The sequence below is a fragment of the Amblyraja radiata genome, chromosome 20 (assembly GCF_010909765.2).
Source record: "Amblyraja radiata isolate CabotCenter1 chromosome 20, sAmbRad1.1.pri, whole genome shotgun sequence".
NCBI lineage: Eukaryota > Metazoa > Chordata > Chondrichthyes > Rajiformes > Rajidae > Amblyraja > Amblyraja radiata.
This window is the reverse complement of record NC_045975.1, coordinates 22,054,104-22,549,110: the sequence shown is the minus strand read 5'-3', so window position 1 is coordinate 22,549,110 and position 495,007 is coordinate 22,054,104. Positions and strand designations below refer to the sequence as shown.

At 44.5% G+C, this 495,007-nt stretch overlaps 12 protein-coding genes across 29 annotated transcripts; 5 read left to right on the top strand and 7 right to left on the bottom strand.

Moving 5' to 3' along the window:
- Positions 1–11,889: 11,889 nt before the first annotated feature.
- Positions 11,890–14,633, bottom strand: LOC116984708. The gene is made up of 3 exons (XM_033039033.1): positions 13,557–14,633; positions 13,246–13,433; positions 11,890–12,485 (listed from the first exon to the last, which is right to left on the bottom strand). Exons 1-3 carry the CDS (start codon positions 14,162–14,164, stop codon positions 12,112–12,114), a joined length of 1,170 nt encoding a protein of 389 aa, XP_032894924.1. The 5' UTR covers positions 14,165–14,633; the 3' UTR covers positions 11,890–12,111.
- Positions 14,634–14,855: 222 nt separating this feature from the next.
- Positions 14,856–29,614, top strand: taldo1 (transaldolase 1). Its single transcript, XM_033039034.1, has 8 exons — positions 14,856–15,013; positions 19,744–19,867; positions 22,838–22,945; positions 23,200–23,331; positions 24,782–24,957; positions 25,810–26,007; positions 26,670–26,815; positions 29,393–29,614. The coding sequence occupies exons 1-8, from the start codon at positions 14,914–14,916 to the stop codon at positions 29,423–29,425; spliced, it is 1,017 nt and encodes a 338-aa protein (XP_032894925.1). The 5' UTR covers positions 14,856–14,913; the 3' UTR covers positions 29,426–29,614.
- A 4,079-nt stretch (positions 29,615–33,693) lies between these two features.
- On the top strand, positions 33,694–59,696 carry LOC116984704. Its single transcript, XM_033039019.1, has 14 exons — positions 33,694–34,101; positions 34,763–34,944; positions 37,821–37,973; positions 40,462–40,600; positions 44,439–44,640; positions 45,723–45,864; positions 47,743–47,901; positions 49,850–49,887; positions 50,888–50,917; positions 51,762–51,928; positions 52,799–53,181; positions 54,800–54,899; positions 56,730–56,880; positions 59,364–59,696. Exons 1-14 carry the CDS (start codon positions 33,976–33,978, stop codon positions 59,501–59,503), a joined length of 2,112 nt encoding a protein of 703 aa, XP_032894910.1. The 5' UTR covers positions 33,694–33,975; the 3' UTR covers positions 59,504–59,696.
- A 2,087-nt stretch (positions 59,697–61,783) lies between these two features.
- gatd1 (glutamine amidotransferase like class 1 domain containing 1) lies at positions 61,784–75,702 on the bottom strand. Its single transcript, XM_033039032.1, has 8 exons — positions 75,572–75,702; positions 74,141–74,217; positions 73,345–73,450; positions 70,780–70,887; positions 69,583–69,677; positions 67,803–67,896; positions 62,706–62,817; positions 61,784–62,088 (listed from the first exon to the last, which is right to left on the bottom strand). The coding sequence occupies exons 1-8, from the start codon at positions 75,618–75,620 to the stop codon at positions 62,082–62,084; spliced, it is 648 nt and encodes a 215-aa protein (XP_032894923.1). The 5' UTR covers positions 75,621–75,702; the 3' UTR covers positions 61,784–62,081.
- Positions 75,703–80,189: 4,487 nt separating this feature from the next.
- Positions 80,190–127,747, bottom strand: tnnt3 (troponin T3, fast skeletal type). Of its 12 annotated transcripts, none has more exons than XM_033039021.1 (17): positions 127,625–127,747; positions 118,172–118,212; positions 117,626–117,633; positions 114,218–114,250; positions 111,795–111,815; positions 110,591–110,608; positions 108,320–108,340; positions 107,705–107,722; positions 101,933–101,954; positions 99,869–99,914; positions 96,913–97,029; positions 95,495–95,572; positions 94,256–94,369; positions 92,466–92,575; positions 90,697–90,787; positions 88,332–88,372; positions 80,190–80,490 (listed from the first exon to the last, which is right to left on the bottom strand). In XM_033039021.1, the coding sequence occupies exons 2-17, from the start codon at positions 118,189–118,191 to the stop codon at positions 80,442–80,444; spliced, it is 807 nt and encodes a 268-aa protein (XP_032894912.1). In that variant the 5' UTR covers positions 118,192–118,212; positions 127,625–127,747; the 3' UTR covers positions 80,190–80,441. The 12 variants fall into 12 exon arrangements, with proteins under 12 accessions (XP_032894912.1, XP_032894911.1, XP_032894913.1 ...); XM_033039020.1 differs by lacking the exon at positions 88,332–88,372 and adding an exon at positions 86,658–86,698 and having other exon boundaries at positions 127,625–127,746; XM_033039022.1 differs by lacking the exons at positions 88,332–88,372; positions 108,320–108,340 and adding an exon at positions 86,658–86,698 and having other exon boundaries at positions 127,625–127,746.
- A 2,677-nt stretch (positions 127,748–130,424) lies between these two features.
- On the top strand, positions 130,425–155,187 carry LOC116984703 (proline-rich protein 33-like). The gene is made up of 3 exons (XM_033039018.1): positions 130,425–130,703; positions 145,987–146,097; positions 153,061–155,187. Exon 3 carries the CDS (start codon positions 153,590–153,592, stop codon positions 155,027–155,029), a length of 1,440 nt encoding a protein of 479 aa, XP_032894909.1. The 5' UTR covers positions 130,425–130,703; positions 145,987–146,097; positions 153,061–153,589; the 3' UTR covers positions 155,030–155,187.
- On the bottom strand, positions 149,066–317,404 carry LOC116984701 (non-muscle caldesmon-like). Of its 4 annotated transcripts, none has more exons than XM_033039014.1 (14): positions 317,213–317,401; positions 222,716–222,880; positions 218,392–218,824; positions 216,585–216,724; positions 201,751–201,997; positions 200,098–200,238; positions 191,044–191,085; positions 187,649–187,692; positions 183,606–183,687; positions 180,581–180,712; positions 177,881–177,979; positions 169,880–169,972; positions 168,006–168,108; positions 149,066–151,670 (listed from the first exon to the last, which is right to left on the bottom strand). In XM_033039014.1, exons 1-13 carry the CDS (start codon positions 317,281–317,283, stop codon positions 168,010–168,012), a joined length of 1,788 nt encoding a protein of 595 aa, XP_032894905.1. In that variant the 5' UTR covers positions 317,284–317,401; the 3' UTR covers positions 149,066–151,670; positions 168,006–168,009. The 4 variants fall into 4 exon arrangements, with proteins under 4 accessions (XP_032894905.1, XP_032894906.1, XP_032894908.1 ...); XM_033039015.1 differs by lacking the exon at positions 317,213–317,401 and adding an exon at positions 246,437–246,836; XM_033039017.1 differs by lacking the exon at positions 177,881–177,979 and having other exon boundaries at positions 317,213–317,404.
- Positions 317,405–326,518: 9,114 nt separating this feature from the next.
- tnni2 (troponin I2, fast skeletal type) lies at positions 326,519–341,343 on the bottom strand. Of its 3 annotated transcripts, XM_033039012.1 has the most exons (8): positions 341,218–341,343; positions 339,346–339,376; positions 338,421–338,427; positions 335,515–335,559; positions 335,294–335,425; positions 332,319–332,408; positions 331,407–331,589; positions 326,519–327,555 (listed from the first exon to the last, which is right to left on the bottom strand). In XM_033039012.1, exons 2-8 carry the CDS (start codon positions 339,351–339,353, stop codon positions 327,466–327,468), a joined length of 555 nt encoding a protein of 184 aa, XP_032894903.1. In that variant the 5' UTR covers positions 339,354–339,376; positions 341,218–341,343; the 3' UTR covers positions 326,519–327,465. The 3 variants fall into 3 exon arrangements, with proteins under 3 accessions (XP_032894903.1, XP_032894904.1, XP_032894902.1); XM_033039013.1 differs by lacking the exon at positions 338,421–338,427 and having other exon boundaries at positions 339,342–339,376; XM_033039011.1 differs by lacking the exons at positions 338,421–338,427; positions 339,346–339,376; positions 341,218–341,343 and having other exon boundaries at positions 335,515–335,598.
- Positions 341,344–351,161: 9,818 nt separating this feature from the next.
- LOC116984699 lies at positions 351,162–370,818 on the bottom strand. Its single transcript, XM_033039009.1, has 5 exons — positions 370,717–370,818; positions 364,457–364,556; positions 359,436–359,519; positions 354,902–355,086; positions 351,162–352,301 (listed from the first exon to the last, which is right to left on the bottom strand). The coding sequence occupies exons 2-5, from the start codon at positions 364,542–364,544 to the stop codon at positions 351,453–351,455; spliced, it is 1,206 nt and encodes a 401-aa protein (XP_032894900.1). The 5' UTR covers positions 364,545–364,556; positions 370,717–370,818; the 3' UTR covers positions 351,162–351,452.
- Positions 370,819–392,259: 21,441 nt separating this feature from the next.
- Positions 392,260–429,383, bottom strand: LOC116984698 (synaptotagmin-2-like). The gene is made up of 9 exons (XM_033039008.1): positions 429,223–429,383; positions 410,907–411,067; positions 406,202–406,365; positions 403,000–403,089; positions 402,503–402,670; positions 401,772–401,939; positions 397,686–397,803; positions 396,970–397,103; positions 392,260–392,866 (listed from the first exon to the last, which is right to left on the bottom strand). The coding sequence occupies exons 2-9, from the start codon at positions 411,028–411,030 to the stop codon at positions 392,630–392,632; spliced, it is 1,203 nt and encodes a 400-aa protein (XP_032894899.1). The 5' UTR covers positions 411,031–411,067; positions 429,223–429,383; the 3' UTR covers positions 392,260–392,629.
- A 3,868-nt stretch (positions 429,384–433,251) lies between these two features.
- Positions 433,252–462,704, top strand: LOC116984696 (cytosolic 5'-nucleotidase 1A-like). 2 transcript variants are annotated; one of them, XM_033039006.1, is made up of 7 exons: positions 433,252–433,371; positions 441,437–441,499; positions 449,833–450,000; positions 454,594–454,723; positions 456,410–456,532; positions 458,098–458,276; positions 460,374–460,710. In XM_033039006.1, exons 2-7 carry the CDS (start codon positions 441,455–441,457, stop codon positions 460,677–460,679), a joined length of 951 nt encoding a protein of 316 aa, XP_032894897.1. In that variant the 5' UTR covers positions 433,252–433,371; positions 441,437–441,454; the 3' UTR covers positions 460,680–460,710. The 2 variants fall into 2 exon arrangements, with proteins under 2 accessions (XP_032894897.1, XP_032894898.1); XM_033039007.1 differs by lacking the exon at positions 433,252–433,371 and adding an exon at positions 439,980–440,091 and having other exon boundaries at positions 460,374–462,704.
- An 11,875-nt stretch (positions 462,705–474,579) lies between these two features.
- Positions 474,580–494,517, top strand: LOC116984693 (cathepsin D-like). The gene is made up of 9 exons (XM_033039003.1): positions 474,580–474,735; positions 479,624–479,780; positions 482,033–482,156; positions 484,612–484,730; positions 486,858–487,057; positions 488,419–488,541; positions 491,394–491,538; positions 492,539–492,637; positions 493,540–494,517. The coding sequence occupies exons 1-9, from the start codon at positions 474,668–474,670 to the stop codon at positions 493,699–493,701; spliced, it is 1,197 nt and encodes a 398-aa protein (XP_032894894.1). The 5' UTR covers positions 474,580–474,667; the 3' UTR covers positions 493,702–494,517.
- Positions 494,518–495,007: the final 490 nt, after the last annotated feature.

Below are 495,007 nucleotides of genomic sequence, written 5' to 3'. Positions count from 1 at the left end.
TGCACTGGGCAGTATTATCAGACAAATGCTGACTGCGTTCTTGCAATATTGATCTCATTGGTGCTCCTCCTGCGTCCCTGGGTTTGCTCCAAATCTTCGGTGCTGTCTGTGTGGAGTTTGCACATTCTCCCTGCGACTGCCTAGGTTTCCCCTTGGGGTGCTCCAGTCTCCTCCCACATCCCAAATGCATGTCGGCTGGTAGATCCATTGTCCTCTGTAAATGATCCTTGTACGGGTGGGCCTTACGAGAATCAAGAAGGAATTAGACCCGTAGTGTCATACAGCACAGAAACAGGCCCTTCAGCCCAACTCACCAATGCTGACCAAGATGCCCCATCAAAGCCAGTCCCATTTTCCCATGTTTGGCTCGTATCACTCTAAACCCTTCCTATCCACGTTCCCGTCCAAATGTTAGACATTTTAAATGTTGTTATTGTACCTGCATCAACTACCTCCTCTGGCAGCTCCTTCCCACCCCACTGTTTAATGAAAAAGTTGCCCCTCAGGTTCCTATCTCTGTATAAACCTGTGTTTCTTGATTCCCCAACCTTGGGTAGATGACTCTGTGCATCCACTCTTTCTATTTCCCTCATGATTTTGTACACCCCTATAAGATCCCCCCTCATCTTCCTGCGCTCCAATGAATAAAGTCCTAGCCTGCCTCAGCCTCTCCTTGTACCTCAGGCCCTTAAGTCCTTGTAAATCTTCTTTGCACTCCTTCCAGCTTAATGCCATCCTTCCTACAGCAGGGTGACCTAAACTGAACACAACACACAATTGATGGAAATGTCAGAAGGAATAAGATAGAAGGGAACAATTTGGGGGGGGGATAGGTTTTGATGGGAATCCCTTGAGATCTGGCACAGGCCTAAAGCAGCAAATGGTTTTTTTTTGGTATGGTACATTCTTGGTCAGAATGAGGTAAATGTGCAACTCAGATGAAATAGAGATGGAATAACTTTAAAATTATGAAACATGTCTGCAAATGTTGCTAACAATTATTTCTTTATGTGAAAAAATATCTTATCTTTTGCTAAACGGATGCATATGTTTTCCTGTTTAAAGTCTACATAAGAAAGTATGTGGTTAAAGTAAACTTTCTTTCACTTATGTAAATGATAATAAATCTATTGTTCAGTTGTTTCTTTGTGGTTTGAAAACTATTGTTAATACTGTCTTTTCATTACCATGAAACCATTGAACATTACTGACCCAGTCTATATGGAACTGCCCCCCATCCAGTCTCAACAGATCAGTTGTTACACATCCCCGCACAACACTGATCCAAGAGACAAAGTGCTGGAGCAACTCAGTGGGTCAGGCAGCATCTCTAGAGGATGTGCATCAGATCTGGATACTGATTGTAGCATGGGTGAGAAAGCTGGAAGAGAGGTGGGGGCAGGACAAAGCCCCTGGAGTACAACCCAGTGGTATGAATATAGATTTCTCTAATTCCAAGTAGCCCTTGCATTCCCTCTCTCTCTGTCCCTCCCCCACCCTAGTCATCCTGCCAGTTTCACTGTCTGTATCCCTGTGTTATCACCTCTTCCACAGCCAACAATAGGCTCCACAATTGTGGGCTACACCTTTCCTGGGTCATCGGTGCCGGCTCTGATTTATTCTGTACCTTTTCATACTTTTAATTTCCCTCTCGCCTGACTCTCAGCCTCAAGAAGGGTCTAACCCCGAAACGTCACCTATTCCTTTCCTCCAGAGACACTGCCTGGTGACTCCAACATTTTGTGTCTATCTTAAGTGATAGGTGGATACAGGTGAAATGGGTTGATTGGTGGATGGTTGGACAAGGCCACAGATGAAAAGACAAAAGGCTGTGAGATAAGAAGATAAGGTCAACATGAACTCATTGGGCTGAAGGGCCCGTTTCCTCGCAGTACATCTAAACTAAATTAAATTAAACTACTTGCAGCAACATAACAGGCCTGTAACACTGATAACAAACAAAACACAAAAAAATCAATGTACAATAAACTAATAACCCCAAAACTTCCCCCAACACAAATCTGGAATGCAGGAGACAGAGGGGTGATCTTACAGATTTTCCCTTAAAATCATGAGGGGAATAGATAGGGTGAATGCACAGTGTCTTTTACCCAGGTGGGAGAATCAAGAACCAGAAGATGGGTTTAAGGTGAGGAGGGAAAAATTTAATTGGAGGTAGACAAAAATGCTGGAGAAACTCAGCGGGTGCAGCAGCATCTATGGAGCGAAGGAAATAGGCAACATTTCCGGCCTAAACCCTTCTTCCGAAGAACCCTTCTTCCGAAGAAGGGTTTCGGCCCGAAACGTTGCCTATTTCCTTCGCTCCATAGATGCTGCTGCACCCCCTGAGTTTCTCCAGCATTTTTGTCTACCTTTGATTTTCCAGCATCTGCAGTTCCTTCTTAAAAAATTTAATAGGAACCTGAGGGACAACCTTTTTACTCAAGGGCGGTGGATATACAGAACGAGCAGCCAGAGGAGTACATTGGGGCATGTATAATAGAAGCATTTAAATTACATTTGCACAGGTACATGAATAGGAAATGTTTTAGAGGAATATGGACCAAATGCAGGCAAATGTGACTAGTTTAGACGGGGCATCTTGGTCAGCACAGACAAGTTGGGCCAAGGGTCCTATATGACATGATGACTGTAACTTTCTTAAAATCTAAGTGCAGGGCAGACAACATTGGGTGAGAGTTGAGAAGAAGGATAGGAAGCTTTTGCATTTTTCAGCTTGAAATTATGCAATCTTGTGCATACTGTAGCGAGTCTTTTAACTTACACTTGAATGTAACATTTATGCTTTAAATTGGATTAGGTATGAATAAGTTTAGGCTAAATTACATTACTAATTACATTCCACAGTAGAGCCAGGCTCTAACAGGTGCAGCACATGAATGACAGTATATTCTATGTATGGAAATCAGATTATAATTCATGCTGTTATGAATATATATGGAGAAAAAAATATATAGAAACAACGCAAGAGTCAGACTTCCATCACTGTTCTGCACAAATAAATTAATCAATCTTACACTTTGACTATAGAAACAAATCAAAAATAATGCCACATATTCAACCAAGTATATGGTTCAATGAAATCTATATTACTAAAAGTCTGATCTTGACGACTTCCTGTTGTTCTGTATATTGATTTTAGAAAAAACGCTGCGACTTACGGCTGTGATTTTTGGCCATCTTACTCAGAGTCCCCTGCTGCTCATCAGGTGCCGAGGATTTTTCCCATCGAAGAAAAATAAAAGAGTTATTAGTGTTTAAAAAATGTTGAGATTCTATCTCCTATCAATCATGTCATGAAGACCACACCCCTTCTGGTGGTAGGGGGGAAGGGACTATAAAACCCAGAAGTGTGGGTGTGGCTCAGTCTCTGCAAGATGGAGGAGGGAGAGGTCACGACTTGCTGTCTTTAGTGGCCTTGCACCCTGCTTGAAATGGTATGAAACTGCACTTGAATTTGGTGGCCTTGCACCCTGCTTGAAATGGAATTTCAAAGAATAGCTGTGAGTGAACTGCCAGCCCACCAGCCGTGAGTGAGTGAGCTGCCAGCACAACGGGCTTGAGTGACTGAGCCGCCAGCCCAAGAATCCATTTGGCCCACAATGTCCATACTAGCCCTCTGGAAACCAGTCCCTTCAGCACACAAAATCCATACTAGCGCTCCTGAAAGTATTGCGTTGGGGGACCAGCCCTCCCACGTGATGCTGGGACCCAACTGGTCCCACTTAGTTAGTTAAGATATATATGTGAAGCATATATATGGAAACAGGCCCTTTGGCTCACCAAGTCCACACCGACCAGTAATCTACCATACACCAATTCTATCCTACACGCTAGGGACAATTTACAGTAGCCAATTAATGTACAAACGTGCACTCCTTTCGGATGTTTGAGAAACCGGAATATCAGGAGAAAACCCACGTGGTCATAGGAAGAATGTACATATTCTGTACAGACAGCACCTGTAATCAGGATCAAATCTGGGTCTGTGGTGCTGTAAGGCAGCAACTCTACCGCTATGCCACTGTGCCGCCCCATTAAATTATTTTTTCTGTAATATATATATTATGGTGTCATGTCAATAAAGTTGAACACATAATTCTAATTTCTGCCCTTAGTTGGATAACACAAATCTCCAGTCATTGTGTTTTACATATATATGGCTGTTTTTCAACCTCTTCAGTCTGAAGATCTCAACCTGAAACATCACCCGTTCTTTCTCTTCAGCTAAACTGCCTGTCCCACTGAGTTATTCCAGCTTTTTGTGTCTATCTTCAGTTTAAACCAGCATCTGCTGTTCCTTCCTACACTCTTTGTTAAGCGAAAAAGGTCCTATTCTCATAATATTATTCACCTCAACTAAGTACTGATTCACCTCCGTAGCTGCAGAGAATTCCCAGTTTTCAAATCTTTCTTCAAAGTGAAAAAAAATTCCAGCCCTGCCGACATCCTCATAAATCGCTCCTGGAACCACTCCAGAGCAATGTTTTCTACAATGTGTCATAGTCTTACAGCATGGAAACAGGCCCTTCATCCCAACTTGTCCATGCAGATCAAGATGCCCCATCTAAATTAGTCTGAATTATCCACATTTGACCCATATCCCTTTAAACCTTGTGTGTGCCAGTGTGTGTGCCAGTGTGTGTGAGAGTGTGTATCAGTGAAGTGGCGACAACACCCGAAGTGAGCGGACATTCGGAGACTTGGCGATGTCCGGGGAGTGTTTCCCTCTCACCCAAATTCTCCCCCACCCCCCGTCTCCTTCCTTTTTTTTCTAAATTTAGAGCGTGAGAAATTTGTGATCAGCATGAGAGCGTGAGAATCGGGTGAAATGCGTGATTCTCACGCTCAATGCATGAGAGTTGGCAGCTCTGTAAGTGTTTAGGTTGTGGCCACCCATTCTCATATCTTCCTTGTTAATGTTGGTGGGGTTATTCCTCCATGAAATATGTATTCTCATGTTAAACATTAGCATTTGCAGCTAAGATAAATCCAGTTTGTTAATGAACCAAATTCAGTTTCAATTATCTCTGTGATTTCTGACAATGTTGTTTAGCATTAGTTTACCTTAATTTTATTCCTTACTATACGTCAAGGCTGAGGGTTGTCATTCAGGCAATTTAAACGATAATGATGACTTCTGCACAGTCCTGAAATGTTTAGAAATCATTTAAATATACAACTATTTCAAATCCCTGCCATTGGAATGTTTCTGATAATATATGACAAAGTTGAAATGAACATTTAGCCAAAGAATGACGAAAATGTGGACTCTAGTTCAACAGGGTGTGGTAAAAGCAATTACATTCATTTAAGGGGACGGGCAAGCAAACAATCGAAAGAGTAAAATACAAAGTGCTGGGGGAACTCAGCGGATCAGATTGCATCTTTGGAGGCGATGTTTTGAGTCGGGACTTCTTCAGGCTTGATTGTAGTTGGAGGGAGGGGATGTGGAGAAAGTTGAAAAAGAGAGGACAATGCCGGGCAAGTGTTGGGGAAACAAGGAACTGCGGTTACTGGTTTACAAAAAATGGGGGGGCAGGGGGTGGGGGGGGGGGGGGGTTGAAATGGCAGATGGGTAAAGTAGAGAAAAGGAGACAAAATGGTGTCTGATAAGTAGAAGAGGAGGGGTGAAATGTAAATGAAATGAGAGAAGGGGAAAGTGGGAGAGGAGAAGGGGTGGTAACATGGAAACGAGGAACTTGGGAATGGAGGATGAGTGTACAGGGTGATGGAAGATAGACACAAAATACTGGAGTAACTCAGCAGGTCAGGTAGCATCTCTGGAGAGAAGGAATACAGTGCCCTCCATAATGTTTGGAACAAACACCGATCATTTATTTATTTACCTCTGTACTCTACATTTTGAGATTTGTAATAAAAAAATCACATGTGGTTAAAGTGCATTGTCAAATTTTGGTTTCACCATGTAGAAATTACAGCTGTGTTTATACATAGTCCTACCATTTACTGTGTAGGTCCTGCCCATGTTAGACTTCCCAAAATGCAACACCTCACATTTCTCTGTATTAAATTCCATCAACCATTCCTCAGCCCACCTGGCCAATCGATCCAGATCCTGCCGCAATGGTTCACAACCATCTTCACTATCTGCAAAACCACTAACTTTTATATCATCAGCAAACTTGCTAATCGGGACGACAGATGGCACAATGGGCTAAGTGTTCGGCTGGCAACCGGAAGGTAGCTGGTTCGAATCCCGCTTGGAGTGCATACTGCCGTTGTGTCCTTGGGCAAGACACTTCACCCACCTTTGCCTGTGTGTGTCCTTGGGCAAGACACTTCACCCACCTTTGCCTGTGTGTGTGGATGTAATTATGTGAAGCACTTTGGGGTCAATGCAAGTTGACTAAAAATGTGCTATATAAATAAAGAAATTTAATTTTAATTTTAATTTAATTTAATTTAATTTTAATCATGCCCTGTATGTTCTCATCCAAAACATTGATGTAGATGACAAACAGTAACGGGCCCAGCACTGAACCCTGAGGCACACCACTTGTAACAGACCTTCAGTCCGAGAAGCAAACTTCCAACATCACCCTCTGCTTCCTTCTTTGAAGCCATTTTTCTATCCATTCAGCTCTCTCCTTGGATGTCATATGTTTAAGTTTAGGAGCAAGGAGGTTCTACTGCAGTTGTACAGTGCCCTGGTGAGACTGCATCTGGAGTATTGTGTGCAATTTTGTTCCAATTTGAGGATGGTCATTATTGCTATTGAGGGAGTGCAGCTTAGGCTCATCAGGTTAATTTCCGGGATGGCGGGACTGACATATGATAGACGATAGACAATAGGTGCAGGAGTAGGCCATTCGGCCCTTTTGAGCCAGCACCGCCATTCACTGTGATTATGGCTGATCATCCACAATCAGTACCCCGTTCCTGCCTTCTCCCCATATCCCATGACTCTGCTATCTTTAAGAGCTCTATCTAATTCTCTCTTGAAAGCAACCAGAGTATTGGCCTCCACTACCTTCTGTGGCACAGAATTCCACATATTCACAACTCTCTGGGTGAAAAGTTTTTCCTCATCTCTGTTCTAAATGGCCAACCCCTTATTGTTAAACTGTGGCCCCTGGTTCTGGACGCCCCCAACATTGGGAACATGTTTCCTGCCTCTAGCGTGTCCAATCCCTTAATAATCTTTTATGTTTCAGTAAGATTGCCTCTCATCCTTCTAAATTATACAGTGTATACAAGCCTCCCTCCCTGAGAATCTAACCCTTTGGCCCACCGAGTCCACACTGACCATCAACCACCCGTTCACACTGGTAGTATGTATTCCCACTTTCTCATCCGCTCCCTACACACTATGGGCACTGTACAGGGAGCCAATTAACCTGCAAACCCGCACGTCTTTGCAATGTGGGAGGAAACCGGAGGACCTGGAGGAAACCCATGCAATCATCAGGAGAACGTGCAAAGTCCACACTGACAGCACCTGAGGCCATTGGAATGTTTCTGATAATATATGACAAAGTTGAAATGAACATTTAGCCAAAGAATGACGAAAATGTGGACTCTAGTTCAACAGGGTGTGGTAAAAGCAATTACATTCATTTAAGGGGACGGGCAAGCAAACAATCGAAAGAGTAAAATACAAAGTGCTGGGGGAACTCAGCGGATCAGATTGCATCTTTGGAGGCGATGTTTTGAGTCGGGACTTCTTCAGGCTTGATTGTAGTTGGAGGGAGGGGATGTGGAGAAAGTTGAAAAAGAGAGGACAATGCCGGGCAAGTGTTGGGGAAACAAGGAACTGCGGTTACTGGTTTACAAAAAATGGGGGGGCAGGGGGTGGGGGGGGGGGTTGAAATGGCAGATGGGTAAAGTAGAGAAAAGGAGACAAAATGGTGTCTGATAAGTAGAAGAGGAGGGGTGAAATGTAAATGAAATGAGAGAAGGGGAAAGTGGGAGAGGAGAAGGGGTGGTAACATGGAAACGAGGAACTTGGGAATGGAGGATGAGTGTACAGTGAGGGGGAAAGGAACAGGGTGATGGAAGATAGACACAAAATACTGGAGTAACTCAGCAGGTCAGGTAGCATCTCTGGAGAGAAGGAATACAGTGCCCTCCATAATGTTTGGAACAAACACCGATCATTTATTTATTTACCTCTGTACTCTACATTTTGAGATTTGTAATAAAAAAATCACATGTGGTTAAAGTGCATTGTCAAATTTTGGTTTCACCATGTAGAAATTACAGCTGTGTTTATACATAGTCCTACCATTTATTGTGTAGGTCCTGCCCATGTTAGACTTCCCAAAATGCAACACCTCACATTTCTCTGTATTAAATTCCATCAACCATTCCTCAGCCCACCTGGCCAATCGATCCAGATCCTGCCGCAATGGTTCACAACCATCTTCACTATCTGCAAAACCACTAACTTTTATATCATCAGCAAACTTGCTAATCGTGCCCTGTATGTTCTCATCCAAAACATTGATGTAGATGACAAACAGTAACGGGCCCAGCACTGAAACCTGAGGCACACCACTTGTAACAGACCTTCAGTCCGAGAAGCAAACTTCCACCATCACCCTCTGCTTCCTTCCTTGAAGCCATTTTTCTATCCATTCAGCTATCTCTCCTTGGATGTCATATGTACCGACAGTGGAACAATTAACATTTTACAGTGCAGATTTACAGGCCTATTAATCCAATATACATGGAAACCATGCAATAAACAAAAATTCAATAAATTAATGACCAATACTATTGCATTAAAGCCCTACAAGTACATAAAATGTTGAGGGGAATAGATAGTGAATAGTGCAAATGGAGCAAAGAAACATAGAAAATAGGTGCAGGAGGAGGTCTTTATTCTTTGGAGCGCAGAAGGTTAAGGGGGGGCTTGATAGAGGTCTTTAAAATTATGAGAGGGATATACAGAGTTGATGTGGATAAGCTTTTTCCATTGAGAGTAGGGAGGATTCAAACAAGAGAACATGATTTGAGAATCAAGGGACAAAAGTTTAGGGGCAACATGAGCGGGAACATCTTTACTCAGAGAGTGGTAGCTGTGTGGAATGAGCTTCCAGTTGAAGTGATGAAGGCAGGTTCGTTTTTAACATTTAAAAATAAATTGGATAGGTATATGGACGGGAAAGGAATGGAGGGATATGGTCTGAGTGCAGGTAGATGGGACTAGGTGAGAGCAAGTGTTCGGCACGGACTAGAAGGGCCGAGATGGCCTGTTTCCGTGCTGTAATTATTATATGGTTATATGGTTATATTTGGCCCTACGAGCCTGCACCGCCATTCATTGTGATCATGGCTGAACATCCACAATCAGTAACCTGTGCCTGCCTTCTCCCCATATCCCATGATTCCGCTAGCCCAAAAAGCTCTATCTAACTCTCTTTTAAATTCATCCAGTGAATTGTTCTCCATTGCCTTCTGTGGCAGAGAATTCCACAAATTCACAACTCTCTGGGTGACCGTGGGGCCTGTGGACTTTAACACCGTCTCCAGTAAGAAGTGGCTGACCCGGGAGTTCCATGCCACAGAGTGTTCCAATCCGTCCCAATGACGGAGTTTCGATCATCCCGACGGGAGGACCTGGACACCAGCCAGTTGGCTGCTGGCGACTGCGGAGGGTTCAAGGCCCCAACTACGGTGAACAAAGAGGAAGTTGACTGAACTTTACTGCCTTCCATCACAGTGAGGAATGTTGATTCCACTGTGGTGGATGTTTATGTTAAATTTTATTTTATGTGTGTATTGTGTTCTTTTCATTTAGTACGGCTGTATGGTAACTCAAATTTCACTGTACCTTAGTTGGTTAAGTGACAATAAATGCAAACTTGAAATCCTCTTGTTATGAAGGGCACATGCCATTAGCTTTCTTCACTGCCTGCTTTACCTGCATGCTTACTTTCAATGACTGGTGTACAAGGACACCCAAGTCTCACCTCCCTTTTTCCAAATCTGACACCATTGAAATAATAATCTGCCTCCTTGTTCTTGCCGCCAAAGTGGAGAACCTCACATTTATCTACATTATACTGCATATGCCATACATCTGCCCACTCACTCAACCTGTGCAAGTCACCCTGCAACCTCCTTGCATCCTCTTCGCAGTTCACACTGCTACCCAGCTTTGTGTCATCTGCAAATTTGCTACTGTTACATAATTCCATCATCTGTCATTAATATATTGTAAATACAGGGCTCTCACTTAACCTTTTTTCGCTGTTGCCAGCGGGGCAACCTAAGCAGCTTTTTAGGTTACCAAATGACAGTTTAGGTGGTCATTTAAGATGGCTTGCATGACGTGTGCGTTAATGTGCTCGGACGAAGTGTGTAGTTACCAGTCGGAATTATGCTCAATGAAGCATTCACATATTATTTCTGCTTCAAATAAAGTCACAAACTAAACATATTCACTAATCAAGACATGATACATACCACAATGACATGCAGCAAAATTATAATACAGTATCTCAACTCTTTTACGTTGCAATGAATGCAATTTCTATTATTTCTTTCCACTTCCAAACAAAATTGTGTTTGGATTATTCAGCGTATGATCAACCTGTGTCAATAATTCCTGGACCATGGTAACATATATGCTTAATCATGCACACTACAGATTGATGCAAGCATGTTTTCCTCTTGAATCTTCAATCATCAATCTCTGTTGTACCCAGTCACAGGAGGGTAAGTTGATAAAGAATTGAATCGATCTGTTTGACACGTTTGAAGGTAGACACAGTGACAACATCAGGAGGGGAAAAATAGATACATAATATATCCCTTCTGCTCTAGGGTTTTGTAATTTAAAAGAAACTAGACCAAGTGCAGACCCGTTGGGTCTGGTCCCCGAACGTGCTTCAGACCCCGAGTACAGGAGTGGGCGACATTTGGGTGTCTCATCATGTTGTGCACCCTGTCACACGCTGACAAATGCTGTCCTGCGGGTGATGCCTGGTTAGGGTTAGGGACCACAGATGGGCTGTAAAATATTCTTCCTTCAATGCATGGATTTTAAACATTAATATATTAAAATTAATACAATAAAATCAATTGTGCAAATGAAAAGATGTCTGAATCGTTCAATTTTATTTTGTATTGGTCCGCTTCCAGATCCAAATCACCGCCTCTAACTTTTCACAGGGATGGATTCAGTGTGTAGACTGAACTCCCCTCTCCCCTCCACCCCACTCTTCCCCCCCTCCTGCCCCCATCCCTCCTTCTCCACTCCCCCCCTACCCTTCTCCCTTCCCGTCTCGCCCCCTTCTTCTTTTCCCCCCTCTACCTCTTCCCCGCTCCTCTTCTCCCCCTTCTCCTCACATCCCCTTCTCCTCACATCCCCTTCTCCCCCCTCCTCTCCCATTTTCCAACCCCCCCCTCCCACTTTCCCCAATGACCCCATTTGAGGACCAGCCTGTGTCAGCTAGATCCCACTAATAGTACTACACAAAGTCTACTCCACATCATCTGTTTTAGTAACATTGACAATGGGATAATGCAGACTTTGGGAACAACCCCCCTCCCCCCCTCCCTCCGCCCCTTGCTTCAAAATGGGTGGTGGGTATTTAGACAGTGGCCGGAGCAGGTGGGTGGCACTGGTACATTGACAACATTGCCTGTACCCAGTTGAAAAGCCCGCTGCCTCTGAGAGTTTGGAGAGACCATTGGAAGAGAGATCTGCCTTTGGGACAACTCGTGGCCAACAGTTTAGATCCCATGCAGAATATTGGGGTTTCGAGTCCAACCTCTGAGGCCCGTGTCACATTTAGTTCAGAGATACAGTGCCCTTCGGCCCACCGAGTCTGCACCGACCAGCAATCCTCCGCACACTATCCCACACACGCTAGGGACAATTTATAAATACCAAGCCTATCAACCTAGAGTTAGGGTTAGGGTTACCTCCCGCACACGAAAGGCGCACAGGTTTGTATAAATTGTCCCTAGCGTGTGTGGGATAGAGTGCTAATCAGTCAGCGGGAAAGACTCAAAACTTTAAAGACATGGGTTTAAAAGGTAGCCTGATGATTCATGTGGTCCTTTTGAAATGCCATCTTTTGTAATGTCATCATAGCAGGTTTAGAATTATTATACCTAGGGGTCAGGGTCGGGGTCAGAGCCAGAGCCAGAGTCAGAGTCAGAGTCGGAGTCGGATTCGGATACACAAGAAATGAAGGGGTCGGTGTCCGGTGTTTTGGGTATTGACTCCACAGCCCTGCACTCTCCAGCCAGTTTTGGTAGCGATAGCGGATTATGTTTAGATGTCTCCACTTCGATGGTGCCCATGACATTAAAGTCCTCCTGAACAGGATACTCGGGCGAAGGCTTTGATATCAAGTACTGAAAAACACTTGAGTTCGTCACTGTTGAACCTAGAGCATTGATAATTCCAGCAATATGTGGGGGTGCAGTTTCCCTTATTGGCTGGAACAACTGTCCCAACGGAGGGCTGATCGATTCCGGATACCCTGTGTGTAAAAGAAAACAATAGCCCTTAAACAATAACATTGTTATGATCAATTTACAAACTTCAGCAATGTACATACATGTACAAACATTTCTCAAACTTCCAGTACTTTAATGTTGACATCAACACTTGATAAAAACATGGGACTGAAATAGTAATCAGAATATTTGGTTTTCTTTCCAGGGTAAAGGGCCTGTCCCACTTTCACGAGTTATTCACGAATTCTCCCGAGTTTTCCCCTTGATTCAAACTCACAGAATGTTCGTAACGAGTCAGTAGGAGGTCGAAGGAGTTCGTAGATATATCGTAGCCGCCCGTTATGCTAACTGTAGGTACTCGTGACATCAGGTAAGTCGGGACGTTTTTCCAAGCCCGATAAAAAATGTCCATGAGTTAAAAAAATGGGCGGGATGAAAGAAATTGCAACTTTTTACTCGTAAGGAGGGCATCAAAATAGTCGTAGGAATTCGTAGACATACTCGTAGGAGTTCGTGAACATAGTCGTAGGAGTTTGTAAATTACCACGATCTTGATTTTTTTTTTTAGGTCCTTTAAAACTCAGCAGAGGTTTTGAATTAAGTCGTGAAAGTGGGACAGGCCCTTAATGAAACAAGAATGAACAACAAAATATCAAGTTCTCTACCTGGTATCATTTGCATTATAGAGTTAAACAAATATTTGTACCATCTTCATAAGCACTTTGAAAGAGCACTAATCTTTAAAACAGAAAATATTTGTATTGATGAACTACATGTATGTACCTCCATCTCTGTAGCTAGGCTTCCGCCAGTCCATGTCACAAATGCGTTTTCCTTCCAGCATTTCATTCGCGGTCGCTTCACCCCATGTACATGGTCGCATGGTACACGCTTTAGATGTCCATCCTCTTTGATAAGCATAATCGAGTTTGAAGAGAATAGCAGCCACATGATTACAGGTTGAATGAAGCCTGAAAGATATTGGAAACATTTAGGTGAAATGGTTAGATGTGATGCACACAATACCCCAACATGGCATGACAAATAATACGACCCTACCATCAGTGAATGAAGATGTAAGTTTTTCAAATTACCTGGCAAGACAGCTGCAGTAAGCAGAGTGAATAATGCCAGATGACTTCTCGATGCACACCCATGGCTTATGGGGGGTTTGGCGTACTCTTACAGAAGGCGCACAGTCTGCTTTCAAAAAACACATTGCTGAATCATCAGAGATGGGATGAAAAAATACTTCTTTCAGCCATCTAGCATCAAAATAGCTATAGGCCTTGCCTTCTTTGTAGTCGCTAAGCAGGCGAGACTTCTGTGAAGGAGCTGGCTGGTTAGCCTCATCATAACTGGCAAGATGATTTGACAGCTCGACGATGGATGTGGGAGGCCAGCAGTTTAGTCCTTGTGATTCTCCAAGCCACCCATCTTTCAGTTCGCTCATAGGATCGGGAAGAATTTTTTCTCCACATTTCAAGAGTTCCTTGTACTGATCAGCATGATGATGTTTTTCTTCACCTGCAGTCGGTAGCACGGGCTTCTTCATGTACACTGCACCATAAGCAAGAGCAGCGAGTTCGGCTTTTCGTCCCGTCTTTTTCAATCCCCTGTCTGCTAAAAACTGCTTCAATGCTTCAACTTTCCATCGCAGAAAATCATCCACTGTCATATTGTCGTAATTTGGGTCAGCCATAACCAATGCAAGATTCAAAGAAGACAAAAACAGACCGAAATGCACACAGTTTATACAGCCTTCGTTTGCTTTTTTCTTTATTCAGAATGACCTTTGACCAATCCCATGATTCCTTGCGATTATGGCGATACCGAACTCGTCTCATGGTGGGTGAGGGATCAACCTCATTGGTCACTGCCATACAGTTGCTGCGCTGATTGGCCGCTGGGACTTGTGATGGGCTGCGAGTGATTGGACAACCTTCTTGCAGCGCTGCTGCTGATTGGAGGGAAGAACAATCGGCCTCGCGTTGGCCAACCGCATTCGCGCATCAGCTTGAGCTGTGATTGGTCGCTCTGCAGGCAGGATTGCCATTGGTTGCCACCCAGTTGCCGGGCGCTCGCTATTGGTGCAGCCTTGGCGGCCGCTCCTCCTGTTGATCAGTCTCGCTTCACCCATTCCTTCTCTCCATGGATGGATGCTGCCTCCTCACCCGCTGTGTTCCCAGCATTTTGTGTCAAACCTCCCGTTGATTGGGCGGAGTGAGGAATTGTTGACGTCAGTGGCGTGGCTGCGCTCATTGGTTGAGTTAGAGACGAGGAGTACCTGGCTGCTGATTGGTTCGCGCGACAATGGACGGGGGCCGGGAGAGAGGTGATTGGACGCGAGGCCCCGGCGGCCCCGTCTGATTGGTCGTGGGGCGGTTGCCAGGCCCCGCCCATTGGTGGGGCGAGTGGGAGGTGGTGATTGGGCAAGGGGGCGACGGTGCCATGGCTGAGTCCGGGGCGACCAAGAGACAACGGATGGCGAGTGTGTTGCAGCAGCTCAAGGAGATGACCGTGGTCGTGGCCGACACCGGCGACTTCAACGGTGAGTGAGGGGGGTGGAAGGAAGCAAGGAAGGCAGGAGGAAGTAGGAAGTAAGTTAGAAGGGTGGGAGAGAAAAGGGAGGGTGAGGGGAGGGAGGGAGAGAGAGAGGAGGGTGAGGGAGGAGGAGGGTGAGGGAGGAGGAGGGTGAGGGAGAAGGAGGGTGAGGGAGGAGGAGGGGAGGAGGAGGAGAGAGATGGAGGGGGAGAGGGAGATAGACGAGGGAGGGTGAGTGAAGGTCAGAGGGGTGGGTGGGACATACATGAAGGAGGTGGAAGGAGAGGAGACGAGGGAGCCGTGAAGGGGAGTGGGGTAGAGGGAGAGGGGGAGAGAAGGGAAGGGGTGAAAGGAAGTCTAAGGAAGACGCAAACAATCTCCCAGAAATACTGAGGGAGGGAGGAACTGAAGGGGATCCACATTAGTCAGGAAATGGTGTTGGGTAAACTGTTGGGATCTGTTGAAGGCAGATAAATCCCCAGGGCCTGGTGGTCTGTATCCCAGAGTACTCAAGGAGGTGGCCCTGGAAATCGTGGATGCATTGGTGATCATTTTCCGATGTTCTCTATACTCAATCAGTTCCTGTGGACCGGTGGGTAGCCAATGTAACTCCACTTTTTAAGAAAGGAGGGAGAGAGAAAATGGGAAATTATAGACCAGTTAGCCTTACGTCGGTAGTGGGGAAGAAACTGGAGTCGATTATTAAAGATGTTATAGCAGCGCATTTGGAAAGCAGTGACAGGATCAGTCAAAGTCAGCATAATAATAATAATGGATGGGATTTATATAGCGCCTTTCTAATACTCAAGGCGCTTTACATCGCATTATTCATTCACTCCTCAGTCACACTCGGTGGTGGTAAGCTACTTCTGTAGCCACAGCTGCCCTGGGGCAGACTGACGGAAGCGTGGCTGCCAATCTGCGCCCACGGCCCCTCCGACCACCACCAATCACTCACACACATTCACACACAGGCAAAGGTGGGTGAAGTGTCTTGCACAAGGACACAACGACAGTATGCACTCCAAGCGGGATTCGAACCGGCTACCTTCCGGTCGCCAGCCGAACACTTAGCCCATTGTGCCATCTGTCGCATGGATTTATGATGGGGAAATCATGCTTGAATTTTTCTGGAATTTTTTGAGGATATAACAGTAGAATGGATAAGGGAGAGCCAGTGGATGTGGTGTATCTGGACGTTAAAAAACGCCTTTGACAAGGGTCCCGCACAAAAGATCAGTGTGCAAAATTAGAGTACATGGTATATTGGGGGTTGGGTATTGACATGGATAGAGAACTGGCTGGTAGACAGGAAGCAAATAGTAGAAATTAACAGGTCCTTTTCAGAATGGCATGCAGTGACAAGTGGAATGCCGCAAGGCTCGGTGCTGGGACCCCAATTGTGTACAATATATATTAACATGTTGGGGGAGGCTCACGAGCTATAATCTTTGCTGAGGAGTGCTCGAATCTTACCTTCGGCAACGGGTTGAGTTGGAGGACCACGCTTCTCATGGTGGCTCCGGGTAGGGGACGGGTGCATTGGAGGAGCAGACCCAACGGTCTGCACTTGGTCTAGTACATATTAATGATTTAGACGAGGGAATTAAATGTAACATTAAATGTTGCGGATGACACAAAGCTGGATGGCAGTGTGAGCTACGAGGAGGATGCTATGAGGCTGCAGGGTGACTTAGATAGGTTGGGTGAGTGGGCAGATGCATGGCCGATGCAATATAATGTGGATAAATGTGAGGTTATCCAATTTGGTGGCAAGAGTAGGAAGGCAGATTGTTATCTGAATGATGTCACATTAGGAAAAGGGGAGGTGCAACAAGACCTTGGTGTGGTTGTACATCAGTCACTGAAAGTAAGTATGCAGATACAGCAGGCAGTGAAGAAAGCTAACGGTATGTTGGCCTTTAATTGCAAAAGGATTTGAGTTTAGGAGCAAGGAGGTTCTACTGCAGTTGTACAGTGCCCTGGTGAGACTGCATCTGGAGTATTGTGTGCAATTTTGTTCCAATTTGAGGATGGTCATTATTGCTATTGAGGGAGTGCAGCTTAGGCTCATCAGGTTAATTTCCAGGATGGCGGGACTGACATATGATAGACGATAGACAATAGGTGCCAGGAGTAGGCCATTCGGCCCTTCGAGCCAGCACCGCCATTCACTGTGATTATGGCTGATCATCCACAATCAGTACCCCGTTCCTGCCTTCTCCCTATATCCCATGACTCTGCTATCTTTAAGAGCACTATCTAATTCTCTCTTGAAAGCAACCAGAGTATTGGCCTCCACTACCTTCTGTGGCACAGAATTCCACATATTCACAACTCTCTGGGTGAAAAAGTTTTTCCTCATCTCTGTTCTAAGTGGCCAACCCCTTATTGTTAAACTGTGGCCCCTGGTTCTGGACTCCCCCACCATTGGGAACATGTTTCCTGCCTCTAGCGTGTCCAATCCCTTAATAATCTTTTATGTTTCAGTAAGATTGCCTCTCATCCTTCTAAATTATACAGTGTATACAAGCCCAGTTGTTCACAGATAACACAGAACTAGCTCTTGACATCGATTTTATTTTATAATTTGGACATCATCTGTCTGCACTGCATCATATAATCCTTCAATTAAAATGAATCAGAAGATCTGTCAAGTAGTATAAAGCCGCTATTGTGCACCATTTTGTGGTGTATGTTGCAACCAACTTGATAGCGAGGGCAAGTTGGGTTATGAGGCTCACTATTGTCAAACAGGGCAGAGTTTTGTTTCACAACCTCGGTTATCGTATGAAGTAATTCCAAATTCTTGTTCCTGTTCCTATCACTTTTCAACCCCACCCTTGCCGACCTACATCAGTTCCTGGTTGGGTGTCTTATTTTTTTCATGTTCTCATCCAGATTTTATTTTCAACAGGGGGCAATGGATACTAATTGGATCTAAATCAGATGGCTAGTTATGAAAAATAAACTGCTTGCATTCGGGGATGGAGGGGAGAGGTGAAAAAGGAGTGAATATTAAATTTTCTGCAGCATAAATTTTATTTCTGGCCCTTCCTTTGTATCTAAAGGGGGGTTTGAAGGTTGTCAAATGAATAACTTGTATGTTTTTGATGTTGAATTGAAAGTGTCATCTGTATTGGAAATGAATAGATTAACATAGCTTGCATTGCAGTTTAAAAAGCAAATTAATGGTTTCAGGAGTTGACCAATTGTCCTCTTTTGGAGTATCTTGTCATTCTTATCGCGGTGTGAAAGTAACATTTGGATGGTCATTTAAATTTTGCCTGATGCTTTTCATGGTGTTAGTTTAGTTTAGAGATACTGCATGGAAAGCCCACCATCCACGCTGACCGATTGCCCATTCACATTATCCCATTTTCTGATCCAATGTACAATGGTAGCAATTTTACAAAGGCGAATTAAACTACAAACCTGCATGTCTTTGGATTGTTGGAGGAAACTGGAGCACCCAGAGGAAACCCACGCTGTCACGGAGAACGTGAAAACTCCGTACAGACAGCACTCGAGGTCAGGATCTACCAGCTGCACCACTGTGCCTCCCGTTGATGCACCATTGATCTTTGCCCGATGTAGAATATCACTCCACCAAGAAATTAAATTAAATCTAGCAACTACCAATTTACCAGAACATGCATCGGGATGCTGGAAAACATTAGAGGCTGTCAGCAATAAACTTTTATTTCTCATTATTAACTTTGTGAACTGGAAAAAAAACCTGAAATATTTGCTTTGGATTTTCGAGATGCAGTGTGGAAAAAGGCCCTTCGGCTCATCGTGTCTGCGTCGACCAGCGATCACTCTGTGCACTAAGCCTATTCGAAACACTAGGGACAATTTTACCGAAGCCAATTAACCTGCAAACCTGTACGTTTTTGGAGTGTGGGAGGAAACCGGTGCACCCAGCTAAAACCCACATGGTCAGAGGAAGAACATACTAACTCTGTACAGACAGCACCCGTACTCATAATGTGCCCCTGATAATCACAGTATATCAAATCTATTTTCAGTGTGGTATTAGTCCAAATAATAGTTTATTATTTTATTTCTAATCTGATTTAAATGTGTCCATCGAACCCCTGCTGAAATTTTTTTTTAAAAGCTGGAGAGTTGGAGTCGGGGCTGTGATGACTTGCAAAATTGCCATCAGAAATTACCTGTAGTGAGGACAAGAATTTGGAGGGTGTCTATTCCTCAAATTAATTTTATTTTCATGACGACTGATATGGGGCAGAGGGAATGATGGAGTTTGGTGTGGAGGGATAAGGAGAAGTTAATTTTCAACATGAATTGCCATCCAGAGCTATAACGAATTGTGCACATGACACTTTTTGATCATTATTTGCAACTAAGTTAGAATTGCTTGCTTAACGTAGTGGAGCTTGCTTGCTGCTGTAACATGAGCCTCTTCCGCATTCCTTACCATGTTGTTCACGTTCCAGGTAAAATACAAATTGCTTAGTCACTTTGACTTTGCAAAAAAGCGTATTGGTGAATTATTAACAATGCATCTTAAGCAGCATTTTAAATAAATTATCTTACCACTATCTGCAGGAAAACATCTGTCTGATAGTGTGCAATTAATTAGTGTGCAGCTTTCCTCGTATAAAAAGCAAACGGGAGAATGTCTTGGTTCATGGTGTTGTAGATCTTTGTGTTTGCTTAACCTGCATGGTGTTATAACCAGTGATTGAGCCTGTTGCTTTTTGCATGCAGCCATTGAAGCATACAAACCACAAGATGCCACAACCAACCCTTCACTCATTCTTGCCGCCTCTCAGATGCCAGCTTATGCAAAGCTGTTGGATGATGCTATTGAATATGGAAAGAAACTCGGAGGGTAAGAAATCTTTAAGCTCAAAACTTAATTAGTTTAGAGATACAGAATGGAAACAGGCTTTTTGGCCCACCGAGCCCACGCTAACTCGTTCACACTAATTTATGTTATTCCACTTTCCTATTCACTCCTGATGCGACAGGAGCAATTTACAGAGACCAATTCACCTACAAACATGCACAGGAATGCGGCAGGTGAATGGGCTTGAGAGGGAATAAATAGATTGCATGACCTGATGCGTTGATGTATGGTATGATTTGACATGCATGCAAAATAAAGTGCATCTCAGTACACAACAATAAAACAATACTAAGCATGCAGCTCAGAAACAACAATTAATCTGGTTACTTGGCTATCAAGATTGTGTTCTCGGATATGGCTATACAATACTTTGACAAAATGGAGGGGGTCAAGGAAGTAAGACAGAAGGGAGTAAAATAATCTAATAGAGGCGACTAAACATGAGTTGGATTCCTAATATATTTTAAACTACCTTTATAAAGTAGGTTGAATCAATCGAAGGGACAAATACAAAATTGCTGATGTGAAAATTCTTGGTGACGCTGATTGAGTGAGTTATCTGCTCATTGGTGTCGTTTGTCTTGGAGCAGAGAGGTTGTTTTTAATCCTTTTGACATGATTAATAAGCCATCAGCTTCCAGTGCCTGTGGCCTTGCTGGGTGGAGCTGCGCTAACTATTTGGATTCTCTTCTTAGCTATCCACAGCAGCATCACTTCTTGTTTTTGAAACGTTTCCTTGTTTCCCAACCACTTTACTGCAACAAGTCAAGTTAAGTTTATTTGTCACATACACATACGAGATGTCCAGTGAAATGAAAGTGGCAATGCTCGCGGACTTTTGTGCAAAAGACAAACAACCAAACAAACTATAAACCCAATCATAACACACATATTCTTTTACATAATAAATAATGGAAGGAAAAACGTTCAGTAGAGTTAGTCCCTGGTGAGATAGGCGTTTACAGTCCGAATGGCCTCTGCGAAGAAACTCCTTCTCAACCTCTCCGTTCTCACCGCATGGCAACGGAGGCGTTTGACTGACCGTAGCAGCTGGAACGGTCCGTTGCAGGGGTGGAAGGGGTCTCTCATGATATTGTTGGCTCTGGAGTTGCACCTCCTGATGTATAGTTCCTGCAGGGGGGCAAGTGAAGTTCCCATAGTGCGTTCGGCCGAACGCACTACTCTCTGCAGAGCCTTCTTGTCCTTGGCAGAGCAATTCCCAAACCAGATGGTAATGTTCCCGGACAAGATGCTTTCCACCGCCGCTGCGTAGAAACACTGGAGGATCCTCGGAGACACTCTGAATTTCCTCAATTGCCTGAGGTGGTAAAGGCGCTGCCTTGCCTTACTCACGAGTGCTGAGGCGTGTGATGCCCATGTCATATCCTCGGAGATGTGGACTCCCAGATATTTAAAACAGTTCACCCTATCCACAGGATCCCCATTTATTCTCAATGGAGTGTACGTTGTCTGAGATCAGGCCCACCACCACAGTGTCATCAGGAAACTTAATTATTACTTATTAAACTTATTAATTATCTGGCAATGTCATTTGAAAGAGATACCAGTTTCCACACAAATACTGACAGACAGATATACCTGAACATTGTATCTCTGCCCTCATTTTGAAACCCGGGCTTGCTAGTCTGATATCCAATTCTAAAACACAATTCTTCCAAATAAAGGTTGGAAAAATAAATCCTAGGTTTTGGACCCCTGTCACTCATTTATTCACTACCTTCTTACTCCACCTTTCTTTACTGTAGACTTGTGAGATACAGCACGGATACCGACCCTTCGCCCAATTGAGTCCGCGCCGACCAGCAATCACCTCGTGTGCTAGCATTATCCTACACTGGGGACAATTTACATTTTATATAAGGCAAATTAACCTACAAACCTTGGGAGTGGGAGGAAATCGGAGCACCCATGGAGAATGCCCAAACTCTGTACAGCAGCACCCATGGTCAGGATCGAACCTGGATCTTTGGTTCTGTGAGGCAGCAATTCTACCACTGCGCCACTGTGCTGCCCTTAACACTTCTCTCTAGCAAATGTTTGAAGTTAAACCAAATTGTTCCAGATCTTGCCATCGTTATGAAAATGGGGAAACTTTCGAATCCTTGACGTAGCCTGACTCTGCCATCGCCTTTACCTGGTGAAAGTTTGTACTCCATTGTTTAATCACATCTAGACATAACTCTTCCAAAATTTTGCCGGCCAGTATCCACCCTCCATTAAATGGCATAATAACTGGAACGTAATCAATCCAATATATATAACGTGTCCTCTTGGGCCTAGTTTTGTGAGTCAGTAAGGGCAAGTAATGTGCTCTAGAAGTCAAAACTTGTCCAATCCTTGTATCCTCCCAAATTGATTCCAATCTTCATTGTGAAAAGATAATTCTTTGAGGCCATTAAAATTAGTAATAAGGTGGCCTAACATTATTATAATGCATGAGGAAGTAGGACTATTTCTAAGTTTTGGTCATCATATGTCAAGGGTGTAGAGACCTGAAACGTCACCCATTCCTTCTCTCCATAGATGCTTCCTGTCCTGCTGAGTTACTCCAGCATTTTGTGTCCATTTTCAACTTATTTGCCTGTGCAAACATTGAATCCGTACCTACTGGGAAACTGGGAAATTGACTTTTCACAGACAGCGCCCAGGGTCAGGATCACACCCGGGTCTCTAGCTCTGTGAGGCAGTGGCTCTACCAGCTGTGCCATTGTGCTGCTCTGAGCAGTTAAATATTTTAACCTTGAATTTTCCTTGAATCCTTTTAGGCTTATTACAGACAAAGCTTTGTTATCAGAGAGTTGAAGGGTTTTTTATATGCCTTGCATTTGTTAGTCTGCAACAATAAATGGAATTGTTTCAACAATCGGCCATTTCACAATTTACTTAGGATTTATTACTCGGAATGATAAATAGAAATGTTTTTTTTTCCAGATCTGATAAAGAAAAGATGTCCAATGTCATGGACAAATTGTATATCAATTTTGGCGTGGAAATTCTGAAGAAAATCCCAGGCAGAGTGTCTACTGAAGTTGATGCAAGGTAAAAATTATTAATGTAGTTGTGACTATGGAAGTTATAATAGGCAAATAGTATATTTTTATATCCCCATGGAATTAGTGGATTAATCTAAATGCTTTAAATATACAAATTTCTAAGTTTGTAGCAACTTAAACTAATTTGTTGATCTCGACAAATTCTTTTGATAACTACAAGATCAACAAAATAGCAAGTGGACAGCAAATTGAATCTTGTTTAATGATTAATAACTTGCTCATCTTTTTTCAAATATGTAGACTGTCATATGACAAAGATGCCATGATTGCAAAGGCCCAACATTTAATTCAGATGTACAAGGATGCAGGGATCAACAAGGACCGGGTTCTCATCAAACTTTCCAGCACCTGGGAAGGAATTCAGGCTGGCAAGTGAGTGCTGCTGTATCTGTGTGGAGTACTTCAAATATCAAATGCACAAATTGAGTGCATGTATATTGACATTTGGGAGATCATCAGATTTCTGCATTGAATATAATTCTAACCTTTATATGAAGTTAAGAATAACTTTAAAGTTATTTAAAATTAACTTTAGTTGGCTAGTTAACTGGTTAGTTCATTAACTGGTTAATTAACTAGTCAGTTTGGAAATGAAGGCCTAGCAGTGAAACTTTTCCAAGTTTGGTGCTGTCAAAAGAAACCAATAATTGAATAAAGGTACAGACATGTTAATTTGGAATTTACAAAGACTTAGTTAAAGGCCTGTCCCACTTGGGCGTCATTTGCGCGTAATTTACGCGACATCATTTACGTGGCACGTGATGTGCGCATGGTGCGCATTACGTGTGCATGGTTCGTGGTGACATAGGTAGTGACGCGTGGTGCCCCTGGATTTTGGTATGTACAAAATCTTCACGTGTCATCTGCGTGACGCGTAAATGACGCCCACGTGGGACAGGCCCTTTACTGAACTATATAGGACCATTTGGAAATTATTGTGAATGTCTTGATTTAATGGGTGCTTTAATCTACAAGAAATATAATTATCTTTACAGCTAAACCTGCTAAAGTTTCATGTGTCTGGAATCAATATCTAAACAGTTTTGAGTAATGAATTCTGCATTTAAACTTTTTTAAGAAAGTCATTACATTAATATTGCGTTATCAAATCCTCCAGTAAGCACTAACATGGAGTACATGTGTTGCGAGCCACAACATATAGCAAGGGCCAAGACAAAAGAACGTTTGCACATTAACCGATAAAATCCTGGTTAGTCTGTTCAGTTTAACATTAGCCTGTTGTTTGCTACAGGTCCCTTGCATCAGCTAAATGAACTTGCAAGTTCCAGAGTGTTATTAGATTTCAAAAATTGGAGAAATGGGAAGGAATTAAAGTAAATTCTGACTTGGTGAGAGCGCCGCTGTTTCTTTTCTGCATGGGGCAGAGATATTGGAAATTTAATTTAATGCTCATTTAAATATACAAACCTGACTTGTGAAAAAGTTTAAACTACGAAGTGCTTGAGTAACTCAGCAGATCAGGCAACATCTTTGGAGTACATGCATGGGTGACGTGTTGAGTCGGGACCCTTCCTCAGACTCTTCTGACGCCTATCCATGTTGTCCAGAGAAGCTGCCGGATCCACTAAGTTACTCCAGCACTTTGTGTTTTTGTTTTGTAAACCAGCATCTGCAGTTCCTCGTGTCCCTCCATTAAAATATTTGATTCCCTTTCATCCCTGTCTTGGCATGAACATAATCTGTGAGCAATAATTTACAGTTCTTCTGAAGCAGCTAATGGTCCCTATGTCTGGAGCCAATATCTGAATAGTGATCAGCTTGCAGGTGGGTGTTGCTCAACCAGAATGCATGTGTTTTTCAGATCCCTCGAGGCACAGTGTGGCATCCATTGCAACATGACACTGCTCTTCTCCTTCGCTCAGGCCGTTGCCTGCGCCGAGGCTGGAGCGACGCTCATTTCCCCGTTTGTGGGGCGTATTCTGGACTGGCATGTGGCCAACACTGATAAGAAAACCTACAGACCATGTGAAGATCCAGGTACATTTATCAACCCCTCATTAGCTAATAATTTTGTCATAGAGACGTACAACGTCAAAGCAGACCCCTTCGGTCCAACCTGCCCACACCAACCAACATGCCCCAACTACACTGGTCCCACCTGCATGCGTTTGGCCCATATCACTCTAAACCTATCCTATCCATGTACCTGTCCAAAGGTTTCTTGAACGTTAGTGTATTGTTTTATATAGCCATGATTGTTTTATTCACTAGACACTGTAGCATGGAACAGTACAGTAGAGGAACAGGCCCTCGATGTCTGTGTCAAATATGATGTCAAGACCACCCCTTATCTGCCTTCGTGTGATCCATATCCCTTCATTCCCTGCATATCCATATGCTTATCTGAAAGTGTCTTAAACGCCGCTATCTTATCTGCATCCGCCACCACCACCACCCCTGGCAGCGAGTTGCTGATTAACATCACTTTCTGTGTTTCTAAGTAAAAACTAGCACTGCACATCTCCTGAGGGGCAACTTTTTAAGAAGGTGGTTGGTATATGGAATGAGCTGCCAGAGGAGGTAGTTGGGGCACGTACAATAGCAACATTTAAAATATATTTGGACAGGTACATGGATAAGAAAGACGTGGAGGGACTAGTGTAGATGGAGTATGTTGGTCGACATGTTTTCATGCTGTGTGACTATGACTATGTCCTCACTCAAACATTTTCTTTTTAATGCATGTATATACCTTGGCACATCTGATGGGGATTTTCTCTCTCCATGGGAACAGTTTTTAATAAGGGACCAACCGACCCTGTCTCCTATCAGCATCTGAAGATTTGAAGACCATAGTAACACTGTTTATCTTCCTCATTTTGACTACAGGTGTAGTAAGTGTAACAAATATCTACAACTACTATAAAAAGTTTGGGTACAAGACCATTATCATGGGAGCTTCCTTCCGTAACACCGGTGAAATCAAAGCACTGGCAGGCTGCGACTATCTGACAATCTCTCCAAAATTGCTGGAAGAACTCAGCAAAGACACTGAAAAACTGACTCCTGCTTTGTGTGCTAAAAAGGGTATGTTTTCTTCCATGTGAATTAGTAACCTTCAATTAATAATCTCAAATCTGAAATCGCGAGCAACAATTTGCTCAATGTATTAAGTCTTTACTTTAGACTTTAGAGGTACAGTGTGGAAACAGGCTCTTCGGTCCATCAAGTCCATACCAACCATGGCCGTCCGAAGGGGGGGTGCGTTGGGTGCGACCGCACCACCTTTTTTCTCCCAGAGTAAGAAAAATTGCGAGGGGAAAAATCGGGGGGAAGAAAAATCAGAAATAAAATCTGGCCCGCGGGATAAGGGAGTGCCCATTTCTCTGGGCCGGGGGGGGGGGGGGGGTGCGGTGTCTGCCCGCCCGGTCCAGCGTCTCCATCCACGGCGTCGGAGCCTCACCAACGGCTTGTCTGGCGACCAGGAGACCGTCCTCCCGTCGCTGGGCGGGAGTGGCTGAATCTGAACCCAGCGGCTGTAACCCCAACACCAGACGGTGCTGCGGCGGGGCCCGCTCCCCTCGCCTCCCCCCCCGCTATCGGGGCCCAAGCCATCTTCACCCCCGCTGACCCCTGGCGATCGTGCAGTTGAAATGGGTGCATATTGTTTAGTTGAGGTTTAGGTTATGCAAATAACATTTATCAATGTCATTTCCAAAGATTCCAACAATTCTTTCACTTCTATGCAGCTGAAGGACTTAAAATAGAAAAAGTTGAAATGAATGAGCAGAAGTTTCGTTGGTCTCACAATGAGGACCAGATGGCAGTGGAAAAGTTATCTGACGGGATCCGCAAGTTTGCTGCTGATGCTGTTAAGCTGGAAAGCATGCTTAAGGTATGTACCTTTGAAAGCCTGCTACATTAAATGAGACACAAGGAACTGCAGGTGCAGTTTATATTATTAAAGAAGTGCTGGAGCAACTCGATGAATCAGGCAGCATTGCTAGAGGGCATGGACGGGTGACATTTCATGTCGGGTCTCTTCAGCCGAAGAAGTGCCCGACTCGAAACGTTGATCATCCGTGCGCTCCAGAGATCTTGACCCGAAACATTGCCCATCCCTGTCCTGATGCTCCACCACTCTTTGCATCTAAATAGTTTGCTAGTCTCAACAAAACAGCTTTTTACTGGGTTACCAAAACCATTTTTTCCCCGTCTGCAATTTTCCTCAAGTGTGTCGTTGTGGGCTTCAACCTTGAACTGATGCAGAACTTCTGGTGAAGGGAGCTCTGCAGGGCTATAGTGAGGAAGTTCAGGATATGAACTGAATCACATTGAATGAACTGTTGTACAGGTCCAACACCCCTTATCCTCCTTCAAACCAGACAAAATTACGAGACCACACATGAAATTCTGCCCCACTGTTCCTCCCTGACAATGTGGCGCCTAGGCCTGGTGAGGCGACATCTCAATCTCATCGGGACTTCCCTGGCTGTTTTTTTGGCGGGTCGAATCTTCCCCCTGTGGCCAGGGGCTCTGGAACTCCCCGTCCGGAGCCGGCTGATCCCTTCCCATAGCCGACTTCAGAGGCCAACTCTGAGGGCCGGTATCTCGTCCCGTCGGTATATTCCTGTACCGTTGAACTCCCCTCGAGGACCGTGGCCTGTGTTGGTCTGGCAGAACGGATAATCCGCCAAGGCTCTGGAATAAAGGGTGCTATAAAATCAATGTGGACCTGTATTTCCCTTTTAAGACTGCGAGTGGCCGAAATAAGAACTGATTGGTGCCTGTTGACCTGGTGTTGAGACTACAGTTTGAGTTGCTGTTCAGCTAGCATTGACGTAGCAGTGCACGGTGTAGGAAGGAACAACAGATGCTGGTTTCAGCCCGAAGTGTTGCCTATTTCCTTCACTCCATAGATGCTGCTGCACCCGCTGAGTTTCTCCAGCATTTTTGTGTACCACTGGAGTAACTCAGTGGGTCAGGCAGCATCTGTGGAGAAAAAGGATAGATGATGTTTCGGGTCGGGGGCCTTTCTTCACTGCATGTTGAGAACAATGCACACCGCAGCAACGGTGAGCTGGTGCTCAAGGGAATGATTGTTTAGTTGGTGGATGGGCCTTTAGTCAAGCAGGCTGCTATTGTTTTAAATAGTAATGAGTTTGCATGGTGTTGGAACTGTTCCCCATCCAGGCAAATGGAGAGTATTTAATTTCAAAGTGGACGCAAGGAACTGCAGATGCTGGTTTACTGAAAAAAGAAACAGTGTTGGAGTAACTTAGTGGGTCAGGTGGCATCTGTGGGGGACATGAATAGGTGACATTTCAGGTCGGCACCCGTCAGTATTTAATCTCACTCTTGCCTCTCTTATTGACAATGGAAAATCTTCAGTTCATTAGAAGAGTGGCAAATTGCTGGATTATCCAACATCTAGCCATGAAATGCCCCCTTTTTCCAGAGGAGGCATTGTAGTTTTAACGCTTTTTGACAAAGCAGATGTCTTTGTTTAACTTCTCTCTTTCCAGCATGCCCATGTTATCTCACCTTTTAGCTCAATAAAGAAGACCAGTTGACCATATATAATCAAATTTCAAAACAATTTTTCTCAAAGTGGATCCATTAGTTAAACTGTTCTTTTAAACTTGAGGCGCTGCTTAGTAACCAACCAGAGGGCCACATTATCACTGTAATAAATCTTCACAAATGCATTAAGGCATGGTGTTTATAACATTTATCAAAAGAGATAGTAGTTTCATTGCAAAGTGGTGCACATAATTTATGAAATATCCGAAAATAATAAAGTGCAGCACAATGGCACAGCAGTAGAGTTGCTGCCTTACAGTGCAAGAGATCCGGGTCCTCCGGTTTCCTCCCACGTCCCAAAGACGTGCAGGTTTGTAGTTTAATTGGCTTCTGTAAATTGTCCATAGTGTGTAGGATAGAATTAGTGTGAACGGGTGATCAATGGTTGGCACGGAATAGGTGGGCTGAAGGGCCTGTTTCACTCTGTATCTCTAAACTAAACTCAAACTTAGTTTGACAGTCAGTTTCACTGTTTTGGAGCGAGAACCACATCAGCGTTTATCCTTACTGTGTGTATACTGTGTATGTCCACAGTATGTAAGTGAATGTACGTGTATACATTCTGGTTGTCATTATTATCTCAAGGCAGGTTGCAATACAATCACTTAGTTAATCTTTTACTGTGGTTTAGATTGTAATGTGTCTTGAGACTTAAGCACTGGTTTAAAGAAATCAATAAATTGATGCACTGCTTAATCAAAGAACTGTTAAAAGATGAACCATTTGCTGTCACTGTATCCCAAACAGTAGTTTTACAAATTCCTGAAATGTAAGCTGAACGTTGATTCTTTTGCAAGGGAGTGGTGTATGTGATCCTGGACTGCCAGGGTATAAGAACATTGTACCTAACTTCAGACTTTGATTTATTTTGTTAATCTATCCTTTGTAGGAACGGGTGTTCGGTGCCAAGAATGGATGCTAGGAAGTCTCTCGCACACTTGGATCATTTTGAATCACGTAGTTTGATTGAAAATTTGCTTTACTTTCTTTTTGACCAATTGTGTAAAAGGAACACAATACATTATGTATTGGTGTATCCAGAATTGGACCACTTAACTCAGGCTTGTGCATTTTGGAGCAACTCTTTCTAATAAATACATCATCACACCAACTTCTTGTCTGAGCTGTGAATTTCAACCACTATTCCCCAATTAAAATGGTGTCTGCTTGCACATCATACAGATAGGGAGCAAGATGGGGCATTTGTGTGTGTACAAACTAAGATTAGGGCGGCACAATGGTGCCACCATACAGGTAGGGATCAAGATGTGGCATTTTTGTGTATAACAAACCAAGATTAGGGCAGCACAGTGGTGCAGCCAGGGAAGCTGTTGCCTCAGCGCCAGACACCTGAGGTTCAATCCTGACCTGAGGTGCTGTCTGCGTAGGAAAGAACTGCAGATGCTGGTTTAAATCGAAGGTAGACACAAAATGCTGGAGTAACTCAGCGGGACATACAGCATCTCTGGGTGGAAGGAATATATATATATAAAACAGCATGAATTATAATCTGATTTCTAATAAATTAATATACTATGGTCATTCATGTGCTGCACCTGTTGATCAGAGCCTGTCTGGAATATAATTAGGTATGTAATTTAGCCTAACCTTATTCATACCTAATCCAATTTAAAGCATAAATGTTGCATTCAAGTGTTAGTTAAAATACTCGCTACAGTATGCACCAGATTGCACAATTTCAAGCTGAAAATGCAAAAGCTCCCTACTGTAGGAGGGGGACACCATAAACTGTCCCCCTTCGAGCTGAATCGTGAATTTTTTTGGAAGATAACATTACTGGTAAAGCCCCATCCTAATTGCCCCGTGTAGTTCTTTGGAACATTTCTGAAGGCATTTAAGAGTCAGCCAAGTTATTTGGGTCTGTAGATGCATATTGGCCTGATGTGGAAGAGAAGTCATCCTTTCCCTGAAGGACATTATTTTTTTGATTTATTAATATATATTTAACTCTTTGTCATCTTGATTGTAATACAGTAACTTTGACATGAGAGTAGATAGAGGCACCATTTTTTAAGCTTGATCGTGGAATGAAAAATATAGTGAAGAAAAGTATTGTTTGCTCCAACACAATGGACCAATTCTAAAGTATTTTTAGAATGCAAAGCTGTCTCATCGCCAACAATCACGAGTTTCTTCAGTGTAAAGGATTCAGAGCAAAAAAAAGAATGTTAACAAGTGTATTATAGCTCTGGAAACATGTCTATGTCATAATTTCAAAATAAAATGAGGATATTTTCCATTACGTTCTAACTTCTAAATGGCTCTGCAGGGTATTAAATTAAAATAACGTGTGTGAAAGATAACTCGTTAAATACAGTCAGTTTACTGTCACATATACCAGGGTACAGTGAAAAGCTTTTTGTTGCGTGCTAAACAGAAAGGCTATACAAGATTACAATCGAGCCGTCCACAGTGTTCTGGTAAATTATGAAAATAATTACGTTTAGTGCAAGATAAAATCCAGTAAAGTCCGATTAAAGATAGGCTGAGAGTCTCCAATGAGGTAGATAGCAGCTGAGGTGATAGCTCTCTACTTGTTGGTATGGTGGTTCAGTTGCCTGATATCAGCTGGGAAGATCTGGAGGTGTGCGTTTTCATACTTCTGTACCTCTTGTCCAGTGGGAGAGGGGAAAAGAGGGAGTGACCGGGGTGAGAGTGGTCCTTGATTATGCTGGTGGTCTTGCCGAGGCAGCATGAAGCGTAGATAGAGTAAATGGAAGGGAGGATGGTTTGTGTTATGATTTGGGCAGCGTCCAGAATTCTCTGTAAAGTCTTGCCAATTATAGTACGTTGATGTTACGCTATTTATGAATACTGTGTTTACAGGCCTAATATGCTGCTGCAAGTAAGAGGCTAATGTTCTATTTTTGGTACATATGACAACTAAACACTTTCTTAAAGGTCTCTTGTTCCACTTCTATTTACCCTCATCCAGCACAGAAACAGGCACTTCGGCCCAACTCATCCATGCCAACCAAGAGGCCCGTCCACACTTGATAGATGATTTAAAACAATTCCTAGGTGAATATCATAATGGATAGGTTATTGACATTTCAGGTTGGGGCCCTTCTTCAGACTGATTGCAGTGGGGCAGAGAAAGCTGGAAAAGAGGTGGGGCTGGGACATATCCTGGCAAGTGATAGGTGGATATAAGTGAGTGGAGGGGGGGGGGGGGGGGTTTGGGGTTGATTGGTAGATTGATGGATAAAGGAAAGAGGGGAAAAGGAGACAGAGTGTTGATAATAGATTTGAAAGAAATAAAAAGTCAGGAGGAATATAGGTGGAAGAAGGGGGGTGAGATAATAAGAGGATGGATCACACTGGGGTCAGGAAAGGGGGGTGGGAAGAAAAAGGATGAGATGGATGTTACATAAAATTGGAGAATCCAATGATCCTACCATTGGGTTATAAGCTACCCAAGTGGTATATGAGGTGCTATTCCTCCAGTATGCGTGTGGCCTCATTCTGGCAATGGAGGAGGCCCAGGACAGAAAGGTCAGGGTTGGAATAGGAAGGGTGGTGAAAATGGATATCATAACTTTCAATCTTGGAAGATAACACAACATTTGTAGTTTGGAGGGGGGAGGGGGGGGGGGGCGCAAGGTGTGGAAACAGGAAAAATAGGAGGGGAGGGGTGGGATGGTGGGGTGAGAAGAAGGTGGGATTGTTGCCTATAAATGGAGAATTTAATGGTCACCATGGGGTTGTAAGCTATCCAAGCGGAATATGAGGTGCTGCTCCTCCAGCTTGCTTGTAATAATAATAATAATAAATACTTTATTGATCCCCTCAGGGAAATTCAGATGTACAGAAGCCCCCAACCAACAAACCCACACATTCAAAACGAATGCAGACAGAAAATACAGAAAATACAATGTGGACACTACCTTTGAGCAATAAATACTTCCAAAGACCAATAATTAACAATCAAAAATTTAAAAAATGCAAAAATGCATCCCCCTACAGCCTAGCGGTCCGAATTATAAAATCTAATGGCTGCAGGGGTGAAGGATCTGAACCGCTTCGTTCAACATGGCAGGGAGAGGAGTCGGTTGTTGTTCCGAGTGCTCTTTTGACTCTCCAGAATTACATGGAGGGGATGCCCAGGGTTTTTCAGGATGACCTGCACCTTGCGCCTCATACGCCTCTCAAGCACATCCATCCCAGAGTCTACTCTCCCCTCCAGCACTGAGCTAGCTCGTTTAACCAGTTTGTCCAGCTTCTTGTTGTTTTTTGCACGAATGCTGTTGCCCCAGCAGACAACAGCGCAGAAAATAACACTTGCAACCACAGTGTTGTAAAACATGTGCAGCATATCATTATGCACATTGAAGGATTTGAGCCTTCTGAGGAAAAAGAGTCTGCTCTGGCCTTTTTTGTAGAGGGCGTCAGAGTTGACAGCCCGGTCCAGTTTGTTATCCAGGTGTACTCCAAGGTCTTTAAAATGATGAGAGGGATAGACAGAGTTGACGTGGATAAGCTTTTCCCATTGAGAGTAGGGAAGATTCAAACAAGAGGACATGACTTGAGAATTAAGGGACAGAAGTTTAGGGGTAACATGAGGGGGAACTTCTTTACTCAGAGAGTGGTAGCTGTGAGGAATGAGCTTCCAGTGGAAGTGGTGGCGGCAGGTTCGATTCTATCATTTAAAAATAAATTGGATAGGTATATGGACGGGAAAGGAATGGAGGGTTATGGTCTGAGTGCAGGTAGATGGGATTAGGGGAAAATAAGTGTTCGGCACGGACCTGAAGGGCCGAGATGGCCTGTTTCCGTGCTGTAATTGTTATATGGTATTTATATGTCTGCACCACCTCAATGTCAGCCCCTGCAGCGTTGACTGGCTGAAGGAGGAGCTTGGACCTGCCAAAGTTAACCACCATCTCTTTAGTCTTTGTTGTGTTCAGGATGAGACAGTTCTCTTTACTCCAGGCACAGAAGGCACTGGTCAAGTTCCTGTATTCCTCCTCATGCCCGTTCCTTACACATGCCGCAATCGCTGTGTCATCTGATTATTTCTGTACGTGGCATGTGTCAGACTTATAGTTAAAGTCTGCAGTATACAGGGTGAAGAGGAACAGGGCCGGAACCGTAGCAAGCAATTTGATTTACAGCTCCCACATGGTTAAATTCTGTTACTAAATTGGCCTTAAGTACATTTGCACAATATCACAAGCTTCAATCTTGGCAGTTACTCAAAACGTTTTTCCCTGTATTCGCCAATCACAGCGAGCAACTGTAGCAACAAACCAATTGTTGCTGTGAAATGTCTTAAACATTTCCCCCCCCCCCCGCGCCATCGCTTCTGGCCAAGTTTCATGGACGACCGTGGTCTGTTATCTTTCTGCCTCTCTCCTGTGCGTTTAACCGGAGTATGTTGAGGAGACTTACAACATGTTGAATACTCTGCTTTTCCGTCACTTTGATTTCACTGACAGCCTGTGAGCAGCAATGAAGTTTCACATATGGATGCTAGCAATAAGTACTTCCCTTCTTCAAGGCTGCTGTCCTGCACAATTCTCCTACTTTGGTGCCTCCTTTGGCTTGGAAACTTCCTCGGTTAATGACACCTTTCAGGTACAGGTCTTTTCTAATACAGCTAAGCTATGTGCGGTTTGTCTCGCGTGATATCTAGCTTGCTGGGTTTTATTGACTGTTAAGCAGCACCTCTGGCGAACATGGATAGGTGGCGTTTCGGGTGGGGACCCTTCTTCTGACTGAATGGAGTGGGAGGGAGGGGAGAGAAGAATGCTGGAAAAGGGGAGAGGCAGGACAAGGAGTGGCAGGTGATAAGTCGACACAGGCGAATGGGGACAGGCAGGTGGGTGGAACAAAGGCCAGAGATAAGAACAATAGTTGGGAGATGGGTTTGAAGAGTATTTTCCCCTATACCGCACCTGGACTCCCACCTGTTTCTGCCCTCCATCTCCTCCACCCCGCTACTTTCCTCCCCCTCGCTTCACAATCCGTGACTCTTCAAACCTGTCTCACACCTTCTGTTCTTGTCACTGGCCTTTGTTCCAACCATCTGCCTGCAAAAAAAACAGCTTTCTTCTGCCCCACCCCACCAACCCCCTTCCTAAAATACGTCAGAAGAAGGGTCTCAACCCGAAACGTTACCTATCCATGATGTTGTTCGACCTGCTGAGCTACTCCTGCACTTTGTGTCCTTTTGTGTATTAACCGGCGTCCGCGTTTTTTTGTTTCTACTTATTGACTGTTAAATTGTACGTGTCAGGTCCATGTATATTACAGAGGAATCAATCTGCCATGCCCACAAAGTCCCGATGAGATTTGTGTGGCGTTAAACTGCTCTACCTGCAGATCCCGAGCAGTGGAGGTCAGCGGGCACATTGCAAACTGGTGCCTGCTAGACGGAGTGAAGGTAATTCATCTCCACTCGAATCCTCTTCATGTAAGGTAGGCAGGTTTATTGTTCGTTGTAATTCATGCCATAATACAGGATGGCACAGCTCTGGGGAGTGTTGTAGAGCAGAGGGAACTAGGAATGCAAGTACATGGTTCCTTGAAAGTGGCGTCACAGATAGACAGCGTGGTCAAAACAGCTTGTGGCACATTGGCCTTCATCAGTATTGAGTGTGAAAGTTGGGAGGTCACGTTACAGTTGTATAAGATATGGGTCAGGTATCATTTAGAATATTGTGTTCAGTTTTGGGCACCATGTTATAGGAAAAATGGTGTCAAGCAGGGAAGGGTGCAGAGAAGATTTACGAGGATGTGGCCAGGACATCAGGAAAGTTTAGCAGGTTGAAGGCACTACCAAATATGGTCTGCATTGCCTGAATTCCTAAGCTTGGCCCAGTAAATGGTATTTAGTTTGATCTAGAGATACAGTGTAGAAACACTGTGACCGCACCGACCATCGATCACCTGTTCGTACTAGTTCTATATTATCTCACTTTGTCATCCACTCTCAACACACCAGTTCCTATCCTACACACCAGCATGAGTGTAGAACTACACAATAGTCCTATCTTACACACTATATGATAGTTCTATCCTGCACAATAGTTATATCCTACACATAAGGGACAATTTACCTGGTGTAATTTGTCACAGGGGAACATGCAAACTCTGCACAGACAGCACCCAAAGTCAAGATCAAATCTGGGTCTCTGGTGCTGTGGGGCAACGGCTCTACCGCTGTTCCACTCTGCCGCCCTGTTCCTCATAGGGAAAGAAAACTTCTGTGATGAGAATGGAGCAACACAGATCTCAAAGTGCCATTGTTAGAAGATTATTTGGTTTAACATTGACGAAAATGTTGGTGCTTAGAATACTCATTGGAGCCATTAAATAGTTTGTAAATGTAAACCATATCTTTTAAATGTTCTAATAATTTGAATATTAATAATTTATGGTTTCAGAGCATTAATATTTTATGGTACAACATCTTGTCATATTGCTGGTGCAATTCATATCTTGGTTCCGTAGACCAATAATCATGTATAACATCACCTAAGAAAGATACAAAGTGCTGGAGTAACTCAGCGGGTCAGGCAGCAACTCTGGGGAACATGGATAGGTGATGTTTCTGGTCGGGACCCTTCTCTAAACCCTATAACAACGAGCCGTGGGACGTCAGTTTGCAGGAACTGCTCCAGGACATTGAGGGCGCGGTCCGACCGGACTTTGGACTTGGGAAAGAGCACCTTTCTGGCGGTGCCCGCAGGTGTATATGCAAAAATAATCTCACTGTGCAGTTGCAGATGTGGCGAATAACGCACCATGGAACCATGTCCATGTTCTCCAGAAATGCTGCCTGACCCGCTGAGTTACTCCAGCACTTTGCGTCTTTTTTTGTGAGCCAGCATCTGCAGTTCCTTGTTTCTGCAACCCTTGGTTGTAGTTTGTTAGTTGTATCCAGTACTTTTAGGTAGCATGATTTCTCTGTAATAACACCGGCCAGTTATCCACCTGTAAGATAAACGTTGTTTCTCTCTCCCCCACTAACACTGCCTAAAGCCCCTGTCCCACTTTCCCGAGTTACTCACGAATTCTCCCGAGTTTTCCCCTTGATTCAAACTCGGGGAATGTCCGTAGCGAGGCTGTAGGAGTCCTTAGATATTTCGTAGCGGCTCGTAATGCCAGCCATAAGTACTCGGGGCATCAGGTAAGTCGGGATGTTTTTTCAGCATGTTGAAAAATGTCCATGAGTAAATAAAAATAGCCCCGAGTACCTACGGCTGGCATCTCCGAGTTTGAATCAAGGAGAAAACGCGGGAGAATTCATGAGAAACACGGGAAAGTGGGACACAGGCTTAATTTAACGGGTATTTCCTACAGTGCTGTAGGTGAAGCAAGGAGGAATGCAAGTTCATTTTTTTAAATTGTTTAAGTTTTGTTTAATGTATTATTCACAGGGTCATACAGTGCAGATTCAGGGTCCAACTCCTCCATGCCGATTAAGATGCCCCATCCAAGCTAATCCTATTTGCCTGCATTTTCGCCATATATTCCTCTAAACCTTTACTATCCATGTGCCTGACAAAGTGTCTTTTAAATGTTATAATAGCACCAAGTATAATGTTGTTTGTTATTGTACGTGTGTACAAGATATAGTGAAAAGGTTTGTGTACTATCCAGTCAAATCATACTATGCATGAGTACAATGGGGTCATACACAGTTACACAGGTAGTGCAAAGAGTGCTTAATATATTATTACAGCATTGTAGCGTTACAGTTAGCGAAACTGCAGATAATAATGTTTTTAACAATTATTGGTAGTTTCTTTTAGCATTTTAAACATTATTTACTTCATTTTTAGCAGCTTTTGCTTACCTCCAGATTCACACGTACTTCCAAATTCAGGGACAGTTTCTTCCCAGCTGTGACCAGGCAACTGAACTATCCTATCACCAACTAGAGAGCGGTCCTGACCTACCATTTGTTTCATTGGAGACCTTTGGACTATCTATAATATCTTACTGAACTTTATCTTGCACTAAACATTATTCCCTTTATCCTGTATCTGTACACTGTGGATGATTCGATTGTAATCATTTATAGTCTTTCCGCTGGCTCAATAGCAAGCAATGAAAGGCTTTTCACTGTACCTCGGTGCATGTGACAATACTAATCTAAACTAAGCCAAATTAAACTAATAAAGATATTCACAGACAATAAAAGAAAGCAGGTGGTTTGGACGGATTGGATGGATATTGCAAGAGGATGCCAGAGTCAGACATTGTCTCTCTGTTGTGCAACTTATGGAGGTCACTCCTGCCACACTGCCATGTTCAGGCAGTAAGTGAAGGTTCTTATTTAGTTACAGGTCGTGCGGAGATTGTTGGTCACTCTTTATGGAATCACCGAGGGAAACGGAACGGTTTCTTTTTACGTTTTCACTGTTTGCGGATTTGGGAAGGCGCTCGGACGATGCAACGACCAACACCCCTCCACAACCTCCTCTGTTACCCGTCTTAAGGTAAAGCAAACGGACACACTCTGGGTTTATGTGTAGGAAGCAACTGCAGATGCTGATTTACACCAAAGGTAGACACAAACTGCTGGTGTAACTCGATGGGTCAGGCAGCATCTCTGGAGAAAAGGAATATATGACATTTCGGTTCTTCAGACTCAAAACCCTTCTGAAGAAGGGTGTCAACTCGAAACGTCACCTATTTCTTTTTCACGAGAGATGCTGCCTGACCCGTTGATTTACTCCAGCTATTAGTCTCCCTATTCAGTACACTGGGGTTAGTTGTACTTGAGAGACTAACCTTGAGAGAGGTTTGGGTGGGGGGAGGGGTGGGGGGAATGGAACACTTTACTAATAAAGTTAACTATTCTAGCAAGAAACATGAGGGCTTTAGAGATACAGCGTGGAAATAGGACCTTCAGCTCACCGTGTCCAGGCCGACAAGTGATCACCCCATACACTAGCACTATCCTACACACTAGGGACAATTTAGAATTTACAGAAGCCAATTAACCTACAAACCTGTACGTTCTTTGCAGCGTGGGAGGAAACCGGATCACCCGGAGGAAACCCAAATGGTCACAGGAAGAACGTACAAACTCCATACAGACAGTACCTATAGTCAGGATCAAACCCGGGTTTCTGGCGCTGTAAGGCAGCAACTCTCCAACTGCGCCATCATGCTGCCCTAAATAGGGTGAATGCACAGAGTTTTGTGCCCTGAGTAGCTGGAAACGAAAACAAGAAGATAAACAAGATAGATCAACCATGATTGAATGGCGGCGTAGACTTGATGGGCCGAATGCCTAATTCGGCTTCTATCACTTATGATCTTATGATATGTTTAAGATGATACGGGTGAGATTTAATATGAACCAGACGGGTAACTTTATCACTCAGACAAGATGACAAGATTTCCATAACTTTAACATCCAACATTACCAAGGGCATCCTCAGGGCTAACTTCTAGGTGGCACAGTGGCACAGTTGGTAGAGCTGCAGCCTCACAGTGCCAGTGCCAGGGACCGGGGTTTAATCCTGACCTCGGGTGCAGTCTCTGTGTTGATTTTGCACGTTCTCCCAGAGACCGTGAGGGTTTTTTCCGGTTTCCCCTCACATCCCAAAGGCATGCAGGTTTGTACGTTGATTGGCCCTCTGTAAATTACCCCCCAGTGTGTAGGGGGGGGGGTGGATGAAATAATGGGATAACGTAGAACTAGTGTGAACGGGTCGGCGTGGACTCAGCGGGTCGAAGGGCTGTATCTCTTAAACTAAAATTACAATTAAGTGCAGGAAATACTTCAAGTAAAGCAATGGAAAGTTTTCTTCCATCACTGTCATTTAACAGTTTCCATGCAACCTAATTTATATGACGTAAATCAACACTAAAACAATATTAACTAGGGCTAGCAGTGAATCATTCTGGGTGTAGCATTATTAGGCTAGCGTGCTAAACCAAATGTCTGACCGTTATGTTCACTAAATCAGTGTAGTTTGTTGCAATTGTGTGAGTTAATCTTGTGTTGTGGATGTGGAAAAGAAGTTTCACTTGATTGTAGTAAATGCCCAAGTATGGACAATGCAAAGAGAGCCTGCTGATATTGTTACATCCCTTTGAGCTGTTTATAGGAAGGACGCACAGAGCGTGATTCAGTGATTGTACGAAGCACTGCCTTATAAAGGGTGGCTAACCACTTGCTTAATAAGAAACGTTTTAACTTGGCATCGTGTTCGGCACAAAACATTGTGGGTCGAAAGGTCCGTTCCTGTGCAGCACTGTTCTATGATCTATGATGAAGGATAAATGGTGTGTAATCAGACAATCTAACTCCTTCCTTTGGAGAAAAACGAGGCAGCATGGTGGCACAGTGGTAGAGTTGCTGCTGGACAGCACCAGGGACCCAGGTTCAATCCTGACATCGGACATGCTGGCTGTATGGAGTTTGTCCATTCTGGCTGTGACTGCGTGGGTTTTCTCCGGGTGCTCTGGTTTCCTACCACACTCCAAAGACGTGCGGGTTTATAGGTTAATTGTCTTCGGTAAAACTGTAAATTGCCCCTAGTGTGTAGGATAGGGCTAGTGTACGGGGATCATTGGTCGGCATGGACACAGGGCTGAAGGGCCTATTTCTGTGCTGTATCTCTAAACTCAACTAAAAAGAAGGTTTGTAGGTGAATTGGCCGCTGTAAATTGCCCCTAGTATGTAGGGAGTGGATGAGAAAGTGAGATAACACACAACTAGTGTGAACAGGTGATCAATAGACAGCATCGACTTGAAGGGCCTGTTTCTCTGCTGTGTCTCTGGACTAAAGTAAGAATAAGTGTGATTGGGTGATCGATGGTCCCTTTGACCAAAGGGCCTATTTCCATTTGTATCTTTCAACCAAGCAAAGAAGGGCTTAGTGACTAAGAACAACTATCAGACTGCGCATCCAGCACACTGTTGTTTGGATTCAGAGTAAATCTTTCATTTAATTTTTTCTCCTGCCGCAGAGTGCCTCAGAATTGCATGGCTACTTATCACCTGACTGTGTACGAGGGGAATGGAGATGTTCTCAGATGTCGTTATGCACTGCGGGAAAGGCAGGAATGTGTCCACTGTGTCCAGCATCATGTCCTCAAGTTGGATCAGGTAGATGTAGCTTCATTTTTACAGAAAGAGCATGTGTAGGATAAATGGAAAGACCATGTGGAGTTTGTGTCCAAAGTCATAGTCATAGAATGATACAGTGTGGAAACAGGCCCAACTTGCCCACACTGGCCAACTTGTCCCAGCTACACTAGTCCCACCTGTCAGCATTTGCTCCATATCTCTCCAAACCTGTCCTATCCATGTACGTCTAACTGCTTCTTAAATGTTGGGATATTCCCAGCCTCAACTACCTCCTCTGGCAGCTCGTTCAAAATATCCACCATCCTCTCAGATTCTTATTAAATCTTTTCCCCTTAAACCTATGTCTTCTGGTCCTCGATTAACCTACTCTGGGCAAGAGCCGCTGTGCATCTACCTGATTTATTCTTCTCATGATCTTGTACACCTCTATAAGATCACCCCTCATCCTCCTGCGCGCCAAGGAATAGAGTCCCAGCCTACTTAACCTTTGCCTATAGCTTACACCCTCTGGTTCTGGCAACATCCTCGTAAACCTTCTCTGTACCCTTTCCAGCTTGACAACGTCTTTCCTATAACACCGTGCCCAGAACTGAACACAATACTCTAAATGTCTTATACCAATGTCTTATACAACTGCCACATGACCTCCCAACTTCTATCCTTAATACTCTGGCTGATGAAGCTTCTCTGGGTGCTGTCAGTAATGTATTAAAACAGGTGCACATTGGTGTGCACCAGTCTAAGCTGATCTCTCAAATGTGACTTGGGTACGATTTTTATATTCTCAGACGGCAAGATTACTCAGAAACTTGACAGTAAAATGAGGTCTTAATTACAGAAACTTGCCTAACAATAAAACTATGTCTTGCATAGAAACTCGATAAACAGTAAAACAAGGTCTTAATTACAGAAACCAGATTAACAATAAAACAAAGCCTTGCACAGAAACTTGACAAACAGTAAAACGAGGTCTTGCACAGAATGGAGCTCAGAAATAATTAATAGGTGACAAACAGAATGAGATGATTATCCACAAGTCTAACTTAGTTGACAGTATGTCCAATTTTCTGTTACAGTGATGGGAGCACGCTATAATATAATCAATGACGTTCCTGAAACTTGGGTGTTGTCACTACTGCTTTCCATGTCTCTTCTTTTAGCCTTTGTCTGTGGTCACCACATTGGCACTATCCACATCCCTACATACTAGTTATTAGCCCACACTATAACAGCGTGGAAACACGCCCTCAGCCCACCGAGTCCATGCTGATCATCATTCACCCGTTCACACTAGTTTTATGTTGTCCAGCTTTCCTATACACTCCCTACACACCAGCAGCAAATTACAGAGGGCCAATTAACCAATACCCAAATGTCTTTGGGACGTAGGTAGAAACCAGAGCACCCGAAGAAAACCCACATAGTCACAAGGAGAACATACAAACTCCACACACATACGAGGTCAGGATCGAACCCGGGTCTCTGGCACTGTAAGGCAGTAGCTCTACCAGCTGCGCCACTGATGCCCAGTGGGCACAGTATTCCGAAGCTCCAGTTTAAACTGGTCTTTTAAAAGGCCACATTTGTTTTGTGTATCGTAGATTTTTTTCCCCCCTCCCTGATGATTGTCTCGAGAACAGAATTGCTTGAACTAAAGGTAATTTGGATTGGAGTTATTTTATTATCTGGCAGTTTTTTAGCACTGTTGTATCTTTTTCATTTCTGCATCCTTGTGTTGATGAATTTGAGTTGAATCTGGCCCAGGTTGTGATGAGTGCCTCTGTATCCGTGACACTGCTAAAAGCCTTATGGAACTTTCCAATGTTCTATCGAATCAGGATCAGCTCCTTGGGATTGGAGGGTAGCTAATGTATCCCACTTTTTAAGAAAGGAGGGAGAGAAAAAAACAGGGGATTATAGACCAGTTAGCCTGACATCGGTGGTGGGGAAGATGCTGGAGTCAATTATAAAAGATAAAAGAGCAGCACATTTGGATAACAGTAACAGGATTGGTTCGAGTCAACATGGATTTACGAAGGTAAAATTATGCTTGAGTAATCTTCTGGAATTTTTTGAGGATGTAACTAGGAGAATGGATAAGGGAGAGCCAGTGGATGTAGTGTACCTGAATTTTCAGAAAGCATTTGATAAGGTCCCACATAGAAGATTAGTGGGCAAAATTAGAGCACATGGTATTGGGGTTAGAGTGCTGACATGGATAGAAAATTGGTTGGCAGACAGGAAACAAAGAGTAGGGATTAACGAGTCCCTTTCAGAATGGTAGGCAGTGACATAAGGGGTACCGCAAGGCTTGGTGCTGGGACCACAGCTATTTACAATATACATTAATGATTTAGATGAAGGGATTAAAAGTAACATTAGCAAATTTGCAGATGACGCAAGGCAGGGTGGCAGTGTGAACTTTGTGGAGTATGCTATGAGGATGCAGGGTGACTTGCATATGGATGAGAAGGGAATGGAGGGTTATGGTATGAGTGCAGGCAGGTGGGACTAAGGGAAAAAAATTGTTCGGCGCGGACTTGTAGGGCCGAGATGGCCTGTTTCCGTGCTGTAATTGTTATATGGTTATATGGTTATATGGACAGGTTGGGTGAGTGGGCAGATGCATGGCAGATGCAGTTTAATGTGAATAAATGTGAGGTTATCCACTTTGGTGGCAAGAACAGGAAGGTAGATTATTATCTGAATGGTGTTAAATTAGGAAAAGGGGATCTGGGTGTCCTTGTACATCGGTCACTGAAAGTAAGCATGCAGGTCCAGCAGGCAGTGACAAAAGCTAATGGCATGTTGGCCTTCATAACAAGAGGAGTTGAGTATAGGAGCAAAGAGATCCTTCTGCAGTTGTACAGGGCCCTGGTGAGACCACATCTGGGGTATAATATGCAGTTTTGGTCTCCAATTTTGAGGAAGAAAATTCTTGCAGCGTAGGTTCACAAAGTTAATTCCCGGGATGGCGGGACTGTCATATGTTGAAAGAATGGAGCAACTGGGCTTGTATACACTGGAATTTAGAAGGATGAGAGGATATCTTATTGAAACATATAAGATTATTAAGGGATTGGGCAAGCTAGAGGCAAGAAACATGTTCCTGATGTTGGGCGAATGCAGAACCAGGGGCCACAGTTTAAGAAAAAGGGGTAGGCCATTTAAAATGGAGATGAGGAAAAACGTTTTCACCGAGAGAGTTGCGAATCTGTGGAATTCTCTGCCTCAGATGGCAGTGGAGGCCGATTATCTGGATGCTTTCAAGAGAGTTAGATAGAGCTCTTAAAGATAACGGAGTCAAGGGATATTGGGAGAAGGCAGGAACGGGGTACTGATTGTGTATAATCAGCAATGATCACAGTGAAAGGCGCTGCTGATTCAAAGGGCCAAATGGTCTACTCCTGCAACTATAGGCTATTATCTATTGACCGTTCAGAAGCCTGATAACAGAGGGGACGAAGCTGTTCCTTAGTCTGGTGTTACGCACTTACATGCGTCTGTACACAATCTGATACAGATACCTGAAAGTGTGCACCTACAATCTCATGAACAGCTTCTTCCCCTCTGTTATCAGACTTCTGAACAGTCCTTCCATAAGCTAGGGTACTGTCCGATTCACCTCTACCCCATTGCGGACATTGGACTTTGTCTATGCAACTCATGCGCTACAATGCTGAGAAATATATTCTGCACTATGTATCTTCCCCTTTGCTCTACGTATTGTAAATGGGTTTGGCTTGATTATATTTAGGTATAGGATTATCTGATTTGATTAGATGTCAGCCAAAACAAAGCTTGGCACTGTGACAATAATAAACCTAAAGTGCCTGTACTTCCTTCATCTTTGCAGAAAAACTGTGTCCTTTACTACAATCGGCTTGGAACTAAAGGAGCATACATCTTGGAACTGATGATTGAAGAGTATCCAAGAGATACCATTCTCCTGACTCACGGTGATGGGACACAGACTGTGTATCCTGCTTTTGAAGAGGCTTCCTCCACTCAAAGCATTAAAGCTTTGAGTTCCATCCCCATGCAATTTGTTATTATTGGTAAGCATCCCACCCACCACCGCCACCGCCAAGGTTATTTAGAGCCATAGAGCACCAAAACAAGCCTTTCGGCCCAACTTGTCCATGCCGACCCATGTCCACATCTACACCAGTCCCACCTCCCTGCGTTTCCTCTCCATTTACTATTTCTCTCCATTTATCTGCCCAAATTTGTTTTTTGGTTTAATTTTAGTTTAGTTTATTGTCATATGTACTGAGATACAGTGAAAAGCTTATGTTGCGTGCTGACCAGTCAGTGGAGAGACTATAAATCACTACAATTGAGCCATCCATAGAAAAGGTGTTTTATTACCTGCCTCAACAACCTCCACTGGCAGCTCGTTCCATATACCCATCAACCTCAGTGTGAAAACATGCCACTTAGGGGCCTATTAAATCTTTGCTCTCTCATGTTTTTGCTCCTTTCATGGAGAGGTTCATCCAGGTGGAAACACATGTGTGCGGGATTCTGCTGTGTAGGTGGTAGGCCTGCAAGGAACTAGGCCTGAACCTAGTCTGTCTTCTTGCACCGAGGGTCAGGGACAAGAAGGTTAGCTCCATGGTCCCTCTCTGAGACTAGAATCGCCTCTCACCACCGCTGACCCAGGTTCAATCCAGACCTCGGGTGCTGTCTGTGTGGAGTTTGCACGTTCTCCCTGTGACCACGCGAGTTTCCTCCAGATGCTCAGGTTTTCTCCCACATCTCAGAGTTGTGCACGTTTGTAGGTTAATTGTCCCTCTGTAAATTGCCCCTTGTGTGTGGGGAGTGGATGAGATAGTGGGATAACATAGGACTGGTGTGAACAGGTGATTGATGGTCGGTGTGAACTCAATCTAAAGGGCCTGTTTCCCTGTTGTATCTCTAAATTAGAAACTAAACTCGAAACTCAACTAGAAGCTTAAATAGAAGCTAAATTAGAAGCTAACCTATAAGCTAAATTAGAAGATAAACTAGATGATAAACTGGAAGATAAACTTTAAAAAACAAACTTAAAAAACAATCTTAAAAAAACAAACTTAAAATAACAAACTTAAAAAAACAAAGTTGAAACCAAGCTAAGCCTGTCTTTTCTTTCTTACAGTGGACAACGCTATATCAGAATGTGCATATGGAATTTTTCGCCCATTGCTTGTTCATCCAACACCTCCCAATGGTGCAAGAATATATGCTTCAAATTATGATGAGATTAACTTCACAATAAAAGCCATCAGCATAAATGAAAGGTATCTCATTCACTGGAAATACTGCAAATGATATAGATCGTCTACCTGAGCCAGCAGCGTCACCCACTCCTGGTTTTAGCCTCACAGTTATAGAACCCTCAGTTGAAATGAATCATTTCTCAGTTCATCTGGTTAAGAATTTTGTAGATGACACATTCTTGGCAGGACAAATCATAATAGGACGTACATGGTAAATGGTAGCGAATTGAGGAATGCAGTTGAACAGAGGGTTCTAGGAATAACTGTGCATAGTTCCCTGAATCTCATGTAGATGGGGTGGTAAAGAAAGCTTTTGGTGTGCTGGCCTTTATAAATCAGAGCATTTAGTGTAGAAGTTGGGATGTAATGTTAAAATTGTACAAGGCATTGGTGAGGCCAATTCTGGAGTATGGTGTACAATTTTGGTCTCCAAATTATAGGAAGGATGTCAACAAAATAGAGAGAGTACAGAGGAGATTTACTAGAATGTTGCCTGGGTTTCAGCACCTAAGTTACAGAGAAATGTTGAACAAGATAGGTCTTTATTCTTTGGAGCGCAGAAGGTTAAGGGGGGACTTGATAGAGGTCTTTAAAATTATGAGAGGGATAGACAGAGGTGACGTGGATAAGCTTTTTCCATTGAGAGTAGGGAAGATTCAAACAAGAGGACATGATTGGAGAATTAAGGGACAAAGGTTTAGGGGTAACATGAGGGGGAACTTCTTTACTCAGAGAGTGGTAGCCGTGTGGAATGAGCTTCCAGTGGAAGTGGTTGAGGCAGGTTCGATTTTATCATTTAAAAATAAATTGGATAGGTATATGGATGGGAAAGGAATGGAGGGTTATGGTCTGAGTGCAGGTAGATGGGACTAGGTGAGATTAAGTGTTCGGCACGGACTAGAAGGGCCGAGATGGCCTGTTTCCGTGCTGTAATTGTTATATGGTTATATTCCTGGGCCACCTCATTCAAAGTCCCTTGGTTGTTTGAGGCTAAATCAAATCTTATAAATGGATCATCAAAGGTACCCATGCAAATCTAACACCACTTATCTCAAATACTTACAACGTATTTACCTCAAGTGCTGAGGAAAGTTAAGTTAGCACACGTTTGAGACAGGATTTGTGTTCATTATTTTCTATGTGGCCCAGCTTCATAATGAAACTCTGCAGCATTTTGCCAGGATGGTACAGTGGCACAGCTGGTAGAGCAGCTGCCTCACAGCACCAGGTACCTGGGTATGATCCTGGCCTTGAATGCTGTCTATGTGTGCAGTTTGCACATTCTCCCTCTGACCAGGTGGGTTTCCTCCGGATGCAGAAGAATCCTGGCCTGAAACGTCACCTATCCATGTTCTCCAGAGATAGAAACCAAATGCTGGAGTAACAGAGTGGATCAGGCTGGAGAAAAGGAATACGTGATGTTTCAGGTCAAGACCCTTCTTCAGACCCATCTGAAGAAAGGTCTTGATCCGAAATGTCACCTATTCTTTTTCTCCAGAGATGCTGTCTGACCCGTTGAGTTACTCCAGCACTTTGTGTCTTTTTTTCAACAAAGAATTCAGGTTTTGGAAAAACACTGTTTTCATTTTCTTTAATGCAAATAGTTAGGTTTGGTTATTGAAACCTTGTAATATTTAGTGAAAAATTAGGAACTAAAAAAAGCATGCCAAAATACCATTGGTTCTATCAAAAGTGTTCCATCCGGAGAGATTGATCAATAACTTCCCATCTATATCCTAGGACGTGGTGTACTTTCTATTGTTTATCATTATCAATCCATTCTATTAGTCTTGCTATTTAAGAGACTACACCTTAACCACAATAACAATGGAATGCTTTAAATATCGAGAGCTAAGGGGCACTCCTTATTTCTTCTTTTCCTTTCTACGTTTTCCACAGGATCACCGCCTTTACAATCGTGGGTCCACGTGAGTTACGCAAGTCCGATACTTGGAGCATGGATGACAGATTTGTGTCGGTGAATGCTACCTGGTCAGTCGGTGCACACACTGTCCCAAAACAAGTCCCGGTGTGCTTTCTCTCGACAACAACTTCGGGGTAAATGTCTACCTTAGTGGAGGGGCCATTGCCAGACTAGAGTGAACATCATCATATTAGTTTAGTTTATTATTGTCACGTGTACCGAGGTAGAGGGAAAGGCTTTTTGCCTGCTATCCAGTCAGCAGAAAGACAATATATAATTGCAATCAAGCTGTCCGCAGTGTACAGATACAGGATAAAGGGGATAACGTTTATTGCAAGATAAAGTCCAGTAAAGTCTGATTAAAGTATAGTTACATTTATTGTCACGTGTACTGAGGTAGAGTGAAAAGGTTTTATTTGTCTGCTGCTATTCAGTCAGCGAAAAGACTACACATGATTACAGTAAAGTCCGATTAAAGATAGTCCAAGGGTCTCCAATGAGGTAGATGGGAGCTCAGGGCCGCTCTCTAGTTGGTGATAGGATAGTTCAGTTGCCACGTAATATATTCTACCAATGATCACACACGGTATCAATCAAATAATTCAGGAGAAATTTAAATGAAAATTCAATAAGATTTGAGTCTCCATCAAAAAAGTAAACAAATGTTTGATCGAGAAGTTACTAACTCCAGGGAAATTTTGCATCGAAATTGGATTTATTTTGCCATAAAAATAGGGAAATATAAACCAAAGAAAAGGGTGGCACATGGGCGCAGCGGTATTGCGGCCTCACAGCACCAGAGACCCGGGTTCAATCCTGACCACGGGTACTGTCCTTATGGAGTTTGTACTTTCTCCCTGTGATCGTGGGTCCCCCCCGGGTACTCTGGTTTCTTCCTACATTCCAAAGACGTGTAGGTTCGTAGATTAGTAGGCTTCTCAAAAACTGCCCCTAGTGTGTAGGTTGCAAAACTGGGATAAAATAGAACTAGTGTGAACAGGTGAACATTGGTCGCCGTGGGTTCGGTGGGCTGAAGGGCCTGTTTCCACCCTGTATATTTAAATTAAACATAAAACAGTACATTTGAGGTGATCAATCGCCCTTTAGCTTGGACAAATTAAACCATTGTTCTGAAGCTCCATATCTAAGCTGCCCTTCCCTGTTCTTGTGTAAGGAGGATCTGCAGATGCTGGTTTAAAGTGAAATAACTCAGCGGGTCAGTCAGCATCTCTGGAAAAAAGGATATGGTGATGTTTTGGGTCGAGACCCTCCTCAGACTGACAGTCAAGAGCCCTGACTCTCAGCTTGAGGAGGGGGTCTAAATCCGAAACGTCACCTATTCCTTTTCTCCAGAGATGCCGCCTATCGTGCTGAGTTACTCCAGGTTTTTGTGTCTGTCTTCCCTATTCTTCTCTGGAATACAATTTGTTTCTAATTGTGGCTCTGCAGGATTGACTGAGGAGACATGTTGGCCAGGAAACCAGCAGATCTGGACTCTGTACTCTTTCGCAAATTGTACCATGGGATCTTCAGTTGCGATTTAAGCTACGGAACAATCCATAGCAGAATTCTCTGGGTCATTTGTTTAATCTGTGGAGTGGAGCTAAAAACATAAACATCTTGAGGTGATTGGGTTACTGGGTTTAGTTGAATTACAATTTTTGTGACTGACCGGTAGTGAAGATTGAGATTAATTGGGATCTTTAGTTTTAGTTCAGAGATGTAGTGCGGAAACAGGCCCTTCAGCCCACCGAGTCCGTGACAACCAGCGATCCGCGTACACTAACACCATTCCTACACACTAGGGACAATTACGATTTTTACCAAAGCCAATTAACCTTCAAACCAGTACATCTTTGTGTGGGAGGAATCCGGAGCACCCAGAGAAAACCCACGTGGTCACATGGAGAATGTATAAACTCTGTACAGGCAGCACCCGTGGTCATGAACGAACCAGGGTCTAAGGCAGCAACACTACCGCCACGTCACTGTGCTGCCCCTGTGTGACACAGGGGAAATGTAGAGCATTTGGGATCACTCCAAAATAAAAACTGCCTGAATGTTAATTTTCCTTTAATTCAGATTACAGTCAGAACCACGGTGCATTTGGATTGTGCTGGGTATGTATTGTGCTGGGTATGTATTGTGCTGGGTATGTATTGATAAACCACAACTGGTAATTGTTTCTGAATCTAATGTCTTTAAACATGTGTTGTTACGGGAAGCGATTCTTGATAACATCTTGAGTATAAGAAATTGATGTTGAAATTGGAGTATTGTGTTCTGTTTAGGTCACCCTGATACAGCAAGGGTGCCATTATGCTGGGAAGAATGTAGAGAAGATTTAAGAGGATGTTGCCAGGACTCGAGGGACTGAGGTACAGGGAGAGATTGGGCAGGCTGGGGGTTTGTTTGTTGGAGCGCAGGAGGGGAAGGGGAGACCTTACAGGGGTGCATAAGATCATGGGGATAAATAGGGTGAACGCACAGTCTTTTTCCCAGTGCAGGGGAGTCAGGATCACTGGACATGGGTTTAAGGTGAGAGGGGAAATAGTTAATAGAAGCCTGAGGAGCAGCTTTTTTCACTCGGAGTGTTGTGGGTATGTGGAATGAGCTGCCTGAGGAGGTAGTTAAGGCAGGTACTATAGCAACATTTATAGGTACATGGATGGATAGGAAGGTTTAGAGGAATATGGGCCAAATGTGACTAGTATAGGTGGTGTATCGTGGTCGACAGGGAAGAGTCGAAGAGCCTGTTTCCATGCTGTCTTACACCATTACTCCGATCTAATTCTGAGCTGAATGGTAAAGTAAAGGAGACACAAGGAATTGCAGATGCTGGATTAATTAACCAATTTTAAGTAACGCAGTTCCTCGTGTTGCTGTGTGTTTAAGAAGGTTGGGTAGATATTTGGAATCGAAAGGCTTAAAGAAGTATGGGGAGAGGTAGAATATGGTATTGAAAAAAAGACACAAAGTGCTGGAGTAACTCAGCGGCTCAGGCGACATCTTTGAAGAACATGGATAGGTGATGTTTTGGATTTATTCTGATTACATCCACATGTGATAATAAACCTAATTATTTTTCAATATTAATTTCATTTTTTTTTATGGTTGCAGGTTTTCCTGAAGAACAGCCACGTGCCGCAGGTAGGAAAGGGATTTCCCTTTGCATTTTTTGTATTATTATCGTACATGTATTTGGTGCTTTAAAGAAACAAGATGTAGGGGTGAAGGAGGGTTCTTACTCTCATAGGGAGCTGGCGCATTTGACTAATTTAAACATGGGACTAATGTAATACTAATTTAAACATTGACTAGTAGATGGGACATGTTTGTAGGTGTGGGCAAGTTGGGCCGGTGGGCCTGTTCCACATTGTTTGACTGTATGACTATGACCCCCTGATTATTTTATTGATACTTTAGTGCTGAATGAAGGCATCTGAACATGTTCAGTGTTTGAAATATTGTTGTGAACAATAATTGGTGCTTTAAAGGTCTCACCCCTTATAAGAAGACAATTTTTTCCCAACTGTTATCAGGCCACTGAGCCGTCCTACCAACTAAAGGGAGGACCAGAGCTACTATCTGCCGCATCGGAGACCCTCAGACTATCTTTGATCGGACTTTACTAGATTTTATCTTGCACTAAATGTTATTCAAGTTATTCCATTTATCATGTTTCTACACTCTGTGGAAGGCTTGATTGTAATCACGCATTGTCTTTCCACTGATTGGTTAGCATACAACTAAAGCTTTTCACTGTACCTCAGTACATGTGACAATAAACTAAACTCAAGATTGGCTTGTAATGCTCCTCAGGCTGTAACACTGACCCTGAAACGTCACCTATCCATGTTCTGCACGGATGCTGCCTGACCCGCTGAGTTGCTCCAGCATTTGGTGTCTTTTAATGAACACTGCTCAAGTGCAAGAAGACAATGGTTTGTTGGAGCATTGCAGCAAAGCTCACTCCTGTCTCTGTTTGCCGCAGATCTGCAGTGTTTGCCCGATTCCATGATTGTGTGTGTCCCAAGAACTTTGGTGGCAAACCTACCAGACGATCGCTTGCAGCTCAACGATGCTTCCTGTAACGTCACTGGCAATAGCACTCATCTGTTGCTAGTCATTCCCCTCTCGGGGTGCGGCACTGTGTTACTGGTATGTAGAGTTCTTGCATTTGGGATCACGAGGGGAGGGGAACATTCGAGAGTCAAGAGTGTTTTATTGTCATGAGTCCTGGACAGAACAATGAAATTCTTACTTTCAGCAGCACAACTGAATTTGGAAACATCGTACTGTGTGAACAATATAATAAATGAGAAAACAAATATACATATACTGAACTTTATTGTCTCATTTATTATAGTGTTTATAGTATAATAGTCTGTAATTCCCAGACCCATCCATGTTCTCTAGAGATGCTGCCTGACCTGAGTTACTACAATGCTTTGTGTCATTTTTTGTAAATGAGCATCAAAGTTCAAAGGAGATATGCAGGGTACATTTTTTTTTTAAATGTTGGGTGGTGAGTGCCTGGAACATGGTGGTGGAGGCAGATACGATAGTGGTGTTATAAAGGTTTTTAGATAGGCACATGAATATGCTGGGAATGGAGGGATGCAGATTATATGCAGGTAGATAAGAGATTGTCTTGGCATCATGTTTGGTATGGACATTGTAGATTGAAGGTCGACACAATATGCTGGAGTAACTCAGTGAGTCAGGCAGCATCTCTGGAGAAAAGGAAATGGTGATGTTTTGGGTCAAAACCCTTCTTCATTCATGAAGAGTTTGAAGCAGTGCCCCGACCCAAAACATTACCTATCCTTTTCTCCAGAGATGCTGCCTAACCCGCTGAGTTACTCCAGCATTATGTGTCTATCTCTGGTGTAAACCAACATCTGCAGGCCCTTCCTACGCACTTGTTGGCTGAAGGGCCTGTTCCTGTGCTGTATAGTTTCACATTTTATTTGTATTTCCCTCACTTGGATTAATGGCCTCACACTTGAATTAATTTCTTCCTCTCAGGAAGATAAATCCAATTACATCTTCACAAATAAAATCTTCAGTCGGAGCAGAGATGAAAGTTCAGAGCAGCCGAATTGGGTAATTGTCCCGTTGATGTGCAAGTTCCTTCGATCCACCAATGCTAGTGAAGAGACCAGGGTGCAGAAGAGTACCACGGACAAGGTCTTTAGAGTCTACAGCTTTGAAATACAGTTCAGCAAAGAGTTCAACTCGAGTTGGTGGGCAGCTGGACCAGACTCCCCATTTAACGCCACCAGCAAGGACCATTTATACATCAGCATCGTTGCCAACAGCAACGAGTCTTCCCACTCGCTCCACGTGGAGTCTTGTCAGATATCGGAGCAGCACAATTCTTCAGCAGGTGTCACTCTCTTACAACAGGGGTAAGGAAGCTTTTACATTTCATTGATGAGACTCCATTTTTAAGCCTGTCTCTCTTTTCTTTAATCCACGACAAAGGGTAATATGTTTCCAGATTAAGATGGTGTGAGACGCAATGGGGCGTTTGGTTTAGTTTCGAGATACAGGGTGGGAACGGGCCCTTTGTCCCACTAAGTCCGTGCTGACCAGCGATCACCCCGTACACTAGTTCTATCCTACACACTAGAGACAATTCACAGAAGCCAATCAACCTATAAACCTACATGCCTTTGGGATGTAGGAGGAGACTCGGAGAAATCCCACGCAGTCACGGCGAAAATGGGCAAACTCCGCACAGACAGCACCCGTAGTCAGGATTGAACCTGTTTCTCTGGCGCTGTGAGGCAGCAACTCTACTGCTGCGCCACCGTGCCACCCCTTGAAGATTGAAAGCGGTGCTCAAGATCACACTGTTGGGGTGCTGTTCAATTTACGGTTCCACAAGTTTATAGCCAGTTATATAGGTCGGAATCAGGCCCTTTGCCCAGTTTGGGCAGCACAGAGGCTCAACGATAGAGTTGTTGCCTTCCAGTAGTGTTCCTATCTTTAAACTCCTGACGGGCACCCGAAAAAGGGGCCACATCACCCCGATCCTGGCCTCTCTCCACTGGCTCCCTGTGCGATTCCGTATACATTTCAAGTCCCTCCTCTATGTCTACAAAGCCCTCAATGGGCTTGCCCCCTCCTACATTAAAAGTCTTCTCACCCACCACTCCATCTCCAGGTCCCTCAGATCGGCCGACTTGGGGCTGCTGAATATCCCGCGGTCTAGGCATAAGGTTAGGGGCGACTGCGTCTTTGTGGTTGCAGCTCCTAGACTGTGGAACAGCATCCCCCTTCCCATCAGAACTGCCCCCTCCATCGACTCCTTTAAGTCAAGACTAAAATCTTATCTATACTCCCAAGCCTTTCCTGACGTCCACTGAGCGAGGGCTATATGTATATATGTATGTAGTTTGTTTGTTTATACTATTCTTATAACAAATGTAAAGCACTTTGGCCAACGAGTTGTTTTTTAAATGTGCTATATAAATAAATGTGACTTGACATGACTTGAACAAAACACCCATGCCACTGATTTGCACACAGCTTAGCTTTGCGACAGGGTGGAAGCAGGCCTTCTGGCCTACCAAGTCCACACTGACCAACAATCAGCACACACACTAGTTCTATCCTACTCACTACGGACAATTTACAGAAGCCAATTAACCTATAAACCTGCGCGTCTTTGGAATGTGGGAGGACACCGGAACACCAACTCTCCTGCTGTGCCACTGTGCCACCCTACACGTGCAACATTGTGCCACACTTACATGGAAAGGAAAGGTTTGTAGGTACTTGGGCCAAACGCAGGCAGATGTGATTAGCTCAAATGGTCAAGGGACCTATTCCCATGCTGCATAAGTAAGTCTGTGGCTATTTCTTATATTTTAATGTTGGAGTTGTGTCTGTGTTCAAGTCTTGATGTTTTTTCTTTGAGCTAGCATCAAAGTGACTATAACTAAACCATGCTGATGCATGTTGAGCTGGAATCACATCAAACAGTATTTTCTCCTCACTCTCTCTTTTTGTTTGAGACAGCTGCCTAAACTACAGCACAGTGGAGGAACACCAGACCGACAATCAAAAAGAGAAAGTATACTCTGTCAAACTATCCTCTTTACCGTGGCACACCGCCCAGGTATACATTAAAAGCCATCTTCATCTTAGCGTTAAAATGTATGGTAGCATGTTTGAAAATAATTTAAACGTGTGAGGAGTTAGTTCAGAGATACAGCGTGGAAACAGGCCCTACGGCCCACTGGGTCCACACCGACTACCGATCACCCGTTCACACTAGATCTAGGCTATTCCACTTTCTCATCCACTCCCTACACTCTCGGGGCAAATTACAGAGGGCCAAATAACCTATAAACCTGCACGTGTTTGGGATGTGGGAGGAAACCGGAGCACCCGGAGGAAACCCACGTGGTCACAGGGAGAAAATGCAAACTCCACACACAGGCAGCACCTGCTACCCACATATCGGCTCAGAAATGTATTATCTAGCTTAGTGCTGAACTACAAACTTCATGAGGATCCACACATTTCATTCCGTGAATGTATTTCTGTTGAAATGATCCATTAACAATATATCATATGCTCGAAAACATTCCTCCCTCTGGCTTTACATTTCATTCCTCTTCTCTCCTTACCTTACACTTCATTGAATCCCTTTTATCCCTAACCTTTAACCTCCCACGTGACAAATCAACCACCCCACCTCCCTCCCCTCCACCTAAGACATGGCAGACTTTATACTGCCCCAACCCCCTCTCCCCCCCCACCCCAATCTCTCATTTCCAGCTTTCTCCCCCTACTCCAATCAGGGGCCCAACCCGAAACGTCGCCTGTCCTTTCCATCCACAGATGCTGCCTGACCCGCTGAGTTCCTCCAGTATTTTGTATTGTGCTTAAGATCCCAGCATCTGCAATCTCTTGTCCTGTAATTGTCGGCTGAACCGATAAAGAATCAATCAATAACGTACGATCAGCATTTGATGGCTCTGGGCTTGGTCCATATCCCTCAAAACCTATCCATGTACTTGTCCAAATGTTTTTTAAACATTGTGATAGTACCTGCCTCAACTACCTCCTCTGCCAGCTCATTCCATATACAATGGTTCAATATTATCATGTGTACCAAGGTAGAGTGAAATTAGTTTATTGCATACAGTGAGATTATTGCCATACAATCCCAGATTAAGTATATAATGCATAGAAATCCCTCTGGGACCATATGCAAGAGTCGCCTACCACACGTTGTGTAAAAAAAGTTGTCCCTCATGATCCTATTAAATCTTTCCCCTCAAACCTTAAACCAATGTCCTTGGTTATTAAATCCCCAACTCTGGGCAAAAGACTCTGGGTATTTACCCAATCTCATCCCCTCATGATTTTGTACACGATTCCTTGTTTCCATACTCAGTCTCTTCTCTCCTTCTGGTTCTTAATTCCCCAACTCTGGGTAAAAGACTCAATAAATTCCAGAGTTGCCATCGGGTGACGTTTTGGGTCAGGAACCTTCTTCAGACTGGGTGCCGACCTGAAATGTGTCCTATCCATGTTCTCCACAGTGAAGGCGGCAGGGTGATGTAGTGCTAGAGTTGCTGCCTTACAGTGCCAAAGACCCGGGTTCGAGCGACGACAGGTGCTATCTGTGTAGAGTGTACGTTCTTCCCATGACCTGCGTGGATGTTCTCCAGGCGCTCCTGTTTCCTCCCACACTCCAAAGACATGCAGGTTTGTAGGTTAATTGGCTTGGTAAAAATGTAAATTGACCCTAGTGTGCGTAGGATAGAGTTAAATGTGCAGGGATTTGGTGAACCAAGTGGTCTATTTCCACACTCTGTATCTCTAAACTAAACATGTTGCCTGCCTTCTTGAGTTCCTCCAGCACTTTTCGTGTAAACCAGCGTCTGTAGTTCCTTGTTAATACAAATGACTATTGACGTTCGCTTCTCTCCTTCAGGTGTTTGTCACTTGCAGTGTGCTGCTCTGTGCCCATGCACCCAGCCCCCACCCATGCACACAGGGGTGTGTCCCTGGCACTGGCCCATGGGCAGACCAGTCAGCCCTTCAACAGGTCAGGGCTGGGCCAGTGCACATCACAACGGACTTGGGTGAGAATTATAATACTAATTGATTTTTCCAGGTGTTATTAATTATTTGCTAGAGAAATGCAGCAGGAAAACGGGCCCTTAAGCCCAACTCATTCATGGCGACCAAGATGTCCCATTTAAACTAGTCCCAACTGGGGGCGGCACTGTGGAGCAGCGGTAGAGTTGCCTTACTTTCAGCGCCAGAGACCCGGGTTCGATCCTGATTAAGGGCCCAACATGGTAGAGTACAATCTTATAGAGACATAAGGAACTGGAGATGCTAGTTTATAGTAAAAAAACAAACAAATTCTGGAGTAACTCAGCTGCTCAGACAGCATCTGTGGAAGACATGGTATATGTGACGTGAAGAAGGGTCCCAACCCAAAATGTCAACTATCCATGAGTATTACCTTATTCCTGATCCAAAATCCAAACATGTCCCAGTGATCAGGAGTAAGAAAGTCTGGCAGATATCATCAGTACCCAAGATTGATTCAAGAATTAGAATTAGAATAACATTTCTATTAGGTTCAAATGAAATTACGTTTCTGCAGTCATACAAACAAGAAAAAAAAAACCAAGACACACAATTTACATAAACATCCATCACAGTGAATCTCCAAACACCTCCTCACTGTGATGGAAGGCAAAGTCTTGTCTCTCCCCTGTTCTTTTATCTTCTCCCGATGTTAAAGCCCCCGGTGGGCAATGGTAAGTCCCGCGGCCGTTAAGGCCACGCCGGGTGATGTAAGGCCCTGCTCCGGGTCTTGATACTGGAGCCCCCGGCGGGCGTTAAAGCCGCGCCGGGTGATGTAAGGCCCTGCTCCGGGTCTTGATACTGGAGCCCCCGGCGGGCGAGCGATGGTAAGTCCCGCGGACGTTAAAGCCGTGCCGGGCGATGTAAAGCCCTGCTTCGGGTCGTGAGTCCGCAGGCTCTGCAACTGGAGCCCCAGGTCAATTCCGGTTGGAGGCAGTCCACGGTGCTAGGGCCCAACGACAACGGTCACCTGACAGGGAAAGGTCGGGTCCCCGTACAGTACCCATACCATCTTGTTCCTGTGCAACATCCTAAATAGAAATAACCACCTAGATGATCTAATTTAGCTGCTCCACAAGTTAGTTAACTTCAAACTCCGGATTTTCCTGATCGGTATTACCAGGAAGCAAATGTACCTCAGCACGGCATGCCTTGAACATTTGTGAAATTACTTTTGTGCAGTATATTTTTAAAGAGAATGACTCATTGCATCTTATCATCGTGGGTGTGCATTGGTAACTCATGAGCTCCAGAACTAAATGGTTCACATTAACCTCTGTAAGTTATGTCATGACCATAGTAGAAGAGGGCAGAGCCTTCAATTATTCACCAGACTTTAGAGATACAATGCAAAAGTCGGCCCCCCGCCGAGTCCATGCCGATTTACAGTTTTACACGGACAATTTACAATTTTACCAAAGCCAATTAATCTACAATCCCAAAGGTGGACACAAAATGTTGGAGTAACTCAGCGGGACAGGCAGCAACTCCATACAGACAGCACCTGTGGTCAGAATCAAACTTGTGTCTCTGGCACTGTAAGGCAACAACTCTACCGCTGCACGCTGTGTCAGTTACGGATTATAGAACGTACAGCACAGGAACAGGCTCTTTGGCCCACAATGTCTGTGCTGAACATGATGCCAAGTTAAACTAATCCCCCCTCATTGCACGTGATCCATATCCTCATTTCCCTGCATATACATTTGCCTTTCTAAAAACCTTTCAAATTACAATCATATTCTAGCATCCTTGTATCCAAGTTAAACAAGTTTCTTCAGAAGGTAGACACAAAATGCTGGAATAACTCAGCGGGACAGGCAGCATCTCTGGAGAGAAGGAAAGAGTGATGTTTCGGGTCGAGACCCTTCTTCAGTCTCGACCCGAAACGTCACCCATTCCTTCTCTCCAGAGATGCTGCCTGTCCCGCTGAGTTACTCCAGCATTTTGTGTCTACCTTCGATTTAAACCAGCATCTGCAGTTATTTCCAACACAAGGTTCATCAGAAGGTAGAAACAAAGAACTGCAGATGCTGATTTATACCAAAGTGCTGGAGCAATTCAACGGGTCAGGCAGCATCTCTGGAGAAAAAGATTGGGTGATGTTTTGGGTCAAAACCCTTCAACCAACCGCCACCCCCTAATTTCCACCTGAAGAAGGGCCGCGACCCAAATTGTCACCTTTCCCTTTTCTCCAGAGATGCTGCCTGCCTGTCCCGCTCCAGCATTTTGTGTCTATCCAGCAGGTTATTACCTTCCTCAAAACGTAATGGCTCTGTTGCTGAATAAGCACACAGCCGCAAAGCCAACCTATTGCAATAGATTTATACTTTATTATCACATGACACGTCACAGTGAAATTCTTGTTTTCAGTGCCATACAGAAAATATGCAGAGTCGTTGTGTATAATAACAATTACAAAGTGTGCACAGCCTTAGAATTTAAATGATTTCTTCTTGAATCCAAGGTCCCAACTATGCTGTCATTACAGTCGGGCTGGCGTTGGCAGGCGCCGTGATCTACATCGTTTTGATCCTGTTGAAGAGATCATTTGTGGGACTGTACTACAGAGCAAACGTTAGATCCTCCCGATCCAGGCGATTCTGACAAACAAGTCCATCAGCCAGCACTGTGCCTTCCGGGAGTCTCTATTCATTGGAGTTCTCCTTCAGTTCCCTCTGCTGTCAACCAGATGCCTCACAACCTCACTCAGTGGTGTCTGAATTGCCTGTGGCTCTCTCTGGATTGGAAGGAATTTCTAATTTAAAAGGGCAGAATGCTGGAATAACTCAGTAGGTCAGGCAGCACCTCTAGCACCTCTGGATAGGTGATGTTCCATAACCCATGTCCTCCAGAGATGCTGACTGGCCCGCTGAGTTATTCCAGCATTCTAATTTTTTTTTTTGCAGACCAGCACCTGCTTTATCTATATCTTTACTGGATCTCTAACTTTATTAGTGCCTGGTGGTAGATATGATGGTGACATTAAAGAACATTTTAGATAGGTATACAGATATGCAGAGAATGGAGGGGTATCACGTGCAGATTTAGCAAGGCATCAAGTTTGATAGACACTTGGTGGCACAGTAGTACAGCTGTTGCCTCACGGCGACAGAGACCCAGGTTCAATCCTGATGTTGGGTGCTGTCTGTATGGAGTTTGTATGTTCTCCCTGTGACTGCGTGGGTTTTCTCCGGGTGCTCCGGTTTCCTACCACACTCTAAAGACATGCAGGTTTGTAGGTTAGTTGACTTCTGTAAATTGTCCCTAGTCTGTAGGATAGAGCCAGTGTACGGAGATCGTTAGTTAGCATGGACTCGGTGGGCGGAATGGCCTGTTCTGTGTTGCACTTTTCTATGGTCTATGTTAACTCCCTCAGTATTAGTGCATAGATCATCAGTAGGATGAAGATCCCACGCTGCTACATGATAAATAACACAGCTGTATCATTTCAAACTGTGCTACACTGCCATCACTGGACTCCAGATACCACAACATACACTGATATACGTGCGTAGTTTCCAATACGTGTTGCAATCAGTCTGTCTGAATCAGTCTGAAGAAGGGTCTTAACCCGAAATGTCACCCATTCCCTCTCTCCAGAGATGCTGCCTGTCCCGCTGAGTTACTCCAGCATTTAGTGACTACCTTCGATTTAAACCAGCATCTGCAAGTCTTTCCTACACATGTGTCCAATCCTACCCTGATACCTGAAGTGCTTTGAAAAGGTTTAAGGTTGTGGGGGGGGAACATTTAATAGCAACCTGAGGGGCAACTTTTTTTACACAAAGGATGGTTGGGTATGTGGAACGAGCTGCCAGAGGTGGTAGTTGAGGCAGGTACTAATGCAATGTTTAAGAAACATTTTGACAGGTATGTGTATCGGATAGGTTTAGAGGGATATGGGCCAAACGCAGGCAGGTGGGACTAGATGGGGCGTTGTTCGGTGTGGGCACATTGGGCCATAGCGCCTGTTTCCACGCTGTATGACTCTTATGACTCTATCAATCTATTTCTCTTAACAATTCCGCTGCTAACATTCCCAGCAACTCTCTATAAGAAAGTTAATGCTTCCAATTTGCAATTGTAAAAAAAACCATATACTGTTCCAAAATTTAAAAAATGCAAATGAAATGAAATCTGAAATTTTAAAATTGCCATATATATACACAGGAGATGTTGGTGATTGTATAAGATGTTAGTGAGGTTGCATTTGGAGTATTCTGTTTAGTTTTTGTAACCCTGCTATAGGAAGGATGTCATTAAGCTGGAAAGGGAGCAGAGAAGCTTTATGAGGACGTTGCCAGGATTCGAGGGCCTGACATAGGGAGAGGTTGGGCAGGCTAGGACATTATTCCTTGGAGCATAGAGGGCTAAGGGGTGATCTTATATAGGTGTATAAAATCAGGAGGGGAATAAATGCGCAGTCTTTTTACCTAGGGTAAGGAAATCAAGAACCAGAGGACATAGGCTTAAGGTAAAAAGAGAAAGATTTAATAGGAACCCGAGGGGCAACTTTTTCAGAGTGGTGGTATATGGAACAAGCTGCTAGAGGAGGTATTTGTGGCAGGTACAATAACATTGGACAAGTACATGGATTGGAAAAATTTAGATGGATATGGGCCAAATACAGGCAAATGGGACTAGCTCAGGACATCTTGGTCAGATTGGATGAGTTGGGGCAGTGGGCCTGTTTCTCTGCTGTGTGACTCTTTATTCCAATAAAACATGAACTCTGTCTCTCTTAACGGATGCTTCCTACTCTTCTCAGCATCTTTGTTTTCAATGCTTCGAGTGCCAGTTTCTTACGGAGTTTCATGCAGAGGACCTGCCCTGGATTTTGTGTTCCTTGTTCTCCATTTGAGCTGCAGGAAGGTTCAACGTATAAGCTGTTTAATTGAAGATGTTTATTTGCTCAATAACCACAAGTAGGTTCAGCATTAATCAGCTGCATATTTTTTGTCACTCTTTCTGACTTATTAGCGATTTAGAGTCTTTTGTGTGGGCAAACATGGAGATGAAAACTAAATACTCGACGGGCTTGGTCCCCAGGGCTGGAGCACGTTTAGGGATAGGTATTTGCCTTTCATACTCTTGCTCTCTCCATTGGACCTGGAAGGTTCTGTGCTTCTTGGTGCAGCAGCCAATTCAATGGTTCTCAATAGAGTCATGAACTAAAGTGCGATCATTTCCTGAAACAAAAAAAAGTTGAAAAAAATGATTTGGAGGAACAAGAACACAACTTAACTATTTGATGACAACTATAAAAAAAAACTTCAGAACTCAAAGGTTTCAATATTATATTATGAAAGCACCTTGACAATTTTTTGTTGCAGATTGTAAATAATAATTTGTTTTTTCTGCCTATTAATATTCTTAAATGATTATGATAGCTTTCAAGAGAGCACAGCCTCCGTTATAAAATCAGGTGGATAGATAGGGTGAATGCACAGAGTATTTTAACCAGAGTGGGGGAATCAAGAACCAGAGGGCATCGGTTTAAGGTGAAAGGGGGAAGATTTAATATGAACCTGAAAGGGGGAAGATTTAATATGAACCTGAAAGGAAGATTTAATATGAACCCCCGTCACTGGATGGATTTAAGAGAGAGTTGGATAGAGCTCTAGGGGCTCGTGGAGTCGAGGGATATGGGGAGAAGGCAGGCACGGGTTATTGATAGGGGACGATCAGCCATGATCACAATAAATGGCGGTGCTGGCTCAAAGGGCTGAATGGCCTCCTCCACCTATTTTCTATGTTTCTATGAGTTATTGCATGGGATGAAACATTATGTCCAACAATGCCTCACCTGACGTTACAGAATAGGATGAGGTTCTGGACTGCAATGAGAGTAGAGTGATCATTCTGTCCAGTTATTAGGTGTCTGTCAACCACCACATGGACCGCATCTGGTTCGCTCGCTGAAAGAAAGCGACATAAAGAGGTTCATGAGACTTAAAGATTAACCAAAATATCCCAACCACATTCAGTCATAGAATCATACAGCACGGAAACAGGCCCATTGGTAGTTTGGGTGTAAGATTAGTAAGGGTGTCAAAGATTACGGGGAGAAGTCAGGAGAATGGGGTTGAGAGGGAAAGATTGATCGGCCAAGATTGAATGGTGGACGAGACTCAATGGGCCGAAAGGCCTAATTCTGCTCCTATGAATTGCGAACGTCCAACTTGACCAAACCAATTAAGTTGCCCCCATATAACATCCTATTTGCCCACATTTGGTCCATATCCCTCTAAACCTTTCCCAGGGGTGGCGTCAGCAGCCCAGCCTGGCGATGAAGGTCAGAACTGCTGTAGATTTGGGAGCAACAACAGCAGCAGGAGGTTAGCAAGAGATACGAATGATTGGCTCTAGCCCAAGTGGGAGGAGAGAAGTGAGTCAGTGCTGGGAAAACAGTTGAAAACTGAGGAATTTGGTTTGTAAATTGGTAAATCAGGCAATTTATCAGTCAATTTAAGCAAGACTGCTCTTAGCGAGCGGCAGTGAGTGAGCGGCCTTGTGAGGGAAGTGCCCTGTGAGAAAAGTGTGAGTCTTTGGCGCGAGGAGGCTGAGGAGAGGAGACGAAAGAAGGAGATGTCAGGCAAGCTGATTCAGTGCGATGCTTGCAGTATGTGGGAGGTCAAGGACACCGCCGGTGCCTCTGGCTGCTACAAATGCGAGAAGTGCATCCAGGTAGAGCTCCTGAAGGGCCGTGTTGGGGAACTTGAGAAGCAAGTGGATGACCTCCGGTTCGTCCGAGAAACGGAGTCGTTCCTCGACAAGTCCTACAGTACGATTGTTACACCTAAGGTACTGGAAGAGAGAAGGTGGGAGAAAGTGAGAACGGGAGGGAAGCATGGAATGCCAACATCCCCGGGTGTTGTACCTCTTGTGAACAGGTTCACCCACTTAGAAGCTGTCGGGACAGAAGAGGTGTTTACACTGGGCGACGGACTGGCTTGTGATGCGAATAGGGCTGTTGAGCCAAAACCAAAAAGACCTAAGGCAGGCAACGCCATTGTAGTGGGAGACTCCATTGTGAGAGGTACAGACAGGGGTTTCTGCGGCAACAGACGGGATGCGAGGATGGTGTGCTGCCTTCCTGGTGCCAGGATCCAGGATGTCACGGACAGAGTGCAGAAAATCCTCAAGGGCGAAGGTGAACATCCGGAAGTGGTAGTGCATGTCGGCACAAACGATGTCGGAAAGAAGGGGATGAATATTCTGCAGCGTGACTTTAGAGAGCTCTGAAAAATGCTGAAAAGCAGGACCTCCAGGGTTGTTATCTCCGGTTTGCTTCCAGTTCCTCGTGCTGGCGAGAGCAGGAACAGGGAGATACGGGACCTGAACGTGTGGCTGAGGAACTGGTGCACGGGGCAGGGATTTAGATTCTTAGATCACTGGGATCTGTTTTGGGGTAAGGGGGAACTGTACAAAAGGGACGGATTGCATCTTAACAGGTGTGGGACCAGCATTCTGGCAGGCAGGTTTGCCACTGCTACACGGGTGGTTTTAAACTGAATAAGGGGGGTGGGGTGTCGAATGGGCTAGTGGAGGATGGAGTTAAAGGGAAAGGGTTTCTTAAATGTGTGAGCGTAGAGACAGAGGGGTGTAAAATGAGGGTAGAAGCAATAGGTAGCAAGGTGAAAAGTAAAAGTGGCAGGCCGGAAAATCCAGGGCAAAAATCAAAAAGGGCCACTTTTCAACAAAATTGTATAAGGGGTAAGAGTGTTGTAAAAACAAGCCTGAAGGCTTTGTGTCTCAATGCAAGGAGCATTCGTAATAAGGTGGATGAGTTGAATGTGCAGATAGCTATTAATGACTATGATATAGTTGGGATCACGGAGACATGGCTCCAGGGTGACCAAGGCTGGGAGCTGAACATCCAGGGATATTCAATGTTCAGGAGGGATAGAGAGAAAGGAAAAGGAGGTGGGGTAGCTTTACTGATTAGAGAGGAGATTAACGCAATGGAAAGGAAGGACATTAGTTTGGAGGATGTGGAATCGGTATGGGTAGAGCTGCGAAACACTAAGGGGCAGAAAACGCTGGTGGGTGTTGTGTACAGGCCACCTAACAGTAGTAGTGAAGTTGGAGATGGTATCAAACAGGAAATTAGAAATGCGTGCGACAAAGGCAAAACCGTTATAATGGGTGACTTCAATCTACATATAGATTGGGTGAATCAAATTGGTAGGGGTGCTGAGGAAGAGGATTTTTTGGAATGTATGCGGGATAGTTATCTAAATCAACATGTAGAGGAACCAACGAGAGAGCAGGCTATTTTAGACTGGGTATTGAGTAATGAGGAAGGGTTAGTTAGCAGTCTTGTTGTACGTGCCCCCTTGAGCAAGAGTGACCATAATATGGTTGAGTTCTTCATTAGGATGGAGAGTGACATTGTTAATTCAGAAACAATGGTTCTGAACTTAAAGAAAGGTAACTTTGAGGGTATGAGACGTGAATTGGCCAAGATTGACTGGCAATTAATTCTAAAAGGGTTGACGGTGGATATGCAATGGAAGACATTTAAAGACTGCATGGATGAACTACAAAAATTGTTCATCCCAGTTTGGCAAAAGAATAAATCAGGGAAGGTAGTGCATCCGTGGATAACAAGGGAAATCAGGGATAGTATCAAAGCGAAGGATGATGCGTACAAATTAGCCAGAAAAAGCAGCATACCGGAGGACTGGGAGAAATTCAGAGACCAGCAGAGGAGGACAAAGGGCTTAATTAGGAAAGGAAAAATAGATTATGAAAGAAAACTGGCAGGGAACATAAAAACTGACTGCAAAAGTTTTTATAGATATGTGAAAAGAAAGAGATTAGTTAAAACAAATGTAGGTCCCTTGCAGTCAGAAACAGATGAGTTGATCATGGGGAACAAGGATATGGCGGACCAATTGAATAACTACTTTGGTTCCGTCTTCACTAAGGAAGACATAAATAATCTGCCGGAAATAGCAGGGGACCGCGGGTCAAAAGAGTTGGAGGAATTGAGTGAAATCCAGGTTAGCCGGGAAGTGGTGTTGGGGAAATTAAATGGATTAAAGGCCGATAAATCCCCAGGGCCAGATAGGCTGCATCCCAGAGTACTTAAGGAAGTAGCTCCAGAAATAGTGGATGCATTAGTAATAATCTTTCAAAACTCTTTAGATTCTGGAGTAGTTCCTGAGGATTGGCGGGTGGCAAACGTAACCCCACTTTTTAAGAAGGGAGGGAGAGAGAAAACGGGGAATTACAGACCAGTTAGTCTAACATCGGTAGTGGGGAAACTGCTAGAGTCAGTTATTAAAGATGGGATAGCAGCACATTTGGAAAGTGGTGAAATCATTGGACAAAGTCAGCATGGATTTACAAAAGGTAAATCATGTCTGACGAATCTTATAGAATTTTTCGAGGATGTAACTAGTAGCGTGGATAGGGGAGAACCAGTGGATGTGGTGTATCTGGACTTCCAGAAGGCTTTCGACAAGGTCCCACATAAGAGATTAGTATACAAACTTAAAGCACACGGCATTGGGGGTTCAGTATTGATGTGGATAGAGAACTGGCTGGCAAACAGGAAGCAAAGAGTAGGAGTAAACGGGTCCTTTTCACAATGGCAGGCAGTGACTAGTGGGGTACTGCAAGGCTCAGTGCTGGGACCCCAGCTATTTACAATATATATTAATGATCTGGATGAGGGAATTGAAGGCAATATCTCCAAGTTTGCGGATGACACTAAGCTGGGGGGCAGTGTTAGCTGTGAGGAGGATGCTAGGAGACTGCAAGGTGACTTGGATAGGCTGGGTGAGTGGGCAAATGTTTGGCAGATGCAGTATAATGTGGATAAATGTGAGGTTATCCATTTTGGTGGCAAAAACAGGAAAGCAGACTATTATCTAAATGGTGGCGGACTAGGAAAAGGGGAGATGCAGCGAGACCTGGGTGTCATGGTACACCAGTCATTGAAAGTGGGCATGCAGGTGCAGCAGGCAGTGAAGAAAGCGAATGGTATGTTAGCTTTCATAGCAAAAGGATTTGAGTATAGTAGCAGGGAGGTTCTACTGCAGTTGTACAGGGTCTTGGTGAGACCACACCTGGAGTATTGCGTACAGTTTTGGTCTCCAAATCTGAGGAAGGACATTATTGCCATAGAGGGAATGCAGAGAAGGTTCACCAGACTGATTCCTGGGATGTCAGGACTGTCTTATGAAGAAAGACTGGATAGACTTGGTTTATACTCTCTAGAATTTAGGAGATTGAGAGGGGATCTTATAGAAACTTACAAAATTCTTAAGGGGTTGGTCAGGCTAGATGCAGGAAGATTGTTCCCGATGTTGAGGAAATCCAGGACAAGGGGTCACAGCTTAAGGACAAGGGGGAAATCCTTTAAAACCGAGATGAGAAAAACTTTTTTCACACAGAGAGTGGTGAATCTCTGGAACTCCCTGCCACAGAGGGTAGTCGAGGCCAGTTCATTGGCTATATTTAAGAGGGAGTTAGATGTGGCCCTTGTGGCTAAGGGGATCAGAGGGTATGGAGAGAAGGCAGGTACGGGATACTGAGTTGGATGATCAGCCATGATCATATTGAATGGCGGTGCAGGCTCGAAGGGCCAAATGGCCTACTCCTGCACCTAATTTCTATGTTTCTATGATAGGCTCGTCCACTATAACCAAAGTCCATTATAATGAGGTTCGTAATTACGAGGGTTTACTGTATATTGCCGATAGAAGTTTTGCTGGAAGTTTTAACACCATAGGCAAGCCTAATCAGGATTTAAATTACAGGGTGGTGAATCAACTATGTAATATTCGGCCAAGGAGAAAGTAGACAATTATTTTAACAGAAGACTTGTTAAATCAAAACCTTGCTTTTAAATGTTATTGAAGCTTGTTATTGAGGACCAAAGATGACTTACCACTGAAGGTGGCTCCCGAATCTTTCACAAAGTCCTCCACTATGATTGGAAGGCTCGCAAAATCTGTTCTCCTCACCAGCTCAAAGACCGAGGGCTGCAAAAAGAATCGACCAACTATACAAGAATTTGAATAAAATACAAACACTCATCTTCGATCAGATTATCACCTTTGGACCTGGAAGGCATTACCGATGCCACTTAATCAGTAAGCTGGATTGTTCCTTCCTCTATGATGTGACCAATAATTACATGTACAGTTATTTAGAGATGTACAAAATATCAGATTTTCAAAGTCATTATTGTCTGTAATGCTTGCAGCACATCCCAAGAATGGGATCTAACACTCCTAAGATTTCAAGAATCAAGAGTGTTTAATTACCAATATGTACAGACGACAGAATAATGAAATTATTACTTGCAGCTTAACAGGGTCCAAAATGCAAATGCACAGAAAATATATAATTTTTAAAAATTCAATAATTCAATTAATAACCGTAATAAACTGCAAAGTCCTTAGTGCAGCCAAAGAAATAAGACTCCTGCTGATATTATTGTTATACATTAGTTTAGTTATTGTCACAGTGCACAGCTTTTTGTTGCATGCTACCAGTCAGCAGAAGGACTATACGTGATTACAATTGGGCCGTCCACGGTGTACAGATGATACAGGATAAAGGGAATGTATCAGGAGAAAATCCAGACCATTAAGTTGTAGAGGTTACAGAATTACAAAAATAACATTTTCAGATTGTCGTGTTCACTCCTTGTCTGCGTTTCTGCTCCAGTTTAGGACGCAAGAGAGAGTCAAGGGTGTTTAATTGTCACCATGGAACAATGATATTCATACTTGTTAAAACAGTCGACCAAGTGACTATTTTCCCTGACTAAAGATGAGGTGCTTAAGTTTAGGGGTTTGCAAGAGTTTCTTGAATTATTGTTTCCTGACCTGCTGGAAGTGGTGAGTGCAGAGATGCTGCCTGTCCCGCTGAGTTACTCCAGCACTTTGAGTTTTGCACACATTAATAAATATGGAGATATGAAAATACTAAATCTTCTTGTAGGAAGAATAGTTTAAACTAAGAAATAAGTTCATATGTTATAGAAGCAGATTTAAGCCATTCGGCCCATCAAGTCTACCCCACGATCCAATCATGGCTGAGATATCTTTCCCTCTCAACCCCAATTTCTTGCCTTCTCCCCATAACCTCAAATCAAGAATCTATCAATCTCATCCTTAAAAATATCCATTGGCTTGGCCTCCACAGAATTCTGTGGCAATTAATTCAGATTCACCACACTCTGACTAAAGAAATTCCTTCTCCTCTCTTTTCTGAAGGTACATCCTTTTATTCTGAGGCTATGACCTCTGGTCCTAAACTCTCCCACTAGTGCTGGAGTAAGTCAGCAGGATAGACAGCATCACCACATTTAGATGTCCTACTCCCTTTCCCCTTCCACCCATGTCCCTTCCTCTGGTTTCACAGTTTAATCCTCGTCTCTCCTTATCTTATACCCTTTTGTCTCCTTTTTGTCTCTAACCTTTCATCTCCACCCCAACTGCCCGTCACCTGTATCCACCTACCACTCGCTAGGCTTTGCACTACCCTCATCTCTCTTCGTGCTCTCTCCTGCCAAAGTATCCCGATCCGAAACTTCAACTATCCATGTTCTCCAGAGATGCTGCCTGACCCGCTGTATTACTCCAGCACTTTGTGATTTTTTTTGTTGAAAAATCTGGATCTGCAGTTCCTTGTGTCTACAGTTTACACTAGATACTTACCCCAGTCAAGCTATAGCCCTGGAATATCCATGACTTTTCTTGGTTGGTAGCACAGCACAAAGCAGCAACTCCATGTCCCACCACACAAATTGGCTCTGCAATTAGACAAATAAAAACAACATAAATATCTGATTAGCTATAACCTAAATGTAGACTTTTGACTTTAGAGATGCAGTGCAGAAACAAGCCCTTCGGCCCACTGAATCTGTGCCGACCAACGATCCATGTACAATAACACCATCTTACTCTCTAGGGACAATTCATAATTTACCTAAGCCAATTAACATACAAACCTGCACATCTTTAGAAAGTGGGAGGAAACGGGAGCACCTGGAGAAAACCCCTGCGGTCACAGGGAGAACGTACAAACCGCATAAGTAGTCAGGATCGAATCCTGGTCTTTGAAACTAGGCTGCAACTCTACCACTGCGCCACTGCACGATGTCGGATCAAGAGGGCAGCAAGTAGTGGACAAATGATTAAAGATTGTGAATTAGAACCCATGTTTCAGAGCACTCAGAGGAAAACGATGCAGTCACAGGGAGAATGTGCAAACTCCACGCACAGACAGCACCCGAGGTCAGGATCGAACCCGGGTCTCTGGCGCTGTGAGGCAGCAGCTCTACCACCTGTGCCACTTTATCAGCCAGGTTTGCTACACTGTGCTGCCACAGGGAATAGCAGGTCTGAGGCATCTGCATGTTTTCCTGCCTACACACAAATCTTGACAAAGCTAACATTCAGCTAAATCCAATCAAATTCCCTTCTGCCAAATCACATACAGACCTTCTAATGAAGGTCAATAGACACAAAAAGCTGGAGTAATTCAGCGGGACAGGCAGCATCTCTGGAGAGAAGGAACGGGTGACGTTTCGGGTCGAGACCCTTCTTCAACCCAAAACGTCACCCATTCCTTTTTGTGTCTATCTTTGGTTTAAACCAGCATCTGCAAGTCCTTCCTACACATTTCTAATGAAGGGCACTGGATAGCAGGACTGGAACACAACCTAGGTCTCGTTTCCCCCACAGTCCCCCTCAGCGGTCGAGGCGGACCGTTCCGGTACCGTTGAACTACAATCAGAGGACGCTGCCTCTGTTGGTCTGGCAAAATGGATAATCCTGAAAGGCTCTGGATCCAAGGGTGCTGGAAAATCAGTGGTGGACCTGTATTACTGTGATTGGGAACGTGATACTTACTTTTCTCAGCGCAGAAATTCTGAAGAATCTTGGCCAGGTATCCGCTGGTCGCAAGGTCCACCATGGCACCAGGACAATTAGGAATCAAGATGGCATTGTACCTGGCACCTTGAGACACAAAATAGGTCCATTAAGAGTAAAGCATATACAAAAGAAAAATATGATAAACCAATGTGGAGACACAACGAGGTGTAGATGCTGGAATCTTAAGCAAAACACATAGACTGGAGTGTCTCATCGGGTCAGACAGCGTCTGTGGAGGGAAATCGATAGGCGACGTTTAGGGTCAGACCATTAAGAAGGGTCCCAACCCGAAACGCCGCTTGTCCATTCCCACTACAGATGCTGCCTGACCTGGTGAGTTACGTCAGCACTTTGTGAGATGTGAAGCAATGTTTAGTTTCTGTATGTAGAAACAAAGTATTGCAGATACACACAAAGTGCTGCAATAACTCAGTGGGTCAAGCAGCATCTCTGGAAAAAAAGGATGGGTGACGTTTTTGGTTGGGACCCCTCTGACACAGGTCTGAAGAGGGTCCCGACCTGACTCGAGCCAGAACTTTGTGTCTATGTTTAGTTTCAGGTTTTGTTTAAATAAAGTGGATTAAAAAATCTACAACGTTGTACACTGAAATCAGCGAATCACTGAAATCAGCGAATCACTGAAATCTCTCAGGCATATTATTAGCCTAATTATGTCAGTTTCACTAATACTTAATACATTGCTAATTTTAACTGTTCCTTTATACCCTAGGGTGGAAATGTCAGAGACTACAGGCCATTGTTTATGGTGAGAGGGGCAAAGTTTAAAGATGATGTGTGGGGCAAGTATTTTACACAGGGGATGGTGCATGCCTGGAGTGCCCTGGCAAGTGTGGTGGTGTAGGCATGTATGACTGGGGCGTTTCAGAGGTTTTTGGATAGGCAAATGGATATACAGGGAATGGAGGGATATGGATCATATGCAAGCAGAGATTAGTTTATCTTAGCATCATGTTTCAGCAGGGATCTTGTGGACCTGTTCCTGTGCTGTACTATTCCATGTTCTATGTATTCTATATTTATCAAACACATCAATAGACAATAGAAAATAGACAATAGATGCAGGAGTAGGCCATTCAGCCCTTCGAGCCAGTACCGCCATTCACTATGATCATGGCTAATCATCCACAATCAGTACCCCGTACCTGCCTTCTGACTACCCTATCTTTAAGAGCTCTATCTAACTAAAGCATCCAGAGAATTGGCCTCCACTCCCTTCTGAGGCAGAGAATTCCACAGATTCACCACTCTCTGGGTGAAAAAGTGTTTCCTCATCTCCGTACTAAATGGCCTCCTCCTTATTCTTAAACTGTGGCCCCTGGTTCTGGACTCCCCCAACATCGGGAACATGTTTCCTGCCTCTAGCGTGTCCAATCCCTTATATGTTTCAATAAGATCCCCTCTCATCTTTCTAAATTCCAGAGTATACAAGCCCAGCAGATCCATTCTATCAACATATGACAGTCCCGCCATCCCGGGAATTAACATTGTGAACCTACACTGCACTCCCTCAATAGCAAGAATGTCCTTCCTCATATTTGGAGACCAAAACTGAGGCCCCTGTACAACTGCAGAAGGACCTCTTTGCTCCTATACTCAACTCCTCTTGTTATGGAGGCAAACATGCCATTACCTTTCTTCACTGCCTGCTGTACCTGCATGCTTACTTTCATTGACTGATGAACAAGGACCCCCAGATCTCATTGTACTTCCCCTTTTCCCAACTTGACACCATTCAGATAATAATCTGCTTTCCTGTCTTAGCCACCAAAGTGGATAACCTCACATTTATCCACATTAAACTGCATCTGCCATACATCTGCCCACTCACCAACCTATCCAAGTCCTCATAGCATCCTCCTCACAGTTCACCTGCCACCCAGCTTTGAGTCATTTGCAAATTTGCTAGTGTTACTTTTAATCCCTTCATCTAAATCAATAATGCATATTGTAAATAGCTGCGGTCCCAGCACTGAGTCTTGCGGTACCCCATTTGTTTCCTGTCTGCCAACCAATTTTCTATCCATGTCAGTACCCCTTCCCCATACCATGTGCTCTAATTTTGCCCACTAATCTCCGATGTGGGGCCTTGTCAAATGCTTTCTGAAAGTCCAGGTACACTACATCCACTGGCTCTCCCTTGTCCATTTTCCTAGTTACATCCTCAAAAAATTCCAGAAGATTAGTCAAGCATGATTTCCCCTTCGTAAATCCATGCTAACTCGGATCGATCCCGTCACTGCTATCCAAATGTGCTGCTACTTCATCTTTTATAATTGCCTCCAGCATCTTCCCCACCACCGATGTCAGGCTAACTGTTCTATATTTCCCTGTTTTCTCTCCCACCTTTCTTAAAAAGTGGGATAACATTAGCTGCCCTCCAATTCACAGGAACTGATCCTGAATCTATAAACATTGGAAAATGATCACCAATGCGTCCACGATTTCTAGAGCCACTTCCTTAAGTACCCTGAGATGTAAACCATCAGGCCCTGGAGATTTAGTTGTGGACAAGAAGCCTACCATCTATTGACTCCAACTTGGCCGGATTGGAATAAGGCTTCATGCGAAAATCGTTTATCCACCGAATATTATTCTCATCCAGCTCCACAAATTCCATTGGCTTCCCCTGAAGCAAACACATAAAGTTTAGTTTAGTTTATTATTGTCACATGTACCAAGATACAGTGAAAAGCTTTTTATTGAGGTTGGGCAGTCAAGGATTTTAGTTCTTGGAACACAGGAGAGTGAGTAGTGATCTTATAGAGGTTTATGAAATCATGAGGGGAATAGATAAGGTGAATGCACAGAGCTCTTTACCTCAGAGTAGAGGAATCAAGAACCAGAGGACATATGTTTAAGGTGAGAGGGGAAAGATTCAATAACATTTAAACGCCATTTGGACAGGTAGATGGGTGAGAAAGATTTTAGAGAAATATGGCACAAACGCAGGCAGATGGGACTAACAAATGGATAATGCAAAGAAAGGTTTTATAAACAGGAAGTTCATGCAAACATACTTTCTCCCACACAAAAAATCTTGTCAATAATGGATCCTCTTTGGTAGACACAAGGAACTGCAGATGCTGGTTTATCAAGGGAAGACACACAATGCTGGAGTAACTCTGCGGGTCAGGCAGCATCTCTGGAGAACATGGATAAGTGACGTTTTGGGTCGGGACCCTTCTTCTTGACAGATTCAACAAATCTGTGGTCCTTCTGATCAGTCATCTCACACATTCAAGAGTAGAACGAATATTACAGTGCATTACATAACATAGACACATCTTAATGAAATAAACACCTCCAAGTTACTTACCCCTGGAGTAGCAATCTGCAGGTTAAAAGCTGTGCTACAGAGCACAAAGGATTGATGAAATGACTGAGCAGATACTCCTGTAGATTGGGGGTGGGGGGGTTAGCAGTATTAGTGGGCAAGGATGAAAGAAACAGGAAAGAAACAAGTCAGCTTAGTACAATCCCATAGTGCTACCATCTACAATCATTAAATGCATGCACACTCAGACTCAGACACACACACACACACACTACTACTACATTTAATCGTAATCATTACCTTGAAAAATAATTCCACATTGGTCACAAGAGTAGTTTGTATTGGTTTAGTTTATTTAATTAAGAGATACAGCATGGAAATGGCCCTTTGATCACCCGTATCCTACACACAATTTACAATAGCCAATTAATCAACAAACCTGCACGTCTTTGGGATGTGGAAGTAAACCAGAGCACCCTAGAAACCCACGCGGACACAGGGAGAATGTGCAAACTCCACCCAAGGTCAGGATCGAACCAGGGTCTCTGGCACTGTGAGCTCTATCAGCTGCTCCACTGCGCTGGTTGGAACACAAACTACAGAGTGGGCTACACGCCACAGCCATTTCTCTTCAGTAAGCTCTACGGTAAGGTGTGGGGCAACAGAGTTGACAACAGCAATCCTAGTGTAGTGTGGTGCTGAAAATTAGCAATCACTACGATTTATGCAATCACCATTGGGAAGTACAGGTGTGGAAAGGTTGGACAACAACAGAATTAGTTCATTGTTTAAATGCCACCGATTTGCAATTGGAGAATAGAGATAGCATCTTGCCAAGTGCCAGCACAAGTTTGCTAGGCTGAATAGCCTCTCTCTCTGCACTGTTGCTGGCCCTCTGCCATAACATGGGGTTCTGCCATAACATACGACAAGGAGATAGCACAGGCAAGGTGAGCGGAATGGCCTCCCTCTGTACTGTCTCGGAGATATAGAGCCAACATAGGCAGGCAAAGCTGAATGGCCTCTCTCCACCTGTCTCTAAGTTCCTGTCCTTACCTCAGCCTGACAGGGGGATAGCACCACCAGGCTGGGCCGAATGGCCACTGCCTTCATCGTTGCTGGTGCCCTCTGTCTGTGCACATGGAGCTACTAGCACCGACAGACTGGGCCGAATGGCCTCTCTCCAACCCTATCCCTATTTTGCCGTCGTTCCCCAACCTGAGGATGGGGGATAGCACAGGCAGGCTGGGACGAATGGCCTCAATCTTCATCGTTGCTGGTTGCTGATGCGCCCAGGACTGTGGAGCCAGGACAGGCAGGGTGGGCGGAGTGGCCGCACTGTTGCCCACACCCCAGGCTGAGGACGGGGGGTAGCACCGCCAGGCCGAACGACCTCTAGCTCCACTGTCGCTGCTCCCCACGCCACCCCTTCCCTCCCCGTCTCCCCCTCCCCCTCCCCCGGGTCTCGCCCACCTCCGGCCGCCGCGCTCAACACCATCAGGCAGCTGGGTTTGGATGACATGGCGTCCGCTCGCAACCGCCGGCCGCGCAGTCCCCGGAACCTCCGCTCGCTGCTCCGGCTCTCCCCGGCTCTCCCCGGCCTCCCAGCCGCTGCACCCGCCGCCTGGGATCCGTCCCCCGCAAATCCCTTCCCCCGGAACCCCCACCGCTCGTCCTCAGGCAAGGAGGTCAGCCTCAGTGAGTTCCATACAATCTCCAGACACTCACTGAAATAACACACACACACACACATTCAATGGGCTTGTGTTTAATATCTCAACAGCTCTATGATTATGTGGAACTGATTACGAATTTCATTTAAGCTAATGATACTTATGCTGACTTATCTCACTTGTAAATGCTGACTTATCTCACTTGTATCTGACTTTTTAATATATAAAAAATATATTAAAAAACCTATAATTTTGGAACTGATTCTGAGTTTCTGAGTTGGCTTAGTTCACAAATAAATTACATAGAATAAATATAAATGAAATTTCAATGATTGGTTCTATCTGTCTATCTATCTGTCTGTCTGTCTGTCTGTCTGTCTGTCTGTCTGTCTGTCTGTCTGTCTGTCTGTCTGTCTATCTATCTATCCCTCCAAAAATTGTGTCCGGATGGAGACCTCCGCAGGCCATCCAGAACGTCCCTCAGCTCCAGTAAAGACGCGATAGCCCAGGAAGGGGCGAACTGGAGTGACAGAAGAGACTAATCCGCGCGGCGCTGACAGGCAGGAGAGGCGATCGATTTGCGCATGCACGTTTTTTAAGATTTTTAAACCTCGCTAACTTTTACAACATTTAACCGATCGGAACGAAACTTGGTGCACTCACAGCACAGGAGAACGGTGAGTGGGCTGGTGAAAAATCGTAGCGCTATCACGTACCGTTTTTGTGCAAATAGAAAGACGCGCATACCAGAAGATAACAATATCAGAGTTTTAGAGATAGATAGTGTAGTAGATATTATTTTCTGTAGTAAATGTATCTTATATAATCTGTATTTAAAAGTAGTTTTGTTAGTGTGGCCGTTCTCAGGTTACAGGCCATTTGGTCAGTCACAGACCACATGCTTTTTCATGAGGGCACATTCCTCAGCTTTTCTGTAACACAAAGGGCTCAGCGTTTACGACTGACAACTGTTTACATTAGTCTTAGATAGCAAGGCGTCTCAGGATCTGTGAGCTAGTCTGAGAGATGGGTAAAAGACAGATAAGATGGGTAGAAGTTCGTTGGATGGGGGGTATGTGACCTTTGTATGTTGGATTTCTTTTGTTTATACAAACTGAGGGGACTAAGATGTTGGGAAAGAGATGGTGGTCTGGAAATGTAACAATCCTTTGAATAATGTTGTCAGTGGGAAAGTCGTAAAGAGGCCCAAGAATGAAGCTGGAATGTCGCCCCTAGAGATAACAAGAAGGGGGGAGGGAGTGTAAGATAGCCAAGAGACAATTATCGTTTGTCACCTGGGACAGTTTTATGATCCTGGCTATGCTGGCAAAATAGGAGATGTGAGTTTGCAAAGACAGAGTAAATTCCTATTTTAAAGTGTGTAACGTAAGATAATGTCAGTTTAAATATGATTTATAAAGAAGATCATCGGATATATATATTGTCTTTTAATTAGGGAAATATATATTGTATTTCATTTTACATTAGATCTTTGTATTTGGATCTGTAGTTTAAGAAGTTACATTATTTCCCAAGATGTATAGGTTTAATAGGAACTATGTCTTGTATATATAAATTGTGTAATCACTTTATCTTTGGTATTTTGAGAAGTGGGTTCTGGGAAGTGTCTATTTTTTGTGAGTTTCACTTTGTTGGAATGAAATCTGAACAAAGGAGTTAAACGCACATGGCAAGGGAAGGGGCCACAAGGAGTCATGTGGCGCCTACATCAGTTGCAAATGTGGAAATGTATCCTCAGCCTTCCAACCCTCTGAAGCCTTGATACTGGGAATAAGTGGGAGCAAGTGATTGGCTGGTACTAAGGGAATGTTAGCAAATGATTGGATATGGAAATGTAACAGGGGTGGGGCATGCTGATTTGAAAATGGTATAAAATGGTATAAAAAGCCATGATCCTTTGTCTTGGGAGAGAGCTCCACGTGATTTGATGCGTGGGGAACGAGCTCTTATTTGCAAATAAAGTTTGAACTTCTTGAAGAATTCTCCACGTGATCTGAATTAATTTGAGCATTGGAAACTAGATAGATAGATAGATAGATAGATAGATAGATAGATAGATAGATAGATAGATAGATAGATAGATAGATAGATAGATAGATAGATAGATAGATAGATAGATAGATAGATAGATACTCAAGAAGCTGGAATAACTCAGCAGGGTAGGCAGCATCTCTGGAGAGAAGGATTGGTGACGTTTTGGGTTGAGACCGTTCTTCAGACTGGCTAGGGATATATATATATTGATCATATGGGAACTAATTCTGAATTTTCAGTTAACTTACGTTGACTTATTTCACATATAATTTATTTGGAATTAAATGTTTTTGTTTTTAATATATAATGTTTATTTGATTATATGGAAAACATTCCAAATTACATCTAACCTAATGATATTTATGCTGACTTATTTCACTTAAATAAATTACATAGAATGAACATTTTAGTGTTTTTAATATATAATAGGTTCTATGATTATTTTGGAAATTATGATGCGTTTCATACTAACTGCAGGTACTTATTCACTGAAATAAATTAGAATGAAAAAAAATGTGTTTTTGATATATAACGGTTAATTGATTATTCGGGAATTAATTCTGAATTTCATTCAGTCTGAAGAAGGGTCTCGACAAAAAACATCACCCATTCCTTCTATCCAGAGATGCTGCCTATCCCACTGAGTTACTCCAGCATTTTGTGTTTATCTTTGGTGTAAACCAGCATCTGCAGTTCCTTTCTACTGAATTTCATTTAACTCACGGATACTTATGTTGACTTGTTTCGACTAAATACTGCATAGAATGAAATATTTTGAGTTTTTATATTAAAATAATCTATAATTACTTTGGAACTGGTTCTGAGTTTACTTGAAATTACCAAAGCCAATTAGCCTACAAATGTGTATGTTCTTGGAATGTGGGAGGAAACAGGAGCACTTGGAGAAAATCCACGCGGACACAGGGAGAATGTACGAACTCTATACAGACAGTAAAATATGGATCGAACTCGGGTCTCTGGCACTGTGAGGCTGCTATTGCCACAGTGCTGCACCAATGCCACGATTATATCTGCCTCCACCACCACCCCTGACAGCGCGTTCCAGGCACCCACCACCCTCTGTGTAACAAAAAACTTGCCCCACACATCTCTTTTAAACTTTGGCCCTCCATAATTTAATACTTCCATCCTGGGAAATAGGATCTGACTGTCTTCCCTATCTAAGCCTCTCATAATTTAATATATTTTTAATATAATTCTTTACTTTGTATGAAACAATTTTCTTTTACATTTTTATATCTACCTGAGTTGATCTTCTTCAATGCATACTTCCAACAATCGAGAACTCCACATGCCCCTCAACACTACCTATCTAAGACACAAACTAACACTCTGTCATTTTTACTCAATCTGTAAATGTTCACATTGATAATGAATGCACACGATTCTGAATCAAGGCTGAGTTTACTATCTGGGACTCAAGGTGCGATTTCTGCCTGTGTAACACACTATAATTTATGTGTTGTATATACAAAGATGAACAGGCATATAATTCCATTGAGTATACAGCCCGTATTTTGTCCAAATAGTCTGTGCTGGTGTTTATAGTCCCATAAACATGCAGTAATTCTATCTAACTGACATCAAACATAACTTTCTATTGAACTTACACTCACGTACTTGGCTGGATTGCTATTGAAAACTATTTTTCTCAAAAAATCTTCCAGATAGCTATGTTTCCTAATCTAACCACTCTGAATAAATAAATGTCTCCTTTGTTTAGTTTGGTGATATAACATGGAAACAGGCCGTTCAGCCCATTGAGTCCATGCCGACCATCAATCACTCATTCACACCACGTCTATCCTACATACTAGGGACAATTTACAGAAGCCAATTAAATTAACACCTGCAGTTCCTTGTGTGTCTCAGTTCTGTGCTATCCCACTTTCTCATCCACTCCCTACACACTGGGAGAAATTTCGAGAGGCAGATTCATCTACAAACCTGCATGTCTTTGGGATGTGGGAGGAAACCAGAGCACCCGGAGGAAACCCACCGGGTCACAGAGAGAACATGCATACTCCACATAGACAGCACCTGAAGTTGGGATTGAATCTGGGTCTCAGCTCGACCAGCTGCGCTACTGTACCGCCCTATTTGCTACGATCCCCAGTAATTACCATACCCTCCAGCTATCGGTCGTCCCAAATAGAAATACTCGTAGCTCTACCATTTCCCTTCCCCCGCTCACCTTCCCCCCAAACTACACCCACCCTTCATCATGACCTAACTGGGGCCCAAACCAGCACAATATCTCAAAAGTCTGTCATGTAGATCCTCTTTTATTGAGTTGGCTCACTGTACACGAGACGGAGACAAATACTCAGTTGGAAAGAAAATAAGTTAGATGCCATTTTTTATTTACAAAAACAAGGAGGAGGATGGGCCGTATATTAATACAGTAGGTAAAGGGACAATTGTCGTAGATCCAATGTGCAATGTCGAGCCACAGATGACTCGGTGGTTGTTCCAAAGCTTTGGATCTCCTGGTGCTGCAGAGCGTCTTGCCACTTAAGATACACCTGGCAGGAATCCAAGGATGAGGCAACGAAGTTGGGTCACACTGCAACAGAAGACATCTCTCCAGCCACTTACTTCCAGCGGCCTCCCACCTTGCCCTTCCCAGCACCTTTCTTGCTGCTGCAAACAGAAAACAAAACACCGTCAGCTTTCTCCTCCATGTTTGGTTTCCGTTTGCGAAACTAAACCAGCTTCACGTGCCTCGTCCAAACTAACAAATAATTTCACCCTGAATTCTGAAGAGCTTCAGTCTGAAGAAAGGGCCCTAATCCGAAATGTCGCCTGTTCATTCCCTCCACAGATGTTCATAAGTTGTAGGAGCACAATTAGGCCATTCAGCCCATCAAGACTACCCGGCCATTCAATCATGGCTAATCTATCTTTCCCTCTCAACCCCATTCTCCTGCCTTCTCGCCATTGACATCCTTACTAATCAAGAATCCATCAATATCCACCTAAAAAATATCCTCTGACTCCACATGGCCCCCACAGTCTTCTGTGACAATGAATTCCACGGATTCAAGATACATTTAATTGTCACATGTGCCAGATGGCACAGTGAAATGAAATCACCACCCTCTGACAAAATAAATTCCTCCTCATCTCCTTTCTAAAGGTACAACCTTTTATTCAGAGGCGGTGGCCTCTGGTCCTAGACTCTCCCACTAGTGGAAATATCCTCTCCACTATCCAGGCCTTTCACTATTCGTTAAGTTTCAATGAGGTTCCCCCTCATCCGTCTAAATTCCAGCGACTACAGGCCAATTGCCGTCAAACGTTCATCCCTAGGACCATTCTCGTAAACCTCCTCTGGACCCTCTCCAATGCCAGCACATCCTTCCTCAGATATGCGGCCCAGAGCTGCTCACTGCGGCCTAATCACTAAGTTACTCCAGCACTTTGTGCTTTGCTCAAGATTCCAGCATCTGCAATTCCTTGTGCCTCAATAGTTCCAGTGAGTGCTGAGGGTCTTTTCTATACCTCTGACTGATTAAAAATAACACCATTTGTGGTGAAATTCTCTTTCATGCCTCCCTGCTCCCATCCGGAAGTAGGTACAGAAACTTGAAAGCGCGCACCACCAGACCCAGGAACAGTTTTGTCCCCTCTGTTATCAATGATCCTTCCATAAGCTAGGGTACTGAACGATTCACCTCTACCCCATTGTGGACATTGGACTTTGTCTATGGAACTGATGCGCTACAATGCTGAGAACTATATTCTGCACTCTGTATCTTCCCCTTTGCTGTATCTGATGTAGAGTTTGACTTGATGGTATTCATGTATGGTATTATCTGATCTGTTTGGATAGCAAGTCAAAGCTTTTCACTGTACCTCAGGCAATACTAAACCTAAACCTAATGCTTTGCCTGCAAGAAGGTAACCTTGGAGCAAGAGCGCTGTGTGTCTTGAGATTTAATATGCATATGATATCTGCAAAGGTGTTCATGAAAATGGAAAATTATTTCATTTTGCTAAGTTTCCTTTGTTTTAGCTTATATCTTTTGTGAATTGTGGTTCCTATAAAGAACTTTTGTCAGTGTTTGATGACTTTGGGAATCTCAATCTCCTTCTCTCTTTACTTGCATCATGGTCCATCTCGTGGACTCGAGAACTGATGAAGTGTCTCATTCAAGATACTGTTTTGGGTTACACTAGTTTTGTATAGAGATTCAGCGTGGAAACAGGTACTTCGGCCAGCCGAGTTATCGGTACAGTGTCAGTACATATGAAGGTGGCACAGGGACGTTGCCTCACAACGCCAAGGTTCGACCTAGGTTTGATGCTGGGTTCAATCCTCAGGTGCTGTCTGTGTGGAGTTTCCATGTTCTTCCTGTGGCTGCGTGGACACTAGTGTCGTCTGTTGAACAGTCTTTGTAGAATTTATGTGCAATTTATGCTTTTTGTGTTCGAGTCTTTGAGCCTCTGATGCTGCCTAAGCAAGATTTTCATCGCAGCTCTCTACCTCATTATGCTTGAACTCAGCTTTGACTTTGGTTTAGAATCAGAGACAAAACTAAAGCTGTGGAGTTGGGTGGAATTTCAGCAAGTACAATGATTGAAAACCCTTGCCATAACAACTGTGATTGATATATTTTTGTTATCCAATGGTTTTAGGGATTTGAAGAACTAAAGATATACCATCAGTCCAAATTCAGATTAGAAATAAGTCTGAAGAAGCCCAAACCCCAATCATCGGGTTTCATAAGTGTCATAAGTTCATTAGTCACCGGAAGAGAAATAAGTAATTCGGCTCATCGAACCTACTCTGCCATTCAATCATGGCTTTCCCTCTCTACCTCATTCTCCTGCTTTCTCCCCATAACCCCTGAAGAAGGGTCTCGACCCGAAACGTCACCCATTCGTTCTCTCCAGAGATGCTGCCTGTCCTGCTGAGTTACTCCAGCATTTTGTGTCTACCCCTAACACCCTTACTAATCAAGAACCTGTCAATCTCCGCTTTAAAAATAGCCAATGTCTTGGCCTCCACAGCCATCTGTGGCAATGAATTCCACAGATTCACCATTCTCAAAGAAATTCATCCTCATCTCCTTTACGTCCTTTTATTCTGCATGTCCTCCAGTGATGCTGCCTGACCCGCTGAATTTCCCCAGAACTGTGTGTGGGGGTTTTTTTTTTGTGGCTATATAACACTGGTCCCGAGTTCTCAGATGCTTTGGAGCCTTTCAGCCCTGGAATGTGGTACGAATTTTCAGGAAAACAACCAAGACGAGGTTTCAGAAAGAGACACCATCCCACCTTGTCCTTTTCTCGGTGTGGGTTTGAAAGTAATCAGATATAGAATTATAAAACACCACTTAATAGAAGTGATCAGACTGAGCAAAATAATATGTGGTATACTTCTATCTAACTTACCTGCATAACCCTAGCTTTTATTCTATATTTTTTGCAAGCTTTATTTTCAAACAAAACAAAATGCATGCTACTCTTTATATTTAAAACATAAAAAGTCAACATGCCAGCATGGGTCTCGAGTAAACAGTCATACTTCACTTACCAATAAGGATTCTTGGTGGTCTTTAGTGCAAATCACTAAATTACTTACATAACGCAGCAGGAGTGATTGGCCTATTGATCATCTTCTGAATGTTATGAAATAAACACTACTAATATTGGATTCAAATGGAATTGAGAATAGATGCTCAGATGTTGACCTTACTTGGCGACTTGGTCCCTGGAACACCGTCCACTGTTGCAGACTGATTTTTGACCTTGTTGCTTACCGCAAAATTAATGACGTACAGTACATCAGAAACACTATGGTGCCATCTGGAGAACATGGATGATGCTATATACTTTCTAATTAAATTTGTGAAATGTTCTTGAAATTAAAAAAATCAAATTGTTTTGTGAAATTAACTCAGAACCATTCAGGAAAATTTAGAATTATTTTCCAATTTTTCCATTTACCTATTGTTCCAGAAACATGTTTCGAATTGTTCCCTTTTGCCGTGTTTTTCAGGAAAATATTTCAAATTTTCCTCTTTACAGATACATTTTTCCAATTTTACCCATTTTTCAAAACGTTTTTCTAACTTTTCCCCCTATTATTCAGGAAACATTTTCCAATGTTTCCCCTTTTCCCTGTTTTTCAGGAAAATATTTTCATCATTTCCTTTTTGCCCTATTTTCAGGTAAAGTTTTCCAATTTTTCAGGAAACATTGTTTTCATATGTTTCACTTTTGTCCCGATTTATTTGGCAGGGAAAACATATTTCCAATTTTTCCCTGTCAGGAAAGTGTTTAAACTTTGGAATTCAATCAGCAACAATGCTGGGATGCCCGTGATCCAGGTTATGACGGTGAGATCTACTCGATCTTTTCACGAGATGCCATTGGTGAGGAAGGGTCATTGAGCAGAGCTGCCGGTGGAATGTGTGGGCACTCAGTGCCACGTGTTGCCATATTATGCACTGCAGATCCAGCATCAGTCAGTCCCGCAAAAACAGAGGTTAACCCGGAGCGAACGAACAGTAAAAAGTAATCACACGAATAAACCAACCTTCACACAAAGCATTGTGGATAACTATTGCTGAATAGCCAGGTTATCATTTCACATCCTCGGACCCAAACTAGAACCTTTACAGCTCCACTGAAGCCTAACATAGAACAGTACAGCATGGTATCTGTGCCGAATATGATGCCAGGGTGCCAGCTCACAGACCCGGGTTCGATCCTGACCTCGGGTGCTGTCTGCGTGGAGCTTGCACCTTCTCTCTGTGAGTCCATGGGTGCTCTATTCCCTTTTTGATTTATTAAACCTATACAAGATCACCCCTCTGCCTCCTACCCTCCAAGGAAAAAAGTCCTGGTGTGCCCAATCTCTCCCTAGAGCTCAGATCCTCATAAATCTTCTCTACACTTTTTTCCAACTTAGTGGCATCTTTCTCTGGAATTTTCAGTGGTAAATCTCTGGAACTCTCTGCCACAGAAGGTAGTTGAGGCCAGTTCATTGGCTATATTTAAGAGGGAGTTAGATGTGGCCCTTGTGGCTATAGGGATCAGGGGGTATAGAGAGAAGGCAGGTACAGGATACTGAGTTGGATGATCAGCCATGATCATATTGAATGGCGGTGCAGGCTCGAAGGGCCGAATGGCCTACTCCTGCACCTATTTTCTATGTTTCCTCTCACAGGGTGATCAAAACTGAACACAATAATCCGAGTGCGGCCTCACCAACGTCTTAAATGACCAGTGATTTATGATGTTTGAGGGGAAGGTGTATTTAGCAGAAGAGATATTCACAATGCTTTGCTCCATGGAGGCAACTACAGATTAGACAGTATGTTCTGCGGGTAACGTAAGTGAAAATCCATTGGAGGAAATCAGTGAACTAGATATAATAGGAAAGGCATTAAACAAAAAGAAACATAAGACCACATTGTCAGTGTTATCAATATGGGACAGAAGATGTTAAAAATTATGGCGTTTCCACACAACTAGATTTCAGGCTAGTCACATTTTTTCTTCGAACAAGAGGAAATCAATATTTAAATTTCTTAAAGATGCCAATAAGTGCTGGGAGACCAATTTTACGGGCATCAACTGTCTTCTAGTATTTTAAGCATTGTGTGACCATGCCTATTCAATTGTGAGAAGCTCTGGAACTGATTGCAAGGCCATTCCCAATTGCTGTTTATTAATTCGATTTAGATGAGATACAGCATGGAGACAGTCCCAGCGAGTCCACACCGAGCATCGATCACCCGTTTGCACCAGTTCTGTTATCCCACATTCTCACCCACTTCCAACACACTAGGGGGGGGAATTTACAGAGGACAGTTAACCTACAAACCCGCATGTCTTTGGTATGTGGGAGGAAACATGAGCACCTGGAGGAAACCCATGTGGAGGAACGTGCAAACTCCACACACAGACAACACCGAGGTCTCTGACACTGTGAGGCAGCAGCTCTACCAGGTGCACCCAATGCCAAGGCTCTGTGGGGGAGGAGCACAGTCTAGAGTCCTTCCGCTGCTGGACATTGAGGGGCAGAATCTGGTGGGGACTCCCCTCAAACATGGGAAGGGACATCACCCCAGTGGGCCACATGAGTGGCAAGGATGCTTGGTTAAAAGATAGGTGTGAACACAGAGTGTAGGAAATAACTGCGGATGCTGGTTTAAATCGAAGGTGGACACAAAATGCTGGAGTAACTCAGCGGGACAGGCAGCATCTCTGGAGAGAAGGAATGGGTGACGTTTCAGGTTGGGACCCTTCTTCAGACTGATTCACTCTGAAGAAGGATCTCGACCCAAAACGTCACCCATTCCTTCTATTCAGAGATGCTGGCTGTCCCGCTGAATTACTCCAGCATTTTGTGTCCACCTTAGGTGTGAACACTACTGAGTATGACACTGTTAAATATAGAGAGAATATGCGAAGAGTTTTTGTACAATTTTAAATATATATATTTTATGTTCTGAATGAAGTTTATTTTTGAAATTTTTAAATAAAGTTAGTGAGTCTTTGCTCTGAGAGAGATTTGTCTTATTTATGATCCAGTTGTGTGGAGATCGACATATTTTGTAAATGGTTTAAAATCTTGTATTTGCATTTCAGAACAAAATAATTTAATTCTAACAGGCACTGGAAGGTTGTCGAAAGTTCATAGATGTAACGGTAATGCATTATTGGCTTCCACGTGCAGGTGCCTGTTTGAATTGAATTCTTGTTAGATTTGTCCATTGTAGGTACATTAGATGACCATGCTTGCAAGTTCTTTTGGATGAGGTTTTGGAGTTGGGGGCTAGCAATGTACTTACTGCTTTTGAAGTTCATCAATGCGATTTCTGGCTGTGGTAATCTGTAAACAACATATGCTCATTAGTGCCTGTTCCCGAAGCCTCACAGTTACCTGCGGCTGGAGTTTAGGACCACATGGACCACATGTTTTGTTCTTGCAGAGGAGCTCATGAAGAGGAATAAAGGAACCTGTTGGATTAAACAAATCGACCACGGTGCAGACCTGGACCAATACTTACTGTGTCATCTGCTCCCCGCTTCCATATGGCTAGATGTTACCCTATGAAAAGTGAAGGACCCTTGGATTTATGACATCCTGGCTCGAAATCTGTACTGAACTGTGGTAGCTAGCCTGATAGCTCGTTGAGAAGGTAGCAGGTTTAACCAGAGGCCAATTCATCAGTAAAATAACCTCAAACATTCAGGTCAGGATTAAAGGAAATGGTGCCTCTATATTCTAATGCCTACTACACCATTGTAGTTGGGAAAAAATAAATTGTTTTTCCTCAATGTGCTTCAAAACCATGTTGAACAATTAAATAGAGGGTGGTTGCAATTTTAAATACATTTATGAGATACATTTTTTGCATCAAGGATGTCAAATAAAAATTAATTTCATTAACAAGGATCCCGTAATTTTCCTGAAAGGGGGGGGGGGGGGGGGGGGGGGGGGGAGAGGGTTACCTGAAATTGGGGAATTCAATGTTCATACCATTAGGTTGTGAGCTACCCAAGCAGAATGTGGTGCTGTTCCTCTACTTTGCATGTGGCCTCACTCTGGCAATGGAGGACACCCAGAGAAATCAGCAAAATAACCTCAAGTTTTTAGGTCAGGATTAAAGAAAATGGTGAATTTATATTGTTATGCTAACTACACCATTATTACAGGGCGAGAAAAAAAATGTTTTTGCTCAGAAAGTGTTTCTAAGTCAGATTAAATGTGATATTTCAATCAAATACTTCAGGTACTTCAATGGGCAGCTCAAAGGCGCAATAGTAGAGTTGCTGCCTTACAGCGCCAGAGACACGGGCTCGATCCTGACAACGGGTGCTGTCTGAATGGAGTTTGTACGTTCTCCCCGTAACCGCATGGGTTTTCTCCGGGTGCTCCGGTTTCCTGCCTCACTCTGAAGGCGTACAGATTTGTAGGTTAATTTGGCTTCGGTAAAAAAAAATTGTTGATTGTCCCTAGTGTGTAGGATAGTGCCAATGTATGGGGTCGACGTGGGCTCAGCGGGCAGAAGGGCATGTTTCTGCTCTGTGTCTCTGTAAAGTCTAAAATCTAAAAATAGAGATTGGTTTCAATTTTAAATATGCATCAAATGAAAATAAATGTCATTAACAAGGATCCCATAAATTTCCTGATTGAACAAATATTCCCTTATCCAAGTTAATCCCTGAGTGTGATTAACTAAACATTCACTCATCTATGAGATACTGGAGATGAATGGTATCATCTGATTGATAAGACAGTGTCTTAAATTGTCTTAAAAGCGCAGTGTTTACAATTCAGTTCCTCATAATAATGAAGCCACTTGCATCGTTTACTCAGGTTACTGGGGTTGAATCAGGACGGTAACCTGCTACCCTCTCCCTGCATATCTGCTGGGCCTGTAGCTTACCATGCAGTCATCCCATGCATGACCCAGGCAATACCTCTAGTGCCACTTACAATGGCCTTGCTTAATACTTACAACTTGGAGAGTAGCTGCAACCTTGTACGTAGAGACGAAGTCTAAAATAAATTACAGCAATATGCATTTCAGTGGAATATTACAAACGCATTATGTATCATGTGAGGAAGTAATGTGTACAGTCTTCATCAATGTGTTCAATATTGGGCCTAATGTAAAAATGTCCAACCTCCCCGTGACTGTGGGTTTTCTCCGATATCTTCAGTTTTCTCCCACACTCCAAAGACGTACAGGTTTGTAGGTTAATTGGCTTGGTATAAATATAAATTGTCCCTAGTGTGTGTAGGATAGTGTTGATGTGCGGGGATCGCTGGTCAGTGCGGACTCGGTGGGCCGATGGGCCTGGTTCCGCGCTGTATCTCTAAACTAAACTAAACTAAAACATCGAGAGACTTGAAGATTGAATGATTTTTATCAACCCAATACGTGCACTGACTGTCTCTGAAAATTTGAAGAATAGCATTAAGAAATATTCTGTTGTCAATTCCATGATAAATGATGTACCTAGTGTACAGATGACTGCACCAGAGGTTGAGGCAATTGAATATTTCCCATCAAGTTTGAAAGCACCATCAACTAGTGTTGACTAAGTCATGGTCATACAGCACAGAAACTCCCTTTGGCACAACTCGTCCATGGGACCGAGATGCTCTATCTAAGTAAGTTCCATTTGGCCCACATCCGTCTGAAGCTTCCTATCCATGTGTTGGATCGGATAATAGGTCAAGGTGGGCCTAGTCAGCCACAGATGAAATGTTCCCTCTCCATGCAGGACAATGTCAAAGCTACACGATCATCTCTCGCAGAAGGACGGATGCCAAGTGTATTGGATCAGATATAACACCATGTTTCATTTTGGTTCTACATCCAACTGTTACCAAATTTTAACTTCTCCATTTGGAGTAATTAATAGTATTCTTATCTTCTAAAAACATTGGCATTAGTCTTTTCATACTCTCCAGAATGGCCTATTTCAAGGAAGAGGGTTCCTCCTTAAAGTTTGAATCACAGTCTGAGGAAGGGTCCCGATCCGAAACGTCACCCATTCCTTCTCGGCAGGGATGCTGCCTGTCCTGCTGAGTTACTCCAGCTTTTTGTGTCTATCTTCGGTTTAAACCAGCATCTGCAGTTTCTTCCCACACATTAAGCCTTTTAAGTATTGTATATGCGATGCTGCTGTCCCCACCTAGCCAAACCCCAGAGGTGGTCCGGCACCTCCTTTAATCCATACAAATTTACAAGAACGCACTTGAATTCCCACCCGGAAGTCCCCCCGAAAATGTGGTTCCTCGGCCAGGTGAGGTGGCCGATCTCGTCCTCATCGGGACTTCCGCAGCCGATCAGTGGGTCGAATTTGCTCCCTGCGTCTGGGGCACTGGAACTCCAGCCCGGCCAGAGCTGGCTGGATCCGTTCCCAAAGCCGAATTCCAAGGCCAACTTTGCGGGCTGGTATCTCGGCCCTCCGTTTGGCTTAGGCAAACCATTCCGGTACCATTTGACTCCTCAGAGGCTGTGGCTTCTGTCGGTCTGGCAAAACGGACAACCCAGAGAAGCTTTGGAACCAAGGGTGCCGGAAAATCAGTGGTGGACCTGTACTTGAAAGATACAAGTTGCCACCAGAAATATGGCAACTTTCTGAGCTAGTGTGAGATATAGATGGAGTCAATGGTGGGGAGTCTGGTCTGTGCAATGTCATCTTGGATTGCCTCGTTATATTAAAAACAATGGAATGACTTCATAAAACTTCAGCTGGACATTGTTAGTACCTTGAACTCTAATAAGGAGAAAACACTGAGGAGATTATACTTTAAACTGCCTCCGATTAAATCTAGTATTTGTACCCTATCATCATCACACTCTTATATTTATGTGTGATTGTGCTTACATATCATATGATTTTGCCGGGTTCTATGCAAAACAAAGCATTTCACTCTTCATAGGTACATGTGACAATAAAGTAGAATTGAACCACTGAATCATTGAATTGGTACTAAGAAGACCAAAGATCAAAACAAAGACCTGTATCTAGGTACATGTGACAATACAATACTATTACACATTGAACCATTGGCAAGGTTGCTGATGATGGAAAGGCATGGGGAAGAAGGCAGTGAGTAAGACACACACACACACAGCCTGCAAAGGGAAATAAATAGGTTGCGATGGCAGGGAGTATAATGTGGGAAAGTGTAAGGTTATCTGTTTGGAAGGAAAAATAAAAGAGCAGATTATTTTACAGAGTGAGAAGTTGTGGAACAAAGGGATCTAAAGTACAGCAAAGATGAGATGTTAGCAGTCAACTACGTCACGTAATTAGGAAAGCGGATGGAATGTGTGCATCGGAGGACATCTCCACGATACATACCTCATACTTCTGCCTCTTCAGCTTCTCACCCATATCGAATCTTTCCGATTCTAGCTGGCACAGCCAATCATGGAGCTCCTTTGCTTTCTCTCTGGTAGTTTAAGAAAAACGATTTTAATTTTAAAAAATACCAACAAAGACAAGGAAAAGACGCAAGGTCCAATGTTGTCGCCCTCGTACAGGGGTTTGTAACAGCAATGGAAGGAGTGGGGTGAAAATTGGGTGGGTTTCCAAGCCCTACGTTAATTTACAGGTGAGGTAGGAGGGAGAAAGTTTAAGGGAGATGTGTGGGGCATGTTTTTTTTACAGAGATGGTGGGTGCCTAGAAGGCACTGTTAGGGGTGGTGGTGGAGACATATACAACAGCCGGGTTGAAGAGGTTTTTATTTGGATATACAAGGAAAGGAAGGATATGCATCACGGAAAGGCAGATGAGATTAATTTAACTTGGTGTCATGGTCGACACAGCCATTGTTGGCCAAAGGTCCTGTTCCTGCGCTGTACTGTTCTATGTTCTATGATGAAGGGAAAATAGTGCGGAATTCCAGCTAGAAGATCTAGCGTCATCATTTGGAGAAGGAGGTTTGTTGGTTAATTGGCCTTTATAAATCCCACCTAGTGTGTAGGGAGTGGATGCGTAAGTGGGATAAGATTGAACAAATGTGAACAGATGATCAATAGTCTCGGTGGACTTGGTGGGCCGAAGTCCATGGGCTGTTTCCATGCTGTATCGCCAAATGTATATAAAAAACGTAATGTATAAGAAGAAGAAAGATCATATTTGGTGCTCAGGACTACAACAGCATTTAAAAGAACATGGCCTGGAAAGCTTTAGAATGATTTGGGCAAAACATCGGCAAATGGCATTAGCTTAGATGGGACATCTTGGTCGGCATGGATGTGTTGGGCCAAAGGGCCTGTTTCTGTGCTGCTCTAACTAAAGTCAAATGAAGAATTATCCTCTTGATCATGGAAAAGCGAACAAATTGCTGAGACAAAGGTTGTGTTCTGAATAAAAAACATGTGCGCTTCAAAATAAATAGGAACATAACAAGGAACTGCAAATGTTGATTGATAACAAAAAAAGGACGCAAAATGCTGGAGTAAGCAGGTCCCTGGAGAATATGGATTGGCAACGTTTTAGGTCAGTCTGAAGAAGAGCCCCGACCCAAAATGTCGCCTATCCATGTTTCCAGAGATGCTGCCTGTCCTGTTGAGTTACTCCACTAATTTGTGTCTGTCTTTAGTAGTAACATACCTGAAGTGACAAAATCACAGCGAACAAAGCAGAATTTCATTGAATGTTACACTGGGGCCCACAAAGAGACACAAAATGCTGGAGTAACTCAGGGGGTCAGGCAGCATCTCTGGAGAAAAGGAATAGGTGACGTTTCGGGTTGAGACCATTTCTGCAAACTGAGAGTCAGGGGAGAGGGAAACTAGAGGTATGAAAAGGTTCAGAACGAATCAGAGCCAGCACTGATGGCCAAGGAAAGGTGGAGCCCACAATGGTCCATTGCTGGCTGTGGAAGAGGTGATAACTAAGGGTTATATGGATGCAAACAGTGGAGCTGGCAGGGCAACAGCGGGTCAGGCAGCATCTCTGGAGACCATGGATAGGTGATGTCCCACCCCGAAACATCACTTATCTATGTTCTCCAACGATGCTGCCTGGCTCGCTGAGCTACTCCAGCATTTTGTGCCTTCCTTTGTAAACCAGCGTCTGCAGTTCCTTGTTTTTACATTGGGAGCCATTTGTCGGGACTCACCTGAGCTTGTCTTCATTCAGATGATCAATGTTCAGTCCCTTGCGTCTTTCTGCGAGGATCTTCTTCTTTGTTTCCCTCCCAGTCTGCTTCTTGCCTCTCTTCTGGTCAGCCTGATACACCAACAGAATATCTTTTAATTGTGGGGGTTATGCATTTGCACTTCCATTAGTTGTTCAACTAGTTTATCCCTGCAGATCAAGATCTTCCACTGTAAAACACAAAGTGGTGCAGGAGCTCGATGGGCCGGGTAACATCTGAGGAGAGAATGGACAGCGTCGGATCGCATCCCTTCTTCACAATGTCCACTCCCTGCACAGAGGCTGCCTGACCTGCTGAGTTCCTCCAGCACTTTGTGTTTTGCTCAAGATGCCAAGATCTGCAGTTTCTTGTGTCTACTCTTTAATTGTGTTTGAGTTACAATGTGCAAAGCTTTTTAAGCCTCTGTCCCACTTGTGAGGCCTAAACAGTAACCTCTGGTGACCTTGCCCGCCACCCAAGGTTTCCATGAGGTCACCGGAGGTTTTGGGTCACTCTCCCTAATGGTCGAAAGTGGTTTCCACGTGGTCGAGGCTTCATCTAGGTTGCTGCCATTTTTTCATCATAATTAAAACCGACCTCGACTAAAAATAGGTTGCCGTTTTAAAAATCGATAATTTTTTAGTCGAAGCCAGATTTCCTTCATAGTCGAGGAAGGTTTTCAACATATGCGTGTGAGTTGGTAGGAAGTTGCAGGTCACCTCGACATTGATTTTTTTTTGGGTGGCGGGCAAGGTCACCAGAGGTTGCTGTTTAGGTCTCCTAAGTTTACCGGGGCACACTTCATGCCAAATAAATGTTCTGCGATTGACACAAAGTGCAGGAGTAACTCAGCTGGTTTGGAAGCATGACCGGAGATGCTGCCAGACCTATTGAATTACTCCAGCACTTTGTGTCTATCCTTGGTATAACTCAGCATCTGGTGTTCCTTCTTACACACAAATGTTCTGAGATACTAGTTTGCTGCAAGAAATCATTCTTCAACATATTAGAAATAATAACATAATTGGAGTAAATGAGGTCCAAAGAAGGGCCTCAACCCGAAAGGATGTCTGTCCATCCCCTCCACAGATGGTGCCTGACCCGCTGAGTTCCTCCAGCACTTTGTGTCCTGGTCAAGATTCCACGTTTCGGGTTGAGACCATTTCTGCAAACTGAGAGTCAGGGGAGAGGGAAACTAGCATCTCAGCATCTGCAGCCTTGTATCACCATAAAACCACATTTTACTTAGTTGCCTTAGATTCTTTACTTTGGTGTTCTTGGCATGCAATGGAGAGTATAAAACATGTTCAGTGCCCAATCGGTTTGCTAGGAACAGTGGCGGACTGGGTCTAAAAATATTGGTTGCCAGGAGACAAAGGGGGCCCACCCACAACTACAATGCTATCATTTAACAGGGGCCCACTTGCCATCACTTGCTATCACTTCATCAGGGGCCCACTTGCCATCGGGCAAGCTGACACCCTGGCCAGTCCGCCACTGGCTAGGAACACTAATCTTTGCTTCATGCCGAGGAACGAAGATTACTGATTGTGGTAGACACTTTTTCAACTGCAGTACATAGTCTGTAAGACCATGAATAAACTAACTTGTTGGAGAAACTCGCCAATATGAGATTTTCTTTGTGTGAGCCGTAATTAAGAGGGTGACTGGGCCCCACGTTCAACCCAGAGTCAAGGTACAGGTCAAATATACAATTCCCTCCAACACGGGCTAGATATTCAAGATGTCTTGAACCAAATGGTGGGTCTTACCCTTGCAAGGTAGCTGCTGTATTGAGCACCCATGCTAGTCAAAGCCTTCTTCTTCTTGGCATCATCATCAGCCCTTCTTCGAATATCATCCTCCTCCCTTCTTACTTTCTCCTCCTATTGAATGAATCACAAGAGATTGTGAAAATGTGTTGGTCGAGAAATACTCACAAACAGTGCAAAAGGCGGGAATCAAATAGCTGATTCAATAACTGGGAACGGGTGCAGAAAAGATTTATGAGGAAGTTGCCAGGACTCGAGGGCCTCAGCTATAGGGGGAGGTTGAGCAGGCTAGGGCTTTTAGAAACATAGAAAATAGGTGCAGGAATAGGCCATTCGGGCCTGCACCGCCATTCAATATGATCATGGCTGATCATCCAACTCAGTATCCCGTACCTGCCTTCTCTCCATACCCCCTGATCCCTTTAGCCACAAGAGCCACATCTAACTCCCTCTTAAATATAGCCAATGAACTGGCCTCAACTACCTTCTGTGGCAGAGAATTCCAGAGATTCACCACTCTCTGTGTGAAAAATGTTTTCCTCATCTCGGTCCTAAAAGATTTCCCCCTTATCCTTAAACAGTGACCCCTTGTCCTGTACTTCCCCAACATCGGGAACAATCTTCCTGCATCTAGCCTGTCCAACCCCTTAAGAATTTTGTAAGTTTTATACCTTGGAATGCAGGAGTATGAGGGGTGATCTTATAGAGGTGAACTAAATCATGAGAGGTGTAGGTAGGGTAAATGCAGAGTATTTTGCCCAGGATAGGGGAATCTAGAACCAGAGTACATCGGTTTAAGGTAAAGGGGGGGCGATTTAATAGGAACCTGAGGGGAAACTTTATATACAAAGGGTGGTAGATGTATGGAACGAGCTGCCAGAGTCTGTGCCGACCAGCAAGCAACCCGCCCTAACACTATCCTATACACAAGGGACAATTTACAATTTTACAGAAGCCAATTAACCTACAAGTGTGGGAGGAAACCAGAACACCCAGAGAAAATCGACGCAGTCACAGGGAGAATGTACAAACGCCATACAGACAGCACCCGCTGTCGGGATCAAACCTGGGTCTCTGGCGCTGTAAGGCAGCAACTCTACCGCTGCGCCACTGTGCCACCCTCCGATTTAAATAATTGCCCCTCAGGTTCTTATGAAATCTTGCTTCTACTAACAGCTCCCTTTGCTCGAAGCCACCTTGGATGGTCAGTAGTTAATGCCTCAGTGGTCTGGAACTTACTGCCTGCCTATTCTGACGGTCCTTTTCTATCTCCGCACGGATTCTTTGCTGTTCAGATCTTTCTGCCCGTCTTTTTTCCTGTGGAAGAGAGAATAGATTAGGGGCTGGGAGAGACTCCCTTTTAACCGCAGTACGTCAAGCGAGAAGCAAGTAACATCTGGTCATTGTGTGCCTGCACTTTGACGTACTGTATTATCTTTAGGTTTAGATTTATTATTGGCACATGTGCAGTGAAATGTTTTGTTTTACATTCTATACCAATCAGATCAGATAATACTATACATAAACATAATGGTATAAACATAATGGTACAGACGGTAGAGCAAAAGGGAAGATATAGAGGGCAGTATGTAGCTCTCTGTTTTGTAGCGCATCAGTTCCACAGACAAAAGTCCAATGTCCGCAATGGGGTAGAGGTGACATTGAAGGGACCCATAGGAGGTGCTGACTCAGAAAGGCAGCCAGCATCACCAAGGACCCACACCACGGTGGCTACACTCTCGTTTCACTCCTGCCATCGGGACTAAGGTACAAGAGTCCGAAAACCGTGACCTCCACATTCAAGAACTGCTTCTCCCCAACAATTATCAGGCTCTTGAATACCACAAACACCAACTAAACTACTAACTATGAATGGTCTTGTTTGCACTAGGGACTGTGAGCTTTTTGCAATAATATTGGGAAAATAATATTAATTTATCATATTTTTGTTATGTTACCTATGAGTACAGTATTTACAGGTCTGTTATGATGCTGCACGTAAGAATTTAATTGTTCTGTTTCCAGTACATGTGACATTTAAACACTGTTGCCTCTCTTGACTCCTGACTTACCCTAGTTTATGGAAGGAACATTCAGAAACCTGATTACCGAGGGGAAGAAGATGTCCATGTCAGCAGTATGAACACTGAATTCACCAATTTTAGGTACATTCTACAAACACTCGACTCCCCACTCCCACCTCTTTCCCCCTTTGCCCCCCTTCCTCCACTAACCAGTTCCACAGTTCTCAACGATGTATCCCTCTTGGGATCACACTGACCCTAGAAAACAATTGGCCCATCAGGGAACCTCCCTGCCAGAGGTCATCTGATACTGGCCCTGATTTGACCTGTTTTTCTTGCTTCCAATATCCCTCCCCTCCCAACTACAATCAGCCTGAAGAAGGATCGATCATGACCTGAAACGTCACCCATCCCCATTCTCCAGAGATGCTGCCTGACCCGCTGAGTTACTGCAGAGTTACTTTGTGTCTACGGAAGAAGCTGTTCCTGTTTACTGTAGAATTGGAGACAGCAGCCATGGTGAGATGCAACTGTGCAACAATAGCGCAGTCGGTGTAATGCAGTGATGCAGTGATGCAGAATGAACTGCACTGTGGCATTGGTTGCAGGGGTCCCTTGAATTATTTCACTCACAATCCGGTCCATCAGTGCAATCAGTTCCTCTTCCTCCTTCTTCCTATTCTCGAAGTGAAGATCAATCAGGCCTTGCAGCTCACTCAGATCTTTGTTCTGCCTCTTTTTATGGATGTCCTGAATAAAAACACAAACATACAAGTGACAATACAGCAGCAGAAATATCACATCCAAGCCTGAGTTCACTATCATAACAGCAGGAGGTACATCCTCTGTTTGACCTTTTTAACTATGTAGTCGATGGTGGCCTCTTATTTAAGGTCCCTGGAGATGATGGTTCCAAGAGACTTAAATGACTCCACAGATGTGACTGTGGTGTTGTTGATGGTGAGTGGGATGAGGGGAGGGGGAGCTCTCCTAAAGTCTACAATTAATTCCACCATCTTAAGAGCATTGAGCTCCAGGTTATTGCGATGGCACCAGGACACCAGCTGTGTCACTTCCTGTCTGATGGCAGATTCCTCCCCATCCTGGATCAGTCCAATCATGGTTGTGTCATCCGCAAACTTGAGAAGCTTAACAGAGGAATCCGTGGAGGTGCAGTCGTTGGTGTAGAGAGATTAAAGGAGAGGGGAGAGTACGCAGCCTTGCGGTGCTCCTATGCTGAGGGTCAACGAGTCTGAGATGTACTTTCCTAGCCTCACATGCTGCTTCCTGTCCGTCAGGAAGTTGGTGATCCACTGACAGAGGGGTTCAGGCACAGTCAACTGGGAGAGTTTGGAGTGTAGTAGCTCTGGCACAATGGTGTTGAATGCAGAGCTAAAATGAACAAAAACAAAATCCTTGCATTGGTCCCCTGGCGTTCTAGGTGCTGATGAAGTGCAGGCCTAGGTTGACTGCGTCATCCACTGATACATTGGCCCGGTATGCAAACAGCAGGGGGTCCAGCAGGGAGTTTGTGATATTTTTCGGGTGGGCCAGCATAAAGGGCCTGTCCCACTTTACGCGATTTTTTCGGCGACTGCTGGTACCCGTCATAGTCGCAGCAGGTCGCCAAAAACTTTCAACATGTTGAAAATCAAGCGGCCACCAGAAAATGCGACGACTTTTTGGGCGACTACCATGCAGGCATAAGTGGGACAGGCCCATGAGTCTTTCAATGGTCTTCATGATTACAGAGGTCAGTGCAACAGGCCTGTAGTCATTGAGACCAGTAATGCTCTGCTTTTTGGATACGGGAACAATAGTGGAGACTTTGAAGCAGGCAGCGACGGTGCAGGTTTTTTGGGGTATTTTGTCCGGGTGAAAGAAGGGGCCCTACTAACAATTGCCAGAAAATCAGTGGTGGACCTGTACTATGTTCCCGTGTCTGTTGTGCTGCTGCAAGTAAGAATTTCATTCATCCGTTTTGGGACATATGGCAGTTAAACACTTTTGCCTCCCTTGAACAGAACTGCACTAATCAGTGGGAGAGTATTCTAAAGTGATTTTCTTTAGTTTTAGTTTCAGAGATACAGCATGGAAACAGGCCATTCGGCACACCGAGTCGACCATTGAACACCTGTTCACACTAGTTCTATGTTATCCCACTTTCTCATCCACTCCCTACACATTTGCCCTAGGGGCAATTTAAGGAGGACCAATTAAACCTACATCCCGCTTGCCTTTGGAATGTGGGAGGAAACTGGAGCATCCAGAGGAAATCCACGCGGTCACAGGGCGAACTTGTAAACTCCGCACAGACAGTCAGGATCAAAGCCAAGTCTCTGGCACTGTGAGGCAGCAACTCTACCCCTGTGCTGCTCTTATACTACAATTCTATTCTACAAAAACAAAATAAGTTCTGAGCTTTAAACGAAGACCTGATGGGCCTGTCCCACTTAGGCGACTATGCAGTCGCCACAAGGTCGCCACATGTTCGTGGGTGGTTGCCGGGGAGTCGCCTTCATGGTTGTGAGAAGTTCCCGCATCCTGGGAACTATACGCGGCCTCATTATGGTAGCCGTGATTTTTTCAACATGTTGAAAAATTAGCGGCGACTAGAATGAAGCCGGTGTGGATAGTAGCAAGAATTCTCGAGCCGTAGGTGGGTCGGCAGGAGGTCCTAGTGGGTTGCCAGGAGGTCGAAGGTTCTCGTAGGTTTGAGCCGGTGCTGACCGGTGAATTTCATTAGCTCATTGGGGAAAAAAAACGATAAGCAGTAATTTTTAGAACAAATTATAACCGACCGATAATGTTAAATGTCCGCCGAGCTTCACAGCCGTGTATCTTTGGCTTCTTAAAAGTTGTCTCAACTCCGTCTCCCCCCTTCTCCCCCCCTTTTAAAGGGCTTACCGTACACTGTGCTTTAGCCGTCTTTTTACAGCGTCAACCTTCCTGCTCATCACGGTATGTGTCTGTATCACCTTGGCTTTGCACTGTGTGAATTCTTTAGACAGGGCAAGCGGGGGTGCACTGTCTAAAAAATTCACAGGGGCCGGTGAAGGAAGCGATGTGTTTGTGTATGTCTGTGTTACACTCTGACAGTCGCCGGCAGTCCGCTAAAAAATGGCCCAAGTGGGACAGGCCCATAAGTACTAGAGTGTGAAAGGCAGCAAGGAAACTAGAAATCTAGTCTTTGATATTTCCACCTTGGGAAAAAGTTTCTGACTGTCTACCCTAACTAACAATGCCTCTCATAATTTTATATACTTTTATTAGGTCTCCCTTCAACCTCGGCACCTCAGAGAAAACAATCTAAGTCCATCCAACCTCTCCCTGTAACTAAATAGCCTCTAAACCGGACAGCGTCTGGTAAACCTCCGCAAAGTTATCCGTCTTGTAATGGGCTTGGCAGAACTGCACGCAATATTCCGAATGCGGCCTAACCAAACTCCTATAAAGCTGCACTATGACATTCTGACTTCCACTCAATGTCCTGGCCAATGAAGGCAAGCTTGCATGAAAATTGACCAAAACTAGCAACATATAGATAATAACGTGTGCATTTTTTACTTTTGTTAAATACTTCACTCACATCAAAGTCAACTTTCTCTCCATCTGGGATTTTGGGAGCAGTTAGTCTGAGAAGAAAAGCATCAGATGTTAATATTAGTTGGAATTTAAACACTTTATGAAACAAAGATTTGTAATTGCTCTTCGTTGTGGTGAAGAACAGGGAAAATGAAACACCTTCATTTTCTGCTCCGTTGATGTAAGGTGAAAAACAATATTTACTTTACAGTTTTGCCAAACTACGTATTCTACGATAGACACAAAAAGCTGGAGTAACTCAGCGGGACTGGCAACTTCTCTGGAGAGAAGGAATGGGTAACGTTTCGAGGCGAGACTCTTCTTCAGCGAATTCTATGGATGTTGAGACTATCCCACCTAATGGAAATTATTCCTTTCCTGCTATTGCAAGGACAAAGAATCAAATCCCCAGACTCAAGTGGAACACAGAAACATTGAAAACGTATAGCACAGGAAGAGGTCTTTTGGCCCAGGATGTCTGTGCCGAACATAATGCCTAGTTGGGCCAAAGAGCCTCTTTCCATGCTGTATGACTCTATGGCTCTGTGACGTATACCACAGCAGGTTCGATGGTAACCACACATGGCAGTGATCGTGACCTGGAGTTGTGATTTCTGCATAGATTTCATAGGGTCATACAGCATGTAAACAGGCCCAACTAATTCACACCAACCAACATGCCCCATCTACATTAGTCCTACCTGGCTGTGTTTGATCCATATCCCCATAAACCTACCAGATCCATGTACCTGTCTAAATGCTTCTTAAACATTGCGATGGTTCTCTGCCTCGACGACCTCCTCTGGCAGCTCGTTCCATGCATCCACGATCATTTGTTTAAAAAAGTTACCACTCGGGTTCCCTTTGAATTATTCCCCCGTCACCTTAAATCTATGTTCTCTGGTCCTCGAGTCCCCAAACGACTCCTTGCGTCTACCTGATCTATTCCTCGCGTGAATTCTTCTTCAATCTCTTCAATTATTTCTACTACAAACCCACTGGCTCTCTGGACTACACTTCTTCCCACCCTGCTTCCTGTAAGGACTCCATCCTCTACTCCCAATTTCTCCGTCTATGCCGCATCTGCACCCAGGATGAGGTGTTCCAAACCAGGGCATCGGAGATGTCCTCATTCTTTAAGGAATGGTTGTTCCCATCTTCGACTATAGATGAGGCTCTCGCCAGGGTCTCCTGTATGTACCGTAGCTCTGCTCTCACTCCCCATCCCCCCACTCGTAACAAAGGCAGAGTCCCCCTTGTCCTCACCTTCCACCCTACCAGCTGTCACATACAACACATAATCCTCTGGCATTTTCGCCACCTCCAACGGGATCCCACCGCTGGCCACATCTTCCCATCTCCGGCTCCCCTTTCGGCTTTTCGCAGAGACCGCTCCCTCTGTAACTCCCTGGTCAATTCATCCCTTCCCACCCAAACCACCACTTCCCCTAGTACTTTCCCTTGCAACCGCAGGAAATGCTGCACTTGTTGCTTTACCTCCCCCCTTGACCCCATCCAAGGACCCAAGCAGACTTTCCAGGTGAGGCAGAGGTTCACCTGCATCTCCTCCAACCTCATCTATTGCATCCGCTGCTCTAGGTGTCAACTGCTCTACATCGTTGATACCAAGTGTAGGCTTGGCGATCGCTTCGCCCAACACCTCCGCTCGGTTTGCACTAACCAATCTGATCTCCCGGTGGCCCAGCACTTCAACTCCCCCTCACATTCTGAATCCGACCTTTCTGTCCTGGGCCTCCTCCATGGCCAGAGTGAGTCCCACCACAAATTGGAGGAGCAGCATCTCATATTTTGCATGGGAAGTTTACACCCCTGTGGTATGAACATTGGCGTCTCCAATTTCAGGTAGTCCTTGCTTTCTCCCTCCTTCCCCTCCCCTACCCAGCTCTCCCACAGCCTACTGTCTCCTCCACATCAGTCTGAAGAAGGGCCTCAACCCAAAACCTATTCCTTTGCTCCATAGATGCTACCTCACCCGCTGAGTCTCTCTAGCGTTTTTGTCTATCGTCAATTAAATAAATCTCTATGGTCATAACAATTCTCTACTCACTTTGGTTTTGGCTTTTCCTCCTCTGCAGCATGGGGGAAAAAAAGAAAAATAGAAATTAGGGTCCTCACGTGCAATAAAAATAAAAATGCGACATAGCATCAAATCAAAAATAAATGAAAATCTATCGCACTACAAATACAATTTTGCACTCTAATTCTTCCCACGGATGGTGTTGACTCCTTTGTGGTTCAGTTCTGAAGGTGATGGGCGTCTTACAGTATCTCAGTCCAAGATCTGATCTTTGATCCCAGACAGCCATTCAAAAAGTGATTGGCGTCACGGATGATTTATCATCTAATTTCTCCCAACAGATGTTTTTGGATTGGACTCAGTCAATTGATGAATCATTTCTTCCCATATATTGAGGCACACTTGATTCCTGCAAAGTAAACCTCGTCGACAATGATCACCAAATCAAATCACAAATGGGTGTGAGTGTTGATGTAGAATTGGATGCCATGTGCATTCATCATAACGGCAGTGTCACTGAAGCCCGGAAATGGATTACAGCAGGGGTCGGCAACTTTGTTCTGCATAGGGGCCGGGACGCATGTCTGTGAGCGGATGGCAGGCCACATCTATCACGTGTTCACATGATCCTGCCCCGGATGGCTGGCATCAAATCACGTGTTCACAGAAGGTAGACAAAAATGCTGGAGAAACTCAGCGGGTGAGGCAGCCTCATGCAATCTTTGCATGTCTCACCCGCTGAGTTTCTCCAGCATTTTTGTCTACCTTCGATTTTTCCAGCATGTGCAGTTCCTTCTTAAACGTGTTCACAGAAGGTGCGCGGCCGTGCTGGCGGTTTTGCGCAGGATGCGGTACAGCCAGAGCCCAGCCGCTGCTCGGGGCGGGCACTCGGCGGGCCGGATGATTAAGGGGAAAAAAATCCGCCTGCAGGCCGGATCATTCCGGGTTACGGGCCGCATTCGGCCCGGGGGCCGTAGGTTGCCGACTCCTGGTTTACAGCCTTAAAATATCCAGCTTCCCGCTCAGCAGCTTCTGTCATTTCCTCGTGGAGAATAATTAGAGTGCAAAATGCAAACACAAATTCCAGCAATATAATTGATATTGCTACTCTGTATGACTTGCACATACTTTGTAAGTTGCCTTTAAAATATAAAAAAATGTTTCATGCGAAGAAAGTTATTTTTGAAATGTTGGGTCGATTCATTCCCCTGTTTTTATCAGCTGCCTTGGCATCTCCATCGTCCAATTGGCAACCTACCCTTCACTCGAAGGCATCTTTACTATTGTCACATTCTGAGACCAACAAACACACACTGACACACACACACAGAAATACATACAGCTCGCCCGACACACACAAATACACACACACACACACCTGCACACACATAGACATCAGACAGACACACACACCTACACAAACATATTCTGACAGACAGACACTAGCACACATACATAGAACTCCTATAGACACACACAGGCACACACACACAGACATCAGACAGACACACACATACTCATGCACAGACAGACACACGCACATAAAGATAGACACAAGGAAATACAGATGTTAGAATCTTGATTAAAACACAAAGTGTTGGAGGAATTCAGTGGGGGTATGGTGCGGGGGACGGTCATGCAGCATCTGTGGAGAGAATGGGCAGGCGACGTTTCAGGTCATGACCCTTTTTATGGCAGTCCCGGCCCAAACCATCAACTATCCACTACCACTACAGGTGCTGCCTGACCCACTGAGTTCCTGCAGCACTTTGTGTTTTACTCGACGAATGTAGATTGGCTCATGAAACAAAGACAATCATGGCGTTGCCAAAGCAACACAAAACTTTTCAACATCTTAAAGAAATATGAACAAGGGAATAAATTGAAGCCAGATTATGAAATTGAGAGGACATGGTTAACAATTTTAAAAATCAACATTACAAATCAATCCATAAAGGAAGCACTGCACTGATCTCTGCAATTAAGGTGATTATTGAATCTTGCAGCTATATAGAGTATATATATATATATATACTCTATATAGCTATATACTCTATATATATATATAGTCTGCTCCTGAATCACCTTAAACTACATATTTACAAGATTTCAAACTCAGAAAATGCAGGAAGAAAAAAACTGGTTAAGTAGGTAAATTGGTCTTTGATGATGAAATTAAAATACCACCTTCGTCTTCATAGTCATAAACTGTGAATTACACAAAACATGATTAAATCAATGTGTTTAATAGAATACTTCCACTTATGTGAAGTTTGCAAACTGACTGCAGATATGTATTTCCAGTGCGGCTGTGGGTGGAGGTGGCAGATATGATTGGGATGTTTCTGAGGATTTTAGATGGGCATATGGATATGCAAGGAATGATGGAATTGTAGGCAAAGGAGATTGGTTTAATTATTACATACATGGGCCTGTCCCACTTAGGCGACTTTTTAGGCGAGTGCAGGAGACTGTGCTCGCCACATAGTCGCCACATGTTCGCTGGTGGTCTCTGGTAAGTCTCTCCTTCATGGTCGTGAGGAGTTCCCGCATTCTGGGAACTCGTCGCGGCCTCAATATAGTCACCGCAAATTTTTCAACACAGTGAAATTTTTTTCGGAAACCAAAAATTGGTCTCCATGGAGATAGTCGATAATCCTGTAGTCGTAGGTGTAGTTGTAGTGGGGTCGCCATGTAGTTGTAGGTGGTCAAGGTAGTCGTAGGTAGTTTTAGTTAATCGCCTTTGCTGGCTCATTGGGGGGAAAAAATGTAAGCAGGAGTTTTCAGAACCAAGGATAACCGACCGGTAATGTTAAATGTCCGCCGAACTTCATAGCTGGGAATCTCTGGCTTCTTAAAAGTTGTCTCCACTTCTTCTCCCCCTTCTCCCCACCCATCTCTCCCCCTCTTTTAAAGGACTTGCGGTACACTGTGCTAGCCGTCTTAATTACAGCACCAGCCTTCTTGTTCATCGTGGTGTTTGTCTGTATCACCTTGGCTTTGCACCGTGTGAATTTCAGACAGCGCTCCCCCCGCTTGCCCTGGCCTCCGCCTTTGCGATGTGTTTGTGTGTGTGTGTGTGTGTTCCACTGACAGTCGCCGTTCCAGTTCCCGGATTTTCAAGCGACTGCCGACAACTTGACAGTCGCCCGAAGTCCACTGAAAAATCGCCTAAGTGGGACAGGCCCATAAGGGTGTAAAGGCTTCAGAGATGGTGTACAAGATGCCCCATTCACTGCATTTATTGGAAGCCAGAATAGGTTAAACATCCACAAATTTTGATTTCCGTTTGGAACCATCAAAAGGCCAAGGGTTCCACTTCAACATATTTCAGTTTTTAAATTAATGTGAAAATGTTTAAAAGGAGATATGCGCACAAGTTTTGTTTTTACACAGAGGGTGATGAGAGCCTGGCACATTCTGCCAGGTGTGGTGATGTGGTCAGATATGATAGTGGGGTTTAAAAGGCTTTTGGATTGGCACAGGGATATGCAGGAAATGGAGGGATATGGATCACGTGCAGGCAGAGGTGATTAGTTTATCGGCATCGTGTTCGGGCATGGACATTGTGGGCCGAATGGCCTATTCACATGCTATACTATTCTCTGAACCAGCTTTATGGTTATTAAAGTTTCGTACAGAGACTATTTCCTCCCACGCTCCAAAGACATATAGGTTTGCAGGTTAATTGGCTTCTGTAAATTGTAAATTGTCTCTAGTGTGGGATAGTGCTGGTTTAGGGGGTGATCGCTGGCCGGCACAGGACTCGGTGGGCCAATGGGCCTGTTTCCAAGCTCTATCTCTAATGTCTAAAGGATGCTCAACATGTATTCAAATATTTCACTACGAATTAGCATCCTTTCAATCCTGTTTTGTTACGACAATTAATAGGAATCCAGAATGACCAATTAGCTGTACATAAATAAATATATTTTAGTTTCAGGTGTGACTATGTCTCGGTCAGATTCAACAGTGTGTTCATGAACGGACTGAATCTTTTTGTCACCATCGATTTAATCCTCTGCTTACATTGACTTTATAATAAATAAATTGGACCTGATTTGCTCGTTAAATTTCATGATTTCGTTTCTCAACTCTAGGTGAACAAAAATAAATGATCGTGTTGACACACGTGAACTTATTCGCAATGTCACCATTCAAGCATACTTCCACGAGTTGTTCCGTGCTGATGTTCTGAACACTATTCCCAGACACAAATAGGTGTTGGCTGTGCCACTGATTATATTTCTCATAGTACCGAGACTAGGAACTTCAGATGCTTTTTTACCAAGGAAAGACACAAAATGCTGTAGTAATTCAGCAGGTCAGGCAGCATCCCTGGAGAACACGGATAGGTGACATTTTGGGTTGGGAATAAGATCCCGACCCAAAATGTCACTTGTCCATTTCCCCCAAAGATGCTACCTAACCATTGAGTTGCTCCAGCATTTTGTGTCTACTCCTATGATTCTCATAAATTTTCGGTGATATATGTCCAAATATGAAGAATCACCTACCATGTCCAAATTATTTGATGATGCAGCATAAAATGTAAAACTTTTGCATTTATACCGTTACATAGAGGTTTGTTCAAGCATGCACCATATATTTCTTCACACCCACTTGACACAAATATTGCTTAAAATGTGAACCATCTCAATAGGATGACACCATTTTTTCCCCCCTGAGAATGCAATCTGAACACCACAATGAAACAACTTGCTTCTTACCCAACAGTTTTGACTGAGCAGGGTGTTGAGGCTGGATTCCTGCACAGTAGGCGACTATATTGCCATTCGAGTATTAATGATACCACAAGTTCTTAGTTAGTGTGCCCATCCTGAATCAGATAGCCACCTTAACCACCTTAAACAAACGTGCATTAAGCTGCCACAGTGTGGTAAGTCTGTGCATACCTTTTCTAACCACATGCCATGCCAAAGTCAAGATTGTCCCAATTGTCATAGTTTGTATCCTCAAAAATATAAGTGGACATCTTATTGTCTCCTTTTTAATGTGCAGCAAATGGCAGGGCCTTGGAGGAGGTTGTAGAGCAGAGGGATGTAGGAGTACAGGTGCACTGTGCCCTGAATGTGGCGTCACAGGTAGATAGGGTTGTCAAGAAGGCTTTTGGTACCTTGATCTTCATCAGTCATGGTACTAAGTATAGAAGTTGGGACATTATCTAACAGTTGTACAAGACATTGATGAGGCCTTTGGAGTATTGTGTTCAGTTTTGGTCACCTTGCTGTAGGAAGGATGTCATTAAGCTAGAAAGAGTGCATCGAAGATTTATGAGGACGTCGCCAAGTCTTGAGGGCCTGAGGTATAGGGAGGGATTGGACAGGCAACGATTATATTTCTTGGAAGCAAGAGGCTCAGGGTTGATCTTAAAGAGGTATATAAAATTGTGAGGAAATAGATAGGGTCAATGCACAGAATCTTTTACCTTGGATAGGGGAATCAAGAATCAGAGGACATTGCTTTAAGGTGAGAGGGGAAAGATTTGATAAGAACCTGAGGAGCACTCAGAAGGTGGTGGGTACACAGAACGAGCTGCCAGAGGAGGTAATTGAGGGAGGTACAACACAGCATTTAAAAGACGTTTGGATAGATAGATGTATTGGAAAGAGTTATAGCGATATGGACCAAATGCAGGCAAATGGGACAGGCTTAGATGGGGCATCTTGGCTGGCGTGGACGAGTTGGGCCGAAGGGTCTGTTTCCGTGCAGTATGAATCTATGACTCTACGTACCAAAACATTTAGCATGAAAGAGACTTGGATTAACAAAGCAACGTACCTTCTTCCTGGTGGACTTCTGGGTGAGGCCAGGTACATGCAAAGAGCGACGAATACAAAGAAGCAAAGTACATGTTAATACTGAGCGTTGGATCAAATGTTAATGCAGCAAAGACTCTGTTGTGAAGAACCACCAGATTAACAAATGAAACCCCTTGAACTCCACTCATTTAATCATCGAACATTGTCAACTCCCCGAATCGTGTTTGTAATCAATGGCGATTAAAATTACACCAAATAACTTCGATTATCATAGGAAATGATCAAGAAAACTTCAAGGCATCAAATAATTGGTGATAATGAGTGATCAACAATAATCAGGGATTCAGGTGGAATAATTAAGACTGTTGATGGTGGGAAATGATTGAGAGGTGAAGAAAAGCAAAATGAGCAAATTTGAAGATGAGGCATGAAAGCGGAAAGTGGAAGTGGCGATTGAAAGAGAACAGGCGAATGAAGCAGCAAACTAGAACACGAGTGAAAGAGAAGAATGCAGAGAAGAAGGATTGATGAAGTGAAAGAAAGAGAGAAAATAATGAAATGACAAGAGTGAGAGTAAGGAAACAAAATGAATGGGAAGTGAAAGCAGATGATTCATGGGTGTTTCATTACATACCTTCTTCTGCTGCAACCTCCTCTAAAGAGGGACAAGCAGCAAAACAGCAGTGCAGCGAACAGATCGTGTGATAGGAAAGCAGAAAAGAAACAATATTGACACAGAAAAAGTTAGAATTTGTATTGATACACCACTGAAGAAATGTATGCAAAAACAAAGCTCCATTCCTTGACACCTTTAACTCTACATAAATTCCAATTGACTTTATGTGCTCATACCGCCTATCCTTTGAGGTAAAGGCCACTTTTGTTATGAAGAAACACAAGTGAATAAAATTAACACATCATTCAAGCAACCTTCCATTCCGGGCATTTCAAGAATGAAACGGTTCACAGGGGCAGAACAAAAGTAGACATCTGGAGCTGATTCCTTGCCAACAGTCTAAGCTTTTGATCCCCAAACGCAAGTGTGAAGCTTTGGTATTTTCTCCTAGAGCTGTTTGTGGTGTAGACTGTCTATGAACAAGGCCTGGAATGTTGATAAACTTTCCATTTGGAGTCTCAACGAGTGATGGATGGCAAGACATGCAGAGGGTAAAATGTAATGTGTGACATCCACATTTCAGTTTGCCTTTAGTTTTGCCATTTTAGCAGGGAATGGATGGATATGGATAATGTGCAGGTAGATACGAGATGGTCTTGTCATCATGTTCAGCGCAGACGTTGTGGGCCGAAGGGTCTGTTGTTGTGCTATATTCTATGTTCTATTATTAAGAATGTGAATCATGCATCTAATAATACATCCTTTATTCAACCATCCAAGGATTAGTTTAGTCTAGATTATTGTCACGTGTACCGAGGTGCAATGAAAAGCTTTTTTTTATTACGTGCTATCCAGTCAGCAGAAAGACTATACATGATTGCAATCAAGCTGCCCACAGAGTACAGATGCATGATAAAGGGAATAACAGGATAATCAGTCTGGACAATCAGACCTTATGAAAATCCACTAAATTCTAGATGCTTGAAAAATGAATTTAAAAAATACGAAAACACTCAGCGGGTCAGGTAGCATAATAGAGTTAATGTTTCATATCGAAGGTCATTTGTCAGTGGGAGATTTATGTTGTGGAGAGGGTAGAGGAGGGAAGGATAGGATTAAAGGAGAAACAAGGAATTGCAGATGCTGGTTTTACAACAAGTTTCTTATTGCTAAGATTATGAAGACAACTATCATGCTAAGTAAGTATACTGTTCAGAATGTCTTTCAAATTAAATGAGCTACTAACCTAATATAAAAATCAGGATATAATCACTTGAAGACTGAAAGTAATCCACGGGAGATAAAAGAAAGAATGGAACTAATACTATTGGTGGTTTAACAGCCAACCCAAAACCATGACAGAATTTCTGAGGCCCTTTGTGTTTTGGATTTAAAAGTAAAAGAGAATGAACTCAGGAAAATAATCGATGTCTGGGATCGCTTGTGCAGAAAAGGACTCACTCATAAGACGTGACCTCTTTCCAGGGCAAGAGGCATAGATATGTTCAAAAGTTCTAGGGGCCATTCAGCCCATCAAGTCTACTCTGCCATTCAATCATGGCTCATCTATCTTTCCCTCTCAACCCCATACTCCTGCCTCAGCCCCATAACCCCTGACACCCGTATTAATATAGAATATATCAATCTCCGCCTCAAAACTATCTATTGACTTGGACCCCACCGCCATCTGTGGCAATGAATTCTACAGATTCACCACCCTCTGACTAAAGAAATTCCTCCTCACCTCCTCTCTAAAGATGCCTCTTTTTATTCTGAGGCTATGTCCTCTGGTCCAAGACTCTTCCACTAGTGGAAACATCCTCTCCACATTCACTCTATCCAGGCCTTTCATTGGTCAGTAACTTTCAAAGAGATTTGCCCATCATCCTCCTAAACTCCAGTGAGTGCAGGCCCAGTGCCTTCAAACGATCATCATTTGTTAATCCAATCATCCTCATAAATGTCCTTGCTATGGATCCTCCCCAATGCCTGCAGATCCTTCCATTGGGGCACAATGGGGTAGACATTCAGAACCTTTCCCCCAGGGTGCAATTATCATAGTCTAAATTTTGGAGGCCTCAACCTACTATAAAATGGCCTGGGTTAAGGTGGAATTGGGCTGGGGATGAATAGCCAAAACCAGATGCTAAGCATTTGCAGGGACATTCTGTGAGGCTACCAGGCAGAGGAGGTGAAAATTATTGGCAATTATGAAACACAAGTAACAAAATGTAGCTGATACAACACAACCGCTGGAAAGGAGATTTGAAATAACGAAGAGAAACATACCTTCTTCCGCATATGTTTCTGGGAAAGGCCAAGAACAAGCAGCCAGCAGCAAATGCAAAGAACCAAAGTATACGTTAATACTGCATGTTGAAGAGCAAAGCCAGTTATGCAACAGATAAATGGCAGCACCAACAAATCACCACCTAAATGCAAGAGAAACACTTCTCTTGCATCACTTATTTAATCAACCCAATAACTGTCTATCCACAGGCCACATGAGCACCCAGTAATAAGTATTTGCAATATCTCTCCTGCTCATGTTTTTTAATTAAACCACTGTATTTTAAAATCAGTGGAAGAAACGGCAAATGTTGCATAAACATGAGGTAAACGGTGTAAAATGTAAGGGCGGCACAGTGGCGCAGAAGGTAGAGCCGCTGCCTCACAGTGCCAGAGACCCAGGTTCGATCCTGACCTCGGGTGCTGTCTGTGTGTGTAGTTTGTACGTTCTCCCTGCTACCGCGCAGGTTTCCTTCGGGTTCCTCGGTTCTCTCCCATATCCCAAAGGCGTATGTGTTTGGAGGTTAATTGACCCTCTGTAAATTGTCCCCGGTGTGTACGGAGTGGATGTGAAAGTGGGATAACGTAGAACTAGTGTGAACGGTGATCGATGGTTGGTGTGCACTTGGTGGGTCGAAGGGCCTGTTTCCATGCTGTATCTCTAAACTAAACTAATAATTAGAGGTGCTAATTGATACAGGATAATTTAGTATAGGAGACACAATGGATGGAAATGATAAGATGATTAACATGTGGTTACTGAATTGTTAGAGATGATGGAGAAAACGTGATAATTAGAAATGATAGAAGATGATAAATGATTGATGATTTTGAAAGTTACCTAATATTTAATGATCGTGACAGAAGTATAAAGATGAAGCAAGGCATGATAATAATTCAGTAAAAGTGAAAGAGAGCATAATTTTGCAGACATGATTAAGAATGATAAAGAGATGAGAAATAAAATAACAACTAAAGAAGAAATGATGATTTTTTTAAAAATCGAAGAAAATTAGAGAGAATGCAAACCAGGACATTGAAGAAAGACTGAGTTATGGAGAAGTAAGGGGTTATTGAAGACAAAAGAACAATGTGGAAACTAAGTTGAAGAATAGGGAAAGATGAAATGTAAGAAGACAAAGAATGGGGAGTGAAAGTTAATAAGAAACATAAAGGGTGAGCAAGGGTATATTGCAACACATACCTTCCTGAGCAACTTCTTCTTCTGATGTTGTTAGCGTAAGGCAAACAGCAAAGCGGCAATGCAGCACATTGGATTGATAAAGCAGTAAAGGAACAATATTGGCAGAAAAAAAATTATAAATCATATTGGAAGAGACCATCATATAATTAAAGAAAAAAAAAGTCAACACAAAACAAACTCCACTCCATGACAGCTTACTAAACCATGCACAAATACCGTTTAACCATAGAATTCAGAGGCATTTATTATCATTCTGAAAATGCCCGTATCATTCCAACACTTTTAAGTTCCAGAGGCTCACAACTCATGCCGAATGATAACTTTACAATGACTATCATGTGTTATTCTTGAAGCTTAAATATATCTATCTACTGATGCTACGTTACACATAAGCAGAATTTTGTTCGGAAGCACGGAAAAACAAAAGCAAGATAGTTTTATACTATTCTTGGCTGGATCACAGCAGGATTTCAGTTACGCCACTGTTCAATAGGAAGATCACAGGAATGGGAAAATAAATGTTGCCGTAAGGGCTCAAAATTGTTGCAGGAAAAATGAAGTAAATTACAAAAGAAATCCCAGACGTAGGCAGAGGATTTACCAACTTTTAAAATGTATGTTTATGCATCAGCAAACAATTGTAATTACAATGGAACCTCACTTCAACTTGGCTCCGACAAGCTTTGCCAATGTATCTAACTCATGCTCAAAGATTCAGCTTTTCTGAACATATTTAAAACATTCACATTCAATGCAAAACTTCACAGTAGATATCAATTCCATAACACTAAAACCTACTTGCAAATTGAAATATTAAAACCACAACTTGATACAACACCTACATACGCATATTTCCAAATTCAAATCTGAGTGAAATCATGATATATGCAATCGTGTTTATCTGCATGCATTTTACTATCTAATTCCCATGTGTTCTTGCATTTCATTTTGATTACTCCAATAATGTTTGAAACAAACACAAGTTTCATTTGAAGCAAAAAATGAACATAAATAGTCCTTGAAATGAATATGGGAGGAATTAACCTCTTGCATATATCAGAACTTCACTTCCCCTTATTAGAAAAAAATCACTGTAGATATATTTAATTGAATACTTCTTCTGTTTAAATATATTTTTTCTTCCGTTAATGATCAGTGTTTAAGGTAATTTACAAATCTTAACATTAACAATGCCATGATTTGATTTCAAATTTGGAAAGGTATGCCATGGTTTGTATCATTCCTTTACAAACAGACACCAGGCCCTCTTAAGATCTATTTCTCTAATCAAATAGAATTTTATTACATGGGAGTTCCACTGTGGTCATTTCAAATTGGGCAATGTGTACATTTCAGGGGGTTTGTACCATTTGAAATTTTATTGGATTCAACAACTCGCGCTGTGTGTAGTTCTGGTCGTCTCATTATAGGAAGGATGTTGATGCTTTGCAGAGAGTCCAGAAGGGGTTTACCAGAATGGTGCCTGGATTAGTAGATATTGGTTGTAAGGAGAGTTTGGACAAATAGATTATTTTCTCTGGAATGCCAGAGGTTGAGGGGCGAACCGATAGAGGTATATAAAATGATGAGAGGCATAGAGAGGGTAGACAGTCAGAACCTTTCTACTCAGGTGGAAATCTCGAAGAGTGGCCATAGCTTTAAGGTGAGAAGTGTAACGTTTGGAGATGTGTGGGTGTAAATTTTTACGCAAAGGGTGGTGGGTGTCTAAAACGTACTAACAGGGGTGGTGGTGGTGGAGGTAGTTACAATAGTGTAATTTAAGCTTTTACATACATGGATATGCAGGGAATGGAGGGATATGGATCATGTGCAGGCAGAGGTTATTAGTTCAACTTGGCATCATGTTCGGCACGGACATTGTGGGCCAAAGAGAGGTGGAAATCAAAAAATAAGCTCTAACCAAAATGTCTATAAGAGTAGACCTAAAACAGGAGGCATCTCTTTTCGGTACACGAGATGCATTAAGAAACTTTTACACAGGGACATGGAAGGATAGGTTTAGAGGGATATGGACCAAATGTAGGCAGGTGGAACTAGCGTAGAAGGGGCATATTGATCATCGAGGGCTAGTTAGGTTGAAGGGCCTGTTTTTGTGCTGTATGACTCTATGAGTTATTACAAGTTCGTTCTAATGAAGAATGCTCCAAATTCAACATCCAGATTTCATTCATCCGGTCAATCAGAGGTAGACCCTCAGACAGGATTAACACTTGAATCCTATCTGTAACCTCTATGGTAACTGTAAGTGTAAAGGTTAAAGAAAAGTCTGCCAATATTTTCAACCTGGATTCATACGTGAAGAACGCTCCAGACAAAATACTGGAGAGTCATCGGAATTATTAAATGATGTTAGTAAAAGGTACTGTGGATGGAAAGGAAACATTGGGAATCAACATCATTACCTCCCTCTCCATGTTCCTCATGTTCCTCATGTTCTGTAATCCAACGTCAAAAAGAAAATATGATGATAATTGCCGATTTCTCGGCTTGGAACGTTCCCCCCGATAGGCTTCAAGACTAGTTGTGCATTGGAGAAGCCACAATTACTCTACCTCGAGGGTCCCAGCCAAATTCCTAACTAAGCTTGAGTAACCAAGTCGCAGGCAACTGTTATGTCCATAAGTCATAGGAGCAGAATCAGGCAATTCGGCCCATTGAGTCCACTCTACCATTCACTCATGGGCAATCTATCTTTCCCTCTCAACCCCATTCTTCTGCTCTCTGTAACCTGCAGCCTTGCTAATCAAGAACCTGTCAAACTCCGCTTTAAAAATACCCAATGACTTGGCCGCCACCGCCATCTGTGATGAATTCCACAGCCTCACCAAGTCCTTTCATCAGCTTAAGTGTGGTCGTGATGTCCCATCTACCTCATTGGAGATCTTTGAATTAATTTCAATTTTTATTGAATTCAATCAATTTCATCTTTATTGACTTCAAAGTTATATCTTTGCACTAAATGTTATATCCTTTATCTGTCCACTGTAGACGACTTGATTGGATTCATATATAGTTTTCTCTGACAAGGTAGCATACAAATAAAAGCTTTTCACTGTACCTCAGTACACGTGATAATAATTAACTAAGCCAAACTAAGTTGAAAGACAATTTGGAAAGCTGCATGAGAACTGACTGCCTTCAACTAGACATCTCATTCTGATCTTTGTTCAGTGGCCTTTGCTGGAAAGTCAGGAGATCAAGTCAGTACAGCGTCATAAGTTATTGAACCACCTTGTTCTAATTGATCAACCCAAGCTTACAAAGACGTAGTTTGGTGAGACAATCTCTTGTAGCCTGACAGTACCTATGGTTCAGGCTAGCTTGTAATGCCATTGTCAACTAGCTTGCCAACACATGCCATCTGGGCTTGAGACGTTACTAACGCCACCACAACAATTGTCCAGGAAAGGAACTGGCATTAAAATGGGCGAGAGCAGAGAAAACTAGCAGATAACTTTCTAAAAAGTCTACTGTTTTGGGTGTTATCTGGAGAATTCCTTCAAAACCAATCAACAACATAAAAGGTGATAAACTTAAAAAATATATATATTTACAAGGTGGAGAGCAAGGAAAGGAGCAGAAGGTTAAAACATCATGGAAACTAAGGATGTTGTTTTCCCTTTCTCTTTCATTCTCTCTCCCTCTCTCTCTTTTTCTCTCCCTCTCCCCTTCCACTCTCTCTATCCCTCTTTCTCTCTCCCTCACTCTCTCTTTCTCTCTCACTTGCTCTTTCACTCACTCCCTCTTTCATACCTATCTCTCTTTCATCAATCTCTCTCTCATTTATCTGTGTCTCCTCTTTATTCCTTCTCTCCATCTCTTTCTCCCCATCTCCTCGTGATACTGTGCAGCATTGCCGTGGGGCCAAGAGCAATCGACCAAAATGTAAAAGCCCCCATCACTTACAGCTACTGCACACACTGGCCTAATATTTATGAAAATTACAAAATAACAGCTGAGTATTTTTCAATATCAGTATAATCATAGAACAAAACATTAAAACAAGCCAACTATAAAATAAAAAAATATTATAGTGGTTGCACATATATATTATGAATACATCCAATAATTCCTAGCTGATAATATGTCATCCTTTAATTAATGTCTCTATTACAAATATGCTAAATGTAACCTAAGATATCAGAACTGCATTTTAAATCTAACTAAATGCATCATATTTTTGTAGATTACATTGTCAATGCAATATACCAACATAATATAAATATTTGCAACAGAAATAGTTATTGATTAATACTTTGGTTAATGTGTATGTCATATATACATGCATGGTCATAAGCACTGATTATACCAAAGCATCCTTGCAGATTTCTAATGGGTTAATTTGGAGTGGTCTCTATTGCTTGTCAGCGAGCCTAACCTCAATTGTATTGGGAAGGTGAAGAGCGAGTTTGCCTCTAATATTTATTATGACTTCTACTACGTAAAGGATATGGAGTGCTAGTTTTCATAAATGGAGACATTAAGCACAAAAGCAGGGAGATAATGTTGGACCTCTGTAAAAACGTGGATCAAGACTCGTGAGGCTAGATGTGGAGAGGTCCAGAAAGATTCTGTTTTTATCATCTCAGCAAAACAGTGTGTTCCAGATCAATATTATTCTACAACAAACCCGTTTTTAGTTTAGAGATAAACCGACCGTCATCACTGTACACTAGTTTTACTCTAGACACTAGAATTTCGTGAACCCAATTAATCTACAAACCCGCACGTCTTTGAGATAAGGAAGAAAACCGGAGCAATTGGGGAAACCCCACGTGATCCAGGGAGAATGTACAAACTCAATACAGACAGCACCCATAGTCAGGATCGAACCCAGGTCTCTGGCGCTTGTAAGGCAGCAACTCTACCACTGCGCTACTGAGCTGCCCTTAGAAAAACATTTTTAAGAAGGGTCTCGATCTGAAACGTTAACCATCCATGTTCTCCATGTTGCTGCCTGACCCACTGAGTTAGTCCAACATATTGTGTCCTTTTGTGTATTAACCAACATCTGCAGTTCCTCGTTTCTCTGTTTTTCCTTACATTGTCCTTGTAGCATTTGGCCAGTCTTAAAATTCTGATCCCTGACAACAGCTTGTCTCTATATATCCAATTTGAACCAGTCACATTATAAAGCTACAGAATGGTACAGCACTGAGACAGGCACTTTGAAAACATTGTCTAAGCAAATCCTTTTGCCAATCTACACCAATCTCACAACCGGAATTAGGACTGTATCCTTCAATGCCTATTTAAGTGTCTGTCTTAAACAAAGTAAGGTATCAACTTCCACCGCCTCCTTCGCCAACATTGCAAATAGTCCCAACATTCTAAGACTCCTGCCTCTTCCCTTACACTCTTGTTACCCCCAAAAGGATTTTGATTATTCTATCTAAGCTTCTAATAACTTTATATTCGTATCCCTCAGTTTCCAGGAACAATACTCATTTGTAACACACTTGTTTGCTGAGATGGTAGAGAGAGAATCAGTCAGGGCTTTCAATAAGGCATTGAATCGGTAGTCTAAGGAATCATTTTCAGGTAATGGAGAAAGTGGAAGGAATGGGACTAATGGGATTGGGTACTAGGAACCAGCACAGAATTGTTGGGTGGAATGCTTTCTTTCTGTGTGTGTGTGTGTGTGTGTGTGAGTGTGTGAGTGTGTGAGTGTGTGAGTGTGTGAGTGTGTGTGTGTGTGTGTGTGTGTGTGTGTGTGTGTGTGTGTGTGTGTGTGTGTGTGTGTGTGTGTGTGTGTGTGCGTGTGGATTACTTGATTGCATTTTTACTTGAAAATTAATGAAAGGACTTACCCTCGTACCTATAGGAGGGGAGGAAAAAAACCGCAAAGTCAGTCGCAGGTAAAGTTACACATAGTTCAGTTTAGAGACACAGCATGGAAACAGGCCCTTCGATCCAGCAAATCCACGACAACCATCGATCACCCGTTAACACTAGTTCTATGTTATCCCACATTCCCACCCACTCCCTACATACTAGGGGAAATTTTACGGAAGCCAATTGACTTGCAAACCCGCACGTCTTTAGGATGTGGAAGGAAACTGGAGCAACCGGCAGAAATCCATGCGGTCACAGGGAGAACGTACAAACTCTACACACAGGCGGTGCTGCTTGTCAGGATTGAACACGGGTCTCTGGCGCTGTGAGGCAGCAGTTCTACCAGCTGCGCCACTGCGCCGCCCCAACAATTTAAAGTCAATTAAGGTTTACAAAGGCAGATCTTAAAGGAAGATCAAAATGAAACAGTAGCTGGCAGGTGGTAAAAGTAGAAAGGAACTTATCCCTGGTTCAGGACCTGGTTTAAACTAAAGAGTGACAAATTATCAATCAATACTTACACTTCTTCGGTGTCAGACATTTTGAGCTGAGCCCTTTAGATCTGCGGGAAAGAAAGAGGGAGCATCACTTAGAAGGGCCACTCGTGTAAGGAACATAGCCTATGCTCTTGCAATTTAAAGTATGCCTCAAGTAATTAAAACCACCAGACAGAAATAGCACCATTACTAACTGCGCGGGGCTAATACCGTTTATAGCCACCAAAACGTGTAGGGTAGAGAGCACTGGTGCTGTACGGAAGTCTACATGACAGCATTAGCAGCTGTCCATAGAGTGATGATCAGCCATACTGGTCCCTTCAAAGCCCATCTCAAGCTGTGGGATTATCTTTTTTGGATTTACCCTCTGTCTGCCAAGTCCCAAAAGATGCCAAGTAAATACCTGCAACGTTTCCATGACTCTGAGCATTGCAATCCCTTTAAAATAGCAAGACTGGTTCGCTAGGATCGACGTCACCAAGAATTGATTAGGCCCACACAAAGTCAGGGCGAAAGTCACTTGCCCCTTAATATTTGCCCAGGTTAATCTCCTCCTGCCTGTTCCTTGAAGCACCTTCAACTCTTGTGGTTGTCACAACAGTAAAACCCATTGTACTGAGCTTCCCAGCCTTACTCTGGGAAAATTGTCATTTTGTTCACGGTCACAAGTTCTAAGAGTAGAATTAGGCCATTCGGCCCAACGAGTCCACGCCATTCAATCAAGTCTGATCTCTGCCTCCCAATCCCATGTTCCTGCCTTCTCCCCATAACCCTTGAAACCTGTTCCTGTATCTGATCAGACCCAATACCCAACATGGAACCAGACACCCATTGATATCAGTGTGAATCGTAGGGTTCAAGACCAGGGAATATTTATTTTATATTTATTTTACTTTCGTTTATTTTTTATATTTGATATGTTCATAACTATTTTGCCCATTGAGTCTATGCCCACTCTCGTGGCAGTTGATTCAATTGCGATCCCTCCTTTATTTCAATGGAAACCCTTGATGGGAGAGGGTTGCAGAGGGGCATCCGTGGAGGGAAATGGACAGCCGATGTTATGGGTCAGGACACTTGACCCTCAACAACACTCGTTCACACTTGCCCATCAACAATGCTTAGGAAAGGTTTAGAGGGATATGGGCCAATGCGACTGGCGTAGATGGGGCATCTTGATCGGTATGGACGGGTTGGGCCGAAGGGCCTGCTTCCGTGTTACCTGGACTCCAACATGACTCTATGAATCAAATACCCTTGTTCTACAACAGTCCACCTACACAAGGAGTCAGACACAACATGCTGGAGTAACTCAGTGGGACAGGCAGCATCTCTGGAGAGAAGCAATGAATGATGTTTCAGGTTGAGACCATTCTTCAGTCTGGATTTGTTTGGAGCAGTCAATGATTGTACAAACTAGCATCTCCTTGGGTTGTGGGATGAGGCAAGAGCATGTGCCAGAAGGGGGATGCTTTATATTACATTATTAGATTTCTCTTTCAGATAATTTTTAAGTTCTACTTCAGTTACACTGGGTTTTGAATTGTTCTATGTCACACATTGGAAAAAAAACTGTTAAAAAAATCACCTGAAATCTCCATAACTATTTATAGGAAGGGTTTTTCAGGCTTTTGAAGACACTCAATGTTTGCACCACTCAGTCTTGCCTCTCACACCATACTACCAGCCTCCAAGTTTAGTTTAGTTTAGAGGTACAGCATAGAAACAGGCTCTTCGGCCCACTGAGTCCGCACCTACCACCGATCACCTGCTCACACTAGTTCTATGTCCTGCACACTAGGGGCAACTTACAGAAAACAATTAACCTACAAACCCAAACATCTCTGGGATGTGGGAGGAAACCAGAACACCTGGAGAAAACCTAGGCAGGTCACGGGGAGAACGTACAGACAGCACATGTACTCAGGAACAAACCTGCCTTTGCTAGCTCTATTAGCCCTAGCAACATCCCGCTGCTTTCAAGCCAGTTAAGTCTGTCAATGGGAGACCAAGCAAAACCAATCTATAACATTTAAAAATATTGATGGGGGAGAATTACAATCCATCTACTTAAAGATTGCTTCATTGGGGACAAAACAATGATCAGGGCTTAGAGTGGAAAAAAAAGTTTTAGAGGAACTCAGTGGGTCAGACAGCATTTGTGGAGGTAATGTGACAGATGATAATTTGGGTCGAGATCCTTCTTTAGACCGATGGAGTCACTCCTTGTCCATTCCCTACCCAGATGCTGCTTGACTTGTTGACTTCCTCCAGCATATTGGCATTTTACTCAAGATTCCAGCATCTGGAGTTCTTTGTGTCGCAATATATAGGGCTTAGTATATGAATAATAACAACATTAATAACAACATTAACTTTGGGCAGTGAAACCATTACAATTAGAGGATCATTTGCAGTTCACTTGTAGTTTGCATTAATTCCAACTATGTTCAATGACTGCGGTAAGACCATGGTTCCTTGAAATGATGTTTGGACAGTTACATGGAGAGGAAAGATTGAGAGGATATGGGGCAGGCATGGGTAAATGGGACTAACTTGGATGGAGTGCATGGCTGGCATGGGCAAGTTGGGCCGAAGGGCCGAAGGGCCTGTTTCCAAGCTGTGTGACTCCATGACTCTATATGAAGGCAAACTAAATTCTTAGCAACATATCTGGTACTCTTGAGCTAAACAATGAACAGGGGGCTATCCTGGCACTGTCAAATCCATAGAGCAAACTTTGACTGTTTCCTCTTGTTATAATCTTTGAAGTTAAAGATTCTTGAGGGGCAAACAATATTCGGGATTCATTCTCATGGGAATCACTGAACAATGTTGAAAGCTGTTAGAAGGAACAAGACTGTGGTGATTTAGAGTCATAGAGTCATATGGCATGGAAACAGGCCCTTTGGCCCAACTTGCCCACACCGGCCAACATGTCCCAGCTACAGTAGTTCCACCTGCCTGCATTTGGCCCATATTCCTCAAACCTGCCATATCCATGTGCCTGTCTAATTGTTTCTTAAAAGTTCCAATAGTCCTTTGTCATCTTTCTATTGCTGAGCTTCACCCTTCTGTTGAAATGTAGGATCTGCAAAAAGGACAAATGCATCTTCTGTGACCCAAAAAAAAAGCTTAAAATTGGAGTCTGCCTGCTTGACCAGATCCTGACCAAAGAACTCATTTTTTGAAGAAGGGTCCCGATCAGAAACGCCGCCATTCCATTTCCCTCCACAGATGCTGCCTGACCCACTGAGTTCTTCCAGCACTTTGTATCTTGCTCCTGCCCCAAGATGTTGGGTCTTGGATGAAGACCATGGTGACTTTGACTCAGAGCATTGTAGTTTGGTACCGAGTACTCTACGAGTCATGAGGCAAGGTTTTCCTGGGCTCTATGAGTGAGTGTGCCCTGGGATAGCACTGGGAAAAGCAGCAGAGAGATCTAGGAACTTGTACTCAGGGGTTAAAGACCTCTATCATGTCCCCCTTAACCTTCTGCACTCCAGAGAATAAAGACCTAACTTATTCAACCTTTCTCTGTAACTTAGTTGTTGAAACCCAGGCAACATTCTAATAAATCTCCTCTGTACTCTCTCTATTTTGTTGACATCCTTCCTATAATTGGGCGACCAAAATTGTACACCATACTCCAGATTTGGTCTCACCAATGCATTGTACAATTTTAACATTTCATCCCAGCTTCTATACTCAATGCTCTGATTTATAAAGGCTAGCATACCAAAAGCTTTCTTTACCACCCTATCTATATGAGATTCCACCTTCAAGGAACTATGCACGGTTATTCCCAGATCCCTCTGTTCAACTGTATTCTTCAATTCCCTACCATTTACCATGTACGTCCTATTTTGATTTGTCCTGCCAAGGTGTAGCACCTCACATTTATCAGCATTAAACTCCATCTGCCATCTTTCAGCCCATTCTTCCAAATGGCCTAAATCACTCTGTAGACTTTGGAAATCCTCTTCATTATCCACAACACCCCCTATCTTGGTATCATCTGCATACTTACTAATCCAATTTACCACACCTTCATCCAGATCATTGATGTACATGACAAACAACAAAGGACCCAACACCGATCCCTGAGGCACCCCACTAGTCACCTACCTCCAACCCGACAAACAACCATCCACCATTACCCTCTGGCTTCTCCCATTCAGCCACTGTTGAATTCATCTTGCTACTCCTGCATTTATACCCAACAGTTGAACCTTCTTAACCAACCTTCCATGAGGAACCTTGTCAAAGGCCTTACTAAAGTCCATATAGACAACATCCACTGCTTTACCCTCGTCAATTTCCCTAGTAACCTCTTCAAAAAATTCAAGAAGATTAGTCAAACATGACCTTCCAGGTACAAATCCATGCTGACTGTTCCTAATCAGACCCTGTTTATCCAGATGCTTATATATATTATCTCTAAGTATCTTTTCCATTAATTTGCCCACCACTGAAGTCAAACTAACAGGCCTATAATTGCTAGGTTTACTCTTAGAACCTTTTTTAAACAATGGAACAACATGCGCAGTACGCCAATCCTCGGGGACTATTCCCGTTTCTAATGACATTTGAAATATTTGTCATAGCCCCAGCTATTTCTACACTAACTTCCCTCAATGTCCTAGGGAATATCCTGTCAGGACCTGGAGACTTATCCACTTTTATATTTTTCAAAAGTGTCAGTACTTCTTTTACTTTGAAACTCATAGTATCCATAGCTACTCTACTAGTTTCCCTTACCTCACATAATTCAATATCCTTCTCCTTGGTGAATACCGAAGAAAAGAAATTGTTCAATATCTCCCCCATCTCTTTTGGCTCTGCAGATAGCAGTCCACTCTGTCTCTCCAATGGACCAATTTTATCCCTCGTTATCCTTTTGCTATTAATATAGCTGTAGAAACCCTTTGGATTTACTTTCACCTTACTTGCCAAAGCAACCTCATGTCTTCTTTTGGCTTTTCTAATTTCTTTCTTAAGATTCTTTTTACATTCCTTATACTCCTCAAGCACGTCATTTACTTCATGCTGCCTATAATTATTGTAGATCTCCCTCTTTTTTCGAACAAGATGTCCAATTTCCCTTGAAAACCAGGGCTCTTTCCACTTTTTACTGTTTCCTTTCAACCGAACAGGAACATAAAGATTCTGTACTCTTAAAATTTCCCCTTTAAATGTCCTCCATTTCTCTTCTACATCCTTCCCATAAAACAAAATGTCCCAGCTCACTCCTTGTGACTGAACTCTCATGTTACAAACTATATAACTTGGAGCATCTTTAGGGGATCCTGCAATTGATTCTTAGATTTTTTTAAATAATTAATTTCCTGAGTAGTTTCTCCAAATTTGCCCTGAAAGTTTTGTTTTCTGCTCTGGTTGGAGATTTACTGGAGCTAGAATCTTTATCTGTTCCATATGGGACCATTTTGGGATCTTTCCACCTTAGTGACCCACTGATATGAGAAATAACCAAAAGACAATGCATCTAAAATTTAGGTTTGTTATTTTAAAAGAAACATTTATAATCTCAATACAAAATGTTCAAAAGGTTTCAAATTTTCACAGGGAGGTGGTATATGGAACAAGGTGCCAGAGGAGGTAGTTGAGGTAGGTACTATTGCAACGTTTAAAAGACATTTGGACAGATACATGGAAAGGAAAGGTTTAGAGGGTTATGGGCCAAACATGGGCAGGTGTGACCAGTGTGGATGGAGCATGTGGTCAGCATGGGCATGTTGGGCTGAAGGGCCTGTTTCCATGCTATTTGTCTCTATGACTCAAATATCCAGTATTGTATCTTCGTAAAATGCCAGTTCACTGTTTTATGCAAAATTGAGACAATGTTGAAAACAGTTAAAGGGACAAGACTGTTTCTGTGGAAAGAAACACATAATTAAATCTAAATGAATGGAAAGGACAAGGAATTCAAGCCAGCCATGCAGGGAAATAGATCCTAGACTCTGGGAGAAGAGTCACACATAAAATGCAACACTAATGTGAAATGGTGCTTACTGCAGTATCTTGCCAGCCACACCCCCACATAGACATGTGGGAATCACAAACTTGAGAACACAGGTTTTAGGTGAGAGGAGGAAGATTTACAGTAATAGGAAGCTGAGGGGCAACTTTTTCACATAGAGGGTGGGGGGTGTTTGAAACAGATGTTATTCCTTGAAGCGTAGTTGGCTAAGTCTTTCAGTTCTTCAAGGGATATGGGCCAAGTGCGACTAGTGTAGATGGGTCATGCTGGTCGGTGTGGGCAAGTAGAGCTGAAGGGCCTGTTACCCTGCTGTATGATTCTATGACTCTCTCGATGACTCTAAGCCAGGTATGGATTGGCTTGGATGTGCCCAGGGTGTCCTCGGCAGGTACATGGACAGGTACATGGTGATCTTATAGTTTAGTTTAGTTTAGAGATACAGCATTTAAGCAGGCCCGTAGGCCCACGGTCCACACAGCCCATTGATCACCCGTTCACACTAGTTCCATGTTATCCAACTTTCTCATCCACTCCCTACACACAAGAGGCAATTTACAGAGGGCCAATTAACCTACAAACCCTTTCGGGGTAGAGGTGTATAAAATCGTGAGAGAATAGATAGGGTGAATGCACAAAGTCTTTTGCACCAGGTTGTGGAAATCAAAAATCATTGGACATAGGTTTAAGGTGAGAAGGGAGAGATTTAATAGGAAGCTGAGGGGCAACGTTTTCACATAGAGGAAGCAGTTGAGGCAGGTACAATAATACAATTTAAAAGACATTGGAAGAGGTACATGGATAGGAAGGTTTAGAGGGATATGGACCAAATAGGGGCAGTTGGACTAGCTTAGATGGGGCATCTTGATGGGTGGGTGTGAGTTGGGGTCTGTTTCTGTGCTGAATGACTATGATTCGACATCCAACCCTCAAAACTGACCATTGCAAAGTACAACAGTGGCTTTCCTTTGAAACAATCTGGTGCCTGCCTAACGAAATGGCCAGGGCCAAACGATTGATGGCTCAGATTGAAGATCATCCCGAGAAGATCATGGAGATAGCCTGTGCACAGAGCGCGGCGGCTGAGTGCATTTCCATTAATAAGCACCTTAAAGTTCAGCTGCAAGATTTAGGCTGCACGGCCGACAGCTGGGAATGCTGAACCCTTCTTTTGCAAGATCCGATTTCCACGCCTTCAGCTCCTGGCGGCCGCTGAGATATGTCTCGCAGGGTCGGCGCGCTTCCTAATTTGGCGATGCCTCCTTAATGTTCCGTAAGACAAGCCCGAGACATTGCGCAGAGGCAGCTGTTTCTGTATCGCAATCGCGGGCGTCCTGTTAACGTCAGGAGTTCATCTCGCCAACCTTTCCCATGTATACATTCAGGCACCGCACACTACTGTTACAACAACGTCAAGCCTCAATATCTTGCACTTCTCCTTCACAGCCCTGGGTTAAGTATTCTCAGCGCCGGTGATCATCGAATTGATCTGTAGATCCTTAGCTAAAGCAGGGGTGCGGATTTAACCATTCTCCAGATTTAAGATCAAGGGATTAAATAATTTAAACACAAAATACTGAAGTGTCTGTCTTCGGTGTAGACCAGCATCTGCAAACCCTTCACAACACAATTCAATTATTTAGTTTATATTATAGCATGGAAAAAGGCCCTTCGGCCCACCGAGTCCACGCCGACCATCCATCACCCGAGGTCAGGATCGAACCCGGGTCTCTGGCGCTGCGAGGGAACAGTTCGGTTGTAAATATTTAAACACCATAAACTCAGTCCCCATGACACTAAAGCCTGAAGAAGGATCCCGCCCCGAAATGTCGCCTGCCCATTCCATCTACCTGACCCGCTGAGTTCCTCCAGCACTTTGTGTTTTCCCTCAAGATCCCAGCATCTGCAGTTCCTTGTGCCCCAGGACTCTGAACTCTTCCTGGAAGTTTAGCTATAAAATGCATTATCCCTTTCGTGTCCCTTACAGTCAGCTGGGCTCGAATACACTCGTTATCGAGATATCCTTCTAACAGTCGGTGATTTTATTGACCATTTTCTGCATTTATTCATCTGCCAGTCCCTCTCCTGCTCAGTCACCCCATTCTCTAATCCTAGCTGTCTCTCTACCTTTTTGTGTCGCGTTCAACCCCATCTTCACGGCAGTCTCACCGCACCTTCCCCGCTTTACTGCCTCAGTCTTCTCCGCTCCGACCATATTGTTATTTGGAAGTCCGAGATTTCTATCTATTAAACTCTGTGACTGGCCCTACTTCGATGGAACTGTTCAATTATGTTTCATCCCTGTCGCCCCCCACCCCCTTTTCTCCCTCTCTCCTTGAGTTAAGCCTGCGATCCTCTTCATCCGCGCAAAATGACTCAAAGTGCTGCAGCGGTTCTGGAAGCATCTCTGGAGAAAATGGACAGGCGAGATTTCGGGTTGGGACCCTTCTTTCCTAATCAATTGCTAAGGAAACATGGGCAGTCCACTCCCCCCCTCCGCGCACCACCCCCTCCCCTCCACCTCCCTCCCTCCCTCCGCTCCACCTCCCTCTCCCCTCCACCCACCTCTCCCCTCCACCTCCCTCCCTCCCTCCTTCACTAGACACACAGTGTCCTTATGCTCGCACCAACCATTCATTATCCTTCAAACCCGACAGCGCGCCTTTTAATTCCACTCATTGGTAAAAGTTGCAACTCGCTTCCTTATTACTTTCCTCAATTTGGACCCACTAGATTTTTCTGTGAGTTTTAATCTAATTTGACCCCAATTTCCAAGAACCAACTAGTCTCTCCTCACGTCCGACCTCGAACCAGACCTAAGATTCCTTCGAGATCTTCACATCTGTCAGGCACGACTGAAGTGGAAGAGAAACGAGCAACATTTAGGATCAGGAGAAGCTACTCTAGGACGCGCACCGAAAACTGTACATTACAATCACCAATCCCCCCATTTTAATGCTCCCTGTTGACTCATTACTTTCATTGAGAGACACAGCGTGGAAACAGGCCCTTCGGCCCACCGAGTCCGCGCCGACTACCGATCACGCTTTCACACGAGTGCTACCTAAGTTATCCCACTTTCTCATCCACTCCCTACACATTTTAAGGCAATTACAGACGCCTATTAAGTAGAGAAAGCGAGACAGACAGACAGACAGACAGACAGACAGACAGACAGACAGACAGACAGACAGACAGACAGACAGACAGACAGACAGGCAGACAGACAGACAGGCAGACATCTGGGATGTGGGAGGAAAGATAAATCATGATCGAACCCGTGTCTCTGGCGCTGTGTGGCAGCGGTTCTATCAGCTGCGCCCCTGTGCCGCCCGAACATTAACACCAATGTGGTTAGTTAACATTACATTACAATTCAACATGCCCCTTCTGATATATACATATTTTTAGTTGAAAGGTTGCCTGTGATCTGAAGAATGATCCTGCAGAGCGAAGCAGGAGGCCGGTGCGTGTCTTACCGCGAAGGACGGAAGAGTGGATTCCTGGTGGCTTTGACAAGTGGCCGGGTCTGCTACACACCACGGGGGCAATAAGCCATGGTCTTATAGTGAAACCCGATCCGCGGGGAAACCGCATTGGTGCCGCCGCCCCCCCAGAAGATCACTGGGAAGGAGCGGGGATAGGGGAGAGAAAATAAGGTTGAGCTAATTTTAGCAGTCTAAAAAGTACAGAGCGAGTGTGGAGACAGGAAAAAGTTGTGTGTGGCTTCTTACTCGTGGGACCTCGGCAAGCAAGTGTATGAAAATATCAGAGGCATAGATAGGGAGAGTGGGGTTGAGAGGGAAAGATAGATCAGTCATGTTTGAATAAAAGGTAGATACGAAGTGCTGGAGTAGTCCAGTGAGTCAGGCAGCATCTCTGGAGAAAAAGGACGGGGGATGTTTCGGGTCGGAACTGAAGAAGGGTCCCAACACGAAACGTCACCCACCCCTTTTTCTTCTAGAGATGCTGCCCGACCCGCTGCGTTACTCCAGCACCTTGTGTCTATCTTTGTTATAAACCAGCATCTGCAGTTCCTTGTTTCTACAGCCACGACTGAATCGAGAAGTAGATTGGATAGGCTGAATGGCCTCATTCTGCTCCGATGTCTTATGATATGGTAGGCAGTCAGAACCTTCTCTTTCCCAGGGTGGAAAACTCAAATACTAGAAGACATAGCTCTAACGTGAGAGGGACAGAGTTCAAGGGAGATGTGCGGAGACGTTTTGTTTTACACAGTGGGTGCCTGGAACGCGCGGCCAGGGGTAGGGGTGGTGGTGGTGGCGGATGCAATAGAGGCTTTGAAGAGGCTTTTGGATAGGCACATGGGTATGCAGGGAATGGAGGGATATGGATTATGTGCAGGCAGGTAAGAGTTGGTTTCGGCATCATGTTCGGAACATACATTGTGGGCCGAAGGGCCTGTTCCCGTGCTGTTCTGATCTATCTTCTATGTTCTAGTAATTCCTGCTAAATATGAAATATGGCAAACTGTGGAATCATTAAGGCGACCACAATATTTCAAATTCTCCCAGATGGAAGTATTCTCCACACAGGCTGACTGGTCCGCTATGTATTTTAAGTAATTGGTTCCTATTTACTGCTCGTAAGTTTTTGTTTTACCTGCCGATACTAAATGGTTCTTTAACTCTTTCCACGTAGAGGTTAACACATTGCCCCAACTGTTCTCATCTGTTTATCAAATAAATTACATTTTCTTCCAAGACTGCCCGGATTTTAGCTCATCTTTCCAGCTGCACTAATGGATTTCGAGTCGAGGGTTTAGTTAAATTATGCTTTGAAATTAAGCCGTTGTAGAACATCTGTCATTTTCAACCAACTCTTATTGGCTGTTCATTGGTAGTTGGGTGTATTTGATGCCGGGGCGGCACACGGTGGTGCAGCGGGTAGTGCCGCTGTCCCTCAGCGCCAGAGACCCGGGTTCGATCCCGACCTCGGGTGCTGTCTGTGTGGCGTTTGCAAGTTCTCCCCTGTGACCAGTGTGGGTTTTCTCCGGGTGCTCTGTTTTCCAAAGACGTGCGGATTTGTAGGTTAATTGGCCCTCTGTAAATTGCCCCCAGCGTATAAGGAGTGGATGAGAAAGTGGGATAACATAGAACTAGTGTGAATGGGTGATCGTCGTGGACTCGGTGGGCCGAATGGCCTGTTTCCATGCTGTATCTTTCAATCAATCACTGTTCATAGGAAAATCAAATCAATGAAAGTTTAGGGGAAAGGGGTATAACTCTAACTGTGGCGTTGTCCTGTCAAAGGGACAGTATTTGGGCTGAATGGCCTCTGCTGTTAGGACTATAATTATATAACTATAATTACAAACCCAACAGCGGACTAAAACTTTGGCGAAATTTGCCTTCAAAATGATAATGTAATTGGCTCCAACCCCAGCAGACACACACGTCCCTCCCCATCTCAGGCAAACCCCTGTCCCATCAACAACGGCACCCCCGTAAAAAAACACCACTAGCTCACAACATCAACCCCCTTTCCACACATACCGACCCTTTCCCCCACCTCACAGACAGACCCGCCCATAACCTACACCCAACACCCACTCCGCACCCACAGCGTATACACCCCCCCCACATACACACACGCATACATGTACACTCACACACACATGCACATACACACACACATACACACATGTATGCACACACACACATATATATATACACACACACATATACACATACACACGTACACACGCAAATATACATACACACATACACACACACGCACTTATACACATGCACATTCACACATGCATACGCATATACACACACACATACATATATACACACACATACATATACACGCACACATTACATACATACATGCATATACACACACATACATGCACGCACATATGCATATATACACACACACATACGCACGCACACACATACACATACATACACATACACACACACACGCACACATACAAACACACACACACACACATACAAACACACACGCACACACATCCAAACACACACACACACACATCCAAACACACACACACACACACACACACACACAAACACACACACACACACACATCCAAACACACACACACACACATACAAACACACACACACATACAAACACACACACACATACGCACACATACAGGCACATACAAACACACACATACACGCACACACACAAGAAGCGGAGAACGTCTTCATTTCACGCCCCCAAACCAATAGGAACCGACTTGAGTTAAAAGAAATCACTGTCTCTGGGTAATGTTACAAAACTAATGGAGGTAAAGAGCAACCCTCCCTAGACCAGGGAGACGGCATACCATCCCTGTATAGAGTAACGGAGCTCTAGCAAATCCCCAAGTACTAAACATCACAGGGATTTTTTTTCCAGCATAGGTTAACGTCCCATTCAGTTGCGGGAGGGTACAGTTTGTAGGGAAGATGGTCTCTGAAATCCACAGGCGCAAGATCTGAGCTTCAAATCTCACAGAGCGAACTAACCTGGATTTGCAGTAGACACCTTAAACATACCCTGTCTCAAACGCTGCAGGTAATTGACGTTTATTTCAGCCTCGTTAGCCAAGCAAAACAAAAAAAGAAAAAGAGAAGAATTGGGAGGGGAGAAAGATAATACCCTGGGGAGTTTTCGCGTGGCGGTGTTATGCAATTCATTAAGTAAAATTAATTAGGCTTGCATTAGGTTAGCCAAAGGGACAGCAGGCATGTTAACACAATGGTATTAAAATCCAACTGATTTAAATAAGACTAACTGACAAGTGACCAAATCAAATCTGTTGTACATTGGAAATTTGTATTTGGTTTGAAAGTGCCACAGTGATATAATTTTCAATATTTAAGATTTTATGCTTTCATACTTTTTGATGATTGATTATTTATGTGCAGTATTATCTCATTGGTTTGGATGGCATGCAAGACAATGTTTTTCAAGTACCTTTGTACACTTGATAGTAATAAACCACAAGCCTTGTGAAATATTAAACAATTATTATTAAAAATAATAATTGCAGTGTTTTAACAAGAGGCAAGTATTCATTTTGTAATGTCAGTGCACAGTTTTGTATCATTTTCATTGCACCATAAATCAAGTGTCTAAGATAATATTTTGTCATGTTTCCCTGAATTTGTGCACACATCTTACCTAGTTTAACTTTTCAACATGCACCCTTGCATATGAGAAATATTGAACTGCTGAGACTGAAATGGAGTACAATTCCCTGTGGAATTCAAGATCCAGCCAGTCTTAACGATATTTATAGACTCCTTCTTGCCCATCAACTGTGCACATTCACAATATGTAGGAAGGAACTGCAGATGCTGGTTTATGCCAAAGATAGACCAAAAAAGCTGGAGTAACTCAGTGGGTCAGGCAGTATCTCTGGAGAAATGGATTAGGTGACATTTCGGGTGGAGACATTTCTTCACACTGAGAGTCAGGGGAGAGGAAAACAAGAGATACAGATGGTACATAGAAAAAATGAATGAAATATATGCAAAGAGCAATGATGATCAAGAAAAGGTGGAGTCTGCAATGGTCTATTGTTGGCTGTGAGGAAGGTAATAATGAATTATGCAGACAGTGAAACTAGTACAATGACTAGGGTAGGGGAGGAACAGAGAGAGAGGGAATGCAAGGGTTGTTTGAAGTTAGAGACATCAATATTGATACTCCTGCGTTGTAAGTTCCTATAAGCAGTCTTAAACTGCCTGCATTGTGGCAATGAAGCATTCTCTTTATAAGCAAACGTTAGTCCCAGTGGGGTCATGGAGTTTGATGTTTGAACTGGTTATTGTGCCTAACATTGATGAGTGTGTCAGTCAGGCCTGTGTTGACAAAAGGGTATCAATTGGCTGTAGAAGCCTGGCCCATTGAGTACCTGGGCACAGAAACTTTGGGGTTTTGGAGAGCTAAATTGCATAGTCCATGAAAAGTTGCAGTGGGGATCATCTGGACCCACTATCAAATAGGACCATTCCACTGTGCTGTTGAATGGTTGCATAGACAGTCATAGAGTCATACAGCATGGAAACAGGTCATTTGGTCCAACTTGGCCCATGCCGACCAAGATGCCGACCAAGATGCCTCATCTACAGTATTCGCACGTGCCCATGTTTGGTCCATATCCCTCTCAACCTTTCCTATTCATGTACCTGTCAAAATGTATTTTAAATGTTGTTATAGTACCTGCCTCAACCACCTCTTCATAAGTTCATAAGTTATAGGAGCAAAATTAGGCCATTCAGCCCATCAAGTCCACTTTGTCATTCAATCAAGGCTGATCTATCATTCCCTCCCAACTCCATTTTCTGTCTTCTCTCCAAAACCCCTGACACCCTTACTCTTCAGGCAGTTTGTTCCATGTACCCATTATCCTCTGTGTGTAAAAGTTGTCTCTCATGTCATATTAAACTTTTCTACTCTCATCTTAAACCTGCCCTCTGGTTCCTGTTTCCCCTACTTTGTGTAAAATACTCTGCGCATTCACCCTATCTATTATCTCTCATGAACTGATACAGCTCTATACGATCACCCCTCATCCTCCTGCACTCCATAAAATAAAGTCCTAGCCTGTTCAACTGCTCCCGATAGCTCAGGCCCTCAAGTTCTGGCAACATCCTCGTAAATTCAAGGGACAATATCGTGAAGCAATGTGCTTGAGGAACTCAGAAAAACAGGCATCATCTGTGGAGGGAATGGGTAAAGTCTGGCCCATTGAGTACCAAAAGTGCTTTGATTTTTGCTCAAGATTCCAGAATTTGCAGTTCCCCTAATCACAGTTTCTTCCAGGGAAGTGTCTACCAGCCATGCACAGGAACAATTATCTTATGCAAATGCCTTGAAAGCAGGACAAAGTTCTTCGGAACTCGCCACAACAATTCTGGTAGTTCTTTGAGATTAAGACTTTAAACGTGAGACTTTCGAGATACAGTGTGGAAAAAGGCCCACCGAGTCCATGCTGACCAGCAGTCATCATGTGCACTAACACTATCCTACACACAAAGGAAAATTTACCATTTACAGAAGCCGATTAACCTACAAACCTGCACGTCATTGGACTGTGGAAGGAAACCGGAGCATCCGGAGTAAACCCACAGGGTGAACGTACAAACTCCGTACAGACAGCACCCGTAGTCAGGATCGAACCCAGGCCCCTGGAACTGTAATGTAGCAACTCTACCGCTGTGCCACCGTAACGCCCCAAATTTCAACCAGTTGAAACAATGGATCCTGCAAAATGATCTGCTGACCCATAGCAACAAACACCCAGCAACTAAGTAACTATGCTAACCAATTCAATAAACTTGGATCGTTTTCTCTGGAGCTTCGGAGGCTGGGGGTACATAAAATTATTAGAGTCATTGATAGGTTGGACAGTCAGAATGTTCATTCAAGGATGGAAATGTCAAAGACTAAAGGGCATAGCTTTAAGGTGAAGGGGCAAAGTGTAATGGAGATATGCGGGGCAAGTTTTTTACAGAGGGTGGTGGGTGCCTGGGGTGGTGGTGAAGGCATTTATTAAGGATGTGTAAGAGCCTTTTAGAATGGCACTTGGATGGGCAGGGAATGGTGGAATATGGATCATGTGCAGGCAGATGAGATTAGTTTAGCTTGGCATCATGTTAGGCACGGATATTTTGGGCTGAAGGGCCTGTTCCTCCTCTGCACTATTCTATGTTCTATGTTCTAAGCTGTGTTCTAAGCATTGCATCATCCTGACAATTGATTAACATTACAGTTTGCGTAGATCTGGTGACGTTGACCATAGGTGTTCTGATCCCATCATCAATATGGTGTCCTGTGTGATTCACCATAAGAAGCGTACTAACGTGTATTTATGCCATACATAGGCACTGCATATGCTGGAATCTTGAGTAGAACACAAAGTGCTGGAGGAACTCAGCAGGTCAGGCGGCATCTTTACTTTGGACTTTACTTTAGAGATACAATGCAGACAGAGGCCCTTTGGCACACTGAATTCATGCCAACCAGCGGTCCCTGCACACCAGCAGTATCCTACACACTAGGGACAATTTACAATTTTACCACAGCCAATTAAGCTACAAACCTGCATGTCTTTGGAGTGTAGGAGGTAACCGGAGCACCTGGTGAAAACCATCATTGTCACAGGGAGAACAAACAAACTCCGTCCAGATAGCACTCGTATTCAGGATCGAACCTGGGTCTCTGGCACTTTAACGCAGTAACTCTACCGCTGCGCCACTGTGTTGCCAGTAGCCTAGGACCACTCTCTAGTTGTTGGTAGGATGATTCAATTGCCCGATAACAGCTGAGGAGAAATTGGTCCCGAAGCTACAGGTGTACGTTTTCTCTCTTCTAAACCTCTTGCCTGATGGGAGAAGGGAGACGAAGGTGTGACAGGGGTGAGATTTGTCCTCGATTATGCAGGTGGCCTTGCCAAGGCAATGTGAGGTGTAAATAGAGTCAATGGAAGGGGGAGGACACTCAATGTCAACCATGTCTTGGAATATCCAAGTGGCATAAATCAGTAACATGCCAGCATTTCACTCCAGGGCATGCCAGACTGAGGCAGGCGAGAAGCTTAGAAATGAGGTGCCAAGTTTACAGTGAGCAGAGCAAGATTGCATGCCTTAAAACAGAAGCAGCAGACGAACGTTACAGCTACATAATGCACAGTTCACGGGCCAGTTGGAAGTTTAGCTGTCAGCTGCAGCCTGTAATAAACCTGGTGGACAATTAAACAGGGAACAGGAAAATTAAACTCCAAGAATATCTTCAATTTCATTAAGGATGAGATCCTGCAGGTGAATGCAAAGAATGTGTGCAGCTCAACGCCATTCAAGGTAAAAGCACAAAGTCTTGGAGGACCTTTGAGGGTCAGGCAGCATTTGTGGAGGGAATGGACAGACGACAATTTAGATCCAAACCTTTCTTCGCACTCAAGAAGGGTCTCGACCCAAAACGTTGTCTGTTTATTCCCTTCACAGATGCTGCCTGACTTACTGAGTTCCTCCGGCACTTTGTGCTTTGCTCAAGATTCCAACACCTACAGTTCCTTGTTTAACCTTTCAAGGTAAAGCAGTCAACATGATGGGCAACCTAGACACGAGGAACTGCAGATGTTGGTGCACAAAAAGAATCGCAAAGTGCTGGTGTAACTCAGGGGGTGGGGGCAGGCAGCATCTCTGGAAGATATGGAAAGGTGAAGTTTTGGGTCGAAACTTTCTTCAGACTAATTGCCATTTACTGTGGTGTCACAGTGGTGCAGCTGGTAGAGCTACTGCCTCACAGCACCAGACACCCCCCGTTCCATCTTGACCTCTTGTGCTGTGTGCATGGAGTTTGCACGCTTTCCCTTGGACTTCCTGGGTTTCCTCCAGGTGCTCCAGTTTCCACCCACATTACTAAAGTGGTATGGGTTTGTAGGTTAATCAGTTTCTGTAAATTGCCCCTATTGTGTAGGGAGTGGATGAGAAAGTGGGATAACATAGCACTTGTTTAAACGGGTGATTGAAGGTTTGCGTGGACTCGGTGGGCCAAAGGGCCTGTTTCCATGCTGTATCTCTAAAACTAAAGCTAAAAACTAACACCCCCCACCCCATCCCACCCCCCTCCACCCCCACCTCTTACCTGTATGGCTTGCCAGGCTTTGGCTTGCCCTCATCTCTCTTTACCAGCTTTCACCCCCCCCCCCCTCCCAACAATCAGTCTGAAGAAGGGTCCCGACCCGAAGCGTCGCTTATCCATGTTCTCCAGAGATGCTGCCTGACCCGCTGAGTTACTCCAGCATATTGTGTCCATCTTTAGTATAAACCAGCAACTGCAGATCCTTGATTCCTCATAAATGTCCACCTGCCTTGAGAGGAATTTATTTTATATAATATGCAAAATTGTTCATTGAAAACATTGAAAATGTTGTTCTGAGCGATAGTGAATTGCTAAATCTGTTCAGGCCCCTGCGCAGAATCTGAAGGCAGGGTCCCGATCCTAAACATCACCTATCCATGCCCTGCAGAGATGCTGCCTGTCCCGCTGAGTTACTCCAGCTTTTTGTGTCTTACTCCAGCACTTGGTGCTCCGTGCAAGATACCAGCCAGGTTCCTTGTATCTGGTAAATCTATTTTACAGCATTTAGAGGTGTATAGGACAGAATAGGCCCTTTGGCCCACCTTGTTCATACTGGCCCATCAACCGCCCATTTATATTATACTTTATTCTCCTCACATTCCCATCATCTACCCACAGACTCTACCCCCTCACCCACACACACGAGGAGGAATTTATAGAAGGCCAATTAACCCACCGACCCGCGTGACTTTGGGATGTGGGAGGAAACCGGAGCACCCAGAAGAAACACAGTCACAATGAGAACATGCAAACTCCACCCGAGGTCAGGATCGAACCCAGGTCTCTGGTGCTGTGATGCAGCGGCTCGACCACTGTGCCACTGTGCCGCATGTTGTGGACAGAGATAGATTAGGACCTCTTCTCTCCACATCCTGGTGCATGAGAGAGGGGTAGATGGCTGAGATTCTGTCATCTGTACCATGATTAACCTAATACGAAATCAGTATCAGAGGAAGTGAGCAAACTGGAAAAATATTAAGATATTTTGGAAAATAGAATATAGAACAGTACAGGAACAGGCCATTCAGCCCACAATGTCTGTGCCAAACATGATGTCATGACCAACCTTTACCTACCTGCACATAACCCAGTTCCTGCCTATCCAAAAGTCTATAAAATGCCACAAATATCATATCTGCCTCCACCACCAGCCCTGGTAGCGTGTTCCAGGCACTCACTAGCATCTATGTAAAAAACTTGCCCCACATCTCTTTTAAACTTTGCTCCTATCACTTTAAAGCCATGCCCTCCAGTATTTAATATTTCCATCCGGGGAAATAGGTTCCAATTGTCTACTCTATCTATGCCTTTCATAATTGTACATGCTTCTATCTGGTCTCCCTGCAACCATCTGCATTCTAGAGAAAACAATCCAAGTCTGACCAACCTCTAATACCCTCTAATGCAGGCATCATTCTGGCCAGCATTCTGTGTCTATCGTCGGTGTAAGAAAACAGTACCTGCTGTTCCTTCCTACATCATACTGGTAAACCTCCTCTACACCCTCTACACCTCCTCTACACCCTCTACACCTCCTCTACACCCTCTACACCTCCTCTACACCCTCTACACCTCCTCTACACCTCCTCTACACCCTCTACACCTCCTCTACACCCTCTACACCTCCTCTATACCCTCTACACCTCCTCTACACCCTCTACACCTCCTCTACACCCATCACAAAGTCCTTACATCGTTCCTGTAATGGGGCGACCATAATTATACAAATTATTCCAAATGCTGTCCACCCAATTAACTAACTATCCAACTAACTAACAAAGGGAGACCTGGCGCGAAGGTACTTTGTAACTTTGCAAGCATCGTATGTGGCGACTATTTGCATACCTTGGATATGCAAACAAAGAATTGCACTGTGACTTGTCACATGTGACAATAAAATATTAATTAATTAATTCATTCATTCATTCATAAAGCTGCATCGTGACTTCCTGACATACTCAATGCTGTGACCAAATAAGGCAATCATACTGTATGCCCTCTTTGGCACTCTTTGTTAAAGAAACTGAAGCCACAATGAAAGAGTAATATTCTGCGTACACATGCCCAGGTAGTCTGTTGCCACCTCAATTGGCCTTGATTTCAAATGTAGAGCTTTATAAAGTTCTATTAAAACCAAGATGGGAGTAGAAAGAACATGATCATCAAAAGTGCTTCTCATGACCCTTGGACTTCATAAAGAACGCTTGGACACCTTACAACCCTGCAGTAAGAATATTAATTTCTCTAATTTGAAATAATCCCTGCATTCCTTCTCTCACTCTCTCTCTCTCTCTCTCTCTCTCTCGCTCTCTCCTTCCCCCACCCTATGCACCCTGCTAGTTCCACTGTTTGCATCTATATATCCTATCGTTATCACCTCTTCCAAGCCAACAATGGACCATTGTGGGCTCTACCTTTCCTTGGTCATCGGTGTGAACCATTTCATACCTCTAGTTTTCCACTTCCCTGACTCTCATGCTGAAGAAGGGGCTCGACCTGAAACATCACCAATTCCTTTTCTCCAAAGATGTTGCCTGACCCACTGAGTTACTGAAGCATTTTGTGTAATCTTCAGTGTAAATCAGCATCTGGAGTTCCTTCTTACACAAAGACCCTTTTGGTAAATTAAGTATTTCTATAAAGTGTAGTCACTGTTGGAATTGCCTTTGAGGGGTGGATATTTGCCAGGACTCTTTGGAGATTTCTGCTGCTCTTTACGTTCAACTGCAAGTCAAACCTGGCTCCAGTTTCATCTTAGTTGATGCCTCCATCGGTGTCAGCTGATCTTACATTCCTCTATATAGGGCTTGAACCATTGACCTGATTCATCAGCAAGAAATCTACCAAGCCAATCCCTAGAGGAGGCTCAAGGAACTGCGGTTGCAAAGACCAGGTGGTCGCCGAGAGCTGAGATCCAGTGAGCCGCCCGCGGCTGTGTGCGGAGACAGGCCTGGTTTGCCATTTGTGATTAGCTGTGATTTTGGCACCTCCTTAGCAGAGGTTCAGCTGTGACCCCTTTGGCTACAGTAGCCTGGCAACTCCCAGAGTGGAAATCTCAACCACCTTTGTTTATAGACAAGAGCACTGAGGCTAACTGAGTAGTAGTAGAAACAAGGACTTGCAGATGCTGGTTTATACTAAATTTAGACACAAAATGTTGGCGTAACTCAAACTGAAGAAAGGCCTCGACCCGAAGTGTCACCCATCCTTTTTCTCCTGCGATGCTGCCTGAGCTGCTGAGTTACTCCAGCACTTTGTGTCTTAATTCCTCTACTCTGGGTAAAAGACTCTGTGCATTTACCCCACCTCTTCCTCTCATGATCTTGTACATATATTCACATGTAAATGGAAACTGTTTAGGATATTTTAGGCACGTCTGCTTCAGCTAGATTGGATAAGGGCAGCAGATTTCCTTCTGACACGACTTTGGTGTAGTTAGGTTTAGTTTAGTTTATTTTCACATGTACCGAGGAACATTGAAGGCATTTTGTTGCGTGCTATCCAGTCAGCGGAAAGACCACACGTGATTCCAATCAAGCTGTCCACAGTAACAGATACTTGTTAAAGAGAATAGTGTTTAGTGCAAGTTAAAATCTAGTAAAGTCCAACTGTTGCTCCTTGATGCTAAATTATGATAGAATTGGAAAATAAAAATCTCTTCATAACAGAGCGACAGATTATCAGCTTGATGTATGAACAGTAGCCCAGATCTCTGAGATGGTAGTCCATCCAGTGTGTTATTGTAGCGAACATGACCATTGTGTTATTGTATCAAAATTGAAGGCAAAATTGAGGGATAGAACCAGTGTTCGGAGTGATCTTTGGTCGGCATGTACTCGGTGGGCTGAAAAGCCTGTTTCCATGTTGTATCTCTAAACCAAAATTAAACTAGACAGCTGCAGATGGCAGTATTGGGTAATCAATGATCACTCTTCAGTATGCTGGAGTATTCAACAGGACAGGCAGCATCTCCGGAGAGTAGGAATGGGTGGCGTTTGGATGACGTCACCCATTCCGTCTCTCCAGAGGTGCTGCCTGACCCACTGAGTTACTCCAACATTTAGTGTCCATCTTTGGTTTAAACCAGCATCTGCAGTTCCTTCCTGCACATCACTCTTCAGTAAGTGGTTGAAGTGGGTGAATCTATTTTGATCCTTACCCCAAAGGTGGCCACTTTGCAACCTAAACCCTTTTCTCCACAGGTCTAACAGCACCCAAGAGAAATAAAGTAACCTGTCTCAGTGACCACAGCTCTAATATTTACCATAATGGCGCGCTTCGAAAGATTGGTAATGTTAACAGACAAGAATGTTTACTTCTCATGTGTTCTGAAACGGGACAATGCAATTCCTACTTGCAGCATCATAACAGGTCCGTTAGCACATTGCTCAATATAATAAAAAAGGACCAAAAAAAGTTCAATAAATAAGAAAAGTTCAACAAATAAAAAACAAAACAGAAGCCCGAAGTCTCTAGTGCAGCCAAGAAAGTTCCTAGTTCTGAGTTTAATTGGAGTTCGTAGAATTCAATAGCCAGATGGTTATTGTAGGGATGAAGCTGTTCCTGAAGTTCAATCAATAAGGAATAAAACCCAATATTGCTGCAAAACAAAATTAAAGGCCGATGTCCCCAGTGCAACAAGGCAGTTCCTAGTTTGGAGTTTGGTTGGTGTTTGTAGTGTTCAATAGCCAGATGATTGTTGGGAAGAAGCTGTTTCTGAACCTGAAGGTCATGGTTTTTAGACTCCTGGACCTTCTTCCCGATGGCAGGAGTGAAACGAGAGTGTGGCCAGGGTGGTGTGGGTCCTTGATGAATATGGCTGTCTTTTTGAGGTAGGGCCTCCTATAGATGGTGGGGAAGTCAGTACCCTTGATGGGCCGGGCAGAGTCCACAACTTTTTGTAATCTCCTTTGTTCGTGAGCGTTCAAGTTGTTGAACCAGATCATGTCAATATCCCTGACAATCTAGACCCCTTTAAGTTTTGCCTTGGAACACTAGGTTTATGGAGGATGCCATCTCTCATACATTACATTCAGTTCTGGACCACCGTGACAATAAAAACACCTGTGACAGGATGCTGTTATTGATGACAGCTCAGACTTCAATGCCTTAATACCGAATCAACTCTTACATAAACATCTTATAGACCTTGATCTTATGGTCTCCATCTGCAACTGGCTTCTAGACTTTCTGACAAGTAGAGTTGAGTTGGTTAGAATTGGTCAGATCATTTCATCCATGTAAGTGCGCTATAGGAAGCATTCTGACAGGATGCATCTCAGCCTAGTACTGTAAATGCTCTGCTCTTGACTTGCAGAGAGTGTGAACACAGCCAGGTCCATCACAGGCTCATCACTTCCTCTTATCCAGTCCACCCTCGTGGTGTGTTGCATCAGCAAGGCTGGAAGTATCGTCAAGGATGCCTGTCTGTCACCCTGGCCGATCCCTCGTTTCTCTTCGACCTCTGGGACCCTTCTGGGATGCAACAGTGGCACAGTGATAAAGTCATTGCCTTACAGCGCCAGTAACCCATGTTCGATCCTGACTACATGGGCTGCCTGTATGGAGTTTGTACATTTTCCCTGTGATTGAATGTGTTTTCTCCGGGTGCTCAAGTTTCCTCCAGCACTCCAAAGATGTGCAGGTCTGTAGGTTATATATTAAATGGCTTTGGTAAAATTGTAAATTGTCCCTAGTGTGTATGATAGTGCTAGTGTACGGGGATCGCTGGTCTGCACGGACTTGGTGGGCCAAAGGGTTGTGATCTCTAAAGTCTAAAGTAAATAAGGTATTTGTGGAAAGCTGATCTAATGGAAGACATTTAGTGTACAACCACATCTCAAAAATCTACGTTTAGAATATTGTATTTAGGTTTGATCACCCTGCTATAGGAAGCACATTGTAAGGCTGGACAGAGTGCAGAGCGAACTTGTTTTCACGCTGTATCTCTAAAGACTAAAGTCTAAAGAAGATACAGGAGCTTGAAAGCTTAGATGTCCAGACTTAAGAAAAGCTTCTTCCTCATTGTTATCAGACTTCTGAACCATTTACCTCTTTCAAACCCTGTTTCCAGAGATGCTGCCACATACCTTTGCTCCTAACTCTACCTCATTCTGTCATTCCGTTCTTGCACTTTAAGAGGCTTTTAGATAGGCACAATATTTTTTTGAACTACTTGACAGATTAGCCGGCACAGTAGTGCAGTTGTGGAGTTGCTGCCTTACAGCACCAGGGACCCAAGTTCGATGGGTGCTGTTTGTACCGAACTTGTATGTTCTCCCTGTGATCGTGTAGATTTTCCCCAGGTGCTCTGGTTTCCTCCCACATTCCAAAGACATGCAGGTTTGCAGGTTAATTGGCTTCTGTAAAATCTCCCTTGTTTTGTAGGATAAAACTGGTGTTGGTGATCGCTGGTTAGTGTGGACTCGGTGGGCTGAAGGGTCAGTTTCCACACTGTATCTCGAAACAATACTTCAGTTTACACTACAATCTTTGCACAATCCTGCTATTTTGCATTTGTGGTTGTATTTATTGATGTCAATATTGTCTTTATTGGTTATACGATGAGCGAACTAGGTATTTTATTGCACCCTGGTATATATGATGATAATCTCACCCGAATCTGAATAAGAATGGAAGTTTTGGATCATTAACATTGTATTAATTGATAGGAATTAAAAATGAGTACATTAAACTTAATAGTCTGAAGGAAGCAATGTCTAAATAGAATAATGCTCCAAGTAAAGCTATAAATATTGGATTAATTAATGCCTTTAAATTAAGTGAATATTGAGCGATAAATGAATGGAGAGTTATAAAAATAATGGAGTTGCTAGTTTAAAGGGGAATAGATATTTGTTTAATATATATGGAATCAACGAATTATCAGATCAAGGAATAAAAACGAGTTGGTTTGATCAATATTCTTGAGTTTGACGAGACATATCTTTTGCTAGTACAAAGTGCAGCTTTGCAATTTATTTTCTTTGCACCTTGACTCGTTGCATGAAAGTTGTCGTAGAATGAATGTATACGTTGATAGATGTCAGGGGTGGTGGTGGAGGCAGATAGGATAGTGACATTTAAGAAGCTTTTAGATAGGCTCATGCAAACACAGGGACTGGAGGGATGTGTACCGTGAGCATCATGTTCAGCACTGACATTAGCCGCCAAAGGGCCTGTTCCTGTTCTGACAATCTATTTGACTGAGCGGTCTTTTCCTATTTGATGTTTCATGTTCTAAGGTTAACTCACAATTGACAAATGTAATGATATCATTCCATCAGTCTGAACTTGATTTTAGCCCCAAGCTGAAAGATTTCAAAGATAACCTAATGAACATTCAGTATTCATAGATCCAATAATGACTTAGTAAAGGTATTCTGATATCATTCAGAACTACGGATTAGGAACAGGCCCTTTGGCCCAACCTATCCAGACCGACCAAAGTGCCTCATCTAAGGTAGAATCATTTGCCCACGTTTGATTCGTATCCTTCAAAACTTTGAAGCAATTAAACATTGTTCAGAGAGTGGAGATTGATGGGGCCAGGGGCAGCACAGTGGCACAGCTGGTAGAGCCGCTATCTAATGGTGCGATTCTCAGAGATCCTGGTGCGATTCTGATCTCGGGCGATGTGTGTGTCGAGTTGCACATACTCCCCGTGACCATGCGAGTTTCCTCCGCGTGCACTGGTTTATTTCTACATCCCAAAGACGGGCAGGCTAGTAGATTAATTGGCCTCAGTAAATTGCCTCTAGTGCGTAGGGAATGCATGAGGAAGTTTGATAACATAGAACTAGCGTGAACGGGTAATTGCTGGTTGGTGTGGACTCGGAGGGCCAAAGGGCCCATTTGCATGCTGCATCTTTCAATCAAATTCAATGCAATGCAATATTTTACATTTCCCAGTTTCTTCCCAGCTGTTATCAGAAAACTGGACCATCTTATCACCAACTAGAAAGTGGTCCTGACCTACAGTACCATCTACCTCATTGAAGACCCTCAGACTATGTTTAATTAGACTTTACTGGACTTGCACTTGCACTGAACATTATTCCCTTTATCACGTATTGATACACTGTGGATGACTCGATTATAATCATGTGTAGTCTTTTCATTGACTGGATAGCATGCAACAAAAAAGCTTTTCACGTTACCTCGGTACACGTGACAACAATAATAATAATCTAAGTAAACTAAGGTCAACTAAAAGCCGACCTAATAAAAAAAAGGGAGGCATTTAAGGACACAACGATTCCCACATTTAATAAGAATGAAATATTTGAGGCATGTTCAAATAAAAATTATACTCCCTTTCCAAGGCAGTTGATCAGTTTGTGGACAATTTGGTGTCTGTTCTGAAACCATTGTGCACTTGGTGATTTTATTTTATCTTTTCTATCTGTTCAGAGAAAAAAAGAATGATTAAAAGAAAGAGTAGAGTTTGTGTCGAGTCTTGAACCCTGTACCAAGAAAAGTTGTCAACAGGTGACAGTGTCAGATGGCAGTGGGACTTTGCCTCTTCTATAATTAGCTCAAGGAACTTTCAACAGGGCAAGGAAGGAATTTATTTCAACAAGGGCCAAACATAGCTGGTCTTTATTTTCCTTTTTTGTTAAAATGATAATTTGGGAATGCTTAGACTTTAGACCTTATAGATACAGCGTGGAAACAGGCCATTTCAGAAACGGGAAAAGTAAAATGGCCATTTTGAGAAAACCCACGCGGTCACGGGGAGAACATACAAACTCCGTACAGACAGCACCCGTGGTCAGAATCGAACCTGGGTCTCTGGTGCTGTAAGGCAACAACTCTACCGCTGCACCACAGTGCTGCCCTGTGTCTATCAATATTGACAAGTTAGTGAAATGGATAAATGTGTCAGGGGGTTTGATCATTAGAGGAAATGTCTGGTCATAGCATGGAAACAGGCCATTCAGCCCATCAATTCCTTTGCAACAAAGTGACATCCATAGTGTTATTCTCATCTGTCAGCATTTGCTCACAGTCTTCTAAACGTCCGTGACTGAAGTGCTAATCCAGAGGCTTCTTAAATGCTGAATCTATTCAATCGAAGAAAGACACAAAAAGCTGGCGTAACTCAGCGGGACAGGCAGCATCTCTGGAGAGAAGGAACGGGTGGCGTTTTGGGTGGAAACCTCTGAAGAAGGGTCTCGACCCAAAACGTCACCAATTCCTTTTCTCCAGAGATGCTATCTGTCCCGCTGAGTTACTCCAGCTTTTTGTGTCTTTCTTCGGTTTAAATCAGCATCTGCAGTTCCTTCTTACACACTATTCCTCCTTACACACAGTTCCTTCTTACATACTATTTAGTCGAAGACTGTCCATGAATCTGGGGAAATAGTGCATGATTTTCCCCACAGGAGGAAGATTTCAACTTTGATGTCTTTGGTCTTTGAGATGAACTTCTGGCAGAATGGCATTCAGAAGCAGACCAATACAACTCACTTTTCTAGGTCAGACCTGCCTCATTTGCCAAGTTGTCAATGAGAATTGCTTTCACAACACAATTTTATGTTCTGTTTGTTATGTTTAGTTTAGATACAGCATGGAAACAGGCCTCATTGGCCCACCGAGTCCACGTCACCCACTGCTCACCTGTTCACACTCGTTATCCTACTACACACTTGGGGACATTTTCAGAAGCCAATTAACCTACAAACCCGCACGTATTTGGGATGTGGGAAGAAACCGGAGCACCCGGAGGAAATCCACATGGTCACAGGGAGCCCATGTTAACTCCGAACAGACGGCATCCATAGTCAGGATGGAACCCGGGTCTCTGGTGCTGTAAGGCAGCAACTCTGCCACTGCACCACTGTGCCATCCAAATCTAAAGTTAAAATATTTTTTAAGCTCTAGCATTAAGCTTGATGTCCCAACTCAATTCTGCAGTTAACTAGCACTTTATTCGTTGCATTGGTCAGTCAAACTCTATGCCAACGATGTACATCTTCTACTTCCCAATTCATGGATCTTCAACCTGTAACATTATCTCTGTTTCCCTCACCACAGATGCTGCCTGGCCTGCTGATTAATTTTCACTTAGTTCCAGATTTCCAGCATCTGCAGTTTTTTAAAATCAATACCCTATTAAGCTTGCGGCAAACATTCTTTATCTTTGAGGTAATTTCATGGTCTGCCTGAGAATTATCCATAAATTAATTTTATCTTTATCTTTTAGGTATGATTTGGTGCATCGTGCATCCCACTGAATGATGGAGACTTCCAATGTGTTCAGAAGCAGCAAATGGGAGTTCATCTCCATAACATTTATACATAATCTAATCAAATGGTAAGCAAAAATATGCCTGGCTATCTTTGGAAAGGCAGAAAACTTGTAAGTATTTCTTAACATGGCAGCAATTAATTTTCAAAGAGGTAAAAGCAAAGCACAGTATTGTGTTACTGCAATTAACTTCAGCCTGATAAAATGGTCAATAGAGTATCAATTGTTAAATATGACTGAACTGAACTGAACCATCCCACCACAACCAGCGAGCAGTGCTGAACTACTGTCTTCCTCTTTGATGACTCTCGGACTATCCTTGACCGGACTTTGCTGGCTTTACCTTGCACTAAACGTTTTACCCGTATCATGTATCCAGTGGTGGGCTGGCCAGGGTGTCAGCTTGCCCGATGGCAAGTGGGCCCCTGATGAAGTGGGCCCCCTATATCAAGTGGGCCCCTGATGAAGTGGGCCCCCTTTGTCTCCTGGCAACCAATATTTTTAGACCCAGTCCACAACTGCATGTATCTATACACTGTAAATGGATTGATTGTAATCATGTATTGTCTTTCTGCTGACCAGTTAGCACGCAACAAAAGCTTTTCACGGTACCTCGGTACACGTGACAATAAACAGAACTAAACTAAACTAACCTATATAATTCATGGCCTTTTATTAACACAGCATACAAATTGCCCTCAATGTTTGGCCCTTCAGTTTTAGAATCACTGACCCTGGGAAAGAGACTGTGATTATCCATGCCTCTTTATCCATTCCCCTCAAGATCTTGTACACCTCAGTAAGGTCACCCCTTAGCCTCCTACACGCCAGAGAAAAAAGTCCCAGCCTATCCAAAATGCTCCCTACAACTCAAGTCCGCAAGTGCAGGTAACATCCTGGTGAATCTCTTCTGCACTCTTTCCAAATTAGTGCCTTAAAGTTAGAATCATTACTTACCAGTTTATTATTTAGATTGATATCTGTTCTACTTGCACAAAATCCTAAAGAACAGACGGGCTTCGATCCAATTCTATTTCTATGCTGTGTTGTGCACTGGATGGGTAAAGTTTAACGGAGATGTGCGAGGCAGGTTTTTTATGCACAGAGAACAGTGGGTGTCTAAAATGCATTGCCTAAGCAGAAGCAGATACAATAGTGGCATTTAAGAGATTTATGGATAGGCACATGGATATGCAGGGAATGGAGGGATGTGAATTACAGTATGTGCAGGTAGATAAGAGTTGGTTTAGTTTAGTTTCGTTTAGAGGTACAGCGTGGAAACAGGCCCCTCAGCCCATCGAGTCCGTACCGACCAGTGATCCATGTACACCAAAACACTATCCTCCACACTAGGGACAATTTACAATTTTTACTGAAGCCAATTAACCTACAAACCTGATCGTCTTTGGAGTGCGGGAGGAGAAAACACGTGCGGTCACGGGGAAAAGGTACAAACTCAGAACAGATAGCACCCTTATTCAGGATAGAACCCGGGTCTTTGACGCTGTGTGGGAGCAACTACCACTGTGCCACTGTGTAGCCACTGACTCAGTTGGTCTTGGCATCATGTTCGGCACAGACATTGTGGACCAAAGGGCCTGTTCCTGTGCTGTACTGTTCTATAGACACCTGAATTCTACACAGAGTTGAGGATAAAGCTAAATCCCACCATCTCCAGTAACAATGATCCCTCAACCTCAAATGTTTAAGTCAATTGAAAAAGTAAATCATATTGGATATGATTTCTCTGTCTTCTGCCAATGTTTCTAGAGGAAACTTGGTGGACTATCATATAACAGTAGTGTGGACTTTCAACAGCAGTGGTTACTGATTGACAGATAGTGCCACTTCGTAAACTAGCCTCTGCCTTCGTCCCATGTGCTGTCAAATGTTGGTGCCTATCTTTAACGAGATTACATCAGTAAATTAGGAAATATGTTTCTTTGTTCGAAGACAAGCATTGATTCCAGTTGGGATTCTAGACTTGTGCATAGATTGAATTGATTTAAAGATATTGCATAGAAACAGGTTCCTTTGCCCACCGAGTCCATGTCGACCATCGATCACACTTTCACACCAGTTCTTTGTTATCTCCGATCAGCATCCACTCCCTACACACCAGGGGCAATATTACAGAGGGCCAATTAATCTAATGTTTAAGAAAGAACTGCTGATGCTGGTTAAATCGAAGGTAGACACAAAATACTGGAGTAACTCAGCAGGTGAGGCAGCAACTATGGAGAGAAGAAATTGGCGACATTTCTGGTCGAGACCCTTCTTCAGACTCATGAAGTTTAGTACATGTTTAGTTCAGAGATACAGCATGGAAACAGGCCCTTCAGACCACCAAGTCCACCCCAACCAACCATCACCTGTTCACACTAGTTTCATGTTATACCACTTTCTCAAAGTTACTCTGGCACTTTGTGGGGTTTTTTTGTAACCAGTATCAGCAGTTCTTTGTGTCTGCCATGACTTTTAGTTTAGTTTAGTGATATGTTTAGTTCCCTTTAGAGATACAGCATGGAAACAGGCCCTTCGGCCCACCGAGTTCAAGCTGACCATCGATCACCCGTTCACACTAGTTCCATGTTTATCCCACTTTCTCATCCACTCTACACACTAAGGGCCATTTACAGAGGGCCAATTAGCATAAAAACCCGCACGTCTTTGGGATGTGGGAGGAACCTGGGGCACCCAGAGGAAACTGATGTGGTCACAGGGAGAAAGTGCAAACTCCATGCAGACAGAACCCGGGTCTCTGATTCTGTGAAGTGCCGTGTTCTATACAGGATTCCATCCTTTGCAGTTCTTTATATCTCCACTGTTAGTCTGGTTGCTTTTGAACATTTTTGAGAACGTTTTCAGTCTAGAGGCTGACCGACCCATAACATTAATTTCTCTGACTCCCTGCACGCTAATTGTCTGTTACTGTGGGGAACATAATTAACATTTGTACAAGGACTGTGTATAAAGTTCCATTCTGTGCAGAGTGCGATAGATTCATCGTAAATGAGAAAAACAGGACAACATCTTATTACGCAAAACATTACATTTAATAAAACCGTCAATAGCTGCAATAAATCCAATTTCCTTTTTGAACAGACACCTTCCTTTTTGTGCTTGACAGTAGTATACAAAACAAGCTCAATTTCACATTTAAAGAGAATACTGTATTGCAATTAAGTGTTAAAGCAAAGCCTCCAATGTATGTTTATCAAAGCTAGGTTCCTCTTTCCTCCTCTTACTGAATACATCGGTGTTGCATGTTACCTTCATATGATATATCTCATGATGGATGAATAATGGATAGGAGCAGAAACTTATGTGGAGCAGGGAGACAACGGAGCTATTGCGTGTAGCTTTGAATGAAACATATAGCATGGAAATACACCCTTCAGCCCACCAAGTCCTTGCCCACCATAGACCACCCGTTCACACTCGTTCCACTTTCTCTTCCGCTCCCCATACACGGCCAATTAACCTACTAAGCTCAACATCTTTGGGATGTGGGAGGAGACCGGAGCCCCTGGATGAAACCCATGTGGTCACACGGAGAACGTGCAAACTCCACACAGACAGCCCCGCGAGCTCAGGTCTACACACTAGGTGTAATTTACAGAGGGCCAATTAATCTATAAACCTGCATGTCTTTGGGATGTGGGATGAAACTGGAGCACCCGGAGAAAACCCACGCAGTCACAGGGAGAACGTATAAACTTCGTACAGACAGCACCCGTAGACAGGATCGAACGCGGGTCTCTGGCGCTGTAAGGTAGCATCTCTACCGCTGCGCCACCGTGCCACCCTAAATCCTAGAATATTATGACTTGAATCACTAAATATTGCTATTCCTTTAAAATTCCACGACTGGAATTCCAAGGTGGGAACTGCAAGACTCAAATTCCTTTTCGAGAAGTACTCTGTCCACGCTTCATGTCTAAAGAGGCTTACCTCACACTTCCCCAGAGAACCTTATTAGTCACATTGATTCATTTCATCAACACCTGTTCACAACTCTCTGCTCCCATTGATAGTCCTCGCAATGTCACCCAAACGGCACCGAAGAGCGGTGAAAAATAAACTGCTGGAGGAAGGCACCAAGAAGGGTTCCGAGCCGAAACATTACCTGTTCATTTCCCTCCACAGATGCTGCCTGACCCGCTGAGTTCCTCCAGCACTTTTTTTTTCACTCAAGATGGCAGCTCCTGCATTTAGTCAGAGAGCCATACAGCGTGGAAACAGGCTCTTCGGCCTAGCCTGCCTGTGCCGACCAACCTGTCCCATTTACACTAGTTCCACCAGCCTGCTTTTGGCCCCTTTCCCCCCAAAACCTATCCTATCCATGTAACTGACTAAATGTTTCTTAAAACAAGTTCATTGTGTCTTTGACTTACAGCACTTAGATTTATTTATTATCCATATTTCCTTATGGAAGGAGGCCATTCAGCCCATTGAGTCTATCCTACTCTGAGCAATCATCAATTCCATTTGACTGAAGGAAGGTCACGACCCGAAACATCACCTATCCATGTCCTCCAGAGATGACCTGCTGAGTTACTCCAGCACTTTGTGCCCATTTCCTCATATATCTTTGTAAGCCATTCTCTCTCACACATTCCCAGTAACATCGCAATTCTCCAACCACCCATCTACATTCAGAGTCATTGCTTTGGAGAAGGTGCAGAGGTGGTTGATTTAAATGGTGCCTTGATTAGTGGGTGTTAGCCCACAGGGAGAGGTTGGACAGACTTGGATTGTATTCCCTGGAATACTGGAGGTTACAGGGATACCTGATAGAAGTATAAACAATTATGAGAGACATTGATAGGGTAAACAGTCAGAACCCGTTTCCCAGGATGGAAACATGAAACACTTGAGGGCATAACTAAGATGAAAGGGACAAAGTTAAAAGGAGATGTGCAGGGCAAGTTTTTGTTACACTGAGGGTGATGAGTACCTGGAACTCACTGCCGAGGGTAGTGGTGGAGGCAGATATGATTTAAGAGACTTTTGGATAGGCACATGAATATGCAGAGTATGGAGGGATATGGATTATGTGCAGGCAGATAAGAGTTGGTCTTGGCATCTTGTTCAGTACAGACATTGTGGGCCGAAGGGCCTGTTCCTGTGCTGCACTGTTCTATGTTCTATATTTATTGAAGGAGGACCAGTTGGCCACAGGGAGAGCGATCTCAGTCTACACAGATTGAAGCGGAGGTCACAATTGAACCCAGGTCACCAGAGTTATTAGACTGCTGCACTCCCTACAGCTCCACTTGCAGTTGAGAGATATCGGAATGATAAGTTGGTATTTATTAAGCACGAGTTGGGAAGGTTGGTTATGCATTTAACAGTCCATATTTTTATTTTTCCTTGAGAGTAGAATTAATTGTAAAAGCTGAATTTAATGGAAAATATGGATTGTCTAGTTCGGTGAATGGTTTCTATTCTCCAGGTACATTTGCTGTGTAAGCTACAGCAGAATCAGTGGTGAAAGACATAACAATGATGATATAAGTGACAATAACACGTGTATAAGTAAACAAATTAATATATAAAATTGATACGCTCAAAAGCTCTTGGTCCATTTCTTGGCTCCAGTTCTTCAATATTCTCATCACAATTTTCAACAGCAGCTGAGAAAGAACGAAAGGAATATTATTGTAAATTGTACATTATGATTAGGTTCCATTTATTTTTGAGTGCTTGTAATGAGCACTGAAATAGTATTTTCGTTAGGAGACAAAAACTCAACACCTCTAAACAGGATATTCCACATACAAAATAAAATACTGTGCCCCATAAAATACTGCGTTCCAGAACTCTGGCTTCCAGTAAACAACAATTATTGCCCTGGTGTGTTCATATATTCATAAGTGTTAGGAGCACAATAAGGCTATTCGGCCCATCAAGTCTACTCTGCCATTCAATCATGGCTAATCTATCCCCCTCAACCCCATTTTCCCCATAACCCTGACACCCATAATAATCAAGAAACGATCTATCTCTGCCTTAACAGACAGTAGACAAGGTTTTAGTTTAGTTTAGCTTAGTTTAGCTTATTGTCACAAGCATCGAGGTACAGTGAAAAGTTGTTTCCGGGATGTATCTCAAAACTAAACTAAACTCTGTGCATTTGACCTGTCTCTCCCCCTCATGAAAATCATTCTTTCAGCAGAGTGAGAGAGAGAGATTTTCTCTCCCAAATAGGGTCAATCTCCTGCAAAAGGTAACGCACAAACATGCGGAAAGAATTCTCATTAGGAAACACTTCCCTCTTCCCATAAACAGTAAGCTGTTGCAGTTTCTACCTATTAAAGTTAATGGCATTACTTGTTGCTGACTTGCACATTAGCCTGGTCTTATTCTGGGGAGCGGTGTGTAGCTATCTTATGTTGGTTGAACTCTGGAGAGAAGTGAGGAGGGACCAGGAATGGCTGACTCCGCTTAATGCCCAGGACTAGCCCTGTAAATTATGAGAGGCTGGGACAAGGATAGAAGTAATGATCTTGCCTGCTGACATCTCACCTTACACACACTGCGTGTGGCCCAACTAAATCTACAGGCGGTCGTCAGGCAGAAAGAGTGGCTCAGGAACCGTCAACCGCCTTGCACATTGCAAGTATGTTTAGGTTTATTGTTGTCACGTGTACCGAGGTACAGTGATAAGCTTTGCTTTGCATGCTATCCAAACACATCAAATAAAACCAGAGATAGACAAAAAAACGCTGGAGTAACTCAGCGGGTCAGGCAGCATCTCTGGAGAAAAGGAATAGGTGATGTTTCAGGTCAAGACCCTCAGTTTGAGAAGAGTTGTGACCAGAAATGTCACCTATTCCTTTTCTCCCATTCTCCACTGATGCTGCCTGACCCGCTGTGTTACTCCAGCATTGTGTGTATATCCTTGGTGTAAACCCGCATCTGCAGCTCCTTCCTGCTCAAGATTCTTCTTCTGGGAATCTAACCCGAGTTGGCGGTGTGTGATACCTACGCGGCTAAATAAAATTGTCTTTTGTTTTGTTGCAGGGAATTAAAATGTTACTGACCATGAAACACTGCGTGTCGCCACGCACGGTGCCGCCACCTCCACCCCCGGCACCGAAGCCCGACAAAGCCAACGCCAGGCTGCAGAAGATCCTGAAGCGGATTGCCAAGCGTCAAAGTGCAGAAGTCTTCTCATCACCGGAGGATGGGGCAGATAAATCCCACACTTACCTGTCCAAACCCTTCCGGGCTTCCCTGTCGCCCGTGAGCGAGGGAAGTCCCGTTCCGGAGCACAGTGAGCGGAGGATGCGCTCCCTCCCATCTCCTTTGCCGTCTCTCAGACAATACCCAACACCTGCAGCCCCAGACGCACGGCGTAAGCCTGTATCCCATTCGCAAGACCTTTTACAAGGGCAAAATCGAGATTCTCACCAAAACACAGACAAGTGTCTCACTGGTAGCGGGTGGAGGTCTGACCCATGTCTCTGGTCCACCACTCCATCCTGTGGTTCCGGTAAAGACCCTCGTTCTTTCAAGTGTTCAACCGAGCAGCAGCGCACGACAATCACCCATGCTTGGAATGCCGCCGCGATTTTCCCCAAGTTGTTACACCCAGCCGGGCACGGAGATTCCCGCCACAAACATTTTCACCGGGCAACCCCTTGGCCTTGCTCCTGGTGCTCACCTTGCTCAACCCTACCTCTCCAATGGCCCTGACGTTGCCATGATGGGTGTGTTCCAGAGTAACAGAGCAACCTACAACCCTCCCAGGGTGAAGACTCCCACGTATGAACCTCCGAGGGTGAAGACTCCCACGTACGACCCTCCCAGGGTGAAGACTCCAACCTATGAACATCGGGGAACAAGGACTCCAACCTATGACCCTCCCAGGGTAAAGACACCCACCTATGAACCTCTGAGGATGAAAACGCCAACCTACGAACCTCAGAGGGTGAAGACTCCGACTTATGACTTTCCGAGGGTGAAGACTCCGACCTATGACCTTCCGAGGGTGAGGACTCCGACCTACAACCCTCCGAGGGTGAAGACACCAACCTTTGAAGCCCTGTGGGTAAAGACGCCAACCTTTGAACCTCCACGGGTGAAAACTCCAACCAATGAACCTCCACGGGTGAAAACTCCAACCTACGACCCTTCGAGGGCAAGGACTCCAACCTATGAACTTCCATGGGCAAAGACACCAACCTATGAACCTCCAAGAGTGAAGACTCCAACCTTTGAAATCCCAAGGGAAAAGACTTTTACCCATGGGGTGCCTCATGGCGGTCACATGGACAAGGCATCCGATATGTCAGCCATGCAAAAGAATGCTCCGACAGATGACTCTGTGAGTGTCAATGTAGAAGTCCATCATAGAGAGATGTTCACCGTGGCGAAAAGCAAAATAGAATCTGAACCCAGGCCATCAAACTCTGTGGCCGAGGCAGCTAACCAAGGTCAGTCAGTTGTGATGGCAGCAGCTCCGCTGAAAACCGTTGATAGAGTGAAAGCTCCAAGGAGCAAGATGAGTGGTTGGAGCCGTCTCAAGAAGCATATGGTGGTGGAAGACGAGCCCCCGAAATTCCCAGAGCCGGAGTCAGGAGCTCAGGAGCAGAGTCAAAACCAGACAGAAGATGGCAAGCAAGAGTCTCAAAACACCAAGGGGACACGGGCTGATAAGATGTGGGATGCAATGCTGTTCCAAATGTTTGCGGTGAAAGAGCATTTGCCGGAGGGAAGCAGGCAGGATGAGCAGGAACCAGCCTCGGACAAGCCCAGGGCAACGCAGCAGTCATCGTGGTTCAGCAGCCGCTTGCCCCTTCTGCTTTTTCGGCCGCGCTTCGATGCTCGAAAGTTGAAGGAAGCAGCTAAAGGTCCCCTGAAGAGAATCAGTAGCACGTTGATCGAGTCGGGGCTGCATCGCAAAGCGATCGACGACGAAGAACTCAAGGATTTCAACCGTACTGCAAAAGGCTGGCCAACAAAGCAGCGGCCTGAGCATACAAACTAGCAATCCAAAATAGCCCACGGAAACCAGACCTATTGATCTGGCAACACAAGGGAATTAGAGGAACATCAACGCTGCCCATATGGATTAGGTTTTTTTTAAATTAAATTCTTATACATACAACATGTTACCAAATGTAATAAAAATACATTTTAATCATATTCCATTCTTGTGAATTATGTTTAATTTGCTCCAATAATTATTCAGATCTCAAAGCATCAATGCTTCCATTGGTGTGCGGGTCCATTTTTGATTGATTAGTTGATCGAATGATTGATCGATTGAATGACTGATCGAATGATCGGTCGATTGATTGAAAGACACGGCACACCGAGTCCACGCCAACCATCGATCACTCGTTCACATTAGATCTACGTTATCCCACTTTCACGTCCACTCCCTGCTCACTAGGAGCAATTTACAGAGGGCATTTCACCTACAAACCCATGCATCTTTGGGATGCTCGAGGGTCTGAACTATCGGGAAAGGTTGGGCAGGCTAGGAGTTTATTCCGTGGAATGCAGGAGGTTGAAGGGTGATCTTGTAGAGGTGTAAAAGATCATATATTGGGTGAATACACAGAGTCTTTTACCCAGAGTATTAGGAATCAAAAACTAGAGGACATAAGTTTAAGGTGAGGGGGGAAAGATTTAATTGGAACCTGATGGGCTACTTTCTTACAGGTGGTAGGTATATGGAATGAGCTGCCAGAGGAGGTAGTTGAGGCCTGTACTATCACAATGTTTAAAAAAACATCTTGTCAAGTACGTGGATAGGATAGGTTTAGAGGGATATGAGCCAAACACGAGCAGGTGAGACTAATGTAGATGGGACATGTTGGTCAGCGTGGGCAAGTTGGGCCGAAGGGCCTGTTTCTACGGTGTATGACTCTATGACCATATTACAAGTCCTTACACACAACCTTATCTCAGCCCATATGTACTGTTGTGCATATGAGCACTACCACAAGGCAGCTACAAAAAACACATTGAATGTATCCAGATAGAGGAGGAATTAGACATTTGGATTCCCTGATGGTGCAGTGACCTGGCGGGACATTTTGGAGAGAAGTTTGATGCAGCAAGCAGCTCACCTTGCATAATTGAAGCTGTTCGTCTCAACAGTAGGCAGAAACTCTCACAACCCAAAATTACTTTTCTTTATGCAGCATTATTTCATTTTTATAAAATGCAATATAATGTGCAGAATGATGCGCTGTAGAAAGCATTTTATCGGGATGCATCACAACATGGTTTGGAAGCAGCTCCATCCAAGGCCGCAAGAAATTGCAGAGAGTTGTGGACGCAGCCCAGACCATCACACAAACCAACCTCCCTTCCATTGACTCCATCTACACTTAATGCTGCCTCGGCAAGGCCACCAGCATAATCAAGGAATAGTCTCCCCCCAGTATTCCCTCTTCTCCCCTCTCCCATCAGGCAAGAGGTACAAAAGTTTGAAAACACATACCTCCTGATTCAGGGACAGATTTTCCCAGCTGTCATCAGGCAACTGAACCATCCTCCCGCCAACTAGGGAGTGTTCCTGACCTTCCAACCTCATCGGAGACCTTCAACTATCTTTAATTGGACTTTACTGGACTTTATTTTACACTAAATGTTATACCCTTTATCTTGCATCTGTACACTGTAGACAGCTTGATTGTAATCATGTACAGGTGCACAACCTTTTATCCGAAATTCCGGAAACCGAAAAGCTCCGAAAACCGGACATTTTTCCCAGGATGTCGTCTGCACACCAAAGCTCGCGTTTGGCGCCAAACTTGACCCGAAACGACCCACGGTCAACCCAGGTCTGTACTACTGTAGCTACTGGGGGGGGGGGGGGGAGAGTGGTGGGGGGAAGAAACTTTAATTCTTAGTCCCCTACCTGGTTGGAGAGGCAGCATCCCTCCAAGCTGCTTCTTCGCCCCGTCCTCGCAGCCTACCATTGAAAATGGAGCGGCGGTTGGACCCCGGCGAACTCAATCCCTGGCTCCACGGCGCTCGAAATCTAGCGCCGCCCGCAGCCCCAGCTCCGCGATGTTGGGAGTCGTCGGCCACAGCACGGCGACCCGGTAAGGCATTGCCTGCTCCCCGCTGGTATCCCAGCGCTGCGCCGCCGCCAACTCCCAACATCGCGGAGCTGGGGCTGCGGGCATCGGGCCGCGGGCGGCGCTGGATTTGGAGCCGCGGAGCCAGGGATCGATTTCGCCGGGGTCGGAGCTCCAACCGGCGCGGCCTGAGGGCTATGAGTGCCCCCGGTCTCCGGGGAGGAGGCAGCCGCTCCAGACTTTCCCAGCCGCCCGCGCTACCTCCCTCACCGAGTAACTGCCGGGATCGAGGCGCAAACTCGCGACCTTGCCGCCACGAGCCGAGCACTCTACCACTGAGCCACCCGTTAAAATCTACGCTAAAAACCTTCCATTCCGAAATCCGAAAAATTCGGAAATCCGAGAAGTGTCTGGTCCCAAGGCTTTCGGATAAAAGGTTGTGTACCTGTATAGTCTTTTAGCTGACTGGATAACATGAAACAGAAAATCTTTTCACTGAACACAGGACAATATTAAATTAAACTAAAACTGTAAACTTTAACTAAAGGAATGATGGATCAACAGTTCTTTAAATACTTCACCTTATTTCCTTTACCAGAGAGTCCTTGCCAATGAATGAAATGAGAAGTGCATAATGGAGGAATAATGAAATATCAATCATTTTTCAAATCATCTGCAGAAGATAAAATAACTTCCACAGTGCCTGAACTTGCTAGATGAGATTCAAAGTTAAAAACTGAAGGAGTTCACAAGTGGATGGATATTTACAACAGATCAAGTGTGAAGAACATTTCCACCAGAACTGAGATGGCAGCATTTATATCTATTAAGGGTGTTCAATCCAATGACAAAAATATATTTTATCGTTCATTTGCCGACTATTCTATATATAAACAGCAGTTCCTATTGTGTCCCCAAATTTTGCACGCAAGTTTTTCAATTAGTTCTGATAGGACCGTGAGAGATGAGGGACTGTATGGATAGAAGCCACTAATGTAAAAAAAAAAGAACTGCAGATGTTGGTTTATCAAAGAAAGACACAAAGTGCTGGAACAACTCAGCGGGTCATGCAGCATCTCCGGAGACCATGGACAGGTGACCCTTCTTCAGCCTCGCGGATCTTGTAGAATGAAGTAAAGCTGGGGTCCATTGCAGGTCTGGGTGAGTGAGGCCTGGAGGGAGATGTGGGAGAGACAGAGCGAGAGCCTGCTGGTGCCAGCACATGGCGGAGGGAGTGTAGAACGCAGGGCGCGGCAGGGGAACTGTTGCCAGAAGCAGCGGATGGAGTTAAACCAAGAGCTGGTGGTGTGTCATCATTCTTGGAACTGTTACTCCACTGCTCAAACGAAAAATAAATTGCATTGGGGTGCCTCGAATAATCACGCTTGCGTGCAGCAATTTGGGGATTTATTTTTAAAAGAAACAGCTTGAGGATATCCATTTGAGGTCTGAAATATTGGTTGACAGCCCAACATAGAGCACAAAAATAAAACCGCACTTTAATTTGGCCGCCAGTTGCTTTTTCATTTACTGGAGAATATTCTTGGAAGTTGGTCTGATCATGGACAGCATGAAAACAAAATATAAATATGATGGATACTTGACAACATAAATCTTGTTAATGATGAAGCTTACTTCTATAACTTGTATTAGGGTTTCAATTCTGTAATTCGCTGGTTTCAATGCAAGTTTATCATCAAAGCAGCTTTCGAAGTAAAACAGGAAGTTCTGAGGAAATTGGGAACAGGTACTTCCTGTTCTTTCATCATCACTCAACAGATGTTACCCAGTTATTAGTCATTAATCCCTTGTTGTTCAGTAACACATCTAGTATGTTTAAATTATATTTCAAATGCAAAGAAACAGCAACAGAGAATCAGAGTCAAGCAACATTGAAACAGGCCTCTCGGCCCAAACTTGTCCATGCTAACAAGATGCCCCTTGGTGGCACAGCGGTAGAGTTACTGCCTTACAGCGCCAGAGACCTGGGTTCAATCCTGATGATGGGTGCTGTCTGTATGGAGTTTGCACGTTCTCCCAGTAAGCGCATAGGTTTTCTCCATGTGCTCCAATTCCCTCCCACATCCCAAAGAAGTGCAAGTTTGTAGGTCAATTGGCTTCAGTAAAAATTGTCCCTAGTATGTAGGACAATGCTAGTGTATGGGGTGATCGCTGGTCGGCATGGACTCAGTGCGCTGAAGGCCTGTTTCCACGCTGTCTCTCGAAAGTCTAACATTGAGTCATAGTCATTCAGCATGGAAACAGACCTTTCTGTCCAACTTGTCCATGCTGACCAATATGCCCCATCTAAGCTAGTCCCATTTGTCCACATGTTGTTATAGTACCTGCTTCAACTACTTCCTCTGGCAGCTCGTTCCATATACCCACTCGGGTCCCGATTAAATCTTTTCCCATCTCATCTTAAACCCCCGATGTCCACTGGTTCTTGATTCTCACATTCACTCTATTGATTGCACCAGAATGGATTGAGAATTCAACTGGATCCCTCAGGTAGTGTTGGCTCAAAATATTGTCTGTGGCAGTGAGTCCTTCCACGTATAATTTCAAGCAATAAGACCTGGAAGTTACTCAAATACGCAAGAGGAGAGTCAACTGGGGGCAGAAGCAAAAAACGCAGAAACATATATTACTTGGTTGTCCCCAATTACATGGAAGACCATTGGAATGCTGAAATGGATCCATAAAACAAACAAATCATTTAAAAAACATTTGGACAGGTGCATGGATAGGAAAGATTTAGAGGGACATGGGCCAAACAAAGGCAGGTGGGACCAATGTAGATGGGATAACTTGGCCGGCATGAACAAGCTGGGCTGAAGGGCTGTATGACTATGTATCAAGGACACAAAATAGTAAGATTAAACGAGATCTTACCAGTTTGAAGTTTGATCTGTATTTTATGAGGAGTTACGATGAGGGATTACGTGAAGAAGCCCGCCACGACGCATGCGTGTCATTCTTCAAAGCAGCGGTGTGAAATCACAGATAACTGTAATGACTAAACATAGTAAGATTAGAGAAGAGATACCAGTTAAGTATATGATCAAGGGTGGGAGCGGAGGGCACGTAATCCCTCATCGTAACTCCTCATAAAATACAGATCAAACTTCAAACTGGTAAGTTCTCATTTAATCTTACTATTTTACTTCGGAGTCACGTGAGTGACTACGTGAAGATTTTAAAGCTCTGTGATTTCATGCCGTGGAAACGAGTCCATGCATCACGTCTGCCTTGATGACTGTAGGAGGAATTGTGTTAACATAATTTGGACATGAATTCGACATTGAAATCATAACATTTATTAACACAAATTTATAACCCCTTTTTATGGGTTTAAATGAATTTACAGAATTTAAAATTGTTTCTGCAAACGTTCCAGGTTTCATTACTGGTTTGTTGTAAAATAATTGGAATGTTTTTTCCCCTGACCATCCTGCTGCCTTGAGGATTTGGTCCATTGGTACATCCAACTGTATCGCTGCCGATGTAACTGCAGCCCTGGTGGAATGAGATTTAAAAATATTAGTATCCACCCCTGCCTGTGTTAGCACCTGTTTCAGCCATCTTGAGATGGTCTGGACCATCACTCTTTTGTGTGGTTGCTTGTGGCTGACCAAAAAGTGCCTTCTCATTGCCTCTTAGGATTTTCGTTTTCTCCATGTATTACGACAGATGTCTTATTATACACAGACGGTCATCTGTTGGGTATGACCTAAATTGTATATTGAGGCCTGCTGATCCCTGTCTGTTCTGCTTACTAACTCATAGATATGAAACGTAATATTTTCTGTTGAGGAAGTCATGTTGTCCAGTCTTAGTCTATGCAGTGACTGTACCCTCTGTGCCGTGACCAATGCCATTAGCATGACTGTTTTTAATGTCAGTCTGTGTAGGGACAGAGCTGTTGCTGGAGACCAATTCCTGAGCATCTTCAGGACAATACTTACATCCCATATTTGGGAGTACCTGGTTCTTGGGGGATTAGTATTAAAAATTCCCCTCATAAGTTTTGTTACCAGTGGGTGAGTCCCAACAGAGTAACGCTCTGTCCCCTGCCATAGGTAAGTCGATAGGGCACTTCTGGCGCAGTTGATGGCACTATAACTGAGCCCCTCATCATAGTGGAGGCCTGCCAGATATTCCAGAACAGACGGGATGTTCATGTTTCTGTAGGTGATGTTGTTTTTATGGCAGTGCATCGCCCACTTCCTGATATAGACCAGATACTGTTTTTTGGTTGACTGTCTTTGGACCGCCGAGATCATGTTCACTGTTCGGTCCGTCAGTCCCAGTTGTAGTAGAGGTGTTTTTAAACTCTACAAATTAATAAGTTCAAATGGTTATGGCATGGGTGGCTATCCCTTGTTAAGGGATGTAGCAATAAATCTGGTCTATGTGGGATGGTGATACATGGTTCTAATACCATGTTTAATACCACTGGGTACCATGGTTGAGTAGGCCAATCGGGTACTACCAAAATACCAGACGCAGAGTCTTGTTGTATTTTCCTTAATACCCGACTGATGAGGCAGAAAGGTGGGAATGCGTAAATAAACAATTTCCCTCCAATGCAGCGAAAATGCATCTGTTGCCGCTGCCCCAGGGTCTGGTTCCCATGAAACATAATTTGATAACTGGTGGTTAAGTCTGGATGCGAATAGATCGATATCTGGTGTTCCATATTTTGCTGTAATATCAGCAAATACTTTTTTATTCAAGTGGAGTAGACAAAGTGTTCAAATACTTTGAACACTTTTTTATTCAACATCCATTCGGTGTTTTCATTAAATTTGCGTGACCTGGTGTCTGCCACTAAATTTAGTCTTCCTGGTAGGTAAGTGGCTGATATCCAAATATCTCTCTGGATACACCATTGCCAAATTGTATTAGCCAGATTGTCACATGATGTCGATTTGTTTCCACCCATGTGGTTAATGTATGCTACCACGGTGGTATTGTCTATCTGTAGTCTAACATGCTGGTCATATGACCCAGTACAATATGACTTTAGGCCATGGAATGCACCCAACATTTCCAGGTAGTTTATGCCCAGTGTGAGTAATAATGATGCCCCCTGAGCAGTCCATCTACCTCCACAGCTGGTGATGGTATTGGTGGCTCCCCACCCAAGTGCACTGGCATCAGTTTGTAGTACCATGGAAGGGTTACTGACAATGATTGGATTGGAACAAAGCCAGATGTTATCTATCCACCATTTTAGTTCCATTTTAGCTTGATAGGTAGTTTCATAGGTCTGTCAAAGTTACCTGCATTGATTTTGAGTGCTTGTATTTTTGCTCTCTGTAAGTTTTGGTAATGTAGAGGTCCAAATTATGTGGCTGGAAAGGCAGCCACCATTTTGCCAATTACTTTTGCTACCAATCTGATGGATGGTTTGCTGATGTCAATGAGGTTATTGCAAGCCTCTATTAAATCTCTAGCCTTTCCCTTAGGCAGAGTCACCGACATGTGAACTGAGTCAATGGTGAACCCCAAATAGTCCATAGTAGTGGAAGGCGTTAGTTTAGATTTAACTGGATGGATAATAAATCCCAGTTTTTCAAATAACTGTTTTGTGGCTGTTACAGTTTGTTTGGCCAATTCCAAAGATTTGCCCACAATGAGTATGTCATCTAAATATGCCATGACCATGTGTTTACGTTTCCGTAGAAACGCTAGGGCTGGTTTCAAAATTTTGTGAACAGCCTGGAGCTGATGATAAACCATTTGGCAGTGCTTTATACTGCCAGAGTTGCCCATCCAGTTGAATTTTAAGTAACATCTGTGGTCACCTCGTATAGGCACTGAATAGTAAGCATCTTTTAAATCGATGCTGGCCATGAAGTAACCTTTGGAAATTAATTGTTTAGCAGTAACAAAGGTTTCCATTTTGTCAGATCTATGATGATGCGATAACCACCATCTTTTTTGTTTTTGGTAAATATATTGGACACAAATTCTAATGACATGCATACGTCGTGGCGGGCTTCTTCACGTAGTCACTCACGTGACTCCGAAGTAAAATGCTGGAGTAACTCAGCGTGTTAGGTAGCAACCCTGGAGAACATGGATACGTGATCTTTGTCGGGACCCTTCTTCAGAGATGTCCTCCAGAGATTCAGTCTGACCTGTTGAGTTACTCCAGCACTGTCCATCTATTTTTTGTACACCAGCATCTGCAGTTCTTTGTGTCTGCTCTGTGAATCCACTTTGACAATCCATTCTTTCCCTACATGCGTTGTCCTGCCTCTCTTCTCTTTCAGCTTTCTCCAATCACATCCCCCCACCCCAACATCAGCTTGAAGAAGGATCCTGACCCAAAACGTCACCAATCCATGTTCTCCAGAGATGCAGAGTTACTCCAGTACATTGTGCCTTTTGTTTGTAAACCGGCATCTGCAGTTCTTTGGTCGGCACAAAATGCAGGATTAACTCAGCGGGACAGGCGGCATCTCTGGAGAGAAGGAATGGGTGATGTTTCGGGTCGAGACCCTTCTTCAGACTGAGAGTCTCGAGCCGAAACGTCACCCATTCCTTCTCTCCAGAGATGCTGCCTGTCCCGCTGAGTTACTCCAGCATTTCGTGTCTACCTTCGATTTAAACAAGCATCTGCAGTTCTTTCCTACACATTTTGTCAGCAGTTCTTTGATTATCTATTCTTCCTGCTTTAATATTAAGAAAATGACAGTACCAAGTTGGAAATCAGTATTGGGTTTTTTAAACAAGGAATCCAGAAGGATAGAGGCAGTGTAAAAGGAGCAGACTGCTTTAAAATGTTGCTTTGACCAGCACAATCCTATAAATAAGTGAGGAAGAAATATGCCCCAGATGCACGAATCTATACATAGGGCTGAATTCCACATAACTTGCGTATCCCAGGCATGTCGTCTTTGCTAATTCCTCTGTTGCATTATCGACTGCTGAACTGCCGGATCTGTGCATGCATTCCGCTCATGAATCACTCTAAAGCCACAACACACATTTCTTTTGGATAACTTGACAAACAAAAGACAGTTAGGTCCGATCGACAACGGCTCTTAATTCTGACAGTTTCCATCAGTAATTGTATACCCCTAATCTAGCGGGCAGACCAGCCAGATAATGACTAGAGAATCAACAACCTCTAAACTGGGTAACATTTCATATGAAGGAACTGATGGCTTTAGACGTTAGATTGTAGAGACACAGACTTTAGAGATGCAGACTTTAGAGATACAGCGTGGAAATATGCCCTTCGGCCCACAAAACCAAATAACCTACAAACCTGTATGTCTTTGGAGTGTGGGAGGAAACCAGTGCGCCCGGAGAAATCCCACGCGGTCACATAGGGAATGGACAAACTCCGTACAGATAGCACCCGAGGTCAGCATGGAACCCGGGTCTCTGGCGCTGGAAGGCAGCCACTCTACCATTTGCGCCACTGTGCTGCCCCGGACTGTTGGCTGTGCAACAATGATGTTGGACTACAAAACCTATTGTAAATAAGGCAGCACGGTGATGCAGGCCCTTCATCAGACTCCTAAACTGGTATCGGCTTTCTGGTGCCAAATGCAACATTGCTGGAGGAACTCAGCAGGTCAAGGCAGCACCTGTGGAGGGAAATGGACAGAGGCGTTTCAGGTGCAGACTCTTTTCCCACCTATCCGTATCCTCCACAGATGCTGCCTGATCCGCCGAGCTCCTCCAGCACTTTGACTTTTACATACTATTCCAGCATCTGCAGTTCCTTGCGTCTCTCAATTGCAACATGATGATACTCAAGAACACCTCAAAATTCTTCAGTCCAAGGCTGAGGCTGGAGTACCTGGAGAAAATCTGCATAGTTACGGGGAGAGCGTACAAACTCCATACAGACAGCAGCTGTAGTCACGATCGAACCCGGGTCTCTGGCACCAACTCTACCACTATGCCGCCCATCCACGTTCTCCGGAGATGAACGTTCTATGCTGGCTGAGTACTCCAGCACTCTGTGTCTTTTTCTTAAATAAGTTCTGTATGTCCAGGTGAATACAGCAGATGTATTAAAACTATTTCGGTCTAACCAAGGACAAATAGTTGTCCAACCTGGCCCAACCTACTCCTGACAACAAATCCATGATAACCAACAAAGCATATAATAATAATAATAATAATAATAATAATAATAATAATACGTTTTATTTGTATAGCGCTTTTCAAGGACTCAAAGTCGCTTTACATGGTGAGTCAAGAACAAAACAAAATAGAGCAGTAAGACAGAGATGCAAAGGGGAGGGGGACATGGGACTAAGGGTATGCAGAGGTGCAGAGATGGGTCTTGAGGCGGGACTGGAAGATGGTGAGGGACTCAGAAGTTCGGATCAATTGCGGGAGGGAGTTCCAGAGCCTGGGAGCTGCCCTGGAGAAGGCTCTGTCTCCAAAAGTGCAGAGGTTGGATTTCAGAATGGAGAGGAGACCGGCTGAAATGGATCTGAGGGACCATGAGGGTTGGTAGGGGGAGAGGAGGTCAGTGAGATAAGGGGGGGCCAAGTGGTTGAGGGCTTTGTAGGTGAGGACCAGGATTTTTAGATGATCCGGTGGGAAATGAAGCCAGTGAAGTTCTTTGAGGACTGGGGTGATGTGGTGCCAGGATTTGGTGTGGGTAATGAGTCGGGCGGCTGCATTCTGGACCAGTTGGAGTCGGTTGATGTTGCTGGAATTAATGCCAAAGAGAAGAGAGTTACAGTAGTCCAGTCGGGAGGAGATGAAGGCATGGATGAGTCTTTCAGCAGCGGGGGGTGTGAGAGAGGGTCTGATTTTGGCAATGTTGCGGAGGTGAAAAAATGATGTTTTGACAACATTGACGACAGCGTGAGGCTCAAGGGAGAGGGTTGAGTCAAAGATCACGCCAAGGTTGCGGGCCTGAGGAGATGGGGAGACAGTGGTGCCGTCAATAGTGAGAGTGGGGTTGTTAATTTTGGTAAGTGTTGATTTGGAGCCAATGAGGAGAAATTCTGTTTTGTTACTGTTTAATTTAAGGAAGTTGAGTTGCATCCAAGATTTGATGGCTGACAGGCAGGAGTTGATATGGGAGAGAGGGGGGTGGTGGGGGGACTTGGTGCTGAGATAGATCTGGGTGTCATCAGCATAGCAATGGAAGTCCAGTTTGAAGTGACGGAGTATATGACCAAGGGGGAGGATGTAGATGATGAAGAGGAGGGGATCGAGAACAAAGCCTTGGGGAACGCCTTGAGTGACAGTGGCTGTAGCAGATGTGTGGTTATGGAGAGAGATGGTGGGATCGGTTGGAAAGGTAGGAACGGAGCCAGCTGAGTGCAGAACCTTCAATGCCAAGGTCCCCAAGTCTGGTAAGCAGGATGTTATGGTTCACGGTATCGAAGGCCGCACTCAGGTCGAGGAGGATGAGGATGTTGAGGGAACCAGTGTCAGCAGAGGTGAGGAGGTCGTTGAGGACTTTGAGGAGAGCAGTTTCTGTGCTATGGAGGGGGCGAAATCCAGATTGGAGGGGTTCGAATAGGTTATACGCGAGGAGGTGGGAATGAAGTTGTGACGCGACTATATGCTCCAGGGTTTTTGAAAGAAAGGGGAGGTTTGAGATTGGGCAGTAGTTAATGAGAGAGGAGGGATCAAGACCAGGTTTCTTTAAGATTGGAGTGACAGCAGCAGTTTTGAAAGCAGAGGGGACAATTCCTTGGGACAATGAGGAGTTGAAGAGATTAATGAGGTAGGGGCAGAGAACGGGGAGGCAGGACTTCAGCAGGGGAGTGGGGAGAGGGTCGAGTGAGCAGGTAGTGGGTTTGGAAGAGCTAATGAGTTTGGAGATTTCATATGTCAGACTGTAAATTCCACCCCCCCATCACCTTAAACCTATGTTCTCTGGTTCTTGATTCTCCTACTCTGGGCAAGATCATTTGTGTCTACCCGATCTATTCCTCTCGTGAAATATGAAGAAGGGTCCGAGCCAAAATGTGGACTGTCTGTCTAAAGAAGGGAACAGACCTGAAATGTCACCTGTCCATTCCCACCACAGATGCCACCTGACCCATTCAACTACTGCAACTTTCTCTGTTTCGCTCAAACCATAAAATGCGTCAGAGTCTGACCGGTCGATGGCCAGATACTGGTGTATATGCCAGTGCAAACGTGCAAACTCCACACAGACAGTATCCCGAGGTCAGGATGGAACCCAGACCACCAATGCAGTGAGGCAGCAGCTCCACCAGCTGCACCAACCTCCTCTCCAGTGACTGAGATAGAAACCCAATTGTTATTTCACTTGTCAACTTCCGTTGGAGTAGAGGCCACACTTTATCCCAAGAAAGGTCTGAGGGAGAGCCATGAAGAATAGGATAACCATGTCTCTGTGCCGCCCTTATCTGTCACAACGGTAAAACACATTTGGACAGCTACATGGATAGGATCGGTTTAGAGGGATATCGGAAAATGCAGGCAGATGGGACTAGTGTGGATGGGACACGTTGGTCAATAAGGCCTAGTTGGGCCGAAGGGCCTGTTTCCTCGCTGTATGACTATGACTCCATTAGGTTTAGGAACAGCCCCGTTGGCAGCATTTTCACACCATTTAAAGTTCATTGTAACTGAAATCCTCCTTGCTGACATCAATGGCACAGTAAGACACGGTGGCACAGCGGCAGAGTTGCTGTCTTATAGCGCCAGAGGTCCGGGTTCGATCCTCACTACAAGTGCTGTCTGAACGGAGTTTGCACGTTCTCCCTGTCACCTCGTGGGTTTCTTCCGGGTGCTTCGGCTTCCTCCCACACTCCAAAGACGTGCGGGGTTTGTAGGTTAATTGGCTTTGGTAACATTGTAGGAAAGTGCCAGTGGGCAGGGTGATCGCTGGTGGGCCGAAGGTCCTGTTTCCGCACTGTATCTCTAAAGTTTAAAGTCAAGTGTGATTGCACTCACCTGATTAACTACTGGCATCAGCACCGGGCTCTTCATCAGCAACGGGGACCTTCTCATATTTGCCGTGACCAGTTACCACAAACTTGTACCTTGCACTTGGCGGCTGATTCAAAAGTAAAGGAAACAACAGGATTATTTTTCTTGCTCTACATATTGTAGAGACAATTACACAGAAACATTCGCTATTGAGATTAAAATAGCCTCAGAATGATTTTTTTCTCCAATAATACATCTTTGTGATGAAGATTCTAACAGTGGCTCAGCTGGTAGAGCCGCTGCCTCACAGTGCCAGAAACCCAGGTTCGATCCTGACCTCGGGTACTCTCTGTACGGAGTTTGCACGTTCTCCCTGTGACCATGTGGGTTTTCTCCGGGTGCTCCAGTTCCCTCCCACACCCCAAAGACGTGTGCACGTTGTAGGTTAATTGGCCCTCAGTAAATTGCCCCCAGTACTTTTGTACGTGAGTTTGAGTCGATGGTATTTATCTGATCTGTTTGGAGAGCTTGCAACACAAAGCTTTTCACCATACCTGTGACAGTAAGAAACCTAACTCTGGGTGAGAATGTGAAAGTGTGATAACATAGAACTGGTGTGAAAGGGTGATTGATGGTTGGTGTGGACTCAATGGGCTGAAGGCCCAGTTTCTATAGATAGACACAAAACGCTGGAGTAACTCAGCAGGTCAGGCAGCATGTCTAAAGAAAATGGATAGGTGACGTTTTGGGAAAGGACACTTTTCAAACTGATTGTAGGGCGGGCGTGGTGGGTGGACTTTGTTTGTAGGGGATTGTAGGGGGATTGTTTCTATGTTGGATATCTCAATCCAAGCATAATATGGTTAAAATTATAACTTCCCTGCACAATTCCCATGAAAGCCATAGAAATTTGAGGTGATTTGGGAAATGACGTCAGAGGTGAGTTAATGGTAGTTTTGTTAATGGCAGGAAATGATTTAGCGGAGGTGAGTTAATGGTAGTTTTGCAATGAAGTGTTACATTGATTATGGATCTTGGAGCAGCCACATTGATGCCATTTGTTTGTGAGTTTGCCGTTGCCATCAGCTAACAGATGATAATCTACTGGTCATGAGACCCAGACAAGAGTGGCATTGAGAAAACATTGGATTTTCACCAAAAATGTATTTGCATCAGTCAGTTCCACTCAAAGGAGATTTCAGAACTTTTAGCTCGTACGTTTGAATAAAAAATTTAATAAATCTATTTTCAGAGGTAATTTAATTAAAGAAGTTGCAACTCGTGATTAAGGTCCATTTTTGGACTTTTCACAAAACAGGGAATGAACATTTACCAGCTTAGTTCTGGATGGTGGAATTCACTGCCACAGAAGGCAGTGGAGGCCAATTCACTGGATGTTTTCAAGAGTTAGATTTAGCTCTTAGGGCTAACGGAATCAAGGGATACGGGGAAAAAGCAGGAACGGGGTACTGATTTTGGATGATCAGCCATGATCATATTGACTGGCAGTGCTGGCTTGAAGGGTCAAATGGCCTACTGCTGCACCTATTGTCTATGTTTCTACGATTGTGGTTAAAGGTGTGTTAAATGCAGATGCAACTGGATTCAATCCAGATCTCGGGTGCTGTCTGCATGGAGTTTGCACGTTCTCCCTGTGACCGCGAGGGTTTCCTCTGGGTGCTCTGGTTTCATCTCACAATGCACAGACGTGCAGGTTTGTAGGCTAATTTGTAAAATTGTCCCTACTGTGTGGAGAACGGATGAGAAAGTGGGATAACACAGAACTAGTATGAATGGTGGATGGATGGTCGGCATGGAAGTGGTGGGCCGTAGGGCTTATTTCCACACTGTAACTCTCAACTCTACTCCCAAAATAAGGCAATAGATAGTTTACTCACCTTTCCAGCATTTGATAATTTGTTGCATGAAGGGGAATCAGATTTGTTTTCCCAAATATTCTTCTTGCTCCTCACATCCCCGGGCTTAATCTCCTAGAGAAATACAAATGAACGATATAACATGAATTGTGACAATCTGAAATGGTCAGTGTGGACTCGCTGGGCCAAAGGGCCTGTTTCTATGCAGTGTCACCCTCTGAGTCTTTCACTTTCCGAAATGCCATGGCTCAAAATTTTGCAAACAGGCATCTAATTTTGTTATAGAAGGGGAGAAATAGTTCAGATACATTAAGATGAAAGGCATTGTGCTCTATTTTGAAGAGTTACTCAAGATCCATTAGTTAGAAAGTCCCTAAGACTTTACTTTTATACTTTAGAGATACAGCGTGATAACAGGCCCTTTGGCCCAAGTCCACGCCGACCAGTAATCCCTGCACATTAACACTACCTGACACATATCAGGAACAATTTACAGTTTTACTGAAGCCAATTAATCTATAAACCTATACATCTTTAGAGTGTGGGAGGAAACACACGCAGGTCATGGGGAGAATGTACAAACTCTGTACAGACAGCACACGTAGTCAGTATCGAGCCCAGATCTCTGGCGCTATAAGACAGCAACTCTGCCGCTGCGCCACCATGCCGCCCACGGGTGGGAACCCTACTTCAGATATGTTAATGGAGTTTAACTGATGACAGATCCAATATATTCATGGACATTCATGCATTCAGAATATAGAAAATACTTAAAACTCATATCACGATACCTATTGCAAATACAGCAGGCAGTGGAGGCCAATTCACTAGATGTTTTCAAGAGTTAGATTTAGCTCTTAGGGCTAAGACCATGACAGTTGATATTTTATTTTAAAGCATGTTGAAGTAACACATCGTTAAAATGCTCTACATTATGGGCTACATTAAAGCTGCTTCAATGACTCTTCTAGTTTTACTATTTGAAGTTGAGTAACAGAAGAAAGGAAAGCAAAAATGACTTTGTTTAATCCAGCACGATTTGGAAGTTTTGATGGAGATAATTTATTTTGGGATATGGGTAGAACGGTGGCGCAACGGTAGAGTTGTTGCCTGTCAGCGACAGAGACCTGGGTTCAATCCTGACCACGGGTGCTGTCTGTATGGAGTTTGTACATTCTCCCCGTCACTGCGTAGATTTTCTTTGGGCGCTCTGGTTTCCTCCCACCCCCCACAGATGTACAGGTTTGTAGGTTAATTGACTTTGTAAGATTTGTAAATGGTCCCGAGTGTGGAGGATAGTGCTAGTATACAGGGTGATGGCTGGTTGGCACAGACTTGGTGGGCCGAAGGACCCGTTTCTGCGCTGTATCTCTAAACTAAACTAAAGAAAAGCAAAAAAAATTAATCCACTGGGATTCGATTCGGATTTTTCTTACATCAAACAAACTATATTTGCAAGAGTCAGCACTGTCGTGGCTAACTCTAGGAATGTCACAATGAGTCAGAAAGATCAGATTCCAAAGCTAATCGAATACAGTTGTTGGAATGGGAAATGCAATTTACTCTTGACAACTGTCTCTCTGGCTTCAAGGGCAGCTATTTATGGAACATGAGCAAAGCACAAAGTGCTGGAGGAACTCTCAGGGTCAGGCAGCATCTGTGGATGGAATGGACAGATGACTTGTCAGGTCGGGACCCTACACCAGACTGATAAGAGTAGAGAGGAGAAAGGTGGAAGAGAGAAGAGGGTTGGGGCACTGGCAAGTGATAGGTGGATACACCTGAGGGTGGGGGGGGGGGGAGAGGTTTGCTTGATAAAGGCTAGAGATGAAAAGGAGACAAAGGGGTGCCTGGGAAGAGAGGTGAAACGTAAAGCTGGAGGGAGGGAGATAGTTGGAAGGAGACGGGGTGGGAGGTTAAGAGGTGAAAGGAGCTGGCTAGTGACAGGAGAGGAGGGGGTAGGGGGGAATATTACAGGTCCTTCTGCCCATCGAGTCCACGATGACCACAATCACCCTTACACAAGCTCTAACCTACACCCAGGGACAATTTACTGAAACCAATTAACCTACACACCCGCACGTCTTTGAAATGTGGGAGGAAACCGGAGAAACCAGAGAAAACCCAAGTGGCCACAGGGAGAACGTACAAACTCCGTACAGACAGCACCCCTGGTCAGGATTGAACCCGGGTGCCTGGCGCTGTAAGGTAACATCTTTACCACTGTGCCTTTTCTAACTTTCTATCCCCTACTACAAACAAACAACCTGATGAAGGGTCCTGACCCGAAACATCGCCTATCCATTCCCCCCACAGATGCTACCTGACCCGCAAAGTTACTCAAGCGCCTTTTGCTTAGGATTCGAGCCTCTGCAGTTCCTTGTATCGCCATAGAACCTGCCTTGGTTGTCCACCTGCAGTCTGTATACATGGCCAGTAGAGGGTGGTGTTGTCCCACAGCCACATACCAGGCTGACACTGTGTGTGGGGCGGTTTTCACTGGGAACACTTCCAGCTGGAATAGCTCACCACAAAGGGCTGATGAGAAGGATCAGATTTTGTATTCCTGTGCTGCCTCAAAAGGGTGATTTGCAATGAACCTCATCTTTTTGACTCAGGTCATTGAGTCTTCCAAAACTGAAAATTATGTTGTGGTTTTGCTTTTGGAAGCAAAATATTTTGCACTTTGAATTGCACAATGTAACATTCTCACTTAGATATTTTGAAAGAATTTATGACCATCAGGTGATGAGTATGTGTGTATGTGTGTGAGAGTGTTGTGTGTGTGTGTGTGCGTGTGTGTGAGAGAGGGAGAGAGAGAGGGTGAGTGTGAGTGAGAGAGCAAGAGAGTGTGTGTTGTATGTATGAGAGGGAGAGACTGACTATGTTTTGTGTGTGTGTGTGTGTGTGAGGATATGTCTGTGTTCTGATTGTATGTGTGTGTGTCGTAAGGTCCTAAGTGATAGGAGTAGAATTAGGCCATTCGGCCCATCAAGTCTACTCCGCCATTCAATCATGGCTGATCAGTCTCCCCTCCTAACCCCATTCTCCTGCCTTCTCCCCATAACCTCTGACACCTGACTAATCAAAAATCTCTCTGCCTTAAAAATATCCACTGACTTGGCCTCTACAGCTTCCTGTGGCAAAGAATTCCACAGATTCACCATCTTCTGACGAAAGAAATTTCTCCTCATCTCCTTCCTTCTTCTTCGAGTCCGTTGCAATCTCAGATGTCGCTCTGCCAGTATCTGGCGCAGGTCACAGCTGGTCGGGTCGGTTCAGCCAGGTCCTGGGGGCTGCACTGGGGGGCGTGGTCACACTCCAGTAGGTGGGACATTGTCTGTACTGCTCCACAGCTGCATGTGTCTTCTGCCTGGTAGTTCCATGCTTTCATAAGTGCTTTGCACCTCCCCTGCTCCACTCGTAATCTGTTGAGGGCCTTCCAGGTTGGCCATGGGAGGTCGTGCCCGCTGGCGAGGCATTCAGTCGGAGTGATTCCTCTCTCCATCCAGTCGTGGGCTCGTGTGTTGAGCTGGTTCCATTCATCTTTCCAGATGTTGGTCCTTGCTGTTTCTTTGGTTGTCTGGAGAGGTGGGACTGTCTGCAAGAAACTGGCTCTGGATTTCAGTCGGGGTGGAGGTGCTGTGTGTCCGTGCAGGGGGTGTCTGGTATCGATCTCCTGTGCTCTCCGCTCTTCTTGGGCGACGATGGATCGTCTGATATGGGGGGGGGGCAATACCAGCTAGGGCGTAGAGGCACGGGACTGGCGTTGTCTTTATGCATCCCGTGATAATGCGGTAGGTGTCGTTGAGGGCTGTGTCAACCAGTTTGGTGTGGTGGGAGCGGCTCCAGCTTGAGCACGCGTATTCAGCTGTGGAGAAGCACAGGGCTAGGGCAGTTGCACGGATGGTTGGTGGATCAGCTCCCCACTTTGAGTTTACCAGTTTGCGCAGGATGTTGTTGCGAGTGTTGACCTTGGCTTTGGTGTTCTGAAGGTTGGTTTTGAAAGAGAGTGTCCTGTCGAGTGTGACTCCGAGGTACACGGAGTGGAAGTGGTTGGAGAGTTTGTGGCCATCCCATGAGACGCTCAGTTGTTTTCCTGCATCTCGATTTTTAAGATGGAAGCTGCATAGTTGGGTTTTTGATGGGTTGGGTTTCAGGTGGTTGTTATTGTAGTAGGTTGTCATCTCTTGGAGGGCGCTTTCCAGGACAGACTCGATCTTCTGGAAGTTCTCCTGTTGGGTGGTGATGCAGAGATCATCAGCATAGATGAAGCGGCGGCATTGTGGGGGAAGTGGTTGGTCGTTGGTGTAGATGTTGAAGAGTACGCTGCCTTGTGGTACGCCATTCTTTTGGGCTTTCCATTTGCTCTTCTTGTCGTTTAGTTGAACGAAGAAGCGCCTGTTGTTGAGAAGGCTTTTGATGACTTGGCACAGGTCGAGGTCACCAGTCATGTCAAAAAGTTTCCTGATCATGGTGCGGTGCTGGACAGTGTCGTAGGCAGCGGTGAGGTCTATGAAAGTTGCTCCGGTGATGAGTTTGCACTCAACACCATCCTCAATGTGTTGGGTGAGGTTCAGTAGCTGCCCGGCACAGGAGCGGCCAGGGCGGAAGCCAGCTTGATCTTTAGTAAGCTTGGAGTCTATAAGTGGCGTAAGGCGTTGGAGTAGTAGCCTCTCGTAGAGCTTGTAGGTGATGCAGAGGAGGGAAATGGGTCTGTAGCTCTTTGGGGATGATGGGTCCTTTCCAGGTTTGGGAATTGCGACAGTCTTGGCCTTTCTCCATACAGGTGGGGTTGTTTTCTGTGCCATGCATGAGTTCAGCATTGCTGGGAGTCAGGTCTTTGCTTTAGGTCCAAGGTGCTGTATCATTTCCGTCAGTACATCGTCGATTCCTGCTGCTTTCCCAGGTTTCAGCATGCTCATTGCAGCTTCGAGTTCTTCTAGGTCGAAGGGCTTGGTGAGAGCGCTGGCTGGTTGTAGGCGGTCTGTTACCGCTGTCCGGCGGAATTCTCCTGTGGGTCTGCGCCAGTTTTGGCTACGACCGTTTGCCACCAGCTGTGCTGCAACTGAGTTTGCTGTGACTGTTGTGAGCGTGGGCGGTGTGGTATGGTCTTCACCGAGGCGGCGGATTGTGGCCCATGCCTTCCTGCTGTTATTGGTCATGTTGGGGTTTTCTATCAACTCCTTCCAGACTTGCCAAGCAATCTCCTTCCTAAAAGAACGTCCTTTAATTCTAAGACTATGACCTCTAGTCCTAGACTCTCCCACTAGTGGAAACATCCTCTCCACATCCACTCTATCCAAGCCTTTCACTATTCTATATGTTTCAATGAGGTACGTGTGTGTTTGTGTGTGAGCATTTGTACCTGTGTGAGAGAGTGTGTTGTTTGTGAGAGAGTGTTTGTGTATTATATGTATGAGAGGGAGTGAGAGACTATGTTTTGTGTGTGAGACAGAAAATATGTCTGTGTTCTGATTGTGTGTGTGTGTGTGTGTGTGTGTGTGTGTGTGTGTGTGTGTGTGTGTGTGTGTGTGTGTGTGTGTGTGTGTGTGTGTGTGTGTGTGTGAGTGCGTGCGTGCGTGCGTGTGTGCGTGCGTGCGTGCGTGCGTGCGTGTGTGTGTGTGCGTGCGTGCGTGCGTGCGTGCGTGCATGCGTGCATGGGTATGGACTGTTTCTATGCTGTATGACTATGATTCTATGAAGTATCCACAATAGATTGTCAGCTGAGAATAAGATAGACCTTGCAATCTTTGTTTTAATTTTAAAGACATAACATGGAAACCGGCCCTTCAGCCCATTAGCTCCATTGATCACCCTTTCACACCAGTTCTACTTTATCCACTCTCTACTCCCTACACGTTAGGGGCTATTTACAGAGAGCCAATTAACCTACAAACCTGCACGTTTTGGGGAATGTGTAAACTCCACACAGACAGCACTGGAGATCAGGATCGAACCGAGCCTCTAGTGACCAACACACTAGCCAAAATAGTTCATACACATACCGCCCCACCAAATCCACCAATCGCTTGACAATCTTTGTCCCGCCCCCATCTCTTTTCCAGCTTTCTCTGCCCATCAGTCTGAAGAAGGGTCTCAAACTGAAACACAGCCTATCGTTTTTCTTCAGAGATGCTGCCTGGTCCGCTGGATTACCCTGGAGAATGCTACTTGATCGAGAAAATGAGGGAAATAGTGGTAAAATGGTCTTTCCCCTGCCCCCTACCACAAATAATATTCTGTGTATTCCTCTCTCGCCCAGTCTCTCTCACTCTCTCTGTTATGCTCTCTATCTCACTCGCACTCCCTCAATTTCACGCTCTCTCATGCTCTCACACACTTTCTTGCGCTCTTGCACACTTTAATTCGCACATTTTCACTCGCACTCTCCCCCACTCTCGCTCACTTTCTGTCCCGCTCTCTTTGCCTTTCTCTCTCTCTCTCTTCCTTTCTCTCTCTCTCTCTCTCTCTCTCACGTACAATAATCTCGCTATTAATTCCCTTCACTTTTCTAACGTGAAACATGATGAGAGATCACAACTCACGGGGGGTTCAACGAGAAAGATCAACAAACTGACCCAGAAAATCCCCAGAGAATTGAAGACTGAGAAAGGGCCCGCAGTGCTGTTGAATAGAATGTCCTCGGGGTATGTCGCAGCAAAACCCCCCAGGAAACCTGAATGAATAGAAAGGAATGCACGCTCAACTCTAGTGTGGTCGTGTCTCTGGGATTTCATTCGTCACACATGCCAAACTGGCCATCTTTCAACATGCCTTGCGGTTACAAGACCACGGGACAATTACCTTCAGAGAAGCCAGTGTGGAGGAGATTTAAGAAAAGGCACAGAAGACATGTAGCAGAGCAGGAGATAATCAGAGCCAAAGGCAAAGTAAATCCAAGAGTGTGGAGGGAGCCTGAAGAGAAGAAAAAGAATGAATAGATACGGGATGGAATAAAATATTGTTTTGTTCTATAGATTTAAGACCTCTAAATTGGATTGAAAATTGCTTCCTTTTTATGCTAAACAATGAAATAAATTCATTGAGCTTACTTGAGTTCAGAGAACAGGCCCTTCGGCCCACTGAGTCTGCACCGACCTATGATCATCCATACACTATCTCATATACACTATCCATATTTCAGTCTGAAGAAGGGTTCCGACCCAAAACGTCGCCTATTCCTTTTCTCCAAGGATCTGCCTGAACCGCTGAGCTACTCCAGAATGTTGTGTCCATCAGCTGTATATCCTACACCCGAGGGACAGTGTACCGAAGCCAATTAAACCTACAAACCTGCACGTCTTTGGGATGTGGAAGAAAACTGGAGCACCCGGAGGAAACACACAGTCACAGGGAAAACATGCAAACTCCGTACAGACAGCACCAGTAGTCAGGATCACACCGGGTTTCTGGCGCTGTGAGGCAACAACTAACCCGCTGGGCCACTGTGCTGGCCATTATAATACCTATATTACAATAATGCAACAATGTTTTTGTAATTAATAGATCTTTAACGGCACTTGACATTTGTGGTGTATCAGAGTTCTGATCTGCTTATAATAAAGGCAAATTAACCATCAGTTTATGTTGTATGAGCTATAAATATCACTTGCACTTAAAAAAAAACTCTTAACATTAATTTCTATTTAAAACATGCTCGAAACACATGAGAATCGAGTCAATACAAAAATGTGACGCAGAATCAAATCTGTACTGTGTAAGAATTAACTTTGTGATAAACATTTTCCATTGGAATTGGAAGGACAACACAGTTGAGCAGCAGTAGAGTTGCTGCCTTACAGCACCAGAGACCCGGGCTTGATCCTGACTACGGGTGCGTCTGTACGGAGTTTGTATGTGCTTTCCCGTGATCGCGTGGGATAGTACTAGTGTACGGGGTGATCGCTGGTCAGCGCGGACTCGGTGGAGCGAAGGGCCTGTTCCACGCTGTTATTCTGAACTAAACTAAACTGAATTCAAGTTAGTGAGCGATCAGGGAGGGTAACAAGTTTTACTTACAGAGGGTTTGGAAGGACTGGACTTGGCACCGGTCTCAGGGGTCTTGCTCACCCACTGGTTGATGAGGTCACAAACACCGACTTTCAACCCATCAGTATCCTGGATGAGGATAAGTAACATTGGAAAGAGAAAACACCTTTATTACTGAAACATCTTCACCCATGTCACAATCTCCTGTCCTTGGATTTCGAAGTGCGGGAATTTTTTGTTTTGTTTTTAGAGATACACCTGGAAAGGCTTTGTAACCGCTCGTAAGATAAGACGCAAAAAGCTGGAGTAACTCAGCGCGTCAGGCGGCACCTTTGGAGAAAAGGAATAGGTGGCGTTTTGGGTCAAGACCATGCATCAGACTAACGGTCAGGGGAGGTGAAAACTAGAGATATGAACAGGTGCAAAGAACAAATGAATGAAAGGTATTCAAAAGGACAAATCAAAGCCTGCAATGATGATCAGGGGAAGATGGAGCCCACAATGGCCCTCCTCTCTTTCAGCTCCCTTCGCACCTCCTCAATTCTTTTGTCTCACGCCTTGTCTTTTCACGTCTAGCCTTTGTCCACCCATCTGCCTATCAAACAATCCCTCACTTGGATCCACCTATCACTCCCCAGGTTTTATCCTGCCCATCCTCTCTCCCAGCTTTCTCTCCCCTCCTCCACCCCGATCAGCCTGAAGAAGGGTGCCGACCAGAAACGCCACCTATCCTTGTTCTGCCGAAATGCTGCCTGACCCGCTGACTTACTCCAGCACTTTGCGTCTTTTCTTGCCAAGTTGGTGCAGTGCATCTTATGGAGTCCACACCCTGCTACCACGGCACCTCATTTTGGGTGTTCGTGGTGAGTCCCAATTTGTCTGGAAGTACATGTACGTTATTGGAGATGTATGTATCCATTCTGTGCACAATGTTTCATTGAGTTGTACCGTTTGGATGGAGGAAAGGCTCCAGGGAGTCCCTTGCTACCTGATACTCAACCTGTAACCTACTCCTATAACCCTAGTGTTTGTGTGGTTTGAGCAAAGCACAAAGAGCCAGAAGAACTCAGGCTGCATCTATGGAGTAAATAGGCAGGTGACGTTTCAGCTCGGGATCCTTCTTCAGACATCATCAGTTTCAATATATCGCAAAAACCAGGAGCACTCAGAGAGTTTAGTTAAGTTTAGTTTAGAGATACAGTGCGGAAACAGGACCTTCGGCCCGAGTCCACGCCGACCAGCAATCACCCCGTACACTTGTTCTATCCTACACACTTTACAGGGACAATTTACAGAAGCCAATTAACGTACAAACCTGCACGTCTTTGGACTGTGGGAAGAAATCAGGAGAAAACCCATGTGGTCACAGGGAGAAGGTACAAACTCTGTGCAAACAGCACCCGAAGTCAGGATTGAACCCGCGTCTTTGGCGCTGAAAGGCAGCAACTCTGCCACTGTGCCACCGTGCTGCCTCTGACTTGCTTTCAAACAATTCACTTAAAGTTTAAAAATGCTTTCAGTTATTCCTTGGCTAGACATGACGTGCCTGCAGGTTTATTCCACCTACTTCTGGCAATGACGTACGTTTTTAAAAATCTGGATATTATTTCCCATTTCTCTACAGATTTGCCGTTCCCACTCACAGCAGCTTTCCATGATGTTTTGTTGTAAAGAGGGCAGCACAGTGGTACGGCTGGTAGAGCCGCTGCCTCTCGGCGCCAGAGACCCGGGTCCGAGCCTGACCTCGGATGCTGTCTGTGTGGAGTGTGCACGTTCTCCCTGCAATCGCATGGGTTTCCTCTGGGTGCTCCGGTTGAGTATCGGGTAGCAAGGGACTACCTGGAGCCTTTCCTCCGTCCAAGCGGCACAGCTCAATGAAGCATAGTGCAATGGTCTGGATGCCGACACCTCCAATAACATTCACCTAGTTCAGGACAAAGCAGCCCATTGAACTGGGACTCACAACGACCACCCAAAATATACTCTCCTTCAGACTGAAACATCACCTATCCATTTTCTCCAGAGATCCTGCCAGACCCGCTGAGTTACTCCAGCATGTTGCGTCCAACTTTGGCATAAACCAGCATCTGCAGTTCATTTTCTATTACATCTAAACTAACCCAAATGCTTTTGGAGAGTCTGCAGGAGAATGGGGTTGAGAGGGAAAGATAGATCAGCCATGATTGAATGACGGAGCAGACTTGATGGGCTAAATAGCCTAATTCTGATCCTATAACTTATGAACTGATGAAGTAGTCTGCAGTTTCAGGAGATGCCAGCTGACAAAATCTTAGATTCTCAACGTTAAAATGGAAGATTGGATGAGTGCCACTGGAATGATAGGGCAGCACAGTAGAATTGTTGCCTTACAGCGCCGAGTTCGATCCTGACTATAGGTGCTGTCAGTACGGAGTTTGTACTTTCTCCCTGTGACCGTGTGGGTTTTCTCTGGGTGCTCCAGTTTCCTCCCACACTCCAAAGATGTACCGGTTTGTAGGTTAAATGTAAATTAAATGGTAAATTGTCCCTTGTGTGTAGCATAGTGTCAGTGTATGGGGTGATCGCTGGTTGGCGCGGACTTGGTTTCTGAGCTGTATCTCTAACGTCTGTCTATAGATTGGGTTTCTAATTCATCCAGGTGTAGATGTCAGGCCAGGGGTACGGGGTCAGTGTGCAACACTTCGGAATAATGGTCTCAAGCGCGCAGCAGTGGGAGGAGTTACCCCTTACCTTGCACGGTGTCCCACGGGTGCCTGCGTTACTCGCCGGGTCGCCGGTCTCCCACATGCTCTTCATGGTGGCCACATCCTCCGACAGGTTCGGAATGTCCAACGACGCGTGCCGCAGTGACTTTGTCGTGCCCTGCGCCAGCGTGCGTGCGAGAAGCAGAAAGGAGGAGAAAGAAGAAAAAAAGAGGGAGATAAGCGAGAGCAAAACTAATAACTGTCGACAAAAATGCAACAATTTGCTGGCATAACTTTGAGGTAACATGAGGTGAATAGATAGGGTAAATAGGGTAAATGCACAAATGTAGTTTTCCTGGATGAAGATACAAAGTGCTGGAGTTACTCAGCGGGTCAGGCAGCATCTCTGGAGAACATTTCGGGTCGGGACCCTTCTTCAAAATTCTGGCTCCTCTAACATGGGTGGGGGAATCAAAGATTAGAGGACATACATAGGTTTAAGGTTTAATAGGAAACTGAGCAACTTTTTCACATAGTGTTTGTTGGATATATGGAATGAGCTGCCAGAGGAGGTAGTTGAGGCAGGTCCTATAACAGCATGTAAAAGACACTTCAAAGGTACATGGATAGGACCGGTTTGGAGGGATATGGGCCTAATGCAGGAAGGTGGGACTCCTGTAGATGGGGCATGTTGCTCAGCGTGGACAAGTTGGGCCGAAGGGCCTGTTTCCATGCTGTATGGATTCTGGCTCTTAGGTTTGTGGAACAACCCAATTGGCAGCATTTTAACATCATGTTTCTATGCGTTATGGCTCTATGACCTGAAATGTCACTTATCCATGTTCTCCAGAGATGCTGGCTGACCTGTTGAGTTACTCCAGTACTTTGTGTCCTTTAAAAATTAGAGGCATATGGACCAAACGCGAGCAAGTGGTACTAGCTTAGATGGGACATCTTGGTTGGCATTGGCGAAGGGCCTGTATCCATGGTGTACAACGCATGACTCAAATTAACAATATTGCTTTCATTCAAGTTCTGGGTTCAAGGTGAATCAAAGGCCCCTTAGGCTAAAACCTGTGAATTTAGTAATTTTATGACAGATCATTGCAAAGGGTGGGGTAAATTTAATACTTAATAAAGTACACGTAAAATGTGAGATGTTCCGCTTTGAAAAAGAGAAATGAAAGACAATAATTTATTAGTAATGCAGAAACAGCTGTGGCATTTTTCATGAGCAAGTTTCACCATTAATTCCCTCCCTATGTCCTATGTTACAACTCTGAAACACTTTCAAATGGGCTACACTCGCTGTGGAAAGCAGTGGGACGTGCAGAGATCAAGAAGGGCTTGAACATCCTGTTTAAGGCCCTGTCCCACTGTACGAGGACACTCACAAACTCTCCCAAGTTTTCCCCTTGATTCGAACTCGGGTAATGTCGGGTAATGTCGGTAGCGAGTCCGTAGGAGCCCGTAGATGTTTCGTAGCGGTTCGTAATGCCAGCCGTAGAAACTCGGGGCATCAGGTAAGTCGGGACGTTTTTTCAAACAAGTTGAAAAATGTCCACGAGTTAAAAAAATAGCCTCGAGTACCTACGAACGGCTATTACCGTAATTCTCCGAGTTCGAATCAAGAGGAAATCTCGGGAGAGTTCGAGAAAACTCGGGAAAGTGGGACAGGGCCTTTAGCTTTCTCTAACCATTTCCCATCAGTCGATCTCAACACCTATCCACTCACACAGTGAGAGCTAAGGACTTGAAGCCTGGTGTGTATGGGGTGGAGGAGAGATTTGGGATGCGGTAATGTGTTGGTTCAAAGTTGAATGAAAAGTTGTTTCAAATCTGGATAAATTATTAGCAGGATTTAACAACCTCTTCCATCATTATTTCTCTAGATGCAACATAGAAAGCATTTTCTCAAGATGCATCACAGCATGTTTTGGGAGCAGCTCCATCCAGGACTGTAAGCAATTGCACAGAATTGCAGACGCAGCCCAGACCATCACACAAACCAACCTCCCTTCCATTGACTCCATCTACACTACACGCTGCCTCAGCAAGGCCACCAGCATAATCAAGGACCAGTCATACCCAGCTACTCTCACTTGTCCCGTCTCCAATCAGGCAAGAAGTACAGAAGTGTGAAAACACACACCTCCAGATTCAGGAACACTTTCTTCCCAGCTGCTATCAGGCAACTGAACCATCCATCCTCTCACCAACTAGAGAGCGGTCCTGAGCTACCATCTGCCCTCGTTCGAGACCCTCAGATTATCTTTACTGGACTTTAACTTGCACTGAAAGTTATTCCCTTCATCATGTATCTGTGCACTGTGGATGGTTTGATTGTAATCATGTATTGTCTTTCCGCTGACTGGTTAGCACACGACAAAAGCTTTTCACTCTACCTTGTTACATGTGACAATAAACTAAGCTAAACTAAACTAAACTAAACTATTAACATTGTGTTTAAGAAGGAACTGCAGATGTTGGAAAATCGAAGGTACACAAAAATGCTGGAGAAACTCAGCGGGTGCAGCAGCATCTATGGAGTGAAGGAAATAGGCAACGTTTCGGGCCCGAAACCCTTAGGTGAACCATTCTATAGACGGTTCACCTCAACTATTCCCAAGCAGCCAATCCCACTTTCCCAGCAAGCCTGAAGAAGGATCCCGACCCGAAACGTCACCTGTCCAGTCCCTTCACAGATGCTGCCTGACCCATTGAGTTCCTCCAGCACTTCAAACTTGTGATTCGCTCAAGATTCCAGCATCTGCAGTTTCTTGCATTCGCATAAGAAACAGCAAGGTGTGTGTCTAATGGTGATTTTAGACGCTCAGACTCCTAGAACAGATGATACAGGACTTTTATCCTGCTTAAATGTTATTCACGTTATTCCATTTATTATGTACCTGTACGCTGTGGATGGCTTAATCATGTATAGTCTTTCCACTGACAGGATAGCACGCAACAAAAACTTTTCACTGTACCTCGGTACACGTGACAATAAACTAAACTCAAAACTCGAAATCTCAATACCCAAATGCACCGTGAGAGAAAATGAATCAGATTACCTCAATAGCATTAGTATACTGTTCTAATCGATCGTCAATCTTTGATATGTTCGTGATCGGTTGGCTCTTCTTAACACTATTGCTGTCATTGAAAAAAAGTGATTTTTTAAAAAAAACATGCAAAATTTGCAAAAAGAAGCAATATTCGAAAGTAACACAATCATATGGAAACATCAGAAGAGGAACCATTATTTTCCAGCTGTTAACCTCTTAGTTTATTAACACGTAGAACTGTTGCTATGGGTGAATGGAAACAGATAGCAGATGCAGCAATTCCAATGATCAACTTGCTCCGTGATAAATCAAAGCTGATTTCCTTTTATCCTCTCTGAAATGAGAGTGGAAGGGGGCAGGGGATTTAAGCTTTAACAGAAGTAGGCAAAATAAGTCAGAGGGAGGTTCTCACCATGACCATAAAACATAGGAACAGAATTAGCCCATTCGGCCCATCGAGTCTGCTCCATCATTCGATCATGGCTGATCTATATTTTCCATCTCAACTCTATTCTCCTGCCTTGTCCCCATAACCTTTGCCGCACTTACTAATCAAGAACCTATCAATCTCCACTTACTTGGCCACCACTATCATCTGTGGCAATGAATTCCACAGATTCACCACCAGGCTAACAAAATTTCTCCTCATCTCCTTTCTAAAGATATGTAATTTGAAAGCTAAAGCTGTGCCCTCTGGTCCTAGACTCTCCCACTACTCTCCACACCCACTCACTCGAAATGTTGCCTGTCCATTCTCTTCATTGATGGAACATAGAACAGTACAGCACAGGAACAGGCCCTTCAGCCACAATGTACCAACATGATGCCAAGTTAAACTAATCTCAGATCCCTGCAATGGAGGGATATGGATTATGTGCAGGCAGACAAGAAGAGTTGGTCTTGGCATCATGTTCGGCATAGGCGTTGTGGGCCGAAGAGCCTGTTTCTGTGCTGTACCGTTCTATGTTCTATGAAGAGGAGGTTTACAAGAATGATCCCAGGATTTAGTAGATTAACCTATGATGAGCGTTTGTCAGCACTGGGCCTGGTCTCGCTGGAGTTGAGATGAATGAGGGGGGACCTCATTGAAACATACAGAATAGTGAAAGGCTTGGATAGAGTGGATGTGGAGAGGATATTTCCATTAGTGGGAGAGGCCATAGCCTCAGAATTAAAGGACATTCTTTGAGGAAGGAGATGAGGAGAAATCTCTTTAGTCAGAGGGTGGTGAATCTGTGGAATTCTTTGGTACAGAAGGCTGTAGAGGCCAAGACAGTGGATATTTTTAAGGTAGAGATTGATTAGTATAGGTGCCAGAAGTTATGGGGAGAAGGCAGGAGAATGGAGTTGGGAGGGAGAGATAGATCAGCCATGATTGAATGGTGGAATAGACACAATGGCCTAATTCTACTCCTATCATTTATAACCTTATGACCCATGTCCATCCATTCCCTGCTGCCTGACCCGCTGAGTTCCTCCAGGACTTTGTGTTTTGCTCAGACGAGAAGTGGGGTAAGTGAGTAAAGTTTGATAAGGTGGAAACAAAAACTGCAGATGCTGGTTTGAAGAAGGGTCCCGACCAGGAATGTCACCCATCCTTTTTCTCCACCCTATCCATGTCTCTCATAATTTTAGATATCTGTATTTGCTCTCCCTCCAACCTCCAGTGTTCTGGAAAAAGCAATCCAAGTCTGTCCAATCTCTTCCCGTAGCTAATACCCCCAAATCCAGGGATCATTCCATAAACCTCCTCTGCATCCATTCCAAAGCTTCCCCAGCCCTCCTCTAATGGAGGGACTGGAACTGCACATGTTGTGGGCTACTCGAGCCTGGATAGAGTGAAGGAGAGGATGTTTCCACTTGTGGGAGAATCTGGAACCAAAGGCCATACCATCAGAATAAAAGGACGTACCTTTAGAAAGGAGATGAGGAGGAATTCCTTTAGTCAGAGTGTGGTGAATCTGTGGAATTCATTGCCACAGACGGCTGTGGAGGGCAAGTCAATGGATATTTTTAAGGCGGAGATTGACTGATTCTTGATTAGTGAGGGTGTCAGGGATTATGGGGAGAAGGCAGGAGAATGGGGTTGAGAGGGAAAGGTAGATCAGCCATGATTGAATGACGGAGTAGACTTGATGGGCCAAATGGCCTAATTCTGTTCCTGGAACTTATGAGCAGTGCAGAAATATAACATAGGGACAAGAGTTAATGTGGCAATCAATGGGATGGTCTGTCAGGATATATTGCCACTGATCCCTTTGTAATCTTGTCCCTAGCTGCACTGTGCAGGTGTCTAACTCACCACCTTGCCATCTTTACCAGAATGATGCCTTGATTAGGTGCTAGTAGCTACAGGGAGAGGTTGGACACTTGGATTGTTTTCTCTGGAATGCCAGAGGTTGAGGGGAGATGTGATAGAAACACATAACACTGAGAAGCGCTTAGTCAAAGAAAACAGAACAAAGAATGATTAAACCACAACGGGAAGTTTCTGATGGCTGGGGATGAAGGAAGTGGTCATCTGTGTCACGCAAGGGATCAACACCACAAAATCTGATCTGCATGGAGAAGCTGAGGTTATGGCCATGAATGTGTGCAAAGTCATTTCTCCTTCTGTAGGTCTGCAGAGAGGTTGTACTAGATGAGAGAGAGTCATAGCAATAGATTCATAGTCATACAGCGTGGAAACAGGCCCTTTGGCCCAACTTACCCACACCGACCAACATGTCACAACTACACCAGTCCCACCTGCCTCCCTTTGGCCCATATGCCTCAATACCTATCCAATCCACGTACATCTAAATGTTTCTTAAATGTCACTGCCTCTGCCAAATGTCTCTGGCAGCTCATTCCATGCACCCACCACCCTTTGTGTAAAAAAAGTTACCCCTCAGGTTCCTATTAAATCTTTCCCCCCCTCACCTTAAACCTATGTTCTCTGGTTCTTGATTCCCCTACTCTGGGCAAGAGACTCAGTGTGTCTACCCGATCTATTCCTCTCATGATTTTGTACACATCTATAAGATCACCCCTCATCCTCCTGCACTCCAATGAATAAATTCCCACCCTGCTCAACCTCTCCCTATAGCTGAGAGCCTCGAGTCTTGGCAACATCCTCATAAATCTTCTCTGCACCCATTCCGCTGCCTCACATCGCCAGAGAACCAGTTTTGATCCTAATCTCGGATGCTGCCTGGGTGGAGTTTGCATGTTCTCCCTGTGACTGCATGGGTGTCCTCAGGGTCCTTCTGTTTGCACCCACATCCGAAAGAAGTGCAGGTTTGTATGTTAATTGGCCTCTAGTGTGGAGGGAATGGACGAGAAAGTAGGCTAACACAGAACTAGTGTGAATGGGTGATCGATGGTCAGCATGATTGGTTGGGTTTAGAATTGCAAAGAACATGGAATGAGAGGCAAGGGTTCAAGGGTTCAGAGAATGGAAGGTAGTGAGGTAGTATGGACAAGGAGAAGATGGACTGAAGGTCCTGTTTCCATGCTCTATCTCTAAATGAAGCTAGACTAAATCTAAACCAAATTGGGCAACCAGATCCCTGGGAAGTCTGACTTCGGGCACTGGCTTCAGACTTTAGAGCTACAGCATGGAAACAGATCCCTTTGCCCCACTAAGACAGCGCCAACCAGTGATCACCCTGTACAGTAGCATTATCCTCCACATCAGGGACAATTTACAATTTACATAAATTAGCCCACAAACCTGAACGTCTTTGGAGTGTGGGAGAAAATCGAAGCACCTGAGGAAAACCTATGGGGTCTCGGGGAGATCGTACAAACTCGGTACAAACAGCATCCGAGGGGGGGATTGCACCCGGGTCTCTGGTGCTGTAAGGCAGCTACTCTACCGCTGTGGCACTCTGCACACAATGACCCTTTCAAAAGTGTTGTGATGTGGGCTTTATCGGAGTGGTGTAACTGAGGGGTGGTGCGGGGGAGCGATCAGAGGGAAACCGAGGGAGCTCGAAGCTGGGTGAGAACAAAGGGACAGGTCAGGGGCTGATCACAGCAACAGTGCCACTGCTGAGCGTTCTTACCTTTTCTTTAGTGAGCGGTTCAGGGATTCCGTCCTCTCACTGATCTGGAAATCAGAAGCATAGCAGGGATTAGTCTTAGTGTTTCATGGCAACACACTTCTGCTGGCCAATTTTGACTTGAGCCAAGGCTTTTCATCCCTGAGAAACAGATTACTCGTTGGGCGTTACCATGGTGACCCCGCTGGCCTAATTCAGCCATGTGTCTTAAATAAAGACAGCAGAAGACGAAAAAGTCACAGGGTGCATTAATCAGATAGAGATGATAAACAACATTCAAAACATCAAACTAATTCCGAGGAAAGGCGGCACAAAGAACTGCAGATGCGGCTTTGCAAAAAAAGATGCAACTTGCTGGAGTGACTCAGTGGGTCAGGCAGCATCTCTGGAGGACATGGAGAGGTGACATTTCATGTCAGGACCCTTTTTCGGATTATAATGTTATAATGTAATAAGAAGGAACTGCAGATGCTGGTTTATACTGAAGAAAGACGCAAAGTGCTAGAGTAACCCAGCGGGTCAGGCAGTATCTCTGGAGAAAATGAATAGGTGATCTTTTGAGCCTGGACTCTTCTTCAGACACTATAGGTGATGTTTTGGGTTGGGACCCTACTTTCAGACTGAAGAAGGCTTCCAACCCGAAAAGTCACCTATCCATTTTCTCCAGAGATGCTGCTTGACCCGCTGAGTTACTCTAGCACTTTGTGTCTACCCTGCTTCAGACTGATTGGAGGAGAGGGGGAAGAGAGATAGTGGTTGGGCAAAGCTTGGTAAGTGATAGGTGGATGCAGGCGAGCAGGGTTGATTGGCAGATGGGTGGACAAAGGCCAGAGATGAAAAGGAGTTAAAAAGGTGTCAGATAGGGAAAGAATCACAATCACAATAATACTTTATTAGCCAAGTATGCTTTGCAACATATGAGGAATTTCATTTGCCAAGTCAGTCACACAAATACAAACTAACAGAACACACAAAACTCATTTTAACATAAACATCCAGCACAGTGACTCCTCCACATTCCTCGCTGTTCCACAATCTCTTCCCTTTGCTGTCCCGCAGTCGGGTGCCTCAAGCCCTCCATTGACGGGACGATCTTGACTCCCGTAGCCAGCGGCATTTGTGGCCCTCCGCGTCGGGGCGATCAAGCTCTTGCATCAGGGGAATGTCAGCTCCCCCGCGTCGGGTGATCGAACCCCACATCGGGGCTGGTCAAGCCTCTGCGTTCGTTGGAGCTCCCGACATCCACAGCCTCTCCCGACTGCGGACTCTTGACGGTAGATATTAAGTCTGCGCCACGCAGTGGGGCCTAAGGTCAGTCTGAGGAGGCCTCCAGCTACATTGATGGCAGGCCGCAGAGCAACCGGAGATGCGACCCGAAAACATGGCATCTCCGGCAAGGTAAGAAACTGAAAAAAAAGTTTCCCCCTCCCCCTCCTCCCCCCCACATGAAACAAACAGGAGAACATTTACACAAACTTATAAAACACACTAGAAATAAAAAAAACAGACTGTTGGCGGGGCTGCCAATCGTTCGGCGCCCCTGGTGGTCAAGGGGAGTGAAATGTGAACAAGAGTGAGGGATACAGGTGGAAGGGGATGTGGGGAGGTGAGATAGTGGGAGAATTGGGTTTGCACTAGGGAAGAAAGATGGGAGAAAAAGGGACGTTGTTACCTAAAGTTGGAAAGCTCAATGATCATGCCATTGGGTTTTAAACTATCCAAGTGGAATATGAGGTGTTATTCCACGCACTTGCCAGGCTTTGTCCCAGACTCACCTCTTCTCCAGCTTTCTCCCTCCCTGCTACAATCTGTCTGATGAAAAGCCCTGACCCAAAACATTTTGGATGTTTGCAGACATTAAAAAAAAAAGAAACTCAATGTATAGAGAGAATTAGGATATTAATTCCAAAGATGAAATGTGGACCTTAAAATGTAGAATAATCAACTGTGGTCATCAAAAAGTAATCCGATGTCCACAAACTGTGCCTGATCATTCGGTAACTTCAATGCTTTGGAGCATTCAGCTTTTGACCAGAGATGATGACATCTCCTTGGTACAGGCCATTACAGAGGAGGGAACTAATTAAGGGAGGGGAAGTTTGAAAGATTTTCTTTTAAATGTGGAAATACTGCCACAAATATTTTCTTCATTAAATGAGCAAAGAATGGATGCAAGAGGCCAAGCCTTCCACGAAGAGATGGCCAATTACATGCTCAAATATCTGTTTATTTCAGTGCCCAGTTAGCTGATTCAAGGCACATTACTCGACATGGTAATATAATGGAACCCAGGACAACAGAAGAAAATAAGATGGAAGATTGAACTGTCAGCCTTGGATAACAAACTCACTTGAAGTCCGGGTATCAAATTGAACTCACAGAGTCTTAGAGCAACAAGAAACAGGCCCTTCGGCCCACCTTGTCCATGCCAACCAAGTTGGCCTACTGGGCTAGTCCCACTTGCATGCATTTGACCCACTTCCCACTAAACACTTTCTACTTAGTAAAAAACTAACAAATGGGGCGGCACGGTGGTGCAGCGGTAGAGTTGCTGCCTTGCAGTGCCAGAGATGTGGGTTTGATCTCAACCACGGGTGCTGTCTGTATGCAGTTTGTACATTCTCCCTGTGATAAGCAGGGTTTTTTCCAGGTGCTCCGGTTTCCTCCCACACTCCAAAGACGCGCATGTTTGTAGGTTAATTGGCTTCTGTAAATTGCCCCTAGTGTGTAGGATAGAACTAGTGTGTGGTGTGATCATTGGGCGGCATGGACTCAGTGGGCCGAAGAGTTCCATGCTGCATCTCTAAACTAAACAAATTCACTTAAAGTCCAAGTGCCAAATTGTACTCATAGAGCTACAGGAAACAGGCCCTTCAGCTCACCTTGTCCATGTTGGCATGCTAGGCTAGACCCATTTGCCTGTATTTGACCCATGTCCCTCTAAACACTTCCTACTTAGTACACGGCTAATAATTCTACCACATTAATATTTTAAATGGTATCTTTAAATGGTATTAATAGGTCAGATTAGATCCCATTTGGAGTTAATTGAAGTTTGAAGGTTTTGAAGTTTGCAGGTTAGTTTATTGTCACGTGTACCCAGGTACAATAAAAAGCTTTTTGTTGCGTGCCCTCCCCGGCCAGCGGAAAGACAATACATGATTACAATCGAGGCTTCCATAGCGTACAGATACAGGATAAAGGGAGTAGAGGTTTAAAAGAGTGGAGAGATTGTAATGTCTGATTGGAGACATTGTAATGTATGATTGCAGATCCGCCTCTGGGACCAGCACGCAGAGACTCGCCTGGCTTGGACGCCATCTAGGAATTGGGAGGGAGAAGGGAGAGAAGGAACAGGTTGAGGTGCCTCATTTTAACTGCACATTCGATTGACTCACCAGGCAAGTTGTTTCTGAAGACATCCCGTCATCAAACTCTTTCTGAAATTACAGACACAGGCGATAGGAGATAGAAATGCCATGGAAAATAACAGAAAACACAGCAACAGCCCAAGTATTTTGCTGGTGTCATTGGCGGGTTTACAGGGCAGACTCCAAGAGAGAATTCAATGCTGCAATCGGCAAATCCATTTGGCATTGGGGAAACCAAATGAAAGACATGGCGGCCTGTGATTCTCCCTGACTTGTTTCCATATCACAGAACAGAATGCAGCAGGTAGTCATGTTTAATGCAATTGATCATATAGCTTCCCAAGCAGAGGCATGAAAGATTAAGATGAGTTTCTCTATTTCTACCTGCATGCAAACATTCCTTGTTAAAACTGCTTGTGGAAGTCTGGGAATAGACCATGGTCTAATCTCCCTCCATACCATCTCAGCTTATGAAGGATATGCACATTCCAGGAACAATCATAAATCAGATAATGGCATTAAGACAGTTACTTATTTAATATGAATAGCCAGCGAGGCGGCACAGTGGAGAGCAATCACTCATTCATGCACGCGCACACAATCACACGCACACTCGCGTGTAGTGTATATATTTGTCTGTGTGCAGTGTGGATTCACCCTGTGACTGCGCGCAACTGCTCCGGGTGCTCCGGCTGCCACCCACATCCCAAAGACGTGCGGGTTTGTTAGTTAATTGACTTCACTAAATTGCCCCTAGTGTGTAGGTAGATGAGAAAGTTGGATAACATAAAACTAATGCACACAGGCGATTGATGGTCGGCATGGACTCGGTGGGCTGAAGGGCCTGTTTCCAAGCTGTATCTCTCAACTAAATTAAAGCTAAACAAAAAAAGGACATTAGCTTTGATGAGCTGATCCTTTTATTCAATCTTAGCTGTATCTCTAAACTAAACTAAACTAAACTATAATAACAAGGAACTGCAGATGGTGGTTAACCAAGATAGACACAAAGTGCTGGAGTAACTCAGTTTTTGAAGAACGTGGACAGGTGACGTTTCGGGTCGGGATCCTTCTTCAGACTCTAACTAAACAAACTCACGGCAAACATTAGTTTTTAAAGCCTTTACTGCAATCTTTCATATAAGGGGCTTCATTATGATATTGCTGTGAGGGCCTGCTACACAGGGCGGCACGGTGGCGCAGTGGTAGCGTTGCTGACTTTTCACACAAAGGGTGGTGGTGTATGGAATGAGCTGCCAAAGGAGGTAGTTGAAGCAGGTACTAACACAACATTTAAGAAACATTTAGACAGGCACATGGATGGATACGACAGGTTTAGAGGGATATGAGCCAAACACAGGCAGGTGGGACTAGTGCCGATGGGATATGTTGGTCAGTGTTGGTAAGTTGGGCTGAATGGTCTGTTTCCACTCTGTATGACTGAGATTAGTTCATCTTGGCATTATGCTGGGCATAGACATTATGGACCGAAGGGTCTGTACCTGTGCTGTACTGTTCTATGTCCTTACATGTATACTAGCTTGTGGGCACCATTTACCAGATGAGAGTACAAGATAATGTAAAATACATCAATTACATCATACTTTATTATTTGCTGAGGGAAGCAAATGTTTTTTTTAAGGTTGCCATAACGACCAATTGTCAAACTCAGCACTAACATCCTCTCTACAAGTGGGTGCCCACATCTGAATGCATTACTTAATAGTTTAAACTTGCACAATGCATAACCTCAATGTTGAGCAAAGAACTTGGAAGAGGACAGCACTGGAACAGGCCCATTTGGTGCAGTCTACATCAATCTTGGCTAATTGTTTTTGCAAAATCCCACAATTTTAAAATAGGATCGAAAAGAAAATTAAGTATCAAATTGATTCAGCGGCACAAAGCAATTACTTTGTTGAATGGAAGGGTGTTGGCAGGACCTAGAACGAAATACAGGTTCACCACTGGTTTTCTGGCACCCTTGGTTCCAGAGCCTTGTTGCAATATTCGTTCTGCCGGATCAACAGCGGTCACGGCCCGCAAAGTCGGCTTCAGAAGTCGGCAATGGGAGCAGATTCGTTGTCTCCGGCTGGCCTGGAGTTCCAGATTTTGTACGTTCTCCCTGTGACCGCGTGGGTTTTGTCCGGGTTCTCCGGTTTCCTCCCAAAGTCAGCAGGTTTGTAGGTTAATAATTGCCTTTTGAAAATTGTTCCTAGGGTGCCGAAGGACCTGTTCCACGTTGTATCTAAAAAGTCTAATTTACGGGATCAAGCTAAACAATTGTCCCATTTGGTTTTTTGAATTGCCTCTCTGTAGCTCCGTAACTGCTAAGTCAAAGACAGCCACACTGAAAAGAGTGCACCACAATTTAAATCTGCCCTGAGGAAACTCCCCAATCTACATCGAATGACTAGAAACAAGAAATACTTTAGCAAAACACATGACGTTTTCACACTTGACTCATTGTGATACTCGTTTGTCATCCCTGGATGAGAATTTTTAAATATAATATATTACATTCATAGTGTGGAAACAGGCCCTTTCACCCAACTTGTCCACACCGAGCAACATGTCCCATCTACATTAGTCCCACATTTGGCCTATATCCCTCCAAAACTGTCCTATGCATGTACCCATCTAAATTATTCTTAAACTTTGCAATAATCCCTGCCTCAACTACTTCCTCAGGCAGCTCGTCTCATACACTCACCAGCCTTTTGTGTGCAAAAGTTACCCCCTCAGATTCCCACTAAATCATTCCCCCTTCATGGTAAACCTATGTCCTCTGGTTCTCGATTCCCCTACTCTGGGCAACAGACTCTGAGCATCTACCTGATCTTTCCTCCCCTGAATTTATACACCTTGAGAAGACCACCCCTCATTATTCTGCACTCTAAAGTTCCAGGCTAATCAACCTTTCCATTTTACACAGACCCTCGAGTCCTGGCAACATCCTCGTAAAACATATATTAATATTTAAATATGTATACTATATATATATGTGTGTTTTTCACAGTTAAGAAATTCTGTAAATTCAGTTTCTTTAGACATTACTAAGTAATTGCATAGATTACGTTAAATGAGATAGCAGCCTTAAAATATCTCCGTTGCACACTCAGAATTGTAAAAGGGAGTCCATCTTCTCAGCTTATGCAGACAGCAGCTCCTAATTCAAAAGCTAATGGCCTGTGTTTGTGTTCAACTATCACAAGTAGTCATATCACTACCTGGTAGCTATAGATAAACCATCGGCAGTTGATCATTGGGAAATTAGATACAATGTGCATAGCTTTCTGTTGCACCACTTCAATGTTGCTTAACTTCCTCTCTCCACTATAACAAAAAATATATGATGTGTCGTTAAGCTGGAAAGAGGGCAGGAGAGATTTACGAGGATGTTGCCAGGACTCGAGGGCCTGAGCTATAGGGAACAGATTGGACTTTATTCCTTGGAGTGCAGGAGACTAAGGGGTGATCTTAGAGAGGTTATCTGAAATCATGAGGGCAATGGATGCACGGTCTTTTGCAGAGGATAGGGGAATCAAAAACCAGAGGACGTAGGTTTAAGGTGAGATGAGAAAGATTTAATAGGAACCTGAAGGGCTACTTTTTCACAGAGGGTAGTGGGTGTATGGAACAAAGTGCAAGAGGAGGTAGTTGAGGCAGGCAATTATCTATTGGCAATTCCTGTACCTGTCCAAATTTCAAGAGAGATGATTAACCTTTTACCCAGAGTAGGAGAATCAAAAACAAGAGTACATATGTTTAAAGTGGGAGGGACAATATTTAATACAAACCTGAGTGACAACCTTTTCACTCAAAGCTTGGTGGATGTATGGATCGAGCTGTCAGAGGAGGTAGTTGAGGTAGGTACTATAACATTATTTAAAAGATACTTAGACAGGTACTTGGACAGGAGAGGTTTAGAGGGATATGGGTTAAAGCATGGGCAGACATGGATGAGTTAGGCTGAAGGTGCATGTTGACTTTCATATGAAGAAAGACTGGATAGACTCGGCTTGTACTCGCTAGAATTTAGAATATTGAGGGGGGATCTTATAGAAACTTACAAAATTCTTAAGGGGTTGGACAGGCTAGATGCAGGAAGATTGTTCCCAATGTTGGGAAAGTCCAGAACAAGGGGTCACAGTTTAAGGATAAAGGGGAAATCTTTTAGGACTGAGATGAGAAAAACATTTTTTACACAGAGCGTGGTGAATCTCTGGAATTCTCTGCCACAGAATGTAGTTGAGGCCAGTTCATTGGCTATATTTAAGAGGGAGTTAGATGTGGCCCTTGTGGCTAAAGGGATCAGGGGGTATGGAGAGAAAGCAGGTACAGGATACTGAGTTGGATGATCAGCCATGATCATATTGAATGGCGGCGCAGGCTCGAAGGCCGAATGGCCTACTCCTGCACCTATTTTCTATGTTTCTATGTTTCTATGTTTCCACGCTGTATGACTCTATGACCCTCTATGTTTAATAATGTCTCATTTTTAAATGTATGTATAATTTTAACTTTGGCATATTAGCAGTGAGGAATCAGAGAGGAGCAAGCTCATGAAACAGATTTGATAATATAACATACTAGACTCGTTTTCCTTTGTTGAAACGATAATGCCAATGGGTGGCACAGTGGTGGAGCTAGTAGAGCCGCTGCCTCACAGCGCCAGAGAACCTGGTTCGATCCTGACCTCGGGTGCTGTCTGTGTGTGGAGTTTGCATGTTCTCCCTGTGACCGCTTGAGTTTCCTCCGGGTGCTCCAGCTTCATCCCACATCCCAAAGACGTGCAGGTTTGTAGGTTAATTGGCCCTCTGTGAAAATTCTCCCTCATGTGTCGGAAGTAGAAGCGGGAGATCGATGGTGTGTGTGTGGACTCAGTGGGCAGAAGAGCCCATCTCCATGTTGTGTCTCCAAACTAAACTACTCCAATAAACTACTGATAAAGACTTGTTTTACAAGCACGACAACAATCATTTCCACACATGTTATATCTGCAGTGTTGCTTTACAGGATTTGCAACTAAGGAAGTGAGGGATATTGTCCATCTGGTGAATGGAAAATGGAGTCAGGAAATAGGAAACAGGTGCTTCAGTTGCCCAGGCAACCAGCGATACAAACAGCTCCTTCTTTAAAAGAGGAACACACTCTCAATGCGCAAGTCAGGTTAATTGACCCTCTGTAAAATTGCCAGAGGTGTAAGGAGTGGATGAGAAAGTGGGATAACATAGTCATGAGTCAAGAGTGTTTTGTTGTCATATGATACATGGAAATGCAGGAATTGGAGGTATATGGATTATGTGCAGGCAGATAAGAGAGTGTTTTGGATCATGTTTGGCACGGACATTGTGGGTTGAAGGGCCTGTTCTTGAGCTCTACTGTTCTATTGGGACGACAGATGGCGCAATGGACTAAGTGTTCGACTGGCAACCGGAAGGTAGCCGGTTCGAATCCCGCTTGGAGTGCATACTGTCGTTGTGTCCTTGGGCAAGACACTTCACCCACCTTTGCCTGTGTGTGAATGTGTGTGAGTGATTGGTGGTGGTCGGAGGGGCCGTAGGCGCAGATTGGCAGCTACGCTTCCGTCAGTCTGCCCCAGGGCAGCTGTGGCTACAGAAGTAGCTTACCACCATCGAGTTTGACTGAGGAGTGAATGAATAATGCGATGTAAAGCGCCTTGAGTATTAGAAAGGCGCTATATAAATCCCATCCATTATTATTATTATTATTTTCTTTCTATGTATGGGACAAGTATATTTCTATGTATAGGACAAGTATTTTTTTACACGGAGGGTGGTGGGCGTCTGGAACAAGCTGCTAGGAGTGGTGGTGAACGTAGATACGATAGCAGTGTCTAAGAGATTTTGGATAGGCATGTGGATATGCAGGGATATGGATAAGGGTTAGTCTTGGACTCATGTTCGGCATAGACTTTGTGGGCCAAAGGGCCTGTCCCTGTGCTGTAATGTTCTATGTTGTATGTAAGTGAGGTAAGGTCCCTTCTACAATGAACATTAGGCCAGTTCCATCTTGCTGCTCAATGCACAGTGTGAGTGACACTGTAATGCTGGGGTTTGTTAATGCACCATCTGGTAGATAAATGAAAACCTTACTGGCAGCTGCGAGTTAACTCATGCTCTATTGTGTCTGCTACAACACGCGTCCAAGCGGGGGAGTTTGGGTCAGGGAGGGAGGAGGGGTGATGGAGGGAGGTGGGGGAGAGGGGAAGGGGAGGGGCGATGGTGGGAGGTGGGGGCAGAGTGGAAGGGGAGGGGCGAGGCCGGGGAAGGGAGGAGGGAGAGCCGACGTAGATTAGGGTGGGGGTGGAGGGAGTCGAGGCGCGATGTCAGGGGAAGGGGAGAGGGAGTTGGTTGGGGAGGATAGGGAGGGGTGGGGAGCGAGGAAGGAGGGGAGGGGAGAAGGAATGAGATGTGAGGAGAGGGGGGCGGATGGAATAGGGAAAGGGGAGGGAGGAGTGGAGGGGAGAAAGGAGTGGGGAGAGGGGAGGAAGTGTGTGGAGAGGGGTGGAGGATGGGGAGAGGGGAGGAAGTGTGTGGAGAGGGGAGAAAGTGTGTGGAGAGGGGTGGAGGATGGGGAGAGGGGAGGAGGGTGGGGGAGAGTGAGAAAGGGTGGGGAGAGGGGGGGATGGAAGGGAGGAGGAGGGAGAGGGGGAGGAGCGAGGCAAATGTTCAAACAGCTTACACTATGCACATCGACGGGATAGGCACCCACTTCAACGGTCTGCATGCATTGGAGATGGAAACTGATTTAAAAAAGACCATACATCGTGCTGGCAGCACTGCTAACGCCACACATTGCCAAGCTAATACATGTAGTTGTAGGCAGTAAAGGTGAATGCTGCATATCAAAGAGATATCCTTTGAAGTGAAAGAGTCAGAATCCAGCCAACCTTCGCCCGAGGCATGTTACCCCCCAGGATGATGACTGTGTTTTAGAGTTTCATGCTGTTTGCAAACTTTGTAATATTGTGTCATTATTAATAATGTGTAATTTCCTCCAGAGATGCTGCCTGACCTGCTGATTTAATCCTGCACTTTGTGATTTGGTCTCTTTTTAAGTACCTCCTTGTCTATTTATGGATCCATGAATCAAAATATTAGTCCCCCATGTCTTCGTACCTGGCCTGTACATCAGTCATAGAGTCATTCAGCACAGAAACAGGCCCTTTGGCCCAATTCCTCCATGCAGACCAAGATGCCCCATCTAAACTAGTCCCATTTGCATCATTTAACCCACATCCTTCCAAATCCTTTCTTTCCATGTACCTATCCGAGTGTCTTTTAAATGTTATTATTGTACCTGCTGGAACTACCGGTCTCTGACAGCTCGTTCCATATAACCACTACCCTGACTGAAAAAGGTGCTCCTTATGGGTCTGTCCCACTTAGGCGATTTTTCAGGCGACTGCCGGCGACTGTCAAGTTGCCGACAGTCGCCTGAAAAACCGGTAACTAGAACGGCGACTGACACATAGTGGATTACATACACATTGCTTCCTTCACCAGCCTGTTATACAGGCGGGGGACCGGGGCATGCGGGGAAGGCGCTGTCTGAGTGAAATTCACACGGTGCAAAATCAAGGTGATACAGACACACACCGCGATGAACAGGAAGGTTGGCGCTCTAATTAAGACGGCTAAAGCGTTATTCAAGACTTCAAACAGCTTTAGAGAGCAAACAAGTACACATTCAATACTGTGTGACAAACACGATTTGGAAGTTTGGCTCACCAAAAAAATCAATGGGAACTCAGGAGTTAACACATGGACAGTTTAGAGGAATATCATACAATTGGGTCTATTGTGAAGATGGTTAGCTTGAAATCGCCGCTGGCACACCATAATGTTATCCTAGACATTCACCAAAAGCCACAAATGCATCAGGCCAACACTATTTAGGATCACAAACATTTTTGTGCAGCAAGCAGTGCATTTTGCAGAGCATTCATTCTTAAAATAATGCAAGTCGGACGGCACAGTGGCGCAGCAGTAGTGTTGCTGCCTTAACAGCGCCAGAGACCCGTGTGAGGTCCTGACTACAGGTGCTGACTGGACGGAGTATGTATGTTCTTCCTGTGACTGCGTTGGTTTTCTCCGGCTGCCTCCCACTCTTCATGAAGGGAAGAGATTTTATACACCTCTATATGATCACCCCTCAGCGCTCCAAGGAATAAAAGCATTGCCTGCCCAACCTCTCCCTATAGTGCAGGCCCCCAGGTCGTGGCACCATAGGTCAGTAAAGCACTGGGTCTGTCTGGCCCTTCAGCCCACTATGTCAATGCTAAACTTACTGCCAAGACCAACTATTATCCGCCTGCACGTGATCATTCGCTGCATATCATGTGCCTATCCAAATGCCTCTTTAACACCACTATCGTATATCCCTCCACCACCAGTCCTGGCAGTATGTTCCAGGCCCCACCACCCTCTGTGTCAGAATCTTTCCACACTCATCTCCTTTAAACATGGCACCTCTCTCCTTGACATTTCCACCCTGGGAAAAAGGTTCCGACTGTCTACCGTATCTATAATCTTTATTATAATTTTATATGAATCTAATCAGGTCTCCCTGCGACCTCTGGCAGTCAAGAGAAAAAAGTGCAAGTCTGTCCAACCTCGCCCTGTAACTAATACCTTCTAATCCAGGCATAATTCTGGCGAACCGCCTCTGCACCCTTTCCTGTAATGGGGCGGCCACAATCACAGGGAGCATATTTTGTATAGGAGGGAACTGCAGATGCTGGTTTACACGGAATATTGCTAAAATTGGAGTAACTCAGCGGGACAGGCGGCATCTCTGGACAGGAATGGGTGACGTTTCGGGTCGACACTCGACCCAAAACGTCACCCATTCCTTCTCTCCAGAGATGCTGCCTGTCCCGCTGAGTTACTCCAGCATTTTGTGTCTATCTTGGTAATATACCTTGTTGGCATGTCGGGTCCTTGCAATGTCTTCTTTCCCACATAACCATCTCAGGACTTATATGGCGTTGTTAGCCTTGTGGATCTTAGTCTTTACACATGCCAAAGCAAATATAACCGCTGCCGTTCTTACCTTAATAGTTGGGCTCTTGGGGCTGAGTGGGACAAATGGGTCCTCCATCTCACTACCTGAAACACTCAGCACCCTTTGCCGTTTCTCTGCTGCCTCCATCCTTCGCTGCTCTCGCTCTTCCCTCATTCTTCTCTTCTCCTCCTGCGCGAGAACCAAGTGTAATGTTGTTGGAGGTCTCCGCCCAATATAACTTACAACAATTTGAACTGTAATTTATAGAGGGCTCTTAAAGATAGCAGAGTCGGGGGGGTATGGGGAGAAGGCAGGAACGGGGTACTGATTATGGATGATCAGCCATAACAGAGTAGGGATTAACAGGTCCCTTTCAGAATGGCAAGCAGCGACTAGTGGGGTGCCGCAAGGCTTGGTGCTGAGACCGCAGCTATTTACAATATACATCAATGATTTAGATGAACGGATTCAAAGTAACATTAGCAAATTTGCAGATGACACAAAGCTGGGTGGCAGTGTGAAATGTGAGGAGGATGCTATGGGAGCAGGGTGACTTGGACAGGTTGGGTGAGTGGGCAGATGCATGACAGATGCAGTTTAATGTGGATAAATGTGAGGTTATCCACTTTGGTAGCAAATACAGGAAGGCGGATTACTATCTAAATGGTGTCAAGTTGGGAAAAGGGGAAGTACAACGGGATCTGGGGGTCCTTGTTCATCAGTCAATGAAAGTAAGCATGCAGATACAGCAGGCAGTGAAGAAAGCAAATGGCATGTTGGCCTTTATAACAAGAGAAGTTGAGTATAGGAGCAAAGAGGTCCTTCTGCATTTGTATAGGGTCCTAGTGAGACCACACCTGGAGTATTGTGTGCATTTTTGGTCCCCTAATTTGAGAAAAGACATTCTTGGGTTTATAAGGTTAATTCCCGGGACTGTCATATGCTGAGAGAATGGAAAGGCTGGGCTTATATACTCTGGAGTTTAGAAGGATGAAAGGAGATGTTATTCAAACATATAAGATTATTAAGAGTTTGGACATGCTAGAGGCAGGAAACATGTCTGATGTTGGGGGAGTCCAGAACCAGGGGCCACAGTCTAAGAATAAGGTGTAAGCCATTTTGAACGGAGACGAGGAAACACTTTTTCTCACAGAGATTTGTGGGTCTGTGGAATTCTCTGCCTCAGAGGGCAGTGGAGGCCGGTTCTCTGGATACTTTCAGGAGAGAGCTAAATAGGGCTCTTAAAGATAGCGGAGTCAGGGGATATAGGGAGAAGGCAGGAACGGGGTACTGATTGGGGATGATCAGCCATGATCACATTAAATGGCGGTGCTGGCTCGAAGAGCCAAATGGACTACTCCTGCACCTATTGTCTATTGTCTAAATGATAAAGATTATTTATTGGAAGATTCCTACATTGTAATCCCATGGGAAGACCAGGCATTCTTATTCCCACACTCAGAATGACTTTCCAAAGCTAGCGACTGAAAATTATTCAACTGAGGCCAAGACTCTCAATTACAGCACTTAGCAGAGAAATAGGTTCTGACTGTCTACCTTATCTATGCCTCTTATAACTTTGTATACTTTTATTGGGTCTCCCTGCAACCTCCGACGCTCCAGTGAAAACAACGCCTAGTGAGTTGGTGTCGTGACTCAACAACTATAGGAATTGCCATTAAGGCGGGGAGCGGTGCCTACCTCCTCCTTGGCCAGCAGCTCCTGCTCCTGCACTTGTCGCAGCTGCTCCTCTTCCTCTCGTGCCCTGCGCCGCTCTTCCCTCCTACTCTTCATCTCCTCCAGCTCCAGCTCGTTGTCATGGCCCCGCTGCCTCAGCCGCTCGTACTCTTGCGTCTCCTTCTCGTCCAGACTGCGGCGGATCTGCTCCAGCTTCTGCTCCGCCTCCAGCCGTGCCAGCTCTCCATCCTCTTCCGCTTCCGGCAACTCGCTGCGATGGGGGGGCAGAGCACAGCGAGATCAAACATCTACCGACAACATCAACTCAAGAAGCGCTCGACATAAACATTGCCCCAAAATTAATGCAGCTTCACTGTTGCTCCTGCAGCAATCTGTGGTGCAGCAGTAGAGTTGCTGCCTCACAGCCAGCGCAAGAGACCCGTTTGATCCTGACCTCAGGTGCTGTCTATGTGGAGCTTGCACGTTCTCCTTGTGGGGTTTTTCCGGGTACTCCGGTTTCCTCCCACATCCCAAAGACATGTGGCCTTGATGTTTATTGGCTTGGGTAAAATTGTAAATTGTTCTAGTGTGCAGGGATTGCTGGCCAGTGTAGATTCGGAGGGCCGAAGGGCCTGTTTCTGCACTGTATTTCTAAACTAAATTAAATTAAACATGGAAAACTGTTAAGACACACAGATTAAATTACAGTGAAAGGGGGATTTGGTTAATTTTACCTGCACATGCGACATAAATATGGAAGAGGGATATGGTTAAGGAAAGCAAGTGACTGCAAGATTATATACAAGGAAAAGCTAATCTTAATGTTGTAGTCTGGTCTCCTGGCTAGATGTAATGTGAATGGAAATACAAAGCCCAGGCCAGCTGGTCCAATATTATGTGAGTTGTCAGCATTGTGTGAGGAAAATGACAAGAATGCCAGAGATTACTGGATCACTTCCTGGATCTGTGTTTCATTGTCTGAGTTTAGGAAGACCAAGCCAGCTGCAACTGCTCTAAACATCACTGAACCAGGAAAGGCAATTCATCAGCCGAGGTGGAGACACCAGGAACTGCAGATGCTGGTTTAATAAAAAATGACGCAAGGTGCTGGAGTAACTCCGCTGGTCAAGCTGCATCTCTGGAGAGCATGGATCGGTGCAGTTTCGGGGCGGGGCCCTTCTTCAGAAGACTTCATCAGAGTTCTATACTTTATACAAGCAACAATTGTGCAGCACAGTGGCGCATTGGGTAGAGCCACTGACTCACGGCACCAGAGACCCAGGTTTGATCCAGACCTCAAGAGCTGTCTGCTCAGAGTTTGAACATTCACCCTGTGACTGCGTGCGTTTCCTCCAGTTTCCTCCCGCATCCCAAAGACATGCAGGTTTGTAGGTTGTGTAGGAAGGAACCGTAGATGCTTTTTTAAATCGAAGGTAGACACAAAATGCTGGAGTAACTCAGCGGGACAGGCAGCATCTCTGGAGGGAAGGAATGGGTAACGTTTCAGATCGAGATCCTTCTTCAGACTGATGTCAGGGGAGGGGGCCGGATAAAGATAGAATGTAGTTGGGGACAGTTATGGGCCTGTCCCACTGACGCAACTTTTTCGGCCACTGCCAGTACCCGTCATAGGTCGTTGCAGGTCGCCGAAAATTTTCAACATGTTGAAAATCCAGCGGCGACCAGAACAAGGTACGACTCTTTGGGCAACTACTCACGATCATACAGGCTTCACCCCGTGACATGTCGTGAGTAGTGAGTAGTCTCCTCAGTCGCCCAAAGAGTCGTAGCGTCTTTCTGGTCGGCGCTGGATTTTCAACATGTTGAACATTTTCGGCGACCTGCAACGACCTATGACGGGTGCCGGCAGTCGCCGAAAAAGTCGCGTAAGTGGGACAGGCCCATAAGACTAGTGGGATCCCACTCCTGGCCACATCTTCCCATCTCCACACCTTTCTGCTTTCCACAGAGACCGTTCCCTCCGAAACTCCCTGGTAAACCCGTCCCTTCCCACCCAAGCCACCAGTTACTTTCCCCTGCAACTGCAGAAGATGCAACACCTGTCCCTTTACCTCCCCCCTTGACTACATCCAAGGACCCAAACAGTCTTTACAGGTGAGGCAGAGGTTCACTTGCACCTCCTCCAACCTCATTCCAGGTCAACTTCTCTGCATCGGCGAGACCAATGTAGGCTCGGCGATCGTTTCGCTGAACACCTCCGCTCTGCTTAACCTACCTGATCTCCCGGTGGCTCAGCACTTCAACTCCCCACCCTTTCCCAATCTGACCAAACTGGAGGAACAGCACCGCATATTTCGCTCATACCCAGCGGTATGAACATTGACTTCTCTAACTTCAGATAGCCCTTGCTTTCTCTCTCCATCCCCATCCCCTTCCCAGTTCTCCCACTAGTCTTACTGTCTCTGACTACATTCTATCTTTGTCCTGCCCACTCCCCTGACATCATTCTGAAAAAGGGTCTCGACCCGAAACATCACCCATTCCTTCTCTCCAGAGATGCTGCCTGACCCGTTGAGTTACTCCAGCATGTTGTGTCTACCTCAGGTTTGTAGGTTAATTGGCCTCTATAAATTGCCCCTAGTGTGTAGGGAGTGGATGAGAAAGTGGGATAACAGAGAACTCATGTGAACAGGTGATCGATGGTGGGCGTGGTGGGCCGAAGGGCACGTTTCCTTGCTGTCATTCTAAATCTAAAAACTAGTTCAATTTAGTTTATTGTCATGTGTACTGAGGTACAGTGAAAAGCTTTTTTTTGTTGCATGCTATTCAGTCAGTGGAAAGACTGTACATGATTACAATCGAGTCCTCCACAGTGTACAGATACGTGAATAATGTCCAGTGCAATATAAAGTCCAGTAAAGTCTGGATAAAGATAGTCCAAGGGTCTCCAATGAGGTAGCTGGGAGGTCAGAACTGTTCTCTAGTTGGTGATAGGATGGTTCAGTTGCCTGGTAACAGCTGGGAAGAAACTGTCCCTGAATCTGGACTAACACTAAATGTTAATTCCCTACAATCACATTTCAGATTAATCAGCAACTTTGCTGATCAGTGGCATTATTGAGGACAGAATGGGGCTTTAATTGCAGTCCGTGTGCTTTACGCCAACCTGGTCAACACAGTTTGCTTTTTGTGTGTTTCTGCCTCCAAAAGCCAATGCAGAGAGGTTGCAGTGTGCATTATCGACAGGATACATTACACCACAAGCCACGTATCTTTCAACACCATTTCCGGGCTGCACGACCTCTCCTGTCAGTATGGACAAGAAGGAAGATCAAATGAGCTGCATCACCGCAAGTCCCCCCAGCGACTCACACACTATCCCGATGTGTTGGCCACCAGCCCTTTGGTCAAAATCCCAGAGTCCCCTTCCAACACTACGGCACAGTGGCACAGCATCACATCGCCAGAGACCCGGGTTCGATCCTGACCTCGGGAGCCATCTATGTGGAATTTGTACCTTCTCCCTGTGACAGTGTGGGTTTTCTCTGGGTGCCCCGGTTTCCTCCCACATCCTAAAGACGTGCGGGTTTGTAGGTTAATTGGTCCTCTGTGGGAATTAACCTAATTTCCCCTAGGGTGTGGGAAATTGACACAAAATGCTGGAGTAACTCAGCGGGTCGGGGAACATCTCTGGAGAAAAGGAATAGGTGACATTTTGGTTCGGAACCCTTCTTCAGACTGAGATATGAACGGTGAATATGAAACAGTGTTCGGGTGATTACTGGCCGGTGCTGACTCGGTTGGCCAAAGGACGTGTTTCAACTCAGTATCTCTAAACTAAACTAAACAAATTTCTTTCAACAGTACTGTGACCCAGGTTCAATCCTGATGATGAGTTCTGACTTTACAGAGTTTGCACGTTCTCCCTGTGTCTGCGTGGGTTTTCTCCGGGTGCTCTGGTTACCTCCCATACCCCAAAGACGGGCGGGTTTGTAGGTTAATTGTCTTCTCTAAATTGCCCCTAGTGTGTAGGATGCAAAACTGTGATATCATGGAACTAATGTACAGGTGATCGTTGGGGAACTGTGGAAGGGTTCACCCTCACAAAGTGGGCATCTATTTGCAATTTCATATTAAACCGGCAGCTCTTTCATGGGCGTATAAACTCGAAAGCCTGTGGTCACCTCAGGAGATCAGCAATGACACAGCCGGGTGGAACTGGAGGAAGGAAGGCACAGCATAATCTTTACAGTCACATTGCACTGCACACACTGGCATCATTTAGAGCAGTGGTTCCCATCGTGGGGCGTACGCCCCACAGGGGGGCAATTTGATTTTTAAGGGGGCCAATTGAGCCAATCCACAAATATTTCAATATTCTAATATAGAAATTTTCTCTCTCTTTATTACCTGTGAATACTCTTTTATTATCATATTTCTTTTGAAGCTTGTTTAAACCAAGGTATTGGCATTTTAAGCTTCTTCAGTTGAAACGGAGTTCACTTTTTAAATGATAAGAATTATATATCACCACACCGGGGGGGGGGGGGGGGCAAAAGGATTTTAGGGGTGATTAGGTGGGGCATGGCCAAAAAAAGGTTGGGAACCACTGATTTAGAGTATAGAACATAGAAGAGTACAGCACAGGAACAGGCCCTTCAGCCCATAATGTCCATGCCCAACATGATGTCGCCATCAAATCTTATCTGCCTGCACATAATCCAGGAAGGAGATTGCAAACCTTGTAACCTGGTGCCCAGCCAACAACTTCTCCCTCAATGTCAGCAAGACAAAGGAGATTGTAATCGAGTTCCGTTCACACACCCTGGTATACATTGATGCCACCAAAGTAGAGATGGTTGAAAACTTCAAGTTCCTAGGACGAAATATCATCAGATATTTGTCCTGGACCAGCCACATTGAAGTAATGGCCAAGAAAGCTCACCAACGCCTCTAATAGCTTGGAGACTTATGAGGTTCAGCATAAACCGCAACAACCCTCACCAACTTCTACAGATGTGCCGTGGAAAGCATTTTATTGCATTGCATCAGAGCTTGGTTTGGGAACAGCTGCAAGAAATTGCAGAGAATTGTGGACGTAGCCGCCCTCGACTATCTTGCAAACCAACCTCCATTCCACTGACTCCATCTACACTGCACGCTGCCTCGGCAAGGTCACCAGCATCATCAAGGAATAGTCTCAGCCCAGTCATTCCCTCGTCTGCCCACTCCCATCAGGAAATAGACACAGAAGTTTGAAAAAGTATAACTGGATTCAGAGACAGTTTCTTCCCAGCTGTTATCAGGCAACTGAACTGGATTAGAGAGCGGTCCTGACCACCCATCTACCTCCCTGGAGACCTTCTAACTATCTTTAGTGGGATTTTATTGGCCTATATCTTGCACTAAATGCTTTACCCTTCGACCTGTATCTACACACTGTGGGTGGCTTGATTGTAACCATGTATAGCCTTTCCGCTGACTGGATAGCATGCAACAAAAAAGCTTTTCACTGAACCTCGGTACACGTGGCAATAATCTACACGAAACTAACCTAAGTATGGCCTTTTCACTGACTGGATAGCATGCAACAAAAAGCTTTTCACTTTGGTACAGTAGACTGTACTAAACTAAACTTAGTACACTGTACTAAAATAAATTCCCTCCATTCCCTGCATATCGACCTGCCTCTTAACTGCCACTAATGTATCTGCTTCCACCAACACATTCCAGGCACCCACTACCCACTCTGTAAAAAAGCCTTTGCCCCATACATTTGCTTTACACTTTGCCCCTTTCACCTTAAAACTATACCGTCTTGTATTTGATTTTGGGAAAACTCCCTTCCCTATCTACACATCTAAGAATTGTTGCCACATGGAAGTCAGCCAGCATAACTCTGGATCAGAAGCAAAGATTCTGGGGGCTCCCGCCCGGCAAGGATTGTGTTACCTGAGAGACGAGTGTCGCGATGAATGTTCCTGCACCTCAGCCATCAGAGAAACCAAGTTAGCTTTTGCTTCAATGCAACACCAGAAAATAGAGAAGAACTTGCACAGGAAGGAAACTGAGCGATATAGCCACAGTACATGAAAGCCACAATGTTAACTCTTCATACAACAGGAAGCTGAGGGGTGTTCACATGGTACACGCAGAGAGCACTTGCAAGGATGCTGGAGCTTGAGTTTAGTTTATTGTCACGTGTACGCTTGGGCCAGAATCCTTTTTCAGACTGAAAGTAGAGGTGCGGATATAGGTGGGGTGGGGTGGGGGGGGGTCAGGTGGAACAAACTAAAGGCGAGAAAAGGTTAGGACAAATCAGGGCTGGCGACAGATGACCTCAGGAAAGTTTAGAGCAGTGGTTCCCAACGTGGGGCGTACGCCCCACAGGGGGGCAATTTGATTTTTAAGGGGGGCAATTGAGCCAATCCACAAATATTTCAATATTCTAATATAGAAATGTTCTCTCTCTTTATTACCTGTGAATACTCTTTTATTATCATATTTCTTTTGAAGCTTGTTTAAACCAAGGTATTGGCATTTTAAGCTTCTTCAGTTGAAACGGAGTTCACTTTTTAAATGATAAGAATTATATATCACCACACGGGGGGGGGGGGGGGGGGGCATCAGGATTTTAGAGGTGATTAGGTGGGGCATGGCCAAAAAAAGGTTGGGAACCACTGGTTTAGAGGTATATAGGCCCAATGTGGGCAATTGGGACTAGATTAGTTGGGCCATTTTGGCCGGTATGGATGAATTGGACCAAAAGGCCCATTTTCATGGTGTATGACTGTGACTAATAACACACAGGCTGCTTGGTCATAAGCTATGATTCTTAACACAACACAACCATTTAATGCATGTATCTCTTCTCTTCCCAACCTTGGTACTTCTCCCCACAAAACTTAAACTGTGATATATCTGAGGTTAAAAAAGGTCTTCAAAGATTAACAGTCTCAAAGACCACTATCAACACTGTGATGCACCATGCTGTTCCTCTCTTCCTAACTCTTAAATCCTCCAGATATTGCTGTCAACATCATTGAAAACAGCACAAACTACGTTTCTAACAAATACACATCGTGCTGGAAGGGATCAGTGGGTCAGGCAGCATCTGTGGAGGGAATGGTCAGACGACATTTTGGGCTGGGACCCGTCCTCAGCAAAAAGTTTATGTGAAATTTAGCTCTGGAATTATTTCCATTTGCAACAGGACTGTCGCCAACCCATTTCCAGCAACTGTATGTTCCCCCTGTGACCTCATGGGTTTTCTCTGGGTGCTCCGGTTTCCTCCCACACTCTCAAGCCATACAGGTTTGTAGGTTAATTGGCTTGAGTATAAAAGATTGAAAATTGCCCCTAGTGTACGTGTATGGGGTGATCGCTGGTCAGCACGGGCTTGGTTCTGCAATGTATCTCTAAAGTCTTAAGTCAAAGTCAATGCAATGAAAAATATTTACCAAAGGAGCAAATTTTTCTTGGAATTTTTCAAAGTGAATTGCAGGTTCTAAAAGTTTTTTTTGAGTTTAACACTATGTCTTTGAGTTACTCATGAAAAACTGCATTCATGATATTAGTAAAAGAAAATAGTTAACATATTCTTCTATTCATATTCCGAACACGAGGCAGCCTCTCATGCACTACGAATCTGACTATTAATATCTCAAGAAGGATTTCATGACACAATTTTATTTTCTATATTTCCCCTTTTCTCTGGAATGTCGGAGGTTGAGGAGAGACCTGATAGAAGAATATAAAATTATGAGAGGATTAGATAGGGTGGACCTTATTTCCCCCAGGGTGGAAATGTCAAATGCTAAAGGGCAGAGCTTGAAGGTGTTTTTTTTTACACACAGAGGGCAGTGGGTGCTTGGAACACTTTGCCAGGGGTGGTGGTGGAGGCAGATATGATAGCGGTCTTTATGAGTCTTTGAGGTAGGCACATGGATATTCAGGGAAAGGAGGGATATGGATTATGTGAAGGTAAATGTAGGGAGAGAGAGGTTGAGCAGGCTAGAACTCTATTGCTTGGAGCGCAGAACGATGAGACCATTACGTGGGATATCTCTGGGTGCTCCAGTTTCCTCCCACATTCCAAAGACGTGCGGGTTTGTACGTTAATTGAAAAAGGGGAAGATACAGAATCCAGAATATAGGTCTCAGCATTGCCACGCATCAGTTCCACAGTCTGAAGAAGGGTCTCGACCCGAAACGTCACCCATTGCTTCTCTCCAGAGATGCTGCCGGTCCCGCTGAGTTACTCTAGCATTTTGTGTCCATCTCCAATCATCTTGGCCCCGCTCTGGGAGTAAGAGTGGGGGCGGATCCGGATCCGCAATGGCCGTGAGCCCCAGGTCGAGCTCGGCGATCGTTTGCCTGCTTCTGCTGCTGTTGGAGGTGAGACGTTGCGCCGCGCCAGGGTCTTGGGTCTGTCCCACTTTGGCCGGCAGTTACGCGACATGGCCGGTGGCGCGCGAAGATCTCGTTCAGGACGAAGTCCACGCTCCTCCACACCACTCCATGCGCCCGTCCCGCGCTACCCACGCGCTACCCACCCGCTAGCAGGTCGCGTAAATGGCGAGCGAATGACAGCCAAGTGGCACAGGCCCTTTATACAGCTGCAACATGAGTTCACTATTGTTTGTTAGTTATCAATGGTCAATCTGGCATACACAGGACCCAGGACCATGCTGTAACAGTGACGTTCAGGGTGATGACTAACATCTGGTAATCACACGCATGTGAAATCTGGCTCATGCATTGAACCACTGACTCATATCTTCCCCTTCAAACAATTAGCTCGTCCTTTTGCAAGCAATGCTCTAAATGCTCACCCACTTTCCCCCATGGCAATGTCTTTACTTTAGATTTTACTTTCGAGATACAGCATGGAGTCAGGCTCTTCAACCCACTGTCTGCGTCGTCCAGGGATCGCCCCATACACTAGCACTATCCTACACACTAGGAACGATTTACAATGTTTTACCAAAGCCAATCGATCTACGGACCCGGATGCTTTTTGAAAGCCAGAGCACCCGAAGAAAACCCACGTGGTCTCAGGGAGAATGTACAAATCCATACAGACAGCACCCAAAGTCAGGATTGAACCCGGGTCTCTGGCGCTGTGAGGCAGCAATTCCACCGCTGCACCACTGTGCCATTTGAATACTATAAACATGCTACTTGTAGAGTGTAAGGGATGAAAGCCTCACGACTCTGCTCATCATGGTCTCATGAAACCCTTGGTGATGAACATTATTAAGCAAGGAGTAGGAGAAATGCTGCAAAGTCAGAGCTCAGTTGGTGAGTCACTGTGGCAGATGTTTTGTGAAAAGCGTGGGTGAAGACGTTGATGTCATGCTTCCTTTCTGTATCACAGCTAACTCATCTTCAATGTCAGCACTCCTCCTGACCTGAGAGTTATTGGAAATAATAGGGCACAACCATTGCATTTACACTTTCGGTTAAGACACAACGTGCTGGAGTAACTCAGCGGGTCAGGCAGCATCTCTGGAGAACATGGATAGGTGACGTTTCGTGCCGGGACCCTTCTTCAGACTGATTGCTGGGGGAGGGTAATAAAACTGGTAAAGCTCTGCCATGGTGACATAGAATGGGACAGCACAGGAACAGGCCCTTCGGCCCACAATGTTTGTGCCGAACATGATGCCGAACAAGTTAAACTAATCTCATCTGCCTGTATATGATCCATATCCCTCTATCCCCTGCACTTCCATGTGCCTATCTAAAAGCCTCTTAGACATTACTATCATATCGGCCTCCACCACCAACCCTGGCAGTGCATTCTAGGCTCTCCACCACCCTCTGTGTAAAAAGACTTGCCCCGCACATCTCCATTATACTTTCCCCCTCTCACCTTATAGCTATGCCCTCTAGCGTTCGATATTTCCACCCTGGGAAAAAGGTTCTGACTGTCTATCCTATCAATGCGTCTCGCGACTCGCATGACCTGCCATGCTTTGTCCTTCCTGTATACTCTTCTAGCTTCCTTCCCCCCATCCAGTGCTCAATCTGAAGAAATGTCCCAACCTAAAACGTCACCTATCCATGTTCTACAGGGATGCAGCCCGACCTGCCGTGTTACTCAGGCACCTTGCGTCTTTTTTTAAATTATACATCACCGACTGCAACGTTCCTTGTTTCTGCATTTATACTTTCAGCTGGGGTGCTGTATTCTGAAATGGCCCCACACTGACTCAAAGACCCATGAGTTATGCTCAATTACATTCATAATGTTGTACTTAGATGATTCAAACTCACTGGAGCATAGCCAGGTCCTAGTGCATTACATCATGCTTATAAACACAGTGCAGTAACATGTCACTTGCTAGACCACCCATGCACCAAGCATGCGTATTAGGCAACATTAAGGTGGCTCATAATAGACAAAAGTCTCAAAATGTTTGCATGCACCATAGGTTTAGGTTTAACATTGCCACGTGTACTGAGGTACAGTGAAAAGCTTTGTTTTGCATGCAAGCGGCACTGTGGCGCAGCGGTAGAGTTGGTGCCTTACAGCGCTGGTTCGATCCCGACTACGGGTGCTGTCTGTGCGGACTCTGTATCTTCTCCCCGTGACCGCGTGGGTTTTCTCCGGGCGCTGCGGTTTCCTCCCACACTCCAAAGACGTACAGGATTGTAGGTTAATTAGCTTCAGTAAAATTTGTAAATTGTCGCCAGTGTGTCTGATAGTGCTAGTGTAAAGTCTGTCCAATAATATACCATACATAAATACAATCAAGTCAAACATAAGTATGTGCTTGTAGAGCAAAGGGGGAGATACAGAGTACAGAATATAGTTCTCAGCATTGTAGCGCATCAGTTCCATAGACAAAGTCCAATGTCTGGAATGCGTTATAGGTGAATTGTACAGTACCCTAGCTTATGGAAGAACCATTCAGAAGGCACATAGAAACATAGAAAATATGTGCAGGAGTAGGCCATTCGGCCCTTCGAGCCGGCATCGCCATTCAATATGATCATGGATGATCATTCAAATTCAGTACCCCGTTCCTGCTTTCTCCCCATATCCCTTGATTCCGTTAGCCCTAAGAGCTATATCTAACTCTCTTTCTTGAATATATCCAGTAAATTGGCCTCCACTGCCTGCTGTGGCAGAGAATTCCACAGATTCACAACTCTCTAGGTGATAATGGAGGCGATGAAGCTGTTCCTGAGTCTGGTGGCGTGTGATTTTAATTCTCTGTTTCTTCTGAGGGATGGGAGCAGGGAGACGGAGAAATGATTAGGGTCTCTACCCGAAATGTCGCCCACGCCTTCTCTCCAGAGCTGCTGCCTCACCCGCTGAGTTACTCCAGCATTTTGTGTCTACCTAGGGTAGTTCAATAGTTGTTCATTATCACTTGCACAGACGTAGAGTGAAATTATTTTTTTGCATGCAGTTCAGTAAAGTGTTGCCATCCCTAATCACAATCCCTGATAGTACTAAGTGTATAGAAATAGTCCACTGAGACAGCATGCAAGCGGCGTGAGGTTTTGGCGCCATTTCCAAAAGTCCGTGCTCGAGTCCAGCCGTCGCCCCTGTCTGGATTGTCCCACTCCTCGCCCGGCCACTTTCAGCCTTTGTGTCCCTGCAGCGCCTCCCACAGCCGGCCTTGAGGACGTGGAAGGTGCCAGAGGCACTTGGTGCCAGACGCTTGCTGTCTCAGGTGAGCCAGGCTTGTGGCTGGAATCAACAGCATCTACCACCCACTTCAGATCATTGGCCAACATGACAAGGTCAGAACGTGGCTCACTGTCAACCAGGGCCTGGAAAAGGGCCAACGTATTGTTTGTAGTGGCTGGAGAGAGATGTCAGTGTACTTGTGGCTACTGGCAGGATATCCATGTTTAACAGCAGTAGGTCAATGGTAAGTAACTGAATGAAATGCATCCCATTACAGTTAAACAATGTATCCATTAACAAGGTTGAGTGTACTGAATTCTTGAAATGCCAATGTACCTGAACCTGTACATTAGCTGAAGGTCATTGTATCCCATAAGCAAACTATCATTGTTCCAAGACTACCTATAAGCTGAACGTCAATGTACCACACTGTAACCGTTGGAAGGGAAGTGATATGTTGTAACGGGAGGATGCAAGAATCCAGAGAAAGGATCGGCCTTCTGGCACTTCGAGTCTGCTTTGACATCCATCAACTGGGTGGCATGGTGGCGCAGCGGTAGAGTTGCTGCCTTACAGCGCCAGAGGCCCGGGTTAGTTTCTGACTACGGGTGCTGTCTGTACAGAGTTTGTATGTTCTCCTTGTAAACACGTAGGTTTTATCTGGTTGCTCGGGTTTCCTCCCACACTCCAAAGAAGGGTGGGTTTGGAGGTTAATTGGCTGCTGTAAATTGCCCCTAGTGTGTGGGATAAAACTAGTGACCATGTGAATGTTGGTCGGCACGGACCCAGTGGACCATATCAATAAACTAAACTAAACTGATCATGTGCAGGCAGATCAGTGTTGGCCTTGGCATCATGTTCGGCACAGACATTGTGGGCTGAAGGCCTGTTCCTGTTCTATGTTCCAATAGGTATAATTCCTTCCCAAATCCATTCCCTCCAAATCTGGTCTACCCCTCCCCACTAACTATTGATTCTACACCCCAACCACCCAGCCTGCTCTCCCCTCTCCCCTCCCCAACAACTCACGTTCCATGGCAGCTTTTCCTTGACCTGATCCTTCCTCCATTCATCACATAGTCTGGATAACCCGATCTCTAGCCAACCTCTCAACATTCAGCCTGACCCAATCCAACTCCCCCAGCAGACGATGCAAGAAAGAGACTAAAGAGTGACCTATCTTATGGTCCTTGACATCTTGCTGCTCATGCACAGCTGCATTTCCTCAGGTGAAGACCTCCAACAAAATTGTGAGTGCAATTAAACATATTTAAAGGAAAATAGTTGGATTCAAAGGGCCTGAAGAAGGATTCCGACCCGAAACGTCAATTTATTTTTCTCCAGAGATGCTGCCTGACCTGCTGAGATACACCAGCACTTTGCGTCTATCGTCAAAGGGAATCAGCTGTTTACTTTCACACAAAGTTTTAGCATCATGTTCAGCGCATGCATTGTGGGGTCGAAGGGCCTGTTCTTGTGCTGTATTGATCTATGTTTTTGTTTTCGGTTCCTGTTCCTTTGAGATTCTTGGGATATTTTGCCCTATTAACATCCCTGGGGAAGCCCAGTGGTGTAGCTGATAGAGCCGCTGCCTCAGTGTCAGTGACCCAAGTTCGATCCTCACCTCGAGTGCTGTCTGCGTGTAGAGTTTTCACGTTCTCCCTATGACCACGTGTGAGTTTGCAGGTTAATTGGCCTCTATAAATTGACCCTAATGTGTAGGGAGTAGCTGAGAAAGTGGGATAACATAGAACTAGTGTGAATGGCTGATAGATGGCCGGCATAGACTTGGTGGGCCAAAGGACCTGTTTCCATGCTGTATCTCTAATGTAAACTAAACTGTACAGATTTTTATTCTATGTTCTGACACTATTTGAAGCCTTAGGATTTATACTTTTCTTGCAGTTTGGATAAATGCAGCTGTAACATTTCTATTTGGAAATTGCATGACATTCAAAGAGATACTGGTTATTCTCAGAGAACGTGTTTTCAATTACAATATAATAATTTCCATACGATGTCTTCCATGGTATCTTTGCCTCAAACAATAGCAGAACTAACTGACTTGAAAGCAATTTCATTTCTAGTGGTTTAAAAAATGTCAGATTCAAATGTTGTTATAAAGCAGAGTAGGAATGGTGGTGGACTTGAACTTGAGCGGGGGGGGGGGGGGGGGGGGGGGGGGGGCGAGGGGGGAGGGCGAAGAAAGAAGCATAAAAGTATTTTCCTGACCAAAATCCCCCGTGTGGGATGTAGAATTTCACTCTCAATTTAACATTCACTAGGATGTTGCCAGGACTCGAGGGCTCTATGCTAAAGGATGAGGTTGAGCAGGCTAGGTCTTTAGTTGTTGGAGTAATCAGGGGTATAATTATAGAGGTGTATAAAATCACAAGGGGGATAGATAATGTGAATGCATAGAGTCTTTATCCCAGAGTAGAGGAATCAAGAACTCAAGGTATATAAGATCATGAGGGGGAGAGATAGGGTAGGGCATGATCTTTTACCTATGGTAGGGGAATCAAGAACCTGGGGACAGAGCTTTAAGGTGAGAGGGATAAGATGTTTAATAGGAACCGGGAGAGACACTTGTTAACACAGAGAGTGGTGGGTATATGGAATAGATGAGGCAGGTCCAATAATAACATTCAAGAGACACTTGGATAGTAACATTTATGGGAAAGGTTTAAATAACATGGATAAGAAAGGATATGGGTAAAATACAGGCAGGTGAGATTAGTACAAATGGGGCATCTTGATCGGCATGGGCAAGTTGGGCCGAAGGGCCTGTTTCTGTGCTGTATGACTATAACAAGCTGCACTGCATACACAGTGGTTACCTCCCAATGTTCTTGAGTACATTGTGTATCACTCTATGATATCCTGTCTTCTTCCCCTCCATTATCAGGCTTCTGTACAGTCCTTCCATAAACTGGGGCACCTGTCCCTATTCAATTCTACCCCATTGTGGACTTTGGACTTTGGCTCTGGAGCTGTTGAGCTACAATGCTGAGAACTATATTCTCCACTCTGTGTCTACCCCTTTGCTCCACCTATTACACTTGAGTTTGACTTGATTGTGTCTATGTATGGTATTATCTGATCTGATTGGATATGATGCAAAATAAAGCTTTTCATTGGACCTTGCTACATGTGATAATAATAATCCTAAACCTAATACCTACATACTTAGTTGCAACAAATTGGAAATATGTTTCTACTTTTCCTGCCATGATATCCAGGACATTACCTTTGTACTGTCTTGGTCGTTCTGTAGCTCTGATACGCTGCCATTTTATTCTGCACACAGTCATTTTCCTCTTCATAATGAAGATCTCCAATCCATGACCTGGGTGCGATGGATAGTTTCATCTCGTTTTCTTTTGGTCTCTGAAGAACAGACAATTAAACATGAAGTCCATGAATTCATTCATTCATTAATCAATCTGATTCATTTTTTAATTCACAAATGTTATGCTTGTCTTCGTAGGTCAGGGCATTGAGTATAAGAGTCAGGAAGTCATGAAGCCGCTCTATTGGACTTTGTGTGCAGGAAGGAACTGCAGATGCTGGTTTAAACCGAAGACAGACGCAAAATGCTGGAGTAACTCAGCGGGACAGGCAGCATCTCTGGAGAGAAGGAAGGGGTGACGTTTCGGGTCAAGACCCTTCTTCAGTCTTCAGACTGAAAAGGATATTGACCCTAAACATCATCCCTTCCTTCTCCCCAGTAATGCTGCCTGTCCCGCTGAGTTACTCCAGCATTTTGTGTCTGTCTATAGGACTTTAGTCAGGCTGCATTTGGAGTATTGCTTGCAGTTCTGGTTGCCTCATTACAGAAGGAAGTGGAGGCTTGATGGGTTCAGAGGGGTTTACCACAACTAGTGACGCATTAAGGATAGGTTGGATAGACGTTGGTTCCTTCTCTGCAATGCCGGATGTTTTGGTTGTGGGACATGATAGAAAAGAAGTAATCGTAAATGTTGAATAGTAGACATGTTGTAGGATGGAAATAGCAATGACGAGAGGTGATAGCTTTATAGACATAGACAATAGGTGCAGGAGTAGGCCATTTGGCCCTTCGAGCCAGCATTCGCCATTCAATGGATCATGGCTGATTCATCCCAAAATCAGTACCCGCCTGCCTTCTCCCCATATCCCCTGACTCCGCTATTTTTAAGAGCCCTGTCTAGCTCTCTCTTGAAAACATCCAGAGAACCTGCCTCCACCGCCCTCTGAGGCAAAGAATTCCACAGACTCACCACTCTCTGTGAGAAAAAGCGTTTCCTCGTCTCCGTTCTAAATGGCTTACTCCTTATTCTTAAACTGTGGCCCTGGTTCTGGACTCCCCCAACATCGGGAACATGTTTCCTGCCTCTAGCGTGTCCAAGCCACGTATAGGTGTGTGGAACTCTGCTAGTTATTCCTCTCCCCACATCAACATCGCACACCATTGGATCAGACACTGGGTAAAGCTCTCTTTATTTAGATAAACTAGAGTTCAGTGGCATACACAGAGCTGCACTTTGTCCATCTGGCTGATTCAAACCATTGCTTGTGGTAAGATCGATCAAGTTCATCTATTAATGGTAAATCATTGCCGGGTGATTAGCTAATGGGAACTTGTTTACAAGTTCAAGTTTGGGCAGCAGGGTGGCACAGCGGTAGAGTTGCTGCTTTACAGTGCCAGAGAGCCGGGTTCGATCCTGACTACGGCTGTCTGTGAGTTTGTAGGTTCTCCCCGTGACCGCGTGAATTTTCCCCGGGTGCTCCAGTTCCCTCCCACATTCCAAAGATATGCAGGTTTGCATAGATTGGCTCCAGTGTGTCGGAGAGTCCGAGTGTATGGGGATCGCTGGTTGGTGTTAACTCGGTGGGCCGAAGGCCTGATTACGTGCTGTATCTCTAAACTAAAGTAAAGTCAAAGAGTCATCTAACACGGAAACAGGCCCTTCAGCCCAACTAGTCCAATTAGCCATCTTGGTCAGCATGGGCAATTTGGCTGAAGGGCCTGTTCCCGTACTACATGACTCAGTGACTCGATTTTTTCCCCTTACCTTTTCAATCTCCACCTTCCATCTCTCTTTTTCCATTTTCTCCTGGTCCAATCTCTCTCCTTCTTCTCTCAGATACTTCAATCGTTGTCTGTCCTCCATCTGAGCTCTCTCCACCTCCTCCTTTTCCTTTAGCTTCCGCTCACACTGACGGCTCTCTTCCTCCTGCTCCTGTTTCCTCTGGCGCATCCTGCTCTCCTCCTCCATCTGCCACGTCTTCAGTTTGCCCATCCCTGCCTCCTCTTGGTCCTCCTGCTCCCTTCTCTCTCTCACGGTGAAGCTGAGTCCCACGGTGGAGTCGGTGACGTGACCTTCCTCCGACAATCCCTGCTCCTCCCTCCGTTTCTGCCGACGCTCTTCTCTTCTCTGAGTCCAGTCGCTGAAGCCCTCATCCTCATCCAGGGCAGAATTGGTCGACTTGCAGTTCAAATCATATCTGTGATCAACCAAGAAGAAAAAACAATTAATTAATAAACTCTTATTTATTAACGCAGAACACAAAGTACTGGAGTAACTCAGCACAGTTAAGCAGCATTCCTGGGAAATTATGGATAGGTGATGTTTCGGGTTGGGACCCTTCTTCAGACTGGAAAACATGTATAGGTGATGTTTTGGGTTGTGAACCTTCTTCGGATTGAAGAATGGTCCTGAGCCAAAATGTCACATATCCAAGTTGTCCAGGGATGCTGCCTGACCTGCTGTTATTCCAGCATTTTATGTCTTTCCTTGGGAAACCAGCATCTGCAGTTCCTTGCTTTAACTTAATGCTGATAATACTTAATAACTTATTTTACTTAAAGAAGTTATCCTTGCTCTCTGTTTGCTGAATTTCATCCACACTAATGCAATATTCTAATCGCCTGAGCCAGTGTTTTATGTAACAAACCTTTACGTGGTGCCAGAAGTGGTTGCTTAATCTTGCAAGGCATCCACAGAGACCCACTTTGACAAAATACAGCAGTAACATACCCTGTGTCACTGTCGAAATGACTGTTTACTGGAAATAGCCCATAAGCTAGGGTACATCTACCCCATTGTAAACATTGCACTTTGTCTATGGAACTGATGTGCTACAATATGGAAAACTATATTCTGCAATCTGTATCTTCCCCGTTGCCCCACCTATTGTACTTGAGTTTGACTTGGTTGTATTGATGGTATTATCTGATCTGTGTGGATAGCATGCAAATCACTATACCTTGGTACACGTGACAATATTAAACCTAAGCCTTTTCCTCCTGAATTTGTGGTGCCACTATCATACTGCAACTAAAGGAAGTTGTTCTCCAAAGAAGTTAGGTTGCACCAACTGCAGTCTCTGAAGGTCACCAATGGACTAAAGCCATGCTGAACGACCACGGACCCGGCACTTCCCAAAAACATTTGTAACGGTGTGTACAAAAAATACTCATCCTGCTTTTAATTAGGTTGCCGATTTCTTGCCAACAAAAAGCTTGGCTCAGAAAGAAAGTTAACATTAACAGTGCGGTTTCCTCTATTGTGTAGTTTAATGTCTTTCTTCAACTGCCTGGACAGTAATACGAGTCAACTCACTGCAGCCACTGTGTTCTTTGTAAAGCAGATTCATTGAAACAAGATGTATTGCTAATTCCTTGCATAATCTTTCATCGCAGATTGGGAAGCTGCCACAACATTTTATGCGGCATCAACGTTTTGTAAACTGAGATCACACGTTAGGTCTCAGTCAAACTCAACCATCCCGAGAGCGTTGTACATTCAAAGGGCTTTGTGAATACTCGCATTCACTTCTGGCTCTCTGTACCTTTCAGTAAATGTAATTCTACCGTAGGTCGTACAGTTATGTCGCTTTCCAGGAACTATCACAACATTTCGACTGTAGAGTAGCTCGTGTTTTGTCAAATGCAAAGCTGACGTGTGTTGGAGCATGCTCCTATGGAAGCCGGGAGCTCTCCGGGATCAGGCCCGAACAGCCTCTGCACTATCCATCCAGGCAAGCTGGCTACAATCTCTCCTTCACAAAGATGTGTTCCTTGCTACACTCCGGAGTGATACACTCAACACACTCACATATAATACTCAATACACTCCCGATTACTATACTCAATCCACTCACGAGTAATACTCAATCCACTCACGAGTAATACTCAATCCACTCACAATTAATACTCTATCCACTCATGGTTAATACTTAATACACTCTATGCACTCACAATTAGCACATTCAATACACTCCCAATTAATACACTGGATACATTCCTAATTAATACACCCAATATTCTCGGGATTAATACACCCAATACATTCACGATGAATACACTTAATACACTCACGGTTGTGCAGCAAACCCTGCTCTATGACTGCTCTGGGCCTGCGCTCACTGGGGTTCAGAAGGATTAGGGGGAGAGGGGGTATCTCAGTGAAACCTACCCAGTAATGAAAGGCCTGAATAGAGTGGATATGGAGAGAATGGTTCCAGTGGTTGGAGAGTCTAGGATCAGAGGGCACACCCTCAGAATAAAAGGATGTACCTTTAGAATGGAGATGAGGAGCAATTCCTTTAGCTAGAGGGTGGTGAATCTGTGGAATTTAATGCCACAGATGGATTGAAGTAGAAAACAGGTGGAACATAACATTCCAAAATTGCTTCCAGGTAACATCTAGTTAAAAAATGATATTCTCGTGATATTCTTTCTCATTTCCATTCTATCCTCTGGCTTAAACAGCAAAGAAGTCAGCAAAACATTCTGTTGTATAAAATGGCTGCTAGATATTTGTAAATCACATTTGTTGTGTAAATGGAACAGCAATTTCAATATAGTGACTGATTGGCATTCAAGTTGAGGTTTAGACTCCCAATGGAGCGACACAATGGCGCAGCGGGTAGAGCTGCTGCCTCACAGCGCCAAAGACCCAGGTTCGATCCTGACCCCGGGTGCTGTCGGTGTAACATTATGAGGCTGTTAGATAGGCACATGGAAATGCAGGGAATGGAGGGATATGGAGCAAGTGCAGGCAGCGGAGATTAGTTTAACTTGGCATCATGTTCAGCACGGTCATTGTGTGTCAAACATCCTGTTCCTGTGCTGTGCTGGGATGGCAGGACTTTCATATGAAGAAAGACGGGATAGACTCGGCTTGTACACGCTAGAATTCAGAAGATTGAGGGGGGATCTGATAGAAACTTACAAAATTCTTAAGGGGTTGGACAGGCAAGATGTAGGAAGATTATTCCCGACGTTGGGGAAGTCCAGAACTAGGGGTCACAGTTTAAGGATAAGAGGGAAGTATTTTAGGACCGAGATGAGAAAATCATTTTTTACACAGAGACTGGTGAATCTGTGGAATTCTCTGCCACAGAAGGTAGTTGAGGCCAGTTCATTGGCTATATTTAAGAGGGAGTTAGATGTGGCCCTTGTGGCTAAAGGGATCAGGGGGTATGGAGAGAAGGCAGGGATAGGATACTCAGTTGGATGATCAGCCATGATCATATCGAATGGCGGTGCAGGCTCGAAGGGCCGAATGGCCTACTCCTGCACCTATTTTCTATGTTTCTATGTACTGCTCTATGTTATATGTTACACACCAGGCTCAGTAAATGCAGATCCCACAGACAAAAATCATGAATCTTTAAACTTCCATAAGGTGAACAAGCAGCAGTAAAGTTCAGTGGCCCCATCTCACAATCTGACCACATTGGTCTTGTGCGCACTATTTAGCGGATGTAGGTTTGGAGATCCAGTATGGGAATAGGCCTGTCAGCCCACCCTGGCCCACGGCGACCATCGATCACCTGCTCACACTAGAAACCCTTCTTCAGACGTTTCGACCCGAAACGTTGCCTATTTCCTTCGCTCCATAGATGCTGCCTCACCCGCTGAGTTTCTCCAGCATTTTTGTCTACCTTCGATTTTCCAGCATCTGCAGTTCCTTCTTAAACACTAGATCGATGCTATCCCACTTTATCATCCATTCCTTACACACCTGGGACAATTTACAGAGGCCAGTTAAGCTACAAACCGCACACCTTTGGGATGTGGGAGGAAACCGGAGGAAAATCACGGGGAGATCGTGCACACTCCGGACAGACAGAACACTGAGGTAAATTGGTCCAGACCCGAAACAATGCATGTATTGAAAATTGACACAAAATGCTGGTGCAACTTAGTCTGAAGAAGGTCCCTGACCAAAACATGGCCTATCCTTGTTCTCCAGAGATGCTGCCTGAGTCGCTGAGTTACTCCGTCCCATTGTGTCTTCTATTTGTGTCATAATGTCTATCAGTGTGTTAACTAGATCTCAGAGTTGCCAGAGAGGTTTTATAAACCATGCATGGTGATGGACCTACTGGTTTTTCTTGGTCGTTCGGTGGCTTTCAAACGCAGGCGTGGATGGGGTGCTGCCGGCGTAAGACCCATTCTCATCATCGTCATAGCGACGCGTTTCACGCGCCCGTCTCCGGCGCTCCCGAGCTATCTCCTCCTCATCTTCTATGCTCCGCTGTGCAGTCAACCTGTCGGAAAAGTGCAACATAAAATTACACCAGCCTCCTCACAGCGGCCGGCAATTAATTTAGTTAGCGATGATAATTAATGCTATCTAAATAGTATTTCGATATTTACAGAAGGTCTAAATAAATATCTAAGATCTAAGATATTTATCTCAGATAAACAAGACATATATATATATATGTGTGTGTGTGTGTGTGTGTGTGTGTGTGTGTGTGTGTGTGTGTGTGTGTGTGTGTGTGTGTGTGTGTGTGTGTGTGTGTGTGTGTGTGTCTGTATATATGTGTGTGTATGTGATCTGGACGATGGTGTGGTAAATTGGATTAGTAAGTATGCAGATGATACTAAGATAGGTGGGGTTGCGGGTAATGAAGTAGAGTTTCAAAGTCTACAGAGAGATTTATGCCAGTTTGAAGAGTGGGCTGAAAGATGGCAGATGGAGTTTAATGCTGATAAGTGTGAGGTGCTACATCTTGGCAGGACAAATCAAAATAGGACGTACATGGTAAATGGTAGGGAATTGAAGAATGTAGGTGAACAGAGGGATCTGGGAATAACTGTGCACAGTTCCCTGAAAGTGGAATCTCATGTAGATAGGGTGGTAAAGAAAGCTTTTGGTGTGCTGGCCTTTATAAATCAGAGCATTGAGTATAGAAGTTGGGATGTAATGTTAAAATTGTACAAGGCATTGGTGAGGCCAATTCTGGAGTATGGTGTACAATTTTGGTCGCCTAATTATAGGAAGGATGTCAACAAAATAGAGAGAGTACAGAGGAGATTTACTAGAATGTTGCCTGGGTTTCAGCAACTAAGTTACAGAGAAAGGTTGAACAAGTTAGGGCTTTATTCTTTGGAGCGCAGAAGGTTAAGGGGGGACTTGATAGAGGTTTTTAAAATGATGAGAGGGATAGACAGAGTTGACGTGGAAAAGCTTTTCCCACTGAGAGTAGGGAAGATTCAAACAAGGGGACATGACGAGAATTAAGGGACTGAAGTTTAGGGGTAACATGAGGGGGAACTTCTTTACTCAGAGAGTGGTAGCTGTGTGGAATGAGCTTCCAGTGAAGGTGGTGGAGGCAGTTTCGTTTTTATCATTTAAAAATAAATTGGATAGTTATATGGATGGGAAAGGAATGGAGGGTTATGGTCTGAGCGCAGGTATATGGGACTAGGGGAGATTATGTGTTCGGCACGGACTAGAAGGGTCGAGATGGCCTGTTTCCGTGCTGTAATTGTTATATGGTTATATGGTTATATGGTTATATGCATAGCACAAGAACAGGCCCACAATGCAGAGAATGGTGGGTATACGGAACAAGTTGCCAGAGGAGGTTGTTGGTTTAGTTCAGTTCCGAGATACAGCATGGAAATAGGCCCTTCGGCCCACCGAGTCCACGCCAACTAAAGATCACCCATTCGCACTAGTTCTATCCTACACACTGGGGACAATTTACAGAAGCCAATTAACCTACAAACCCGCATGTCTTTGGGATGTGGAAGGAAACTGTAACGCCCAGAGGAAACCCGCGCGGTCACAGGGAGAACATGAAAATTCTGTACAGACAGCACCCGTAGTCAGGATCGAACCCGGGACTCTGGCGCTGTAAGGCAGAAACTCTATTGCTATGCCACTGAGGCAGGCACTATAACAACTTTTAAAAGATACTTGGATAGTTACACGGATAGGAAAGGTTTAGAAGGTTCAAATTCAAGTTCAAGTGAATTTATTGTCATGTGTCCCTGATAGGACAATGAAATTCTTGCTTTGCTTCAGCACACAGAACATAGTAGGCATTTACTACAAAACAGATCAGTGTGTCTATATACCATAATATAAATATATACACACATGAATAAATAAACTGATAAAGTGCAAATAACAGATAATTGGTTATTAATAATCAGAGTTTTGTCCGAGCCTGGTTTAATAGCCTGATGGCTGTGTTAGGGTCCAAATGCAGGTAAATGGGAGCAGTTCAATGGGAATCAAGGACAAGTTGAGCCAAAGGGCCTGTTCCTGTGCTGCATGACTATGACTCTGTGTCATATGTCAATAGACTTCTCCTTATCAGAACGTGACCATGATAAAAACACAAAGTGCTGGAGAAACTCAACAGGTCAGGCACCATCTGTGTGTGCGGGGCAATGGACCGACGACTTTGCGGATTGAGATTGAAGAAGGGTCCCGGGCTGAAACTTTATCTTTCCATTCCCTCCACAGATGCTGTGTTCCTCCGGCACTTTGTGTTTTGCTCAAGACTCCGGCACCTGCAGTTCCTCGATCTTCCTGGCACCATAATGAAGATGGGATACAATTGTTTTGCAGCTCGTGAATGTCTTTGCTTGGGAACAGGTGAATGAACCTTTCACAAGGGGTTCCTCACATTCCTACGAAACCTTTGGCAGAGAATCAGAGAAACCACACAGAAACACTGTGTACCTCTTCTCATACTGGATTTGCAATTCATCTGCCAAGCTTTCAACACAGGTTCCTGGGGAGGATGGAAGTGCATACAGTCTCCTTCAGTGCAAGATTAATTTCAGAAAGAGACCACATTCAAAATGGCTTCATCAGATGAGGAAATTGGCTCCACATCATTTCACTGAAATAAACCAGCCAAGCCCAACAGTTTAGATTACGAACAGACATGTGTATTTGGGGAAAATAATTCTCTGTATTCACTTAAGCACTACAAACAATGTGTATCTTTGGAACATCAAGGATTAACTTAATCTAATCAAGACCACCGAGATGAGACTCCACTAGTGCCATCAACATGCAATTGTGTGTAAATTCTTGTTTGTAGCTTGGAGCGGCACGGTGGCGCAGCAATAGAGTTGCTGCCTCATAGCGTCAGAGACCCAGGTTCGATCCCGACGACGGGTGCTGTCCGTACGGAGTTCGTACATTCTCCCTGTAACTGCATGGAGTTTCCTCTCACACTCTAAAGACATTCCATTTCTGCTGACTGGACAGCACGCAACAAAAACACTTTGATTATACTAAACTAATCAAATGTAACGGTGCCAGAGTGTGGCAACTCTCTGCGTGTTGGTCTCAGAAGAGGATCTGCTATCAATCATTTCAATCATCCTACTCTTTGATATCTTTATTAATGTTTATCCTGTATCTGTATCTTTTGGATGGCTTGATTGTGTTCATATACAGTCTTATCTTTGACTGGATACCATCCTGACAAAAGTGTTTCACTGCACCTTGGTACATGTGCCAAAAATAAACTAAACTAGTTTTAATAGGAACACGAGGGGCAACTTTTTTTTACACAAAGGGTTATGGGTGTATGAAATGAGCTGCCAATTGAGGCAGGGACTATCACAACGTTTAAGAAACATTTAGACAGGTACATGGATAGGATAGGTTTAGAGGGGTATGGGCCAAACGCAGGCAGGTGAGACTAGTGTAGAAGAAGCATGTGGGTCGGCATGGGCAAGTTGGGCCGAAGGGCCCGTTTCCATGCTGTAAGACTATGACTCGAAACTAGTGAAGATGAAGGATGTTTAAAGGAAAGCTGGATTTGCCTGCAGAGGAAGTTGGTAACTGGGCTGTAAGACACATTAACGTGTTAACACTTGAAATGTTGGCCTCTCTGTTGTTACTTTGAGACAGGAGCCTCACGGTGAACAAATCCTGAACAAACAGCAGCTCAACAGGTTTCACATTTCATGTCTCTTCTATCCGTGTCTCCTTATCTCACACTTTCTATCTTTTCATCTCTGGCCTTTGTCCAACTATCTGCCTATCAACCTCCCCGCCCCTCACCTGTACCCACCTATCACTTATCACTGAACCACCCTAACACCAAGTGAACAGCGGTCTTGAGCTACTATCTACCTCACTGGAGACTTTCGGGCTATCTTTAATTGGACTTTACTGGACTTTAACTTGCACTAAACTCTATTCCCTTTATTATGTATCTGTACACTATGGATGGCTCAATTGTAATCATGTAAATTCTTTCCACTGACTGGTTAGCCCGCAACAAAAAGCTTTTCACTGTACTTTGGTACGAGTGACAATAAACTAAACTAAACTAAACAAAACACTTGCCAGGCTTAGTTCCAAACCCACCTCTTTTCTAGCTTCCACCCCAATATTACAATCTGCCTGAAGAAGGGACCCAGAATGTCATGTATCCTTGGTCTCCAGAGATGCTGCCTGACCCGCTGAGTTACTCCAGCACTTGTGTCCTTTTGCGTAAACCAGCATCTGCAGTTCCTTGTAGCTTCATTCTAAACCCCCCTTGCCTGTATGTTATCCTGGAGATTTCAAACATAGTTTAAAATGCATTTTCCGACACAAATAATGCAAAGGATTCACAGATCAATATTTTCTTGGCTACCTTTTTACTTTTGTACAGGCTAGATGGAATTTTGCGGTTTGGTAGCAATTCGGTGAATGCGCACAGGAGACAGATTCCTTTGGTACAAAGTAATCAGTTACTTATAATAGTAAACATTCAGAAACAGTAAAGAGCTTGTCATCACACCATTGTGGCAGAATTAACTTCCAGCAACACCACGCACACAATGGCAAGAATGGGAAGGCTCCTCATCTTTCATTCCATCTCAAATAACAATGAGGACCTTTCAAAGGAGATTTCAGCGTGGAATCAGGCACTTCGGCCCACCGAGCCCGCACCGACTAGCGATCCACCCCAGCGTACACTAGCACTATCCTACACACTAGGGACAATTTACAATTTTACCGAAGCCGATTAACCTACTAACCTGCACGTGGATATGTTTTATTTAATTTAGTTTAGTTTAGTTTAGAGATACAGCTTGGGAACAGGCCCTTTGACCCACCAAGTACACACGTCACCTGTTTACTTTCTCTAGAGGTGCTGCCTGACCCATTGAGTTACTCCAGCATTTTGTGTCTGCCTTACATGCAAATCTATTCACATTCGAGTCATTGCATTTCTTAAAATGACCTCATTTCTTTGGACCTTGTATTGGTATAAATATGGTAACGGCAGATGGCACAATGGGCTAAGTGTTCGGCTGGCGACCGGAAGGTGGCCGGTTCGAATCCCGCTTGGAGTGCATACTGTCGTTGTGTCCTTGGGCAAGACACTTCACCCACCTTTGCCTGTGTGTGAATGTGTGTGAGTGATTGGTGGTGGTCGGAGGGGCCGTAGGCGCAGAATGGCAGCCACGCTTCCGCCAGTCTGCCCCAGGGCAGCTGTGGCTACAGAAGTAGCTTACCTCCACCGAGTGTGACTGAGGAGTGAATGAATAATGCGATGTAAAGCGCCTTGAGTATTAGAAAGGCGCTATATAAATCCCATCCATTATTATTATTATTATCTCCTTTGGTGGTGCAGATGCATAGCCTTGGCCAGAGATAAACTGAAAGAAATGGCAGTTCACACCTCAGTGCCAATATGTAGAATAGTTTCCCTCAAATACACGCTATCTGATTTTTGGAGTGATACAAGTCATGGCCAGCATGCGGTGACAGAGGTAGAAAGAGGTGGAGGAGTTAGTTAGTGACACTGAATGGCTCAGTTTTTATTAACTTCATGACCTTAACAGCTGTCAGGAAATTCCACGATGTATTAGTAATATGAGATTCGTCATTTGGTGTTGCCAACTATTATCACCATAGCATTTGTGACTGAAGTGGTGATTGTTTTCTCAATTAACACTATCTATAAGTATTTGATTATGTGGCTCGGAGAAAGGCTGATTTAACCAGAAAAATAACGCAGGAGACTGCGGCACAAAATGTGGCGGCTTCATAAGTTCGCAAGTCATAGGAACAGTAGTAGGCCATTCGGCCCATCGAGTCTACTCCACCTTTCGATCGTGGCTGATCTTTCTGCCCTTTCAACCCCCTTCTTTTACATTCTCCAATAACGCATGTTCGGCACAGACATTGTGGGCCGAAGGGCCTGTTCCTGTGCTGTATTCTGCGTTCTATCAAGTAGAGTGGTATTGATGTTTATTGTGTCCCCTTGCTGCACAAATGCCCCACTCTTTGGGATCTCCAGAAAGATGCATTCTATTTAAAACAACAATGTATTTCAGTGTAAGTTCGATCTTGGTCAGAAATGTTTCAATCCAACCACCCACATATTGTGATGAGCGTTCATGTCTATTTCTTTAGAGTTTAGGGATTTAGACTTTAGACATACAGGGTGGAAACAGGCCCTTCGGTATAACGAGTCTGCGCCGACCCGTGATCACCCCGTATACCAGCATTATCCTACGCACGAGGGACAATTTATTATTTAGAGAAGCCAATTAACCTACAAAGGTCTTTGGAATGTGGGGGGAAACCAGAGCGCCCGGAAAAATCCCACGTGGTCACAGGGAGAATGTGCAAACTCCATACAGACAGCACCCATAGTCTGCATCAAACCCATGTCTTTGGCGCCGTGAGGCAGCAAGTCTACTGCTGCATCCTTGTGCCGCCCGTCATAATAGTGGATAGAAAGACCACTCTATTCCAGCTTTCTGTACCCACTACTGTAATCAGTCTAAAGAAGGGACCCGACCCGAACCGTCATTGGTCCATTTTCTCCAGAGATGCTGCCTGTCCCGCTGAGTTACTCCAGCAGTTTGTGTCTATCTTCATGCTGCCTGACTCGTTCAGTTACTCCAGCGCTTTGTGTTCGACTCTGGAAAGTTTGTGTCTTGCATCGGGCATCAGTTAACGACCAAACCATTTGGTTTTAATTAAAGCAGGCTGGGGGATAAATGTTGAACAGAACAAAATTGGTCACTTGTGCTCTTCTTTGAAGATTTATGATATTTACCCAATGGAACGGAGAAAGGGATATCAATTTAACACTTTCTTTCACCAATGAGGCCGCCAACACTCATCACTTGATCGACGTGTGTTGGCCTGATTATTATACCTGAGGCCCTTAAGTAGCACCCAGAGACTCATGCATAAAAACAAAAGCTGACAGCTTCCAACTCAGCCATAGCTAGCTAAAGAGAGCATCAAAAAACACCAGGGGGGGTTATTAACGTCAGAACATTGATGGGCTTTGGGTCTTGGCAGATTAGAAGTCCCATGGATATGCAGGAAATAGAGGGATAAGGATCATGTGCAGGCAGATAAGAGTTGGTGTTGGGATAATGTTCAACACAGACATCGTGGGCCGAAGCGCCTGATCGTGTGCTGTACTGTTCGACATTCTATATGACCATTGTGTGCAACACTTGACATCAGAGATATTTCTGCATCAACTGAAGATGCAAAGTTCCTACTCTGGCAGCCTAATGTTTTTTCCAGACTATTTCCCATTACTGGATCAGAAATTTATGAGGATGCTGCTGGGACCTGAGGGCCTGAGCTATAGGGAGAGGTTGGGCAGGCTAGGACATTTTTCTTATGAGTTCAGAAGGATAAGGGGCAATCTTTTCCGTAAGTTTAAAATTATGACGGGAATAGATAAATAGGGTGAATGCACAGAATCTTTTACCGAGGGTAGGAGAATCGAGAACCAGAGAACATAGGTTTACGGTGAGAGGGGAAAGATTTAATAGGAACCTGAGCGGTAACTTTTCACACTGAGGGAGGTGGGTATTCGGAACGACCTGCAAGAGGAGGTAATTAAGGGAGAGATTCCAACAATATTTAAAACACACCTGGACAGGTGCATGGATAGGTAAGGTTTAGAGGGATATGGGCCCAACATGGGCTGGTTGGATTAGCATAGTTGGGGCATTTCGGTCGCCCTGAACGAGTTGGGCCGAAGGGCCCATTTCCATGCTGCACGTCTCTATGACGTCAATACGAATAGACTCTCCATCTCGATGTGATCTGTTCGGGTGGATCATGGATGATATGTAAAACACTCTATCTAAATTCTTTGCTGCATACCGACTGTATTTAAGTCTAATCCCATCACTCGAGTCTCGAAACATTCAGTTGTCCACTGCCTTTGGGAAAAAGTACTTACAATTTTAATTAAATTATTTTATGAACGAATGCATCCAAATTTCATTCCTAGTTGTCTTAACCATTAGTTTTATGTCCAGGTTCCTTGATCACTGGGTGCAGGAGAGGTTTGCCAGAATGATGTCTAGATTAGAGGGTACTAGCTATAAGGAGAGGTTGGACAAACTTGGATTGTTTTTTCAGTGTTTGAGGGGAGACCTGATAGAAGTATATAACATTATGAGACATAGATAGGGTAGACAGTCAGAACATTTTTTCTCCAAAGTGGAATTGTCAAAGACTCTTAGACATAGATTTAAGATGAGAAGGGGTAAAGTTTAAAGGTCATGTGTGAGGCAAGTTTAGTTTTACACAGAGTGGTGGGTGGCTGGAATGCACTGCCAGGGGTGATGGTAGAGGCAGAGATTATAGCAGTGTGTTTTATGAGACATTTGGATAGGCACACGGATATGTAGGGACTGGAGGGATATGGATCGCATGCAGGCAGAGGAGATTAGTTTAACTTGGCATCATGTTCTGCACAGACATTGTGGGCAAAAGTGCCTGACCCTGTGTTGTGCTGTTTTAAGTTTAGCTTAATTTAGGTAAGAGATACAGTGTGGGAACTGGCCCTTGGCCCACCGAGTCTGCGCCAACCAGCAATCCCCGCACACAAGCATCATCCTACACACTAGGGGCAATTTACAATTTTTACCAAAGCCAATTATCCTACAAGCCTGCACAGTACGTCTTTGAAGTGTGGGAGAAGACCGAGGGGAAATCGACTTGGTCACTGGGAGAATGTGCAGACTCCGTGCAGACAGCACTCGTAGTCAGGATCGAATCCTTGTCCCTGGTGCTGTCAGGCAGCAACTCCACCGCTGTGCCACCATGCCGCCCTATCTATTCCTTCAGTTTATTGTGTCAAAGACCTCAACATTTTGGTGCCTACAGCCAAAGGAATGCAAGCCAAGGCTACACAGGCTGCTTCGCTAAGCTTCAGGGTATCTTTCTTCAGATTTATGTTTCAGCTTCCTGAGATAAGGATCAATTGTTTATTTTTCCTTAAGTTAAATACGGCCCCGTGCAATAAATGTTAATGATCTGTGTACAGCAATTCCCCATTGCTCTTCTGCATTAAAGAAAATAGAGAGATGCACATTCACAGATGTAAAAACCTTTAATGATACTCTCCATTGAAGATTAAAGGAGTCCTTCCTGGTGACCTGACTAAAGTTTATACCTCAAATGACAAATCTAAAACAGATTGCGGTAATTATCACACTGTTGTTTAGGGGATTCACTTGTACACAAATAGAAAGGCCTTCTACACTAAAATAGTGGCTGGACTTAAAAAGGCAGTAAAATCCTTTGAAAGATTTAGGACACAGCAGTATAGTTGTTACCTGACAGTGCCAGAGAGCTGGGTTCAAATCTGTCTATGGGTACTGTTTGTATGGAGTTTGTACATTCTCCCCATGACCTGTGTGGGTTTTCTCCGCGATCTCTGGTTTCCTCTCACACTCCAAAGACATACAGGTTTGTAGTTTTATTGTGTTCAAGAAGGAACTGCAGATGCTGGAAAATCGAAGGTACACAAAAATGCTGGAGAAACTCAGCGGGTGCAGCAGCATCTATGGAGCGAAGGAAATAGGCAACGTTTCGGGCCGAAACCTGCCTGAAGTCTGGAGAAAGTCTGAAGAAGGGTTTCGGCCCGAAACGTTGCCCATTTCCTTCGCTCCATAGATGCTGCTGCACCCGCTGAGTTTCTCCAGCATTTTTGTGTACCTTGTAGTTTTATTGGTTTGGTACAATTGTAAATTGTCCCTAGATCTTTCTTCCCTCCACTTGCAATCAGTCTGAAGAATTTCAGTCAATTAGACCTGAAACGCCACCCATTCATGTTCTCCAGAGATACTGCCTGGCCCGCTACATTTATTGAAAGACTTTTAGAGATACAGTGTGGAAACAGGCCCCTCGGTCCACTGAGTCCGCATCGACCAGCGATCACCCCATACATGAGCACTATCCTACACACTAGGGACAATTTATAATCTTTATCAAAGCCAATTAACCTACAAACCTGTACGCCTTTGGAATGTGGGAGGAAACCGGCGCACCAGGAGGAAACCCACGTGGTCACGGGGCGAACATAAAACTCCATACAGACAGCACCCGTAGTCAGGATCAAACCCAGGTCTCTGGCGCTTTAAGGCAGCGACTCCACCGCTGCGCCACCGTGCCCACCTTACTCCTGCACTTTGTGACACACACAAACGTGAGGTACAAACGAGAGTTGGTGTCTGCAACTTAACATAGCGTGATTGCTTTAGCAAGTCTAAACTATCTATCTGATAAAGATAGAAAGTACGCTGCTTATTTTCTGCGCAACAGTAACTGATCATGCGTTCTGTCTTTTTAACAACATTACCATTTGTTGACACACAAGTTAGCAGGTCAGTCTGATTCAGCGAATCTTCACCATGGAACAGACTTGGCTTTCAAAGTAGCCAAGGGGCCAGTGGAAACTGTCACTGTTCCTCTGCAGAAGTTACAGTAACTTTGGGTGTGGAATACGAGTGCGGTGAAATGTTAGGTGCCACAACGTTACCGCTCTTTTTTTGGCAGCTTTGTGATTATCACTATTCCAATATCAGCCTGTGGTCTAAGTTGCCATCTGAAATTCACCAGAAAGGATGCAATAGTTTTTTTTATACGTTGTATACATGAACTAAACATGTTGCAAAGGAAGTTATATCATTGTTGGAAGTTCCAAGAATTGAGAAGTGCTAATTACTGCTAATATAAATCCCGAAAGTGAAAATGAACTATAATACATTTGCCCTATTCCTTCAGATATTTAATTTGTTCTTCACAGCCTTAAAAAATGTTTCAAAAATGCTTAATTTGTGCTTGCGTTGGAAGGAACTGCAGATGCTGGTTTATACCGAAGGTAGACACAAAATGCTGGAGTAACTCAGTAAGTAAGTAAGTTTTATTAATATAGCACGTTTTAAGTCAACTCACATTGACACCAAAGTGCTTTACATAAAAAAGATAGTGGGACTGGCAGCATCTCTGGATAGAAGGAATGGGTGATGATTTGGGTCAAGACCCTTCTTCAGATCTGAAACATTACCCATTCCTTCTTTCCAGAGATGCTGCCTGGCCCGCTGAGTTACTCCAGCATTTTGGCTCTATCTTCGGTTTAATTTGTTCTTGACAATTTTAGGGCCATACAGTGGAGCAGCTATGGAGCTACTGCCTCACAGCGTCAGAGAACTGGCTCGATCCTGACCTCTGGTGCTGTCGGTGTGGAGTTTGCACCTTCTCCCTGTGACTGCGTGGGTTTCCTCCGGGTGCTCCAGTTTCCTCTTGTATCCCAAAGTCGGGCATGTTTGTAGGTTAATTGGCCGTCTGTAAATTGTTCCTAGAGTGTAAGGAGTGGAATAGAAGGTGGGATAACATAGAACGAGTGTGAACGGATGATCGATGGCCAGAGTGGGCTCACTATTCTAAAGGGCCTATTTCCACGCTGTGCCTTTCAATCAATTTCAATTAAATGTGAATTTATGTTAAAAAATCCTTTGAGGTTATTTGTCAATATCATTTATTTTCTTTTGGAATATAAAACCGTACAGCTCAGGTACAGGCCCTAAAGCCCACAAAGTCTACGCTGAACATGATGCCAAGATAAACTAATCTCCTCTGCCTGCATGTGATCCCCTGCCTATCCATGTGCCCACCCAAAAGCCTCTTAATCACTGCAACTTATCTGTCTCCACCACCACCCCAGCAGCACATTCCACGCACCCACCACCCTGTGTAAAAAAACTCCTCCACACATATCCTTAAAACCTCTCCAATACTGTAATTTCTTGCAATCGATAGCCACTATCATGACCCCCCCCCCCTCCGATCCCCTTTCACCCATAAACCTCCCTTCAACTTTACTCTATTCTTTTTTTCTCTTCTCTATTCTTCTCTTATCTTATCTTTTCTCCTTACCTGACACCCTTTAGTCTCCTTTTTAACTCCATCCTTATCATCTACTCCACCCATCTGCCAATTGACCACCCCCCTCACCTGTATCCACCTATCACTCACCAGGCTTTGTCCCACTCCCACATCTCTTCCAGCTTTCTACAATCTACAGGTACCAGCTACAATCAGCCTGAAGAAGAGTCCCGACCTGAAACATCACCTATCCATTCCCTCCACAGATGCTGCCTGACCCGCTGAGTTCTTCCAGCACTTTGCGCTGCACAGTAAATTGCATTTCATTCGCATCTTTGTTTATCATTGTGCTTCCAAAAGCTCTTCTATTGGGCTTTCTGCTCATCCACAGTTTTCCAGGCATTCCATGTGTTGCCTGTCTAATCTTATCATTGTACAGTATATTTGCTGTGCATTTATTGTTCCCGAGCTATTTTTATTATTTGTTTCTCCTATTAATATCATATTTTTTTTTAATTATCTCATTTCCTGACATCCCTTGACATAAACTATTCTTCTTTGTTACATTTATATTTATAGTTTTTCCCCTTCCGGACGATATATTCCCCAATTTTTAATTAATGGCTCTGTTTTACTTTTGACACGGACTAGGTTGCTTTCTCTCTTGCTGTTTTCGCTCTTTAGACTTTAAACATTAGAAATACAGCACAGGAAGTGTCCACGGCGACCAGCAATCATCCCATACTAACATGATCCTACAAAATTAACCTATACAAACTTGTATTTCTTTGGAGTGTGGGAGGAAACCGGAGCACCTGGAGAAAACCCACGCAGTCACAGGGAGAACGTACAAATTCCGTACAGACAGCACTTATAGTTAGGATTGAACCCGGGTCTCTGCCGCTGTAAGGCAGCAACTCTACCGCTGCGCCACCATGCCGCCCTCATTCAACTATACTACGTTAGGAAGGATGCCTTAAGCTGGAAAAATGTTGGAGAGGTTGAGCAGGTAAAGGCTTTATTCCTTGGAGTGCGAAAGGTTCAGGGGTGATCTTATAGAGGTGTATAAGATGCAGAAGATCATGAAGGGAATAGTTTGGATTAATGCACAGAGACTACTGTATTTACAAAAGACACAGAAACATTTAACAGGAGCGCGAGGGGCAATGTTTATTTAATACAAGGGGTGGTAGGTGTATGGAACGAGCTGCTGGCGGAGTTAGTTGAGACAGGTACTATCATAACATGTAAGAAACATTTGGACTGGTACACAGATAGGATAGGTTTAGAAAGATATGGGCCAAACGCAGGTAAGTGGACTGGTGTTGATGGGGCATGATGGTCGGCATGGGCAAGTTGGGACAAAGGGCCAGTTTTACGGCTCTATGAGTCTACAACTCAAAGTGTTGAGGAAAGTGATCGTTGAGTCTACACTTGGTACATATGCTTGGTATGACTTCATTTCTAGTTTCTTAATGCTGTTGTTTATTTCAATTACAACTACGACATTTTCCCATTATTCTTAACATTATATTCCTGGTATATTTAATTACCAGCCTCACAGTTATTGGAACTATATTCTTTTTTTAAGGTGACTCTTCTCAAATTTTCAGCGATCAACCCCAGTTCCTTCCCACGGTTAGAATATTTTGCTAATCCTAGATGATAGCAAGTTCAGAAAAGCTCCAAATCTCTATGGATGCGGACTTCAATGCTGGTATATAACTGCTTGGTACATGTAAAATTATCCAAATGATTCCAGGGATGACATTGTTGTATTTGCATTATTGTATCATCCTTAAAATGATTTCTGTAACAGTCATGGAAAAAGATAACAACATAGTTCAGCATGAAAACTGATTGCAGAAAATAACCTCTCCCTACACCCACTCCCATTTCCCCATTCCCCCCCTCGCTTTTCTGTGCCCTGGACTTGTACCTATTTCCCCCCTCCCCTTCCACCTATATTCCTTCATAATGCTCACCGTTGTGGTTGTATGCACTTGTAACTTCCATTAGTCTGAAGAAATGTCCCGATCAGAAACCAAAGTCGTCTGTCCGTTGCCTCCACAGATGCTGTCTGACCAGCCAAGTTCCTCCAGCACTTTGTATTTTGCTCAAGGTTTCAGCATCTGCAGTTCCCTGTGTAACCATTAGAGGGTAGAACAGTGCAGCACAGGAACAGGCCCTTCAGCCCACAATATCTGTGCTGAACATGATGCCGAGACATCTGCCTGCACTTAATCCATATCTATCAATTCCTTGCTAATCCATGTGCCTATCCAAAGGTTTCTTAAATTGTACACTCCAGAAGAAGGTCCCAACCCAAAAAGTCACATATCTCCAGACTATCTCCAGAGATGCTGCCTGACCTGCTGAGTTACTCCAGCATTTTGTGTCACTTTTGTGCAAACCAGCATCTGCAGTTCCTTGTTTCCAGACAAATGCCAATATGTTTATATTGCTGTGAAGATCTGCTATACAAGTACATTTGAGGGTATGTGTGTGTGTGCGTGCGGTGAAAGGGAGGAGAGACATATTTAAGTATGAACATTCATGACTCAATGTGTACTAACAAAGAGCTAGAGACAAAATGTGTAGGAAGGAACTGCAGGTGCTGGTTTATAACGAAGATAGACACAAAGTGCTGGAGTAACTCGGCAGGTCAAGCAGTATCTCTGGAGAGAAGGAATAGGTGATGTTTTGGTTCAGGACCCTTCTTCAGACTCAATTGCATGAACTGCAGATACTGGTTTTCACCAACAATTGAGATATACAAAAAGACACAAGCCCACTCGGTCACTCCATACAGACAGCACCCGTGTCCAGGATCGAACCCAGGGCTCAGGCGCTGCGCCACTGTGCAGATCTACAGCGGTCCTCCAGCACTTTGTGTCTTCAATTTGAATGATGTCTATGGCTATTCTAGACAATCTCTGCCACTGTCCAGATTAAACCAGTGGCTGTAAACCTCAGCTTTTGCGTCAGCGCCATGTGAAACATCGCAACAAAAAATCAACTTTGCCCAACTTGTCAGTGGGTTGTGGAAATGTTGAACCTTTTATTTTGACGCTATATGCTTGCGTCACACTGTGTCAGAGTTTCAGTGACCCTGCAATTGTATGACATGTTTTGCAACAATGAACCTGGCATGAAAACTTTAAAATCCAAACATGCTATTTCCCTAGTGAAAGAAAGTCAACCTGTATCATTTGGGATTGAGACATGTACAGCGTGCCTCTGCATTTTCAAACCTGCCGAGTTAGATATTTTTGACTCTTTGAATATTTTATTTGTTTCCAGATTCAGGGACAGTTTCTTAAGGGCCTGTCCCACTTGCCGATTTTTTCGGCAACTGCCGGCGTCATTGACGAAAGATTTTGAACATTTCAAAATCCAGCGGCGACAAAAAATTGTTGCGACACTTGAGGAAACACCGCGCGTAAATACGTCATCATGCCGTGTCACGCCGCATCACGCCACGACTATTTCCGTGACCTGATACACCAATCGATAATGCCGACAGTCGCCAAAAAAATTGCCAAGTGGGACAGGCCCTTTACTAGCTGTTATCAGGCAACCGAACTGTCCTCTTACAATTAGAGAACTGTCCTGATCTCTCATCTATCTACCTAATTGGCAACCCTCAGACAATCTTTAATCGGACTTTACTGGACTTTATTTTGCACTAAACGTTATTCCCTTCATTCCATATCTGTACACTGCGGGATGGCACGATTGTAATCATGACTAGTCTTTGCACTTACTGGATGCGCAGGCTGAATATCAGACTGGATAGAGACTACATCAAATATTCCTTCTTCTTCAATCCTCCTCATTACATTTCTACAAGGCAATTTAATTGAGTTTGGTTTAGAGATACAGCGTGGAGACTGAGCCTGTGCCGACCATCGATCGCCCGTTCACACACGTTCTGTTATCCCTCTTTCTCATCAAGTCCCTGCACACCAGGGGCAATTTACGAGGGCCAATTGACCGACATATGCATGTGTCATTGGAATGGTGGAATAGAAAACCGGAGCACCCGGTGAAAACCCACACAGTCACGGGGAGAACATACAAACTCCATACAGACAGCACCCATAGTCAGGATCGAACTCGGGTCTCCAGCGCTGTAAGGCAGCAACTTCACCGCTGCACCCCTGTGCCACTTAAACCAACCCCCAGAATTTGCACCAAATGTTCCTGCTGTTATTAGTCTATATTTTTTTGCTCAATCGCGTTTCCCTATTTGTAAAAAGCAACACCATGTTGATAAACTTCATGTACCTCGGCACTGAGATAGTTATCTGACGATAGGAAAATAATGATCAGAGACTCTGTTATTTCCTCCCTGCACAGCCGAGAAAACAATTTATTCCAACACAGTGATTTATCTATTAGTAAAGAACTCCAAGTTCCTTAATATTTCCTCTTTATTTGAGGCAAGGAGAATTTATTTTAGATATTTTAATATTTGTAATTCTTCACCTCAGAAGGCAGAGGTTGTTCTGATTGAGTTCAAGACAGATACAAAGAACGGCAGATGCTGGTTTACAAAAACAAGACACAAACTGCTGGAGTATCGCAGCGCGGCAGGCAGCATCTCTGGAGAACATGGATAGGTTGCGTTTCAGGTCGAGACCCTTCTTCAGATTCAAGCAGAGTTCAGTGATTCTCAAAAAATCAGGAGTGTACTCGCAGTCACGGGGAGAACATGCAGACTCCACACACAGACAGCACCCAAGGTCAGGATTGAACCCGGGTCTCTGGCGCTGGGAGGCAGCAGCTCTACCAGCTGCGCCACTGTGCCACCCTTGTGTTGACGATTCTAGCATATCATCTTTCCTCACTACACCATGTGCTTCCTCACGCAACATTGCCTCTTCTCCTTTTATTTTCCCTCTCTATGTCATCTGAAAACTAGTTAACTTGGAATGTTGAATTACCCGCATGTATCAGTAATGCATGCCTTATTTCAAGTGTGTAGGAAAGATACTGAAGATGGACACACAAAGCTGGAGTAACTCAGCGGGACAGGCAGCATATCTGGAATAGGTGACGTTTCGGGTCAAGACATCTGAAGAAGGTTCTAGACCCGAAACGTCACCCATTCCTCCTCTCCAGAGGTGCTGCCTGTCCTGCTGAGTTACTCCACCTTTTTGTGTCTTATCTTTGCCTTATTTCATGGACCACCCTCACCCTGGTCACTCCCTCTTCCATAGAATAGAATAGAATAGTTTCTTTATTGTCATTGTAACATGAACCATGTACAACAAAATTAAAAATGTCAGCCAGTCAGTGCACCATTCAAACATTTATAAAAGCTAACGATACATACAAGGTAAAATATTAAAAAAAGATAAACAACTAAAATAAATATCATGAAAATAGCACGCATAAACACCCAACCCTACATCCTTCTGTCGATTTCACAGTGTACCACAGTCCCTTAGTATGTATCGCCCCTGCGTTCCTTGGCGGCTACATTTAGTGCCTTTATAGCAGTGGGGTAAAATCTGTTTTTAAGTCTGTTTGTCCTTGTCCTTGTAGATCTGTACCGTCTGCCTGACGGCAACAGTTCAAACAGGGAGTGTCCGGGGTGGGAAATGTCCTTTATAATACTCTGGGATTTTTTGATGCAGCGGGAACTGTGTAAGTCCTCCAAGGTAAGGAGAGGTGTAGAAATGTGAAAACACGCACTTCCAGATTCAGTGACTGTTTCTTCCCAGCTTTCTTATCAGGCAACTGAACGTTCCTCTCACAAACTATGGAGCGGTCCTGAGCTACTATCTACCTCATTGATGCTGGGAGTGACCGGGGTGAGACTGGTCCTTAAAATAAGGCAGACGATTAGAATCGTTCACAGGAAACTGGTGTTCACAGGAAAGTATGACATGGTACAACTATTACTGTTTTGAAGAGAGAGTTAGATTTAGCTCTGAAAGGGCTTTCTCACTGTGCGACCTGAAGCAAGACTTAACAAGATTTAACATCGTGGGAACCTTCTGCGATAGCAGTACGGCATTCGTGGACCACCGAGGACCTCCGTGGCGCTAACGGCAGGTAGTCGTGTGACTTGGTAAGGTCGGGAGAAAATTCAAGCATTTTTGAATTTCTCCAAGAGCGCCTTGAGCACTTTTTGGTGAGCGTTGCAACATTGTTTGAACGCAGTGGCCCGTGCGATATCCGTAATAACTCTTGCGGGTACCGTGGGAACTCCTGCGAACGGTGAGTAACTGAGCAGTTTGATTGTCAGTGCTTGTTTTACCTCATTGTTAAATACATATATTTTTTACTATCAGATTGATGTCTGCAATTCTTCATTAACACATCACTACAAGATGAATGTCTCTAATGTTATAATCCCTCTCATGCTGAAACACAAAATAGTTGAAGGGAGGTGAAATAATCACATTTTCATTCTTTTTCATTTTTGAGTGTTCAGGTACCTCACTTGCTGAGCTATTTTTTACTCCAGCAGTTTGTGTCTCTTTTTGTCTAAAGCAGTTTCTAAGACTGGAGGAACTCCGCGGGCCAGGCAGCATCTACGTAGGGAAATGGACGCGACCCTTTCTTCAGGCTGCCTTATCTCTCCCCCCCCCTCCCCCCTACTCCCACCCACACACACAAATGCTGGAGAAACTCAGCGGATGCAGCAGCATCTATGGAACGAAGAAAATAGGCAACGTTTCGGCCCGAAACGTTGCCTATTTCCTTCGTTCCATAGATGCTGCTGCTCCCGCTGAGTTTCTCCAGCATTATTGTGCACCTTCGATTTTCCAGCATCTGCAGTTCCTTCTTAAACACAAATGCACCGAATTCCTCCAGCACTTCGTGTTTTGCTCAGTATTCCAGCATCCGCTGTCTCCCGCGTCTCCAATAATACAAAGCTACTGTCAAAAGGGTGAAGAATAGGGGCAGAGATAGATACATACCTGATTAGTGCGGCTGTCAGGAGATTATGGGGAGAAGGCAAGAGAATGTGGTTGAGAGGGAGTGCCCATCTGTTACTATTAATTGGACAGTTCGGTCTGTGAAACGCAACACGCCAGCCCCGACATCCAGTCCGGTGGTCAGTCCTTTGTAGATAGACACCAGTTGCTTGGAGCAACTCAGCGGGGCAGGCAGCATCTCTGGAGAGAAGGAAGGGGTGGCGTTTCGGGTCGAGAGCCTTCTTCAGACTGAAAGTTTCACCTCTCAGTAGATAATAAAATAAGACAATCATCACGGTCAATGTGAGACACAGTCTTTATTCCTATTTGACAAAATAAAAAGACGACTTCTTGCACATATTGAGAGAAGGTGCATCACACCAAACAACATTTGTCTAAAAAAAAACCAGATTATTCTTCAGCTCATTAAAGAGCTCGGGTGAAAAAACCCAATATAGTGTGTGAAAAAAAAGTAACATCATTTGTGCCACGTGATTAACAAAACTACAGTCCACGATGTTCATTCAAGATTAACGGGAAAGGTCGGGAGACGGATAAATCACTCGCACAAATAACAGAAATGCCGAGTACCGTGGGAACTCTTTATCGTGTGAACTCTTTATCGTGCGGAACTCGTGCTGGACCACGACCACTTCACTCGAGTGACATCTTGCTTCAGGTCGCACCGTGAGAACTGGCCATGAGGGTTAAAGCACAAGGGATATGGGGAGAAAGCAGGAACATGGTACTGATTTTGGATGATCAGCCATGATCATATTGAATGGCGGTGCTGGCTCGAAGGGCCGAATGGCCTACTCCTGCACCTATTTTCTATGTTACTATGTTTCTATTGAAGACCCTTGGACAATCTTTAATCAGACCTTATAAGACTTTATCTTATACTAATCATTATTCCCTTTATCTTCTATCTGTACACTGTGATTGTAATCATGTATAGTCTTTCCGCTGACTGGTTAGCCCCCCCCCCCCCCCCCCACACCCAAGGCATACCAGCTTCAAAGTCATCTTGTTGAGTCTCATTGTCTGTATTCATTCTCACCTAACAAACAGCTAACAATGGTCTGGTTCCTTAATCATCATTACTTTTCTACACATCTTTCATTCATTTGTTTTATATCCCTCTAAATCAATGTCCATATCTCTCGTTTCCCTTTTCCCTGACTCGCAATCTGAAGAAGGGTCTCGTCCAGAAATGTCACCTATACCTTTTCTCCGGAGAGCGCGGACACGGTGGGCCGAAGGGCTTGTTTCCACGCTGTATCGCTAAACTAAACTATACTACAGTCCCCCCCCCCATCCCCCCCCCCCCGTCGTTTTCCTAGGACAGCATTTAACATTTTCAGCTTCTCAAACTAATGCGATTAGCAATTTGATGCTGTGAAATACCATTTAAAGCCAACAAACCAAACAAAGCAAACACTCACTTGGCTCTTCCATGAGACCATGCTTCCCTCTCCGTAATGGTGCTACATAGATGCAAGTTGTTGCCGGTCACTAAACATTTTATTGTTCAAGAAGGAACTGCAGATGCTGGAAAATCGAAGGTGCACAAAAAAGCTGGAGAAACTCAGCGGGTGCAGCAGCGTCTATGGAGCGAAGGAAATAGGCAACGTTTCGGCCCGAAACGTTGCCTATTTCCTTCGCTCCATAGATGCTGCTGCACCCGCTGAGTTTCTCCAGCTTTTTTGTGTACCACTAAACATTTTAACTCCTCTTCCCATTTCCATACTGACCATTCTGTCCTGGCCTCCTCCACTGTCGAGAGTGTGGCCACACACAAACTGGAGGAACAGCACCTCATATTTCGCTTGGGCAACTTACAACCCAGCGGTATCAACGTTGATCTCTCCAAGGTAGACACAAAAAGCTGGAGTAACTCAGCGGGACAGACAGCATCTCTGGAGAGAAGGGATGGGTGACGTTTCGGGTTGAGACCTTTCTCTAACTTCAAGTAGCTCCTGCTTTACTTTCCCTCTCCTCTCTCCCTCCCTCTCTCTCCCACCCTAGTTGCTCTACTAGTTCCACTGTTCGCATCCTTGTATATGTGTTGTTAACACACCTTCCCCAGCCATCCATGGACCATTATGGACTTCACCCTTCCTGAGGTCATCTGTTCCCAGCCCTGTTTATAGTTCTGGTCGTTTCTATCTTTCAGTCCGAAGAAGGGTTTTGACCTGAAACATCACCTATTCCTTTTCTCTAGAGAAGCTGCCTAGTCCGCTGTTACTCCAGCATCTTATATCTATTGTTGAAGTCTTATTGGTTTGCTGTTAAACAATGCTAAATATATCAGTGTTCACAAAGGCTTAACACTGACTCAGCAATAGCTTAGAGTCCTGGTGCTAACTCCCCTTCCCATTCCCATACTGACCTTCTGGTCCTGGGCCTCCTCCATTAGCAGAGGCCACAAGTGAACTGGAGGAACAGCACCTCATATTCTGCTTGGATAGATTTTAGGCTTTAGAGACACAGCGCGGAAACAGGTCCTTAGAGTCCACGCTGTGCAACGATCACCCCGTAGGCTAGCACTATCCTACACACTGGGGACAATTTACAATTTACAATTTATATTACAAAAATAAATTAACCTGCAAACATACACGTCCTTGGAGTGTGGGCGGAAACCGGAGCACCCGGGGGAAGCCCGCACGGTCCCAAGGAGAACGTACAAACTCTGTAAGGACAGCACCCATAATCATGATCAAACCCAGGTCTCTAGCAGTGTAAAGCTGTGCAACTGTGCAACTGTGTAACTGTGCCACTGTGCTGCCCCTTACATCACAATGGTAAGAACATTGAATTCTCCAATTTTAGTTAACACCGCACCCACTTTTCTTACCCCCTCTCTTCCCTGTGCTCCATTCGGATGCACACTCATTTCTCTTCCCTTTCCCTTTCCACCTGTAACCGTTACCCTGGCTTTATATTTCACTCCTCCCCTTACCTGTTCCAACACCCTTTTGTCTCCTTTTCACCTTTACCCTTTGTCACTTGCTCCATCTATCTGCTAATCTCCCCCCCCCCCCCCCCCCCCCCCCCCCCCCCCACCTCCCCATCATAAAGTGACACAAGGAACTGCAGATCTTGGTGTACAAAAAAAATACATAAAGTGCTGGTGTAACTCAACGGCTCTGGCAGTATCTCTGAGAACATGGATAGGTGACGATTCAGGATGGGACTTCTTCAGACTAATTTCGCAGTAGAGCAGTAAACAGGGACAGAGCTGCAGATGCTGGAATCTCAAGGAAAATACAAAGTGCTGAAGTAACTGAGTGGGTCAGGCAGCAGGGTGCTGAGTAAAACCTAGTCTAGGCAGGTAAACTGGTATAGTCATACAACGAGCATAACCACCAAATTGAAACGGCCAGCTTTCCTGTGTGTGACGGATTGATGAGGATATGTCAATTTAGTTGACTGCTCCTCACAGTCACACCAGTTGCATTGAAGCAACCATCATTTCCTGGAAAGATGTTTTATTCAGTTCGAGGTCATGCATCATTGCTGTAGATGCCAGGCTTAAGCTCCTTCCCTCCGACTTATCTCTGTCTTGCCTATAGAATCATAGAGACATGGAAACAGGCCCTTTGACCCACGCCGACTAACAGGACCCATCTACACCAGTCCCAGGGTGCCTCTTTATGGCGATATCTTCAAATTGAACAGTTAGCCTGTCGGAGTAGCACCTTGTGAAACGTCTTGGATTCGTTTATCAACAAATGTATCAACAAATCAATAAATGGAAGTCTCAATCATTGGCAAGGCGATGGCTATTAACAAAGCAATCAGCGAGAGAAAGCAGGAGAGATACAGGGAATCGGAGAAATGAGGAGAGAGAGTGTATGAGAGGGGGGAGGAGAGACCCTGAGAAATGGGGAGACAGAGATGGAGAGAGAGATAGAGGTAGAAAGGCAGAGAGGGCAGAAAGGGACACAGAGAGAGACAGAGAGAGACATAGAGAGAGAAAAACAGAGAAAGAAAGAGAGAGACATGGGAGAAAAAAAGAGAAAAAGAGAGAGAAAAGGAGAAAAACAGAAACACTGAGAGAGATAAACAGGATTGTAGCCAACGTGATCTAAAAATTGGGAAAAGGCAAACACTTGAGTATGTGCCTTTTCAGATTTCCTTCTACATCAAGTATTGCCTGCGATTCTTGTTCCGATGGTTCATGCAATATCATCATGTACTTTCATGTAAATGATATCAAGTCTCATAAATGAATGTAAAAGCTTCCATTCATAGTCAAGATCAAACGTTCTGAAAGTGTGTGAAGCAGAGGTGACAGTGATCCAGCCAAATCTCTGTCTATGTTCCACGGTTTAAAAGCAGAACTAAATCTAACTTGGATTCAGGAAAGGAATCCCCCGTTTAGGAAGCAACTTTGATTCAGTGTATTGTTAACCAGTTGGACAACTGGGAAAAGTAAAAACTCTGGCACTTCGAATCAATCCCTTTCAAAAATATATAATAATTTGAAGCGACTTTTAATTTCATTGAAGAACATAAGCAATCTGTGTGGACCAGAAGTACTAGCATCCGTTAAAATACTGCGAATCGCTGCAATATAATGTAAGCACATCTACATTAGAAAGTCACAGTAAACTGCAGTATATTGCAAATTACTGAACAGATCAAACATATTTGCTGTATCTATTTAATATCTCTCAAATACTCCATTCACAATCCCAGCGAGGGCAGACTGCTCTAAATCTTTCAGGAATATTTCCACTTACCGTAAAAGGTTTTTCAAACCTTCTTTGCTGGATCCTCGTCTAAAAACTGCGCTGCTCATGTTCTTCAGTGTAATTCATACAAGCACAACACAAAGGAAAAAAGGTCTTCTGCCTGTTTCTTGGCTTGGTATAGATGCGTCTCCTTCTAACCTCAAGCCTTGTGGCTCGAAAGTTCAGTGAATGGCTTCTTTAAAAAAAACACAATTGCAGGTCTACCTCTGGTTGGGTTAGGTTTCTGTTTGGTTTTAATCCCTTCAGCTCCCTCTCTGCGCAGTCCCGCAGTCAGACAGGCTGAGCAACGCTACACTCCGTCCTGCACAATGTGTTTCTCATTCCACACTGTTCACACACATTGCATCGCTTCCCTCCCTCCCGTCAACCAAATCCACACACTCCACAGCCCATGTGACCTTCCTCATGGAAAGGGAGGCAGAAAAAAAACTCCCAGCCAATACCACATTCCTCCTAATATTGGAGACAATGAAAAATGGCTTTAATTTCACACTGTAAGGTCCAGGTTCAGGAGCAGCTTCTTCCCTACAACCATCAGGCTACGGGGCAGTTTCATTTGCATTACTATTGTTTGTTTATATATATGTGTGTGTGTGTATATGTGTATATATGTGTGTGTGTGTGTGTATATGTGTATATATATATATGTGTGTGTGTATGTATATATATATATATCCCATATGTGTGTGTGTGTGTGCGTTTGTATATGTGTATATATGTGTGTGTGTGTATATGTGTATATATATGTGTGTGTGTGTGTGTATATGTGTATATATATATGTGTGTGTGTGTGTGTATATATATATATATATCCCATATGTGTGTGTGTGTGTGTGTGTGTATATGTGTATATATATATATGTGTGTGTGTGTGTATGTATATATATATATATCCCATATGTGTGTGTGTGTGTGTGTGTTTGTATATGTGTATATATGTGTGTGTGTGTGTGTGTGTGTGTGTATATGTGTATATATATGTGTGTGTGTGTGTGTATATGTGTATATATATGTGTGTGTGTGTGTGTGTGTATATATATATATATATCCCATGTGTGTGTGTGTGTGTGTGTGTGTGTGTGTGTGTGTGTGTGTGTGTGTGTGTGTGTGTGTGTGTGTGTGTATGTGTGTATATATATATATATAATATATATACACACACACACACATACAGTATACACACACACACATATATATATGTCAAATGCAGGCAGGTGGGACGTGTAGATGGGACACGTTGGCCGGTATGGGCCTGTTTTCACACTCTAAGACTCTGACTCTATGACTATGACTCTAACTGAAAACTCTCTCATTACTAATTTTTTCCCAGTTCTTATTAAATCCACACAGCAAGGAAACACGCCCTTCGGCTGAACTTGCCCATACTGACCACAATCCCCCATCTACGCTGGTCCTACCTGCCCACATTTGGTCCATATCCCTCTAAATCCTTTCCTATCCATGTACCCGTCCAAATGTATTTTAAATGTTGTGATAGTACCTGCCTCAACTACCTCCTCCGGCAGCTTGTTCCATATTCATACCACCCTCTGAGGGAAAGAGCCACACCTCGGATTCCCAGTAAATCTTTTCCCTCTCACCTTAAATCTATGCCCTCTGATTTTTGATTACCATTCTCTTGGATCAATTTGAGTAATTTACTTGAATGTAGCACCTTGCCCTGAAATTTATTGCAGGATGAATGGCGATGAACGCTGCTTGCTGCAAACAGCCTAATTCAGTGTTTCCAAACCAGAAGAGTAAAAGACTGTGGATTCACTCTATCGATTGGTTTTATGCACCTCTATAAGATCACCCTTCAGCCTCCTGCACTCCAAGGAATAAAGTCCCATCCTGCCCAACCTTTCTCGACAGCTCAGGTCCACGAGTCCTGGCAACGTCCTCGTTTTGAATTAATTAACCTGAAATATTAATTCTGCATTTACTCTGCAAATGCGGCCTAACCTTGGATAGAGTGGATATGGAGAGGATGTTTCCACCAGTGGGAGAGTCTAGGGCCAGATGTCATAGCCTCAGAATTAACAGATATTCCTTTAGGAAGGCGGTGAGGAGGAATTTCTTTCGTCAGAGGGTGGGGAATCTGTGGAATTCTTTGCCACAGAAGGCTGCGGAGGCCAAGTCAATCGATATTTTTAAGGCAGAGATTTGACAGATTTTCGATTAGTTCGGGTGTCAGGGGTTATGGGGAGAAGACAGGAGAATGGGTTTAGGAAGGAGAGATAGATCAGCCATGATTGAATGGCAGGGTAGACTTGATGGGCCGAATGGCCTCATTCAGCTCCTATCACTTGTGACCGTATGAACCTGCCGAGCATTTCCAGCATTTTGATAGTTTTTATTGCAGCTTTCCTGCATCTGCATCATTAGCTTCTCATCCCCTCTCCAAGTTTGGTTCGTTCCGTTAAGACTTAAGGTGTAATTACCTTGCCGACACGCAGCTTTTGTATAAGGAAAATAAGGAAAGACAAGAGGACTGATGTCAATCACTCTTGTTCCTAACTAAAGAGGCACAAAATGTAGGAATTCCTGCCGAGATTAAAGTATTTTAAAAAGCCTTGTGATTTTTGTTGTTTTGTTCAATAATATATTTTTCTTCTCCAGCCCGATGATGTTGACAGCTCAGATCTCTGGGGAGAGGCCCTTATGATGATTCAGTTCAGCTCAGAAAATTACATCGTTTTTTTTCTTTCTTTGGAAAATAATTCACAAATATTTCTCTGCTGAAAATCGTGCGTGAGTCGTAACTTTTTAGAGCAGTCTAATAATTGTAATTGTAATTAATTTATTAGCCAAGTATGTGAACATACAAAGAAATAGCGTTGGATACGTTTGTCAAGGTGCCTGAGGAGAGGGAGACCAAATCCAGGATGGAGGCACCATCGGTGGCTAGATGTCCAGCTCAGGAAGGTCGTGACCTGGGTCATTGACCCAGTGGCACAGCTGGTAGAGCCGCTGCCTCAGAACGCCAGAGACCTGGGTTCTTCCATACAGCCATCTGCCTATTAAACACTACAACATCCAAATAGGCTCCGAAGTACATTGACGCACCACTATTGTTTGTTTATTTGTTTGTGTATATATATATATACATACATACACATACACACACACACACACACACACAAGATAGACACAAAAAGCTGGAGTAACTCGGTGAGTAAAGCAGCATCTCTGGAGAGAAGGAATGGGTGACGTTTCGGGTCAAGACCCTTCTTCAGACTGATACAAAGGCTTCTTATATATATATATATATATATATACACAAAGGGTGGCATGCTGGCACAGCGGTAGAGTTGCTGCCTCACAGCGCCAGCGACCCGGTTTCAGTCCTGATCTCGGGTACTCTCTGTGTTTGGAGTTTGCACGTTCTCCCTGGGATCGCATGAGCTTCCTCTGAATGCTCTGGTCTCCTCCCACATCCCAAAGATGTGCGGGTATGTAGATTGATTGGTCCTCTGTAAATTGTCCCCTGGTGTGCAGGGAGTGGATAAGAAAGTGGGATAACATAGAACTAGTGTGAACGGGTGATCGATGGTCGGCCTTTGATTTGGTGGGTTGAAGAGCCTGTTTCCATGCTATATCTTCTCCACCTTGTTTGCCTAGGACTAATACAACATGTGGTTACAAGGGCCAAACGAGGGCAATGATTTAATGGGGTATGAGTCAATGCGGGCAAACGGGCATCTAGGTTGGCATGGAAGAGTTGGGCCGAAGTGCCTGTTTGTGTGATGTATAACTCTATAACTGTACCTATGACTGTATCTCATCATAGAGAATCATAACATCCATCTCTCAGCAGGAATAGCTGTCATTTTAAGCTAGAAACAACCTATCCAGTGCTGTTAGACTGCTTTATGGCTCATGCACAATTTTCAGAGGAGAAATATTCATGGTTTATTTGTGGGCGGCACAATGGTGCAGCGATGGAGTTGCTGCCTTACAACACAAGAGACCTGGGTCCGATCCTGACTGTTGGTGCTGTCTGCATAGAGTTTGCTCATTCTCTCTGTGACCACGTGAGTTTTCTCCGGGTGCTCCGGATTCCTCCCACATTCCGAAGACGTGCGGTTTTGTAGATTAAGTGGCTCTCTGTAAATTGTCCCTAGAGCGTTGGACAGAACTAGTGTATGGGGTGATTGATGGTCGGCGTAGATTCGGTGAGCTAAAGGGCTTGTTACCATACTGTCTCTCTAAACTAAACCAAACTATTTTCCAAAGAAAGAAAAACTGGATGTAGTTTTCCTCACCCCATCAGAAGGGATTGATTTCATCAAACGGACTTTTCTGAATGGAGGGGGTTATGTTTGTGAGACAGGGGGTGCACTACAGGATCAATAATTACCTAATTACCCACAACGGTGCCTTGAGTCTTCACAGAGTCAGTAAGAATGTGAGTCTTATCAGACCACAGGATCTATTGGGTCAGTCACGGCACAATCCAGTCGTATTTTTCTTTACTGCACTCTCCAGATTTCTTTTGTTTAGTTTTGTTTAGTTTAGATTAGTTTAGAGATACTGGATGGAAACTGGCCCTTCAGCCCCACTGAGTCCATGCTGACCAGCGATACACTCACACTATCCTGCACACTATGGACAATTTACAGTTTTTACCAAAGCCAATTAACCTACAAACCTGCACATGTTTGGAGAGTGGGCGGAAACCGAAGCACCTGAAGAAAATCCACAGGGGTTAAAGGGGGAACGTAAAAACTCCGCACAGACAGCACCCGAGGTCAGGATCAAACCCGGGTGTCCAGCGCTGTAAAGCAGTAGCTCTACTGCTGCGCTTCTGTGCCGGCCTTTGTTTTGGAATAAAACATTATTTTTAAACTGCAGTTGGGCTGAGTTAAATTGTGCAATAAAATCCCTAACATGTTCCGTTAAATTGTAACATTGATCCCTGAACCACTGTGCAAATATACTGAATCAACAAAAAAATTATATCTTTCCTTCCCAACATTTGTGACATTTGAGGTTTATTTCTTTCTTTCGTGTGTTTCCTGGTTCAGCCTTGTTCAACAGAAAATCATAGCCATGGATTCATACAGCATAGAAACAAGCCCTTCGGCCCTACTCACCCATGCCGACCAAGATGCCCCATCTCAGCTAGTCCCATGCCCTCCAAAGATGCTGCATGACCCGCAGGACTTTATCTTCAGTTGATTCCATCTACACCTCATGCTGCCTCGGCAAGGCCACCAGCATCATCAAGGACCAGTCTCACCCTGATCACTCCCTCTTCTCCCCACTTCCATCAAACAAGAGGTACAGAAGTGTGAAAACGCAAACCTCCGGATTCAGGGACAGTTTCTTCCCAGCTGTTATCAGGTAATGAATCATCCTAACAGTCCTGACCTACCATCTACCTCATTGGAGACCTTTAGGCTATCTCTAATCAGACTTTACTGGACTTTATCTTGCACTAAGCATTTCCTTTATCCTGTGTGTGTGTGTATACTGTGAAGATAGACACAGAATGCTGGTAACTCAGCTGGACAGGCAGCAACTCCGGATAGAAGGAATGGGTGATGTTTCAGGTCGAGACCCTTCTTCCTTCTTCCTTCTGAGTCAGGTGAGCGGGAGACAGAGATAAGGTGTGAAAACGAGACATCTAAGTTCAAAGAAAATGTAGAATAGATCATTGCTAGCTAGGGGACAGTGACAATAAAGCATACAAAGATAACATTTAATCAGGAGGACAGTCAGGCTGGTCAGAGAACTAGGTTGGGGGAAGGATGGAGAGAGGGAATACAGGAGTTACTTGAAGTTAATATTCATACCATTGGGGTGTAAGCTGTCCAAGTGAAATATGAGCTGCTGTTCCTCCAAATTGCAATGGGCCTCACTCTGACAGTGAAGGGAGCCCAGAACAGAAGCATCAGTATGGAAATGGGAAGGGGAGTTAAAGTGTTTAGAAACCGGGTGATCATGTAGATTTAGTCAGATGGAGTGGAGGTGTTCAGTGAAACGATCGCCGAGCTTGCGCTTGGTCTCGCTGATATATAGTATAACCATATAACCATATAACAATTACAGCACGGAAACAGGCCATCTCGGCCCTACAAGTCCGCGCCGAACAATTTTTTTTCCCTTAGTCCCACCTGCCTGCACTCATACCATAACCCTATATAGGAGTATAGGAGTCCACAGGAGTCCACAGTCCATAATATGAACTTAGTACCTTATACTATCTGACTTGCTGAGTTACTCCAGCACTTGTGTCCTTTTTTTTTTAAACCAGCATCTGCAGTTCCTTTTGGACACGCTGCCTTGCGGCAAGTATCAGCGTGCAAGGGACAGGTGAATATGAGCATTCAATGCCATCACAATATTCATCTTGACTCTGTCCTTCCATGCTTTACTTTTGTTTTCAATTTAAGTTGCTTTGAATTTCATGCTTTAATTTTGTGATTTAATAAACTGCAAAAAAAAAGATTTTGAAAACTCGAATAATTTTGACAGAATTAACAATTAATTTGGCTCAATGTCTTTTACAGCTATACACTGAACTTTTTATTTTAGTTCATTATATAGTTTACAGGGTACCATGTTTACATATTCTGTTGTGCTGCTACGTCAGAATGTTATTGTCCTGCCTGGAACATATGAAAATAAAACCATCCTGACCCTTGAATATGGGCTCCAAGTGCAAATATTTGATCAGTTTTCAGCCACGGATGAGAAAGTTTGGGGAAATAAAATACACAGAGTGCTGGAGTAACTCAGCGGGTCAGGCAGCATCTCCGGTGGACATGGATGGGTGACGTATCGGGTTGGGGCCCTTCTTCTGATGAAACGTTACCTATCCATGTTTTCCAAAGATGGTGCCCGACCTGCTAAGTTACACCAGCACTTTTTGTTTTATTTTGGGAACGGTTATTTTCCCAGCTATTGTCAAGCAACTGAACCATCCTCTCACCAACTAGAGAACGGTCCTGACCTCCCATCCACCAGATTGGAGACCCTCGGACTTACAATACAATACAATACAATAATACAATACAATATTTATTGTCATTTGAACCTCAGTGAGGCTCAAACAAAACTCTGTTTCTACAGCCATACAAACAAAAAACAATTCCTGCTAGACACACAACCAATAGACACACAGACACACAAACATCCATCACAGTGAGGAGGAGGTTCACTGTGATGGAAGGCAAAGTATTTTCTCTCCCCTGCTCTCCATTTTTCTCCCGATGTTGAAGCCCTATGTTGAAGCCCCAGGCGGGCGATGGTAAGTCCCACGGCCCTTAAAGCCGCGCCGGGCGATGTACGGCCCCGCTCCAGGCCCAAACGTCACAAAGTTGGAGGCCCCCGGCGGGCGCTGGAATGTCCCGCGGCCATTAAAGCCGCGCCGGGCGATATACGGCCCCGCTCCGTGTCGTTCCAACCCCGCGACACGGGCTGGAGAAGTTGCGTTGCGGGAGCTCCGGAAAGCGGTCTCCCACCCGGACCCGCGAGCTCCCGATATCACAGTCCACAGAAGCTGCGTTGCTGGAGCCTCCGAGCTCCGGAGGCTCCAGCAACTTTCTTTAATCGGACTTTACTGGACTTTATCTTGCACTGAATGTTATTCCCTTTATCATGTATCTGTACAATGTGGACGGCTTGATTTGAATCATGTGTAATCTTTCTTCTGACTGGCTGGCTAGCACGCAACAAAAATCTTTTCACTGAACCTCGGTACACATGACAATAATAAACTAAACTAAATTAACATCTGCAGTTCCTGGTGTCGGAAAAAGTTTGGGAGTCTTTGCCTTAAAAGAATCAAATACACAGGACAAGATGTTAAGAAGTCCCTTGTGCCAATAGGTGGGGAGCATTTCACGACATTCGTTGATTGTTGAGAGTGGTAGACGCTCAACATCTGTGGGGGGGGGGGCGGGGGGGGGGGGTGGGGGAGTGGATACGTATATCTTGGCCTGGGTAACCTTTAGGACAGTTGGGCACAGGACACATCATCAGTAGTGTACCCTTGCATCACTGGGTGTTTCGGCCTTTTAACACTATACACCCTCCACAAGGGCGGCCCGCTGCAGGATGATCAGCCCTCAGCGCGTGTCCCGTGTCAAACCGTCCCAAAGATTCACCCTGAAATACTTGGGGCCCAGCATGGGTCTTTCCGCTTGAGCCAAATCCACCGGCTGCTTCTCTCAGCCGCCTCTGAGAGTGATCTTACTGCCTGTCAACGACTTTCATAAGTTCATAAGTTCATAGGAACAGAATTAGGCCATTTGGTCATCAAGTCTACTCTGCCATTCAATCATAGCTGACCTACTGTATCTTCCCCTCAATCCCATTCTTCTACCTTGGGATGACAGATGGTACAATGGGCTAAGTGTTCGGCTGGCAACCGGAAGGTAGCCGGTTCGAATCCCGCTTGGAGTGCATACTGTCGTTGTGTCCTTGGGCAAGACACTTCACCCACCTTTGCCTGTGTGTGAATGTGTGTGAATGTGTGTGAGTGATTGGTGGTGGTCGGAGGGGCCGTAGGCGCAGAATGGCAGCCACGCTTCCGTCAGTCTGCCCCAGGGCAGCTGTGGCTACAGAAGTAGCTCACCACCACCGAGTGTGACTGAGGAGTGAATGAATAATGCAATGTAAAGCGCCTTGAGTATTAGAAAGGCGCTATATAAATCCCATCCATTATTATTATTATTACCTTCTCCCATAACCCCCGACACCCTTACTAATTAAGAATCTGTCAATTTCTGCCTCAAAAATACGCAATGAGTTGGCCTTTGCAGCCGTCTGTGACAATTAATTCCATAGAATCACCACCCTCTGGCTAAAGAAATACCACCTCATCTCCTTTCTAAAGGTACGTCCTTTTATTCTGAGGCAATGGCCACTGGTCCTAAATACTCCCACTGGTGGACACATCTTCTCCAAATCCACTCTATCCAAGCCTTTCACTATATGGTGAGTTTCAATGAGGTCCACCCTCATCCTTCTAAACAACAGCGAGTATAGACCCAGAGCAGTCAAATGCTCAATATATGTTAACCCAATAATTCCTGGGATTAATCTGGTGACTTTCTGACATCTTGGACATATAAAAGTAACCACAATGTAATTCCTCCCTATTTCTTTTTATTTGGACATTGAAGAATTTTTATTTAGAAAATGACTGCTTCATGATCCTTTTGGATTCACTCTCATCGTAAACTTACGGTTAGGTAAGAGCTGAATGCTCTTTTTCAAAATCTCCCTTGAGATGATCCTGGCCTCTCGGTAGGAACAAAATATGTCTAAAAATTTCCTAACTCACCTGGGACCCTCTCTTGAACAGGAACTGAATTGATCTAAGATCCCCCAATGAATGGAGACTTTTACCGGATCAACTCCCTCTAAACCTCTGTGGCATCGTCTTCAGTCTGCACATTTCACTGGAAGTATGCCAAGACTGAAACTTTCTAATGAGACAAAAATGCTTCTTTAATAGACCCTAACTCACCCCCAAAATCTCTGAACTGAGTCCGTGCCTTTATATGTCCGTGCAATGAATCTACCTGCAAACTCTCCTAATAGATTGCAATTGTCTCCTTAACAGCGATAAGGAATGCGTGGAATTTTAAATTTGATACTGTCCTCCTGGCTTGTAGCCAAAGAAAGATTCACAAGTACAATGAAGCCCATTCATAAGAAGATTTTTTAAAAGTGCATTCATTCAAAGGTCCTGTCGCCCACCATTTACTTTGTTCATTTACCTGGTTAAAAGCACAGTGGGAAAATACCAACTGCTTTCACTTTAAGAACACAGTGGTACAGCTGGTAGAATTACTGCCTCACAGCGCCAGAGACCCGGGTTAGATCCTGACCTTGGCTGCTGTCTGTGTGCAGAGTTTGCACGTTCTCCCTGTGACCGGATGGGTTTCCTCCGGGTGCTCCGGTTTCCTCCCGCACCCCAAAGACGTGCAGGTTTGTAGGTTAATTGGCCTCTGGTGTGCGGGAGTGGATGAGAAAGTGGAATAACATAGAACTAATGTGAATGGGTGATCGATGGTCAGTGTGGACTCAGTTGGCTGAAGGGCCTGTTTCCAAGCTGTAACTTTCAATCAATCGAAACAAACATATGATGAAATGTTTAAACTCTTTACATAAAGTTCCTTGAACATCAAATACAAACTGTTGTAAAATAAATGTCCAAATCTATTCTATTCAATATTCTGTATGCACCAATGTTTGATTTTCTCACACTTGGTCACTTGACGTCTGAAATATGTGGTGAAAATGAATGTGTGCGTGTGTGTGTGTGTGTGTGTGTGTGTGTGTGTGTGTGTGTGTGTGTGTGTGTGTGTGTGTGTGTGTGTGTGTGTGTGTGTGTGTGTGTGTGTGTGTGTGTGTGCGTATGTGTGTGTGTGTGTGTGTGTGTGAGAATGTGTGAATTTGCGTGCGTGTGTTTGTGTATGTGTGTGGGCATGTGTGTGTGTGTGTGTGTGTGTGTGTATTGGGCGTGTGTATGTGTGTGTGTGAGGGCATGTGCGTGCATGTGTGTGTACATGTGTGTGTGCGCGCTTGTGCATGTGAGTGTGTATATGCATGTGTGTGTGTGTGTGTGCGTATGTTGTGTGTGTGCATGTATGTGTGTGTGCGCGCATGTGAGTGGTATGCATGAGTGTGAGCGTGGGTGTCAGAATGTGTATGTGCATGTACGTGTGTGCGTGTACGTGTGTGCGTGTATGCGTGTGTGTGCTTTTATTTCTCTTGAACACTAAGTACCAGTTATTTGTCTCAACTGAAATAAGTGACCCATGTCAAATTATCGGATGTAGCTCGTAAAATGTCTTGGTGGACTACAGACTGTAAGTGCAGTTTATGGGACACTTTGATTCCCACGAGTGAGAAGCCCCACCCCCACAGTACAATTGTAGAAAATGTTGCTTTAGATGTAAAATTAATGATTAGTAGTTATAGTTTTGATATACATGTTTAACAGGAGAAACAAGGAACTGCAGATGCTGGTTTACAAAAAGAGACACAGTGCTGGAGTAACACATCAGTCTGAAGAAGGGTCTTGACCCGAAAGCCTGGCGAGTGATAGGTTGATACAGGTGAGGGATTTGTTTTATAGGCAGATGGTTTGTGAGTGAGTTATTTTAACCTGTTTAAAGGTCTGTTTTGAAGGGCTTTGATGGAGAACATGGTTGGGCAGATTTTCAAATTGAGACCATTCTTCAGAAAGTATATTTCCATATTTTGGCATAATAAAAATTGTAACACCCATTTATTTTTCTTCCAATCCCTTCAGGTCTTTTTTGTTCCTGACATTTATATAATTCAGTTTAGTTTAGTTTAAATTATTTTAGACTGAAGATAGACTCAAAATGCTGGAGTAAGTCGGCGGGACAGGCAGCATCTCTGGAGAGAAGGAATGGGTGATGTTTCGGGTTGAGACTCTTCTCAGTTTAGTTTAGATATACAGTGTGGAAACAGGCCATTCTGCCCGCCGAGTCTGTGCCGACCAGCGATTACACGTTCACATCCTAGTTCTATCCTACACGCTTCTGACAATTTACAGATGCCAATTTACCTACAAACCCGCACGTCTTTGGGATGTGGGTGAGAATCGGAGCACCCGGAGAAAACCCACACCGTCATAGGGAGAATGTTCAAACTCTGTACAGACAGCACCCGTAGAACCTGGGACTCTGATGCTGTGAGGTAGAAATATGCAGCAATAGCAAACTGGATAGCTAGAACAATTTAGTTATTCCAATGTGTTGTAAGGTTTAATTAAGCATTCATTTGTCCTGGGAAAAAAATACTGAATAGAATCTGAGACTAAACATCTTACGGTAAATTTTACAAGCAACCTTCTGGCTCAATGAAATATAGGAAGTCCATTTATTCTAAATGGCAGTTTAAAATAATCTCAGCACTTGAGAAAGGAGGTTTTATTTTCAAGTACCACTCAGAGATTTAAGTACATACTCATTTCGGAATAATATCAAAGAGTGTTATCTTAAGGCTGATGGGCATAAATGTAGTGCTAGCTTTTGAAGGGGAATTGCTGGAAACAGTATAACTTCGAGGCTATGGGAGGTGGAGAATAAAAAAATTGTGTTTGGCTGCCTTTCCAAAACATAACTGACGAAAGGTCTCGACCCAAAACGTCACCTATCCATATTCGTCATAGATGCTGCCTGACCCGCTGAGCTACTCCAGCGTTTTGCGTCTTTTTTCTTTGTAAACCAGCATCTGCAGTTCTTTGTTCCTATTGTTTATAAGCTTTCCAGGAAATCCAAGTGACCACTTGCACACTCTTCTTCACATGTCTGCCAATTTTATAGAGGCATACAGCATAGAATCCACAATGACTATCAATGCCCATTTACACTAATCCTACACTAATCTGATCCACCTTTTTCCTCTCAGTATCAGCATCTATTCCCCCCAGATTCAACCACTCCTACACACTAGGGGGGAATTTACAGAGGCCAAGTAGCCTACAAACCTGCACGTCTTTGGGATGTGGGAGGAAACCCACGGAGCACCTGGAGGAAACCCACGCGGTCACAGGGAGAACGTGCAATCTCCACACGCTGATAGCACCCGAGGTCAGGAAGGAAGTGGACCACTGGCGGCGTGAGGCAGCAGCTCTACCAGCTGCGCACAGTGCCCGCCCCTGACTTCACACAACATCAGACCCAATTACTGAGAGACAAACTCCTTACTGTGGTCATTCATTAAATGCTTCTGGTGGGATGGGTCTACATTCTGATGTTATTTATACATCAGTTCTCGGATGACGAAATGTGCATGGAATCCCTGTGTATGAGTGGGGTTTGGAGAGTTATACTGAAGAATCAAATACACAAACAAAATACTCTTTAGATGTCACACCTTTAATGAAGTCAGCTATAGAGTTCATCTGTGGCAACTACCTCCTAGAGTCATGGAGTCATGGAGTCATACAGCGTGGAAGCAGGCCCTTTGTCCCAACTTGCCCATACTGACCAACATGCCCCATCTACACTAGTCCCACCTGCCTGCATTTGGCCCATATCCCTCTAATCCCGCCCAATCCATGTACCAGTCTAATTGTTTCTTAAACGTTGGCATAGTTGTCTCAATCACCTCCTCCGGCAGCTTGTTCCATACACCCACCACCCTTTGTGTAAAAATGTTACACCCTCAGGATCCCATAAAATCTTTCCCCTCTCACCTTAAACCTATATCATCTCGTTTATGATTCCCCTGCCCTGGGGAAAAGACTCTGTGCATTAACCTTATCTATTCCCCTCCTGAACTTATACACCTCTGTAAGATCACCCATCATCCTCCTGCGCTCCAAGAAATAAAGTCCTATCCTGCCCAACCTCAAGCCCTCAAGCCCTGGCAACATTCTTGTAAATTTTCTCCACGCCCTTTCCTGCTTAATGACATCCTTCTTATATCTGGGTGACTAAAACTGAACACAATACTCCAAGTGTGGCCTCACCAACGTCATGCACCAGGTCAGGCAGTGTGTAAAATGGTCATTTGACCAAATTCCAGCCCCCCGCTGACAAACAAGACCTGAACCAAGGTCAACTAACCTACAAAAACACGCATGTCTTTGGGATGTGGGAGGAAACCGGAGCACCTGGAAGAAACCAACGCTGTCACAAGGACAACGTGCAAACTCCACACACACAGACAGGACCCGGGATCACGATAGAACCCAGATCTCTGGCGCCGAGAAACAGCGGCTCTACCCGCTGCGCCATTGCCATGCCCTCCCTGGTCACTAGTCGTAATGTTTTATTTACCCACCAGTTCAGATATGAAAGAATGCTTAAACATGATCAAATTCGGTATTTGGGAACATGACCATGAATGAACGATCCTTCAATAACATCCAGGCTTTTTGTTTGAAATGAGCATTACTTTGAGATCAAGTTACATTTTAGAGGAAAAATGTTTCCTGTACTTAACCATTTCCATTCAGTGTAATGTTCACTAGGATGTGCAGAACAAATGTAAGGATTTAAAGTAAAAACACATTGCAGAAATAGGATGTTGCTTGACCAAAACCATACAGAGATTGGTCCAACCATAGTTCGAAAAACAGTTCCTTAATGTTTCAGTTTTACTTCAATTTAGGGATACAGCATGGAAACAGGCCCCGTTGATCCGCTGAGTCCTTGACGACCATTGCTGGAAATAAAGTCTAAAAATTCAAGACATTTAAATTTGAGTTTGAAAGATACAGCTTGGAACTAGGCCCCTCGGCCCACCGAGTCCACTGATCAACTGTTCACACACTAGTTCTATGTTATCCCGTTAACCCATCCACTCCCTATGCACTAGGGGTGGTTTGCAGAGGGCCAATTAATCTACAAACTCACACGTCTTTGGGATGTGGGAGGAAACTGAAGCACCCGGAGGAAACCCACGCGATCATAGGGAGAACGTGCAAACTCCACACTCACAGACAGCACCAGAGGTCAGGATCGAACCTGGTTCTCTGGCTCTGTGAGACAGTGGCTCTACCAGCTGCGCCCTTGTTATTAGGAGAATTGCTTAGCTGTATTTATCCTCAAAAAGGCACAGCGTGGTGCCATGACATTCTTGCCCGAATGCTGCCTGGACTATTTGGTTCATGTTCCTTGAACTTTACCCTGTGCCTGTTCTCGGGTGGGCTCATTGCTGCTAAACCCTGATAATGTAAACAAAGCGGCTGCCACGAACGCAAGGGAAAAAACTCATGCAGAGAGCAGAAACACAGTCAGACCTTGTTACCTGAGCCCCGCACATGATGGCTATACGATTAGCAGTCGCCTCCAGGGCCAGGATTAATGAGCTAAAGGCTGCCCCTTGACTGCTAACAGGGGACCCGAGGACAAACTAATCAAATATCACCTCAGCCGCTTGTGTGGGCTTCTCTGATGGATGATTAGGCCTTTCCAGGGGGCTCATCCATCTTCCCAATGGTGCCTGTCTGAAGAGCGAATACCCGACCATGCATGACTAAATGGGCACAATATTGATGTGTTCTTCAATGCTTTGGACTGAGTTATTTTTAATACGGTATTCAAGAGTAATTGAGAGCCAAAAGAGCCAGGAGTGTTTAATTGTCATGTGTATCGACAACGGAACGATAAACTTTGTACTAGCAGCAACATAAGAGGCCTATAAATGCAATACTCATAGATAAGATTATAAACAAAGAAAAATCAATCAATTAGAAACCCCACTACCAGCGCGGAAAGCCCAAATTGTTCGAGAATGAGGCCTTGTTAATCATCATAGGCAGCAATGGATTTAGTTTAAAGATGCAGCGCTGAAACAGGCCCTTCTGCCCACTGAGTCCACATTGACCAGCGATCACCCCCTACACTAGCACTATCCTACACACTACGGACAATTTTCAATTTTTACCAAAGCCAATTAACTACAAACCTGCACGTCTTTGGAGCGTGGGAGGAAACCGGAGCTCGAGAGAGAAAACCCACATGGTCACAGGAAGAACGTGCAAACTCCGTACAGACAGCACCCATAGTCAGGATCGAACCCAGGTCTTCGCCGCTGTAAGGCAGCAACTCTACCCGCTGCACCACTGCTGCTGTTTCGGTGAGGACAGGTAGAATAGTAGCGTTTAAGAGGCTTTAAACAACTCATGGAGCTCATATTATTTTTGACTGGGAGGGTGACACACCTTGATGTGCCCTCTGGACTGTTTCTGACACAGAATAATGGAACAGCTTGGCATCTCAGTAAAACAACTCCAATAAAACAAGCCCACTCATGGTTTAGTGGCATCGTGTTGTAAGGCAGACTGACCAGTATAGTTCTGTGTACTAGATTGGTATACGTTCGTAGGGCATAGGAGCAGAATTAGGCCATTTGGCCCATCAAGTCAACTCTGCAATTGAATCATGGCTGATCTATCTTTGCCTCTTAACCTCATTCCCCTGCCTTCTCCTCGTAACCCTTGACACCCATACTAATCAAGAATATGTCAATCTCTGCCTTCAAATTACCCATTGACTTGGTCTCCATAGGTGGCAATGAATTCCACAGATTTGCCACCCTCTGACTAAAAAATTCCTCCTCAACCTTTTTTGAAAGGTACCTCCATTTATTCTGAGGCTGTGCCCTCTGGTCAGAGACTCTCCCACTAGTGGAAGCATCCTCTCTGCATCCACTCTATTTTGGTCGGCATGGGTGAGTTGGGCCGAAGGGCCTTTTTCTGTGCTGTATGACTCGGTTACTATTTGGTACTGTGAGATAATCTTAGGGTTGGCAGTGAAATTGTGTCGATAATTGGTTCTGTAAGGCAAAAATCAATCAAAGGGTCACTTCCAGAATAAGTGGATGTGGGTTAAGATCAGGCTTTTATGTCCTCACATTGGAAAAGACTGTCAATATTTACATTATACTTAAAACAAGTCATGGTTTAATAACAATGTGAAGTGCTGTCCTTAAGGGCCTGTCCCACAAACATGCGAATCCATGCGGCAAGCGCGACCTAAAGTGCTGGTCCCACCAGCATGCGCCTGCATGCGGCAAGCATACCTAACGTGGTCGCTTGAGCCATACGGCCTCGTGGGGCCGGTCCCACTTTGATCGCCGGAGCCGTATGGAGTTGTGCGGAGCTGGTCCCGACATCGCGCGGGGCTCCGAAAAACTGACCGTGTTCAACAATTCTGCACGACAATGGCCTGCCGGCCCACAGCCGCCACGACGCCGTACGTCACGGACTTGGCTCGAACTTCATGTCACTCACTCGACCTCCGTGCGGCCCCCGCTTCTGGTTTGGTCGCGCTTGCCGCATGCAGGCGCATGCTCGTGGGACAGGCCCTTTACACTCCAAAGCCCACAAAGGGTTGAGGTGCTTTGGACAGTACGTTTGCTTATGGAAGGACCATTCAGAAGCCTGGTAACATCCTGTCAAACCCCACCCTTTGTCAGTGTTCATGACAAGTGTCGTTAGCCCTAAAATTGGGACATCAGTCCTACTGATTAATCCATCACGCAAACCAACCTCCTTTCCATTGGCTCCATCTACACGTCACTCTACCTCAGGAAGGCCAGCAGCATAATCAAGGACCAGTCTCACCCCAGTCACCCCCTCTTCACCCCTCTCCCATCAGGCAAGAGGCACAGAAGTGTGAAAACACACAGCTCCAGATTCAGGGACAGTTTCTTCTCATATATTATCAGGCAACTGAACTATCCTGGACTTTGTTGGACTTTATCTTGCACTAAACATTATTCCCTTTATCCTGTGTCTGTACACTGTGGACTGCTTGATTGGAATTCATGCATAGTTATATAAACATATTTTCCACACAGGGTGACAGGTGTATGAAACGAGCTGCCGGAGGAGGTAGTTGAGGCAGGTGCTATCAAGGATTAAGAAGCATTCAGACAGGTACATGGATAGATAGACACCAAATGCTGAGACTCTTCTTCAGACTCCAGCATTTTGTGTCTATCTAAATATATATCCGCTCCAAAACTTCAACACCCTTCCAATAAGAGGGCAATGCAAACTGCACGAAATGCCCCTCTCAACCCGAAACGTCACCCATTCCTTCTCTCCGGAGATACTGCCTGTCCTGCTGATTTACTCCAGCATTTTGTGTCTATCTTCAGTTTAAACCAATATCTGTAGTTCCTTCATATACAGGTTCATGGATAGGATAGGTTTAGAAGGATATGGGCCCAATGCAGGCAGGTGGGACGAGTGTAGATGGAACATGTTGGTCAGCATGGTCACCTTGTGCCAAAGGGCCTGTTTCCACACTGTATGACTATGACTCTAAACTATGGAAGATGAAAGATATTTAAAATAAAAACTGGACTAACCTGAACTCACTTCTTAGCCAGCAACTGGACTACTTGAAGTACCGATGTCATGTACTGGGGAAGACAGATAGCATCACCGTCCAAGAGCAGACAAGGGGGGATACATCAAAACATAGCTGACGTATGAACAAGCGGGGAGCTACCACACAATCAACGCACATCTGGGATAGATAATAATGATAAAGTCATCCCATGAAATGAAGCTTAGTTCGAACTCAAATGCACTGTAAATCTTTGCTTCCTCCAGAGAATGAATTTGTGATTGACGATTCAATAAAGATCTTATCCGCCATCTTGCTACTGCAGAATGGCGTCAACTGCCAGCACAAACATTAATACAGCAGGAGGGTTTATTTTAGATAACTTTTGTTCTTCCTTTAGTTTAGTTTACGTTATTGACACGAGTACCGAGGTACAGTGAAAACCCTTTGTCGTGCGTTATCCAGTGAGCAGAATGACTATACATGACTAAATCAAGACATCCACAGTGCACAGATATAAAATAAAGGGAATATGTTCATTAGTTCATAAATTCATAAGTTACAGGAGCAGAATTAGACCATTCAGCCCATCAAGTCTACTCCGCCATTCAATCATGGCTGATCTACTTTTCCTATCAACCCCATTCTCCTGCCTTCTCCCCAAAACCCCTGACATTACCCCCATCTTATCAAGCATTTGTCACTCTCTGTCTTAAAAATATCCATTGACTTGGCCTCCACAGCATTCTGTGGCAATGAGTTCCACAGATTAACTACCCTCTGAATAAATAAGTTCCTCCTCACCTCCTTTCTAAATGAGCGCCCCCTTAATTCTGAGGTTATGACCTCTGATCCTAGACTTTCCTACCAGTGGAAACATCCTTTCCACATCCACTCTATCTATGCCTTTCATTATTCTGTAAGTTTCAATGAGGTCCCCCATCAACCTTCTAAACTCCAGTGAGTAGAGGCCCAGTGCTGTCAAACGCCTTAAAAATATCCATTGACTTGGCCTCCACAGCCTTCTGTGAAAATGAATTCCACAGACTCACCATCCTCTGACTAAAGAAATTCCTCCTTATCTTTCTAAGGGCACGTCCTTTTATTCTGAGACTATGGCCTCTGGTCCTAGACTCTCCCACCAGTAGAAACATCTTCTCCACATCCATTCTATCCAGGCCTTTCATTATTTAGTAAGTTTCAATGTCATAGTTAGGGACTCGTTGGGAACAAGTGACCACAATATGGTCGAATTCCATATTCAAATAGAAGGGGAGCAGGTTGAAACTCAGGCTAGGGTGCTTAGTCTAAATAAGGGGGATTATGAAGGTATGAGGACTGAGCTGATCAAAGTTGACTGGGATAGCAGACTCAAGAATAAGACGGTACATGAGCAGTGGTGTACGTTTAAGGGTATACTGTATAACCTTCAAGAAAAATTTATTCCTATGAAGAAAAAAAGGGGTAAGGGTAAGAACAGTCAGCCATGGCTCAGTAAAACTATAAAGGATAGTATTCGGCTGAAGGCAAGGGCATATAAGGTAGCCAGAGATAGTGGGAGGGTAGAGGATTGGGAAGCATTTAAAGGTCAGCAAAAAATAACTAAGAGATTAATTAAGACGGGGAAAATAGACTATGAAAGGAATTTAGCGAACAACATAAAAACTAATAGTAAGAGTTTTTATAGCTATATAAAAAGAAAAAGGGTGGCTAAGGTGAACGTTGGTCCTTTGGAGGGTGAGACTGGAGAGTTGTTGGTGGGGAACATGGAAATGGCAAAGGCATTAAACGAGTATTTTGTATCAGTCTTCACCATAGAAGACACAAAAAATATTCCAACGCTGGATAAACAGGGGGCGGTAGGAATGGAGAAGCTAAATACTATTAAGATCACCAAGGAGGTGGTATTAGGGAAATTAATGAGACTGAAGGAGGATAAATCCCCTGGGCCTGATGGATTACATCCAAGGGTCTTGAGGGAGATAGCGGTGGGGATTGTGGATGCATTGGTGATAATTTTCCAAAACTCCCTGGAGGCAGGAACGGTCCCAGTGGATTGGAAAATGGCCAATGTAACACCTATATTTAAAAAAGGAAGTAAACAGAAGGCGGGTAACTATAGACCGGTTAGTCTAACATCGGTGGTGGGTAAAATGTTAGAGACAATTATTAAAGAAACACTAACGGGGCACTTGGATAAACATGACTTCATCGGACAGAACCAGCATGGTTTTGTGAAGGGGAAGTCCTGTTTAACGAATCTGCTCGAATTCTTTGAGGAAGTAACAACCCGGGTGGATAAAGGGGAACCGGTGGATGTGGTATACTTGGACTTCCAAAAGGCTTTTGACAAGGTGCCACATAAGAGACTATTGCTAAAAATAATAAATTATGGGATTGGGGGTAATATATTAGCATGGGTAGAGGATTGGCTAACAAATAGGAAGCAGAGAGTGGGGATAAATGGTTCATACTCGGGATGGCAACCGGTAACTAGCGGGGTTCCGCAAGGGTCGGTGCTGGGACCCCAGTTGTTCACAATTTATATAAATGATTTGGAGGAGGGAACCAAGTGTAATATATCAAAATTTGCGGACGATACAAAAATGGGAGGAAAAGTAGGGGATGAGGAGGATAGGAAGAGTCTGCAAAAGGATATAGATAAGCTAGGTGAGTGGGCAACAACTTGGCAGATGAAATTTAATACTAATAAATGTGAAGTCATTCACTTTGGGAAAAAAAATGATAGGGCAAGTTATTTTCTAAATGAGGAGGAGCTGCGTTGTAATGCAACGCAAAGGGATCTAGGGGTATTAGTACATGAATCACTAAAAGTTAGTATGCAGGTGCAGCAAGCAATCAGGAAGGCCAATGGAGTTTTGGCCTTTATTGCTAGGGGGATTGAGTATAAAAACACGGAGGTCTTGCTGCAGCTGTACACAGTATTAGTGAGACCACATTTGGAATACTGTGTACAGTTCTGGGGTCCATACTTAAGAAAGGATGTACTAGCCCTGGAGGCAGTGCAGCGAAGGTTTACAAGATTAATTCCTGCAATGAGGGGATTGACATATGAGGAAAGGTTAAGTAGGCTGGAACTCTACTCTTTGGAGTTTAGAAGAATGAGAGGCGATCTCATTGAAACATATAAGATCGTGAGGGGCCTTGATCGGGTGGATGCACCGAGGATGTTCCCAATGATCGGGGAAACTAGAACTAGGGGACATAGTTGCAGAATAAGGGGGGGCTCTTTTAAAACTGAGATGAGGAAGAACTTCTTCACCCAGAGGGTGGTTAATTTATGGAATTCACTGCCCCAGGGAGCAGTGGAAGCAGAAACTTTAAATATATTTAAGACTAAAATAGATGGTTTTTTAGCTGCCAAGGGGATAAGGGGCTACGGGGAGAGGGCAGGGATATGGACCTAGGTATGGTTAGTATAGTAAGACCTGAGTGATCTCCTGGACAAGTGTCGATCGCCTGGATTGGGGTCGGAGAGGAATTTCCCGGATTTTTTTCCCGAATTGGACCTGGGTTTTTATCCGTTTTTTTGCCTCCCCCAGGAGATCGCGAGGTTCTTGGGGTGGAGAGGGGTGATAGCGGTATAAAGGGGAGGGTAGTGTCTTGTGTTCTGTGTCTTGTGTCTACTGTTTGTGGGTAAGTGTGTCTGTTTAGTGTTCAGCCATGAGCGAATGGCGGTGCGGGCTCGACGGACCTGGTGGTCTACTCTCGCACCTACTTTCTATGTTTCTATGTTTCTATGGGCCCCTCATCCTTTTAAACTCCAACGAGTACAGGCCCAGTGCAGTCCAACACTTATCATATGTTCACCCAATCTCAAAAATTCATCATATGTTAACCCAATGTTAACCCATTCATAGAAACATAGAAAATAGGTGCAGGCGTAGGCCATTTGGCCCTACGAGTCAGCACTGCCATTCAATATGATCATGGCTGATCATCCAAAATCAGTACTCCGTTACTGCTTTCTCCCCATATTTCTTGATCCCATGCGTTTGATGTTTCTGATGTTTTTGATGTGTCTGGAGTAAAAGACTTTTGAGCTAAAAACTTTATCATGTTTTATTTCAAATTTAGAGCGCATATAGAACAGTACAGCACAGGAACAGGCCCTTCAGCCCACAATTCCCATGCCGAATGTAATGCCAAGTTTTAGAAGGGTCCAGACCTGAAAGGTCACCTATCCATGTTCTCCACAGATGCTGCCTGACCCGCTGAGTTACTCCAGCACTTTGTGTCTTTTTTTTGTCAATGCGCATCTGCAGTTCCTTGGTTCTACATCTTGATTTAATTGCATATATTTTCAATGATGTCACCTTTCTGTCCTCAGATACATTACGTAATATGATCACCACCAAATTCCTGCTTTAAAAATGGGTTATCCTGTGACCGATGTTTATGTAAACACTGGGCCGGGGCCAATTTACACTTTCCTTGTTTGTCACAGACCAAAATCCTGTTCATTTATTTTCAAAGGATTGAACTGATTCACATTCCTGCCACAAATGCATTCAGTCACAGCTTTATCTTCTCAAACAGCTAACCCTGACATGAACTTTCTGATTACTGTCCTCTCTTTTCCAAACACCATATCTCCACTTGCCTCTCTTGTAAACCACAACAAGAACATAATGCTCTTCCCATTGGTATAAATCATCTTCAATGACAAATGAGTCTTCACTTCGTTGGGAATCTATTTTTTTCCTGAGAGTATATATTAACTTAGGGTGGCACCGTGGCGCAGCGGTAGAGTTGCTGCCTCATGGCACCAGAGACACCGGTTCGATCCTGACCAAGGGTGCTGTCTGTGTGGAGTTTGCACACTCTCCCTGTGACCGTGTGGGCTTTCGCTAGGTCCTCTGGTTTCCTCCCACGCACCGGTTTGTAGGTTAATTGGACTCGTTAAGTTGTAAAATTGTGCCTAGTGTGTTGGATAGTGTTGGTGGACGGACGGGGTGATCACTGGTCAGCAACTCTACTGCTATGCCAATGTGCCACCCCCTCAGTCATAATCCCTAACTATATATTCTTGACAAATATCAGCAGCTAAATGTTAGGCCATATGGAGAACCATATGAGTACTTGAGGAACTGCAGATGCTGGAATCTTGAGCAAAACACAAAGTTCTGGAGGAACTCAGCAGGTCAGGCAGCACCTGTGAAGGGAATGGATAGATGACGTTTTAGGTCGGTGACCCATCTTCATATGGGGGGAAAAGCTACAAGAGGTTGGAGGAGTGGGGTGTGACAAAGTCTGGTAAGTGATAGCTGGATACAGAACATAGAACAATGCAGCACTGATAGAAATATAGAGATTATGGGAGGCATGGATAGGGTAGACAGTCAGAACCCTTTTTCCCAGGGTGAAAATGTCAAAGACTAGAGAGCACAGCTTCAAAGTGAGAGGGGGGAAAAGTTTAACGGAGTTGTGTGGGGCAAGTTCTTTTACACAGAGGGTGGTGACTGCCTAGAATGTGCTGCCTGGAGTGGTGGTGGAGGCAGATACGATAGTCAAGAATGTAAATTCTTACTTGCAACAGCACAACAATGCCCCCAAGTCTATATACTTTGGAGCCTATTTGCAAGTTGTAGTGTTTAATAGCCTGATGGTTGTAGGGAAGAAGCTGCTCCTGAACCTGGACGTTAACAGTTTTCAGGCTCCTGTACCTTCTTCCTGATGGCAGGAGTGAAATGAGAGTGTGGCCAGGGTGGTGTGGTTCTCTGCTGATGCTGGCTGCCTTTATGAGGCAGAGACTCTTGTGTGCCCGTGATGGACTATAGGAAGTGTTATTTACAACGTTTTTAGATAGGCATGTGGATATACAGGGAATGAAGGGATATTGATCACATACGTACATGCAGAGGAGATTATTTCTGAAGAAAGGGTACTTCTGAAGAAGGGTCTCGACCTGAAACGTCATCCATTCCTTCTCTCCAGTGATGCTGCCTGTCCTGCTGAGTTACTCCAGGATTTTGTGTCTATGTTCTTATTTTAACTTGGCATCATGTTAAATGGACACCATTTAAGAATAATGGGTAGGCCATCTAAGACTGAGATGAGGAAAAATATTTTCATCCAGAGTTGTGAATCTGTGGAATTCTCTGTTACAGAAGGCAGTGGAGGCCAATTTACTAGATGGATTTAGCTCTTAGGGCTAATGGAATCAAGGGATATGGGGAAAAAGCAGGAACGGGTACTGATTTTAGATGATCAGCTATGATCATATTGAATGGTGCTGCTGGCTCGAAGGGCCGAATGGCCTACTCCTGCGCCTATTTTCTATGTTTCTATGTTTCTATGGTGGGTCGAGGGAGCCTGTTCCTGTGCTGAGTCCAGTCAGTAAGAACCCATTGTGTGGATCTATATACAGCCATTAGTCCACTACACAGATGTTGAATGATTTATATTCCTGACACCACTTGGATATTGGTGGACAGGGCCTCATTACTGCTGTACTTTTGGATTCAGTCGTAGGGATACATTCTGTTATAGAATATGGAATGGCACAGAGGCATAACTTTGTAGAGCCACTGCCTCACAGCGCCAGAGACCCGGGTTGGATCCTGAACTCAGGTGCTGACTGTGCGGAGTTTGCACATTCTCCCTGTGACCGTGTGGGTTTAGTCCGGGTACTCCGCTTTCCTCCCACACCCCTACACACCAGGGGGCAATTTACAGAGGGGCCAATTAATCTACCAACCCGTACATCCCAAAGAGTTGGCCTTCCGTAAGTTGCCCCCTAGTGTGCAGGGAGCGGATGAGAACGTGGCATAACATAGCACCCGTGTGAACAGGTGATCAATGATCGGTGTGGACTCGGTGGGTGCCTGCTTCCATGCTGTATCTCTAAAACTAAATAATAATGTTAGGGGAAGCCAGACTAAACCCTTAATAAAAACAGCTGCTGGAATTTGAGCAAAGATCGTGAGTGAAAGCAGACTTTAGCACAAATGTAATGCTGGATTAATACCAAGCAAAAGGAGACAATTGAATAGTGTGAGCACTTCACCTGGGGCATATTACATTAAATACATTGCAGGGAAAACATTTCCTTTCTAAAGAAACCTTTAAATCTGCTTCAAGCTGTTTCAAATGCTTTGTAAATCCAAGACAAGAGCATCTGTTTGGGAGGGAAGAAAGGGACAAGCTTGGTTTGCGTGGGTCAGCCAGACTTCTAATGGAAGGGTATCGAATGTCATGTAAAGTGAGGGTCTCATAAAACATGACTATTCCTGTAGAGCAAGTTTACAGCAGCAAAGACAATTCTTGTTTGTCTTTACTGGGCAAAGTCAGTCAACTCCTCCGTAATCGGTGACCTCCTTCCATTTGCTGAGGATTGAGTTGTTGGTGATGTCACTTCATCCCGGTGAAGAAAAATGAACAGTTTTTTTAATCATGGATAGAACGCAAAGTGCTGGAGTAACTCAGTGGGTCAGGCAACATCTCTGGAGGGAGACACAAAGTGTTGCTTCAGTCCGAAGAAGGGTCCTGACCCAAAACGTAATCTATCCATGTTTTCCAGATATGCTGCTTGACTTGCTGAGTTACTCCAGCACTTTGAGTCATCTTTTGTTAACCAGTTCTTTGTAGTTCCCTGTTTAAGCATGTTTGGAGGACATGGGTAGGTGACATTTTAGGTGGAAGCTCTTTTCCAAACTGACTCTGTGGGGAAGAAGAGAAAGCTGGAAGAGAGGTGGGGGCAGGACAAAGACTGGTAAGTGATAAGAAGGAACTGCAGATGCCTGTTTACACTGAAGATAGACACTAAATGCTGGAGTAACTCAGCGGTACAGGCAGCATCTCTGGAGAGAAGGAATGGGTGATGTTTCGGGTTGAGACTCCAGTCTGAAGAAAGGTGTTGACCCAAAATGGCTCCTATTCCTTTTCTCCAGAGATTCTGCCTGTCCCGCTGAGTTACTCCAGCATTTAGTGTCTATCCTGTCAAGTGATAGGTGGATGGGAGTGGGAACGTATAGCCCTGAAATGAAGAGTTTTTGGACTGGCAGATGAGGATGGGATGGTCGCATAGATACATGGACAATAGGTGCAGGAATAGACAATTTGGCCCTTCGAGCCAGCACCGCCATTCAATGTGATCATCCACAATCAGTACCCGACCCTGCCTCCTCCCCATACCCCTTGATTCCGCTAGCCCTAAGAGCTCTATCTAACTCTCTTTTGAATGCATCCAGTGAATCGGCCTCCACTGCCTTCTGAGGCAGAGAATTCCACAACTTCACAACTCTCTGGGTGAAAACGTTTTTCCTCATCTCAGTTCTAAATGGCCTACCCCTTATTCTTAAACTGTGGCCCCTGGTTCTGGACTCCCCCAACATCGAGAACATGTTTCCTGCATCTAGCGTGTCCAAATCCCTTAATAATTTAAAATGCTTCTGTAAGATCCCCTTTCATCCTTCTAAATTCCAGTGAATTCAAGCCCAGTCGCACTATTCTTTCATCATATGACAGTCCCGCCATCCTGAGAATTCATCTCGTGAACCTACGCTGTACTCCAGTTCTTCGCCGATCCATGTTCTTCACAGATGCTGTCGGACCCGCTGAATTACTCCAGCTCTTTGGGTTCTATGCAAGACGCCAGCATCTGTAGTTCCTTGTGGCGACAAGTTTTCTAATGGGTGAGCTGTTCTAAGATGTCAGTCTCACACCCTGGTGAAAAAGTCTGAAGAAGGGTCCCGACTCGAAACGCCGCCCGTCATTTTTAAACATAGACGCTGTGGCTATCTGAGGTTCAGAAGGATAAGGACAGAACATGGGGGAAATGAGACCAGCTTAGACGTGGCATCTTGGTCGGCATGAACGAGTTGGGCCGAAGGGGCTGTTCTCGTGCAGTATGGTTCAGCGAACCTGCTTATTTATGGCAACACAAACATTCAGTTGTAAGCACCACATTCTCTCCGTGACAGCTTCAGTTTCCTCAGAGTATTCCAATTTCCTCCCAGACCCAACGACGTGCTGGTAGGTTAACGGGCCACCGTAAATTACTCTTCAGTGGAGGTGAATGACAGAAAGAATGAAAAGGGGAAACGAAGGGCACGTGTGAGAGAAAGATGCAGGAGTCCAGTGAAATAAGGAGAGGTGGGATGGGACCTCTGGGATTGTTCCTCTGGGAACCAGCATGGACCAGATGGTCTGTGTCTATTTGAGTAGACATGAGATACAGAGGTTGTCTGGAGGTAGCTGTACGGACTTCAGTTTAGTTCAGTTTAGTTTCGTTCAATTTAGTTCAGTTTAGTTCAGTTTAGTTTAGTTCAGATTAATTTGGTTTAGTTTACAGAAACAGCATGGAAACAGGCCTTTCGGTCCACCGAGTCTGCTCCAGCCAATAATCACCCGTTTAATCTTACGCACTAGGGATAATTTACAGAAGCCAATTAAATTACATACCTGCATGTATTTGAAGTGTTGTAGAAATGGGAGCACCTGAAGAAAGCCCACGCAGTCACATGGACAACGTGCAAACTCTACAATTGGACAGCACCCAAGGTCAGTCTTAGACACATGGAACTGCAGATAGAGTCACGGAGTCATAGATTCATACAGTGTGGAAACAGGTACTTCTGCCCAACATTCCCCAGCACCAGATACCCGGGTTTGATTCTGACTATGGGTACTGTCTGTATGGAGTTTGTACGTTTTCCCTGTGATTGCATGGGTTTTCTCCGGGTTTTCCAGTTGCCTCCCACACTCCAGAGGCGTGCAGGTTTGTAGGTTAATTGGCTTCGGGAAAAATTGTAAATTATCCCTAGAGTGTAGGATAGTGTTGATGTACGGGGGGGGATCGCTGGTTCGCCCGAACTCGCTGAGCCGCTGTGTCTAAGTCTAATGTCTAAAGTCAACAGTACCTGCCTCAACTACTTCCTTCGGCAGCTCGTTCTGTACACCTACCACCTTTCTGTGTAAAGAAGTTGCCTCTTTAATGATTTTACCCTAGCGAATACGTGGAGTAGTGGTTTGAAACTTTGAAAGAACATGAAGGTCCCTTGCCCCAACTCTAACCTGGTAGAAGATAGCTAGTAAATGTTGGAGGGGAGAGGGGAGGGATGCTGGGCGCTGTGCGGCCATCTTGAGAACACTTCATCCCAGTCTACAAATCCCTCGGGAGTGAGCGCAAGTAGAATTGCGAATTTATTACGGAGGGTAAGGGTGACAGACAATGTTCGGCTCCAGTTGTAGACTAAATAAGAAAGGAAGCTGTTCAGTTGCCTTTCATCAATTCCAGATGTTGGCCGTATTTATTCATTAAGACTGCCAAGAAGTCCATGGAAAGATTCCAGGACCCTTCATACTTCTGGCTGAAGAAAAGAATCAAAATTATTCGAACAGCTTTAAATTAAACTAAAGTGCTTCAGAACCCACCTAATTCTTTTCCTCAGCGATAAAATTTTATGGCATTTATTTCCTGCACGTTCGTTCCTTTTGTTTGAACGCAGGACTTCATATCCAACTGATTGTAGAGCTTCACCAAGATTAATAAGTGCTCTACTCAAACGTAACATTATAATAGAGTGTGAATTGACTTCATTGGTTGTACTTGAATGCTGCCAATTTCTAGGACGAGAGCTACTAATGGGGCATCACCCGGCCAATGTAGAGAAATAGCCACACATTCACTGTTCTCTGTCCTAGTTGACCTTTTCAAACCCAGCTGTTGACGTAAAACTGTCTCAAATGACTCATTTCCACTCAGAATTGCAAAGTGCATCTGTTTTGGAAATTTTCACATTGAGCCAAACAAATGTGTCTTTTTTTCCACAAAATGCATTTGATATAGAAATCTCTGCAGATTCATTACCAGTGAAAAACTAATGGCTTCTTTTATGCGCGGGTCTGCTTCCACTTTGCAGGTGAAGATAGACACAGAAAGCTAGAGTTAATTGTACGTGATTACCACCAGTAAAATTTGTTTTAAACGCAGGGTACCTCGTGGGTCAGCTCGCACCGTGAGACAGGGATTTAACTCAGCGGGACAGGCAGCATCTCTGGAGAGAAGAAATGGGTGACCCTTTTCCAGGCGTCTCGACCCGAAATGTCACCTATTCCTTTTCTCCAGAGATGCTGCCTGACCTGTTGAGTTACTCCAGCTTTTCGTGTCTATCTGCGGTTGAAACCAGCATCTGCAGTTCCTTCCTATTCCACTTTGCAGCCATTCAGTAAACTACTAGAGCTCCTGATGCTCCCGAGTGTAAGTTAGGATCAGAGTCATACAGCACGGAAACAGGCCCTTCGGCCCAACTCATGCATGCCGACCACGATCTACTCATCTACGCTAATCCCCTTTGCCCGTATTTGGTCTATATTCCTCTATACCTATCCTATCCATGTACCAAATATCTTTTAAATGTTGCTAATGTGCCTGCCTCAACTCCCTCATCTGGCAGCTCGTTCCATACACCCACCACTCTCTGTGTGAAAAAATTGCAATCTTGTTACTATTAAATATTTCTCCTCTCTCCTTAAACCTACGTCTTCTGGTTCTTGATTTCCCCTACTCTGGGAAAACGATTCTCTGCATTCACCCTATCTATTCTCCTCATGATTTTTACACCGCTATAAGATTACTCCTCGACCTCCTGTGCTCCAAGGAATAAAGCCCTAGCCTGCCTAACTTCTCCTAATAGCTAGCGCAGGTCCTCACGTTGTGGCAACTTCCTCGTAAATAGTCTCCGCACCCTTTCCATCCTCCCCTATAGTAGGGCGACCAAAATTGAATACAATACTCCAAGTGCGGTGTCAGGCATCATCTTGTACAATTGTAACATAACATGCCAACATCTAGTCTCAATCTCCTGATGGATCAAGGCTAGTATGGCAAAAGCCTTCTTCATCACACCATCTATCTGTGATGCCACTTTCAAGGAACTACAATGAACTTGTACTCCTAGATCCCTCTGCTCTACAACACTCCCCAGGGCCCTGTGAACGTCCTGTTCTTGTTTAACTTTCACTATAGAAGAGTTTACTTCAGAATTATTTACTGCAGTGTAAATTCTATGGTGCCTAAAGCGATTAGAATATATTAACACTCAATGTTATCAGAATTCAAGCATGAGTTGGCTGTCCATTGTCTTTACTCAGTGGTTGCAAATATTTTCATGGCAGGCAGCCATTTTAGTCTTCCCGATGATAAGTTCATGTTCATGTCATAGGAGCAGCATTAGACCAGGGAGAGAGAGAGAGAGAATGGGGAGAGAGCAGAGGGAGAGAGAGAGAGAGAGAGAGAGAGAGAGAGAGAGAGAGAGAGAGAGAGAGAGAGAGAGAGAGAAGAGAGAGAGAGAGATAGCTAGATATGATAGAGAGAAACCCCATCTTTTGCTCTCTCTCTATACTTTTTTCTAGCGCATCGCTCTCCTATAGCTATCTCTCTCTCTCTCTCTCTCTCTCGCTCTCTCTCTCTCTCCTCTCTCTCTCTCTCTCTCTCTCTCCCGCCCCCCTCTCTCTTTTCTCTCTCTCTCTCCTTTTTCGCTCTCCTCTCTCTCTCTCTTTTCTGTCTCTCTCTCTCTCTCTCTCCCCTCTCTCTCTCTCACTCTCTCTCTCTCCCCTCTCTCTCTTTCTCTCTCCCCTCTCTCTCTCTCACTCTCTCTCTCTCTCTCTCTCTCTCTTTCTCTCTCGCCTCTCTCTCTCTCTCTCTCTCGCTCTTTCCTCCCTCACTTTCTCTCTCTCTCTCTCTCTTTCTCTCTCGCCTCTCTCTCCCTACTCTCTCCTCTCTCTCTCTTCGCTCCTCTCTCGTTACTCTATCTCTAGCTCTCATTCTTCGCTCTCATCTCCTATCTCGCGCGCTCTCTCTCTCTCGTCTCTCTCTCTCTCTCTACTCGTTCTCTCGCTCTGCAGCTCTTCTCTCTCTCTCTCTGCCTTGCATCTCTTCTCTCTTCGCTCTCTCGCTCTCTCTCTCTCTCTCTCTCTCTCTCTCTCTCTCTCTCTCGCTAGAGAGAGGAGAGAGATCCTATCTCAATTGTACTTGTCTGACCTCAGGCGTTAACTGGACATGCAAGGACGGTGGCAAAGGAAGGATTGGACTCACATGTGATACACGTCACTGAAAATCTACATTTAGTATGATTTCGTATGCAGCTTCCAACCGATGTCAAAGAAAAAATAAATATATAAGCTGTGTGACGTGACCATCCGAGGGAGCCAGTCCAGGGGGGTGTGGGGGGGCACTCGGCAGGGCCGGTTCAGAGCTGCTATAGCTCTGGGAATGAAGCTGTTCCTGAGTCTGGAGGTTCGGGCGTAGAAGGCCTTGTAACGTCTGCCGGAGGGAAGTAGTTCGAACAGTCCATTACAAGGGTGTGAGGAGTCTTTATGGATGCTGACGGCCTTCCTGATGTGGTGGCCTTGCCACGGCAGCATGAAGTGTAGATGGAGTCGATGTCACATTAGTTAAAATAAAAGCACGCTGATGCATTGTCAGATAGTCATATCCCAGCAAAACCCGATCTCCTGGAGACACCAGGAACTGCAGATGCTGGTTTATACACTAGTTCCACCTGTTTGTGTTTGGCCCATATCCCTCTAAACCTGTCCTATCCACGTACTGTACCTGTCCAAATGGTTCTTAAACATTGCAATAGTCCTTGCCTCTTGTTCCATTCACCCACCACCCTTTGTGTGTAAAAGTTACCCCTCAGGTTCCTATGAAATCTTACCCCCTCGCCTTAAACCTTTCCTTTGGTTCTTGATTCCCCTACTCTGGGCAAGAGATTCTGTTCGTCTAATGTAGTTGAGGTCCTTTGCAGGTTTGGGTGAATGAGGCCGGGAGCTGAGGTAGAGACAGAATGAGCTAAGATCCCTCAAAGCATAGTTGTAACCCTCTATCTCATCTAAATTCAAAATAAGTGATGTTTCTCTTATCAAACAATATGGGAAGGGAATAATGTCCGAAGCTTTCCTAGACTGATGCTTTCTATAAAGCAGCACCAAAAGAGATATTTACTTCTTCAGGAGAATGAGGACATTTAGCTTGTCTCCAATGACTCTCACAAACTTCTACAGATGCACCATAGAAAGCACACTGTCAAGTTGCATCACAGCTTGGTTTGGGAACAGCTCTGCCCAAGACCACTTCGTCCAGTTCATCACACAGAACAGACTCCCTACCATTGACTCCATCTACACTTCACACTGCCTCAGGGAAGCAGCCAACAAAATCAAAGCCCTGTCCCAGCCCGGTCATCCCTTCTTCCTCCCGAACCCATTGGGAAGAAGAGGCAGAAGATTTTAAGCATCCATTACCAGACTCAGGAACAGCTTCTTCCCCTCTGTTATCAGGCTTCTGAATGGTCCTTCCACAAGCCCTGTCTAATTCACCTGAGAAACTGGAGGGCAACCTTTTCACTCATAGGATGGTGGGTATGTGGAATGAGCTGCCAGAGGAGGAAGTTGAGGCAGGTACTTTCACAGCATTTAAAAGCCACTTGGGCAGGTACATGGACAGGAAAGGTTTAGATGAATATGGGCCAACAGCAGACAAATGGGACTAGTTTAGATGGGGCTTCTTGGTCAGCATGGGCGAGTTGGGCCGAAGGGCCTGTTTCAATGCTGCATGACTCTGACTCTAACTATATTCTGCACTCTGTATTTTTCCCTTCGCTCTAGCTATAGTGCTTGAGTTTGGCTTCATTGTATTAATGTACAGTGTTATCTGATTTGAGTGGATAAACAACGTTTTTCACTCTACCTCACTGCACATGACAATAATAATCCTAAACCTAAAGCTCTACTGGTACAACTCCCTTTTGTTCCCACTCGGAACTAAAACCAACAAATAAGACTGGGCTTCAATGGCATATCAATAGTAAAGCCAAGAATGTGACCTCCTGCCAATGGAAGATTTATTTTTCATTGTACAAATGAGTTGAAGTGACATATCTATCACCCCTCCCCCATCACATGTGGGTCATGTGAAGTTCAGTTGACATTTTCCTTTTTGTTTCTGATTCTATGCTTTCTCATTTTTTTCCTCTCCCCTTACTCCTGTCCCAGATGTGACTCTCTTCAGACTTTACTTTAGACTTCACGTTCACAAGTTATAGGAGGAGAATTAGAACATTCGGCCCATCGAGACCACTCCGGCAGCATATCCGGGGAAAAAAGACTAGGTGACCTTTTCTGGTCAGAACCCCTCTTCACACTGAAGTTAGTGCAAGTCTGACTGAAGAGAGTCAGTCTGAAGAAGAGCTCCGACCTGAAACGTCACCTATTTGCTGCCGGACCCGCTGAGTTACACCAATATTTTGTGTCTATAAACCAGCATCTGCAGTTCCTTCCAACATAGAACAGCACTAACTTTTATCTGCCTGTTCCTAATCCATATCCCTCCATTCCCTGAAAATGGCTAATCTCTGCCTCCTAATCCCATTTTCCTGCCTTCTCCCCATAACCCTTGATGCCCGTTCTACTCAAGAATTTGTCTATCTCTGCTTTTAAAATATCCACTGAGATCCACTATCCACCATAGTTTAGAGAATCAGTACGGAAACAGGCCCTTTGGCCGACCGAGTCTACGCCGACCAGCGATCACACGACTTCCATCCTACACACCAGGGCCAATTTACAATTTTACGGAAGCCAATTATCCTACGAACCTGTACGTCTTTGGAGTGTGGGAGGAAACCGTAGCACCTGGAGAAAACCCACCCGCTCACAGGGAGAACGTACAAACTCCACACACATACAGCACCCGAGGTCAGGATCGAACCTGGGTCTCTGGCACTGGGAGACAGCAGCTCTACCAGTTGTGCCACTGTGCCGCCCACAGAAGAGTAAACGTTTACTAGCCCCTGGGATGAAGCATTTCAATTGCATGTTTGATAGAACATAGAACAGTACAGAAGATAGACACAAAGGTTGGAGTAACTCAGCGGATCAGGCAGCATATCTGAAGAAAAGGACTAGGTGATGTTTTGGGTCAAAACTCTTCAGACTGAAGACAGTCAGTCTGAAGAAGGGTTCCGACCTGAAACGTCGCCCATTCCTTTTCTCTGACCCGCTGAGTTACTCCAATATTTTGTGTCTATCCTCGGAGTAAACCAGCATCTGCAGTTCCTTCCAATATGGAAAAGTACAGCACCAACTCTTATCTGTCGTCCCCTAATCCACATCTCTGCATTCCCTTTATATCCATGTGCTAAATGCACATTGAGGTCTGATTCTCAAATTAAAATCAATGGAGGATGGGACACTAGGGCTACAGTCAGGGCACCAACCTGATGATATATTGTTATCTGATGTCCTCTCACGGGCCTGGCCTATCTTTATTGCCTAAGCAACACTGCACTCCAGATGAAAGAACAAAGAATTTTTAAAAAGGTAGACAAAAATGCTGGAGAAACTCAGCTGGTGAGGCAGCATCTATGGAGCGATGGAAATAGGCAACCTTTCGGGCCGAAACCCTTCTTCAGACTGATGTGGGGGTGGGGGAGAAGAAAGGAAGAGGTGGAGCCAGTGGGCTGAGGGAGAGCTGAGAAGGGGAGGAGAAAGTAAGGACTACCTGAAATGAGATAAGTCAATGTTCATACCGCTGGGGTGCAGACTGCACAAGCGAAATATGAGGTGCTGCGCCTCCAATTTACGGTGGTCCTCACTCTGGCCATGGAGGAGGCCGAGGACAGGAAGGTTGGATTCGGAATGGGAGGGGTAGTTGAAGTGCTGAGCCACTGGGAGATCAGGTTGGTTATTGCGAACCCAGCGGAGGATTGGCGAAGCGATGACGTGCGATGGAAGGTTGAGATGAAATGCGTGTAATAGTCGAAGACTCGTGTGATTTAGAAATGGCTAGTAGTTGCTTTGCATGTTCTCTTTAATTCTCTGCCATCACGCCACATGTGAGATCCATCAGAATAATCCCACTGTTTTGACCTTCATCATCCCACCCACGTTGGAATACGAAGGGGAAAGAAATTTCTGCGCAAATTTGGGGGGGGGGGGGGGGGGGCACAGTGGCGCAGCTGGTAGAGCTGCTGCCTCACAGCGCCAGAGTCCCAGGATCGATCCTGACCTCGGGTGCTGTCTGTGCCCTCCGGCTTCCTCCCACATCCCGACAAAGTGCGGGTTTGAAGGTTAATTGTCCCTAGTGTGTAGGGGGTAGATGAGAATGTGGGATAACATAGAACTAGTGTGAATGGGCAATTGATGGTCGGCGTGGACTCAGTGAGCAGAGGTGTCTGTTTCCGTGCTGTATCTCTAAACTAAACTAAACTAAACTAAACTCATAGTGGGAGGTTCCTTTTTTTGAGGTTTATGTTGTTATTGCCAGGTGTGTTTAGGTGCTGTGAAAAGCTTTGTTTTGCATGCTATCCAAACGCTTCAGATATACCATACACAAATACAATCGAGTCAAACTCAAATACTATAGATGGAATGAAGAGAAAATGCAGAGAGCAGAATATAGTTCTCAGCATTGCTGGGCATCGCTGCTCATTACAGAGCATTAATTCTGTGCAATGACACCACTGCCTTACAGCGCCAGAGACCCAGGTTTGATCCTGACTACGGGTGCTGTATGTATGGAGTTTGCATATTCTCCCTGTGACCGTGTGGGTTTTCTCTGGGTGCTCTGGTTTCCTCCCACATCCCAAAGACGCGCAGGTTTGTAGGCTAATTGGCCTCTATAAATTGCCCCTTGTGTGTAGGAAGTGGTTGTGAAAGTGGGCTGAATGGTTCTATACTGTATCTCTAAACTAAACTAAACTAAACTAAACAAAAGTTTAGTGTGAGAAGCATCAGATTGTACAAAATGATAATAATACCACTGTTTTGACAATCATTTGTAATGCCACATTAGATTACAAAGGGAAAGACATAGCTAACCAAATTGTAGGTCTTGTAAAACTGCTTCATTGTAGTCAAACCCAGCTATTTAATTTCTTCAAAAAATGACGCTAGTAAGCATAGTCTCACAAACAATTGACAGAAATGATACAAATCTTGCACTTTAAGGATGCTCAATTAAAACTAGGATTTTTTTTAAAATAAACTTTATTCAGAATAAAAAATCTATACAAAATAAATCTGTGCCAAAACTCTTCAGAAATGTTCAGTGTTTATACATTCAAGAGTGCCACACTATAGTGTTTGCACCTATCTTTAAACAAAACACAAAAGGACTCAAAGTGTTGGAGTAATTCAACAGGTCAGGCAGCATCTCTGGAGAACATGGAAAAGTCTGTCTGAAGAAGGGTCTCGACCTGAAACGTCACCCATTCCTTCTCTCCAGAGATGCTGCTTGTCCCGCTGAGTTACTCCAGCATTTTGTGTCTAACTTTGGTTTAAGCCAGCATCTGCAGTTCCTTCCTGATCATGGGTGTTGTTTCGGGTCGAGCCCCTTCTTCATTCCCTTGCCATTCATGTGACCCCCTGGTGTGATATCACTTCATTGCATGAGGGGTGTCCCAACAGGACTCTACCCATTAATGTACGGCAGTGGTAGGACCCTAGACTCTGGCCTCCCCCACAGAGCCATGGCGTTGGCTGCACCGAGCTTCAGTGGGTCCCTCAGCACGAACTCCTGCGGTCTGGAATGAGCCACATTCCCTGACGGACATCTCGCTCTGCTGGGCTGCCAACAGGTTTTGGGCAGACCAAAGTGCGTCTTTCACCCAAAACTCAGGGTGGCACGGTGGCGCAGCAGTAGAGCTGCTTGCCTTACAGCGCCAGAGACCAGGGTTCGATTCTGACTACGGGTGCTGTCTGTATGGTGTTTGTACTACCTCCCCGTGATCGTGTGGGTTTTCTCCATATGTTACAGTTTCCTCCCACACTCCAAAGACATGCAGGTTTGTAGGTTAATTGGCTTTGATAAGATTTACAAAGCGTCCCTGGAATGCAAGATGCCGTTAGTGCAGGGGGATCGATAGTCAGCGCAGACTCAGTGGGCTGAAGCAAAGATCTTATAGCGGAGCAAGATAGGCTACTCCTGCGAAATGCAATGGGCTGACGTGTAGTACGCTATGGAGGGGATCATGGGAATTTTTCCCCGCCCATTTTAGTAACCTGAGCCTACCTGACCCGACCCGACTCGCAGTGTAATCAATGTCGCGGGGCAACAGTTTGTGTGGGTTAGATTCATAAATCTGTCAGTTCATACTTCATGTCAACAATAAAATTTGACTCTGGTAATTGTCTTTTTAATGTTTTTTAAATCATTTCTTTTTAAATGGCTCACAAGCAGTGTTTGAGTTGATTTTGTAGTAACCGGAACCGACCCGACTCGCAGGGTGATTGACATTGCGGGGGAACTTTTGTGTGTGATATAGGGTTAGATTTATAATTCTGTTAGTTCTTGTTAAAGAATAAAATGTTTATAAACACACATACATGAAAATTATATAAATGTATATAACTCTCCCCGCTGCCCCGGACCCCACACTCCCTCTCCCCGCTGCCCCGGACCCCACACTCCCTCTCCCCGCTGCCCCGGGCCCCACACTCCCTCTCCCCGCTGCCCCGGACCCCACACTCCCTCTCCCCGCTGCCCCGGACCCCACACTCCCTCTCCCCGCTGCCCCGGGCCCCACACTCCCTCTCCCGCTGCCCCGGGCCCCACACTCCCTCTCCCCGCTGCCCCGGACCCCACACTCCCTCTCCCCGCTGCCCCGGACCCCACACTCCCTCTCCCCGCTGCCCCGGGCCCCACACTCCCTCTCCCACTGCCCCGGGCCCCACACTCCCTCTCCCCGCTGCGGATCCAATCTTTGGCCGGAAGCAAGATGGCGGAGCAAGATGGCGGAACAAGATGGCGGGGGCAGGTTGCTAAAATGAGTCATATAATCACCCATGAATCCGCCCATGAGCGTACTACACGTTTGCGTGAGAGTAACCCATCTTGCTTCGCTATAAGATCTTTGGGCTGAAGGGCCTGTTTCCGCAATGTATCTCTAAACTAAACTAAACTAGAGGCCTTAAGATGGAGAATGGATCGGAAGGAATGTAGGAAAGTTGGGATCAAAGTCAGCAAGAATCTTTATGATTACAGGGTTCTGCTGACAGGAGATAAGAAGTCAGTGGTATGCGATAAGTGCGGTAACACATGCAGAGATGGAGGCCTTCATTCACAGAGCTGGCTGCGAGGAGTGGGTGGAGAGAGGATTAAAGTGACAGACATGTCAGTGACCTTTGATTTTTCTAAATTCCTGTAACCAACCCTGCATTTTTTACTCTGTCACGCCTGTTAACTCCTCTGAGCCCCTTTTTGAAAATGGTATCAGAGACCATTTTAAAATAAAGTGACGTAAAGAGAAAAATCCTGCTTAATTATTATAGAAACATGGAAATGCAGAAGCTGGTTTACAAAAAAAGTGAGACACAAAGTGCTGGGGTAACTCAGTGGGTCAGGCAGCAGCTTAAATATTATTTATATTTAGTTTTAGAGAAACAGCGTGGAAACAGGCACTTCAACCTGCAGCAACCACCCTGTACACAGTTTAAGGACAAAGGGGAAATCTTTTAGGACCGAGATGAGGAAAACATTTTTCACACAGAGAGTGGTGAATCTCTGGAATTCTCTGCCACAGAAGGTAGTTGAGGCCAGTTCATTGGCTATATTTAAGAGGGAGTTAGATGTGGCCCTTGTGGCTAAAGGGATCAGGGGGTATGGAGAGAAGGCAGGTACAGGATACTGAGTTGGATGATCAGCCCTGATCATATTGAATGGCGGTGCAGGCTCGAAGGGCCGAATGGCCTACTCCTGCACCTATTTTCTATGTTTCCATGTTTCTAAATGCTGAAGTAACTCAGCAGGACAGACAGCATCTCTGGAGAGAAAGAATAGGTGACGTTTTTCAGGCTGAGACCCTTGTTCAGACTGACTGACATGTACACTAGTTCTATCCTACACATATAGGGGCAATTTACAGAAGCCAATTAACCTTCAAATCTGCATTTCATTGGAATGTAGGAGGAGACCTGAGCACCTGGAGAAAACCCACGCGGTCACGGGGAGAATGTAAAAACTCCGTACAGACAGCACCCATGGTCATGGTCAAACCCGGGTCTATGGCGCTGTAAGACAGCAACTCTATCACTGTGCCGCTATCCATATTATTTAGTTTAGTTTCATTTTTAGATTAATAACTGAGCGGGTTAGGCAGCATCTCTGGAGAACATGGAGAGGTGAAGTTTCGGGCCGGGAGCAGCATTTTCGGTTTCTTGTGTCCTCACTGTGTAAAATAAGGTTAAGCAGACGAGTGCTTTATTTCTTAGAGCACAAGAGGATGAGGGGTGATCTTATAGAGGTGTACAAAATCGTGAGAAGAATAGGTCGGGCGTTGATGCACAGAGATTTTTGCCCAGAGTAGGGGAATCGAGAACCAGAGGACATAGGTTTAAGACAAGGTTGGGAATGATTTAATGGGAACCTGAGGGGTAATTTTTTATACAAAGGATGATGGGTGTATGGAACGAGCTGCCAGAGGAGGTAGTTGAGGCAGGTACTACTATAACATTTAAGAAACATTCAAACAGGTACATGTATAGGGTAGGTTTACAGCGATATGGGCAGGTGGGACTAATGTACATGGGACGTGTTGGTCAGCATGGGCAAGTTGGGACAAAGGGCCTTTATCCATGGAGTATGACTCTCTATGACTCTATTCCCTTGCATATTCCATGAGAAGTAGGGTTTGAAATGCTCCCTTATCTTTCAAACGCTGTGAAATAACCTATGGGACTGGAAAAAAATGTAGCCTCTGAAAAAATACACGAAAAAAGTATGGGAATGAATTCCTCCCAAGAAGATAACTCGTTTACTATGCTGCTTTTTGGAGATGAACCTTATTCCCATCGCTTAACTCTCACATTCCACTGGAACAGGAAATGCCATTGCGCCCAATTACCTATCAGTGTCAGTGATAAGCAGAAAAATGATGGGAAGAAAGGAAAATCTTTAGTGGCAATAAAGAGGGTGTAATCTTTGAAGTACTGAAGCTTACATGTACATCTGTGTTAGATCATCTGTCGTTGCAGTGTTAAATAACAGCACAGAAACTTCAGCACCAAGGGAGATATTGCTAAAGATCGCAATACATGTCCCCTCTAGGTTAGAGCAGGGTTTCCGTTGTTGAGAACTGTTTATAAACCCAACAGTTTGTGAGTCAGAACTACGGCAATATATTTCAATAAAACAGAGGCCAGCCAAGGACAACATGTACTCAAAATAACGGTAGACACAAAATGCTGAAGTAACTCAACATAATCAGGCAGCATCTCTGGTGAAAAAGGGTGGGTGGCAATTTGGGTCGGGACCCACCTCCAGGTTGGGTCATCTCTCTCCAGAGGTGCTGCATGGCGCATTGAGGTACTCGAGCACTTTGTGTCACTTTGGTGTAAACTAGCATCTGCGGTGCCTTTCTACACATATAGTTCAACCAGAGCGTTTAACCCAATTGTTCCGATAATTCTATGATAGTGCCGTGACTGAGCAGGGGGTGCCTCCAATCCCACAGAGACCAGCAAATCCATACCTCCCATCTCCCAATTCCATCTTCTCCCCACCCCCATCCAGCAGAAGGTGCAGAAGCTTGAAGGTGCCCACCACCAGACTCAGGAACAGCTTCTTCCCCTCTGTTAACAGGCTTCTGAACGCTCCCTCCATAAATCAGGGTATTGTCCTGATTCTCCAATATGCCTCATTGCCAGCATTGGCCTTTGTCTATGAAACTGATGTGCTACACTTAGGTATGTTGCAAAGCCTACCTGAAGCGTCGCTGAAAATCTGTCGCTGCGGGTGTGCGTGATTTTGGCGCCGTTTAGAGGGGGGCGGGTTTAAAACGCGATTTTCTCTAGGCTGTTCAAATCGAAGATGTTCAACCTAGTTAATTATTAACGAAAAATCGCTGGAAGACCCCGTCGCAAAAGCTATTATTAGTTTTAAAGGCCTCGTATAATAGTTATAGTAGTTTAAAAATCAATCTCTAAACCCGCGAACAACGGCAGCTGTCAGGGTCTCATAGAGCAAACAATTGAAGGTAGGCTGCATATTTTTACATTAAAAAGGGCTTCTTAAGATCCCTTTATACAAAGTTTAATATTGCGAGTAGCTCATTTTGGGCGCATTATATCCCGCAGTATTTTACTGGGCATTTGAGGGCAAAAATCTAGCGCAATGTGAACGTTCTAAACCAGCGCGTTCACAGGATCCCACTAGAAAGCTGATTTAAAATGGACTTTAATTTACAGCAATTGAACACTAAATTCCTTCCATTTGGCCTATAAATTAATGTAAATGAGATTTTAAAATTATTTATGAATATTATTTGGACACTTAGGCTATTTAAAAATGTTAATCATTTATTAAGAAATGGATAGATGTTTAGATCTAGTAATTGAAGTTTGAAATTAGCTACACTTGGTTAACTAACTAATTATATGCTTTAATTTCAGGTCATCCAAGTAAGATTATTTTATATTTGTTTCAGAATGGTTCAATCTACGATAACTGAAAATTTCATTCAGTTCTCTTAATTTTTAAGAAAGTTATGGGCTTTTGACTGCACACGATCACAGCTTTTTTGTTATGTCCATAGAAAATCAATAGGGAACAAGATGCTAATTTCCGAGTATGAAAATGGCCATAACTTTTTAAATACTTGAGATATTAAAGTGAATTAGGTGTCAAATTAAACTTCTTTTTATGCTTTATCTGATGGGATAAATTGTAGACTTGATTTTTTTAATCTCAAAATTTTGTAACATTGCTACTACACTGCTGAGATATCTTCCCCTTTGCTCCACTTATTGTGCTTGAGTTTGACTTGATCGTATCTATGCCTGGTATTATCTGACCTGTTTGGATAGCATGCAAAATAAAGCTTTTCACTGTACCCCAGCTCATGTGACAATCAACCTAAACCTCAACCTAATGTGTATGGGCTGTACATACAGTAAGTTAAGCATTTTTAACCTGGGGATGACCTGTGCACTGTTATCAAGGAAACATAGTGGGCCAAATGGAATGTTGTATCTTTTATTTAGAGATACAGCATGGGAATTGGCCCTTCGTCCCACCGAGTGTGTGTCGACCAGCAATTACCCCATACACTAGCACTATCCTAAACATTAGGGACAATTTACAATTTTACCGAAGCCAATTAACCCACAAACATATACATCCGTGGAGTGCTGGGAGGAAACTGGAGTGCCTGGATAAAACCCATGTGGTCACAGGAAGAATATACAAACTTTGTACAAACTTGCACCCATAGTCAGGATCGAAACCCGGATTCTGGTGTTGTAAGGCAGCAACTCCACTGCTGCACCACCGTGCCACATCCCAACTAAAGATGTAATTCTGTTCCCACTTTCACCATGGGAATAACACAAAGAAAGATTTATTTGGCACTTAGGGAACAGTGCCTGTTTGTGGGCAGAAAGGGGCCAGAAGCTGAAAGAGGCCAGTGTGTTATAGGGAGCAACGTAAAGCCCAGGGCTCCATCCAGGTGCAGATGGCGTAACAGTAGCGCTACAAAGGAACTACAAAGGAGGGTCGTGAGTAAGATCTCAAAGATAAAAGAAGATGTCAACACAAGGATCATTCAAGTAATTGCAGCTCTTACTACATTTTCATATACTGTACATTCTGAATGGAAACTTGTGACAGTTACAAAGGGTATCAAACGCACATAGCCATAATCCTCTACAGAACCACTTGGGTTTGTCAGAAGCCAAAGTATTTAGTGGAAGGATATTTAGGTTGCAAAGTTTCCCCACACTGCACGGTTAATACATATATGGTTTACATATATTAGGGCGGCACGGTGGTGCAGCGGTAGAGTTGCTGCCTTACAGCGCCAGAGACCCGGGTTCGATCCTGACTACGGGTGCTGTCTGTATGGAGTTTGGACGTTCTCCTCGTGTAATTTGCTCCAAGTCTGAGTTGGATCGTGTTAAGGTGCAGGGATCGTTGGTCGGGCGGACTCGGTGGGCCGAAGGGCCTGTTTCCACGCTGTATCTCTGCATATCTGTTTGCATACCTGTTGTGCTGTTGCAAGTACGAATTTCATTGTTCCGCTTCAGGATGTATGACAATAAAACAATCTTGACACTTGACTCTTAACAGCCTGTATTCTAGGCACAGACATGCATGGGTTGAAAGAAAGACTAAAGTGTGAGGTGCTGCACTTTGTGCGTTCGAATGTAAAGAGAAAGTATACAATTAATAGCATGACCCTTGAGAGCATTGATGTACAGAGGGATATTAGGGTCTTCAACCATATCTCCTTGAAAATGGCATCGCAAGTATTAAGTTGTGTTCGTGTTCAGTGACCGAGTTATTTGAGGAGGTGGTGAAGGTGATCGATGAGGGTCGGGCAGTGGATGTTGTCTACATGGACTTTAAGGCACATGATAAAGACCCCCATGGTAGGCTGATCTAGAAGATTAAGATGCCCGGGATTAATAGTGACTTGGTCGTATGGATTCAGAACTGGTTTACTGATGGAAAACAGAGTGTTGTGGTGGACGGACAATATTCAGGCTGGAGGTCTGTGACCAGCGGAGTTCCACAGGGATCTGTGCTGGAACCTCTGCTATTTGTGATTTTAAAAAATGACCTGGACATGAACGTAAACATGTTGGTTGGTCAGTTAAGTTTGCAGATGCCACCAAGATTGCCGGGGTCATGGACAGTGAGGGAGGCTGTCAGAGTATATAACAGGATAGTCGATCAGCTACAGAAATGGGTGGGGAAATGGCAGATGGAGTTTAATCTGAGCAAGTGTGAGATGTTGCACTTTGGGAGGTGAAATGTAAGGAGAAAATATCGAATGAATGGTATGACCTATAACAGCATTGGTGTACAGAGGAATAATTGTGTCAACGTTTATGAAAGTGGTATCACAAGCAGATAGAGTGGTAAAGAAGACATATTGTCTTGTTTTCATAGGTCAGGGCACTGAGTATAAGAGTCAGGAAGTCATATTTATATTTCTCTCTCCATCCCTCTCCCTTCCCAGTTCCCTGACCAGTCTGACTGTTCTCCTGATTACATTGTATCGGAGTTTGCTTTGTAGTTACCTTCCCCTAGCTATCAACGGTCTATTCTACATTTTCCTTGATCTTGATCTCTTTTGATCGCTTGCACTTCCTTATCTCTGTAACTCCTTCACCCCTGACGCTCAGTCTGAAGAAGGGTCTCGATCCGAAACGTCACCCATTCCTTTTATCCAGGGGTACTGCCTGTCCTGCTGAGTTACTCCAGCATTTTGTGTCTATCTTTGGTGCAGTTCCTTCCTGCACCTTTATAGGACTTTGGTTAGGCCACGCTTGTGTAGTTCCAGTTGCCACATTACAGGAAGGATGTGGAGGCTTTGCAGCCGGTGCTGAAGAGGTTTACCAGACTGATGTCGATACAAGGAACTGCTGATGCTGGTTTACAGAAATAGGCACAAAGTGCTGGAGTAATTCAGCAGGTCAGGAAGCATCTCTGGAGAACATGGATCAGTGACGTTTCGTGTCAGGACCTTTCTTCAGACTGATTGTGATGTGGTGGTGGATGGGGGGGGGGCGGTGGGCGTGGGGGGGAGTGGGTGGTAGGAGAAAGCTGTAGAGAAGAGGGGCAGGACAAAGCCCAGCGAGAGATAGGTGGATTCAGGTGAGGGCTGGTGTGGTGAAAGGAAAGGACAAGGGGAACTTGGGGACATGGAGGAGACCCAGGTGAGGGATCCATCTATAACAGCAGCAACAAACCCAAAGTCTAGTGCAAAGAAAGACAGTCCATATATGAGGTTAGTGTTGTGTAGTGTTAAAGAGCCTGATGGTTACTGGGAAGAAGCTATTCTTCAAGCTGGTGCTCATGGTTTATCACACCCCTTTCCTTCATCCTGGGGTCAAGGAAAGAGCATTCACGTCACGGCCCTGTTTCCACTAATCTTTCCACCACCGCGCACAAGAAGCACAAGACAGACACCATTGCTCTGGCTGAACAACTTCTGATCGTGTGTGTGGACTGGACAAGTAGAAGTCCTTCATCCTGATGGTAGAAGTGAAATGACTAGGGTGAAATGGCTCTTTGATGATATTGGGCGCCTTTTGAGGCAGCACTTCCTATAGATCCCTTCGATTTAGTTTAGTTAAGTTTATTATTGTCGTTGTTTACCGAAGGACAGTGGAAACTATCCCTTCCCAATGCACAATAGCCATTTCGGATGAGGTAATGAAACAAGAGAAAGCTATAAAAAAAAAGAAACAGAACATTTAAAAAAAAATCTCATGACAGTCCCTGAGGTATAACTTCCTCATATTACCAGACAGTAATCTATTTTTCTTCATGTACTTCTCCTTCTTTTATAGTGTGAAAAAAACCCCTCTGGTTACAGACAGGAGAAAGCAGTCCAATTCAACCACTGCCCCAAGATGCTGACCAGTGTTCCCGATAGGCTGACATAATCTGTGTGGTATGCTGAGGACATGGAAAAGCTTCCAGACGTCACTGAAAGTTCGTTCTTTCAGGCTCTGAGACAGACTGGATATTTCTCAAACTACTTCAAACCCTTATCTAACTTTTATACGCCTTCAGCATAGCCAAATACCAATAGGATTACTTAGAGAATCAGACACCTAAATGAAAGAAATAGTATTTTGTTTTGACTGTTTAATGTAAAAAGGGCAGCACGGTGGCACAGCGGTCGATTTGCTGCATCACCACGCCAGAGACCCGGGTTTTGTCCTGACTACAGGTGCTGTCTGTATAGAGTTAGTACCTTCTCCCTGTGACTGTCTCATCCTTTTCTTCTATGTTGTTTTTTTAGTATGCATTAAATGTATGTTTTAGTGCTCTTGAGCTGTTTTATATGGGGGGGGAGGGGGAGAATTTGTTTAAATCTCTTACGTCGACGGAGAAGCGATTTTTTTCCAGATCGTATCTCCGTCCGCACTGCGGCCTAACATCGAAGAGCTGGCAGCCTCTTGCTGGGGATCGACTTTGGGAGCTTCAACCACGAGAGCCTACGGACTCTCACATCGTGGAACTCGCATACCCTTGGTTAGGGACCGACTTCGGGAGCTCCAAGCCACAGGAGCTTCGACCGCCCCGATCGCAGGAACTTCGACCGCCCCGATGCCGAAGCTTCGATCACCGATCGCGGGAGCTTCGACCGCCGCGACACGGAAGCTTCGATCACCGGTCGCGGGAGCTTCGATCGCCCCGACTGCAGATGGTTCGACTGCCCCGACCGCGGGTTAATAAAGAGGAAAGAATATTAGACTTTATTGCCTTCCATCACAGTGAGAAACGTGGGGAATCCACTGTGGTGGATGTTTATGTTCACTTTTATATAGTTGTGTGTCTTGTTGCTTATTTTAGTATGACTGTGTGGTAAATCGAGTTTCACTTTACCTTAATTGGTACACATGACAATAAAATACTCTTTGAACCCTTAGAGCCCTTTGACCATGTGGGTTTACTCCGGGTGCTCTGGTTTCCTCCCACACTCCAAAGACGCGTAAGGTTTCTAGGTTGTGTAGGAAACAGCTACAGATGCTGGTTTAAACTGAAAATAGACAGAAAAAACTGGAGTAATTCAGCGGGACCGACAGCATCTCTGGAGAAAAGGAACAGGTGACATATCGGGTCGAGACCCTTCTTCAGTCTGAGGAAGGGTTTCGACCATAAACATCACCTATTGATTTACTCCATTTTTTTTTGTAAATCTTAGGTTTCTAGGTTACTTGGCTTCAGTAAAATTGTAAAATTGTCCCTAGTGTGTAGGATAGTGCTTGTGTACAGGGACCGCTCGTTGGCATGGACTCGAAGGGCCTGTTTCCACGCTGTATTTCTAAACTAAACTAATGACATTTTCATGCATAGTTCTTATGAATGTGCACTATTGGGTTATGATTAGCAATAAAATTACTATTCGTATGTATTTTAAATCATTGAGAGCAGATCATTTAACAAGAAAAATGGCTTTGTAAAACACATTTATGTTACTTTTTAATTCTGACCCTTTCATGCAACTCACTAAGTAACTTAAAATGCCGATTAAAATGTTACATAAAAAAGTAGCGATATTAAAAACATGAGACACAAGGAACTGCAGATATAGCCATGAAGTCATACAGCATGGAAACATGTCCTTCGGCACAACTTGTTCATGCTGAGCAACATGCCCCATCTACATTAGTCCCATCTGCCTGCATTTGGTCCGTATTCCTCGAAACCTATCCAACCCATGTACCTGTCTAAATGTTTCTTGAAAGTTGCGATAGTACCTGTCTCAACTATCTCCCCCGGCAGCTTGTTCCATACACCCACCACCCTTTGTGTGAACAGGTTACCCCCCCCCCCCCTCCAGTTTCCTATTAAATCTTCTGCTGGTTTACAAAAAAAATCACAGTGCCGGAGTAACTAAACTGGTCAGGCAGGATCTGTGTGTATATACATACCTTTTGATGCAACTGCAGTTCATAAATTCATAAGTTACCGGAGCAGAATTAGTCCAATCGGCCCATCAAGTCTACTCCGCCATTCAAACAAGGCTGGTATATCTTTCCCTCTTAACCTCATTCTCCTGCCTTCTCCCTGTAACCCCTGACACCTGTACTAATCAATAATCTATCAATCTTGCCTTAAAACTATCCATTGACCTGGCCTCCACAGCTCTCTGTGTTTCTACATTGCTTTAACACCTCTGGAGGATATGGGTAGGTTTCCAGTCAGGACCCTTCTTCAGGCTCTGAAACGTCACCTGTCCATGTCCTCCAGGGATGCTGCCTGACCCGCTGAGTTACTCCAGCATTTGGTGTGTTTCTTTTAGCATCAAAAACTCACTGGATGATCTAACACTTCTGGCCATGCACTTGCATTCTCCTCCATGTCATTAAATATCCAAATGGTATAATAAAGAATATTACAGAGCAAGTTGTTCATCTGAAATTTAGCATGTTGGCCTCTGATTTCAGTACTGGCATCTACTTATTTCTGTACTATTCATTAAAGATTATAATTTATTAGGAATCAAAGAATTCCTGTTATTAGTTTAGTGCAATACACTAAACTAAACTAAACTTACTTACTTTAATCAGGATCGGTTTATTGCAAAATAAGATCAGTAATACTTGGTTATTCTGTGAGAAAATATGAAATGTTTTTTAGTTGACTCATTTTGAAAATCTCATTCCAGTAGAATGTTACATGATGAATTTCTGTTGACGTCATTTGGGGGAGTTTTACATTGGAAAAATGTGCTCGGGAGAATGTAACCATCACTGAGAAATGAGGAGATGAATTTCCTGACGAGTTGCAAATCACTCAGAAATCTGTGGAAGATTACTCCACCCCAGATTATGTCGAATTTTCAACAGGGCAGTCCAGTCACACGGTATTCAGAGTTGCGCGAGTGCATTTTTAGCTCATCTGACATGATTTCTGATTCAAGGTGCCTTCTCTCAGTATTTTCCGAAGAGTAGCTCTGTAGCTCTGCTGGAAATAAAGATTATTCCAAAAGCAAGAAATCTTTTTCAAAGAAACGATAGACACAAAGTGCTGGAGTAACCCAGCGGGTCAGGCAGCATCTCTGGAGAAAAAGGATGGCTGATGTTTCTGGAGACCGTTCTCCAGACTTTCTTTGGTGTAAACCAGCATCTGCGATTCTTTGTTTCTACATTATTTCAAATAAATTCCAGGTTCACATTTATGTCCCATTGCTGCATAAATAAAACTGGCGGTAACACTCGACACATCAGGCAGCCTCTGCGGAAGGAGAAACGATTAACATTCAGGTTGAAGACCTTTTGTCAGAACTGTTCCGAATAGTAACCCATTGAAAGGGCATAGAATACAAAACAGTACAGCACATGAACATGCCCTACATGTCCATGGTGAACATAATGCCAACTTAAATTATCTCCTCAGCCTGCATGTGATCCATATCTCTCCATGTCATGCCTATATAAAAGCCTCTTAAATCCCACTATCGTATCTGCCTCCACCACCACTGTGTTTCAGGCACCCACTACCTTCTGTGTAAAACCCTTGCCCTGTACATCACTTTTAATCTTTGACCCTCTTACCATTAAGCCATGCTCCCCTAGTCTTTGACATTTGCACCCTGGATAAAAGGTTCTGACCTACTTTTATCTATCATTCTATATTTTGGAGACATCTATCAAATCTCCACTCAGCCTTCTGATGCTCCAGAAAAAAACCAATCCAAGTGTGTCCAAACTCTCCTTTTCGCTAATACCCACTAATCCAGGCAGCATTCTGAAGAACCTCTTCAGCATCCTCCCCAAAGGTCATGCATTCTTCCTGTAATGGGGCTACCAGAACTGCATGCTCTAAAGAGTTGCTTAACCTTTATCATTTGATTTTTTTTAATTGGCTCCAGCAGTTTGATTTGAAGGCGGAAGTTAACTTTCAAAACATTGGGTTAAATAGTGGTTTGCATCCAAATAAAAGGTGTAAGGTTGAGACATATCAGGTTCAAGGCCAATTTAATGTACAAATGAAAAAAAACAAGTGTCAGGACAGGGAATAATGGGAGAAAAATAACAACACGTTGAACCAGAAAGCTGGAGGGTTCAAAGCCCATGTGAATAAATGTTTGTAGGAAGGAACTGCCGATGCTGGCTTACACTATCTCACAAGTGGTTCAGTTGCCTGATAACAGCTGGGAAGAAAATATGCTAGCTGAAATATGAAAAGATTTAGAATCAGAGAATATAGGAACAAAGAACTGCAGATGCTGGTTAATACACTAACGGACACAAAGTGCTGGAGTAACTCAGCAGGTCAGGCAGCATCTCAGGAGAAAGTGGGTAGATGATGTTTCGGGTCGGGACATCAGAGTCAGACCTGAAACGTCACCTATCTATGTACATCAGAGATGCGGCCTGGCTGCTGAGTTACTCCAGCACTTTGTGTCATTTTAAACAGAGAGGGGGGGAGATAAAGCATGAAAACAGTGAATCCCCGTGGACCATCGATCACCCGTTCACACTCGTTCTATGTTATCCCACTTTCTCATCCACTCACCAACAGACTGGGGACAATTTTAGAGAGGCCACAATTAACCTACAAACCCGCACACCTTTGGAGTATGGGAAGAAACCGGAGCACCCAGAGAAACACACGTGGTCACAGGGAGAACGTGCAAACTCTACACAGGCAGCACACGTGGTCAGGATTGAACCCGGGTCTCTGGCTGTGTAAAGCAACAACTCTATTGCTCCACCTCTATGCCGCAGCATTCAAATGTCTCAGCATTCAGGAATCACGCGGAGAATGTATTAATTGTGAGTTACATCAATTACAATGTCCTCATCAACCCAAAGGATTCAAAGTGTCAGAACTGTTCTCTGACTTTACCAGTTACGTAGCACTCGCAACATCAAATAAACATCTTGCTCTGAGCAATAAAATGGAGACAGAAGGAACTGCAGATGCTGGTTTATATAAAAAGGACACAAAGTGCTGGAGTAACTCAGCAGGTCAGGCAGTTACCTCTGATGAACATGTGGAGGAAGGAACTGTAGATGCTGGTTTATACCAAAGATAGACACAAAATGCTAGAGTAACTCAGCGGGTCAGGCAGTATTACTGGAGAAATGGAATAGGTGATGTTTCAGGTCGGAACCCTTCTTCATACTGTCTATTCTCTGGTGAACATGGATAGGTGATGTTTTGGATCAGGAGGAAAGAGAGGTGTCCTGCACCCTTACAAGCAAAAAGAAGCACTCAAGTCCAAAGTCAAGGAGCCGTTTGCTCCAGATTAATGTTTGGCATGCCTGCCTTCTGTAGTCAAGGCAATGAGTGCAAGAGTTTGGATGTCATGTTACACTGAACAGGTCATTGGCGAGACCACACTTGGAGAATGCACTTGGAGAACTGTTTGCAATTCTGGTCACCTACCGATAAGAACAATTTGTCCTGGACTTGTCCTGGATTGATTAGTAGAGGTGTCAGGGGTTATGGGGAGAAGGAAGGAGAATGGAATTGAGAGGGAAAGACAGGTCTGCCATGATTGAATGGTAAAGTAGACTTGATGGGCTGAATGGCCTAATTTTGTTTAGTTGAGACTTTAAAGATACCGTATTTTGCAGATGCACCATTGAAAGCATCCTCTTGTGTTGCATCACAGCTTGGTTTGGCAACAGCTCTGCCCAAGATGGCAAGAATATGTAGAGTTGTGGATGTAGCCCAGTCCATCACATGGACCAGACTCACTCCCATCTAATCCTTCTACACTTCACTCTCCCTCGGGAAAGCAGCCAACATAATCAAGGACCATTTTTACCCCAGTCATTCCTCCTTCACCCCTCTCCCATCCGATAGAAAGTACAAAAACTTGAAAGCACGTACCACCAGACTCAGGAACACCTTCTTCCCCTATGTTATCAGGCTATGACCCCTCTCTCATAAGCCTAAGATGTAGTTCTGATCTTCCAACCTACGTCATTGCAGACCTTGCACTTTTTAAAAATTGCACTTTCTCTGTTGATGTAAAGCTATAATGGTGTAACATAAAATTCTGCACACTTTTCCCTTTGCACTGCCTGTTGTACTTGTGCATGGCTTGAATGTATTCATGTTTGGCATGATATGACTGGATAGCATCAAACAAAAGCTTTTCACTGAATATCAGTATCCGTGAGAATAATAAACCAATACATATTCCAATTGGCAGCTTTGGCGATGGCACCTACGTTCCAGGAATGTATAAAATGTATTGTCTCCCTCCTGTTGTTATTATAGGCTTGCTTGTAAAGTGTGAACGTGCAAATTGTGGGTTTGAAATGGCTGCTAAAATGACCACACTTCCTCAATGATTCAATCTGACATCTTGTGTAAAGGATTGGAAAAATGTAAGTAGTAGATTAAAAGTGTATCCATCACCCCAAGTGAACATTTGGAAACAATTATGGCTAATGTGAAAATGTAAGCCTCACGGACGTGATTTTATACATTGATAAACGTGTAGTTGCTGAGAGCATCAATGTGGTGTTAAATCGCATTTCTGCACTTTCTGGAGAACCCTCTGCTGATCAGCAGACGTTAATATCCAGCGCCCTCTCTTGGTTGCCATGCAAATTACAACGGCAAACTCCATTATGGGCGGCACAGTGGTGCAGCTGGTAGTGGCCCTGCCTCACAGCGCCAGAGAACCTGTGTTCAATCCTGTCTTCCATCACATTGAGGAATGTGGAGGAGTCACTGTTGTGGATGTTTATGTTAAAATGTGTTTTGTGTGTTCTGGTGCTTTTTATTTGTATGACTGACTTGGCAAATGGTATTCCTCGTATATGTTGCAAAACATACTTGGCTAATAAAGTATTATTGCATTGTATTGTATTGTATTGTCTTTGTGTGGAGTTTGCACGTTCTCCCTGCAACCATGAGTTTCCTCCGGGTGCTCCAGTTTCCTTCCCCATCCCAAAGACCTGCGGGTTTGTAGGTTAATTGCCCCTGGTGTGTAGGGAGTGGATGAGAAAGTGGGATAACATAGAACTAGTGCGAATGGGTGATCGATGGTCAGTGTAGACTCGGAGCTGAAGGGCTTGATTCCATGCTGTATCTCTAAAATTGAATAACCAAAACTAGTAACAATACTAGAAAAACAATACAAGGAGAAAACAATGCAATTTCCTTGTCAATCTGAAGAAGGATCCCAACCTGAAACATCACCTAAGCATGTCCTCCAGAGATTCTGTACGAAGAGGTAGTTATTGTATCTGCCTCAACCACCTCCTCTGGCAGCTTGTTCCATATGCCACCATCTTCTGAGCTGGCAATGCTAGATTGTAACCCCTCTCTATAGGGCAGATTAAAATTGTGCCTTTTAGCCCTAAAGCCCAAAGCAACAGGTCTGGAAAATGACACTGGCAACTTGTAATCACAAGGAGATGCTGTCTAACCCGTTGTTGCTTCAGCACTTTGTGTCCTTCAGTGCATTAACCAGCATCTGCTGTTCTTTGGGTCTATATTCTCAGTTTATATTTATGTTTGTCTTTGGTATAAACCAGAATCCTCAGTTCCTCTCCAAGCACACTTGCACACACTGACACGCACATGCACACACACGCGCGCACGCACGCACCACGCGCACGCACACACACACACACGCACGCACGCACGCACGCACTCTCACACGCACGCACACACACACACACACACACACACACACTCACACACACACGCACGCACGCACGCACGCACTCTCACACACACACACACACACACTCACACACACACACACACACACACACACACACACACACACACACGCGCACACACACACACACACACACACACACACACACGCGCGCACACACATGCGCACACACACACACACACACACACATGCACACACACATGCGCACACACACACACACACACGCGCGCGCGCGCACACACACACACACACACACACACAGACGCACACACACAGACACACACAGACACACACACACACACACACACACACACACACACACACACATACAGACACACACACACACACACACACACACACACACACACACATATCTATATATATATACATACAGTATATATTTAGATAGACACAAAATGCTGGTCTGAAGAAGGGTCACCCATTCCTTCTATCCAGAGATGCTGCCTGTCCCGCTGTATTACTCCAGTATTTTGTGTCTATCTTCGGTGTAAACCAGCATCTGCAGTTCCTTCCTACACACACACTTATATATATATATAAATTAACACACTAAGATGTAAGATGTATGCTACATAAGTTATATATTAATATAACAGAGTTGGAAAAGAAGAACAGATGAGAATGAAGGTTTGCAATTGTATTGTAATAATTATTTGCACGTTGGGTGGATCGGTTTCCTGACATATGGTCAAACGTGACTTGTTTCCTGGTAGAAACAAAGTACTGCAGATGCTGGTTAATACATGTTTCCTGGTATTCCTTATTCCCTGGTGGTCCAGTGTTCTTGACATCTCAAAGTGTTCTATGTTCTCTAAATTACATTAGTGTTCAATGAGTTATTTAAGAGATAACATGGGAATCCATTTAGGCAACATCAATTAAAAAACGAGTTGTATAACTAAGTGAAAGGGTTTGGCTGCTGATGAATGTGGGCCCATGTGTTGATGGTTATTTGTTATGTGAAATACAGCCCTCTACAGGATAAGAAATTATTTCTCAGCACATTTGTCAGTGATACATTCATCTTCTCTCTAACTCCCAGAGCAATACAGATGAACGAACTGAAAGGAAACGTGCCCAGTATAATGTTGAAATTTATTGTAATAAACGGCAAGGTACATCAACATTTACTATTAGGATAGGTTTAGAGGGATACGGGCCAAACGCAGGCAGGTGGGACTGGTGTAGATGGGGTATGTTGGTCAGCATGGGCAAGTTGGGCTGAAGGGCCTTTTTCCACGCTGTATGACTCTCTGACTCTATTTTGAGGTCCCCACCGAAACGTCATCAATCCATATTGTCCAGAGATGCTGTCTGACCTGCTGAGTTACTCCAGTACTTTCTCTCTTTTTTTTCATCAGTTTTTGTACTGCTTCATTTACTTGTAACTGCCGCTAAAACTCATGTGTAACTTTGAAGAGATTTCAATCATTTACTAATTTAAATTCTTGTCCATAATCTTCAGAGTTACTCCAGGACTTAGTGTCTCCCTCACCTGTATCCACCTATCAGTTGCCAGGCTTTGTCCGACTCCGACCTCATTTCCAGCTTTCTCCCTGAGCTGCTGCCTGACACACATGACCTGCCTGAGGTATTCCAACACTTTGTGTCTTCTTTTGATATACCAGTATCTGCAGTTCCTTGTGTCGAATAAACCTACCGTTTCTTTATGTCCCAAGAAAAAGACAATGTACCAGGCCCAGCATTATAAAAGATATATTTGGCCATATGAAAAACTGCAAGCTGAGCTTGGGAATAAGCTGATGTATACCTTGGTATTCATTGATGCCGTTGAAGTAGAGATGGTTGAAAGCTTCAAGTTCCTAGGAGTAAATATCACCAGCAACTTGTTCAGGATACCTATATTGAAGCAATGCCCAAGAAAGCACACCAATGCCTCTAGTTCTACTCCCCCAACTTCCCCTACTCCCCCCCCCCACCCCACCACCACCTCTACCATCTGTCTGAAGAAGAGTTCCGACCCGAAATGTCACCAATTCTTTTCCTCCAGAGCTAATCCAGCATTTTTTGTCTATCTTCGACATAAACAAGCATTTGCAGTTCCTTTCTCAACTACCTTAGAAAGGCTTAGGAAGTTTGGCATGTCCCTAACATCTCTTACCAACTTCTACAGAAGCACCGTAGAAAGCATTTTATTGGGAAGCATGACGGCGTGATTTGGGAACAGCTCCATCCAAGATCGCAAGAAATTGCAGAGAATTGTGGATGTAGCCGAGGCCATCATGCAAACCAAGTCTCTCTTCCATTGACTACAAGGCCACCGGCATAATCGAGGACCAGTCTCATCCTGATCACTCCCTCTTCTCTCCTCTCCCGTAAGGCAACAGTTACAGAAGTGTGAAAATGCACACTTCCAGATTCAGGGACAGTTTCTTCCCAGCTTTTATTAGGCAACCGAACCATCCTCTCACCAACAAGAAAGCGCCTCTGAGTGGCTATTTACCTCATTGGAGAGCATTGGACTATCGTTAACCCAACTTTACTGGACTTTATCTTCCACTAAACATTATTCCCTTTATCCTGTATCTGTAAACTGTTGTAATCATGTATAGTTTTTCCACAAATGCAACAAAAGTTTTTCACTGTACCTCGGTACACGTGCCAATAGACTAAACTAAACTAAACTCATTCCTTTTCTTTTCGATTCTACCTCAAGCTGTTTCTCGGAAGGTCACATGGAATGCCTTGGAGTCACGGCAGTTCTTCCATGAATGGTATCGAATGCAGTCGGTCTAAAGATAGCACCTGATCTTCTCTTTCATGCCAAGGGTCTGAACCATGTGACCGAATTAGCAAGACATCTCCTTGCAGACTTGCATTTGAACTCCTCGGTGAAACCCTATAGCCACTGATCTCAGGGTAGAATGTACAGGAGCTCCCCTGTACATGTCGAGATTATTTGCCCATAGATGGAAAGATGAATATTCCCAGAGTAGCTCAATGCGTGGGCATCATCTGTAAGACTGACCCACCCTCTTTAAGTAAAAGCATCTCACAACGCATGTTCATAAATAAGGGACATTAGGTTTTATGACGGCATCATTAAATCATTTATACATCCTTCCTCCGATCATTTATCATTAAATCATTTATACTGTCTTCCTCCATTAATGTCTTATCATTTTCATACTCAGGCTATTTTAAAACATGGATTCGTTTGACAGAAGTATATATGATTATGAGAGGCGTAGATAGCGTGGACAGTCAGAGCTTGTTTTCCAAAGGGGGGAATTGTCAAAGACTAGAGGGCTTAGCTTGAAGTTGAGAGTGGCAAAGAGAAGGGGGATGTACAGGGCAAGTCTTTTTACACAGAGGGTGGTGGGTACCTGGAACATGCTGCCAGGGGTGGTGGTGGAAGCAGATACGATAGTGGCGTTTAAGAGGCTTTTGGAAAGGCACATAAGATCATAAGATCATACAATCGTACGATCATAAGATCATAAGACCATTAGATCATAAGATAGGAGCAGAATTAGGCCATTCGGGCCATCAAGCCCGCTCCACCATTCAATCATGGCTGATCTATCTCTCTCTCCTAACCCCATTCTCCTGCCTTCTCCCCATAACCTTTGACACCTTTGTATTAATCAAGAACCTATCTATCTCTGCCTTATCCATTGACTTGGCCTCCACAGCCTTCTGTGGCAAAATAATTCCACATGGATATGCAGGAAATGGAGGGATATGGATCGTGCGAAGGCAGAGGATGTTTATTTGGACATACAGCATGGAAACAGGTCTTTCTTCCCACCGGGTTCCCATCAACCATCGATCACCCATACACCAGTTCCATGTTATCCCACTTTTTCTTCCACTCCCTACACCATTCGGGGCAATTTACAGAAGTTGATTAACCTACAAACTCGCATGTCTTTGATTATGGTCATTACGTTTGGCACAGACATTGTGGGCCGAATAGCCTGTTCCTGTGCTGTACTGTTCTATGTTCTATATTCTATGGAAAAAGCTGTACTAAAACATTCAACAGATTATGTAAAAACTTTCATTATTACCCTGGTATACAACCCACTTTATGCTGATCATCTTAGCCTTCATCGTCAAACAACTTGGTTTGACTCCTGATTAAATCACAGTAACGCTGGTTGTGAAATTAAATTGCACCAGATAAATATAATCCAAAACTCGTCCAATAAAGACCTCAGACAGTTTTTCAGAATTTAAATCACCGGACCTGAAATCATGTTATTTCCAGTTGAACTTTAAGTTTATTAAATCATATTTCCATCTTAAATTGTTGTTCTATGCAAGCTAGTTCCAGCACTTGTGCAGAGAGAAAGATTCTACGTTTGAGATTAAGAGGGATAAATAAAGTCTCAGTTTAAGGCCAACTGCTAACACAACAATTAATATCAGTCAACTAAACCATCCTATCACCACCTAGAGTGTGGTCCTAACCTCCCATCTACCTCATTGGAGACCTTTGAGCTATCTTTAATTTGACTTTATCGGAGTTCAACGTTATATCTTGCATTAAATGTTGTCCTCTTTATCCTTTATCTATGGGTTGCGGACGGCTTGATTGTATTCATGTATAGTCTTTGCTTTGACTGGATGACATGCAAACAAAAACCTCTCATTGTACCTTGGTACACGTGACAATAATAAACTGAACTAAATCCTTGTGACTACATTAGTTCACTGTAGTTTATCCATTCCACAAGTTAATTATGTGAAAATTACTTGCCAAAGTTTTATGTTTAGAGTGAGCAAGCATGGGCAGCACAGTGGCGTAGTGGTAGAGTTGCTGCCTTACAGCGCCAGAGGCATGGGTTTGATCCTAACCATGGGTGCTGTCTGTATGGAGTTTGTATGTACTCTCCGTGACCTGCATGGGTTTTCTTCAGGTGCTCCGGTTTCCTCCTACACTCCAAAGATGTACAGGTTTATAGGCTAATTGGCTTCGGTAAAATTGGAAATTGTCCCTGGTGTGTCTAAAATAGTGTTAGTGTATGAGGTGATTGCTGGCTGGCATGGACTTGGCGGGCCAATGGGCCTGTTTCCACATTGTATCTCTAAACTAAACTAAGCAATTGCATGTGAAAGGAAGCAAAGCGGGAGGCCAGAGTGTTGCTTATGGTGCAAGAAATAGGGGTGAAAGAATTAAGTCTCAAATACAAATCTGAAATGTAACTTTAATGCAGCCTACCAGTATTAATTTCCATTAAGCAAAATGGACTCTAATGAAGAACAGAAAAACAACCCTTACAGTTCCCCCAAAGGTTACTTTGTCTTGCAGTCTGAAGTTCAAGAAGTAAAAGGCATGTTTCCAGGAGATATGATAGATAAAACACGGAGGAAACCACTGAATGCCACAGATTGGCCGGAGATCTGAACATGACCAGTATTGCTGAAGCAGATGAATATTTCAGCAATGATTCCCTTGGCCTCTTTCAGACCACTGCAACTTCACACTACACTTGGCAGCCCCCCCACCCCCCCCCAAATACCAGCGGCAGTCTTGGAGTCAGCTAGGGTCAGGCAAAAAAATGATTGTCTTGGCGAGAAGCCATCAGACACAGCAGTGATATTACTCATCCAGAAACATAGCGGGAGCAATAATGATGGAGAGGCAACGACAAAGCAATGGAATCTATGGGAGTACAAAAGTTATTATGCTGCTGCACAGAGCACTGTGCGAAGCTTATGGTCTGGGTGCGAGTTTCTGTTTATTTGAGTTTGTTAATTGCTATGGAAAGAGTAGCGTGCACTTTGATGTGTATAGGGCAGTTCCACTTCTGTGGAGTGAAGCATGGCTATTTTCAGTCGATGCATTTACAACATTAGTGTCACAGTTGGGAAGAGAATATTAGCTCACAGTGTAAAGATACTTTGCAGGACAGCCAGCCATGTGGGATAATTAAATGCTAAAGATACCCAAAGGAAAGTTAAACAGGAACGACTGGACATAGACCAACAGAAGGGGTTAGAAATTCTCTTGTGTGCAGGTGCAAATGGATATAACAGATTGGTTGAATAAAATGCACTGCACTGAAAATCATCTCTTGCAGTCATTATCCTGGAGCTGGTTCAATACCCCTCTCAGGCTTTTGTAGATCTAACCCCACCATCGAAGGGATCTACAGAAGGCCCTGCCTCATAAACGCAACTAATATCGTCAAAGAACCGCACCACCCTGGCCATGCTCTCATATCACTGCTCCAACCGGGAATATGGTACAGGAGCCTGAGATCAATGACCTCCATGTTCAAGAGCAGCTTCTTCCCAACAAAGATTTCTACCCCAACGACTCCTTCCCCATCCTGTCAAGGTTAACTAGTTAAGTTAAAGGACACTTGGACAGGTGCAAGATTAGGAAAGATTTAGAGGGATTTGGGCCAAATTCCAACAAATGGGACTAGCTTAGATGGGCATCTTGGTTGGCATGGACGAGTTGGATCGAAGGGCTTGTTTCTGTGCTGTTTGACTCTGGGACTCTAAGGCTCAATATCATCACACAGATCTGTAACAATCAAATCTTCCAATCCCTGTGCCCATTTTATGTACGTTACTTCCACTGTGTCTGGATGAAGTGAATGTTGGAGTCAAGATCCTTAAAATGATTTTTTTTTTTTTATGCAAATGGGTAGAAACACATAAAACAATTGCTTTTCATGAAGTCAAGTTGGAGCTAATTTTGGGAACAAGATCTCTGCCATTTAGGTAGGGGATCAGGAAGTGCATCTTTGTACATAGCCCGAGGGAAACCTGCAAGACTCTACTGCAAAGGATGGACATAACGGCACTATTAAACTTCTTAAGGACCAATGGTGCAACGGTTGAGTTGAGTTTGTTGAGTTTATTGTCACATGTACAGTGAAAAGCTTTTGTTGCGTGCTAACCAGTCAGCGGAAAGACAATACATGCTTACAATCAAGCCATTCACTGTGCACAAATACATGATACAGACAATAACGCAAATAATGTTAAGTGCAAGATAAAGTCCAGTAAAGTCCAATCAAAGATAGTCTGAAGTTCTCCAATGAGGTATATGGTAGCTCAGGACTGCTCTCTAGTTGTTGGTGGAGTGGCTCAGTTGCCTGAACCATTCTTAATGATTGCATGTAGCAAGATAGAGTGAGACTCCATTTTTTGCAAACAGTTCAGTAAGATTATTGCCATACATAAATACAATTCCATGTTAAGTATAGAATGTTCAGCCCACTGTCCATATGCAAGTGGCCAGGTTTTGGTGCCATTTACAGTCCCCAACTGCAGCTGGCCACTAAGGCCCATTGCAGCCGTCACCTCCATTCGGATCACCCACGACGTGAGCTCAATGGATTTTTGTTAGGAAATGGTATCAAGGGACCTGAAGCCAAGGGAGGAAAATGGAGCTGAGATGCCACTTAAATCAGATCGAATTTAATGGCATGGTGGATCCGGGAGATTAGATGACCTACTCATGTTTCTGATTGCATTCATTAATCAAGCTTTACTACCTCTTTTCCCCTCTGAATAATTTAGTAGCTACAGATTGATATAATTTACTTGTATGATCTAACATATCGTTACTGCCTTCATTGGCATAGCCCAGCCAAATACAATCTTATCCATGAACCCTGTCAGCAGCATCGATGTAGAACTTTCCACATTTCATGTACATTGACACTCTTGGCACCATTTACGATTTGAATGCTAAATGGCAGCTATTAATCAGCGGGTCAGAAAGAGTCGCATTTCAACCAAGCTGCTGAATATTTGGTAATTGATAGCCTTAACAGGTGTCTATGTCATGTTAAGGCATATTACCATTGGGGGGGGAGTTAATGTAATAGGAGAGAGGGTGCCTGCAAATTGCATATCTTTGCTTTTCAAGTTTATTTAAGATGAAAAAAAGACACAAAGTGCTGGTTTTTCAGGCAGCATCTGTGGAGAACAGGGATAGATGATATACACAAAAATGCTGGAGAAACTCAGCGGGTGCAGCAGCATCTATGGAGCGAAGGAAATAGGTGACGTTTCGGGCCGAAACCCTTCTTCAGACCCTACCTATTTCCTTCGCTCCATAGATGCTGCTGCACCTGCTGAGTTTCTCCAGCATTTTTGTGTACCTTCGATTTTCCAGCATCTGCAGTTCCTTCTTGAACACAGGGATAGATGATATTTTGGGTCAGGACCCTTCGTTAGACTCCTTTTAGCTCGAGACCCTTCAGAATCTCCCGACCCGAAATATCACCTATCCATGTTTTTCAGAGATCGGAGGCACTTTGGCACAGCAGTAGAGTTACTGCCTCACAGCGCCAGAGACCCGGGTTCGATCCAGTCTACAGTGCTGTCTGTGTGGAGTTTTTACATTCTCCCCATGACCTGCCTGGGTTTTATCCTGGAGCTCCAATTTCCTCCCACACTCCAAATATGTACAGGTTTGTAGACCAATTGACTTGGTAAAATTGTAAATTGTCCCTAGTGTGAGTAGGATTGTGTTAGTGTGCAGGGATCATGGTCGGTGTGTACTCATTGGGCCGAAGGGCCTGTTTCTGCACTGTATGTCTAAACTAAACTAAACTAAACTAAACTAAACTAAACTAAACTAAACTAAACTAAACTAAACTAAACTAAACTAAACTAAACTAAACTAAACTAAACTAAACCAAACTAAAACTAAACTAAGAGTGCATGCACTTAGACAACAGACAGAGTACCTCTACAGGCAGACCAAGAACAAGCTGAGAAGAGGAATCAGAGCTGCCAAGGAAAGGTACGCTGAGAAGTTGAGGAGCAAGTTCTCAGCTAATGACTCATCTTCAGTGTGGAAGGGCTTGCATGAAACCACCAGTTACAAGAGGAAAACCCCCCACTCCTTGGACAATCGTCAGCTGACCAACGACCTGAACGAGTTCCACTGCAGGTTTGAAAGAAAGAATAATAACCCAGGTAACCCCTCCCGACTTCCCCCACCCACTCCTCCCCGGTCACCACTTAACTCCCACTTACAGCTTGACTCCAGTCTGCAAAGACTGGGCCCTCGTCCAGTACCCACCCTCTCCTTGCTGCCCAACATCAGTCTGCCCACTTCTCCATCACTAACAATAGAAATTGAGGAGGTGGAAAAGCTATTCAGGAGACAGAAGAGCCAGAAATCTCCAGGACCGGACAATGTTTCCCCTCTACCCACAAGCTCTGTGCCAAACAACTGGCACCAGTCTACACAGACATTTCAACCAGTCCCTGCAAACCTGTACTGTCCCTGCCTGCTTCAAAGTCTCCATTATCGTTCCCGTACCCAAAAAGCCAAGGATTACTGGTCTTAATGACTACACGCCTGTCGCACTTACCTCTGTGATCATGAAAACCCTTGAAAGGCTTGTGCTGGCCCACCTGAAAAATATCACAAACCCCCTGCTGGACCGGGCCAATAGATCAGTGGATGACGCAGTCAACCTAGGCCTGCACTTCATCCTCCAGCACCTAGACCGCCAGGGGACCTATGCAAGGATTTTGTTTGTTGATTTTAGCTCTGCATTCAATACCATTGTGCCAGAGCTACTACACTCCAAACTCTCCCAGTTGACAGTGCCTGAACCCCTCTGTCAGTGGATCACCAACTTCCCGACAGACATGAAGCAGCATGTGAGGTTGGGAAAGTACATCTTGGACCCTCTGACCCTCAGCATTAGTGCACCACAAGGCTGCGTACTCTCCCCTCTCCTTTACTCTCTCTACTCCAATGAATGCACCGCCACATACTCCTCTGTCAAGCTTCTCAAGTTTGCGGACAACACAACCCTGAGTGGACTGATCCAGGAAGCGGAGGAATCTGCCTACAGACAGGTAGTGACACAGTTGGCGTACTGATGCCATCGCAACAACCTGGAGCTCAATGCTCTTAAGGCAGTGGAATTGATAGTAGACTTTAGGTGAGCTCTCCCCACTCACCATCAACAACACCACGGTCACGCTGCAACCTTCCCCCCACTGATGAACTGTACACTGCAAGGGCCAGGAAGCGAGCGGGCAAGATCATCTCGGACTCCTCTCACTCTGGCCACAAACTCTTTGAATCACTTCCCTCTGGAAGGCAACTCCGGACTGTCAAAGCCGCCACAGCCAGATATAAAAACAGCTTTTTTTCCATGAGCAGTAGCTCTACTCAACAGCCAAAAGTCTGTAGCCTCTTTATGCCCTGGTATTTTATTTCATATGTTTAAATTATAATGTTTTATTTTTAATTGTCCACTGTATATTGTGTTTTCATCCTTCGAGTAAAGCACCAATGCAAGTTCCTTGTAGAGTATGTGCCTGAACCCCTCTGTCAGTGGATGTACTAATAAAATGTATTCAATTCAATTCAATGTGAGAAAAGCTAGTTCAAAGAGGTTGTTTTTAAGGGAGGAGTAGACAATAGACAATCGACCATAGACAATAGGTGCAGGGGTAGGCCATTCACCACCATTCACTGTGATCATGGCTGATCATTCACAATCAGTACCCGGTTCCTGTCTTCTCCCCATATCCCTTGACTCCGCTATTGTTAACTCTATCTAACTCTCTCTTGAAAGCATCCAGAGAATTGGCCTCCGCTGCCTTCCAAGGCAGAAAATTCCACCCAAGAGGTGGATAGCTCAAGAGGTTTACGGAGGGAATACGCGAGATTGGAGGCTGAACAATAAAAGGCAGAGTTGTGCATGATGGTATGAAAGATGGAATGAACATCTTTGGGATGTGGGAGGAAACCGCAGCACCCGGTGGAAACCCACATGGTCACGGGATGAACATGCAAACTCCGTACAGACAGCACCCGTGGTCAGGATAGAACCCAGGTCTCTGGCGCTGTAAGGCAGCAGCTCTACCAGTACTGTCCACCCACTGGCTCGTTATCATGCTCTTGGGCATGGAGTCTGAAATTCACTGGTGCATTCCTGGTGTAAATTACAATGGGGACCTGGTGTAGGGGGACCGCCGTGAGGGAGGTGGGGGGAGAACAAAAGGTCTGAAGAAGGGTTTCGGCCCGAAACTTTGCCTATTTCCTTCGCTCCATAGATGCTGCTGCACCCGCTGAGTTTCTCCAGCTTTTTTGTGTACCTCCAAAAGGATGAGCCAGCCTGCTTTGTAAATTTGCTAACACCATCTGTAGCCACTATTTGTATACATTGGGTTTGGAAGCAAAGATTTTCACTGTGCCTAGTCACATGTGACAATTAAGTATTCTTCTATTCTAGTCTAAATTAGTGAAGATGTCCATTCAGGTGCTGGGAGGTTGTGCCCAGTACCTTGCTCTCCCACGGCCATGAAACATTGACTTCATCACAGCAAGGCTGGGAGGTCACTGAGCACTAAGACCGTGCAGAGAGACGGCTGGTCAGGGATAGCGCTGGAAGGGAGCAAGTGAGGCAGGGGCTCGGCACTGGCAAGCTGGCAGCTCTACCAGCTGCACCACTCTGCCACCCTTGACGCTGGTCGATCTAACTCCCCTCTGTGAGCGAAGGTTGCCCGCAGACCTCTCTACATGTGCAGGAAGGAACTGCAGATGCTGGTTTACACCGAAGATAGACACAAAATGCTGGAGTAACTCAGCAGGCCAGTGGCATCTTTGTAATTCTGAAGGAATGGTTGTCGTTTTGGGTCGAGACCCTTCTTCAGACTGAGAGGGAGACACAGAGATAAGGAAGGGTGAGATGTGAAAATGAGACATCACAAGAATTGAAGTTCAAGGAAAATGTAAATGTTCTATCTATTCTACATCATTGAATAGATGTACAATGTATAGAATGATCTATTCTACAATTTCCATCTTCATCTTCCATTTTCCATCTCCATCTCTTTTGATGTCTTGTTTTCACACCTTACCCTTCCTTATTTCTGTGTCTCCCTGCCCCCCCCCCCCCCCCCCGACCTCTCTACATCTTGATTTGTATTATAAGGTTTGTGAGAAACCACACGCTGACTCATTGCTCATATCCTGTGGAGGTTGGGGTGGAGTTGGTGTGTGGAGTGTTGGTGAGGGCAGAGGTTGCATCATCTTAGAATGTTCCCCTGGCAGGCCAGCAGAGGTCAGGCCTCACCGAGTGGAAGCCCAGACCACTGTTGCATCCAGCAAATCTGCATCAGCTGCCCTCCCTGCCTTAGTTTAGTTTAGTTTAGTTTAGAGATACAGTGTGGAAATAGGCCCTTCCGCCCACCGACACCTTGCCGACCAGCAAGCACTCGTGTACTAGTTTTATCCTACGTACTAAGGACAATTTTACAGAAGCCACTTGACCTCTAAACCTGCACGTCTTTGGAATGTGGGAGAAAACCCATGCGGTCACAGGGTGAACATGCAAACTCCGTACTGGCAGCATCCGCGGTCAGGATTGAACCCGGGTTTCTAGGGCTGTAAGGCAGTAACTCTACCGCTGCGCCACCGTGCCATCCCTATCAACACAAGAGTAGGCCCACAGCATCTCAAGCCTGCTCCACCTGGCACTCTCATCTTGGCTGAAGATAGACACAAAATGCTGAAGTAACTCAGCGGAAAAAACAGCATCTCTGGAGAGAAGGGAAGGTCTGAAGAAGGGTCTCGACAAAAATGTCAGCCATTCCTTCACCACCCTCTGGCTAAAAAAATTCCTCCTCATCTCCATTCTAAAAGTACGTCCTTTTATTCTGAGGCTGTGCCCTCTGGTCCTAGACTCTCCCACTAGTGGAAACAGCCTCTGCACATCCACTCTTGGCCTTCCATTATTCGGTACATTTCAATGGGAACCCCCTCATCCTTCTAAACACCAGTGAATACAGGCCCAAAATACTCCTCATACCTTAACCCAGTACCATCTGTTATCTCAAAGCCTTTCATCAGAGTCGCACACAGTTTTCAACTTGTGGTTAAACTAAATAAAGGCTCAGTATCTATGGCAACTGCACAGAATGTATAATCTGGAAGTTATATTAGATTATGTCCTTTATTGAATTTGGCGACCAGATCAAAGTCGGAATGCCTGTCTGCTGTCTGCAGCACCATTCATCAGAGACTGATGACAGACAGAATTCACAGCCAGCTCCAGAGTGCATTCAGCACACACAGGATAAGTGAAGCCACGCTGTCATAACACACAAACTGCTGCAGTAACTATTGATGCTCAGTTTTAGTTTTAGCCTTAGTTTCAGAGGTACAGCGTGGAAACAAGCCCTTTGGCCCACCGAGTCCGCAACGATCATCGATCACCCGTACACACTGCATCTATCCTACACATTAGAGACAATTTACAGAAGCCAATTAACCTACACACCCGCATGTCTTTGGAATGTGGGAGGAAACCGGAGCACCCAGAGGAAACCCACGTGGTCAACGAACAAACTCAGTACAGACAGCACTCGTAGTCACGATCAAACCGGGTTCCCTGGCACTGTAAGGCAGCAACTCTACCGCTGCGCCACTGTGCCGTGAAGTAATAAAGATATTAGAGATCTAGAATAAAACTGAGGGCGCTGGAATCTTGAGCAAAGCACAAATTGCTGGAGGAATACAGGTCCGATATGGGCAGATGGTACTAGTGTAGATGAGGCATCTTGGTCAGCATGGCAGGTTGGGCCAAAGGGCCTGTTTCTGTGCTTTATGATTCTGTGAGCCTACAACTGAAATAGGAGGAGATCAGCAATATTGGAATCAGTTTTCGTTTAGATTTCTGTAGCATCCAATATATTTTGATTCAAAGTCCAATGGACCCAAGTCTCAAGAATAACAATACAAAATCCTATTCAAATGCTAGAGGAGCTCAATGGGTCAGGCAGCATCTGTGGAAGGGAATGGGCAGATGAGTCGGGTCAGGCGGGACCCTTCCTCAGAGTGATTGTGGTAGGGAGAAGGCTGGAAAAGAGAGGCGGGGGGTGGGGCAAACCCTGGCAAGTGATAGGTGGATACAGGTGAAGATGGGGTTTTGATGGGTGGAGTAAATGACAAAGGCTGGTGGTGAAAAAAGGAGTCAAAAGGGTGTCAGAAGGAGAGAAGATGTAAAGCCAGAGGGAGGGATATAAGTGGAAGGGATAGGAGGAAAGAGAACGGAGGGACTTGGGGATGGGAGCTGAGTGTGTGAAGGAGGGGAAGGAGGCGGGCTGACTGTAAGGGTGGAAGAATCTGCTAATGGGGGCAGTGCGTACCTCTCTCACCCACTCCTTCATCCTATTCCTCATCACAAACCCAAGCATCTAAATTATTCACAGCTTTCTTAACAAAAACGCGCAACACTTACTTCAGAACCAGTGAGTTCTGATGGAGGGGACAAACATATGGATATTTTTTCCACGAACGTTTGCCAAGTTGCTGCAAATTCTTCTCACGATCTGCCTCCTAGGATTAGTCTCAATAAACAGTGGTCCACAAGACTTTGTCCTGACAGACTAATCAGTTTCAGCTGCGTCCTGACTCTTGCGTCCTGACCAGCACGCAAAAAGTCATTAACTTTGCAAGCCTTTGGCACACAGGGCTACCTCTCTGGAAGATTAAACAGTCCATTTAACGTCATGTATTCGAATATGGGCTGGAGATTCTGTTTATTCTGTCATGAAGGAATGAAAAGAAATGGGTAGACACACAGCTGCTGTAACTCAGCGGGTCAGGCAGCATCTCTGGAGAAAAGGAATAGGTGGCGTTTCGGGTCGAGACCTTTCTTCATACTCAGAGTCAGGGGAGAGGGAAACCAGAGATATGGACGGTATCAGGGAGAAGAAGGAATGACCGGGGTCGGACAAGTCTTTAATTATGTTGGCTGTTTGCCAAGGCAGTGAGAAGTGCAGATGAGGTCAATGGTGGGAAGCCTGGTTTGTGTGATGGACTAGTCTGCAACTTGCTAGAGTGGTTAGGAATGAGACTGGGGAGAGCTAATACCAGTTAGGGAGTGAAGTGGATTTTGTGCTAAAGGGCGGCAATTGGGAGTGAAGAGATGCTGAGGCAAAAGATCACAGGTATTGAAGGGAGATTGTGGGGAAGAGAGGGACTCTGATTAAAAAGATGTTGGCATATCAAATATTGGGGATCGTGGGAAGGACTGGCAGCCCTGTAGTATAAGGTAAAATATCTAGGGCATTTTATTACAGAACACATGACATATAATGAGGATATTTATAGGCAACGACGCATGCTGTATGCACAGGCAAATATTCTCTTGCATAAATTTGGTGCGTGTGCAGATGTGGTGAAGATGTCGCTGTTAGAGCATACTGCACACCACTCTACACTGCGCACCTGTGGTCGAACTATGGAAAGACAAGTTTGCAGAGACTAAAGGTGGCATATAACTATGCCATGAGAACACTGCTAAGGAAACCTAGATGATGTAGTGCTAGTAATGTGTTTGTGGCTGCAGGAGTCAGTATATTAGAAACTATCCTAAGACATCACATGTATAAATTCATTTGCAGGATAAATGACTCTAAAAATGTAATTATTGTGGCCTTGTCAAACATAAGGTTTAGCACTACACGCAACAAATCCCAGCTGTGGAGACACTGGTATCGTTGTTTCGTTGTAGGACATTGATCATTCTTTTAATCTGGATTTTTAACTCGTGTATTGTGTTTTTTTAAAATATAATTTATGATGTTTTTATAAGTGATATACTAAGATTTTATATGTACTTTATATTTTTTAATATGCAATGCATTTTTTATGTAATGTTGTCCCATGTCTGGACCTCGAGTCCAGAATAAAGTTTATTATTATTATTATTATTATTATTATTTATATTAGAAGGCAGCTTTATGGAGGCTTGAGGAACTGAAGATGCTGGATTCTTGAGAAAAACAGAAAGTGCTGGAGGAACTCAACGGCTCAGGCTATATCTGTGGAGGGAATGGACAAACAACATTTCGGGTCAGGACCAGACTAAACTGAATTATGTTGGCAGGGGGTCAAGGGGGTGGGGGGAAGAGGGGTGTCCTACAGTGGCAGTGGTTGGAAGGCGTGGATGAGCCATTTACTGAGGACATTTAGAGAATTCAGCAATGTTATCTCAAGGAGGAACAAATTCTAATTGAGAATTCTTCACGACTGAGAGATTGACCTTTTTAAGTAATGTAGGGACAGATATTTAGCCTCTAGACCTCTTTCTGCAGTCGGGACTCACTTCAAATCATAGACTGTGTGTGCATGTTAACAAATTGTACAATTGACATCTATGTGACATAAATTACATGCGTAAAGTATCTAATGCATGTTGCAATGGATTCTGATAAAACCCCATGATATACTGCTTATAGACAATAGACAATAGGTGCAGGAGTAGGCCATTCGGCCCTTCGAGCCAGCACTGTCATTCAATGTAATCATGGCTGATCATCCCAATCAGTAGTACCCCGGTCCTGCCTTCTCCCCATATCCCCTGACTCTGCTATCTTTAAGAGCCATATCTAGCTGCACTCCACAATAACATGTCTGTTTTGCCTCCATGTGATGCTTGCTCCTCTGACTCCATGAATCCTGTAAATCCATTTGGGTTTTTTGCTTGGATACGGAAAATTTAATGATTGATTGAAAGATACAGCAGCATGGAAGCCAGCTCTTCAGCCCACTGGGTCCTCGCCGACCATCAGTCACCCTTTCACACTAGAGCAATGTTATCCCACTTTTTCATCCACTCCCTACACTGTAGAGGCAATTTGCAGAGGACAATTACAAACCGGTACGTCTTTGTGATGTGGGAGGAAACCGGAGCACCTGGAGGAAATCCATGCAGTCACAGAGAGAATGTGAAAACTCCACACAGACAGCACCCAAGATCAGTAGAGAACCCGGGTCCCCGGCGCTGTGAGACTGCGGCTCTACTAGTTTCGCCACTGCAACGCCCTTTGTTGTAAAGGGAAAATCCACACTCTGAGGTGAGAAGGAGGTTAGGATGTAGATAAAAGCTCTGTAATTAGTTTAGTTTAGAGACTCAGTGTGGAAACAGGCCCTTCGGCCCACCGAATCTGCGCCGACCAAAGATCACTTGTACACTTGTTCTATCCTACATGCTCGGGACAATTTACAGAAGCCGATTAACCTCCAAACCTCCACAGTGTGCGGAAAAAAACCGGAGCACAGAGAAAACCCACACGGTCACAGAGAGAACATACAAACTCTGTACAGACAGCACCCGTAGTCAGGATCGAACCCGGGTCTCTGGGTTGTAAGGCAACACCCCAACCGCTGCGCTACTGTGCCACCCGTTATTGCAAAGAGGAAATCCACACTCTGAGGTGAGAAGGGATTTGAGTGAGATGTTGGTGAAAACTCTGCAATGGGTCTTCACGAGTCCACGGAAGGATATCATGCTTTTCCTAGGTTTCTCCACTTTAACAGAATGTGCCAAAACGGGTTAAACACGCAACAAATGTTATGGTCTCGTTTCCAAAGTAAGAGCTATGCACAGCTGGTTAAAGCAGCACCCACAACATACCATGAATCATCGTCAGTCATGAGAGGTATTTACAAGTTCAGGAAAATAACCTACAACATCATAAAATAAAGCAAAAATCTGAACAATTTCTACTAAAGCTACCACTGTGCATACAAATATTTGGATTTTATGATCCCTTCATTGGGTTGCAATATTCAGCAGTTCAGGGTTGAAGGTACCAGTGGCTAGTAAGTGTTTAAGACTTAAATGTTTCAGTTCAGTTAAAACAATCCATTAAATTAACGGGTAACTGCGGACTTGACTGTATAGCAAACCCAATGGTAACAAAACTGTGTCTGCAGTTGCTGGAGGTTATTAATGCTTTAACGCCATTACACTGCGGCTTTCTGCAAAGCGCAGAAGCAGAGAGAGGGCTGCAATCAAAACAAGAACACACCGTACCTCTCTGCTTGACGCCAAAGCTCTTCGCGTTTCTGTCTCCGCATTTCACGCCTGCGCTCCAAGTCATCCATCCTTTGTCTCCCCTTCGCTCGCAAATCAAAAAGAAAAAATACCCCTCGTTTTTCGCCTGCTGAGTGTTCAGCCGAGCCTTAGTTGGTGGCGTTCAAAAAAAAATTCTTCCTGTAATATTAGAAAGTAAAATCCCACCAAACAGGAAACCGGTCGCGGGGAAATCGAGCTGAAAAAATGCCTTTCTCTCGATCCAGCTGTGCCAAAGAAGAGGCCTTCAGACAGGGGCATTCAGATCCCCTCACCTCTACTCTCTTGCCCAAAGTGAAACAAATTCTGACGTCTCTGAGATGAGTTCTCTCTCCAAACATTGAAAGACGAATTGTCAGCAAATCCTTAACTCTTTGAGTGCTCTGGTAGTTTCATATTCCTGGATAAAAACTTCCGTTGCTATTCACGCTGGAAAACAAGAGAGCAAGCTGCTTATTTTAAAGAAAGGTCCCGACTCGAAACTTCACCGATCCATGTTCTCCATTATGCTCTTTAACTTTAGTTTAGTCATCGAGTGTGCAAACAGGCCCTTTGGCCCAACTTGCCCAAGCCGACCAACATGCCCCATCTACACTAGTCTCACCTGCTGCGCTTGGTCCATATCCCTCTAAACCTTTCCTATCCATGTACCTGTCAAAATGTCTCTTAAACATTATGATAGCACCAGGTTTAATTTATTTTACAGATAGTTTAGTTTATTATTGTAACGTATACTGATGTACAGTGAATGGCTTTTGTTTCCTGAACTGCTGAGTTACTCCAGCAATATGTGTCTTTCCTTGGTAAACCAGCATCTGCAGTTCTTTGTTTCTACAATCTGTTTTTTTTAACGTTGTAACCAGTTTATTCCACAGTGATCAATAGATTATTCTGATCTAACTATGAAGCTGTACTTGAGGAGTTATTTATCTAAAGTTTAGATTGATTACTGTCAAGTGTACTGAGGCACAGTGAAAAGCTTTGTTTTGCATGCTATCCAATCAAATCAGATAATACCTTATAAATACAAGCCAACCTCAAGTTCGTTCGCTGGTGTGTTAGACACGGTTCTGCCATCGCTTTGCCACAGCCAGTGCCTCATCTGTGCCTCTGCGGAGATCGTCCGCAGTGCATGCCTCTCACCGCAAATCAGTAGGTGGGCCATTGTCTGTACCTCTCCACAGTTGCACCTGTCAGAATCCGAGAGGCCCCACTTCTTCAGGTCGAGTCCGCAATGTCCCACTCCAGTGCGGAGGCAGTTTAGGGCTTTCCAGGTAGTATAAGGCAGGTGGTATCCTGGTGCCATCTGTTGTTTGGTTTTGGTGCCTGACACGGTTGGCTCTAGTTTCATGAAGCTGTTCCCACTCTTCAAGGGTTTCTTGCCATGTTGGTGATTGTGCAAGGGATGATGGGGATCCGTGTCCACATTGAAGCCTTTTGCTGCATGCAGCTGCCCGATCGCGTCTTTGAGATGGTTCGTCGATGCCAGCCAGCTCGTACAGATGTTCAACCTTTGTCAGCATCAGGCATCCTGTGGTTTTCCTGCAGGCAGTATTGAGTGCAGAGTCCACCTTGCGTGCATGTTTAGAGCGGCTCCAGACGGGACTTGCATATTCTGCCACTAAGAAACAGCGCTCCAGGGCCGCAGTGAGGATTGTTGTTGGGTCACTTCCAGATGAACTGTTTCCCAATTTTTCGATGACATTGTTCCGGGTGTTGACCTTTGCCTTGGTTTTCTCAACATGTTGGCGATATGATAACGTGCGATCGAGGACCGCACATAGATACTTTTGGGCTTTGCAGTGTTCCAACAGGACATCATTCCATCGCACATGCAGTTGACGTTTCGCATCCCGGCTCCGGAGGTGGAAAGCTGTGCCTGGTCATTCCTGGAGTTGGCGCCGGCCTGTAGGGGGTATGGCTGCCTAGCCTGCAGCTGTCTGTTTTTCATTTCTTTTTTCTTATTTTTAGTTAGTGCAGTGTTTTGTTTTTAAGGAGTTCTAGCTTTTTTATGTGTGGGGAGGGGGGGGGGAAGGGGGAAACTAATTTTCAGGGTCCCTACCTGGTCGGAGATGCAGCTTTTCTCCGGGCTGCACTTTCGACCCGTCCTCGCGGCCTACCAGCGGGCCTGGAGCGGCATTTCCTGAGGGGACCGCCCGGAGCCTCGGCATCGGCATCGGCGGCGGCTGCGGAGCTGCGGGTCCGAGGAGCGATGGGGCCGTCCGGAGCCTCGGCATCGGCGGCACCGGCGGTGGCGGCACCGGCATCGGCGGCGGCGGCACCGGCATCGGCGGCGGCGGCACCGGCATCGGCGGCGGCGGAGCTGCGGGTGTGAGGACGGCGGTGCAGCGCTGGAGCGCCATTGCGAGGCGGGCGGTGCCTTGCCTGGGTCGCCGCGCTGGAACTCCAGTGAGCTGGGACCGGCGTTAAAAACATCGCGGAGCTGCGGGCGGCGGCGCTGAAACTTTACATCGGGAGCCTGGGATCTCGCGACGAGATCGCCAGTTGAGCTCCATTCGGCGCGGCCTTGTCGGCTCCGGAAGCCACGGTCTCGAGTAGGGAGGCGGCCGTTCCAGGGTTCCCAGGCCGCTGAGAGGACTCTCCCAACGCCGGAACATCATCACCCGGCGAGGACGGCCTGGAACATCGGGCCTCCGTAGAGGCAACTGTGGAGGCCTCAATAGGCCCGACTATGGGTGGACATTGGGGATGGGACTGGACTTTGTGCCTTCCCCCATAATGGGAACCATTGTGGGGGGATGTTTTTTATGTTAAAGCTATTTATTATTGTTATGTTTGTATTCCTTTTTAATGTGCTGCATTGGCAAAAATAATTTCACTACATCTAGGTGTATGTGACAATAAATCAACCTTTGAACCTTTGAACCTTTGAACCTTCCTCACCCTGCTCCCTGCTCCCTTCGGGCAGAAGGTACAGAAGCGTACAAGCACACACCACCAGACTCAGGAACAGCTTCTTCCCCTCTGTGTTCATACTTTTGTTTGGTTTAGTATATTGCCACGTGTACCAAGGTACATTGAAAAGCTTTTGTTTCGTGCTAACCAGTCAGTGGATAGACAATACATGATTACAATCAAATTATCCACAGTTTAGTGCAAGATAAAGTCCACCTCTTAATGGTCCTTCCAAAAGCCAGGGTACCGTCCTGATTTTTCAATCTACCTCATTGTAGACATGTGGTTGAGAAAATGGGATAACATAGAACTACTGTGAATGGGTGATGGTTGGTGTGGACTCAGTGCAAAATGCTGTATCTCTAACAATGGGCGGCACGGTGGCACTGTGGTACAGTTGCTGCCTTACAGCGCTTGCAATGCTGGAGACCCGACTATGGGTGCTGTCTGTACGGAGTTTGTATATTCTCCCCGTGATTGCGGGGGGTTTCTCTGAGATCCGCTGTTCCTGCACTCCAAAGACATGCAGGTATGTAAGTTAATTGGCTTGTTGTATGTGTAAATTGACCCTTGTGTGTGTAGGATAGTATTAATGTGCGGGGATCGCTAGTCGGTGTGGACTCGGTGTGCCAAAGGGCCTGCTTCCGTGCTGTATCTCTAAACTAAATTAATTTAAACACAGAGTGGAAGTGACCACGCTGCCTTAGCAGCTGCGGCTCGCCTGCAGTTTGTCTGGTTTTTCTTTTTTTTTTTTTTCTTTTGTCCTGTTTTAGTTAATCTCAGTTTATTGGGTTGTGTATGTGTGGGGGGGTGGAAGAAACATGTTTTTGGTCTCTTCCTTCGGGGGATGCGACTTTTTCTTGTCGTATCCCGGTCTCTGTCTCCGTCTGCGCTGAGGCCTAATGGCGGAGCTGGCGGCCTCGGAGCTGTGGCGGCATTCCGGCAGCGGATCCGACTTCGGAGGCTCGGCCGCGGGCTCAGTGGACGACATCGTCGGGAGCTCGCAGGTCACAGGTTGGTGACCTGTTTTTCCGGAGCTCCCGCAACAACAGCTTCGTCCGCTGGACTGGAGGGCGGCAGCTTCGGCAGCTTCGACCACCCCAGGCCGCGGAGTTTGAACCGGCCCATTCGTGGAGCTTGGATTCAGCCGCGGGACTGACTTACTTACCATCACCCGGAGGGGTCACAACATCGGAAGCCTGGATCGCCTCAGCGCAGAGGGAGAACAAGGAGGGAAGAGACAAGGACTTTAAGACTTTTGCGTTCCACCACAGTGAGGTCACAGTGATGTTAAATTTGTGTTTATTGTGTGTTTTTGTTATTTTTATTATATGTATGACTGCAAGGCACGAAATTTTGTTCAAACCGAAAGATCTGAATGATAATAAAGGAAACTTAAAAAAAAAAACGAAATCAATAATAATTAAAAGCCTTAAAGCTAATGAAATTTATTTTAGTTTAGAAATACAGCGTGGAAACAGTCCCTTCTGCCCACTGAGTCCACGACGACCAATGACTACACGTACACTAGTTCTATCTCTTCAACTCCTCATTGTCCCAAGGAATTGTCCCCTCCGCTTTCAAAACTGCTGCCGTTACACCAATCTTAAAGAAACCTGGTCTTGATCCCTCCTCTCTCATTAACTACCGCCCAATCTCAAACCTCCCCTTTCTTTCAAAAACCCTGGAGCGTATCGTTGATTCGCAACTTCATTCCCACCTCCTTGCGTATAACCTACTTGAACCCCTCCAATCTGGCTTTCGCCCTCTCCATAGCACAGAAACTGCTCTCCTCAAAGTCATCAACGACCTCCTCACCTCTGCTGACACTGGTTCCCTCAACATCCTCATCCTCCTCGACCTGAGCGCAGCCTTCGATACAGTGAACCATAACATCCTGCTCACCAGACTCAAAGACCTCGGCATTGAAGGCTCTGCACTCAGCTGGCTCCGTTCCTACCTTTCCAACAGATCCCACTTAATCTCTCTCCACAACCACACCTCTGCTACAGCCGCAGTCACTCAAGGCGTTCCCCAAGGCTCCGTACTCGGCCCCCTCCTCTTCATCATCTACATCCTCCCCCTTGGTCAGATACTCCGCCACTTCAATCTGGACTTCCACTGTTACGCTGATGACACCCAGATTTACCTTGGCACCAAATCCCCCCACAACCCCCCCCCCCCCCCCTCTCCCATATCAACTCCTGTTTGTCAGCTATAAAAACCTGGATGCAACATAATTTCCTCAAACTCAACAGCGATAAGACAGAATTCCTCCTCATAGGCTCCAAAGCCACACTCAGCAAAATCAATAACCCCACTCTCACCATCGACGGCACCACTGTCTCCCCATCTCCCCAGGCCCGCAACCTTGGCGTGATCTTTGATTCCACCCTCTCGCTTGAGAGAGAATCAAAATTTAATGACACCATCCGCCATGTCATTAAAACCTCCTTCTTTCATCTCCGCAACATCGCCAAACTCAGACCCTCTCTCACCCCGCCTGCTGCTGAAAGACTCATCCATGCCTTCATCTCCTCCCGACTGGACTATTGCAACTCACTTCTCCTTGGCATCAGCTCCACCTACATCAACCGACTCCAACTGGTCCAGAACGCAGCAGCCCGACTCATCACCCACACCAAATCCTGGCATCACATCACTCCAGTCCTCAAAAAACTTCACTGGCTTCCCATCTCCCACCGGATCACCTACAAAATCCTGGTCCTCACCTACAAAGCCCTCCACCATCTGGCCCCCCCCCCATATCTCACTGACCTCCTCTCCCCCTACCAACCCTCACGGTCCCTCAGATCCACATCAGCCGGTCTCCTCTCCATCCACAAGTCCAACCTCCGCAGTTTTGGGGACAGAGCCTTCTCCAGGGCAGCTCCCAGGCTCTGGAACTCCCTCCCCCAACTGATCCGCAATTCCGTGTCCCTCACCATCTTCCAGTCCCGCCTCCAGACCCATCTCTTCACCTCTGCCTATCCTTAGCCCCACGTCCCCCTCCCTTTTCATCTGTGCATTAATTGTCTCATACTATGTTTTGTATTGAATTCTGTCTTTACTTTGTGTACTAGTCATGTCTCTACTATTTATTTCATTCCCCTTACATGTTTTTCCTCTACATGCTCAATTTTTGTAAGGTGTCCTTGAGACTCTTGAAAGGCGCCCATAAATAAAATTTATTATTATTATTATTATCCTGCACACTAGGGACAATTTACAGAGGCCAATTCACCTACATGTCTTTGGAATGTGGGAGGAATCTGGAGTAGCCGGAGAAAACCAATGCGGTCACAGGGAGAATGTACAAACGCTGTACAGTCAGCACCAATTGTCAGGATCGAACTCGGGTCTCTGGCGCTGTAAAGCAGCAACTCTACCGCTGCACCACTGTGCTGCCCCCAAGTTCTTGGTCTTACATTGAAAGGCCTGGAGTTCAAGAAATTAAATGCGCTACCATTATAGATAGCCCCAATTAAACCACACTCAAAACTATCGTGGGCACCACTCCGTTGGAAGGATCAGATGAACTTGTATTACTCAGATATATCAGATTAAGTCCTTGAGCCAATATTGAGTTACCAGAAAAGGTTTCAATCTTAAGGTTGCATCCATTCTATTTGAAAGGGTTATTGGTGATTTGACTGAACATTCCACAGGAAGTTATTAAGTGAAACTTACGTAAGTTAAAATTATTTCTATGGTCGAGGGTCTTGGTAAGCAAGTTGGGGCATTGTAGTGCGGATATACTGCTCCATACTTTAGACTTTAGAGATATGGCACGTAAACAGGCCCTTCTGGCCCACCGAGTCTGCGCGATCACCCCGTACACTTACACTATTATACACACTTGGGACAATTTATAATTTTACCATGGTAAATTAACCTACAAATCTGTACATCTTTGAAAGGTGGCAGGTAACCGGAGCACCCGGAGAAAACCCCCGCAGTCATGGGGAGAACATACAAACTCTGTGCAGACAGCACCCGTAGTCAGGATTGAACCCGGGCCTCTGGCGTTGTAAGGCAGCAACTCCACTGCTGTGCAACTGTGCCACTCAATTTCTACAAATAATTATTGACATTTTGATTCCCTATAAACAGTAACTGGAATTTTACTGATTGTTCATTTTAAAGTTGAGATACATAAATTACTGGGAGCCAATGCTATTGAGGGCTGCAAGAAAAGAAGATGCTAGAGTGGAGATTTACCTTAAGTTTAAGTGATACAACATGGAGATAGGCCCTTTGGCCCACCGAGTCCAAGCCGACCAGCCGTTCACACTAGTTCAATGTTATCCCACTTTCTCACCCACTCCCTACATACTTACAGAGGGCCTATTAACCTACAAACCTGCACGTCCTTAGGGGAAGTGTGGGAGAAAACTGGAGCACCGGGGTGAAACCCATGCTGTCATCGGGAGAATGTGCAAACTCCACACAGACAGTACCCGAGATCAGGATCGAACCTGGGCCTCTGGCATTGTTAGGCTGGCGCTGGGTCTCTGCCAGCTGTGCCGCTGTACTTTCCTGAAAGATTCTGGCTGTCCTCCCTATCTATAGCATGGAACCAGGCCCTTCGGCCCACTGAATCCACACTGACCATTGATCACACGGTCACACTAGTCTTGATGTGACAAGATGAAACAACTCATCTTCAACAGGCACCTGACATTTTTTTGCTTAAATGCTAGAAATTGCATCAGTTGCTGCTGAGATTATTTTGCCTCGTTAAATTTCTTCCATCCTTCTGGTTACATTGCAGTTTATTGGTTGACCCCATTCTGATAGAATCCAGTCCATGAATTCATAAGACAGAGAAGCAGAATTAGGCCATTCAGCCCATCGAGTCTACTCCGCCATTCATTCATGGCTGATCAAACTTTCTCTCTCAACCCCATTCTCCTGCCTTCTCCATGTCTTGGCCTCCACCACTGTCTGTGGCAATGAAAGCCCCAGGCTCACCACCTTCTTGACTGAAGAAATTCCTCCTCATCTTTCTAAAGGTATGTCCTTTTATTCTGTTGTTCCTGGTTTTGAAGTAACTATTATAACTTACATGAGAAATTATAACAATTAAGAATTAAATTTCGGCTTGGGTTACTGCTGGAGTAGAGTGGAGGTAGCGGGCATAAAGAGGGGAGGGGAAAGGAGCTATAAAAACATGGTTAATGGAAGTGTTTAATGTGCTCTCCATTGCAGGATGACCATATTAATTGTATCAAAGAACCTATTTTACTTGTTCTAAAAATTATTTGAAAATATTTTCAGGCAAAACCTTGATAGATTTTATTATTGTTACTCTGATGTTCACGGTATTTTGTTTTACCTCCACAATCTACAGGCAATGTATAAAATAATGAGGAGAATAGATAGGGTGAATGCACAGAGTCTCTTACGCAGAGTAGGGGAATCAAGAACCAGAGGACAAATGTTTAAGATGAGAGGACAAGATTTAATAGGAACCTGATGGGTGACGTTTTCACTCAGAGGGTGGGTATATGGAACGAGCTGTCAGAGAGGTAGCTGAGCCAGATACTATAACAACATTTAAAAGACATTTCGACAGGTACATGGATAGGAAAGGTTTAGAGGGATATTGGGCCAAAAGCAGGCAAGTAAGACTGGGAAATATGGGGCATCTTGGTCGGCATGGGCAAGTTGGGCCGAAGGGCCTGTTTCCGTGCCGTATGACTGTTTGATTCTAGGTCTTTGTTCAATTTGCCAATCTTCACCCATTCCTGAAGTCGTATGTTTTGTGGATGGAAAATAATCCCGATGTTGCTAGTGGGTTGTAGGTTAGAGCGTTGAAGGTGAAGTTCTGATAGTTTCATTGTTCTACTTGCTGAGGTGAAGTGAGGCATTTATCCAACTCACATGCACCCAGCGGCACTCCCACCCCAATCACCCCTAGGTTGTGGACACTAGGGGCAGTAGTGAGAACACTGCACAAGGATGTTGGTCACTATATTGACCGCCAGTGTAAGAGGTCCTCTTTGGTGCAGCTGGTAGAGCTGCTGCCTCACAATGCCAGAGACACGGGTTCAATCCTGACCTCGGGTGCAGTCTAAGTGGAGTTTGCATGTTCTCCCAGGGACCTCATGGGATATCTCTGGGTGCTCCAGTTTCCTCCCACATCCCAAAGACGTGCGGGTTTGGAAGTTGATTGCCCTCGGTGTGTCGGGAATTAATGCAAAAGTGGGATAGCATGGAACGAGTGCGACGTTCTGTGGGAACACGGTGGTCCGAAGGGCGTGTTTCTGCGCTGGATCTCTAAAACTAAATTGCAGCAAAAGTGACCAAATGAGGCCTCAGACTAATTACAACTAAAAAAAATCAACCCTGCTTTCAAGAATTTATTTACACTTTCGCTTTAGATCTGGAGTACATATAGGTCATAAAATAAATGTTCTTGCTGGTAATTCTACAAAGTTGTTAATAACCTTCATGTTATTCCAAAGTAAAGGACACTTGACATGTATGGGGCTGCATGGTGATACATAATGGGCCATAGTTTACTGCCAAAATAACATTGAGCTTACAGTGTTCAACATTAATTAAATGGAAATGATGCACTGACTTAGCTGAGAGCAGATTCTTGGCTGATGTTAGCAATCCAAATAGAAAGAGCAAATCATTGCCTTGATCAGCATAACAAATTCAATGAACAGTATAAGGATACTCAGTTTTCAGGGCAGTTACAAACTAAACTCATTAGAGAAAGTCATAACCATCTTATTCACTGCATTTTCTTTTATGAAGCTTCAGCTTTCACTTTGTCCACTTTATATCTCTCTTTTAACCTGATTTTTTCCCTTCTCTTTATTTTTCTTCCTTCATATAATTTGACCATGGATTCACGTACACAAGCTAACAAAACTCTCTCGGTCTTTACTTTGTTAATTCCACATTCCTGCAGTCTGTTCAGTAAGGATAAGGCCGGTTATTGTACCTGCTCACCAATGTTCTGGTTGCCCTGTCTCCTTTTAATACCATCTAATTCCCTCAGCATTTTGTGCTTCCTGGTATTAAATGGGCAAGGGCAAGTCAATAATCAATGGCAGATTATGTTTATTGGCCTGCGTCAGCGGGCTATGGCTTGAAGCCTGGCAGTAAAATAATGGATGAAGCTCATTTGGATCCAACAGGCATACTATTCATCTAGCCTAACCAGAACTAACTAAATCAGCACAGATTATTTCCAATGCAGCTGAGCACAAAGCTGACCTACATATAATGTATTACAAACACGAACTACAATACAGCATGAGGTTTTATGGAGTGATCTTTTATTCAGCACCCTCAAACATCTTTTTCCTGCCTTCCATTCCAGCCTTCTCCTCAATATTCTTACGCCAGTCTCCGACATCCCGCAGGTCCTGAGGAAAGAGCGATTTGTAAACATTATAGAACGAGATGCCATAAAGTGATGACATGAACTTTGATAGCACATGCTTCCATCAGTAGAAGATTCCATCCACACTTCACACTGACTCAGCTCTACCTAACTCAGCTGGGTCGATGTTATATGCGCCTATTCGTGTTATGAGCAATGCCAGTATCTAGTATCCATCCCTAAATGCCCCTGAACCGAGGAGGCAGTGGGAGTCAGCCATGTTGGTGGAGGTAAGAGTCCTCACATAAGGCTGAGACAGTTTAAGTGTGTCAAATCTGTTCACTCAAGGATATAGGTGGATTTGATGGGGTCTTACAAGAATCCAGTACTTTCCTAGATGGGGCGGCGCAGTGGTGCAGCGGTAGAGTTGCTGCCTCACAGCGCCAGAGACTCGGATTCGATCCTGAATACGGCTGCTGTCTGTATGGAGTTTGTACATTCTCCCTGTGACCACGTGGGTTTTCTCTGGGTGCTCCAGTTTCCTCACACACTCCAAAGACGTGCGGGTTTGTAGGTTAATTGGTTTGGTGAAATTGTAAATTGTCCCTAGTGCGTAGGATAGGGCTAGTGTATGGGGTGATCAATGGCATAAAGAGAGTAGTTTCAGTTTTTTTTAATTTCCAGATTTCATTTAGTGACTCCAATTGAAATTCTCAAGGTGTTGTGGGATTTGAACTTGTGTCTCTGAATTAGTGGTACAGAGCTCTATCTTTAATCCATGAATCAACCATTATGTTACTGTACCTCTGCCTCCAGCAAGAACTGTTATAGGATGGAACCGTCCAGTAAAACAGCCTTTCTTTGTCTGTGGTGTTAAGACCAATTATCCCACCCATGATGTGACTTTGGACACACAACAAGGAGCATCATTGAATCAGATGTATCATTGTGGAGATATGCAAGATAGGTGCAGAAGATGTGTTTTAACCTAACGTGGAGAGGGAAGTCAATAGTTTAAGTTTAGTTTTGTTTATTGTCACGTGTACCGAGGTACAGTGAAAAGCTTTAGTTGCCTGCTAACCAGTCAGTGGAAAGACAATACATGATTACCATTGAGCCACCCACAGTGTACATACATATGATAAAGTGAATAACATGAATAATGGTTCGTGCAAGATAAAGTCCAATAAGTCCGATCAAAGATAGTCCGAGGGTCTCCAAGGACGTATGTAGTAGCTAAGGACTGCTCTCTATTTGTTGTGAGGATGGTTCACAGTCCGGTAACAGTCAATGGTTCTTTATTGTCACTTGTACAGATGTGCAGTGGAATTCTTTGTTTTCTGAGGTAGAGATGAAGTGGTAAGAGGTTTGAAAGGGGATCTGAGGAGGAAGTTTTTTTTACCCATGAGATGGTTGGAATCTGAAAGACTGAGTGATGGAGGAAAATGAGCCTCATAAGACATCACCCGTAGTCAGGATCGAACCCGGGTCTCTGGCGCTGTAAGGCAGCAGCTTTACCGCTGTGCTACTGTGCATTCCAGTAGAGTCACAGAGCCAGAGTCATATAGTCATGGTCGTAGAGCAGGCCCTTCGGCCCACCTTGCCCACACGAATCATCATGTCCACTGTTTGGCCAATATCCCTCTGAACCTATCCTGTCCATATTGTTGCTGCACCTCAATATGGTCAGAGGTGAATGTTTAGTTTAGTTTAGTTTATTATTGTCATATGTACAGAGGAACAGTGAAAAGTTTTTTGTTGCGTGCTATCAAATCAGCGAAAAGACCATACAATATTACAATCAAGCAGGCTAAAATATATTGAGACATAATAATGGGTATGAGGTTTAGTGCAAGATAAAGTACTATAAAGTCCATTTAAATATATTTTAAAGCTCTCCAATGAGGTAGATGGGAAGTGAGGACCACTACCTAGTTGGTAATAGGATGGTTCATTTGCCTGATAAGTAGCTGGGGGAAAGAACTGACCCTGAATCTGGAGTTAGTTAGTTTAGTTAGTTTAATTTATGGTCACGTGTAGCGAGGTACGCTTTTTACGCTGTATACATTTTCAAGCTCCTGTACCTCTTGCCTGGTGGGAGAGGGAGTGACTGGGATAAGATTGGTCCTTGATTATGCTGGTGTCCTTGACGAGACAGTGTGAAATATAAATGGAGTCGATGGAAGGAAGGTTGGTTTGAGTGATGGTCTGGGCTATGTCCACAACTCTCTGCAATTTCACATGGTCTTGGATGGATTTGTTCTCAAACCAAGTTGTGATGCATCACAATAAGATGTTTTCTATGGCACATCTGTAGAAGTTGGTATGTATTGTTGGGGACATGCCGAACTTCCTAAGCCCTCTGAGGAGGTGGAGGAATTGGTGTGCTAACTTGGCCACTGTTGTGTCTAGTGCTGTAATGTATGGCAGCAGTTGGTATTCAGGGCTACTGGATGAGGTGAGGAGGAACTTCTTCCGTCAGAGGGCGGTGAATCTGTAGAATTCATTGCTGCAGACGGCTGTGGAAGCCAAGTCAATGAATATTTTTAGGGCGGAGATGATAGATTCTTGATTAGTACGGGTGTCAGGGGTTATGGGGAGAAGGCAGGAGGATGGGATTGAGATGGAAAGATAGATAAGCCATGATTATAAACCAGACATAAAAGCAGCTTTTTTCCATGAGTAGTAGCTCTACTCAATAACCAAAAAACTGTAGCCTCCTTTTGCTCTGGTACTTTTATTTAATTCACATATTTAATTGATCATGTTTTATTATTAATGTTTTATGTGTCATTCCTAAATGTCACTGTGTGTCATGATTTTCCAGCATCTGCAGTTCACAACAGGTAATCCTCTGACATTTTCGCCACCTCCAACGGGATCCCACCACATCTTCCCGTCTCCTCTCCTTTCGGCTTTCCGCAGAGACTGCTCCCTCCGTAACTCCCTGGTCAATTCGTCCCTTCCCACCAAAACTACCCCCTCTCCTGGCACTTTCCCTTGTAACCACAGGAAGTGCTACACTTGTCGCCTTACCTCCCCCCTTGACTCCATCCAAGGACCCAAGCAGTCTTTCCAGGTGCGGCAGAGGTTCACCTGCACCTCCTCCAACCTCATCTATTGCATCCGCTGCTCTAGGTGTCAGCTGCTCTACATCGGCGAGACCAAGCGTAGGCTTGGCGATCGCTTCGCCCAACACCTCCGCTTGGTTCACAATGACCAACCTGATCTCCCGGTGGCTCAGCATTTTAACTCCCCTTTCCGTTCCGAATCCGACCTTTATGTCCTGGGCCTCCTCCATGGCCAGAGTGAGGCCCACCGTAAATTGGAGGAGCAGCACCTCGTATTTCGCTTGGGTAGTTACACCCCAGCTGTATGAACATTGACCTCCAATTTCAGGTAGTTCCTGCTTTCTCCCTCTTTCCTCTCCACTTCCCAGCTCTCCCACAGCCCACTGTCTCTGCCTCTTCCTTTCTCCTTCCCGCCCTCCCCATCCCCACATCAGTCTGAAGAAGGGTCTCGACCCGAAGCGTCACCTATTTCCTTCGCTCCATAGATGCTGCCTCACCCGCTGAGTTTCTCCAGCATTTTTGTCTTCCTTTGATCTTGCAGCATCTGCAGTTCCTTCTTAAACCGTATGTCATGTTGTTACTTGCGGGTGTAGCACCAAGGCAAATTCCTTGTATGTGAATATACTTGGCCAATAAACTTATTCATTCATTCATACGTTGAATGGTGGAGTAGACCTGATGGGCTGAATGGTTTTATTCTGCTTCTAGAACCTGTGACCATGAACTAGCTAGTGGGAGGACGATTTGGTTGCCTGTTAACAGATGGTGTCATGAGAGCAAGCACCACAAGGACCAGCCATGCATTCCGTTGGTGATGACTTACCTTCTCCTTCTCAGTGTCCTCTTTCTTCACCTGCTTCAGGTTGGCTCTCAGATCCATGGACACCTTGTGTTTGGAGCCCAGCAGCGCACGCAACATGGCGTCGGCTGACATGCGCACTCTCTTGAGGGGTGGCCTCTTAAACTTGCCCTTCAGGTCAAAGACTTTCAGATTCAGGTCATCAATCTGCAACATTGACAGATTCAAGGGTTGGCACATCTACATCTAAATAGAATCCAAAGGAAAATCTCGGCTGCAAACGTTACAACCAACATTTTTACACAGAGGATGGTGGGTGTATGGAACAAGCTGCCATAGGATGTAGTTGAGGCAGGTACTATCAAAACGCCGACCAACTTGCCCCATCCACATTAGTCCCACCTACCTGCATTTGCCCCATATCCCTCCAAACCTTTCTTATCCATGTACCTGTCCAAATGTTTCAGAAATGGTATGATAGTACCTGCCTCAACTACCATTCCACCGTTTGTGTAAAAAAGTTACCCCTTAGGTGCCTATTGTATCTTTACCCCCCCTCACCTTAAACCCGTAGATCTTGATTCCCCGACTCTGAATGAAAGACTGCATTTACCCAAACTAATCCTCTTAAGATCTTGTACACCTCTATAAGTCCTAGCCTGCTCAACCTCTCCCTATGGCTCAGGCCCTCGAGTCCTGGTAACATCCTCGTAAATCCTCTCCGCACCCTTTCCAGCTTAACAACATCCTTCCTATAACAGGGTGACCAAGACTAAACACAATACTCCAAATGTGGCCTCACCAATGTCCTGTACGTTTGCAACATAACGTCCCAACTCATATTCCATCATATCCATGAACTATCTATGGCATTCAAAATGCCACTCCATAAAGGAAGAAAGATAAGTTGAACATATTCAGGAAAGATAATCATACCTCTTTGCCTGTCTTAGTAACTTTGATTTCCAAGTCATATCTCTCCTCATCAACCACATCGATAGTGCCATGAAGCTTTTTGCATATCTCCTGTTGAGACAGATAGTAAGAATATTTAGCATTGTGCCAACTCTATGTCTTGTTCTTCATTCTGAAACTGGAGTGCAGTTTAAAGTACACGCTCATTTTTACTGAAACTAGTGGACAAGTTGGGAGCTATAGGATCAAGACCAGAAATGTCTAAAATGGGAAGAAATAGCCGCTTGACTGGGAAGGCTTTCTTGAATTCTTCCACTTCATATTGGCATGGGCGAATGATTACTAGAAATTAAAATGTGGAAGAAGAATTGTCATACAACATTTCTCGTCGGTAGAAATAAGGAATAGCAGATGCTGTTTAACAAAAAAAAGACATGACCCTTCCTCAATTTGAAGAAAGGTCCCAAACCGAAACGTTCTCCAGAGATGCTGCCCGGCCCACTGAGTTACTCCAGTGAGTTACTACTTTGTGTCTTTTTTTGTAGTTAACCAGAATCTGCATTTTCCTGTATCTATTTTTATTTCTCAATGGTGCTCCGGTTTCTTCCCACATCCCAAAGACGTGCGGTTAATTGGCCCTCTGTTAATTGTCCCCAGTGTGTGGGGAGTGGTTAAGAAAGTGGGATAACATGGAACTAGTGTGAACGGATGATCGATGTTTGGCAAAGGCTTGGTGGGTCGAAGGGCCAGTTTCCATGCTGTTTCTTTCAATCAAAACCATGTCCAACAGAGGAGGACCTGAAAACGGATTCACGCTATATCTCCAGTTAACCAACGTCCCACTAAAAGAGGAGCATAAAATTACAATTTCTGCAAAATGGCTGCAATTTCTTGAGATGGGGGAAGTGTTTCTGAACAGGGGATCCATTGAGCGGCGAGAATATAATGAAGATACTCCCATCACGACACTACACTGTTTATGGACTAAGTTGGTGTGTGGGGTAAGTTGTTGCAATGAATTGAGTTCAGAACAGGTGAAGTATCAAAGTAAAAATCTCCAATGGACATTTTATGTGGGAGTAAGTGACTCATGATTAATTATCAACTACATTTTACAAGTAAGGTAATATCCTGAGAAGAAAGGGATCTTTAAGTGAACATGGATCTTTAAGTGAACATTTTATACTAAATTCCAGAAACACCATTGATAAATGAAGCAATATTTTCATTGATAACAAAGATTCTTTCCAAAACTATAATCTCCTTCCACATTGATCTTTGCAACCAAACTAAAATCTTTCACTTAGGTTTCAGTTTATTATTGTCACATGGGAAAATATTTTATTTGCCTGCTATTTAATCAAATCAATAATGTTTATTTTTTAGTTTAGTTTAGTTTAGAGATACAGCGCGGAAACAGGCCCTTCGGTCCACCGAGTCCGCACTGACCAGTAATCCCCACACTAACACGCTCCTACACACACTAGGGACAATTTACATTTATACCAAGCCAATTAACCTACAAATCTGTACGTCTTTGGAGTGTGGGAGGAAACCGAAGATCTCGGAGAAAACCCACGTGGTCACGGGGAGAGCGTACAAACTCCGTACAGACAGCACCCGTAGTCGGGATCGAACCCGGGTCTCTGGCACTGAAAGTGCTGTAAGGCAGCAACTCTACCGCTGCGCCAATGTGCCGCCATTTAGGTTATTATTGCCACATGCAGTACAGTGAAAAATAATTTATTTGCATGCTATCCAATCAAATCAAATCAACCAATGTTTTGGTTTATTATTGTCACGTGTACCAAGGTTTTGTGTTGTGTGCTATCCAGTAAAATCAGATCATACTATACATACATATGATCAAGCCAAACACAAATACAATAGGTCGGCAAAGAGGAAGATACAGAGTGCAGAATATAGTTCTCAGCATTGTAGTAATCTGTTCTAGAGACAAAGTCCAATGTCTGCAATGAGGTGGAGGTGAATCGGACCTAGCCTATGCTACATGGTACGATACAAAGGCATATGGTTGTTGAGTTAGTACATCACTGTAAGTTATCACTAGTGTGAAAATGAGTGGTAAAATCTGAGGAGGGAGACAATGAGAATATGGGGAGAATGAAATGGGGATAGTGTGGAATTAGTGTAAATGGGTGAGTAATACAGAAGAGAAGAAGCTGTTCCTGAGTGCGGTGATGCGCACTTTCAATCTTCTCCAGCTTCTGCCTGACGGGAGCAGGGAGAAGAAAGAACGACCGGGGCTGGGACAAGCCTTTTTGATTAATCTGCGGAATTCATTGCCACAGACGACTGTGGAAGCCAAGACTTTGTGCATTTTTAAGGCGAGATTGACAGGGTCTTGATTAATAAGGGTGTCAAAGGTTATGGGGAGAAGGCAGAAGAACGGGGATGAAAGAGGAAAAAGGTGGAACAGCCATGATAGAATGGCAGAGTAGACTTATTCTGCTCCTATGACTTGTGAACTTAGGTTGGCTGCTTTTTCGAGGCAGCATGAAGTGAAGATGGTGTCAATGGTGGGGAGTCTGGTCTGTGTGATGGGCAGGGGATGGCACAGTGGAGATGCTGCCTTACAATTCCAAAGACCCAAGTTCGATCCTGACTGCGGGTGCTGTCCGCACGGCATTTATACATTCTCCCCGTGACCTGCGTGGGTTTTCTCTGGGAGCTCCGGTTTCCTCCCACACTCCAAAGACGTGCAGATTTTTTAGGTTAATCGGCTTGGCAAAATTGTAAATTGTTCCCAGTGTGTGTAGGATAGTGTTAATGTGTGGTGATCGCTTGTTGGCGTGGACTCGGTGGGCCAAAGGGCCTGTTTCCGCGCTGTGTCTCTAAGTTAAGCTAAACTAGACTGGGCTACATCAAATTCACTGTAATTTCTGACCTGATAATGTTATACTTGTATAACATCTGTGAACTCCTTTGAGCCACCAAAGCTAGATTTTGTTTAAAGAAAATTAGATTGAAGTAACCTGTAAGTCTGCCATGGAAGCCCCGGAAATCTGCAATGGTACGCAATGTTCTCCCATGTACCTCTCCTTCTCCGTTATTCGATCTGCTTCCTCCTTCTCGATTGCACTTTTGGCAAGTGAAAGCAGTAAGCTCTGCAAGACAGGTGTGATAAAGCCTTCAGTTACAGGGGAAATAATCACAACGAACAAGGGGAAAGTGTGCAATCGATTGGAAAGGTTACCTTCAGGTGCATTCTACGAGATGAGTTCATCTTGGATTTTTTCTGCTGTAATAAATAAACAGAGAACATGAGAATGGATCGGAAGGCAAGTTGAAGCCAGATTAGTGTAAATCACTGCATGAGCAGAGGGACATGCTGTTATTGAGCAGTAACTTCCAAATCAGCAGTTAGAGCAAAGCTGGGCCCAAAATCCCATAGTATTTTAAAATCCAGAGTTGGTTCCTCTGGTTTCCTCCCACATCCCAAAGACGTGCAGATTCGTAGGTCAATTGGCCCTCTGCAAATTTCTCCTGGTGTGTAGGGAATGTAAGAGAAAGTCGGGTAACATAAAACTAGTGTGAACGGGTAATCGATGGTCAGTAAGGACTCGGCGGGCCAAAGGGCCTGCTTCCATGCTGTACCTTTCGGGTGGCATAATGGTACAGCTGGTAGAGCTGCTGCTTCATAGCGCCTGGGTCCTTGGTTCGATCCTAACCTCGGATGCTGTGTGTGGAGTTTGCACGTTCTCCCTGTGACCGCGTGGGACATGGATAGGTGACGTTTCGGGTCGGGACCCTTCTTCAGGCTGAAAATCATTCTCTAGAGATGCTGCCTGACCCGCTGAGTTACTCCAGCACTTTGTGTCCTTTTCTTTATCTGTGCTATTTGTTTCACTCACTCCTTACAATTGTGTGTTCTGCATGAAGTATAAAGTGTCCCCTGGATGTTCTATTACACGGTGACTCAAAGTGACAGAGCCCCGGGTTCGATCCTCACTACGGGGGCTGTCTGTACGGAGTTTGCACGTTCTGCCTGTGACCGCGTGGGTTTCCTCCGGGTGCTCCGGCTCCCCCCCCCATCCCAAAGACCTGCAGTTTGGCTGCTGTAAATTGCTCCTAGTGTGTAGGGAGGGAGTGGATGAGAAAGTGGGATAACATAGAACTAGTGTGAACGGGTGATCGATGGTCAGCGTGGACTCGGTGGGCCGAAGGGCCTGTTCCCATGCTGTGTCTCTAAACTAAACTAAACCAAAGGAGTTGTACCTATCCATGTTCTTCAGAGATGCTGCCTGACCTGCTGAGTTACTCCAGCACTTTGTTTTTTTTGTCTACATAGCCCTATCATAAACACTTTTACAATAGTGGCGTTTAAGAGAGCCACGTGGATATGCAAGGAATGGAGGGATATGGACCACATGCAGGCAGAGGAGATCAATTCAATGTGGCATCATGTTTGACATGAACATTGTGGGCTGCAGGGCCTGTTCCTGTGCTGTGCTGTTCTATGTACAATGTTTTTAGGCTTATTGCTGTTGTAATATTATTATTACACATGTGATAATACTGTCGGCAGTGGAAAATGTATGTCTTTACCCTCATCATTTGTAATTACAGATGCAGCCTACACCCAGTAGGATGTTGCCTATAAACTACCTGTGGATCATTTGCCAAAGGCACAGAGAGTTACTATGATCACCACTCACATAACTCTGGGACAAATTAGGCATGCCAGGGGATATGCAGGAATATTTCACACACCTAATATAGGGTTAGTCATAGTCATGGAGACAAAGAGTGATACAGTGTGGAATCAGGCCCTTCGGCCCAACTCGCCCACACCAGCCAACAATGTCCCAGCTACACTAGTCCCACTTGCCTGCGCTTGGTCCATATCCATCCAAACCTGTCCTATCCATGTACCTGTGTAACTGTTTCTTAAATGATGGGATAGTCCCAGCCTCAACTACCTCGTCTGGCAGCTTGTTGCATTCACCCACCACCCTCTGTGTGAAAAAGTTACCCCTCAGATTCATAGTAAATCTTTTCCCCTTCACCTTGAACCTATATCCTCGATTCCCCTACTCTGGGCAAAAGACTCTGTGCATCTACCTGATCTATTCCTCTCATGATTTTGTATACTTCTACAAGATCTCCCCTCATCCTCCTGCGCTCCATGGAATAGAGACCCAGCCTACTCAACCTCTCCCTATAGCTCACATCCTCTAGTCCTGGCAACATCCTCGTAAATCGTTTCTGAACCCTTTCAAGCTTGATAATATCTTTCCTATAACATGTGCCCAGAACTGAACACAATATTCTAAATGCGGTCTCACCAACGTCTTATACAACTGCAACATGACCTCCCAACTTCTATGCTCAATATCCTGACTGATATCCAAAGTGCCAAAAGCCTTTTTGACCAACTTATCTACCTGCGACTCGACCTTCAAGGAACCATGCACCTGTACTCCTAGATCCCTCTGCTCTACAACACTACCCAGAGGCCTACCATTTACTGTATAGGTCCTGCCCTTGTTCGACTCCCAAATGCAACACCTCACACTTCTCTGTGTTAAATTCCGTCACTGCCCACCTGGACAATCGATCCAGATCCTGCTGCAATCGTTCACAACTATCTTCACTATCTGCAAAACCACTAACTTTTGTATCATCAGCAAACTTGCTAATCTTGCCCTGTATGTTCTCATCCAAATCATTGATGTAAATGACAAACAGTAATGGGCCCAGCACCGAACCCTGTAGCACACCACTAGTCACAAAGCATCCAGTCTGAGAAGCAACCTTCCACCATTACCCTCTGCTTCCTTCAATGGAGTCAATTTGCTATCCATTCAGCAATCTTTCCTTGGGTCCCATGCAATCTAATCTTCCAGAGCAGCCTACAATGTGGAACCTGGTCACATCTTCAAAAAAAATCATTCAGATTTGTGAGACACGACCTCCAGCGTACAAAACCATGCTGACTAAACATCCTAGTGATGTTGGAATGCAGAGTGTGATTGTAGCAAGCTTTAGGTAACACAGTGAGTGAGATCTTTGAATCATGAGTTAAATTGCATTTACACCAGCCTTAATATTATCATGCAGTCAAACAATTTGTCGCAGGTCAGACATCCAAGAAAATACCTCGTCGCTGTGAAGAGAAAGAACAAGCCATTAGATTCCAAGCTAATTCCAGATGTCATTGTTTATTAGACTTTAGACATACAGCGCGGAAACAGGCAATTTGGCCCAATTAGTCCCTACCGACCAGCGATCACCCTGTACACCAGCACTGTCCTACACACTGACAATGTATAATTTCACTGAAGCCAATTAACCCACATATCTGTACGTCTTTTCAACCCTTTCACTATTTGGTAAGTTTCAATGAGGTGTCCCCTCATCCTAAACTCCAGCAAGTTCAGGCCCAGTATTCATCACACGTTCACCCAATCATCCCTGCGATCATTCTCGTAAACCTCCTCTGGACCCTCGACAACACCAGCACATCCTTCCTCAGATATGGGGCCCAATATGTGGTTGAATATAAATTTAACACATATTTCCTGCCTTCCTGATTTGGCCTTCTAAAGATGAATGTCGTATTTTTCTAAGGCCTTATTTACCAACGCTGCCAATTTTTATGAACCTGTGGTTCTATATCTTTAGATCCTCTTTCTTTGCCCCCTTACCCTATTCAGATTTTTGCTGGCCAAGTAATGTTTTTTTAAGTATGCCTTTATCTACCCGTTACCTGGCACACATTCTCTTGCCTCTTCTCTCTCCAGAGCTTTCTCACCCTTCCCCCCATCCCCCAGTTATCAGTCTGAAGAAGTGTCCCGGCCTAAACCTCCACCTATCCATGTACTCCAGAGATGCTGCCTGACCCGCTGAATTACATCAACACTTTGCAACTATTTATTTGTAAATCAGCATTTGCAGTTCCTTGTTTCCATATAACGCCTGGTCTTCTTATGCACTTAACTGTATTGAAATTAATTTGCCAATTGCATGCCCATTAAATCAGACACTACAAATTAAATTATGTAAAGCTTCAGGTAATACTTACTCTCCCATTGTGACGGTTGTGTTTTATGACCCTGTGGATAAAGAACAATTAAGTTACTAACTTGTTCAAAAGGGAACTGCAGATGCTGGAATATCGAAGGTACACAAAATTGCTGGGGAAACTCAGCGGGTGCAGCAGCATCTATGGAGCGAAGGAAATAGGCGACGTTTCGGGCCGAAACCCTTCTTTTTTTCGGCCCGAAACGTCGCCTATTTCCTTCGCTCCATAGATGCTGCTGCACCCGCTGAGTTTCCCCAGCAATTTTGTGTACCTTTAAGTTACTAACTTAATGATTTAACCTCAAATGTTTAGGTATATTATTGTCAAGTGTACTGGGGTACAGTGGACAGCTTTGTGTTGTATGTTATCCATACAGATCAGTGAATACTCTACATAAATATAATCAAACTTTAGTACAATGGATAGCGCAAAGTGCAAGATATTGTTCTTAGCGTTGTAAGGCATTATTGTTTATTTTATGTCTTATGTTCATTGCAAATAGTCTTAATTATTTTAATTGAGGGCCTTAGAAAATGATTTCTTTTGTTCAATAGACACAGTTAGAAGACCAGATTTTGCCAAATAAATTAATTAGACAAGTGAAATGGCTATTGTAAAAATCAAGATTGCAGGTTGAAAATAATAATTATAATGTTGGTGGATTTTGGTCACAATGCTTACATTCCATTTAAACAATATGGAGATGGGGAGAAAGAATTCTCAATAGCTGAGTCCTGATGACTTGTAATGGTTTTCAAAACCAGACCCGAGAGGGAAAGATTAGCTATGTAGAAACCGAATCCTTTAGAATGGTTGGCATTTTGGAAATTAATTTGAGAAAGTGCTTCTAAATTTGGTTTGAACGCGAAGGGTAGCAGATGCTTGGCGGAAGCATTTCTTAATGTCAATCATTCCTCAGAGCCCCACAGTCTAAGACCAGTGGCAGGTGGTAGACACGCAACTGTCTGAGGGACATCCTCCCTCCCGTAAAACTGAAGAACTTCTCCACCCATCTCAACCACTGATCGAAGTTGCTGCCAAAGGAAGTAATTTATGGAAAATAAATCCATGTCTTTGCCTACAATGTAGTTTAAATGTAGTTTTTGTTTAGTTTAGCTTTCGTTTAGTTTTAGCTTCGTTTTAGCTTAGTTTAGTTTAGTATCAGTTTAGTTTATTGTCATGTGTACCAATGTGTCATGTGTTGCGTGCTAACCAGTCAGCGGAAAGACTATACATGATTACAATCGAGCCGTCCACAGTGTACAGACACAGGATAAAAGGAATAACGTTTAGTGCACGATAAAGTCCAGTAAAGTCCAATTGTAGATAATCCGAGGGTTTACAATGAGGTAGATTGTAACTCAGGAACGCTCTCTAGTTGTTGATGAGATGGTTCAGTTGCTTGATAACAGCTGGGAAGAAACTAACATTCTCGGAATATCCGTCATCATTTAAAATCCAACATTATATAATGATTTTAAAACAATAATGAGGTACAGAAATTGACATATTGAGACCGATGAACAGATTTATAAAAGTGATTAGCCAATTAAATATTTATTTCTATAATATTAAATGGTGGCCTTAGAAAAGGTTTTATTTTGTTTGATAGACACACAGTTAGAAGACTACATTTTACCAAATAGATTAATAAGACAAATTAAATGGCAATTGGAAAATTAAAGATTCCAAGTTGAAATAAGTATGGCAACAGTTAGAAGACAACATTTTACCAGATAGATTAATATGACAAATGATTTGGCAATTATAAAAATAAAGATTCCAAGTTGAAATTAATAATGCACAGTGAGAAAGATTTTTGCGAAAGAGGACATCAAGAGAGAGATTTGTAAAGTCAAACTTAGAGCTCACCTGGAATAAAGAAGGCAGAAGACAGACGGGAGTATGGAGAGGGTGAAGAGAAGACTGGGGAGCCACAGGCAGGTTTCAAAAGCAAGCAGTATAAAGTGCTTTGTGTGATGGGTCAGCAAAAAGCAGCTTTCTCTTTATGGCAATGAGTTCTCCTTAGACCAATAGACTCCGGACTCCAGAAATACCCAAGCTGAGCGTCTAGAGTATAAATAAATCAGCTGCAAAGCTACTTCAAGGAGCTGTTGAGCTGAAGAAATCTCTTTAAACAAAAACGGTGAAACTTTCACTCGCTTAATGGTTCTTGTTGAAGTCAGGATTGTAAAGGACATATTGGCATCCTAATATCAGAGTTAATCATTCCTTTACTTTAGAGGTGCAGTGTGGAAACAGGCCGTTCGGCCCACCTAACATTCCAAAGATGTGCAGGTTAATTGGCCTCCGTAAATTGTCTCTAATGTGTAAGATAGAACTAGCATTTGGGTGATTGTTGGTCAGCATGGACTCGGCGGGCCAAAGGGCCTGGTTCCACGCTATATCTCCAAACTAAACTAAAATAAACTGGGCGATGAGTTCTCCAAGATCATGGAGGCGTAATCATTCCGCCACAGCCAAGATCCCAAGCCATGAACGTAAATTTAAAAGAGGCAGGCAACACTGAGCAAATTGGGGTTGCGAGGGAAAGATAGATTAGCCATGATTGAATGGCGAAGTACACTTGATGGGCCAAATGGCCTGATTCTGCGCCTATTACTTATAAACAAAATTATGAGTGCACCGAAGTTCCTTAAAAACTTCACACAACCTTCTAAACCTCTGTGTAATCCATTTCTGGAATTGTTCTGTTGTGTTGTGTGGTTTTCTCTGGAGCATCACAAGTTGAGGAGAGACCTGGTAGAAATATGTAAAAGTAAGAGAGGTATAGATAGGGTAGATAGTCAGAACCCTTTTGCCAGGGTAGAAATGTCAAAGAGCCAAGGGCACAGCTATAAGGTGAGACGGGCAAAGATTAAAGGAGATGCACAAGATGACAGATAGAATAATAGAACATTGAAAGTCTGATAGTTGTACAGACCTAAATAGTGGGGAGTCTAATCAACAATTAAACAGTTAAACAATATGACAGAAAAGTTTGAAAGCCTGTACCACCAGACTCAGGAACAGCTTAGAGTCATAGAGTGATACTGTGAGAAAACAAGCCCTTTGGCCCGACTTGCCCACACTGGCAACATGTCCCAGCTACACTAGGCCCACCTGCCTGCACTTGGTCCATATCCCTCCTAACCTGTCCTATCCGTGTACCTGTCTAGCTGTTTCTTAAACGTTGGGATAGTGCCATCCTCAAATACCTCCTCTGGCAGCTTGTTCCACACACCCACCACCCTTTGTGTGAAAAAGTTACCCCTCAGGTTCCTATTAAATCTTTTCCCCTTCACCTTGAACCTATGTCCTCTGGTCCTCGATTCCCCCACTCTGGGCAAGAGATTCTGTACATCTACCCGACCTATTCCTCTCATGATTTTATACACCTCTATAAGATCACCCCTCATCCTCCTGCGCTCCAAGGAATAGAGACCCAGCCTACTCAACCTCTCTATATAGCTCAGACCCTCTAGTCCTGGCGACATCCTTGTAAATCTTCTCTGAACCCTTTCAAGCTTGACAATATCTTTCCTATAACATGGTGCCCAGAACTGAACACAATACTCTAAATGCGTTCTCACCAACGTCTTCTTCCCTGCTGTTATCAGACTTCAGAACACTACTCTGCACCCTGGTATTTTTCTCCGCTGTACTGTCTGTTGTACTTGCATATGGCTGATTGTGCTCATGTATAGTGTGATGTGATGTCATTGTAAAACACATAAGCAAAACCTTTTTACCGTGACTCAGTACTCGTGACAATAATAAAATCATTGGGACTTCTCTTCCTTCCATCATGGACATGGGGTACAAGCGCTGTCTGATTAGAGCTAAGGGCATTACCAGAGCCCCCACACACCCACTATTTGGACTGTTTATACTGCTTAACTCTGGGAGGAGGTACCGCAGCATGAAGAGTGGGACAACCAGGTTCTGCAATAGCTTCATCCCCCAGGCCATAAGATTACTGAACAATCAACAAAACCGAGGCTAGAACTTTTAAAATATCGACACTTTTTTAAAACTTTTTATATATATTTATTTTACAGAACCATGCACATGAGGCATTTTTATGGACGCACCTAGCACTTTTACTTTTACTATTTACCTGATTGGAGAGTCAAATGCAACGAAATTTCGCTCAAGGTGCACTGTGTCTAGGTGTATATCTGAATGACAATAAAGTTTTCATTCATTCATTCATTCATTCATTCATAATAGACCAATCCCATCACCAAAACAAGTCACATCAAGAGTGTTTTATTATCATATGTGCCAAAAAGGAACAATAAAATTAATTCTTGCAGCGGCACAACAGGATTGTAAATACAGATTATATAATAAATACACGGGAAAAATGTTCATCAAAAAGACTAAAAGGGACTTTTGGGAATGGGTGGCACAGCGAGAATTCCCAGAATTGTGTAGAAACCTTACTTTAAGAATATGTAAAAATCCAGAATAGACATTAACGTAATTAAACTTCCCTCATTCGGGGTAAGTAAGGAGGTGAGAGGAGAGACGGAGAAGTTACAATAATCATTGACCACTACTCACAAGCCTTTCTTGAGGTCCTCTGAGGGAGCGCTGTATGTATGTATTTATGTATGTATGTATTGTTAGATCTATGTACCACTGTTTGTAGCACGTTAGTACCTGCACTGATGTAAAGCACTTTGGTCAAAGAGAGTTGTTTTTAAATGTGCTATAGAAATATAATTGACTTGACTTGACCAATGAAGGTGATGAGGTTGTCAGATGTGACGTGAACTCTTGCAGATATGACGTGAACTCTTGCAGATATAAACCTCACCACAAGAGGGCACTATAACCATCCATTTATTTTTTATTAAGATACACATTTCCAAATGAGGATATGCATCGGCAGAAGAATTGAAATAAATAACTGCTTTAGGAGTATATGCACCCAGAATCATAGGATAAAAGGCTCCATCCAAGCGCCATCCAACTCCATCCAAGACTCCAAGAAATTACATAGTAGTGGACGCAGCCCAGCCCATCACACCAACCAGCCTCTCTTCCATTGACTCCCTACACTTCATGCTGTCTCGGCAAGACCACCAGCATAATCGAGGACCAGTCTCACCCAGGTCACTCCCTCGTCTCCCCTCTCCCATCAGGCAAGAGGTACTGAACTGTGAAAACGCACACCTCTACATTCAAGGACAGTTTCTTCCCAGCTATTGTCAGGCAACTGAACCATCCTATCACCAACTAGAGTGCGGTCATGAGCTACCATCTATCTCATTGGAGACCCTCAGATCATCTTTTCTGGACTTTATCTTGCATTATACGCCATGCCCTTTATCCTGTATCTGTACACTGTGGACGGCTTGATTGTTATCATGTATAATCTTTCTGCTGTCTGAATAGCACGCAACAATAAGTTTTTCACTGTACCTTGGTACACGTGACAATAAACTAAACTAAACTAAAAGGAGATGATTCTGTGTGATAAGCTATATATGCATATGGATAGATGGCTCAATCAGATGGCTGTATCTCTGAACTAAACTAATGTAAAGATGAGAAAGGATGAAATCTGGGTAAAAGGATAAACTGGATTCATGTAAAAAAAAATAATGTAACAAATCCACTCACTGGGACCTCATTGATCATAAATATAACTCAACGACATGTTGAATGATGTCCAAAGGCATGTTTTCTGTGTGCATTTCTGAACATCCGATTTATATTGAATGCTTCAACTACTGCAAGGCCCAGAGTCAGTGGGCTCTGGTTGCCATAGCAACACTAGCACCAGCATAATTGGAGTGTTGGTGATGAGGTGCCACCTACATACTGCAAATCTACAAAAGAGTTAAGGGTCAATGGACCATAGACCACGTCAACCACACAGTGGCGGCACAATGGCGGCAAGAGTTGCTGCCTTGCAGCGCCGGAGACCCGAGTTCAATCCCGATGGGTGCTGTCTGTACGGCGTCTGTACGTTCTCCCCGTGACCGCGTGGGCTTTCTCAGAGATCTTCGGTGCCCTCCCACACTCCAAAGACGTACAGGTATGTAGGTAAATTGGCTTGGTAAAAGTAAATATTGTCCCTCGTGTGAGTAGGACAGTGTTAAAATGCGAGGATCGCTGGTCAGCACAAACCCGGTGGGCCGAAGGGCCTGTTTCCGCGCTGTATTTCTAAAAATTTTAAATGAAACTAAACTGGTCTGTAGAAGCAAGGAACTGCAGACTCTGGTTAATGCAAAAAAGGACATAAAGTGAGGAAATCAGTGAGTCAGGCAGCATCTCTGGAGAACATGGATAGGTGATGTTTTGGATTGAGACCCATCTTCAGACTATAATGGTCCATTAGTCTGTCTAAGACCCTCTAATCCAGGCATCATTCTGGTAAACATCTTCTGCACCCTTTCCAAAGCCTCCACATCCGTCCTATAATGGGGTGACCAGAACTGTACACATTATTCTCAATGTGGTCTGACCAAAGGCTTTATAAAGCTGCATCTTGACTTCCTGTTTCCGTATACTGCTTGTGTAGGAAGGAATTGCAGATGCTGGTTTACACCGAATATAGACACAAAGCTCTGGAGTAACTCAGCGGGACAGGCAGCCCCAAAGGAGAAAAGGAATAGGTGACATTTCAGGTCGAGACACTTCTTCAGACTGTGAGTATATTGCTCTCTTGAAAAGATCCAGGAGAATCGGCACTATTATATGTTTATTATCTTCTGCCCATGCATTCTGAAAATGACACACACCTTTGCACTGCTTTATTACAGTGGGTAATGTCAAATACATCAGAATAATGTCAGGAAATCCTTTCGTGAGGACTGGATTTGACTTGTGAATGAAAGACCAGGTGACATAAAACTCATACATTTCTCTTCATCTGAATGACACCATATGATATTTCCATGGCACCAGGAATTATAAAACTAATAAAAGCAAGTAACCCGTTAAAATCCCAAATCAAATCAAACGCAAAGAAAGGACCTCTGAACCTATTCTACCAGGCCTTTGGCATCCCAGAGAAAACAATGCAAGTCTGTCCAACATCTCCCTGTATCTAATCCAGGTAGCATTCTGGTAAATCTCTTCTGCATCTTCTCCAAAACCTCAACACCCTTCCCATAATAGAGCAATGTGAACCGCCCACAATACTCCAAACGTGTTCTGAGCAGATTCATTTCCTGAATTGGTTTAACATTTCATGAAAAGTTCTACATTTTATGAAAACGGGATTTTCATTGTAAAACCAAGAATAAAATTATTCTGAAAATGATAAGAGTGGGATAAATCACCCAAGGTAGACTAAAAGTCTAAGCAAAGATAGACACAAAATGCTGGAGCAACTCAGCGGGCCAGGCAGCATCTCTGGAGAGAAGGAATCGGTGACGTTCCAGGTCGAGACTCTTCTTCAGACTAGTTAGGGATAAGGGAAACGAGAGGTATAGACTGTGACTAAAGAGATAAAGAACAATGAATGAAAGATATGCAAAAAAGTTACGATGATAGAGGAAGCAGGCCACGTTAGCTGTGTGTTGGAGTCTAATCATATCTTCCACAGTTGATGTTTCATGGAAGCAGAAACAGAGGACAGCACAGCCCATATAGCATAGGAACAGACCCTTCGGCCCACAAAGTCCATGCTGAACATGATGCCAAGTTAAACGACTGTCATCTGTCTGCACATGATCTATATCCCTCCATTCCCTGCGAATCCATGAGCCTGTTGCATCTGCCTCCACCATCCCGACCCCCGCCCCAGCCTCCCATTCCAGGTACTCACCACTCTGTGTAAAAACACATGGCCTGCACATCTCCTTTAAACTTTGTCCCAGTCACCTTAATGTTATGCCCCCTAGTCATTGATATTTCCACCATGGGAAAAGCATCTATCTACCCCCTTATCTAAGAAGGTGTGCCTTTCATAATGTTATATATTTCTTTCAAGTTTCCCCTCAGCCTCTACGTTCCAGAGAAAATCCACGCATCATTCTGGTAAATGCAACACATCTGCATTCTGGTTCTTCAGCGGGTCAGGCAGCACCTCTGGAGAACATGGGTAGGTGACTTTTCATGTCGGGACCCTTCTTCTAATTGAATCAGTGAAGGGTCCCGATCTGAAATGCCACCTATCCATGTTCTCCGGAGGTTCTGCCTGGCCTGCTGAGTTACTCCAGCACTTTGTGTCTTTTCTCAGCAAATCAGCATTTGCATGTCCTAGTTCTTGTTGCAAGAACAATTACACCAAACGTGAAGGGGTCTGGAGTGGGGTTGGGAGTTTACAAAAGAGGCAAGAGCTGTAGAAACCAGGAAGCATAATAGCTCTTGATTTTAATCGGCCCACACTGGCCAACTGGGGAATTCCGCGGTCAGGCAGCATCTGGGGAGCGTATTGGATAGGCAACATTTCAGTATGGACCCTTCTTAGTTTAATATGTTTATTGTCATGTGTACCAAGGTACAGTGAAAAGCTTTTTGTTGCATGCTAACCAGTTAGCGGAAAGACTATACATGATTACAATTGAGCCGTCCACAGTGTAGATACAGGATAAAAAGAATAATGTTTAGTGCAAGATAAAGTCCAATTAAGTCCGATTAAAGATAGTCCGAGGGCTTCCAATGTGGTAGATAGTAGGTCAGGACTGCTCTCTAGTTGGTGAGAGGATGGTTCAGTTGCCTGATAACAGCTGGGAAGAAACTGTCTCTGAATCTGGAGGTGTGCGTTTTCACACTTCTGTACCTCTTGCCTGGTGGGAGAGGGGAGAAGGAGTGACCAGGGTGAAACTCGTCAGCCTTCAGACTTCCGACCTTAAACATTGTTTATCCATTCATTCGGCAGATGCTGCCTGACCCACTGAGTTCCTCCAGCACTTTGTGTTTTGCTTGACTCCAACATCTGCGGTTTCCTGTGCTTCTGGTCCTCAGGGGATTAGATATTTGGGCTGATTAAGAATACCAGGGGATGGGAATCTGGTGGTGAAAAGTTTAGTTCAGAGATTCAGCGAGGAAACAGGCCCTTCAGCCCAGCGAATCCGCACCACCCAGCGATCCCCGCACTTTAACACTACTCTACACACAGTAGGGACAATTTTTATATTTATACCAAGCCAATTAACCTACAAACCTGTACATCTGTGGAGTAGGGGAGGAAACCGAAGATCTCCGAGAAAATCCATTCAGATCAAAGGTAGAACGTATAAAGTCCCTATACGCAAGTACCCATAGTCAGGATCGAACCCAGGTCTTTGGCACTGCAAAGCATTAGCTCTGCCACTGTGCCACCGTGCCTCCTGGTTGTTGGAAGTTATTGCTCCATGGGGGGTTTCATTCAGTGGGGCCAAGAGGAGCCGATATACTCACTGAAACACTCAAGAAAGCCTACAAGCACAATATGTGGACCGTTGTAACCAGCAATCACCACTAGAGGCTGCCATTGAGCAGCGCCCACTAACCAGGAGAAACAACAACAAAATTAGAACTTAGAACAACATAGTCTGAAGAAGGGTCTCAACCCGAAACGTCACCCATTCTGTCTCTCCAGAGATGCTGCCAGTCCCGCTGAGTTACTCCAGCATTTTGTGTCTATCCTCAGTGTAAACCAGCATCTGCAGTTCCTTCCTACACATCGAACAATAGAGCACAGGAAGAGGCCCTTCGGCCGACAATGTCCATGAAATCCTGATGCCCGACTCATAGCTGTCTGCACATGATCCATATCCCTCCATTCCCTGCATATCCACACCTATCTAAACGCCTCCTAAACACCTCTACTGTATTGTAGGTACACAAAATTGCTGGGGAAACTCAGCGGGTGCAGCAGCATCTATGGAGCGAAGGAAATAGGCGACGTTTCGGGCCGAAACCCTTCTTCAGACTTACGTTTCGGGCCCGAAACCCTTCTTCAGACTCTACTGTATTGTACTTGCCTCCACCACCACCTCTGGCAGCTCATTCCAGGCACCTACTACACTGTGTAATAAACTTGCCGCCCACATCTCCTCTAAACTTTGTCCCTCCGACTTTAAAGCTATGCCATTTGGTGTTGAATATCTATGTTTCTCATCATTTTATATGCTATCAGAAGTCTGATCTTCAATCCAAGTCGGACCTTCTAATCCAGGCATCATTCTGGTAAACCTCCTCCCAACCCTCTCCATAGTCTCCTTATCCTTCCTGATTTAGGATGACCAGAACTGCACTAAAATTGGTGAGTTGTGACTTTCGTTTTTAGAGATAGAACGTGGAAACAGACCCTTCAGCACACCAAGTCCACGCTGACCTGCAATCACCTCGTACACTAGTTCAGTCCTACACAATAGAAACAATTTACAGAAGCCCTTAAGCCTACACACCTGTACCTCTTTGGAGTGTGGGAGAAAACCAGTGAATACACACACGGTTACAGGGAGAACATACAAACTCTATACAGACAGCACCTGTAGTCAGGATCAACCCTGGATCTCTGGCACTGTGCCAACAGTATTGTTAGGTTCACCAGTAATGACAGCCTTTCCACTTCTGCTCCTCTGAGCTATATGAGCAAAATATACTTCCTCCATTGGGCCAGATGACACCAGGGATGGAGGTGGAGGCAGATAGATGGTAATGGCGTTTAAGAAGATTGTAGATAGACACATAGAATGGAGGGATATGGATCACGCACAAACAGAGGAGATTATCTTGGCATCATGTTTGGCATAGACAGGATCAGGTCCTTCGATCCACAATGTCTGCGACGAACATGATGCCAAGATCAACTCTTACCTGCCTGTACTTGTTCAATATCCATCCATTCCCTGCATATCCATGTGCCTATCCCAAATCCTCTTCAACACCACTATTGTAGCTGTCTCCACCACCACCCGTGGTAGCTCATTCCATTTGCGTAACTAGAAACATAGAAAATAGGTGCAGGAGGAGGCCATTCGGCCCTTCGAACCAGCACCGCCATTCATTGTGATCATGGCTGATCGTCCCCAATCAATAACCCGTGCCTGCCTTCTCCCCAACTGATCAAGATCCTGCTGTAATTTTTGGTAACCATATTCGCTATCTGCGATACCACCCACTTCCATATCATCCGCAAACTTACTAATCATGCCATCTACATTCTCATCCAAATTGGTGATATAAACCACAAACAGTAATGGGACCAGCACCAATCCTCGAGGCCACAGCTGGTCACAAAACACAAACCACCAGATTCACAGAGTTTCTTCCCAGCTATTATCAGGCAACTGAACCGTCCTATCACTAACCAGAGAGTGGTCCTGAGCTACAATCTACCTCATTGGAGACCCTCAGACTATCTTTAATCGGACTTTACTGAACTTTATCTAACACATTAGCGCAGCGGTCGAGTTGCTGCCTTACGTAACCAGAGACTCGGGTTCAATCCTGACTACGGGTGTTGCGTGTACGAAGTTTGTACGTTCTCCCCATGATCTGCGTGGGTTTTCTCCGAGTTCTTTGGTTTCCGCCGCACTCCAAAGACGTACAGGTTTGTAGGTTAATTGGCTTGGTACAAATGTTATTTTTTCACACTAGTGTGTGTAATGTACGGGGATCGGTGGTCATCGCGGACACGGTGGGCCAAAGGGCCTTTCCACGCTGTATCTGTATACTTTGGACAGCTTGATTGTAATAATGTAGTCTTTCTGCTGACTGAATAGTACGCAGCAAAAAATCTTTTCACTGTATCTCAGTACACATGACAACAATAAACTAAACTAAACTATCGTCATTGCTTTTATGATAGACAAACTTGTCTCAGTGGGGCTCGGAATAATCATTCAGTGCATCAAAATGTGTTCAATCCAATCATTCATCACTCTTTTATTTATTCCATTTGGAAAATTAAACAAATAAATTAAGGGAAAAATTCAATGCAGAAAGAAACCAAGGGACAATTTATAAAAGTGTATGTAAATGCCCCAGGAAGGGACACATATGTCCAAGTTTTGTACCCGAAACAAAATATTCAAGCCAAGCAAAGTTGCAGGCAATTGTTTCCAGTTTCCAACTTTTGATTAATTGACTCTGTGAGGGGAAACTTTAAGGCATTTATTTGGACCAGGCTGTGAAGATACAAGCGTTTGGGATTAAGTCCAAGCTATCTTTCGAGACAGAGCTTGTTTAAAACACTCGGGGTCCGTTTTGCCTGGTCTGAGAGACTTTTCCAGCGTCACCAAGAGATTCTGATGGTGTTCCTTGATGTTGAGAGGATACTTGGATCTCACAAATTCGTACGCTGTCAAGAGATGCATGTTTTGTTTCAACATGAGGAACTGTATGATACAAGTCGGTGCCAAGGAGTACCCATCCCGGCAGTGAACCAGGACTCGCTTCTGTTTCTCCGCTGATGCACTGATGCAGCCGTTAATGTCCTCGAAGCAATGTTCCTTCAGAGGGAACACGTCATCGTTGGAGAACTCTCTGATGTTGACCTTGAGTCGAGACCAGCTGTGCTTTACGTTCTTTGTGCAGGTGCATGGGATGAGGGACATGTTGGACTCCTCGGGTAGGTTGCTCATGTCGATGATGCTATCGATGTTGTTTCTGCACAGGACGCGTCCACTGTAGGCGGCGTTCACATTCCCCACGTAAATGTACTCCGTCACCTTGGCGATGACGGGCTCAGAGTACTGTAGCTGCTTGGGGATGCCGCGCTTGCTGTCCTTTGGACTGTCCGTTTTGTTCGCCGTCTTGCGGCTGTGGTTCTTGAGTCTCTTGGAGCCGGTCCTCGAGGGCGGGTTGGAGTCAGACTCCGAGCTGCTGTTCCAAGGCGCTGAGAACAGAGAGAATCTGCTGGAAGACTTGGTCTTGGCCAGGGCTTCGTTGGAACCCGTTAAATTTGATGTCGTTGAGGTTGACCCAGAAGCGCAAAAGAGCGAAGCTCTCTCCAAAGATCCCGTGCTGCTAGAGGCTCCAGTAGTGTAAGCCTTGTCCATCTGAAACAAAAAAAGGATGGCAAAAGTGTAAGGGAAAATATCATGAGAAAATATAATTACACTAAACAGGCCCACTAAAATAAAATAACGCATTGGAAGTAAGTTATTTAAGAATTGGATAATTTTTGTAAACAGGGTTCTGATACTTTAAGGGTGGTACAGTGACGTATCAGGTAGAATCGTTGCCTCTCAGCGCCAGGCACCTGGGTTCAATCTTGACCGTGGGTGCTGTGTATGTGTGAAGTTGGCATGTTCTCCCTTGGACCACGTGGGTTTTCTCCGGGTGCTCTGGATTCCTCCCACATTCCACAGATGTGCAGATTTGTAAGTTAATTGGCCTCTGTAAGATTGCCCCTCGAGCATAGGGAGTGGATGTAAAAGAGGGGTAACATAGTGGACCCAATGGGCCGAAGGGCCTGTTTCCATGCTGTATCTCTGAACTAAACCATGGTAAGCATCGCAGTTTGGTTTGGGAAAAGCTCTGCCCAAGGCCACAAGAAATTGCAGAGACTTGTAGATGTAGCCCAGTCCATCACACAGACCAGATTCACCACCATCGAATCCATCTACATTTCACGCTGCCTGGGAAAAGCAGCCAACTAAATCAAGGACTTGTCCCACCCCGGTCTTTCCTTCTTCTCCCCACTCCCTTTGGTCAGAAGATACAGAAGCTTGAAAGCGAGCACCACCATGCTCAGGAACAGTTTCTTCCCTCTGTTATCAGGCTTCTGAGCAGTCCTTCCTTAACATAGAAACATAGAAACATAGAAAATAGGTGCAGGAGTAGACCATTCGGCCCTTCGAGCCTGCACCGCCATTCAATATGATCATGGCTGATCATCCAACTCAGTATCCTGTACCTGCCTTCTCTCCATACCCCCTGATCCCTTTAGCCACAAGGGCCACATCTAACTCCCTTTTAAATATAGCCAATGAACTGGCCTCAACTACCTTCTGCGGGAGAGAATTCCAGAGATTCACCACTCTCTGTGTGAAAAAAGTTTTCCTCATCTCGGTCCTAAAAGATTTCCCCCTTATCCTTAAACTGTGACCCCTTGTTCTGGACTTCCCCAAAATCGGGAACAATCTTCCTGCATCTAGCCTGTCCAACCCCTTAAGAATTTTGTAAGTTTCTATAAGATTCCCCCTCAATCTTCTAAATTCTAGCAAGTACAAACCGAGGCTATCCAGTCTTTCTTCATATGAAAGTCCTGACATCCCAGGAATCAGTCTGGTGAACCTTCTCTGTACTCCCTCTATGGCAAGAATGTCTTTCCTCAGATTAGGAGACCAAAACTGTACTCAATACTCCAGGTGTGGTCTCACCAAGACCCTGTACAACTGCAGTAGAACCTCCCTGCTCCTATACTCAAATCCTTTTGCTATGAATGCTAACATACCATTCGCCTTCTTCACTGCCTGCTGCACCTGCATTCCTACTTTTAATGACTGGTGTACCATGACACCCAGGCCTCGTTGCATCTCCCCCTTTCCTAATCGGCCACCATTCAGATAATAATCTACTTTCCTGTTTTTGCCACCAAAGTGGATAACCTCACATTTATCCACATTATACTGCATCTGCCATGCATTTGCCCACTCACCCAGCCTATCCAAGTCACCTTGCAGCCTCCTAGCATCCTCCTCACAGCTAACACTGCCCCCCAGCTTTGTGTCATCCGCAAACTTGGAAATGTTGCATTCAATTCCCTCGTCCAAATCATTAATATATATCGTAAATAGCTGGGGTCCCAGAACTGAGCCTTGTGGTACCCCACTAGTCACTGCCTGCCATTGTGAAAAGGACCCGTTTACTCCTACTCATTGCTTCCTGTCTGCCAGCCAGTTCTCTATCCACATCAATACTGAACCCCCAATACCGTATGCTTTAAGTTTGTATACTAATCTCTTATGTGGGACCTTGTCGAAAGCCTTCTGAAAGTCCAGATATAACACATCCACTGGTTCTCCCTTATCCACTGTACTAGTTACATCCTCGAAAAATTCTGTAAGATTCGTCAGCCATGATTTACCTTTCATAAATCCATGCTGACTTTGTCCAATGATTTCACCACTTTCGAAATGTGCTGCTATCCCATCTTTAATAACTGACTCTAGCAGTTTCCCCACTACCGATGTTAGACTAACTGGTCTGTAATTCCCCGTTTTCTCTCTCCCTCCCTTTTAAGCTAGGGTACTGTCCGATTCACTTCGATACCCAAGAGAGAGACCCTGGGACCCTTCTTCAGACTCTTTCAATTGTTTGGAGACACAGGAATTGCAGCTGCTGGTTTAAAAAAAAAAAAGACAAAGTGCTGGAGCATCTCAATTCCTTCTCCCTCTTCATTCCAGGCCACGGATTTCTGTAGATCTTTATTTACAAGTGGTTATTGTCTTGCTCCCCGATCTATGTGGTCAAATACAGTATCTAATCCTCTTCAGAGTTTCCACTGCATTTCTTAGCCAACTCCTCAACCCAACCACACGTGGCCACGTTTCTTTACAATGAATACCCGGCTGTACCCGGAGTGAACGATATTCCATGCATAACATATCCCATAATGATACCAATATCCCATGCACAACATTACTGCGTTTACCTGGGATTTCAGGCTGCTTTTAAAATCCTGAGATTCCAAAGCTGCGTATCGCCCGTTTCCATCCGAGGAGACCGATAGACAGAGGGGTCTGTGTGACCGGACCGGGAGCTTGGGGGTGGAGGTCATGGTTATGTGTTTGTAACCTGGTCTCTCGCTTCTACTCATTCCCAAATCTGGGCATGAACCTGTGGAGTAAAAGAGAAAATTGCAAAACATGTCGGAAGCAACTGCAGAAGCTGGTTTTCACCGATGATAGACACAAAATCCTGCAACGTGCTACAGTGGCTCAGCGGGACAGGTATCATGTCTGGAGAGAAGGAATGGGTGACGATTCGGGTCTCCAAAACCTCAATACCCTTCCTATAATAGGGCAACGCAAATTGCTCACAATACTCCTCTCAACCCGAAACGTCACCCATTCCTGCTCTCCAGAGATGCAGCCTGTCCCGCGGAGTTAAGGGCCAGTCCCACGTGGGCGTAAATTTGCGCGTCATTTACGCGACATCATTTACGTGTTGTGACGCGCATGTGATGCGTGCATGGCGTGCGTTATGTGTGCATGGTGCGTGGTGATGTAGGCAGTGACGCACGGTTCCGCGCACCGCCCCAGGATTTTGGGATTCACGAAATCTTCGCGCGCCACCTGTGTGACGCACAAATGACGCCCATGTGGGACAGGCCCGACTCCAGCATTTTGTGTCCATCCTCTAACAAAGTAGATAGTTTAGTTCTAGTTTTTCTTATTGTCACATGTACCGAGGTACAGTGAAAAGTTTTTGTTTGCGTGCTATCCAGTCAAAGAAAAGACTATATATACATGAATACAATCAAGCCGTCCACAGTGCACAGATAAACGGTAATGGGAATAACATTTACGTCCCATAAATGTGTAGCTCATAACGACTGAAGGCAAGCAGAGATCAAGTGGCTCGTGTGGGAAATTATGGCACGGTGACACAGCGGTAGAGTTGCTGCCTTACAGCGCTAGAGACCCGGGTTAGATCATGACCACAGGTGCTGTCTTTATGGAGTTTGTACGTTCTCCTCGCGACCATGTGGGTTTTTTCCTGGTGCTCTAGTTTCCTCCCACGTTCAGAAGACATGCAGGTTTAAGTTAATTGGCTTCTGTAAATTGGCCCTATTTTGTAGGATAGAACTCGTGTACGATGTGATCACTGGTTGGCGTGGACTCTGTGGGCCGAAGGGCCTGTTTCCACACAGCATCTCTAAACTAAACTAAAGTCATTGTGCCAAACATGAAGCCAAATTAAACTAATCTCCTCTGTCTCCACGTGAACCATATCCTTCCATTCCCTTCCCGCCAAAAAGCCTCTTAAACTCACTATCATATCCAAGATAGACACTGGAGCGACTCAGCAGGTCAGGCAGCGTCTCTCGAGGAAAGGAGTAGGTGTTGTTTCGGGTTGGAACCCTTCTTCAGACTGATAGTAGAGATTGGGGGGGAGGGGAACAAAAGGCCAGGACAAATCAGGTCTAACAACAGATGACCTCAGGAAGGGTGGTGCCTAGAATGGCCCATTGTTGTGATAGCAAGAGGGATACAAAGATACGAACAGTGGAACTCATAGGATAACTAGGATGGGGGAGGGTGAGAGAGAGGGGAGGGTGAGAGAGAGGGGAGGGTGAGAGAGAGGGGAGGGTGAGAGAGAGGGGAGGGGAGCGGATGGAATGCAGGAATACTTTAGTGAACCAGTATCAGCAGTTCACTTCCTGAGGTTCCAGGCCCCCACCACTCCCCATGTCCTGTACTTCTCCTTCTATCTTTACCTGTCACACCTGGAGGCGTCCCATTGCAATCTCTTTTCAGATTAGGACCCGAGCCTTGACTGATAAAAACAACCGCACAGTGTCTGTGGGCTTTTGTTCTTTATTGAAGAATCAATAATGGAGTTGAGCACGAACTAGTCACCAGGTCAACATCCGTGCAGAAATTTAATTTTCACCGAGTGCTCCAGGCTAATGCCTCTTGTGCCCACTTTCCAGGAGAGAGCAGGCTGCTGCTGTGTGTCTATTCCCAGCCTCAATCATACGAGCCACTTCAGAGAAGCAAACCTGATATTTCTGCCACAATATTTAGAAAGCAAAATATGCTCAAATGCATTTACATTTCAGAAGGAAAGGAGGCGTTGTAGACAGATGGAACTGCAGAAGCTGGAATATTGAGTAAGTTCATAAGTTCTCGGAGCAGAATTCGGACATTCGGCCCATCAAGTCTACTCCGCAATTCAATCGTGGCTGATCTCTCTTTTCCTCTCAACCCCATTCTCCTGCCTTCTCCCCACAACCCCCCACACCCTTACTAATCAGGAATCTGTAAATCTCTGCTTTAAAACACAAAGTGCTGCTGGAACTCGGCGGGTCAGGCAGCATCTGTGGAGGGAGTGGACAGGCAACGTTTCACATCGGGACCCTTGTTCAGTCCGGGGGTGGGGGCAGGAGGGGGGGGGGGGGGGGGGGGGGGGAAGCTGGAAAAGAGAGGTGGGGGCAGGACCAAGACTGGTAAGTGATAGGTGGATATAAGGCAGAGGGGTTTTGAAAGGCAGATGGGTAGACAAAGGCTAGAGATGAAAAAGAGACCCAAGGATGTCAGATATAGAGACGGGTGAATTAAAATTAATTGAAAGATACAGCATGGTAATAGGCCCTTCGGCCCATCGACCATTGATCACCACTCACCATCGTTCTATGTTATCTCACTTTCTCACCCACTCCTACACACTATGGGTAATTTTCAGAGGCTAGTTAACCAACAAACCCGCACATCTTTGAGATGTGGGAGGAAACCTGGAGCACCCGGAGGAAACCCACGTGGTCGCAGGGAGAACGTGCAAACTCCACACACAGATACCGCCCGAGGTCAGGATCGGACCCGAGTCTCCTGCGCGGTGAGGCAGCAGTTCTACCCGCTGCGCCACTGTTGCAAGAAAGACTTCAGGTTGATGCAGAAATAAAATTCAAGAGATTCTAGGGAAGGTTGTCAATCAGACAGCGAACCATCTTTTTTTTAGAGTCTCAGGTGTGAAGGTAGGGAGGGGACTCTCCACAAAATATACAAAAAATCTTGTTCTTACCAACAGATAGTCAGTAATCAACTGGCTTCCTATGGCAACAGCCACTGTCGTTTTTGCAGCTTGTGGAATCTTTTGTCCAACCCCAGGTCTTGTGAATAATATACATATCTTCATTCTTGGTAATAAAACTATGGCCAATTCAAACCCACTGCTACAAACCCTATGAGAACGGTGACTCGGGGTAGTTCCTTTTACTTTACAAAGCATGTACCACGTGCTTAGCACGATAACAAAGTTACTGGCTAAACATTAACACAAAGAGTAGTGTGTGTGTGTGTGTGTGTGTGTGTGTGTGTGTGTGCGCGTCTCGAGACAAAAGCACCAAAGTGATCGGCCTGAAATGTGGCCGCTTACTCTGGTGATCTTGTCTTTGTGTCCGTCACCAGGGTAAACAGTGGCCTTCTCCAGCCCGACACTAGTTGGCCGAACCTCCGAATCTAGCAAACACATTGCGCAGGTTCCCATTTGCTTTTTGCAATTAAAAGCGTTTGTTATTGCAAGCAAAGCCAGGCGTTGAAGAGATTCACAGAGGGTGCAAGCTGAGTGGGAGGGAGTGAAGCACGCACTCTCCGTGGCAAAATGTGGGATGAATGGGTGGGAGGAGGAGGGAGAGACATGCCAGGGAATTGCAGATGTCAACGGAAGAGGAATGGGAAGCAGTCAGTGATAGGGAGAAACATCGGAGGGGAAGAATGGAGAGAGAGAGGGAGGGGGAGGGGTGAGGGGGAGAGGGAGAGGGAGGGGGAGAGGGGGAGAGGGGGCGAGGGAGAGGGAGAGGGTGAGAGGGAGAGGGGGAGAGGGAGAGGGAGAGGGAGAGGAGGGAGGGGGGACAGACAGACAGACAGACAGACAGACAGACAGACAGACAGACAGACAGACAGACAGACAGACAGACAGACAGACAGACAGACAGACAGACAGACAGACAGAGAGACAGAGAGAGAGTGATAGACACACACACACATATACAGATGGAGAAAGAGAGACAGAGAGACACACACAGACACGGACACAGAAAAAGACAGAGGCAGGGATAGAATAAAGGTTTAGGGGGATATAGGTCAAACACAAGCAGGTGGGACTAGGGTAGATGGGGCATTTTGGTCGGCATGGATGAGTTGGGCTGAAGGGCCTGCTTCTGCACTGTATGACTGTGCCTCTATGACTGTTACTCTTGACAACATAACAAGGGTCATATTAAGCTAAGACCAAGATGTATTTTGGGCAATAGATGGTCATCCTTGGAGCATCTGCAGAGTGAAGGTGAAACCTAGGGCCTGTTTGAAAGCAGGAGCATTGTGATTGGGGTAACATACTGTACATCCATATCTACACTCCAGCCAATCTTGCGTTAAGTAACACAGATCTGCCCGATAATCTCTGTACAGCTGACACCCTCCAAAACAAATGATTCCCAAAGCAATGCGGGAGAGAGTACAAACCTGCACCACAATCTGAATGAGGAGCGGAGAGCGGTAAACAGTCACGGATCTTCAATATTTGTAGGAGGTTCTTAGCTATCATTCCTGCAGAAAAAAAGCACAAAAGTCAATAAGTTTGCGATGTGTAAGAAGGAACTGCAGATGCTGGTTTAAACCAAAGATAGACACAAAACGTCACCCATTCCTTCTCTCCAGAGATGCTGTCTCTCCCGCTGAGTTACTCGAGCATTTTGTGTCTAACCAAGTTTGTGATCATTTATATTTCTCACTTTAAATTCATAGTAAGTAGAATGGTAGAGAACGGGAACAGGCCCTTTGGCCCACAATGTCCATGCTGAACATGATGCAATGAGGGACCATCCGAACTAGAATGAATACTTTTGTAACTTCGACGGCAGTGGACTTGTGGTGACTCTTTGCGTACTTTATGCATTGAATGCCCACACAAAGAATTTCACTGTACCTAGGTACATTTAGTTTCGTTTAGAGATACAGTGCGGAAACACAATTAACCTACAAACCTGCCTGTCTTTGGAGTGTGGGAGGAAATCGGAGCACCCGGGGAAAACTTACACGTTCACAGGGAGAATGTACAAACTCAATAACAGAGGGGAGGAAGCTGGTGGTGCTCGCTTTCTGTATGTACAGTAAGATAAAGGCTTGTGTAGCTTTTGCCCAAGAGGAGTGGGGAGACGAAGGAATGACCGGGGTGGGACAAGCCTTTGATTATGTTGGCTGCTTTTCCGAGGCAGCGTGAAGTGTAGATGGAGCAAACAGTGTCCACAAATGCTGTCCGATCTTCTCAATGTTTTCAACATTTTCTGTTTTTATTTTGGAAATCCGGTAGGTTTTTATTTTAATATACATAATGCTAAGATACTTTGTCAACCTGCCGAGATGAAGACAAATAAAAGATACCTCCTGCAAGAGCAGTCTACACAAGGGTAATGTGAGCAGTCAATGAATGGCTGCTGTATCATTACACTGCATGGATCAATTATTATGAAATTGCCATCCATCATTCAAAGATAACAGCAATTCCCAGCACTATTTACCTTAATGTCTGTCAAAGCATTGCTCAATATTCTAAAAACTGTTATTTTTAATCATCAACATACTCCTCTGTGAGTTTGCCATGTGAAGATTTAGTTTAGTTTATAGATACAGTGCGGAAACAGGACCTTCGGCCCACCGAGTCCACACCGACCAGCGACCCCCGCACATTAACACTATCCTGCACACACGAGTGACAATTTACACATACACCAAGCCAATTAACCTACATTACCTGTACGTCTTTAGAGTGTGGGAGGAAACCGAAGATCTCAGAGAAAACACACGTGGTCACGGGGAGAACGTACAAAATCCCTACAGACAGCACCCGTTGTCGGGATCGAACCCGGGTCTCGCTTAGATGGTGTGGCGTTTCCTACAAATCAAAAGTAACTATGCTGGATAGGTATCTAATTGGCAGCAAGCACTTGCGATGTCCTGAAAGGGGCAACAGTGATGAAACGCAACTGTGAGCCCTTTTTTGCTCCTGAACCAAGTGTATAAAATCTGACCCTCAAAATTACATACTTCGGGACATCATTACTATCTGTGGAATGTCCAGTTTGTAGTTGCAATTATTTGGGTTAAATAGGAGCCAATTGTGGCTCAAAACCTTCATACATTTCGCAATGGGGGTCAAAAACATCACCCGTTTCGCATTCCTACATGGAGAAACCAGGAAGAAATAGTTGAGAGCTTCCAGTTCCTTGGTGTTAATATTGCCAATGAACTATCGTGGACCAGACACATCAACGCAACAGCCAAGAAGGAACCCTCTACTAGCTTTGGGAGACCGAGGAAATTTGGACTGTCTCCAATAATTCATAAACTTCTACAAATACACCATAGAAATTATTTATGTCTGGAGCAGTCTGAAGAAGGGTTTTGGACCGAAACGTTGCCTATTTCCTTCGCTCCATAGATGCTGCTGCACCCGCTGAGTTTCTCCAGCATTTTTGTGTACCCACCATAGAAATTATACTGCCAGGTTGCATCAAGCTTGGTTTGGGAACAGCTCTGCCCAAGACCATAAGTAATTGCAGAGAGTTGTAGATGTAGCCCAGTCGATCACACAAACCAGACTTCCCACCATTGATTCCCATTACACTTCACGTTGCCTCGGAAAAGCAGCCAACACAATCGAAGACTTGTCCCACACGGTTATTCCTTCTTCTCCCCGCTAACATTTGGCAGGAGGTACAAAAGCTTGAAAGTGCGCATCACCAGAGTCAGGAACTGCTGCTTCCCCTCTGTGATCAGCCTTCTGAACAGTTCTTCCATAAGTTAGGGTACTGTCCCATTCAGCTCGACCCCATTGAGGACATTGGACTCTGTCTCTGGAACTGATGCGCTGCAATGCTGAGAACTATATTCTGCACTGTTTCTCCACTATGCTCTGCCAATTGTATGCGAGTGTGACTTAATTGTATTCATGCATAGTATTATTTGATTGAAGGACATGCAAAGCAAAGCTTTTCACTGTAGCTTGGTACACATGACAATAATAAACTTGAACCTCACAGCAGATGCTGGTTTACAAGGGAAAAAATGCAAAAGTGCAGGAGTAACTCAGTGGGTCAGGCAGTGTCTCTGGAGGACATGGATAGGTGACATTTTGGATCCTTCTTTAGACTGATTGCAGTAGGGGGGAGAAAGCTGGAAAAGAGATGGGGGCTAGGTATTCTCCCATATCCTAACGACACATCGGTCTGTAGATTCAATTGCGTAAATTGCCCTGGGGTGTAGGGAGTGGATGGGCAAGTGGCATAACACAGAACTAGTGTGAATGGGTGACCGACGGTCGGCATGGAGTTGGTGGGTCGAAGTATTAAAGGTACTAATAATTTAATATTGAAAGCACCATAATTGTAGTTGGATCTTTTGTTCATATGATGACTAGTAGCCAGCGGGTGCTGCAGGTGAAATGCAGCGATTGCCTCACAAGCTAGAAAGAGGAACAATGTTCTTTATTGAGTGCCCTATGCTTCCATTTTGTGAGAAACACAATATTTTAACCGCATGCATCCCCATGCTGGTCCCACACCCAACCGGCCTCCATCAAAGGGGCTGGGGAAGTTTCGGGGAAGGTTGTGGCCTTTTCTTTAGAATATAATATGGCAGAGAAAAATTGGGAAAAAGCCTATCCGGGCGGCAGTACAGTGACCTCGCAGCGCCAGAGACCCGGGCTCAATCCTGACCTCGGGTGCTGTCTGTGTGTGGAGTTTGCATGTTCTCCCTGTGACCGCATGCGTTACCTCCGGGTGCTCTGCTTCCTCCCACGTCCCAAAGATGTGCAGGTTTGTAGGTTAATCGGCCCTCTGTAAAATTTCCCCTTAGTGTGTAGGGAGCGGATGTGAAAGCTGGATCACATAGAGCAGGTGAGAACGGGTGATCGTTGGTCAGCACGGACTCGGTGGGCTGAAGGGCCTCTTTTCATGCTGTATCTTTCAATCAATTTCAATTCACTCCTCTTCTCTCCTTATCTGACCCTTCTGTCTCTCTTTCACCTCTGTCTATCCATCAAAACTCCCCTCCCCTGTATCCACCTATCACTTATCAGGCTTTGTCCTGCAGCCCCCTCTCTTCTAGCTTTCTGCCCCCTGATCAATGGTCGGCGCGGATGCAGAGGGCCGAAGGGCCTATTTCCATACTGTATTTTTCAATCAATGAAAATATTAGATGCATCATTAACTTTACACTAAAGGCACCATAATCCAGTCTTTCACTCTGCACCCGACTCAGTTTGAGTCTGTAACCCATTCTTTGGAGCCTGATGGGGTTACGTAACAACTGCTATGCTGGTCTCATTAGCAGCACAGCAAGCCCTTGAACAAAGATAGAGACAAAGTGCTGGAGCAACTCAGCGGGCCAGGCAGCATCTCTGGAAGAAAAGGACGGGTGACATTTCGGGTCGGGACCCCTCCTCAGTCTGACATCATAGCTCAGTACAGCACAGGAACAGGCCCACAATGTCCATGCCGAACATGCTACTAAGACTAATTCGTATCTGCCTACACATAATCCATATCCCTCCATGTACATGTAACTGTACAAAACGCTCTCAAATCTACAACTAAATCTGCCTCCACCACCACCCCCAGCAGCAAGTTCTGGCCCCCAACCACCTTCTGTGTAAAAAAACATGCCCTGCACATCTCCTTTAAACTTTGTCCCTCTCACCTTAAGGCAATGTCCTGTAGTATTTTATATTCATTTTAGTATTTGGGTAAAAGGTTTTGACTGTCTACCCTAACTATGCCTCTCATATGTTATATATCATTTAGGTATCCTCTCAGCTTCTGTCATTCCAGGGGAAATGATCCAAGTCTGTCTAACCTCACTCCGTAGTTTATATTCCCTAATCCAGGAATCATTCTGGTAAACATCCTCTACATCCTCTCCAACAGCCTCCTGTAATGGGGCGACCAGAACTGCACATAATACACCAAATGCAGCCAAATTAAAACCCTACAAATTAGCATCGTGACTTCCTGACTCTTATACTCAATGCCCACTGCATGCTTTCGTTATCACTCTATCTACCAGTGCTGCCAGGTTCAGGGGGTTATAGACTTGGACCCCAACCTCCCTCTGTACATCAATGTTGCTAAAGGTTTTGCCATTAATTGTATATTTTCTTCTTATATTCAATCTCCCACCTCCCATTTGCTTGGACTAAACTCCATCTGCCACTTCCCCACCCATTGATCTATATCCCGCTGTATAATTTGAAGCCTTCTTCACAGTTCATGACCGCAGAAAACTTGGTGCCATCTGCAAACATACTAACCAATCCATCTACATTTGCATCCAAGTAATTATATACTTATCGCAAATGACAGAGGTTCTGGCATAGAACCCTGAAACAATTAATCCAAAATATTGTATATTAAGATATTTTAAATTCAAATTAAGATTATCCTGACAGTACACAATCTTGTCATGGTTATAGTGCCAAACATCCCTACCTTTGGTCCCATTTCCCTTTGAGTTCAACTTGTTGTTCAGAAGCTTGAGAACGAGCAAGTCTTTGTTCCATTTCTCCACTGGTTCCATGTTTTAGACCTCCTGAAAGTTCACAAGGAGAACAAACGTCAGCGATTGATTCACAACTGTGGCAAAGATGTGGCTGGACTACCCAAGTTCAACTTCTCTGTTACTCACCGAGGGAACCCTATGTGATGATGCCCTTTTGATAATGGCACAAAAACATCTGAATGACCAAACATCAAGAGTCAACAACGTTCATAAGTTCTAGGAGCTGAATTAGGCCATTCGGCCCATCAAGACTACTCCGCTCAATCATTGCTGATCCATCATTCCCTCTCAACCCCATTCTCCTGCCATCTCCCCATAACCCTTGACAGCGGTACTAATCAAGAATCTCCACCTTAAAAATACACAATGACTTGGCCTCCACAGCCCTCCGTGGCAATGAATTCCACAGATTCACCACCCTCTGACCAAAGAAGCTCCTACTCATCTGCTTTCTAATGGTACATCCTTTTATTCTGAGGCTATGGCCTCAGGTCCTAGAATCACCCACTGGTGGAAACATCCTCTCAATATCCATTCTATCCAGGCCTTTCACTATTCAGTAAGTTTTAATGTCCCTTTAAAGCATGAGAAATTACTTATTCTGTTACAGCCAATAGAACTATGAAGTTCCTCCTTTCCATGACATACCAGGTTTGTAAACACAATACTCATAGATAACATATAATACACAAAACAAAATTCAATCAATCAATAACCTCTACAATAAATCCCAAAGTCCATTTTTCTTTAAGAGATACAGCACGGAAACATGCCCTTCAGTCCACCAAGTCCTTGCCGACCAGCGATCAGCTGGTACACTGGTTATATCCTACACACTACGGACAATTCACGGAAGCCAATTAACCTACAAACCTGCACGTCTTTGGAACGTGGGAGGAGACCAGAGCACCAGGAGAAACCCCACGCGGTCACGGGAGAACGTATAAACTCCATACAGCTCCCATATTCAGGATGAAACCTGGGTCTCTGGCACTGTGAGGCAGCAACTCTACCATTGCACCACTATGCTGCCCTAAGGTGCAACCAAACACAGTCCACAGTTCATAGTTTAGTCAGTGTTTGTCGTGTTCAAGTGCCTGATGGCTGTTGGGAAGTTGATGTTCCTGAACATAACACCTTTCAGACTCCTGTACCTGCTTCCCGATAGCAGGAGTGGAATGAGAGCCTGGCCAGGGTGGTGTGGGTCTCTGATGATGCTGGCTGCACTTTTTGAGGGGAGCCTCCTTTAGAACCCTTCGATGTTGGGGTTAGTACCCAGACATCAATCTCCCAAAGTACCAGCTAGAATTCCATCTGCTGGTTGCTGAGACATTAGCTGAGCATTTTGTAGATTTGGCACAACACTGGACAATACATGATCATTGTTGAGATATCCTTGAATTGGGTAGCACTGCCTATTTGCGTTTCCTCCAATGTGTAGGTTTGTAAGTTAATCGGCCTCTGTAAATTGCCCCCCTCGTGACTTGGGAGGGGATGCGAAAGTTGGATAACAGAACTAGTGTGAACAGAACGGGTGATCGATGGTCGGCGTGGACTTGGTGAGCCGAAGGGTGTGGTGCCGTGCTGTATCTCTAAATACTTGAACCAATTAACCATATGGCTTGGGTGCAATGCCTGATTTCTCCTGGTCATTATATCTTGAGTCTACCCATTAACTTTAATATTCCAAAATCTCCTTCATCTCCCCATTACATTTACAACAGACACTTCCAGGAAAGTGGAGTAGGGCTGTCAGCATCCAAGTGGGAGTGCGGGTAAGTTGAACACACTGAGTACACACCACTTCCGCAACAATCCAGCAGCTACACAATCTGTGTCCACAACATCTGTGCCCACAACAGTAGCCTGACTAACCAGCCATTTCCGTACAGTTGTCACAATGTTCCACCCAAAATAGTGGGTGTTTAATTTGCTCCAATATTTTACTTCTGATTCACTAAAAAGAAAATGCACATTACATTTTAAAGATAGAAGTAGATGCAATTTTCAGTAGAAACAAAGAACCGCAAACAAAATGTGTAGAAAGGAACTTCAGCTGCTGGTTTGTACCGAAGATAGACACAAATTGCTAGAGTAACTCAGCGGGTCAGGCAGCGTCTCTGGAGAGAAAAGATGGTGACGTTTCGGGTCGGGATCCTTCTTCGGACTCACAGCACCAAAGATCCGGGTCTGAAATCTGAAGTAGGGACGCGACCCAAAACATCACCGATCCATGTACTCCAGAGACAATGCCTGATCCGCCCAGTTACTCCAGCACTTTGTATCTGTCTTAAGAGTTAACTATCTGCTGATTTAAATATATTTCATACTAACAACCACCACCACAACCTGAAAAAAAATCACCTCTTTTAATTGGATACAATAATAACAACATCATTATATTGAATACCAGCATCATCATTGTGTTCCAAACCTTATAATTAAAAAACTATATTTGTTGAAATTATACATTCAAGTATAGAATGGAATTTCAGAGATTGGATCAAGAATTATAATTGTTTTATGTTATGGTTTCAAGCTTTTGAGTAATTATTTATGTAGCAGCTCTGTCCTAATGCATATTCTTGTTCAGTGCCTATGTTGTTTTGCTATCATTCATTACAATTGCCCCACTCTTTTAAATCTATATTCTAACACTAGCATTCCGCCACACGTTATTCCCTTCATCTTGTATCTGTACATTGTGGATGGCTTGATTGTAATCATGTATAGTCTTTTTACTGACTGGACAGCACGCAACAAAAAAGCTCTTCACTGTACCATGGTACACGTGACAATAATTAACTAAACTTGGTCGGCATGGGCAAGTTGGGCCGATGGGGCTATGACTCCATTTAAGGACCCCACCATTGCCTGAACTATCTTCAAACAACACCTCAACATTCAACCGTTCGGCCCTTCGAGCTAGCACCGCCATTCAATGTGTTCATGGTTGATCAGCCACAATCAGTACCCCGTTCCTGCCTTCTCCCCATATCCCTTTACTCCGCTATCCCTAAGAGCTACAATTATATTGGAGGCCATAGAATCATCCAGTGTGGAAACAGTTCCTTCAGGCCCAATTTGCCCATGCCGGCCAACATGCCCCATCTACACTAGTCCCATCTGCCCATAACCCTCTAAACCTATTAGAGTATAGATACCACTCTGGCATCTTTCTACCTTTTATACTTCTGTTTAGCTCCATTGGATTCATGTATCGTATTATCTACTTGATTGGGTAGCATGTGAACTGAAGCTTTTCACAGTAACAGGACACAAGAGTCAAGAGAGTGACAAGAGTGTTTTCATAACATCATAAGACATAGGAGCTGAATTAGGCCATTCAGCCCATGATGTCTGCTCCACCTTTCAATCATAGCTGATCTATTTTCCCCTCTCAACCCCATTCTCTTGCCTTCTCTCCGTAACCTTTGATGGCTTTGCAAATCAGGAACTTTTCAACCTGCACTTTTAAAATACCCAATGACTTGGCCTCCACAACTGTCTGTGCCAATGAATTGCACAGACTCTCCGCCCTCTGGCTAAAGAAATTCCTCCACATCTCCATTCTAGAGGCACATCCTTTTATTCTGAGGCAGTGAGTGTCCTCTGGTCCTAGACTCTCCCACTACTGGAAACATCCTCTCCACATCCACCCTATCTAGGCCTTTCATTATTCAGTAGTTTTCAAAGAGATCTCCCTCATCCTTCTAAACTCCAGCGAGTACTGGCCCAGAGCCCAAGCCATATTGTCAAATGTACCAAAATGAAACAATTGTATTCTTGCATGGAGTAACACTGCCTGTGATAATAATAAACCTTAAACATAGATCTCCTTTTGAATGGATTCATTTCACTTTTGTCTGGCCGAAGGATTTGAGTATAGGAGCAGGGATGTTCTACTGCAGTTGTACAGGGTCTTGGTGAGACCACACCTGGAGTATTGCGTACAGTTTTGGTCTCCAAATCTGAGGAAGGACATTATTGCCATAGAGGGAATGCAGAGAAGGTTCACCAGACTGATTCCTGGGATGTCAGGACTGTCTTATGAAGAAAGACTGGATAGACTTGGTTTATACTCTCTAGAATTTAGGAGATTGAGAGGGGATCTTATAGAAACTTACAAAATTCTTAAGGGGTTGGTCAGGCTAGATGCAGGAAGATTGTTCCCGATGTTGAGGAAATCCAGGACAAGGGGTCACAGCTTAAGGACAAGGGGGAAATCCTTTAAAACCGAGATGAGAAAACTTTTTTTCACACAGAGAGTGGTGAATCTCTGGAACTCTCTGCCACAGAGGGTAGTTGAGGCCAGTTCATTGGCTATATTTAAGAGGGAGTTAGATGTGGCCCTTGTGGCTAAGGGAATCAGAGGGTATGGAGAGCAGGTACGGGATACTGAGTTGGATGATCAGCCATGATCATATTGAATGGCGGTGCAGGCTCGAAGGGCCGAATGGCCTACTCCTGCACCTAATTTCTATGTTTCTATGTGCAAGGCCACAGGAGGAGTAGATTGGGGTAAATGCATGGAGCCTTTTGCCCAGAGTAGGGGAATTGAGAACAAGAGGCTATAGGTTTAAGGTGAAGGGGTGATAAGATTTAATAGGAACTTTGGTGTAACTTTTTTTTTTAACACAAAAGGTTGGTAGGTGCATAGAACGAACTGCCCGAGGAGGTACTTGAGGCAGGTTCTATCATAACATTTAAGAGACAATTGGACAGGTACATGGATAGGAAAGGTTTAAAGGGAAATGGAAGATAGACACAAAAGGAGTAACTCAGCGAGACAGGCAGCATCTCTGGAGAGAAGGAATGGGTGATGTTTTGAGTTGAGACCCTTCGTGAGAGGGATATGGGCCAAGCGGGGCCAGGTGGGATTAGTGTGGATGGGGCATGTTGGTCCGTGTTAGCTTGTAGTACATCGAGGTACAACTCGAGCGTTTGACGGCTCTGGGCCAGTGATTGTATTTTGTGCACATACACAATTAAAACTGTGGGATCTGGCGGCAGCAGTCAGTCACTAGGGGTTAGCCACAGAGAACACCCGACCAATTCCTGGTCAGGCTCAGACAATCGGCGATCGTGTGTGACCGGAATGTGAATTTGAACGCCAAGCATCGCTGGCGTCTTGCAGTTAGTTGCCTCTGGAAGCAAACTCAACAATGTGCAATAAACCCCGAATGTCGGGATTTCTCTTTGCAACAACAGCCTGCCCGGTCTGAGCCGTAGCAAGTCGTGGTACGCTGATCTCTCTCTCTCCCCCACACTCTCCCTGCTCTGTTGACAATGGGAGCAGGCGCTTCAATGCGTTTGTTTGACCATCTCCGTCCTTGTTCGCTGGTGAGCCCGCTGCCTCGGCTCTTGCCCCCAGCCGTTTACACTCTGTAACAGACGCCTCAAATCCGCATGTGTCGCCCCCTTATCATGAAGCATCTGCAGTTCCTGGTGTCTCCCATCATCTTTATGCGGGGTTTCAAGCACGTCAGCCAAAAATTAGACGCGGGGAACAGATTGCATATTTTAAAATACCCCTTCCTTCCCTTTAATAACACTCCACAATGGCCAGCGTTATATATATGTTTTCTTTAAAACACAAACCATACACGATGCATCTGATAATCTTGGGTCGCTCCTAAAACATAACGAATTACTTTTTATGCAAAGCAAGATAAGAAAGGTGCATTTCCATTCCCATTGAAGAATGCCCAGTATTGAACATACATTCCCTGCAAAGAAAGCATCGCGTAAATGATTCAATTTGCAGGGGTCGTGGTTAGCGGTAATGTCCTGGATATCCCTCCAAGCTCTGCCACTCAGCCGGTCGACCGCGCGTTCGCAAGGAAGCAGAACGATTCTCAAAGCGGGTCTCGGATTGTTCACAGACGCAACACGCAACGCCACCAGCCAGGCAAGGGACGAGCAAGTACAAATTGCATTTTTATCTTATTCTTAAATCTTACCTTGCGATCTGAAATTGCATTATTTTAAGATGGGGCAATAAAAGGGCATCAAATGGAAATGTAAAAACAATGCAACGTCCTGCCTTGCATTTTGCAGCTAGCATTTACAAATATCATACAGATAAAAAAAAATTTTAAATCACTGCGGGTTAAAATTAATTTGACAACAGGTACAAATGCATTGAGCGGAGAAGCGTGGTGTAAACAGACTTTAGAGTTCTCCCCACCTGATAGAGACGTGAAGTTCGGTACAAATATAATTAGCCATCCACCAATATCACGACACACAGTTTCTTCCGTCTGTTCCCTTCCGAGAGGTTGCTATCGACCCCCTCTGATTGGAAACTCCCAACACATCATCAGCCCGTGTTGAACAATTGGGATGCCGCGTTGCAGCAATTGGCCGCTTCACCCTGGATACAGTTGTGTCATGTCAGCACGCAACTGACGAAATCCTCACACACCCGAATTAGGAGCTTCTCGGTAGGCGGGCTGCCCTAACCAGTCATCAAATGGGTCGCCAAATAAGGGAAATCCTCAAACGCCAACTCACCCCCACCCCCCCCCTCTCTCTCTCTACCCACACACAGGGAAAACTCAAAGGCACTCCCGAGAGAACATCCCACCCTTGTATCAACTCTACCAATCTTCTATATTCTTGCCATCTATAGTGTGGGGGAGACCGGGTAGAAGTGCTGTATATAAGATGACGAGAGGCATGCATAGGGTTGACAGTCAGAACACGTTTTATCCCCCAGGGTGGAAACATCAAATACTACAGGGCATAGCTTGAAGGTGAGAGGGACAAAGTTTAAAGGAGATGTGCGGGCATGTATTTACACAGGTGAATGGGAAAGCGCTGCCAGGGGTGGGTGTGGTGGGATAGAGGCATTTTAGAGACTTTTGGATAAACACATAACAGCCACTAATAGGTACATCATTGTATTTCAAGATCCAAACGCAGGCAGATGGAGATGGGGTATCTTGGTTGGCATGAGCAAGTTGCCTCTCTCTGTGCCCTCTCTCTCTATCTCCATCTCTATCTCTATCTCTATCTCTATCTCTCTATATATATACCTTTCATTAAATTTATAAAACTGGCATATTTATTTTATCCTATGGCCTGCCAAAATGTGCCAAATATATAATGTGGCCCCCAAGCTCAAAGGTTTGGAGGCCCCTGCTAGCCTATTGATCTCCGCTTTAAAAATATCCACGCATGTGAGCCATGTGAGTAATATTGTGAGCAATTTTGGGCACCATATCTGAGGAAGGATGTGGTGGCTCTGGAGAGGGTCCAGAAGAGGTTTACAAGAATGATCACAGGAATGAGTAGGTTAACGTTTGTCGGCACTGGTCCTGGACTCGCTGGAGTTGAGAAGAATGAGGGGGGACCTCATTGAAACATACAGAATAGTGAAAGGCTTGGATAGAGTGGGTGTGGAGAAGATGTTTCCACTAGGACTAGAGGTCATAGCCTCAGAATTAAAGGACGTTCTTTTAGGAAGGAGATGAGGGGAAATGTCTTTAGTCAGAGGGTGGTGAATCTGTGGAATTCTTTGCCACAGAAGGCTGTGGAGGCCAAGTCAGTGGATATTTTTAAGGCAGAGATAGATAGAGTTTTGATTAGTACAGGTGTCAGAGGTTATGGGGAGAAGGCAGGAGAATGGGGTTGGGAGGTAGAGATAGATCAGCTATGAGTGAATGGCGTAGTAGACTTGATGGGCCGAAAGGCCTAATTCTACTCCTATCGCTTACAACTTATGTCATGTCTTCCAGAGATGCTGCCTGATCTGTTGCGTTACGCTGGCACTTTGTGTCTTTATTTGTAAACAAGCATCTGTAGTCCCTTGCGTCTTTCTGGTTCCTCATCAAGGTTGGTGTCAAATATCAATTCTGTGAGCAACCTTGGCACATTTTACTGAATCAGAGGTGCTAAACACATGAACATTGGTGCTGCCATTAAGACATAGTGCTGCAAGACACTTTAGATTAATTGGCCAGTTTGGCCCATTGAGTATATCCATGTACACAAATCCAATTTGTCAGCATTTAGTCTGAAGCCTCTGTGCCTTGGTGATTCACATACTTAAATGTTTGATATTAATTAAATGTTAGGGGACAAGTTATCTCGATTGGTCTGGATTGGTAGAGTTGCTGCCTCACAGCGTCAGAGACCCAGGTTCAATCCTGACCACGGGTGCTGTCTGTACAGAGTTTGTACGTTCTCCCCATGACCGCGTGGGTTTTCTCCGGATGCTCTGTTTCCTCACACACTCCAAAGTCGTGCAGGTTTGTAGGTTAATTGGCTTTGATAAAGATTGTAAATTATTTCTAGTGTGCAGAATGGTGCTAGCGTGCGGGGAGACCGTTGATCGGCATGTACTCGATGGGCTGAAGGGCCTGTTTCTGCATTGTATCTCTGAACTAAACTAGACTCGTGCACCTTATCTTAAGCATAAGCCTCTAGTTTAGTTTAATTTGGTCTAGTTTAGAAATACAGTGTGGAAACAGGACCTTTGGCCCACTGAGTCCGCGTCGACCAGCGGTCACCCATGCACTAGTTCCATCCTACACACTTGCGGAAATTTACAGAAGCCAATTAACCTAAAAGCCTCCTCTTTGGTACATGGCACTTCTTTGGTATATAGAACCACCTGGAGGAAACCCATGCATTCACAAAGAGAATGTACAAACTCCGTATGGACAGCACCCAAGGTCAGGATTGAACCCAGGTCCCTGGCGCTGTGAGGCAGCAACTGTGCTACTGTGCCGCTCCAGGTTTCAAAGCCTCTGCCATGGGGAAGAGATTCTTTTTATCTATGCCACTCGTAATTTTGTGCACCTGGATCTCCCTCAATTTCCTCCATTTCAAGAAAAGCAACCAATCTAATCTCCTCCCATAAGTAAAATATTTCCCCACAGGCAACATCATCCTGGTGAATCTGAAGAAGGGTCCCAGCCTGAAACCTCACCTATCCATGATCTCCAGAGATGCTGCCTGGCCCACTGGATTACTCCAGCACTTTATGTCTTTTTTTTATAAACCAGCATCTGCAGTTCCTTGTTTCTCAATTCTAAACAATCTCCATTGTAGCCTCTTTTGTAAAGTCATAAGATAATGTCCCTGCTCTTTTATATAACCGCCAGCTAATGGAGGCAAGTATCCCATATGTCTTTCAAAAGCCACAAAGTGCTGGAGTAACTCAATGGGTTAGGCAGCATCTTTGGAGGACATGGATAGGTGACGTTTCAGGTTGAGACCCTTCTTCAGCCTGATTGGTGGTTGGTTGGGGGATGGGGGTTGGAGAAAGCAGAAAGAGAGGTGGGGGTGGAACAAAGTCTGGTGAGTGATAGGTGGATAAAGATGAGGGGGGGGGTGTCTGATTGGCAGATGGTTGGATAAAGGCTAGAGAATGAAAGGACAAAAAGTATGAGATAGAAGAGGCATGAATTGTGAAGCCAGAGGAAAGAATCGAGGTGGAAGGGGACGGGGGAAGGGTGGAAGAAGGTGGAGAAATGGCCACAAATCCAGGTGGGCACAAGGAAGAGAGGGAGGAGAAAAGGAGGGGCCGGAAGGCGGGTGGGGGTTTGTTTGTATGCGAGTTATCTAAAATGGGGAATTCATTGTTCATACTGTTCCCGAGTCATTTGTTTTCTTCACTGCTTTATTAACCTGTGCTGCCATCTTCAAGGTTTCCTTGGACATTTACACCAAGGTCCCTCTGTTCCCCAACAGTTCCCAAGGTCCTCCCATTCATTTTTACATCCTATCCATATTAGTCCTTCCAAAGTACATCACCCCGCATTAGTGTCATAGAGTCATTCGGTGCAGAAACAGGCCATTCAGCACAACTAGCCCACACCGAACATCATGCCCCAACAACATTAGTCCTACCTGCCTGTGTTTGGCCCACATCCCTCTAAACCTTTCCAATCCATGCTCTTGTCCAAATGTTTCTTAAAGGTTGTAATAGTAACTGCCTCAACCGTCTCTTCTGGCAGCTCATCTCTTTGGGCAAATAAGTTGTCCCTCATGATCCTATTAAATGTTTCCCCTCACTTTTACCCTATGTCCTCTGGTTTTTGATTCCCCTTCTCTGAGTAAAATACTATGTGCGTTTGTCCTATCCCTCTCATGATCTTATATGCTTCTATAAGATCACCCCACATCCTCCTGCGCTCCAAGGAATTAATTTCTAGGCTATTCAACCTTTCCCTATAGTTCAGGCCCTCCACCCATGGCACCATCATAATTCTTCTCTGCACCATTTCCAGCTATTATGCCCCTGTCCCACTTAGGAAAACTGAACGGAAACCTCTGGAGACTTTGCGCCCCACCCAAGGTTTCCGCCCGGTTCCCGGAGGTTCCCGGAGGTTTTTGTCAGTACCTGCTTCCACTACCTGCAACCTCCGGCAACCACCTGCAACCTCCGGGAACCGCTCGGAAACCTTGGGTGGGGCGCAAAGTCTCCAGAGGTTTCCGTTCAGGTTTCCTAAGTGGGACAGGGGCATAATATCACGTTTAAATTCCATTTGCTATTGTTGTGCCCATCATAATGGGTGGCACAGTGGTGCAGCAATGGAGTTGCTACCTTGCAGCACCAAAGGCCCCAATTGGATCCTGACTACAGGTGCTATCTGTGCGGAGTTTGTACATTCTCCCTGTGATCGCGTGGGTTTCCTCCAGATGCTCCGGTTTCCTCCCACATTCCAGGTCTGTAGGTTCATTGGCTTCTGTTAATTGTAAACTGTTCCTTATGTGTAGGACAGTGCTAGAGTAAGGGGTATTTGCTGGTCGGTGCGGACTCGGTGGGCTGAAGGGACTGTTTCCCCACTGTTTCTCCAAAGTCTAAAGCTAAAGTTAACAATTGATCAGTCTAACTCTGAGCTTACAACTGACCTCATCACAATGAATCAATTTTCATGTCTTCTGCTGACTTATTAGTCATTCTTCCTACAATTCTACCTTAATTACAAATATTACCATATATCACAAACAGTAAGAGACACTGTACCAATCCCTGTGGTGCACTACTCGACGCAGGCTTACAGTCACAAACACAACCTTCCAACCTCACGGGAGACACAAAGAATTGCAGATGCTGGTTTATTTTTTTTAAAAGACACAAAGTACTGGAGTAACGCAGGGGGTCAGGCAGCATTGTTGGAGAACATGGATAAGTGGTGTTTCAAGTCACGAACCTTTCTTCAGACTGAAACATGGATAGGTGACATGAGCGGCATAGTGGCGCAGCGGTAGAGTTGCTGCCGTTACAACGCTTGCAGCACCAGAGTCCCGGTTCCATCTCGACCACGGGTGCTGTCTGCATAGAGTTCGCACGTTCTCCCCGTGGCCGCGTGGATTTTCTCCGAGATTCCCCCACACTCCAAAGACGTACAGGTTTGTAGGTTAATTGGCTTGGTTTAAATGTAAAATTGTCCCTAGTGTGTGCAGGATAGTGTTAATGTGCGGGGATCGCAAAACAGTGCGGACTCGGTGGGCTGAAGGGCCTGTTTCCTCGGTGTATCTCTAAAAAAACACCTAAAACTAAAGGTGGCATTTTGGTTTGGGACCCTTCTTCAGACTGAAACATGAATGGGTGATGTTTCGGGTCAGGATTGTTCTTCAGACTGCAACATGGATTGGTAACGTTTCGGGTCGGGACCCTTCTTCACACTGAAGAAAAGTCCTGACCAGAAGTGTTGCCTCCAGAGATGCTGCCTGATCCTCTGAGTTACTCCAGCATTTTGTGGGGGGTTTTCCAACAACACTCATGCCTCCTACGACCAAGCTAATTTTGGATCCAATTTTAAAGCCTACCTCGATCCCATTAACTTTTAACTTTTTGTCTACATATCTGTTCCGCTATCACTTGCTGTCTGTGAGCAAGCTTGTGGTATACCTGCGACAATGAGATCCTCTCATAGACATATAGCCCTATGGCCCAAATTGTCCATGTCAACTAAGGTGCCCCATCTAAGCTAGTCCCATTTGCCTGCATTTGGCCAATATCCCTATGAATCTTTCCTATCCATGTACCTGTCCAAGTATCTTTAAAATGTCATTGTCATGCCTGCCTCCAGAGTCAAGAGTGTTTTATTGTCATATGTTCTGAAACGGAACACTTAAATTCTTACTTGCAACAGCACAACAGATAGTAAACATAGTACTCTGTAAACTACTCAACTACTTCCTCTGGCAACTCCTTCTGTACACCCACCACCCTCTGAGTGAAAAAGTTGCCCATCAGGTTCCTATTAAATCTTGCCCCTCTCAACTTAAACCTATGTCCTCTGGTTCTTGTTCCCACTATCCTGGGTAAAAGACTGCATATTCACCCTATCAATTCCCCTCATGATTTTATACGCCTCTATAAGATCACCCCTCAGCCTCCTGTGCTCCAAGGAATGAAGTCCTAATCTGCCCAGCTTCTCCCTGTAGCCCAACCCCTCGAGTCCTGGCAACATTCTCTCTTTTTTGTTCCATAGATTTACCCAAATGCTCTTATTTGAAGAGGGTTCTGGGGTATTCTCCATCCGTACTGCAGTCTTTTCATAAGAAATGTATATTATCCATGGAAAAAAAGGTGCTGGTTTTGACTCAGAAGCAATGCTGTAGGTCATAGTCCTGTAGGTCTGTGTCCAAGATGGCTGCCGTGAAGAGAGAGTGGACGCTGGCGCGCTTTGGCTGCCGCTGCTCTCTCTTCACACTGTGTTTTTGATTTTCTGTTTTTGGATTGAATTCTGTTTTTATTTTGTGTCTCTGTGATGTCTTTTTTACCTGTTCTACTCCGATTATATGTTTTTATTCCGATTACTATGTAAGGTGTCCTTGAGATGTCTGAAAGGCGCCCATTAAATAAAATGTTTTATTATTATTATTATTATTATTTCTGAATCATTTCGTCATGGGTTTAAATTGTCACCGTGGAGAGACAAGCATTTTACTGAGGGTGAAGTATATAGAGCATCAGAAACTAATTCCTCCACACACAACATTAAATCAGAGCTCTAGCCTCTCCAGAAGGCATACAAGGGCTCTTGGAAACAATCGAAGCAAAGCAAGAGAGTTCTCCAGTTGCCTATTCACCAGCCCCAGTCACCTTCACAATTATCTGCTGCTTAACATGAGTCGGGGTGACAGATTGAATACTCTCCTTCTGTGCTGTGTGATTTGATGGTTTCAGCTTTAGACTTCAGAGCTGCAGTGTGGCAACAGGCCCTTCGGCCCACCGAGTCCGCGCTGACCAGCGATCACCCCGTACACTAGCACTATCCCACACACAAGGGACAATTTACAATTTTAATGAAGCCAATTTAGAGTGTGGGAGGAAACTGGAGCACCCGGCGAAACCCCACTCGATCACAGAGAGATCGTACAAACTCCATACAGGCAACATCCATAGTCAGAATCAAACCCAAGTGTCTGGCGTTGTAAGGCAGCAACTCTACCACTGTGCTGCCGTGCCACCCCTTGAGAGTTTTATGCGTACTTATGGACCACGGTATTACATTTTTTCATAGATTTCTATAGTGAGGGAAGGAACTGCAGATGTTGGTTTACACTGAGGATAGACGCAAAATGATGGAGTAACTCAGCGGGTCAGGCAGCATCTCTGGACTTTACTTCAATATGTAGCTAATGAGCTTTGTAGCATTTTCTGCTTATCCTAATGATTGAAAAGCCATTATATCAATACTACTTTCTTCATTAAGAGGATTAAAAATAAGCAAAAAGGCCTAACATAAATTCAAGAACTTCAGCCTTAATGTTAAGGGCCTGTCCCACTTGGGCGACCTAATCCGCGAGTTCTGGCAAGTTTGCCCTCGACTCATATTTGCAGCATGGTCGACACGAGGTTGTAGGATGTCTTCGTAACTCTCCTTCATGCTCGAGAGTGGTCTCCACGTACTCGAGGCCTCAGCTAGGTTTTCTCAATACGTTTTCTCAATATGTTATAGAATGCCCGCGAGTAAAAAAAAGGTCGCCATGGAAAAAATGTATACTTTTTTTACTCGTAGGTTTAGTCGTAGTAGGTCGAAGTAGGTCGGCATGTTAGTTGTAGATAATCAAGGGTAGTCGAAGATAGTCGTAGATAGTCTTCATCATAGTCAAAGGGAGATCGAAGGAGGTCGCCCTCACTCTCCACTATTTGGTGTCCAATTTTCCCGAAGTTAGTCGTAGTTAGTCGAAGCTGGTCTTCAACATAGTCAAAGGAGGTCTTCAACATGTCATTTTTTCAAACTCTTCTAAACTCTCTAATTAGGTCTCCCAAGTGGGACAGCCCCTTTAAATGATCTAATAAATTGTGTCCTGACTATTACAAATAAGACACAATGATAACCAAGACCTGTTCTGCTTGAAAAGGGTTTCTTAATTAACCTTTGAGAAGAGTCCCAACCCAAAACATTACCCTGCCATGTTCTCCAGGGATGTTGCCTGACCCGCCGAGTTGCTCCACCATTTTGTGTCTTTTTTTGTAAACTAACATCTGTAGTTTAGTGAAGGAACCAACAACACAATTCCAGTCAATCTCCAGCCTCCTGAGTTCTATCAGCCACAGTAGCAGGTACTATCACAATGTTTCAGAACAATTTGGACAGGTACATGGATAGGACAGGTTTAAAGACATAATAGACAATAGACAATAGGTGCAGGAGTAGGCCATTTGGCCCATCGAGTCAACACCGCCATTCAACGCGATCATGACTGATCATCCCCAATCAGTACCCCATTCCTGCCTTCTCCCCATATCCCCTGACTCCGCCGAGGCCTAATGGCGGAGCTGGCGACATCGGAGCTGTAGCAGCAACAGCGGCGGCAGCGGAGACCTGACTCGGCCCCGAAACTGTGGCGGCGGCGGCGGCAGCAGCGGAGACCTGACTCGGCCCCGAAACTGTGGCGGCGGCAGCAGCGGCAGCGGAGACCGGACTCGTCACCGAAGCTGTGGCGGCGGCAGCAGCAGCAGCGGAGACCTGACTCAGCCCTGGGGCTGTAGCAGCAACAGCAGCGGCAGCGGAGACCTGACTCGGCCCCGAGGCTGTGGCGGCGGCAGCAGCAGCAGCGGAGACCTGACTCGGCCCCGAAGCTCTAGCGGCGGCAGCAGCAGCAGCGGAGACCCGGCTCGGCACAGAAGCTGCGGTGGCAGCAGCAGCAGCAGCAGCGGCGGAGACCCGACTCGGCCCTGGAGTTGCGGCGGAGGCAGCAACCACCCGCGGAGTTTGAACCGTCGCCTCGGCGCAGAGGGAGAACAAAGGGGGAAGAGACAGAGACAGAGACTTTAAGATTTTGCCTTCCACCACAGTGAGGAGGTGTTTGGTGAACTCACTGTGGTGGATGTTAAATTTGTGTTGATTGTGTGTTTTTGCCATTTTTAAAAATTATATGTATGACTGCAGGGAAACAAAATTTCGTTCAGACCGAAAGGTCTGAATGACAATAAAACGAATCTAATCTAATCTAATCTAATCTAATCTTTAAATTGTGCTGAAATGCCTGTTTCCACACTGTATGACTCATGACATAAAAGTGACACCTGCAGTTAGACACCACCTTCAAAATGGTGAAGATTTCAAAGGCACTTCATGTGAGGGCGGCTAGTCGACCCACTGCCTCATGGCGCCGGTGAACCCTGGTTCGATCCTGCCCTCGGGTGTTCTGTGAGTGCGGAATTTGCACGTTTTCCCTGTGACCACGTGGGGTTCCTTTGGGTTCTTCGGTTTCCTCCCACATCCCAAAGATGTGCGGGTTTGTAGGCAACCATTGCACTCCTGCTCGCTGCAGTTCCGTACTTTCATGGCTAATAGTCCATGGATCAAAATAGTTTGTTGGCTGGCTTGGCACAATCAGCCTCCCAATTACACCCAGAGTTAAGATCAGGCCTCACGGCTCTGCATTGGACAACTTAAAATTATTGTACGCGAGGGAAAAGGGTAAAATAAACCAAAGCAAACTAACAATAATTTGAAACTTTAACAATTTTAAGAAAAACGCCGTTCTATGGGAGTAATATCACGTAGGCTAACAGAAATTCTTTGGTCTAAATCCTTTCAATCATTCCTCCTGCTGAACCTTAACCCTGAGGCAGCATTTCTGTATAAGGTATTAATGTATTGTGTAGCTACAGATTTTGCATCCAAAATTTTTGTGTTATCAGTGTTTTCTCATTCGTTAGTTCAATATTTTCCATAGTGACAGCCAATTGCAATGGGCTCTATGGTTGTTGCCATAGAAACCATGCCTGGCCAATCAGAAATCCCCATTAATAAATATTTAATAATCTTGCACAATGTCTAACATCCTCTCACTGTATATGTACTGTTGCCTATTTTATATAAGTATTCCCTTAATCGTTTTGACAGAATCAACGCTATGCGCAGTAACTAGGGGAGACAGAGTATATGTTCACTTGCTTTGAACAGTCATTTCTTGAGACTGATGTTCTGATGCTCATCGAAGTAACTGTTCCAAATGGGTTTTTAGAGATTCAGCTTAGAAACAGGCCCTTCGGCCCACCAGGTCCGCGCTGACCAGTGATCACCCATTCATGCTATCACTCCTACATATTAGGGGCAATTTACAGATGGCCAATTAACCTACAAACCCAATTAACCTACGTCTTTTGGACGTGCCAGGAAACCAGATCACCCGGAGGAAACTTACGCAGTCACAGGGGGAGACATGCAAACTCCACACAGATAGCACCCGAGGTCAGGATCGATCCCGGGTCTCTGGTGGTGTGAGGCAGCAGCTCCCCTGCTGTGCCTCTGTGCCATCAAAAAAATGTGCAGTTATTATTGTTTACTGATGATTATGGTTACCGATGATTATTATTCATGAATATAAGCTGAAGCTCACACAAAGATCCTTTATAGAGCAAACATTTGCTGTGGCTATGCTTAAGAGAAATATTGTTGACCGATGGTTGACATGGACTCAGTGGGCCCAAGGAACTGTTTCAAATGGATAGATGATGAACGTGGATAGGTGACATACTATTTGACTCTATGACTCATGAAGGGAATAGATAGGGTGAATGCACAGTCTTTTACCCGGAGTAGGAGAATCAAGAACCAGAGGACATAGGTTGATGGTGAGGGGAGAAAGATTTAATAACAACCTGAGGGGCAACTTTTTTACACAAAGGGTGGTGGGTAGATGGAATGAGCTGTCAAACGAGGTAGCCAAGGCAGATATTATCACAATGTTTAACAAATATATTTGGACAGGTACATGGATAGGATAGGTTTAGATGTATATAGGTCAAACGCCTATCTAGTTCAGATGGGGCTATGTTGGTTGGCATGGGCAAGTTGGGCCGAAGGGCCTGTTTCCATGCTGTATGACTCTATGAAGGGCGGCATGTTGGCGCAGAGGTAGAGTTACTGTCTCTCACCGCAAGAGACCCGAGTCCAATCCTGACTGCAGGTGCTGACTGTATGGTGTTTTTACAATCTCCCTGCGACCGTTTGGGTTTTCTCCAAGTGCTCCGGTTTCCTCCCACACTCTAAGGACATACAGGTTTGTAGGTTAATAGGCTTCAGTAAAGTTTGTAAATTATCCCTAGTGTGTAGGGTAACGTTTGTGTGTGGGGGTTGCTAGTTGCTGCGGACTCGGTAGACCCAGTTTCCATGCTGTATTTCCAAATTAAACTAAATACTCTATGTGACAGCTATCTTCTTATCATCAGTATGAGATACAGAAAAATAATTGCCAAAATAATTAAATTCCTGGTTTGAATTTCCTCTGAAACAAATTATGGGCAATATTAGATTTCATCTTGTGCCAGAAAGAGAAAAAATCGAACAGGTTTAAGAAAAATTAACAGCCAAAAACTGCACAACGTGCCTTCACTCCTGGGTTACAATTTCCCTCTGTGGCTCTGTTCCTGAATTCCATGCCATAGCATGCTGCGTCTCACCTGTTCTCAGCTCCAGAAAGCGTTCAGCGAGTGGAGTAATTGGTATGAAGGTGAGTCACGTTTTCTGGCAAACAAGACAGCAGTGCATTCCGTGACTCAAACAGCCGCCTACATGAGAACGCTAGAATTTACTAAAAAAAGAAACAGCTAATCCGATGAGTGTCTTGGAAAGCATGCCTGAACTGTGGGCATCCTGAAACATTGGCTGCGTTGGAATAAGAAACTGCAGATGCTGGTTCACCCAGGAAAGACACCAAGTGCTGGAGTAACTCGGCGAGCGAGGCAGCATCTCTGGAGAACATGGAGACGTGACGTTTCGGGTCGGGACCCTTCTTCAGACACTAACACTGTCTTGGTGGAGGATGTGGAATGTGATGGTGGAGGGTTGTGTTAGTGAATGGACACCATGTACAATAAATAGTACAGTGATGGCCAATAGAACCCTTCCTATTTGTAATGATACATTAATCATTTGGATGAAAATTTTGAACATATAATTAGTAAATTCACAGGTGAGATCTAAACTGGTATTTTGTAGAAAGAAGGAACTGCAGATGCTGGTTTACAAAAAAAGACACAAAATGCTGGAGTAGGTTAGCAGATTAGGCAGCATCCCTGGAGAAGATGGATAAATGACATTTCGGGTTGGGACTCTTGGACAGACTAGATATTAGCACTGACATCTCTCTATCTAGGCACTGATCCTTACTGTGAGGTGAGAGATTGAAGAGGAATCTCATTGGCAGATGCTGGTTTACAACAAAAGTGTTGGAGTAACTCAGTGGGTCAGGCAGCTTCTCTGAAGAACATGGATTGGTGGCGTTTCGGGTCAGAACCCTTCTTCACACTGATTGCCTTCGGCCCAACTTGCCACTCAGTCCGAAGAAGGATCCTGAACCAAAATGCCACCCATCTATGTCCTCCAGAGATGTTACCTGACCCGTTGAGTTACTCCAGCACTTTGTGTTTTTTACCTGATGTATTATTGCCCTCATTGGGCATGAACACCGTGATACTTTTAACGGATTTTTGTCAGAACTGGGGCTGGCCTTTTACTTACTTCTTTGGCTTTTTCTTATGTTTTTCCATTGATGAACATTCTTGACTATTCTGATACAGCCACAACCCAACTAAAGGGTGTATTGATTTTGTTTGATTTAATTGATACAGTGCGGAAACAGGCCCTTCAGCCCACTGATCATCGATCACCCATTCAAACTAATTCCACATTATCCTACTTTCTCATGCTCTCTCGATACACAATGAGCAATTTGCAGAAGCCGATTAACGTGGAAACCCGCAAGGCTTTGAGATGTGGAAGGAAACCGGAGCACCCGAAGGAAACCCACGCCATCACAGGTAGAACGTGCAAACTCCACGCACAGACAGCACCCGAGGTCAGGATCGAACCCGGGTCTCTGGAGTTTCCTCCCACATCCCCAAGATGTATAGATTTGTAGGTTAATTGGCTTCTTAAATTGCTCCAAGCGTATAAGAACAGGTGTTGGGGTGATTTATAGACAGCATGGACTCGTTGGGCCGAAGGGTCTGTTTCCATGCTGCATCTCCAAACTAAGACTAAAACAAAGACAAAGCCTTTTACTGTACCTTGGTACACGTGGCAATAATAAACCTAAACCTAGTACTGAGATTCCCTGTACAACATGTCACAAAAAGCCCATAAGTTTCAATCTGGGAGAGAGAGATTGCCTTAACCTGGTGAATGTTTCCGGATGGTTAGCAGCACTCAGAGTAGTTATCCAGATAGCATATGTTCTACTGCGGTCAGTGAAACACCATGAAAGGATAACCTTTCAGAACACTCCAGGAGCCCTCCTCTACAACAAGGGCGAGAGCTGTTAAACAATCCATCCATACCCAGTAGCCAGTCTTTGAAATGCGATACAAAGTGAAAAACAAGACTTGTTAGCCTGGAATAATTTGGAGGCCAAAGTGTTTTTCCAGTTCATTTGTTTTGCCATTTTTTTGAATGAGTATTTAGTTTAGCCTAGTTAGAGATACAGTGGAAACAGTCCTTCGTCCGACCGAGTCTGCACCAACCAACAATCTCCTGTTCCCACTAGTTCCATGTTATCTCACTTTCTCATCTGCACAGCAGAGGCAATTTAAAGAGGGCCAAATAACCTCTAAAACCCCACGTCTTTGGGATGTGGGAGGAAACCAGAGCACCCGGAGGAAGGAAACTCACACGGTCACAGGGAGAACGTGCAAACTCCAAACAGACAGCACCCGAGGTCAGATTGAACACGGGTCTCTGGTGCTGTGAGGCAGTGGCTCTACCAGCTGCACCAGTGTGCTCCCCTGTCATGAACGATACTTAGGAACTGACTTACCCCTTGAACTTCCCATCCAAAGTGACACCAGGCCTCTGTTAACCCAGTGTGGAGATAAAATTATTCCTTGGATCATTTTGATTTTTGGAAAGTCCAAAAATTAAAAAATATATTTGTAAAACAGATCTTAGAGGTAGTTGATAGACACAATGTGCTGGAGTAACTCAGCGGGTCAGGCTGCATCTGGAGAACATGGATAGGTGATATTTTGGGTCGGGACCCTTCCTCAGACTGGTATTTGAAGCCAGTACTATACCAGCATTTTAAAAGACATTTGGACGAGTACATGGATAAGAAAGGTTTACAGGGATATGGGCCAAACGCGTGCAGGTGAGACAAGTGTAGATGGGGTATCTTGGTCAGCATGGGGAAAACGGGCAGAAGTGTCTGTTTCTGTGCTGCATCTTTTTGATATCCTGTTAAAAATAATTGTCATTGAATTTTTTAATATATTTGTTTTATTTTCTTATTTTACCCTTAATAAGTTATAAAGCAACAGCAAACCACATGTACATTACAGTAAATAGTTTACTTTCTATATATTAAAGGGATTAGTGTACCTAATATTTCACATATGGAATATTACTGCATGTGCCTTATAACGCAAATTCGTCAAAATAAACTGTGATATGACTCATACTTACTGCACTTTCTGCTGAGGCTCCAAATGTTTGATAAAATGGATGCCACAGCCAAATTTTCAAAGAAAATAAATGCACCTTCCTAATGTCCCTACCTCAGACAACAAATTAATTGGTCATCGATTTAACAGTCTGTGTGGAAACTTTCAAGGTGGGAAATGCCTGTCATAATAGAGTGAGTGTGTTTCCAAAATAATTCATTAACTTTGAAGCCTTCTCAGTGGAAGAGGGAGAAGGTAAGGAGGAAATGCACATGGTAAATGTCTTTTGTCCAGAGTAGGGGAAATCAAGAACACATGTTTAAGGTGAGGGGGGAAAGATTTAAGAGGAACCTGAGCGGTAACCTTTTTACACAAAGGGTGATGGGTGTACAGAATGAAGTGCTGGACGAGGTAGTTGAGGCAGGTACCTTCGCAACGTTTACGAAACATTTAGACAGGTACATCGATAGCACAGGTTTAGAGGATATGGGCCAAACGTAGGCAGATGGGACTAGAGTAGATGGGGCATGTTGATCGAGTAACTTAGCAGGTCAGGCAGCAACGATTGAGCGCATGGAAAAGCGATGTTTCAGGTCGGGACCCCTCTTCAGACTGATTGTAGGAGGGGGGGGGGGAGGGGGGTGGTGTATCACTGGAAGAGAGGTGGGGTGGGGCAAAGCCTGGCAAGTGATAGGTGGAGACAGTGAGGGAAGTTTTGAAAGGCAGATAGTTGAACAAAGACCAGAGGTGAAAACTGTGAGATAAGAATACGAGATGTGCAAATTGTGAAGCCAGAAGAAGGAATATAGGTGGAGGGGATGGATGGGGGGGGTGGAGGAAGTGGGGAAATGGGTGTGAATTCGTGCATGGCATAGGGAACGGAGGGGGGAGGGGCAGGGGGAGGGGGAGGAGGGGAGTGGGGGATGGGAGAGGGCGGGGGATTAGTTTGTAGGTTAGTTACGTAAAATTGGAGAATTTAATGTTTCAAGTGAACAGATTTTCTGATGCACAAGATGAAGGGATTTTTGAAGATTTGTGATAGGTTGTGAGGTAAGAGGGAGTTAGTCACAAAAACAAGATGCTGGTGCAGATAACAGGCATAATAAGAAGACTGGTCCATTGGGGAGATGTGATGGGAAGAAGCAGCATTATTTTCTGGAATTACCTTCGAAAAATACAGTGAATGTTTGAGATCTCAAATAACAATCAAATATATGGACTATTATTCCAGCATCTCCCTTAGGCTTTATCTGAAATCTTCTGTAAATAACACAAAAACCCAAAGAGCAAACACTCATCTGACATGCACCGGCCTGAAGCCACAATTACCCTTTTATGACCAATATAATGAATACTCTAGTCCAAAAGGCTCTAATGTGTTTTGTAGGAAGATGCATTGCTGTTCCTCAACCTTGTATTGCTGTTTATGAAACGAGTTACAAGATTGAGCACAGGAAGGATAGCATGAGAACGGGACAGAGAGTTAAGGGGCTGTCCCACTACGGCGACATAATCCGTGAGTTCTGACAAGTTTGCCCTCGACTCATACTCGCAGCATGGTCAACACGAGATCCTAGGAGGTCTTTGTAACTCTCCTTCATGCTCGAAGGTAGTCCCCACGTATTCGAGGACTCAGCTAGGTCGCGGCGTATTTTTCAACATGTTGAAAAATGTATGCGAGTAAACAAAGGTCGCCATGGAAAAAATCGATACTTTTTTTTACTCGTAGGTTTAGTCGTAGTAGGTCGACATGTTATTCGTAGGTATTCGAGGGTAGTCGAAGGTAATCGAGGGTAGTCCAAGGTAGTCGTAAATAGTCTTCAACATAGTCGAAGGAGGTCAAAGGAGATCGAAGGAGGTCGTCTTCACTCTTCACTATTCGGAGTCTAATTTTCCCGAAGCTAGTCGTAGCTAGTCTTCAACGAAGTCGAAGGAGGTTGAAGGAGGTCTTCTACATAGTCGAAGGAGGTCTTCAACATGACATTTTTTCAAACTATCCTAAACTCTTCTAAACTCGCCAATTAGGTCGTCGCAGTGGGACAGCCCCTTTAAAGTGACAGGTGACAAACAGAAGAAGAGGTCTATCTTACAGACAAAAGGACGCAAAGTGCCGGAGTAACTCAGCAGTTCAGGCAGCATCTCTAGAGAACATGGATAGGTGATGTTTCAGGTTGGGACCCTTCAAACTGTAAGTGGGAAGACCTTACCAGTCCGAAGAAGGGTCTCAACCCAAAATGTCACCTATCCATGCTCTCCAGAGAAGGTGCCTGACCCGATGAGTTACTTCAGCACTTTGTGTCCTTTTGTGTATTAACCTGGGGTGGCACAGTGGCGCAGTGGTAGAATTGCTACCATACAACGCCAGAGACCTGTGTTCGATCCTGATCATGAGTGCTGTCTGTACAGAGTTTGTACGTTCTCCCTGTGACATGTGTGGATTTTTTTCAGGTGCTCCGGTTTGTAGGTTAATTGGCTTTGGTAAAATTAAAGATAGTCCCTAATGTGCAGGATAGTGTTAGTGTGTGGATTTTGCTGGATGGCGTAGATTCGGTTGGGCCGAAGGACCTGTTTAAATGCTGTATCTCTAAACTAAACTAAACCAGCATCTGTGGTTTTTTTACATTCTATGTTTTCACATTTGCATTTAAGTTGATTTACCTTACCTAAGTAAAGATTAAAGTGGCGGCACGGTGGCGCAGCGGTAGAGTTGCTGCCTTACAGCGCTAGAGACCCGGGTTCGATCCTGACCATGGGTGCTGTCCGTACGGGTGTGTACGTGTGAGTTTTCTCCAGGTGCTCCGGTTTCCTCCCACAGTCCAAAGACGTACAGGTTTGTTGGTTAATTGGCTTGGTATAAATGTCAATTATCCTTAGTGTGTGTAGGATAGTGTTAGTGTGCGGGTATCGCTGGTCGGGGTAGACTCGGTGGGCCGAAGGGCCTGTTTCCGTGCTGTATCTCTAAACTAAACTAAAAAAAATAAAGTTAGGTTTATTATTGTCATGTGCATTAAAGGTACAATGAAAAGCTTTGTCTTGCATGCTATTCAAATGGGCCAGATAAATGTAGAAATACAATTAAGCCAAACTCAAGTGCAATAGGTAGAGAGAAGGAGAAGATACAGTCGAAACAAAGAACTGCAGATGCTGGTTTATACAAAAGATAGACAACAAGTGCTAGAGTAACTCAGGTGGGTGGGGGAGGAGGGGGGTCAGGCAGCATCTCTGGAGAAAAGGCAGAATATAGTTGTTAGCATCAGTTCCATAGACAAGCTTCCAGTTTGCTCACGACAGATTTTGCAGTGATGCCTTTTCCATATTGACAATGTAAACACATTACACCAGAGATGCTTTGTTACAGCGCTTTTCCCTTAAGTGATAAGTGTGACAGCTTCATTAAAGTAACACACACAATGAGCATGTTAGCACTTGCACTCCAAATTGTGATTATTGATTTGGGAAGAGAAAAAGCATGCTTGAGAGAATGATCACATGCAAAATTAGCTACAGCATAACACCTCACGACAAAAGCTATGCTCAATTTGGAAACATGAATTTGAAATAATCTTTAACATTGGTAATTGCTATGGCAATGTTTTTGAGTTCATTTATGCATAAATCTAGAGAGAGTTAAATCAACTACAAGATAGGTTGTCCGTCGAATTTGTAGAAAGTCTGTTTGCTTTTTATCTTCAATGGGTTTAGGTTTAGGTCTAGTATTGTCATGTGTACCAAGGTACAGCGAAAAGCTTGTTTTGCATGCTATCCAATCAGTATTATCTATCCAATTAGATTAAAGAATACTATACATAAACACAATCAAGTCAAACTCAAGTACAATAAGTAGAGCAAAGGGGAAGTTACAGAGTGCGGAATATAGTTCTCAGAATTGGAGCGCATCAGTTCCAGAGACAAAGTCCAACGCCGCAATGGGGTATAATGCTGAAAGAAAATTATCACCATATCTAAATACGTTAAGTTTAGGTTCAGATTTATTACTGTCATGTGTACCGAGGTACAGTGAAACGCCTTGTTTTGCATGCTATCTAATCAGATCAGAAAATACTATACAGAAATAAAATCAAGTCAAACTCAAATACAATAGGTAGAGCAATGGGGAAGATACAGAATATACAGCATTGTAGAGCACCAGTTCCATGGACAAAGTCCAATGTCTGCAGAGGTGAATCGGCCAGTACCCTAGCATTTGGAAGGACTGTTCAGAAGCCTGATCACACAGGGGAAGAAGCTGTTCCTGAGTCTAGTGGTGTGTGCCTTCAGGCTTTTGCATCTTCTGCCCAATGGGAGCGGGGAGAAGATGGAATGGTGGGATAAGTCTTTGATTATGTTGGTTGCTTTTCTGAGGCAGCGTGAAGTGTAGCTGGAGTCAATGGTGGGCGCCATAATGGCAACCCTTACGAGAGGTTGCAGTTCCTGTGTGACTATCGGAATGGGCTGCTCTTCATGTTTTAGCCCCACGCTCCTGATCTTTGGTCACTCGGCACAGAGGAGAGAGGGCCAGGAGGGAGGGGGGATCTCCCTGTCAGTTTGCCCCTGGGCCTGGCCAAGATGGCCATTCGCGGGTCCAGGCAGCGGGCAGTCAAGGGTTCTGCCCGAGTCGTCCGCCTGCCACTCTTCCGGGCCTACATCCGTCCCCGCGTGTCCCTGGAGAGGGAGCATGCGGTGTGCACGGGGACTCTGGAGGCCTCCACGAATGCTGGTTGCCGCAGGGGGTTGTGTGTATTATGGATAAAGTTGACAATATTTTAATCTCATAACGGTGTGATTGTAACCTGCCAATGGCAGTCTTAATTTTGTTACTACACTGTGGTTGTGACCCTGTCTTTATAAGACCCTGCACAGCTATGAGCACGAACAAACTATGGGAGCATGGAATTCTGGAGGGCTGAGATGCAGGAAAATGTCCATATCTTGTTTATGTGGCCACTCTTTAGATTTGATTGAGCCCAACACTGCGGAAATAACCACACTTGAAGCTCTCCAAAACTGAGCACGATTCTATTAACAGTATCAGTTCTTGCACATTTAGTCAGGATTCAATGGACGGTGAGCCATAGAAGAACCTGGCCAATTATTTCTCCATTTCTCCCGCCTTGGAGGAGATTAACTGGCTCACCACCACCTCGGGACAAGAAGCGCACCTTCAAATTTATTGATTTATTCTTATAGTTTAGTTTAGAGATATAGTATGGCAACAGGCCCTTTGGCCCACTGAGTCTGCATGGATCAGCGATCACCCGGCACACTAGCACTATCCTGCACACTACGGACAATTTACCAAAGTCAATTAACCTACAAACCTGCACGCCTTTGGAGTGTAGGAGGAAACTGGAGCACCCGAGGAAAACATACGCAGTCACAGAGAGAACATATAAACTCCGTACAGACAGCACCCATAGTCAGGATCGAACCCGGATATCTGGGAATGTAAGGCAACAACTCTACCGTTGCGCCATTGTGCCGCCCTAACGTTATCTGAAGGTAAAGTGAAGGTGTTGACACAATGAACTGCAGTTCGAAGAAGGGTCCAGACCCAAAACGTCCACTTTCCCTACCCTCCGCAGATGCTGCCTGACCCGTTGAGTTCCGCCAGCACGTTGTATTCAGCTCATGATTCCAGCACCTTGTGTCAACACATTGCACGACCTGTCCTCACCCAGTGAGAAAGCACTGGAACAATGCATAATCTTCCACCCACCACCCACACTGACATATTGTAGTGTCTGTCACCCAATGCTTGGAGTTACACACTGCACTGTTGAAACAAAGAACTGCAGATGCTGGTTTATACAAAAGATAGACACAAAGTGCTGTAGTAACTCAGCAGATCATGCAACATCTGTGGAGAACATGGATGGGTGACGTTTCGGGTTGGGAGCCTTCTTCATACTCTAAAGGCCCTGTCCCACTATACGAGTTTACCCAAGAGCTCTCCCGGGTGTTAAAAAAAATCAAACTCGTGGTAAGCACGTAGAATGTACGTAGCGGGTACATTGGAGCTCAGGACGTCTCTTAGCGGCTCTTAACGCTAACGGCAGGCACTCAGGAAACGCGGTAAGCTCGTGAACTTTTTTCAACATGTTGAAAAATGTCCACAAGAGCCCCAAGTACCTACGAGCAGCTATTACCGTAATTCTCCGAGTTTGAATCAGGGGAAACTCGGGAGAACTCTTGAATTACCTCGTACAGTGGGACAGGCCCTTTAGTCTATCTTTGGTAGACACTGTACATCCTGCCTTCATTGAATGCCCACACCAACACACTGCATATCCTGTTGCAAACAATGCTCCCACCCTGCCATTAATTCTCTCCTTATCTGACACCCTTTTGTCTGCTTTTCACCTTGAGCCACCTAACCACCAATCTGCCAACAAATCCTCCCCCACCTTTACCTGGATCCACCTTTCACTTGCCAAGACACAAGGTGCTCAGTGGGTCAGGCAGCATCTCTGGTGAAGATGGGATGGGTGATGTTTTAGCTTGAGATCCTTCTTTAGCCACATCATGCTGCTTCTTCATGCTGCCTGACCTGCTGAGTTGCTCCAGCACTTTGTGTGTCCTTTTGTCAATTGGCATCTGCAGTTCTTTCTATGCCAGGCTTTGTCCTGGCCCCACCTCTCTTTTCTAGCTTTCTCCCTCCCCACTACAATTAGTCTGAAGAAAGAATGTTTCTGAACAAAACGTCAACTATCCATGTTCTCCAGAGATGCTGCCCAAGCCGCTGTGTTACTCCTGCAATTTTGTTTTTTTTATTAAAGTGAGAGCGTGCTTTAACTAATTGTTTTACATATTATTACCAAATGTACAAATAGAAAGACAGTGGCCCATTAAAATAGTAATTCAACTTGTAGATTAGTACAACAATTATAGTAATGTTGACAATTATTCAGGATATATCATTATGGTTCATTTATTTTCGATGTGGTCAGTTTTCCCCATTGGATATCCCAACTCTGCAATGTATCTGGGCTGCCCTGAACTCCAATGTATACGAGGATCAACTTTACAATTGCAACCCGGATCACAAAGCTGTCGGTGCGGTAATTCTTCCATAAATATATTCTGCTTTGTACATTGACTTTGTTTGAGAAACAAAATGTTCGAGCTCCTCCAATTTGGTGCAGCTCCTTGAACGGCAGATGTTGTCCAGTGTGTGGATGAAGAGATCTATCTGAAGCAGATCATCTCTCGGTCTTCTGCCTCATGGGAGTGTGCTCCTGCTTCAACGGCCTTTGCCTTTTTTATGAGAACTTGCTTTAAGCTCCTTGAGCGCCTTGTCCACTTCGTCTTTGCTTTGGAGAACGTGCCACTGCGCTATTGGCCGCCTGGGGTTGGCCAGCATGTCAGACCAATGTCGTAACTGATTTCCAGTGGCGCCACAACCGAGAAATAGTCTTCCAATGGCATCGTTCTTTGACATCTTATCATGATCCCATATGGAGATCACCAGCTTCACTTTCTGTGAGAAGAGAAGGGAAAAAAGTGATGGATAAAGTCACGTTGAGAATAGTTTAGTTTAGTTTGTTGGTGAACCACAAACAATGGTGGGTACACACAAATGCTGGAGAAACTCAACGGGTGCAGCAGCATCTATGGAGCGAAGTAAATAGGCAACGTTTTGGCCCGAAACATTCCCCATTTCCTTCGCTCCGTAGATGCTGCTGCACCCGCTGAGTTTCTCCAGCATTTTTGTGTACCTTCGATTTTCCAGCATCTGCAGTTCTTTCTTAAACTCAAACAATGGTGTATGGGAGAGAGCATATTAACTGGTTGCATCACAGCCTGGTTCGGCAACTCGGACGACCAGGAACGAGGAAGATCGCAAAAAAGTGGAGGGGCACTGCCCGGTCCACCATGGGTACATACATGGGTACATACATCTCAGACTCGGGAAGCCCACTGTCTTTGCTGCCAAGGATAATATTGTGTCTTAATAAGTCCCAGCAGATCTGTCCAACGTCTCCCCTCTGCTTCGATTTTAGTTTTAGAACACTTGGTTATTTTCAGAAAGTCCCGAATCTCACAGATAACAACCCCTCGAGATACATCGCTATTCGCCAACACACTGACACCTGGAGCACCATCCTCCCCTATACTGTGCTCAAGGTCATCGTCAGAGTTCGAAGGACTACAGCTAGCTGTCAGCTCACCCACCTCACTGCATCACTCTCCCCCTCCCCCTCCTCCGGCATGACACCACCCCCAGGATCAACGTCAAGGGAGGGTCCCGATTCCCCTGAGAGCAATGAGCTGTCCGGTGAAAGACCAGGCTCCTGCACTCTCCCTACGTCTGGGCCTGAGGAAGAAAAAACAAGAGGCATCCCCAGGGCCCACGGAACGTCGGCACCCCCCAGAATCCGAATGAGGGTCACGACCCGAAACAGCCCCGACCCCCACCGCACTCAGGGTACCCGCTCCACCGGCAACACCCATAGAGTCTCTACCCTCCACCACCAGGGGAGTAACCTCACTAAGACCCACTGAAAGAGCCAGTGTTTCTGGAGATCCCCCCTACTACCTCCGCCGGTGGGGCAGCACAGCCCATAGCAACTCTCGTGGTTCTGATAAGGAGCACAGACTGGAAAACTGCCTCTACTCCCGAGACTCCCCCTTCGGGTTGTCTCTGCTCATGCCCCATCTCAGCGGACACATTTCCAAGGGGAGCCAACCCCCAAAACTGGTGTGATAACACCCTTGGAAGGCCTCTGAAATGAAGGGACATCCTCCGACTCAGGGGACACACTCCCAGGGGAGCCAACCCCAATACCCGGTGAGATAACACCCTCGGAAGGCCCCTGAGACGAGGGGACAACCACCAGCCCAGAGGACACAATTCCAGGGGAGTCAACCCCAGTAACTGGTATGGTAATACCCGTAGAAGGTCCCTGAAGCAAAGGGCCAACCTCCTGCCCAGAGGACACTAGTTCGTGACCACCATCCTCAACAGGGGTGGAAGGTCTCAAAGTAGTCTGCCCCCTTACTTTGGGCCCATGATTTGTTCTCCCTCTCTGGGCCCACGCCTTCTTTTAGTTCCGCTGGTTTGCGGCTGTACGGTGACCTCCATAAAGGAAGGGTCCTCCGCCTCCACGATACCTGCTACCTCTATTCTGCCCCCACGTTCATCCTCCCCTGCCCCCTTCTGAACCTCCTCAGCTCCTTGCTGAGTCACACTAGGTGCGTCTTGGACCTCACTGGGGCCACCCACCCAACAGGGCCCACCACCCCCCCCCCTCCCCTGCGCCTCGCCGTCAACCGCCACCACAGGTTCAGGATGTAGGGAGCGGGGGGCAGCATAGCCCTGGGTCACCGAGGCGGAGCTGGCAGCCCCAGATGGGTCAGCAGTGCCACCCCGGGTCACAGAGGCATTACAGGCCTGCCTGGATGGGCCAGCAATGCATTCCTGGGCCGCTGCGTTAGGATTTCTAGCATCGGCCCGGCCATTGGGACAATCCCTGTGGAAATGACCAAACTCTCTGCACGCATGACACCATGCCTCTCCCCAACTCACGCGGTGAGGGTCACCCTCATGCTCCACAACGAAGTTCCCCTCAGTGCCCGACCCCACTTCCACCTTCATGGAAACCTGCCTCTTGAAACTCAAGATCCCTTTGAGGAGATCACTCCAGGGGTGCATAAGCCTAATCAACCTAGACCGCACCTTCCCAATCTTCGCCAATTGTGGAAGAAGTTGGGCATCCCGGATGAACGGGGGACATCTCGCAGGAGAACCGGTCACGGTGGACTCCCACGGTTCCCCCCCCACTGTGATCCCCTTCTCCACAGCTAAGGCCACATCCTCCTGGGACTTAAGTATCATCCCACACTTCCCTCTTGCAACCTCGGCAGAGGCAATTACATCCTTCTGGAAAAGGTCATGCATGCCCTTCGTTATTGCATCCCTGCTCCACAGGAACCCGGTTTGGACCGAGATCCCGTATTTTCTACCACCAAAGTCAGCATAAGGCTCATCCTCGATTGGCCCCAAAGCCGCAGCCGAAACCGCAGCTGCGTAACTCCGAGCCGTTTCGGGACGTGACAATAAAACATTCTTGACTTGACTTAGCTCTCATTTTACAATGTGATGCCCATGGTAACTTCTATTCATGGGATTAATCTTATTCTTAAAAGTAATTTTGGATAACTATTCATTGCCAGACAAGTGAAGACATCAATGCGAGGCAGACTGTGCTGAATTCTGCCTGTGCCCACAGGAGTGAAATGTTATGCTTAACTCGCAGCGGGACTTAATTTCTATTCCTATATTAGAGGCGCTAAATTATTCGGAGCAGTTTCACAAGTGCGACTGCATCCCTACTGCCAAAGAACCTCACTGAAGTGACAATCCTTTGTTAGTCCAAATTCTGAGAGTCAGCGGGTGCTTGGATGGAAGGTCTTCCCACTGAAATCACATATGTTCTAATTTGGTGTCTTGACGTAAATATTTTGTGGTCAGATTTTCTGGAGAGTTGTTGTAGCAGGAACCCTCATACCCTGCAAACCATGACCAAGTAAGCAAGATGGCGACAAAGCCAAGCAGCTCTGTGTACTGGACCCAGAATTAAATTTGTGCACAAAAGATAGACCAATCTAGTATTTACTTTTGTTTACAGATACAGTCAGAGTATTGAGTATAGAATGTGGGAAATCATGTTGCATTTGCACAAGACATTGGTGAGACCGCATTTAGAAAATCGTGTTCAGTTCCGGGTACCATGTTATAGGAAAGATATTGTCAAGCTTGAAAGGGTTCAGAGAACATTTACAAGGATGTTGCCTGGACTAGATGGTCTGAGCAACAGGGAGAGGTTGAATAGGCTGGGTCTCTATACCTTGGAGCGCAGAAGGATAAGGGGGATCTTATAGAGGTGTATAAAATCATGAGAAGAATAGATCAGGCAGATGCACAGAATCGCTTGCCCAGAGTAGGGGAATCGAGGACCAGAGGACATAGGTTCAAGGTGAAGGGGAAAAGATAGGTTTAATTTTAATAGATTTAATAGATTTAATTTTTCACACAAAGGGTGGTGGGTGTATGGAACAAGCTGCCAGAGGAGGTCGTTGAGGCTGGGACTATCCCAACATTTAAGAAACAGTTAGACAGGTACATGGATCAAACAGGTTTGGAGGGATATGGACCATGCGCAGGCCGGTGGGACTAGTGTAGCTGAGATATTGTTGGCCGGTGTGGACAAGTTGGGCCAAAGTGCGAAGGGCCTGTTTCCACACTGTACCACTCTAGGACTCTCTATACAGCGTGGAAACAGACCCTTCGGTCCACTGAGTCCACACCGACCTTCGATCACCCATTCGCACTAGTTCTATCCTGCACACAAGGGACAATTTTATAGAAGCCAAGTAACCTACAAACCTGCGCGCTTTTGGAATGTGGGGGGAAACCGGAAAACCTGGCGAAAACGCATGCAGTCACAGGGCGAATCACAAACCCCACATACAGGATCGAACCTGGGTCTCGAGCATCGTGAGGCAGCAGCTCTACTGGTGCACCACTGTGCCGCCCTATTCCACTGGTTTATTTTTAAATATTTTGTATTTACTCCTCACCTGTATTTCTTCAAAATTCACATCAAACATAAAAGGCTCATTGAAATATGGATTCAGGGTGTTCTTTTTAACTGTTGTTGACTTCTTCTTGAGTTTTTTATTATTGAGAATCAAGCGAATCTTCACATAGGGATCTGTCAGAAATACAAATTATGTTTTCAGTTATTGACAGGGTGTATTCTACAACATGTGGTAAGTATTTGTTTTGAGACTTTGCAGATACTGGCTTAATAAAATCAAGAGTTAAGAGTCAATGTTTTGTTGTCATATATACTGAAACAGAACTATGTAATTCTTACAGGACCACCCACATGTCCAAAGGAAAGGCGATGGCTGGAGGCCCACAGAAGCCTGGGGCTCGCCTGGATCGGATGCCGCTCGTAAGACCCAGAGCACGGACTGGACTTCAAAACTGACGCAAACACATGGTGCCTGTTGTGTACGGTCTCAGTGGGCTATTTCTGTACACTTTGCCAAGCGGGGATTGTGCTTAGGTATGGCAAGACTTTACTGGACTGTAGGCAAAGAAAATCATTTAATTGTGCATTTGCACATGTGATAATAAAGCACTATTGACCATTGAGTGAAATTCCCAATTAAATTCTCAGCACCCGAGGACAGGATCGAACCCAGGTCTTGGACGCTGTGAGACAGCTGCTCTACCAGTTACGCCACTGTGCCACCCAGATTTCAAAACTATTTTTAAAAACTCTTACCGGATGAACCTCCTTTATCCATTGTCTTCAGATTCTTGGCTTCCAGAATGATTACGTGCAGCTTGTTTGAAGTAGGGACATAGCGAAGCGAAAAGCAAATATCACCGAGATGCTCTTCCTAATAAGAAAACAAGAAAATATAAAGTAAGTGATGATGCAGCTCTATAGGACCGGTTAGGCTGCTTTTGCATGCAGTTCTTGTTGCCACATTACAAAAAAGATGTGGAGGCTTTGGAGAGGTACAGAGGAGGTTTACCAGAATGCAGCCTGGATTAGACAGTTTCCGTGACAGGGAGAGGTTGGATAGACTTGGATTGTTTTCTCTGGAACGTCGGAGATTGAGGGGACACCTGATAGAAGTATATAAAATTATGTCATAGAGTGGGTAGACAGTCAAAACCTTTTTCCAAGGGTGGAAATGCCAAACACTAGAGGGCGTAGCTATAAGGTGAGAGGGGGAAAATTTAAAGATGTATGGGGGCTGTTTTTTTGTATGGAGGCCCCTCCATATTCATCCTTCTAAAGTCCAGTGAGTACAGGTCCGGAGCCGTCAAACACTCATCATATGTTAACCCAAGCATATTCGGGATCATTCTCGTAATCCTCCTCTGGACCCTCTCCAATGCTGCACATCCCTCCTCAGGTAAGGGACCCAAAATTGCTCACAATACTCCAAATGCGGTCTGATCAGCACCATATCTTGGCAATGCACCTAAAGTCTATCTGAGGAATGTTCAATATCAGAGAGAACCTGGTCTGTTCTATTCAATGTTCATTCATATTTTAGGTTTAGGTTTATTATTGCCACCTGTTTCGAGGTACAGTGAAAAGCTTTGTTTTGCATGCGACCCAAACAGATCAGAAATACTATATATAATCCAATCAATTCAAACTCAAGTACAATAGGTAGAGCAAAGGGGAAGACACAGAGTGCAGAATATAGTTCTCAGCATTATAGCGAATCAGTACCATAGACAAAGTCCAACGTCCGCAATGGGGTAAAGATAAATTGGGCAGTATTCTAGTTTATGGAAGAACCGTTCAGAAGCAGAGAAGGAAGAAGCTGTTCATGTCTGGTGGTGCGTGCTTCCAAACTTCTGTATCTTCTGTCCAATGGATGCAGGGATACGAAGGAATGACCAGGGTGGGACAAGTCTTTGATTATATTGGCTGCTTTTCCGAGACAGCGTGGAGTATAGATGGAGTCAATGGCGGGGAGACTGATCTGTGTGATGAATAGGGCTACTTCTGCAACTTTCTGCAATTTCTTGTGGTCTTGGCCAGAGCTGTTCCCAAACCAAGCTGTGATGCAACTTGACAGTATGCTTTCTATGGTGCATCTGTAGATGTGTGTCAAATGTCTTCAGCCTCGTCGGGAAATAGAGGCATTAGTGTGCCTTCTTGGCTGTTGCACCAATGTGGTATGTTCAAATGCAATCATTCCCAAAGAGGTTTGGGGAATTATTCCCATTAATTTTAACCAGAGTATCAAACTTACAGCTATCTAAATACATTTAACTGAATAAAACACCTTCTTGCTTATTACTAAGCCTCACTGCCATTGTAACAACCCTAAACATTGTCTGTCCATTCCCTCCACTGATGCCGCCAGTCTGCTCAGTTACACCAGCACTTTGTGTTTTTCTCAAGATTCCAGCATCTGCAATTTCTTGTCTCTCCATAATCAAGAAGGACTTGGATATTGTTCTTAAGACCAGGGGGATCATTGATATAGAAAGAAAGCTTGGATAGTGTACTGAATTTGGACAACCAACGATGGAGCAGAAATCGATACAAAGTGCTGGGGTAACTCAGCATCTCTGGAGAAAACGATGGGTGATGTTTTGGGTCTGGACACTTGTTCAGACTGACAAAATATAGAAACAAAGAACTGGTTTAAACCAAAGATAGACGCAAAGTGCTGGCATAAATCAACTTTATCTCCAAAGATGTTGTCTGACCCATTGAGTTATGTGAGCACTTTGTGTCTATCTTTGGTATAAACCAGCATCTGCAGTTCCTTGTTTCTATAATGATGGAGCAAGCTCAAAGGGGTAAATGGCTAACTCCTGCTCCAAGTTTCTATATTTCTACACCTTGTTTTAGCTCTATTATCTCCCTAGAACTATGCTTACGAGTTATATGGTCCATTCCTCGGCTTCCTAAAGAATAGAAATATATAATGTGTGTTCCATGTTTCTTTTGAAACAGCAGTCTTCACATAATTTCAAAAGGCTGTCTCACACAATAAGATCCATATACAAACAGCAAACAAAATGTCACACGTTGATGAGCGTTTTGTCACGCATATATTGTGTTGAGCATCCTTTAAAGTGTTCGTACCTGTATCATTTGGAACCCCCTTGACAAATAGCATTAGTCTGAAGATTCCTAGCTGCATTTCAAACTGAAATGTGAACCTTTACTGTCATGTATTTCGCTTTTGTGATGATGTTGCTTTTTGAAATGAGTTGCCGCAGGATTTTGCAAATTACCACCTGGGTTTTCAGCTTCTAGTCAAGCAAGGAACAAACCCTGAATAAAGGTGATAAGAAAACAGAACTATGGTGTTTTGGAGTTACTCAGCGGGTCAGGCATCATCTCTGGAGAACATGCATTGGTGACATTTTGGGTCAGGACACAGTGTCGTCAAACGCATATCATATGTTAACCCAATCTTCCCTGGGATCATTCTTGTAGATCTCCTTTGGACCCTCTCTAAAACCAGCACATCCCTCCTCAGATATGGAACCCAAACTGCTCACAATATTCCAAATGTGGCCTCACCAACACCTTATAAAGCCTTGGGTTTGGGAATAGTTGCTTCAGGAAGAAGAAGTTTCCCCAAAATACTTGACAATCTACCCACTTTCAGGTCCAGAGTAACACTGAGTAATCAAGGATTAAAACATTCAGAAAGCCAACATTTTATTCAACACCAAAAGAAGCAACTAGTAATGTCTGACCCGTTGAGTTTTCTAGGCACTTTGTGGAAGTTCATAAGTTCTAGGGGCGGAATTGGGCCATAAAGCCCATCGTCTACTCCGCCATTGAATCATGGCTGAAATGCCTTTTGCTCTCAACCCCAATTCTCCTGCCTTCTCCCCATAGCCCTTGACCCTCGTACTAATCAAGAAAGGGACTTGTTTCCGTGCTGTATGACTCTATGGCTTCAGCTAATACCCAATATTAGACTGTTGACAGCCACCATATCCTTCCTCAGATATGGGGCCCAAAGGCAACACAGTGAGTTGGGCAGCATCCCTGGAGAACATGGGTAGGTGATATTTTGGGTCAGGATCCTTCTTCAGACTAACACACCTTCTGTTATATTTTCGATCTGCAGCCTCTATAATTTTGATTTAAACGCATCTGCCGAGGTCTTTGCTGATAAATCCTTAATATCCTATCGCCAACTAGAGAGCAGTTCCGAGCTACCATCTACCTCATTGGAGACCCTCGGACTATCCTTTAATCGGACATATGCCCTTTATCTTTAGACTTTAGCGATACTGAGCAGAAACAGCCCCTTCGGCCCATCAAATCCTCGTCGGCCAGCGATCACCCCATATCTTAGCACTATCCTACACACTATGGACAATTTACGATTCTTTTGCCAAAACCAATTAACCTACAAACCTGCACATCCTTGGAATGTGGAGCACCGGGAGCAAACTGACATGGTCAAGGGGGGAACGTACAAACTCCGTACAGAATCTAACCCAGGTCTCTGGCCTTGTTAGGCTGCAACTTTACTGCTGTGCCACATTAGTTTAGTTTAGAGATACAGTGTGGAAACAGGCCCTTTGGCTTACCAAGTCTGCGCCGACCAGACACCAGAACTATCCTACACACTCGGGACAATTTACAATTTACAGAAGCCAAGTAACCTACATACCTGTACGTCAGGAATGTGGGAGGAAACTGGAGCTCTTGGAGAAAACCCACTCCACTGTGTCGCCCCATCCTGTATCTGTACACTGTGAATCAAATATAGTCTTTCCGCTGACTGGATAGCACGCAACTAACAAGCTTTTCACTGCACCTCTGTACACGTGACAATAAACCAAACTAAACTAAACGTACCTCATCCTTCAGAGCCTTGGTTAACTCGTGCCATTCCTCCAGTGCATGGTTGAGGTTGACAGTTTGTAGTGGGATTCGCACTTCACCAATTATGTCATGTTTGGAAAATCGGTTGAAGTCATACACTTTCATCACCATGGTTTTGTCCGATATCTCAGCTTGGCTGACCTGGGTTGAAGGATAAACAACAATTGAGTGAATTAGAAAAAAATTGGTCCAACTAAAGCAGAAGAGCTAATTGTAGTTTTCAATGCTACAACTAGCTCGGGGTCTGGCTGTATACTATTTCTAAGAGAGAGGGAGAATATAAAACAATATAGCACAGGAACCGGCCCATCGCCCCACAGTGTCTCTTTCAAGCATGATGCCAAGACCAACTCCTATCTATCTACACATGATCCACATTCATCCATTATCTGCATGTTCTTGTGCTTATCCAAAAGTCTCAAACACCACTATTATATCTGCCTCCATCACATTCCCTGGCAGCATGTTGCAGGCACCCACCACCTTCTGTGTAAAAAATAACTGATTCCCTTATCCTTGGTAAAAAAAACATTGTGCATTCACCCTATTTATTCCCCTTACAATTTTATATGCCTTTATAAGATCACCCCTCAGCCTCATGCGCGCCAAGGAATGGAAACCTACCCTGCTCAACCTCTCCCTGCATCAGGCCCCTCAAGATTTTAGCAAATGATCAATGCTTTAAAAATAAATGTAAGAAGTACCTTGAATGTGAATTGTTCTTTAAACGATGGATTCAGTGTTTTTCGAAACACCTTTGTTTCAAATTTCTGTGTGGCTTCTGGGACAAGATACACAGTTACGTAAGGATCAGATGTCCCTCCAAAGTCCATCGCCTTTAGGTCCGCTGCCTGGATCACTCCAACAGTAAGCTGCAAGGTATCAGAGGCAGAGCATTGTACAGTGAATGTTCATTATTAATCCTAACTTACTGCTTCAAGACAAATGACAAAAAATTACACTTGAATTTTGCTCTTAAGTGTACTTCCAGGTAAGAGGTGGCTGAGTCCTGGTAAGCAGGAATCCTGACTAACTATACTTTTAACCCAAAGATAGACACCAAGTGCTGGAGGAACTCAGCGTGTCAGGCAGCAGTTCTTTGTTTGTATAATTTTAACCCCTCATTTTCAAAATGTTAAGACCGCTTCAGGTTCACTATTTTGTGGACACATTAAATCAACCACAGGAATGATATACTTACCGTTTCATTCTTCGTATCATAATACAAGGAATATTGCAATTTTCCATAATTTTCTAACGTTCCATCCAAATCATCCAAATCGGGCTGCACCTTTAAAACACAATAGCAAAACATTAAATCTTTCCATCTTGACTAAAGATAGAATGGGTAAATTAGTTGTGTTAAAGGAAACCTGCAGAAAGTATTGCGGAGAATTAGTAAATCCCTTCTTGTCTCATAGAGTCAGAGAGTCATACAGCGTGGAAACAGGCTCTTCGGCCCAACTTGCCCATACTGACCGACATGCCCGAACTACACTAGTCCCACCTGCCTGCCATATTCCTCTAAACTTACCCAATCCATGTATTTGTAAAAAAAAAAGTTTATGTTGTGATACAACATTCTTACACTGAGGGAGGTAGGTGTATGGAACAAGCTGCCTCAACTAAAGAGAAAAAATGCAAAGTCTGCGATGAGGTTGGTTGGAAGATTGAGACTACACCTAACTTATGGAAGGTCTGTTCCATCGTCTGATAACAGCGAGGAAGAAGCGGTTCCTAAATCAGCTGGAACACGTTTTCAAATGTTTGTATCTTCTGCCGATGGGAGAGGGGAGAAAAGGGAAAAGCCCTTGTAAAAATCCCTTGAAATTTAACATTAAGTTTTGCTTGCCAACAAAGTTTGAGGGAGCATCATGACAAATCCTATAATTTTAAAGTAACAATATAGATGCCAGTTTAGTTACGGTTGATTGATTTTGATTTGAACTTTTCAGCAAAACGGTGGCGCAACAGCGGAGTTCGTGCTTTCCAACGCCAGAGAGCTGGGTTCATTCCTGACTACAGGTTTGGTCTGTATGGAGTTTATACATTCTCCCCATGATGTGCATGGGTTTTCTCCAGGTGCTCCAGTTTCCTCCCACACTCCAAAGATGTACAGGTTTGTAGGCGAATTGGCTTAGTAAAATTGTAAATTGTCCCTAGTGTGTGCAGGATTATGTTTGAATGCGGGGATTGGTGGTTGTCATGGACTCGGTGGACTGAAGGGCCTGTTTCTGCGCTGTATCTCTAAACTACACTTAACCAGTTCAGATTTTGAAATTTAAAAGTTGATTTGCCTATTCCTGTAGTCAGATACTGGAAGAATTGAGCATTGACAGACTGGATGCGTGACATGGGAAGGTGGTAAGAGGAGGCAGGGAAGAATAGGGAGGAATTAATTCTTGTAATTAGTCAGTTTTATAAATCACTGTAGTGAACATGCAAACTAGTTGTGATTTCAATGAGAGAACATTGCGTTCTCTCTGTAAATCTATTTAGCAACTTTTGGGTTAATTAATCATATGGTGGAATTCAAAAGAGACTGAGATCACATTTAGAACATGCTGCTCTGTTTCATACAGTGGATAAACAAGTTTAGGCGTAGATTGTCTCAATCTTCCTCTTCTATCCGAATGTGCACTTTACAATCCATCTCCAGCCCATCTCCTACCTACCATCTAACATATCTTCTAGGCATCAACCCTTCCAGAATTAGCTTGTCCAAATCTTATTCTGCACCAAGTATGATTCACCGACCATTCCTATTCTCATTCACCTAAATTGACTCCAAACACATGCAATTTTACATTGGAGACAGAAGGAACTGTAGACGCTCATTTACAAAATAAGGCACAAAGTGCTGGATTAACTCCCTGGAGAACATGGATAGGTGACGTTTGGTGTCGGGACCCTTCTTCACACTGATTGAAAAGGAATGAGGCAATGTTCGGGGGCTACAGTCAGGATGATAAATGTTGCTACCCATAAGGAACGAGACACAAGAAACGTCACTTATCCATATTCTCCAGGGATGCTGCCTGACCTGCTGGTTTAATCCAGCACATAAAGTCATAGTCATAATGTCATACAGCGTGGAAACTGGCCCTACGGCCCAACTTGCCCATGCCAACATGTCCCATCTACATTAGCCCCACCTGCCTCCCTCTAAACCTATCCAATCCATGTAACTCAGCAGGACAGGCAGCATCTCAGGAGAAAAAGGAAGGGTGACGTTTTGAGTCGGGTCCAGAGATGCTGCCTGACCGATTGAGTTACTCCAGCACTTTGTGTCTATCTTCGGTATACACCATTATCTGCAGTTCATTTCTATACTATCCTTTCCGTGTACCTGTCCAAATGTTTTTTTAATATTGTGTAGTAAACTTTTTTTCCAATTTTAAATGATTGTGTTTGTGCTTAATCTGTTTAAGGCCTTGCCCCACTATTTTGACTGCTTCCACCTCAGATCAGTGCTGTAATACATTTTTCAATGCTTATGTTAAATTAATGCATATAGACCATAGAACAGAAACAGGCCCTTCAGCCAATAGTGTCTGTGCCAACTATGATGACCATATAAACTCATCTCCTCTGCCTGCACGTGACCCATATCACTCCATTCCCTGCATATTATTGATATAACTGCAGACTTGCCACACAGATGAAATGACAAAATATTTTTGCGATGTTAAGAATCATTCATGGAGCACAGTGGTGCAGCTGGTAGAGCTGCTACCTCACAGCGTTAGGAACCAAGGTTCGATCCTGACCTCGGGTACTTTCTATGTGTGTGGTTTGCACGTTCTCCCTGTGATTGTGTAGGTTCCCCCCGGGTGCTCTGGATTCGTCCCACGTTCCAAAGACAAGCAGACATGTAGGTTAATTGGCCTTCTGTAAAATTACCCCGTATGTGTCGTGTGTTCATGAGAAAGTGAGATAACATAGAACTAGTGCAAACGGGTGATTGTTGGTCGGAATGGACTCGGTGGGCCGAAGGGCCTGATTCTATGCTGGATCTTTCGATCAACCAATCAATTTCTCTACCTCTAAACTTATTTGAGATTGAGAGCCATAGTGTCACGCAGCATGGAAACAGGCCCTTTGGCTCAACTTGTCCATGCCGAACAAGATGCCCAATCTACGCCAACTCCACCTGCCTACTTTTGGCCCATATCCGTAAACCTTTCCCATCCATTGTACCTGCTTAGACCACCCTGTGCAGCAGCTCGTTCCATATACCCACCACCCTATGTGTGGAAAAGTTGCCCCTCATATTCCCATTAAATCTTTCCCCTTTGTATATTTGATTCACCTAAATGCCTTTCTGAAGGTTGTTACAGTGGAGTTACTATATATAGAGTTGTGTTATAGGAACAGAACGCACTTTGTTATGGAACACCCACCAGATTTGTGGTGATGGAGCCATTCAGACTTTCCAGGTTAAGTTGCTCTTTCTTTTTCTTTTTCTTCTTCTTCTTGCAACAACATTTCACGCAGATACAGATGACACAGATGAGGATAACAAGACCCACACCGGCACAGATGGCAATCAAGGCCCATTTTGGTACTGGGTAAGAAATAAGAGAAGATTACGATCAATGAACTGTGAGGTGAAAATGAAACCAGGCAAAAACGACGTGAAGAAGTTGAAACAAATTCTCACAGATGCTGGTTTACACAAAAAGACACAAAGTGCTGGAGTAACTCAGTGGGTCAGGCAACATCTCTGGAAAACATAGAGAGGTGACATTCAGGTCAGGACCTTCCAAAATGAACCAATCAATGTGAATCAGATATGACAAAACCCCAATATTAACCAAATTTAATCTTTGGAATCTAACTTCTAAATCCAATCCAAGAACTCGTTAATAGTCAACATTGATTCTGCAATAATCCCAAACCTGGTGCTAAAAAACAGGCTGAAGAAGGGGCTCAACCCAAAACATCGTCTATCCATGCTCCCCAGAGATCCTGCCTAACCCGCTGAGTTACTACAGTGACTTTTGTTGTGAACTGGCATCTGCAGTTCTTTGTGTCTACCCTAAAAGCAGTCCTGGCTTTGACTCCAGTCGTGATTCCAATCTTCTGAAGAAGGAAACTAACCTGAAATGTCACCTGTTAGGGCGACACAGCGACATAGCACTGCAGGTGCTGCTTTACAGCGCCACGATCCTGACCTCGGGTGCTGTTTGTACCGAGTTTGTACGTTCGCCCTGTGACCGCTCTGGTTTTCACCAGGTGCTCCGGTTTCCTACCACATTCCAAAGATGTGCAGGTTTGGAGGTTAATTGGCTTCTGTAAAATTGTCCCTCATGTGTAGGATATAACTAGTGTAAGGGGATGATCGCTGGTCGGCACGGACTCGGTGGGCCAAAGGGCCTGTTTCCCTGCTGCATCCCTAAAAACTGAAAAACGAACAAAAAATCTGCCCATTCCCCCTGCAGATGCTGCCTGACCCACAGAGTCTGACATCATCTGTGGAGGACACACAAGGAACTGCAGATGACGGGGGGTTTTTTCCCTCTCCCCTTCCCCATCCCTGGGTACTATTCCCTGTTCCCCACCCAGGTGTGCACCCATTTGTCCCACATTCCTGTCCCCATTTACCCTTCCCCCCCCAGTCCCCTTCACCCATATCCTCCCTCTGGCTTCACATCTCATTCCCCTTCTCTCCTCACCTGGCACCCTTGTGTCTCCTTTTCATCTCTAGCCTTTGTCCAACCATCTGCCAATCAAACCCCCTTTCACCTGTATCCACTTCCAGGTTTTGTCCTGCCCCCACCACTCTCTTCCAGCTTTCTCCCCCTACCACAATCAGCTTGAAGAAGGGTCTCAATCTCTGTAAATTGCCCCAAGTGTACAGCGAGTGGACAAGAAATGAGGGTAATATAGAACCAGCGTGAATGGGTGATCGATGGCCGGGGTGGACTCTGTCAGCCGAAGGGGCTGTTGTCATGCTGTATCTTTCAATCAATCAATTGTGGATTGCAGCCTGCATCTAACCAGAACCACACCCAATGCTCACGAGTGAATCTCTGAAACATTGTTTTATTTAGATCTTTTTTATTTGAAACCATTTGATATCTATTTCAGGTTATTTGCTTCCATAACGGAACAACGAGGTTACCATCTACAGAAGAAGGCAGAAAGAAAAACTAGAGTCATAGAATCATAGAGTCACACAGCACGAAAACAGGCCCTTCGGCCCAACTCATGCATGCCGACCAAGGTGGTCCCATTTGTGAAGAGCAGATACGACTGGGGGATTAAGGAGACTTTTAGATAGGCATATGGATATGCAGGGAATGGGGGGTTATGGATCACGTGCAGGCAGACTAGATTTGTTTAACTTGGCATCATGTTTGGACATGCACAGACATTGTGGGCCGAAGGGCCTGTTCACGTACTGTACTGTTCAATGGTCTATGTTCTAAAATAGATGCACCATTTAACTCCCCTGTTGCAACATCGAATAGTAATTAAGAACAAAGCTAGCACCTAAATTTTCCCCACTCTTAATTAGTTTCAAAGGCTGTGTTCAAGAACTCCAAGGACATTGTTAATCAAGTTGAGAAATTGCTAATTATTTATCCAAATTGAATTAATTGCACACAAGAGCCAAAGTGAACTAATTGATGGTTTATTTTTCAAAACCATTTCCCTTTGAATTTCGTTTAATATTGCTTATTGGATGGAATAATTCTAGTTTACACATACTAAGCATTTTTGCTCCTGATTTAAGCAGCAATTTCTGAATCATTGCTGTGATCATTGTTTTATACAGTAATTGCCTAGCCTGGGACATTCTCGTGACTTTGTTATATACAATTCTATTTTGATAAAACTCTTGCGGGAGATACTATTGTTTAAAAACTTGATCAACTTGCTGACCGATGAGAGGACACAAAGTGCTGGAGTAACTCAAAGAGTCAGGCAGCATTTATGATGAATATGGCTAAATTATGTTTTGGGTCAGGACTGAAGGGTCTCGACCCGAAGGAGCGGCACAGTGGCGCAAAGATAGAGTTCCTGCCTTCCAGCGTCAGAGAACCGGGTTCGATCCTGACCTTGGGTGCTGCCTGTACGGAGTTTACACGTTCTGCCTGAGACTGCGTGGGTTTTCTCCGGGTGCTCTGGTTTCCTCCCACACGCCAAAGACATACAGGTATGTGGGTTAATTGGCTTTGGTAAAATTGTAAAATTATCCCTAGTGTGCAGGACTCGGGTGGGCCGATGGGCCGAAGGGCCTGATCGTGTGCTGGATCTCTAGAGTCTAAAGTCACCTTGTCGTATTCTCCAGACATGCTGCCTGTCCTGCTGAGTTACTCAAGCACTTTGCGTCCTTTTTGTGTATTAACCAGCATCTGCAGATCCTTGTTTCTTTCAAATGTAGAGGAGCAATACAATTAAGAGAGACACAAGGAACTGCAGATGGTGGTATCTTGAGCAAAACTCATAGTGCTGGAGTAACTCAACGTGTAATTAAATGGCCAAATTCAATTTCTCAACTATAGAGTGGAATCTTAACCAACCTTGCCACCTTGGCCTCACTATGTATTCCTTTGTACATAATACAGCACACGTCAGGTGTATAAACACAACCCTTCTCTCCTTATTTCACAGCCATTTGTCTTTTCATCTCTGGCCTTTGTCCATCCATCTGCCAACAAATCCATCTCACCTGTACCCACCTATCACTTGCCTGACTGTGTCCCACCCCCACTTCTCTTCCAACTTTCTCCCCTACTACAACCAGTCTGAAGAAGGGTCCCAACCCGAAACGTCGCCTATCCATATCCTCCACAGTTGTTGCCTGACCCACTTTAAGCCATTTTTCATTATTATTTGTTGATTTAGCTAGAGCATTTTATGCAATATTTAAAAATCATTTATTTATCTTCTTTCGTCTTGTTTTCTGACCGGGCCATCACAGGTACTGACGTCCCCACCACCAAAGGGAAATATAGGAGTCACTGGCTCAAAAGGCAGCCGGCAACATCAGAGACCCACACCACTCTAACCACGCTTTCATTTCACTCCTGCCATCTGTTTTGGAGTAAATGCCTACTATGTTCTGTGTGCTGAAGCAAAGCAAGAATTTCATTGTACTATCAGCGACACATGACAATAAACTCACTTGAACTTGAACTTGAACTAACTCAGCGGGTCAGGCAGCATCTCTGGAGAAAAAGGATGGGTGATGTTTCGTGTCGGGACCCTTCTTCAGACTGACCAATTGTTCAATAGTTTAATGTTAATTATTGCAGAGTGTACTGAGGTACAGTGAAACGCGGTCACAGTGCCTGCAGTTTCCTCTGCTGACCACTGAGGGCAGTATAGACTGTGATGACCTGTGTTCAATTGTGTTTAAGTATTTTCACCTGTGTCATTACCACGTGTTACGTATTAAGTTCCCTACATAAGTGCTGATGTTTGTCTCGGATTTGCTCATGTTGAGCCTTGTAGTTCAGTAAATATTTTTTTAAGTTTAACTTCTCTGCCTGAGTCCAGACCTCTATATTATTGGGAAGATACAGAGTGCAGGATATAGTACTCGGCATTTTAGCGCATCAGTTCCATAGGCAAAGTCCAATATCCGAAATGAGGTAGAGATGAATTGGACAGTACCCTAGCATATGGAAGGACCGTTCAGAAGCCTGATAACAGAGGGGGCAGAAGCTGTTCCTGGATGTGCTGGTGCGTTCTTTCAATTTTCTGTATTTGCTGTCCAACGGGAGGGTAGAGAAGGGACGACCGAAGTGGGAAAATATCTTGGCTGTTGAATTTTTTGTAAACCAACATCTGCACTTTGTGTCATTTTTTGTAAACCAACATCAGCCATTCTTTGTGGCTACCGAAACAGCAGTCCTGGCTTTGATTCCAGTCATGATTCCAATGGTCTGAAGGGACATGACCCGAAATGTCACCTGTTAGGGTGGCACAGTGGCACAGCGGTAGAGTTGCTGCCTCACAGCACCAGAGACCGGATGTGATCAGAGTTTGTACGTTCTCACTGTGACCACTTTTGTTGTACAGATTTCTAATTCTATCTGCAAACCTCATTCGTTTGTTCTCTATATGTTCATATTTAAAAATGTATATACTTACATGGAATTTTATTAATTATATTGTCAATAAAGTTCCCACTTGTAGTTGTGGTGACTTGGGTTGTATTAGTTGGATGAACAGTGACATCTGGTACATTAGTCGTGATGTTATTAGCTGCACTCATTTTCTCCTTTTTCTGATATCAGATTTAAAGCAATGACCTACAAGGAAGCAGAAAAACTCCTCAGTATTTATAAATAGACCAAAATAGATTAATGAATAAAATAAACATAAAACTAGTGTGATCGATACTCAGTATGGACTCGAAGGGCCCACGGGCCTGTTTCCATGCTGTATCTCTAAAAAAATTAAGATCATTTCGTAAGACAACATTGGAGAAATCATTCTACTCAGCATACAAACATGTAATATAAAAAGAGATATTCTTTGTGTGAACAAAAAGAAAGAAACAGCTGTGTCGTATGAGACAGCACAAGTGCTGCAGCAGGTAGAGCCGTTTCTTCACAGTGCCAGAGACCCAGGTTCGATCCTGACTGTGGGTGCTGTCTGTATGGAGTTTGCATGTTCCCTGTAACCGCGTGGGTTTTCGCCGGGTACTCCAGTGTCCTCCCACATTACAAAGACTAGGGGGAGGTTGGACAGACTTGGATTGTTTTCTCTGGAATGCCAGAGGTTGCACGGACAACATGATAGAAGTATATAAAATGATGAGAGGCATTGAATAAAGTCCTAGCAGGCTCAACCTCTCCCTTTGGCTCAGGTCCCCCGAGTCCTGGTAACATCCTCGTAAGTAATGATGATGATGATGATACTTTATTGTCACATGTACCTACGTATCTAGGTACAGTAAAATTCTTTGTTTTGCACACAATCTAGTAAAATCATACTATAGATAAGCACAATCGCAAATAAGTACAAAAGTAACAATTGTAGTGTAATTTTAGATTTCACTGAGATAGTACACAAAGAGTCACCACGTTTCTGGCGCCCACAAACTTTAGAAGTTCTTAAGAGTTTAGTCTTATTTTGGCCTTAAAGGCCCGTTGTCCTGGCACCACTGATCCTCTCCTCCGTCTGCCGCCATTTTGTTAATGGCCCTTTGTCCAGCATCCGCCGCCGTCGCCGATTCCCTCCACCCTCCTCCTCAGTTCTTGGTGTTTGGAGTCGGAGACGAGCCTCGGACGACTCCAGGTGGATTCCTGGTTCGGCGGCGCTGATTTGCGCTGCCTGTTACTTTAATTCTTAATCTCCTCCCACCCTCGTCCCCCCTGCCTTGGGCCTCTTGCACGCTGTTCAAAGGGAGACCAACCTGAACTCGGGGAACATTTCATTTTCCACACCTTCCTCAGGGCTCTGCTTTGAATGAAACCATTTCTGAGAAATTTCCCGTTTCTCTCAGACATGGCTGGGTTTGGTGGAACAGCAAGAAATGCTGGAAAAACACGGTTGTTGGGAGGAGGCATGGTTTGTGTTGTTGGGCCTATGACATTGCACAGTAGGTTATTGTCGGGTCTGTAGTGTCTCCATTGGTACTGCCTGGCCTGCTGTGTGTTTTTAGCATTTTCGGTTTTTGTTACAGATTTTGAACATCTGCGGTTCATTTGTTTTCCATCCCTGGCCACTATTGATGGTATTCAGTTTTCCACACTTCAGGTGTTCCATGACCTTCTGGCAAGGCAGCACGGTGGTGCAGTGATAGAGTTGCTGCCTCACAACACTAGAATCCTGGCTTCGATCCTGACAATATGTGCTGTCTTTGTAGAGTTTGTACGTTCTCACTGTGACCGAGTGGGTTTTCGCTGGGTGCTCCGGTTTCCTCTGACACTCCAAAGACGTACAAGTTTGTAGGTTAATTGGCTTCTGTAAATTGTAAATTGTCCCTAGTGTATAGGATAGTGCTAGTGCACGGGGTGATCGCTGGTCGGCGTGGACTCGGTGAGCCAAAGGACCGGTGTCCACGCTGTATGTCTAAAGTATTTCCTGTTATTGTCCTTCGTTTCAGGTTTAGGTTGATGTTAATTATTGCAGAGTGTACTGAGGTACAGTGAAACACGGTCACAGTGCCTGCAGTTTCCTCTGCTGACCACTGAGGGCAGTATAGACTGTGATGACCTGTGTTCAATTGTGTTTAAGTATTTTCACCTGTGTCATTACCACGTGTTACTTATTAAGTTCCCTACATAAGTGCTGATGTTTGTCTTGGATTTGCTCATGTTGAGCCTTGTAGTTCAGTAAATATTTTTTTAAGTTTAACTTCTCTGCCTGAGTCCAGACCTCTATATTATTGGGAAGATGCAGAGTGCAGGATATAGTACTCAGCATTTTAGCGCATCAGTTCCATAGGCAAAGTCCAATATCCGAAATGAGGTAGAGATGAATTGGACAGTACCCTAGCATATGGAAGGACCGTTCAGAAGCCTGATAACAGAGGGGGCAGAAGCTGTTCCTGGATGTGCTGGTGCGTTCTTTCAATTTTCTGTATTTTCTGTCCAACGGGAGGGTAGAGAAGGGACGACCGAAGTGGGAAAATATCTTGGCTGTTTTTCTGAGGCAGCATGAAGTGTAGATGTTGGGAAATCTCCTTTGTGTGATGGACTCTACAACTCTCTGCAATTTCTTGTGGTCTTGGACAGAGCTAGTCTCGACCTGCAAAGTCACCCATTCCCTCTGCAGAGATGCTGCCTGTCCTGCTGAATGTCTCCAGCATTTTGTGTCTATGTTCCCAAACTGAGCTGCGATGCAACGTGACAGTAGTTTATACGGTGCATCTGCAGAAGTTTTTAAGAATTGTTAGAGGCATACCAAATGTCCTTAGTCTTCTGAGGATAGTTTGGTTTGGTGTCGCGTGTACTGAGAAACAGTGAAAGCTTTTTTTGTTGTGTACTATCCAGTCAGTGGAAATACATGATTACAATCAAGCTGTCCACAGTGTATAGATACAGGATAAAGGGAATAACATTTAGTACAAGGTAAAGTTTGAATAAAGATAGTCTGAGGGTCTCAAATGATGTAGATGATAGATCAGGACATCAGTGTAATTTTAGCATTAAAGGTTGTAATGATGTTATTTTGGAACCCCTGCTCTAAACTTTGTTGACCTGTTGGTGATTTCTTGTACTTCTGCTCATTGAGACGATGTACTGCACTACATTGTGGTACTTCCTCAGGGATACAGGACCAGTCTATTGTACTCAGTGGTACATGGCTGTAGCTATGAACAAAAAGCATTAGCAGAGAGAGAGCAATAAGAGTTAATTTTGTGGGAAGGAACTGCAGATGCTGGTGTACACTGAAGATAGACACAATATGCTGGAGACTGTCTGAAACGCCACACATCCCTTCTCTCCAGAGATGCTGAATGTCCCGCTGAGTTACTCCTGTATTTTGTGTGTATCTTAAGAGTTAATTTTTTGTCAGTTCAATAAAGTGTCATCAGAACTGGTAGGGTGAGATAACAAACGTGTTTTAAGTTGACGAGAGGAGGAGGGGTAGAGTGAACAAAGGGAACGGCTATGACAGGGTGGAGTCCATGACAATCCCACACAACACAAGTTCTTGATATTGCCTAAGAGAGGGTGTCGTGCACGTTAATCACAGCACTATTATGGTTTATTATTCATTATTATTTTTAATTATTATACATTATCTGTGTTATTTCATTTACTGCCCTGTAAAACTGCAGCAAGTAAGAATTTCACAATTTTAATGTGGGTTCATATGCTAATTAAACATTCTTGGCTTTTAATCTGCAGAAAGTTGCATAAAGGGAGGGATATGACTTCAGGCAGTGGAGAGAGAAAGAAAATGTTGATATACGGAAGAATCTTGGGGTCTGAGTCCAAAACTTCTTGAAAGTGGCAACACAAGTAGATGGAGTGGTAAAGACAATAGATGGTGTGCTTTCTTGCCATGGTTGGAGCATTAAGAGTCAGGAAATCATGATGCAGTTTTATAGGACGTTGGTCAGGCCACATTTGGAGTATTATGTGCAGTTCTGGTCGCCCCATTACAGGAAGAATGTGGAAGTTTTGGAAAGGGTGCAGAGAAGGTCTACCAGAATGATGCCTGGATCAGCACCAGGGAGAAGTTGGATTGTTTTCTTTGCAACACTATAGGTTGGGGGAGACCTGATGGGAGTATATCAAATTATGAGAAGCACAGATAGGGTAGACAGTCAGAACCTTTTTCCCAGGATGGAAAAATCAACTACTAGAGGCCCTAGCGTTAAGGTGAGAGGGGCAAAGTTTAAAGGAAGTGTGCAGACCAAAGTTTTTATACAGAGGGTGGTGAGTGCCCGGAACATGCTGCCGGGGTTGGTGGTTAAGTCAGATACGATATTGGCACTTAAGCACCTTTTGGATAGGTATATGGATATGCAGGGAATGGAGGGATGGGGGTTAAATGCAGACAGATAAGAGTTGGTCTTGGCATCATATTCAGCACATAAATTGTGGGCTGTTCTGTGCTGTAGTTTAGTTTGGAGAGACAGCATGGTGACAGGCCTTTCGGCCTACGGAGTCCAGGCCGACCATCGATCACTTGTTCACACTAGTCGTACAGTGCATTCAGAAAGTATTCATGTTTTCCGCATTTTGTTATGTTTCAGCCTTACTGCAAAATGGATTAAATTCATTTTTTGTATCATCAATCTGCATACAATACCCCATCATAAAAAAGTGAAAATAGGTGTTTAGAAATTTTTGCAAAGTAATACAAAGAAATAACTGAAATATCATATTTACATAAGTATTCAGACCCTTTAGTACTTTGTTGAGGCACCTTTGGCAGCGATTACAGCCTCAAGTCTTCTTGGGTATGATGCTACAAGCTTGGCACACCTGTATTTGGGTAATTTCTCCCATTCTTCTCTGCAGATCCTCTCAAGCTCTGTCAGGTTGGATGGGGAGCATCGATGCACATTTATTTTCAGACCCCTCCAGAGTTGTTCGATCGGGTTCAAGTTCGGGCTCTGGCTGGGCCGCTCAAAGACATTCACAGACTTGCCACGGAACTACTCCTCTGTTGTCTTGGCTGTGTGCTTAGGGTCGTTGTCCTGTTGGAAGGTGAACCTCCGCCCCAGTCCAGCTCTGGAGCAGGTTTTCATCAAGGATCTCTCTGTACTTTGCTCCGTTCATCTTTCCCTCAATCCCGACTAGTCTCCCAGTTCCTGCCGCTAAAAAACATCCCCACAGCATGATGCTGCCACCACCATGCTTCACCCTTAGGTGTGGTATTGGCCAGCTGATGAGCAGCGCCTAGTTTCTTCCAGACGTGATACAAGCATTCAGGACAAATAATTCAATCTTGGTTTCATCTGAGCAGATAACCTTGTTTCTCATGCCTTTTGGCAAACTCCAAGCGGGCTGTCATGTGCCTTTTACTGAGGAGTGGCTTCCGTCTGGCCACTCTACCATAAAGGCCTGATTGGTGGAGTGCTGCAGATATAGTTGTCCTTCTGAAAGGTTCTCCCATCTTCACAGTGTAACACTGGAGCTCTGTCAGAGTGACCATCGGGTTCTTGGTAACCTTCCTGACCAAGGCCCCTCTCCCCCGATTGCTCAGTTTGGCCGGGTGGCCAGTTCTATGCAGAGTCCTGGTGGTTCCAAAGTTCTTCCGTTTAAGAATGACAGAGGCCACTGTGCTCTTCGGGACCTGCAATGTTGCAGAAATTGTTTTATACCCTTCCCCAGATCTGTGTCTCGACACAATCCTGTCTCGGAGGTCTACGGACAATTCCTTCGTCTTCATGGCTTGGTTTTCGCTCTGACATACACTGTCAACTGTGGGACCATATAGACAGGTGTGTTCCTTACCAAATCATGTCCAATCAATTTAATTTACCACTGGTGGACTCCAATCAGGTTGCAGAAATATCACAAGGATAATCAATTGAAACAGGATGAACCTAGGCTCAATTTTGAGTGTCAAAGCAAAGGGTCTGAATACTTAAGTAAATGTGATGTTTCAGTTATTTCTTTTTAATTACTTTGCAAAAAGTTCTAAACATCTGTTTTTGCTTTTTTTATTATAGGGTATTGTGTGTAGATTGATGATTTAAAAAAAATGAATTTAATCCATTTTAGATTAAGGCTGTAACGTAACAAAATGTGGAAAAAGTGAAGGGGTCTGAATACTCTCTGTATGTTATCCCACTTTCACATCCACTCCTTGCACACTAGGGGCAATATACAGAGGGCCAATTAACCTACAAACCCACATGTTTTGGGGATGTGGGAGGAAACCGGGGCACCCGGTGAAAGCCCACGTGGTCACAGGGAGCAGGTGCAAACTCCACAGCAGCCGAGGTCAGGTTTGAACCTGGGGTTCTGGTGCTGTGAGGCAGCAACTCTGCTGGCACAGCTGGTTGAGCTGCTATTCCCTTTTCTAGTTTCTGATTTCATCCCTAATGAATTAGAGAAATGGCCCATTTCACAGACGTAACAATTAGCTTGTCAGGAGCTCGAGAGGATAAACACAGAGCATTCAAAATACAACTGGAACAGGATGCAAATCACCCTCGGAACTATTGTTGCTCATGACAACTGTTGCCATGACAGTGGGAGCTGGGTTAAATGTGCACTGGATTTCAGAACTCCTGAGTTTCCGTGATACCGTGGCTTAAATCAGCATTAAGTCCTAAAGTAATTTGCTACTGGGAATGAAAAAATGACTAGGATTAGTATAGAGAAACAGAGATACAGTGCAGAAACAGGCGCTTTGGCCCACCAGGTCCGCACTGACCAGCGATTCCCTGTACTCTAGTACTATCCTACGCACCAGGGACAATTTATAATGTTATCAAAGCCAATTAACCTACAAACCCATATGTCTTGAGTGTGGGAGGAACCCGGAGCACCCAGGGAAAGCCATACAGTCATAGGGCAAACACACAATCTCCATACAGAGAGCACTCATGGTCGGGATCGAACCCGGGACTCTGGTGCTGTAAGGCAGCACATCGCTGCGCCCCTGTGCTGGATCTTCAACCATTTTAGTTTAGTTTCGTTTAGAGATACAGCACAGAAACAGTCCCTGTGGCCCACCGAGTCCACATTGACCATTGATCATCCGTTCAATGTTACCCCACTTTCTCATCCACTCCCTACACACTAGGGGCAATTTACAGAGGGCCAATTAATCTGCAAACGCGCACGTCTTTGTGATGTGGGAGGAAACCGGAGCACCCGCTGGAAACCCATGCGGTCACAGGGAGAATTCAACCAGTTATGACGCAAGTACCTACCTAATTTCAGTCGAGATATCAAGCAGAAATCAATTATTGTATACTTCAGGAAGCATAATAATAATGTTTTGTTTATAGGGACAGTGCATATTAATTAACATTTGCATGTAAATATGCGAGATTGTAGCTAATCAGTAGCTAATTTCCGTCTCTAGTCCCAGGCAAAGGTAGGTGAAGTGTCTTGCCCAAGGACACAACGACAGTACACACTCTATGCAGGATTCGAACCGGCCACCTTCAGGTTGCCAGCCAAACACTTTGCCCATTGTGCCATCTGTCGTGAAGGGGTACATGCCCCAATTAGTGGCAACTGTGCCAAAGTAGTTGAAACCTTCAGGTTTCTAGGCGTAAATATTACCAATGTTCTGTCGTGGACCAACTACATTGAAGCAACACACAAGATGGCGCACCAAATGCCTTTATTTCCTCGGGAGACTGAGGAAACCCGGCATGTCTCCAAAGACTTACAATTCTACAGATGTACAAAGCATACTGTCAGGTTGCATCACAGCTTGGCTTGCGAAAAATTCTGCTCAAGACTGCAAAAAATTGCAGAGCCAAAGTGCTGGAGTAACTCGTCAGACCAAAGACGGGTGCTTGTGTGGGCGCTTTGTGTCTTTTCATTGTAAATCAGTATCTGCGGTTCCTTGTGCATACAAGATTGCTGAACTTAGCATGGGTGGATGCCACTCTGAGCAGCTTAGCCCTCCTTTCACATACCTGTCAGATCCGAGTTCAATGCGTCATAGATTTAAGGTGAGGGGGGTAAGATTTAATAGGAACCTGAGGAGCAACTTTTTTTTAATACAAAAAGGTGTAACGAGCTGCTGGAGGAAGTAGTTGAGGCAGGTACTATCGCAATGTTTAAGAAACATTTGGACAGGTACATGGACAGGATAAACAGAGGGATATAGGCAGGTGGGACTCGTGTAGATGGGGCATGTTAGTCGGCATGGGCAGGTTGGGCCGAAGGGCCTGTTTCCAATCTGTATCACTCTATGTTGATTACCAGGTTTGTACAGCAGACAAACGAAAGCAAAACAGTTAATGAGGGCTGGCTCGATTAAATCTTTGTTAAATAGCTTGTTTTTCTTTGCTTTCAAGTCAAAGATATCATGGCATAATCTACGTCAATACCCAAGATCAGGTCATTTTCATGATGTTAATTCGACAAAAATAGAATATGGTTTTGCCTCCTCCACACAAAGATAACGGATTTGCTTAACACTGATGCTAACTGAAAAACAGTACCACAAAATTTTTCACAAAACTTGGAATTAAAATTTCTAAGCCATTTCACCCACTCACAGTAGTTCCATGTTATCCCACTTTCTCATCTACTCCTAACTCACCAAAGCCAATTAACCTACAAACCTGAACGCCTTCTGGATGTGGGAGGAAACCGGAGCACCCAGATGAAACCCACATGGTCACTGGGAGAATGTACAAACTCCACACAGACAGCACACCGAGGTCAAGGGCAGCACAGTGGAGAGGCAGTAGAGTTGCCGACTTAATGTGTAGGAAGGAATTGCAGATGCTGGTGTATACCGAAGATAGACACAAAGTGCGAGAGCAACTCAGCGGGTCACGCAGGGTCGGAATCCTTCTTCAGACAGAGTTACTAACTTGTAGCGCCAGAGACCCGAGTTCGATCATGACAAAGAGTGCTGTCTGTACAGAGTTTATATGTTCTCCCTGTGACCGCGTGGGTTTTCTCCGGGTGCTCCGGTTTCCCCCCCTGTATGCATTCTCAAAAATGCATACAGTACATCTGTAAATTAATTGGCTTTTGTAAATTGTCCCTAGCATGTAGGATTGTGCTTGTGTACGGGATGATTGCTGGTCGGTGCGGACTCAGTGCGCCGAAGGGCCTGTTTCCACGTTACATCTCTAGCGTCTAAAGTCAGGATGAAACCTATTTCTCTGGCGCTGTGAGATAACGGCTCTACCAGCAGTGCCACTGTGCCATCTAGTACAGTAATTGTCAGAACTTGATTTCCTTATCCTTGTATTAGAGACCAATAGGCCATAATCATCTTTATTCTTAGTTATGTCAAGTCCATTCATGAATTCCGTGTTTTGTCTCTCTTCCCTTCCTACATTTTAAACTTTACACGTCCCTTCATTAAATGCTGTTGTCATTGGTCCATCCATTAAATTTATTGTCCAACCCATCTTAAACTAAGGAGCTGATTGTGGAATTCAGAAGGGCATAACAACCAAGGACGTACACGCCACTGGGGAATAATGGGACTACTGTGGATAGGGCGAGCAGCTTTAAATACCTGGGACTCCACATCACAGAGGATCTGACATGGACAACACACACTGCCGCACTGGTGAGAAAGGCAAGGCAGCGCCTTTACCACCTCAGGCAGCTGAAGAAATTCAGAGTCTCTCTGAGGATCCTTCAATCCTTCTACTCTGGTGCAGTAGAAAGCATCCTGACCGGAAACATCTCTATCTGGTTTGGCAACAGCTCTGCCCAGGACAGGAAGGCTCTGCAGAGAGTAGTGCGTTGGGCCGAAGGCACCACGGGAACTACACTCACCCCCCCCCCCCCCCTCCCCGCTGCAGGACCTATACACCAGGAGGTGCAAATCCAGAACCAGCAGGATCATGAAGGACCCCTACCACCCCAGCAACGAACTGTTCCAGCTGCTACGGTCAGGCAAGCGCCTCCGCTGTCATGCAGCAAAAACAGAGAGGATGAGACGGAGTTTCTTCCCACAGGCCATCAGAACTGTAAACTCTGATCTCACCGGGGCATAAACACTGTTGTCTTTTTTAATGTAAATACTGGTTCTGTTCTGTTTTGCACAATCCCGCAAGCATTGCCACTTTCATTTCACTGTAGAACTTGTATGTGTATATGACAAATAAAGTTGACTTGACTTGACCCCTAATTGTTCCTCTTTTCTCACTTCCTCTGGTTATTTGGTACCATTTTTAAATAGTACCATTTAGTAATATTTTCAAATGTAGCCATCTTGCTTTTCTAAATCAAGGCGATTGAATTAGGATATAGCAATGTTTCCAGCAGCCCATCCCTAACAACCACACCATAATCTAACTCCCAATGGAAGAAGGGTCTGAAGAAAGGTCTCAACCTGAAACATCACCCATTCTTTTTCTCCAAAGAAGGTGCCTGTCCCGTTGAGTTACACCAGCACTTTGTGCCTTCCTGTGGTATGAGCCATCATCTGTCGTTCTTTATTTCTACTTGCTAAGCTTTCAGTTGTCAGCCCTACCAGAGTTAGTTGTCATCTATGCTAACTGGAGCAAAGTACTGCAGGAACTCACGAGTCAGACAGCATGAAGGGTCCTGGCACAAAACATTGCCTGTCCATTCGGTCCTCAGATGCTGCCTGACCTGCTGAGTACTTCCTCCACTTTGTGTTTCACTCAAGATTCCAGCATCTGCCATTGCCCATGTTTCCTCTTTAGATAGGCTTAGATTAGTTTAAAAATACAGCATGGAAACAGGCCCTTCAGCCCACGGAGTCCACACCGAGTCCTAGTCTTTATCCACCCATCTGCCAATCACATCCTTCCCTCATCTGTACCCGCCTATCACTTGCCAGGCTTCGCCCTGCTCCCATCTCTTTTACAACTTTCTCTCCCCTACTAGAATCAGTCTGAACAAGGGTCCAGATCTGAAATGTCACTTGTCCATTCCCTCCACAGATGCTGCCTGACTCGCTGAGTTCTTCCAGCACTTTGTGTTTCATTCAAGATTCCAGCATCTGCAGTTCCAAATGTCTCTCTGCAAACTAGAATTTGCTTTAGACTTTACAGATAGACTTTAGAGATGCAATGCAGAAACAGGCCATTCGGCCCACCGAGTCTGCGCCGACCAGCAATCACCCCATGCACCAGCACGATCCTACACACTAGAGACCATTTACAATTTTACCAAAGCTAATTAACCTACAAACCTGTACGTCTATGGAGTGTAGGAGGAAACTGGAGCACCTGAGGCAGAAGCAGTCGGAATGCGAGGAGTAGGGTGAAGGAACTTACACCCAAAGACATGACACCTGATGCTCTAAAGTCGACAGTCTACATGAGATGCTGAGGTGGGATAATCCCTGCAGACTTGTAACCAACACTACAGATTGGATAATATTTATAACATGAACACGATCTGCACCATTGGTGACAAGACTTAAAAATATTACAGTTAAAGTCTAATGTTGAGATATAAATGATCACAGCAACACCTCAATTGATCTCGTTAATTTTGATGGATTACGGTTCAGTTATGAGAATCATAAAAACCTTTTCTCAGATCTAAGGTGATCCACTAACACACACATGAGACTTTCATATCTAGAGATTGATTAAAGATGAGGCTAAATGTCTGACTACATAATCAACAAAGAAGAGGTTGAAAATGGATTGTAGTTTACAAAGACAGAAGGATCAGGGTTAGTTATTATTATGCAGAGCAAGGCTTTGCAAGGGATTGGGAAGAGTTCTGCAGAGAGAAGGCCATTTACAAAATCAGCAAGGATGGGATGCACAAATTAGTCTGAACAAAACCCTGAGTAATTTAATGGAACTGGCATAGTGTGGTACAGTGGCATAACTGGTACAGCCTCTGCCTCACAGTGCCAGAGGCCCGGTTTTGATCCTGACCTGCCTGTACGGAGTTTACACGTTCTCTCTGTGACCGTGGGAGTTTCTTCCAAGTGCTCCAGTTTCCTCCCACATCCCAAAGATTTACTATGGCTTAGTTTAGAGAAGCAGTGTGGAAACAGGCCCTTCGGCCCACTGCGTCCGCGCCAATCAGCAATCCCCATCTATAAGTTCAATACAAAACACTGGGGACAATTTAAAGAAGCTAATTGACCTATAAACCTGCACGAGTTTGGGATGTGGGAGGGAACCGGAACACCCGGAAAAAACCCCCACGAGGTCATAGGGAGAACATAGAAACTCAGTACAGAGGGCACCAATAGTCAGGATCGAATCCGGGTCCCTGGCGCCATAAGGCAGCAACTCTACTGCTGTGCCACTGTTCTGGGTTAGCAAGTTAATTGGCCCTCTGACTGCATGATAATAAAGTAAACTGAACTGATTTATCCGGCACTGTTTATTGCCGATCCCACTTCACATTCAGCCACTCGTCAATTTATTCTGGCCGGGGTGTGATGCTTTCAATGGTTTTCTCAGTTTCTAGGTGTCTACCTTTGGATTCTTTTACTATGATTCATTCCACCAAACCAAAATATTCAAGCAGGGTGTGTTTCTTCTGCAATCCAATGAACTATCTGTCCATATAAACTCAGAGACATATGAAATTAAACCGCATTCCACAAAATCATGAAATTATTCAACTGCCTTTTATAGAGATACAGTATGGAAACAGGCCCTTCGGCCCGCCGAGCCCATACTGACCATCATGCCATGTTATCCCACCTTCTTGTCCATTCACTAGGGCAATATTTTTTTACAGAGGGTCAATTAACCTACAACGTCTTTGGGATGTGGGAGGAAACCGGAGCACACGGAGGAAATCCACGCCGTCACAGGGAGAACATACAAAATCCACACAGACAGCACCCAGGGTCAGGATTGAACTGGGTTTTAGCGCTGTGAGGCAGCAGCTCCACACGTTTTGCCATTGTGTCGTCTCTGCTGAACGTTGATGTATTTATGTGTGGACTCACTTGCAAAACTATGCTGTCACAAACACAATGGAGAATATTATTAGTCGCACACTCCCTGCCCTGGAGATTCTAACTAATTATGTCACATTCACGTGGGGAAATCACTAGAAGTTCGATGTAAACAACTTTCCGTACATAATCAGAATCCTCTCCACATAATCAGGCACTTTCTGCTTTCCATCATTAGATATTGGCGATAGACACAAAATGCTGGAGTAACTCAGCAGGACAGGCAACATCTCTGGAGAAAAGGAATGGGTGAAGTTTCGGTTGGCGTTGAACTGTCACCCATTCCTTCTCTTCAGAGATGCTGCCTGGCCCGCTGAGTTACTCTACCAATTTGTGTCTATCTTCTTCAAAATAATTAATTGTGAGCAGTCAGAATAACTCCCTTTATCCTGTATCTGTACACTGTGGACGGCTCGATTGTAAATCTGTATAGGCTTTCCACTGACGGGAGAGCAGGCAGCAAAAACTAAAACAAAAGTTAAGGCTAATGGTAGATAGTTTATACAAATTTTCTTCAATCTCGACCACTATTATTGTGTGGAACCATTGAAAGAGTGGTAGACACTGCCCGGTCCTTCACGGGTACTGAACTCAACACCATTGATGGGATTTGCAGAAGTCACTGACTCAAAAAGGCAGCCAGCATCATCAGAGACCCACACCACCCTGGCCATGCTTTCATTTCACTCCTGCTGCTGGGAAGAAGGTACAGGAGTTTGAAAACTGTAACATACAGGTTCAGGAGCAGCTTCTTCCCAACAACCATCAAACTCTTGAACACTGCACTACACAGACCTCAACTATGAACCTCTGTGGACTGTCTTTGTTTGCACGAAGGACTTTGGGGTTATTTGCAATATATTTTGTTTATTAATTCATTGAATATTTGTTTATTCTGTATTATCTGTGTGTATTGTGTTTACAGGCATGTTAAGCAGCTGCAAGTAAGAACTTCATTGTTCCGTTGTCGGTCCGAATGACAATTAAACACTTCTGACTCTTGAAAAAGGTTCCAGGTATCCGGGAATTAGTAAGTAACAGAATGGTTGCACGTGTCAATTCCAATTTAGTCTTTCCTGGGGTCATAAATACAGTAAACCCTCGTTATTATGGACCATGGGGTGGGGGGGAATGGTGTCCATTATTGCCGATTGTACACTGTAACTGAGTAAGGTATTATCATTGTATAAGTAGTAGAAACAACTGCAGTTGCTGGTTAATACACGAAAGGACACAAAGTGCTGGATTAACTCAGGCAGCATCTCGGGAGAACATGGATAGCTGACGTTTTGGGTCGAGACATGTCCAGATTCTCGGTCTGGAACTGGGCCTGGAATCCAGGTGAGTCGACGGCCCTGACCTGCTGGTGGCTGGGGGGAGGGGCGAGGATCGGCAAAGTCAATGGTCGTGGCCCACGGGTGGCTGGTGTGCAGGTGAGGGTCGGCGGTGGCAACAACAGTGGTGATGCAGTGCGGGCGGTGGGAGAGGCGGCACGAGCCTGGGGTGGCGCGGGGCAGCTATTGGGAGGTCCGTCCGCTATAACCAAAATTTGTTATAAAGAAGTTCCTTGAGACAAGGATAGACTGGAATGGATCTTTTTATCCTCCTCACTCTTTCCTGTCCTCTACGATCCTCAAACCTTGAAACCCTGAACACGACTAAATCTACCTTCACTTCCAATCTGCACTGTGGACTTTAAGCCCGCCTAAGAAATACATCCCTGCCCTTTCTAAACAGGAGTCATAGAACTGTGGTATAATTTGTTGGAAAAACAAACACTTTTCTACTGTGATTGCTGGAAACCTATTAAGCACATAATAGGTTTCTCTCTGCCCGTAATTTGATTTTTCAATTTAGTTTAGTTTAGAGATACAGCATGGAAAAAAGTCCTGCGGCCCACCGGGTCCACACCAACCATCGATCACCTGTTCACACTAGTTCTATGTTACCCCACCTTCCTAGGGTGGAAATATCAGAGATAGAGGGCATAGCTTTCAGTGGGAGAGGCAACGTTTAAAGAAGATGTGTGGGTAAGTTTCTTTACACAGAGGGTGGTGGGTGCATGGAATGTGCTGCCAGTGGTGGTGATGGAGAGAGATACAATAGTGATGTTTAGCGGCTTTTAGATAGGCACATGAATATGCAGGGATGGAGGGATATGGATTATAGATATGCATCCTCTCCTCAGGCAGAGGAGATCTCAGGAGAACTTGTCATCTGTCTCGGCACAGAGATTGCGGACTGAAGGGCCTGTTCCTGCTGGTCTATTCTATGTTCAATGTTCTATCACTGGTAGCCTCAGACGCTTCTCAATGCACAGCATCTAACTCTCAGCAACATTCTTTGTCAGTCAGAACCCTCATAATCAGTCTGAAGACCCAAAACGTCACCTATCCATGTTCTCCAGAGATGCTGCCCGACCCGTTGAGTTATTCCAGCACTTTGCGTTCCAATTTGTGAACCAGCATCCACAGATCCATGTTTCTCCAGGACATACACCTAACATCGTCATACATCACCACACCCTTGTGTATTTAGCACTTATGCCACCCACACTTCCTGGTTTTTGAAGAGGCCATGTTTCAACCACATCTCACTTGCAAGCCGCAACAACCCGACATTTGATTGCTGCGTTTGGCAATCCAGTCGCACATTCTTTGGTCATTAATGGCAACTGGCATTAAGCTGTGGCTGTGCAAAAGGGCTTGCAGAGTGTCAGAGCAGTCAAGCAACCTGTTCACCAAAACACAACAAGGGTTCCCCACGATGGCACAGTGGCACAGCGGTAGAGTTGCTGCCTTACAGTGCCAGAGGCACGGTTTTAATCCTGACCTTGTGTGCTGTTCCATATTTAGGAAGCACTGGGACAAAACATGGCATATGGAAGAGAGATAGGCACAACGTGCTGGAGTAACTCAACGGGTCAGTGACTGAAGAAGAGTCCCAACCTGAAAAGTTGCCTCCCATTCGCTCCCCAGATGCCACCTGACCTGCTGAATTCCTCTAGTATTTTGTGAACATTGTGTGATGTTCAGGAGATGGTTGGTTCCCCATGGACTGATGGTGAATGAATAATTGAAATTGTGTTTGAATGAGATGTTGATGCATTGACCAGTGTGAAGGTGGCTGCTTAGGATGTTTCTCCCTCATCTCGTAGTCATACAGTGTGGAAACAGGCCCTTCAGACCAACCTGGCCATGCTGATCATCATGCCCCATCTACACTATTCCCACTTGTCTGTGTTTGGCCCATATCCCTACAAACTTATCCTATTGATGTACCTGTCCAAATGTTTCTTTAATGTTATGATAGTACCTGGCTCAACTACCTCCTCTGACAGCTCATTCCATATATCCAACATCCTTTGTGTAAAAAGTTCCCATTAAATCTGTCCCCTTGCACCTTAAACCCATGTCCTCTGGTTCTTGATTCCCCTACTCTGGATAAAAGACTGTGCGTTTACCCCATATTAAACTCTCATGATCTTGTACACCTCCATAAGATCACCCCTCATCCTCCTGCACTTCAAGCAATAAAGTCCGAACTAGCTCAATCTCTCCCAACACCTCAGGCCCTCGACTCCTGGTAACATCCTCGTAAATCCTCTCTGAACCCTTTCCAGCTTGACAACATCTTTTCTATAACATGGTGACCAAAACAGAACAGAATACTCAAAGTGAAGCCTCACCAATGTCTTGTACAACTGTAGACACAAAATGCTGGAATAACTCAGCGGGACAGGCAGTATCTCTGGAGGGAAGGAATGGGCAACGTTTCTTGTACAGCTGTAACATGACCTCCCAACTTCTAGACTCATCCTCTACATCATTTGCTCAATGTGCAAGGCAAACCTGATGCTACATGGAACAGAGTTCTGCAAGAATGTTGACTCCTCGATGATGTTGAGGACACAGGTGGGACTAGTGTAGATGGGGCAGCTTGATCGGCATAGATGAGTTGGGCCAAAGGGCCTGTTTCCATGCTGTATGACTTTATGACTCTAACCTCAAGATTATTTTAGCACGCTAATGTTTGTATAATTGTTTTTTCAGTTGTCAGGATACAAAAGAAAGCCATGGATTTACAATGTTCACATACCTTAGGTCGATAAGACATGGAAGTAAATCAGGTAAGTTTAATCATTAACAAAGTGCTTACTAATCATCTACCAGATCTGTATACAGAGGGTTGGGTTGTGTGTGTGTGTCATGATCTACAAATACTCTATGGAGCTGTCTCTTCTGATGATTGTGAAGAGATTCGGGCGGCACGGTGGCGCAGCGGTAGAGTTGCTGCCTTACAGCGGCAGAGATCCTGGAACGATCCTGGCTATGGGTGCTGTCTGTACGGAGTTTGTACATTCTCCCTGTATCTGCATGGGTTTTCTCCGGGGGCTCTGGTTTCCTCCCACAGTCCAAAGACATGTGGGTGGGCAGGTTTATTGGCTCTGTTAATTGGCTTTGGTGTGTAGGCTAGTGCAAGTGTGGAGGGTAATCGCTGGTGGGCGCAGACTCGGTGGGCTGAAGGGCCTGTTTCCACACTATATCTCTACAGTCTAAAAGAATTCCCAGTGAAGCCTGAGGAACCAGGAATTCCCGAACAAAACACAAAGTGCTGGAGGAACTCTGTAGTCAGGCAGCATCTGTGGAGGGAATGGGCAGGTGCCTTTTCAGGTTGGAACCCTTCTGCTTGAGTCTGAATAAAGGTCCAGACCAGAAATAATCCTACCCTTTCCTTCCACAGAATGCTGCCTGACCCATTGATTTACATAGAACATAGAACAGTACAGAACAGGAATATAATATCTGTGACAAACATAACAACACCAACTCTTTGTTGCCTACACATAACCTACATCCCCACATTCCCTATATATCTATGTGCCTATCCAAAAGTCTCTTAAATGCCACTATCGTATTGGGTTCCTATTAATCTTGCTCATCTCACCTGAAACCTATGTCCTCTGGTCCTTGATTCACCTACTATGGGTAATCAATTCCCCTATCTATTCCCCTCATGAGTTTAAACACCTCTACAAGATCACCCCTCATCCTTCCACGCTCCAAGGAATAAAGTCCTAGCCTGCTCAACCTCTCCTTATAGCGAGGCCTTTAAGTCCTGGCAACAACCAAGTAAATGCTCTCAGCATTTGTCATCTACAACTTTGCCAGAAACTGTATTGTGATCCCTATGACCAGTATTATTAAAGATTTCAAGTCAGAGATATGATCCTGAAAGCCGACCACTGCCCGAGTAATGAGAACTCAGTGAAAACGCAAAGGTTAAAAGTACTAAGAGAACACAACAAACAAACCTACTGCAAGGTTACCATGAAACGTCACTCTTAACTACCAATGAAAACAATTTGGCTGCTTTGTTGCAGAGTGCTTAAAGGAAGTCATGAACAAAGATTGAAGCAACTTACTTTTTTTCCCCCTGGAGAATGTCAGGAACTCAGTCGTCTAATCTAAATGAGATCCCTGGTCCTCTGTCTTGTTGCTGCCTGCTCCTTCATTATTCCTGGTCCTACAGTGCACCAGCCCCTTTATGAAAATCACAGGTTGTGCAAGACGTCAGACTAGCTTTTCTTCTTGTGATATGCTGAAATACAATGCTCGAAGTTGGCCACACCTATATGACAAAAATGCACTTGTACGACTGAGGGAACACCCAGCATCAGCAGGTATGCTGGCCTTTAGGAACCCCAGTCACTGCCCCCACACAACTGATCACAGCAAGGATTCCCCTCGCTTATTGACTTGGAGAAGGAACCTCAACAATTATGGCTGCAACACAAAAGTACTAAAAATAAATTTAGTCCACACAACCTCCTGATAGTTTCTTTAAGAAGTCTGTGGTAAATCTTTAAATGACCACTTGGTGTCTCACAATATAGACTTTCCAATTGACAATCTCAATTACCATCTAAATGACCACTGCGGCACAGTGGCGCTCGGTAGAATTGCTGCCACACTGTGCCAGAGACCTAGGTTCGATCCTGACCTCGGGTGCTGTTTGTATGGAGTTTGCATGTTCTCCATGTGACCACGTGGGGTTTCTCCGGGTGTCCCGGTATCCTCCCGCACTCTAAAGACATGCAGGTTTATAAGTGAAGGTAGACAAAAATGCTGGAGAAACTCAGCGGGTGAGGCAGCATCTATGGAGTGAAGGAAACAGGCAACGTTTCTGGCCAAAACCCTTCTTCAGTGATTTAAATGTAAATTTTCAGTAAATTGTTCCTATTGTGTAGGATAGAACTAATGTACGGGCGATCGTGTTCGGTGCGTACTCAGTGGGCCCAAGGGCCTATTTCCACGCTCTAACTCTAAAACTAAAATCTAAAAGAACATAGAACGGTAAAGCACAAGACCAGTCCCTTCAGCTCACTATGTCTTTACCGAACATGATGCCAAGACCATCACTTATCTATCTGCGCCTATCCAAAATGTCACTATCATACCTGACTCTACCATCACACCCAGCAGCGTGTTCCAGGCATTCACCACCGTCTGTAAAACCTTGCCCCGCACAACTCCTTTAACTTGATGCATTACAATACTGAGAACTATATTCTGCACTCAGTACCTTCCCATTTGATCTACCTATTGTACGAGTTTGATTTGATTGTATTTATGTGTAATATATTCTAATTTGATTTGATAGCATGCAGAATAAAGCTTCTTCCCCTCAATAATCAGGCTTCTGAATGGTTCCTCCATAAACTAAAGTACTATCCGATTCACCGCTACACCATTGTGGACACGGGACTTTGTCTCTGAAGTGGAAGGGCTACAATGCTGAGAATTATATTCTGCACTCTATATCTTCTCATTTGCTCCACCTATTGTACTTGAGTTTGACTTTAATGTATTTATGTATTATTTTATCTGATCTGATTGCATAACAAGCAAAATAAAGTTTTTTCAGTCGGATGAAGGGTTACACATAAATACAATCAAATCAAACTCGTACAAATCAAACTGAAGGGTCCCGACGGAAACCACCTATCCATTCCCCTCCAGAGATGCTGCTTGACCCGCTGAGTTACTTAAGCACATTGTGTCTTCTTCCATCATTCTCATCTCAGTCCTAAAAGACTTCCCTCTTATCCTTAAACTGTGACCCCTAGTTCTGGACTTCCCCAACATCGGGAACAATCTTCCTGCATCTAGCCTGTCCAACCCCTTAAGAATTTTGTAAGTTTCTATAAGATCACCCCTCAATCTTCTGAATTCCACACTAGAATTCAGAAGATTGAGGAGGGTTTTAGGACCAAGATGAGAAAATCATTTTTCACACAGAGAGTGGTGAATCTGTGGAATTCTCTGCCACAGAAGGTAGTTGAGGCCAGTCCATTGGCTATATTTAAGAGGGAATTAGATGTGGCCCTTGTGGCTAAAGGGATCAAGGGGTATGGAGAGAAGGCAGGGATGGGATATTGAGTTGGATGATCAGCCATGATCATATCGAATGGCGGTGCAGGCTCGAAGGGCCGAATGGCCTACTCCTGCACCTATTTTCTATGTTTCTATGTTTCTATCATCTGATATCTTCTGTAATTCCAATGAATTACCACGATGGCGACCATACGGCAGAACCAGAGGAGTCAAGTCAAGTCAAGTCAGGTTTTACCAGTTCACCCAATGCTCGAGTAACTCAGCTGGACAGGCGGCATCTCTGGAGATCTCTGGTCCTGCTGAGTTACTCCAGCATTTTGTATCTATCTTCAGTGTAAACCAGCATCTGCAGTTCCTTCCTACACATTTACCAATTTATAATTCATCCAAATCTGGAACATAGAACATAGAACTCACTCTATACTCACGACAGTGTAGCCGGGCACAGTGTGAACTCCATCTTCAAGTTCGCCGACGATACCACTGTTGTTGGTCAAATTACAGATGGCGATGAGTCAGAGAATAGACGTGAGATCGATCGATTGACCAAATGGTGCCAGCACAACAACGTGGCTCTTATTATCAGTAAAATCAATGAACTGATTGTGGACTTTGGAAGGAGAAGGATGAGGACCCACAATCCTGTTTATATCAACGGGATAATGGTGGAGAGAGTAAAAAATGTCAAATTCCTGGGTATGCATATTTCCGAAGATCTTTCCTGGACCCAGCACACTGATGCAATTGTAAAGAAAGTACATCAATGCATTTGCGTCCTGAGATTACGGAGATTTGCTATGTCAGAGAGGGTTCTCTTGAACTTTCTACAGATGTACAGTCAAAAGCATATTGGCTGGTTGCATTGGCAACTTGAATGCACAGAAGCGAAGAAGAATGCAAAAAGTTATGAATACTACCCAGTCCATCACTGGCTCTGACCTCCCCACCATTAAAGGGATTTACCAGAGTCACTGCCTCAAATAGGCAGCCAGCAGAGACCCACACCACCCTGGCCGCACACTCATTTCACCTCTGCAATTGAGAAGAAGGTACAGGAGCCTGAAAACTGTAACGTCCAGGTTCAGGAACAGCGTCTTCCCTACACCCATTCGGCTATTAAACACAAAAACCTCAAATAAGCTCTGAACTATTATCGTTATTATTGCACTATTATTGTTGGTTTTTTTGTTTACAAATGTGTGCGCGTGTGTGTATATATATTGTGGATTTGTGAGTATGTGTACTCACACTGAACTTTTTTTTCACTTTCATTTATTCCAGCAGTTCCTCGTGTGCCCACGTTATTATATCCCCATCATATCCCAGAATAAATTGAGCACAACTGACCCCTGGAACATTGGAGATTGACAGGGAGACTTGATAGAGTTATGTAAAATTATGACAGGCAAAGAAAGGGTAGACAGTCAGAACATTTTTACCAGGGTGGAAATGTCTGACACTAGAGGGCATAGCTATAAGGTGAAAGGGTCAAAGTTTAATTGTGAAATGGGGCAAGTTTTTTACACACAAATTGTTGGGGCCCGGAATGCACTGCGGGGAGGGGGGGGGGGGAGGGGAGGGTTACAATAACAATCAATCTAAGTATCAATCAATCCCATTAAATCTCTAAATAATCTGCCCCACATTATTCTATCCCCATTAAATCCCACAATGTTCTGTCCTACACTATTATATCCCAATTAAATCCAAGAATATCTTGTCAGATTATTGTCAAATGTCTCTTATGAGATAATGACAATAAATTGAATCCAATCCAATCCAATATCCCCATTAATTCCCATAATGTCCTGCCTTAAAATAATTGTCTCCCCATTAACTCCCAGAATAAACTGCCCCACATTATTATACCCCCATTAAATCCCAGAATGTCCTATAATAATCTGCCCCAGATTATTATATTGGCATTAAATCCCACAGTGTCCTGTCCTACTCTAACATATCCCCAGTAAACCCCCAACAGAGGCTATTGTCGACTGGTTGACTCTCTGGCTCCCCTGGTGGTGGTGGCTTTGGTGGCGCGCTGCCCTCTGGGAGATGTAGTCCCGGGAGCCGCGACCGGACGGTAATTGGAGCGGAGGGCGGCGGAGGTCCCGGCGTGCTCGGTGGCCGCGCCTGCGCGGTGAGGGCGTGTGCTGCTGGATCTGGAGCTGCTTGGGGTGAGAGTGAGTGGTGTTGGGAGCTTGCCCAGTGACCAGAGTCTGTGTCACTGCACGGTCTGTGGGACCCTCAGGCCTACATATGCAATATCCCACCACCTTTTAGCTTTTTCCAAAATTAACTTTCTGCATTGCATCCTTGCAGAGTTGTATTTGATTAGAAAACTTTGCCTAAGTTTGAGAAACAGGAATGTTTGAGAAACAAATAGGCAGCAGTTTCTGCAGTTCCTTGTTTCTACATTTTAAATGGTTGTGGTTCTGCAAATGTTGATCACAGTGGGTAGAATTGAGACCAGACTTGAATACAACCATCCTTTTTCTCCAGAGATGCTGCCTGACTCACTGAGTTACTTCAGCACTGTGTTTATCTTTGCTGACTCCATCTCACAACTTTACTTAACATCCAGCTATTGAAAGGCATATTGTGAAGACGCCAAGTGCTGGGTCAGGTAGCATTTCCAGAGAACATGGACAGGTGATGTTTTAGGTCAGGACCCTTCTGATAAGAAAGGACACAGTGTCAGATTAACTCAGCGGGTCAAGCAGCATTTCTGGGGAACATGGATAGGTGACGTTTTAGGGTTGGGAACCTTCTTCAGTCTCAACCCGAAACGTCACTTATCTGTGTTCTCCAGAGATGCTGTCTAACCTGCTGAGTTACCCCAGCATTTGTGTCCTTTTGTGTATTAACTGGCATCTGCAGTTCTTTGTCTCCACCAAGGCTAACTCCAGATTGAAATCAGGAAGTATTTTTATCTATGCATGGGATCAGTTTACAGGTTGGGTGGAGTCAAATTTTGCAATGGGCTGTTTGTAGAAAAACAAGGAACTGCAGATGCTGGTATTTTGAGCAAAGCACAAAGTGCTGGAGGGACAGCGGGTGAGGCAGCATAGATGGAATGGACAGATGATGTTTTGGGTTGGGATCCTTCTTCAGACGAAGAAGATGTTCAGATAATAAGATGTTTCCTCAATCATTTTGTGTTCTGTGGACATAACAAAATGTTGGTCTTGGAATGAGATATATTTCTGAATGTAGGCATTGCAATCTAAGCTTTGTTTATTGCCTTTACTACCTGCTTTTAAAGAATTTGCATTTGCAGTTGTTTATTTAATTGGATAAAGACTGAACTAATATTGAAAGTAGACAAAAACAATTGCAGATGCTGGTTTACCAAAAAATAAATAAAGTGCTGGAGTAACTCAGCAGGTCGAGGCAGCTTCTCTGAAAGATATGGATGGATGATGATTCAAATTGGAACCCTTCAGACTAATTGTAGAAGGGTGGAGAAAGTTGAGAAAAAGCCTTATCCTGCCCGCACCTGTTTACTCGGCTTACCACCCGCTCCTCCTCCACTGCAATTAGTCTGAAGAAGGCCTTAACCTGAAACATCACCCATCCATATCTTCCATAGATGTTGCCTCACCCATTGGGTTACTCCAGCACTTTGCATCAATATTGAGGGTAATTTAACTTTGTGTGAGGATTGCATAACTTAATTCATAATTGATCATCAAAGTAATTATTTTAACTGTGTAAAATGTATGGCAGATTGGTGCAGCTGGGTGTCACGGTGGCACAGCTGGTAGAGCTGCTGCCTCACAGCACCAGTGACCCGGGTTCGATCCTGACTACGGGTACGTTCTCCCCGTGATCGCGTTGGTTTTCACCAGGATCTCCGGTTTCCTCCCACACTCCAGAGAGGTACAGGTTTGTAGATTAATTGGCTCGATATAATTGTAATTTGGCCCCAGTAGTTGTAAAATCGCATTAATGTGGGGATTGCCTGTGAGCATGGACTCGGTGGGCCAAAGGGCCTGTTGTTGTGCTATATCTCTAAACTAAACTAAATTAAATGGTTCACATAACCACAGTATGATCGTTCTCATGTTGAACCAGGGTGGTACAGTGGCGCAGTGGTAGAGCTGCTGCATCACAGTACCAGGGACCCGGGTTGGATCCTGATTACAGGTGCTGTCTGTATAGAGTTTGCCCGTTGTCCCTGAGGGTTTCCTCCAGGTGCTCCGATTTCCTGCCACATTCCAAAGACATACGGGGTTTGTGGGTTAATTGGCTTCTGTAAATTGTCCCTAGTGTATAAGATAAGGGTGATCGATGGTCGTCGTGGACTTAGTGATGCAAAGGGCCTATATCCACAATGTATCTCTAAAACTAAACTAAGTTTCACACATAGCATTGATTTCAACAGCTGAACTAAGTTATCTGATCAGCGTTGCCAATAAAGGAAGGAAATTTTTTATGATTTATTCTTTTATATCTGCCACAGAAGGCAGTGGAGGCCAATTCACTGGATATTTTCAAGAGAAGAGTTACATTTAGCTCTTAGGGCTGGAGGAATCAAGGGATATGGGGGGGAAAAGCAGGAACGGAGTAGATTTTGGATGATCTGCCATGATCATATTGAATGGTGGTGCTGGCTCGAAGGGCTGAATGGCCTACTCCTGCACTTATTTTGTATGTTTCTAATATGCCACTAATTCTACAGCAGGAATGTTACTTTGGGATGCAGTAGATGGTCTTGCAGGTAAAGGAGGAGAAATAATTGTCAGAAGTTTGATTGGTTTAGTTTAGTGGTGCAGCATGCAAGCGGGCCTGAGTCCACACTGACCAACTATCCAGCAAACCCACACATCTTTGTTGCTACCCAGTCGACAAAAGGACTATACATGATTACAATCAAGCCATGCATAGTGTACAAATACAGGATAAAGGGTATAAAGTTTAGGGCAAGGCATAGTCCCAATAAAGTCCGATTAAAGATAGTCCGAGGGTCTCCAATGAGGAAAATGGCAGCTCAGGACTGTTCCCAAATTGGTGAGAGAATGGTTTAGTTGCCTGAAAACAGCTGGGAAGAAACTGTCCCTGAATCTGGAGGTGTGCGTTTTCAAACTTCTGTACCCCTTGCCTGATGGAAGAGGGGAGAAGAGGAAGAGACTGGTCCTTGATTATGCTGGTGGCTTTGCTTAGGCAGCATGAAGTGTAGATGGAGTCAATGGAAGGGAGGTTGGTTTGCCCAATGGTCTGGGCTGCGTCCACAACTCTCTGCAATTTCTACGGTCTTGGATGGAGCTGTTCCCAAACCAAGTTTGCAATAAGCAGTCATTTTGATGGTTTCACGTTTCTCCTCTCCCTGCAATCCATCCCCATCTCGAACATATTTTAATTAGTGGAAAGAGTTGAGCATATTAAAGGAAAAGCTGCAATTTAGTCCAATTGACAAACAGCATCTTGCTTGTGGTTTATCACTTTATTTATACGCCTGCACAGCTCTATATTTATTTAAATTTAGCTGTAAATCTGTCTGAATGAATGATTGAACCCTTTTTTTTGTTGGTGGTGGAAGTATTCACAAATTGTATATTTTTATCAAAATCCCACAGAACATTTCCTGACCCAAGCTTATATTTATCAGGAATTTGAATGCAACAAAAATAAACTTCAAACTTGGATTCATCTGAATCAAAGCTCAGACCCACAGCAAAGACAAGTTTCCTACAAAATAGTGATTTTTCACTTAGTCTACATTTCTTTTTAAAGTTTATTATTTTCAAGGCTACTGTTCTTCGTAACTTCATAACTTGCAGGGGCAGAATTAGGGCATTCAGCCTCCCCCTGGTGGTCTGTCTAGATATTTGAAGTTCTTCGTTCCATGAGCTGCCATCACACAGAGTCAACGCACGTTTTCTGAATCGGACACAAAGTGCTGGAGTAACACAGGGGGGCAGGCAGCATCTCTGGAGAACATGGTAAGGCAATGTTTCAGGTCGTGACCCTTCCTCAAATGCAAACACAACATGCGCAGAGAAAAGAAAGGTCTGAAGAAGGGCCCTGACCCAAAACATCACCTGTCCATTTTCTCCAGGGATACTGCCTGGATCCCTGACACTAAGTAACTCCAGCACTTTGTGTCCTGTTTTGTAATTTTCCAATGTTCTGTAGATTCTGGATCAGTTCCTGTGGATTGGAGGGTAGCTAATGTTATCCCACTTTTTAAGAATGGAGGGAGAGAGAAAGCAGGGAATTATAGACCAGTTAGCCTGACTTCGGTGGTGTGGAAGTTGCTGGAGTTGATTATTATAATAGCGATGTAATAGCGGCGCATTTAGATAGCAGTAACAGGATCGGTCCAAGTCAGCATGGATTTATGAAGGGAAAATCATGCTTGACTAATTTTCTGTAATTTTTTTAGGATGTAACAAGTAAAACGGACAATGGGGAGCCAGTGGATGTAGTGTTCCTGGACTGTCAGAACCTGTCAATGACATGAATAGAAAATGTGTTGGCAGACAGGAAACAAAGAAAGGGGATTAACGGGTCCCTTTCAGAATGGCAGCCAGTGACTTGGGGGGCCGCAAGGCTCAGTGCTTGGACCGCACCTAATTAAAAGTAATTAAAGTAACATTAGCAAATTTGCAGATGACACAAAGCTGGGTGGCAGTGTGAACTGTGAAGAGGATGCTATGAGGATGCAGGGTGACTTGGACAGGTCGGGTGAGTGGGCAGATGCATGGCAGATGCAGTATAATGTGGGTAGATGTAAGGTCATTCACTTCGGTAGCAAGCACAGGAAGGCAGATTTTATTTGAATGGTGTCGGGTTTGGAAAAGGGGAAGTACAATGAGACCTGGGTGTTCTTGTACATCAGTCACTGAAAGTAAGCATGCAGATACAGCAGGCAGTGAGGAAAGCTAATGGCATGTTGGCCTTCATAACGAAAGGAGTTGAGTATAGGAGCAAAGACGTCCTTCTGCAGTTGTACAGGGCCCTGATGAGACCACACCTGGAGTATTGTGTGCAGCTTTGGTCTCCTAATTTGATGAAGGACATTCTTGCTATTGATGGAGTGCAGCGTAGGTTCACAAAGTTAATTCCCGTGATGGTGGGACTGTCATATGATGAAAGAATGGAGCGACTGGGTGTGTATTCACTGGAATTTAGAAGGATGAGAGGTGATCTCATAGAAACATATAAAATTATTAAGGGATTTGACACACTAATTCAAGGAAACATGTTCCCGATGTCGCGGGAGTCTAGAACCAGGGGCCACAGTTTAAGAATAAGGGGTAGGCCATTTAGAACGGAAAAACCTTTTCACCCCGAGAGTTGTGAATTTGTAGAATTCTCTGCCTTAGAAGGCAGGAGAGGCCAATTCACTGGATGCATTCAAAAGAGAGTTACATAGGGCTAGCGGAATCAAGGGATATGGGGAGAAGGCAGGAACGGGGTACTGATTCTGGATGATCAGCCATGATCACATTGAATGGTGGTGCTGGCTCGAAGGGCCAAATGGCCTACTCCTGCACCTATTATCTATGTACCAGCATCAGCAGTTTGATGTTTCTCTGGGAGTCCCGGAATGCTGCCTGTTTTTATTTTATGTTATACCAGGTAGGTATGTCCATTATAACATCCCAAAAATCTTAGCTGGGATTACCTGATTCAAGATTGAGCATTGTATTATCCTGGTCTGAAGGTGTAGGTATTATAAGTGGTTTTGTATTGTCCTGTTTATTGAGATGCAGTGAAATGCTTTTATTTGCATGCTATCCAGTTAAATCAGATCACAGGGTGGCACAGTGACACAACAGATAGAGTGCCGGTGAACCCAGTTCGATCCTGACCTCCGGTGCTAACTGTGTAGAGTTTATACTTTCTCTCTGTGACCCTGGGAGTTTCCAATTTCCTAGGCTAAATGTCCTCAGTTTATAGGTGGGGAGTTCTGGGGAGGTGATGAGAATGTGGGGAGAATAAAATACGTTTAATGTAGAGTTTTTGGTGGACTCTTTGGCGGCACAGTGGCGTTGTGGGCAGAGCTTCTGCCTCACAGCGCCAGAGACTCGGGTTTGATCCTGACCTCGGGTGCAGTCTGTGCGGGGTTTGTACGTTCTCCCTGTGACTGCGTGGGGTTTTCCCCGGTTTCCTTCCACATCCCAAAGGCATGCGGGTTTGTAGGTTAATTGGCTTCTGTAAATTTCCTCCTCGTATGTAGAGAGTGGATGTGAAAGTGGGATAACATTGATCTTGTGTGAATGGGTGATCAGGTGGGTCAGCATGGACACGGTGGCCCGAAGGGCCTGTTTCCATGCTGTATCTCTAAACTGGTAGAGCAAATAGAAAAATACCAGAGTGCAGAATGGCATCTGCATGTACACCATATATACACATGTATTATTCTCCTGATAGGAGTCCATATCAGTACGTTACATTTGAAAACATACAGTACTAGAGGACTATAGGGGTATGTAGAGAGAATGTGTGCTTTAGATTACAAGCTGCAGATACGAACGCATTTAGTGCGTACTGTTTAAAAAGATTAAAAAACAGACATTATACCTGTTTGATCTCAAACTATTTAAAAATATCTTTGCTAAAGTTCCATAGGCATTTATTTTTAAGTGCAGATGCTTGGTAGAAGTTAGGGATTTTGTTGGTTATAATTCAAGTGCTTCTATTTAAAGCAATGCAGGCAGCGAACTTGTGTTTATGTGGTTTCAATGTTGTAATTTAGTACAGAGAAGGGCCTTGTTCTTAGTGTAGGTTATTCTACTTCCTCTGGATCAAGTAGTGTATATAAACCTTGCTCTTACACCAATCTGGTTATCCCACAGTTCTGAACGTTGGATTGACTTGGTTATAGATTGAAGTTCTCCTGCACATTGGAACCATTTCTACTGCTCTCTGCTTCATTTCAAGGTTCAGTGAGTACCTGAGAGTTTAACATTTTACTGTGCGTCTTTGAAGAATATACACAACTTGAGCATTTCAGGATGCCACAGTGTTGCATCAGGTAGAGCTGCTGCCTCACAGCGCCAGTGACCAGAGTTTGATGTCAACCTCGGGTGGTGTCTGTATCTTTAGTTTTATGTTCTCCCTGTGACCGCGTGGGTTTTCGCCGGGTGTTCTAATTTCCTGCCACATCCCATAGACGTGCGGGTTTGTTGGTTAATTAATCCTCTGTAAATTGCTCCTATTGTGAAGGAAGTGGATGAAAAAGTGAGATAACAGAACTAGTGTGTGAATGGGTGACCGATGGTCGGTGTGGACTCGGTGGGCTGAAGCTTCTGTTTCCATGCTGTGTCATTCAATTCAATAGCTTTTCCTACCCAGAAAAGTATCCACCTCCTGCATAATTCGTCAATCTTGTATTTTTATTCCCTTTTACAGCACACCAGTGTTGTATATGTGCAGATATTTATTCAACCAACTGCTATTTCACTTGTGGGCATTGAATGCAAGAAAGAAATCTGCAGAAATCTCAGGGGCGGTACAGTGGTAGAATCCTTCTGTGCTGCAAGGAAGAAAGTTCTAGCCTGCTCAACCTCACCCTATAGCTATGTCCCCTGGTTGTTGACAAACCTATGGTGCTGAATTTCCTTCAGATATTTAGTTTGTTGCCATTTTGTCTTCTCCAGACGCTAGAGGAATTGCAGATGCCTGTTTAAGAGGAACTGCAGATGCTTGTTTACAAAAGAAGAGACAAAGTGCTGGAGTAACTCAGTGAGGCAGGCAACATCGATGGAGAACATGGATAGGTGACTAATTTGAAGATGTCTCTTGATCCGAAACGTCTCCTATCCATGTTCTCCAGAGATGCTGCCTGGCCCGCTGAGTTACTCCTCTTTTTTTTCTTAGCCTATAAGACCATAAGAGATTGGTGCAGAATGAGTCCATTCAGCCCATCGAGTCTGCTCTGCCATTCGATCATGGCTGATCTATATTTATCTCTCAACCACATTCTCCTGCCTTCTTCTCATACCCTTTGACACCCTTACTAATCACGAACCTGTCAATCTCCGCTTTAAAACACTCAATATCTTGGCCTCCACCGCCGTCTGTGGCTTCTACTCTCGGGAGACTGAAGTGAAATGGAGCAAAGCCTCCACCATTGTGCCTCAGATCAACCAACTGTACGAGGCAATGGGCGAACCTTGCGTGACTCACCCACTCTTGACAAACCTGTCGGGCATGATATAGTGGCCGTTTAGGGGATGTGCTGGCAAAACTGAGCTGTCAGGTTTAAAGGCTGCGATCTTCTTGTTCCAGGTTGACTGTGCATTGAAGATGGATACCGATTTTGAGGTTATCGTGAACACTAGTGTACAGCAGGTAAATATATACAGAAGTATAGTATTCACATCAGAGCCAACACAGTGTCACACAGGTAAAGTTATGTTCATGGTCACACAGGGATGTGACGACTTGTATAAAGCCTCTCCATCTCTATCGCTCTCTTTCTCTCTCTCAGCATAAGACATTACTTCTTACATCTTCTGACAAATGTCTATCTACTTAACTTTTCCTTGGTAAAAAAAAATAGAAGTGAATACTGATTCTAAACATAAATATCCCTAAATATCCATGAATCTGAGACAGAGTCCCAACCCAAAACGTCATCTATCCATTCCCTCCCCAGATGCTGCCTGATCCACTGAGTTCCTCCAACACTTTGTGTTTTGCTCAAGATTCCAATATCTGTAGTTCCATGTGCTAGATATCCATAAATATCCCTAGATTGGATATTCTGACATATGCCTGTGTATTCAATTTTCCCTTGTGTTCTTTTACATTCTGCCCTTCCATGGTCATTTGTGCCACACACTCGCCACTTGAAGTAAGTCATTCTAAGGTATCTGTATAGTATCCCTCTGCATTAACGCTGGCCAGGTCCATGAATTTCTGTCAGTGTTAATAGTGAGTTCAATGTGCCTTTTATTTGCTAATTACCCATATCTGTTTTCTAGAATAAAAAGAGATGGCGAGGAATTTATTTAGCCAAAGGGTGGTGAATCTGTGGAATTAATTGCCACAGACGGCTGTGGAGGTCAAGTCATTGGGTATATTTAAAGCAGAGATTAACAGGTCCTTGATTAGTAAGGGTGTTAAACGTTACGGGGAGAAGGCAGGAAAATGGGGTTGAGAGGGAAAGATAAATCAGCTATGATTTTGTGATGGAGTAGCCTCGATGGGCCAAATGGCCGAATTCTGCTCCTCTGACATGAATTTATGAACCTTTAATCATTTTGAATAGTTAAATAACTTATTTTCTGAGCCAGTGCAAAAAGCCCTTGGATCTTTAGTCTCCCTGATTTCAGATGCCTTTGATCTACTTGTTTGCTACGCTGGTCTCTAATGTATGACCACTTTGAAAAGTTATCATCTCGATAATTTAAGGATTGCATTTCGAATTCAATGTTTGCAAATTGTTGCAGGATGTATTCTGTACTAAAATAAATCTACAATTAGAATGTTGGGAGACTGCATGTAATTCCATAAAGTGTGAGGTGAATCATTTTGGGATGCCAAATTGGGATAGGACATCTTCTATCTTCTATCTATACGTAACTAAAGCTCTGATCTTGTGCTCTTCCGGTTTGCGCGTTTTTTCTATTTACACAAAAATGGTACGTTCTCCTGTGCTGCGTTCCGTTTCGTTCCGATCGGTGGTATATTGTAAAAGTTAGCGAGGTTTAAAAATCTTTAAAACCGTGCGTGCGCAGATCAATCTCCTCTCCTGCTAATCTGCGCCGCACGGATTATCTCTTCTGTCACTCCCCGGGATGTTCCGCCCCTTCCTGCGCCATCGCATCTTTACTGGAGCTGAGGGACGCTGTTGGTGGCCGGCGGAGGTTTCCAACCGGACACAATTTTTGGGGGGACCGGAAGCGGCCCGGCGCGGAGTCGGAGATGTCTCAAAACGGAAATCGGACAATCTGATCCCGGCGGAGGAGAGCGTCCAGCGCCCACTGTGAGTCCCAAACGCACCGCCATTGCAACGTCCCGCAGCTCCAGCCCCTTCCCCTCTGGTCCCCCTCACTGGCTCCTGCCCCCCTCCCCATGATACCCCCCTCCCTTAGGTCTCTTCCCCCCTCTCCCACACACCCCTCCCTCCCACACACCCCTCCCGCCCACACACCGGCGCGGCCGTAGCTGCTAATGCTTCCAGGCCGATCCGAGGCCTGGCTCTCAGGGTTCCGACGGCTGACAGGGCACACAAGAAGGGAGAGGAGCGGCAACCTCAAGATCCGGGGGAACGAGAGTGGGGGAGGAGAGGGGATAGAGGGAGCGGAGGGGGGTGAGTAGAGGAGGGGGTAGTGGGGGAGGTAGGGTGGGGAATAGAGGTAGAGGAGGGCAGTGGGGGAGGTGAGAAGTGGGGGATAGAGGGATAGGAGCGAGGGAGTGACTGAGGGTAGGGGAAAGGAGAGGGAGGGTGGAGGGGGAGAGAGTGCTACGGATGAGGGGAAATGAGCTGCGCCTGTGCAGTTGGGGGCTATGGGTGAGTGGTGGAATATTGCGTTGGGGGACCAAGCCTCCTGTGTGACAGGGACCCAACGGGTCCCACTTAATCTAGTATACATTATTTAGTGGGACACAAAGATAGACAGAGGGATCTTGTGGTTCAAGACCACAGGATGGTGAAGAAGGCATGTGGCATTCTAACCTTCAAAGGTTGAGGCATAAAATACATGTCGGGGCGTTCTGTTGCAACTGGACAGAGTGCAGAAAGGGGATATTGCCTGAATTGGCCAGCTTTAGCGATGGGAAAAGATTGGATAGGGCAGGTTTGATTTAATTGGAATCAAGGAGGCAGATAGATGTACATAATATTGAGGGCCAGCACAGTGGTGCAGCAGTAGAGTTGCTGCCCTACAGCGCCAGAGACCCAGGTTTGATCCTGACCGTTAGTGCTGTCTGTACGGAGTTTGTACGTTCTGCCTGCGATCTTGTGGGTTTTCTCCGGTTTCCTCCCACATTCCAAGTACGTGCCGGTTTGTAGGTTGATTGGCTTCTGTGGAAAAAAATTGGTCCCTAGTATGTAGAATAGTGTGAGTGTGCGGGGTGATCGCTGGTCGGCAAGATCTTGGTGGGCCGAAAAGCCTGTATCTACGCGGCATCTGTAAAGTTCAAAAATGGAAAAATAAGGTACACTCAGAATTATTTATTCCCATAGTAGGCATATCTAAAATAAGAGGGCATAGGTTTGAGGTCTGGAGATACAGCATGGGAACAGACCTGTCTCTTCGGCACACCGATGAGACAGGGGGCCCTACTGAAGAAGGATCCCAACCCCAACGCTGCCTGTCTATTCCCTCCGCTGATGCTGCCTGACCCACTGAGTTCCTCCAGCTCTTTGTGTTTTGCTCAGGATTGCAGCATCTGCAGACTCTTGTGTCTTCACGTACAATCACTATGTTTAAGAGGTATTTAAACAGGCACTTACATAGGAAATATACTGTACCTAGCAGGCAAATGGGATTTATCTTGATGGGCAGAGAGCTGGGCACGGTCGAGGAGGCCCAAGGGAGCAAAGAGACCTTTGGATAGACACATGCAGGGAATGGAGGGATATGGATTGTCTGCAGACAAATAAGAGTTAGTCCTTGCATCTTGTTCGGCACAGAGGGGTTTACGAGCATGTTGCTGGGATTAGAGGACATTAAACAAAAGGAAAAGTTGAACGCTTTGGATTGTTTTCTCTGGAACGCCGGAGGTTGACGGAAGACCTGATAGAAGTATATACAATTGTGAAAGGCATAGATTGGGTAGACAGTCAGAACCTTTTGTCCAGGATGGAAATATCAAAGAGGGCAGAGCTTTAAGGCGAGGGAGGCAAATTTTAAAATAGATGTTCAGAGCAATTTATTTTACATTGAGGGTGGTGAGTGCCTGGAACGCACTGCCTGGTTTGCTGGTGGAGGTTGATACGAAAGTGGCATTTCATAGGTTTTTAGATTGGCGCATGGGTATTCAGGGATTGGAGGGATGTGGATCACATGTAGGCAGAGGAGATTAGTCTGTCTTGGAATCATGTTCGGCACAGGCATTGTGGGCCGAAGGGCTTGTTCTTGTGCTGTAATTTTCTATGTTCTGTATGAGGCATTTTCCATCTCGTCTTCGCTACTCCTCCACTTAATAAAACATAACATTACCTTAACATTAACTCTGTAGAGTAGCATTCCATACTGAAGCTCCCTTCTCTCGGTTACAGTGTGTGAACTGGACCAGCAGGAGGAGCTCTCTGATAAGTAGACTTCTATGCTAGACATCGGGTGGGATTACCTGCCATGCATTCATCCATCTGCTGGATATGCATAACTAATAAAAATCCATCGTGCAAAGATAAATTAGACACCTCCATGCTAATATATATATTTTTAAATTGATTAATATTGTATTTCATGTACTGTAGTGTCTTTGCTGGCAAAAGTAGATACAGAGTGCTGGAGAAATTTGGCAAGTTTTAGTTTATAGTTTTCGAGATTCAGTGTGGAAGCAGACCCTTCAGCGCACTGAGTCCGTGCGAACAACGATCACCCTGTACATGGCAGTCTCGGTGGTGCAGCGGTAGAGTTGCTGCCTTACAGCGAATGCAGTGCCGGAGACCCGGGGTCCTGACTACGGGTGCTGTCTGTACGGAGTTTGTACGTTTATCCCGTGACCTGCGTGGGTTTTCTCAGAGATCTTCGGTTTCCTCCCACTCTCCAAAGACGTACAGGTTTGCCAGTTAATTGGCTTGGTAAATGTAAAAATTGTCCCTAGTGAGTGTAGGAAAGTGTTAATGTGCGGGGATCGCTGGTCGGCGCAGACCCGGTGGGTCGAAGGGACTGTTTCGGCGCTGTATCTATCAATAAATAAATAAAAACTTGCACTATCCTACACACTAGGAACAATTTACAGAAGTCAATTAAACCTACAAACCTGTGCTTCTTTGGAATGTGGGAGGAAATCGGAATGCCCAGAGGAAACTCACACAGTCATGGGGAGAACATATAAATTCCTGAAGACAGCACCCATAATCAGGATCGAACCTGGGTCTTTTGGGTTTTCTCCGGGTTCCTCCCACATTACAAAGACGTACCAGTTTGTAGGTTGTGTAGGAAGGACTGCAGATGTTGGTTTAAACCGAAGATGGACACAAAAAGCTGGAGTAACTTGGCAATCCCCGTACACTAGCACTATCCTATGCAGGAATGGGTAACGTTTCAAGTCGAGACCCTTCTCCAGACCCGAAACATCACCCATTCCTTCTCTCCAGAGATGCTGCCTGTCCTGCTGAGTTACTCCAGCTTTCTGTGTCTATCTTAGGTTTGTAGGTTAATTGGCTTCAGTCAAAATTGTAATTTGTCCCTAGAGCATAGGATAGTGCTAGTGTACGGGGATTGCTGGTTGGAGCGGACTTGGTGGACCGAAGGGCTTCTCCGTGCTGTATCGCTAAACTAAACTAAAAACCCAACCCTATAGGTACACCATTTGTGTCCTGCTGCCAATTACATATAAAAATAATACAGGCTTCCTTCCATAGATCCTATTAAACATCTTCAAAAAATTGTAATTGTATTTAATTATTGGACGACTATTACTGCAAGTCCCACATTAATGCTTGTCCTTTATTGTCTGCGGATTGAGTAGTTTGAAAAGCCATTTCAGAGAATAATCCATGCGTGCCAGGAGTGTTGGTGGAGACATGCATTTAAGATGCTTTTAGGCAGGCACATGACTATGCAGAGAAAGAGTGAAATGGATCACGTGCAGGCAGAGGAGATTAGTTTAATGGCATCATGCTCAGCACAGACAATGTGGGCCAAATGGCCTGTTCCTGTGCTGTGGTTGGGATTTGTGTGTAGAAACAAGGAACTGCAGATGCTGATTTACCAAGGAAAGACACAAATGCTAGAGTAACTCAGCGGGTCGGGCAGCATCTCTGGTAAATCTATGATCTTCAGGGATGCTGCCTAACTCGCTGAGTTACTCCAGCACTTTCTGTGTTCTATGCGATATTTGCTGATTTTCTTCCACCCAAAAATTGCCTCTGTTACTTCAGGTTTAGTAGAAAAATATGGCTAAAATACAGTGGATTGAGAATAAATAAACAGTCCTTAAAGTGTTGTGTGGCTGGATATTTCCTTGAATCTAGCACTTAATTTTTCCTTGGTACTAAAAAATAGAAGTGAATACTGATTCCAAACATAAATATCCCTAAATATCCATGAATCTGAAGAAGAGTCCCAACCCAAAATGTCATCTATCCATTCCCTCCCCAGGTGCTGCCTGATCCACTGAGTTCCTCCAGCACTTTGTGTTTTGCTCAAGATTCCAATATCTGTAGTTCCATGTGCTAGATATCCATAAATATCCCTAGATTGGATATTCTGACATATGCCTGTGTATTCAATTTTCCCTTGTGTTCTTTCACATTCTGCCCTTCCCTGGTCATTTGTGCCACACACTCGCCACTTGAAGTAAGTCATTCTAAGGCATCTGTATAGTATCCCTCTGCATTAACGCTGGCCAGGTCCATGAATTTCTGTCAGTGTTAATAGTGCGTTCAATGTGCCTTTTATTTACTAATTACCCATATCTGTTTTCTAGAATAAAAAGAGATGGCGAGGAATTTATTTAGCCAAAGGGTGGTGAATCTGTGGAATTAATTGCCACAGACAGCTGTGGAGGTCAAGTCATTGGGTATATTTAAAGCAGAGAATAACAGGCCCTTGATTAGTAAGAGTGTTAAACGTTACAGGGAGAAGGCAGGAAAATGTGGTTGAGAGGGAAAGATAAATGTTGTGATGGAGTAGCCTCGATGGGCCAAATAACCTAATTCTGCTCCTCTGACATGAATTTATGAACCTTTAATCATTTTGAATAGTTAAATGACTTATTTTCTGAGCCAGTTCAAAACGCTCTTGGATCTTTAGTCTCCCTGATTTCAGATTCCCTTGAACTACTTGTTTGCTACGCTGGTCTCTAATGTATGACCACTTTGAAAAGTTATCATCTCGATAATTTAAGGATTGTATGCAAGCAGTGATATAGCGTGAATGGAACATTATTTCATAATAAACCCAGTGTGAATTTGGAGGTAAATTGATCTGTTGGCTGCATCACAGTAATCAGCTTATTGCACCATCCGTAGGCATAACTGGTGAATAAAAACCATGACGTAGGTTCTGGGGGGTTCAGTTTTGTGATGTTTGCACCTAGCCGCTTGCTCTGTAACCACTTTTGTGCGGGTGTCAGTTTAAAATGCCAAACCACATCTTATCTCTATTCACTGAAAACTGTAGTACAGTTGTTCACAAAAAAAGGCCTCACTAATTTCAGTATTTGAATGCAGAGAAACGTGGGCTTGTAATTCAAGAATCAAGAGGATTTTATGCCCCAAAACAGAACAATGAACAACTTACTTGCAGCAGCACAACAGAATATGTAAACATTGTACCTGTAAACACACTGTCCCTCTCTCTCCCTCTCTCTCTCTCTCTCTCCCTCTCTCTCTCTCTCTCCCTCTCCCTCTCCCTCCACCTCTCCCTCAATCTCCCTCAATCTCCCTCTCCCTCTCCCTCTCTCTCTCTCTCTCTCCCGCTCCCTCTCCCTCTCTCTCTCTCTCTCTCTCCCTCTCCCTCTCCCTCTCCCTCTCCCTCTCCCTCTCCCTCTCCCTCTCCCTCTCCCTCTCCCCCTCCCCCCCTCCCTCTCCCCCTCCCCCCCTCCCCCTCCCCCTCCCCCTCCCCCTCCCCCTCCCCCTCCCTCTCTCCCCACATCTTTTGGGATGTGGGAGGAAACCAGAACACCTGGAGAAAACCCAGCGAGAACGTACAAACTCCACACAGACAAAGTCGTGACAAGTCTAGATAAACAGCTGTTTATCATATCCAGTTGGAGATTGTAATTATTGCCATTGTACAAGCAAATAAATATTGATTATACAGAACACGTGAATAGGCCCTTCAGCCCACAATGTCCTTGCCAAACATGGTGCCAAAAAACTAATCTCCTCTGCCTGCATGTAATCCACATTAGGCTGAACAAGGGTCCCGACATGAAACGTCACCTATCCATGTCCTCCAGAGAAGGTGCCTGACTGAGCTACTCCAGAACATTGTCTTCTTTGCAAGATTGCAGCATCTGTGGTTTCTTGTGTCGACATATCATTATATTGAGGGTTCCCAATTCCATAGCATCGTACAACCCAACAGTGTGTAGTACTCCAAATACAAGAATTGAACGGCATGGTGGCGCAGCTGTTGAGTTGCTGCCTTGCTGTGTCAGAGACACGGGTTCGATCCTGACCTGGGGTGCTGTCTGTCTGTAGTTTGTACGTTCTCCCCATGATTTCATGGGTTTTCTCCAGGTACTCCAGTTTCCTCCCACAAAGGCGTGCAGGTTTGTAGGCTAATTGGCTTGGTATAATTGTAAATTGTCCCTTATGTGTATAGGATAGTGTTAGTGTGCGGTGATCGCTGGTCGGCACAGACTTGGTGTACCAAAGGGCCTGTTCCCACACTGTATCTTAAACTAAACTACACTGAAAGAGGTTGTGATCTGACTCCTTTCCCTCATCAAGTTATGGGGTGTTTCTGAGATAAGAGTGGAGCTGACATTTTTTGTGTAAATATTAAAGGTATTAAAGTCTCTTTCTTCCCATCCCGGCTCTCTCTGTGCAGAAAGACTCATCCAAGGCCGTAACAATCGCCATCTCAGTTCGCGCTCTCTTTGATATGGAGGAAGAGCACGAATTATTCATGACAGAAGGGCCTGACGAATACGTCAATCACCAGATCATCAATGAAGACATCCCTCTGAAGGAAGGGATTGTTTTTCCATTCATCAGGGTAAGTTCTCTACATGCCTCTCGTTACCTCTCATGGCCTCCTTCCTATGCCAGCCTTCAATACTTTAATTCAGAGTGGCACACTGGCAGCTTTTTACTGTTGTGAGATTCCTGCAATAGCCTCATCGAGTCATACAGCACAGAAACAGGCCCTTGGCCCAACTCATCCAGTTGGGCCAAGTTACCCTATCTAAGATAGTCCAATTTGCCTGCATTTGGCCCATCCTTTCCTTTCCTATCCATGAATCTGTCCGTGTCTTTTAAATGCTGTTATAGTACCTGCCTCAACGACCTCCTCTGGCAGCTCATTCCATATTGTGATTATAGGAATGGCCTAACACTTGCTGATTGACTACCTCTTGTTTCTCCTTGGCAGTTTGTTCTTTTGTTGACATGATTTGTAAAGAGTTTTCACACTTAGCTTCTGTTTGATATCACTTTCAATGCCCTTAGCTCATTAGCACTTTTTTTTTGTTGGATGCCACTTTTTTTTCTCTCCTCAGTTGAAATCTTTTCTGCTTGATTTTCTTTGCCATCCTTAAATTGGAATTTTGTGTTAAGGACATTAAATGTAAATTACCTGGATCTGAAGTCACTGTTGAATATCACCATTAATTTTTGCCTGCAGTTTGGTTTAGACGTACAGCATGGAAACAGGCCCTTTGGCCCATCGTGTTTATGCCGACATGCAAGTTCTATGTTATCCCAGTTTTACATTTTACACCAGGGGCAATTTTCAGAACCAATTAACCTACAAACTTGCACATCTCCAGAATGTGGGAGGGAACTGGAGCACCCGGGGGAATCCCACATGGTCACAGGGAGAACGTACAAACTCCACATAGACAGCACCCGTAGTCAGAATTGAACCCGGGTCTCTAGCGCTGTGAGGCAGAACTCTACTGCTGTGCCACCGTGCCACCCACAACTCGATTCAGTTATCCACGGAATTTTTAATGAACTTTTGTTCAGTTCCAATGCCCACCACAGCGTTAAAAAAAAGTAAAAACTAGTGTTAAAAACTAAGTACTAAAAACAGTCTGAAGAAGGGTATCGACCCGAAACATCACCGAAACTTCTCTCCAGAGATGTTGTCTGTCCCACTGAGTTACTCCAGCATATTGTGTCTACCTTCTTGTTAAAAACCAACATATTTAAATGGACGTCATAATGGTATCTGGGGTGTCCACGGTGTGTATAGTGGGTCAGTATTGCAACTTCACGCCACTCCTGAGTTTAAATAGTTCCTCTTTTCTTCAAAAGCTCTTATACACTGTGTTCTGGATGAGCAAAACACAAAGTGTTGGAGGAACTTAGTGGATCAGGCAGCGCAAGTGGAGGGAGTGGACAGATGACGTTTTGGGTCAGAATCCTTTATTAGTGTCTGAAAAAGGGTCCTGACACAAAACGTTATCTGTCCATTCCGCCCACAGATGCTGCCTGTCCTACCAAGTTCCTCCAGCACTTTATGTTCTGCTCAAGATTCCAGCATCTGCAGTACCTTTAACAGAAGCCAGCTAACGTACAAACCTGTATGTCTTTGGCATGTAGGAGGAAACCCGAGCACCCAAAGAAATCCCACGGGGTCACTGACAAACGTGCAAACTCCGTTCTGACAGCACTCGAAGTCAGGATCTAACTCGGGTCTTTGGCGCTGTAAGGCAGCAACTCTACTGCTGCGCCATTGTGCTGCCCTTCCCACTCTTATTTTTTTATTCTCACGCTTACTCATACCACTTAATTTGGCCTTTTTCTTTAAAACGTAGGGGAAGAGATTTGCACGTTTCATGTGTCTTCTCAAGTGTCACTAGTTTCTGAAGAAGGGTCCCGATCTGAAACGTCACTAGTCCATGCTCTCCAGAGATGTAGCCTGACCTGCTGAATTACTCCAGCACTTTGTGTCCTTCCTTGGTAAACTAGCATCTGCAGTTCCATGTTTCTACTAATATCTTGCCTCGTTCCTGCCCAACCTTCCACTCTCTCCCCCAATCTGTTGTGACTAATCAGATTATTACCCAACTTCAAACTCTGAACTATAACAGCCTATATTGCACTTTATCTGTTTATTTATGTGTATATATGTATGTTCTATGGTATATAGACACACTGATCTGTTCTGTATTTATGCCTACAATATTCTGTTGTGCTGCAGCAAGCAAGAATTTCATTGTCCTATCCGGGACACATGACAATAAACTCTCTTGACTTGTCTCGACTTGAAGCTTGGTCAGTCATTGTCATGTGGTCTCTGCCTCACCATTTTTCACTTCCTCAGTCCCATGTGCCAACATTTTTGCTCTGCTGTCTTCACATGCCAACATAAAAGCATTGGTGCCCAATTGAATGATTTTCAAGAGCCTCTTCCTGATGTCCAATGTTTTATATTGTTGATTTTTTTTAAAAACTCTTGTTTTATTTATTGCGGACAATCTTGGCCCCAATATATTAAGGATGTGGAGAGGGTCTATCAGAATGTAGCCTGGATTAGTGGAATGCTGGAATGTAGAGTAGTCCGCACTTTGTGGCGCAACGGTAGAGTTGCTGCCATGCAGCGCCAGAGACCCGGGTTTGATCCAGACCACGGGTGCTATCTGTGTTGAGTTTGCACGCTCTCCCTGTGATTGCGTGAATTTTCTCAGCATGCTCCGGTTTCCTCCCACGCTCCAAAGACGTGCAAGTTTGTGGGCTAATTGTCTTCTGTAAATTGTCCCCAGGGTGCAGGATGAAAATGGTATCAAAGTCAAAGTAGCCTTTATTGTCATTCAGACCTTGTGGTCTGAACGAAATTTTGTTGCCTTGCAGTCCTACATATAGTACAAAATGACAAAAACACACAATAAACACAAATTAACATCCACCACAGTGAATTCACCAGGCACCTCCTCACTGTGATGGAAGGCAAAAGTCTTAAGTCTTTGTCTATGGGGGATTGCAGACTTGTTGGGCCAAAGGGGCTGTTTCCATTTCCACACTATATCTCTAAACTAGACTTAATTAGAGGGTATTAGATTTAAGAGAGGTTGGACAAACTTGGACTGCTTTCTATGTTTCACCGTAGCTTGAGGGGAGACTTGACAGAAGTGGATCACATTATGAGTTGCATTGGCAGGGGAGACGGTCAGAATTTTTTTTTGAGATTTAAAATATTTTAAAAAATAAAATGTAAAGGACCTGTCCCACTTTTAAGACCTAATTCACGACCTCTGCCAAGTTTGCCCTTGACTCATACTCGCAGCATGGTCGTCACGAGGTCATAGGTAGGTCATAGCAGGCCATGATGCTCGTCGTAGGTATTTGTGGCATCAAGTAGGTCGGGGCTTTTCTTCAACATGATGAAAAATGTCCACGATTAAAAAATGTCATGTATTTGGTCGTGAAAGTGGGACGGGTCCATAACACTTTTAAAATTAGTGTTACGGTTCATAGGTTTTTGGAGCAGAATTAGGCCTTTCGGCCAACAAAGTCTACTCCACCATTCAATTATGGCTGATCCATCTTTCCCTCTCAAAACCATTCTCCCGCCTTCTCCCCATAAGCTCTGACACCCTCGCTAATCAAGAACCTGTCAATCTCCACCTTAAAAATATCCATTGACTCCACATGGCCCCCACAACATCTGTGGCAATGAATTCCACAGATTCACCACCCTCTGACTAAAGAAATTCATCCTCATCTCCTTTCTAAAGGTACGTCCTTTTATTCTGAGGCTGTGGCCTCTGGTCCTAGACTCTCCCATTGATGGTAAAACATCCTCTCCACATTTACTCTGTCCAGGCCTGTAGGTATCTGATCCTAGCGATATTTGTTAAGAAAGGTGACATCCCAAAGAGATGAGAGTTTTTGAGCCCTGTGGATGCTCCAGAGCTCAGGATGCAGGTGAATGTTGCTGTGTAGTGCTGCCTGTGTTGTATTCTCTAGAGAACTCACCATCATGAGCTGTCACACTGGGAGCACTGCCTGTTTGTTCCAGTGCTTTATGTTCAAGGTCCCCTGGTAATATTTAAAGAACAGCAAGAAATGTTATTAACCCTGTAACCATATCAAAATAATAAACAACCTCTCGGAATATCCACCGTCATATTCCGTGCAACTACGGTGGCGCAGCTGGATGAGCCGCTGCCTCATAGCACCACAGAACCAGGTTCCATCCTGACTTCGGGTGCTGTCTGTCTGTATGGAGTTTGCACGTTCTCCCCGTAGCCATATGGGTTTCCTCCGGGTGCTGCGGTTTCCCCCCCACATCCCAAAGACGTGCAGGTTTGTGGTTAATTGGCCTCTAAAATTGCACCTAATGTGTCGGGAGTGGATAAGAAAGTGGGATAACATCGAACTAGTGTGAACAGGCGATCGATGGTCGGGCCGAGGGGCCTGTTTCCATGTGCTAAACTAAATTAAATTAGTATTTCATTTAAACCAAATTAATTGTGTGATTTTGTCTTGATTTTGTCTGATGTGCTAAGCCTTTTATTTATTAATAATGTTTGACTTTATTAATGTGAACACTCAGTTATTTTTTACAATAACAGTAAATGATAGTTGCGTAATCATACACGCTTTGTGAGTGCCGTTTACTTCCCATTATTGTCTCTTCTAGGCTACTCACATGGTCAATGAAAGATTACTGAACTTGGATCCCGAAGAAAAGCAACTCTTTCAAATTATTCTTCTATCAACTCACAGCGCTGGGGGAGGAGTACGGATCATTAAGAGTGTAAAGTATTATGGTGAGTCAGTACAACACAACAGAACAGTTGATGATAGACACATGGTTATGCAGAGAATGGGGGCATATGGATCACGTGCAGGCAGACGAGATTGATTTATTTATGGCACCATGTTCGGCATGGACATTGAGGGCCGAAGGGCCTGTTCCTTTGCTGTACTGTTCTATGTTCCATCCACACATTGATTTTTACAAGACGGCATTTTACCCTCTTTTGCAATGTGACTTTCGCATTTTGTGAAGAGGAATATAAAACTATTGAGAAGTATTCTTCCATAGATTACTTCACTCATCACTTTTAAATAACGAGTAACTTTAAGTACGTTAAATTATTTAATTTCTGTAAACATTACTGCAGTCACCTTACCGTGTGGTTTTGGAACATATACCTCACCACCAGGTTCAGGGACAGCTACGTTCCTACAACCATCAGTTTCTCGAACCGACCCACACAACCCTAATCCTACCTCAGCAATGGAACACTATGAACCACTTCTTGCACTACCATGGACTAGTTTTCTAGTTGCGTTCGTGCACTGATGTCTTATTTACAGCACAGTCTTTTTCTTCATGTTCATAAGTCACAGAAGCAGAAGTTGGCCATTTGACCCATCGAGTCTGCTCTGCCATTCAATCATGGCTAATCTATCTTTCCCTCTCAACCCCAATAGCCTGCCTTGTCCCCATAACCCTTGACACTCTTACCAATCAAGTACCTGTCAATCTCTGCCTTAAAAATATCCACTGACTTAGACAATAGGTGCAGGAGTTGACCATTCGGGTCTTTGAGCTTCGCGCTTGTGATATGCACCGCGTGCAATTATTTCACATAACATTTTTGTAATCCTGCCATGCCACCCCTCTTTTTGAAAAGCTTCGTACGGGCCTGGTGTATAATATTTTTGACACTGTCATAGGCCTTTCTTACATATGCTGTCACAATGCACTGTAGTCTCTAAACAACACTTCAGTTATTTTCCTTGCCCTTCATTTCAGAATAATAGTGTTTTAAGTCGATAACTCGACACTAGCACTGGCAATAAATAAATAAATAGCGCAACCTTCCGGCCCTTATCTCATTGGCCACGCTCGGCTGCACATCAGTCAATCTGGTGGACTCTTCCATCTTCCTCTCGTTGTGGGGGTGGGGGATTGGGAGGGACCTCTCTTCATCTAAATCTGGCCCTGGGTTCCTATTAAATACCCCCCATCACCTTAAACCTATGTCCCCAGGTTCGTGATTCCTCTGCTCTGGGTCATCTTTATGTTCATTTTTACAGCATAATTTCCAAAAGCCCTTCCTCTCCCCCTATCTGTTCTTCCCCCTCTGGTTCTGCCCTCCCACCACTATCTTTCAGTCTGAAGTGGGGGGGGGGGGTTCCAACCCAACACGTCACCCATTCCTTTTCTCCAGAGATGCTGCCTGACTCGCTGAAAAACTCCAGCATTTTGTGACTATCTTGGGTGTTTAACCAGCAAGTGCGGTTCCGTCTTACACATCTTAGATTTTGAACTTGGGTCTGTGTAGTGGGTAGATAGGCTTATGTAGTGAGTCTTGAATTTACATCCACTCACTTCAGAAATAAGAATCTAAAAACAGAGCGAGTAGCAGGATCTCACTCTGAAAGCTTAACTCCTGTTGGTCCTTATTCCAGACTTAGCTCCACATGTTGCATTTCTTTTGTAGGTTTGGAAGTTAGCAAATTTTGCTTCTTGAATGGACATGACCCTTCGGAATACCTGAAGTCTCAGAACGTATTGCTGTTCCTTTCAGCATGCGAAACCTCTGTGTGCAATGCACTGAAAAGACGTAAGTGTCTTTTGTTTTAGTTTTGGAAAAACAGCGCGGAAACAGGCCCTTCGGCCCACCGAGTCTGCGCCGACCAGTGATCCCCGCATACTAACGCTATCCCACACGCACACACGCAAGCACACTGGGGACAATTTGCAATTCTACTAAGCCAATTAACCTACACAACTGTACGTCTTAATTGTATTTGGCGAGCGCTTGTTAGTGCTTCGGGGGAAAGAATGGAATTTAGGAATTTCAACTAAAATATTAGCGAATATTAATATAAATATTGGTCGGGGTGCGATCTGATGGGCTTCCATGAGTACCATGAATGGGACCATCGGGGGAGAAAGATGAAAGAGAGATGGGGACAGTACAATGCCTGGCCAGTGATAGGTGGATATAGAAGACCAGGGTTTGCTTTGTAGATGGTCTTTTCATCTCTGTCCAACCATTTACCAATCTAAGCTTCCCTCACCTGTATCCACCAATCACTGGTCAGGCTTTGTCCCGTCCCCATTTCTCTTCCAGCTTTCTCCCCCCACGACAATCAGGTTGAAGGAGGATCACGACCCGAAATGTCACCTATCCATGTTCTCCAGAGATGCTGCCTGACCCGTTGAGTTACTCCAGCACTTTTAGTCTTTATATGGTTAATTTTTAATTTATTACGCAAGCTTAAGGGTATTGGGTCCAGTTTTGTTTAGAGATACAGCATGGAAAGAGGCCCTAAGGCCCACCGAGTCCATGCCAACCATCGATCACTCTTTCACACTAATTCAATGTCATCTCACTTCCCCATCCACTCCCTACGCACTAGGGGCAATTTGCAGAGGCCAATCAACCTGCAAACCCGCATGTCTTTGGGATGGGGGAGGAAACCAGAGCACCTGGAGAAAACCCACGCAGTCACAAAAAGACCATGCAAACTCCACACAGACAGCACCCGAGAGACAGCAGCTCTACTGCATACAGAAGTGTGAAAATGCACACCTTTGGATTTGGGGACAGCTTCTTCCCAGCTGTTATCAGGCAACTGAACTATTCTATCAACAACTAGAGAGTGGTCCTGAGCTGCCATCTATCCCATTGGAGACCCTCGGACTATCTCTAATTCGATCTGACTGGACTTTATCTTGTACCTTTGTCATGCATCTACACTGGACGGCTCTTTGTAATCATATATAGTCTTTCCGCTGCCTGATTAGCACACAACAAAAGCTTTTCATTGTACCTCGGTACATATCATACAGTACATAGACTATGCACTGTGGATGGCTTGATTATATTAATGTATAGTATTTTTGTGTATAAAACTGCAGATTCTGGTTTACACCGAAGATAAACACAAAAAGCTGGAGTAAGTCTGTGGGTCAGCCAGCATCTCTGGAGAAATGGAATAGATGACTTCTCGGGTCGAGACACTTCTTCAGACTGAAGAAGGATATCGACCCTAGTCTTCTTTGACTGAATAGCATTCAAACAAAAGCTTTTCACTGTACCGCAGTACACGTTACACTATACAAAACTAAACTAAATTGTGCCTCGTTTATGCATTGAAGTATGTTGTTGCCCTTCCACAGATATTCCCGCAGCACTTATGTTGAAGCAAGCATCAGCTACATCAAAGGATCAACTCAAGGTAGCATTCGATGGAGATTCGGTATTGTTCTCAGATGAGACCGATGTCGTGTTCAGAGAGAAGGGTCTCGTGGAGGTCTACAAATATGAGAAGGAGATGGAGCAAGTTCCTATAGGGGAAGTAAGGTTTATTTTATCCCTTGAAAAATTGCCTCACATTATTGAGATTTTTTTTGCATGTGCACTTAGCCATATCTTCCATAATCCCAGAGAAACAAGGTCATAGGTGATAGGATAGAATTAGGCCATTCGGCCCATCAAGTCTACTCTGCCATTCAATCATGGCTGATCTATCTCTCCCTCCTCACCCCATTCTCCTGCCCTCTCCATGACCTCTGATACCTGTATTAATCAAGAATCTATCTATCTCTGCCTTAAAAATATCCACTGACTTGGCCTCCACAGCCTTCTGTGGCAAAGTATTCCACAGATTCACCACCCTCTAAAGAAATTTCTCCTCATCTCCTTCCTGAAAGAACGTCCTTTAATTCTGAGGCTATGAGGTCTAGTCCTAGACTCTCCCTCTAGTGGGAAATATCCTCTCCACATCCACTCTACCCAATCCTTTTGCTACTCTGTATGTTTCAATGAGATCACCCCCCCCCCCCCCCCACCTCATTCTTCTAAACTCCAGCGACTACAGGCCCAGTGCCAACAAACGTTCATCATAGGTTAACCTACGTATTGCTGGGATCATTTTTGTAAACCTCTGGACCCTCTCCAGAGCCAGCACATCCTTGATCACAATATTCCAATTGCGGCCTTATAGAGCCTCAGCATTACATCCCTGTTTTTGTATACAAGCCCTCTTGAAATAAATGCTAGCATTGAGTTTGCTTTCTTTACTACTGATTCGACTTTCAGATTAACATTTTGGGAAACCTGCACCAGCATTCCCATGTCCCTTTACACCTTCGATTTCTGGATTCTCTCCCCATTTAGAAAACAGTCTATGCCTTTATTCCTACAAACAAAATGCATGACTCCACACTTCCATCTGCCACTTCTCTGCCCACTCTCCCAACCTGTCCAAGTCCTTCGGCAAAGTCCTTGCTTCCTCTACACTACATGCCCTTCCACCTATTTTCATATCATCCGCAAACCTGGCCACAAAGCCTTCAATCCCTTTGTCCAAATCATTAATATACAATGTGAAGAGTAGTGGCCCCAGCACCGATCCCTGCGGAACTCCGCTAATCACTGGCACCTTATCAATGGCTTTCTGAAAATTTAAGTAAACAACATCTACTGACTCTCCTTTGTCCTGCTATTTATTTTTTCAAAGAATTCCACCAAATTTGTCAAGCAAGACCTCCCCGTCACAAAGCCATGCTGACTTCATGGAAGCCATGATTTTATTGTGAACTTCTAAGTACTCCGAAACCTCATCCTTTACAATGGACTCTAAAATCTTACCAACCACCGAAGTCGGACTAACCGACCTATAGTTTCCACTATTCTGCTTTGCTCCCTTCTTGGGCAATTTTCCAATCATCTGGGACCTCTCCTGTCTCTAGTGATTCTTGAAATCTCTTATCATACCTGAGTTCCTATAAAAAAAAAAATTTCAACAACAGCTTGCTCTTCGGTTTTTTTTTTTGGAAGAGGAAAGGGCTGCATGGCGGTGCAGCGGTAGAGTTGCTGCCTTACAGCGCCAGAGCCCTGGGTTCGATTCTGACTATTGGTGATGTATGTACGGAATTTGTACCTTCTCCTTGAGACTGGGTTTTCTTCAGGTGCTCCAGTTTCCTCCCACACTCTATAGACGTGTCGGTTTTGTAGGTTAATTGGCATCTACAAATTTTAAATTGTCCCTGGTATATAGGATAGTGTTCGTGTACAGGGTGATCACTGGTCTGCATGGAATACTACCTGAACTACAATCTACCTTATTGGAGACCATCGGACAATCTTTGATAGGACTTTACTGGCTTTATTTTGCACTACACATTATTCAAGTTATTCCCTTTATCATGTATCTTTACAAGGTGAATGGCTCGATTGTAATTATGTGTTGTCTTTCCGCTGACTGGTTTGCATGCAACAAAAGCTTTTCACTGTACCTTGGTACACGTGACAATGAATAAACTAAGCGAAACAGTGGGACGAAGGGCCTGTTTCCACGCTGTATCTAAAGTCTACTTGTAGTCAGCTTAATTCTGCTCCTGTGACTTGTGAAGTTGTCACCCACTGATCTTTCGGCCTTTCTTGTTGACAGGGCCCATTCAAAGTGTTTGCCATGATACTTGGGGAGATGAAGAAGAAGTTTCCCCCTGAGGATGACCCAATCTGCACGTACCTGGTGACAGCGAGGAGTAGCAATGAGTTGGGTGCGCGAGCCATTAATACCCTACGCCACTGGGGACTGCAGATCGACGAAGCCTTCTTCATGGCCGGCTCCCCAAAAGGCCCCGTCTTAGCTGAAATCAAACCTCACATTTTCTTTGATGATAATCCGGGCAACATCCTCGGCGCTCATGAGTACGGGATTCCCGCTGGCCTCGTTCTAGCTGGATGTAAATAGACTGAGATGATGGTTACAATGGTGGGTGGAGGGGGGGAACATTTTCCAGTGGTTCTCGCTTAATGCCAATACCTCACCAACCATCAATGGCCAATGGTGCTTAATTGTCACGCGTATAAACGCACGGTGAAATTCTTTTTATTTTTGCATACAGTTCAGTGAAGTATCGCCATACCTAAGCATAATTCCCAATTAGAATAAAGCCTACAGAAATAGTCCATTGAGACAGGATGCAAATCGCTTGGTTTTGGTGCAATTTTCAATGTCCAGTGCCAGCTGGATGTAAATAGATTGAGGTGGTGGGTGGTCCGGTAGGTTTGGGTTTGGGGGGGGGTTTGGTATTTTTCAATGGTTCTTTCTTAAGGCAAGTACCTCAACAATGATGGTGCTTGTCACTCCCAGGCAGACTGTGAGATCTTTCACCTATTAAACCACGGGCTGCCTATGTACAAATTGCCAAAATACACATCGAGCAGGAATGCATGGTTGACATGTTTCCCTTCTGTCTTTGCAGCCTTCCTACCCAAGTCTTACTTCATTCATCTGTTCACTTTGCCCGCTAAAGAACGTTTAAAAGTTAGGCCCTTACAACCATTTGTGCCACGTGCATCTTGTAATAAAAAAATCTGGGAAAAAATGATTTGATCAGAGAGCAGGTCATAGAACTATACAGCATGGAAACAGGCCCTTCGACCCAACTTGTTCACATCGACCAGCATGCCCCATCTAACTAGTCCCGCCTGCCTGCATTTGGCCCATATCCCTCGAAACCTACCCCCAAATAAAATGTAAACATTGTGATGGTGCCTGCCTGAACTACCTCCTCTGGCATACACCCTCCACCCTCTGTGTAAAAATAAAAAAGTCAACCCTCGGGTTCCTATTAAAGTTTCCCCCCTCTTATCTTAAACTTATGTCCCCACGTTCTTGATTTCCCCTACTCTGGGTAAACGAATCTGTGTGTTTACCTTATCTATTCTCATAATCTTATACACCTCGGTAATATCACCCCTCATCCTCCTGCGCTCCAAGGAATAAATTCCTTGCCTGCTCAACCTCTCCCTTTAGCTCAGGGCCTCAAGGTGCTAACATTTATACCAGGTCATCCAGGGTAGAATGAAAAGTAGATGCCAACAATCCTGACGTTGTTGACTTGTTTTTGTTGACTTTTGTTCCAGCTTTTATTTTTATTTTCCTTTATAGAGTCATACAGTATGGAAACAGGTCCTTCAGCCCAACTCGTCCAATGCGACCATCCAAGAGGCATCATCAATTGGTCCATAATCCCACAAAACCTTTCCTATCCATGTACCTATCCGTGTCCTTTAAGTGTTCTTATTGTACCTGCCTCAACTACCTCCCCTGGCAGATTGTCCCATATGCCCACCACCCATCATATTTTTAGTAATTCCATTAATTTGCCAAGTTCTCTTATTTTTAACACTATACTTTAAAACTGTGCCAAAAGAAAAGAAAAGTAGAATTTGTCGCAAGGATATTGGCTCATTAAAGCTACTTCAATGGACAAATAACTACTTCCAGGATTTGGTATTAGGCCATGGAAAGGGTGGAAATAGTAGATGGTTTATGCCGTAACTCTTGCATCCTGCCAACAATTCTACTTCTACATTTCAAGTCATTGAAATATAACATACCTTGCTAGCATTTTATATGTAATAACACTGTCTATGTTTTGATTCACAATAAGAGGTGTAAAAAATGATTTATTTCCATTATTCAATTGGGTTTTTAGCATTTTTAAACTTGTAGCCTGTCATATTTCCCTGAACAAGTCTGTTTGTAATTAAGTTCCAGTCCTCATCAATAAATGTACTGATAACTACACAGGCAATGTTTAAGATCGAGACTTCTCAAGAATTTCAGTAAAGAATCAATTCAATCCAATTGTACAATGCTATTCACTATTACAGTGTCATTGTGAACTAATACTGTAAGTAGGGAAAAGGTCTTTATTTAAATATGTGGTACTTGTAATTTTGCACATAAAAACGATAGGCAGGAAAAGACCAACTAACCTCAAGTTGCTTCTTTCAGATACTTGAACTATTTGGTTACATATCTATTGATAACAATTTACTGTTGATGATATTATGCATGTTAATGAATGACTGGGCCCCAGTATGATCCTCATTCTGTCCTATCCAAAGAATGAACTGTTATGTGTTCCGAGCCTACAAAATGAACCCACAAATGTACAAAATGTGGTTCTGTTCAAATTGTATTTGGGTTCAAGCCATGGTGGGCCGGAGTATACGCAGCATATGTTTAATTTAGTTTTTGGGCAGCACAGTGACAGCAGTAAAGCTGCTACCTTGTAGCGCCAGAGACTGGGTTCGATTATGACTACGGGTGATGTCTGTATGGAGTTTGTACGTTTTCTCAGCCTGCTCCTGTTTTCTCCCACATTTCAAAAACGTGTGGATTTGTAGGTTAATTGGCCTCTGTAAATTGTCCCGAGTGTATCGGACAGAACTAGAGTATGGGGTGATCGTTGTCAAAGATTTGGTGGGCAGAAGGGCCTGTCGCCACTCTGTATCTCTAAACTACACTGAACTGAAACTTTAGATATACTGCTGGCCCTGAAACAGCCCCTTTGTCCCACTGAGTCCATGCCGACCATCGAGTACCCATTCACACTAGTTCTGGTGTTATCCCACTTTCTCATCCACTCCCTCCACATTCGGGGGAATTTACAGACGTAATTAACCTACAAACCCACAGGTCTTTGGGATGTGGGAGGAGACCAGAGCACCTGGAGAAAAAATCACGCAGTCACAGGGAGAACGTACAAACTTCACTGAGGTCAGGATTGAACCGAGGTCTCGTGTGCTGTGAGGCAGCAGCTCTACCAACTGCGCCACTGTGCCGCCCAGCTGCATAGTATGGAGCCTTTAAATATTCAGGTTTATGAAGTAGTGCAGGGTTGAAAGTTTTGTTTGTAGGTGAATAATACGAATCAGGAACAACACAGAACTGCTCAAGTGAAGTGATGCAAAATGAATTGCTTGTTCTTGCTCAGCTGCCAATGCAATTTCCTCTCCATCCTAAGGCTTTCTCCCCTTTTGTAATCCCATATATCTCCAGCTATCTGTTGAATCTCTCATCCATACCTTTGTCATCAGTGACTGTTGTTAGTGACTACCTTGTAGCTACAGAGACCGGGTCTTGTGGCTACCTTCTCTCAATGGGTTGCCAAATCATAATTCATATCTGGATTACTTGTGTCATACACAGTGCCCTCCATAATGTTTGGGACAGATACCCTTTATTTAATTATTTGCCTCTGTACTCCACAATTTGAGATTTGTAAGTTTGTGCAACATCTCCTTATAGCTACTATCCTCTAATCTAGGAAGCATTACTGTAAACCTCTTCTGCATCCTCTCCAAATCCTCCACATCCTTCCTGTAATAGGGCGACAGAACTGCAAACAATACTCCAAATGCGGCCCAACCTATGTCTTATGGAGCTGTATCACGACTTCCTGCCTGTTGTACCCAATTCTCCGCCCAATGAAGGCAAGCGCCCAGAAATAAGAGGTCTCATTGGAACCACTAGTTCTTGCTAGATTTTGACATCCTTATCCTCAACTTTAACAACAGTTTAGTTAGAAAGCCTTTTAGATAGGCACATGGATGTGCAAGGAATGGAGGGATATGGATGCCGTGCATGAAGTTAGTTTAACTTGGCATCAAGTTCAGCAAGGACATTGTGGGCTGAAGGGCCTGGTCCTGCGCTGCATACTACGTTCTTGAGCCCAAAGGCACACTATTGAGCAGTCATTTTGCCGGTAAGATCTTAATTTAATTTGCAAACAAGTTCAAATGGGCAAATTAAATGTTGAAACGTATCAGAAAATTGAAACAAATAGATCTCCACACTTCTGCTTTTGAGTGCGATTATGATTTGAAGTGGACTCTATACGATTTGCATAGAGTCTCCTGCACCTGCATGTGTAGGAACAAAGGGCATGTGTTGGAACATTTTCCAGTGACATACTGCTCCTTGTTTCATTGCTGTTCACAGGTACTATCAGCTATGTAGTTATGATAATGGATTAAATCAAAGGCAGCAGGTGGTGCAGCGGTAGAGTTGCTGCCTTACAGAGCCAGGGAGCCTGATTCAATCCGGACTACAGGTGCTGTCTGTATGGAGTTTGTACCTTCTTCCAGTCACCGCGTGGATTTTCTTCGAGTGCTCCTGTTTCCTCCCACACTCGAAAGTCGCACAGGTTTGTAGGTTAATTGGCTTCAGTAAAACTAAATTGTCCTAGTGTGTACGATAGTGTGAGTGTACGTGGTGGCTGCTGGTCGGCACGGACTCTGGGCTGAAGGGCCTGTTTCTGCGCTGTATCTCTAAACTAAATTAAACTAAAACTAATCAATAATGAAATGCCTTTATGCCAGTAAGCAATGAATATGGACGAAGGATTGCTAATATTAGAAAGATGAAGCCTTACACAAACAAAAGAAAATTGACAATGTTTCATAAGAAATATTACTAAAATGCAATGTACATTTTATTTTGAACTGAAGCAAATCTCTGTTATTAAAGGCTTGTTTGAACAAGACAGTCCCCAGGCTAAAAGACTCAGTGAAACGTGGTCAAGAAGGTATTTCCGGCAAAAACATGTATGAGTGTAGAAACAAGGAAATGCAGATATTGGTTAATACACAAAAAGACACAAAGTACTGGAATAACTCAGTGGGTCAGGCAGCATCTCTGGAGAACATGGATAGGTGACGTTTTGGGTTGGGACCCTTCTCTAGAGCCGCGATGAATGGGCTAAGATCACTTTGTTGTTAATAGTGCTGAACAAAATGGGAGACCTTTTGTTTGTTTACATCAGGATTCTACTGAACAAGGCCTCTGCCCAAAGGGCCATTAGGAAAGATTAACAACGTTTCTGCTTACCTTGTTAGCTTTTGGGTTTAAATTTATGATTTATTTAGTTATGTGTACCAAGTTACAGTGAAAATCTTTGTTTTGTATACTATCCAATCATACCAGGTGTACCATGCATCAATACAATCAAATCAAACTGAAGTACAATGGGTAGAGCAACGGGGAAGATACAGAGTGCAGATTATAATTCTCAGCATTGTAGCGCATCAGTTCCATGGACGAAGTCCAATATCCACAGTAGGGTAGTGGTGAATTGGACAGTACCCTAGCTTATGGAAGGACCATTCAGAAGCCTGATAACTGAAGGGAAGAAGCTGTTCCTGAGTATGGTGGTGTACGCTTTCAAGCTTCTGTCGGACAGGAGCAGAGAGAAGAATGAATGAGCAGGACGGGACAAGTCATTGATTATGTTGGCTGCTTTTCCAAGACAACGTGAAGTGTAGATGGAGTCGGAGGTGGGGTGTCCGGTTTGTGTGATGGACTGTCTGAACTACTTTTGTGCCCCTAATGTTTTCACAATTTGAATTAAAATGTCAGCTAGCAAATTTTACACCTATGACATGTTGGGCACATTAAAAACTTTACTTCACACCATTTTCACAATGCTTGCCTTCAGGGTTGATTTCAGATGGATTTTAAAACCAATTATCATTCCTTACGGCTAATCTACGTCATTGAAATGAGCATTAAAGCAAACGAAAAATCATCTGAAGAAGGGTCCCAACCCGAAACGTCACCTATCCTTTTTCACCAGAGATGCTGCCTGACCCTCTTGAGTTACTCCAGCACTTTGTATGTTTTTTTCAGAGAAATTTTCACTGGACGGCTCGATTGTAATCCTGTATAGTAGTTCTGCTGACTGGTTAGCACGCAGCAAAAAAGCTTTCACTGCACATGACAGTAAGCTAAACTGAACTAAACATTGGGCAATAAAACCAACAAACAATTGTCAGCATATGAAAGTAAAATATATTTTTAATTTCCGTCTGTAAAACCAGGGGAGGGGGGGGGGGGAACAATTTAGAGTGCACAGCTTTCGAGACTGAATTAAAAGGAATTCAATATCTAGAAGAATGGAAGCATTATGAAAAGCGACAAATTTCTTGAGCAGATTATTTGGTCACACCACAACTGCTGATGTTGGGTAAATCTAACTAATGATGCCTATTTGGAGATTTAGGATAATTGAACGATGAAAATAAAGTAATTGAGTTCACCTTTGTTAAGTCCCATGACCTATTCACCACCTTCCTTAATCACAGGTCATTACTTGGCCCAATGTTTGTGATGCTTTATAATTGCTGAGAAGAAAACCTGTAAATTTAACTATTTGAAAACTTAGCGGGTGCCTTGCTGTATAATCCTTTTTGTCAGCCTTTAATGCCATCATTATAACAATGGTGTAAGATAAAGGAGGTAGTTGAGGCAGGTATAGTTTGGAAACGTACATGAATAGGAAAGGTTTAGGATGGATACGGATGAAATGGGGACAGGTGGGACTAGTGTAGATGGGGCATATTGGTCGGCTTAGGTAAGTGGGGCCAAAGGCCCTATTTCCGTGCTGTATGACTATGATTCTATTAAAGACCAGCTTTGCAATGCTTGGACTTCCTGTTGCTCTGCAACCAGAAGTATGTGTGACAGTGGGTGTGGTTTGGCCAGGCCACTGTACTGTAACTCATCAATAGTCATTTCCACAATATGTATTACACTGTCTTGAATAAATGGCCCAACACTACACTGGCTTTCTGCAGTGATCTCTACATCTACAAACCCACTGACTCCCATGGCTATCTGGACAACACTTATTTCCACCCTGCTTCCTGTAAGGACTATCCCCGACTCCCAATTCCTCCGTCTATGCCGCATCTGCACCCAGGATGAGGTGTTCCAGACCAGGGCATCGGATATGTCCTAATTCTTTAGGGAACGTGGGTTCCCCTCTTCTATTATAGATGAGGCTCTTACCAAGGTCTCTTCTATATCCTGCAGCTCCGCTCTCACTCCCCATCCCCCACGTAAAAAGGACAGTGCCCCGCTTGTCCTCACCTTCCACTCTACCAGCCGTCACATACAACATATAATCCTCCGACATTTTCGCCACCTCCAACGGGATCCCACCACTGGCCACATCTTCCCATCACCTCCCCTTTTTGCTTTCCGTAGAGACCGTTCCCTCCGTAACTCCCTGGTCAATTTGTCCCTTCCCATCCAAACCACCCCCTCCCTTGGCACTTTCCCTTGCAACCGCAGGAAATGCTACACTTGTTGCTTTACCTCCCCCCTCAACTCCATCCAAGGACCCAAGCAGTCTTTCCAGGTGAGGCAGAGGTTCATCTGCACCTCCTCCAACCTCATCTACTGCATCCGCTGTTCCAGGTGTCAACTGCTCTACATCGGTGAGACCAAGCGCAGGCTTGGCGATCGCTTCGCCCAACACCTCCGCTCTGTTCGCAATAATCCCCAATCTGATCTCCTGATGGCTCAGCACTTCAACTCCCTCTCAAATTCGGAATCCGACCTTTCTGTCCTGGGCCTCCTCCATTGCCATAGTGAGGCCCACCGTAAATTGGAGGAACAACACCTCATATTTCACTTGGGTAGTTTACACCCCATAGAAACATAGAAAATGGGTGCAGGAGGAGGCCATTCGGCCCTTCGAGCCAGCACGGCCATTCATTGTGATTGTGGCTGATCGTCCCCTATCAATGACCCGTGCCTGCCTTCTCCCCATATCCCTTGGCTCCACGAGCCCCTAGAGCTCTATCTAACTGTCTCTTAAATCCATCCAGTGACTTGGCCACCACTGCCCTCTGTGGCAGGGAATTCCATAAATTCACAATTCTGGGTGAAAACGTTTTTTCTCACCTCAGTCTTAAATGACCTCCCCTTTATTCGAAGACTGTGGCCCCTGGTTCTGGACTCGCCCAACATTGGGAACATTTTTCCTGCATCTAGCTTGTCCAGTCCTTTTATAATTTTTACCCCCAGCGGTATGAACATTGACTTCTCCAATTTCAGGAAGTCCTTGCTTTCTCCCTCCTTCCCCTCGCCTTCCCAGCTCTCCCACAAGCCTACTGTCTCTGCCTATTCCTTTCTTCCACCTCCCCTCCCCCCCCCCCCCCAACATCAGTCTGAAGAAGGTTCTCGACATGAAACGTCACTTTCGCTCCATAGATGCTGCCTCACCCGCTGAGTTTCTCCAGCAATTTTGTCTACCTTCTACGTTGGTAGAACATGTTAAGCATTTGACATGTCATGAGGCTTCCCGTTTCACTGCTGTTTAAATGCACTGTATTTAAGTCTACTTATTCATCTATCAACATTCTGGCTGGTTATATATTTTGTCTAATAAATTTCTTAGCTGCCTTTTCTGAATCTGCTACCATTGAAATTTGTATTTAGTTACTAAGTCCAGATTGTGTTAGAAGCAGATAAGTTAGAGACCTGTGATTCCTTCACTCCTGATTATTTTTATTTAGTTGAGAGATACAGCGTGGAAATAGGCCCTTTGACCCACCAAATCCACGCCGACCAGTGATCTCCCCCGTACAAACAGGCCCACCAGGTACGCACAGACCAGCCATCCCCGTACACTAACACTATCGTACACGCTAGGCACAATTTACAATTTTACCCCAAGCCAATTAGCCTACGAACCTATACATCCTTTGAGTGCGAGGGGAAACTGGAGGACATGGAGAAAACCCACACGGTCACAGGGAGAACGTACAAACTCCATACAGACAGCACACATTGTCAGAATTGAACCCAGGTCTTTGGCGCTGTGAGGCAGCATCTCTACCGCTGCGCCACCATGACTCTTTGTATAAATCTTTAGTGGATTATTCTTTCCCAACCCTAACCTTATCTACCCTCAGAACAGCTTGTTCTGTACTAATACCGCACTTGGCTTACATAATAACTTCTTGTGTAAAACTGGAACCTCATGATATACCGAGAACATAGAAAACACATAGGAACATAGAGGTTTACATCACAGGAACCGGACCTTCGACCAACAATGAGCTGAACATGATGTCAAGATAAACAACTAATTTCATCTGCTTGTATGTGATTCATATCCCTCCATTCCCTGCATATCCATGTGCCTATCTAAAAGCCTATTAATGGCCGCATTTTGTATCTGCCTCAACCATCACCCTGGCAGAGCATTCCAGGTCCTGACTACCCTCTGTTTAAAAGAAAACTTGCCCCGCACATCCCTTTAAACTTTGCCCCTTTCACCTTAAAATGATGTCTTCTATTCTTTGTCATTTCCACCCTGGAAAAAACGATTCTGACTGTCTACCCTATTTATAACTCACATAATTAAATATACATCTATTAGGTCTCCCCTCAGCCTCTGATGCTCCAGAGAAAACAATCCACGTCTGTCCAATCTCTCCTTATGGGTAATACTCTCTAATCCAGGCATCATTCTGGTAAACCACTTCTGCATCCTCTCCAAAGCCTCCACTTCCTTCCTATGATAAAGTGACCAGAATTGTGTATAGTGCACGTAAGTCCTATAAAGGAGACGCAAGGAACTGCACATGCTTGTTTACAAAAAAAAAGACACAAAGTGCTGGATTACCTCAGCGGTAACTCGGCGGACCCTAGCTGAAAAGGGGTCTCAACCCAAAACATCCCCTATACATGTTCTCCAGAGATACTGCCTGACCTGCTGAGTTACTCCAGCATGGTGGTGCAGTGGTGGACCTGCTGCCTCAAAGCACCAGAGAACCAGGTTCAATCCTGTCTACAAGTGCTGTCTGTACAGAGTTTGTATGTTCTCCCTGGGATCACGTGGGGCTTTCCAGGGTACTCCAGTTTTCCCCAATGATGGGCAGGTTTGTAGGTTAATTGGCTTAGGTAAAATTGTTCCTAGTGCATAGAAAAGTGCTAGTGTTGCTGGTCAGCACGGACTCGATGGGCCGAAGGACCTGTATCTCTAAAGTCTAAAGACAAAGTCCTCAAAAACTGCATCATGACGTTCTGACTCTTCTACTCAATGCTCCAATCATCGTCTGTTGTAGTGTTTGCTCATCTTTGTGGAGATGATTGTTAAAGTCTATGGATTTAGTGGAGAACATAAATTAAGAAGAAATTGAAATCTTTACACTCGCTTCTCATCAAGCAGTAGTCACACAACAAGTATGGTTTTGGTGAGTCATGGCGAGAGACCGAAGTGTGATCAGTGATGTAAATGGTGAAGTTGGAGACATGGGATGAGTTGGTTGAGTAATTATTGCGGGTGTCATTTGTTATTGGCCAAGCAAATGATGATTCAGGCAGAACATAGAGACTAATTCTGAAACTCCATCTGCACCCTTCTTAACTAAGATTCACTCTGCATGAACTTTGGATCATGGAACTTTTTTTATTATGTGTTTTTTTTTTAAACTTAAAAAAAAAGATGTCTGGGGCAATTGTTTGTCAGGTCAGATATGAACTGTGTACAACAGTATCCTCAAGGATGCACACATTTGTATTTGTCATTCATCAGTAGAACACGTGTAGAAATTAGTGTTTTACAATAGGGGACATAGAAAGTCAGCAACAGATCCTTCGGCCCACAATGTCTGTGCCAAACATGATGCCAGGTTAAACTAATCTCCTGCCTGCACATGACCCATATCTCTCCATCCCTTGTACATCTATGTGCCTGTCTGAAAGTGTTTTAAACACCACTGTCACAGGGACTATTCCTGTGCTGATCTTCCCTTTGAAATCTATAAGGCAAATCTCCCTCTGAGCTTCAGATATTCTCCCAGGATTTTTTCGCAACTGTTTCTAACTTACATTACTTTGTGCCAAATTGAAATCTATACTTTAATATATATCTTCTCTTTAATCTGGTGTTTAGTGTTTAGAGCAGTGGTTCCCAACGTGGGGCATACGCCCCACAGGGGGGCAATTTGATTTTTAAGGGGGGCAATTGAGCGCGACTGAGGAGGTCTGGGTCCAAATTTCCGATTTTTATTTTTTTGGATTTTCCATCATGTAAACATATGTAGTTTATGTTTCAGATGTTATTTTGAGTAAATAATTTTTTTGGGGTAAAAAAGGTCTTTATTGTGTAGTTGGGGGGCATCAGGATTTTAGAGGTGATTAGGTGGGGCATGGCCAAAAAAAGGTTGGGAACCACTGGTTTAGAGACACAGTGTGGAAACAGACCCTTCGGCCCACTGAGTCCGCGCCGACCAGTTATCACCGTACACTAGCACTGTCCTACACACTAGGGACAATTTGTTGACAGAAGCCAATTAACCTACAAACCCGCACATCTTTGGGATGTGGAAGGAAACCTGGGTCTCTGGCACCGTAAGGAAACAACTCTACCGCTGTGCCACTGTGTGCCAATGGGACATCTTGGAACTCAGCGGGTCAGGTAGCATCTCTGGACGACATGCATCTTGCCCAGGTAGATCTTACATTTGTGTGAATGTACAGAGCAAGTGATAAATCCATTTTATATTCTACCACATCTCTTTCTTTCACCCCATTGTCTTCAAGACCACTATGGCCATAATTGGTTTTTACAACATGTGTTTAAGCCAGGGATTAAAATGCAACTGCTGTACTCTGCCGAAATGTAGTCATATGATGCAAACCTTGTTTTCTGCTCCATTGCCAATAGTTTTTTTCTCATCAAATTACAGATATTTTTAACGGATTGCAATTGGCTAACAATGAACAGCTTATGCAGGAATTTTAGTAAATCCTTTGGTCATGAGTCTTCTGCATTAGTGTGAGCTGAAACCCAGATTTAGTCTTATGATTTGATGACTAATAGGGTGGAGGAAGTATGATGCAAGCTGCCTTTTCTGCCCCTATTCTTTATATCCTTGGCCTGATATGATTCTTTTCCTTTCCCTTTGAATAAATCCACATTTTTTAAAGTTTAATCCAGAGATACAGCGTGGAAAGAAGCCCTGTGGCCCACCGAGCCCACGCCAACCATCGATTATTCGTACACTAGATCTGTGTTATCTCACTTTTGCATCCTACACACGAGAGGCACATTACAGAAGCCAACTAACCTACAAACTTTGATGGGGGCAGAAACCAGAGCACCCAGAGAAAACCGATGCGGTCACGCGGAGAATGTACAAACTCCTCACAGAGAGCACCCATAGTCAGGATCGAACTCGGGTCTCGGGCGCTGTAAGACAGCAGCTCTACTGCTGTGCCATCGTGCCACCCTCCTATCAGGGCTCCGTGATGCCACACTTGGCCAATTGCTACCTTGATGTATCAGGTAATCACTGGCAACTCTGGAATTCAGCTTTTTGTTCTCAGTTTAGACTGAAGCTGTGATTAGATAGACGCACAGATGCACCATCTTGCTAATGATTGAGAGAAGGCTGATTGGCGTCGCTCAGCTGCATTAGATTAGTCCTGCATTTTTAGGAACAGCGCACACCTGGACAATTTCCCACATTGTTGCGTCAATGCCAGTGTTGAAGTTGTACTGAAAGAGCTAGCCACAGGTGTGTATTATGCAGTGGGGAATATAGGCACCCACTGTACTGATCGGATTAGTCAGAATGAAGCACAGTGTGTAACGGGTAATTTGGGCCACTTTGCTGATTACTTAATTTGGATTAGCCTGGACGAACTACGTCAACAACCAGCTGACTATTAAACACTACAACCTCTAACTAAACTTTAGACTTCAGAGACCAAGCATGGAAATAGGCCCTTCGGCCCACCGATTCCGTGCCGAACAGTGATCATCCCGTACCACTGTCCTACACACCTACAATGTACCCAACCAAAATATCCTGACTACAAGTGCTGTTTGTATGGAGTTTGTACATTCTCCCTGACACCACGTGGGTTTTCTAAGAGTGCTCCGGTTTCCTCCCACGCTCCAAAGACGTACAGGTGTGTAGGTTAATTGGCTTTGGTAAAATTGTCCCTCAATAGTGTTAGTGTATGGGGATCACTGGTCGATGCAGACTCAATGGGCCAAAGGGCCTGTTTCCACGCTGTATCTTTAAAGTCTAACATCATGGAACTGTACAGGCCCTTCAGCCCACGATGTCTGTGCTGAATATGATGTCAAGATAATCTAACCTCGCTCATCTGTCTGCAATTGATCCATATCCCCGTCCCTCCATATCCATAAATCCCCATTCCCTGCATGTTCATGTGCCTATCTATAAGCCACCACCGTATCTGCCACCAGCACTCCTGGCAGCGCGTTCCAGGCACATTGTAATAGATACAAGCAAAGATTGGATACAAGGGAGCTCGGAGTTCCAAATCCGCCATCCGCTGCCCCCATAGTGGTTGTGGGATGTTCTGAAAGGGATGGAACAAGCACTATATAAATGCACGTTTTTTTTTGGCCTTGTAGAGGTAGAGATATAGAACTGTACATGCCTTTCAGCCTACTGAGTCCATGCCCAACATGATGGCAAAATAAACTAACCTCATCTGCTTGCAATTGATCTACATCCCCTATCTCTGCATATGACAATAAACTCACTTGAACTTGATATCCATGTGCCTATCTAAAAGCGTCACAAACGCCACCATCGTGCATGCCTCCACCGCCACCCCTGGCAGTGCGTTCCAGGCACATTGTAATAGGTACAAGGGAACGCTGAGTTTCAAATTAATACAATTACAAAACAAAATATCACAAATGGTGCAAATTTAAAAACACAAAAGGAGAAAAAGCTGGAAGCATGCTTTGGCTAAGGCATACTGACAGGCATAAGTGTGTGTTTGGAACCAATGCTACGTGTTCCCTGTGTGTTTTTCCCCATCTCCTGGTGCAACATTAAAATGTTGCAGTTTTCTAATACTTCAAAGGGAAAATGTGGTCGTAAACTTGAGGCATTTTGATAAATGCTGTCAGCAGGCGTGGAGTTGTTGAATGAAGGGAGGGAGGGAGGGAGAGGGTTAATTCTGCGCTGGGTGAATGTGGTTTGCGAGAGGGTTGCGTGCGGCGCTGGACTAGCTACGCTTCAAGGCGGAGCTGGGCGCTCCATTTATTGGGTTGTCCGCGTTAAGAGCCCTTGAGTTGGACGTTTGCACTCGCTGCCATGAAGCTCGCTTCCTCGCTGGTGTTGCTACAATTGGCTGCAATCGCCGTCTGCGATGGACTCTTACGGTGAGAGACAGAGAATGCATTGAATCTGTTGTTGATCTCTTGCTCACAGTGCAGCCTCTAACTAATAGAACAGCAGTATCATTTTCACCCAGGGCGCCGGTAATTGTAGTATCGAAGGTCAGAGTAGTTACCGTACGATTGGCAATGTTGTTATTACAACAAAAGTAACATATCAGTCCATCGCCTCAATTAAAAACTTTTTTATCCATATATATATATATATATATATATATATATATAATATATGTGTTTTTGATTTAATTCTATATATAGAATTGAGGAAATACTGGTTAGTTTCGCCCAGTCCATGATTTTTTAATTCACTTGTCTGCTTTTTAACAGAGAAGAGGTCTAAATATTTTGACTGTGCTGCCTAAATAGTTGTATCCAGCAGTTAGACCAATGGCCAGATGACATAGGATATGATTTGGGGCCATTCGGCCCATCGAGTCTGCTTCACCATTCGATCATGGCTGATCTATCTGTCCTCTTTCAACCCCATTCTCCTGCGAGGTTGAGAGGGGAAAAAAGTTTCAGTTTTAACATTTGAAACAGTCACCACTTTGGGTACAAAATAGCCCTGGGGTCTATTTATTTCCCCCTCTCAACCCCATTCTCCTGCTTCCTGACATAACCTTTGAGAATGTGTAGGAAGGAACTGCAGATGCTGGTTTACACCAAAGACAGACACAACATATTGGAGTAACTCAGCGGGTCAGGCAGCATCTCTGGAGAAGAGGAACAGGTGACATTTCGGGTCGAGACCATTGTATATTTGATCGTATGTTTGGATAGCGTGCAAAACAAAGCTTTTCACTGTACTTCAGTACATGTGACAATATGAAACCTAAACCTGAAGATGGGTCCCGACCCCTAACGTCACCTATCCATGTTTTCCAGAGATGCTGCCTTACCCCCTGACCTACTCCAGCATTTTGTGTCTGTCTTTGGTATAAACCTGGATTTGGTCACTTGGGATTTGAATGGTATGGAACAATAGAGTTGTATGGTACCTTGATTCCTTGTTGGTGTATGGTGACTTTTATAACTCGGAATTCCAACAACTGTTCAGTGTAAACATAACTTGTGGTTATCTACATGTTTTTGTCTGCAGATTAGATGTTGCTTTTCAGAATGCATTATTCAACAATTTATGAGAACTAGTTTTGTCTGAATCTGAACGGTTGAATACTGGGCCAATGTAATACTGTTAATATAAATCAACGTTGATGTGAAAAAAAATGGAATTCAGATGAAATAATGCAATAAATATTCATCCCCCAGACAGTACATTTCCTATTTCACCTCGCTTGTGCATCTTGCTCTTTGGATATGTGGGTGATGACAATGAATAACTAATATTAATGCCAAGAGAAAAATACAGTATTCACAGATAAATCGACCATGTCTGGGACAGGAATGTAAGTTGGACTGGGTAATGGAGAGTAGCATCTTATTTTGGGAAGAGAGACTGGAAATTGAGCTTGAGACTCTATATGGGTACAAGCAATTGGTGTCAAGAATATACCGACAATGGAACAACAACATTGTTTCTTGCAGGCATAACAAGCTTGCAAGTGCAGAATATGCAGATGAACATAATCAATAATTCAACAAATTAGTGGGGGAAAAAAGCAGTGTACACAACAAGAAAAAAAATCAATAATTCAATAAATTAATCACTTGCATTGGTGCAAAAAAAATCCAGTTTAGATAAATGATCAATAAATAAATTAATAGTGCAAAAAATGTAGTATTCACAGCTAAATGCAACACATTAATAACTAATTAGTGCAAAAGGGCAAAATACATTAAATAGAATAATCAATAATTCAATACATTAATAACTAATTAATGCAAATAGAAAAATACAGTATGCACCAAATGTAATCAATAAATTAATAACTAATAATGCAGTGTACACATATAATGGTAATTCAAAAAGTTAATAACTATTAGTGGAAAAAGAATACAATATACACCAAAGTATAATCAATAATTCAACAAATTAATAACTAATATGCAAATAGAAAATACTTTGTGTCATTTTTTTTCACCAATTTGGTTAATCAAAATATGTAATTTCCAAAGATTGTCAAATAGCAATTCTCCAAAACAAAGTGATCTATTCAGGAAAAAAGAGATTATTCCCTCTGTGCCTAATCCGTCTCAATCGCAAAACCCAATTCAAAGGATCTTTTGTTGTCACGTGGGCACTGCCCAGTGAAAATCTTTTTGCATTCTCATACATGCAAGAGTCACCATCTTTTTTTGGAACCAAATGGTATGTGTTCCAGTGTTGAACATGGAAGTCTATTTTGTTTTTATTTTTTTATTAAATTTATGTCAATACTTTGTCCTCTTTTTGTCTGAGTTGTAAACGCTTTAGGCTTTGGACTTACAGGAGATACAGTGTGGAAACAGGCCCTTCTGTTCGACTTACCCACACCAATCAACATGCCCCATCAACACCAGTCCCACCCGCCTGCTCTTGGCCCATATCCCTCTGAACCTGTCCTATCCATATACCTATCCAATTGCCTCTTAAATGTTACAATAGTACCTACCTCAATGGTACCTACCTCCTCCGGCAGTATGTTCCATACACAATCTGCCCTTTGTGCAACTTAACCCTACGTCCTTTGGTTCTTGATTCCCCTGCTGTGGGCAAGAAGACTGTCCATCTATCTGATCTATTCCTCATGATTGTGTACACCACTACAAGATCACCCCTCATCCTCCTGCGCTCCGAGGAATAAAGTCTTAGCCTGCCCAACCGCACCCTATGGCTCAGGACCTTGAGTTCTGGCGACATCCTTGTAAATCTTCTCAGCACTCTTTCCCAGCTTGACAACATCTTCCCGATAACACGGCGACCAAAACTGAACACAATGCTCTAAAATTTGGTGCATAAAGTTCTAAAATTCTATTTGAGGAGGACAGAAATCCTTTGACTGTGTCAGAATTCACCCAGAATCACCCGTCGACTAACACTGCTGAAATGTGGTATGAGTTGTATCCAAAATAGACACAAAATGCTGGAGTCTGGTAGTGTCTCTGGAGAAAAAGGATGCATGTATTTATTTTCGGGTCTCGTTCCGAAACGTCACCTATCCCTTTTCTCCAGAGATGCTGCCTGACCCGCTGAGTTACTCCAGTATTTTGTGTCCATCTTCGGTGCAAGCCAGCATCTGCAGTTCGTTCCTATACAAGAATTGTATCCATCTGATTTGCTACATGACCAAGACCTTGCACACCAAGAACGTAACTGAATGTGATGTACATCCCCAGGGTACAAGATGTGTAACATGTAAGTGCAGATGCAAGAAACTGCAGATGCTGCAATCTTGCGTAAACCACAAAGTACTGGAGTAACTCAGGGGGTCAGGCAGCATTTGCAGTTACTCCATCACTTTGTGTTCTGAACATGCAAGGCCACGCTTCCTTCCCGAATGCTTGCTTTTGAGGTTACCAGCACATTGTTTCTAACCTTCCTTGCAGTCTTTACCTGCCCCTAGAGACTAATATGAGTTTAGAGCAAATAAAATCGATAATCTTGCTGCTACAGGAATCTTTTAACTGTAGCATGAGAAAATTGTACTAAAAACATGTTCTTGATTAGCGGTGGCATGGTGGCGCAGTGGTAGAAATGCTGCCTTACAGCGCCAAAGACCTGGGTTTGATCCTGACTACGGGTGCTGTCTGTACGGAGTTTGTACCTTCTCCCTGTGACCGTGTGGTTTTCTCCCACCTTCCAAAGTAAAAATTGCAAACTGTCCGTAGTGTGTAGGATGGTGTTAGTGTGTGTGGAATAATGCCAGTGTATGAGGATCGATGGTTGATGTGGACTTGGTGTCGCTCCCTATCTCTAAACCAAACTAAATTAGTCAGGCTGTCAAAGGTTATGAGGAGAAGACAGGAGAATGGGGTTGAGAGGGAAAAATAGATCAGCCATGATCCAACAATGGTGGAGTAGACTTGATGGGCCGAATTGCCGAATCCTGCTCCAATGACTTAAGAAATGTCAATTTTTTTGTATGAAACATTAAACGCTCTTATAGAATAACTGCATATACAGTATTAAGCAAAACACAAAGTGCTGGAGTAACTCTGTGCCATCTGTGGAGGGGATGAGTAGATGGCTTTTCAGGTCGGGACTCTTCTTTAGACCGGATACATTGCCCTGATCCTACCTCGAGTCGTGACCAGCTAGCAACAGAAATGCTGCCTGACCAGCTGAGTTACTCCAGCACTTTGTGAAACGTCACCTATCCATGTTCCCCACAGATGCTGCCTGACCGGCTGAGTTACTCCAGCACTTTGTGAAACGTCACCTATCCATGTTCCCCACAGATGCTGCCTGACCAGCTGAGTTACTCCAGCACTTTGTGAAACGTCACCTATCCATGTTCCCCACAGATGCTGCCTGACCAGCTGAGTTACTCCAGCACTTTGTCTTTTCCAGAATCTTCACATTTTAAATTTAGTTCTAGTTTAGAGATTTAAAGCTCAGAAACATGACCCTTCGGCCCACCGAGTCCGCGCCGACCGGTGATCCCTGCACACTAGAACTATCCTACGCACTAGGGATTTTTACAATGAACAAATTTACAATACCATTCACAATTTGACCAAAGCTAATTAACCTACAAACCTGTACGTCTTTGGACTGTGTGAGGATACTCCCAGATCACCCAAAGATAACCCTCGTGGTCACGGGGAGAAAGTACAAACTCTGTACAGGCAGCACCCATAGTCAGGATTGAACCCGGATCTTTGATGCAGCAATTCTACTGCTGCGCCACCATGGTGCCAATATGGTTTACTTTCTTAGACCCTAATTCTTACAACTACATAATGTTATTCACATTTTTCTTTCATTTTGCAGAATCCCTTTGAAAAAATTCCGTTCAATTCGGCGGACCTTCACTGACACTGGGAATAGCATTGATGAACTTCTTGCAAGAGACCAAAACTCCAAATATAACCTTGGTTTCCCACAAAGCAGTGAGCCCACTCCGGAAACACTGAAGAACTATCTGGATGTGAGTACCGTCTCTTGTGATTGAGAATCTGACCGCATAATGGGAAATGGTGAATAGGCAATCACCGTAATAATTTAGTCATAGAGTGATACAGTGTGAAAACAGGCCCAACTTGCCCACATTGGACAACATGTCCCATCTACACTAGTCCCACCCGCCCGCGTTTGGTCCACATCCCTCCAAACCTTTCCTATCCATGTACCTGTCTGTTTCTTAAATGTTGGGATAGTCCCTGCCTCAACTACCTCCTCTGGCAGCTTGTTCCATACACCCACCACCCTTTGTGTAAAAAAAAAAGTTACCCCTCAGATTCCTTGAAATATTTTCCCCTTCACCTTATGTCCTCTGGCACAGTGACATTTGTATCCCAGTGTTGGCTTTTTGAGCTTGGAGGTCCTGATGTCGATCTCTGACCAGAGACCGCGGTCTCCGTGATGTTAAGTCCGCAAGCACCCAAGGCTGGCGAAGGGATTGCGGGCTCCGCGATGTTAAGTCCAGCAGGCTCTCTGCGGTGGAGCTCTCAAAAGTCAGTCTCCAGCAAAGGCCGCCAACTCCTCGATGCTAGGCCTCAGCGTGGACGGAGATACGATACGGAAAAAAAATCCGTCAAGGTAAGAGATTAGAAAAAAGTCCCCCCGTCCCTCCCCTTCATCCCCCACTAAAAAACATACATTTAATACATACTATTTAAACACAAAGAAGGAAAGGACAGACAGATTGCTGGCGCCACCCGGTGGTCAAAGAGATAACATTGAAGTCTGATAAAGTGTGATTTAAGATTGTACAAAGGTCTCCAATGAATAGATGGGAGGTCAAGACCTCTAGCTGATGAGGGGACTTAAAAATTGGCTTCAGAATTTGAGCATCTTTTGCCCTTGGTTTCACTGCAGCTGCTCTGCAGGAAGTTCGGAAAGCTGCAGAGAAAGAAATTAAAATACACTTGAAAAGCTCATGATGTTTGCAGCAAGCCTGACTACATCAATCGGCCACAGCAGCAAACTCTTGTTACGTTATCTGTCTCGGGAGATATTAGCTGAGTCATTCAACGTGATGCATTGCCTCATTGCTGTCACATGTGGCCTGAAGTCACTTGTGACTCCACCATTCTTTATTTGATTCAGCTATTTAAAAAAAAAATACAAGCAAGATGGTAATTTTAACATCCAACACTTCCACCTCTCCTGTAGAATTCTCTTCCTGCATAGTTCACCCACAGATGACTGACTTTAACTATTTTCACTCAATTTGATCAGTGGCGCAGAGGTAGAGCTGCTGCATTACAACACCAGAGACCCCGATTCGATCCTGACCATGGGTACTGGCAGTACAGAGTTTGTACATTTTCCATGTGGGTTTTCTCGGGGTGCTCCGGTTTCCTCCTACACTCCAAAGATGTATGGGTTTGGGTTAATTGGCTTCGGTAAAGTTGTAAATTGTCCCTAGTGTGTAGTATAGTGTTAGTGTACGGGGTGATCGACGGTTGGCGTGGGCTGAAGGGCCCGTGTCCGTGCTGTAAGTCTAAAAATGATACAAGATCCTGTGATTGAAAAGTGACCAGCTTTGATATGATATAAATTAAGATATGATATAAATGAAGGAACTTTAAAATGACACTTGGTCGTCTAAAAATGTAATGGGACCAAAATTAACCCAATTTGGCGATTCAGATTACATCTTCTCGTGCCTACACTTTGACAATATTTGAATCTCTGTCCCGATGTAAAATATTTATTAAAGCGCTCATTTGCATGCCACAGTGCGAATTTATTTTCGTTGGGATGGGAACTGTGTTTATTCAAAAAAAAGTCAAATTTTTGCACTAAGAGTATTTGAGGTGAGAAAGTAGGGTTACATTTTATTTTAGAGATATAGCAGGTTGACAGGCCCTTTGGCCCACCGAGTCCACACCGACCATCGATCACCCGTTCACTGGTTCTGTGTTATCCCACTTGCACATCCACTCCCTGCACTCTAGGAGCAATTTACAGAGGGCCAATTAACCGACAGACACGCAGGTCTTTGGGAAGTGGGAGGAAACCGGAGCACCCGTTGAAACCCTTGTGGTCACAGGGAGAACGTGCAAACTCCACACAGACAGCACCCAAGGTCAGGATCAAACCTGGGTCTCTGACGATGTAAGGCAGCGGCTCTAGCAGCTGCGCCACTGTGGCGCTCTGATAAATACAATACGTTGGTTTTCAGTGGATACGAGTTACTGCAGGTGCTTCTAACAGCCACTCTCTGTTTTCTAGGCGCAGTACTATGGCGAGATCAGCATTGGCACTCCTCCACAGATGTTCACCGTGATATTTGACACTGGTTCCTCCAACCTCTGGGTTCCTTCCATTCATTGTTCCGTGTTAGATATTGCTTGCAGTAAGTTGCTTCTGTTGTCTTTGGTGCGTGCTCAACTTTTAGCCTGGGAAGAAGTCTGAAGTAGGGTCTCGACCTGAAACATCACCTATTCCTTTTCTCTAAAGGTGCTACCTGGCCCGCTGAGTTGCTCCAGATTTCCGTGTCTATTTTTGCCTGAGATGTGTCCAGAGTCAAGAGTGTTTAATTTTCATATTTTAAAATTTACAAGTACAGCATGGAAACAGGCCCTTCGGCCCACCAAGTCCACGCCGACCAGCGATCTCCATACACCAGCACTGTCCTACACACTAGGGACAATTTAGAATTTTTACCAAAGCCAATTCACCTACAAACCAGCACATCTTTGGAATGTGGGAAGAAACCGGAGCACCCGGAGAAAACCCACGCAGTCACAGGGAGAACGTACAAACGTCGTACAGACAGCATCCATAGTCAGAATTGAACTCTGGTCCCTGGCACTGTAAGGCAGCAGCTCAACCGATGCACCACTGTGCCGCCGTGTATGTACTGAAATGGTACAATTAAATTCTTATTGCAGCAGCACTCGGTCGGGACCCTTCTTAAGACATAAGTGATTGATTATAATGTTGCTATTGTAACGTCTGGGAACTGGATTAAAATTCAGACAGGGCAAATGGATTAAAATGGAGATCCAAGCAACTGCAGGTGATGGTTAACAAAAAAAGGCACAAGAGTAACTCAGCAGGTCAGGCAGCATCTAAAAGGCACAAGAATAACTCAGCAGGTCGGGCAGCATCTCTGGAGGACATGGATAAATGATATTTTTGGTTGGGACCGTTCAGACTGATGTGGGGGTTGGGAAGTGTCCCATCATGAAAGTATGGAAGCGGTATTTCCATCCCGACCATCGATCACCCGTTCACACTAGTTCTATGTTATCCCACTTTCGCATCCACTCCCTGCACACGAGGGGCAATTTACAGAGTGTCAATTAACCGATAAATCAACACGTCTTTGGGATGTGGGAAGAAACCGGAGCACCCGGAGGATACCCACAGGGTTATAGGGAGAACGTGCAAACTCAACACACGTAGCACCTGAGGTCAGGATCGAACCCGAGCCTCTGGCGCTGTGAGGCAGCGGCTCCACCACACATATCAGAGTGTAGTCTGTGCCAATATATTGACAATAAGCGAGTTCAGTATTCCGACTGCACATGCCCAGGTCAAAGGTCACTATGCATAAACAGCCCTGGAAAGCAGTGGAGCTGTGAACCTTCATTTCTTCTGTTTTTTCCAACATTGATTCTTCTAGGTAAGAAGATACTGCTTTCAAACTAGGAAATAATTGTATTTATTGTTCCTTTGTTAAAAACTAATATTATTTAAATGTTTTTATTGCTTTATGCTTTGGTAAGTGAGCGAGATTGTGCTCGTCTGTGATCGGTGTCGGGTCCAGATCTGTTGAGTTGCTGTTGAACCGCCCTCATCCCTAGTCCTGGGCGGCCAGGGGGGTTTGGTCGCTGGCGGTCCCCGGTCCGTCGGGGTTGGGCTGGAGTTGGCGCTTCTTCTCCGCGCTGGCTGTGGGCCTGGGGCCGCTGGTGTCATCGGTTCAGGGCTGTCGGTTGGCCCGGCGTGAGTTGAGCTGGGGTTGGCTGATGAATTCCATTGCCTTGAAATGAGCAGAATAGTGAAAGGCAATGGAATTCTTCAGGCCCACAGCCAGCATGGAGAAGAAGCTCCAACTCCAGCACCCAACGACCACCCCCCCCCCCGGCGCCGACGAAAGCCAAGTACCAGCCATACACACAAAGCACTGCAACAACTCAGCCTCTGTCCCGCGCTGGCTGCAAGCCCGGCCCGACACCTCCGGCCGACCAGGGACGGGGATGGGGACACCCAGCAGCAACTCAACAGACCTGGGCCCGACACCGACCAGGGACGAGCACGATCTCGCTCACTCACCAAAGCATAAAGCAATACAAACGACAAAATAATCTTAGCTTTTAAAGGAACCATAAATACAACTAAATCATAGTTTGAAAGCAGTATTTTCTTATCTAGAACCGTTTTTTCCAAAGATGGAAAAAACGGAAGAAATGAAGGGTCACTGCTCCACTGCTTTCCAAGGCTGTTTATGCATAGTGACCTTTGACCTGGGCATGCGCAGTCAGAATACCGAACTCGCTTATTGGCTAGGTAATTCAATAGAATATGGATGCTAAGCGATAAACAGTGTGGGGAAATAGAAAAGTCTGACTCATTGAGAAAGATTTCCAAGAACATCTTATGTACTTTAGGTTCAGTACTGAATCATCTTCTCAGGGGGAATATACTATCTTGCATATCTTACTGAAGGAAAATAATCTATGGGTCTGCAGTGTGGAAATATTGAGTCACTGGTAGACCTTTCACGAGAAGCATCATTAATATGATTGTTAAAATGCCTTTTTAACAAATTGTCCTAAAATTAACATACCTTTTTTAAATAACAGTGTTGCATCGCAAGTATGATTCAGCGAAATCTAGCACGTACGTGAAGAATGGAACAAAGTTTTCTATCCAGTATGGTTCTGGCAGCCTCTCAGGATATCTCAGCCAGGATGCAACCAGTGTAAGTACCGAACTTCTACCTGCACGGCAACCAGGAGATGGAATATCAGAAGGGCAAGCATTTTTAACCTGTGGTCCATTTGGAAAATGCAAAACTTACAGCAACTTAAAAGACCATGGGTAATCTAAAGATGAAGTGACTTGCAATTTAGGCCATTTGCTTCCTGATATGTAACTTCCCATATTGTCCTTTTGTCATACGTTCATAAGTTCTTGGAGCAGAATTAGGCCATTTGGCCCATCAAGTCTACTCTGCCATTCAATCATGTCTGATCTATCTTTCCCTCACAACCCCATTCTCCTGCCTTCGCCCCATAACCCCTAACACCGTGGTAATCAAGAATCTATCTATCTCTGCCTTAAATGTATACATTGACTTGGCCTCCACTGCCATCTTTGCCAATTAATTCTACAGATTCACCACCCTCTGACTAAAGAAATTCCTCATCATCTCCTTTCTAAAGGTTTTATTCTGAGGTTATGGCTTCTGGTCCAAGACTTTCCCACTAGTGAAAACATCCTCTCCATATTCACCCTCTCGAGGCCTTTCACTATTTGTTAAGTTTCAATGAGGTTTTCCCCTCATCCGTCCATACTCCAACAGTTCCATCAAACGCTCAACATATGTTAACCCAATCATCTCATATACTATCTCTGGACCCTCTCCAGCGCCAGCACATCCTTCCTTAGATATGGCCCAAAACTGCTCACAATTCTCCAAATGCAGTCTGACCAGTACCTTATAAAGCCTCAGCATTGCCTCCCTGTTTTAATATTCTAGCCCTCTGGAAATTAATGCTAGCATTGCATTTGCCTTCCTTACTTGCAAATTAACTTTTTGTGAATCCTGAACCAGCCGTACCAAGTCTTTAGTTTAGTTTAAAGATACGGCATGGAAACAGGCCCTTCGGCCCACCGAGTCCACGTTGACCAGCGATCCCCGCACATTAACACTATCCGACACACACTAGGGACAATTTACCAAGCTTATTTACCACCAAACCTGTACGTTTTTGGAGCATGGGAGGAAACTGAAGATCTCGGAGAAAATCCACGCGGTCACAGGGTGAACGTACAAACTCCATACAGACAGCACCCGTTGTCGGGATCGAACACGGGAGTCGTAATCTCCGCATTTAGAAAATAGTCTGTGCCTTTATGCCTACTGCCAAAATGCATGACTCCACACTTTGCTACGCTGTATTCCATCTTCATGGAGATGCAGATGCAGGTTTTGGAGATGCAGTCCTCTTTAACAACATCTGTGAATCTATAATTAGTGTAGACCATAATTTGCCATCCTTGTTTCCCTTCCTGCATTTCTCCTGTGTTGTTGGATTAAACACGTTTCGAGTATCTACTTTTTCCTTTGATCTGCCAAGTTCAAGGATTTTTCTTGATTGAAAGACACATCATGGAAACTGGCCTTTCGGCCCACCGAGTCCACGTTGACCATCGATCACCCGTTCACACTGGTTCTATGTCATCCCCCTTTCTCACCCACTCCCTACACACGAAGGGCAATTCACAGAGGGCCAATTAACCCACAAACCCGTACGACTTTGGAATGTTGGAGGAAACCAGAGCACCTGGAGGAAACCCACGTGGTCACAGGAGAATGTGCAAACTCCACACTCAAGACAGCACCCGTAGTCAGAATCAAACCTGGATCTCCCACACTGTGAGGCAACAGCTCTACCAGCTCCCAATTGCAAACAGAGGTGGGAGTGTTTTACTAAGTCGGATGTGGTGGTAAATTCAATGATGCTTATCATCACATGTACTTGAGTATAGTGAAATTCTTTGTTTTGCATACAATCCAGCATACAAATCATTCTGTAGATAAGCACAAGCATAGATAAGTACAAAAGTGCAACAATTGTAGTGCAAGAATAGTAGACTTCACCCAGACGGTACACAGAGTCACAGCGTTTCTGGACCTAACTTGTGTCCTTCAAATTTTAACGTTCTTAATAGTACAGAGTCTTATCTTGGCCTCAAAGGCCCGTTGTCCTGGCGACGGCACTGGGTGGGTGTTGCAGGGGTTGACCTGGCCTGGCGATGCTGTGGGCTTTCTCCACCGCTGCTCTTGATATTAAATGAAGATTGCCTCTGCTCTGATCTGCAGATCGGTGATATCATAGTTCAGAATCAGTCGTTCGGGGAGGCCACCTCGCAGCCTGGCGCCACCTTCATCGCTGCCAAATTCGATGGCATTCTCGGCATGGCCTACCCATGTATCTCAGTCGCTGGTGTGGTCCCAGTATTCGACAATATCATGAAGCAGAAATTGGTAGAACGCAATGTGTTCTCTTTCTACTTGAACAGGTAAAATGTTCCCATCGCAAGTATGTTCCAGTTCTCAGCGCACCTGGTATTTAGGACAGAGGTGCGATGAACTGCAGATGCTGGAAACCTGAGCAAAAGAGCTACAGTATAACTCAGTGGGTCAGGCGACATCTCTGGAGGATGTGGACAGGAGATCTTTCAGGTTTTCACACTAATTTGTCGTAGGAGGAAGCTGGAAAAGAGAGGGGGGGGGGGGGGGGGGCGGGAGATGATAAAGCCAGGTAAGTGATAGGTGGATAGACACAAAGTGCTGGAGTAACTTAGGGGGGCAGGCAGCATCTCTGGATAAAAAGCCTTGTTCTCTAGAGAGGCTGCATGATCTGCTGAGTTACTCCTGCACTTTGTGTTTATCTTTGGCATTAACCAGCATCTGCAGTTCCTTGTTTCTATACTAAGTGATAGGTGGATACCGGTGAGGGTTGGGGGGGGAGGGGAGGGTTGATTTGGAGCAGGGTGGAGTAAGTGACAAAGGCTAGAGGTGAAAAGGAGGCAAAAGGGTGTGAGATAAGTAGAGGAAGCGTGAAATGTAAAGTCACAGGGAGGAATATTGGTGAAAGCCAGTAAAGGGGAGAGGAAAGACAGAGGAATGAATGGGAAATGAGGGTTGGAGATGAATGTACAAACGAGAGGAAAGAAGCAAATGACTTGGGCACAATAGTGGGAGAAGTGGGTGCACACTGGAGTGGTAGATACTAGAAAGGGAGCAGTGGGGGGAGGGGGGGGGGGGGGGGGGTGGTTATTACTTAAAATTGGAGAATTCAATGGATTGAACCATTAGATTGTAAGCTTCCCAAGCAGAATACAAGATGCTGTTTCTCAAGTTTGCGTGTGGCCTCACTATGGCAATGGAGGAGGCGCCGTGTCGGCACCGACCAGCAATTACCCCCTACACTAGCACTATCCTACACACTAGATACAATTCACAATCTTTACCATAGCCAATTAACATACAAACCTGTATGTCTTCGGAGTGTGGGAAGAAACCGGAGCACCCGGAGAAAACCCACGCGGTCACGGAGAGAAAGCACAAACAGCGCCCCTAGCGTCTCTGCCGCTGTGAAGCAGCAACTCGACCGCTGCTCCACTGTGCTGCCCTTTTTTTTAACAATAACAATAAGTGGGCCTTATAGAACAAAGATAGACACAAAATAATGGATTAACTCAGCGGGTCAGGCAGCATCTCTGGAAAAAAGGAATGGGCGTTGCTTCGGGTCGGAAACCTTCTTCAGAACGTCTTTATAGAAGGTCTGAGCCATTTGGAAAATCCTTTTAACTACTTTCTGTTCAATAACTGTGTTCTTCGGTGGTGATGGTGATGATGTTTTTGTGCACGTTTCTAGGAATCCAGACACTCAGCCTGGAGGTGAGCTCTTGTTGGGTGGCACAGATCCAAAGTTTTACACTGGAGATTTCTTCTTCGTGAACGTAATCCGGAAGGCATACTGGCAGATCCAGATGGATGAGTAAGATCTTTTGCGAGTTCATGTTCGTTTTGGGTATTGAAACATACTTCTGAAGCTTTGCTGTGCATTATGTTCAAATGAGGTACAAGTTGGAGTGTGTTCTGTGGTATCGTTTGGCACATAGAGAGTCATAGAGTCATACAGCATGGAAACAGGCCCAACTTGCTCATGTCGACTAAAATGCCCCATCTACACTAGTCCCACCTGCCTGCGTTTATCCCATATCCCTTTTAAACCTTTCCTATCCATGTACCTATTCAAAATGTCATTTAAAAGTTGTTACTGGACCTGCCTCAACTACCTCCTCTGGCAACTCATTCCATGTGCCCACCAACCTCTGTGTTTAAAAAGTTATCCTTCGGGTTCCTATTAAATGTTGCCCATGTCACATTAAACCTATGTCTCCTGATTCCTCGACTCTGGGTAAGATTCTGCGCATTCACCCTATCAATTCCCCTCATCTTATAAACCTCTATAGCCTCCTCAGCCTTGTGCGCTTCAAGAAATAAAGTCCCAGCCTGCCCAACCTCTCCCTCTAGCTCTGCCCCACAAGTCCTGGGAATATCCTCTTAAAACTTCTCTGCGCTGTCTCCTACTTAACAACATCTTTCCAAATCAGGGTGACCAAAACTGAACACAATACTTCAAAGGTGACCTCGCCAACATCTTGTACATAGCCCCAACCCTGTGAATATTCTGCTTCTTGAGAGTGTCACCTCAGTTTATCGTGTTTGCAGTTACATTTAGAGAAAGTGTAGGACGTTGCTTATTGTAACGCAAAAAAAAAGAAAAACTTATTTTGGTCTTGTCACTTGATTGAACCTTCTGCTCTAAGACCCTTAACAGCACTGATGTACAGAGGGATCTTGGTGTCTAAATCCACAACATCCTGAAATTGGCAACACAAGATAGTGTGACGAAGGCTAATGGATGCTTCCATCATTGGTTGGGGCATTGAGTTAAGAGTCAGGAAGTCGTGATGAAGCTCTGTTTGGTTTAGGTTAAGTTGAGTTTAGTTTATTCTCACATATACTGAGGTACAGTGAAAAGTTTGTTGCGTGCTAACCAGTCAGTGGAAAGACCAGACATGATTACAATTGACCCATCCACAGTGTTTAGATACATGATAAAGGGATAACATGAATAATGTTTAGTGCAGTTAAAGTCCAATCAAAGATAGTCCGAGGGTCTCCAATGAGGTAGATAGTAGGTCAGGACTGCCCTCTAGTTGTTGGTAGGTTGGATATGCCGCATTTGGAGTATTGTGTGCATTTCTAGTTGCCAAATTACAGAAGGATGTGGAGGCTTTGGGCAGGTGCACAAAAGGTTTACCAGAATGCCGGGATTAGGGGGTATTAACTACAAGGAGAGTTTGGACAGATTTCATTGATTTCTCTAGAAAGCTAAAGGTTGGAGACTTGATAGAAGTATATAACGATAGATGGGGCAGACATTCAGAACCTTTTTTTCAGTGTGGAAAGGTTAAAGACTAAAGGACAGAGTCAAAACGTGAGAGGAGCAAGGCTAAAAAGGAAATGTGTAAAGTAAGTTTTTTATTACATGGAGTGTGGTGGGTTGCTGCAATGCACTGCCAGGGGTGGTGATGGTGGAGGCGGTCACGATAGTGCCGTTTTAAGAAGCTTTCAGATAGGAACATGGAAGTGCAGGGAATGGAGGGGTGTAGATCGTGTGCAGGCAGAGGAGATTAGTTTATCTTGGCACCACATTTGGCACAGACGTGGGATGAAAGGCCTGTTCCTGTGTTGTACTGTTCTATGTTCCTTTCCTCTACTCTCCAGATACCTGGGTAGGGTGTGTGTCACAAATTATACTCTTCAATTAAACCATTTTACCACCATCTCACAGCCGAACGTTAATATTACAGGGAAACTATATGTCCTAAGTCATTTTGTGTGAAGATATGGATGATTGTTGCTCTCATTTGTATATTTACACATTCATACATTTTCAAACATTTTTAAATTAAAATTACAAAATTACACATATCAGTCTCTTCCTGACAGCTTTGGTTGTGTGTTCCAATTCAAATACATTTTTTTAATATGGTCCAATTGCTTTTAATTTTTACTGGGTGCTTATTTTTTTTCTATACCATAGAAAGCTTGTATAAATGCAAACTGTATTTATGGTCTTGTTTGTTTGTAGATGCAGCATGGAAATGGGCCCTTCAACCCACCGAGTCTAAGCTGACCATCGATCACCTGTTCATACTAGTTCTATGTAATCCCACTTTCACATCCGCTCCCTACACATTAAGGACAATTTACAAAGGCCAATTAACCTACAAACCTGCACATCTTTGGGATGTGGGAGGAAACCGGAATATCCAGAGGAAACCTCACAGGGAGAACTTGCAATCTCCATACAGACTGCACCCGAGGTCAGGATCAAACTCTGGTCTCTGGTGCTGGGAGGCAGTAGCTTTACCCACTGCACCACTACTCCATTTGTTTCAGGACTTGTAAACAAGATATCTTGGTACACTACAAGAGATGGCTAGGGTTTTTACATTCAATAAATAAGGCGGCACACTGGTAAATCTGCAGCCTTACAGCGCCAGGCCCAGGTTTGAAACTGACTACTGAAGCTGTCTGTATGGAGTTTTCACGTTCTCCCTGAGACCACGTGGACTTTCTCCGGGTGCTCCGTTTTCCTTCCACATCCTACAGACGTGCAGAATTGGCATCTGTAAATTGTCCCCAGTGTGTAGGATAGAACTGGTGTACGATGTGATCACTAGACTTGGTGGGCCAAAGGGCCTGTTTCCACACTGTATCTCAAAACTAAACCTCAAAACTACTGTACACTTACTGTTGGTGTGTTCTTTTCAGAATTACTGTTGGTAATACATTGACTCTGTGTAAAGGAGGGTGTTCAGCTATTGTGGACACAGGAACTTCAATGATCACTGGTCCTAAAGTCGAAATTGAAAGTCTGCACAAGGCCATCGGAGCTGTACTAATTACCCAGGGAGAGGTGAGGAGCTGTGTTTCTAATTTCTGCAATCATACTCTCTTGCTTCTGAAACCACGTGTTCACTTGCACGAGCAGTGAGTTTGCTACAGACTGCCAAAGTCCCTGGCCCAGAGAGGGGAAGGAGCCGGTGGTGCAGCGGTAGAGTTGCTGCCTTACAGCACCAGAGGCCTGGGTATAATTGCATGTAATTGCTGACCACAATAACACTGTCCTACACACACTGGGGACAATTTACAATTGGACCAAGCCAATTAGCCTACACACCTGCACACCTTTGGAGTGCAGGAGCAAACCGGGAGAAAACCCACGCAGGTCACGGGGAGAACGTAAAAATCTCCGTACAGGCAGCACCCGACGTCAGGGTCGAACCCGGGTCTCTGGCGTTGTAAGGCAGCAGCTCTACCGCTGCGCCACTGTGCCATCCTAGGGAAACGCATGCGAGATGTTTCAAGTCGAGGCCTTTCTTCAGATTGGAGAAGGATCCCAACCCGAAACATAACCCATCCTTTTTCTCCAAAGATGCTGCCTGACCCACTGAGTTACTCCAGCACTTTGCGTCTATCATAAAACACGGTAGTTGGCCAGTTTAGAATTGCTTATCGTCGGTGCTTCTGCCATTTTAGGAATTTTCTGGGGGGGGGGGGGAATGGTAACAATCAGTGGGGTGGGGGGGGGGTGGTGGAGAGAGAGCGAATGGGGACCATGGGGGGATGGGGGGGGGGTCTAAATTCTACTGCCACATGCGGCGGACTGGTCGATGAAGATTTGTACTGTAACTTTGTCGACACCTAAACATGGCAACATCTTTGTGCTGCCTAGGTGAGTTCTGCAGTGTGATTTTACCGGGTTGTATTCTAAAACAGCATTTCACTATGCCTAGGTACATGTGACAATAAAGTTTCATTGAAGATCACAAGCATCCATTATTTCATAAAACATTCTTCTTAAAAATACTGTAATTGCTCTCGACAATTTATCGCTGATGTTTTCTCTCCCACAGTACAAGGTTGATTGTAACAAAGTCTCCACACTCCCTCCTGTCAACTTTATCATCAAAAAGAAGAGCTTCACTTTGACTGCAGAGCAGTATGTCCTTAAGGTGGGTATTCAGTCTAAAGGGCTATCTCCATGAGATTTATTAATGCTAATCTGCAGGAAAATAGATAGATGGCTGGTGTCTGGTCTCCCTGACTCTAAAAAAATAAATCAGATTCAAACTATCTGCAGCCAGATTGAATGGGGATGGACCAATGTAGTCCATATGTTATAGGAGCAGAGTTAGGCCATTCAGCCCATCAAGTCTGCTCTGCCATTCAATCATAGCTGATCTGTCTTTCCCTCTCAACCCCATTCTCCTGCCTTTTCCCCATAACCCCTGACACCCTTACTAATCACGAATCTGTCAGTCTACGCCTTAAAAAGAAATCCATTGATTTAGCCTCCACACCCGACTGGCAATGAATTCCACAGATTCACTACCCTCTGGCTAAAGAAATTCCTCCCCGCCTGCTTTCTAAAGGTACATCCTTTTATTCTGAGGCCCAACTTGTCCACATAGACCAAGTTGCCCCATCTACACTAAACCCACCTTCATCTAAGCCTGTCCTATCCATTTACCTGTCTAAACATTGTGATAGTACCGACTTCATCTACCTCCTCCGGCAGCTCGTTCCCTACACCCAGTGCCCTTTGTTCAAAAAAAAAGTTGCCTCCCAGGTTCCTATTAAATCTTTCTCCCCTCTCCTGAAACTCATGTCCTCTGGTTCTCGATTCCACTATTCTGGATAAAAGACACTGTGCATTTACCCTATCATTTCCTTTCATGACTTGATGGGCCGAATTGCCTAAATCTACTCGTATATCTTATGGTCTCATGAAAACTCTGCAGTTTGTTGGGGTCTTGCTTATAGATGTTGGTGGACGGTGTGTTCTTGCTGTGTAGGCAGGCACTTGTCTTGCAATGTAGGTTTTTTAACAACATTATTCACTGTTCCTTTCCAGGAACAACAGGCTGGAATGACCATCTGCCTGAGTGGATTCATGGCTCTTGACATCCCCCCTCCCGCCGGCCCCCTCTGGATTCTTGGGGACGTCTTTATCGGGCAGTATTACACCCAATTTGATCGAGACAACAACCGAGTTGGATTTGCAAAAGCTGCGTAACGATGGTTCCTGTGTCAACAACTCAATAGAATAATAAAAATGTGCAATAATATTTGGATCCATCTTGTGGCAATGATCGAGAATCTCTGTTAGGTTAATGCTGTTATGACATTTGACTGTGACTTTGGAAGGTTTGGGAAAGGATTCTTCAAACTAATGGAAGAGTAGAACATGAGTAACATTTTGGAAATGTGAACTTCTGTTCAGGACTTTAATTTGTTCCATATATCTTTTTTCTGTTAAAACCTTCATGTCCTGAACATTGCATTGGTTGCAATTCAATTTGGCTTGTTTCTACTTGATATTTCAAAAACAGCTTGAAATTCCCCTTTTCCACTCCTTATTTTATAAAAGAGTAATGGATCCAACCAAGTTCAAGTTATGAATTGATTTCTGTTTTCCAAGTAGTGACGAGTTTAGGCAGTGATTTCTCAAGGCTGTTGTATAGCCCAGTGAATAATAGTCCTATTAATACTCGTGGTGCAGTTGAGATATGAGGACTCTTTGAAACAAAACGTCTGTATTTTTTTCCTTCTTGCAATTTGCTCTATGGGAAGTTCGCAAAAAGAAAAAGTGACTACAAACACAATGTGAAGGTGGGAGGTGGAGTTACGAAGGTGTCACAAGTTGGGGAGGTGGAGATTGCGGGAGTGTGTCTGGAAGTGTAAAATTGTTGCTGTCAAAACCATTAATATCAACAAGTTGTTCAACAGTGTTGGGATTGATGAGTCAGAGCTGATGTTTTAAAAACTATTTGAATGTGACTATTTCTGATTGTATTAATGGTGCATTAAATAAAATGAAATATCATTGTAATCAAACTGGTATATTTTTCATTGCAATATCAACTGTTGCTTTAATCTAATCAGTGGCTCTCTTGATAGAGATAGAAGCCATTGGTTCACATATTAGCCATGGCATGTATTTTGGTCACCCTGTTGTTAAGCTGGAAAGGTTGCAGAAAAGATTTCAATGGTGCTTTTATTGTCACGTACGTGATGTGCTAGCAGTGAAATTATTTTTCATACAAACTGTCGAGCAGAGTCTTGGCATGCCCCGATCCTTGATTAACAAGTGTACAGAAACAGGCCACTGAGCCCTCATGCAAGATGTGTCCTGTTTAGCCACCATTTTCACGCTCTAGTTCTTATGAGCGGTGCCTGTTGCAGGCAAGGCGCAGGTTATTGCAGGCTTCCCGCCATCTCCTACCTTGGACACCATCTTCCTATCCTCGCCCGTCCACCTTTGTTTTCCGGGGGGCGCCTCCTGCAGCGAACCTTGAGAGCGTTGTAGGCGAGACCCTCGT

Coding starts and splice junctions, on each gene's coding strand:
- LOC116984708 (XM_033039033.1), bottom strand. CDS start 14,164: ATGGCTGACCCAAATTACGACAATATGACAGTGGATGATTTTCTGCGA. Junction 13,434..13,556: donor TACTGCAGCTGTCTTGCCAG/GTAATTTGAAAA, acceptor AATATCTTTCAG/GCTTCATTCAACCTGTAATC. Junction 12,486..13,245: donor GCCTAGCTACAGAGATGGAG/GTACATACATGT, acceptor TTTTACACACAG/GGTATCCGGAATCGATCAGC.
- taldo1 (XM_033039034.1), top strand. CDS start 14,914: ATGGCTGAGTCCGGGGCGACCAAGAGACAACGGATGGCGAGTGTGTTG. Junction 19,868..22,837: donor TATGGAAAGAAACTCGGAGG/GTAAGAAATCTT, acceptor TTTTTTTTCCAG/ATCTGATAAAGAAAAGATGT. Junction 26,008..26,669: donor TGCTTTGTGTGCTAAAAAGG/GTATGTTTTCTT, acceptor ACTTCTATGCAG/CTGAAGGACTTAAAATAGAA.
- LOC116984704 (XM_033039019.1), top strand. CDS start 33,976: ATGAAGTTTCACATATGGATGCTAGCAATAAGTACTTCCCTTCTTCAA. Junction 44,641..45,722: donor CATGCAATTTGTTATTATTG/GTAAGCATCCCA, acceptor TCTTTCTTACAG/TGGACAACGCTATATCAGAA. Junction 53,182..54,799: donor GTCACTCTCTTACAACAGGG/GTAAGGAAGCTT, acceptor TGTTTGAGACAG/CTGCCTAAACTACAGCACAG.
- gatd1 (XM_033039032.1), bottom strand. CDS start 75,620: ATGTCATCCAAACCCAGCTGCCTGATGGTGTTGAGCGCGGCGGCCGGA. Junction 67,897..69,582: donor AGGGCTATAGCTTGACTGGG/GTAAGTATCTAG, acceptor TTCTTTTTGCAG/CCCTCGGTCTTTGAGCTGGT. Junction 62,818..67,802: donor TTCGGGAGCCACCTTCAGTG/GTAAGTCATCTT, acceptor GCTTTCTTTCAG/CGAGCGAACCAGATGCGGTC.
- tnnt3 (XM_033039021.1), bottom strand. CDS start 118,191: ATGTCTGACACCGAAGAAGT. Junction 90,788..92,465: donor CTGAATGAAGACAAGCTCAG/GTGAGTCCCGAC, acceptor TTAAACTACCAG/AGAGAAAGCAAAGGAGCTCC. Junction 88,373..90,696: donor TGAAGAGGCAGAAGTATGAG/GTATGTATCGTG, acceptor AATTTATTTTAG/ACTTCGTCTCTACGTACAAG.
- LOC116984703 (XM_033039018.1), top strand. CDS start 153,590: ATGCTTGGAATGCCGCCGCGATTTTCCCCAAGTTGTTACACCCAGCCG.
- LOC116984701 (XM_033039014.1), bottom strand. CDS start 317,283: ATGGATGACTTGGAGCGCAGGCGTGAAATGCGGAGACAGAAACGCGAA. Junction 222,881..317,212: donor CTTTGGCGTCAAGCAGAGAG/GTACGGTGTGTT, acceptor CTTTTCCGACAG/GTTGACTGCACAGCGGAGCA. Junction 168,109..169,879: donor AATTATCAAATGCTGGAAAG/GTGAGTAAACTA, acceptor CTTTTGAATCAG/CCGCCAAGTGCAAGGTACAA.
- tnni2 (XM_033039011.1), bottom strand. CDS start 335,583: ATGTTCTCTGTTTATTTATTACAGCAGAAAAAATCCAAGATGAACTCA. Junction 331,590..332,318: donor TTACTAAGACAGGCAAAGAG/GTATGATTATCT, acceptor TCAATGTTGCAG/ATTGATGACCTGAATCTGAA. Junction 327,556..331,406: donor AGGACACTGAGAAGGAGAAG/GTAAGTCATCAC, acceptor CTCTTTCCTCAG/GACCTGCGGGATGTCGGAGA.
- LOC116984699 (XM_033039009.1), bottom strand. CDS start 364,544: ATGGAACCAGTGGAGAAATGGAACAAAGACTTGCTCGTTCTCAAGCTT. Junction 355,087..359,435: donor TCATTCAGATTGTGGTGCAG/GTTTGTACTCTC, acceptor TTTACTCCACAG/GTTCATGCCCAGATTTGGGA. Junction 352,302..354,901: donor AAAGCAGCCTGAAATCCCAG/GTAAACGCAGTA, acceptor TTTTTGTTTCAG/ATGGACAAGGCTTACACTAC.
- LOC116984698 (XM_033039008.1), bottom strand. CDS start 411,030: ATGAGTGCAGCTAATAACATCACGACTAATGTACCAGATGTCACTGTT. Junction 406,366..410,906: donor TATAATTAATAAAATTCCAT/GTAAGTATATAC, acceptor TTTCTTACCCAG/TACCAAAATGGGCCTTGATT. Junction 403,090..406,201: donor GCTCCATCACCACAAATCTG/GTGGGTGTTCCA, acceptor TGTGTTTTAAAG/GTGCAGCCCGATTTGGATGA.
- LOC116984696 (XM_033039007.1), top strand. CDS start 441,455: ATGGATACCGATTTTGAGGTTATCGTGAACACTAGTGTACAGCAG. Junction 456,533..458,097: donor GTGCAATGCACTGAAAAGAC/GTAAGTGTCTTT, acceptor GCCCTTCCACAG/ATATTCCCGCAGCACTTATG. Junction 458,277..460,373: donor AGCAAGTTCCTATAGGGGAA/GTAAGGTTTATT, acceptor TCTTGTTGACAG/GGCCCATTCAAAGTGTTTGC.
- LOC116984693 (XM_033039003.1), top strand. CDS start 474,668: ATGAAGCTCGCTTCCTCGCTGGTGTTGCTACAATTGGCTGCAATCGCC. Junction 484,731..486,857: donor TCAGCCAGGATGCAACCAGT/GTAAGTACCGAA, acceptor TCTGATCTGCAG/ATCGGTGATATCATAGTTCA. Junction 492,638..493,539: donor CAGAGCAGTATGTCCTTAAG/GTGGGTATTCAG, acceptor GTTCCTTTCCAG/GAACAACAGGCTGGAATGAC.